General features: G+C 37.0%; 4 long non-coding RNA genes across 8 annotated transcripts, besides 3 other annotated features; 1 reads left to right on the top strand and 3 right to left on the bottom strand.

Annotated features, from left to right (window-relative positions):
- Positions 86,877 to 87,378: an enhancer, noted in NCBI's record as "NANOG hESC enhancer chr6:23716734-23717235 (GRCh37/hg19 assembly coordinates)". NCBI's record gives its function as "activates a minimal SCP1, AML or CMV promoter by ChIP-STARR-seq in primed H9 embryonic stem cells {active_cell/tissue: H9 hESC(primed)}" and the evidence as "EXISTENCE:reporter gene assay evidence [ECO:0000049][PMID:30033119]".
- On the top strand, positions 177,550 to 467,138 carry LOC105374976 (uncharacterized). 2 transcript variants are annotated; one of them, XR_001744046.2, is made up of 7 exons: positions 177,550 to 177,750; positions 195,131 to 195,221; positions 197,834 to 197,941; positions 346,214 to 346,294; positions 458,848 to 459,011; positions 464,376 to 464,624; positions 465,625 to 467,138. It is a non-coding gene; the product is annotated as an uncharacterized LOC105374976 (long non-coding RNA). The 2 variants fall into 2 exon arrangements; XR_007059501.1 differs by lacking the exon at positions 177,550 to 177,750 and having other exon boundaries at positions 194,952 to 195,221.
- Positions 243,589 to 243,883: an enhancer, noted in NCBI's record as "tiled region #10928; HepG2 Activating DNase matched - State 8:EnhW". NCBI's record gives its function as "activates a minimal TATA promoter and a strong SV40 promoter by Sharpr-MPRA in HepG2 cells {active_cell/tissue: HepG2}" and the evidence as "EXISTENCE:reporter gene assay evidence [ECO:0000049][PMID:27701403]".
- On the bottom strand, positions 348,747 to 350,884 carry LOC124901276 (uncharacterized). Its single transcript, XR_007059506.1, has 2 exons — positions 350,783 to 350,884; positions 348,747 to 348,905 (listed from the first exon to the last, which is right to left on the bottom strand). It is a non-coding gene; the product is annotated as an uncharacterized LOC124901276 (long non-coding RNA).
- Positions 350,962 to 387,809, bottom strand: LOC105374975 (uncharacterized). The gene is made up of 3 exons (XR_001744048.2): positions 387,722 to 387,809; positions 362,218 to 362,304; positions 350,962 to 351,038 (listed from the first exon to the last, which is right to left on the bottom strand). It is a non-coding gene; the product is annotated as an uncharacterized LOC105374975 (long non-coding RNA).
- Positions 389,410 to 389,639: an enhancer, noted in NCBI's record as "active region_24149". NCBI's record gives its function as "activates an Ori minimal core promoter by ATAC-STARR-seq in GM12878 lymphoblastoid cells {active_cell/tissue: GM12878}" and the evidence as "EXISTENCE:reporter gene assay evidence [ECO:0000049][PMID:35858748]".
- Positions 399,743 to 466,193, bottom strand: LOC102724749 (uncharacterized). Of its 4 annotated transcripts, NR_187789.1 has the most exons (8): positions 466,088 to 466,193; positions 462,040 to 462,149; positions 456,672 to 456,942; positions 454,349 to 454,482; positions 408,930 to 409,080; positions 406,406 to 406,630; positions 404,762 to 404,954; positions 399,743 to 400,020 (listed from the first exon to the last, which is right to left on the bottom strand). It is a non-coding gene; the product is annotated as an uncharacterized LOC102724749 (long non-coding RNA). The 4 variants fall into 4 exon arrangements; NR_187790.1 differs by lacking the exons at positions 454,349 to 454,482; positions 456,672 to 456,942 and adding an exon at positions 400,761 to 400,943; NR_187791.1 differs by lacking the exons at positions 399,743 to 400,020; positions 404,762 to 404,954; positions 406,406 to 406,630; positions 408,930 to 409,080; positions 462,040 to 462,149 and adding exons at positions 433,662 to 433,925; positions 452,437 to 452,640; positions 458,864 to 458,934.
- Positions 467,139 to 576,716: the final 109,578 nt, after the last annotated feature.

The following is a 576,716-nucleotide window of genomic DNA, read 5'->3' as shown; positions in this document are numbered from 1 at the left end:
TTATTACAACCATTTCTGTCAAGCATCAAAGATTCAACTTTTATAATTATAGTTATTCTCAAAAGGTTGATATTGTCTTGTCACCTATGCAAGAAAAATTAAATGTCCACATCAAGCCTATTTCAACATTATTTCTAAGTCAAAGCATCCTGTGATTGATTTTGGTTAATAGAGATTTCTTTAGACTTTTTTCCCCAAAAGCAAGGCAGAATATTTGAATTCTGAATTCTAATTCGAGGAAGAAGAACTCGTAATACAAAATTTTACCAATACAGAAAGGCTAATCAAAAAATGATTGGCAGCCATGAATATGACGAATGAACTGTGTGTCAACTCTTTTTGTGGACTGACTTGTGTTTGCTTTGACTGAAAAAAAGGAATCAGTGACCCTCTAAATGTGCCTGTGGATGTTTTAATATTACCTGAAAATCTGTTTAACAATCTTATTTGAGATGTTAAATTATCAGTTTAAAGATCCATCATAGACCTCATTTTTTGTTGATTTTCTTTTTAGTTTGATGTTTTATGTTCAAGTGGGAAAGCTAAATTATTGTCCCTACTCAATTCTAGGCAATTAGTTTCAGGCAGTGATGGTTTGATCCAAGTTTCATTTCCTGGATTTATCAATTACTTATTATTTCATCTCATGAGTATATAGCTCAACTTTTGCAGCTGTATTTGAGGTTTGGCATTTAAATCTTAAAGAGCTGATAAATGGAAGCAATCTGGCAAAGTGTATGGAGTGTGATTAAGAGATTGTCTTATCGGAATGATTATCAAAGCTAAATGTACAGTACAGTTCCTAAATTGGTAGAGATTAGGAACACGAGATAAGGAGAACATGCTAAAATATATAACATCTAGGAATTTAAGGATTTATGTAGCACCGCAGAAAGGTTTAAAGCAAAAAGTGGCAGGTTGAGAATAAACATATAAATTTGGGTAGAAAATCCCAGGGGCCATGGACAGATGCTTTTGAGTTAAACATTTCCAGGAGTCTAAGCAGATTATACATGAACAGATAGAGCAAAGAACAAATAAGTACAGATTATTACTTAATGTGTCCCTATCTCCACTTAGAAGATGGTGATACTTTGAAGTATTGGGTGGCATAGGTAAGAATCCCTGGTTCTTGTATTACTAAGAGGAATGGGATGTGATAATTTGTGCATAAACAGAGGGACTCCCAAGTTTATTTCATTTATGGACTGTGATAACTATACCACAGACTCTTCAAACTTCTAAATTAATGTGCTTCTGTTAGATTAGGAGAAAATCTTCTAAACTTTTGCTTGAGTAACTGTCAGTAATTAAGATTATTAAAAGTTGTCATTGATTAACTTACAGATGTAGGTGGTCACTGTAAAAATTCACATTTATTATAAAACTTTCATTAACCCATAAAACATGTCTAATTTAGGAATTGTATTTTGAGGATTGCTTCTCTAATAACTAGGATTTAATTTCATCTCCCCCATGTTCATATATGTGTGTATGTGTACAGTTACAGAGATGATAGAATCATAGGGTGAAAGGACCATAGAAATCATCTAGTTAAAATTTATTCCCTAATTTAACAAATAATAAAAAATCAGAGGCCCATTTGTGACAGTTATACAATGAGTATGTGGCAGGACCAGGCCAAGTCCCAATTCAACTGACTTGCAATTATTTCCAATAAACTCTGCTGCCAGGATATATATATGTGTGTATATATATATATATATATATATATATATATATATATATACTTTTATATATATATACACTTTTATATATATACAGATATATACTTTTTTATATATATATATACAGATATATACTTTCATATATATAGATATATACTTTTATATATATACAGATATATATACTTATATATACACAGAAATATATACTTATATATATACACATATATAAGTATATATATTTCTATATATATACACATATATAAGTATATATATTTCTATATATATACACATATATAAGTATATATATTTCTATATATATACACATATATAAGTATATATATTTCTATATATATACACATATATAAGTATATATATTTCTATATATATACACATATATAAGTATATATATTTCTATATATATACACATATATAAGTATATATATTTCTATATATATACACATATATAAGTATATATATTTCTATATATATACACATATATAAGTATATATATTTCTATATATACACATATATAAGTATATATATTTCTATATATATACACATATATAAGTATATATATTTCTATATATATACACATATATAAGTATATATATTTCTATATATATACACATATATAAGTATATATATTTCTATATATATACACATATATAAGTATATATATTTCTATATATATACACATATATAAGTATATATATTTCTATATATATACACATATATAAGTATATATATTTCTATATATATATACACATATATAAGTATATATATTTCTATATATATATACACATATATAAGTATATATATTTCTATATATATATACACACACTTATATATATGCTTACATGTATATATTTAACTGAAAAGGTGAAGGATTCTGATAGCCCATAACATTATTATTGAATTGCAAAGATAAAGCCTAAATTTCCTGAAGTGTGATAGATTTCTCCATATTGTAAGTTAGAGTAGACATTTGACAACTGTCTTCTGAAAAATACGTGTTTGTAGCTGTAGATGTTGCCTGCCTGGCTTCTGAACATGTTTTTCATTGTCTTATAGGCTGTCAGAATCATTTCTTCAAATGAAAAAACCCTTGTCTGGTAACTACACACCAAGTTAACTACACTGAGTTAACTGCACCGAGTGTGGTTGCACCAGAGTGCTTCATATGGCTAAGAGTTTTCCCATAAATCCCACAGGGTAATGCATGACTCAAGCCTCATCATAACAACCTCCCATGTCAGCCATTTTTGGAATAGACATTACTCAAATATAATGTACTAGTTGATTATTTTCTCTTGTCCAGGCCTGAAGAATGATTTTTTTTTAATTCAAGAAGCATTATTTAGTGTATGTAGAATGATTGGTTTTCATTACTACATTTTCAGTAATCTTGTCTCATTGATTATAACATATAATTTTAAATTATGCTGATAAAATTGCTGAAAAATTGGATGTGGAATGTTGAGACAGAGCCAACACAAACCCAGTGTCTGATTCCAGACTCTAAGCCAGGTATCTTTGAGTTGAGGGAGGACTTCGAAAGTCAGTAAAGTTATCTAGGCACTATTTCACAGTGAATTTGAAAAATATTTTTCTATCAGCGTAGTGATTGTTTTGTCCATTTTCTTCAAACTGGATCCAGGTTTCACAAAATGCAATATAGCATATCACATATAATTTTAAAACACACAAATTAATTTGTAAGTATTTGCATGACAAGCTCATTCTTAGCCTCTCAATGTGAAATCCATCTATGACAGAGGAGTTCTTTTATGAACCTATGAACTTATTTATAGATTATGAATTATTTGACAGAATGATTAGGAGATTATGGTAAACTTGGGCAAAACAGACTTTAATAGTAAATGGAGAGAAGAGTAATTAGGAGAGAGATTCTCTGAAATTCTCATGTCATTATAAAAATAATATGGTCACTGGAAATTATTTGATAGATCATAATATGTTTGGTGATTAAGATGGAAACAACATCCCTAAAAATCAATTTTTAGGTTGGAGGAGCTAATGGAGAATGAGATTTAGGGTAAAAAAGACACATACAGAAATACCCCAGGGAGTCAGATAAGTATAGATTAAGGATAAGAAAATTTAGGAAAAATTATTCTTCATTTGGTGAGTACTGAACTATCAAGCAAATGCATACAGACTGGGGCAGTAGATTATACACTCTGTTTGGGAAACGTAAGATTCTGCTTATCTTTCAAGGATAGTCATCTTATAGCATCTTCCCTAGAGTCGGGGGCATTCCTGAATCACCTGAACTGTGGCTTTGTTTCCATGTTGCTACTCAGGAAGAAGTATCCTCTTCATATGCCTGTGTCTTTAACATAACCAAAAATAAGGAAACTGGCTTTGGAAATGGACAGAAAATACTGATTTGCTTACACTAAATATGTTTTGTGTCTGTACAGCACATAGGGAAATAACAACTGCATGGTTCACTTTATTATATCATTAGTAAGTCTAGTGCTTAATAAGGTATATTCTTAAAGTAGATAATTTCTTAAGATAAATTTATTCAGTTTGACTTAACAGATAATTGCTTTTGTTTAGGGTGGAGGCCTCTGTAAGGCAGTACAAAAACCAGTGGTTTTCTAGTGTTGAAATTATTGGTTAGTTTTTACTTTTTAATGTACTTTGCTTATCTATATAAAGAAGACAGTGTTATCTATTTTACACCTGTTCCAAATTTTTTTATTTTATTTTATTATTATTATACTTTAAGTTTTAGGGTACATGTGCACAATGTGCAGGTTAGTTACATATGTATACATGTGCCATGCTGGTGTGCTGCACCCATTAACTCGTCATTTAGCATTAGGTATATATCCTCATGCTATCCCTCCCCCCTCCCCCCACCCCACAACAGTCCCCAGAGTGTGATGTTCCCCTTCCTGTGTCCATGTGTTCTCATTGTTCGATTCCCACCTATGAGTGAGAATATGCGGTGTTTGGTTTTTTGTTCTTGCGATAGTTTACTGAGAATGATGATTTCCAATTTCATCCATGTCCCTACAAAGGACATGAATTCATCATTTTTTATGGCTGCATAGTATTCCATGGTGTATATGTGCCGCATTTTCTTAATCCAGTCTATCGTTGTTGGACATTTGGGTTGGTTCCAAGTCTTTGCTATTGTGAATAGTGCCACAATAAACATACGTGTGCATATGTCTTTACAGCAGCATGATTTAAAGTCCTTTGGGTATATACCCAGTAATGGGATGGCTGGGTCAAATGGTATTTCTAGTTCTAGATCCCTGAGGAATCGCCACACTGACTTCCACAATGGTTGAACTAGTTTACAATCCCACCAACAGTGTAAAAGTGTTCCTATTTCTCCACATCCTCTCCAGCACCTGTTGTTTCCTGACTTTTTACTGATTGCCATTCTAACTGGTGTGAGATGGTATCTCATTGTGGTTTTGATTTGCATTTCTCTGATGGCCAGTGATGGTGAGCATTTTTTCATGTGTTTTTTGGCTGCATAAATGTCTTCTTTTGAGAAGTGTCTGTTCGTGTCTTTTGCCCACTTTTTGATGGGGTTGTTTGTTTTTTTCTTGTAAATTCCAGGTTTTAAAGAAATGATGTATTAAGGCATTAACATATTACATAATTTACAGTAGGATCTTAATGGTAGCTGATTCCACTATTATAATATGCTGATAATAATCGTTACCATTGCTATTAACACTGATTCTTTTGACGAGATAGGTGGATAGATTAAAAAAAAAAAAAAAAAAAAGAAATTCTCAACCTTGTGAGCTCCAAGGAGCCATTTTATTACTTTTTCCTTTTGGATTCTAAGATTTAGGGTTTTGTCAATATAAATGTCTTTACAAATTTATAATCAAATTTTCATACTTAAAGTTAGTGCCATCATAACTGCTAACTAGAGATTTCAATAAGCATTAATTAACCAGGTTATCAGAGTGTGTTCACATAATCTTAACACAATGAAAGAATTTTAATGCTACATAGAGCTTCTACAGCTGCAGCATTGCTAAGAATACTGTTTTCCCTAAGCCTTTTGCATTTCGAAAAAGGTCCCCCAAACCTTTTTGGTACCTTGAAGAATCTCTAGTGGCCCAGAGAATGCATACTGAGAACTAGTAAATAAGGCGAAATGCCTTTGAGGTACTGTAAGAATTTCTGAGTGTATATAATAGTTCAGGAAACTCATCAGTATGTATTAAAACTACACAGGGAAAACTGTCAGACTTCTAGAAGCCAATAACATATCAAAGAGACAAACTATCTGCTGCTGGGGTACAGGCTGACGTGAATAAATTTCAGACTGTGGGGAAATATGGCCAGACCTAACAGTAAGAAGGGTGCCCGGCATACACAATGCATGACTGATTACGGCAGCCAATTGGTGCCCCTCCTGATAGCCAAGACAGCAGGTCCCAGGACAGCAGCATGTGTGATAAATCTGACTTCTTCTGAGACCATAAAATGCTTGCTTCCATTCTTACGCTAAAAAGAATAACTCTTTATATACATCATTACATTCAAGGGAAGATGTCGAAGATCTCTCAAATTTTTTTTTTTTTTTTTTTTTTTTAGTAAATGACATGAAGGAGTAGACATTGTTTTGTGATACCAGTATCAGAGAAAAGAAAGAGAAAATGCTCCATCAGAGAAAAGAGATGAGCTCTGCTTACAGATGTCATAAGACTAAATTTCCAACAGTGGAGGAGTAGGGTAGCTTATAGTGGGAATTGAGCAGTCCATGAGTTTGGAGTAAATCCAACTTAGTTTAAATCCTTCATTTGGCAACTTATTATCTCTCTGTACTTAGGCAAATTACCCTCTTTGAGCCTTTTCTTAGTGTAAACCTAGAAATCTAACACACAGAGAGCTAGCCATGAATACGATGACTAATACAAACTGGATGCTCAATACATGATGATGGAGATGACAGAGATTCTTTGTGTACAATCAAATTGGCAGATTGTAACCAGGCTCTTTTGCCATCCCTTGGGACAGATATCAAATAGTTGATTTTGAAAGTGTATTTTGTTGAGATACTGATCTACTTTACTCCCAGATTACCTGTTATCTTGGGCTGTAGAAAATTTTGAAAGAAGTTATCTCTGTTTAGGTGATTTATTTTTATCAGTCTGAGAGAGAGATGTAGAAAAATTTGGAAGAAGATATCTCTGTTTAGCTGATTTATTTTATCAACCTGAGAGGGAGGGAGATCTAGTTCCAGCATAGAGAGATGCAGAAATTTGGGGTAAGATAAGGGAAATACGTACTTTCAAATTCTGATCTCAGCTATATATTATCAATGCATTACTTGATTATTTTTTATTCAATCTTCAAAGTTTCAGCTACTAATAGGCCTCATTTAGGTGTTGGAATTTGGTATTTAAAATTATCTTTACTTTTGTTCCTTTCCATTAGTGCAAATAATTAGAATCTTACTGTATAACACAAATGAAAGCTCAATATTTTACACATTCTTAAAAATACTTGCAAAACTGCAGCAATGCAACTTTTCGTGTGTGATGGTTGGTATAAATTGCAAGTTATAGCAATTTATCAGAAAAACACTGCAGCAATACATTATTAGCAAATGAAATAAAAAGAACTTTAGTGTAATATAAATTGCTCTGGTATTTTTGTAAGAGATGGTTATTATTTTCTTTAAGAAAAGAAAAATAAAGGTTGGCATTGGTAAGCATGAGCTCCAATAAAAGCATCAGCATAAAAAAATGGACCTGTGATTCTCTGTACTACAAACACTGCAGATTTTACATCTGCATGAACAAAGAAAACTAGAGATTATGATGTGTTTAAGAAAAATGTGTTAAACTCCATGCATCCAAAAGATTGTCTTTAGGAATATGCTGTATAAAAGCTCAGACAATTCAATGTCTTTCAGAAGATAGACTATAAAGAGAAGTATCTAACAGGTTTTCCCATAAGATTTCTAAAAGATTTGTAGTTAAGAAAATTTAGAGAGAAGATAATAGGAAAAGAAGAAATATTAACTATTGAACGGGTACAATTTTGATGTTGTAGGCAAGTAAGAGAAGGAAAAATAGAAGTGAGTGAAAATTAGAATATATAACGATAAAGCCTGTATACAACATTTTCCAATTTATAATATAGAAAGCATTTTACATATCTTCAAGAATGCATGTTACTTTCATCAGTATACTGAAGGGGAAGGTCGTGAAGAAAGTATACGTCTGGTTAAGTAAGCTGTTACATAAAATCTAGATTTAAAAGAAAAGGCATAAAAGAGGCTTGACCAACATTTTCAAAAATAAGCAAAATAGAAAGCATACAGACTATAATTGTGTAAAATTTAGAGCAGCTAAATGGCATATCTAGGCAGCCCATATTTTTATTTTAAATTCTGGGATGTGCAGGTTTGTTACATAGGTAAACGTGTGCCATGGTGGTTAGCTGCACCTATCAACCCATCACCTAGGTATTAAGCCCAGCATGCATTAGCTATTTATCCTGATGTTCTCCCTCCCCCGACCACCCTGACAGACCCCAGTGTGTGTTGTTCTCCTCCCTGTGTCTGTGTGTTTTCATTGTTCAGCTCCCATTATAAGTGAGAGCATATGGTGTGTGGTTTTCTGTTCCTGCATTAGTGTGCTGAGGATAATGGCTTTGAGCTCCATCCATGTCCCTACAAAGGACATGATCTCATTCCTTTTTATGACTAAATAGCATTCCGTTGTGTATACAATTTCTTTATGCAGTCTATCATTGATGGACAGTTGGGTTGATTCTATGTATTTGCTACTGTGAATAGTGCTGCAGTGAACATACATGTGCGTGTATCTTTGTAATAAAATGATTAACAATCCTTTGGGTATATACCCAGTAATAGGATTGCTAGGTCAAATGGTAGTTCTGGTTCTAGATCTTTGAGGAAACGCCACACTGTCTTCCACAATGGTTGAACTAATTTACATTCCCACCAACGAGGTTCCCCGCAACCTTGCCAGCATCTGTTGTTTCTTCACTTTTTAATAATCGCCATCCTGACTGGTGTGAGATGGTATCTCATTGAGGCTTTTATTTGCACTTCTCTAATGATAAATCTGTTGAGCTTTTGTTCATATATTTTTTGGCCACATGAATGTCTTTTTGAGAAGTGTCTGTTCATGTCCCTTGCCCACTTTTTAATGGGGTTGTTTGTAAGTTACCTGTTCACTCTGATGGTAGTTGCCTTTGCTATGCAGAAGCTCTTTAGCTTGATTAGCTCCCATTTGTCAATTTTTGCTTTTGTTGCAATTGATTTTGGCAATTTCATCATAAAATCTTTGCCCATGCCTATGTCCTGAATGGTATTGCCTAGATTTTCTTGTAGGGGTTTTACATTTAAGTCTTTAATCCATGTTGAGTTGATTTTTTGTATAAAAAGATGTAAGGAAGGGGTCCAGTTTCAGTTTTCTGCATATGGCTAGCCAGTTCTCCCAGCACCATTTACTAAATAAGGAATCCTTTTCCCATTGCAGGTTTTTGTCAGGTTTGTTGACAATCAGATGGTTGTAGATATGCAGTCTCTTTCTGAGTTCTCTATTCTGTTTCATGGTCTGTGTGTGTGTTTTTGTACCAGTACCATGCTGTTTTGGTTACTATAGCCTTGTACTAGAGTTTGAAGTCCAGTAGTATGATGCCTCCAACTTTGTTTTTGCTTAGGATTGTCTTGGCTTTACAAGCTCCCTTTTGATTCTATATGCATTTTAAAATAGTTTCTTCTAATTCTGTGAATAATTTCAATGGTAGTTTCATGGGATTAGCATTGAAACCATAAATTACTTTGGGCAGTATGGCCATTTTTCATGACATTGATTCTTCCTATCCACGAGCATGGAATGTTTTTCCATTTGTGCCCTCTCCGATTTCCTTAAGCAGTGGTTTGTAGTTCTCCTTGAAGATGTTTTTCACTTCCGTTGTTAGCTGTATTCCTAGGTATTTTATTCTCCTTGTAGCAAATGTGAATGGGAGTTCATTCATGATTTGGCCCTCTACTTGCCTGTTGTTGGTGTATAGAAATGCCTGTGACTTTTGCACATTGATTTTGTATCCTGAGACTTTGCTGAAGTTGTTTATCAGCTTAAGAAGCTTTTGGGCTGAGACAGTGGGGTTTTCTAGATAATAAGATCATCTCATCTGCAAACAAAGACAAACTGACTTCCTTTCTTCCTACTTGGATACCCTTTATTCCTTTCTCTGGCCTGATTGCCCTGGCCAGAACTTCCAATAATAGGTCCAATAGGAGTGATGAGGGAGGGTATCCTTGTCTTTTGCTGGTTTACAAAGGGAATGCTTCCAGCTTTTGCCCATTCAGTATGCTATTGGCTGTGGGTTTGTCATAAATAGCTCTTATTATTTTGATACATTCCATCAACACCTAGTTTATTGGGAGTTTTTAACATGAAGAGATGTTGAATTTTATCGAAGGCCTTTTCTATTGAGATAATCATGTGGTTATTGTCTTTAGATCTGTTTATGTGATGAATTACGTTTATTGATTTGCATTTGCTGAACCATCCTTGCATCCCAGGGATGAAGCTAACTTGATCATTGTGGATAAGCTTTTTGATGGGCAGCACACGTTTTAATTGTATGACTGGCAGCAAGTACATAGAGTGATAGTCTCACTTTGAAAACAAACAATACAGTTGGGAACAAAAGGTGAAAAAGTACTTACCATGGCCACAGTGTTATCCCCGAGCCGTTTTTCCCTCACCATCTACTCAACGGAAATGAATGGTTTCTATGTAAACAGAGACTTTTCTAATTCATTTGTTTCCTCATTTTAGAAAACATGTAAAATGTTTCTCAATTTAACTTGAAAAATTGGTTATAATTAACCTCATTAACAATCTAATTAATCATATGTATCAATAATAAGATAAGCATAGCATAAAGGGTAATTTTAGGTAGGGCATTGGGTAAATGCTCTCCATATTTAAAGGGCTGCCATTAGATTTATGCAGGTTTTCCCAGTTTAGGACTAAGATAAAGTGGTGGTTATGGAAGAAGTCAATATTAACTCAATACCATGATGGACTTTCTACACTTAATGTTGTCAGTAATGGAAGAAAAAAATTTTATGAAGAGCCAAGTGTGCTAATAGGGGAAGCATTTTACCTCAAGCTGGATTACTGTCTACTGAGGAGATTTCAAATGGAATTCCTGCACTGAGAGGAAATGAAGTTGATTGATTTATTGAGTTTATTCCAATAATACTAGCTGAGACTTTTTGAGTACCATTTTCTAGCTGTTCTAAGTATAGTGATCTCATTTAATCAAAAATCTTTTAAATATGGTAATACTATTACCTGCATTTTAGAATTGTTTAATGCAATTTAATTTCTTAGCATTGCTTATGACATTGCTTAATGTCACAGACCTGTTACGTGGAAGAGCTGGGAATGTAATCCAGGTGTTGACTTGATGCACTTTATCACAGTGCCATGTGATAATACCTCAAACCTAAAATCCCCTGATTCCATTATAATTAGGGGCAGTGCATCTATTTGGGGAGAAACTCAATAACTAAGCTTTTTAGATGTGTCAATAGAAGTTGAAACAAAATTGGTTTTGAATGTACATAGAGAGTGATCACTGTTAATCATATCTGTGTTGTCAATAACCGATGCTTGTATAAATCTTTTTAAGCAGTACCATATTCCAATAGGAATGGTAACATCCTGTTGTTGTTGGAAAGAAGTAGTGGGAGAGGTAATCCAGAGGCAGGGGAAAGTTGAAGTTAATTATAGCAGGCTTTTGGGGTATATCTGATTTTTTTTACTAGAAGAGTTAGAATATTAATGAAGATATACCACATGTAAGATATAAATATATTTTGTTTCCAACTATGTTAAAAACACTTTTATCTGCATACATACAGTAGCATTGTGACAGGAGGTTATCAATCTGGAACTAAAAATTAGCTGTAAGTAATTCTCAAACAGATATACACCATGCAGTTCATTGCAAATTTACATGATATAATCACATATCAGGATATCTGTTTATCTCTAAAGACAGTAAAAGCATACCTTCATAATGGTGAAACTAAAAATGAGATTTACAGATTTAGATCATAATGACACAGAAAGCAGTCACAGAATATGTGTCAATTTATTATACTTAAAAGTGCTACTGGTATAAGACAAATCTTAACATTTTTGGTGGGGTTTTCATTTGACTAATATTCCTAGTGTTACTGATTATACTAAATAATAGCGAATTCACCAATTTATTCAATAAAATGTTGCAGCTGTTGTGTTGGATAAAGAACGATTTAGGGGTTAGGAGGCTTGGGTTCTATTTTAGATTGTTTCACTAACTGGCTTTTATGTAACTGGCTAGGATATTTATTTCTTAGTTCTTAGTTAAAGCCCTTCAATTCTAAAATTTAGTGATTGTATTTTAGTGTCCATTATGTACAAGTCAAGTTAATTGTTCTGTACATTTCTAGTTACATTTAGGGAATAAAAATATATGCTTATGTGTTAATACCAGGCAGAGTCTTGCAAATGAGTAAAAATATATTTCTGCTTTATTATTGTTTCACCAAGAGACATGCAGAAGGTAACATCAGTAAGATACCTTTCTCTCTCTCCTAGGTGTGCTCAGGTAGCTAATTACACTGAGATTGCCTGTTACTGTTCTGCAGCTATCCAGAAGTCATAGTATCTTTGACACAATCAATGGGTGTGCATTCTATTCACATAGGATGTGCACATCATTTTTTATGGAGAAGCAAGACACCTGGAAATAAATTGAATACATTAGATCAACTTGGGTGCCTAAGTGTGCCACCACCCATCCGGTGTATCCAAACAGAAAAAAAAGAGCATCTAATGACCACTGAACAGAGCAACGACAGTAATTTAAAATGTTGCTGACTTTTAAAATGTATCTAGCAACTCCATTAGACACCACATTGGCCTCTAAGGGGATGTTAATGTGACACAAACTGCATATGCAACTTTCTTCTCTGTAAAAGAACTTTCTGAATACATCCAAAGGGAAGGCATTTTCTCCATCAAATAAAACAGCCTGATTTAGTCCAAAAAAAAAAAAAAAAAAAAGGAAAGGAAAGCTTTCAGAAGCAGCCAAAAATTTCTAGAACAGTTCCTTCAAGTCACACGGAAATGGGGACGGAGAGCAGTGGAAGAGAGAGGAATCTTAACACAATATGGTGGTGGCCAGGAGCCAAGAAAACACATTTTGCCACCCCTTGTTCATGATTGCTCCCCTAAACATACCAGATGGGGAGGCTTCATCAATGTCAAGCCTGCTGTTATCATCAGAGAATTTCCTTATCAGTGGATTTGGAACTGATACCTCAGCCCCCTCTGAGTAGCAGGCAGGCAGATTTATCCAGTTCAAGTCCCACTTGCCTCAGACATTAGAAAGGAGTGCTTCAATCAGGACCAGGTGGGGAGGCCAGCAGGGGCATGAGTGGGGATGGGAGATGTCTGTTCATCTGAGATCCTGTCTCTTTTGTGAACATTTTATGAAGAACAATCCATAGAGGTAGTAGTAGTAGATTTAGCTTGAGCGCTGGGGATACATGACAGAAAGGGATGTGTTTACGTTTGGGCGCTCTAAAAAGAATATTCAGAATTATATTCTACTTAGAGTAGAATTGTGTAGCTAAATATATTTGCATGTGTAGATAAATAAGTTTTGTAAAAGAAAATTAATATTTTGCCTTTGTGCCACAAATAGATTAATTCAAGTGTGTTCGTGCCTTCATTAAATGCATATATATGTGTCAGCCCTGCTTTAGTTGCTGAGGACATGACAATGAAAAGGCAGAAGAGGTCTCTGTACTCATGGTGCAAGAGTGTTGAAGTACAAGCTACTTTGGATGGACAGCAGGGAAGGCTTAGTTGTTCAAGAGGCGTCCTAGGGAATTGAATTTCATTCTGGTTCCTGAAGGGCTTAGCCTTACAACATTCATTTGTGCTGCTGGAAAGCATTCTAGACAGCAAATTGAAGTGTCTTTAAGTGACAAAGGATGTTATGGTTTGTGAAATGGAAAAAAGACCATTATATTTAAAATGTGGAAGGAGAAGGACAGAAACTCTGTGTGAGGCCGTATGCATGTAGGTAGGGGCCAGATTAAATAATCCTTTGTGGTTAAGTTGAAGGATTTGAGATGTTCTTCCAGGAGTAACGTTAAGTAGCTGAAAGGTTTTAAATGAGAGAGAGAAAATTTGCATCTTTAAAAGAAGCTCTTTTGCTTGTACTATGAAAGGATGGATTGATCAGAGTAAGAATGTATAGTGAGAGGCCAGTCAGGAAACAATTACAACAGTCTACACTGGAGATCACAGTGGTTTGGACTAGATAGTGATAGTATGATTGGAAAGAAGTGACAGATTGTGGAGATATTTAGATGGTGAAATTGAACCACCAGAATTTGCCCTCAAGATATTTGTAATCTAATGGGACAGGCAGATGTGTGAACAATTAATTATGAAATAGTGTGATATGTACAGTGAGAATAATACATCAATATAATCATCTATAATAATCAACATGTGTGGGTTGTCAATTTTTGGAAAATCTTCTAATGTTTCTTGTCTTTGAACTGAAGAAAGTTTAAAACACAGTGGAAACCTGATGATTTAGGGTTTGATCTTTGCTGAAGAAGGAATAAGAAGACTTGCATTTATTGAGCTCCTATTACGTTACAGGCCCTGTACTTAGTGTTCTGAAAACATAATCTTGTTTAAGTTTCATATTCTTTCAAGGCAGGGCTTTCCATTTGCACTTGACAAATGATAAAACAGATGTAGGGATTAAGTCAACCATCTATGTTACAGCTACTTGGTGGCCAAACGGTTTAAAACCCAGATGTGATTTAAAGTATGGATGATTTTCCCCTACACTTCCTTGTCTCAAGTTCACATATGGAAGATTGAAAAAAGCAACAAAACTCAAGTGAGGTATTCAACAAGGTTTTCCAAAGTATGGCACAGCTTCCCTCAGCTTTAAGTAAGCTAATTTTCAATGATAGAATGACTGATTAATGTTTTTAATTTATTAAAGGCTTCACGGGGTAGCTCATACCTGTAATCCCAGTACTTAGGGAGGTTAAAGTAAGAGGATTGCTTGAGCACACAAGTTTGAACAAGTCTGGGCAGCATAGCAAGACCCTGTCTCTCCAAAAAAAAAAAATCGTGTATTGATTTTAAATATGTCAGAAAAAATGTAACTAATATATCAAATTCATGATAATGAAAGTATTGTTTACGATGAATCTGATGTATTTAAGGTAAATTATTTGAGTAAATTAAAAATAAAAAAGTAATACTAGTAGCATGCTGATAGGACAAAGATTGAGGGTAGTAGGTCGTACAGAGGACTACTGCTCATTAGGGTTAATCCACTCATATTTGCTTGTATTGTTATTTACTTTCAAAACGCTGTGAAGAACCTGTTACATATATATTTTTTAATTGTCTCCTAAAGGCATGGCCCTTAAGGGGAGAGAAAAAATTTCTCTATCACTCTTTGAGGCAAGAACCACTAAGCCACATTACGGATGGGGAACTTGGTCTTCAGTAGAGTTCCTGCTGATGCTACAAACCCTTGAATGATTTTAACATCACTCTTGCCCTTTACAAGGGTCTGTCATCAGTCACCAAACTCAGATGTTCACTGCATTTGGAAAGGAGGGACCATGATTCCTTTGGCTGGTCACAAAGGACCAGACTTTGTGGCTGCAGTCCCATAAGGAGGAGGACACCACGACTTCCCTTAGACTAGGCAATTGTCTCAGCCACTTATCTGGACCACTGACTTTTGTCAGACGCCTTGGGCCTTAGGTGATCATGAGAGTTCACTTCCAAAGTGTGTTTGGAGAACAATTTAGGATGTAGTTTATAATGTCAACAGGTGCTGACAGCTGCTTGTCCTGGAGTTATGCACTTAATTTTTTTCCTAAAACACTTGGATTTTTACATATTTTCCTATATTGGGAAGCTTCAGTATATTACTTAGTTTCTGTGTTGATTGGGTCCAGTGGTATTTTTGAGTCTGCAGAACACAGAGCCCTATGATATACTTTCTAAGACAATCTGAAATTTTTCTATTTGCATGAGACATCCTGTAATACACGTGGCTTATAAAACAGCTGAAAGAGAACACCAGGAATTAACCAATAATTGGAATAAAGTGATGAAAAATCAAGTCAAATACCACCAAAAAAATATGAAACCAACTCCTCCTATTGTGCTGTTATTAGCAAATAATAATTTAGCTCTCTGGGAAAACACCGTTAGACTTCCCAGTGATTTCAGAAACCCATTTGGTAAATTGCCACTGTCATATACTAATTTGTACCAGGGTTAGCTAAAAAAGTGAGTTGAATATATGTGTGAATTTCAGGACTTATTCAGATAATATAAGTACCCCCAAACCAGATTGGTTTTCTGTTATTTTAACAATCAGTCTTCATATTGCTCTTCTAGTCAAAGGTCTATTTATTCAGTGTGGTCTATCTTGAGAGTAGTTTTTAGAAACAGAGAAGTAAAATATGACCAAAGACAAGTAGAATGTTAACTGCAAGAATAATTTAGGTCATAATAGCAGAAAGAATTTATTGCTAAGTCAAATATTAGGTAATATCCTGAAAGACATTTATCTCAAGTGCCCAGTAGTCACCTAATTTTAACAGTCACATAAATCCCAGTCAATCCAGGTGAAGTTGTTAGATTATTCATTTCTTAGTACCTGTTCTCATTACCCTTTTCTCTCTAGTGGCTGTAAATCCTTGAAACAAGATTCATTGACCTATTCCTTCATACATTAGTTCTTTCAACAACATTTACCGAATGCTTATTTTTATTTATAATTTTTATATGTTTTCAGTGCAGTAAAACTTAAAGTATAGAAATTGTAAATATATAGCTGAGTGAATTATCATAAAATAAATATAACAGGCCATACTACCCAGCTCAGGACACAGAGAATTTTCAGCATCCCGGAACACCTTTTGTGCATACCTGTAATCACTCTCCTTTTCTGAAGGTAACCACTATCCCAGCTTGTTACCTGTTTTAGAAGTTATATACATGGATTCATTCTAGATGTATTTTTCTGTGTCTGGATTCTCAGTGTTATCTTTGGACACTTAGACAAGTTGTATGAAACAGTACATCATGGATTTTTATTGCTTTATTCCATTTTCTGAATAAACCATAAGGTATTCAACTATTCTACAATGGGTATCTCAATTTTTTGATATTAACAATAACGTTATTTGAACACTTTTGTACAATATGTTTGGTGCATGTATGTGTGAATATCTCTTGGGTTTATACCTACAAGGAGTATTGTAAAACAGATATATCTTAAGCAGATAGCTTATTTAATTTTTTTTTTTTTTTTTTTTTGAGATGGAGTCTCGCTCTGTCGCCCAGGCTGGAGTGCATTGGTGCGATCTCAGCTCACTGAGAGCTCCACCTCCCAGGTTCACTCCATTCTCCTGCCTCAGCCTCCCCAGAAGCTGGGACTACAGGCGCCCGCCACCACATCCGGCTAATTTTTTTGTATTTTTAGTAGAGACAGGGTTTCACCATGTTAACCAGGATGGTCTCAATCTCTTGACTTCGTGATCTGCCCACCTCGGCCTCCTGGGATTACAGGCGTAAGCCACCGTGCCCGCCCAGCTTATTGAATTTTTATCTATGCATACACTTTGCAATTACCACCAAGATTAAGATCACTCTTAGAAAATTCCCCCATGATCTTTCCATATGCTAAAAAAATTTTCTGCATATTTTCTAGTTGTTTACCAAAATGCTCCTTGATATAATTTCTTAAACATATTATACATAGTTATTTTAAAGTCCTTGCCTGATAATTCTATTTTATTCACTTTCTGAGTTTAAACTTGTCTGCTAATTTTTCTATCATTTATATATTGTCCTATGTCTGATTATTTTGCTTGTTTATGGAAATACATACAGAAAATTTGAGGCTATCTTCCTCCAGAGATGATTTACTTTTGCTTCAGGTAGCTCTGTTATTGATATATCATTGTAATTAAATCAGAATGAGATTATTTGTAACTGAGCTTTAGATCTTAAGAGAGTTATTTATTTTCAATTTGCCCTACTCCTGGGATGTAATTTTACCTCTTGCCAACCCAAACCTGGGGAGATTTGCCTGGCCTCTATGTCTTTGGGAGGCTTTGAATTCAAGTGTCTGTCCCTCAGCCTCAGTAAGTGGTGACAACTGATAGATTCCAGGACACTCAGTCACTCTGGTAAATCACTCCTCCAGAGGTAAATGCTTTATTAAGTGTAGTGTTTACCCCTCTGCGCATCCCTATTCTTCTGGATCCTAGACTCTGAAAACTTATCTCCTTGGTATTCTAGTACATTGTAACATTAAAAAAACTTTCACGTATGCTTTTTCTAGTTGTTCTTGGAGGGCGATTTGGTCTAAAGCAAATCAGCCTGCTTTTGCTAAAGCTCAACTCTTTGAGTGCTTTTAAAATATTTACTCTTTTCTTTTTATGCAAGCTCTGCAGAAGGTGTTGAGGACAGAGTTTAACAAGAAGCGACCTCTCCCCTCAAGCAACAATCAGTGTTCTAAGAGAGACAGAAATATAGAAAACAAAACCAACTCCAAATCTTTATACTACTGTGTGATTAGTGCTATAATAAATGTAAATTTTGGAGACGGCAGTGGCATGAAGCAGCAATAATCAACTTGTGTCAGGAAGGGCTTTGCAGACTTAGGAAGTTCTTGAGTTGGGAATTAAAAAAATAAAGATGTTTTCTTGCCAGGCAGTATGGAATAAAAGAAAGATACTGGAAGGAGTGAGTGCTTTGTAAGTCAACCAGAAAGTTATTCTTGCTTTGAGATTTAGAATGAGTAGGAATTTTTCTGTGCATCAGGAAAGGAATGTGAGTGGACCATTTCAGGCAGAGGGAAAAGATACATACACAGTCTAGGATGATTTCCTGGTCTCTCTTTTTTTCCTCCCAGGTAAATATTTTCTAATTGTGGGCATATTTACAGGGGGTTGCCACAGAACTCTCTTATCTGCTTCAGGAGGTGTTTCCAAACATTTTATTTTCTCTCCGGTCACTTATAAGCTTTAGGTTTCTAGAAACTAAAGCCAAAAAGAAATCTAAAGCCAATTTCTTCCACACCGAGTTATTTGTCATCTTTTCCAAAGGCTACATTGATAAACACAACTTGTTTGGCTTCTAAAATGATTGTCAGTTAAACAACAACAACAAACAACGATCCCAAACAAAACAAAGCAGAAAATATAAAACTTAGTCAGATTTAGTAATAGAAGCAGAGAACACAGAGCACGCAAGGACAGGCCTTTGGCCATCTGTTTCACATAAGCCAAGTTCTAAATTATGCCGTATGATTGGACTGGCTCTATACAAACATCTGGTTCAACCTTTACAATAGTCAAGTTTTCTCTTTCGGCTTGACTTATTTTTACTGAACTTGGCCTTCAGAATGGGCTCATCAGTTTGACTTGCAGACATAGCCTGTGTATATTATTTTTTTCAAAAAATGTGGCATAATTTAGGAGCTAGTTTACGAGAAACAGACTGGATAACCCAGGGCACGTTGGGACAGTACTTTTTTCTGCTTATATCTAAGGATTTTTACTTCAGCTGTTCTGGAATCTTGCTTGAGACAATAGAGGGAGGATTTCCAAGAAGTTGTTATGTCTTGCTATTACTGTAGGAGTCAGGATTGAATTAAACAGATTAGTCAAGGAAAATATACATGGTGATTCCAGGCAAAACGATTTGTTATTTTAGCAGTCTATTCATATCAGAAACCTTGCATAAACTAAGATAGAAATCTGGTTCTTGTGTGCTCTTTCCTTTACTGGCTCGATTCTGCTTTTTGGAGTCATTTTCCAAAGAACTGTTCTTAAGCATATCAACTAATGTCTAAGGGCTCTTAACAAGCCATAAACTTTGGTTATATCTTCACTGTGCTCTTTTCTACAGCTGGTCTTATGTGAAATTCATGCAAGTCATGGTTAATTATTACACAAGCCAAAATCATGTTCCCTTCATTTGCTTGAATCTGTAACCATGGACTTCTGGAGATTTTCTTTGGCAGTGGCGTCATGGTCTCTGGGAGAAGATAGGAGGGTGAAGTTAGGTTTCAGGGAAGGACAAAAATGGAGGAGTTGACAGCTTGGATTAGATGGCTGTTTTTCTGTCTTTGCAAGCTTATTCTCCCATATGATTATGTTACCTTTTGAGGCATTGCTTTCCAAGTCTAAAGAATATGTTTTCTTTCCATTTTTAGTACGATAACTCGGGGAATTACTCTACTCCTACATAATTATTAAGGAAGTAATATCGAAACCTTTTGCATGGTTGAAAATTTTCTCTCTTTTCTACAAATGAGTCCAAAAATAGTTTGTCACGACTTGTCAACAACAAAAACTCACAAATAATATTATAGCATACATCAACATATAGGGATGGAACTATGTCTTATTTATCATTTTATACCCAGTATCTGGCTTGTGGTTAAGGTGGAGTAAGTGAAGACACAACCAGTGTTCATTGAGGGCCAACTCTGTCCCATGTGCTTTAGGTAAAGTGTCTTATTTGTTACTGATAATTACCCTTGTGAAGAAGATGTTACCAACAGTTTAAACTGAGAAAATACAGTCTGGCATGTGACATACAAACTATGAGACTTGGTTTTTAGAATTAATTGAAAAGAGTTTTCATGACCTGAATGTTTTAATTGCTGAAGATCAAGTCATTAAGCATTTTGTTTAGGTAGAACTTTAGTATCTGACTCGAGAAATTGAGGTTGTCGCCAGCAAAACCAGTTTTGAGGGAGAATATCATGTTGCTCCAATGAGGTCCTTATTAACTAAGTTTGTACAGTTATTTTTATATCTTAGAGGCATGTCTTTCCTGGGATTTGGCAAATTTTGAAGGCTAAAAGCAGAATAGGAAACCTGACTTTCCAATGATATTGATTATCTCAGGAAAGCAAAAAGGGAAAAATGCCTTGATTTTTTTTTAATCTCAATATTGAATATTGACTTTAACAAGACAGTTGAAATTTTATGTGTATATGACTGAGTTTCATCAAGTTCATTTGACATTTTAGTTACTTTCGATCTTGAAGTTGTTTTGGGGTAAATAAGCATATATGTTCTACAATATCACAAGGTAATAGTTAAAATTAATGTATTTTCTCTCTATTTCTATTATTCATTTACTCTATCATAATATTTGCTTATATTTTACTTTTGGGAAGTTGGGAGTTTATTTAAGATGGGTGCTATGCTTTCATCTCAACTTTGGGTTCCTATAATTTTTGTGGCAGAATCTGTCACCATTCGTCAATGTGCTTGACTCTCTTGTCTTTTAATGTCTATTCCTAGGCATATAGGCCAAGGGTACTCTTCTGATTTTGCTCCCTTCAAATGCTCTATAAAGGAACAATCCACTGGCCTGTCTAAAGGCCAGGAAGGGGAAAAGGAACGATCAGTATTTTTTAGCTATCGAGTTGTGCCAGAAATAGGGTTGTTCAATTTAGCATATGAATTTAACCAAGTTAAATTTGAACTTCTGATAGATAAATATTATATGGGACAAACACATTAAAAAAATGTTCGTTGTTTATCCAGCAATCCTGGTCAGGCACTATTCTAGACACTTTAAAATTTTACCAATTTCAATCCTAATATCACCTCTATGGGGGAAAATACTTACCTTTCTTTTACAGACAAAGAAACTGAGTCTCAGAAAAAATATGTGAAGGTTTCTGCCAATAACCTTGCAGCTGGGATCTGGAAGCCCAGTCTATCTGATCCCAATGCCCACTCACTCTTTGATTCCCCGTGATGACTGGCTCCAAAGGTGTTGCCATTCACCTCAGAAGGATGAGCAAAATTCTAAAATAAATGTCAAAAAAATAGCAATTAGACTTCAGCTCCCCTGAATAAAACCAACTGCATTTTATTCTTTCAACTATTAATATATCTTACCACTTGGAATTCCTGCAGAAAAAAACTGGTGCATTGCAAATTCCAGATATAATAATTAATCACACCTCTTACTCCAAATTTCTTTCAGATCCTGATCCTTAAAGTCTTTGTCATATATCAGGACAAAAGTAATCTCCATAAAGAACTCTTGATCCAATATTCTCCTGTGTGTAAATGTTTTGATGGAGGATCTACACTCTTCATTTCAAGGGGAAAATGATAAAAACATCAAATGGAAGACAACCCTCATCAGAAAAGAGAAAACCAACCTAGTATCCATTCTTAGCTTCATTCATCTTTAATCCTCCTGTTTAAATGTGAGAGGTGCTCTCAATGTGGTAGGATCATGAAGGAACTAAAAAATTGGTTGTTCAAAATTAAGGTGCTTAGTAAACATATGATACCCTGTTTTTCTCCACTGTGCTACACATGTGGGACATTACTTTAAATAGTATTAAGGTCTTAGTTTGAGACAAAGTATGAGGCAGATAATCTTTGGTCATTACAGCAAATACAAGAAGCTAATTTAATCCCTAGATGCAGAATAACTATTAAGAAAACTCCACTTCGACAACACATTGGCCTCTTGCTTGACCTAGGATATTAAGCTTTTTTTCTTTCTGTCCATTTATTCCAAAATAATGGCAATTTCTCACTGAAAACATTATGCTTTGACATCTGTTTTCAACGTGCTTCTGTTTGTTCCAATGTCTCGTATATACTCTGCAGATCTGTAGTCTGGCCTGGGGTGACACCATCTACCCATTTTAAGTTCTTGCCATAGAATTAAATTCTAGCGTCTCTTTCTTTAAGTCTTGTGAGCTTTATCCAAATATTACCCCATAGTTCATTTGCCTTACATGAATCTGTCTTCTTTGTCTTTGAAGTAATTAAATTTATTTTGAAATTTGTGAGGGATGGGATAAAAGTCCTGAACATGCTCTAAAAAGAAATAGCCACTAGTCCATATCTCTTAAATCACTTTTTCCTGCTGAATAAAGATTGTTTTTACTGGAGAAGCATATGACACTTTAATTTTTGTTCTCTTTCTTGTTTTATTTATAGACATCTTTTAAAATATGTTCACTTTGGGGAGGTATTTTTAATCATTTATTTCTGCCAATGTTTGTTAAGCATCTTTCCAAGACCTAGTTTATTATGTTAAAAAACCTTATAATTGAAATTAATTTTACACTTCCAGAAAAGTTACAAAGATAATACAATAAATTCCTGAACATTCTTTACTTAGAGTCATCAACTACTCTCTCTTATCTATATATTATCTATTGATAAAATATATAAATAGGTTGGTGTGTATGTCTGTCACCTATCTATATGTGTGTATCTACCTATAGTATATATGTGTGTGTGTCTGTATCTATTATCATCATATATCTTAGATTTTTGCTTATAATAGAAAATAGTTTTTGAAAGAAATTGCTATACTTCTTATTTTCTCAGAATTCTGTTTGTTTTTGCTGTCTGCACTCTTTCATAGGTCTGTTATTATTACTGTTTTTTACTCTACCTAATGGGCTTGAGAAAATAGTTTTCTAGACTTAGTGTACGCCAGTAAACATAGTGTGTAGTTGTGCTTTGTTCTGCTTTGTGTTGGTCACATCTGCACAATGGATCGTGTTGTACAGCTTTATCTAACTTCCACCAACTGAAGCTCTCTACATTTTTAGTTGAGCTGTTTAATTCCATCATTAAGACTTCTGCCACGGATGCAAAAAGGACGTATAAAACTATAATTCTTTGTGTGCTGTGTTACTACAACTCTTCCTGTTCTGCTCCCATCAGATCACTTTACCTGGGGAGATGACACATCCCAGAATAAAATACGTCACTGTGGATCCCCTGATTTTCTTCCTCCATTGTTTTTCTGAGCATTGATGTTTCCAAATCAATAATGAAAGGTATTGCTTATGAAGGAACGCCATGCTGGCTGCCACAAAAGTAATGGTTATGTATTTTAGGGACATAGTCTAATGTACTGGTGGGTGCCCTCGTGTGAAGGTGATGAAGAGTATTTCTCTCTTCTCTCAGATCCACTGGCTTTCTCTGCTTTTGGTGGCATAGCATGGATGCTCCATTTATTATTATTATTATACTTTAAGTTTTAGGGTACATGTGCACAATGTGTAGGTTAGTTACATATGTATACATGTGCCATGCTGGTGTGCTGCACCCATTAACTCGTCATTTAGCATTAGGTATATCTCCTAATGCTATCCCTCCCCCTTCCCCCCACCCCACAACAGTCCCCAGAGTGTGATGTTCCCCTTCCTGTGTCCATGTGTTCTCATTGTTCAATTCCCATCTATGAGTGAGAACATGCGGTGTTTGGTTTTTGTCCTTGCCATAGTTTACTGAGAATGATGATTTCCAATTTCATCCATGTCCCTACAAAGGACATGAACTCATCATTTTTTATGGCTGCATAGTATTCCATGGTGTATATGTGCCACATTTTCTTAATCCAGTCTATCATTGTTGGACATTTGGGTTGGTTCCAAGTCTTTGCTATTGTGAATAGTGCCGCAATAAACATACGTGTGCATGTGTCTTTATAGCAGCATGATTTATAGTCCTTTGGGTATATACCTAGTAATGGGATGGCTGGGTCAAATGGTATTTCTAGTTCTAGATCCCTGAGGAATCTCCACACAGACTTCCACAATGGTTGAACTAGTTTACAGTCCCACCAACAGTGTAAAAGTGTTCCTATTTCTCCACATCCTCTCCAGCACCTGTTGTTTCCTGACTTTTTACTGATTGCCATTCTAACTGGTGTGAGATGGTATCTCATTGTGGTTTTGATTTGCATTTCTGTGATGGCCAGTGATGATGAGCATTTTTTCATGTGTCTTTTGGCTGCATAAATGTCTTCTTTTGAGAAGTGTCTGTTCATGTCCTTTGCCCACTTTTTGATGGGGTTGTTTTTTTCTTGTAAATTTGTTTGAGTTCATTGTAGATTCTGGATATTAGCCCTTTGTCAGATGAGTAGGTTGTGAAAATTTTCTCCCATTTTGTAGGTTGCCTGTTCACTCTGATGGTAGTTTCTTTTGCTGTGCAGAAGCTCTTTAGTTTAATTAGATCCCATTTGTCAATTTTGTCTTTTGTTGCCATTGCTTTTGGTGTTTTAGACATGAAGTCCTTGGCCATGCCTATGTCCTGAATGGTAATGCCTAGGTTTTCTTCTAGGGTTTTTATGGTTTTAGTTCTAACATGTAAGTCTTTAATCCATCTTGAATTAATTTTTGTATAAGGTGTAAGGAAGGGATCCAGTTTCAGCTTTCTCCATATGGCTAGCCAGTTTTCCCAGCACCATTTATTAAATAGGGAATCCTTTCCCCATTGCTTGTTTTTCTCAGGTTCGTCAAAGATCAGATAGTTGTAGATATGTGGTGTTATTTCTGAGGGCTCTGTTCTGTTCCATTGATCTATATCTCTGTTTTGGTACCAGTACCATGCTGTTTTGGTTACTGTAGCCTTGTAGTATAGTTTGAAGTCAGGTAGCATGATGCCTCCAGCTTTGTTCTTTTGGCTTAGGATTGACTTGGTGATGCAGGCTCTTTTTTGGTTCCATATGAACTTTAAAGTAGTTTTTTCCAATTCTGTGAAGAAAGTCATTGGTAGCTTGATGGGGATGGCATTGAATCTGTAAATTACCTTGGGCATTATGGCCATTTTCACAATATTGATTCTTCCTACCCATGAGCATGGAATGTTCTTCCATTTGTTTGTATCCTCTTTTATTTCATTGAGCAGTGGTTTGTAGTTCTCCTTGAAGAGGTCCTTCACGTCCCTTGTAAGTTGGATTCCTAGGTATTTTATTGTCTTTGAAGCAATTGTGAATGGGAGTTCACTCATGATTTGGCTCTCTGTTTGTCTGTTGTTGGTGTATAAGAATGCTTGTGATTTTTGTACATTGATTTTGTATCCTGAGACTTTGCTGAAGTTGCTTATCAGCTTAAGGAGATTTTGGGCTGAGACAATGGGGTTTTTTAGATATACAATCATGTCATCTGCAAACAGGGACAATTTGACTCCCTCTTTTCCTAATTGAATACCCTTTATTTCCTTCTTCTGCCTGATTGCCCTGGCCAGAACTTCCAACACTATGTTGAATAGGAGTGGTGAGAGAGGGCATTCTTGTCTTGTGCCTTTTTTCAAAGGGAATGCTTCCAGCTTTTGCCCATTCAGTATGATATTGGCTGTGGGTTTGTCATAGATAGCTCTTATTATTTTGAAATATGTCCCATCAATACCTAATTTATTGAGAGTTTTTAGCATGAGGGGTTGTTGAATTTTGTCAAAGGCCTTTTCTGCCTCTATTGAGATAATCATGTGGTTTTTGTCTTTGGTTCTGTTTATATGCTGGATTACATTTATTGATTTGCATATGTTGAACCAGCCTTGCATCCCAGGGATGAAGCCCACTTGATCATGGTGGATAAGCTTTTTGATGTGCTGCTGGATTCGATTTGCTAGTGTTTTATTGAGGATTTTTGCATCAATGTTCATCAAAGATATTGGTCTAAAATTCTCTTTTTTGGTTGTGTCTCTGCCTGGCTTTGATATCAGGATGATGCTGGCCTCATAAAATGAGTTATGGAGGATTCCCTCTTTTTCTATTGATTGGAATAGTTTCAGAAGGAATGGTACCAGTTCCTCCTTGTACCTCTGGAGAATTCGGCTGTGAATCCATCTGGTCCTGGACTCTTTTTGGTTGGTAAGCTATTGATTATTGCCACAATTTCAGCTCCTGTTATTGGTCTATTCAGAGATTCCACTTTTTCCTGGTTTAGTCTTGGGAGAGTGTATGTGTCGAGGAATTTATCCATTTCTTCTAGATTTTCTAGTTTATTTGCGTAGAGGTGTTTGTAGTATTCTCTGATGGTAGTTTGTATTTCTGTGGGATCGGTGGTGATATCCCCTTTATCATTTTTTATTGCATCTATTTGATTCTTCTCTCTTTTTTTCTTTATTAGTCTTGCTAGTGGTCTATCAATTTTGTTGATCCTTTTAAAAAACCAGCTCCTGGATTCATTAATTTTTTGAAGGGTTTTTTGTGTCTCTATTTCCTTCAGTTGTACTCTGACTTTAGTTATTTCTTGCCTTCTGCTAGCTTTTGAATGTGTTTGCTCTTGCTTTTCTAGTTCTTTTAATTGTGATGTTAGGGTGTCAATTTTGGATCTTTCCTGCTTTCTCTTGTGGGCATTTAGTGCTATAAATTTCCCTCTACACACTGCTTTGAATGCGTCCCAGAGATTCTGGTATGTTGTGTCTTTGTTCTCGTTGGTTTCAAAGAACATCTTTATTTCTGCCTTCATTTTGTTATGTACCCAGTAGTCATTCAGGAGCAGGTTGTTCAGTTTCCATGTAGTTCAGTGGTTTCGAGTGAGTTTCTTAATCCTGAGTTCTAGTTTGATTGCACTGTGGTCTGAGAGACAGTTTGTTATAATTTCTGTTCTTTTACATTTATTGCCCTCTCAATTTAGTTTTTCTATCTTTGAAACCCAAAATTCTGTATATAATTGACCCTCAGTTTACTTGACAACATGCAAAAGGAAAGAGAGCAGCTATTTCTGGGTTTGAACTATTTATGGTTCAGAACATTTTATATACTTTTAATTATTGACCATGTGATACTTATTATTCTAATAGTCATATTCAAGACATAATTCATTTTTTCTCAATCTAATCTAAAACTCATTTAGAACATGTAAGGTACATGACAGTAGACATTTAATAAATGATAGGTAGTATTCATTCTGTCATTTATTCATTTTGAAGGATTTAGGAGCTTAGAGCTTAAGAATATCAACTTTGGTGTTTAAATATAAGGTCAGATTCAAATTCTGGGTCTAATTTTGTTAGTTTTGTGACTATTGACAGGATTTTAAATTTTCTAAGACCCTATTGGCAATCTCTAAGTTAGGAGTATCATCTATTTCAAAAGCAGTTCAGAGCATTAAAATGATATTAAAAATATAAATTTTATGGCAATGTATATGGTCCATAGTAAGTGCTTCATATCCAAAGTTATTGTTTTTATATTATATAATTTTTATTCCTAGAAAAAACCACTTTGTGTTTATGCAGCAGAGTTAGATGGCCGTGTTTACTAATAACTATCTCAGTTGTCAGGTAAAGTCTCTATAACATGCAAACTTAGCCTATGAAGAGACACTTTTATAGGGGATGACCCTCTTTTTTTTACAGTAAGTTACTTTTGCAGTTCAGTGTATTGATCCATGTAATGTGTTATATATTCTAAACCTTGGTTACAGGTACTAGTAACGTAGAATGCTGGCTGTAGTTATTCTGGTTCGTTCTATTCTGATGACCACCCAGCCTTGATTGTCCCAGACTCTAGGGTTAATTCCAATATTTTATAGCAACAATTTTAACAACTTTATTAACCTCCACAGTTGGAGTCAACATAAAGGTACCCTGTATATCTACTGCAGTTTCAACTTGGGTTCCATTTTCACTCTGCTCCAGGTCATATAACTGGATTGTTACCTTTCAAACCCTGCCTCTGTGCTCCCCTTGGTAATGCCAGGTGAACTTCCAAAAGGAAGACAGTGCTTATGGTGTATGTGCTGGCACTTGTTTCATCTGCTCTTACATTCTTTAGCATCGGTGCCTCTATTTCTACGTGCCTGCTGTGTTGGCAACTATGTGGCTCTGTATGAGATTTCCTGATGCTCACTGCATTGCGTAGTCTCCTGAACAAATCCTTCTGGCAGAGTCGAATACCTCTCGACATCTGCAGCTGAGGATATCTCCCTACCTCCTGCAGCTTTCCAATGGGCCAGGTCAGTCTAAGATACTGACTTTTCTCAGACTGCCTCATGCTGTGACACTAACTGGGTCATACTTAGCCAACTTCCAAGCTATGACTAATTCATTTTTAGCATTGAGACAATGGAAAGTTGTTTTAAGGCTATTGTAAATTATACTGCAGAGAATGTACTTAATTCAATTGGTTTATTTGAGACAAGTAGAAGATTTATTTTACTTGAATAGTGTTCCAAAAGAAATTATATTTTTTTCAAGGGAAATAAGAATATCAGTTTTTTGTTTTTGTTTTGTTCATGTTCACAGTGGAAAGCCAGTTTAAGTTCTATAATACAAATAAATAAAAAATGTGTTTAGTGGCTTGTCATCTTGAACAATGACCTAGCAAATGTAAAATTAAAGTTTAATGCATTTTTGAAATATGAGTAAAGGATAACCATACAAAAAGTTACATTATGAGCCTAGAAAGCATTAACCATTTTTATAAGAATATTAATGATTTAACATTAAGTACAGGTAAAATGAAAAAGCATTGCAAATGCTTTGAAGCAAGTATCTTGAAAAACAAGTTAACCATTTGCAAGTAAATAGTCAAATAGGGTCTTGTGGTTTTATTTAAAAATATCCATGTTTAAAGGCAGGTAGCTTGTACAGGTTATTTGAAAAGATGAAAGAATTTGGTAAAAGTAAATACCTTTATGTTTGTGGCAATAAATAACATTTGTTTTAAAAGCCTGAAGGTCTTCGTATTCCTTTTTCTCCCTCCAATCTTTATCCTAATGAGAAAGGAATGTGGCTGTTGCATGTGTTTATTTTCCTAGGCAGAACATGTAGCAAACCAGAAGGACACTCAAGTACTTCACAAATAAATATGGTGTTCATCCCTGTTACTTGAAATAAATCCATGTCATTTGTTTATGATCACTCAGATTTCTCTTCTTGCTGGGGCTCGTCAAGGGGATCAGCATATTGTGCAGGTTTTTTGCAGACCTTGACTAAGTAAGAGCTTTTGGATAGCCACCGCATAGACCCAGTAATCACATTGTAAGAGGAATTCTAAATCATAGACTCTCAGAATGAAATAAATATTGTTCCCAAAATTTGCAACTGCTTAATAAAGTCCTGTTTTCTGTGATACCAAGTGGAATCTTAAATTTCAAAGGTAAGCTCTTGAAAAAATTCTAAACTTACTATATTGCTTCCTTTAATCAGAATAGACACATATATTAACTAGATTTTTCAATTTTAGCTTTTAAAGAAAATGACTCATTTTCTGTAGGTATGAAGTTATTGATATGTCCTCCTTTTAAAAAGTTGTATCATATTTTCAGGGATTTTTCAAGCCTTGATGATATTTTTCTTGGACCAAACAGTAGCTATTAGTAGCAACCATTTCCAGCCAGATTGGAGTAACTGGTATCATTCAGACTTGTCTTCCTGTCATAAACAACTAAAAAATTGAGTAAAATATATGAGCCAGCTGTTGTCAGATGCTGGCCGATAGGTAGTTCCATTGGAGAAGGTTGAGGTGTGGTGGAATATTAAAGAGGTGGAAGTTATACAGAGAAAATGTTTCAGAATACCAAGCTGCACAACTTTAGGCTGAAACTTCACAAAATGTGCAAAAGTACAACTACTAGAAAGGTATAAGTTAAAACATTACTAAGACTTACATAAGGGCAAGAAGGTGTTTGAGTTCCAACCAGCCATAGTAGAGAATCCACTGAACACTTGGGCTTTCAGTAGAGATAACAAAGGGTCACATCTTAGTCTTAGGGCTAAACTATACCTAGATTAGGGGTTACTCTTTATTCTAACAGATGTTTCAAACAAGCCAAAACAAATCATGAAAACAAGCTTTAAAAACTAACCAAATAAAGTACAACATTCTTTAAAAGGAGGAAACAAAGTTGGAACACTGAACAGCACAATGTTCACAATTTCCAGCCTCCAAGAAAAATTCATATACATGCAAAGAAACAGGAAAAGGTGCCCACTATCCAGGAGAAATATCAGCCAGTAGAAACAGACCTGGAAACGACAGAATATGAAGTTAACATTAAAACAGCTATGATAATTAAGTATAAATATTTAAAGTAAAATGTAAACAAAACAAGCAGAGAAAGTAGAATGTGAGAATCACCCAAATGGAATTTCTGGGGATGAAAAATGAAATGTTTTAAATAAAAAATTGATGGAATGGTCTTATGAGGTGATTAGACACTGCAAGTAAAACATCAGTGAATTCAAATACATTGTAATAGGAAATACACAAATTGCAGCACAGAACAGATCAGACAGGTTCTGGCAAGGATAGGGAGCACATGGAACTCTCATACTTTGCTGAAAGGATCAAAGAATGGTGCAATCACTCTAAAAAATTGACATTTTCTCTTTTTTGAGATGTAATCTTGCTCTGTTGCCCAGGCTGGAGTGCAGTGGCGCGATCTCGGCCAACTGCAACCTCTGCCTCCCGGGTTCAAGCGATTCTCTTACATCAGCCTCCTGAGTAGCTGGGATTACAGGCGCCTGCCACCACGCCTGGCTAATTTTTGTATTCTTAGTTAGAGATGGGGTTTCAACATGTTGGCCAGTCTGGTCTCAAACTCCTTACCTTAGGTGATCCACACACCTCGGCCTCCCAAAGTGCTGGGATTACAGGGGTAAGCCACTGAGCCCAGCCTACATTTTTCTTATAAGGTTAAACATACACATGCCGTGTGACCCATCAGTCCCATTTCTGGATATCTGTCCTATGCATATGAAAAACTATGCTCACACTAAAAAATTCTACATGCAAATGTTCATAGCATCTATCTTTACAATTGCCCAAAACTAAAAAAATATTTAAATGCCCCTCAACTAGTGATTGGATAAACAAACTGCTGCACATCGCTACAATAAACTATTCCTGAACAATGTAAAGAAGCTATTGATGCATCCAACAACTTGGTTGAATTTCAAAGGCATTATTTTATGTGGAAGAAGTTCACATTATGATAAACTCAAAAAATTATGTGCACTAATATTCAATTTATATGACTTTCTCAAAATGATATTAATATAGTGATGGGGAGTAGAACAGTGGTTTTCAGGAAATAGGGTTCTCCAAAGAAACAGAACCAATAGGATGAACATATACACGGAAAGAGATTTACAATAAGGAATTAAAAGTAGCCCATGATTATGGAAGCTTAAAAGTCCCAAGATCTTCAGGGTTTGGCAAGCTAGAGACCCAGGAGAGCCAATGATGTAGTTCCAGTTTGACTCCCAAGGCCTGAGGAGAGCCAGTGATACAGTTCTGATTTGAAGGCAGGCTGATGTGAGATTCAGGAAGAGCCAGTATTTCAGTTCAGTTTTGAAGCCAGAAAAAAATATGATGATCCAGTTCAAAGTTGGTTAGGCAGGAGGAAATTCTCTCTTAGGAGAAGATAAGCCTTTTCATTCTGTTCAGGCCTGCTACTGATTGGATAAGACCCACCCACACCAGGAGAGCAACGTGCTTTAGGCAGTCTGCTGGTTCAAATATGAATCTCATCCAGAATTAGGCTCACAGACACACCTAGAGTGATATTTGACCAAATGTCGGAGTACCCAGTGAAGTCAAGTTGACACAAGTTGACACTGTCACAGGGTATATATGCAAATGGGTAGCAAAAGGAATTTTTATTTGGAATTTCTCTGTATTCCAGTTAAGGTGGTAGTTACACAACTATACACGTGTTAAAATCCATACAACTGTGCACTTAAAATGAAGTCAATTCTATATAGTAATTCTAAAAGTAAAAACATGACTACTTAAAAATAATATATACTATGATTTTTATAGTATATGTAAAAGTAAAATGTATTGCAGTAACAGCATAGAGTCTGGAAGTGGGAAAATTAAGTGTGCTGTTGTAGAATTTTACATCATACATGAGATGACATATTTGAAGGTGTACTGTAATGAGTTACGAATGCTACTGTAAATTTCAGAGTAGCCAGCAAAAATAAGAATATAGAGATGTATACTAATATGGCCAAAATTTGATTCAAGTACTCAATTAAAACAAATGAATGTAAGCAGTTTGGGCAGGGGAAAGAAACAAAAAACAGATGGAACAGATTTTTAAATAGCAATATGCTGGACCTTATCAATAATTACACTGAAGGTAAATGAACTAAATCCTCCAGTTAAAAGGCAGAATAAATTGTCAGACTGGATAAAAAAACAAAAACAAAATACACCTCTGCTTCCTATAAGAAATGCATTTTAAACATAAGCATGCCGATAATTTAAAAGCAAGAGGATGGGAAATTATATAATCTCCACCTACTAATCATGACAAAGTTGGTCTGGTACATAAATCATACCACAGGATAAAAATATTACCAAGGATAAAGTTTAATGTATAAAAATGATGAAAAGGACCATTCATCAAGAAAACATACTAATCCTAAGCAGATATGCACCTGTAAGAGAACTACTAAATGTGTGAAACAAGTGCTGAGAGAACTGAAAGGAAAAATAAATGAAACCACAGTTGTATATGGAGATTTCAACATGCCAGCTCAGTAATTGAAGTTCTGAGTCAACAGAAAACTCAATAAGAGGATAGAAAACTTTAAACAACACTACCAACGTGACCTAATTGATATTTACAGAACAGTACAAAAATAAGAAAGTACGTTCTTTTCAGGTGACATGGAACATTAAGAAAAACTAGACTCTGTTCAAAGAAATAAAACAAAATTCAATACATTTACAAGAACTTATATAGAATATGTAATTTGTCCACAAGAAAATTAAATTAGAAATAAAAACCAGGAAGCTATCTTAGATATTAAAAGAAAGTCATGGGTTGAAGAGGAAATCACAAGACAAATTAAGAAGTACTTTGAATTGAATGGAATTAAGTCACAACAAAACAAAATAATTGCAATAATGTTAAATCAGTGTTTTGAAGGAAATTTATGGCATGAGTATACACATTGCCAAATCTTATTGAACTGTGCACTTAAATGGATTTTATTATATGTAACATCTTCTTTAAGAAATGTAGCTATTGTATAATTCCACCAACTTGTGGGCTTGATAATATTTTCCCGAACATTGCTTTTTGAAGGACTGTTTATATGATTTTTAATATTATGCATTAGGGAATAATAGCGTTAGTTGAGTGCCTACTATAGACACTGTGCCAGTTGTCAAGGATGCCAGTATAATTATGATGGTTGTCTGTTGTCTTACTGCTTAACTTATTACCTTGTAGGGCTAGAGCTGTGGTTGGACTTAAATGTCACATAGTACCAAAGCCATGTATTGCTCAAGAGCAATGTCATTAAGAAATGTGCAGAAAATGATAGGCAAGCACTTGCTATCACAACAATCAAAAAGGTATGCAAATACATGTTCACCTGGGCCTTTTCCAATTTATATTCATTCTAAGTTTCTCTGGGAGTCCGAGAATAACCACATAACCTTCGTTTGGTTATCTCATGCAGAAAACTTGAATCCTACTCAGTGATTTTGAAATGACCTTTGTCTTCAAGCAAATTTTGAACTCACAGATCCTCTGCCACAATAAGTCAATTTTAAATCTGGCCTTGTGTGCCATAGCTGTAATGATCAACTCTGATAGCATTTCTCCAAGGATAACCAAGGATGACAGAGCCAATATTAGCAAAATAGAAATTTTGGAATAAGAGGAATAAGCTAGATTATTATAACATTTCTTTCTACTATAAATCAATTAAAAAGCAAGAACCAGATATTTAAGTTTATTCTTGGTCAACATCGGAGACTAGTTAGAAATATCTTGACCTGTATTTCTCGGTGCTGCTATTGATCAACCTAAGTTTTTATTCTTAGTCAATTAAATAACTATTGTTATATTTAAATACTTATCTACGGCCACAGGTTTTTTTTTTTCATGCAGTGGGAGATTTCTAAATATATTAATTAAATTTTATCAGATATACAGTTTTTAGTTAATGAAATGAAGATAAATTAAGATGAGAGTTGGAGATAAAATATGTAAATTTAGTGAGCTGATTGTTTTTATATCAATCAAAAATATCACAGACATGTTAACATCTAAATAAGAGAGATGAAAAGCATTTATTTTAAAATTAACATTGATGTTTTCAAAGAAACATTTGAGAGCTTATCTGTGATTAAAATGTTCTTCAGTAACGACTTGCTTTGGTAGGAAAAAAGTAGGGAGAGATGAAAGAAAATGAGTTCAAAAGAAATTATGCAAATCATCCACATACCTATTTAAGACATTTCTAGGTTTAGGAAATTTGAAAGGGAAAAAATATAGAGACTGTGTTGAGTGAAACTGCTACATACCACACCCATCTTGGTCTGTTTTTCTTCACTTTCTATAATCCATGCTCAATTTTAGAAAGTCTGTAAAAACAAACCAGTATAAAAGAAAAAAGAAAACAAATGTTAACCACACTAACATATCAGCATGATTATATTTTTGTATTTCAATACATGAATATGTATTACTAGTATTACAAATGTACTGTGACAAGAATATGGATATTGTATCATGTGAGTAAACTCTAAATATTCCCGTGTTTTTAATAACATAGATTGTTGTAATATGTTTCTGAGATAAAACTATAACTGACATCTTTGTACATAATTCTGTGTATTTCAACCTATTTCTTTAGAAGCATCTCCTAGTGGTAGTTATTTGGTAAAAAAGGAGTCCATTTTTTAAAGGCTGCTGAATTTACTTCCATTTCTTTTCAGAAATATTTTAACAATTTATAATCTCATCAGTAATGTATAAACATCTCCTTATTAATCGGCATTAATATTTTTCATATCTTGAAACTTATGTTATTTTTATCTAGTTTAACTGTGAAGATAACATTTTTTGTGTGTCTTGTCATTTGTAGTTCTTACTTTATAAATGACTTCAGTGCTGTTGAAAAAACATAAAAAATAAAACCACATATTTAATTTTAAAATTTCCAGTTGTCACATTAAAAAGAATATAAAGAAATGCAGGAAATTAGTTTTAGTGATGTAGTCTATGTAACACAATACTAATTTCAACATCTAATCAACATAAAAATTAGAAATTTAAATTTTTATATTAAATCTTTGAAATATATTGTACATTTGACAGTTCCAACATTATCTCAATTAGGACTAGTCACATTTGAAGTGCTCAACAATCCCATATGGGTGGTGGACACCTTCTTGGACACAGCAGCTCTAAAAAGGTGATCTTCTATTCCTCTTAGAGTTCCCATCTGAGTGTAATTCTGAAACAACAAAATGGATTTAGAAATGTCAAGAGGAACAGGAAAATAGAGTAAATTTTGCTGGATGTGAATGCAGGATTTCCTTACCTGATTTGTGCCTCCATTTTCCAAATACAAGTAAGAGTAGATTCCTCTGTCAGTAGGAGAGGAACAGAAAGGGGAGAGCTACTGGACACAGGAAGCTGGAATCAATGCCACTGGAAGTGAAGCTTGAGCTCAGCCATGGTGCGCTAAGACACCTCCAAACAAAGAGCCAGCTCTTCAGTATCATTAGTATACAGAGCAATTCAACTCTCCCAAGTCTTATTTTTAGTCAGTTCAATAACTATTATATTTAAATACTTTTCTATAGCCACAGGTTTTTTTTTTTTCCCTGCAGTGGGAGATTTCTAAATATGCTAATTAAATTTTATCAGAGATAGTTTTTAGTAAATAAAATGAATGTAAATATGATCTTGCGCTCTCAAATTATTGTAAACTGGGAAATGAGAAAGCACGTTAATGTTATCTCTTTAATATAACCCATTCTCTAACAAAACTAGTTGGAATTATATGTAGAAATAACATTCAGTTGTTTTGAATCACATCTATGATTAAGGATTCTGAATTTTTCCCATCTACTTTGTAATATTTCACTAAAACTTATTGTGCTCTTTATATTTTAAAAAACAGTCATTTTTGTTTAATGCAAACATGCATGTACAATACATTTGAAGTCTCTTTTTCTTGCTGTTTCTGTGTATATATATATATATATATATACACACACACACTAAAATCTTTATATATATTAATATATTTATGTATTGGTTTATGTATAAATACAAATATATATTTCTATCTTTATGTAAATATGTATATGTGTGTGAATACATATACACACACAACATCCTTCTTAGCCAGTCATGTAACAGTTATGATGCTTATAATTTAAATATTAAAATAAATTACTGAAATTAAGCATTGTGTAATTTACCTACATGAGAGATAATACATTTTCTCAGCGTGGACTAAATTTTTTCTTTGAGAAAATTATTGCTCCCTGGAAGAGTTTGAGAGACTTGCTGACTGAATTGAAGAGACATCCCTGAAGACAGCAACTTGAGCAGTTCAAGGTGGCTTAAGATATTCGATGTGCTGGCAGAGACATGGGCGTAAAAAAGAGACAGCCTGTGTCTGTCTGAGGCTGAGGTGGGAGGATCACGAGGTCAGGAGTTCAAGACCAGCCTGACCAACATGGTGAAACCCTGTCTCTACTAAAAATACAAAATTCGCCTGGTGTGGTGGCGTGCGCCTGTAATCCCAGCTACTCAGGAGGCTGAGGCAAGAGAATCGCTTGAACCCAGGAGGCAGAAGTTGCAGTGAGCCAAGATCACGCCATTGCACTCCAGCCTGGGTGACAGAGTGAGACTCCATCTGAAAATAAATAAATAAATAGAGAGCCTAGACATAGCTGCTGATGCCTGAATCTTCAGATTTTTTTAAAGATGTCTGTCCTTCCCTCTGCCCCTGCTTGGATAATTATAATTTCAGCATGTGATCAATATAAAAATTATTAATGAGAAATTTAATAATGACCATCGGAAACAGTTCATTGAGTGTAGAACATGGCACTTACCACTTTTCCTTGCTCTGAATATGAGAGATCCCTGCAGTCTCAGGAATGTCCCTTTAGAGGCTCTGCCTGGGCTGGAGTTCTCCCATGTATTGATTTTCCTCTCAGGCACAAAGTCTAACCCTATACCCCAGTTTCTTTCCTTGGCTCTGGTCAGTGGCTGTCATGAGCTCCTGAACTTGAATCTCCCCCTGTGCATAAAGACAGCTTCATTCCCTTTTGGACTTGGGCTCTTCAATTCACAGAGGCTGACATCGACAACTTGGTTTCCTGAGTGGGGCTTCCTTTCCTTTGCCTTTTTTCTTGGTATGAAGGCACTGAAAAAGCTCCTTCATCCATTTTCCATGTGACTTTCTTGAGTAACTTGTCATTTCTGAGGTAGAACTGGAAAATCTTGCTCATAAGTTACCTGCTAATCCCCTGGCTTGGGCCACGTGGTTCTTTAGTCAGGGGAAATTTGCAACCCTACATTACCACCTCCTCCATGCTTTCCTGCTTTGAGTCCTCCAGGTCTCTTTTTTACTTAAACTGGGGATAAATTCTTGTCTTCACTTTTTCCTGAGGGCTGGAGTTTAGGGATCTGGAGCTCCAGCTGCCCCAGACTGCTTACATGGACACTGTGTAGACTTAACAGCACCAGGGAAGCTGGCATGTCTTCCCTAGGCATGCCCTGGGATGGCACTGTTAAGTCCTTGGAAGTTAAGTTGCCTAAGGCAAGGGGCTACTCAGTGGGACAAAGCTGAGGCTGGTTCTAAGTCTGGATCTTCAATCTGACTCACCAGAAAGCTGCCTTTTATGGTATGAATATGCTGTTTCTTTTCTCTGGTGGAGGGTGTTCTTTGGTTACTATGTAGCTGTGCAGATCCAAATTGGCTTGTGGGAGTTTTCAGTTTACTGGATCCCAGTGTATCTCCTGATGGTGATTGAGGAGTGAAGATTTCTTAGTTGGTTTATTTCACTGGACTCTGCTCCTTGAAGAAATCCCTAAATTCATATGCAGCATTCTTTTTTGTCCGTGTATTGGCAATTCCGTGGCTGGCATCGCTTGCGGCTATACTCCCACTTTTATCCCTTGGAAAATTTTCTGCCATTGCTTGACTTGTCATCTCTGGACTTCATCTATTGACCATCAGTACAGTTCCCCTTACCAGGAATTTCCATAATGCCAGGTGCAAAGGACTGAAAGTTGGTTTTATATCCTTCCTAAATTGAGTGGCCTCTTGGAGTTCAAGATCGATGTGAAATGATGACTGTCTTGATACCATCTGGACTAGATTACCTATAAGTGAGAGATCAGAAAGAGAACTATCCAGGATAAGGACAAAATTTGGTAGTGGTGCTGGAGAGATCGTCTAGTATCCTTGACTTGCCTAAGTGAGACAAGGGTGCTCAGCTTCTTGGAATCAGTCACAGAACATGGGTAACTGTGGAAGAAAAGGCAAGCTGGGGAAGGCCCCAGAAAGAGCCATTCTCAACTTAAAGGTACAAATAGGTTACATAATCTTGGGAGATAGGATCCATGCCTTCCTCATTTGACCTCATAATATGGACTTCCAGCACTTGTCAATTACTCAGATTAAGGAAGGAAACTTCTAAGAGATATTCAGGAGATATTCCCAACCCATCAAAAGTGTCAAATTCTTGTATTCAAGTGGGTCTAGAGCATTCCAGAGAGTGACGATGTATAAATGGCAGCAATCCATGAACAACATATACACAGACAAATCCTATCCTGATTGATCTGCCCCAATGTACTTTCTAAGAATAATTTCCATTTTTTTTCTAGTTGCTTCTGGTCTTGGTATTTCCTTGAGCCCTTTGGTAAGAAATTCCTCGAGCTGCTCAGCAAGTCTTCACTCTTTGTCTCTTTCTCACACAGACCACAGACCCTTCATTGGCTGGATTGATGAAGACATCTTTTGGTCCCCTGTGTAGGCTGTGTTCAGACACTTCCCTAGAACATTTCCTAACTGAAACTTTGCTGGGTCTTTTAAATGGAAGCTTGTTGGATGTCTCCACATAACCTTCCTTAGATCCTTGCAGCATTGGCCTTTCAAGACAGAGGGCCATGGGAGTCTATGTGTGTCCTTTGGCTGAGCTCATTGCTAACGGGAGTATGTCCTTGGGAGGCCATGTTGTACTAGAGAATGTTGGAAGCTGGAAGAGAAAAGGTTCCTTGAGATCTTTGGAACATGGGGAACCTCACAAGCTTCCTAGCTGCTTTTACAAGGGTGATTCCAGTTGGTGAACTGTAGTCAAGATTAGAAATCATTTATTATTCTAGGTTCTAGAGGAAGATAATCTACAGGCCAAAATTTAGGTAAGAGAAGAAGATAGTAGGAGAGGTAAAGTGAATTGAAGTTGAGGCTGGAAGTAAATCTGGATTTAAGGTGGGACCTGGGAACAGGTAGAGCAAAATACAGTGAATACAGCACCTCATGGAAATGGTAAATTAAAATGAACTTTGGAAAACCTTAGGGTTGAAGAGACCATTAGGTTTCAATGGTCACCTTTAGAGGCATCTGCTTCTGCATTAGCACCGAAAGACAAGAAAATTATGAGAGTTTGGGACCCAATTCTCACTCCCTCTCTCTAGGCAAGTATGGATGTCTATTTTTCATATGACTTTCTACATTGAGTAAAGGGGTCTATATGTTTTTTTCCTGTACTTTTTCCATTTTAAAAATAACTTTGTTGTTGCTTTGTTTTTGCAAAACTCAGGGCTGGGAGTGGTGGCTCATGCCTGTAATCCAGCACTTTGGGAGGCTGAGGTGGGCAGATCACTTGAACTCAGAAGTTTTAGACCAGCCTGGCCAACATGGTGCAACCATGTTGCTACCAAAAATACATTAGTCAGGCATGGCGGTGTGAGACTGTGGTCTGAGCTAGTTGGGAGGCTGAGGTGGGAGAATCGCTTGAGCTCAGGAGGTGGAGGTTGCAGTGAGCTGAGATGATGGCCATTGCACTCTAGCCTGTGTGACAGAGTGAGATACCATCTCAAAAAAAAAAAAATCCCTCAAAGAAAGATATCTTTACAAGATCTTTAATTGTTTTTGTTTTTTCCTGCTAGTAGGCCTCTGTTATTGAAGAGCACAGAATCTTGGAACTGCAGGTATATATATGCTGCATCAGATAGAATTCTGCCTGCAGAGGACAGACCTGGAGCTCTAGCATCTCACCAGATGCTTTCACAGGCTCAGCTCTGCTGTAGTATTAAGCCTTAACGCAGTGGAAAAGTTTGACCTATGGACACCTGAAATGGGAAAATGCCTAGTGAGTAAGCATTGAGAGACTTTGTTCTCATCTAGGTATCTTGAACTCTCGTAATAATCCAATCTATGGCTCCTAATTCACTGTATTTTGGGTTTGACCTTGGGGCTCTTTACCACATTGAGTACATGATCTGCCGGTTTTGAATAGGAACTCTGATCCTGACTTGAATCTCTGCCATGCTCAAAGTACTTCCCTAGAAAGCTGATGTTCTATTCTTTGCTGAGAGTTTGCTTATTAGATGTCTTTTGGTGTCAAAGTAATTAAGAAATATGGGAAAAGGAACAATAGTAACAACAGAAAGTCAGTCTCTGATGAATGTGAGTCTAGGATGTCCCTTCCTGATTCATGACTTGATTTTTCTAAACTAACATTGGTTCTTCTGTGGGCAGGATAGTAACGTAAGGAGTTTCATCTCAAAGAAAAAAAAAAAAGCAGAAAATGGATCATTGCCCTTAGCCGTCAAGCTTGAGCTCAGCCATGGGTGCTACTGATTAAAAGAGAGAGCCTGAATGCTATACAGTCTTAAGAAGAAGTGAAATTCTGATACGTACTACCATGTGGATAAGCCTTGAAAACATTATGCTTAGTGAAATGGGCCAGACACCAAAGGGCAAATATTGTATGATTTTACTTATATAGGGTATGTAAAATGGGCAAATTGATAGAAACAAAGGAGATGTTATCAGGAGACAAATGGAGGGGAAGCATGGGGAATTATTCTTTAATGGGTACAGAGTTTCAGTATCAGATGATGAAAAATTCTGGAATAAATAGAGGTAATAAGTGCACAACCATGTGAATGCACCCAAGGACACTGAATCATACACTTCAAGTGGTAAATTCTGTTTTGTATATTTACATAATTTACATAAAATATAATAGAATTTCTGTTACATATTTTTATTACGTATTATGTATTTCTGTGAGATCTACATAACAGAAGTTCCTCTTAAAAATAATTAATGGTATTTTTCCTAAATGGCTTTTATATATCTGTTTTATCATTCTATATCAGCCAGTCTTATAACAGAGTTATGGTGCTTAGAAAAAAAGAATAAAAAAATAGCCCTTCATCATCTGAAGCACTTAACACACTCTAGTGGCAGGTTCTAGATCCTCATGGCTGAGCTATGGAATACTCACAAAGCGTTCTTACTTAAAATCGGGGGAGTAGACAGAAGAAGGTGAACCTACCTCCTTCTATCATCCAGTCCAGCAAATCCGACTACTCTTCTTGGGTCATCTAGGTCCTTCCACTCTTCTCTGGGCCTTCATGTTTTCCAACTCCCTCCTTTCATCATATCATATATATTTACCTTTGTACAAGCTTATTTATTCTACCTATATCCCAAATATTAGCTTGGTTCCCCTCCACCACTTGTAGATCTCAACTTGACACTTTACAATTCCAAAGTTCTCGAAAGTCTTAATTTCCCTGGAATTTTTTATCATTCTGATAGATTGACACTCCTTTATCTCCTTAGTTCTCAGCTCCAGCTTTCCAACATAGTATATTTTTGTATGGAATCAACCCAGGGGTCAATTTCAGTCCCCTTTTAATTTCTACCAAAAGAGTCCACATTGATGGGAAAGAATTAATGAGAAATGCAACATTTACTAAAGCACGGTAAGACTGAAAAAGAGACGGGGCATAGTAAATACCACAGGAAACAAAAGCCTGCTCTTCATACTTCTTATCTGGCAAAGTCCTTTTGGGATGCTCTGACCTTGAGGGCTCTTAAATGTCAATGTTTCACCTATGCAGGGCCTCCCCTCATTGTTTTACCGCTTTCTTGAAAGTCCTCTCCATAATGACTCTTCCATCCAACATAGTTCTCCATCAAAGAATCTCCATTGATTGAACAGAGATACTCAACTCTCCCAAATATATATATATATTTTAGATGGAGTTTCACTCTTGTTGCCCACGCTGAAGTATAGAGGTGCAATCTTGGCTCACTGCAACCTCCACCTCCTGGGTTCAAGCAATTCTCCTGCCTCAGCCTCCCGAGTAGCTGGGATAACAGGCACGTGCCACCGTGCCTGGCTAATTTTATATTTTTAGTAGAGACGGGGTTTCGCCATGTTGATCAGGCTGGTCTCGAACTCCCGACCTCAGGTGATCTGCCCGCGTTGGCCTCCCAAAGTGCTAGATTACAGGCATGAGCCACCACACCCGGCCAACTCTCCCAAGTCTTTACCTCAACCTGCATTCAACTATCCTCCTTTAAGAAGAGGGACTTCTTTTCCCTTGCTGATTTATTTTCTTTTACGTTTTATTGTTTGTTGCAACTTTACTAACATATAGCTCATCACAAACATTACCTTATAAAGTGCACTCAGTGGTTTTGGTATATTTATAGGGTTGTGCAAATATTACGTTTTTAAACATCTAAGCTCTCAATAGAATCATACGTAGCAACATAGACAATTTGGTTTTTGATTCAAATCACATCTATGGTGATTCTGTAAAAGGTTTCTTGATTTTCCCCATCTACTTTCTTTTTATAGAAATTCCTTTTGGTCTTCCTATACTACTAAAAATGATTAATGGTATCATTTCCTTGGATGGCTTTTATGTATCTGTTTTATCTCTCTATATCAGCCAGTCATATAGCAGAGCTGTGGTACTTACAGCTTCATTATTAAGGTGATTATAAACTGTTGAAATTAAGCACAGTTAGTTTCCTTCCTCCCTTCCTTCCTTTCTTTCTTTCTTTTTTTTTTTTTTTTTTGGACGGAGTCTCACTTACTCTGTTGCGCAGGCTGGAGTGCAGTGGTGTGATCTTGGCTCACTGCAACCTCCGCCTCCCGGGTTCAAGCAATTCTCCTGCCTCAGCCTCCCAAGTAGCTGAGATTACAAGGATGCACCACCACACCCAGCTAATTTTTGTGTTTTTGGTAAAGACAGGGTTTCACCATGTTGGCCAGGCTGGTCTTGAACTCCTGACCTCAGGTGATTCACCTGCCTTGGCCTCCCAAAGTCCTGGGATTCTAGGCGTGAGCCTAGACTATCATTTCTTCACTTTTTTTTTTTTTCTTCACTGGGGCACCTAATTCTTCCTATTCATATGATGAGGTTTTACCAGATCTCACAGTTCGTTTCTTTGCTTATTTTCCTCATCAATAGCTACCCCAGAATCTCCCACATCCTTGAGATGTATACGTCAAGTCCATACTTCCATTATCTGCTCTTCTTTGACTTCAGGAGTTTTCCGTATTAAGAGAAATCTCTACATATGCATTGTATCTCTTGTAACATTCTTTATGGACTGATTACCTTCATAACTACTGCTAAAGCTCCCAGGATATGCAGATAGAAAAACCCACTGCAAACTTAATACAAAGATAGGTTCCAGAAAAGAATTTCCAACCAAGGAAAAGAAGCTATAAAAATGGCTTATCAAGTATATTCTCTAAAAATGTCAATGTCATAAAGAGAAGGCTGAGAAAGCCTGAGACTTTTAAAGGACATTAAAGATAAAATGGCAGGTGATTCTAGACCTGCACTGTCCCATATGATGGCAACTGACGACATGTGGCTACTTAAACTGATATTAATTGAAATTCAGTAAAATTCAAAATTTAATTTCTCAGTTGCAATAGCCACATTTCAGGTGCTCAATACCTGCTTGTGGCTGGTGGTTACTGTATTAGACAGGGCAGGTGTATTCATAAATTTTGTACTTTTATTCTTGGTGTATGTAATCCCTTTAGGATAATTCTTGGGATCAATGCCAGTTATTTAGTAAATACTTCAGTAACAAATATTTATTGCTGTATCTGGTAAATTTGCAAAGTTCACCGTTATAAATCATTAAAATAAGAATGACTACATTTGTTTCAATTTTCTATGGGTAATGAAATTAAGAGAGTCAAAACACTGGGTTTTTATGACTGTTTTGCACTTTTGTGCAGCCCTTTGTTAGCACAAACTCCTACTTTAAACCATGAAAATAAATGGCTAATAAAGATAATTAATATCACCATTAAGTCAGCAGTTTTATTGGGATCTCAAAATTATGGTTTATTAACAATAGGAAAATTTTAGTATTCTAATATTTTAAGCCCTCTTAAAATTATTGAAGTAAATAAATGTTTTCAGAATATTAATTTTTATGGAATAATCTTGTTTTAGCAAGAAAATCAAGAGAGTGCTCTTAACTGATAGTATGTGAACATTCCTATTTTGGACAATGCTCTTGCCTGTGAGCTTTGCTTATTAAAAAACAGCATTGTGTTGGATATTTGCTGTGCATGGAAGACCATGATAATTTCATATTAGTAAATAACACAAATGTCTAATTTTGAAGAGTAATCCTTTTGCTTCTGTGATCTATACATGAGAATCATGACCAGTGCATATTCCCAGCTTTGGGAAATGCAAAGTCATTTATCAAAAACCTATTTTAAAAAATGTTTGTTCCAAACTCTTAGAAATAAAGTGTTTGCAACTTCATCCATATCCCTACAAAGGACATGAACTCATCCTTTTTTATGGCTGCATAGTCCATGGTGTATATGTGCCACATTTTTTTAATCCAGTCTATCATTGATGGACATTTGGGTTGGTTCCAAGTCTTTGCTGTTGTAAAAAGTGCCGCAATAAACATATGTGTGAATGTGTCTTTATAGCAGCATGATTTATAATTCTATGCATATATACCCAGTAATGGGATGGCTGGGTCAAATGGTATTTCTAGTTGTAGATCCTTGAGGAATCGCCACACTGTCTTCCACAATGGTTGAACTAGTTTACAGTCCCACCAACAGTGTAAAAGTGTTCCTATTTCTCCACATATTCTCCAGCACCCTTTGTTTCCTGACTTTTTAATGATTGCCATTCTAACTGGTGTGAGATGGTATCTCATTGTGGTTTTGATTTGCATTTCTCTGATGGCCAGTGATGATGAGCATTTTTTCATGTATCTGTTGGATGCATAAATGTCGTCTTTTGAGAAGTGTCTGTTCATATTCTTCGCCCACTTTTTGATGGGGTTGTTTTTTTCTTGTAAATTTGAGTTCTTTGCAGATTCTAGATATTAGCCCTTTGTGAAATGAGTAGGTTGCAAAAATTTTCTCCCATTCTGTAGGTTGCCTGTTCACTCTCATGGTGGTTTCTTTTGCTGTGCAGAAGCTCTTTAGTTTAATTAGATCCCATTTGTCAATTTTGGCTTTTGTTGCCATTGCTTTTTGTGTTTTAGACATGAAGTCCTTGCCCATGCCTATGTCCTGAATGGTATCGCCTAGGTTTTCTTCTAGGGTTTTTATGGTTTTAGTTCTAACATTTAAGTCTTTAATCCATCTTGAATTAATTTTTGTATAAGGTGTAAGGAAGGGATCCAGTTTCAGCTTTCTCCATATGGCTAGCCAGTTTTCCCAGCACCATTTATTGAATAGGGAATCATTTCCCCATTTCTTGTTTTTGTCAGGTTTGTCAAAGATCAAATGGTTGTAGATGTGTGGTATTATTTCTGAGGGCTCTGTTCTCTTCCATTGGTCTGTATCTGTTTTGCTACCAGTGCCATGCTGTTTTGGTTACTGTAGCCTTGTAGTATAGTTAGAAGTCAGGCAGTGTGATGCCTCCAGCTTTGTTCTTTTGGCTTAGGATTGACTTGGCAATCTGGGCTCTTTTATCATTCTCAGCAAACTATTGCAAGGACAAAAAACCAAACACCGCATGTTCTCACTTATAGGTGGGAATTGAACAATGAGAACACTTGGACACAGGAAGGGGAACATCACACCAGGGACTGTCCTGGGGTGGGGGGTGGGAGCGGGGAGGGATAGCATTAAGAGATATACCTAATGTAAATGACGAGTTAATGGGTGCAGCACACCAACATGGCACATATATACATATGTAACAAACCTGCACTTCGTGCACATGTACCCTAGAACTTAAAGTATAATAAAAAAGGAATTGTTTGTACTATTTAGTAATACAATATTACCATGGTGTCCAACATCCCTTCATGATAAAAATCTTCTACAAACTAGGCATCAAAGGAACATACTTTGAAAATAATAAGAGCCATCTATGACAAACTCACAGCCAACATCATACTGATTGGGCAAAGCTGGAAGCATTCCCCCTGAAAACTGGAACAAAACAAGGATGCCCACTGTCACCACTCCTATTTAACATCATATTGGAAATCCAATATGACTGAGCAATCAGGGAAGACAAAAGACATCCAAAATGAAAAGAGGAAGTCAAATTATCTCTATTCACTGATGATAAGATTCTATACGTAGAAAATCTAAAAATTTCATCGAAAGATCCCTTGATTAGACAAATGGCTTCAGCAAAGTCTCTGGATACAATATCAATGTACAAAAATCAGCATTTCTTACACCAATAGCCTACAAGCTGAAAATCAAGAACACAATCTCATTTAAAATAGTTACCAAATAAACTATATGCTAGTACATAAAATCATGGAGGCGAAACATCTCTGCAAGGAGAACTACAAAACACTGCTGAAAGAAATCATTCATGCATGACACAAACAAATGGAAATGTATCCCATGCTCATGGGTTGGAAGAATCAATACTGTTAAAATGTCCATACTCTCCAAAGCAATCTATAGATTCAAGGCTATTTTTATCAAATTACCAACATTATTTTTCACAAATTAGGAAAAAATTATTCTAAAATTGATATGAAACCAAAAAATGATAAATGGTAATCTAATCCTTAATAGCCAAAATATTACTAAGCAAAAAGAATAAAGTTGGAGGCATCACATTAACTGATTTCAAACTATGTTGCAAGGCTATAGTAACCAAAACAGCATGGCACTGGTACAAAAATAGACACCCAGACCAATGGAAAATAATAGAGAACCCTTATGGAAAATAATAGAGAACCCTTAAATACAGCAGCACACCTGCAGCCAGCTGACCTTTGATAGAGTCAACAAAAATAAACAATGAGAAAAAGACTCCCTATTCAATAAATGTTGCTGGAAAAACTGGCTAGCCATATGCAGAAGAATGAAACTGGACCCCTACCTCTCACCATGTAAAAAAATTAACTTGAGATGGATTAAAGATTTAAATGTAATGATGTCAAATTATAAAAATTCTAGTAGAACACCTGGGATGTATTCTTTTAGATATTGGTCTAGGCAAATAATTTATGAAGAAGACCTCAAAAGCAAATGCAACAAAATCAAAAGTAGACAAATGGGACTTAAACTGAAGAGCTTCTGCACAGCAAAATAAACTACCAACAGAATACACAGACAACATACAGAATGGGAGAAAATATTTGCAAATGATGAATTTGACAAGTAATATCCACAATTTATAAGGAACCTAAATCAACAAGCATAAACAACCTCATTAAAAGTGGGCAAGGAATATGAGCAAACACTTCACAAAAAAAGATAAGTGGCTAAAAAACATAGGAAAAATTGCTCATTATCACTAATCACTGAAATGTAAATCAAAACCACAAGGAGATACCATCTTACACAAGTCAGAATGACTATTATTAGAAAGAAAAAAAATAATCTGTTGGCAATGTTGTGGACAAAAGAGAATGCTTATACACTGTGGTATCAAGGAAAATTAGCTTGGCCCCTGTGGGAAATAGTTTGGAGATTTCTCAAAGAGCTAAAAATAGAGTTAACATTAGACCTAGCAATTCCATTACTGGTTATATACCCAAAGGAAAATAAATCATTCTACCAAAAAGGATAATAAATTGTTCTACTTGTATGTTTATGGCAGCAGTATTCACAATAGCCAAGAAGTAGAATCAACCCAGATGCCCATTAATGGTGAATTGGATAAAGAAAATGTGGTACGTATACACCATGGAATATTACAAAATCACACACAAAAAAATGTCTTTACAGCAAGGTGGATGCATCTGGAGGCCAAAATCCTAAGCAAATTAATGCAGAAACAGAAAATCAAATACTGCATGTTGTCACTTGTAAGTGGAAGCTGAATATTGGGTACATACAGACACAAAGTAGACACTGAGGAGTCCAAAGGCAAGGAGGGAAGCAGTTGGGGGTAAAGTTTGAAAAACTATGTGTCCAGTACTACATTTGGTACCTGGGCAACAGGATCATTAGAAGCCCAAACCTCAGCATCATGCAATATACTCATGTAACAATTCCGCACATACACCCCCAGAATCTAAATAAAAAAATAAGTTAAAATGACATTTTAAAAAATTAAACTAGAAATGTTTGGAGGCATTGGAGAAAAACTCAACTGGAAAAATTCGAACCAATGTTGGTTTAGATTTCAGGGTCAGTTAATACAACTTTGAAGGGTATTGCTCTTGGATGCTGGTAAACACAATTTTGAAGATTGTTCTGTGTGGTTACCTGGGAGTTTCCTGGGTAATGACCATATGTGCTCTGAAAGAGGAGAGGGAGAGACCCCATTATTGAGATAATATGTTATACTGGTACAGCAATCAACTAGCCTTGTTCTAGCTTCAATGAAACAATCTTTTTAGGAAGTTCAAATGGATTTTAACTTTAAAGTTTAGATTGCTAATTTAAATTAGAATGCATTATTATATTGGGGTCAACTAGATTTATTTTTGATGTACGGATTTCAACTGAGGTCTGAATACAGTATTGATGTTTGCATTTTTTTGTTGTTTTTGGACTCCTAACATGTCTGCCATATAGCTGCTCAATACATGTTAAGTAAATAATATATTTTTTGAAGTTTGCTTTTGTTTATGAAAAATACACTCTCACCTAATATGCCTCTAGTAGCAATTTCAGCAAGATACCACATGATGGGGTTGCTATTCTATGAACAAAGACTTCCAAAAAGAACATGCCCTTGCTGTATTTCTGGATAGGGTAAAACAATTTAGGAATAGGCAGGAAAAATTTGGAAGTTCTCAAAAAGGACTACCTTCTTTTTTAGACTAAATATTGTATAGTTGTTTTATAACAGATGTCTTATAAAAGGTAAACTAGAGTGGTAACTCTCAACTGTGAATGATATCTAAATTACCCAAGGAGTTTAAAAAACCAATAAATCATTTTCCCTTACTTTGGACCTTCTGAATCAGAAATGCTTAGACTAGGCAAGAGGATCCATATTGAAAAACAAAACCTTGGAACCACCTCAACTGATGCTCATTCTTTGCTAGAATTGAGACTCTAAATTAGTGGAATATAAAATTAATGAAATGTTTACTTATTACAGATGGTATGTAAGGGGGAAGTGGAGAATGGCTTGTTGCCAAAAGAGATTTCTAACAGGATGAAAGACAAAAAGCAACAGGTAAAGCTAATGCGACAATTCAGAAGTAACATAATGGGAGCGCCATTTAGAGTATGGGTAATCTTTTCTATAACTGTCTGTGGCCCCTGTGATCACAATTCTTTTAATACACATTACATTCAGTGGCATTCACAATGATTCCACTTAGTCATTTGTTTCTAGGATATAACATAAGATCCATATTAAAACCACCACCACCTAAAAAAGAAACTTCAAAGAGACATCACTTTTGTTCCCCCAAAGTTTTAATTTACTATGCAACCTCTTTATCTCCTACTGTTTGGTAAAACTTCTGGGAGAAATGGTGTCTGCTTTCTACTTTACAGTATTTGTTTATACATCTTTGAGTAATAAGGAGAGTTTTTTTAACTTTTAAGTTTTTACTAAAACTTTAGTTTTAACTAAAAGGTTTTTGTAACTTAAGTTCAGGGGTACTAGTGCAGGTTCATTACATAGGTAAGCTTATGTCATGTGGGTTTGGTAGACTAATAAAGTAGAAGAGGGTCTGTATCTTAATTATCTTTGTTTAACAATGTTTTATCAAATATAGATGTTTGATTTGTTTGACTTCAAATTAAGCTCAGATAGCTAGAAAATTTGCTCATGGCTGATTTTCCCAAAATGTCTAGGAATTGAGACTTATTTCATTACTTTTTAATGTTTCCTTCTATAAAGAGGAGAAGGAATTTGTTTGAAATCACTTCTCTGGAAGTTGTCTAGCTAGGATTTTTTTTTTTTTTACTTTGTCTCAGTGGTATGGATTTATACGTTATTTCTTATCAAAAAATATAAAATGTCTATAGAATACATAAAATAATGTTTTAATTTATGAGTTGTGTGTAATAGTAGATAAGCATTTCCAAGAGGTATCAAAGCAGCTTTACTTTCTAAATAAATTAAAAGTTACAAAAATACATATTTGACTTTGCAAGAAATGAAATGATAACATTGATTGGGATTGAATAGCATGTTAACCCTCTTACTTTTTGAGTAAAGCTCATTGAGTGAAGAATCTGTACCTAGAGAGAGAGGAGAATCCAAAATATGTATTTTCATAATGTTTTTCTCCCAGTTTGCTTCCAATGATATTAAAATTGCATGGAGATAGAAAATTCAGTCAGATTTAACTTCTGTTAAAAATTAGCCAGTGTGGGATTTATGCATGATTCATAATTTACTGTCATATAATTAGTGATGGAAAAAGACAATGAGCCTGGAACAGAAGAAAATCATCCTGCTGGTTTATGATTTTTTTTCAGATAATGCTGAATAGTACATATGTTTTAGGTTAATTTCACCAATCTATTATATTGTAGTCCTAAAATGTGATTTATTTAAATATTTTGTCTCATTATCTTTAATCAAATTCTACTTTATGACAGTCAATTTTTCATGACCTCAATAAGCATAAGGCAAAAATGATAGTAGAGTTTTAATTTAGCACTTAAAAAATCAACACAGCTGAGCAGGGACTTCCTATCGTTTATTTCACTGACAATTTAAATAGAACTTGAAGAAATACTTTTGAGCAAACTTATTGCATATATTATCTAAGACAACATTGAAAAGATTTGCAAATATCTCCAAAGATTGACCAATTTTTAGTTGTAATCTCAACATTTATAAAATGCTAGTGAAAAATGTTTGGCAAAATTGTGTGTGTGTGTGTGTGTGTGTGTGTGTTTTTTTTTTTAGAACAATTCTGTTTGGTTTCCATTGTGACTTACAGGTGGCCTTTTACCTGTTGTGCTGCTTTCTCTAGAATTGTTTCTCTACTAACTGAGGCCATTTATTAGAACTCCCATTCTGGTGTCTTGAGAAAGTTTTGCCAGAACTCAGAAACTCAGAGTACTTTTTTAATATGCATTTGCATGTGTATAGATAGATAGATAATATATAGATATTTAAAATTACAAGAATGTAAAATAAATTACATTAAACAATAGTAGCTTTTGCAATTATTTTCAAATTCAAAATTTTGAGTTTCAGGAAGAATTAGGAGAGAAAAAAGTAAGAAAAGAAATCTTTCCGTGGCCTTCTTGAAAGTGTTTTGACAAGCCCAGAGCTGACCTCATAGTCGATAGTGAATAACTGAAGGCTTTTCCCCTAAGATCAACATGCTATGGAAGGTCCTAGCTAGAGAAATTAGGCAAGAAAAACAAAAGGCATCCAAATTGGAAAGGAGGTAGTAAAATCATCTCTGTTGCAGATGGCATGATCTTATATATAGAAAGCTCTAAAGATGCCACCAAAAAAATTGTTAAAACTAATGAATTCAGTAAAGTTGCAAGATACAAAATCAACGTACAAAAATCAGTTGCATTTTCACATGCTAACAATGAATTATTAAAAAAATTTAAGAAAACCCATTTACAATAGCATCAAAAAATAAAAATACTTAGGAATGCATTTAACCAAAGAGGTGAAAGATCTGTACATGAAAACTTTAAAACATTGATGAAAACATTCAAGAAGAAACAAATGGAAATATTTTTTTCGTCCATGGATTGGAATAATCAATATTATTAAAGTGGCCATGGTACCCTAAGTGATTTACAGATTCAATGTAATCTTTAACAAAATTCCAATGAAACTTTTCTCAAACGGAGAAAAAACAATCCTAAAATTTTTATGAAACCTCAAAAGATTCTAAATAGCCAAAGCAACACTGAGCAAGAACAAAGCTGGAGGTATCACACTTCCTGATTTCAAAATATATTACAACACGACTGTAATTAAATAATATGGCACTGGCATAAAAGCAGACATATAGACCAATGGAACAGAATAGAAAACCCAGGAATAAATTAGCACATTTACAGTCAACTGATTTTTGACAAAGGTGTAAAGAACACATACTGGGGCAAGGATAGTCTTTTTAATAAATGATGTTGAGAAAACTTGATATTCACATGAAGAGAATGAAATTAGGCCCTTATCTCACACCATATATAAAATCAACTTAAAAGTCATTAAAAATTCAGATGTCAGACTTTCAACTGTAAAATTTCTAGAAGAAGACACGAAGGAAAAGCGTCTTGACATTGGTCTGGGCAATGACTTTTTGGGTATGACCTCAAAAACGCAACAACAAAAGCAAAAATAGAGAAGTGGGATCATATCAAACTGAAAAGCTTCTCCATGAGAATAAAAAGATCAATAGAGTGAAGAGACAATATACAAAATGGGAGAAAAAATGTTTGCAAGTCATACATCTAATAAGGGAGCAAAAATCCAAAATATATAAAGAATACAACCCAAAAGCATAGATAAGTTAATTTAAAAATAACCCAAATATAAAAAAATGGGCAAAAGACCTGAATAAACACTTAACATTTTTCCAAAGAAGTCAATAGGTCTATGAAAAAGTGCTCACTGTTATGAATTTTCAGGGAAATGTAAATCAAAACCACAATGAAATATTACCTCACACTAGTTAGGATGACCATCAAAAAGATAGGAGATACGTGTTGGCAAAGAAGTGGAGAAAAGGGAACCCTTACATACTGTTGGTAGGAATGTAAATTGATAGAGCTATTACAGAAACCGGTCTGAAGGCTCCGAAACCCTGTCTGTACGAAAAAATATGAAAAAAAATTAGCCGAGCGTGGTGGCAGGCACCTGTGGTCCCAGCTACTCAGGAGGCTGAGGCGGGAGAATGGCATGAACCCAGGAGGCGGAGGTTGCAGTGAGCTGAGATCACACCACTGCACTCCAGCCTGAGCAACGGAGAGAGACTCTCTCTTAAAAAAAAAAGTGCAACTTACTTTATGAATCAGCAGTCCTACTTCTGGCTTTGTATAAAACATATGAAATCAGTATTTCGAAGGGATATCTGTATGCCCATGTTTATTGCAGAATTATTCACAATAGCTGAGATATGGAAGCAAACTAAGAGTCCAGTGAATGAATGGAAAAAGAAAATAATTTAGATATATAGATATTTATAAAAATATTCAATGGAATATAATTCAGCCTTAAAATTAAGGACATCTTGCCATTTGCAACAACGTGGATGAGACTGGAGGACATAGTGCCAAGTAAAATGAGCCAGACATAGCAAGACAAATATTGTATTATCTCACTTATATGTCAAATCTAAAAAAGTTGAACTCATGAAGACAGAGCATTGAATGGTGTTTGCCAGGCCCTTGAGATTGTGGGAAATGGAGAAATATGGATTAAAGGGTACAAAGTTTAAGTCAGGCATGATGAATTACCTCTGTAAATCTAATGTACAGCATGGTGAATATAGTTAATGATGCTGCATGGTACACTTGAAATTTGCTGAAAGAGTATCTATCTTAAGTGTTCTCACACAAAAGATCACTCCATGAGGTGATATATTAGCTTGATGGTGGTCATCACTTTACAATGTGTACATATATTAAAACGGGTTTGTACTCCTCAATTTATACAACTTTTGTCAATTGTATGTCAATAAAGCTGGGGGAAAATGTGTTCTGATTAAAAAGACACACAAAAAAAAATAACAATGAGAAGAGAAAGCTCATGGGCATCTTTCTGAAGGCATAAAGGTTGGCCAGTTGGTCCCTGACTGGAAGCAGTCACTTGCTTACGTGGTCTGATTTAAGGGGTCTGTAAAAGCTTCTTCTCAACAGTTTACTGCTTCACTACTTGTAATGAATATTTGAGCACACACTGGATGTGAGATATTGTCTTCCAATGAGTGAGTAGAATTTTTTTTTAAGACATGAAACTGTTTTTGAGGATATTAAATGGTAAAGAAATTAATAACAATTTTCAAAATTTAACTTAATTTCGCTAAGATTTTTTCTTTCTTTTTGGTATGAAGGTATAGTTTAAGAAAATATCTGCCTAAAACTTTAGGATAGAAGCTGAGACTTTGTAGCAAATATTAATAAATAAGCCATGCAATAATTAGAAATAGGTGAGAATTTGAATGTGGGTGATGAGAGGACCAAAACAGCAGAGTATCACAGGCTCAAGGACTTTCATCAAATCGAAAATTTAATTGAACTTGCCTACATTTCTTGAATAAAAAACTCACCATCTCATTAAATTTTGAAGTCTGCTATGTGTTCTTATTTTTTTGCAAGCGTTACACATATGCATATGGTGTGTAAATTTAAAAATAAGTCGTATTTCTGTGATGCACGAGTAATGAACTGAATTATTTTAGAAAAGAGAGGACTCAGAACTATAGATAAGGTGATCATGGGTATATATGCCTGCTTGAGAACTCATAGAAAACTTGGAGAGACATTGTACTCCCAGAGTACCTGGAACGTGACATTATTTGCTCTTAATTATTAGATAGATGACAGTTTATATTCAGGTTGTTAAATAGTTACTGAGATACATAAATACTACACTCTCTGTTGGATATTTCACATATTATCACTTTTTATTTATTTTACTTTAAGTTCTGGGATACATGTGCACAACATGCAGGTTTGTTACATAGGTATACATGTGCCGTGGTGGTTTGCTGCACCTATCAACCCGTCAGCTAAGTTTTAAGCTCTGCATGCATTAGGTATTTGTCCTAATGCTCTCCCTCCCCTTGCCCCTCACCCCCCAACCTGCCCAGGTTTGTGTTGTTCCCTTCCCTGTGTCCATGTGTTCTCATTGTTCAGCTCCCAATTATGAGTGAGAACATGTGGTGTTTAGTTCGCTGTTCCTGCATCACTTTTAATTTTTACAATAACCTTACGAAATACTTTGTTTCCCTTTTTTAGAAAAGTTCAAAAAAGTTAACACTTCTTCAAAATTACACAGCTACTGACTCAGGTTGGAACAAGATCTATCTGATTTCCAAGCTATTCTTTCCTCTGAACCAAATAGATGTATTTGCTGAGAGATAAAACAAATAAATGCACTTTACTTTGTAATTTATACACAGAAGTGGATTAGATTTTAAAACACACAGTAAAATGTCTTGTGTAGGGCTAGTAGGAAAGGGTGTACTGGCACTGGAAGAATCTTATGATGGGGGATTTGCCTGATACCCAGGGAAAGGCACGAAGTGTTGGAGTTGTATAACATGGGGAGCGATGGGCAAGAGAGGGTAATGAGGTCTTCAGGACCTGAAAATTCAGCAGGAAGGGCATTGGGATTCAATTCATAATTTTGCCTAGGACTCAACTCTGCCTAGGTCTTCCAGTTTATGGCTTAATGCCTTCTCTGGTGAAAGGATTGACCAACGGGGCGACCTTCTTGAGAAGCCCTCAGTTGGATCACGGTAGGGGATGTGAGCCATAAAGCATACAGATGATTTTTTTTTTTTAAATCTTGTTTTTTTTCTCCAAACTGATGCGAAGGTCTGGGGTGCAAAGGTCAGCCTTTATTGTTGCAGTAAAAATGCTCCTATTTATTTTTCAATTAGTTGGCTAGGAGACTTCGGGTCTTGATGAATGATCACCCTTGAAAAGCAGCAGCCTTCTGGGCTCCAGACTGTCGGGCCTGAGCTCATCGAGATGGACATGCCTTGGAGGTGATGTGTAGAGGGCAGGGTCATGACTGCTCACAGACCCTTAAAAAGCCTCATGGCTTTTCAGCTGAGAGTTGGTTTCAATGGACAGTGAGAAAGGAATATGCCTTGCGACTTTTAAGCCCATAGTCTGTTCCCAGGGTTCTATCTTTGGAGAAGAAAGAACAGATATAGGAGGAGGAGGCTGCATATAAAACGATTAAAAATTTGTTCAAAATTAATTTGAAGGGCTAATTAAATTTAATTGGATAAGTTGCCAGACATGAATCAAAATGAGCTTTTTTTTTTTCTTCTCTTTCTCTCTGAATCTCCTCAGAGATTCTTCCCAATACTTTGGACTCATCTTGGCCATTGCAGCTCATATGGTTGAATATAATTTAATACTATGCTCCCTTAGGCAGCCAGTCTCTGGGTTAAGCAACGCTATAGCCAAAGAATTATAAAATTATAATGAAGGGACCTTGGGAAGTCATCCTTTCACTTTTACCTAAACCATTGCAAAACTGATTATATATGTTGCCTTTAAATTCAATCAAATCTTATCAGATGCTGACTTCCTCTGTTTGTCCAATTGTAAAGCAAGTGCCTTGACCATCCTATCACCTAGGAATATATTTAATGTTATGTCATTATCTTCATACCGGCTACTTATTTGCCCATGCACTTCTTATATGTTTTCAATAGTTAAGGCTCTCTATAAGGCATGGATTATAATTTTAATTTGTTCTGCATGAGACATAGCGAAGCATTTTTTAAATATAAGCATTTCTTTTATATATCTCTACAGAGTGATAATGTGGGAAAATAATTACCTTAGTGATTCAGTTCTTGCCATGATAATGCTATGTAACAAATCATCCTTAAATTCAAAGACTAAAACAATAATCTTTTATTCCCAGTTCCCCATCTGCAGTGCATATGGGGATTGGCCACTCTATCAAGGATTGGCCAGGCTGGCCTCCACACTACTGTTTGGGATCAGATCTGCTCCAGATGTCCCTCTTCTTCCTTAGACCAGCAGGTGAACCTGGACATGCTCTCCTCATAGCGGTGGCAGAATCACAAGAGGTCAAACCAAATTATTCAAGTACATTTCCCCAACATTTTATGGTAATCATGTTTAAACATATGGAAAAGAGGAAGCAACTGGACAATGAGCACCCATATAGGTACTACATAGGTTCCATTATTAATATTTTGCTAGACCTGCTTTATTACATATATATCCATCCAACCCCCATCTCTCTATGCATCCATTAGTTTGTCTTATTTTTCTATATGTCATAGTAAGTTTCAGATAGCAGCATATTTCACATGTAACTTGTGAGAATGCTTATCAAGTGTTTAATATTTACATTTTGGGTACAATTTATATACAGTGACAAGCATAAATATTAAGCATACTATTCTATGGGTTTTAATAAATGTAGATACTAGTGTTAGTGTAACATATTCCTGTCAAGTTACAGAGTGTCCGTAATGCCCACAGAAAATTCCCCCATGGTACTTCACAGTATGTTCTCATCTCTCAAGTCTAGAGGCAACCACTTTTCTGATTTTGTTTATATAGTACAAATTAGCTGTTTTAGAACTTCATATATATGGGTTCAGACATAGGAAATAAAATGTGTTAGGCTTGTTTTATTGAGAATCATTTTTAGCATTCTTGTATATTTGCACAATCAGTAGTTTCTTTTTGCTTCTGCGTGATATTGTATGAATATACCAGTGTGTTTACCCATTCTCTGTTGATGGATGCCTAAGCTCTTTACTGTTTTAAAACAAAACTTCTATGCTCATTCTCACATATATCCTTTTTTTGTGAACGTGTGCTTGCTTTCTTTTGAATAAATACACAAGAATGGAATCGTGGTATGTTTATGTTATGTTTAAAATATTTCCACAAATTATTTGACATTCTTTTCTTCAAAAGGAAGAGCCTAATTCTACTCAAGTGCAGGCAGGACTTAGGTTCCTGCTTTTAACAAATAAGAAAGAAGTGATAGTGCACAGTGTTGTATTCAGTTCAGGTTGCTATAACAGAATCCCATAGCCTGGGTAGCTTAGAAGCAACAGAAATTTATTTCTCACAGTCTGGAGGCTGAAAATTCAAGATCAGGGTGCCAGCATGCTCCACTTCTGGTGCAGCCCCTCTTCCACATTGCAGACTGCCCGCTGTTCCTTGTATCCTCACATGGCAGAAAGAGCCAGAGAGTTCTTTGGGATCTCCTTTTTTATTTATTTATTTATTTTAAATTTTTTACTTTAAGTTCTGGGATACTTGTGCAGAATGTGCAGGTTTGTTACCTAGGTATACATATGCCATGGTGATTTGCTGCACCTGTCAGCCCATTATCTAGGTTTTAAGCCCCACGTGCATTAGGCATTTGTCCTAATGCTTTCCCTCGCCTACCCCCACTACCCCGACAGGCCCCAGAGTGTGACGTTCCCCTCCCTGTGTCCATGTGTTCTCATTGTTCAACTCCCACTTATGAGTGAGAACCCGCAGTGTTTGGTTTTCTCTTCTTGTGTTAGTTTGCTGAGAATGATGGTTTCCAGCTTCATCCACGTTCCTGCAAAGGACATGAACTCATTCTTTTTTATGGCTACATAGTATTCCATGGGTATGTGTGCCACATTTTCTTTATCCAGTCTAACATTGATGGGCATTTGGATTGGTTCCAAGTCTTTGCGTTTGTGAATAGTGCTGCAATAAACATATATGTACATGTGTCTTTATAGTGGAATGATTTATAATTCTTTGGATATATACCCAGTAATGGGATGGCTGGGTCAAATGGTATTTCTGGTTCTAGATCCTTGAGGAATTGCCACATTGTCTTCCACAGTGGTCGAACTAATTCACACTCCCACCAACAGTGTAAAAGTGTTCCTGCTTCTCCACAGCCTCACCAGCATCTGGGATCTAACTAAACTACAGAGTGTCTGCACAACAAAAGAAACTATCATCAGTGTAAATAGGCAGCCAACAGAATGGGAGAAAAATTTTGCAATCTACCTATCTGACAAAGGTCTAATATCCAGAATCTACAAGGAATTTAAATAAATTTACAAGAAAAAAACAACCCCATCAAAAAGTGGGTGAAAGATATGAACAGACACTTCTCAAAAGAAGACATGTATGTCGCCAACAAACATGAAAAAAAAGCTCATCATCACTAGTCATTAGAGAAATGCAAATCAAAACCACAATGAGATACCATCTCATGGCAGTTAGAATGGCGATGATTAAAAAGTCTGGGGTCTCCTTTAATAAGAGCAGTAGTCTCATACTTGGAGGCGATGCTCCTGAGATCTAATTTTCACCCGAAGGCCCCATCTCCTTATACCATAACACTGGGAGTTAGGATTTCAACCTATAAATGTTGGCAAGGGATGCAAACGTTGTTCAGTGTTAAGGTTATAAAAGGCATTGTGACTTTCTCATTGCTTGCTCTATCTCTTGGATCCTTCACCCTGGGTAAAGCTAGGTGAAATATTGTAAGGACGCTCAAGTAGCCCTATGAAGAAGATTGTGTGGTGAGAAAATTGGTTCTCTTTCTAATCACCGGCCAGTAATTGAGTCATATGAGTGAGCTGTCTTGGAAATGGTTACTCCAGCCCTGTCAGGCCTGTAGATGACAGACACTGGAGTTCACACCTGACTGAAACTTTATAAGACCAGCTGAGCTGCTCCTGAATTTCTGACACACAAAATATGTGAGAGATAATACACAGTTAATGTCCTCTTAGTTTTAAGCCATTAGGTTGTGGGTATTTTTATGCAGCAATAAATAACTTAGATTCTGTTACTTGTGGGTTCCAGCTTATCCTTGTTCTCCTCTGCTTTGTATTCATCTTCCCTTCCTGGTCCTCTTCCTCATGGGCTTCAGCTAGAAGACAAAAGTGTTACACAAACTGATCAACCAGCTCCCACAATTGCTTATGGTCAAATTGTGTTAAGGGTTCTGCCTCTTTAATTGTACTCTGACTGATAAAGAATTTGTTAATAAGTATTGGTTCAGGGGGCAGAATCTGAAGCATAATTCTATGAGCTATTTCTAGATTACTTGAAATTGGTCCTCTGATCAGATGAAGTTTAGACATTGTTGACTCTGTTTCCAGTGATAAAGGGGATTTGCTAGCCCTAGGAATTCAGTGGCAATTAATTTATGGAAATTATTATTACCTGTAGACATCATAAAAAAACCTGTTGAAGACAAGTATCTGCGTCATCATGTAGTTGCTGTTACAGAACATTTTTGTGTGTAAAAATAGAATATGATAGGGTAAGTCGGTTATTCTAAATATGCTGGAAAATTTAGGGAAACTGATGAACTCATTGCAGTGTTTTAAGCTCCCAGCTTAATGTCTACTGTAAGAGAGGTGACAGCTTCTGTGACTGCCCTTAAAACCAAACCAAACCAGACCTTAGCCTCTACAGCTGCAGAGCTGAAGATACTGAAAATCAAACCCAAAGTCTAGTTCTGCAGATGGCTTTACATCACACAAATTGAATTCCCAACTTCTCACTGTCTCTTTTGGGAGAGTTGGAGTATTAAGTAATAACCCTTTTGTTGTGAGTGGAAGAAACCTTCCATCCTTGCCTGAGAAAATTAATGAATTCTTGTTTACAAGGATAACCTCCCCCATGGTAGTTGCCTTGTGTGAGATACTGCTGATTCTTCTCAGTACCTACCTTCCTTTTCTCTTCTTGCTTAGAGGCCTACATGTAGACTCAAGTCCAACATGGCCTAGAGGGTGAGATAGAACAGTGTAAGTAGTATTATACACACCAAAAGCATTGCATGGGTTTCCCCATTTATATCAACAAAACCTGGGGAATATGTGTATGAATGGATCTTAAGGAATTGAGACTCATTTAAACATTTTTTGTGGCAAATATATTTTAATACAATTGATTTTTGTATTAAGTCTTTAAACTTTAAGAAATTCATTTATTAGTTGTAATTGTGTGAGCCAGTTCACACCCCAGAGCTCCTTGAGTTAAGGAGAGGCTGGGTTCCACTCAGGAAAAACCTTACTACATTGCTAAAAAATTTTCCTGTTTATCTTCTTCCTAGTCTTCCTCAAATGGACCTATTGTTACTTGTCAGGGTGAAGGGGAAATAATCTTAATTTTTCAGCCATTACTAAACATTACTGTGATATGTTAGTTACAGTAGTAGCTTACAGAGATCCAGTGACCATTGGAGTTTTGACTCGGGTCCATTTCAAAAAGCAGGTCCAGCGGATTTCCCCAATCCACTTTGTGATTTTTTTTTTGTCTGCAGTTCTAGAAGGCATCATTGGAATAGTCATGCTCAGCCACTGATAGATCCTCACATTCATTCCCTGATACGTGGAATAAAGGCAATTACGGTAGGAAAGGCCACATGAAAACAACTAGAACTGCCTCAGCTTTTGAAAAGAGTAAAACTAAAATAAAACGACATTTCTGGAGGAATTGTAGATTGCAGAGATTATGTCAGCATCATGAAACAGTAGTGGTGATCCCAACCACATCCCCATCAACTCACCCACTTGGCCTGTGCAGAAGACTGGCTGGTCTTAGAGAATAAGAGTGGATTGTTTTATACTTAGGTAGTAACTCCAATTACAGCTGCTGTCCCAGATGTGGTTTCATTACTGAATCAAAGCAACATATCCTTCTGCATCTGGTATGGAGCTGCTGATACAATGAATGCTTTTCTGTCTATATTTGTTAGTAAAGACTGTAGGAAGAGGGGATAGTTCCAGGGCTATCTTAACTCTTCAGTTCTTTGCCATATCTACTACTTGGGACAACTGTAACTTTTCTATCCCATAAGATACAAGTTGGGCCATTATATTATATGGTTGTTATTTTCTTATAGGACACAGTAAGCAGCAAGTGCCAGCTATTCTAGATACTTGCATTGCCAGAGGATGGGAAGTAAATCATACAAAAATTCTGGTGCCTACCATCTTGGTGAAATTTCTGAAAGGCCCAGTGGTTTTAGGTATGCCATGATATTCCCTCCAACATGAAGAATAAGTTGCTGCATCCAGCCCCTCCTATGATCTAGAAAGGTATACAATTCTTACTGGAACTCTTTGGATTTTGGAGGTAAATGTATTTTTCCTTTGGGCATGTAACTCAGACTCATTTCACAGATGGAGAATCAGGATTTTGAAACAAAGTCATGCATGCTTGGAGGATAACTAATTTCCTTTTGAGAACTAATTTCTGGTTTACAGCATTGCTTTGGCAGAGACTTGATATTTGATTATGGATTACCAAGTTACCAGGCACCTCAGTTATAGATAAAAAACTGGATGTCATCTGATCCACCAAGACAAAATAGTATGCATGCAACACTCCATCAACAAATAGAAATGGTATATGTGAGATCAAGTTCAAGCTGGGGAGACCAGAAAAGGGGCAGGGAGCCATAAGTAAGTTGAATGAAGAAGTGGCCCAGATTCTGGTGACACCTACTCTTGCTTCATTATCTTCTTTCTCCCAGTTCAAACCTGTGTTCTCACGGGGAGCATCCTATGAGCAACTGACTGAGAATAAGAAGGCTCCAGCATCGTTTTCAGATGGTTCTGCGTGATAAGCAGGCATTACTTGAAAGTGGGCAGCTACAATACTATATTTCCACATTAGAACAACCTGGAGGGACACTGGTGAAGGGATAACCTCCCAGTGGGAAGAACTTCAAGCAGTGTACTCAGTCTTTGGGGTCTCTATAAGAGGATCCATCTTTGTCTTTTCCTAGCTTTTTGTGGCTGCTGGCAATGCTTGTCATTCCTTGGTTTGTAGCCACATCATTTTAACCTCTGCCTCCATTATCAAATGGCCTTCTCCATTGTGTCTCTGTGTCTGTATTTCCTTCTTATAAGGGCAACAATTATATTGGATATAAGGCCCATCTTAATCTAGTATGACCTCATCTTAACTGGATTCTTTCTGCAAATAACCTATTTATAAATAAAGTCACATTCACAGATTCCTGGTGGACATGAACTTTTGGAAGACACTATTCAGCACAGGGGGTAAAGAGGAGTATGTCTAAAATATTCCATGGGATGCTTAGTACTCCCACATCCCGTGATTAATGTCAATGGAAAAGCACAGTGACCCAATTCAATGAGGACTGCTAAAGATGCAGACCATCCATGAATGAATATTTGCATCACTGCACCAGGCAAGGGAACACCACTAGCTAGAGTGCTTCCTGAGGGCAAAGGGAATATGGCATGAGTATTGGAAAAATCTTTGACCTACATGGTCATGTGCAGAAATGACGGCTCTAGTTGTTACAAATAGAAAAACTTGATTACATATATTTACCAAATACTTTTATTATCTTCTTCTCTCCCATATTCGTACCATCTAACGCTTTTTTTTAAATCTCATGATTTTAGTTACAGGATCTCAAAGCTAGACGAACCAGAAGAATTAACTGATGTTCATTCAAAGACAAAAAGGGACCTCATCTTTTCTTTTGGGAAAAGTGTTAGCATTATTTATTTATTTTTTTGTTGAGGCAGAGTCTCACTCTTTTTCCCATGTTGAAGTGCAGTAGCACAATCATGGCTCACTGTAGCCTTGACCTCCTGGGCTAAAGTGATCCTCCCACCTCAGCCTCCCAAGTAGCTGGGACTACAGGTATTCTTCATCATGCCTGGCTAACTTTTCATATTTTTTTTGTAGAGACAGAGTTTCACCATGTTGCTCAGGCAGGTCTTGACCTTCTGGGCTCGAGTGATCTGCCCTCTTTGTCTTCCCAAACTGGTGGTCAGCATAATTTTATTTTTATTGTATGCAAGATAATTGTATAATGCCAGGGAGAAACGTGACTGTGTTTTGAAATTAAGTGAAGTTTAGAGGTATGTGTGTGGGTTCTAAGCTGACAAGAAGTCACCTGTGGTGGCTTTGGAATGTCTCAACTTAGCTAGTCTGAGCTACATTTCTCAGACTTCTCTTTCCGCTATGTTTCCAGTTAATAGTGGTTAGCAAGACATTTTTGTGCAAAATCTGGAGAACAGCAGTTAATCAGCGGTCATATATTGCTAACTCTAGGAATGTTGAGGTAGTGTCACTGTGTACTTTTGTAGTTCATACATCTATAATCTGCTGTTAAGCTCATTCAGAGATTATTTTACTTCAGATTTTCTTAGCTCTAAAATTTTCATAGCTTCTGTTTCTCTGCTGAGGTTTTGTATTTGTGTACTTTTTATAAACATTTTCATTTACATTTTTGGATATAGTTGAAATAGCTTCTTAAAAACCTCTTTTAAAAATTATTTTATCTGTGTCATCTTTGGATCAGTTCCTACTGATTGCCATATCTTGACTAGGGGTCACATTTTTCTGTATCTTCATAGGGCTAGTGATTTTGGGTTATACTCTGGGTTTATGTAGAAACTCAGAATTTGTTACAGTTATCAGCTGGACACAGGCTCCAAACACTGTCTTTTCTGACTTAGGCATAAGCTAAAATCTCTCTTTAACTCTTTTTTTTTTTTTTTTTTTTTTTTTTTTTTGAGATGGAGTCTTGCTCTTTTGCCCAGACTGGAATGCAGTGGTGCATTCTTGGCTCACTGCAACCTACGCCTCCCGGGTTCAAGCGGTTCTCTTGCCTCATCTTCCCAAGTAGCTGGGATGATAGGCACAGGCCACCATACCCAGCTAATTTTTGTATTTTTATTAGAAACAGGGTTTCATCATGTTGGCCAGGCAGATCTTGAACTCCTGACCTCAGGTGATCTGTCTGCCTCGGCCTCCCAAAGTGCTGGGATTACAGGCATGAGCCACCACGCTTGGCATCTTCAACTCTTTATCCATACTTTTGGCTGCTTGGAGTCTTCACCTGCATGCTCAGTTCAGGAATCAGCCAGAAATTTTGGCAGAGTTTATTTGCAGAATTAGGACTTTACCTTTGGGGCTGTTTCCTTTGTTGAAATTACATCTTTACTTTTCATCTACTCTGTTTGCCCTGAAATCTGCCTTCTGATTGTTTAAGGATATAAGACTAAAGATTGTCTATCTGAAATTTAGTTGTCCTGTGAAGTTTAACTGGGTCCTGCACACAGGAAATAAAAAGGCCATAAAAAGAAAAGATGGACTTAATCTCTTTGCTTTCTTTCAAGTGTAGACTTTATTCAATATTTTTTTTTTCTACTTTTGGATGCTCTCAGACACCTTTAAGGTTTTCTAAAAATGTTTTCTTTAATATTTAAAGTAATCTGTGAGACAGTCCAATAGGAGATTGTCTCCATTACTGGACTCTAGAAATCAAATGCATTTTAAGTGTCTACTTGCATCATTATTTTAAGGCTGAATTGGGCAAAGCAACTCATATGTTCAAGCCTAAAATCAAAGGACAATAAAATATATTTTACTAACCAGCAGATTGTGGCAAGAATCTTAATTTAAAATACAACTATAAGAAGTCAAGAATTGGTCAAGATTAATATTAACTTGTCAGGTAATGGATATTTATAGTGATGATTTTTTTTCCTTAAAAAATGGTCTTAAATATTAATCTAATGACATACATCAACAATTAATTCTACAATGTTTATATTAAAGATATTCAATAATAATGAAGTTTTTACCATAGACCCAAATCTGTGTCAAATACTGAGAATGTAGTGATAAAGCTTATAGTCTACTGAGGGAAATAGACATTAAGCAAAATTTAGGATAACCACCAATGATAAGAGATAATCAATAGTTAAATACAGTTGGATGCTTGCCATAAATCCATATATCCAAATTGTCTTTGGGCTCAGCCCCAGGTTTCAGGAGTAAAGGTGATATTACATGTAAATTAGTGGGTATCTAAGAGGTAAAGCAATCTTTGTATCCTGGATGAAGGCCAAGAAAGATGGAATCTTCAAGGAAGATTTACCTTCGCTCTGTGGCAATATGATAGAAATGACTGCATGGTGTTATTTGACAGATAGGCTAAGATACCGCCTTACAAACACACGTACGCAAACACGACCCAATAATATTGGCAATATTTACAATTTCTTACATTTTTAAGAGGCATATCTTGTCAAGAAGCTGAGAGACATTCCCAGATGTTGAGCCATAGAGACCAAGAGAGAGTTCAGAATATTCTGCATGAAATTATGGTTAACAGTGGCAGGTACAAGGGAACTAGTAATTGCTGAAGAAGGAGCCAGTAAAATGAATTATTCCATCAAGAAGGTGAAGCAGACGTCCTCTACTATCAATACCTGATTTAGGATAAGTATCACACAGGAAAAGAGAATGAAGGGTAGTAGAACTGGGAATTTATTTAAAGATATGGATAAATGACTTTAGTTTATCTGGATATTACTAAACGAAGTTTGGAGATGACTTAATCTATCTAGATGGTACTAGACTAAATTTTCTGAGTGAACCAAAGTGGATCCTCAGAGCTATGTCCAATGCAATTATCAAAATATTACAAAAATTCACATTTGATTTTAAACTTTTAAAAAATATTATGAAAAGATGCTCAGTGGGTGAAAACAGTATGCATGAGGTAAGGGAAGGCTTCTCTGAAGCAGGGACTGATAAGCAAATTCCAATAGTGAGGAGAGTTGGACTGCGCCAAGAGGGAAGGAGGGTGGGTTGGCACAGTCCAGGCGTGGGGGAAAGTGTGTGCAAACGTGTTGATGCTGGAAGTAGCTTTCCTCAGGGGCATTCCCAAAGGGGGCCAAGAGGCTCAAGATGTGTGATTGAGGGACAAGGTACATTAAGAAATTCTTTTGTTTTTGTTTTTCTTGGAAAATAGTCACTGATTATGCACAGGTGGATCACAGATAAAATTGGATTTTAATGTTAAGGAAACAATGCTGGCTGTTCTATGAATAATAAGCTGTGAGTTGGAAGTAGATAGCGAACTGGCTTCTTCAAGGGGAGTGGATTGGAGAGAAGATAAATTGTGGGGGAGACCAACTAGTAGGTTATTTTTGTCGTCTAGGCAGCAGTTGATGGTGTCTGAATATTTCCAGGTTAAAGATTAGAGAAGCCCAAGGCCACAATTTTTTTTTAATGAAGAGCAATTAACTTTGCACTTGTTGGAGAGAACTTCAATGTTTAGGTTTTTTAAACAGCTAGGACTGATGGAGCTCCAGTTTTCTTGCATTCACCCTTAGAACCCTCACACAAAATTGTGACAAAGTCATTTATGCATCTTCAATTCATGACAGCAATATATCAGAAGTTTTAATTTTCTCATTTCCATGATATAAGGGGCTGCTTCTTTGTGAAATTATATATATGACATTAGCGTAGTAATACAGAAAATTTTATATGTATGATCTTTGAAGTTGGGGGTTTGGGGCTGTAATGTTATAATGAAAGAAGTGTTATTATTTTTTAACCAGGAAAGGCTTTTTAAAAAACAATTTGGCATCAGAATTTTGAACTGAATTTGAACTTAGTGGTATATGAATTAGTTTCCCCTTGGTTATATGGGACTACATTTTTTCCCCCAAGGAAAACAAATTGAAAGCCTTTGAAAAAAGCTGCATACCCTATTAACATATCAAATAACCTTACAAAATAATTATTTGATGTTAAGTGTGAAAGTGTCAGAAATATGGAGATTAAATTTCCTCTGGGACATTTCTACATGAATGGAAAAAGTGCTTAGTAGAACACCTTTTGGGTTTTGCCTGTTCCCAGAAGTATTTCAAAAGGAAAACAGAAATTTAACAAATCCAAGAGCAGCTGAATTTTTACATTCTTTACACATATTGTATTACTTAATTTCTTTTCCAGTTCCTTTAGTTTGATCCTTTTAATATATTGGATTTTCTAAATTTTATCTACTGAGTTTTAGTTTCAGATGAATATTTTCAAACGAGACCAACGGTATAACCAGAGGTAACTGGCAACCAACATTCTCCTCTGAAGAATTTCTGAATTTAAGGTATAATGTCCTCTCCCTATTTATAATCATCCCTCCCTCGTTAAATATGACTCTCATTCAGTGAGGTCAGATCTAGCCATGGGCAAAATTGGGATCTAGTCAAAATTTGTTGGCTGTGAGTAAAGTTGGCCTTGGAGAAAATGCACCAGTCCCTTTATCGAAGAATCAGTGCTGTTTCCTGAGTTTCACTATTACTCAATGACTCTTTCTTTTTGGAATTCTGTGTTGGTTTCCCCGATGCACTTTCCTTTTAGAGAAAATAACTGTTCATGAGGACAGAAACTAACAATTACTTAGTGTTCATTTTGTATAATACACTGAGCTAAGCACTTACGTATATTACATTAGTATTTTCTCTGACCCAGTGAGATAAGAATTAATTTCCCTTGTTTATAGATGAGCAAACAACATCAAAGGGTTAGCCATATTGAGAGTATAATGGAAATTAGCTTTAAATTTTGGATCTTTCTTTCACTCTCAAAGTTGTTGCTTGTTATGTTTTTACAGTTTTGTTTTTTTCCTCCTATCACTTCCAGTTGGATTTTCCTTTATTTTTATTTTTTTTATTATACTTTAAGTTCTAGGGTACATGTGCACAACGTGCAGGTTTGTTACATATGTATACATGTGCCATGTTGGTGTGCTGCACCTATTAACTCATTTACATTAGGTATATCTCCTAATGCTATCCCTCGCCGCTCCCCCCACCTCACGACAGGCCCCGGTGTGTGATGTTCCCCTTCCTGTGTCCAAGTGTTCTCATTGTTCAATTCCCACCTATGAGTGAGAATATGCGGTGTTTGGTTTTCTGTCCTTGCAATAATTTGCTGAGAATGATGGTTTCCAGCTTCATCCATGTCCCTACAAAGGACATGAACTCATCCTTTTTATGGCTGCATAGTATTCCATGGTGTATATGTGCCACATTTTCTTAATCCAGTCTATCATTGATGGACATTTGGGTTGGTTCCAAGTTTTTGCTATTGTGAATAGTGCCACAATAAACATACGTGTGCATGTGTAGCAGCATGACTTATAATCCTTTGGGTATATACCCAGTAATGGGATGGCTGGGTCAAATGGTATTTCTAGTTCTAGATCCTTGAGGAATCTCCACACTGTCTTCCACAATGGCTGAACTAGTTTACAGTCCCACCAACAGTGTAAAAGTGTTCCTATTTCTCCACATCCTCTCCAGCACCTGTTGTTTCCTGATTTTTTTAATGATCGCCATTCTAACTGGTGTGAGATGGTATCTCATTGTGGTTTTGATTTGCATTTCTCTGATGGCCAGTGATGATGAGCATTTTTTCATGTGTCTGTTGGCTGCATAAATGTGGTCTTTTTTTTTTTTTTTTTTTTTTTTTTTTTTTTTTTTGAGATGGAGTCTTGCTCTGTTGCCCAAGCTGGAGTGCAGTGGCACTATCTCGGCTCACTGCAAGCTCCGCCTCCCAGGTTCACGCCATTCTCCTGCCTCAGCCTCCCAAGTAGCTGGGACTACAGGCGGCCGCCACCACGCCCGGCTAATTTTGTTTTTGTGTTTTTAGTAGAGCCGGGGTTTCACCATGTTAGCCAGGATGGTCTCCATCTCCTGGCCTCGTGATCTGCCTGCCTCGGCCTCCCAAAGTGCTGGGATTACAGGCATGAGCCACCGCGCCTGGCCCAAAGTTGGATTTTCCTGATTGTCTTCCCTCGGCTTTCTTCTAGCCATGGGTTTTGCCTTTAGAATAGCCTCTGGTCCCACCTTTTCACCTAATACCTCGCCTAGATGACTCATATGCATCCACGACTTTCCATCATATAATCTAAGCTCCTCGCTGAATTCAAATGGAATTTTACAAAAATTTAAGTATGTATATTGTTTTAAAGAATTTAGAGGCCAGGCACGGTGGCTCACACCTGTAATCCCAGCACCTTGGAAGGCCTAGGTAGGCGATTGCTTGAGCCCAGGAGTTCGAGATCAGCCTGGGCAACAAGGCAAAACCCCGTCTCTACCAAAAAAAATACAAAAATTACCCGGGCATGGTGGCATGTTCCTGGGGTCCCAGCTACTTAAGAGGCTGAGGCAGGAGGATCACTAGTGCCAGGAAGGCGCAGGTTACAGTGAACAGAGATTGCACCACTGCACTCCAGCCTGGGTGACAGAGCCACACCCTGTCATGGGGGGAAAAAAAAAAGAATTTTGAGTTTTTCAATCGATACCACCAAGGGGGATTGAAAAGTTGTAATAATAAGACTCTTACAGTAGATTGACTATAGTTAACATTAATGAATTGTTCATTTCAAAATAGCTAGAAGAGAATAACTCAGATATTCCTGGCATAAAGAAAAGATAAATATTTAAGGTGATTTAATCATACGAGGGTATCCAATTAGCACATGTGGCCCCAAAATATGTACATCTAATAAGTATCAATACAAATTTTTAAAAAGTGAAAAAATGGACTTAAACTTGGATTGTGAAAGTTTGGATATTTGGCACAGAATTAATAGCAGGTATAAATTTTGTTAGAATATACCTACTAACATCCTGACTCCACATTCTTACATGGGAGCATTTTATTTTGGAGTTCTAATATAGAAAAATATCCTGAGATGAAAGTGTTCTGAATGTATGCTTTCACATTTACATTTTTTCTCTTATATTACATGTACACGGGCATGCTTATACGCAAAGTATAGTTTGACCTCTTTTATTGAAACAGAGTCCTACAGAGCATCTTTTCTCTGACACATGAAACTCTTTGGCAAGAGTACAACTGGATTTTCTCGGCTTACTGTATCTCCTATGAGGCCAGCAGGAGAGAAAACCAATTCATTTTCCCCAGTTAGCATGCTTCCTTTTCAATATTTCAAATGTGTGGTCCCTTGTAAAATCTTAAACTGAACTCTCATTATATTCTTGAAATGTTCAGTTCCTCTGCTGTACATGATTCTCACATACAAAAAAGTTCAATTATAAAAAAAGTTTCCATTATGAGTTGTAAAAAGAAATCACATTATGATTATAGGAATACTCACGCCTCAACCAGTGATAATAGAAACCATTACACACCATGTGGTTAGCTTCGCACATAACCATTCATGAAGCTAATCTTAAACCTCTGGGTTATTTGGCCAAATTTTTCTAAATGTCTTCAGTGTCATATCACCGTTGCCATTGTTAACTCTATTTATTAATGTAATAGTTTCTTGAATAGAATTTAATAAAACAATAACATTATCCCTCTCAGACATTTTTGAGGCTTTAAATAGGAATGATGGATACATTGAAGACTCAAAATTACTCCACTATTAGTGGTTTAAGTATTTAAATAATTTTTAGGTTTAGACAGCTTAATGCAGGTCAGTTATCTTTTTAAAAATAAAATTTATTTTAAAATCATTTTAAATTTACATAAAAATTAGGAAAATTGGGCAGAGAGTTCTCATATACTCCATATCCAGTTTTCTCTATTATTAATATCTCACTTTAGAATGGCACATTTGTCAAATTAGTGAACCTGTATTTATACATTTTTGTTATATAAAGTCCATACATATTATTGAGACGTTCTTTGTTTTCACCTAATGTCCTTTTCTTTTTCAGGAGCCCATGCAAAATGCTACATTACACCTAGTCCTCACGTTTCCTTAGTAAACTATTTGCTGTGATTTTTCTAGTTTTTCCTTGTTTTTGATGACGAGGGCAGTTTTGAGGAATACTGGTCAGGTGTTCTGTAAAATATCCCTCAACTGGAATTTGGTGCTTTTCTCATGAGTAGACCGGGTGATGGTTTTGGATTTTTGGGAGGAAAAACACAGAGATGAATATCATTCTCATCACACCTTTAAGGGTACAATACTATTAACACAACTTACTGCTGTTGATATCAACCTTGATTGCCTGGCTGTGGTCATTTGTCAAATTTATTTACTGTAAAGTGACTTCTTTTCTCTTTTCCCAGAAAATATTCTTTGGAAGGAAATCAATATGCACAGCAACAGTTTAGGAATGGAATATTAAGCTCTACCTCCTTGAATAGCTACATAAATTGTTTGGAATTCTTCTGCATGGGGGATTTGCCTTCCATTTATTTATTTATTCATGTATTCATATCAGTATGGACATACATGTAAGTATATATATACACTGGCATATAATATATGTTATATATAATATATATTATATATATTATATATAATATATATATTATATATGTAATATATATTATATGAAGTATTATACATATATATTTATATAATATATAAAATACAAATATATATGTTTGTATATATATTTGTATAATTATAAAATATATAAATATATATGTATATATATTTGTATAATTATAAAATACAAATATATGTATATATATTTGTATAATATATAATTATACAAATATATATAAAAATATATATATAAATATATATTTAAAAATATATAAAAATTATATAATATATATTATATAACATATATTATTTAATATATATAATATTATAACATATTATATATAATTATATATTATGTATATTATATATATATATAGAATACTTGGGTTATAATCCACTGCTACTTTATTTAGTTTCTTTTTATCATCTTTTGAGCATTCATCATTGAGACTTCTTTCAGTTGGTTCCAAAAGACATTTGCCATATTTCCATTGTTTGCTTTTTGGTTTTTTTATGTTCTTGTTGCTGCTATTTTTGAGCACTTCCTTACTTCTTTATTTTGGCATCAAAATGTACTCTAGGCTCTTCTTATATATTTCTTGTCTTAGTCCTAGGATCAGCTTTTAGTTTTATTTATTAGAAAATAGTATTAGAAACCAAGAATTGAGTGTTAGCTATGCTCACTGATAACAGGTTTCATTACTTTTAGGCCTTATCAGCTGACAAAGCAAGGAAATGTATGTGTGTGTACATATACACATATCTATCAATATTTCCATAGGTAGCCATCTGTACCTATATTTAGCCAAACATGAGTTCACACTAAAGTTTCCAATTTTAACTCACTACCTCATGCATCATTCTGTCCTTCTTCCCTTGTTTATCTGTGACCTCCCACTCTAACAATGAGGATCCTGGCTTGCATCTACCACTATTGTTTGCTAAACTGTTCAGTTTCAGTGCACGTGTGTTATTGGTTCATTACTATTGCCCAGTTGGGAAATGTTATCAACTAAATTAGGCAGTTCCTTTTGCTTTTAGTCTCAGAGACGCCTTAAACATGATCTAAGAAAGATTTGCCGCATCTTCTTCGGTGAGGTTGTTGCAAACATTTGTAATACAGTTTCAGTGTCACATTCTACATCCCATCTTGGGATTTCCGAACCTCCTAAATTATTATCATCTTAAATTTGCATACATTAAGGTTCATTCTTTGTACTGCATATTTTTATGGGTTTTGACAAATACACAGTATCTTGTATCCATCATTACAGTATCATACAGAACTATTTCACTGCCCTAAGAACTTCCCTGTGCTTCACTTATTAACATCCCATCCTTGCTACCTAGAAGCTCTGGCAGTCACTCATCTGTTTCTTGTCTTTACAGTTTTACCTTTTCAAGAATGTCCTATAAATGAGGCTATATAATATGTAGCTCTTCCAGACTGGCTTTTTCATGTAGCATTTAAGATTCATCTTTGTCTTTGAATAGGTTTATAGCTTAATCCTTTGTGTCCCTGAATAGTATTTCATTTTATGGATGTACTATACTTTGTATATCCTATTGAAGGACATTTAATTGCTTCCTGTTTTTGGTAATTATGAATAAAGTGGCTATAAACATTCATATAGCGATTTCTGTATGCACACAAATTTTCAAATCAGTTGGATAATCTAGGAACATGATTGCTGGATGATACTGTAAGACTGTAAGTAACTTTATAAGAAACTGTTAAACTGTCTTCCAGTGTGGCTGTGTCATTTTGCATTCCCAACAGCAATGAATGAAAGTTCCTGTTGGTTCACATCCTTGCCAGCAATTGGTGTTGTCATATTTTTAGAATTTAGTGGTTCTAATAGTTCTAGTAGGTGTGCAGTGGTAACTCCTTATTTTAATTTTCATTTCTCTAATGACAAATGAGGTGGAGCATATTTTAATGTGCTTATTTGTCATGTATATATCTTCTTTGGACACGTGTCTGCTCAATCTTTCACTTTTAAGTTGGATTGCTTTTCATCCTGTTGAATTTTAATATTTAAAGTTTTAAGCTAAAAAGACAATGTGTTCTTGCAGATTGTTTTCTGAGAGAATGTCATATTTCTTAACCATCTTGATACATTTTCTATATCATTTAATTCATATTTTCTTACACTATAGTTTTGTGATAGAAACCCTATTTTTAACTGGTCAAAACTGAAAAAATTAAGCCTCTCTTGGAGCTGGGTGAGGGTCTTGTTAATGCCCAATAGGAGGTAACTGGGAGTGTTGTGTGACTCCTAGAAAGCACCACCTATTTCCTTCATCCTTCCCATTGTTTGGAGTGTGGAAATGTTTGCTGTAACCTTAGCAGTCATCTTGGCTCTTGAGATAGCTTGCTAAGAAGGGTGTAGCAGCAAGATAAGACAGCCCAGCTCCCGAGTGGATTCAGAGCCTTGCTGCACAACTGCCTGCCTACAGATGTTTGCATAAGCCAGCAATGCGTTTTTACATTGTTTACATTACTATTATTTTAGATCTCTGTTACTTGCAGCAAACATAATCTTAACTGAACAGGGTTTTCCCTTGGACCTACAGACTTGATTAGTTGAACCTTCTACAGGTCCTGTTAGCAGATACTAGGAGATACTTTCCCTATTGTGCAGTGTTTTGTGTTTTATTGTAATTTCTTATTTTATTATTTTTCTCTCTCATTAGGCCACAAGTTCCATGAAAAAAGGAATCCTGCTTGTCATCTGAGAGTAAAACTCTCAGATCTGGCGAATGTTAAACATTTTCTGAATTTTATCAGATGAATCAGTGACTCACTAAGCGATTGCCATGCAATTAAAAATTTTATGTAAACATCTAAAATTGTTTTGGCTTATGTTCTCTTTCCCCAATTATTTAACTGTCTCAAGGGCAGAGACTATAATTTATAGCACAAAAGTTAATATATGTTGTATATATGTAATACATGCATGTATTACATATAAAATATATACATATATAATGTATACATATATTTTATACATATATAAAATTTAGAAAACATTTTATAATAGCATCATGAAACTAAACCAAATCAATTTAAATTTATAAAAGTTGGGTAAAATGTAGTTCTCATTGGGAAAGCTTAAGTAAAAATAAATTAAACATCTTTACAAAATCTTTATAGTCATTGGAAATACAAGAAAAATAGAACTAGAAACTTTGCCCTCAGAGAGATCAACATTTGATAGAAGAATTTAGCAAAATTAGTGTGGTCCCAGACTTGAACTGTCTGTGTTTCAGGTAGAGAGGAGGGGAAATGGCATATCTGGGAAATGCCTGGGTGATTATAAACAGTTTTCAGCACACCAAAGCCAGGTGGCGAATAGGCTTTCAGTGAAATGGAGAAAACAGTAAAGAGGCAAATCTTGCAGGGGGTGGGGTGGGGGCAGTGGCTAATACCTGATGCCTGTAGTCCTAACACTTTGGGAGGCCAGCAGAGGCGGGGTGCGGAGGGCGGGACTGGCTTGCTTGAGTTCAGGCGTTTGAGAACAGCCTGGCCAACATGGCGAAATGCGTCTCTACCAAAAAATACAAAAAATTAGCCAGGCCTAGTGGTGCATGCCTGAGGACCCAGCTACTTGGGAGGCTGAGGTGGGAGGATTGCTTGAGCCCAGGAGGTCAAGACTGCAGTGAGCCGAGATTACGCCATTGCACTCCAGCCTGGGTGACAGAGCAAGACCCTGTCTCAAAACAAAAAGGCAAGTCTTGGGGAAGTTTGGTTGTTTATCCTTAGTTTGTCACCTCTGCTAATACAATACAGTTGTTTCAGATAGCTCATTTATAACTTATTACTATGTTCTGTTTATTAGGAGAGATTGTCAATTCATAAAATTTATATTCTTCTGATAACAAACTTTGAAAATGAGTCATAGTATTGAGGACTGTATTTGTATATTTTTGCTGTATTTCATACCCTGCAGATGCATTAAAATATACTCCTATTATGTGCACAGCTTGCTTCTCTCTTAACACTTACCTATAACAAGATACTAAATACACAGTGAACCTAAATAATCTGTCAAAATGTAGTCTCAAGGATCTTAAAATAATTGAATGTCAATGAATTTACCTTCTTTCTTGAACCTGGATCCTCAGGCATATTCTGGTTTCCTAAGTTGCTGTGTTTTTAAAATACTTTTTCCACATGAAGAAGGGGAATGCTGTTAGCACTACCACTATCTCTTTCCCCAAAATGGCCTGAATGATTACTGTTGGGCAGATAACGTTCTATTAATAAGTGGTATGAATAGGTATTAACACATCACATCAATAACAGTCCTGGGATTAGGAACTTTTATTACCCCCATTTTAGAGAGGGGAAAGCTGAGACAGAGAAAAGCTAAGTCACTTGGTTATGAGTTATATTAAGCTAATAATAGTGAGAATGGGAATTATAATCAAGGCATTCTGATCACAAGGGTGTATACTTTTAACCACTATACTACTCTGCCTTTCTGGAATCTTTAGAAATGTATGCTGTAACTGTACTCAACTATCTATCCAGAGTTCCTCGTTTTTCTGAGATGGTTTTTGGAGACTGATGTTTGTTCATAGATCATTGGAAAATTTCCTGAGAAAACTCCTGTTTCATCAACCTGTCCTACATAGTTGTTTCCAAGACTCCTGAAGATGGAGCTTCTGCTAAGTTTTCATTTTGTATTTCAAGATGTTATAGGAAGTAAATTTCACTATGAAACTGGAGTTCCAAATTTTGACTCAAGAGGCTAGATGAAATTGCTGTTCATATTTACAGTGGTAATGATTTTAGTAATCACAATGAACATATGCACTCAGTCATTTAATCAGCAAATATTTATTGAGCACTGCCTTTTTCCTAGCCACTCTATTAACTGCTGGAAATATAAAGAGTCTTCTCCCTTAAGGCATCTACAGTGAAGGAGACTTACAAAAAGATAATTGCAATACATTATGTCTACATGTTTTTATGGAGATATGTGTAAAGCATGAAGGCACAGATGTAAGACAGCAACATCTCATTACAGACTGGAATATACTAGCATAAGTCAGGAGAGGTAAGGGCTAAGATGAATCCTAAGGATGAATTGATCATTAGATATTAGAGAAATAAAAAATAGATGCACAATTAGGAGTATCTTTTATCTTAGAAATGAATTGTTCAATAGGAATGGGAGAAGGCAACAGGAAAAGAATTACAAGTAAATGAGTGATCAGGATAGAACGTATGGAAGAGAGAGTCTGTAAGAATATGTGGTGAATTACAAGAGGTTTACAGTGGTAATGACTTTAGTAATCACGGCGAACACAGGCACTCAGTCATTTAACACCATGAACACATGCACTCATGCATTTTTTATTGTTATATGAAAATTTTAAGGCAAGAAATGGTAAGGGTTTAGAATTCAGAAGATTAGGCAGAACACTGATTCTGAAAGCTCTTAGATGCCATGCCCTAGAAGAGAGTATAACTGAGTCCAGGTGATGGATAGAAAGGGATAGGAAGAAGATTAGATTTTCTAGATGCTGTTCCAAATTACGTTAGTCCAAGAATCTATTATATTCACCATTTGCCTCTGGCAAGTAAATGGTGAGGTGGAAACACATTTCTGCAGACTTTGTGAAACCACGAATCTCTTATATTCAAACATAGTACATACGCACGAAAAGTCAAGATTCCTGTACAGCCTTCCCAGAAATGAGATGTGGAAGCTTGTATAGTCAAAAGGTGCTGAGAATACATTGTGGTCAAGTGTTTGCTTCTAGTGCTTCAAAGAATCTGGCAATCTGAGATATCTATGATATTTCAGTCCCAAAAGCACGAGCACGCTCAAGGGTTGTCTGTTGAAGACTTAAGCAATGGTAAGTATTTTCTGAATTTGAAAGTAAATTTGATTTATTCTACTCTGGAATGGTAGAAAATAAGGTATCCAGGAAGTATCCATGAAATTTCTGGATATTCTCAAGTGGCATGTGTCATCCATGTGGCTCTTTGCATACTCTATGAAATAGATAAGAAGGCACAACAATTCATTTTCATCCTCTTCATTGTCCCTCTAGTTAGTTTCAACTCTACTCTGGGTCCAAGTTCCTTTATGCCTATATAATCCCAATACATTCAAGTTTCCAAAAATTCAGGTTTCCTTTTTTATACCCATTGTTTATTTCATGTCATTCTCTGAAATCTAACACTCAGGATATTTTTTTCCCTGCTTTTTAAGTCCTATGGTTGCCTAGCAATTAAGATCTTCCCCTATATGGCTTTGCTGGTTCTGTTAAATCTTATTCTTTATTTCATCTCAACTTTCACTATCAGATTTAGTTAAATGTCCTTTTCTGTCCGAGCACTCCTGCTATTTTACTTACATGGAAGCTTCTCACATCTCTGTCCCCAAAGTTGTCCCTCTGAAAGTCTGGTCTGTTTTGTAAGGTTCGGTTTAAGATCAATCTCTTTTATGGGGCCTTTATTTACTATTCCAGGTGTTGGAAAGTAAAATAATGAGCAGTAACATTGTTGACAAAATATGTGATTGCATTCATGCCCAAATTGTATTTTAGAAATAGGTAGACTTATTTTTAAAAATCTGAAGAGGAAATGTGCAGACACACACCCTCCCACACCCCATAAAAGTGAAGGAATATTAGAAATGCAAATTTACACCAACCAATAAATGGAAAGTAAATGTCAGATGTTTTACAGGTCTGACTGTATTATAGTTTACCTGCACTTGGAAGGAAATCAATTAGTATTTGGATAATCATCAGATAATGACTATAGATATGCAAATATAGTAGATTTGGCTATCAAACCTCTTTTAAAAAAAATAATTAAAAACCTGGTATATGAAACACTGGACATGCCCCAAGATCAATTCTGAGTGGAACTTGGCTGGAGGCAGGAAGGGTACAAAAGATAAAAATATAAGGAATCTCAAAGTATATCAAAGTATGTGTGATATATGTATGTATACACACACACCCCCACCCCAAGCATGTGTATTTGAGAACTTCTGAAGACCTGCAGCCCTATCGCTTTTTCCATTGTGCTTTGACAGGTCTATATGGTGAATACAGCATGTAGTTGTATGTCTACATGGTCTCACATTGTCTCATCTATTCCCCAGACATTGCTGCAATCAGGAAACACCACACTGGGAAAAGATGAAAGCTCGTCCTTCTTGGACCTTGTGAATTGGCCTGGGAATGGAGAAATCAAGGTGGCCTGTGGCTTAGAGTGGTCTCCTTACCCTCATCAGGCTTGCTCATAGTGGGATATAGAACAGGAAGTCAACACCAGACCTCACTAATCTGGCTTGCCTCTGATCTCCCATAGTAATAACGTGCTGTTGCTGTCATATTAATCAGCAGCTAATTATGTTCTCTCTTTAATGATTTTTTTTTTCACTCTTTCAACTGTATTGGAGATCCTTGAGGGCAGAGACTCTTCTGTATAACTATTGCTATTCTCCCAGTGTTTAACACAATGCTGAACACAGAAAAAGTGTGCCATATGTTAACTGATCCCATTTTGTACATAAAGACATGAGAAGTCCACTGTATTTAAAAACTTATTTCACTAAGGCATAATTTTAATAGTGCCATCATCAGTAATTCAGTTTTTATTTGAGGCTGTTGACTTTTCACTACATACAAATAATATTAATTGTGCACTTAATATGTGTAAAGTCTTTTCACATATGCTATTTAAGTTAATTATCACAACCAGAGCCAGATTAAGAAGCAGACCATCTGTGCCATTGCCCAGGGTCCCATTCTGACAGGCAGTGAGAATCTACAGGCTTTTAAATATCACTGGAAGATAGAGATAGTATTTATCCGAAGTCTTCCAAGATCTTGTTACTCCACGTGTGGTTTAAGGACCAGCGGGCACAGGCATCCCCTGCGAGTGTGTCAGAAATGCAGAATCCCAGGTCCTGCCCAGCCCACCTGAACCAGAATTGCATTTTAACAACATACCAGGGACCAGATAGAAGTTTGAAAATCAGCCTCAGGGATCGTAGTTGAAGATACACCACAAGAGGCATGCTCAAATAGGTGCTCACTAAACGTATTCTAGGACCAGTGGGTCCAGTAGATATCAGGGCTTTCCTTTTCTAAGTTCAATATGCAAATTGAGGGGCAGAGAGAAATTGCTGCTTATGTAGCAGAGCCTGAGAATTGCTAGTAAGATTCCCACTTGACTTTCAATGCAGAGCATGCACAGGCAGTATTATAAGTACAATTCAAGAAAACATTTTAAAAATGTGGATGTTAAAGGGCACCTTTGCTCACCAATGTGGAGTCCCTTAAACTTACCCAGTGGGCCTGGAGCCCTTTTGCTTACTGCCTCCCTTCATGGGATGTACTTTCTCCAGGTCTTTGCTTGGCTGGCCTCTGTTTTGTCATTTAGGTTGCCTCTTTGGAGAGATTTACCCTGAACATCTTTATTAAAGTAGGCATGTAGTCTCTTTACTCTCCTAATAGCGTGTATCACTCTCTAAACTTATCTGACTTATTTGTCTTCCCTCTCCAAATTGTTTGCTCCAGGAGGGGAGGAAGTTTTTCTTGCCCCCAGAACCCTGGTACATGGCAGATGCTGAATAAATGGTTGCTGAATGAATGAGTCAAGAGATAGTGGTATCAAAACAGTTACTAAGATGAATATACTAACAAATACTATATTAATACATAATGAGCTATCTAATGATCACCTACATCTTGAAGTTTGGGCTAATTTTGCATTATATTTTAGGTTTCCATTTGAGAGGCAGGATGGTTTGTTATAAATATAGGGCATAGATTAAGAGGGTTAGAACCCTTTTTCATTTTTTTCGGCAACTATCCATTGAGTGCCTTCAATATGACAGGCACTGCTCTAAGCAACTAGTCCTGCCACACATTCGTGCATGACTTTGTTCACGTTACTAAGCCTATTTAAACTTCAGTTTTCTCATGTATAAAATGACACTAATAATAGTACATGCACCCACTTTATAGGCTTGTTGAGAGTGTAAATTGGGGTAATGCATTGAAAATGATTATTGCAGACTCTGACTTATCCTAAGCACTCAATATATCAATATTAGTTTCAGCAAATTTAGACAGCTGGTGCTTAGGAGGATGAAGAATCTTTCTAATAGAAATAATGTTCACATTGTGATAATAGTGATAATAGATGGTATTCATAAGTAATTTAAAATATTTTTCAAATTACTCTCATCGCATTCTCTTCTCTTATTGCAATGTTTTTCCTTCATTTTATCTTCACAGAGAAAATAAATGTGTGTTTACCAAATTCATTTTACTTCTTTTCATCTTCTCCTGTTGCAGGCCAGTGTTATATTACAGTATGTGAAAAAGGGGATTTTCTATTGTTTAATTTTGCTTTTTGTTGCCATTTTCATTGAATATAACAGATATAGTATAAACAAATATTTGATGTACAGCTTGATTAAATTTTGCATGTGTATACATAACAAACATCTAGATTAGAGTGTAGAACGAGACCAGGGTCCCAGAAATCATCCCCATTCTAGTACCCAATTAATACCACCCTCTCCCATATGTCATTTCTAATCTGACTTTTTTGTGGATTAGTTTTGCCTGCTTTTTAAGTTTATGTAAGTGGACTCATTTATATTCTTTTCTGTTTAGCTTCTTGTGCTCAATATTGAGTCTGTGAGAGGTATCCAGGTTGTTGTCCTTAGTTGTATATTTCTCATTTTGATTGACATGTAATATTTCGTTGTATAAGTGCATCTGACTTGAGCTATTCAAGGATTCTGATGAGTATATGCAGTGGTATCACATTGTGGTTTTAATTTTTATTTTCTCAACACTTACGATGGGAACGATATTTTCTTACATTTATTGGCCAATCTTATATCCTCTTGAATGAAGTGCCTATTCAAATCCTTTGCTTACTTTAAAAAAAATTGATTTGCCTGCCTTTTAAAATTGGCTTGGAAGTTTTTTATACATTGGGTATAAATGTTAGTTAAGTAAATGTGTTGAAAATACCTTCCTCCATTCCATGCCTTGGATTGTCACTCATTAATGGTATCTTGTGATGAACAGAAGTCTTCATTTTAATGTAATCCAATCATCAGTCCTTTTATTTATGATTAGCACTTTGTAGGTCTGTTTCAGAAATCTTTGCCTATTCCCCAAAACATGGCTGCTTTTTTGTGATTTATTCTATAAACTTTGTCAGTTTTATCTTTTACATCTCATCTCTTTTAAAGGAGCTATATATATCTCATTCATATATATGTATATATGTATATATTATATGTATTATATATGTATATATGTATATAATATATATATGTTATTTGCTGGTATCAAATTCTCATTTGGCAAAATTTTATTACAGCACTTTAAAGATGCTATTTCACTGTCTTCTGGCTTTCACGGTTTTATGTGAGAAAGCTCTTCGGTGTCTGATAATTACTCCTTTGAAGGAAATGTTTCCTTTATTTCTGATTGTGTTCTAAATTTTTTTTCTTTCTTTTGTTTTCCTTTGGCCCGAGTATAAAGTGCCTGGGTGTGGTTCCCTTCATATCTTTCCTGCTTAGGGTTTATAAAGATTTTGAAGAAGTGATGTGATGCTTTTAGGTTTTTTTTTGAAATTTTGTCAACTAGTGTTTTTTCAAATATTTCTCCCGTTTACCTCTTCAATTTAACATACATGTTTTTCCTGTGTTGCTCATGTCTTCTATAATGACATCTATGCTTTCTAATATATATCTATATCTATATTTATAGTCTATCATCCATCTCTCTATTTCTCTAGCTATCTATCATCTATCTCTCTTCCTATCTACTTATCTATCTGTCTTAAATTTTCTGGTTTTAATTGGATATTTTATGACTCTTGTGGCAGACATATCCTAGGGTCACCCTCCAATAAGTCACTCTAACTTGTCATCCCTGCCCTTGACTGTGGGTAGAACCTGTGATTGCTCCTAGCCAATCAAATATGGCAAAGGTGATAGAAAGTTACTCCTTGGATTAGATTTTGTTATGTAGGACTGTCTTAGCAGAACTGAGTGAGAGAGTCTCTTTGTCGGTTTTGAAAAAGATGGCCTCTAGGAGCTGAGAGTGCTGCTGAATGACAGCCAGCAAGAAAACAGGAACTTCAGCCCACATTTGCAAGGATATGAATTCTGCCAACAGCCCAGAGGGAGTTGAGAGGCAGACCTTTCCCCAGTCAAGCCTTGGATAATACCACAACCTGCCAGCTGTCACCTGGCTTGCAGCCTTGGTGAGCCTTGAGCAGACTCAACTAAACTATGTCCAAATTCTGCACCTATGGAGACTGAGAGATTAAAAATGTGTGTTGTTTTGACTCTAAAGTTTGTGGCAATTTGTAATAATTACCACAATAATAATTTCTGTAAACTTGCATTAATAGAAAACTAATACAACTCTCTTCCGGTTCACATATAGCATATATATATATAGCATAATCCCTATGTTCTTGTATGTTTTTCTGCTAAACAGTATTAAATTCATGTCTAATGTTAATTTTATTTGTCATATTCCAGCTCTAAGACTCTTAATATATTTATATAATTAGTAAATTTTTTTTTTATAAATTATCTGAACAAACAAATTATAGCTGTTTCAAAGCCCTTGTCTGCAATCTCCAGTATTTCAACCACAGATACTTTTGTTTCCATTGTCTTTTACTTTGGTTTTGGATCATTTTTTTTTTGTTTCTTGGCGTAACTATTACTTTTCTAGTCAATGTCAAATGTTCAGCAAAATTATAGCCAGAATTCTTCTTCTAGCCATGATGGAGTAATTGGAAATTTGGACTGAATATATGACATAAATATTTCCTGACATTGGAAACCAGGCAAGACAAGACTGTGATCTTTGATAAAAGAAAAGTAAATGAGATAAACCCTTGGGCCATGCTTGCTGCCTGCCTGGAGGCATTATTCCATATTATAGTGCAGAAAAGAAAGCCAAGCAGGACATGGTGGCCTGGCTTCGGTGAGACAGAGACTGGGTTTTGGAGATGATGAAACAGTCAAAATCTGCAGAGCAGAGTACTATACAGAAGAAAGCTATGAAAATAAATTATTTCAAGGTCTTGCATAGGTGTCCCCTTGAAACTTTGGCTATAGGTAAAAGAAGAATTGGGCAATGAGAGAATATTTAGAACTGAATAAAAATTAAATAACAATATACAATTTGTAGTATAAATCTAAAGCATTGTTTAAAGGGAAATTTATATTTTTATATTAGAGAACAAAAGCTCTAAAAATCAATGATCTAAGCTTTCTCCTTGAGAGGACAGAAATAGAAAAAAAAATTAAATCCAAAGTTAATAAGGAAAGGAAAGGCTAAAAAGCAAAAATCATTGAAATAGCAAATGTTTGAAAAACAGGTAAGAATAAATTAAACTCCAAACTGATTATTTGAAACGTTCAGTGAAATTGATAACCTTTGAGATACATGAATCAATTCAAAATAAAAGATAGTAATTACTAGTATCAGGAATAAAAGTAGGGTCACTGTATGAAGACATTGAGTGAAGTTATTGTATGAGTACAGTGTTACCATGATTCAAAACTAAATAAAACCATCACATGAAAATTGTATACCAATATCTCTTATGAACACAGACACAAAATTCCTCAAGTGTACATTGGCAAATTGAATACGAATTGAATACATAAAGAAGGCAATGCATTATGACCAAATTGTGTTTATTCTTGGAATGAAAAGTTTGTTCAACATTTAAAAAATAATCAATGTAATTCACTATATTAAAACAGGAATAAGAAAATAAAATGTTATTAAAGTCATATAAAGTATTTTACAAAATTTACACTGATTTATAATATTTTCAGAATTTATAAATGGGTACTTAATTTGATAAAATACATCTTTGAAAAACATGGAGCTAACATGTTTAATTGTGAGAAACTTAAAACTTTCTCCTTGAAATGGATAACAAAATAAAGATATATGCTCTCGTCATTTTCATTAAAGTTTGTTCTGGAAGCCATTGTAAAAATTCAAGAAAAGTACAATGTATATAGATTGTAAAGGAAGAAGTAAAATTCTCTAAATTTACAGATGTTATAATTATATATATATTAAATTCTAAAAAATGTACAAAAACTTTTGGACTAATTGAATATTTCAAGGCCTCTGGCTATAAGAGCAGTAATAAAAAATAAACTATTAACAGTTAAATTGGAAAATTCAAATATAAAATATTTATATTTACAACATCATCTAGAATACATGGAATACTTAGGGATACATTTAAGAATATGTGTTTAGGAACTCTTTACTGAAATATACTAAACAATGCTGAGAGAAATTAAAACCCTAAATAAATAGAGGATATATCACGATCATGAATTGGGAGATTCAATAATAGTAAGACATAAATTCTCAGTTTAATCTACAGGCTCTACACAATCCAAGTCCAAATTTTAGTACTTTAAAAAATATATAATTGACAAGCTGATTCTAAAATTAATCACGGAAAGGACCTGAAAGAGCCAAAACAATTTTGAAAAAAAGAAAAAAAGGAAGTTGAAGAACATATGCTGCTTTTAAGATTTAAAATAAGGAATACAAACTGATTAAGACAGGTTAGTACTGGTATACGGTGTAGATACATGGATCATTGGAACAGAATGGAGAATCTAGACATTGATTCACACATCAGCAGTGAATTGATTTTCAATACAGACGCTAAGTAACGAAATGCAAGAACAATAGTGTTCAACAATCATGCTGGGACAAATGAATAGCCACATTAAAAAAACTTCAATCCTCCACTCCCATCATACATAAACATGAATATGAAATAGGTTATGAACCTTAACTAAAAGCTAAAATCTAAAACTTTTTGAAGAAAGCATAGGAGAAAATTTCTGATTATGTTACAGGCAAAATTTTTTTAGAAACCTTAAATACTAGCCATAAAAGAAAACAATTGATAAATTGAACCAATTAAAATTATAAACTTCTGCTCTTTGAAAGACAAAATTATGTAAATAATAAAGTAAGCAACAGACTGGGAGAAAATATCCCCAGTACATACATCTGACAAGGAACCCTTATAACTCAATAGGAAGCAAAATAATTCAATTAAAAAAAATGGGAAAGAAGCTCTTTAGGAAAGAAGCTAGGCTGGGCATGGTGGCTCACACCTATAATGCCAGCACTTTGGGAGGTCAAGGCAGGTGGATCATCTGAGGTCAGGAGTTCAAGACCAGCCTGGCCAACATGGTGAAACCCCATCTCTACTAAAAATACGAAAATTAGCTGGGCATGATGGCAGGCACCTGTAGTCCTAGCTACTCAGGAGGCTGAGGCAGGAGAATCTCTTGAACCTGGTAGGCAGAGGTTGCAGTGTGCTGATATCGTGCCATTGCAATCCAGCCTGGGTGACAAGAGTGAAACTCCGTCTCAAACAAACAAACAAAAAGGAACCATGGGTAAGAAACAAGAGTTCCAAGTCTTATTTCAATAAAGATTAAAATGTGAGAATCTAAAAACAAAAAAGACCAGGCACGGTGGCTCACACCTGTGATCCCAGCAATTTGGGAGGCCAAGGCAGGCAGATCCCCTGAGGTCAGGAGTTCTAGACCAGCCTGGCCAACATGATGAAACCCCATCTCTACTAAGAATACAAAAATTACCTGGGCGTGGTGGTGCACACCTGTAGTCCCAGCTACATGGGAGGCAGAGATAAGAGAATCGCTTGAACTCCAGAGGCAGAGGTTGCAGTGAGCTGACATTATGCCATTGCATTGCAGCCTGGGTGACAAGAGTGAGATTCCATCTCAAAAAAAGTAAAATAAAAAAATAAAAGCTATGAAATTCTCAATATCATTAGTCATTAAGGAAATGCAAAGGGAGATCACAAAGAAATATCAATATACAATCGCTGAAATGGCTAAAAATAAAAAATAAAGATTGAAAACCACATTTTGGCAAGGATGTGGAGCAGCTGGATCCATCATCTGTTGCTATTTGAGAGTACAAACTACTTTGGAAAATGTTTTTTATGGAGTTAAACGTACTCTTACCAGGTGATAGCAATAGCACTCCCAGGCCAAGAGAAATTAAACACACACACAAGACTTGTATATGCATGTCCATGGCTGCTTTACTTATAATAGCTTCAAACTAGAAACAATCAAAATGTCCAAAAACAATTGTATGGAAAATCAAATTGTTGTGAGATATTCAGATAACGCATACTACTCAATGATTAAAAAGGACCACCGCAACAAAAATAAGTCACAAGCACATATCACATTATTTTATACATATGTGAAATTCTAGAACAGGTCAAACTAATTTGAAGTGGCAGATTAGTTGCTCTTTGAAAGACAACATTAAGAAAGTGAAAAAGTAATGCCTTCGGTGTTTGGAAGGCGGGGAAGAGGGGTATGAAATTTTCAGCAAAGCATTGTAAAGGAGCTTTATGGAGTGATGAAAATATTCTATTTTCTGAATGCTGTGATGTTTATATGGGTGGATCCATTCATAAAAGCTCATCAAATGGTAAAATTTGCATTGTGTTTTATTGTTATATAAATTAGACTTCAATCATCTTGTGTAAATTTTAATCACTGAATGACCAATGTTTATATATACATCTATCTATCTATCTCTATCTATCTATCTATCTATCTATCTATCTATCTATCTATCTATCTATCTATCTATTTTAAACCTTTATAGTGACTGTGGATGATGTTATCTTTCTAAGGAGTGTTTGAATATTCTTTTCACTGGCTCTCTTAGTACTCTTCTGCTAGTGGAAGCTCACCTTAATCCAAACAAGGCCAGGCTCCAGGATCTGTCTTGGCTGGCTTTTCTCCAGTCTGCCCTTACTTCTAAAACATAGTACCTAAGCCACATTGTAGCCCTTTTGGGAGGGTCTCAAACCCCCAAGTTTTTACCCATGACCTTGGCTGCCCCAGAATTCCAAACTTTACTTCCACAGTTCTGCGAGTCTGCAAGGCTGTAAATGTTGCTGGTCAGCAACTCTCTCTCTCCCTGTGATGCTTTCCCCAGGGTTCTGTAAGCCTCTCTCATGGATGCACGACTTGAGAATCTAAAAATGCTTTGAGGTGAGGTTGTAAGCAGAATTTTCTCCTCCCCTTTCTATAGTTCATTCCTTTCCAAGATCATGTTCCTTTAAGTTTTGACGTTTTGGATTGCTTTCAGTCACTTTTAAACAAACATTGCTGGAGTGCTTACTTTGTTTCTGGTACTGTGGCAGGTCCTGTAGGATTAAACACAATTTTATCTTCTGCTTACATCTTTGGGGGTAAAGATAGTAAAGAAGCAAAGAGAGATAATATAAACTTAAGAAACAATTTAGGAAAGGGTTCACTATAAAATGCTTAATTTAACATTACCAATGAGATAGAAGGGGAAAAATGAATGCTGGCTGGAATTATAAAAGATTAGACTTCTTGGAGGTGTTACTAGCTGGACTGACTCTTGACTGCAGAATGAAGCTCTGTGACTGGGATTAAGTATGAAGCAGTAAGGGAATCTGAGAAGACAGACAAACTTCCAGCAGAGAGCCAGCTTGAGACGGGAATTATTGATCAAATCAGGATGGTCATGGAGTAGGAAGAAAAAGTACTTTCAGCTACTTTATCCGTGAGACACAAACTACTTAGATATCTTGCCATAGGTCCCATATTTAGTGGCAGATTTAGGACTGAAGGAAAGTTTTCTCATTCTGCTCTAGTGTTCCTTCCTCACAGACACTTTTTTCTGGTGTCTGGGAAGAGTCAGACAAGATTTATGACATCTTGTACCTGAAAATTTGAAAAGAAATATTACCTGTGTTCCAAATCAATCAATTCATCTGGAAACTGTACAAAGAACAGTTGATGAGTCAGTATTTTTCAGGTTTGATGTGGAACATAGATGAGCATGGCCTGTTTCTGAGAGCCTTGACAACTAAGAATGACTTACTCAGGATGGAGTCGTGCAAAGCTGGGAGGTACATCACCACTCAAATCCTATTAAAATAACTTGATCACCAAACACACATGTGTTCCAACTGCACGTAACACCTGCCTTCTGAGTCTCTGGAATTATCTGTGGCAAAACTCTCCAGAGCTCCTGTAGAATAAGTTTGGTGCCTTTTTTATTCATTTTTGCATTTCCGAAGTCTAGAAAATTTCTTGATAGTTGGTTTTGAATAAATGTTTGATGAATTACATTTATTTTTGTCTATTGGGTTATGAAAGAAACGTACACAAAATTAATGATACATTTGCCATTTTCATATATTGCTGTTAGTCATGTAAATTGGTTCAATACTTTTGGAAAGATATTTGGCAATGGCTATAACAGCTATAACACTTCATATGCTCCTTTAACTTATGAAAATCCAACTCTTAGGTATCTATCCCAAGGAAATACTAATAAAAGAAGAAAAGACTACCATTTATGAAACTCTTCACCAAAGCTGTTGAAAATTTAAAAAGTTGTAATGAACAGAAGTAGCTGTAATGCATAACAATCGGGAAAATATGCTACTTTTAATAATATGGATACATTAAAAACATAACCATGAATACTATGTAGAACATGGACAACATATACTATATATTAAATAAAAAATTGTTTGGGATGAAGGGTTTATAACTTCAGGTGGATGCTGAGCAGGTAATTCGGCAGAATAAGCTTTATAAAAAGCCAAAGTAGATGGTGTGGTTTGGAGGGTGAACTCCAGCTTTGCAACTTGGAGTTCAGTGATCAGAGGCATATTTCAATGTCTTTTTAGGCAAGATACACAACATACCTTTCCAAACCCATAATGTGTTTGAGAAAGATTAAAAACTGAAGGTGAGTAAATCTTGAAACTGAAACACGATGCAAATCTTGAAGCATGAAGCAAATGTTAATCATTATTGCCACTGGTCTTCATGCTAGTAATGATGATGCCATAGAATCCTGAAGGTCCTTAGTATTGAAGAATCTGCTATCAACAAGTATACAAGCATAGGAGGGCACAGATGTTAAATGTTCTTGGACAGGTACTACTAATGTTACCTGGAAGTGGTGGAAATAAGACCCAGGCTGTGAATGTTCTATTTGAGGAAGAGGGGGTACTGATGCCATGTGGCTATGATCATCTTCCTATGTCTCAAAGACTTTGCCCTAAACGTGTGAGTACTACCCTTCAGACGCAAGTCTCCAGTGTTAGTATTTGCTAATCTTTCACTTTCTCTCCTAGGAAATTATGTTCCAAGTTCCCAGTCTGAAAATAATTACATTTATACCACTTGCTACTACACAGTGATTTCATTTTTCTTTCCCTACATTATTTGTGCCTTTGGGTGATAAACTCATTGGAACAAGAGCTCTTCCATGTTTTGGCAGCGTTTGTCCTACTTTTTATGCACTGGTTATAGAATTCTAGCAAAATGAAATGCTAGAAACAGAAGTGTAGGATAGAAATAACTCAAAACCTCACAGGAGAACATGAACTTGGTAATGTATGTTGAAGGATATAAAATTAGATTGTAGCTAAGGAGTGCTAAACTGAATTTCTTGTTTTACCTTTGACTTTCTGCACAACCTTTGAAAAAAATTACCTGTATTCTATGCTATACTGCCACACTGGTTCAGACTTCTAGTTATTTAACTTGGGATTCCTGATTGAATAGCTGTGAGGGGGCATGGCTGTCTTCTCACTGATTAACTGTGAAGATTCACTAGGATTCAGCTACAAATAGCATTCAGTTTTATGATTCCTTTATTAGTAATTTGCTCTTACCTTGTCTTAATGCAGACATGTGGCTTGCCTATTCCGTTTCTTGGGATAATATGTTCCCAGATTTGTTTATTATGATATTTTCTTTGACCCTTCCTAAATATCCAGGTTCTAAGAGTACCCTTTCAGTCATTTAGACATTCAGGCCAATAACTATTCAATAGACCCTCATTTATAAGTTATTTAATAAATGGTCATTTGCAAGAACTTTGCAAAGCCCTTTTATTTTCATACCTCATTGATACAGAGAAAATTGCTTATCAAGGAGTCTTTAACATCAGTTCAACAAAGGCTAGTTTTTGTTGTTTCCTTCATCTGGTTTTTTAGACTGCACTTGAAATGTCAGTAAGCCATTCATTATCTTTATTTTACAAATTTAAGAAAGTAAAAGGTTCAGAGAACCTAAATAGTCTGATTTGCCCAGGGCCAAGTAACTCCTAATTAGAGGTTGCTGGGCTCAAGCCTGTTTATTCACTGGTCTGTTCATTCATTCATTCAGTGGGTACTATTTATAAATTCAATGTCGCCGCTATTGTTGGCACTGGAAGCTTACATTCTAGTAATTCTAACACTCCTCATTTTGCCATGTTCCCCTAAATGAATCATGATTTCTCAATAAGGATCTTCTAATCTAAGGTGGCTGAATGAATTAATAACATTCTTTTTTAAATATTGTTCAGTTGTGCATTCACCAGAAAAACAAACGCGCTTCCTTCTATGTATGAAATACAGTGGTAAATACTATATCAAAGCAAGAAATATATTTCATCTGACATCTTTACTCCATGAATTTGCAACAATTTGCATTTTAACAAGGTTATTGTTCATGGAGGTTATTTGCCGTAGGAGGAACAAAGAACATGGTGGGTATGAAACAACATGAACTTTAGTATTTAAGTTAAAGTTGACTATTGGCTCTTTGATTTATTGGCAAATTATTAAAATTTTCTGAGTTTCAGTTGTTTAGTAAATTAGAAAACAATTCACGCAGTTGTAAGATAATCAGAGACATATATGACAAACCTACAGCATGACCTGGATTCGTGTTCAATGAGCGCTGGTTGTTTTCTTTTCCTTAATGGAAGCTGCCATTCTGAAGAAACAGCCTCCTGGAAGCTGGCACTGCACCCAACGAAATATTGAGGGCTGCAGCAGCTTAACACAGCAGCTGGGTCCTGGAGTCTTAGGTCAGTGCTCATCATGATTGCAACCAGAAGTGCCAAGCTTCTGGACAATTGAGCATCTCCTGCACTCTCTCCTTTCGATGGTTCTACATGATACCTGATGAGCCACAATTCTCTGCCCATCCCTTCTACTCCTTGCCATCCCTTCCACGGTGCTCTCTAGATCACCAGTGATCAACAAAGTCCCTTCTATGGTTGGTTACTTCTTGAAACATTGCCTTCCTCTTTGCTGTCCCCTAAGTTCTCTCAAGGGGCCGCTGCTTGTTTTATCACACCCTATATCCATTAGGACCAGGAAGTAGGACTGGATTCTGTCTTGAATTATACTGTTTCTTGGCTATTGTACCGTTCTCTTCTCCCAAAAATGCCTGTTCCATTGAAGTTCATAACTGCCCTCATGTTAACCTGGTAAACTCATCAGGTAGATCTGATTCAAGTAACCCTGTCTCTTGCTGACATTGCATTGCTGAATTAAAAAAAAAATAGCAAAATGGTTAATCTTCTTTAAAAAATATTTACTCTACAATCTATTGTAGAACTCATATTTCATTTCAGTCATTGGCCCATTTCTCAATTCCTCTTTATAGCAAACTTATCAGAGTGGCTGTCTACGCACATCTTCATTTACCTTCATTCATGCTTTTGAGAGAAAGAATGACAATACTGTATCTTTTTGTTTCTCTTTAATTGATCTAGTCTTATATGCCCAACTCCTATGCCCCTTTGAGTAGTAGGCAGAGAGTAAGATTGGTCCAAATTTAATTCCACAATCTGGTTTAAAAGTAAAAGTGATTGAAGAAATTATCCTATAGTCATTTTGGATTTTCCTTAGTCCTTTTGTATAGTTGCTCAAACTTCTAATCCCTCCTCTGGTCCTGTTCCTCTCTCAAATAGCAACCTGCTTATATACAGGGCTCTACAGGTCTGAACAGCCTTGGGAAAAGGTCCTCAGACGCTAATGCTGGTCCTCCAATGTGTCCTGCCTGACATCTGCTAATACATGATTGGGCCATCCTTTCTCTGTTTTGCTGACATCTGCTACTATCTACAGCTGATGAATTCATGGGGTATGGTCAGTTCTGCTATAATGCTTGTTTTGAAAAGGAAATTGATTTATCAGGGAACAATTTGAGCATAAATCCTGCTTCCTTTTGCTTATGCTTAATTTCTTAAGCAAGAAACATTAGAACAATGTTGAAAACTGTACCCAGGAAAACCATGTCCTGTAAGAATATGTAAAACACACATATGCCACACGTCAAGCAGCTCTCAGCTGCCTCAGTTTACCCTATGTTTCACTCCAGTCCTTACTTGGTGTTGTACCCTCCCATCCTTCCACTACTTCTCAATGACTAACAAGCTGCAACTCTTTCAATGTCAACTTTGTAGGCAGAGTTCAGCTCTTTTTCAAGGTAAAGTATCATATTTATTGTAGTGTAATATTTATGTGTTTTAAAACCATGTAACGTGTAACACTGTGCTTGAATTTTTATCAGATTCCAATCTGTTTTTTTCTTTAATGTGTCACAGATGAAATTTTTGAATGTTGTGCCCAAACCTCATTTGTCTGGTAAGCCCTGTGGTTTCTATTGTCCTATTTTGCATTCCATGGTAATTTTTAGGAACACATATGCCTCATGACAGCAGAGCTGTTTGTTTCAGGCTAGGTGAGGATCCAAATGACCCTCTGATTTTCCTTCCCATTGCCTCCTTTCAACTCTCACTGAGACGACAGTTTACTTAAAGTTTCTGCCTTATCTTTTATCAAAATCCTTGTCCAGGCTTTTGATCCTTTAGGGGCCCTGTACTCTTCCTTCTTTCCTTTCAGCATCGCGGATCCCATGACAGGTTTGCAGGCCTAAACTCATTTTGCCCCACACACTGGTACTGAAGAAGACCCAGGAGGCTGATTAGACTCTCTTGGTGTCACAACACTGCTAACCCTGTGTGTAGATGGTGCAGGGTCACTGTCACAGCAGCCTTCTTCAGAAGCCCTACAGGGCAGCAATGGAGTCCCTGTACCTTGGCCATTCCTCTAAACTTACTCTGAGCACATCCTCCCTCCAGGGCTTCAAAGGTTCAGGATGAAGAGATCAGGGCACATGGCTTCATGTATCTTTCCCTTAGTGCTTAGGTTTGCCCTTCCCCATTCCCTCCTTCACATAGCTCAAGCTGTTTTCTACCTCAGCATTCACCTGGACCTGCTCTTGCGTCCTCTGTCTTTATTTGATGAGATCTGTTAAGAGAATGTGAAGCCATTAACTTTCCTAATTTGCAGTGACCTGGTTTACCGCTCATCATCCTGGTAGCTCTTTCTCAGTTTGCTTCCCAGGCTCTCCTTACCTGGGCTGACTTCTACATTTGGAATTCCTTGAGATTCAGGCTGGAGATCTGTCTCTTCTGAGATCCTCCAGCACTGTAGGTTTAGATGCCCTCCCATCCATATGCTGACGTTGTCATGTCTAGCCCACATTTTTTTCTGATCTCTAGACATATATCCCACTGCCTACCCATAATCTCTACTTGGAAGTGACATTTTAAACTCAACACGTCCAAAACCAGACTAGTTTCACTGGATTTTATTCCCATTGCTCCCTCTCTAACTTAGGTAATACTCTTCCTGCCCTTGTCAGAATAGATTTTTTAATATCATTTAGTCTTAATGTCAATTCTCATTAAAGGTCTTGCTTGGATGTGTTTATTGGACAGAGACTGTCATTTAAAGCTTTCCAGATTTGAAGAATGTGTGGAAGGCCAGAAAGAATGACAAATAATAGTGACCATTGGTGGATATGTGCAGAAGAGTTTATTGTCATATATTGCTGATAGAAATGGGATTTTTATAGCTCTTTATGGAAAAAATGTGGAATAACGTACCTATCAATTCCACTCCTGGGAATCTCTAACATAGAAATAAAAACTCCAATATATAATAAATACATTTGAAAGAGCATTGTTTATAGTTGCAGGAAAAAATCCTGCCAATAAAGTGAAAATCCACCTATCAGGAAGAAATGAATAAAATGCAATATAACCATATCTAAAATGTTCATGCACCCACGTAAAAACTAATGAAATTTATACAGCTAATTTGGAGGGATTTCAACAATGAATACAGGAAGCTGGACAAAGGTATATGTAATATCATTATGTGTACTGCTGTGTACGTTTGGGAATGTTTCTATTTGATAGAACTGGAAATATTGTTTTACCCCCTCATCTTTTTGGTTCGGTACTTAAACACGCAGATGAGCATGAATTATTCACATACTTTTGCACAAAAGTTATTTTATTTATGAAGAGCCTCTCTGCCTGTCTTCTTCTTCTCTCTCTCTAAATCCTTTCTGCTTTTCTCTGTCTCTACTGTTTCCACTCCATCCCATCATTTTTGTCAGGGCTATTGCAATAGCCTGGTGTCTTTTCCAATCTATTTTCCATCCAATAGCTAGAGTGGATATAAAAATACAAATTACACCCTCTCACTTTCCCGATTAGCCTTCCTGCACTTCGAGTAAAACCTAAGCACCTTTTCTTGGCCCAGGAGGTCCTGGCTGGCCTGGCCCCTGCCTAACTCATCTCGTGCCACTCTCTCCTTTTGATCACAGTTCTTGCCATACTGACTAATGGGATGTTTGAAGATGCTGAGCTCTTTTCTGTCTCTGTTGGAACATTCCTTTTTGTACCCTTTGCTAGTTCATGTCAATACAGTACTCTGCATTAACATGGTGTTCTCAAAGGGCCTTTCATGAGTGACTTAGCTGGACTAGCTTCCCTTTCCAGTGTTTCCTGACACTTTGTTTCTTCACAGGATATGTCAACTGTTTGTAAGTCGTATTTACTTGTTTGTTTATGCATTGCCTATTCTGCCACTATCCTACAAACCCTGGAGTTGGGGAACTGTATCTTTCTTCCTCATTGCCAGTACCTAACACAATTCTTGGCACATAGTAGGTAAACTTCAAATAAGTATTGATTGGAAAAAATGAAGAGATTGTTGAGTGAAGAAAGATTTTTTTTGTACTCAGAGCAGATAAGTATTTTAAATGAATTGATGAAAGATCGAGCCCCGAAACTGTGTATGTATATACACACAGACACACACAAATATTATGTTTTATATCAATATTTTATGTATATACACACACACACACACAAATATTATGGTTTATATTGATATGAAGGCAATTTTAATAGATTTTGGTTTAAAATACGTTACATACAGGTGCATTTTTTTTTACAAAATGTGGATTTCTTACTGTTTAAAAGGTGAATGATACGTGTCATGGTTTGCAGTTTGGAAGATAGCAGGTTAGAGAAATTTCTGATTAAACTTTAATACATGTCATTGCAGTTCTCACAGGTCAGAAAGAAGATGCATTTCTTAACATTCTTGACTGTTTCTTTCTGTCCATAGTGTTGCATTTCCTTAAAGAAAAGATCAAGAGTTGAGATTAAACTTGACTTAAAATGCCAGATATTTGCCAGAACCTCTAGGAAATTGATGAAATACTTCTGTCTGAAGGCTGAAACCAAACATGATCTCATCCATATCAGCAGAATTACTAATAAAACACCAAGGTGCTTCCTGACCTCCAGGAGAGGTGAATGGTGCTTGATCAGCTTAGTCAGTAAATGCTTAGCTGAAATAGGACTTGGGCTAAGAATATATGTGGAAGAAATATAAAATATGATACCTCATGGATGTGCTTATTCTACGAATGACATTAACATTTGAAATATGTGTTTATGTGAATAAGTTCTTCTCAACCTAGCACAAAAAATAATTTATTTTCTAATATTATTCTGATTAATATATTAGTATATAGTATATTTAATAAAACATACAAAAATACTAAAATATTTATATTTTATTATTATGTAATAGTACCATCACAACCCCAAATTACAATGAAGACACTAAGCAAAGCATTCCTTTAGCCAAATAATTTAATTTGTGGTAGAATATATAAGTTGAAAGAACCAGGGTTTAGGAATGAAACAATGTGTCTTTGTGAGATTGCCCTCCAGCTATATAAGCCTAGGGAAGTTATGTAATACATGTGAATTTTGTTCATCTATAAAACGGATAAAAATAATACCTGTTCATTGTTGTATTGTTTGGCAACTAAATTCAAAAATATATTTAAAATACCCTGTACAACCATCTGTGTATAAGAAGAACATCGCAAGATATTATAGGTACATGGTGAATTCCTTTAGAATTTATCTACTTAAACATAGTCTAGTATAATTGGAGGGCAATTAAGGGTGTGAACTTAACCACACATTTTGTTTGTTTTGTTTTTGTTTTGCATGCCAAAAAAATCTGGTTTATTTAAACAAAAGGGATTTAATCAGAAGAATAAGAAGTAGCTTTGTGAATGGGTAAGAATGCTGGAGAAACAGGCTTGGAAATAAGTCAGGCATGATCGGAGCCAATTTGGCTCAAGGTGTCTGGGTCTGGCCTCACTCAAGAACCACTCAAGAGACGTATTTGGATTCCATCATGAAGATTAATGCATGTGATGACTATTGTTTTTCCCCCATCCCATGCAACTTTGCTCCAATTTGGAGACTTGAGAAAAAATCTTATTGGCTTAGCTTGAGTTACCTGGCCATCTTTTTGTTTAATGGGAGTCAGGCACCTTAACTTTTATCCCTATCAACTTTACTTGCAAGGGGAAAAGGCAATTTCTCAAACTGAAGCTCAAGTTATTACAAAGGGCAAAATTAAAATGAATGAATTAATTAAAATGACAAATTAACTGTTAATTAAAATTAAAATGTCACTACAGATTTCGAAGTAACCCACACTTGCTTCAGAATAGAATAGGAAAGTATTGAATAAAGTGATTTAGGGGATAAGATAAAACGTCAGTGTCAAAACAGAATTGGGAGGTGGTATTAACATAGCAAATATGAGGCAAGTGAGTAATTCAACTCTGACCAGCTGTGCCCTAGAATTCCTCAGAGGAACCTCAGGGGTGTTCCTCTGAGATGGAGTCTTGCTCTGTCACCCCAGGGCTGTCAGCTCAAGCCACAAGGCTCCAATTCCATTTCGACTGGTTCAGGCTGCTTTATTCTTTCTTTTTAATTTTTAAAAATGTGATGGCATTCCACGTAAGGTTTTACTTCAAAACAAAAAAGAAAAAATAAAAAAGACTTCTGCTGCTAAAACAAATAGATAGGATAAACAACAACCTAACAATCATTCCAAAACTACCGAGCAAAGGAATAACATCCTGGCCATGGGGTCTTCATGGTCCACATCATCTCTGACATTGTGGAGGAAGCAAGGTAAAAGTTAGCCTTCAGCTCCACAATGAAATAGGTAAATAGGTGACTGTAGTCAGCTTAATGCCATAAATCCTGCATTGAAATTGGTATTATATTTTTCAGTTTTGCAAATACCTTAAATTGGCTCACTTGATCTTTACTACAGTTCTATGTGGAAGGCACGTACAAGTGACAAATGGAGGTGCAGAAAGATGAGGTCGCAGAGACAATATTAGAACCCAGCTGTCATGATTCTAAATATAGAATTTGTTACCCTATAACAGTATGTTCACTGTTTTTAGTCTGGGGAATCCTTTCTGCAGATAGAAATTTAATGGGATCACATATTTACTCAGAAAGAGTGGAGCTGTGATGGTTGGTTGAGGGTGAAGGGCCTGGGGCTCCACTCAGCCCTCCCTCCTACTCCTTCCCCTGGAACACATGTATGACACAGAGGAATCTCTGAGAAAAGCTGTGCAGGGCTCTGGGTGTGCAGTATAAAAACTATTGCCAATATTGCACCATCCTTCAGGGATCCAGTTGAGTCTCTCTCCCTCCATTCACTACACATCATTTTTGTTTCTTCTGTGCAGCTTGGATCCCAGAGGTCATTTCTAGTTAAGGAAGTAGTGCAGGTGTCTCTGTTAAGAAAATAGGCTGGGGATGAGAAGGCAAGATGCTTCTTTAGTTTTGTTTTCTTAAAGTTGACATTGATTTATGCTGGTACCTAACACAGGCATGGGACGTGTGTGCCACCATTTCAGTGGTAAGACAATACACCAGGAGGTCTTTTGTAGACCTGTGTTAACCTGAGAAAGTCCCCTGAGGATCTAAAGTATTCTTCCAGCCATAATCCCAACAACATTTGAAAGAATATCCATGGTCCTGACTAAAGTTGTTCTCACTTTTGTACTAATCCTTCTGTGGTGGTTCTTTTTGTTGGAATAGGCCCTGACTGAATTATATAGATGTTTTCACGTTTCTATTGTCTGCACAAGGCATGCTATAATACTTCTTCCTTTCTGACTCATGATATAGAATTCAGGTCCACCATGCGTATACCCCATATACGTATATGGATAATGTACACATCCATGCTCATATACAAATTCATATCCATATATATACAGTAAGTCCTCAGTGTCATCAATAGGTTGTTGGAGACTGAGACTTCAAGGGAAAGAATAAAACCCATTTTACCATTGGCTAATTGATATAAACAAGGTTTAATTTCCTATGGCATATTTTTGGTCATAAAAACATCAAACTTATAAACAATGACTGAAACACTTCCATTAAATATTGAAATAAATGGGAGTGACACATACATTTAAGAAAGATTAATACCAACAAGGAAGATAATTATTTACTTGTTTCTATTTTTTTTTATTTTATTTTTTTTGAGACAGTCTTGCTGTGTCACCCAGGCTGGAGTGCAGTGGCGCGATCTCAATTCACTGCAACCTGCATCTCCCGGATTCAAGTGATTTTCCTGCCTCACCCTCCCAAGTAGCTGGGACTACAGGCATGAGCCACCATTCCCTGCTAACTTTTATATTTTTGGTAGAGATGGAGTTTCGCCATATTGGCCAGGGTGGTCTCGAACTCCTGACCACAAGTGATCCACTTGCCTTGGCCTCTCAAAATGTTGGGATTACAGGCGTGAGCTACGGGGCCCAGTCTGAATGCTTATTCTAGTTCAGGGTTACCTTGGGTGGCTGGAGCCGTACCTATTAGGGCAGGAACCAATCTTGGATAGGATGTCATCCATCCCATTGTAGGGTGCACTCACATATGCGCCCATACTCACTCAGACTAGAATTGTTTAGACACCCAGTTCAGCTGCTGGGCATGTCTTTGGGATGTGGGAGGAAACCGACATAGCCATAGGGAGAACATGCAAACTATATACAAACAGGAGCCCTGTCTGGGAAAATTGATTTCATTTCTTATCAATATTATTATGAAGCAACATTGAGTAAAGCCATGTTGAATGAAATAAGTTATTCAAGGACTTGCTATATACATATTCATATACACACACTACTCAACGCAATTCCAGTTGCCCAGGCCTTAAAAGGCCTTCTGTTTTTCAAAACGAATGTCATCTCTAGTGGCTGACTCAGAGCCTGAGATTCAACACTGCTAGATTTCCGGTACTATTCTTGGAAAGAAGGAATTGAAGAGTGGGAGAGAATCATGGGACTCAATGAGTTGTTGGCTATAAAGAGTGGGGAGGCAAGTAACTTGGAGTTATGGAATAGTCGGGCGTGCTGGAGAGTCCCGCCTGTAGGGAGAACTAGCTGAAGTTTCACAGTTAGGGGCTGGCAGGAGCCTAAAGGTAGGCACACCTGCAGGGAACAGAGACAAGTGGAAGGAGAAAAATGGAAAAAAACTAAAATAAAATCTTCATTTTGAAGTTCCGACTAGAAATTACTTTGCCTCTCATATATAGTATCAGTAATGTCATTGCAAGTTAAGGTGATCAGATATGCAGATATTTTATGTGTCTGTGATAATTTTTTTTTTTATTTCCTCAATGGTTTTTTTTTAAGTTTTTTTTTCTTTTATTATTATACTTTAAGTTTTAGGGTACATGTGCACATTGTGCAGGTTAGTTACATATGTATACATGTGCCATGCTGGTGCGCTGCACCCACTAACTCGTCGTCTAGCATTAGGTATATCTCCCAATGCTATCCCTCCCCCCTCCCCCAACCCCACAACAGTCCCCAGAGTGTGATGTTCCCCTTCCTGTGTCCATGTGATCTCATTGTTCAATTCCCACCGATGAGTGAGAATATGTGGTGTTTGGTTTTTTGTTCTTGCGATAGTTTACTGAGAATGATGGTTTCCAGCTTCATCCATGTCCCTACAAGGACATGAACTCATCATTTTTTATGGCTGCATAGTATTCCATGGTGTATATGTGCCACATTTTCTTAATCCAGTCTATCGTTGTTGGACATTTGGGTTGGTTCCAAGTCTTTGCTATTGTGAATAGTGCCGCAATAAACATACGTGTGCATGTGTCTTTATAGCAGCATGATTTATAGTCCTTTGGGTATATACCCAGTAATGGGATGGCTGGGTCAAATGGTATTTCTAGTTCTAGATCCCTGAGGAATCGCCACACTGACTTCCACAATGGTTGAACTAGTTTACAATCCCACCAACAGTGTAAAAGTGTTCCTATTTCTCCACATCCTCTCCAGCACCTGTTGTTTCCTGACTTTTTACTGATTGCCATTCTAACTGGTGTGAGATGGTATCTCATTGTGGTTTTGATTTGCATTTCTCTGATGGCCAGTGATGATGAGCATTTTTTCATGTGCCTTTTGGCCGCATAAATGTCTTCTTTTGAGAAGTGTCTGGTCATGTCCTTCGCCCACTTTTTGATGGGGTTGTTTGTTTTTTTCTTGTAAATTTGTTTGAGTTCATTGTAGATTCTGGATATTAGCCCTTTGTCAGATGAGTAGGTTGCGAAAAGTTTCTCCCATTTTGTAGGTTGCTTGTTCACTCTGATGGTAGTTTCTTTTGCTGTGCAGAAGCTCTTTTGTTTAATTAGATCCCATTTGCCAATTTTGTCTTTTGTTGCCATTGCTTTTGGTGTTTTAGACATGAAGTCCTTGCCCATGCCTATGTCCTGAATGGTAATGCCTAGGTTTTCTTCTAGGGTTTTTATGGTTTTAGGTCTAATGTTTAAGTCTTTAATCCATCTTGAATTGATTTTTGTTTAAGGTGTAAGGAAGGGATCCAGTTTCAGCTTTCTACATATGGCTAGCCAGTTTTCCCAGCACCATTTATTAAATAGGGAATCCTTTCCCCATTGCTTGTTTTTCTCAGGTTCGTCAAAGATCAGATAGTTGTAGATATGCGGCGTTATTTCTGAGGGCTCTGTTCTGTTCCATTGATCCATATCTCTGTTTTGGTACCAGTACCATGCTGTTTTGGTTACTGTAGCCTTGTAGTATAGTTTGAAGTCAGGTAGCATGATGCCTCCAGCTTTGTTCTTTTGGCTTAGGATTGACTTGGCGATGCAGGCTCTTTTTTGGTTCCATATGAACTTTAAAGTAGTTTTTTCCAATTCTGTGAAGAAAGGCATTGGTAGCTTGATGGGGATGGCATTGAATCTGTAAATTACCTTGGGCAGTATGGCCATTTTCACGATATTGATTCTTCCTACTTTTTTTTTTTTTTTTTTTTGAGACGGAGTCTCACTCTGTTACCCAGGCGGGAGTGCAGTGGTGAGATCTTGGCTCACTACAAGCTCCGACTCCTGGGTTCAAAGGATTCTCCTGCCTTAGCCTCCCAAGTAGCTGGCACTATAGGGACACGTCACCACACCCAGCTAATTATTTTTTTTTATTTTTAGAAGAGACGGGGTTTCACCACGTTGGCCAGGCTGGTCTCAAACTCTTGACCTCAGGTGATCCACTCGGCCTCCCAAAGTGCTGGGATTACAGGAGTGAGCCACTGTGCCTGATCGTGATAAATTTTGTTAGGTGTTACTTATTCTCGTCATGTAGGTTAATCTCGCTAACCATGTGTTAAAGACAAACAAATGGGGTCCTAGGAAAAATGATGAATTTGAGATGAGAAGAGCAAAGACACAAATGAAGGTTATTTTAAATTCTAGGAAGAATGATGACTATCTTGAGAATAGAAACAAAAGTAGCCTCTAGGTAGGCTATGAGTCAAGGCCTCTTTGATGAGGCACAGTCCTGCTGGTAGACAATTTTAACAAGTGTATCAGCTCCTGGGGAAATTCTTCATGTGATACAAGCTCTGTTAACCATCTAGTAAGTGCTACATTTTACTTTGAGTTCGACTGTCTTTTATACATATGTGTGTGTATATATACACATACACACACATACACACCCCATGCGTATATATATATACCCCCGTGTGTATATATATATATATGCATGTATATACACCCCATGTGTATGTATATATGCATATATACACACATATGTATATATACGCATATATATATACACACACATACACATATATATATATATATATATTTTTTTTTTGAGATGGAGTCTTGCTCCGTCACCCAGGCTAGAGTGCAGTGGCGTGATCTTAGCTCACTGCAACCTCTGCCTCCTGGGATTAAGCGATTCACCTGCCTCGCCCTCCTGAGTAGCTGGGATTACCGGCACATGCCATGCCTGGCTAATTTTTGACTTCTGTATTTTTAATACTAGTCCTACTGTATCATTTATCCCTCTATACATAGGGCCCAGAAGAGCATTGGCACATGACAGGTGCTCAGTTAACACTTGTTAGTTACATTCTGAGTAATTTATGATTTGCAATGTTTGAAAGTTACTGATCATTTCTTTCCCAGGAAGGAGATTCATACACTTGATTCTAAACTATATAAAGTATGTGTAGGAAGAAAGCCATTTTGTAAAAAGTGTTGGTCCTGACCCAGGTTTTCTGATTACAACTCCGTACTCACACTTTCCGTAACAGGGAACATCAGAAGCAACAATAGAGAAAATAAATGACTCTTACTTTGCTGTACCTCACTTTTCTCCATTCACCTCAACTCAAATGGAATCCTCTGGAATTCTCTATTTGGAATATATATCATGATACCATTGTATCAAATATATGATGTCTTGTACTATTCAAATTAGTACTAGTTGAATAGTTGAACTACAGCTCCTGAAAATGATTGAATGGATTTCCTCATAGTAAAGTGTTTCTTCTTAGGTTTGCCCAAATCAAAAACCTTTGTGTCTATACCCAAACGGTTCCAGTGTTCTGTCATGCTCTACTTTCCTCTCCCTCTCCATTGCCATGGCCACCATCCACCTATGTGGATCACTACAGCAGTCTCCCTGCCTCCACTTTATCCCCTCCCATTCACACCCTTGTCTGCTTCTGTTGCAAACTTTCTAACCTTGAATTTGACTTTATTTCCCTGCTTTAAATTCTTCAATGCCTTTCCATCATCTGCAGAAGAAAATCCAAGTCCTGGCCCTTGTCTCTGCTGTTACCTCATTTCTTAGCCTTCACGTTTTACCTTGTTGGGACTACTCATCTACTCATTTCCATACTCTTCCCTTGGCCTGCATTTTCCCATTGTTCTGTCTGACAAACTCCCATACCATTTTCAAATTTCAGCTTATGTGCTCAACCAAATTAACTTTAACTTTTTTTTTGAGATGGAGTCTTTCTCTGTCGCCCAGGCTGGATTGCAGTGGCATGATCTCAGCTCACCACAACCTCTGCCTCCCAGGTTCAAGCGATTCTGCTGCCTCAGCCTCTCCAGTAACTGGGATTACAGGCACATGCCACCACGCATGGCTAATTTGTTTGTATGTTTAGTAGAGACGAGGTTTCACCATGTTAGTCAAGCTGGTCTTGAACTCCTGACCTTGTGATCCACTTGCCTCAGCCTCCCAAAGTCCTGGGATTACAGGCGTGAGCCACCGCACCCAGCCCAAATAAACTTTTGTAATGTAAGTCCCTACTGTCTGTAGCTAGACTTAAATTCCCTTCTACTTTACTGTGGTTCTGATGAAATTGGATGTAGCACCACTATAAAAATATCGCGTGATGTTGAAATGATTTGTATCCTTATCTGTGACCTCTTCTGAATGATGAGCTGTTTGGGAGTCTATGTATTCTATATTTTCATATTGTTAGCCTTTAGCAGAATCCTTGAAACAGAGCAGGGGCTGAATGAATGTTTGTTAAATGAACGAATGAGTGACTGTCTTCTGCCTCTTCTTACAATAACAATCCACAATTGAAAACCATCTTACAGTTATGGGCTGTAATTCATCTTAAGTTTGGGAAGTTATTGAGAATAAATATGTCTCTTTCTGAAAATGAAAATTTACTGTAATTAATAATAGTAAGGAGAAATGATGTGTCCTCTTCCCATTCCTTCCTTTCTCTAATCAAAGCAGCCTCCTTTGGTTCAGGAAAAGACATTATCCCTTCAAGGCGATTGTGCCTCTGACACTGCTTCTTGGCTATCCAAGAAGCTATTAGGAGCAGGAAGAAATCAAACAAAACTCTATCACTGTACCAGGATATTTAAAGAGGAAGGAATAAAGAAAGCAGCAGGCCAAGCATGAGACTGCTAATCATTAGACCCTGGTTTGGGCTGTTAAACCAACAGAGTAAGATTCCCCAGTGGTTTGTCCTCATAGCAATTTTCTTCCAGCTCTGGAGTAAATGCAGATTTGTGAAGTGAGAAAGGCTTGAAAAAGACAGCCTGATAGTGACACCAGATTTTGTGGTTTCTCTTAGACTCTATTTTACTCATATTTCTTAATTTTCTCATTTTCTGTTTTAGATGTGTTAAATTGGATGGCAGAAATAAGTCATTGGAACAAAATGCTTGAGAAAGAACCTGCTCTCATCCCTATTTTCTTAAAAATACACTCACATGTTCTCCCATATACCAAAACAATTATTCTAGATTGGAGATATTTAAGGATTCACACTTACGTAAACGTACTATAATTTTATGATCTTCCCTTTGGGACGATTTAGGGGTGGGCAGTCTGATGTATCACTTAACATATTATGTTACCTTTTACTGAGTCACAAATTTGCTCATGGTGGCTTGCGTTGGAGCAAGACGGATATATACTCTTTCAGCTGACCAAATTGCCTGGAATATGTAGAGCAGAAACCTACCAGTTATCTTATAATTAAAGTTGAGACTTGGCTGCTGGCTCACTGCCTTCTGGGTGAGCTAATCCGTGCCTGAATGCTGTACACCCTGCTATAAATGATAGTCCTCAAGGCTGCCTATATATTAGCTCAGCCTGGTCTCCATTTCCAAGTTATTACTTCTTGGTGTCTTCTGGGTTAAATTAAGCCTGTTTGTCTACTGCTCCTGAGGTAGGTTAACTTTATGGGTCATGCATTTCCCTTCCAGGCACCCAGCCAGAGGTGTCATGTATAAAGGATGAAAGACTATAAATGAAGACGGGTGTGCGGGTGGGAAGGAGTGAATCTCAGAGTTTCTGGCAGATGCAAGTCCAGGATTTTTAAGGACGTGAGTAATTCTGTGTCTTTTAAAGGGCAACCTATAAACAGAAGTTTCTGGCGAATACATATAAGTAGAATTCAAGGATAAAACTCATGAAGAGCAAGCCATGATTTGTTGCCTTCATAGAATAAGGTCAGCATGATTTCATTGTAGCCCTGAGTGAATGCATTTCTTAAGAATCATCAACTATGTCTTAGGATTTGAAAGAATATGGTTCCCAGAGGTCATGCATAGAGTTTTAGGGAGTTAATGCAGTAGGACAATGCAGCCAAATTATGATGAGTTTTTCTTAATTATCACAGTTGCTCTTTAATGTTAGTATTATTGCTTTAATTTCATGCATGAGAAATTAAACGTCAGATAGACAAAGTGACTTGCCTACAGCAAATAAGTGGCAGGCCCAGAATTCAAATTCTATTCTGTGCATTCCCAAAGCCAAATTCTTTATGCCACATTGTTAATCTTTGCTTGGCTAAAAGAAACTTGCCCCTCAAGTCACTTACTCTGGTTTCAATGGTGATCTCCATGTCTGGGTGAAATATGTCATTGGCTACATAGTCTCCAAATTATTAATTCCATCAGTGTCCCCACTATTGGCTCTACCACTCTGTTCTCCTCTGATGACAGGCTCCAAATCATTCTTTGGGTGAAGTTAAAGAAGTTGGCAGTCGTGTACATGAAGCAGAGATTGGCCATGTTTGGCTGCCCATTTTTCGTCCAATCCAACCACAAAGTCATGGAGTTAAACCAATGGTTCAACTGTGGCTTAGCATGAAAATAACCCATGAAACAAACAAACAAAAATCTCATGCCAGCTCCTCTTCCCCAGTAAAGACCAAGATAGATTCCGATTTATTGTGGAGTATATGCTGAACAACAGTATTTTTTTAAGTGTTCTAGTAGTTCCAAAATGCATCCAGTGTTGAAAAATGAATTTTCCCATTGCAGTGTAAGTACTCCATCTTATTCCAAAGCAAGTACATTAATAGATAAAGATGGGGTAAAAAATGTAAAAAGATTGTTTTTGTTTTTAACTCAGAGAGAAATTGTAAAAAACCATGATATATAAGTCAGTTGTTTCCTAAAAAATGAAGAAAGCAAGATTGTGAACATTTTATTCAATTCAATAAACATCTGTAGGTGCCACAGAAGATACAACACTGAACAAGGCTCTCCTTCTTTAAAAAATGTAAAAATCTAGTCGAGTGATACACTGTGCACATAAACAACTGCAGTTCTGTATAAATTTTGTCAAGCTTGTGAATAATTCTTCCATGGATTAAAAATGGACAACTATATTGTTCAAAGGAGAAGGAATGGAATGTGAAAAGGATGGGGAGTACTAGGAAGCAAGGTGTATGTAGAAAAGGCAGGTAGATCAGCATGGACGGACTATAGGGAGCAAAGAAGAGAATGGTGGGAGATGAGAGCAGAAAAGAGAAAGAAGTCAGGTGCGATGCGAAGCATTGCCTTGTATCTTCACTTTCATATTTATCTCCAAAGACACATAGATTTCTTTCTCTTCCCTTCATTTCTTTTTATTTTCCCGTTTTCCATCTTCTCTCTTATTCTTTTTGATTTTCTATAATAGATTATTAACATTGATAATAAATATAATTTTTATTTTTATTGTTTCTAAATGCCACTTGCTATTTTAAGAAGTTCATATAAATTGTCTCATCACATTGAATCACAACAGTTCTAAAAAGCATATTATGTTAATATACTGTATATGATAATATGTAGTATTTCTCATGTTATATATGAGAAAACAGAGACTCAAGGACATAAAACTAGTAAGTAGAATTAAGTAAGCAGAAAGTGGATCTAAGCGTTGAGCAAATATAAGGTACAGAACTTCAGAAGTTAAAGGTGAATTAAGAACCGTGTGTGTGTGTATATGTGGTGATGGGAGGGGACCTCAGAACAATGCTTTGCCATTGGGATGCAAACAATTCTTCTTTCTTTGCTTCGCTTCCCATCTGCCTTAGTTGGCCACAGTGTAAAGTAAAACATGGAGCTAAGATGAACTCCAGCGTTTATAGATTGCAAGTCAGTTTTATATTTGACATTTGATATTAGAGTACATCTCTTTTCATTGTACCTGAAAGGAAGAACAGCAAATTTTACTCTTTAAGGGTGACATTTAATTGAGAAAACTATAGTTGGCCCTGGATCCATGAGTTCTTTGTCCACAGATTCAACCAACTATGGATCTAAAATATTCATTAAAAAACAGTAAAAAAAAAAAAACAATAATAATTCAAATAAAATACCATATAACAGCTATCTATATAGCATTTACATTATATTAGGTATTATAAGTAATCTAGAGATGATTAAAATTATATGGAAGAATGTGCAAAGGTTACATGCAAATATTATGCCATTTTATATTGGAAACTCGAGCATCCATGGATTTTGTTATCTGTAGAGGTCCTAAAACCAATAGTGAGGGATGGCTGTAACTGAAAATACATTGAGATAAAGTAGATGCCAATAAATAGTTGAGAAATTATTTTACAGGTTTTAAAGAGGAAAGAGTTTAGCTTTCCCCTAACAGTCACCTATCTAGACAGTGAGTTAAGGTATGGCCTTCTAAGTCAGAAAGCCCCAAAGCTGCATCCCAGCTCCAATGTTTACTAGCTCTTTGGCCATTGAGCAACTAAATTCTCAAGCTCACTAAGGTGTATTTGTTTTCATCTGCAACTTGAAGATTCAATGGACTAAACTGACTTTTCTGACCATTGTGCCATAAGACTTCCAATGACATCCACCTACACAGGAGCTTGATGAAGCAGGGCACCTCTTATTTCATAGCCAAAATATAAGGTAAGAATATAACAAATTCTACCTTTTATTAGTGGCAATGAATAAGAACAATTTGAAAGTATGTTCAGATAAGTTACATACCAATAAATGGTTGAGAATTTGTTTTATTTGGTGTTGAAGAGGTCCTGATTGGTAGTGTAAATTGTCTATGGATTACAGTCCTAAGGAAGTTCTAGGAATAAATAGTGTTTGCTTTTCTAAAAAAAGGAATTTGACAAAACACCCTGAAAATACCCATGAAACTGTTATAACCCTGGACCTCTGGTTGATTAACTCCAAAAGCCCTCAAGAATTAATGTACCATTCGTGTGGAACAATTTTACAAAGATAGATGGGTCATGCACAAATGATCCTTTATATTAAGCTGCTTTTTGACTGCCTTATATGTTTATAATTCTCTATAGTTTACAAAAGGCCTACATATACATTGTTTAATCTCTCCAAAATTCCCATCAGAGAGGCAACGAATTATTGGTATACGTTTTTCAAAAGAAGAGAGATTACGGGAGGTTAAAAGTCTTTGTAAAGTGGCTCAATATCTATCTAAATGAATCCAACAAGAACCTTTCTCATGGTATGGAAACTATTTTTAAAAAATATAACTTTACAGATTACAAATCAAAAAGCATACATATTTATTTTGCTAGGATTTTTGCTAAACACTGTAAATAAGAAGCAGTTTAATTCACCTCAAATCAATTATTTGAGAATCAGTTTGCCAAATGACCAATTTGCTGATTTTTAAAAATAAAAGAAACTAATTGAGCTTTTCACCTAAATCAGGGGTGTACGATCTTTTGGCTTCCCTGGGTCACATTGAAAGAAGGAAAATTGTCTTGGGCCACACACAAAATACACTAACACTAATGATAGCTGATGAACTAAAAAAAAAAAAAAATCACAAAAATCTCATAATGTTTTAAGAAAATTAACAAATTTATGTTGGTCTGCATTCAAAACTGTCCTGTGTTGCGGGCCTCAGGTTTGATAAGCTTTACCTAAATTTTTAAGGGAATAAAGGACAAATATAAAATACATCTTAAAATATTAACAATAATGATATTTTATGTGCTGTCAGAGACATGGGTCAAAGGATTTTAAAAAAAATGTACACATTGTTCAACAGAATTCCATTAAAAAAATTTTCAACGTTGAATCCTATATTTCCCACTTAGATTTCAACATTTTTAGGAGACAGACATATTTCAGTTATTTATAGTAAATTAAAATTTAATAAAACTATAAATATAGCACAAAATTGACATTTACACATATTTGAAAAAATTAGAATTTTTAGTCAAATGCAGTGTAAATTAAAATTTTCAGCAGATTAATTTAGTACTCTGGGAATACAATAAATGTGCTTAGATTCCTCTTTCATGGCCCTAACAGTCTAGTAGAAGAGGTAGGTTTTAATCACATAATCACACTCAGGAATGTATAAAGGCAAAAAAGAAAGTAACAAAAGAACATGAAAAGAGGATCAAAGAAGATTTCTCTGCACAAGGGACAGAAGTGGAGGTCTGAAGGTTGTGTTAAAGTTAATTGAGGAAATCTGAAAATACATATATAGCATAATTTTAGCCACTTTTAACATTAAATTAGCAGTATCTGGAAATATCCATGCTACATTTACTTGTATTACAACAAATGTGAGTCTTTCCTCTATGCCAAAGCCATGTTCTTTTTTATTTACTTTTTATCTAGGAACTTTAAATGTAAGTTTACTAATCATGTTAGAAATTATTTGCATTTCAGCCACTAGATTTTTTTTAGAGTATTGTCGTTGTTTGTTTAGCTGGGCTTCAGTTAAGGTAAAAAGCAGACTGAACATGTTTGGCTGACTAAATTAGATTGTGACATTTGATAATAACCAGCTCAACCCCTGATTTCTTAACACCATACTCATGCTTCATAACTTCTCTATATTCTTGCCTCTCACTGAAAAAACAAGATTAAATATGTTTTTCCTTCTAAATGTGTAAAGATATCGAAATAATACAACACAAAATATAGAAAAAGCTTTATAAGAATGGTAACCATGTAACCAATATGAAATTCTGTCTTTAATATTCAAATTCTCAGATCTTTAAATGGTGAGAAGGATTCTAACTTCTGAAAAATAAATGTTCTTTTATTTTCCTGAGTTCCAAAAATCCAAAACAAAAAAAGAATAATGGTGCTCCAAGTATATTATTAAATTGTTCTATTTGGCAGACATGCTTTTTTTCTTTTTAACCTTTTCTTGAAGCTAAATTGCCTTTAAAATAATCATCTTTTCACTGGCAAGATTAATGTTCACTGAAATTTGCATATTTTAGGCTCTCGTAGTATAGGTACAATGCATTTTTCTCTGGGAGATGTTAGCATAATAAAACCAAATACGTGTGTTAAAATAGTTATGCTATTATTTTATAAAATTCCTTTGGTTTTGCTTTTATTCTGTAGATTTTTAATATTTATAAATGTTTCTTTGAATGAAATGAAATAACTTTTTCATCATTATCATGAGGCTGAAATTTTAATTGCTAAACAAGACTATCAATTTGTGCCTTATCTCTTGAGTTTTGCCTCATAATGAAGTTTGAAATGTTATAAAGCATATTAATAGCACAACAACAAGAATGCCCAGAGCTTCTTGTTACCACTAGTCAGCAATTGTTAATTATTCAGGAGAGATAGAATACATTAAAAGAGAGACCTGCTTTATAAATGCAGAAATGTTAGTTATAACTAAAGGAGAGCGATGTGAATTGCTGGAAGACTGATTAAAAAAAGACAGGACTATATATATTGAAATAATATTGTAATATTTTTACTACTGTTGGAATCATTTAACAAAAGTGTGCCATAAAAATCTCACCACAGAATCAAGATGCTAATGTTATACCTCATTTATTGCCAGCATATTCAGTGACATTTTATAATGTACATCTGTCAGCCAGAGATATAAATGAATGAGGTGAACCATACAATTTACCCTCAGGAAGTTCCATTAGAGCCCCCAAAGTATAATATTTATGAGGTCAGAATCAATTAATCAGATAGCTGTATTTGCTTTTCAGCTCAGCAGGCTCTCTGCTCCACCAAACTTGTTGCATTCAAAAATCTTTCGTATTTGGCCAAAGAGTGAGTTTGTATGTGCTACATGAAAGCTATTGTGTAAATCAATTACTATAGTAACACAGGATGTATTCAGTAGTCATTCATGGTCTAAGTGGAGACCATGTAAAATATGTTCTTATCAGAAAGGTTTTATCACAGTAGGAGTCCTAAATATTCTTTATGAGCTACCGTGGTCTTACCTATTCCACAGTTTACTGAATGAAAGGCAATTATGACAGAAATACAGGCTTGTGCTTGTTCCACATGGTAATTCAAACATTGGTTATAGTAGAGTCATAGGAGATGGTGCCAGGAGCAGAGCACGTATTGCTGTCAAAAACAATTCAAGCGCTCACTGGGAAGAAATGGATGAGGACCAGAAGAATTCTATAGTAGAAATGGCTACTATTCTGTGAAAGAAGGGGCAAGTGTAGTTAACCTCAGAGAATGTACTAAATGACAGTTGCTGTGTTATTCAGAGTGAGCTTCTCACTTCTCTGCCCAGAAAGCAGTCTCAGAGCAATTTTAGAAATGGATGATGAGTCAGAGGAATTCCGATGGTAAAAATATAATCTTTCTTTTTTATTTTTTGCATTAAGGAAGAAAGAACGGAGACCATGAGGCTTGGTACTCTATTAATAAAAATTTGGGTGATCATTCTTTTCTGTCATGCAGCCAACTGGATAGACATAGGAAATTATGGCAAAGGATTGTAGGTAACACAGAAATTTAGTTCAGGGGATAATATACAAATTGTATCAAGCCCATGAATTTACAGTAAACTCTTATTATTTGCCCAGGCAAGTTGTAGGTATTGTGTGTATGTATGCGGAGGTGTCTATATGCGTAGAGTTGGTAGCTGAATACAGTAAATCAGTGGGCACGTGGATGTCTGCAATATTCTGTAAATGAACTCTGCTCAAATAACCCAGGTAAGCTGGGCTGCTTTATAATCCACTCAGCATGCTATCGCATTAACAAAGCCAACACAAATGACTTACTAAGACAGCAAAATAATGATATTTTTAATTTTCTTCCAAAACCAGCTAAAAACAGTAAGAAAAGAAAAAGTACCCTCCTTTAGTAAAGCTGGGAAACCATTAAATAGTTACTATTATAGAATGTAAATTTCATGAAGAGAGATTTTTCCCATGTTTGGTTCACTTATCATACCTCTAGCACTTAGAGCAGTGATCAGTGAACATCTATCAAATAAATGAACTATAGTTTTGAGTGTATGCCCTTTTAACCTCATTTCCTTCAACCAAGTAGGAGAGAAATCTTTTTTTTTTTTTTTTTTTTTTTTCAGTTCTTTGCTTTCCTTTTCTTCAAACTAGATCTCTGGGTCTCCACTTCCCAGAGTAAAAGAAGGACAAGTCCAAAATACAGAAAGAAACAAAGACAAAGCCAATCATAGTCTTTTAGGAGTCTGAGAACTCCTGTCCTGTTAAGTGTACTAAGGGAGGGAGGTTTCTGAAGGATCACTGGATTATACTAACTTTTTTTTTTTTTTTTTTTTTTTTTTTTTTTTTGAGACGGAGTCTCGCTCTGTCGCCCAGGCTGGAGTGCAGTGGCACAATCTCGGCTCACTGCAAGCTCCACGTCCCAGGTTCATGCCATTCTCCTGCCTCAGCCTCCCGCGTAGCTGGGACTACAGGCGCCCACCACCACGCTCGGCTAATTTTTGTGTTTTTTAGTAGAGACAGGGTTTCACCGTGTTAGCCAGGATGGTCTCGATCTCCTGACGTCGTGATCTGCCCGCCTCAGCCTCCCAAAGTGCTGGGATTACAGGCGTGAGCCACTGCGCCCAGATGGATTATACCTAATTTTTATCTGATATGATGACTTCAACACCTAGCCTCACTTACATGGAGAACTACTCTGAAATACCCAAGGTTGGACACATGCCTATACATGCAACAAGCAAGTTTCACCTAAACTAGATGGCATGAGTTCAAAGTTCCTAATAAATCACTTTTTGATAAAAAATGGCAATGTTTAGGGGTTTAGGCTAGCTCCTGAAGCACCTCAAACCTTCTTACATACAGACAACGTTAGGAAAGGAGGCACTGAATGAGGCAAGCCCGGTGTACTGGGCTGTCAGCATTGCAGAGTTGAAGAGAGATCATAAGAACCAATCAACTTGGCACTGCTGACACGGAGAAGCTGAAAAATAGTTAAGTGACAAGTCAGTGCACTCGCTCGCTCGCTCGCTCTGTCGCTCGCTCTCGCTCTCTCGTTCTTGCTCGCTCTCGCTCACTCTGGAAGATGTCCTGATCACCACATCTGTCATAATTTGGAATGCAAGGTGAACTGAGTTAATGCCCATTCCCAGGACCTGAGTCCATTTAACAATTTGCACATGTGAGAAAACATAACATGATATGAATCACCCTTTTCCAGCCCCCGCTCATAGCTTCGGCTATTTCCACACGGAGGGGAAGCTTGGGTCCAAGTATCTCTGTTTTGAAATGTGCACACCAAATCATTTTTCTTAAAGTAATATATTCTGACCTCAAGGTGCTATGATTTTTCGTGAAATATTCAAGTTACTTGGCACAAAAATAGTTTTCAGAGATGTCGATTTTTTACTAAAGAGGGAACATCACACTTTTCTTTATTTGATGCTACAATCCAAACTGTGGGGATATCTTGCCTAATAAATTAAGTAGTATTTTGATACTTTTTATTTTTATAAGATGACTGTATGTTTTCTTTCTTCAGGAAGTAGGCGTTGATCCCAGATTTGGCATATTTTTACCAATGAAAAAATTGATATGTTTACACTACAATATTTCACTGCTATAACATTCTGATTTGTTGTTGTTGCTTGGATACAAGTAGAAAGAAAACTGGTGGTGGGTCACACATATCTGCAGTTACTTGTAATGACAATAGTAGATGTTTAAATAAAAGGTAAACAGAATTATAGTTGAACTGACCTCAAGAATCAAAATACTAATGACAAAGTAATAAAACAAGAAAATAAAGCCAAAGGGAAAGACAGTGAAGCTTAAAGGACAAAACTTTTAGAGTCAGTATTTTACTATATTCTGTATTTCATTGATGACTTTTATTAAGCAAAGGGAGGAAGTCCATGCATAGTGTTAGGCACATTTGCTTTCAAATTACCTGGTATCCCCTGGGTTAGATTGCCATTTTCATTTCTTTGCAAATAGAAAGTAATGTTTTCCGATAATACTGACAGAGAAAATCATTTAATCTGTACACTTTGGGGTCAATTCTAGGATGCATTGGCTGAAAGTCAATGAGGAAAATAGAAAAATATATAGTTTTTAATAGAAAGGTTTGGTATGATGCAGTATATAGAAATGGTACTTGAAGGATACTAGACAAAGGAGATAGAAGTGGTAGTCAATAGAACAGAAAAACTGGATTGCCAAATGTTTATATTAGCCAAGTTCAATAGAAAAACAAATTGAGAAAAGATAGCGGTAATTTGAAAATGTCAATATAAACTCATAACCTAAAGGAAATATTCTTCTTCTTTTCTGGAGTTACTCTGTTCACTGCAAGTACTCAATGGGAATTCTTTTTATGCCCCTTTTAACCCCAGTTTTCAGAATTACTATCATTTGCTAAGGCAACTATAACTCCTGGGAGAATAGCTAATACCATGTCTTGAGGCATAACTGATAAAGATGGACCTGAAATATTTTATTGTAAGAAAGCAAACATATTTTCAGAGATGTCTGGGGTTCGTTGAAAAGGGCAAAGAGGCCAGCATTTTTTAAAAGGCTGTTAGTGGCCCAGCTGTTAACATTTGAGCATCAGAAAGATAAAAATTATAGTCAATTGGAACAAGCTAAGATTGTTGAGGAGCTATATGTTCATGATTGTGCTGAAATAGGAAAACTAGCACACCATGTTCAAAAGTGTGTGTAATGTACTTCAGTTTCGAATATCACACACAGGAGAGGATATGTATTATGTAACCCAAATGACATGTATCCTACTTTGCAGTTTTAGCAAATCAAAGAACTATAAAATATGGAGATAGATTTTTTTAATAGAAAATGGAAATGCAGAAAGACATGCAAACGATGTGGGAATTTTGCATAAAGTATTTTGCTCTTCCCATGTTTTCTGTAACCAGATCATCAGGGCTCATTTTTTGTGGACTAGTTAAATAACTTATCCTTTCGTGACCCAGCTGGTAAAATTGTGGTAGTCCTTTATGAGACAAAATATAATAGTTCCATAAAATGTCATGTGGTTGTTTGGCAATAAGAGTTTATATAGCAAACTGGGTCCAAGACCATGGCGTAGCTAGCATATAGCCTTCATGGAAGGTGGATGTCATTGTTGTCCCTTTTGTAGGAAAGAAGTAACTGCCTTTCATACATCTGTATGAGGGTATTGGAGCAGTGTTCCTAAACAACAATCTCTAGTCACTGTAACCTCAAGACTTTTTTTAGAGGCTTGCTGGTTTGTGCATGTGTTGTAGCTGAGACTCTTCACAGGCAGACTATATAGAAAATTACAGGATATTCTGGGAGGAGGAGTGTGGTGGGACAGGGATGGAATGCTTATTATTCTTTCCTATATTTTATTCCATGTGGAAGGAACAAAACTCTTGCTAGAACATTCCTGACTTCTCTTTATACTTCAATTATTCCTTGTCTGGAACAGGTAGAACAGGGATGAGTTTGCTAAGATCATACTATGGTTTGAATATGTTCCCCAAAGTTTATGTGTTGGAAACTCGATCCCCAATGTGTACGTGTTGGGAAGTAAAACCTAACAGGTGGTGTTTGGATCATGAGGGCACCACCCTAATGAATAGATTTATGCCATTATTGTGGAGGTGGGCTCATTATTGTGAGAGCGGGTTCCTTATATAAGGATGACTTTGACACCCTGTTGCTCTCTCTCTCTCTCTTTGCCCTTCCATTATGGGATGATGCAGTAAGAAGGCCTTCAAGATGGAGAAGCTAGCCTCTCCATCCTGACATCTCAGTCCCAAGAACTGTGAGGAAATAAATTCCTGTTTTTTTTTTGTTTTTTTTTTTTTTTTTTTTTTTGAGACGGAGTCTCGCTCTGTCGCCCAGGCCGGACTGCGGACTGCAGTGGCGCAATCTCGGCTCACTGCAAGCTCCGCTTCCCGGGTTCACGCCATTCTCCTGCCTCAGCCTCCCGAGTAGCTGGGACTACAGGCGCCTGCCACCGCGCCCGGCTAATTTTTTGTATTTTTAGTAGAGACGGGGTTTCACCTTGTTAGCCAGGATGGTCTCGATCTCCTGACCTCATGATCCACCCGCCTCGGCCTCCCAAAGTGCTGGGATTACAGGCGTGAGCCACCGCGCCCGGCCTCCTGTTTTTTTTTTAATAAATTACCCAGTCTCAGGTATTCTGCTCTTGCAGCACAAAACAATCCCAGAAGTAGAGCTGTTGCTATACCAAATAACTGAACATGAAGAAGCAGCTTTGGAGCTGGGTAATGGGTAGAGTCTAGAAGAGTTTGGAACAGTGTGCTAGGAAAAGCCTGCATTGCCATAGATGGAGCATTAGGGGTGATTCTGGTGAGACCTCAGAAGAAAAGAAAAGCTGTAGGGAAAGTAAGGAACTTCTTAGAGATTACGTAAGTGATTTGTCACCAGAATGTTGGTAGAAATATGGACCGTGAAGGCCATTCTGTTGAGGTATCAGATGGAAATGAGGAATAAATTATTGAAAACTGGAGTAAAGGCCATCCATATTACAAAATGCAAGGAGTTTGGCTGAATACCCAAGGGCTTTATGGAAAGAAGAATTTAAGAAGATAAACTAGGATATCTGGTGAGAGAAGTTCCTAAGTAAAACTGAAGGTGTTACGTGACTTCTTTTCACCACATAGAGTAAACTGTGAGAAGAGAGAAGTGGTTGAAAGACAGAATTCATACTTAAAAGGGAAGCAGAATGTAAAAATTTGGAAAATTTGCATCCTAGCTATATATAGAACAAAAAAAGCATGCAAGAATGCAGCTAAGCAAGCTTTGATAAAGGGATTACTAGAGCTAGAAGGAAGCCAGGTGCTATTCATCAAGACAATTCGAAGCTCTTCCAGGCTGCCCCTCCATCACAGGCTCAGCATGTTAGGACCTTGAGGGAAGGAAAGGCTCATTTCCCAGAGACTCTTCTGCATTCTGTTCCCCACATTCCAATGCAGTGCTCCTTGGCCACCCCAGTTATGGTTCAGGAAGTCTCAGGTGTCGCTTGAGCTACCACTCCAGAATGTGCAAGAGGTAAACCCATGTAGCATCTATTTGGTGCTAATTCTGCAGGTGCAGATAATTCATAAACTTGGAGGCAGAACTACGAAGCTTTCAAGGAATGTATGGAATATCTTGGGGACCCAGGGAGAAACCTGCTTTGGGGGTGGAGTCACCCCAAGAGCCCACACTAGGGAAGTGGCCAGTGGAACTGTGGGGTAGGAGCCATGGAGGGAGAGAATCTCCACTACGACAATGCGTAGTGAAGCTGTGGCGGTAGGGCTATCACTGAGACCCCAAAACTGTAGAGCTACCAGTGTGCAACACCAGCCTGGGAATGCTGCAAATAGGAGGCTCCAATTTGTGAAAGCTGCTTTGTAGGCACAGCCATGGGGGTGGGGCTAACTGAGGGCTAGGGAGTCCAGCCCCTGCCCCAGTGTGCTCAGAAGGTGGGGTATGGGGTCAAAATGATTATTCTAGAGTGTTAAGATTGAATGCTATTTGCTCTATTGGGTTTGGACTTACTAGGAACCAGTGACCCTTTTTGTCCTATTTCTCCCTTTTGGAATGGGAAATGTCTATTTTATGCCTGTCCCACCATTGTATTTTGGAAACAGATGATGTGTTTAATTTCATAGGCTCATGGCTGTGAGGAAATTTGCCTCAGGATGAATTGTACCTGAAGTCTCACCCATATCTGATCTCTATGAGACTTTGGACTTTAGATTTTTGAGTTCATGCTGGAAGAAGTTAAGACTTTGGGGCCATTTGAAGGAAGTAAATGCATTTTACATGTGAGAAGGACATGCATTTTGAGGGCAAGAAGCAGAATTCTATGATTTTAATGTGTTCTCCAAAGTTTATACATTGGAATCTTGATCCTCAATGTGTCAGTGTTGGGAGGTGGGGCCTAACAGAAGGTGTTTGGGTCATGAGGGCACCACCTTTATGCATAGATTAATGCCATTATTGCAGGAATGGGTTTGTTATTTTGAGAAAAGATTCTTTATAGAAGGATGTTTTGACCCCTCTTGCTCTCTCTCTCTCTGTCTTACTCTTTCTGGCCCTTTTGCCTTCTACCATGGGCTGACATAGCAAAAAGCAAAAAGGACCTGACTAGATGCCAGCCCCTTAATATTGGACTTTCTGGCCTCCAAAACTATGGGGAAATAAATTTCTGTTCTTCATAAATTACCTAGTTTGTGGCATTTTGTGATAGCAGCACAAAACAGACTAAGACAGTTTAGAAGGAGACAACAGGCATGAGAGGTCCAGCCTCCTCCTCTTGCATGCTACTCTGAAAAGCAGATTGCCAGTAAGGTTCAGGTGCTTTCTTTTTTTTTTCTTTGTTTTCCTTTTTTTTTTTTTTTTTTTTTTTAAAGATGGAGTTTCGTTCTGTCACCAGGCTACATGCAATAGCACAATCTTGGCTCACTGCAATGTCAGCTCACTGCAATCTCTGCCTCCTAGGTTCAAGTGATTCTCCTGCCTCAGCCTCTCGAGTAGCTGGGATTACAGGTGCCTGCCACACACACTGCTAATTTGTTGTATTTTTAGTAGAGATAGGGTTTCACCATGTTGGTCAGGTGAACTCCTGACCTCAGGTGATCCACCGGCCTTGGCCTCCCAAAGTGCTGATTTCCAGGTGTGAGCCACCGCACCCAGCCTGGTTCAGGTGTTTTCTGTTTCTTCAGGCTGCAAGTCTTGTCTGGGCTGCACCAACTCTCCCTCCTTGTGGAGGAGGTCTGCTCCAGGCCAGCCTTGCCTGTCACTGCCTGGGAGTCTAATTTTGTGATTCTGATTGGTAGAGATACTCTTTTAAAGGCAGAAATGATGTCCCACAGCCTACCTTTATCAGTGGTACAGGGTATAGCACATTTCAGCAACTATCATGTACTTTTCACATTTATCATTTCTGAAATTGCAAAATGTCTTCCAGCCCATGAAGTATTAGATTTTTTGAAATATAGTATTTTGGTCTCTGATCTGTCAATTCTGTGTCTTACTTATTTCACAATTTGTTCATATCCTGAGTAGGAAAGAAGGCTGCTACTTATTGAGCTCTGAAGATTTCAACATGCAGTAAAATCTGAATAAAATTCTAATGAGAGAATGCAAAGTGTTAACATGTGGAATATTTTTATTCCTACCCAGAGAACACTTCAAAGTAGGAACTACATTTCAGCTTTCACATAGCAAGAAAGTTTGAATTTATTCTGACTTAGCAATGAAAACTACATTGGGAAACACTGGAAGAAATCAGGCACAATTAGAAATAAGAAAAAGGAGTAGGTCTTATCTGTGAGGTTTAAAAAGTATTGCTTCTCAATGAAATGCTTGGAGCTTATTAAAAGTATTCTTTGACAGAATGAATTGGAGAGTTGATATTTTATGTAGTTCTATGTATTTAATTGTAAAGCAATTATAAAAATATATGTTTTGAATATTAGCTTTAAAGTAATGTAGCAAAGTAATGTGGTTAAAAAGAAAGGCAAGAAGGACATGCAGAGAAAAACTGCAATATACTCTTTTATGGAGAGACAATAAGAGTAAGAAGATACTTTCAGAGATTGAGTCATGTTGAATTGGGAAAACTGACAACAAGTAAAATTCAGGAAAGGATTTGTTTTATAGACGGAATGAATATTAGTGGAGATTACAAAAATTAAAATCATGAAGACATTCAGGGAAACTATACAGATCAGCTCCCTCTTGAGTAAAAATAGAGAGAAAAAAACGATAATAATACAACAACCAAAAGCTAACATCAATGACAATCACCATCACCACCACCAAACCACAACAAAATAAGGAGAGAAACCAGTCAGTAAGGGCAGTAGGTTTACACTCTTGATCAAAACATTTTATTCGTCAAAAAAACTGGGAAAGTTCTGGAAGATGAAGTTTTCAGCAGTGACTGCACTGGGAAGAATCCACAGTACTGTTGCCCTGGCAACAGGCTTCTTCCTCATGGTAATGCCATTACAGTGAAGAAAATCCATGCACACGTTAATTAGAGGTGGTGTCACACATGGTGTCCGTAAACTCCTCTGAGCAGAAGTTCAGGTTGGTATTCAGGAAGAATTTGTGCCACAGACAGTGGGAGCAGTCATGAAGCAAGGAAACTGAGTATGTATATAATGGCTAGCTTGAGTCCATATTATCTTCCATAGGCTCAGTCAAAATCACCACGTCCTTGTTCATTTACATTGTTTTACCTCTTCTACTGGCTAGCATCTATACCTGCAAAGAAACTTGAACTGTGAAAACAAGATTTTGTCTCATTCACTCCATTCAGGACCAGAGGGATGATCACAGTCTGCCTTTTTTTTTTTTTCCGCAGCAGGGCTGATTCTGCCAAAGAATTTCCTAAGGATAAGAGATTACACAGAGATATATTTTGCTTAACTTTGAGCTCCCAGGATGGATATGTTATGTATGTAATAGATAGTTAATGCATAGATAATGATGTGAATTAGCTGAGTGTAATTAGGGCAGGACTCTGAAGAATGGGCAACAGGTTTATATATTTTATAGAAGAGGAAGGGGGATGGGGCAACACTTTATGTGTTTTCAGACACAAGGGCATCAATAACCTTGGAGGCAGAAAAAATATCACTGATGAGAGAGGAAGGAAAAATTTCACTTGAGTGAAAGGTATAAAGTACAGTCATGTGCTGCAATCAATGATGAACCGCATATACAACAGTGCCTCCATAAACTTATAATACCGTATTTTGGCTGGGCGTACTGGCTCATGCCTGTAATCCCAGCACTTTGGGAGGCTGAAGAGGGCAGATTACCTGAGGTCAGGAGTTTGAGACCACCCTGGCCAACATGGTGAAACCCTATCTCTACTACAAATACAAAAATTAGCTGGGCATGGTAGTGGGCACCTGTAATCCCAGCTACTTGGGAGGCTGAGGCAGGAGAATTGCTTGAACCTAGGAGGTGGAGGTTGTAGTGAGCCAAGATCACACCACTGCACTCTAGCATGGACAACAAGAGCTAAATTTTGTCTCCAAAAAAATAAAAAAATAAAAAAACCATACTTTTACTGTACCTTTCCTATGTTTAGATACACAGATGCCATTGTGTTAAAATTGCCTACAGTGTTTAGTAGAGTAACATGCTCTACAGGTTTGTTGCTTAGTAGCCTCTACCATATAGCCTAAATGTGTAGTAGGCTACACCATCTAGGTTTATGTAAGTACACTCTATCATATTGGCACAACAATGAAATTGCCCCACGATGCATTTCTCAGAATGTCTTCTTGTCCTAAGTGATGTATGACTTGTGTGCATTTAGCTCTGCCTATCTTGCTCTTTAATGAGGACCTGCTTACTCTGGTTGGGTCAATTTACTATTTTTAAATTATGTCATCATTTTAGGGGAACAGGCGTATCAATAGTCAATGAGTTTTATTTAGACATGATTGTAGGCTCTCTAGGTTGAACAAAACAGGCAAGGCTATATTGTAGACAATGGAATTTGTAGGCAGATAATACTAGCATTATATAGCCTATTATATAATACTATTTTTGGGAAACATGAATTTTCGGCTAAATAGTCAAGTTTGGGGCAAAACAAGTTATTAAGGAAAAAACTAGTAAGAAGAATGATTCTTATCCTCTGGAAACATAATTATATAGGAAAGATGTGGTCTTTTAGATGTTTTTTTCATCCTATAATGGTCTCTGATAGGTCTCTGGTAGGCCAGTTCCTTTCCCCTCACTTTGATGCTTTTCTGGCCACCAAGAAGTTTGGTCAGCAGGATTTAGAAAACACAACCTTTGCTGTAACAGGGTTTAAATCCTCCACAGGGTGACTTGTGAAGATGCTCAACTCTGAAATTGTTGGCATCCTAGAGAAACTGGAATTCTAATGTTGGCGAGAGGGGTAAAGGGCAAGTCAAATCAGATGAAAAACTGGAACAATGGAACTAGTATATGTGGGCATTTGGAAAAGTGACAGTAGGGTGGGTATCAGCTAGTGGTGGCAGGATTAAATTTAGAGTCACTTAAATGTATAGAGTCAGTGATGCCTAAACTTTGCCATACAGTCCACGTGTTAGCATCTATGTCATTAAGAGTTTGTGTTCAAACAAAAAAATAAAACACAGAGAGATACTGCTTTGACTAGTTTAAGAAGAAAAAGAGTTTATTTTTAAAAAATTAGATTCACAGAATCTCCAGTGAAGCCAGAGAACCTAGTTTGGAGAAAACTATGCAATAGAATCTATCGTGAAGATTCAAAAGTATCTTCATAGAAGCAATTCTGATATTCCCAAAGTAGACATCATAATTACCTCTACAAAGATAGCCTTGCAACCACCACTTTTGTGAAGCAGCTTTTGCCTATTTGTCAATTGTTTTATTTTTCTTTCTTTTCAAAATTTATTTGTAGGAATTCTTTAATATTGATATTAACGCTAAATTGATTTGATATTTGGGGAAATGTTTCCTCCCTCTTATTGTTGTTTTGTTTTTTATTTTGAAAATAGTATCTATTTAGGTGCCAATTACAATGAATCAAATTTGATAGTCATGTTTTTTATATCCTTTTTTCCTGCTACTTTTACCAATTACTGTATTTTACCAATTACTGTATTTTACCAATTACAATAATTTATCAATTACCGAAAAAAGTGTTAAATTCTATCATTCACTATGATTGTATCTTTGTCTATTTCTCCTTGGACTTTGATCAATTTTATATATATATATATATATATATATATATATTTAGTCTATGTTATTGAATGCATACATACTTGTATTATGCAGAGAATATCTGTACGCTAGTAATGCATATTGCTTTTTAAAATATATTTTATCTGATAATATACCAGTAACTGCACTAGTATTATTTTGGTCAAAATTTCAGTAATTTCCTGATAACCTCCAGATTATAAAGTTCCCTGATTTTGTAAAAAAAAAAAAAAAAAATGCAGACCATTCAGTCACACAGTTTTGTTGGGATTATCAACTTGAGGGAACCACATAGAACTGAAGTTCTTGTGCAAAGCCTGCATCAAGCTAGTTTCTTGTGGTTTGCCATCTGTGCTGAGAAATCTGCTAAGAATTTGTTTAGTGTTGTCTTCTCTTGCTGTTGAAAGCCTTGGCCTTTCAAGAAATTATGTTACCGAAGTAGTCTTCATTAGCGCTTCTCTTTCTTGTCTAGAAGAAACAATGCAGTTTGTCATTTACTTTTTTCAAGCGAAGATTATATTTTTAAAACACAGAACATTGAGTGAATTTTAATTGTGTAGAAAAGTGAACTGATGTGTTAACATGATAAAGCTAGTTAATGCTAGAGTCAAGGGTAGAACTGAGCTCCAGCTTTAAGCCTGCACTCTCCAATATGCTACTCCTAACTTCCCAAGATCCAATATACTATTCGTAACTTCCTAATATCAAATGATGAAACAAATGGTGAAATTCACTTCCTGCATTTGATATCCTGCAATGAATACAGAATGTTAGCACATGTGAAGGAAGACATTTAGCATAGGAGGTAGCATATGGAACCTTTGAAAACATTATTTTGGGGTGGATTATGAATTACCCCTGGGTTTTCTTATTCTTAATTTACATATTTTAACATTGCCAGCATTTCATTTATATTTGGAATGTTTCATGAGTCTTCAAATATTGCTAGCATAATACATATCTGAGAAAAAGGATCATGCTTTTTAAATACTTCTTATCCTTCTTTTCTCTTATTGCTTTCAGAAAGTCAGATCTGAAAGTAACCTTTGTAAAGCTTGATGTACTGTCTCATGTCTTCTGTGTTTGTAAATCTAGTGAATCTGCCAAGTCTGTTCTAAGGTCATTTGAAGTGACCTTAGAAGTTATTTTAGAAAAATAAAATAGTACAATGATTGAAAAAGAATAAAGTTATATAATTGAGGGTGATAGGTTAGAAAAGTCATTGTTCTTAAGCATTTATGAGGACTCTGATTTTCCACATATTTCAATTCCAGGCCACCTAATAAATAAATAGATTTTAGTAAGCGAAAATGTGTTATAGGAATGGACAGATACATCTTGTTTCTCTAGCCAGAAAACTGTACACTAGAAAGGGTCATGAGTGTGAGAATATCAGATGGATTGGCTTTTTAAAGCACTATAAAATATTAGTCTCAGTTTAAAAAGAAAAGATGTGTGCTTACTTAGCATTATATTGGCTCATGGTAGACACAGGCTAAAAGCAAATAGAAATCTTTAGCTTAAGGTATAATACTTGGAAATGTTTGCTTTCTTATTAAGTTAGGGAAGCTGACAATGGGAATTGAATGAATAAATGCATTTTTATCCTTTTAACTTGATTTCATATTTGTCTGCAAAATTTATAATAATAACAAAAGAAAATGTCTAAAGAACTGAAGATCAAGTCAAACAAATATATATTAAGATGGATATTCTGCGTCTATGTGAACTATGTCAAAATATGAAAATATATAACACATTTGTATAGAGAGATTATGGCTGTGTTGTCACAAACATTAGAAACACATCTATGAATGTGAAAGAAGTTTCATTTTGCTATCATATTTTATAAAACATAGTTACTCTTTTCATAAAATAAAAATACTGTAATTTAAAATTTAGTTTTTAATATATGAAATAATTCAAGTTTGTAAAAGTATTTGGCATTTTATGTAAGGAACTTATAAAAATAACACCTCGGGTTTATGTAGCCTCTTTTCTTCTCTAACTACAAGCGTTTACCCAGTGTATTTTATTTTTATTTTTATTTTATTTTTTTTTTTGAGACGGAGTCTCGTTCTGTCGCCCAGGCGGGAGTGCTGTGGCGCGATCTCCGCTCACTGCAAGCTCCGCCTTCCGGGTTCATGCCATTCTCCTGCCTCAGCCTCCCGAGTAGCTGGGACTACAGGCGCCCGCCACTGCGCCCGGCTAATTTTTTGTATTTTTAGTAGAGACGGGGTTTCACCGTGGTCTCGATCTCCTGACCTCGTGATCCGCCCGCCTCGGCCTCCCAAAGTGCTGGGATTACAGGCGTGAGCCACTGCACCCGGCCCCCAGTGTATTTTAAAATTTGCCCCTTAATCCAATGTCCCTTTCACTAGCCAAATGTTTTGTAAAAATAAAAGTTTTAGGTGGACCAAAGGAAAGTTCAAATTTTCTCAGAGGACTTAAAAATTGTTTTCTTCACTAAAAGATAAAGTCTTATAAGCTGGGGAGACTTAATTTATTATTCTAGTTTTAGCTATCTATAAGCATGCTTAAGAGAGAAATATCAGTGGACATTTTCTCAAGATATTTATATATATACATTTAGTTTCTGTCTTTAAAAATTGACACAGTAAAAAAAATTGTGTAAAGCCTAATGTCTATTCTGAAGTTGTTGATATTTAAGGATCAGAATAACTGCATATTATAATTTTGGTCTCAAAAATTATTTACCGTCATGCACCACATAATATTTCAGTCAATGATAGACCACATATATGATGGTGGCCCCATAAGATTATAATACCATATTTTTATTGTGCTTTTTCTATGTTTAGATATATAAGAACTTACCATTGCCTACAGTATTCAGTACAGTAACACACTGTCCAGGTTTATAGCCTAGGAGCAATAGCTTATACCTTATAGCTTAGGTGTATAGCAGACTGTACCATTGAGATTTGTGTAAGTATACTATATGATGTTGCCATAACAGTGAAATTGCCCAATGATGCATTTTTCAGAACATATTTCTGTTGATTAGGGATGCATGGCCATAATACTACTGAAGCCTATTAATATTATATGTCTAAGCACAACAGATAGTGAAAAAGCTGGGAGCAAATCTCAGGTTTTCTTATTTTTAATGCAGTGCTTTCCCTAGTATGTATAATTTGTACCTAAATTGATGTGTATTTATGAATTTAGTGCATTGGGATAATTGAGATGATTTGATTGAAAACTGATCCTCATCTATAGGAAAGATACACAAGAAAGTAGTCTTGCCAGAATAAGAACTGACTAGATTAAAATACTTGAGCAATACTTTTGGCTTAGAGATTATTGGCAGCTAAAGCAGAAAAAAAAATTACATTGAATTACATAGTTGATGTTTCTCCTAATAAAGAGAATTCATACATTCATCCATAGAGACAATTTATTTTCTTGCATGTAAAAGAGTAGAAGATGAGAAAAATGAGAAGTAACATTTTCAGGGCACCTACTGCTATCTTCCAGGGATTATATTGGCTACTCTGTCCATTCCATATTATTTAATATTCTCAAACATCCCACAATGTAAATATAATCACAGTCCTATCCATGAAGAAACTGAGCCTCACAGAGATTAAGTTAACTGCCAGTTACTCCCCATTAACCCATAGTTATTCCCATCACTAGTAAGCAACAAAGCTAAGATTTGAACTCTAGCTCATCTGAGGCGGGAAGGAGAGGAGTTAGGTCCTGCAAAATTTTTGCAAGAAGTCCTTTGTATATTCAATTTGTCCAAAAGTATTATCTAGTTAACAAAATAAATTTATATATTGTTAATATATATAATATTATTTTTAATGTTGTTTGGATTCCTGAAATTAATATTCTTAAAATGCATTACTGATTTCTAGTAGCTTTTTTATATCATTGTACATTTTCACAGTCCAGGATATTCAACTTCCACTTAAATTAAAGTCACAAGGTGGTATGATTCACCAAAGGAGTGCTCATAGATTAGAAACTATTCACAAACAATCAATTATTGATCATTTAGTGGACACCTATTGAACAGTACTGGGTGTTGTGGGGACAGTAGAATAAAGACTGTGTAAGACATTTTCTTAAGAAAACAAGTTTAATGTCAATTTGATGATATAGATAAAAAGGTAAAGATTCATATCATAAAACGTGTAATCAATATAAATTGTGTGGCACTTAGAAACTTAAGAAAAATGTGGGAAGGGAAGAGAACAGGATTTTTGGTTTCCAATCTGGCATTGAAGGAGTTTAGATGTCTCCACCCTGTCCTCCCAACAAGTAAAAAGCTAAACAAACTGAAAAATCAACAACTCTCCTTAGGGATTTTCAGAGAAGTGAGTTCAGAGGGCAAAATGATGCTCCAGAAAATGAAGAGACAGATGGATAAAGATAATCACAACTTAGTAGAGCAGAAAACCACGAGCAGAAACTTAGGCAAGAATCATTGCAGGAATGGGAGTACCTGAAGTTTAAATGACGAATTGCTGTAGGGTTAGTGTGGATAAATCTGAGAATTAAAAATTCCAGGAGGATCCAGTTGGATGGAGAGGGCTTTGAGGGAGGGGAACACTTTTGTGAGTTTTACCTCCTGGAGTACAACGAAGTTCTCACAGTGAATATTGGAGAAAACCTCTCTGCTGCTTCCAATAGGGCAAGGGGTAAAGTAACTACCTTGAAATACACAGGAGCACTGTTCTTAACAAGACCTGCCCTCAAGAGAAACTATTTTATCTGGGTTTTGGTTTTGTTTGTTTGTTTGTTTGTTTTAGAGCTTAGGGCTTAACCTACCTGGTGTGAAGAAAAATACGCAACTCTCCAATCCCCTTTAGTAGCTTCCTTTGCCACTTAAGCAGGAAGAAAAGACAGCAACTCAGAAGCACTGGTGAAAGTCACAGTCAAGAGTAACAGGGCCACCAAGAGACTGAGACCTTATCAGACTGTAGAACGCCTCCCCTGCCCCACACATTTCCACCCATGTTATTAAAGGCCCATTTACTGTAGTTCCTCTCACTCAGTAAATTATGTCCACCTTTCAATTTAAAAAATACGAGGAATAGTAAAAGCAAGAAAAAAAATAGTTTAAAGAGAATGAAGAGGCATCAGAACCAGAGAGAGATATGGCAGCAATGTTGGAAATATAAGATGAGAAAAATTTAAAAACTATGATTAATACACTTTGCATTTTAATGACAAAAGTAGACAAAAGGCAAGAACAGGTGGATAAGGGAATCAGAAAGATGGAACTTCTAAGAAAAAATTAAAAAAGTGTTAGAGATTTAAAACAATGTAACAGAAAATAAGAATGCCTTTGGCAGGCTTGTCAGTGGACTGGACACAGCTGAGGAAAAAAACTCTGAGCTGGAAGATGCGACAATAGAAACTAAAAAACTGAAAAGCAATGATAACAAAGATTGAGAAAAATAGAACAAAATGTTCAAGAGCTGAAAACAGCAAAAAATGATATAAATATGCATAATGGTGATGCCAGAGGAGAAGAAAAGGAGAAAGGAAAAGAAGTATTTGAAGCAATAACAACTGAGAATTCCCTCCAATTGATGTCAAATACCAAACCAGAGATCCAGGAAGCTAGGAGATCACCAAGTAGGATAAATGACAGAAAAGCATATCATGTTTAAACTTCAAAAAATCAAAGATAAAAAATGTGAAAGAAGTCAGAGGAAAATAACACATTCCCTACAGAGGTGCAAAGATAAGAGTTATATCTGACTTGGCCTCAGAAATCATGCAAGCAAGAAGAAAGTGGAAGGAATTATTTGAAGTGTTCAGGGGGAAAATTACTAACGTAGAATTCTGTACTCTGTGAAATTGTTCTTCAAATATGAAGAAGAAATAGGCTTTCTCAGATAAACACAAATTGAGGGAATTGATTGCCAGTAGATCTGCTTTGTAATAAATGTTAAAAAAAAAAACAAAAAACAGTTCTTTGGAGAGAAGAAAAGTTATATAGATCACAAACTCAGATTGACATAAAAAGCATTAGAAAAGGAATAAATGAAGGTAAAATATAAAAGCTTTTATTTTTCTTAATTGATAAAACTGGTAACCATTCAATACAATAATAGCAATAATGTACTCTGTGTTGTGCGTGTGTGTATGCATACATGCTGATATAGTTTGGATGATTGTCACCTCCAAATCTCACGTTGAGATGTGATTCCCAATGTTGAAGGTGGGACCTTGTGGGAGGTGACTGAATCATCACGGCAGATCCCCGATGAAGGTGTTTAGCTCCATCCCCTTGGTGATATATGAGTTCTCACTCAGTTCACATGAGATCTGGTTGTTTAAAGTGTGTGGTATCTACCTTTTCTCTCTCTTTCTCCTACTTTCACCATATGATGTGCCTGCTCCACTTCACCTTCCACCATGATTGTAAGCCTCCTGAGACCCTCATCAGAAGTCGAGCAGGTGCTAGTGACCTGCTTGTGCAGCCTGCAGAACCACAATCCAGTTAAACCTCTTTTCTTTATAATTTACCCAGTCTCAGGTATTTCTTCATAGAAATGCAAAAATGGCCTAACACAGAAAACTGGTACCAAGGAGAGGGGTGTTGCTATAAAGATACCTGAAGATGTGGAAGTGGTTTTGGAAATGAATAACAGGCAGAGGTTGAAAGAGTTTGGAGGTCTCAGAAGAAAACAGAAAGATGAGGGAAATTTTGGAACTTATGCAACTTGTTAAGTGGTTATAACCAAACTGCTAATAAAAATACGGACAGTGAAGGCAAGGCTTACAAGGTCTCAGATAGAAATGAGGAAATTACTGGGAACTGGAAAAAAAGTCTCCCTTGTAATGCTTTAGCAAAGAACATGGCTGCATTTTGTCCATGTCCTAGGTATCTGTGGAAGTTTAAACGTAACAGTGATGTGTTAGGGTATCTGGCAGAGGAAATTTTTAAACAGGAAAGTTTTCAAGATGTGGCATGGCTGCTTCTAACTTCCTATGTTCAGATACGGGAGCAAAGAAATGACCTGAAGTTTGAGCTTATATTTTAAAGGGAAGCAAAGAGTACAAGATTGGAAAATTTGCAGCCTGACACGTGGCCGAGAAAGAAAAAGTGTTTTCAGGAGAGGAATACAAGTGGTCTGCAGAGCAACCACTTGCAAGAGAGATTTGCGTGACTAAAAGGAAGCCAAGTACTGATATCTAGAACAATGGGGAAAAAAGCCTAGAAGGCATTTCAGAGATCATCTAGGCATCATTCCCCACTCCGCACCCACACCCCATCAGAGTCCCAGAGGCCTAGGAGGAAAGAATGGTCTTGTGGGCCAGGCCCAAGGCCTTGTAGCCTCAGGACACAGATCCCCACATCCTGGCTGCTCTGGCTACACCAACAGCTTAAAGGTCTCCAGGTGCAGCTTGGCTCACCACTCCAGAGGATGCAAGCTATAAGCCTTGGTGGCTTCCACATAGTGTTAAGCCTGCAGGTACTAAGAGTGCAAAAGTGAATGAAGCATGGCAGCTTCCACCTAGTTTTCAGAGGATGTATGGAAAAGCCTGGGTACCCAGGCAAGAAGGCTGCCACAGGGGTCTGGGGGTAGCCCACACAGAGATACTTTACTAGGGCAGTATTGAGAAGAAAAGTGGGGTTGGAGCCCCCACACAGAGTCCCCACTGGGGCACTGCCCATTGCAGCAGTGGGAAAGGGGCCACTGCCTTCCAGACCTGAGAATGGTAGAACCACTAACAGCTAGCAATCTTAGCATGAAAAAGCCACAGTCATTCAACTTCAGCCTATGAGAGCAGTCATGGGGGCTGCACCCTGCAATGCCACAGGGGCAGTTGCCCAAAACCTTTGGAGTTCATCCATGCACCAGTGTGACCTGGATGTGGGACATGGAGTCAAGGTGATTATTTTAGAGACTTAAGACTTAATGATTGCTCTGATGGGTTTAAGACTTGGATGGAGCCTGTTGCCCCTTTATTTGACCTGTTTCTCCCTTTGGAACAGAAATGATTACCCCATGCCTGTACCATCATTCTATGTTGGAAGTAAATAACTTGTCTTTGATTTCACAGGCTCACAGGCAGAAGGACCTCATCTCCAGATGAGACTTTGAACTTTGGATTTAGGACTTTTGACTGAGTTGATGATGGAACAAGTTAAGACTCTGGGGAACTATTGAGAAGGGATGGTTGTGTTTTGCATTGTGAGAAGGATATGAGATTTGGGGGGCAAGGGGAGGAATAATATAGTTTGTATGTTTGCCCCCTCCAAAGATCATGTTGAAATGTGATTCTCAATGTTAGAGATGGGGCCTGGTGGGAGGAGATTGTATCATGAGGGTGGATCCCTCATGGAGGTATTAGCACCATCCTCTTGGTGATAATTGAGCACCATCTTCTTGGTGATAAGTGAGTTCTTGCTCTGTTCATGTGAGATCTGGTTGTTTAAAAGTTTGTGACACCACCCGCCTCTCTCTCGTACCTACTCTCACCATGTGATGTGCCTGTTCCCATTTCACTTTCTGTCATGACTGTAAGCTTTCTGAGGCCCTCACGAGGAGCTGAACAGATATTGATACTGTGCTTGTAGAGGCTGTAGCACCATGGGCCAAATAAATCTCTTTTATTTATAAATTGCCCAGTCTCAGGTATTAAAAACAGCCTAACATACATACTCATGCATTGTTGTGTACAAGTGAAAAGAATGGCAGCAATGACATAAAGCATTAGAGGAATTATGAGTATTTTGTTATAAATATGTACACTGTCTGTGAAGTGTTATTATAATACTATTTGAAAGTGGACTTGGAATAGTTTTAAATGTTGCAAAGTCTAGAGCAACCACCAATAAGAGTTTTACTCTAAAAAAAAGAGGAAGTATAATTGACATGCTAAGAAAGGATAGAAAATGAAATCACATACAATCTCCAAATAAAACCACAAAAGACAGAAAAAGTGTGGAAGACAAAAATAGAAGCAAAGACCAAGGCAACGAATAGAAAACAGTAACAAATACGAAGGTCATCAATCCAACCATATGAATATCACTTTAAATATGAATATTTTAAATTCACCAATTAAAAGAGATTGCCAGGGTGTATCAAAAAACAACATTCAACTATATGTTTTCTACACTTTTAACATAAAGACACATATAGATTAAAATAGAGGAATGAAGTAAGATATGCTAATACTACTTTTTCAAAATTGGGAGTATTTTATGAAATATATTAATTTCAGACAGAAGATACTTCCAAGCAAGGAAAGTTCTTAGAAAAAGAAGGGACATTACATAATGGTAAGGGATTCGTGCTCCAAGAAGACATAATATATAATAAACCTTAATATTTATGTGACTGACAACAGAGCAACAAGATGGGTGAGGGAAAACATAACTGCAAAGAGAAACAGATGAATCTACCATTTCAGTTGGAGACTTTAACAACCCTTTCTCTGAAACATACAGATCCAGCAGGGAGAAAATCAGTGACATAGTTGAACCCAACACCACCATCAATCAACTGAATATAATTGACATCATTAGACTACTTCAACCAACAAAAGTATATTACACGTTCTTCTCAAGCTTACATGGAACATTCACCAAGAGAGAACACATTCTGGACATAACACACACCTTAACAAATTGAAAATAATAGAAATCATACAATCTCTGCTGTCACACCACAATGGTAGTAAACTAAACCAATAACAGAAACATAGCGGGAAAATCCCCAAATACTTGGAGATTAAACAATAACGTACTTCTTAATAACTCATGGGTCGAAGAAGAAATACTAAGAGAAATTTAAAAATATTTTGAAGTATTTGACAACTTATCAAAATTTGTGGGATACAGCAAAAGCAGGGCTTTGAGGGAAATATGTAGCGTTGAATGACATGTATTAGAAAAGAAAGATACAGAGTCAATAGTCTAAGGAAACTAGAAAAAGAAGGGCAAATTAAATTCAAAGTAGGAAAACTGATAAAAATTAGAGCAGAAATCAATGAAATTGAAAACAAGAAATTAATAAAGAAAATCAACAAAATCTATAACTGGTTCTTTGAAAAGATCGATAAAGTTTGTAAGCCTCTAGACATGCTAAGAAAAAAGAGAAGACACAAATTACTAATATCAGAAATCAAAGAGGCACACCACTACAGATGCTATGCACATGAAAAGGATAATAAAAGAATATTATGAACAACTTAATGCCTACAAATTTGGTAACCTAGATTAAATGAATTATTTTTTAGAGGTACACAACCTGCCAAAATTCACACAAGAATAAATAGGCAATATGTTTAGGCCTATTTTTATTAAACGGAATTTATTTAATAAATGGAATCAATGTTTAATAACCTCCCAAAACAGAAAGCTCCAGGCCAGATAGTTTAATTCTACCATTTATGGAAGAAATTACGGAAATTTAAGCAAAACGACATACAGCAGGTCTTCAGATAACATCATTTTGTTCAATGTTGTTTAGTTATAATATTGATGAGAATAAAATGGTCTTATTATACATCATTTTGTTTAAAGTCACATTTTCCAAGCACCTATTGATGATGTTTAGTGAGGACTTACTGTATACCAATTCTTTACAATCTGTTTTAGAAGACAGAAGAAATACTTCCTAACTCATTTTATGAGGCCAGCGTTGGCCTAATACTGAACCCAGATAAAGACATTACAAGAAAATAAAATTACAGCCCATCTCTCATGAATATAAATGGGAAAAAATCCATATCAAAATATGTATAAAATGTATAAAAAGAATTATACATCATGACCAAGTGGGATTTATTCCAGGTGTGCAAAGCTGGTCCAGTTTATGAAAATCAAAGAAATCCATAACATAAAGAAGATAAATAAGAAAAATCACATGATCATGAAATGCGTTGGACTTTGTCAAGTGCAAAAACATTCATCCAACACATTTTCATAATAAAAACTCTCAGTAAACTAGGAATAAAAGACAGCTTTGTCAACTGAATATACATCATCTACAAAAACCCTGCAGCCAACATTATACTTAATGGTGAGAAACCGGATTTCCTAATTAGTTGAGGAAAAAGGTAAGGATGTTCTCTTTCAACACTGCTTTCACCATCATACTAGAAATCCTAGCTAATGCAATAAGACAGAAAAAAGTAAACTGTGCATTGTTTGACAATAGAATTCCTAACTCATGCAATAAAACAGAAAATAATGTGTTATTTGGGAAAGAAGATATAAAACTTTCTTTGTCCACAGATAATTTGATTATGAAGAAATCTGGAAAAAAAAAAAAAAAAAAAAAAGATTTAAAACAACCTCCTGGAACTAATTAGTGATTTTAGCAGTGTTGCAGAATACAAAGTTAATGTGCAAAAGTCAAGCATCTTTCTATCTACCAATAATGAACAAGTGGAATATAAAATTAGTTCCCTGCAAAACAGAACACTTAATTATAAAGCTAACAAAACATATATCAAGTCCAAATAAAAACTATACAACTCTAATGAAGATATTAAAGAAGTAAATAAATGAGACATTCCACAATCATGCATAGGAAGACATTCAGTATTATCAAGATGTCAGTTCTTCCCAATTTGATCTATAAATTCAACACAATAGTAATGAAACCACACAAATATTTTGTGGATATTGAAATTGATTCAAAAATGTATATGGAGACGTTGAAAATGCAGAAAATAGCTAAGCGAATATTGGAGAGGAACAAAGTCAGAGGACTGACATTACCTAACTTAAAGATTTTGAAGCTACAGTAATCAAGACAGTGTGGTGTTGGGGGGAAAAAAAAGACAAATATGTCAATGGATAGAGAGCTCAGAAATAGACCCACAATGAAATGTAGACAATTGATCATTGACAAAGGGGCAAAGGCAATTCAGTGGAGAATTGGTAGTCTTTTCAACAATAGATGTGGGAACAACTGGGCATCCACACACAAAATCAATCTAGACACAGACCTTGGACCCTTCACAAAAATTATCTCAAAATGGTTTATAGACTTAAATGTAACACACAAAACTGTAAAACTCCTAGGAGATAACATAAAACCTCAATGACCTTGGATATGGAATAGCTTTTTAGATACAGCACCACAGGCATGATCCATGAAAAAAATAATTGATAAACTGGACTTTGTTAAAATAGAAAACTTTCACTCTGCTAAAGACAATATAAGTCTATGGAGAATGCTCCACAGACAGGGAGGAAATATGTGTAAAAGGCATAACTGATAAAGGACTGTTCAAAATGTTCAAAGAACTCTTAAAACTCAACAATAAGTGAATGAACAGCCTGATTAAAAAATGAGCAAAAACCCCTTAACACTTCACCAGAGAAGTTATACCGATGGTGTATTTGTCCATTTTCATGCGACTGATAAAGACATACCCAAGACTGGGAAGAAAAAAAGGTTTAGTTGGACTTACAGTTCCACATGGCTGCAGAGGCCTCAGAATCATGGCAGGTGGAAGGCACTTCTGACATGGCAGCAGCAAGAGAAAATGAGGAAGAAACAAAAGCAGAAACCCCTGATAAACCCATCAGATCTTGTGAGACTTATTCACTATCACAAGAATAGCATGGGAAAGACTGGCCCCCATGATTCCGTTACTTCCCCCTGGGTCTGGGAATTCTGGGAGACACAATTCAAGTTGAGTTTTGGGTGGGAACACAGCCAAACTGTATCAGCTGGCAAGTAAGCATATGAAAAGGTGTTCAACATTATATGTCATGAGGGAATTGCAAATTACAATGAGAAACCACTATATGTCTATTACATTAGCCAAATTCCTTTTTTTTAAATTATTCTTTAAGTTCCAAGGTACATGTGCACAACGTGCAGTTTTGTTACATACGTATACATGTGCCATGTTGGTGTGCTGCACCCATTAACTCGTCATTTACATTAGGTATATCTCCTAATGCTATCCCTCCTCACTCCCCCCACCCCCACGACATGCCCAGGTGTGTGATGTTCCCCTTCCTGTGTCCATGTGTTCTCATTGTTCAATTCCCACCTTTGAGTGAGAACATGCGGTGTTTGGTTTTTTGTCTTTGCGATAATTTGCTGAGGTTGACAGTTTCCAGCTCCATCCGTGTGCCTGCGAAGGACATGAACTCATCCTTTTTTTGGCTGCATAGTATTCCATGGTGTATATATGGCACATTTTCTTATTCCAGTCTACCACTGATGGACATTTGGGTTGGTTCCAAGTCTTTGCTGTTGTGAATAGTGCTGCAATAAACATATGTGTGCATGTGTCTTTATAGTAGAATGATTTATAATCCTTTGGATATATACCCAGTAATGGGATGGCTGGATCAAATGGTATTTCTAGTTCTAGATTCTTCAGGAATCACCACACTGACTTCCACAATGGTTGAACTAGTTTACAGTCCCACCAACAGTGTAAAAGTGTTCCTATTTCTCCACATCCTCTCCAGCACCTGTTGTTTCCTGACTTTTTAATGATCACCACTCTAGCTGGTGTGAGATGGTATCTCCTTGTGGTTTTGATTTGCATTTCTCTGATAGCCAGTGATGAGCATTTTTTCATGTGTCTTTCGGCTGCATAAATGTCTTCTTTTGAGAAGTGTCTGTTCATATCCTTCGCCCACTTGTTGGGGTTGTTTGTTTTCTTCTAGTAAATTTGTTTGAGTTCTTTGTAGATTCTGGATAGTAGCCCTTCGTCAGATGAGTAGATTGCAAAAATTTTCTCCCATTCTGTAGGTTGCCTGTTCACTCTGATGGTAGTTTCCTTTGCTGTGCAGAAGCTCTTCAGTTTAATTAGATCCCATTTGTCAATTTTGGCTTTTGTTGCCATTGCTTTTGGTGTTTTAGACATGAAGTCCTTGCCCATGCCTATGTCCTGAATGGTATTGCCTAGGTTTTCTTCTAGGGTTTTTATAATTTTAGGTCTAACATTTAAGTCTTTAATCCATCTTGAATTAATTTTTGTATAAGGTGTAAGGAAGGGATCCAGTTTCAGCTTTCTACATATGGCTAGCCTTTTTTCCCAGCACCATTTATTAAATACAGAATCTTTTCCCCATTTCTTGTTTTTGTCAGGTTTGTCAAAGATCAGATGGTTATAGATGTGTGGTATTATTTCTGAGGCCTCTGTTCTGTTCCATTGGTCCAGATCTCTGTTTTGGTACCAGTACTATGCTGTTTTGGTTACTGTAGCCTAATTCCAAAACTCTGACAACACCCCACGTTGGTGAGGATATGGAGCAATAGGAACGCTCATTCATTGCTGGTGAGAATGCAAAATGGTACAGTCACTTTGGAAGACAATTTTATAGTTTCTTACAAAACTAAACATACCCTTGGCCAGATATCCAGCAATTGTGCTTCTTGGTATCTACGCAAATGAGCTGAAATCTTATGTCCCCAAAAAAACCCTCATATGGATGTTTATCACAGCTTTATTCATCACTGATGAAACTGGGAAGCTGTCAAGATGCTTCTCAGTGGCTGAATAAATAAACTATGATACATGCAGACAATGGAATATTATTCATCACTAAAATGAAATGAGCTATAAAGCCATGAAAAGCCATTGAACAAATTTAATTTTACTATGTGAAAGAAGCCAACCTAGAAAGACTATATGATTCGTAGTACATGATTTTGTGGAACAGGTAGAGCACAGAGAACTTTTGGGGCAGTGAAACTAGTCTGTGTGATACTGTACTGTGTGAATACACATCAATGTACACTTCTTAAAACCCATAGAATACACAACAGCATGGGTGAAACTTAGTGTAAACTATGGGCTTTAGATAATAACAATGCATCAATATAGGTTTTTTGATTGTAAAAGATATGTCATCGTGGGATGTCAATAGTGGGGGAGGTTGTATTACATGTGGGAACAGAAAGTACATGAGAAACTCTGATCAATTTTGCCTTGAACCTAAAACTGCTCTAAAAATATAGCTTAATAATAATACAAAAAGGTGAGGGCAAGGGGAAAAGAACAATGTGGGCCAGAATATTTGGGTAAAAGAGCTCGTGGAGAAAAGAGCTCGTGGTGAGAAAGAAAACAAGATATTTTCAGTTTAGGGAGTTACTTTAACAGAGGTATGGAGGTAAGGGTGGGCTTCATATAAAAAGAAGTATACAGAAAATGATATATTTGCAGTATTAGATCAACAGTATGGAAATAATAAAGATCAAGAGAATAAAGATATGAATCCTCGTACTTCTCTAGAGAAAACACAATTAAGGCCATTCCAGTGTGGCCAGCCACAAGGCAGGGCCATGTTGCCATGACTGGACTTCTGCCAACTGATGACTCTGAAGCATTTGGGCTTCTGAGGCATACCTAATGGTAGGCATGATTTGATTCTGGGTTATCTAATTGCCAGCTGCTGGATGGTTGTTTGTAAAATACAATGATAATGACCTCAGGCAGTTTTTTTTTTCTTTTTAGCAAAACTGCAGTTGCTGCTGATTATGAACAATAAAGTTGGCCCTTTATATGGGATGTCATCCACAGTACAGTAGTTACTACATGTCAAAAACAGTAGGCTTGTGTTTCGTCTTTTAAATTTTTCTTTTTGACAGCATCAGAATAACACAGAGAAGGGACATTTCGTGGAGGTTTTCCCCAAAGAATTATGGTTTTGTAGTAGCACTGATTTATCATCAAAGAGACCAGTTCATAAAATAAAAATGTAATAAAAGATAATGGGGAATAGTTTTTCCTCATCCCTCCACATAGCTCCTATTAACATTAATGGGAATTGTACGTGATTTGGGGAAGGGGAGGCTGCCTGGTATTTCCAAAGGGTTTATATGTAGACAGATTCAATGAGAGGGTCCCGTGTGATTTCTTCAAGCACAATATAGAATAAAGGGAGGGAGGGACACAGGGCCTCTCTTTGGAGAATACTATGCTTTTTGTTGGCATAATTTGATTTATTTTCCTGTTCAGAAGTGTGAGGACAGAGCAGGAAAACTATCAGGCACGGAGAAAGGAAGGTGCTGTTTTATTATTAAAGCCTAATGTGCTGTGAATAAGTGCACTTATAATAATAAGTTCAAAACACCCCCTCTTAAAATGGATCTATTTTTTCTTGATTTAGTGTTCCACATGGTATATTTTACCTCCAATTCTGACAACATATAGAAAACATCTCAGAGGGAAAAAAAGTAATGATTTTTCTCTCCCTAATTGAATCAGACCTCAAAGTCTCTCTGGAATTAAGGCAATAGTCTTTAGCATTTGCTTTTCTTACTTGATGACTATTGTCCATGAGGTTGTATTACTAAGCAAGTAATATTATTGTTTTTTAATTAAAAATATATGACACATTTTAATGGTGCAATATGTGGAAAACCATGAGAAGTTATAAAAAATAAAAATTGCCAATATTATTATCATCCAGAAATAGTTATATTGCTATATTGTTACATATAGAGATAGATATGCTATTCATATATAAATGTTTATATTTTATAAAACTGCTGAATGTTATATATCAATTTTCATACTTTGCCTTAAAAAATTCTATGACAACTGTTTCTTCATTTTAATGCCTGAATAATTGTCCATTTATTTAATCATCTTCCTATTGTGAGACATTTAGATTGTTTCTAGATTTTACTATTAACAACAAAAAAAACTTGTATAAATTTTTGTGCATGTAATTGACACTAGGTACTATAAGTTTAATAATATTTGCCATTTGGGTAGAAAAAATATTCTATTGCTGCTTTAACTTTCATTAGTTTGATTAGTAGAGCAACTGAGCAGTTATTCAAATGTTTATTTGGCCATGCAGTCATTATATGATGACTAGACAGCATAATATTTCAGAATACCACATAAATCCTTACATCTGAGGCTGGAGTTCATTTTAAGTTGTATTGAAGTATCAGCTATGAGCAAATGTTTTAGGGCTAGCAGTTACAGATTTTATTATAGAACTCTTAGGAACAGCTTGTTTAAAAGACATAATTATTCATGGATTAAGAAAGAAATTACAGTGTCTATGTCCCAAAATGTCTGTAAAATGTGTAGACTAGGGGAAACGGTGTTTTCTTAGCAACTTTCACGTAACTGTATTGCCTTGATAGTTTGGGTCTGCTGATACCAGATATGGCTCTACCTAAGTTAGACTATGGAACCAGCTATGGGCCCTACATGAAAGACAACAGTTTTGAGTTTGAGCAAAACTCAAATGCAGAATAACTGCCTTCTGGCAAATTCAAATGACAGTGAGTATCACTTCGCAACACATGGGCTAGAATAGAAGTTTTTCTTTTAGGGACTCTAAATTCTCTTTTTTATCCTATTTCCTATTCTCACTCACCTTCAGAAGTGAATTCTAAACCTGTAGTGATTTCCAACCCTGACAGCAGCATTAAAATATTCTGATGAGCTTTACACAAGTGTAGATCTCACAGCCATAGCTCTGAACTGCTGAATCAGGATCTTTTGAGGGTGAAGTGAATTCATTACATCATACTTTCATTATTTTCCAGTTACTCTGAGTTCTGACAAAAGTACATATGTATTGTGGCTGAGCGCGGTGGTTCAAGCCTTTAATCCCAGCACTTTGGGAGGCCAAGGCAGGCAGATCACTCGAGGTCAGGAGTTTGAGACCAGCCTGGCCAATGTGGTGAAATCCCGTCTCTACTAAAAATACAAAAAGTTAATGGGCATGGTGGCAGGTGCCTGTAATTGCAGCTACTTGGGAGGCTGAGGCAGGAGAATCGCTTGAACCTGAGAGGCGGAAGCTGCATTGAACAGAGATTGTGCCACTGCACTCCAGCCTGAGAGAAAGGTAGAATTCACTTCTGAAGGTGAGTGAGAATAGGAAATAGGATAAAAAAGAGAATTTAGAGTCCCTAAGAGAAAAACTTCCATTCTATCCCATGTGTTGAGAAGTGATACTCACTGTCGTTTGAATCTGCCAGAAGGCAGTTATTCAGCATTTGAGTTTTGCTCAAACTCAAAACTGTTGTCTTTCATTTAGGGCCCATAGCTGGTTCCATAGTCTAACTTAGCTAGAGCCATATCTGATATCAGCAGACCCAAACTATTGCTTGAACCTGAGAGGCGGAAGCTGCATTCAGCGAGATTGTGCCACTGAACTCCAGCCTGAGAGAAAGAGCAAGACACTGTCTCAAAAAAAAAAAAAAAAAAAATATATATATATATATATATATATATATATATATATATGTTGCCTCACCTAATGCACCTAGTCAACTCATTTATACTAACTGGCAAATGACAGCTACTGGTTTACAAACTTAATCGTTTCATACCATACCGCCTACTGTTTCTCAAAGTGTCTTGCATAATATAAATCTTTGTTGCATAGGAATACTCTATGTCTACAATTGTGGTCCTTCTAATAACAGCTACCCTCTCAATATGGCAACTCTCAAAATATGTGCTCGCATTGCTGATAGCCCTTGGTGGGGGTGGGCCAGGCAAGGAATGTAAAACTGAAAGGCATGATACTTTCCCTCAAGGGGCTGACAGTCATTTTGTGAGGCAGAGTGCACACCTGTAATACAAAATACCATAGAAACTGGTAAGAGAAGTACAAACAAAGGTCTAATAAGGTCTGATAGGATAGAAAGTAGTGATGAGTTTATTTTCTATTTGCCTTTAAAAATAACCTTTTTTTTCACTTAGAAATTATAGGTAGTTAGTTTTAAAAAGTCTCCCTAAAGACATGTAACAAAAGCAACAACATCAATATTTGGCTGGAACTACAGACTCCTGCTACCACGCCAGGCTAATTTTTGTATTTTTAGTAGAGATGGGGTTTCACCAGGTTGGCCAGGCTGGTCTCGAACTCCTGAGCTCACGTGATTCACCCGCCTTGGCCTCCCAAAGGGCTGGGATTACAGGCATGAGCCACCATGCCCGGCCATATTAGGGTTTTGTTTTGTTTTGTTAATTCTCACATTCTATCACTACTTAATATATTATCTGACTACACTTTATTGATATATATTTTTTTCTGTAGAGAATAACCCTTTTAAAAATGTGCTTTTTACCACAATTTTTTTTCACTAAACTGACAGAGCTCTCTCTTCTTTTTATTGGAGATAAAATTTCTCGTATGATGCTATCTTCTGTCCTGTTCTTTTTCTTCTTTTGTGTTTTGACTTTTTATTCCTTTACTCTCATTTTTGTGTGGTTTGGGGATGGTGCTGGGTGGTGAATATTTATATTCAATCATCTGTATTAAGTGGTTTAATTGAATATCTCCAAAGATGGATTTTGACAGGAGGGGTGAGAGGAAGTCTCATAGAGTAGTGATTTTGGACGTGGGCTTTGTAATTGACTTAGGTTTGTGTGGAGAAGTGGGCTGGGAAGGAAATCCGCTTAGCGGGTGGTAGGAGTAAAGGCAGGATGCAGGAAAGGGCTCAGCCTCCCCTCATGCAGGGAGGAGAACGGGAACCTCAGGGAGAGAAAGATGCCTCTATAGGCATCCTTCCACCTGGGAGGGCCTTTAATAACCCAAAAGTGTGAGGAGCCACTGGTAGCTTTATAAAAAACTGGAAGCACTTATTAGAAGAGTCATCAGATAGGCAAGTGTAATGTCACTAAATAGAGTCCCTTTTATGTTTGAGACATAGCAATGGCTTCATCAATGTTGGTTTCAGTCATTATCAAGATAATTAGCTTTAAGTTAGTACATGTGACTCTCAGAGGTGTATTGTTATCTGAGAAATAGTTAACCCACACTGAAACCTGTTTTTCTAGAAAATGCATGCTCTGTAAATCTCGATTGCAGAAAAAGGCTCTTTCTCCCTCCCCACTGTTGTGCCTGCCACCCCACTGCCATCCTTTTCTCTGAGGAGGGCAGTAGAGACCCACAAATCAGGCTTCATCCCAAACTCCTTGTCTCCCTTTTCTTAGCCACAGTAGATTTTCCTTCTTTCCTTGAATTCTCATGTTTGCATAATTCTGTCGTCCATTCTCAGGGGAAATCATGGTATATATTGAAAAGTCCTTCATGTCTAGAACTTTGCACTCTTGCATTTAAAAATCTTAGTCATAAATATGGAATGTAAAGGCTGAAAGCTATCTTACAGATCAGTGTAGAACCCTCGCCTTTTAACAGCACCTAAAGCCATAAAGGTGCTTTGACTTGCTCACGGTCTCAAGTTAGGTATTAGTAGCACTGGTACCAGAACCTATATCTCCAAACTCAGTGAATTTGCTGTAGCATTTTACTGTCCTTTTGGCAGTTACCAGTCACCATGTGTTTACCAGCAAAGAAAGTACAACTTATTATCATGAAATTAAAATGTGTGCTCAAGATTGTTAAACATCACTATTTCTATCCCAATTCAATCCATTTGCACCCAAATTGAGGGAAATTTTATTTTCTCCCCTTATCAGAGGATTTATTTATTTTTTTAATTTTTTAAATATTTTCCCCATATTACATATCATGTTAGGCCCTATGAGGGCTATAAAATAGATTAAAAATATAATGTCTATTTGGAGAGACAAGATACAAACAAAAATAGCTAAATGAGTTAAAATAATATAAGATCATAAAGGAAGGGCTATTATAAGATCAGTTATAACTAGTTGCCAGGTGAATGATCTATACTGTAAGAGACCTGAGTTCTGATGGGAAGGAGTGATGGACAGGAGTTTGCTGAGGGGAGAAGTGAGAAATTTAGACCTTGAATGATGAATTGATTTGTATATTCGGAGGAAAGGTGGGGAACATTCCGGTAGAAGAATGGTTCATTCACTATGCTGATGCTCTTTTGTGCCAGATGCTGGGCCAGTGCTAGGTAGACAGACACACTAAGGAGTTCAGAACCTAATCAAGCACACTCATAACATATATTGCACTGCAATAGAGCTTCCAGAGAGGGCTGGATAATGTGGAAAGCAAAATGGGTAGTAATAACAAAATCACAGCTAGTTGATTATATATTGATATGTTTCAGACATTTTACCCATGTTGTAGAATTAAAAATTCACAATAACCATTGGAAGCAGGCCATTATGATCACTGATTTACAGGTGAACAAAACTGAAGTCTTAAACTCTGGTCTGGACCTTGAGTGCACATTGCAAGAGAATCATAGGGAGAACTGTTACAAACATACCTACGCCAGGACCCCACTCCCAGAGCTTCTGATTTCAGGAGTCTGCAGCAGGGTCTCAGCATATTTCTTTTACTTCTTTTTATGAAAATGAAGATATTTTGCAGTTGTGGTTTTTTTTGGTTTGGTTTGGTTTGGTTTGGTTTTGAGACGGAGTCTCACACTGTCACCCAGGCTGGAGTGCAGTGGCGCGATCTTGGCTCACTGCAAGCTCTGCCTCCTAGGTTCTCGCCATTCTCCTGCCTCAGCCTCCCAAGTAGCAGTTGTGTTTTTATTGTAAGGGCTTAATTTGTTTACAGAAGGAGTTGAATCCTGTTTTGTAAATATGAGGGGCTGTCTGGTGTGAAAAGAGTAGTAGTAGTTGCTGTTATGGTTATTGTTGCTGAAAACCTCTCATGTGATGTTAATGTGCAGCCAGGGTTAAGAGCTCCGGGCTTGGAGGGACCAAGGAGCAGTTCCAAGTCAACACATCTCATGTATAGCAAGGTCAACTGTCTGGCTTCAACCTCTTATCATTATATCAGGCTGCTTCTAGAAGGATGGAGCGGGTCAACAGCAGAGAGCATTGTTAACAAGGTGTGCGTGCCTGTGTGCATGTGTGTGTTCGTGCGTGTGTGTGGTTGTGTGGAGGCACATAGAGAAAATATATGTTCAGGGAATGATAAGTATTACATTCAGGCTAACTGGAGAACTAAAAGTGTAAAGTGGGTGACAGGGTTGGAAAAGATGCTTAGGTTTACATTTCAGATGCCTTACGTTAGGCACCAGGATAGCACCTCCGCAATTGAAGAAATGCTGCCCGTCATTGTTCAGGTCACTGGTAATGCCCGATCCATGTTTCTGAGAACACTCTTATTAAGCACCCCATGAATGATTAGACCAGGGTCTAGATGGTTGATACAAAAAGGCTGAGCTCACGAGTTTTGTTGTACATAAATCTGTTTGAAATGGAATAGAAGAGACATAACTGAAGCCAAGGGAATAAGCCAGATAAGCTTTCAAGGCCCATTCCAGACCCCTGACTGTGTGAATTAGAATGATCACATCAAGGCTACTCAGCACATCACAGAATGGACTATGTCTGTGTATTGGATGACAGGTCTTAATTGTCACTATCGCAAACTCCCTAACAACACATACGTATGCCTGTCAGGGCCGCAGAATCCACATTTTTAAGAGGGGAGATAGGGCTTAATGAATATGAGCCTTCATGCTAGGTTCTCTGCTGTTACATCCCCATTGAAGGAGTGATGTGAAATCCACCGACATCATTTTAAGGCTGAGAGAGCTCACCCATGAGTGAAGAAAGAATTAATGAGGTTCTCCCGCAGCATCTCAATTCACAGTTGAAGCAGAGGTGAGGCATGGTAGGAGGCATTCCACCTTAATTAGGATGCGGTCCCAGCATCCTCCTGTGCTGAATACTCTCTGTTCCTCCGACCCACAGCTCCCCACCTTGGTAAATGTTTTACTGACCTTTGATTTTGCAGCACCTTCTCTCCCCGCCCCCTTTCTCCTTGCCTCCCCTCGCTGATCCCCCGTCAGGAACTGGCACTCCAGCTATCTGGGGGGCAGCTGGAATGTTGCTCTTGCTCTTAGCTTCTCTGAAATGACGGTGGAGTGGGTGGTGCGCTTATAATAGGTCTTTAGAAAAGAATGCATTGAGTTCTCTGAGGATTTTTTTAAAGGCTTTGGGACATGACTGAGGGAATGGCTAATTACTATTTATGACTGTTTCATTCAGAGCTAATTGCCGGAGCTGCTGCAGACACTGAGGCCTTCACTGCTGCTCTGCACCAGATGTGCAAACAGTAATAAAATGGGCGATGGGGCCGATTCTTTGCACGCCAGTCCTGAAACAGGGTCTGTGTGCATGTGCATATAGGTAGGAATACATGTGTATACACACACACATATACAATATTGCAGATTTTAAGAAGAGTCCAGAAGTAATTCTTGAAACTCTTCATTTCTAATAGTTTTTGGATATATATATTAGGGTCAATTTGTCAAGGTATAATTAACAATGCTGGACCCATTGAGAAATGAAAGAACTAAGGAATTTTATTCTCCCGCCCCCCCCCCCCCCCACACACACATTGAGTGAATAAGCAGGGACAGTGAGTGGTATGGAAAAGTTAGCTGGATTCATCAAAGTTTGATTAAAGGAAAAAGGAAAAGTAGAGAAATATTAAACAGAGACTGGAGGGGTTTCCCTCAATTTCTGTTTCAGCTTTCCTCTAATTGATTTTCCTACTTCATGTGAACTCAGGCAGCTGCAATTTATATGGAGTGTGTTCCTGGATGTGGTGCCGTCAGAGCTGCACACATCTGGTGAGCAGCTTTTGGTTTGGGCTGTGAAAGATGTTCCCAATGTAAGTCCCCAACCCTTATGCACTGACCTTCCTCCCCAACCCTGTGATATGAAAATCGACTACCACAATAGCTGAGGAGGGTGCAATAACTCTCTGCTGCTTCTTAGGGTAAATCCATCTCACAGTCTAGTGAAATAGTCCAGTCACTGTCGTTCTTTGTAACCATCTTGGTATACTCAAGGAAACTTGACTTTGTTTTTTTTCCCCTTTTGGAAGGGGAAAGAAAGTGTATTAAATGAGGGTACATGTGAGAGTCTCACTAACTGATAGCCAGTTTAATATCTGTGAAAATGTTGCTTTGTTTGGAAGTGAGAGCTGCAAACAGATACAAAGTATATGACAGGGAGAATTACTAAGGAAACAATTGGTGAGAAGCAGTCTTTCCTTCTGACTTTCCTTTCAGAGAAAAAGACTGACTTTGGTTAAGTTTCTACATGTAGGGGCCTGAGAGAGGCATTCTGCAGGCTTGTCCCTTTAGGGTAAGGATAGGAGAGTGCTTGGGGGGTGAGAACAGAAGCGGCTCTTAGGAGAGAGGGAGAGGCCTGAAGACTGAAAATGATTTTCTAACTAGGGTATAGAAAGAGACCTAGCTCCCTTCTGCTCAGGATCTCGGGCTCGTGAATGCTTATAAGGTGCACTCAAAGACAGTGGATCTCCAGGCCTAGGCTCCCAGCCTTGGAAAAATCAACAGTGACATAGATGAAGAGTTATCCTCAGCTAAGGAAACCTTAGCCATTGGGTAATGAGCAACCATGACAGACGGATGCCAGCGGCCTCTTGCTCATTGTAGGGCAAGGTCCATTCCCATTTTTGGTGAGATGCCAGGGCAAGAGGAAGCATTCTTAGCACTCGAATGCAATTGAATTTCTCCCCATCATTGAGACAGGACTTTAGAGTCAAAAATAAGTTTCTTTATTATAGAAAATAAAGTAATGTGATTTTGTTTGCGCTTGCATGTGGTAGATTAAAATTCATAACAGTTTCCCATGTTTAGAATTTAAATGACAACAAGGAAATGCATACACAAGCATGGCTCAGGGTCACAGATTAGCTGAAATGATGCTTCCTCATTGGTGGTTAGGTTCCTGATAATGATCACTTACTCTTGAAAGACTAATGATTATTACCCTGTCATGAATCTCTCATGAAACTGTTTGGGGTTCCGTACAATGTGCAAGGATTATGAAGGTAAATAAGGCAGAGTCCCTGTTAAGGCACTTTCAGACTAGTGAGGCAGACTGATATGTAAATAGAACATTTAAATGTGATGTCATACAGATATAAAGACTTCAGAGCTGAAAAGTTCTCCTTTTTATTTTAGTTTCTATTGATACTTGAGTTTGAAGTACTCGTACATGTTAAATATGTCTGCTTTTTTCTTGGGGCTTAGATTCTATTATTGTATTATTTTGAAGTATTATTTCTCTGCTTTATAAGTTATATGTTGAAATACTTTTATTATTTTTTGTAAACTGGTTCTTAGAAAGGGTAGGTAGTATTAGTTTGCTAGGCCTGCCATGACAAAGTGCCACACAGTGGCTTGAAGAGCAGACATTTATTGTCTCACTGATCTGGGGATGGGAAGTCTGAGATCAAGGTGTCCATAGGGCCATGGTGCCTCTGAAGGCTTTAGGGAAGGATCTGTTCCAGGCTTCTTTTCTAGCTTTTGGTAGTTTCTTGGCAGCTTTCCTCCAACCCTCACATTGCATTCTCCTTGTTTTCGTGTCTCTGGGTCGAGATTTCCAGCTTTTCTCTTGGTGTTTTTAAGAATTCTCTCTTTGTCTTTGACTTTAGACAGTTTGATGATAATTTGCTATGGAGAAGACCCTGTCTGCATTGTATCTGTTTGGGGCTTTCTGAGCTTCCAGGACCTGGAAGTGTAAATCTCTCACTACACTTGGGAAATTTTCATCTAAAAACACCAGTCGTTTTTTAATAAAAACACCAGTCCTACTTGATTAAGGACTCACCTACTTGACTATGACCTTATTTTAATTAATTACATCTTCAATAGCCTTATTTGAATTCTTATTCCCAAGTAAGTTCACATTCTGAGATGCTGAGATTAGGATGTCAACATATGAATTTTGTGGGGGGACACGATTCAACCTATAAACTAAATGACCTTTTATTCTCTAGAGAGTTTCTCTATGAATGGACTCCCCATTGTCCTAAGCGGGCCAGCATTCATGCCATCTTTCTGTATGAGACGCCTACCTAGCATTCTTTACAAAGAGACCTGGTGATGCCTGTTCTAGAAAAGGTCTGTGGGTCTGCATTCTTAATTTCCATTCTCCCACCTGTCCGCCTTCAGTGACTCTCAGAGCAACTAAGGGGGATTGCATGAGATAATTCCTGAGTTTTGGGCATCATGAGTTACAGGATGTGCACTTCAGTGGGCTGGAAATAAAAGGGCTAAATAAAAAGTGAATGAGACACTGCTCCAGAATCCCTATTTTCTGATCTGGAAAGGGTGGAGAAGTCAAACACAGGCATAAACACTGGCATTCCAAGGAACACCAAGATCCTTTCACTGATTGTTCTTACACAGATTTACTGCACTCTGTTATTTGGGGTAAGCTAGTAGGTCACTGTGCAATTATTTACAACTTGCAATATCATTGCATGTTTTAACACTACAATTGTATTGCAAACTAATCCAAAAGCAGAGGATTTGTCTTCTCTTTTCTTGTCTCCTGATAATATTTAATAGGATTATTTGTAAAATATAAGTGCCCAGTGGCTGCTTATTTAAAAATTTGAGAGCTTCGTATCTCACCCAGGTTGTTTCCTGAGGTTCACAATTTATTTTTAAAATGCCATCAGTAGTGAATATGCCAGAAGTTAGCATTGTAGCCAGTATGTATATGTATAACCATTACCTTGAATAAGGATAATTAGAAACAATTTTATTTTCTCATCCCTTTAAAATTATTCAAGGTGAAATGGGCAGGTGCATAATTATCTTCTGTCTCAGGATGGAAATGTGGGTAAACCACGTGACTACTCTTACCTAGAAAGATCCATAATCACTTTAAGTCACTAAATACAGTGTGCTTCAGTAAGTAGAATGTGTCCAGGCCAAAATATTAATAAATGCTTTAGTTTTTATTGAAAAGGATTTCTTACTCTCGACTAACTTTAGGTTGGTGTTTGCCTGGCCTGGGAAAAGGCCCTGGGATAGGTTTCTGCCTGCTTCTCAGTCACCTCCTCACCTCCTCACCTCCTCCAGCTTTAGCAAGCACACATTACAGATCCACCAATGTTAAGTGTGAGAAGAGAGGACTGGGAAAGGGAATAGGGCAATCTTACTTGGCCATCTGGTTTTCTTTTCTCTAGGTCTTGTAGATGGCTAAAACTCATCTCTTACGTCTTGGGATGCTGTCATTTGCTGTTGCTGACAGTCATTGCTGGGGACTGTGCATGTCAAGGAGAGTCTTGCCTTGGGAGGCTGCATTTCTATTCCAGTGGTTATTTTGGTTCTTTCAGCAGCTGTTAGCAACTTAGCACATACGTCTGGACCTCCGGCACACCATCCCTCTCTGTGATCCTAGTATACAGGAAGCAAGAGCAGCCCACCTTGTCTTCTTCTCCTTCAAGGTCTACATCTGTTCATTGGCAAACACTTTGCCATCTTTAGCTACATCCAGTGCAATCATCTCTATCCTCTTCCACAGGCTGCTTAATTTTCTTGGGCTTAAGCCATGCCCTAAACTTTGTGACTCTCTCAAAAGCAATGAGCACATTTACAGTTTTTTCAATTGTCCTTTTGAGATGCCCAGAGGTAAAGGACACTGTGAGTAAGCTCTACTGTTCCTTCTTGGGGTAGGATGTGGACTTTGTGTGTTAGCTATACTTCAATGACAAAGTTGAAGGCCTTACATCATAACTCCTATTGTTCTCTATTTCACAAAGTGTCTTAAAATTTGTTGTCATTCTTGAATCTCAGCAACCCTGTTAGATAAAAAGACAGGTTATAGCATCCACAGTTGATAGATGGAAAAATTGAGATCTGGAGAGAATAAGTAACTTATGCAAGCACAGGAGGCAGCTAAGTTAAAACAGTGCTTGAGATTAGAGATCAGATTTTCTGATTACATGAAAACAATTACTGGTTATCAATAGGGATCACACAGTCCTGGGAGGAGGTGGTAGATTTGGGGAAATGTCAGAATGGGGAAACGAGAATGTGTAGTTTGGGAAAAAATAAAAGCAAACATTCCCAGTGTTTGATTTGTTTTTCATTGCGTTAGTGGTATTTCAAATAACTGTGTCTGTGAGACTTTTATATTTTTCGAAAGGAGACATAGATAAAAAAATATGAAGGAAAACTACACTCAAAATAGGCCGCTTCACTGGTTGCCATTGTCTTAACTCAGCTGATCTGGTGTGTCAGAGTTAAGACACTTTGATTTTATGTAATGCACTTTACCAAGATGACATTTATATTGAGATAACGAGTGAATTTCTTATTCCAGTTGAGATTTAAGAATTATCAGCATAAATGACCCTTTAAAATTAGAGATAATGAAGACTTTAAACCTTAAAATCCCTGGGAAGTTTTTTATTCAAAAAGCCAAAGAGCTAACCAAACAGAAATAGACCATAAACCTGAACTCTTACTCCTCCTGCTCCCTCCCACCCTAAGGCCCTCTGATTTTTCTGGTTTATTTTAGGCCCATACAGAACAAAACCCTGGCTGTTCCTTAACAAGTGAGAATGACTTGCCCAGACACACAATAAAACATTTGTGACAAGCGAGCATGCACGCCCTTAATCCAGATCTTGCTCAGCACAAGGTACTCTCTGGCTGCCTGATTCAACAAAGAGCCCTCTGTCCCTGCTCCTCGCGGAGGCTGAATGCCAATTGTCTTAAATCTGATTGCTCCTTGAACCCCAGTCCCCTCGTGGATGCATGAGAGTGCCACCCAGAATGCCAGGACCCATTAGGCTGAGCTGACTGAGGAGATAGCTTTAAATCAGATTTCCTTTATCTTCCTTCTCTAAAAATTGTGGTTGTTACCTTTATGCTTGTTTTTCTTCTCTCCAAGCCCTTAAGTGTTCACTCCTCACGGCTCTCCTTACCCAAAGCAGCTGCTTTTTCCACAGGGTCAAGCTGCGTTACCTTCGACAAAGATGTCACTAGTCTGAAGCAGCCTTGATTCTGTTAGATATCCATCCTGGGGGCACACCATTGCATGGTGTACTAAAAAGCAAGTAATCAATAGGAAACAAAATACCTGGCCATAAACAAGTTGAAGAATGCTTTGGAGAGGAGAAAAGGGAAAATAAATCGAGAAGGCATTACTGAGAGGCCTTCGTTAAAAGAGAGGAGAGTAAGATGGCCTTTTGATAAGCCCTTGATATAGCATCCCTCCCAAATCTAAAGTTGTTCACAGCTCATCCTGTACTCTCTTGTTTATTTTAATAAAAACTAGAACAACTTATTTCCAACTGTGGAAGCAATATGCTTATTGTAAAAAATGTAAAACCAAAAAATACGAAAAACTGAAAAACCCCACAATTTGGGAATATATTAAGTTGTCTCTCTCTCTCTCTCACTCTCTCACTGTCTCTCACACACACACACACGGTACAGTTTATTTTGTAAACAAATTATTTTTCTCTAAAAGTATGTTATGAATATGTTAGTAACAAATAATATCTGGCTGGCATTTTATGTGGTTATATCTTTATTTATTGGTTTTGCTGCAAAAGGCTTTATTGTCTCCAACTGGTTCACAGCTTGAGACACAGGGCCTGGAGCTTTTTAAATACCCTGGAGGTACTTAAACAGCTGCCTAGTGGATGGAGGTACCAGAAGCCCTGGTACCAGGCGATGCAGAGAAGCTTCTCAAACGACACGGGCTCCAGAGCCTTCCAGTGCTGCTTCACGGGGAGGTTTTGGAAGACAGACTGGCCCAGTCCAGCCTGTGAAGGGTGGACAGGTGGTCACCGGTCTTCTTGCTGAGTTCTTTTTCCCTCCTCGTCTAGGAAATGGCTCTCTAGGAAGTCACCAAGATAGAGTCTGTGCGGGCAGAACCCAGGGCAAGCAGATACAGAAGGACCAGCTTCTGGTTCTTCTCAACAGTCAGGACGGCTTCCACAGCATCCAGGCTTTTACACCCCTCATCTTGGGGCACTATCTACATATCTTAGAAGAGGGTGCAGCCACCGTGCCAATTATGCAACTTCAAGAGATGCTGGGGCAGTCCCCTGTAGTTTGATATCTTTGAATGTCAAAATTATTTAGCTATTCTAATTAGCATTGCAATGGAAATCTTCATTGCTACATCCCCAATTATTGTGGCAAATAACTAGTAACGGAATTTTTAAGCAATAAACAATGCACCCTTCAAAATGTGTTAATATTTGTTATGATCTAGAAAATTATTCCTTCTTCATACATACCTGTTTTGAAAAACACCCAGCCTCGTATTCTTCATGAAGACTACTTTGAATGAACAAAGCTATTATTACAACCTCTTGGTCCTAACACAACTTCATCAATTTTTAATCTAAACTGTTATTCACTTAGGGTACAAATAAGAATGCTTTTATGTGCTTATGCTAGAATGCATTAGTGTATTCAACTTATATGTTTATCTCTGTTTCCACTTTTTCATGATTAGTTCAATGCTATACTCATAGTGGGGAGTCAGTAACTCATCTTTCATGAATCTCATTCATTTGGAAAATAACATCCAGATTGCTCATGAAGAAAGTCTTGAGCACATCATTTAATTTTAAAATTTCCTATATTATGCTTGGAAATGTGTATCTTAAAGGAAGCTAGACAGTGTTTTCTCCACAGAAGAGCCATTATTCTGGGAATGAGTGAAATTGTCTGGTTATTTGCAAGAGAAGCCTTAAAATTTTGTTTTGTTATTTAGCTTTAGGGGAGTTATGATCATTTCTAAATTAAGTTCTTTCCTCAGACTTTTTTTTTTTTCTGCCAGACACTGTGTTTTGCTATACAATAATCATCATTGATTTCTTAATTGTACCCGTGATTCTTACTTAACAAAATAGGGCAGCAAATTTGATTGAAATCATTAAAGCTAGGTTTTCTGTATGATTATTGTCAATACAAGCTATTTCTTCCTTTTTAATTTTCAGGCCAGGGACAAATAACTCAACCTCCTGAGATTGTCATCCATTACCCCCATCATACACACACACACACACACACACACACACACACACACCATTATCGTTACCATAGGCCTTATCAGGAATGGTTGGCCAATCCTCTACTTTTTCCTTGTCCAAATAACCATTTATTCTTCAGGATATAAAGAAACAACTCTGAGTAAATATAGTTCTAGATCTGAAACACGTCTTAAAGTCATATTTCTCATCTTTACTCTTTGGCTAAATAAACCAAAGAAGTAGAATTATAGAGCTTCAAGTTAACTACCAGCAAAGCTAACCTGCCAGAAGGACAGATGTTGTGAGCCAATTCTCAATATGTGACAAACATTTGCACAACTGTTGGCTAGTTACTCTTGGACTGAGGTACCAAACATGACAGACTGTTGTCGGACCTCACAGTAAATGGGACCAGGAAAACTTCTACCAGTATTGTTCATAGCATTATTTTTTATCTTACACATGTGAAGAGTTATACTCATGAAAACATCGTCAGTTCTCACCTGAAAAACCCAGGTTCATACTAACCCTAGGATAAAGATTGCATTTCCAATCTTAATCTGTGTGAACAAATTTGAATCCAAGCTCATCCCCTTTGCTCTCTTTGCTAAGAAGAATGGATTTTTCATGGACATGTTCTTGTAGGTATGGCTGAGCATTTTAATTCCCTAAGTAGAATGAGCTTTGATCTTTCTTTACTGCTTCCTCTACAGAACAATAAATATACAGAACAAAACCACTCTGATTTATGTCAGTTCTACAGAGGAAAAGGTAGTATTCATTGTACCTTATTTGTAAACTTTAAATAGTAGAAAGCATGTGTATCATTTAAAATTCAGGGCAGAAAAATCACTATAAGTTATGTGGAATAAGGGATTTATTGTAGAGAATGGATCTTACACAGCTTTGGGAGCTAGTAAAGAAGTTTTTAGAAAGCTGTTGCCTCTGCATCTGGTGGCAGGGCTGAAGTTGCTATAGCTCAGTAGAGGCAGCAGTGGACACTAAAAGCTGGGTTGCAGAAAGGACAAACTGCTATCCATGAGGACAAAGTGCTATCTGTATCTGTTTCTCACTGTATCCAATCCTGATAGCTAAGGTGACCTCCAGGAGTTAGATGACTTTAGCACATGTGCTTGATATTTAGGCTAGCCTGAGAGGGGAGCTGCAGGAGCTGCAGACTTGAATGCTGCCCCATAGCAATTAGATGATCAAACAAATCAGCAACCTTGTACAAGAGCTGCAGTGCAGCTGGTACCCAGTCCAGCTTCAGAGCCTACTAACCTCCTTCTAAGTCACTTCTACATTCCAGGTCTCATGCACCTTTCTGTTGTGGTCAACCATAGCCCACATCCATCAGAGACAAGAATTCTAGCAAATGCTATTCCAACCTAGTTCAGTTGACACAGCACAAAACCAACAGGCAGCAATAGTATTTATAGACTTATTTTCCACTTGGCCTTACACTTCAAGTCTGAGAAATTAATATTCTGTTCACTCCAATTCATTCTCTTTTGTATGACCATTTCCTTTTGGTATTTTTCATGACTTCAGATCCAAATGTCCTTCTCCATGTTTTCATTTTCACCTAATAAATTTCTAATAATTCTCTAAGAACATCTCAAATGTCCCCTACTCTAGGAAGTGTTCTCCACCCCCAGAGGCAAGGCTGTTATTGTTGTATTTAATAAAATACCAAGCACCTCGTATTGTGACTAAATGTTTATATTAGTGTTTCTTCCACTAGACAAGAAGTTCTTTTATAATAGGATTGTTAGCCTTCTCATCATTCTGTCCACATTGTGGAACATTACATAAAAGGTATATATATTTGACATAAAAGATAACCTGAGTGTGTTATGCATGGTGGAGTGAACATAGATGTTCTGTTAATTCCATAGAGTTTTTCAAGATTTGCTGCAAGATCATGTAGAAGAAGACAATCTATTATCATATCTTGAAAAAATATCTTTTGAGACATCAAATGACCAACATAAATTCATCAGAATCCTCAATTAGACATGTTGAGACATGGAAGCAAATGGAAATGGAACCAGCAATGTGAGCTGTCCTGGAAGAGGGTGCTCTACCTTCAGCCTACATTCTATTAACTTCTCTAACCCAGATAGCTACACTAATATTTATGTTCTAGACCCAGATAATATTTTGGTTCATTCTATAATAATACTTTCAAAAATGCAGTTTAGGGTGTAATTTTTAAGTGCAACATTGGTCTATAAACATAAATTATGCTTTTCCATAATAAAGATGAAAAAGTTTTGATAGAAGTTTTTCCATGAATCATTACTCCATTAAGAGAAATAGTGTTTACATGGAGCCATCAGTAATTTGTAAAAGATTTACATTTTCAAGTATTAATTTATGTTAGGTCAAAGAACCAAAATGGTTTAGACATATTTTCAACAACAGTAACTAATACTATTTTTATCTCTTTCACCCCTCTGTTAACAATGGAGCTAAACAGGATAAGTACTGAACATTCTGATTAATGAATATTTTCTCTGCTGATGAGTGGAGCAAGCATATCTGAAGATGTTTAGTTCAGAGATCTGATGATGAAGTGTTTGGTTTTGGGGAATTTTTTTTTCTTTTGATGAGACGGTTCATTAATTTTTTCTCTCACTCTCTATTTTTTTTTTTCTATTTGCTTTAGCTTCATGAAAGTTCAGAACCAAACTAGGTACTGTATTTCAGTAATTAACTTAGCTCTGGCTCCTAGAACAAATCTCCCTTGTTTTCCAAATAACTTCATATTTCCCTTTTGTATATTTTATAAATCCATCTGTCTATCTGTCTGTCTATGTATTAATTTAAACTCTATAAGGTTTTCATGTAAAAACGGCCTAATAGAAAATTAATATGACTATGTATTGGCAAATTTACACAGTAAGCATATTGTAGGCCGCTTTGATTCTTTCCAAACACAGGTAGGCACAAATCATAAAAAAAAATGTAGTGACCTCATTGATTTTACTTGTCACAACCTAATGTGTGGTACATTGGAATAAAGAAGGACATGGTAATTTTGTTTAAACAAGTAGACAGTAACAACAGAAACCTTGTGTTTATAGTAACATTGGGGAAGACTGCAGAGTCAAAGCATCAAATGCAAAGAGTTCTTTGGAATTATTTACTAGAAAATGGAAACGTGTGATGAATGTCGATTCATTCTTAGATTTTAATACACGTAATAGCAGCAAATGTAGTTTTCCTTTTCAGTTTTGTTTTCCGTTTGATGGAACTTGCCATTCCATCAAAATGCATTTTCTTGTTACAAAATGCATTTTTTTGTCAAACATAAAGTAGCTGCACAATTTATAAGAGATGAAATGTCTACACTGCCAAAAAATAAGGAATAATGGCTCAATAATGTAATACAAATGTAAACAATATTAACAGTTTGTTCCGATATTTTTTAAATATGGAAAGATTAAATTTCTAGTAATATGAATAAAATACATATTTGGGAAGTTTAAGATGGGTTTAATGAGATTAAATTGCCAACAGGCTTAGTAAGCCTTGATTATTTCTTGGGGTTGAGTAACACTTACAAATAAGAATGTAATTTTGAAAAAAATATACAATTTATGGTCAAGATAGAATAATACAGATACCACATGGCTCTTGCCATATTAATGACAATATAGAATAAAATACAGGAATAATAAAATATATTCCTCGGGAATATGTGGAATACAAGAAGATGCAACATTATAAAGATGCCTGTCTATCTAAATAAGTTAATATAATCTCAATAACATGCCACCCTTATTTCTGGGAGATAGACAAGTTAAAGTTTACCTGGGAAGTAGGGAAGTGAGAATATCTGGGGAAGCCCTTAAAAAGCAGAAGCTGACCGGGTGTGGTGACTCATGCCTGTAATCCCAGAACTTTAGGAGGCCAAGGTGGGTGGATCACTTGAGGTCAGGAGTTCGAGACCAGCCTGACCAACATGGTGAAACCCTGTCTTTACGAAATATAAAAAATTAGCTGGGGATGGGGGCAGGTGCCTGTAATTCCAGCTACTTGGGAGGCTGAAGCAGGAGAACTGCTTGAACCCGGGAGGCAGAGGTTGCAGTGAGCTGAGATTGCACCATTGCACTCAGCCTAGGCAAAAAAAAAAAAAAAAAAAAAAAAAAAGCAGGAGCTATAGGTGAAGAAGAGGATTTAGACCTACCAGAAATTAAAACATACAATAAAACCTCTATAATTAAAATAGTTGGGTAATGATGCAGGATTGGAGGAGCTATTGGAATGGGATACAAAACCCAAAATTTGCATATAAAATACAGTATCATGGTTTTTAAACGATATTGTACAATGAAAAGAACCAGTGCTCCTTGGAGAAAAAGCTTATTCCAGGGCTGGTGCAAGAATGTTACATGAGTATGAAATATTTTGTATGCTAGAAAGTTCTTTATGTTATTCTATTTACTTTGATATGTTTTTGGAATTTCCAATAATAAGCTCTTTTTAGAAAGTATGGTCTTGGAGAAATGGTAAACCATCTAGATGGTTCATTTGGCTTAGTTGTAAAATTATAATTTTATTTTTAAACATAGCTTTTCAAATTAAGGGTTTGCCTTTTAGGGGCAAAGATTTTGAGACAAAGAGAACAATAGATAAGCTATACTTCAAAACTCATATGCTTTTGGTATCATGTATACAGTAATTGGTTAAGCTGAAGATTCTAGGGGATTTTCTTAAGGCACAGAAGAATGCATGCATCTACAAGTAATTACGCAGCTCTTGATAGAATAAAATGCCAGTAACACAATATTAGAGGAACCTGTATTATGAGTTGATTTTTCAGTAACAGAGATGAGCGTGTGCTGCATTGTCTATAATGTTTAGCTAGGAAACAGTAGGATATACTAATGAAACTACTTACCAGAGTTTTTGGTGAAGATTTATAAGTGACAGAAAGAGATCCATTGATCTCTAAGAGAATCAAAACCCATTCACACACTCTGATGTTTCACAGAAACTACGTTTCATTATCATGGGTGTGGAAAGGTCTAATATGTAAGACGAACACAAGTGATCTCTGAATGTTACATTTGTGCATAATCAAATATAATTGCAGTTATAAGAGTGATTAGGCAAGATAAGTTAGATGTTAAATATTTGCCTGTTCACATAAGTCCTTAAACATAGTAGGTAAAACAAATTGATCAAAAAGTACCAAAAAAGCATCTACAATGACTTGAGAAAAAAAAACAAGAAAATGATAATATTTTTTAAAGAGAAACTTTACTGATTGGAGCTTAGTTAAGTCCTGATGATGAATTTCATGAAAAAGATATCTTTCAGACATTGGTGACCACATATCATAGGGCTATTAAAAATTCTCTCTGCAAGACAAAGTTTCAGTAATAGAGAAGATAAAATGATACATTTTTCTACATTTTGCCTTTTAGCCCTGCCACTGCCATGTCACTACTAGCTTGCAATTTGAAGATCAAACAGCCCATGCTAACTAGTGGTATGACAGCTGAAAGTGATTTATTTGCAGAGACTCTGTGAACTAAAGTTTACCTTTGCACGCCCCCTTCAATGATTGCTTGACTCCCCATAATGGAACAATTCTGGTATTTTCTGTGTTCCAATTCTGATCTGAATCCAAGTCCTTTGGTAATGAAACAACAAGGCAATCCCTAAGCAAACAGTTCACATTACAGAACTCATCAATCCCTCCAAGTGTGCTGTGTCAGTTAAAAGCTACTCCTTTAAACCGGGGTTCCTTTTTCAATGACTTTTCTAAGATCCCAGAAAGTGGGTGAAGATTTTAGCACATAAGCTACACAAGGTGATTACTAAGGTTGGTTTTAGCTCCGAAAGTATTTTTCCTTAGGAAATCCAGCTTTCTCAAGATATCAGGAAGTCTGGTCGTGTTAATATTTCTTTTTTTATATAATTTGAGAATTTATACTAGGTCTCCATAGTTTTATACTTGGGAAGTGGAGATCCTGAATTTATATCTGCTTTTTAAAAATGCAAATTTATATGTCAGAAGAGAAGAAATTCTACCCCGAGGGTCTTGGTTCTAGCTCTAAAGAATAACTGGATGGAAGGGTGGAATATTATTAGCAAGTTGAATTTGTGGAAGTATAAGAAAATGAAAAACTAGAAAATAAGGGGCATTTAATAGGACATAAATTAAGGGAGATGCATATGAAAGTAATGAAAAAAAGAGAAAAGGGGGTGGTGTCTCCAAATACAATACAGGTAATTATGTGTTAAGAGATATAGGTCACATGGAATAAGTTATTTCCTGACTCTGACCCCTCAGGGCCCATCTTACAAATATTAACTAATAAGCTAGGTGTATCACAGGTGATTGTCACTCCATGGCCATATGTCTGGGTTGCCTGGGGGAAGCCTGTGTTTATGCATGCTGTCCCAACATAATTATTAATCACATACCCTGTCATTCTTAAAAGTGTCTTTTTAATACATTATATGGTTAGTCTGGACATGCTGCGTTGCTTTTACTTTATTTAGCATGTGTATCTAGGTGTGAAAGAATAGATCCTTCTTATAATATTCTCTAAAATTTCATTTTATCTTACTGTTTGATTTTATTAGGTTTCACATGTTTTTGCTATCCTATGAATCTTCATGAAGGAGTGGCCCTGGTAGGACAGGGGCCTGAGTCTCTAACACCGGAAATCTCTGTTTCTTAGCTCTTTCAACACTGACCCTGGTTCTGAGCAACTGTCAGTGTGGATTGACCTACTTCTCAATTTGCCTCGGTAACATACAGTAAAGCCTCTATAATTAAAATAGTATAGGCACACTTAATCCTTCCTTTTCACAAATCTTTAAGTTAATTTAACAAATAATTTATTGAGCATCTATTATGTTGCGGGTATAATACTGAAGAGACTTGAGAGTATAGAAGCAACATTTTTCTTTTCAAAGAAACAAATGAAACCAAAGTTGAGAGATTTTTCACACTCCTGGTAAACCAGGACGGTAATAGAGATCCTCTGTTCCCTATTAAAAGACACGGCAGACTCAGCACAAGAGGTATGCAGGGGCCATGCTCTGGCAGCTGGGTAAGTGCTAGGGAAATCAGGGGCGTATTTAGAATGGAAGAGCTGTGTTAGAATGGGCATACACAGGAGAGGCAGAAAAGGCACGTGTGAAGACAGCTACTAACTTAGTTTACAAATGAGGACTTAGAGGTGTTTCTCCCAAAGATGCCACCATTGAAGACTCAATGAAAGCAGAGGTTTTGATTCCTACCATATCCCCATCCAACCTCACCTATTTGTCTTGAGCAAAATACAGGCAGACTTTGAATAATTACGGTGGTCTGTATGAACTTAATCTTTAACTCCAGTCACAGCTGTTGTTCCAGATGTGGTTTATTTACTGGAACAAATAAACACACCCCCTGATATCTGGTTATTGATGTGTTTGAATTTTTTTTCTTTATGTATGTCAGTAAAAGGCCATAAGAAGCACATTGCTTTCAGTTTGCAGGGCCAGAAATAGCCGTTTGCTCTTCTTTTGTAGAGCTATATCAGTACTCCAGCCCTCCATCATAATCTTGTCCACAGGAGCATTGATCACCTCTCCACTGAGACTTCATATCAGACCACTACGCTGATATTAGGGTGATAGGAGTCAAGAGCAGGAAACAGCAACTGTCCTAGATATTTTGGAAAGAAGCATGTGTGCCAGAGGCTGAGAAATAAATCTAACATTCGCGAGCTTGCCGACTTGGTAACAGATCTAGTGCTGTGCTGTAATATCCTTTCCAAGGTGAAGGAGAAGTTGCTACTTCTGACTACACTAACTACAAAAAAAAAAGATGAACATAACACCTAGTGAACCTCTTTGAGATTTGAAAGCCACATATCCCCATTTTTGGAGTACTAGGAAAGAGTGCGAGTTTCAAGTGGGACTTCAAGCAAGAGAAGGCTTTGTCACAGGTCCGAGTTGCTATGTAAGCTGCTCTTAAACTTGGGCTGTATGACCCAGCTGGCTCAATGATTCTTGAAATGTCTGTGGCAGATAGGTATGTGTATGGAACTTTTGTAAAGCACCTATAGCTGAAGCACTATATGGACTTAATATTGTAGAACCAAGCCATGCCATCTTCTGTAGATAATTATCCTACTTTTGAGAAGCAACATCTAGACTAGTAGACTGAACATTTGCCCTTGGATTCCTGTTTCCCTGTAGCCTTAGATGCCACAGTGAACTGAGCATTGTGTGATCCATCAAGCCAGAAAGCTGTGTGTACATAATAGAGTTCTATCATAAAGCTGAAGGGGTATATTTAAGACTGGGTCTGAACAGTCACTGAAGGCATTTAAGTAAGTTGCATGAGAAAATAACAGATTCCCATGGCTCTTAATCTTGCTACATTGCCATGATGGTTAATATTGAGTATCAACTTGATGGAATTGAAGGATGCAAAGTGTTGTTCCTGGGTGTGCCTGTGAGATTGTTGCCAAAGGAGATTAACATTTGACTCGGTGGATTGGGAAAGGCAGACCCACCCTCAATCTTGAGTGGGCATAATCTAATTGGCTGCTAGTGTGGCCAGAATAAAAGTAGCAGAAGAATGTGAAAAGACTAGACTGGCTTAGTCTTCCAGCCTACATCTTTCTCCCGTGCTGGGTGCTTCCTGCCCTCAAACATTGGACTCCAAGTTCTTCAGTTTGGGGAATTGAACTAGCTTCCTTCCTCCTCAGCTTGCAGACAGCCTACTGTGGGACCTCACCTCATGATCATGTGAGTTAATACTCCTTAATAAACTCCCCTTTATATATACATCTGTCTTATTAGTTCCGTCCCTCTAGAGAACCCTGACTAATACAATTGCTTTCTTTCTCTGTCTCTCAAAAATCAGCTGTTGCCTCATGAATAATTCCCTGAGATGAATTGACTGGGGAGTAAAAAAGCGGGTCGTGATTCACAGATGGTTTTGTATGGTCTGTTCAATTTATCCAAACGTAGGTGTCTGAAGCACTCCAGCCATACCTCAGGGGTCTCCTGAAGGACAGCAAAGAAGGTAAATCCTTCTGATGGGCAAAATTTTGAGCATTGCACATGATTTCTTGCTTTACTTGGAAGGGGAGGTGCCAAGATATACAGACCTACATTAATTCATGGGCAGTAGTTAACAATTTGGCTGAAAGACTAAAAATTAGAAAGGGACATGATTGAAAAATCAGTAACAACAGGGTCCAGGGAAGATGACTAGGTTATCTTCAACTGGGCACAGAGTGTGAAGATATTTGTTCCCTTTCAAATTTTCATAAATAGAAACACCAGCAAAAGGTGTTTGGATTTCCTGGACAAGAAAACTTATTCTGTGAATGTCATCAGTTTCCTTTTCCAGTCACCCCTGTCCTTGTACGATGAACTCCTAAAAAAAGTGGCCATGAAAGCAGGCACGGGAGATTAAGCATGAATTCAGCAACATAAACATCTATCCAACAGTGCTGTTCTGGTTACAGTACTGGTGATTTCCCAAACTGCTAGCAGCAAAGACCAACCCTCAGCCCCCAGTATGGCTCAAGGAGCATGAACCAGTCATCTGTGTGCAGGTTAGTTATGTAGGGTGATTCCCATCGTGGCTGGGGCAGCATTTTCTCTCACTCTGGAAAGGATTTGCCTTTTCTGTTCAAAATATCACTTCCAAATCAACTATCCGTGGACTTACAGAATATTTTTTTCCCTGACATGACATTCTCCATGGGTTGAATCTGAGCAGCAGCAACACTAAAGTAATGCAGTGGGTTTATGCTGATGGAATGCATGAATCTTATCATGTTCCCATCACCTGGATTCCCTGAACAGTTAGAATTATGAAGTGGCCTTTCGAAGACACAGTCATGGTGCTGGGGTAATAGTCACAGTGTAGGGGTAATAGTCATGGTGCTGGGGTAATAGTCATGGTGCTGGGGTAATAGTCTCAAGGCTGCAGTGTGTTCTCTGAATCAGCAACCTATTTATGGCGCTGTTACTCCCATAGCTAGTAGTCACAGCTCTGGGAATCAATGAATGAAATATAGTGGCTTCTCCTCCTATTACCCTTAATACCCACTAGCAAAATTTTTGCCTTCCATTTCCACAATTTGGGGCTCTGCTGGTTTAGAGGTCTTAGTTTCAAAAAGGAAATGCTTCCACCAGGGACTGCATGCTGTTTCCATTAAACTGGAAACTGAGTCTGCCACCTGGCTATTTTGGGCTCCTTATGACACTAAACTATGAGACATGAGGCTGGGATAATCAGTTTTATTAAGGGGGGAATTTGGTTTTTACTACACAACAGATATGGGGAGAATTATGTTCAGAAGAGAGGAATACTCCTGGGACACCTCTTATTGCTACCATGTTTTGTAATAGAAGTTAATTATAAACTACAACCTGGTGGGACTGAAAATGGCTACATACTTCAGCAATTAAGGTTTAGATTATCACATCTAGAAAAGAACCATGACAAGCTAAGGTTCTTTCTGGGGGCGAAGGGAATAAGGAATGGGTATTGGAAGAGGAACATCAGAAGTACCAAATATGACCACTTGCTCAATTACAGAAATAATGGCTAACATAAGGTATGTTAGCAATTAACTATATATCTCAATATTTAACTTACAATATATCAAAAATGGTATGTGTGACTTTGCTAGAAGAGAAATGATCCTTACCCAAAGATGAATACAGTGACTTTGTCTCTCCTTTTTTGTGTAGATGGTAAATGTGATTTTGGTTGTACTAGAAATGACATGCTAAATGTTTTGCTATTCTTTTTACTTGTAAGTTAAATGTGATTAAAAGAGGAGTGTATGGGTGTCAGATTGAAAGTGGATAGATGCTGCCAGATTGTGGTATGCCAACTTGGTTAGGCTGGGAGCTCTATTTTTTTCAAAATCTTTTTTCCCTGCGTGCTTCAAGGCGAGAAGTGAAAAGGGAATGTCATGCAAGATTTGGAATCAGCCAGTATTCAAGCAAGGTGATTTCAGTGAGATATGATGATGAGCCAGTAGGAGGAGGTACTTGGCAGATCCTAGCTGTTCTTCATTCTCCTCTGCTTCACATGTGAATCATCTTCCTGTCTATAGTTTCTGCTGTATAATAGCAGCCCTCAGCCCACTGCCAGGTACCTGGCTGTAGATTCATATAGATGAAGCTACTCTGTGGCAAAAAGTTGACGTAGACCACTCCGCGAATATCCTTGTACGATCCCATTTGGTGAGTAGGTATGCTTGACTTCCCTGATTTCCCTGCACACTCCTTAGTTGAGAGATGCACACATTTCTAAACAGATCCCCCACTTCTGAGGTGCTGCAGATGGACAGAGGTGTTTTAGGATGTGCCTAGGGCTGAGCCCTACAGTCTTCAGCTGTGGTAATTCCCTACTTCTTCTCCTTGTTTGTTCCTTCCATACCCAGGCTTGAAAGCCACATAACTAAGAAGCCTGAAATTGTTGCTGAATCCAGTTGTTTCTGATTTAGTTGGTGTTGCATTTGTAAAGTAGAGGTGGCTAAATACTTCTAAAATTCTCATCCCCTCCTGTTTCAAAGTCCAAACCTCTCTTCAGATGCTTGCTACCTGTTTCCAACTTGAGACTCACTCCCAGATGTGAGTTCAGCCTAGTGATCAGGTTGAATGAATTTAACCAATGCTGTCTACTTCTCTAGGATGCTTTCTGAATATTTTTCACTATGCCCAAGGTTTGAATAAATGCTTAACACAGATTCTAAATAATATAGTCATATTTAGTCATATTGTCAATAATATAGTCATAGTTCATGATATTTGAATATTAAACCTATCAAAATATTTATACTAGAATAAGACATGGCTTATTCTGTCAATGCTTTTCTTTAGAAAATATTCATGAATGGGCCAGATGTAGAGGCTCATGCCTGTAATCCCAGCATTTTGGGAGGCCCAGGCAGGTGGATTGCTTGAGCCCAGGAGTTTGAGACTAGCCTGAGCAATGTGGCAAAACTCTGTCTCTACCAAAAATACAAAAATTAGCCAGGCATGGTGGTGCACACCTCTGATCCTGGCTACTCGGGAGGCTGAGGTGGGAGGATTGCTTAAGCCTGGGAGGTTGAGGCTGTGGTAAGCCAAGATCATGCCACTGCACTACAGCCTGGGTGACAAAGAGAGACCCTGTCACAAGAAAAAAAAAAAAAAAAGAAAAAGAAAAAAGAAAATATTTATTCATAAATGTTTCATGGGTATACATATATTGCAATTATAGGAAACCAGGGGTTCTCGGGTATAGCCAAGCTGTAGGTGCAATTAGCATAAAATTCATCATTAAAATGATAACAAAAGTTTCTTTGTTCAAGTCCCTCCAGATTCATTGCGAGAATCTCCAGGCTACCCTTCTGGCAGGATCTCAGTGGTGGCTGGCCCGCTTTCACAAGGTTTCTGATATTTTCCTTTCTGCTGCTCCTCTAATTTTCCATGGGACTTCTTCAGGCTTTGTGTAGATTGACCCTTCACAGTTGAAGCTGTTGTTCCTATCATGCTGCCTATGATTTTGTGCTTCTCTTATGATTTTAATATTATCCTGATGAGAGATGGCCTGGTCCAGTCTCTAATGATGTCCTCACTGGAGTAACAAAAGAGCCCCCTTTCTCATCATTATTACAATGACTTTATCAGATCCCATGCAGGACTGCCTTTAACTCTATTTCTTATATAACTCCAAGCAGTTGATTAGCCCCATCGTTGCACTAATTTTATTTCTACTGCATGGGGTCCTTCTTAGAATCTTGATATAAAATCCCCCAGAGGCTAATAAAGAAGATAATTTCCTTGGTGATAATCTCATCTCTGTCTGCAATTCTTCCCACTTGTAACCAACTAGTATCCCTGCATAGAACCAGTGCATCCTAACATTTTCTTCAGTGTGAATTTTTTCTCCATTCATTATGTTGCTTTAGAAGTCCAAAGATACCCTTAATTTACTCCACAGTCTTAGAACTAGTTGTCTACCTTTATTCAGTACCCTTAAAAATGCCTTTAATCTTTTAAATGTTTATTCTATTTTTTTTTTCTTATTTTCCCTGGCATGCCCTGACATATTCTGAAATGTTAAAGGGCTAGTAATGGGCCCAGGTTAAGACTTCCTCCCGTATCTTAAATACATACATTCATCAAACTATAAATCTTAACATTCCTGGCATATTGCCCTTGGGATTAGAGTAGCTAGGTGCTACGTTTCCAGGTATTTTACAACGTACATGATGATATATAAAAAGACCGTACCTGGGTGCTTATATGAAATGTGCAATTAAACAATAAAGTCATTTTGTAATTTTATACATCAAAACTCTCAATCATTTTATTTCATTTTTTCTAGTTGACAGAAAATATCAAAACAGACATTTTACTTATAGAATATTCCTATTACACAGTGATATATATCGCTATGAAGTAAATGGTACCCCATGCCACAGTTGGAAAAAATAACTTTATTCTCTCAGTTTTATTATTATAATCTGGAATGCTGACACTTAAGTGTTCCTTTAAGGTCTGAAAAATAAAACAAAAACTAGTCCAAGCAGAAAAACAGGGCTCTCTTCTTTCTGGGGCCTAAAAAAAAAGCCTTCTTTCAAGTTTCATCAAAATAACTTATAAGTTATTGTTAAAATGCTTCTCCATTCATGGAGTTTAGAAGGCGCAAGGCCATCAGAATGAAAATCTCACAGTTCCCTCTCATTCTTTAAATGCGAGTGAGCCATGGGTACAACGAGAGAAAAAGTGGCATTATCTTAAAAGTTTGATTAAAGAATGGATCTTCAATGAGAGCCCAGACGGAGTCATCGTGGCTCAGTCTGTGATGGGAAGCGGCTGTGGCGCCGTGGGTGGGTGACAGCATTCGGGTTTGTGTCTCCTTTGTGTAGTCCAGGTGTTCTCTGAGTTGAAGAAGGACCTTTTTGTGCATAGTTCTTTCAGTACTTTCTAACCCCCTCCAGTCAAACCATGGGTCAGACCCTCCAAATCGAGAAAGAAAACCACTTTTCTATGGGATCATAGAATTTTCTTCACAATGGGAATACACTAGCTGAAGAGGTCAATCCAAAACTGAAACACCAAATGAAGGGCTTCAGCACTATAAACTAGAAGTTGCGGTGCTTTGTCACCTGCGGCTGCTCTTCCATCGAAGAATAGAGTAATTGCTAATTCATGATGATGAGGCAAAAGAAGGATATTATGCATGTGCCTGTACAATGGTAAGAAGTGGCACTTTGTTTCCCGTGGCTGCCACCCAACAAAGGCAGCAGTGAGAAGCAGGGTCTGGTTACCCTGGTAGCCATGGTGCCGGGGCTGGCCATCCTGGCATCCTGTCTTTGTACTCACAGGCTGCCAGGGCCCTCCGCGTTGAAAGGATGAATATGTGGGCCTTTACACAACATCGTGGCTCAAATTAGTTGGATACATGGGGCCTCTTGCAGCACCTGCTCCCGTTCTCAAATTCCAGCTCTGTTGGGAATTATTATCTAGCTCCCTTCTTCCCTCTCTCTCTCCCTTTGTAATTATGTTTAATCCCACAGACACCTGCCTTGGCTTTGGGGGTCTACTGATAAAAAGAGATGAAAAGACCTTTTTTCCATTTGTATCCAAATCTACCAAATAAATACAACAGGCCCCAGCTAATTAAACATGTCTAAGGGGAAGGTGTAAGAAACCCCCCAGGATTAAGACTCTGAGTTCATACTGTCCTCCCATTCTATTCGGTCATCTTTGTCTGGCTCCAAATTTAGGAAAATATTATCTAAGCCATGTTTAAAATCTTCCATCCTTGAAGCTCCTGATGGCAGTTCTGTTTAGATCCTTTGTGATGTTTTGATTTTCAGTACAGTATTTATCTGAAAAGCAGGGTATTCCTCAATTTCTTGACTGAGGGTAAGACAAATAAAAGACAGACTGACAAACTAGGTCATTTGTTGTTGAAATATTGAATTGAACGTTTCATATCTCTAAATGGAAAGGTTTCCCTTAAACATGCAATCTACTTCCTCCTCATCACCCTGATTTAAAATTAATTATATTAAAATAATTTTGCATTGGAAATATAGCATATGTCTTAGTCTATTATCCTCTGACATATCACTATTTGAAATTAAACATTTTAGAAAACTGAATATTTCTGAATTTTCATCAGCGTGCTTTACAGAAACAAATGTTTTTGCCTTCAAATAGGAAATGAAAAAAATCCTGGAATATACATGCTTTGGTGAAAATTAACTCAAAGATTTAAGGTGGAAAAAGTTTGGAGAGCCTGGGTGGGAAATGACGAATGACTGTAAATAATCGTAAACAATTTGTTCATATACAAAAATATTAGTAAACAGCAGAGATTTTCTTTCCTTTTTCCACCGGGATGGTTAACATAATCAGTAATAACCCTGATAAAAGTCTGAAGCACTACCACTTTAAGTTTGATGGGACATGGTTCTCATTTGTATTTAAAGTTTTACTGGTAACTGGGAGAAGCAGGCTTTCTTTAGTTTCTGTGTTTGTGGATAGATGTGAGTTTATGTGACTGGAGCAGTGTCAGTTTGGATTGTCTGCGTGTATGGATGAAGTGACATATTTTTTCTTGCTTGGGATTAAGGTAGTAAAAGGAAAACTATCTACATAGATAAACAAGTTTACAGTCAAAATAGATCATATGAGCTAAAAAATCCTGTGTAAAAAGCAAACAAAAGCAAACCCGACATGCTATTGAAGTCCCCTGTTATATAACAAATGATTGCCACAATTTTTGTGTGTGTTGAAACCTAGAATGCAAAACCATACACACACATGCATGGACATATCTGAACTTTCCCTTTCATTATATTTGGCACTAAAATATCAAATTCAGACTTATTGACCAAAGTTCATGCATATCTGCCATAGTATCTCTTGTGTTTTCCTGGCTGCATGTGGCTTTTAATCTGTATCAAGCAGTTCTGGAATATGTAATTTAACACCACCTGAAATGTTGAGTTGTTTTGGAAGAGTAACTGGATTATGTTGAGAAACAGGAATATTTTACTGGACTAGGCAGAGAGATATGTGGCATTGGACTAAAGACTGTGGGTGTGTTGATGTTAAGGCCACCTGGAGGTCATTTATGGCCCAAGATGGTAATTGCTAATGTTGAATGTGAGGAAAACAAACCCAGAACTTCTGTTGATATTCATTTTTATCTAAAAATAAAGAATTAGATGTAATAAAGGAAGTATACATAATATGTGAGCTGATCGACTCTGGGGTCCCCATTCTATCCATCTGCTGGAAACCCCGTGTGTTGTAGAGTAGGTGAGGTGTCAGGAGGGAGTGCCCACCCCCACAGAGGGACAGCCAATGGTGTCTTCACACTGTTGTTGGCTTCTGAAATTGTGTGATATGTTGCAATTTGCATGCTCCTAATTAACTGGGATTTTAAATGACATTATCTTCTTTTAACTAAGCTAAATCCTTATGAAATGGACAAGGGGCTTAAACAGAGTCTTGAGGAGTAACTCTGGGTCAAAGATAATTTGAATCACATAATGACAGCAAAAAATAGGAGATTGCAGAACTGGCACTTGTCCACCTCATTTCAGCTCTTCATCAATGATTTCAGGAGGCGGATGGCATAATCGGATCTGAGAAGGAATTGGCACACTAGAATTAATATTATAAAGAAGATTTTTTTTGAAATGTAGATTTGTATCCACCATGATTAATGATGAGCATTGCCTTAACTATATATTCTGGTTTTAGATATTGTGTAAGAATGGTGAAGCTATCACACTTAGTCAGATACTTTAAAATACTAATCATTTCATTTCTTAATCTCATCTTTGAAGTTTTTTTCTTTTTGCTATGAATTTAATGATGCATAGAAACATTAGTACATTATCACATATGTACACTATACATGCACATTATTGCATCATGTGGTCTAAGAGGATTGCCTATGATTGTTGGTTCTCTTCTGTGCTCTGTGTGTTGTTGAGTCATGTGACCCCCCCTGTACATGAGTTATCTCAACTAGAAAATGGTTCTCAGTTACCATATCCAAGTGAATTGCTTGGGTTGGTAAAGGCTTAATGACGCCTAGCCTCACGAATCTTCTGCCAAGTTTTTAATGAAAAATGAAAAGGTCCCATATGTCCTTTCCCAGCATCCTTAACCAACAGCCTATCTGTTAGACTTTGCTTCACAAAAAAGAGATCCATTGGTTAAGATCTCACGACTGAAAGAGGGCAAGAAAGTTATCTCTGGGCTCTGACTGAAACAATTATATAGGTATGATTTCCAAGGTAGTGTTGCTACCAAAAATATAAGGATATTTAGTAAATCTGCCTGAACTCTGAGTGACCTGAAATCTGCCAGCACCCATTACAGGCTGGGACATCTGGTGGTCAATAAACTTTTTATTTATTTATTTATTTCACATGAAGCAGCTGTACTTGAGCAGATGACCAGGGGCCATGCAATCAGAGTGTGAATAGCTGAATTAGTAAATCATATTAGGCTTCTTAGGCACTTGTTTAAAGGCTACATGTGCCTTTTTAATTTTCCTTTATTAAGGTCGGCCCCAAACATAGCAGTGTTAGCAGTAGGGTTATTAGTGACTTATTTGCTTCATTAAAATTTATGGCACATTTTACATCCACCATCTGGGGCAATCTCTCCCCACCTCACCGTTAAAATGTAACCTAAAACCATGGCTGGCACTGATAATGCCTGAAAAAATACTCTATAGATGGAATTCTTTTTTTTCTACTGCCAGAATTATCCTGCCAGGAACTCAGTACACAAACACCGTAACAGCAAAGGCAATATTTCCAGTCAAATCACACTCCATCACTGCTGAAACACAACGTCGTACGTTCAAGTGTTTTGCTGAAAGTTTCTTGTCTGTAGGTAAAAAATAAAAGATGGTGGGGGGGGGGTTGTTATTTTAAAAGTTCAAATTCTGTGGAAAATGGAAAAGCTTAAAATGCCTTTGGCATAATGCTACATATGTTGATGTCTTATGGATCTCCATGAATAGTTGGGTTTAGGAGGCTGCAAATATAAAGTAACAGGAAAGTTTAACCTAAAAGATTGAGATATTTAAGAGTTGGTAGACTTTTAGAGGCCACCTGATCCATCAAATTGTCTGATTAAGTTTTCAGAAAAAATATTAGCACTGAGGGAGTCAACTTACAAGCTTAACCTTCTGTTCAAATGCCAGGGATAGGAGTCTATCTGGTTGAAATGGAAGGCTCTTGAATATAGATCCTGAGATACATTTCACAGTGGAGCCTATGAGATGGGAAGGAGAATATTGACAATGAAACTTTGTATCATTTGAGATATAAATCCTGTTTATTAAACAATATTTTGTTCAAAACATGTACATAAATGTATACATACGCATATACATACAGTCACGCGCCTCATAGTGATGTTTTGATGAACTATGAACTGCATATGTAATGCTGGTCCCGTAAGATTAAAATCCCATATTTTTACTGTACTTGTTCTATGTTTAGATATGTTTAGATACAGACATACTTCCCATTGTGTTACGGTTGCCTGCAGTATTCCATACAGTAACATGCTGTGCAGGTTTGTAGCCCAGGAGCAATAGGCTATAACATACAGCCTAGCTGTGTAGTAGGCTCTGCTGTCTAGGCTTGCGAAAGTGCACCGTATGATGTTTGCACAATAATGAAATCACTAAGGACACATTGCTCAGAACACATTTCTTTCTTCAAGTAACACATGACTGTCATAGTAGAATATATCTATTGATGTACACACACATAATTATAATTTTATGTTGTATGTGGAATATTCTAATTGGGCTTAATGATCTCAAATATTTATCATTCTAATATCTAGAATTCTTCATCTAGATATTAAAATCATTCCTGTTTGTTACCAAGATTTAACATCAAACTAAAGACACTATGGTAAAGAATCAAGTCAGGATTGAAGTGTTCAAAGAGAACAAGTTCTGGTCGCATGTGTGCCACTTAACAGGCTGTGTCATCTCTTTGTGTATGTTTCCTTATTTAAGAGAAAAATCTTCTAGACCTACTGAATAGAGTTGTAATAATCAAATCAGAACATGAATGTTAAGCCTTTTCAAAAAGTTAAAGCATTATTCAAAAGCAAGCTGTGTATTTTTTTTCAATAAGAAATAAAATGTTTGAATAGGAAAGGATCTCATGAGGTCAGAATCCATTCCTCTAGACAATAATTTAAAGAAACTCAATGATGAGATACTAACTTAGTTTTAAAGAACTTTAGCAAAGAAGTTGCAAAACTGACTTGGAGAGTCACTGCACGATTTAATAAACTTTGCTGCCAGAAGATTTTTCTCACTTCTAACTTAAATTTCTGCTTTTTTATTAGGAGCCCATTTTATCTTTCTAAAATGGAAGTATCTTCACTAGAAATGAAATGAGAGAATAGATAAGTAAATAAAATCTAAACAGATGGCCCTTCTGATCCTGCGATTTTTACTAAATCTCTCCTCAGCTTTCAGTTTGCCAAGTAAAATCACATAGTTTATTGTTTTCCCAAAAAGTACTTATTTTATATCCTGAAAATCTTCTTGATTCTCATGATTTTTCCAACCCACTGTATCCTCAGAATAAAGAACTGAACCTAATATCCCTCCAGCTATATATTTGGCTAAAGCATTGTCTGATTGGAAGTAGAGTCTGTATTCCTATCAGTAAACTCAAGAACATGGTAAAATGTGTAACACACACCCAAACAGAAACGAGCCTTGTTTTTAGACCCAAGGTCTCTAAGAGCTGATATTAATCTAGTCTCTTCTAAGTATCCAAACCTTGGCTACGATTTTTAGGTGCAGTTTTAGAAGAAATTGTAGACTTACAAAGATAATAAAAGGATTTATGAAAAGATGATTGAGTCCATTCTCTAGTGATGAAAATTATATTCACTTTACTATTCACATTCAATTCAACTCTCTCTGCCATAATAAACTGAAAAATCCCAGACGGAGACTGCTCTGTCGGCCTAGATCCTAGTGGGAAAATAAATCTGAGCAGATGTTTTGCCATCCTAAAATGGACAAGTAGTTTGAATGTTGTTTAAAGCTAGTGATACTGCGGAGTTATTTGTTATCACAGCAAAATAGAGCCCTACTTACTAATACAGATATGAATTGCTTTTGATGCATATAGGAATAATATAAGCTTAAATGTGTTTGTTAATAATTTACACTTATTTTCATTCTTACTAAGGCTGTAGAAAGCTACAGAGAAATAATAATAAGAAAAAGCTGTCTAATTTTTAAAATTCATATTCTTTAGCCCATCACAAAGCTCACATCAGAGGCGATCTAATGAACTGAATCCCAAAAGTAATAAGACCCTGCAAGGAGAGGTAGGTCACATGGATATTTTATCTTTGGCAAGTATGGGGACATAAGGCAGCTGCTATAAAAGTAGGCAAGGAAACCACAACTAAAATATTAGCCAGTGATTAAAGACTGAGTATGGGTTAAAATAGTAGCGTAAGATTTCCAGAAGCATCACTCAAAAGTGTGCCCACTTACTACTCATTGTCCACTGGATTCCACTGGGTGTTTACATAAAAGAGTGGAATAAAGAAAAGAGAACTGCTAGTATGAAACCCTCATTTTTCCCATTATTTTCAAATTCATTTAATAAACATTTTTGATGGCTTATAAGTGCAATTCACTTTTGTAAAAGTGGAGATGAAGAGATGTTAATCAAAGGGACAATGTTTCATTAGAATGAATAATTTCCAGAGATCAATTGTACAGCATGGTGAATATAATTAATAATGGTATACTGTATACTTGAAGATTACTAAGAGAGTTGATTTCAAATCTTCCCACCACAAAAAAGTGTGATGTGATGGATATATTAAATAGCTTGATGTAATCATTAAACAATGTATACATTTATAAAAAGATCATGTTGTGCCCCATAAATATATGCAACACAAAAATTTAAAGGTGGAAGGGAAACAAATACAGTTCACTTTTGGACTAGAAGGGACTCAAGACAGAATACCTGTCCTTAAAATCTTAGCACATCTGTTAATGCAGATAAACATTACTGATAGACACAAAGAGGGTTTTGATGGAGGTTTAAATTTGTGATGTGAAAGTAGTCTGTCTCATGTTTCTGAATTGAATTATTATATGAAACACGTTAAAGTCTGATACCATTTATGTGGTCGATTGTGACCTTACCATGATATAGGGCAGAAAGAAATGAAATGTCCAGATGGATTGTCCAGGAAGAACAACTCATACACAAAAATCATGAACCCATTTGGTAGCACAGGTGTACAGATCCTGCCTCTGTTTAAACATGGAGAAGAGTTACCTGGAGAAGCCTATCTATGTTCCAAGAGCTACATGATTACAAGATGATGAACAGCTGCTCCTGCCCACCTCAGACCCTGCTCAGACATGAGAAAAAAAGGCTATTTGCTTTTGGAGAAAGGGAAAGATATCCTCTTACTTTCCCAGTCTCTACCTTGATTTTAGGCATAGGTCTGCTATCATTGACGGAAATCTACCTCTACAGTGCACTGATATTATGCAAAAACATCTACTAATACAGAGGGACTGCAAACCAACTGGTACCCAGGGTTCTGGATTGGTACAGGGTAGAGGTCTTCTTTTGCTAGGGAGAGGCAGAAAAGTCATTCTCTCCAAATACCCCCATTGTCTTAGTCCGTTTACACTGCTATGAGAGAATGCCACAGACTGGGTGGCTTATAAAAAACAGAAATTGATTCATCATGGTTTTGGAGGCTGGGAAGTCTAAGACCAAGGCACCAGCATATTTAGTGTCTGGTGACAGCCTGCTTCCTGGGATCATCTTTTCACTGTGTCCTTGGTGAAAGGGGTGAATGAGCTTGCTGGAGTCTCTTTTTTAGAGGGGCACTAATCCTACTGTGAGGGCTCTACACTCAAGACCCAATCACCTTCCAAAGGCCCCACCTCCAAATATCATCACATGGGTCATTGGGATTTAGCATATGAATTTTGGGGGGAACACAAGCATTCAAGCAGAAGCACCTATCAATATAGGGCAGAGTTTGACTGGCATGGAATAGGGGTGTGGTACTCACTCTTTAGACTGTGCATTTGAGGAGAAAGCAGAGCTTGTTTTACAGTGGGAATGGAACAAAAATGCTGAGAAATCTCATTCTTTGATGCTCAGGTGCTCATGGCCTGCTGAAGACTGATGTTGGAACAGAAGAGCTGAGAAACACACCTGCCCCTACCTCAAGCCCTGCACCAAGTAAAAGTCAGCAGCAATATACCCTGGGGAAAGGGCTAGAGTGTGGCTGGAGATCTTGCTGAAAGCTGGAGGTGGAGGAGGAATACAAAGATAAGATTTTAGGACTCCAGGCTTCACAGTAAGTAAAAGTAACAGTCATCTACCACTGGAGAATCTTGAAGTCTGGTAGACTGAAATTAACTAGAGCAACATACAACCAAACACAAGACAGCTACTGGAATGATTGAACCAAGTGTACCAATGACCTGAAAGAAGCATGCCCATTTCCAGGAATAAATCCTTTTTATATCAGTCTGTCTGTACACCATGTCTACCATTCAACAAAAACTTAGGAGAGACAAAATAAAACAAGAAAAAAAAAACCTCATTGTCCAGAGGCAAAAGTAATCCAGAGGCAAAACAGATTGAGAAATCATCTAGTGGCTGGAATTATTACACAGTAATTTAAAACTAACTATAATTTGTTTAACGGCATAGTAGATGAGATAAATGGGATGCATGAACAGATAAGGACTTTCAGAGAGATTACAACTTTACGAAGGAGTCAAATGGAAATGCTAGAAATGAAAAATACCATATCAGAAATAAGTAATTTCATCAATTAGCCTACAAGCAGACTGGATACAGCAAAAGAAAACCAATCAGTGATCTTGAAGACAGGTAAACAGGAATTATGGCAATGGTAACGCAAAGAAAAAACGATGGTAAGCAGTAAAGCTTCCAACAGATTTGAGCTATTTAATATTTATGAAACACTGTCCTCAACAATAGCTGAATACAAATTTACATTAAATGCAGTGGAATATTTACCAAGTTGTATCATTTTCTGGATGATAAAATTCAATAAATGTTAAAAGATTAAAATCATATATGCTTTATGATTTCAGCAAAGTAAAACTAAAAACCAAAAGCAAAGTGATGGGGGTTTGCCCCCAGCTTTATTGAAGTAAAATTAACAAATAAAAATGTATATATTCAAGGTGTACAACTTCATGTTTTGAGATATGTGTGTGTGTATATATATATATATACACACACACACGTAATAATCATATATATGTATATATATACACATACATTATGTACTAATCACAAGCTAATTAACCTATTCAACACCATGAGTGCATGCACACACACACACATTCACATCACAAGAGGAAACAGAAAATACTTTGAAAAACAAAAAAACATATTTGAATTTATGGAATGCAACTAAAGAGGTTATTAGAGGGGAATTTATAATATTACGTGTTTATATTAGAAGAAACATTTTAAAGCAATTATCTAAGGTAACACCTTTGGAAATTAGGAAACCAAGAGTAATTAGGTCGTAATTAAACAGAAGGAAGTTAATAAAGATAACAAAAATAAATGAAGTAGAATACAGAGTAATAGAGAAAATTTAAAGCAAGCAATGCTGATTACACAAAAATATCAATGTAATTGAAAACATCTATCCAGACTAAGAGAAAAGGGGAGAAGACACAAATAGTTATCAGGAATAAAAGGAATCATTACAGATAATACAAATATTACAAGGGTAATACTCAAGTATTATAATCTTATCAGAATAATGTCACCATATACAGTCATGCAATGCATGACAGTCAATGACGGACCACATATATAATGATAGTTCCATAAAATTATAATTCCATGTTTTTGCTGCACCTTTTCTATGTTAAGATACACAAATATTGTGTTCTAATTGCTTACAATATTCAGTACAGTAACGTGCTGTACAGACTTGTAGTCTAGGAGCAAGAGGTTATACCATATAGCCTTGATGTGTAGTAAGTAGGCTCTACCATCTAGGTGTGTGTAACGACACCCTATGATATTTGCACAATGACAGATTTGACTAAGGATGCATCTCTCAGAACTTACTCTCTTTGTTAAATGACACATGACTGTAGATGAAAAGGACAAACTAACTGAAAGACACAAACTGCAAAAGTTTATTCAAGATGAAATAGCCTAAATAGCCTTAATATTGATTTAAAAAACTGAATTTGTAATCTAAAACCTTGTTGAAATGAAAATTTCAGGACTAAATGATTTTCACTGTTGAATTCTATCAAATATTTAAGGAATAAATAATTACAATTCTACCCATATTTTTCCAGAATGCAAAAGATAATAGTAAACATTCCAACTTTTTTTTTGAGGTTAGAATTACCCAGATACCAAAATGAAACCCATACATTACAAAAATAAAAAAAGGACAGACCAATATCTCAAAGTTTCAAAAATTCTTACAAAAATTAAGTTACATTCAGCCATATATAAAAATTATAACCCTTTATGTCCAAATAGGATTTATCTCAAGAAATGTAAAGTTAATGTGTGAAAAACTCGATCAATTTAATTCATTATATTCACAAACTTAAAAAGAAATACTTACGTCAGTAGAGACAAAAAAGCATTTGACAAAATTCAATATTCATTTGGTATTTTAAAAATAACTCTCAACAGACAAGAAATAGAAGGGAACTTCTTTAACCTTTCCTTCATAAAGTACATTTATGAAAAAATTAGAGGTAACACGTCATTTAGTGGCGAAAGATAGAATGCTTTGCTTGCTCGCCCTCCCTCCCTCCCTTCCTGTCTTCCTTCCTCTCTTCTTTCCCCCCTTCCTTCCTCCCTTCTTTCCTCCCTTCTTTCCTCCCTTCTTTCCTCCCTTCCTCCCTTCCTTCCTTCCTCTCTCCCTTCCTCCCTTCCTCCCTTCCTCTCTCCCTTCCTTCCTTCCTCTCTCCCTTCCTCCCTTCCTTCCTTCCTCTCTCCCTTCCTCCCTTCCTTCCTTCCTTCCTCTCTCCCTTCCTCCCTTCCTTCCTTCCTCTCTCCCTTCCTTCCTTCCTCTCTCCCTTCCTCCCTTCCTTCCTTCCTCTCTCCCTTCCTCTCTTCCTTCCTTCCTCTCTCCCTTCCTTCCTCTCTCCCTTCCTCTCTTCCTTCCCTCCTTCCTCTCTTTCTCTCTTTCTTTCTCTCTTTTCTTTCATCAGGTTCTCTCTCTGTCACCCTGACTGGAGTACAGTGACTGCTCACTGCAACCTTGACTTCCCAGGCTTAAGCAATCCTCCCACCTCAGCCTCCCAGGTATCTGGGACTAAAGTCATGCACCGCCATGCCCAGATAATTTTTTTTTTTTACTTTTTGTAGAGACAAGGTCTCATTTATGTTGCTAGGCTGATCTTGAACCCCTGTGTTCAAGTGATCCCCCTGACTTGGCCTCCCAAAGTGCTGAGATTATAGGCATGCGCCAACGTGCCTGGTCGCTTCTAATCCAGAACAAAGCAAGGAGTCTCACCACTTCTATTTACCATTTTATTGGAGATCCTAGCAAGGATAAAGATAAAAAGATAAAGCAAGAAAAGGAAATAAAAGGTGTTCAGTTTGGGAAGGAGAAATACAACTTTCAATTTTTTTTTTTTTTTTTTTGAGACCCAGTTTCACTGTGTTGCCCAAGCTGGAGTACGGTGGCATATCTCCCTGCAACCTCAGCCTCCTAGGCTCAAGCAATCCTCCTACCTCAGCCTCCTGCATACCTGGGACTACAGGCGCATGCCACTATGTCCGGCTAATTTTTTTTTTTTAATTTTAGGTTTGGTAGAGATGGGGTTTCACCATGTTGCTCAGGCTGGCCTTGAACTCCTGAGCTCAAGAGATTCATCTGCCTTGGCCTCCCAAACTTCTGGGATTACAGGCATGAGCCACCACACCCTGCCTTAGGAAAGAGAAATAAAACTTTTATTTGCAGACAACATTATTCTCTAAATAGAAAAATCATAAGAAATCTACAAAAAGCTTCTTGGAAGTAATGTGTGATCTTAGCAAGGTGACAGAATACTAAGTCAACACGTAAATTTTATTTGTATATGCTATCAGTATTTAATTGGAAATTGAAATATAAGTTTAAACATTTAAATATATCAAAAATGTGAAATATTTGAGACTAAATTTGGCAAAACAGATGGAAGACTTGTACACTGAAAACTCCAAAACATTGCTGAGAGAATTTAAAGAAAAGCTAAAAAAATGGAGTGATGTACTTTGTTCATGCATTGAAAATCTCAAAATTGTTTTCATTTCTTCTCAATTTTCTCTAAAAATTCAAAGTAATCCTAATCAAAATTCTGGTAGTTTTTTAAAAAGAAATTGATCTTTTAAAATTAACATGAAAATACCATAGTTTGATATGTTAAGTGAGATTTTCTTTGTATTAATTTTGCTTGGTGTTTGCTAAGCTTCTTGAATCTATAATTTTTTGTCTTTAATACAGTTTGCTGAATTTTCAGCCATTATTTCTTCTAGTATATTTTCTCCATTTTCTCTCTCTTTTCTTTCTGAGTCTCCAACTACATATTTGATTTATCTTTTGTTCATCTTACAACTTCCTGTGGTGCTGCTCATTTTTGATTTCTGTTTTTTTTCATGTTTTTCATTTCTATTGAATTGTCACATCCAGTGATTTTTTTAAAACTTTAAATATATTTCTCAATTCCAGAATTTCCATTAGATTTTTTTAATATTTTCTTTTTCTCTACTGGGATTTTTTTTTTGGGGTGGGGGCATCAATTCGAGCAGATTTTCATTTACCGCCTTGAGCCTATCAATAAAAACTGCTTATGTGCTAATTCTATGATTTGTGTCATCTTGGGTTTGGTCTCTGTTCATTGTTCTGTATAGAATAGCTGATGTTTTCCTGTTTCTTCTTCTATTGAGTCATTTTGAATTATATGCTGGACATTGTAAATGACATCTCATCGAAACTCTGGACCTATTATATTCCTCTAAAGAGTTTTGTGTTTGTTTTTGCAAACTGTTAACTTGGCTTCACTCAAAATGAAACTTCTGGTGTTTTTCTTTTCTTCTTGTAGGTGATGGCAGCTCAAATTTCAGTTCAGTGTTTTTAGTCTTACCAGGGCTGCTTGTAGTTTGCATTATTCATGGGCTGTGCAAGGGTCAGCCAGAGACTTAGGCAGATCGTATACACAGACTTTAAGGGTCCTCCCCCACTTACTTTCTCCTTTCTGGAATTTGTGCTTTCAATTTCAAGGAATATGGTTGCCCAAAACTCTGTTCTGATTCATCAAGCCAGCAATGTTGAGGTTTTACTGTTGGAGTTGTAGCTGTCTCACGTGGGATACCAGGAACTGCACTTGGGAAAAACTGTAAAATAGGAAACTATGTATCAGTACTGTATTAATTTCCTAGCGTTGCCATAACAAATTACCGTGAATATGGTGACTAAAAACATAAGAAACTTATCCTCTCACAGTTCTGGAAGCTAGAAGTCCAAAATTAACATGTCAACAGGGCCTTTCTCTCTCTGGAGAATCGATGTAAGGATCCTTCTTTGCCTTTCCCTGGCTTCTAGTGTTTGCCAGCAGTCCCCAGCAATCCTTAGTTTGTAGACACATCGTTCCAATCTCTGCCTCCATCCTCATGTGGCATTCTTCCTGTGTGTCTCTATTGCCAAATTTTTATAAGAAACCTAGTTTTCCCATATGACCTCATTCTAACCTGATTATATGTGCAAAGGCCTATTTTGAAACAAATATTTGAAAATACATTCACAGGCATCAGGGGTTAGAACTTGAACAAATCTTTTGGGGAACACAATTCTATCTATTACAATTCCCTTTTTCTAAATATTTCTCTTTATATTTGGCTCTCTTTATTCACTCTCTTTATTTGGCTCTCTTTATTCACTCTCTGGAATTCTCTTTATTCACTCTCTTTATTCACTCTCAGTTTGGCTCTCTTTATTCACTCTCTGGAACTTTCAAGCAGTTGATGTCTATATTTTGCTCTGAGTTCACAGTTGTTATTCTATAGGAGAAACTGGGTTAAACTTAAAGGGACACTATTCTCTCTGACAGCTAAGTCTCTCTGTCTTTCTCTTTGTCTCTGTCTTTCCCTCTCTCCCTCTCTCCCTCCCTCCCTTTCCCTCCCTCCCTCTCTCTCTCCCTCTCTCTCTCCCTCCCTCCCTCCCTCTGTCTCTCCCTCCCTCCCTCTCTCTCTCCCTCTCTCCCTCCCTCCCTCCCTCTCTCCCTCCCTCTCTCCCTCCCTCCCTCCCTCCCCCCTCCCTCTCTCTCTGTCCCCCCTCCCTCTCTCTCTGTCCCCTCTCCCTCTCTCTCTCTCCCCTCCCTGTCTCTCCCCCTCCCTCTCTCTCCCCCCTCTCTCCCCCCCTTCCCCCATCTCTCCCCCCCTCTTCCCCATCTCTTCCCCCCCGCCCCCTCCCCCTCTCTCTCTCCCCCCCTCTCCCCCCTCCCCCCACCTACCTATCTAATGTGTCTATCACCCTCCTTCCTCCCTCCTTCCTTCCCTTTCCTTCCCTTCCCTTTCCTTCCCTTCTCCTTCCCCTTCTTTCCCTTCCTTTCTCCTTCCTTCCCTTCCCTTCTCCTTCCTCTTCCTTCCATTCCCTTCCCTTCTCCTTCCCCTTCCCTTCTCCTTCCCCTTCCTTCCCTTCCCTTCTCCCTCCCTCTCTCCCTCTCTCTCTCTCTCTCTCTCTTTCTCTTTCTTCCTTCCTTCCTTCTTTGTTTCCTTCTTTGTTTCTTTCTCATCTATATGCTTTCTCTCTTGTGTTGTCTCCCTTGCTATGTTTGTGTGTATCTCTACCTCTTTTACCACTGCATAAATACAAGATCCAAGCCTTTGTAACTTAGGGTAAAAAATGTGTGATTCCACTGCATTTCAGTCAGGATAATTCTTAGCTGTTTATTATATGTTTCCTCCTCAATCACAAGTTTGTTTTATTCTTTAAAAAATAAATAGAATAAACAAATGAAACAGAAAATTAGATTTCCCTGTTTGTCTTATATTTTCGTGACAATTTTATCTCAAATTTAAAAACAGACAATGAAATATACTAAAACCACACATATTTCTCTATTACTACTTTTCCTCCCTCTTAAAAAATGCTTTGAAAATTTCACGTTTTGGGAGTCAGAAATAAAAGTAGGCAAAAACATTCTCTGTCAATAAATACTTACGATTTTCATGGAGTTGTTTGTTTGAACCTCAGTTCCTACATTAGCATGAGGATTATTGTGAGGATGAAATGCATCATTTGAGTTACAGTGTGTGGCACATTCAAGCAGAAAGAGGCCTTGTTCACAACAACTTGGCTTTAAATTAACATTCATATTTTTCCATGCTGTCAGTACTTCTTAATAAATATTAATGGGACTTGGAAAATTACAACTTTGTAAATACAACCAAATAACTAGATAAGGTAAATGGAATCCACCCTATAGATAACTTGTACCATTCGTTGGCTTTGATTTGGGTTTTTCCCTTGAATCACCCCTTCAGGATCACCCCTGGATACTCGTACTGTGATGATCCAGGACCATGCATAAGATTCCAGACAGTTCTCTCAAAATTGCTAGTTTTTTCTCTTTTCATCTCTCAGAGACCTAGGATTATGTGCAGCCACCTTCTCTGTAAATTCTGCCTTAGTAAGAAATGCAGCAAGTCTTTTGTTAATTTGAGTATTCAGGCTTTTTAAGTATAGGATTCACTTTTTTTTTGTATCCTTAGGCACTCAGCTTTGCCATGCCTACAATGTGGATAATAACATGTGCCTTATGCATGCTTCTGAGAAATGCAAGGAAAGTTAATTAGAAAATGTCAAGAAAGCTCTCCAAGATCCTCAGAGGAAGAACATCATGTGACCACAATGTATCATTAGTATAAAAATAAATCATTCCCAATCCCATAACTCTTAAAGGGTCTTTACACATTGCTAGTGCATTTAAGAAATAAAATTACAGACTCACTGAACTGGAAAGAATCTCAAGATGTCAAACAGTCCATTCTCTGCTTCAGGAGAGACCATAGTTCTTCCATCCCCTATGACTTCCTAACCTATTTTTAAGACTTCTAAGGAAAATTGTTCTAAAAACTCATTTGATAATTGGTGTCTACTGTTTTGTATCTCTCCGCCACACAAGCATGTTCTTTTAATCTACTTTTTAGGAAATATAATGAAATCTAATTGAAAGGACTGTGATTCAAGATACAGACTGGAATTTCTTAGTCAAGAATCACTGACTTCAACTATTTTTACACAGCTAAAGTCAGTATTAGATATAAGGTAGATGACAGAAATGGGAAATGATCCTGAAATTAGGTCAGTGTCTTGATGATAAGTCTTTTATTTAAAAGAATTTTCTTGGCCGGGCGCGGTGGCTCACGCCTGTAATCCCAGTACTTTGGGAGGCTGAGGCGGGCGGATCACGAGGTCAGGATATGAAGACCACCCTGGCTAACATGGTGAAACCCCGTCTCTACTAAAAATACAGAAAATTAGCCAGGCATGGTGGCGGGCGCCTGTAGTCCCGGCTAGTCAGGAGGCTGAAGCAGGAGAATGGCGTGAACCCGGGAGGCGGAGCTTCAGTGAGCCGAGATCAGGCCACTGCACTCCAGCCTGGGCAACAGAGCGAGACTCCGTCTCAGAAAAAAAATAATTTTCTTATTCAATTTTATGAATCTTTTGCCACATGAAGTTGTACAAGATGTTCATCTCCTCCGTTCTGGTTTTAATTTTATCTGTCTTATATGGACTGTCGATGAAAACTCAGATTTTTAAAAGAAGTCATGATAGGATTCGAGCAAAAAAAATTAGGACATACGCTTGAGGGAATTTTAGATAAAGCTGGCCCTCAATATTTTCTTGAGTATAGTAAGAATGATCATCTGTGAATATTCATAAAAGTCATTAGGCCTCATTCTACTATAGCTTGGCATTCAAAACAGTATAAACACTGACCAAATGGATTTATTTTAGGAAAGAAAATGTTTATGCACTGTTTCATTTACAGGTATACATTTTAGGTGACATTCATCTGAAAACCATATATAATATGAATTTTTTCATTTTTTATAAATTTTAAACCAGAGTTATGCAGTTGTCAAAGAACTCACTTGACTGTTTCTGCAGAGCAGATAATGACCTCCCTTCTTTTATAAGGGACTTGGTGTCTCCCCTGAACGGTGACCTGTTCACCTGTGTTTGTCTTTTCTCTACCACTTTCTAGTTCTCTGTTCTTTGGCCAGTTTTATGATACCTCTGAACTCCATTGGCCCTTGGACCTATTGAGTTTGAAAAATTCTTAAGCTAAACAGAGATATCAAGCAAATCATTGCAGAAAGCTTCAAGATTTATTAACTCAGCAAAAATTATGAACTTGTAGTTCTATAATAACTTCCATTTTAAGCTATCAAAATCTTGTTATAATGTTATAACAAATACCATTATCACATGCTTTTCTATAACAACCTATGGTCAAGATTTTGTGATAGATACTACTTTTGAGCAGTTTGATGTTAAAAAATCCAATATTATAAAATAAAGAAGTTTATTGGAGTTTATATTAACAAGATATGCCTTCAATGGAACATTTGATTTTAACTCTTCACCTTCTGTACGTTGTTTGGAATTATGAGGGGAATTATGTTGAAAACCAAGACATTTATTTCCATGCATCCTGATCCTATAGACAAAGCACACATTGGAAAGGGGGAAAAAAAAGAAACAAATTAGAAGCAGAAGATCAGAAGACATGCATGTGATTTCTATTCGATGATCTGGAACTGATTTTTTGTCCAAAGAACATCAAAACTAATGTTAAGCTTCTTCTAGTAGCAGTGATTTAAACAAACAAGTGTGGGGACTTATTTTTAGACATAAAGGTACATGGCCAGAGGTTTTATGCAGGATTGCTATGAAATAAATTCCTCTCAGGTTCTTGTAAAAGACGGTATTTGAATTATGAGTAGACATAGCCCATTTTCCACATTCTGTGAACCACTGACGATTTCTCACTGCCTAGATTGTGGCAAGGGAACCTCCCCCTTTTGTATTTCTATTGAGTTTTCTCTCTACGGTAATTATGAGTTTGGGGATCATTAAAAGTCTGATTTTTACTTCTTATTTTGGGTACAGAAGACTGCTTTTGAAGCTCCATGGCTGATCAACAACATGTTTTAAAAGGCTTTTGATGTATACATGGCTCATTAAGTAAAGGTCAAAATTGGACAATGTCCCGTTAATTTCCTTTTGCTAGAAAAATCAATATCTGCATCAACGTTCATTAAATTTGACAGAAGCTAAGAAAGTTAGCTGTGAAATGTAAATCAATACTTATTCCTGATAGGATTAACTTGCTGTACAGAGAATATAAAACATCAATACTTTATACACATTGTTCCACCCAATATTCCACTCTGGCTTTAGGGAGGCCGCATTTTGTCTTTTTGGCCTTCAACCCTAATCTGGTTTTGGGTTTCTGTTAGCTGGAGCTAAATATTCTATCCTTGAACAAGTTTTACAGTTTGTTAATATATACTAAGTGTGATCATTCCTTTTTTATTAAGTTTGCAAGTTCATAGTGTGCAACGTAATGGACTAAATTTAAAAGGCTAAATCATGCCTTCAAACACACACACACGCACACACACAATCTAAGCATTTTAAAGTTTTAGAATCAATGTGTAATTTGCAGATTAAAAACCTTCATTTTTCCCCACCATATAATAATTAACAGACCTTTTGATATGCTATCAATCCTAGAAGAATTTGGAAAAGTTTAGCTTATTCATACACAAATGCCTGAGAGTTTGGTTTGTTGTTATCCTCAAGACTGTGTGCCGTATGATTATGTGTTTTCATGAACCTAGACCCATTTTTTGTTGACACTCATGTTCATAATTATAACTGTGATATTGAAAGATCCTGAGACACCTTTTGAAATGAAGGATATTACATGATGTGCACCATAGTTGCAGTTGATGCATTTTGATTTTTTAAATGAAAAATTAATATAAGACAGCCATTTACCCCCACCCAAGCAATAGATAAGGATCTCTGGTTATGTCACATTTACCCAGAAGTCTGAATAAGAAATTATTTCTTTCTCCCTCTGAACAAATTTGGATTTGTCAAAATTCTCACTGGGGAACAGATGCTAGACACCACTGCACCCGGCCATGTCCTTCCTCTTCAGTGGTTTTCTGTTTGCTCAGGGATTTCTCTGTAGCATCAGAACTGGGCTTGGTTTGCAATAGGACAAAATCAAACCAGAGAGAACTGGACTCCATGGGCTGAGCTGAAGGAAGTTATCTTAGAGGAATTATAACAGAAATGAAGGAGGAAACACTCAGACATAGGAAGCAGAGATGTTGACATTTTTCATGCAGAAGTTAGAGTGAGTGATCATTTTGAAGAATAAATAGGGGCCAGGTGCAGTGGCTCACACTTGTAATCCCAGCACTTTCAGAGGTGAGGAATGAGACAGGCCTGGGCAACAGCGTGAGAGCCCATTTCTACAAAAAAATAGAAATAAGTCAGCTGGGTGTGGTGGTGCATACCTGTGGTCCCAGCTACTCTGGAGGCTGAGGCGGGAGGATTGCTTGAGTCTAGGAGTTTGAGGTTGCAGTGAGCTGTGATCGTGCCACTGTACTCCAGCTTGGGTGACAGAATAAGACCATGTCAAAAAAATTTAACAAAAAAATAAATAAATAGAATTTTATTATTTTCCCACTTTAAAAGTTTCAATAACTTCCTAGGCAACTAAAGTACCTATTTCTTAACTTGGTCTCTAAAATCTCACATGCTCTGATGCCATACCTCTTTCTCTGTATTTCTCTCCTATCACATCATGTCTCATCTGCTACCTGTTTAGTAGTGTTTTTTTCCTTCCTAAAACGTATCACAGGCCAAAATTTTCTTTTCTGTTTCGCTGTGTGAAAGACGATTCCCATAGACTGTCCTATGGCCAACTCTGATCAGTCAGGCCTTGGCTTGAGTTGCATCTCTTCAGAGACACCTTTCCTGATCATCCTCTAGAGAAAACAATCCCCCTACCTTGGGCATGCCTTATGGCATTATGGTCAGGATTTTTTTTTTTTTTTAACTATAAGTTCGGGATACATATGCAAAACATGCAGATTTGTTAAAAAGGTTTACACATGCCATGGTGGTTTGCTGCACCCATCAACCTGTCATCTGCATTAGATATTTCTCCTAATGCTATCCCTCCCCTTGCCCCCCACCCCCTTGTGTATGATGTTCCCCTCCCTGTGTCCATGTGTTCTCATTGTTGAACTCCCACTTATGAGTGAGAACGTGGTGTTTGGTTTTCTGTTCCTGTGTTAGTTTGCTGAGAATGATGGTTTCCAGCTTCATCCATGTCCCTGCAAAGGACATGAACTCATTCTTCTTTAAGGCTGCATAGTATTCCATGATGTATATGATGGCCACTTTTTTCATAGCACTTGTCAGTCATCTGAAATGATTTATTTAGTTTGTTTGTATGCCTTCTCACTAGAATACAAACTTTACGGGTTAGGGATTTTGTAACTAGAGCAATGTCTGGCATACTAAGCATTTAAATACATACTTATTGAATGTATATGTATTGAATATATATGTTAATTCATTAGTAAATGAATTAACAGGAATAAATTAGAACCCTTTATTTAAATCGGCTCAAAAGGCAGGCAGTTCCAATCAGCTCAAAAGGCAGACATTCAAGTACCGGAGACTCAAACAAGGATCCAGTGAATTAATGTGCAGTGACATTGAGTCCCACATTTATGTTGAACTCAAATTCTGTTAACGGGCTTTTACCTATTTCACCATGTCAGACTTTGTCTTGGGAGAAAAACCTTTGGAAACCAGAGGCCATGCTTGTTCCCCAATTCCAACTTTGTGCCTCCAATTCTTTTTGGTTCTTCTAGCAAGCCCACCTGATTCAGTTCTCTGTTGTGCTGCCCAGACATTGACAACTCACTCACAGGCCATCTGAGACCTCTGGATGTTAGTTCATCTGCCAGTAACTCTGCCTGCTCCTAGATGCTGATAACTATCCGCTGGCAAAACCTGGCTCCCTCTGTATATCTTCTCCTATGACCTTAGTGCAAGATCTATCTAGTCTCCCCGTTACAAGTCAGCCTAGCTTTGTCCATGCGCTAATGCTACAGGACTTCCCAAGTTCCCCCTGGTAGGGTCAGAACTGGCCTGAGAAGTCTATTCTGAGGAATGTTGGCATCATTGCCTCCACCAGTTCATATTTTGAAGATGTAGATGAGAAATGAGTACTTATCAATGAGACTGCTTAGCATACTTGAAAAGTTAACAGATCTATCATATTTGGATTGAAATTTCTGGAATTACCTGAGTATATAACTTTCACATATATAAAATCATAAGCAAACCTACTTACTGTAAAACTGAAAAATTTAAAGTTTCAGAGCCTTTTCTTACATCAGACCCTCCCATGGCCTTGAGAAGAACACTAAAACTTTGTTAACATGTTCACATTTTCATAAAAATTTAAAAAGAGTATGATATTCCCTCTGATTTCCTTCTATCACATTTCCTCCAGGTTCACTGGTGTTGGAGTGGCTGTAGGCATTTTAGGGGGATCTAGTTAAGAGGAAATTAATGTGGGAATACATTTATGGTGGATTTATTGGGATATATTTATGTGGTTTGCAATCATTTTCATGTACACTGAAATTATTGCTAGCCATCCTGATAAATTAAAGCCTCAGGTTTTCTCTCAAATTAGATATTTTCATTAGTCATTTAATACTAATACAAATACTTCTCACCCTAAGGAAACAATGAGCATATCAAAGTAAGTCTTCTTTTAGAAAAGTGTCTGCTGCTGATGTGTACGGTTTTGCAGGTGACACAATTCACATTACAATAGAATAGTGCCTTTATATTTTACTGTAGGTATATGTCTTTCCCTTGGCTTTCCCTGGAAGTTCAGAGATAGATGCATGAGATACAGGGGCTCTAAAAATTTTTTTAATTAACATTTTCTGTAAAAAAAGATTTCCCATAGACCATTGTCTAATGTGAGCACTAAGAAAACAGCATGTATTGATTTCATAATAACCTTTATATAATCATGTCTGTTTGTCAGAGAAAATTTGTCTCCTTCAAAAATCAAATTAGAACTATGAAGTATAAAAGGATAAGGTTGTTCCCCCCCTCTTGATCAAAATAGCACACTGAGTAGACTTGATTTGCGGTTTCGTTATTGATGTTGGGCAAAAAAAGATGACAAAAGAGTAAGTAATGTGCTGCCGGGTATGTCTTTGATTTGGGCTTGATTAGGGTAGTAGGAATACAGAGATTTTACAGCCTAATGGTGCTGTCTGGAAGCAGGCTGGGGAGTTGGTTCAGCTTTGAGTTGAACTATCTCTCCATCAGAACACTCACTCTCACAGCTGGTACTAATCGGGTCATGCTGCCTGGGCTTAGCAGATGGGGTGAAGAGGCAGACTGCACTTTCACTGGGGCCGATTTGCTCCAAGCCACAAGTAGAGGCTGGTGTCCTTCTGTTGACCCATGCTGTGCTCGCCCTTTGGCTAATCAGGATATCTCTGTCTCTTGAGCTGTCAGCCTCACATCTCCCAAGATCATTATTTCATTAAAAACATTCTGCAGCAAAACATTGTGAGCTTTTCTGTCTACTGCACTGCCTGGATGAAATGGCTTTAAGCCTTCAGCAAGATGCCAAAATCCTCAACTCTGTAAGAAAAAGGATCACTCAGTACTAAGTATTCAACAAAAAGAAAGTCTTTGCTTTTGAAGCTAAGACACCTTTAACTTACAGTTGTGCAACATTTCAGGAAATAAGATTTTATGTTTTGAAGCAATATAATAGCATTGAATCTTGGAGGAGAAGTTAAAGGTAGCAAAGAAAATTTTTACCAAAAAGGAATTCCATAAAAAGAGAAGAGTAGGAAACAAGGCGTGCAAGTGTGAAGAGCCCTCGGAGAATGACAAGGAATTGACAGGGAATACAGAATGTTTTTATTACTCAAATACAGATGAAACTAAGATGGATACGACAATAACTTTTTTGCCAACTCTGATACATATTTAACAGAAATATTTATATCTAGACCATTGTTAGAAAATATGACACCTTTTTAAATGAAAGAACACACTCTAAAGTAGTAAGTTGTTATGCAGTTGAAATATAAACTGAATGAAGTCCACATTCCAGGCCCATTTTTATAATGGCTTTTATTTCATTTCAAAGAGAAAAGCATATTTCTTTCCCAGCTCTAACTTCTCACATGAAATCCTGTGGGATAAAAATTTCTGAAGATTAATGAGTTCTTAATGACCTAGTTACCTCTTAATTATTGAGACAACATGTGTTAATAATCACCAACCTTTCTCAATGAAAAAGTTTCAAACATGTGCCAAATAAATATGCATTTTATTCACTCTAACAAATAGTACCAGCATTAAATTAATGGTAACAATAAAATGGGGCACAACAATATTTTCATGCTTATATTAGGAGTCTGCAAGAAAAATTTCTTGCTACCTGTGTGGGAAATTAAGAAAATCCAGGGAGAAAGCATAGATACTTCCCATCAGCTATATGATAGAATGGTGTGTTCCACAAGATGAGAAAATAATATGCACTTTTAAAATGGCCACACTTTTCATCCTACACAGGTTATTCAGTAACTAACAGTGACCCCTAGAATGATTATGTTTTTGACATTGCAAAAAGACAGCAGATAACTTTTTGTGTTTCCAACCTCTTATTCTTTGCTTTAGGGCATTTGAAATTGGATATGGGGGTAAATTCTGATGTTCTTTCCATTATTGTAAAATGAATCACTGGAAAGCTTGAGGGGTTCTGCTAGCAATTGTTAATGAGGGTTTATTAACCTAGGACACCACCCTATGGAATAATACCATAGTAAAATAGATGGACTCCTAGGACACACTTGTTTTATTAATAATGCAGCAGGGACATAGTCAAAGGCTCTGGGGAATGAAAATGTCCAGGTGAATGGGGTCTGCGACTTTTCCTTTTAGATCAGCAATTCACCACTGGCTCAAGGCAGATATGGCCCCAATTATACATCACAGTTATTAAGTCAGTCCTTGTAGATTACTTAATGCTGGAACTGACAGTCTTTCTCTATCATCTAATTAGTTAACCTTAATTCTGTGTCTAAATTCATGGATTTTTTTAATTAAAAATGTAATTTCTACCTGACTTTTGGGACTTCAAGATTTGAAAAAAAGAAAATAAATATCCACTATAATATGATATAACCAGTTTTTGTGGTTTTCAATCTGAGGCACAGTTTTGTTTGTTTCCTGTCTTTTGAAATGTAATAATGTCAGAGAAGGTCCAGGAAAGGAGAAATGAGTCCTAAAGGGTATTTGAGTACCTGGGTTGAGAAAGAAAACAAGATTCACATTAAAAGTGGGAAGAGAAATGAAAACACAACAGACAAAGGTAGGCACAGTTGCGTGGAGACGTGAAGCTTTGTAAGGACACCCGCACAATGTGCACATTTGCGTTCTCTCTCAATGCTCCATGAATCTTCAAAGAAAAAATGTTAAACTTGGTTGAAAGTTTTCAAGGAAAAGAGGCTCCCCTCAAACCAGCTAAATTGAATACTGCAAAAATGACTGACAAAAAACTACCATTCTAGTTTTGGATCCTCTCAGACTGAATTTTCTATGTAGCTCCACATAGCTGGTGTTTGGTTCTGGGTTACCCTTTGAGGACTTACTATAGTGATGTTCTGCTTGGAAGAGGCAGAGAGAGCCCAGTAACTGGCAAATGCATACTTGTAAACAAACAGACATGGGAGGTGTGTATAACAATTTGCAGTCACTGCCGTCTAGTAAGAATTTGAATTGGTGACCAATTTAGGTGCAGGGTTTTTTTATGCATTTAGATATCATTTATCCTGAGAAGTGCACATTACTGAAATGAACAGGAGACCCCACTGGGACTTAATTAGAGAAGGCTAAACTGGGAAGTGACAGTTTCCATGCTGTTATGGAGCTGTGCTCTAGCCCTTGTTCTGAACTCCTGTGTAATACAATTAATATCCTGTATCTAGTTTTAATAGAGGCAGTAACTCTAGTAAGACACATTATTACTTCTTGGCCCAAAGAGAAATGTTCATATATTTCTCTCCTCACTGTTATCTGTCAAGCTGACTGGCTTCGTCTGTACCCTGAGACATTACATATTCGGGAAAGCAGTTGTTTCCATATGTCTTGCGGGAAAGCTATCATTTTTCAGAAACGCAGGAGGTGCACAGAACATTTTTCGTTTTTGCTTTCCCTCTGCATATATCAGGTGGTAGCCATTATAGCATTCCCAGCACATACCACTGATGTTAGAACTGGAGCTTCTATAACCTATGGTTTGTATTTATTTCATTGGGAGGCAGAGTTATAAAGCTGCTTCCTGACATACAGTAACAGCTGCTAAGCCTCTGTACACCCATCTTACAAAAGAATTCAGTAGGAGCAAGAGAAATTTGGTCAAGGACAGCTACTAGGAAACTTAACTATCATCTGAAATTGAATTAATGACAAAATTCTCAGCATCCTACTTTTGATCTATTTACTAACATAGAGAATAATGAAGATATTACTTTTATTTTTAGCCAATATTTTTATTATAATTTGTTTCCTCCAGACTCCTTCTACATCTGTTGTTCAAGGTTCAGACTCAATATGCAACTAATTTATGAAGCCCGTTTAGACCACAACAACCCTGATGCAAGATGGTAAGGAATTTCTTATTTTTTTCCCTGCAGTAACTAAAGACTATTTATAATATCTATGTTTTCCGTATGTATTACTAATGGACTTTTTAGAGCAGTTTGAAGTTTACAGAGAAATGGAGCAGAAAGAATGCAGTCCTCATATTACCTTCGTTATTAATACCTAAAATGGTACATTTCTTAGAATTGATGAGCCAATACTGATAGGTTATTATTAACCAAAGTCCATAGTTTACATTAGAGTTCACTCATTCTGTTGTACATTCTATGAGTTTTGTCAAATATATAATGACATATATTCACCATTAAAAGCACAGTGGCTCACGCCTGTAATTCCAGCACTTTTGGAGGTCAAGGCGAGTGGATCACCTGAGGTTAGGAGCTCGAGACCAGCCTGGCTAACGTGGTGAAACCCCGTCTCTACTAACAATACAAAAACTCAGCCAGGCGTGGTGGAGGGTGCCTGTAATCCCAACTACTTGGGAGGATGAGGCAGGAGAATTGCTTGAACCTGGGAGGCAGAGGTTGCAGTGAGCTGAGATCATGCCATTGCACTCCAGCCTGGGCGACAGAGCCAGACTCTGTCTCAAAAAAAAACAAACAAACAAACAAGAAAAAGAAAAGTATCAGAATAGTTTAACTATCCTAAAAATCCCTTATGCTTCATCTCTTGGATCCTCCCCACTTTCTCCAAATCCTTAGCAACCATTGATCTTTTCATTTTCTCTTTGGTTTTGGCTCTTCCACAGTGTCTTATGGTTGAAATCATAAAATATGTCTTCATTTCAGATGCACTTATTTCACTTAGCAATATGCTTTCAGTGTTCCTCTATGTTTCCTTGTGGCTTGATAGGTCATTACCTTTTATTGTTGAATAATATATCATTGTGTAGATGTACCACAGTTTGTTTATCTACTAAAGAATGCTAAAAAGTTTTGGATGCTAAAAAGTTTTGGCAATTATGTATAAATCTGTTATAGGCCAGGCGCGGTGGCTCACGCCTGTAATCCCAGCACTCTGGGAGGCCGAGGCAGGCAGATCACGAGGTCAGGAGATCGAGACCATCCTGGCCAACACAGTGAAACCCAGTCTCTGCTAAAAATACAAAAAAATTAGCCGGGCTTGGTGGCAGGCCCCTGTAGTCCCAGCTGCTCGGGAGGCTGAGGCAGGAGAATGGCGTGAACCCTGGAGGCGGAGCTTGCAGTGAGCCGAGATCGCGCCACTGCACTCCAGCCTGGGCAACAGAGCAAGACTCCGTCTCAAAAAAAAAAAATATCTGTTATAAACATCCATGTGCAGGTGTTGGTGTGGACATATGTTTTCAACTCCTTTGGATAAATAGTGAAGAGCCTGATTGCTGGACCTTATGGTAGGTGTAAGTTTAGTTTTGTAAGACCCTACCCAACTGTCTTTCAAAGTGGCTGCACAGGGCACAGTAGCACATACTATAGTCCTAGCTACTTGGGAGGCTGAGGCAGGAGGATCACTTAAGCCCAGAAGTTTGAGGCTGTAATGTGCTATAATTGTGTCTGTGAGTAGCCACTGCACTCCAGCCTGAACAACGTAGCAAGCCCCTGTCTCTAAAAATTAAAAATAATTTTTTAAAAAAACAACAATAAAAAATCCCCACAAAGTGTTGTAGAATTCTGCATTCCCACCAGCAATGAATGAGAGTTCCTGTTGCTCTATATCCTAGCCAATATTGGGTGTCATCAGTGTTCTAGATTTTGGCCATACTAATAGATGTGTAGAGATATCTTGTCATCTTGATTCACATTTTCCTGATGACATAAGAGGTGCTGCATCTTTTCATATGGTTATTTGCCATCTGTATATCCTCTTCGTTGAGGTTTCTGTTATGGTCTTCGGCCCATTTTAAAAATCAGGTTGTTAAGCCCAGTACAGTGGCTCACACCCCTGTAATCCCAGCACTTTGGGAGACTGAGGTTGGCAAATCAGTTGAGTTCAGGAGTTTGAGATCAGCCTGGCCAACATGGTGAAACTCTATCTCTACTAAAAATACAAAAGTTAGCTGGACATGGTGGTGCACACTTGTAGTCCCAGCTACGCGGGAGGCTGAGTCACAAGAATCGCTTGAATCCAGGTGGTGGATGTTGCAGTGAGCTGAGATGATGCCACTGCACTCTAGCCTAGGTGACAGAGCAAGACTCTGTCACAAGAAAAACAAATAATAATCAGGTTGTTTATTTACTTACTGTTGGGTTTTGAGAGCTCTTTGTGTTTTATCACGTGTCTTCTTCAAGTATTTTCTCTCAGTCTGTGGCTTGTCTTCTCAATCACTTGACATTGTCTTTTGCAGAGCAGAAGATTTTATTTTAATGAAGTCCAGCTTATAAATATTTATCTCATGCTATGATTTGGATGGGGTTTGTCCCCACCAAAACTAATGTTGAAATTTCATTGCCATTGTAATGGTATTGAGAGGTGGTGAGGCCTTTAAGAAATAATTATGTCAATAAAGTGGATTAATGTCTTTCTTGCAAGACTGGGTTGGTTCTCTTGAGACTGGGTTAGTTTTCCCAAGAGCCAGTTGTTATAAAGCAAGGTTGCACTTTGTGTTTTACACCTTTGGCATGCCTGCTTTTCTTTCCAGTTCTCCACTATGTTAAGATGCAGCATGAAGCCCTTACCAGAAGCTAAGAGTATTCCGTTAGAGCAACACAAAACAGACTAAGACAACTTGTTCATTACTGATGTACAGGTAAGAGGTTGACATTTGTATATTAATCTTGTACCCTGAAACCTTGTTATAATTGTTTATTATTTCCAGGAAATTTTAAATCTGTTTCTTCCAATTTTCTGTAAAGGTAATCACGTCATTTTTAAACAAAAATAGTTTTATTCTTTATTTTATTCTTTATTCGTCCTTCCCAATCCATATACATTTATTTACTTTTCTTGCCCTATTTTGTTAGCTAGGGTTTCAAGTGCAATGTTTAAGAGTAATAAAAGCAGTTATAATCCTTGTCATAGATCTTAGAGAGTAAGTTTCTAGTTGCCTTCCATTAAATATGATGTTATCTACATTTTTTTTTGTAGATAATGTGCATCAATTTGAGGAAGTTTCCCTCTATTCCTAGTTTACTGAGAGTTTTTTTCATAATTGCTTTGGATTTTGTCAATTTTTTTCTGCATCTATTGACTTGATCATGTGGATTTTTTCCTTTTTAGCCTGTTGATATGATGGATTACATTAATTGATTTTTGAATGTTGAACCAGCCTTGCATACCTGTGATAAATCCCACTGGGTCACTGTGTATAATTGTTTTTATACATTGTTGGATTCCTTTTGCTAATATTTGGTTGAGGATTTTTGTATCCATTTTTACGAGATATATTGGTTTATAGTTTTCTTTTCTTGTGATGACTTTGCCTGGTTTTGGCACTAGGGTAATGCTGTTCTCATAGAATGAGTTTGGATGTATTCTCTCTGCTTCTACCGTCTGGAAGAGACTGTGGAGAATCATATACTTTATTCTTCAATTGTTTGATACAATTAATCAGTAACTCATTGGCCTGGAACTTTCTGCTTTGGAAGGTTAATTGTTGATTCCATTTATTTACTAGCTATAGGCCTATTTAGACAATATTTAAATTATTTTGTGAATTTTGGCTGATTGCATCTTTCAAGGAATTGGCCCATTTCATCTGCGTTATCAACTTTGTGGGAACAAAGTTGTTTATAATCCTCTTTGATTATTCTTTTAATGTCCATGGGATCTGTAGTGATGTTCTGTGTTGCATTTCTGATACTAATAACTTGTGTCCTCTCTGGTTTTCCTTAGTTAGCCAGAATAGAGTTTTATTAATTGTATTGAATTTTTCTAAGAAATAGCTTTTGATTCCACTTGTTTTTCTTATTGATTTCCTAATTTTAATTTTAATAATTTCTGCTCCAATTTTTATTATTTCTTTTCTTTTTCTTACTAGGATTTAATTTGCTTTTCTTTTTCTAGTTCTTTAAGGTAGAAACATACATTATTGATATCTGATCTTTCTTCTTTTCTAACATATTCATTTAATATTCTAAATTTTCCTCAAAGCACTGCTTTTACCACATCCCCTAAACAGCAATAAGTTATATTTTCATTTTCATTTACTTTATATTTTAAATTTTCTCTTGAAGTTTCTTATTTGGCCCATGTGTTATTTATGAGAGTGTTGTCCAATCTCTCTGTATTTTGGGAATTCCAGTTACATGTATGTTACTGATTTTTAGTTTATTTTCATTGTGTTCTGAGGGCAGATATTGTTTGTACATTATTTTTGAAAATTTGTTCAGGTGTTCTTTTATGACCCAGGATGTTGTCTCCCAGGAGTGTTGTCCGTAAGAGCTTGAAAAAAAATGTGTGTGTGTGTTTCTGCTGTTGTTGGATGATGTAGTCTGTAGATATCAATTAAATCCAGTTGATTAATAATGTTCAATTATGTCTTTAATGATTTTCACTGCTGTTCTCCTTGAAGTTTATAAGTTTTTGCTCATTTAGTTTGATGCTCTGTTGTCAGGTGCATACATGTTAAGGATTGTTATGTCTTCTGACATAACAGAAGACATAACAATCTTTTGCGTAATGTCATTGTGTAATGCCATTATCATTTATCATTGTGTAATGCCATTATTAATCCCTCATATTTTTCATTTTAAAGTCTGCTCTGTATTAAATTAATGTAACTACTCCTGCTTTTTTTGATTGGTATTAGCATGGTGCATTTTTTTCATTAATTTACTTTTAATCTATATGTGCCTTTATATTTAAAGTGGTTGCAGACAACATAGGCTTCGTCTTATTTTTTGATCCACTCTGACACTCTCTGTCTTTTAAGTTATCATTTTGACCTTTGATGTTCAAAATGATCATTGATATAATTGGATAAATATCCACCACATTTTCTATTTGTTGCCTTTGTTCTTGGTTCCTATTGTTGTGTTCCACTCTTTTCTGCCTTTTGAGATTTTAATTGAGCATTTTATATAATTCTGTTTTATCTCCTTTCTTGGCATGTCAGTTTCATTTCTTTTTTTGACTCTAATGTTTGCTCTATAGTTTGCAATACACATTTACGATGAATCCAAGTCTACACTCAAATAGTGTTATACCTCTGTACATGTAATGCAAATACTCTGTCATAACTAAACATTTCTACTTCCTCTCTCCTATCCCTTATATTATTGCTTTCATTCTTTTCACTTATATGTAAGCATATATATTTATGTATGTGTAAACATATATAATCAATATTATGTTGACATTATCATTTAGAACAAACTAATATCTTTTAGATCAGTTAAGAATCAAAACTTAAGTTTTTGTTTTCTTTATTCCTTCTCTTCTCTTTTCCTTCATGTATATTGTAGTTGCTGACCTATATTATTTTATTTTTCTTTAGCAAACTTTTAAAAATATTCCTTGCAAGGCAGGTCTACTGGGAACAAATTTTCCCAATTTTTGTTTATTAAGGGTAATTTCACGGAGTACAGAATTTTGTGTTGGTAGCTTTTTTCTCTCAACGTTAAATATTTTAGTCTACTCCCTCCTTGCTTTCATGATTTATTAGGATAATCAAATGTAATTCTTATTTTTTACAGGCAAGATATTTTTCCTCCCAGCTTATTTTAGGCTATTTTATCTTTGATTTGCTATAGTTTGAATCTGAAGAGTTGATATCTGAAAGAGGAAGAAAGAGAAAGTGAAGTGATAGAGAGAGAGAGAGAGAGGGTGTGTGTGTGTGTGTGTGTGTGTGTGTGTGTGTGTTTGCGTGAGCTTAGAGAGGATATCATGTTAATTTGCTGATTAAAAAGTTCTAGCGGAGCAGGAGAGAAAGAGAGAGAGAGTGGGGGGAAGAGGACAAAAGAACAGGAAAGAAAATACATAACTAATAGCACATACCAAATTTAGGAAAATTTTGAGGGAGATGAGTTATGGGTCACAGGCTGAAAGATTGGCATTTTATAGCTGAAGGAACAGCTTTATATAACATGTGGGAAAGAGGTTTCATGACAAGAAATTGAGGAAATTCCAGTCTACCACCTTTTTTTTGGTTATTACTGTATAAACTTGACATCATCTTCTGAGAGTAAAAAGGAACTGTTTTTACTCACAATACTTCTGACATTAAATGCATGGTGACTTTTCCAACAACATTTCTCCAATTCTCTGACATCAGCTAGGTGTGTCATAATTCAGTTCAATTCCGGCACTGTCTACCTGGAGTCAGTATCAGATCCCAAAAATTAAGGGCTCAGTCCCACAAGACTGCCCTTACTTCAAATACCAGTCATAAATTCAGGGTTATCACCAGTATTTCTGACTAACGGGCTTTATATTCAGGAAGTTCACACAACCCCTGCTCATGTTTAATAATTTAATAATTTACTATGTTGACTCACAGAACTGAGGAAAATGCTTTACTTATTACTGGTTTATTATAAAGAATACAACTCAGGAACAGCCAAATGGAAGAGCTCCATAGGTATGGGAGTGGAGATTGTACAGAGCTTCCATGCCCTCTGCTGTGGCTTGTCCCCACCAAATCTCATGTTGAAATGTCATCTGCATTGTGGTGGTGTTGGAAAGTAGAGACTAGCAAGAGGTGTTTGAGTCATGGGGTGAGAACTTCATGAGTAGATTAATGCCCTCATGATTCCTCTGGGAGTGAGTCAGTTCTCTATTAGTTCCCAAGAGATCTAGTTCTTATAAACAGCCTAGCACTTGTTCCCTCTTTCTCTTGCTTCCTCTCTCACCATGTGATCCCTGCACATGCAGGCTCCCCTTCACCTTCCACCATGAGTGGAAGCAGCCTGAGGCTCTCACCAGAAGCCAAGCAGATGCTGATGCTATGCTTCTTGTACAGTGCACAGAACCATGAGCCAAATAAACCTTTTTCTTCATATATTACCCAACCCCATGCCCTTCTTTATAGCAACTGTACACAGATTCTTTCTAGCACCTTGATGTATTCATCAACCTAGAAGCTCTCAGAAGCCTGTCATTTAGGGCGTTTTATGGAGATTCTATTGCATAGACAAGATTGATTAAATCACAGGCCATTGGTGATTAAGTCAATATCCAGCCCCTCTCCCCACTGTGAAGGTGAGTTGGGGGACTGAAAGTTACCACCTTCTAATAATGCTTTGGTCTTTCTGGTAACCAGCCCCCATTCTGAAACTATCCAGGGGCCCCCACCTACCAGTCATCTCATTAGCATACAACAGACACTCTTATCACTTTGGCGATTCCAAGAGTTTTAGAAGCTGTGTTCCAGGAAACAAGAACAAATGACCAAATATTAAGTTCTTATGATATCACAGTAAGAAAGTAGGGAATTCATTTGCTGTCTTTATTGCAGGATCTTGCTTGTTGCTTTTATGCCATAGTAGATGCTATGCTGTGTTGCCTAGATCCATTCTTCAAGTATGGGTGGGAAGAGAATGGCCTTTCACTTTACATTGTATAAGAGGGCCAACTCTGCTTGTAGTGAATAAGGAAAACCCATTTGTTTGAGAGCTTCCACTGAAAGTTTGAACGTTTTTGTTTTATTTTGTTTGTTTTTAAATCAAAGAATGGTCATATGTGAGTTAAGCACATCTTTACATGAGTGAAAATATCTGCATTAAATCGAAGTTGGATCCTTTTATTTTTCTCTCCACTCCTCCATCTTCTGTTATCAGTTATTTTACATTGCAAGTAAGCACGTACTCAATGTTAAGTTGAAAACTTGGCTCTTCTTTCCTTTTCATTATGAAGTACTCATTCCAAATTTCAAAGTTCAAACTCACAGCATAGACATATGAAGCTTACATAGGTTTGCAAAGGAAGGGTAAAAGGTGATAGAAGAGGAAGAGAGATTTTTATGATTAATACTCTGGATCGTCTATGCAGCATACATTTTAACCTTGAACTTCTTCCAGAATTTTCTTTTCATGGGCTTTATGGCCAACTGCCTCCAGATAGACACATTTCTTTCTACAAATATCCTTTTAAATTTGATACTTGGGCCATATGCTATGCTGTTTCACTCTGATTTTCAGGCAGAACTCTCCTCAATCTACATTTATAGTCATGTACCATATAATGACATTTTGGTCAATGATGTACCACATACACCACAGTGGTCTCATAAAATTATAAGGGAGCCAAAAAATTCCTATCACCTAGTGACATTGTAATGTTGCAGTTGACACATTACATTTTCTGTGTATAGATATGTTTAGATACATAAATACTTACTAGTAAATTAAAAGTGCTTCCTGTGTTCAATATAGTAACATGTTATACAGGTTTGTATCCTAGGAACAATAGGCTATCCCATATAGCCTAGGTGTGTAGCAGGTTATACCATCTAGGTGTGTGTAAATATACTTTATGATGTTTGCACAACAACAAAATTGCCTAATGATACATTTCTCAGAATGTGTTTCTGTAGTTCAGTGATACATGACTGCAATTATGTGGAACATTGGTCTTGCTAAAGGCTTCCAGCTGTACTAGAACCCCCTGGAATTTACTATTTCTCCCAGATCAGAAGAAGCATGAATGTTAACTAGGACTGCAAGATACCAAGTAGTTAGTGTATATAAAGATGTGTTCACAACCATTATTTGCAGGTGATTTATGACATTCTGATTCCAATTCTTGTGGAAGATTCTTGCTATAGAAGAATATATTCCCTGCTTTGGCAAGTTATTGATAACTTTATTCATTAGAAAGGTAAAGGTCAAGGAAGCTCTGCCTGAGTGGTTGCATAATGAGGATCTCATACACAGTTTGGGTGTAAAAGTTCTGTTGGGCTATAGTCATCAGTCAGAGGCACAGTTAGCACGGATTAACTGGTTGTCTTTATGGCAGAATGTCACTTGTTGCTTTTATGCCAAAGTAGATGCTTTGCTGCACTGCCTAAATTCACTCCTCGAGCACTCATTTCCCCAGTCACTGAAGAATGGTACAGATGACTCTCAGCCCAGGAATTGCCCTAAAAAAAGCAGTTTTGCCTCATATTATACCCTCATGATGTAGGCCACATTCAATCACTGGACAATGTGGGGATATAATTCTGATCTCCTTTGCCCTATTAAGGGTATCTCTGTAGGACTATCCCAGCCTCCAAGCTTTCTGTGAGATTATCTGGGACCTCTTGTGCAACTGTACCTGAGTGCCACTCCTCCCTCTGTGAAATCCTGTTCCCCTCCCTCTGTTAACAGGTGTTTCTGAAAGCATGCCCCAATAAACTGTCTGAATGCAAATCTCCATCTCAGCATTTGTTTCCTAGGAAATCCACAGAACATACTTAGTGTCAGGACTAGTCATAGGGAATAAGCTATCAAAAAGATTTTGGAGCTGGATCATCTGCCAGCCTGCTAGCAAGGACCATACTATTCCCACTAGATAAACAAGTAGTAACCCCCGGAAGGTTGTGGTGTATTGGACACACTTTTCCCAGTGGTTAACTGCAGTGGGATATTAGTGTAAGACATGCATGGGCATGTGAAATATCCTGGGCATTTGAGAGGTTCCAGGGATGCAGAATTATAAGATCAGATGATTGTTACTGAGGGCTATCAATGCATTGAAGTTAGGATGAGGGAGATTAACCAATTTAAAGCAGAGTGAAAGCCAGAGGATATCTTGGCATTATATAATGAGGCTCTCATCTTTTAGCCAAAGGGCAGGAAAAGCTAAAGATTAGACCCAGGACACAATTATGAGGGTACCTATGCTCTAGAGAATGCTGCATTCTAATTCCCAAGAAGCCATCCATGTCAAGAGGAGGGTGTTGACTAGGAAGATTTGGTGACCTGAGACTTGGGATGGGAATATATGTTTCAATGCATTCAAAACTCTTGAGTCTCTAGGTACTTACTCCTCTGGGCCTGCAGAAGTGATCCACTTCATTTTTAAAGACTAATACCCCTTTCTCTTTGCTTGAAGATGATGCAGAGGCTTTTGCCTTTAAGGACAAAATGTACCCTCCTGCCCCACTCAGGATCTACTTCCATGGCTCCTCTTGGCCACCAGACTATTAACTTAGTTTACATCAAACACTACTTGACTGAGGAAGTACTGATCTGCTAAGAGGCCATACTCTGAAGAAACTTCCAGATGGAGCTAGCATATTGATCAGCAGGAGCCAGGAGAATGCATGTGGAATTGTATTCTGAGAAAACTTGATCAAAGTGAACAGTTTCCTTGAGACAGGATTAACATCCATGCAGGGGTCCCAGGAGACAATGCTAACATGATACTAGAATGGCTTTTTTTTTTAATTTTACTTTAAGTTCTAGGGTACATGTGCACAATGTGCAGGTTTGTTACATATGTACACATGTGCCATGTTGGTGTGCTGCACCTGTTAACTCATCATTTACATTAGGTATATCTCCTAATGCTACCCTTCCCCCCTCCCCCACCCCAGGACAGGCCCCGGTGTGTGATGTTCCCCACCCTGTGTCCAAGTGTTCTCATTGTTCAGTTCCCACCTATGAGTGAGAACATGTGGTGTTTGGTTTTCTGTCCTTACAATAGTTTGCTGAGAATGATGGTTTCCAGCTTCATCCATGTCCCTACAAAGGTCATGAACTCATCCTTTTTTATGGCTGCGTAGTATTCCATGGTGTATATGTGCCACATTTGCTTAATCCAGTCTATCACTGGGTTGGTTCCAAGTCTTTGCTATTGTGAATAGTGCCACAATAAACATACGTGTGCATGTGTCATTATAGCAGCTTAGAGAAAGTAATGGCCTACAAGAAATAAAATTAAAATTCCAGTACTGCTGTGGCGGGAGGTAGAAGAGATCAAAGGGCACACAGAAGTGGACAGTCCTGAGTGCATGTGCTACATGAGACCAGTATACTCCATTTGGTAAAGTGAGAAGGAATGAACTGCTAAGAGAAGCATCGGCATTATTGAGAAGCCTGGTGATGGCTGTTGATATGACTGATAGAATAGGTGGTGTTAACAAAAGTGGGTTCAGTTGAGAGCAATGCAGATGGTAAAAACCTGAAATAAGAGTCAGGTCACAGTGCTTAACTATGGTAAATGAGTGGCTACAATTATTGTAATGAGTAGAGGGGTGTAGCAGCAGCCATGGGGACATGACCTGAAGAAAGCTATGGAGATATTAAGAAAGCTATGGAGAAAATGTGGCACATATACACCATGGAATACTATGCAGCCATAAAAAAGGTTGAGTTCATGTCCTTTGCAGGAACATGGATGAAGCTGGAAACCATCATTCTCAGCAAACTAACACAAGAACAGAAAGCCAAACACCACATGTTCTCACTCATAGGTGGGAGTTGAACAACGAGAACACATGGACACGGGGAGGGGAACATCACACACTGGGGCCTGTTGGGGGCGGGTGGGGGGTTAGGGAAGGGATAGCATTAGAAGAAATACCTAATGTAGATGATGGGTTGATGGGTGCAGCAAACCACCATGGCACATGTATACCTATGTAACAAACCTGCACGTACTGCACATGTATCCCAGAACTTAAAATATAATACATTAAAAAAAAAAACTATGGAGATAGTAAGACATAGTCTTTCTGAGGGCAAAATAGATGGTGAGTCAACAAGAGCATTGCTTGATATATACAATAACAACAACAAAAAAAGAGGATGGATGTTCAGAAGACTGAGGGCAGCCACTTCAATAAAAAGCCAAAATCCCTTGCCCAGTTTCTGTAACTTAGCCAAGTTTTAAGTCCAGAGCTCATGGTCTACAAGAGAGGTCAGGTGACCAGAGAGGAGGAACCCTGCAAAATCTCAGCTGGTAAATAAAGTACCAGTTTCTCTAGATCTTCCCCGAAGGTACCTATGGCCATATACTCAGGTAACTGTGTATACCGGGGAAAGGGAAATACCCAAAGACTTTGAGAAATGGTGGATTCTAAGGGTTAGGGAATAAGTGGAGTCTTGGGCCACGTTCAGGTCATAGGGAGTTAACTGGGTCCACAGACACATCCAGTGTTAGTTTTCCCAGTTTCTAAATTTATAGTAAGCATGAAAATATTTGGGAATTGGTAAGACTATCGCCTTGATTTCTTGGACAATGGGACAAAAGCCACCCTACTGGGGAAGGCCAGGCTGAAGCCTCTGAAACTGACCCCTTTGCCCAACCAAGTCAAGATAGTAAATAAAAAGCCATATAACATAATGAGAGAACTGGCAGAGACCATTACCAATGTTAGTGAGCTAAAAGATTCAGAAGTTATCTTCATCATATCCACATTTAATTAACTGGTCTGGTCCTTTAAAAAAATCCAATCTTGGAAGATGATAGTAGACTCAAACAATTTGTCTATTTGTAGCTGACCAGATGTGGTATATTTCCTATGTGACTATACATCTGTCACCACCAAGAGGAAAAGACAATACACGGTATGCCTCTTCAAGTCATGGAGGCAGCATATATCACACTTGGGTTACTTCGCCAACTAATTTACCAAGCAGCACAGAAGTCCCTCAGCTTGGGTGAAGTCTGGAGCAAGAAAGCATTCTACATGTTGTCTAAACTATTATATAGGCAGCTTTACCATATCCCATGGTCTTAGAGACAGCTGTGCTGAGGAAGTAGGGTGGAAAGACGTGGAGTTTTCTGGGAAGGTCATTTAGGAAACCACAATGTGGACGTCTAGATCACCAAATCAAAAAATCAGGCCCAATGCAGTTCATCCCTTCCATGTTATGATGAACTGCATTGGACCTCTAGATCACCAAATCAAAAAATCAGGCCCAATGCAGTTCATCATAACATGAAGGGGATACATCTAAGATCAGGCGTGAGCAGGAAAAGAGGATGCAAATCCGCTGCACCAGCAGGTAACTCAGACTCCACTGCCATCCGCCAATATTGCATGGCACCTTTCCCTCCGCTGATACCTGTCAGCCCCATGCAGCATCCCTGATCACCAGCTGACTGGGGAGAAAAAAGGCCATGCTAGACTCACAAATGGATTTACCTAGTATGTGGGTTCAAGCCAAAAATAACAGACTGCTTCTGCACTACAGCTCCACTCAGATGTGGCCCTGAAGGCCAATGGTGAAGTGAAAAGCTTTGTACAGTGTGTGTGGTCACCACATTGTGTATAAAGAGGAGTGGTCTGAGGAAGGTACATACACAGATTTATACACAGTTGTAAATGGTTTGGTCAGTAGGTCGGGAGCCTCAAAAGAGAAAGATTGGGGTCAAGGAAGTCTGGAAAAGAGGTGTATGCATGGACCGATAGAAGAGGCGAAAGATGTTTAAAAATCTTTGTACCATATAAGACCTGCCAGAGATCATCCAGTACGGAAGAGCCACTACACCACAAGTAGAAAAAAAAGACCCAGCCAGTTAATATTAGCCAGGATTTCTCATTGGCTACCCACACACAGGTACTTGAGTGCATGATCAGAGTACTTCAGGGTAATAGGGATGAAGGCTGTGCATGGGTCTGGTGCCACTGGTTTCCACTCATTAAGGCTGATCTAGTTAATCCTATTGCCAAAAGTTCCACAGTTCAGTAACGGAGCCCCTAATATGGCATCATCCATTGAGGTAACTAGCCACTTGGTGGCATGTTGATGATATTGGACCCATGGTGGAAGGGAGAGTTTTCATCTTGAGTGGGATTGAGATATACTCTAAATAGGGCCTCTGTCAGCATCATTCTTTAAAGGCTTATCAAGTGTTTCTTCCACCCACATGAGATCCCACATAACATTGCATTGAACCAAGGAACCCACTTTACCAAAAAGTTGGTGGAGCAATGGTCATAATACCATGGGATCCACAGGTTCTCTTATAGACCATACCAATTAGAAGCCTGGTAGGGTGAATTACAGCCATTTGAGTACACAGTTAAGATGAGATGATGCCCTCAAGTTACCGGGATAGCGCATGAGATGGTGAGATGGTACTGTGTCCCCGGTAGGTAGATGATATGAGTCCAGGAACCAAGAGTTGGAATTAGGAGCGGCCCTGCTTGCCATCAGTGTTAGTGATATACTTGGATAATTTGCGCTCCCCACCCATGTCCCTGCAATTATGCTCTGAGGGGAAGATCCACCCTGGCAGGGATACTTGACCCAGATAATCAGGAAGAGATAGACCTGCTGCTGCACAATGAGGGCAGGAAGGAAGAAGTTTACAGGAGCAGCTTGTTGGTAGGAGCACTTCAGGGTACTCCCCTGATCAGTTCTGAAGGTAAGTGGACAGTGCAGCATGCACGCTGAGGAGAGGACATAGTGATGAGAATCTCAGACCTCCTAGAGACAAGGTAAGTCACGTTCGATTAGCAGAACTGTTGGTTAAGGGTGAGGGGAATCTAGAATAGATAGTAGAGGACAGAGATAATGTGCACCAGTTATGGCCCTGAGATCAGCTGTAGCAGCGGCAGGAATTCTATTTCATTCTAATAGACTTCCTCTTAAAAATCTCCAGGAAAGGTCAGGTGCGATGGCTCACGCCTGTAATCCCAGCACTTTGGGAGGCAGAGGCAGGTGGATCACCAGGTCAGGAGATCGAGACCATCCTGGCTAACAGGGGGAATCCCTGTCTGTACTAAAAACACGAAAAATTGGCCGGGCGTGGTGGCACACACCTATAGTCCCAGCTACTCGGGAGGCTGAGGCAGGAGAATCACTTGAACCCAGGAGGCAGAGGTTGCAGTGAGCTGAGATCATGCCACTGCACTCCAGCCTTGGCAACAGAGGGACACTCCATCTCAAAAAAATATTATCCAGGAAAATAAACTAAGGTGAATCCTGGAGAAGCAATTCCAAGAAGTGTTGAACTTTTACATAAGTGGATGCAAGTGACACAAGACAGGACTGAATGTTGCTGTCGGTCACCCAGGTCCTCTTTCATAACCAAGGCACTGAGTTCTCTAGCTACTGGGGGCTTTGCCAGCTGACTGTACGCATCAGAGTCCCTCTCAGGAATTGTCTTAGGTCCAAGGAGAGCTGCCTTATCCTTCCCCTACAAACACATTGCATCCAAGGACTGCTCAGTGCAGGTGTTCAAGGTCCCAACCCCCTCAACTCAGGACATCTCTTGAGAGCTGTCTCAAATTTAACACTACCACTCCTGGGATCAAGTGAGTCCTCCAACTTGGTGAAGTGAAAATCTTTGTACAGTGTATGTGGTTGCCCCATGTCTGAGCAAATACTTACACAGATTTATATGCACTGGTAAATGGTTTGGTCGGTAGGTCAGGAGCCTCTAAAGAGAAAGATTGGGAATGAGGAAGCCTGGAAAAGAGCCATAATGATCCTTTCTTTCTGCTTAATCCTTCTTTTCTCGCTTCCTTCCTTCTGGGTGTCATTCTCTGGTGCATGCCCCAGGAATCCTGTGGTATGAAAATCCTCATCTCCAAGTCCATTTCCTCAGGAAATCAACTAAGACAAATGCTGGATCTTGACTGACTACTGGGGACTTATTTTTCTGGGTTTGCCCTTTTTATCTTGCTATTATTTTCTTACAATAATAGTTTGCTCTAGAAGGGTAATGGCATAGTTGCTGTTTTTCCAGGCTTTCTTCAGTAAATATTTCATACATTGATTCCTAAATAGGGATTCCTAGTTGTAGTCCTTGTTATTTGATTATTTTTTCATGAAAATTTATTCCCCAAATTAAAAAACTATTACTAGGTAGTATTGGTGGCACGAGTGGTGTGGTGGAGAGGACACTGAACAAAGTAGGAATTTATCCAGAAGTAAATAACTGAGGTAATGGAGGCAAAAGTCAACAAAAAACAATCCATGAAGGAAAAAAAAAAAACCCTCTACACATTAATGTTCCTCTTTTACCCAATAGTATACTGTCAGAATGCTAATAGAAATACTAGAACACTTCTTCGGGCTCTGTGAAGAGCTTACTGATTTGTTCACTGTTAATCAGGAGTGAGCTATAGAACAATATATTAACAAGCAAAAATAAATTCCCTTTCCCTTGTTATCAATTAACATTCAAGTTAATTTAGTTCTAATTCTCATATCCAAATAGTTTCTAAAGTTTAATAGTTGGGACAAGTCCTTAAGTCAGTTTATTAGCTCTATGATTTTAAACATTAACTTTTCTAAATGTCCTCAACACTTTGTTTTAAAATATTGAAAAGGTACTGTGTTAGGCGGTTCTTGCATTGCTGTAAAGAAATACCTGAGACTGGGTAATTTATAAGAAAAGAGGTTTGGCCGGGTGCAGTGGCTCATGCCTGTAATCCCAGCACTTTGTGAAGCTGAGGCAGGCAGATCACCTGAGGTTAGGAGTTCGAGACCAGCCTGGCCAACATGGTAAAACCCCACCTCTCCTAAAAATACAAAAATTAGCCAGGCATGGTGGCGGGCACCTGTGATCCTGGCTACTCAGGAGGCTGAGGCAGGAGAATCGCTTGAACCTGGGAAGCAGAGGTTGCAGTGAGCCGAGATCGCACCACTGCACTCCAGCCTGGGCGACGAGGGAAACTCTATCTCAAAAAAAAAAAAAAAAAAAAGAGAAAAGAAAAGAGGTTTAATTGGCCCATGGTTCTGTAGGCCATACAAGAAGGATAGCATCTGCTTCTGGGGAGGCCTCAAGAAGCTTTTACTCATGGCAGAAGGCAAAGCAAAGTCTTGTATTTCACCTGTTGAAAGCAGGAGCAAGACAGAGAACAGTAGAGGGCAGGCGCCGCACCTGTTGAAAGGACCAGGTCTCGCAAGAACTCACTCTCGGGAAGACAGCACCAAGCCAAGAGGGATCTGCCCCTGTGATCCAAACACCTCCCACCAGGCCCTGCCAACACTGGGGATTCCTTTCAACAGGAGATTTGGGTGGGGGAAAATATCTAAACTGTATCAGGCACTAAACACACTGAGATTGTGACTTTTCTACTTTGTGGTGTCCTTTTTAGGGTATTCAATATTCTATCATCTCTTTCCTCTTTTTTGATGAGAGAAGAGGAAAACACTATGTAAGCTGGAGCCAGCGTCATTTTTTTTCTCCCTGTTTCTTTGTTCTGTCATGTGGTGGTCCACTGGATGACCTCCTCAGGCTCATACTGCAAGCTGAGTTTCTAAATTGCTAGCTTACTGTAGTTTTTAATATTCAAACTTGTTTTTCTTTTATGTTCTATTTTTTATATCCCTCACTACTCTGCCCTTCCATAAACAGTTAATTAATATTCTTCCCATTATATATATATAATTTTTTTAAGTACATCTATGATAGTGCTTTTTTAAATAGGCTAAACTTTTGTCTTTTTAAAATTTGTTTGTTTGTTTGTTTGTTTGTTTTTATACAGAGTCTCACTCCAGCCCAAGCTGGAGTACAGTGGCAAAATCTTGGCTCACTGCAGCCTCCGCCTCCCAGGTTCAAGCGATTGTCCTGCCGCAGCTTCCCAAGTAGCTGGGATTACAGGCACCTGCCACTACACCCAGGTAGTTTTTTGTATTTTTAGTAGAGACGGGGTTTCACCATGTTGGCCAGGCTGATCTCGAACTCCTGACCTTGTGATTCGCCCTCCTCGGCCTCCCAAAGTGCTGGGATTATAGGCATGAACCTCCACCACCAGCCTAAAATTTGTATTTTTAATATGTTTTTGCTCTATGGAATTCTAAACTGAGATTTTTGAGTTGTTAGTTGTAGGAGAAATCCAGTGAGCAGAGTAAAGTTGTAACAGATGGAACAGGGCCAGGCCATAGTAAACGTCTGTGATTTGGGGAGGCTTTCAGGGAGCTGACCTTTGGATTCTGGGCATCAGGGCCACCTCTACACTGATCCTTGTTTTAATAATGGCAGTTATTTATGAAGGCAGACTATCTGTTTGAGATGAATAGCTCCTATTCTTTCCTTATATGTTCTCCCACTGAAACTCAATAGATTTAAAAAAAACAAAAACAAAAACAAAACAGCATAGTACTCCTGACCATCTATAGGGAGTGTAATTTATTCTAACCAGGATTGACCTTATTTTGTATAATCATCCACTTCTCTGCCCCCATTATCCTTACTCTTTGGGGTGGTATTAATTAAAAGCCATTGATTTTCATCTAATGTCAATCCATCCATTCTCCCAATTGCCCTGAAAATCCCACTCATTCTCATTGAGCAGTAGCATTCATTACAGATGCTGCTTCTTTCTATTCATCTTTCTTTCTCTTACCATATCTTCCTACTTCTTTCACAAGAGTCTGTCCTTGACCCATGAGGTTCCTTTCCTTTTTCCACATCTCTTTGTGGCCTCTTTTGGCTGAATGCTTTAGTGACAATGACTACATTGACAATTCTGAAGCCTCTCTGTTCACCTTTAACCCCTGTCCCAATATATATCTTCTCTGTCAATCAGATTTTCCCTCTAGGCATTCAAATGCATACTCCATCTATTTAAGAATGAAAGAATCTTTCATTTTGTCCCTCTTCCATTCCATCATTTAGAATCACCTTAGGCATCACTCTTCTAAAGTCCAAATATGCATTTTGATGCATGTCAAGATCAAGATGTATCTTTAAAGACAGGCAGTCCCATGGTCAAAGCCCTTTTGCTGAGAGGCATTGCAGTGCACAGATGTCAAATTGTGGGAGAAAGACTGGATACAGGGCAAGGCCTGGGAGGTAACAGAGAGGTTTCTTCCTCTCAGCAAGTCCAGAATCTTCATTTTAGCAGCTTACTCAGAGGTGATTAAACGCGAAAGGATAAATTCAGGCCAAAACAAACACACACAAAAACTGATTTGGACACCAGCATATCAGAAGAGGAATGTATAGTGGAAAAGATGCCTCACAAGATGAGCTGAATCAGTAACTTTCTCATTTCATGAAGAAACTGCTGCTTAAGTAAACTCAGTAGAAAAAATTAGAGCTCTGAAGGTTGCTTGACTGAAGGAGAACTTGAGGGGTATCACTTGGTAAGTTCTCCAATGGAAGACCTGTAGCTCAGCCAAGTAAACTGCAGAGTCAAGCTTGAGCTTGAACCTCAAGCTCCAAGCTCCTTTTTTATATTATGTCATTTATTCAGATGACTACTTACCTCTATTTTGTGTTGATTTTCACTAATTTCAAATTCAAAGCACTATTTCCTTCACTGTGGTCCTTCCCTGCCAAATAAAGGGTAGTGGTCTATAGTTATGCCGTCTGCTTGTATTAGTCACAGGAGGTTTCTTTCATTCTAACCAAAAAGGTTTTATAGATAATCCTTATTCCACTGAGAAAGAGAATGAGATCTGAAAAGCTTGTGCAACAAGTAGTTAATTTTCCCTATCAACAGCTCTTAAAATGAGATCCTTGATACTTAGTTTTTTGATGATTATTGGGACAGGTCACTTGAGGTATAACTGATATAATCTAGGAGGATTTATTCCTTTGCGAAGAGCAGTCATGATTAGACAAGTACGAATAGCACATATTAAAAATAGTTAAGGCTATTTTTTTTAAAATGAAATTGGCTACAATTAAAGAGATTAGTCTGGTTTAGTAAAATGCACAATTTGGAAACAATACTATCCTGTTAATTGCCACATTGTGCATCTTTAAGAATTACTTTTAATTTCTTTTCTTTACTCATTGCACATACCCTAAGAGACAGGGTATGTGCAAAGTATATGGTTAAGAGTAGTCTCTGGACCCAAACTATCCGGATTTAAAGACAAATTGCGATATTCTAACTTTGTGACTTTAGTTCCTTAATTTCTCTGTGCCTACATTTTATCATCTATAAAAATGGGGGTTAAAATAGTATCTACTTCATTAAGTTGGTAGAAGATTAAATAATATATTGAGCAGTAGAACAATGTTTGGTATAGAGTAAGAACTATCTGTTTGCTATTATTTTTATAGAAATTGATGAATGTGAACATTTATATGGTTTTACAAAATGTAGATTTGGGGGACTTTTGAGGAGCTGTGTTCTCTCTTTTCCCTCTGTTTCCTCCTCTACTCACATCATTGCCAACATCCTCAATTCCATTTATACCCCCGGTAACCCATGTTTCCTAGTAAGCATTTATATGAATTCTCTGAATTTATATAATTCAGCGACTATACATATATGTGGAACAGTTGACAAAACAATCATTTTGTTTTACATAAGTGATAAATAAACTTTACTACATCTTTCTTCTGTCAAGTAATTTGTTATAGCATGAATTTATGGCTGGTACTGTGATGGGATATATAATTATTTGTAAATTATTTGTCATTTGATGGGTATTCATTTCCAATTTTCTAAAACATTATAAGCAGCACTGCAATAAATACTCTTTTACAGAGAAATTTTATGTATTTTCACTTTTATTTCTGGGGCAGAGATTCCCACAGTGGAATTGCTTGTTTGAAGGATATATACAATTTAATTTTCATTAACGTTGTCAGGTTGCCTTCCAGAGTTGTAACACTACCCACTTCCAAGAGTAATGAAGACAACACCCCTTTCCTGCAACTTCAGTTGTAATAGGTGCCACTCTTTCTAATTGTTACCAGTCTGATTGATAGAGAAAGTCTGATTATTTAGGGGAGGTTAGAGGACTTGCCAGGATGAAGTTGACCATGCTGCAACAGGAAACACAAACAGGAATAAAACAAGGGAAGGAAGCTAAGCCAGAAGCTGGTGGAAGCTTAGTAAAACTGAAAATGAGCTGCTTTCTAGGAGGGCGCTGAAAAACAGAAACAAAATTCAAACACAAATGTGGTAAATTCACTTTAACTCATCCATTCCTTTATTCATTCACTTAGAACTATCTTTTAAACATCTATTAAAGACCAGATATTTACAGAAAGGAATACAGCCACTAATAAGATAAACAAGTTATATGCATTCAAGAAATACTCTGCTTTATGCAGAGTAGCTAGAGTTCAGAAGTGTACAGCCATCCAAAGTTCAAAGGGTTCAGATCTGGGGAAACATTTAGTGGATACAGGTGAATCATCACAGTGTAAGAGTCAATTGCATACCGAGTATAATAGTGGAATCCACTTCAAATTAAAAAGCCAGAAGGGGAATAGAATCCACTTCTACAACAAGTGGGGGCTGATAGGAGTAAAGCTGGAAACAAGCCCTAGTTGTTTAAGATACATGGTAGGAATTACTACTAGATATCATTGTTTATGGGATGGGGGCAAAGAGACTGCAAGAACCCTGCATATCTGAACTGAAGGCGTCTTCACCACAAGGCTATTTAATTGAAATGGAAGAGTTGCTGCCTATGTAGCTTTGTTCAAGTACCTAAAGCTTGACCTTTTGAATACAACACAGAGCAGAACTATTTTCAAATTCTGGGGAACTGTGGGACAAATGTTTTTGACATACTGATTAGATAGATGCTACCAGTTTTCCAGGAAAAGAGTGAAACAACTGAACACTCCTGTTTTAAAGAAGTGGAGTGTAGCTAAGGCTTTCTACTATGGCCATTCTGCAGTGCAATGCCATGAGGCCACAGAGGATTGTTGTAGTAAATATTGGCAGGTGCTCACCAGAGATTTAGGAAATTATACTGAGAAAGGCTTTGGGGCTTAACAATGGGAAAGTAATTACTCAGCTTGAAAAGAGTTTTTCCCAGAATCCTAAGAGCAGAAGGTAGATTTTAGGGAGACTTATACAGCAAATGAGCCATGGGGAAGTGGAGACCACTCTTTAGTGGTGTAGACTACTCTTTTTTGAGTTCTTGTAATTATAGGAAGAAAGGTGATAAAATAACAGATAGGAGAAGTGTTTTAAGGGAAAAATATTTTTTCTTAGAAGGAAAGTAAGATATATGCATACCAACAGGTAGATAGAGAACGGGCAGTAAATATTGATGAAGTTAAATAGCAAAGGGAGCTGCAACAGGTCTAAAGGAAGCTGGATGGTGGAAGGTTGGATCAAGGGTGGTGACAGAAGGTTTAGTCTGAAATGGCCAGAGAAGGACTTGGAGCTTTCTGCTCCTAGAAGTCTAGGTAAAGAGAGTGTTTGAAAATACACACACATACACACAGAAATTTTGAAAGCAATATCATTGAAAAAATTTACTTCTGAAAAATAGTTTATGTGTATGTAGAAAATATCTAGAGGGATACACATTAATGCATTCATAGTGTGACTTTTGCGGAGTGAGTTTCGTTCATTAAATATTTAATGCCTAGTCCTTGTCAGGAGCTGTCTAGTCCGGTGCTGAGAATATAAATGTAAACAAGTCTTGGCTCTTGTAGAATTCATATTCCAGGAGAGAGGCAAATAACAAATAAATGTAAAAACGGTACCAGTAATGAATGCTGTTAGAAAAACATTAAGCAATGTAAGAGAATAGGGAGTGATAGTAACTGCTGTTCTAGGTAAGGGAGCCTCTTTGAGCAGGGATCTGAATGAGAGGGGATAAGCCAATACCTGTGGGGAGAACATCCAAGCACGGGGTTAGCAAGTGCAAAGACCCTGGACCAGGAAAGTGTGGATGAGCTCTGAAGAAATAAAAAGAGGTGCATGTTTTTAGCATAAGGTGAAGAAGAAGAAGAGCAGGAGAGGGTTGTTTATACAGGGATTTGTCAGTAATAGGAAGAGCTTTAGATTCCATTTAAATGCAATAGAAAGCCATGGGAATGTTTTGAGCATGAAAATGGCATGATCTGACTTATATTTGAATGAGATCACTCTGGCTGCTGTGTGCAGATTAGAAAGTTAAGGGCATGAGAGGAGACAGGGAGCCTGGGCAGAAGGCTTTTGCCACAGTCTACATGAGAGAGGTTAAAATGTGATTAAATTTAATATGAACAAAATTTGCTGATTGGGTATTTGACTTTTCTGTATGGTTAGATTTTTATTTTCTTTGCAATGGAAATGTACAATTTTGATAATTTAGGTCAAGAAACTTAATATTATAAAATTGCTAAGTACCAAATTGACTAGCAACATCACGTTAATAGCATATTAAGATAATAAGAACAACAACAAAAACATGTAAGCCAAAACAGAATTCTTCTGATAATGAAATGATTAGCAAAGCTTTTATTCAAAAGATACAACTGTCCTCAGTAAGGTTAAAGTTGAAAGCGAACTCAACTCAAATTGTAGGAACCAAAGAAGAGTCTTAGAGCTTAATACAGTAAGCTATTGTATTAGTCCATTTTGTGTTTCTATAAAGGAATACCTGAGGCTGGGAGAAAAGAGGTTTGACTCATGGTTCTACTGGCTCTGAAAGAAATATGGCACCAGCATCTGCTTCTGGTAAGGGCCTCAGGAATCTTCCAGTCATAGTGGAAGGTGAAGGGGAAGCAGGCAGTCACACGGCGAGAACAGGAGGAAGGGAGAGGAGGTACCATGTTCTTTCAAGAAACCAGCTCTTGGCTGGGCGCAGTGGCTCACGCCTGTAATCCCAGCACTTTGGGAGGCTGAGGTGGGTGGATCACCTGAGGTCAGGAGTTCGAAACCAGCCTGACCAAAATGGTGAAATCCTATCTCTACTAAAATACAAAATCAGCCAGGTGTGGTGGCACATGCCTGTAATCCCAACTACTCAGGAGGCTGAGGCAGGAGAATCGCTTGAACCAGAGAGGCAGAGGTTGCAGTGAGCCAAGATCACGCCATTGCACTCCAGCCTGGGTGACAAGAGCAAAGCTGTTGTGAAGTGAAGAGTGAAGCTCAAAACAAAGCAACACAAAAGACAGCTCTTGGGTGAACTAAAATAGTGAGGCTGACTTATTACCATGGGGAGTGCACCAAGCCATTCATGAAGGATCCACTCCCATGACCCAAACGTCTTCCACTTGGCCCCACCTTCAACACTGGAGATCAAATTTCAACACGAAATTTAGAGAGGACAAATATCCAAACTAAATCGGCTATTTTTCCTCTAACTCTCAGAAAGTGTTGTATTGAAACTGTGGCTTTGTTTTTTGAAAGTCCATAGATGAAGTCCATGGATTATTAATCAAATCAAGTGGTTCAATATAAAGTTCTCTTTATGGAACAATTATGGTATTTGTTTTTGTATGAAAACCATTTGGATTGAGTTTGAACTTTGGATCCATTAAATATCTGGGTAATCATTGCTAGAGAACTTTCTGGGGTCTAAGCATACATTCAATTTTTTCCGTTTTCTGTGTAATTTGAGATCCGGGAGAGGAAAAAGAAGGACAGAGTTAACCTTAAAAAAACTTATGCTGTCAACAGAACAATTACAGAGCTGTCTGCTGACCAATGAGAATAAAGAAAAAAAAGCAAAACAAGTTTACTTTTCTTGTCCTGAATTAAACTTTCCATTCGAAGGCTACTAAAGGATTGATTTTCTCCCTGCTTGTGAGATGAAACCAGGGAGTGTTCTACCCTTCACAAGCAAACTGCAGCTTAAATTACAGTCTGACCTTTGGCTTGCTGGTGGGGCAACATTTCCCTGACATGGCCTTGTCAAACTGTCCTTTCTCTTTGCAAACCTCAAGATAGGACGTAATGTGCCAAGCAAGTTCTTCCAAAAATCTTGCAGAGAACAAGCTGGCAACTTTTCCAGTAATTTGTGGTTGTGAAAGATGAATAGTAGACATTTCAGGAAAGGGAAGTGTCCTGGGGCAATGCGTTATATAGATATTCACTTCTGGACTGGAAATCTCATTCTTGAGGTATGTGTTCATTTAGTTCAAATCTTAGTTTGACAACTTGAACTCTGAAATTAATAATTTTAAATAGAATAATTTAGATGCCTTTCATACTTTTGTTTATAGATCGAAAAATGGAACTATCACTATCACCCATCTCATCTATAGCTATCATGCTCTTATTTGAATCTGCTACTAAATCAGAAGGTTAATCCTACAGCTAAACTTTAACTCTGACTTGAAAAATATGTGTTTACCTACCAGTGCCAACCCACTCATTCCCCACTTTAAGGGCAGAAATATATTTTTGTGGTCAGGACGTCTTTTTAGGTTTCCCAATCCATGTCATTGAGTCTGAACTCAAATTCATTTTAACAGAAGGATCCAGGACCCCTTACATGCTAGAGATGGGCATGGCTGGAACTCCATCCTCTTGTAAATGGAGAGATTTTAATTATGTTACTTTGGCCAACACCTTTCTTTCCTCTCTTTTCTTTTGTTTCCTAGATCCCATGTTGGAAATTAACATTTAATGAATATTTTTATATGACATATACTGTGAAAATGGCTTTATATGCATTATCATTTAAAATTTGCAACAACCTAAGCACTGCTGCAGAGGTATAATGACACTCAGTTTATCTATGAAGAAACCAAAAAGACAGCTGGTGAGGTAGCGAAGTAGGGCTTTAAACCTGATCTACCTCTAATCCTGTTGCTCCATTATTCAACACATTCACGTTTTTTCCACAATTAATTTTATTAAGTTATTTTAAGGATTTTAAAGAGAACCTCTAAATAAAATGAGGTTTTTTTTGGGGGGGGGGGTCACTTACAAGACAATCAGTGCCTATGAGCAATAACAGTCTCTTCCTCTATTTGTTTCTGTCAATGTATTGAACTTCTACTATATAAGTTACGCCACAGAACTCTAAAGTTAAACTTGAAATTGCAGTTAAATCTCTGGTCTAACAAGCATGAAAAAGTTATGATCATGGCTCTCCAAACCACCAAACCTCACCTCTAATTTTATTTCCCTCCCATATAATCTTCCTTGCATTCGATTTGACCAAAACGAATATGAAACTGTCTAGTTATGAGATTTATATAACAAAGTTAATCTTTGAATCTTTGAAATAGAGCCTATTACTCATGGAAAGGGTAAATAATATGCATGCATGAATGTGTGTGTGTGTGTGTATGCAGGTGCATGGCTACACACACGTGTGCAATTTTTCTTAGTTTACTCTGAAGGAAAGTAAAGGTAAAGTCTTGTTTAATGGACTGATACAGACATGGCTTCAGCTTCCTTTGCAGTGTGAACATGCCTGAGAAGGGAATGCATGACTGTTTTGCATTTTGCACACCTCACTTGTGGGAGGCCGATACACACTGATAAAGGGAAATCCAGGAACCTACTTTGAAATTTTTATTTTTATACTAAGGAGAAATCTGTCTCATGTTCTTCTTAGTACATGTGTGGTGCTTAAAATTATTGAATATATGAATTAATGAATAAATGTAACCAAAATAGGCCATTTTAGGGAAAATCTGTTGAATATATTTTGTTATGTGTGGGCTTTCATAGTGCAATCAGGAACTTCCAGTTAGCACTCAATTGAATAATTTTTGAATTAAATTTTTAGTTAAAAATATTCCGAATTATTCTGTAAGCTCAGTATTTATATTTGCTATATTATATTTGCAACTCTCAGAGAGAGTGGAGAAATCCATTTTTTTTTTCCGTTATATATGTTAGCAATGGTAGTAATAGTTACAGGAAACTCCAAGAGCCAAACTCGGAAGGTAGAGAACCTTCCTCTTTGATGAGTAGAGCTATGGCTTTAAGAGAGTAAGGTTGTCACTGGTTGCATTTGTTCTCTCATTCTATCCTCCATTACTAGTGATAAGTAGAGATATTATCTGGGGTAAGCCACCAAAAACATCCATTAAAAAATTGATAAATAAGACTCCTTTAAAAATTTTAAAATGTTCTCCATGAAAGACATTCTTAAGATAATTTAAAAAAACAACAAAACAAGCTACTTATCCAGAAAAACTAATTGCATTTTTTATGACAAAGGACTAATATTCAGAGTATATAAGTTACTCTCAATATTCAATAATAAGAAAACAACCCAATTTTAAAATGAGCAAACGACTTGAAAGGACACTATATTAAAGAAGACATAAGGATGACAAATAAGCACATGGAAAGTTTTTCAACATGATTAACCATTAGAGAAATTCAAAATAAATTCATGATGAGATATTACTACACACCTATTAGAATGACCAGACTAAAAAAGTAAAATAAACAGATACTCCAAATTGCTATAGAAGAAGATGTAGCAACTGCACGGCTCATACATTGCTGAGGAAAATGCAAAATGGTACAGACACTCTGGAAAATGGTTTGGCAGTTTCTCACAAGCTTAAGCATATACTTGCTGTACAACCCATCAGCCCACTTTAGGGTGTCTACTGCAAAGTAACAAAAAGTTATGTTTCTCTAGAGTGTGTGTGTGTGTGTGTGTGTGTATATATACGTGTGTGTGTGTGTGTGTGTATGTGTGTGTATGTATATGTGTGTATATGTGTATATATGTATATATATGTATATATATGTGTGTATATATACGTGTGTGTGTGTGTGTGTGTGTGTGTATGAGACAGGGAGAGAGACCCCATCCCCTAACTGTCCAGAAGTCATATATAATTTTGACTCATATATAATTATGATTCAAGTCAGAGTGAATCTCCTGACCCTACAGAAATGCATAGGAGCTAGGGATTGTAGAAGAGCATGTGCATATCTCATGAGCTTATCATTTGATGCTACCTTTAAGATGTTATTGAAATCACATAGTCTTGAATGACAAATATTATTCCGTTAATACCTTATTTAGGACTAGAAAGTCAGATCCTCTGTCTCTGAAGCTGAGTTATAGTTCTCCTCATTTTAGAAATCTGAACTTATATTTCATCTATTTGTTTTTAATTAGCATAGAGTAAAATTGACTTTTTTCTTTTGATATACAATTCTATGAATTTTGATATATCCAATGATTCATGAAACTAACACCAGAATCATGATACAAAACAATTCCATCAACCCCAAACATTCCTTCAAGCCATCCCTTCATTCTCAGCTCCTTCACTGATTCCTGACCCCTGATAACTAGTGATCTATCCTTCATAGCTAGAGTGTGTCTTTTGGAGAATATCATATAGATATTACCAAACAATATGTAATCTTTTGAGACTAATTTCTTTCACTCATTATAATGTCTTTGAGATCCATTCAAGATGTTGTGTGCATTGGCAGTTAATTATTTGTATTATTGAGTGATATTCTATTGTATAGATATACTATAGTTGTAATTTTCAAATCAAATTTATATATATTTATCTGGAAACATAGATAACAAGTAGTATAAAATAGACATGTGTCTAACAGCCTGAATGTTCTTTAAGAATTTTTGAAGCATTTGTTTTTCTAAGCTATGAACTGTAATATACTATTGTTATGACTTTATTATATTTATGAACATACATGTGATGGAAATACTCTGTACATCATCATGAGCATACAAACTACACACTCATAGACAGCATGAAGGTAAGAAAGGGTGACACAGAGTGTTTATTCATGGGACATTCCCTCTCCTCTATCTCAGACAGTCTGTGCATCTTTTTAATTTGTGCATAAGGAGACCCAGGGTCTACTTTTGCATCTGACATCAGCTGTGTGACTTTGAAAAACAAAGAAGTCTGGTTATAGCAGTGATTGTGAAGATGGGGTGAAGAACCTGAGAGGTAGGGTGACCAACTCTCCCAGTTTGCCTGGGACTGAGGAGGTTCCCAGGATGTGGAACTTTCAATTCTAGAAATGGGAAAATCTCAGATAAACAGGGATGGGTTGATCACCCTAGGTGAGAATTATAGGAAGATCTTGAGAATGGAATGGGACATGTGTGGTTTTAAAAAGCGTATTTAGTAACATTGTTTTTATTATTGAATCAAATAAAATTATGTTTAAAGAAATATTTTTGAGTAAAAAAATATTTGCAGGTGATTGCCATTATAATAGTGAATACTTTTACAGTACTGACTGTGGCTAGGCCTTGTCCTAAATAGTATATGTATATGAACTTATTTAATTTTTGTAACAGCCCTCTCCCAGTTTTCCTGATTTAAGAAAATATATTCATATGAGACCTACTCTTGAAAAATCTACAAATACAAGGTCATATAATCGTGACTCAGGCAATCTTGTGATATTACTGTGGATTAAAAATAATTGAGAAACACTATATCAAGTACTCACTGAAGTTCTTTCTAGATTCTTGGAATATTGTCAAAATTTCATGGACATAAATTAGGTAATATATAAAAAATCCAATAACTCTTCCTGATAAGCATTGATTGAAATAGACAAGCTAAATAAATAGTACAGAGAATGCAAGTAAGTTAAAAACTAAAATGTCAAATGCAAGCACGCAAACTTCCAGAGAAATAAGAATGCATTTGATCACAAGCCTCAAAAATCACTATTTGGTCTTTCTGTGGAAATAAAATTAAAATATAAATACATATACTCTTCATTCTGTGAAGAACTTTTGGAAAAATATAAAGCAATATATTAATTCAGGAAATGTTAGGTAATATTGCATCTATAAAATTCTAAATCATCTTTTCAACTCTGCAAAACATCTGAGTTATATGTTTAACTATAGACGAATCTGAAGTTTTGCTTTTTGTTTTCTATTCCTTTCTTTTTGTTTACTTAAGTTTCAACATTAAGGAAACCAAGCTACCAAAGACCAGAAACTGATAAAACTCAATTAGTAGGAAGTATCACATATTAAGACTCCTGGTCCAAGGTTCATTAAAATACTCCATAAAAACTTATTTTATAAACCACAACAGTTGGGAGTGTTGTGATTGTTAGCAGGAAGCAAAGCATGGTTAAGAGCACAGTTGAGCATTCACTCAACAGTCTTCTGAGTTCTCTCAATTCTTCCTCACTTCACATCCGATTCATCAGCAAATTCCACCAGCTGGATCTCTGAAGGGTGTTAGTCATCATTATTATCACTTTTCCTTACTGGGCTCCCTGCTTTCATCCTTGCCTTTCAAGAGTCTATTGTAAACATGCATTCAGTTTGATCCTATTTCACGAAAACGAGATTCTGTCACTGCTCTTCTTAAAACCTCTGTGGCTTTTCATGTCACCTGGAGTCGGAGTCCACATCAGAGTCCTAATAAAGGTATAACATGTATCTCAGCCACTCCTTTTATCTCCCTGACCCCATCTCCTATCTCTCTTTCTTGTTGGTCACTTCTTCCTGGTAAAATTACCTCTCTTGCTGTTACTTTCATGCAAAGTGCAACCCTCAGTGAAGAGTTCTCCATTAGGACTTTAGCTTTGGTTGTTCTCTCTTTCTGGCAAGCTCTAACCCAGCGTGGCTTACTCCTCTCCTCCTTTGAGACCTTTGTTCAAATATTGGCTGATTATTGCAGCTCTTCTCAACCATCTTATTTAAATAGCAAGTCCCCTGTGCTCTTACTATACTCTCTCTAACCCTTCCCCGCTTTACCTCCATAACATCTGGCACATAACTTATTTGTCAATTTAGTTATTGTCTTCTCAATTGAAGTAAAACCTGTATGAGAGTGAGGGATTTCTATTGGTTTTGCCCACAACTATATTCCCAGTGTCTAAAATTATAAGTGCTACATAGCAGGTCCTAAAAATAAATATTAAATGGATTGCATTTTTATGGAATATTGACCACATCAGTATTTTAAGATTTGAGAATTTGAAAGAGGAGATTTAAAAAAATGGTGTCCACTCTCATGGAATTCACCCTCAAGAATTTGAATTCAGAGAACTAATGTTCAAATTCAGGCCTGGTTACCTCCTGCAAGAGTCGAACTAGGTCACAGAATCTCAGCTTCACCATCTTCTCATTTATGAAATGGAGCTCCTAGTCATGTCTACCTCAAAGGGGGCTCCAAAGATTAAAGGGAATAGTGATGAATATCAAGGCATTTAGTGCCTCAGAAGGTGCTAGATGTATACTTTAATATGTTTTACTATGATTTTACATTCTCATTAGAGAGACAATGACTTTTTTAAATTGAGAAAGCAAAAGGGGATGCAAAATGTGACTTCAAAGTGGAAATAATATTTAAAGTTTAAGCCATTTCATTAGGCTGTGGGTGGGCTAGACCTAACCATGAAGACACAAGTTTTTAAATAAATAAGCCATTGTGGAAAGGGAAGAGGAATTTGAAAAAACAACAACAACAACAACAACAACAAAAACACAAATTGTAATCACAGAAAACTGTTAAATGCCTTTTCAGGCATAAGTTCTCTCTTTTGCAAAGTCACCATGCACAGTTGTTTAGGATGTTTACTGAACAAGAGTGCCTGGAAAAGTGTATAGAAAAGGAGCTAAAGTCCAGTGCATGCTTTCTTCGATAAGCCAACAGTATAGGTTTGCATCTGCCTAGAGGAAAGAGTGCCTTTTCCCAATGAGCACAAAGACACTGTATAGGCTCTTCAAATCACTGCATCCTGGAGTCTAGGTGAACCTGGGTAAGATCAGCCTATAGACATCTCTGCCTCCTGTAAAAGCCTATAGTTCTTGTGATCATCCCTGTTTATGAGATGCGTTTTTACTGTTAGCATTAATTTTTTGCTGTCATTATCTGTCAATAAAATTTTTATTATGTAATATATATTTATTGAGCATCTGCAGTGTGTGGGCTGGTATTCTAGATGCGGATGTGTTTATAACTGTTCTCTCAAACAGTATAAAACACATCTTGAATGTAGGTGTAGTTAGAGTTTCTTTAATCTCTTGTGCAATGTCCTGTTTAGCTGCTGAGATGTTTTTGAAGATGTTTACTCATTGATTGATTGATTGATTGGGATCAAAATAGTCCAAGCAAAACCAAATGGCAATGATAAAAGACAGGGAAAAATAAGATTGTAAAATAATTACTAAAATTAGAAGTGTAAATTTGGTTTGTAGCAGGGGAAAAACTAAAGTCATATCATGAAAGTTTGGGATGTGTTACTTCCACCTCTTCATCTGCTGATCATATTTTTAGTTTCAGTATTTTTATCTTTGACTTTTTCTGGGATGGTAACATTTAATTTTAAATTACTTTTGCATTAGAAATGTTCTTGAAATGACTTTGACATATTATTAAATGTGATTTCATGTTTTCAAATAAATGAATAGGAAAATGGGGGTACATTATGCTGAAGGTTAGTAGAGATATTATGCCAGTTGGGACTCCTCAACGATGTGAACATTGAGGACCAAATTTCTGTATGCATTTGTGGGTCAAATGTATTAAGAATGTTGCCCAAGATATCATCCATTGTGAGACAGATTGATTTCAGGACTTTTAAATGAGAAATGGGCTATCTTAGGCGTGATGAAATAGGGTATGGATGAAAAGCAGGCTGGGTTGTGTGCTGAGGGTGGTGGATGGAAGGGTGTGCTCAGCTCTGCAGATGTTGAGTTTAGGCCATCTGGGGAGATCAAAGCATAAGACCTCATTCTGGACCCTGACGAGATTCAGAATAAGAAAGACACAGGGTCAGGAGATTCAAACATGTGATTTATAGCTCAAAAGGGGATCAGATGACCAGAAGGAAGCCCAAGTGGCAGGCAGACAGAAATGAGGTGTGTTCCCAAGGATTCAGATGTATGAGGGGCTTATTATGTGAATTAGGTACAGTGGGATCCAGCATCATATACAGACCCCTCAGTATCCATAGGGGATTGGTTCCAGGACTCCCATAGATACCAAAATTTGTGGATGCTCAAGTCCCTTACATGAAGTGGCACAGTATTTGCATATAACCTATGCACATCTTCCTGTATATTATAAATCATCTCTAGATTACTTATGAGACTCAGTGCAATGTAAATGCTATGTAAACAGTTGCTATGCTGTGTTGCTTTCTTAATTTGACTTATTCTTATTGGTGCATTGTTGTATTTTTTATTCAAATATGTTTGATCTGTTGTTGGTTGTATCTGAGATGCAGAATCCATGGCTACAGAGAGCCAACCGTACATGTGGATTTGTTAAGAAGACTCAGGTAACTAAAGTAAACTTTATTCCCCACTCACAAAACTTCCAGAGGAGCTTAACTACTTCTCCTTAAGTAATAAAGCAGAATTCAAGGTTAAATTTAACATTCCCTACACGAGTATGTGTAAAGAAGGATAAAATATGAAATATAGTGTGCTTCATAAAAATAACAAGGGAGGCCAGGCATGGTGGCTCAGGCCTGTAATCCCAGCACTTTGGGATGCCAAGGTGGGCAGATCACTTGAGGTCAGGAGCTCAAGACCAGCCTGGCCAAGATGGTGAAACCCTGTCTCTACTAAAAATACAAAAATTAGCTGGGTGTGACGGTGCATACCTGTAATCCCAGATACTTGAGAGGCTGAGGCAGGAGAATTACTTGAACCCAGGAGGCGAAGGTTGCGGTGAGCTGAGATCGCGCCAGTGCACTCCAGCCTGGGCGACAGAGTGAGACTTCGTTTCCAAAATAACAATAACAATAATAACAATGGAGAATAAGCTGTTCTGATACTGCAGCCCGCTTCTGTAAATAGATAAGCAAAAGATTAAAACATGATATAATCAAACAAAAACACCTTGATGCTTACGCAACTGTTTATTTTAATTCTACTGCTTTTTATCTTGCCCTCTGCTTTTACAGGGCATAATTTGTTCTCTCCTCCACACTCCTGTCAAAGGCAGCAGTTGTAGTCTTTGCCTATAGCCCTGGGAAAATACATTAAAATAGCTTTTATGAGAGTGGAGCTAGAATAAGGGTATTTACAAAAGATGCTTATTCCTTAGATTATGAGTATCACCTTTACATTAATATAAGAAAAAAATCACTGAGATAATATAAAAACATTGTCATTCAAAGTGAAGCTTTGGCACAACCGGATTTACTCCCACCTCTACACAAAATCAAATTATAAGGGTTCTTCATCAACAGACAAAAGTGTAGAACTGTAAATGAAAAAATATGCAGATTTCTTCTCACAGGAGAATAAAGTGCTTTATCTCTGTGGGATGTTACTTGAGGCTATGAGGGGTAAGAGAGCTAAAGAATAAGGAGATGCTCCGGACGTAACAGAAAAAGAAAATTGTTTCCTTCTGGGATGGAGACAGGGCTGGCTTATATATGATTCCCCACTGTCTTCAGGTTAATATTGACTGCATGGTTATAAGGTTATAGATTCTATAAGGTCCCTTGTAATCTAGCTTCTCAAATCTCATTTCATGCCATTTTCCCCATGTTCTCTACAGTCCAGCAATTCATTCTTTAAACTTAATTTTATATATATGCCATAGCAGACTTCTTGTAGTTTTCCAGTAGTGTCACGCCCTGCCTTGTCTACAGGCCTTCATGCAGGCTGAGTTCACTTCTTCTACGCCCTTGACTCCCCTGCCTCCCAACTTCAGTATCAACAACTTACTCATCCTTTAGGACTCTTTTTATATACACTTCCTCTTAGAAGCCTTCCTCACCCCTCAAGCCAGGTTAGATTCATTGTTTTGTTGCTTAACATCATACTGTGTTTACAACCACAGCCTTTTACAAACTATTTATAATTACCTATTGACCTTACATGATTTCCCAGTAAGATTGTAAATTATAAGGGAATGAAACTCATTTTTGTAGAAGCTGATAATTGCCCACCTAAATCTATTCTTCCCTTGATTCATAGTATTACATTGCTCACTATCCCCACAAATCCATTCGTCTCTTCTGTAGGATAGAATTATAGCTACAATATAGCTGTCCAGCCTGGGATATCCCTTGCCACTTTGACACCGTATCACTACATTTTTGGCAATTTGGATTACATGTGATGTTTTATACTTCAGACATGCTCATTTCTTTGCATGTCCTTTGCCATCCCCATGAACTAGAGTCTGGACATGCCTGAGACTCAGTGCTTTGCGTGTGCAGAGAAGCAAAATGGAAAGGACCTGGGTCCCTGACTGACTGCATGGAATGAAGCCACTATCCACCTTTCTCCTTTGGCTGTTCTGAGAAAAATAAGCTTCTGTCTTCTTTAGGATACTGAATTAATTTGAAGTTTGTTAGAGCAGCTGATGCTTTTTTTGACTCAAAAAATTGAGTAACAGAATAATGCTACAAGCAACCTTAATATATGTTGTTACCTTAGGTGTTAGACTGCAGGGGGGCAAAGGCACATGGCAGACAACAAAGCCAGTGATTCTTCTTGTGCTGTGGCAAAATATTTCATAAAACAATAACTTGAAAGCTAAGTACAATGGGCTCTAAAGAAAACATTTTACATCATATTATTAGTGTATCTCAATTCCTTGCTGATTATGTGAAGAAATTATAAAAATGATGAACTCAGGCAGTGATTAGCTGATTTGCAAGTAGAGATCCAACAGAAGAGAGGGCATATAAAAATTGGAAGTCCCATAGTCTTGTAAAAGCCAATGATTTCTCTTACCAAACAATGGCATATGATTATTGCTGTTCAGAACCTTTACCCAAGGCTACCTGTTATGCCAGCAAGGGACTGAGTTGTAACTTCCAGGCCAAGGATTCTATACAATTCCTGCCCTTCAGGATTTGAAATGTTTCACTGGTCTGCTGTTTGTTCTATACTTCAATTTTCTGAATGAAGGTTTCTATTGAATTCTTTTTTAGTATTTTGTCCAAGCCTGAGACAATAATTCAGATAATATAAAATTTCAGCAGGATAAAGTAAACTGGGGGAGTTTTTAGTTATTTCCCTTGGGTGATACTGACAGTATTTTTTTATGAATGGGGAGAAATTTGTATATACATTTGGTAGTAAAATGGGCAACCTGTGGTGGAGACTTCAGTGTGTTGTCAAAAAATATCCTTTTTGAGCTTGGAGCAGTGGCTCACGGCTGTAATGCTAACACTTTGGGAGGCCAAGGCAGTGGATCACTTGAGCCCAAGAGTTCAAGACCAGCTTGGGAAACAAAGTGGGACCCCTGTCTCTACAAAATACAAAAATTAGCCAGGCATGGTGGTGTGCACCTGTAGTCCCAGCTACTCTGGAGGCTGAGGTAGGAGAATCACCCTGAGCCCAGGAGGTCGAGGCTGCAGTGAGCCGAGATCATACCACTGCACTCCAGCCTGGGTAATGTAACAAGACCCTGTCTCAAATATATAGGTAGTCCCCAGCTGGGTTAGTGTTATCCCAGCTGGGGACTATATATCCCAGCCCTCCCTGTAGTTGTAGGTGGTAATGTGATTGCTCTTACCAATGGAACATGGGCACAATAATGGATGCCTCTTCTAGACCATTATTCCATGCTCATCCATTCATCTTTCACCACAGTCATCCATTCTTTGACCTTCTGGACACTGTCTATGCAGTTCTGATTCTTGATGTCCTTTCTTTAACAACCTTATATACATGGGGCATTCGAAATCTCAGCAAAATTTTGTAAGGTCTATTCCACATAGACAGAGCAGGTAACATTTCTTCTCTGTGGGCTATTACCACTCTTAGGACTCTATCCAGGAACAATACTTAGATGTCGTCTTTTCTCATTACCCCAAAACTATCTTAAAATATTTTGCCTCCCAAGGGCTCAGTGTAGGAAGCAGTAAAATATCAATCCTTTTCCTTGGGTACTTACCAACTCTACTTTCTTCCATTTCAAGTGTCCTATATCTTCTTAGCCCAATAAATTTATTTTTAGTCTTGGGAGGGTATGGTAGAAGAAAAAAAATATCTGATCCTCTATATTAGTCCATTTTGTGTTGCTGTAGAAGAATACCTGAGAGTGGGAAATGTATAAAGAAAAGAGATTTAGGCCAGGCGCGGTGGCTCACGCCTGTAATCCCAGCACTTTGGGAGGCCGAGGTGAGCAGATCACGAGTTCAGGAGATCGAGACCATCCTGGCTAACACAGTGAAACCCCGTCTCTACTAAAAATGCAAAAAATTAGCTGGGTGTGGTGGCAGGCGCCTGTGGTCCCAGCTACTCGGGAGGCTGAGGCAGGAGAATGGAGTGAACCCGGGAGGCGGAGCTCACAGTGAGCCGAGATCACGCCACTGCACTCCAGCCTGGACGACAGAGCAAGACTCCGTCTCAAAAAAAAAAAAAAATGTATTTGGCTCATGGTTCTTTAGGCTGTACAAGAAGCATGGTGCCAGAATCTGTTTCTGTTGAAGGCTTCAGGAACCTTCCACCGATGGTGGAAGGTGAATGGGTGAAGGGAAGCAGATGTGTCACATGCAGCAGAGAGGACGCAAGAGAAAAAGGAGAGGAGATGCCAGGGCTCTTTTGAAAAATTAGTTAGTGCATGAACTAAGAGTGAGAACTCACACAATACCCAGAGGACAGCAACAAGCACTCATGGGGGATCTGTCCCCATGACCCAAACACTTCCCACTAGGCCCCACATCCAACATTGGAGGTCACATTTCAATGAGAGATTTGGAGAGGGCGTTACATTCAAACCATATCACCATTTTTATCCCCCCAAATATGTTTAGGTCATGAGTCTTCTTCATTATCTTATGAACAGAACCTTTTGAAATTCAGGCAGGGAAAAATTCATTTTATTATTATTATTTTATTTTCCTCTGTTCTGTCGTCATACATACATTTTCTGACGTCTAAGTCCAGAAAAACTTTGCTATCAAAATAGAGGTAAGATCCAAGAGAGAAAAGAAATGCCAAATAAAATATCACATTGGTTAATACTTTTCATTTAATAGGGCAAATTACATGATGCTTATTTGAGAATCTAAAATTGGTTCTAATTAAACCCATAATAATATAACAAGGAACGATTCCAATTTTAATTACACATTGCTTGATTTCAAACAGAGCAAAACATATGAAAATGTTATGGCAGATCATTATCCTCGTATTAACTGTAAGCTCTCTGGCATTCCATAGTAGAGCATTAGGAATCCTATTTTTCTGAATAATTGATTGGTATCCTAGGAGAAATTGGCTTCAGCAATAGTCCTCAAAACCTAAGACCGTAGGATAAAAACTGTTCAAAATGTGGGAGAGAGGTAGGGAAGCTGGTAGGCAGAAGAGATTTGAAATGCTCAGGCCAGGTCCTGGACACTTGTTGTCAAACTGAGAAGTGTCCACCAACCCAGTCTCAGGTCCTTAAGAAGAGATGTGGGGTCCCAGGGATTCTTCTTGGCAAGAGATGGGAAATGAAACTGTCTTTGTTATCATTGTGATTAATGTTTTTAGTTTTCTTCTCTCAGACTGGTGAAACGGAGAGGAGAAAGATGACAAGTTGTCAACTGCAAGCCTCTGAAGAAATAAATAGGTAGATCTGTACAATTCCTTTTTGTGGAATATAGGGAGGAATATGAAGGAGGCCTTGGCAGGAAATTTGAGTATCTTATAGGAAAAGGCAGTAATGAATTTGACATGCTAAAGAAAGATACCATGTATCATGGATGTTGTTTCGCATGGTCGTGCAAGTGGTCAAGACCCCGTGACACTGAAGGAAAGACAGGCTCAACTCACAGTGTCGAATTGAGTGCTATGATTTTTGGAAATGTTTTGATGATCAAAATGTAACTTCTCTGTTTGAGAGCTGACCAGAATGGGCATTCAGTGAAAAAACCACTTTGTGGAAGTGGCTCCCAAACATCACCAATATCCACCAGAATGCCAACCCTTAAGGCCTCTTTTACATTATTTTCTATCAGACTTTTCTACACTTTTTGAAGTTGAGCAACTTCTTGAAACCCTCTCCACCCTGATCGCTGAGAGATCCTACCTCCTTCTCTTTTGGTTTCTTAGCCTTTTGTCCTCCTAACTCTCCTTTTCCACCAGTTCTTTAAAATGCAAGGTTCCCCTTATATTCTGAATTCTGTTTTCTTACCTTCCAGTTTAGCACTCTTTCCCCCTGGAAATGCCACCTACTCAGCTATCATGAATATATTGAAGATTCCCACTCAAATCTGTGAAGTTCTTTCAGGTTTCTGTAGGTAGAATAATTGCACCCTTTTTTGTGCTGTCAATTAAATTTCCCCCTAGCTCCATGAAACCAGGGTAGCTTCTGTTCACACATTCTTCTACAACTAGCCCCCAGCACAATGTCTGCCACATAATGGATATTTCTGTGTATATGAATAAATACATGCAAGAATGAATGAATGTTTACCTACATTTATAGGTGTTATAAATTAGCTTTTAGCGCAGATATTTTTAGTAGCAATTTAAAGCAACCCACGAGTCTCAGAACTGAATGCATGCAACTTTTTTAACACACTTTTTAGTTCTTTTTACTTTAGCCCGTCTTCTCCATTAAGTGACTTTCTGTTCAATTTGTAAAAAAAATAATAAAAATAATAACATTAACAACAATGAAAACTTGTTTTAAACTATGGTTACTGCAACAAATTCTAACACTGAACACATGTTTTAGGACAATCAAGAAAATGGCTAACTACAAAAGCAGTTTTGTAAAAAGAGTAATCAAGCCAATAGCAATGCCCTTTAACATATGAATTTTAAATATCCAATGCGTTTATAGAGTGAAGGAGATGTCATTAGTTCTACGTACGTTTGTTGTTGTTGTCCTGGTAGAAAATATATTTCTTACCTTATGTACTGACATATCACAAAGAAATTACAACTAAAACTGATCTCCAAAGTGGAGGAGAATGATTGATTGAGACACGAGATAAAAAATTTCAAGACAAATGCTGCCCTTTTGTTAACTTACATTGCGGTGGTAATTTGTTTACCTTCAATGAATAGACAAATAGCCCATTTATGTTAATACTAACATTTTGAAATATCATAAGATTATTACCATGTCATTCTCAAGTGTCATTTGTTGACTTTTTCCTAAGAATTATAGATATTTTCAGCCTAAAGGGAAATCAACAGATGATCTTATCCAGTTCTCTGCTTTTAGACAGGTAAGGTATTAATATTCCCATCTTAGGAAGAAACCACTACCGAAGATGTAAGAAATTGAATGACTTGACCAAAGTTCACAGTTAGTTAGTTGGTGGAATTTTAGATTTCACATTTTCCAAATTAGTGCTCCTGTTTCTATTCTGTGTTACTGATTTCTGCCTGCAGCATTTATGACACTGCATTAACCTTATAAAATACTATTATATTATGACATATTAAGAGGCACATTGTGGTGAGACTCAGGAAGGATACGTTATGACCTTATAGGACCAAAGAAAAGAAAAGCAGCACTAAGTTTTAGCCTCCGCTTCTACACTGTGAAGATTTCACACATAAAAAAATGAAACTTTAATGAAAAAAATCATAACTGTGACCTTAAATGTTTATATTTGAAGAGTAAAATAGGGATAGGAGTAATGTCAGTAGGTTGAAAGAAAACTAATTCTTTTTCTTGAAATTTTTTTCTACTCAGAATGCTGTGAATAAACAGCAGAATCCTATTGTTATTCTATTTGAGCTATGCTCATATAGAAAGAAGATAGTAAGGAGAAAAATGCCCATTATGTGAATGTTTTTGTACTTGAAACATACTTCTGATATCTTAGAGTAAGATATTTGCAGAAAACATCTGTAAATTATTGCGATTGTGCAATAAACAATCATGCATGCCCTTGTCAACTCTCCTTCTGAAACTGTCTCAGCTCAAAGCAGGCTTCTTCAGCCTTCTTCTGCCACTGAGAGATATATTAAACTAGCATTATAGAACTCTTCTCTTTGAATCTGTTATATCTGTCCTCCTCAGGCACTGACCTGTTTTGAAATCATTATCTTTTCTCCTATTTCTCCATCACCACAAAAATTCCTATATCTCTTGTTAAAAGTAAAACACAAACTTTAGACTAAATAAATGTAGCAGAGTTTATTTGAGCAAAGAACAATTCATGAATTGGGTAGCCGTCAGAACCAGAGGAGGTTCAGAGATCTCCGCCCAGCAGTAGCAGTATAAGCAGCCAGATTTTATAGGCCAAATGTAGAAACCAAGTAGGAAAATTACCTGTTTGGCTACAGTTAGGTGTCTGCCTCATTTGAGCATGGTGAGTACTTGCCTTTTTTGGTCATGGAGTGAGGAGTTAGCTGAAACTCAGCTATTTGTTATACTCCTTGATTAGGTTTTGGTTTGTTTACAGTCCAAGTTATGCTGAACTTCATTATGTAGGAACTCAAAGTGGAGAGCCAGCCTCAGACGAATTCCTTCCTTCTTCTTTAATTTAACACATTACAATAGCTATCACAATGTACTCTGTGATGGTCATCCCAGCAGCCATTCATGTCTGCCAGTTACACCTCAGTTCTGGGTGTTGGCCACAGTCAGTTCCGGTCAATCAGAATGGTCCATTCTCCTGGTCACAGTGATTCATTTAGGGAAGGGCATATATTGAAACTTGTCCCAATAAGAGTGAATCTCATAACTTTGCTCATGGGAAGAACAGGGAAGACACGGTGTCTCTTTTTTTTGAGTGGTGTGGGATGCAGATATGAGGTGCAGAATGGCTCTGGCCATTGTCTTATGATAAGGAAGGCATCTTAAGGATGCAGGTGACATGTGAACAGGGGGAAGATGTGAGAACCACATAGAAACAGTGAAATAACCAACACACCCTTTAAGCTTTCTTTTCCTCTTCGTATTTCAGTCACAAAGGCTAAAACCCAAGAGGAATTCAGAGGCAAGAGCCTAGTTTTCATTAGATATTCTTTCACTTAACTGAAAGTGTCTTAAAAATTATCAGAGTAAAGGAAAGGTGTCTTACAACACATACAGTATGAAACTCACATAGCTGAGGGTGTCAGACCAAGAACAACGAGGAACCCACCCTATCAGTGACAATTTTGTGGCATCTTGTTAAAGGTGTGGGCACCAACTTATGAACTATTGATGCTCTAACATGTAATTTCGTGATATGATTCACTCAAATTATTTGCACCTTGGAGGTGACTTTTTAACTCCAAGGGAGTGATTTTCTTATGCTGCTATTTGTGTAAGTTAGTTTTGGGGCAGGCAGAGTTTCCCATTTGCCTCTCAAATTATATAGACTACTCTGTGTGTGACACGTGTTGAGTGAAAAAAAAAATACAATCTTACTATTAATTTAGATAACAAAAATAATGCCATTCTTTAACATATTCAATAATTTTTCTTAATGCTCATCTGTACTATTGCTCTTTTTCTTAAGTGCCCAACTATACTAAAACTTATACTTAATTTATAATTAAGGAACATCTAGCATGGTTTCAGTAGCATTTTGGATGCTCCCAAACCTCAAGTTTTTGTCAGCATTGTTTTGTTCTGTCTTTTTAAATTTTCTTTTGGTGGAGACTAAACACAACGAAGTTGCTAACTTAGGACGTGGCCACAAAGAATTTCAGTCTCAGCTGCATAACTAAGGCAGATGGAAAGACGCAGCATCTGCTACACATTCTGGGTAAACATTCTATAACCTCTTAAGCAAATATAAATTCAAGGTGCCCTGTGCTTCTGCCCATACTTTTGGCTGGCCTCCAGGAGCCCCCATGAACCATCTGTCCATTTACATTTGTACTGAATTGTCAAAGACAATCATGATGTTGCCTGATTTTCACTTGTTTACAAATGAGGTCCATACTGTGCACTGGGAAGAACCTGGGGCAGGGAATAGAGGATACTGGGTTGTGGTCGTAGTTTTGCGCCTAACAGGCAATGTAATCTCAGAATGTTTCACCTCTCTTGGTTCCTTTTCTTATCTATATATCACAGGGTGGAACTAGATGTTCTCTGAGATACCTTCCAAATTCTATGGAACATTTTTCTTTATGCCAAAATATCATCTCCCTTCCATACGATTTGGTAAAGAGCCTGATGGTCTGCCTTGACCAAATCCTTTAAGACCTGAGGAAATAAATTTGGACTTATGGGAAAGCCATGTGAACTAAATAAACAGTCGTGGTTACTTCCATGAAGCACCAGTCTAACAGATTCTCTCCTTGAGCACAGCTACATGTCCATCCACTCATCCATCCATCCGTCCATCCAACATGTCTTGAGCTCTCACAGGGATGGCGACTACTGTATTTACTGAGAGAATAGGGCAGAATGCCAGGAATGGGCAGAAATAACACATAAAAGTTCATTTCTCTATGCTGAAAAACACAGTTCACTATCTCGTAAAAGGCCAGAAATAAATAAGCAATTAATTTACTAACTTCTTTGTGGACTGGGGATCAAGGATTAGAAAGAGAAGGAGAGTAATGAAGGTAAATGAAAAACTCAAAAGAAGGATACACTCTGGATATGAGAGAAAGCTTTTCCTCAGTTGCTTACCCTTTGCCACCAGAGTTAGAAAACTACCTGAAATAAATGTATCCCATAATTGCCAGAGCCTAATAAGGAAACATAGATGATTAAATATACCCTGTATAAATGAATTTCCTGGATAATGTGAGCTTGTTGAGTCCTGAAACCATGTCTGTTTTGTACACAGCTGCACCCAATACAATTAGCACAGAACCTAACATGCAGTAGACACTCAATAAATACTTGCTACAAAGGCTATTGGATGAATTAACTCAACTAATTCTAATTGGGGCAGTGCGATGTATTCTTTATCAATTATCAGGTAAAATATCTAATATGTCAATGTGTATGAAAGGAATTAGGCTGATTCATGGAAAACAGCAGAAATATTACAACTTCATTTTTATAAAATTAGGAAGGCAATGATAAGTACATTCTTTTAAATAATTTTAATACTAAACATTAATGCTTAGAGAAGGTAGAAGTAAGAATTTTGTGTGATTACAGGGCTATTACTACACCATCTAACATGGAATTTACTAATTACTGATTATGATTACATTTATTAAAAAGCCACTGTTACCCTTCAAGAGTCCAGAGCTGTTGGATAATCTCTCTCAGTGGATGGCATTCAGATCCAGGGTGGCCAATTTAGAGCAGAGGTTTAAGCAGCCTGAGAAACGAAGATGCAGCATTTTACCCTATGCTAGGCCTTGAAAATTGCAGCTATAGCCTCAGGCCAAGGGGTGGTGAGTGTGTGGCTCCCTCACTGTCCGTCATTCCAGCAATAGGTCTTCTACGGTCACCCCGAGAGCAGCAGCAATAATGTCATCAAGACTGTGTAGCAACAGCCATCCCTCTCTTTTTTTTTCCCCAAACAAAGGAGACCAATATATATTGGAAGTCCTTACATTTTATTTATATACAATAGGACACATTTTGGATGCACCATTACTTTTACGTAATTTTTACTGATGGACCTTATTCTTTTAGTGAAAGAAATCATAGGCCCGAATGTTGTCAAGTGAAAATAATTTTAGCTTTTATAGGAGCCATAGGGTCGTTTGAAGCAGTGGGAATGTCTTAATGATTAAGGATAGATATTTTTCAGTGCATATGTGGCTGATAGAATAGGGACTTGGTCAAATCTGTGTGGGATAGACTAGAGTCAAGCAATCAGAAGCTTTCGGGACATTCTGTGGCTTCAAGGGAAAAGCTTTCAAATCTTTTAATATTGCTCTGTACTAAGGCATTTCAGAGCCCACTTCCCTTTCAGATTCAACCATTACAAAAGTGGGAAGCATTGCAATCATTCCAAATGGGCACAGTGTGCAGAAGGTAAGAGGAGAATTAGGTGTATTAGAGCCCTTTATATTGGTATGTGTTCACTCTGTCACTCAGTTAATCTGCTAGCAATGATTCTAAAATGCTAAAGCCACATGGTGTGAGCCAGGAATTTTGTGAGATCTCTGCAGAGGAAAAAAAAATCTGTAGAAAATGGTGTTTGAGAAAGAAAAATTGAAGCTGGATGAAATTAAAGTGCTAACATATCTCCTCTACTCCTACTGGTCTAGACAATCCACTGGTGCCCCTCTGGATGAAGTCAGCTGTGGGCAGAGGCCATTAGGAGTTAACTCTCCATCATACCTACTGCTATGTAAGTTGGTGTTTGGTAGAGTTGCTGATCAGAGCTTTATCTTTCCTTTAGAGAATGGAATAGTCAAACAAATTAGGTAATAGGAGCTCAGCTTAGCACATGTCTCCAGCAGACACTACCAATTGCCCATCCAGAGCTTCACCATCTGACCAGGCAGAGCTTGGATGCCCTCAGCCCTCTGGGTGAATGGACAGAACTCAGGTTGGCTGGAGCACTGGGGCCAGTGGATACTGCCTGCCACAAAGGCACTAAAATCCTGTTTCCTTCAGCATGCCACAAAAATCAGATCATTTTTAGATTTGCATGACATTAAACATGTTAGGAAGTACTCATCTTCCAGATCTCTGTTCTCTCCTTCTTCCTTATTCAAGATAATCTGATTTTGTTTGGGGCAGAATGTGCACAATGTGCTCAAAGAAAATATTTAATATCCTAGTTCCATTATGGATAGACACGTCCAGGTAGCATAGTTGTTGCCAATATAAAGTGAGCAGAAGTTTACTAGATGGGCCTTCTAGAAAACCTAGAATTCCCTGGACTGTTGGTTCTCAAAGTGTAATCCCTAACTGGCAGCATCAACATATCCTGTACCAACACTCACTCTGCACTAAGGCATTTCAGGCCCCACCCACTTCCCTTTCAGAGTTAACCATTACAACAGTGGAAAGCATTGAAATCTTTCCAAACGGGCACAGGGAACAGAAGGTAAGAGGAGAATTTGGGCTTTTAGAGCACCTTATATTGGTATGCTCTCGTTAAAAATGCAAATTCTTCACAAAGGGCTACTAAATAAAAAACTGGGGGTGAGGCCCAGCCATCATTTTATTAGTAAGTGTTCAGATAATTTTGATGAATGAGCAATTGTGAGAATTAATGTCTTAAACCTAGACTAACAGTTCCTAGACTTGACTGAGAAGTGGAGTCACCTGGGTTGACTGATACTTGGGTACTAATGCAACTACTTTTGCAAAAATTGTAACTGAGACAATTATTAAAGTGAGAACAATCTGACTCGATCTTGCTTCTAACCTCCAAACTGTCCTTGTTCATTCCTGGGTGTAGGCCAAACTAACTTTGGGAGGAAAGTAGTTTATACTTTAACTTGGAAACAAAGACAATAACAGCCCTTTCCCCCAAAAAACTCCTTCCTGTCTGGGGACTAGACTGCCTTTTCAGTACAAACAAATTAGCCACAAGATTAGAAATTATGGTTTAGGAGTCATGCAGCTGGAGGCTGCGAGATTCTAAACCTCCCCAAATTGCTCCTGGGGATAACATCACTATTGTAAAACCTAAGATCAGTGCTTGAGATATTTTGCAGGCCCTGGACTTGATGGATCAGCTGACACTACCCAAATCGATAAACTGGCTCATCTGTTCTCATGGCCTCCACCCAGGAACTGACTCAGGTCAAGAGTGCAACTTCGACTCCCTGTGATTTCATGTCTGACCTGACCAACCAGCACTCCCAACTCTCTGGCCTTCTGTCCACCAAATTATCCTTAAAAACTAGAATCCCCAAATTTTCAGGGAGAATAATTTGAGTCTAATATTTAATAAGCCTCTGGTCTCCCATATATCTGGCTCCACATGAATTACTCTTTCTCTATTGCAATTCTCCTGTCTTGATAAATTGGCTTTGTCTAGGCAATGGGCAAAAAGAACCCATTGGGCAGTTACACTACCCCATAAGTTCTTTTTGTATTGTCCGGGGAGGTGGGTTGTGCCAGCCCCAGTCTTCTGGTTGAGATACTGCACTGTGGTTATTCTAGATGTTTCCCTCTTGCTCCTCCGGAGAGTCTACAGAGTGTCAAGGTCAGCAGAGTCTAAACTCTTAGTGGCACATTCTACTCTGTTCAGAGTTATTCAGTGATCAAGAAGACTAAAACTGAGTCTGCATTTTTTTTCTGTTCACTTATTAGTTGAAAGCTTCACTTTAAAAGTCAGTAACCAGGAGAGCTGTGCCAAGAATCTGTGTGTTTCTTCCTTACCCATTCTCTTCTCCCCACAGTTGTCCTAGAAAAGGATGAGAGGGTTAGATCTCAAAGGTCCCAAAGAATGTTTAAATATGGTAGCAGTGGTAATAGCCCTGTGGAGCAACCAAAGGAACATTGCTTTATATTCACTGCAGAATCTTCACACTGGAAGAAAGAGCTTTTTACATATGTTAAGTCACACAATGCCACATCCTATGGGCTTCATCTAGGGCCTCCAGCTAAGACTAGTGCTGGCTGTGCCCCAGTATGAGGTATGCTAAGTAAGCAACACAGTAGTTTAGACTTGGGGCACTGTGGTTTGCGGCTATCCAAGTTTACTTGTTTATTGGCCTCTAGGCTTTCCCAGTTGTTGGAGAAGGCAGCCAGAATGGGCACAAATAGTTGAAACAACATTCTGAGCAGTGTTTAAAAATTGGGTTGTAGTGAATGAGCCAGACTGGGTGGAGCTGATGCATTTGGTAAAACACATGTTAGCGGACGGTGGTGGTTTTGTTTCATAGTGAGGGTGGATTTTCACAATGGTGAACCACGCTTGGACATAGCCTATGCAACTTGATCTGCAATTAACAAGTAGCTGAACTGAAAAACAATTTAATTGGAGTTTTTTTGATAAAAGCAACCTCACAGAAATGACGCTCACTCTCCGCCTCAGCTGCAGAGAATTGTAGCAAATGAATGCTTAGTTAGGACAGCATTTCTCTAATTTAAATGACATACACACCAGTTTAAAAGGAAAAACAAAAGCTTTCAGTAGTCCTAGTAGTAATATAAGATAGTTTTTTTTAAAGTTACCTATAAACAAAAGTAGCTACTGGATATTAAAATTATCACCAATTTAATATGATAAATCATGTTTGCTGAAGAAAACAATCTTGTTTCAATCACCAAATTACAATTTTTTTTATTGGTTTATGTTCCAGTCTGGATCTGCTGTGAAATAGCTGCCCACGTGAACATGCAAGAATTTTATTAAGAGAAATGCCTGTGAGAAAAAATGGGAGGGAACCAGGGAGCCTGACAGAAGTCTGACTATTACCGGCAAGGGGTCCTGATCTAGTCTCTAAGAGAAGGTTCTTGGATCTCACATTAGAAAGAATTTAAGGCGAGTCCACAGGGCAAAACAAAAGCAAGTTTCTTAAGAAAGTAAAGGGGTGAAACAATAGCTACTCCATAGACCGAGTAGGGTGTTCCCTAGAGCAAGGGGAGGAACACGCCCACCCTAGGTACAATGCTTGTTTATATGTAGGATAAAATAAGATCATGGGGGGGATGTACTCTGCCAAAAAGGTTTGTGATAAAGGATTCATTTTCTTAATTACTATATTTTGCAAGAATCTATATTATTATCTTTAAAGCAAAATTAGGAATGCTTCTGTTCTCAAGATATCGGGATATCAGGACACTCCTAAGTCTGCGTTTGTTTAGTAAATGTTATCAATCTGTTCCCTTAACTTTAAAAATCTAGAAGTTACGAATGTACCTGACTTTCTGGGAATCCAGCCCAGCAAGTCCTAGCATCATTTTCCTAGCCCTCACTCAAGATGGAGTTTGCTATGGTTCTGACACGATCACTTATGAAGGAAGGAAAGAAGGTTGACTGGAGGGTCTTAGACTGCTGGGCTGCCTACAGAAGATTCAACAAGGCCGCTGGGGTGTCATTCAGCTAAAGCTGTCTGTTATAGGAGTCCCAGTGTCTCCGGGACACCTACTCTAATGTTCCTGTTGTGTTTTCATTGTATACTCTCGCATGTAGCAGCAGAACGTATCCGAGTCACATGGCACCAAAGTATGTTAGCAGTAGCAAATCCCTGTGGGTTTGCGGCAACCTCAGTTCTTGCCTCCTCAGAAGAAAGGATTTGACTAAGGAGTGTAAGGCAGAGTGAGAGACCGAGGCAAGTTTGAGAGCAGGAGTTAAAGTTTATTACAAAGTTTTAGGACAGGAATGAAAGAAAGCAAAGTTCACTTGGAAGAGGGCCAAGTGGGCGACTGGAGAGATCAAGTACACAGTTTGACCTTTGACTTATGGTTTCATATGTTGACATCCGTCCTGGCTCTTGCGTCCCTTCTCCCCTGATTCTTCCCTTGGGGTGGGCTGTCCTTATGCACTGTGGCCTGCCAGCACTTGGGAGGGGCTGGGGCTGCATGCACAGCATGTTTACTGAAGTTGTAAGCATGCTCACTTGAGATATTCTTCCCTTATTAGTTGAGTGTTCCTGTAAGGTCATATACCGGTTAAACCTCGTTTACTTCTTAGTGCACATGCATGAGCCCACTCACCCAACTCCTGAGATCTTATCTGGATCTCAGATAGATTAGCTGGCTAATCACCAGCTTCAGGTGTTTTCTATCTATTGGGAGCCTGCCCTTCCACAGCACCAGCTGTGACCAATTATTGTTTTAGAGGGACAGTTTAACAACCGCCTGACAGTTGCATGATAGCCGTCTGACATTCCTGGTGGAGGGGTTGAGGAGCTGTCCTGCCCTGCTCATCCCTGCCTGACTACCTATTATAACATTTCTAGTAATAGATCATTACAAGTTAGCACATAGATGGTATGCATTCAAGTTGAAATAGTACTAACTTCTAACATCTTTTGAGGTGCAGATGTGTATAGAACCGCATAATATTCCATGATTCAGTTTTTCCATCACTTGTATATATTGTGAAGTATTACTGGTAACATTTTCCAAGGTCATTGGAACTTCACTTGCCACAATTTCGTCGTTTTCATTTCATGTCTGTCTCTGTTCCTTTCTTAGTTGCCAGAAACATTTAAAATGCATAATATTTACTTTATGTTGTTTTTGCTATTGCAAGTCTAATTTTTAAAAAGTCATTTGTTAAACTCCAGTGTTATTCCTCCAAAAATATTTTCTAGTTTTGAATGACTAGCACAATAAAAGGGTGGGAGGTGATTTTACAACTGGAAAAATAACTCAACATGAATAAAAGGCTGCCTTTGTAAATCTGTCGTTCTGATAATAGAACAGAGCAGCTTAATGATAGCCAGTTATACTTACTGAAACATGAAAAGTTAAATATCATTGTGTTACTAGATTATTTGTTACAAATATGAGTATAAATATAAATGCAATGGCAGCACTGCATTCAGGTGGTGGTGTATGGTGTTGGGTGGCTGCCCAGATAACCTACATCAACAATTCTCAATCCCAGCTATGTAATATAATCAAGGCACTCCTAAAATATGTATCGGTACCTGAACATCACCCTTCGGAGATTCTGATCCAATTGATCTCCAGTGAAGGAGAGTATTCATACATTTTAAACTCACAGTTTTTTTATGAAAAGACTTATGGGTTTTTTGGTTATCTTAAAAATGAGAAAATAATTAACATAGAGATCTTTTTATCTCCGAAAATATGATCGTGGGTAGTAGAGTCACTTTGAAGACAGTTCAGCAGTTTCTTATAAAAATAAACATTCTTTGACTGTATGATCTAGTGATTGTACTTTTTGGTTTTTACTCAAATGAATAAAAAACTCATATCCACACAAAAACCTGCAAAAAGATGTTTGCAGAAGTGCTATTCATAATTGCCAAATTTGGAAGCAACCAAGATGTCCTTCAGTAGGTGAGTGAATAAACTGTAGCACATCTAGACAATGGAATAGATTATTCAGCAATATAAAGAAATGAACAATCAAGCCATGAAATGACATGGAGGAAACTTAAATGCATATTACTAAGTGAAAGAAGCCAAGCTTAAAAGGCTGCATACAATATTATTTTGACTGTATTACATTTTGGAAAAGACAAAACTGTATATTACAAGGATTAATATACAACCTCTGGTTACCAGAGGTTGGCGGAGGGTGGGATAAATAGAGTACGGAGAATAATGACATGTATCCACCATGGCAGTGTTTACACTGGAACTACTCTGTACAACACTGCCATGATGGATACATGTCATTACACATTTGTTAAAACCCATACAATGTCCAACAACAAGGGTGGACTCTAATGTAAACTATGGTTTTGGGTGATAATGATGTGTCAATGTAGGTTCATTGATTGTAAAAGATGTACCATTTTGGGTGAGGGGTGTTGCTAGTAGGGGAGGTGGTGTGATTGTAGGAACAGGAGATACATGGGAATTCTCTGTATCTTCCACTCAATTTTGCTGTGAACCAAAACTTGTTTTAAAACTTACAGTTTAGCAATTAAAGAATATGATCATGGGTCTAATGATCCCACGATTTAGTTTTGCTTTTATTTGGGAATTAGAATTGGTTGTACATACTCTTATTTCTCTTTCCTTACATCTACCATCTCATTGATTTTATTTTCAAAATATCAATTATTTTTATAATATTATAATTTTGAGGCAGTTCTCTGTAAATAAAACTCCATAATGATGCAGTAGGAGTATTTTATTTGAATTTATTTGAACACAGTTGCAGAATACTTCCCAGGCAAAAGAAGGCTCAGGGCTTCATTGATGTTGGCAATTTGTCAACATCAATGAATCAATTGGTATATTAGTAAAAAATCTCCAGTAGTTATATCAATAGAATTTCTGTAACAGAAAAATTGTGGTAGCAAAGGACTATATGGACATTTCCGATGAGGAAGCTGGAAAATTTATAATGATGAAAGCAGGTCAATTTTTTAAAAAAACTGGGTGCTGAAATACCTTTGTTTTATTTGTAGCTGCTGGGCAAATAGACAATTTCCTCCAATTTACTGGAATCACTAAAAATAAAACTTTTATAATATTAAGGGAGTGTAGTGTTTTCTTGTATTTAAGTAGATTTGCAATAAAATACGAAGTCCCAAAGAACAGCTTGATGTTTTTTAAACGTCTTAAGCTTGGGACTCTTAGAGACCTGATGCTAATTCTGGCTGTAGCTCTTACTAAGCGTCGTCTAGGAAGGAGATTAACTTCTCTTGACCTTAGTTCTTCAAATTGCAACATGGAAATAATTATAACTCATAGTTTTTTTCTGAGACTTAGGCAAGATAATGTATGTAAATTACCTGGCAATTGGCGCATAGTTGTGGTCAAATTAATTGTGAGTTATTATTACTGACAGAAATATATACGCAATTACAATGACTCTTGTCCCTTTTCCAATCAAGGGATGGTTCCCATGGTTTTCATTTATTTGTTTTGGTTCATGGAAAATCTGGGTATTCTAATAAATCAAGATCCAGAAACAGGGACATACTCCCAGGCTCAAAATTATGTATAAAATACCCCAGATTTCAAGAGCACTCAAAAATCTGTATATAATCCCCTTAGTTTTTAGGGCAATCTATTTTAGAGTTTGTTCTGAAGATGGTCTCATAGAAATAGGAACTGTGGGTTTAGGAATGGTGAAGTGTGATTCTGTATTAGAGAACTCAAGGGACATCTGAGGACACACATCACTAAAACTGTAAGTGTGCTGCTTCTGGTTTCTCTGGTATCATGGCCTCCACCTTCCCCAACCTCTGGTTCCTGTGGATCTGCCTTCTGTTTCTCAACTTCTCTGATTTTGATTTTTATTCATCCAGACTCAGTATACCTGACTAATCTCCGTTGAACAAAATAAATATCAGATCCTGAGGCTCATTGCCAGGTTTCCTCTCTTTTGCAAGGCTTCTGGCACAAAAATTAGTGTTCAACATGGTCATTCTAATTTCCTTCCCATGGAATCTAATGTGTCGCAGTAGAGATCCTTCAACTCCACTTATTCACTCAACTGATGTGATATATTAGAAGCTCAAACAGAAAAATGGATTCTAGGAGGACTATACCTTCTGCCATCAGCAACACATTTCATGATTCCATGAAAGGTGACCATGAATCCCTGCAAGCCTCAAAGCTGTTGAAGGCAGAAGCTCCCATCCCATCCCTCTTCCATTAGTTTTGTTATGCTAGAGCTTCCTTCTCTATTTGTTTTTGTTTTTTTTTTAAATAAGGGGTCTCCCTTTGTCCTTCAGGCTAGAATCATAGCTTACTGCAACATTGAACTTCTGGGCCTAAGCAACCCTCCCACCGCACGCAGCCTTCCAAAGTGCTAGAATTGCAGGTTAAGCCACCATGACTGGCCCTTCTTCTGTTTTTTAATTGCTCTGTTTTCTGGCTCCAATGCATAAAAAAAAAAAAGAGAGAGAGAAAAGTATGTTGTTATTTATCCTTAATCTTTCCCTTCTCCAGATTATAATAGCTACTCAGTATTTCATGACCTTGATGCTTTTAAAGAGTACTAATAAGTTATTTTTTTCAAATGTTCCTCAATTTTGATTAGACTGTTGTTCTCTTATAATTGGATAGAAGGTATGCATTTTTGTCAAGAATACCCCCCAAAAAATGTTATTGTGTCTGATATGGTTTGGCCAAATCTTATCTTGAACTGTATTCCCCATAATCCCCATATGTCTAGGGAGACACCTGGTAGGAGGTGATTGGATACTGAGGGCAGTTTCCCCCATGCTGTTCTTGTGAGAGTGAATGATTTCTCATGAGATCTGAGGTTTTATAAGGGGTTCTTCTCCCTTTACTCCTCACTCTTCCCTCTCTTGCTCTCATGTGAAGAAGGTCATTGCTTCCCATTCTCTTTCCACCATGATTAGAAGTTCCCTGTGGCCTCCCGAGCTGTGTGGAACTGTGAGTAAATTAAACCTCTTTTTGTTCTAAATTATCCAGTCTCTGGCAGATTTTTATAGCACTGTTAAAGTGGACCGATACAGTAAATTGGTACTGTAAAGAGTAGAGTATTGGATAAAGATATCCTAAAATGTGGAAGTGACTTTGGAACTGGGTAACAGGAGAGCTTAGAACAGTTTGGAGAGCTCAGAAGAAGACAGGAAGATGTGGGAAAGTTTAAAACTTCCTGTAGACTTGTGAAATGATTTTAACTAAAATGCTGATAGTAATATGGTCAATGAAGTCCAGGCTGAAGTGGTCTCAAATGGAGATGAGGAACTTATTGGGAACTGGAGCAAAGGTCACACTTGCTATGCTTTAGCAAAGAGACTGGCGGCATTTTGTCCCTGCCCTAGAGATCTGTGGAACTTTGAACTTCAGAGAGATTATCTGAAATTGGAACTTATGTTTGAAAAGGAAGCAGAGCATAAAGGTTTGGAAAATGTTCAGGCTGACAATACAATAGAAAAGGGAAACCCATTTTCTGGGGTAAAATTCAAGCCAACTGCAGAAATTTGTATAAGTAGTGAGGAGACAAATGTTAATTGCCAAGAGAATAGGGAAAGTGTCTCCAGGGCATGTTAGAGGTCTTCATAACAGCCTGCCCCATCACAGGCCTAGAAGCCTAGGAGGAAAAAATATTTTTGTGGGCTGGGTCCCCTGGCCTTGCTGCTTTGTGCAGTCTCTGGAGTTGGTGCCCTTCATCCTAACTGTGGCAAAAGGGGCCAACATACAGCTCAGGTCGTTGCTTCAGAGGGTGCAAGCCCCAAGCTTTGGTGGCTTTCACAGGGTGTTGGGCCTGCAGATGAACAGAAGTCAAGAATTGAGGTTTGGGAACATCTGTCTAGATTTCAGAAGATGTATGGAAACACCTGGATGTCCAGGAAGAAGTTTGCTGCAGGGGCAGAGCCCTCATAGAGAACCTCTGCTAGGGCAGTGCAGAAGGGAAATGTGGGGTTGGAGCCCCAACACAGAGTCCCCACTGGGGTACTGCCTAGAGGAGCTGTGAGAAAAGGGCCACCATCCTTCGGACTCCAGAATGGTAGAGCCACCCACAGCTTGCATCATGTGCCTATAAAAAACACAGATATTCAATGCCAAACCATGAAAGTAGCCAGGAGAGAGGCTGTACCCTGCAAAGCCACAGGGCAGAGCTGCCCCTGACCACGGGAGCCCACCTCTTGCATCAGCATTACCTGGATGTGAGACATGGAGTCAAAGGAGATTATTTAGAAGCTCTGAGATTCAATGGCTGCCCAGCTGGATTTCTGACTTGCATGGGGCCTGTAGCCTTTTTGTTCTTGCTAATTTCTCCCATTTGGAATGGGTGTATTTACCCAGTGCCTGTGCCCCCACTGTATCTTGGAAGTAACTAACTTGTTTTTTATTTTACAGGCTCCTAGGTAGAAGGGACTTGCCTTGTCTCAGATGAGACTTTGGACTTGGACTTTTGGGTTGGTGCTGGAATGAGTTAAGAATCTGTGGGACTGTTGTAAAGGCATGATTGTGTTTTGAAATGTGAGGATATGAGATTTGGGAGGTGCTGGGATGGAATGATATGGTTTGGCTGTGTCCCCACCCAAATCTCATTTTGAATTGTAATCTCCAAGATCCCCACGTCTCTAGGGAGAGACCTGGTAGGAGGCCCTTGTATCATGGGGGCAGTTTCCCCCATGCTGTTCTTGTGATAGTGAGTGAGTTCTCACAAGATCTCATGGTTTTATAAAGGGCTTTTCCTCCTTTGCTCCTTACTCTTCTCTTTCCTGCCACCATGTAAAGAAGGTATTTGCTTCCCCTTCCCCTTCTGCCATGATCATAAGTTTCCTGAGGGCTCCCCAGTCATGTGGAACTGTGAGTCACTTAAACCTCTTTTCTTCATAAATTACCCAGTCTCAGGCAGTTCTTTATAGCAGTGTGAAAATGAACTGATGCAGTGTGAAAATGTACTGATACAGTGTCCTTATCGGTGCATTATATCGGGGTACATCATGTTGACATATCTTACTGATGAGGTTTATAACTAAATACAATATGGGATACTGGAACAGTAAGATAGCATTAGTGGAAAAACTAGTAGAAATTGAATAAGATTTGTACTTTAGTTAATAATGTATCAATGTTAATTTATTTTTCTTGATAATTATATTATGGTTAGGTAAAAGGTTAACATTAGGTGAAGCAGCTTGAGGGATATAAAGTAACTCCTTTCATTATTTTTGGAACTTTTCTATAAATCCAAAATTACTTCAAAATAAAAATTTTTTATAATGCAAAATATGAACAAAGTGTACAGGGAAGATGATCTGAGGGCCTGGTAATCTGTTAGTGAATAATACATTTCTATTCAACTAAACATGGGTTGAAATTGCTTTACATACATGCTTAGCATACTTTGCAATGTCAATAAATGAAACTTGGCCACATGGAATATAGAAATACAACATGAGATCTATCTAGTTAAAATGCTTAAAAATAGTTTGAAGGATAACTGAACATACTCCTTTCCCATCTCTTCCAAAACTAAAAATTACAGTACAGTTTTTTCAGGTTTGCAAATATATACTGTGGGATTACTTGTTCAGAGTTCAATGCTGTGACATTTTCAAAATCTATATGGCTATCCTTCATATTAACTGAAATGTAATTTTAAACATTACATCCTCCTTCCTCAAATCCTCTTAGGGTTTTTCTCCTGTGTTATAACTCTGGACCAATTCAATTACATCTCAAATCAGAAGAGGTTCAAACAAATAGCATAAGAGTAAATCAGTTTTCTTTAAGGCAGCTGGAGTTTATTAAGTTGAAAGATTCCAAAGACTTTCCTCAGAATGTTTTTAGAAATTTGCATTTGAAAATAACTTAGGAAAAAATGAAATTATTCATTTCAAAATGTGTTGCTATTGATATTAAAACAAATGTTAAAAATAGACAAAGAATCTTGTTTTATCATTTGTGGGTTGCTTGTGGCTTTAAAAAAATTGGTGCTATTACTAAGCTTGTGTTGTGGCTTTTTATATATGAACAGTTTAAATCAAAGCAGCTGTTTTTGCTAGGACAATAAGCCAATTTTCCTAGAAATTTTGAGGACATGATTTAAATGGAAAATCCACCCAAGAAGTTGTAGGAGGGCTATCTAGGCAATATTAAATAGGTCTCACAGTACCCACTTTTCACCTGTAGCTTCAATAAATGCCAATTATGGATAGATAGCATCAGCATATGTATATTCAAAATATAGTCTTGTCCATGTGGGAGACTATGGTTGGAAAGCCTTACATGAAACCCAGGGTTTTGTTTCATGTTTTGCTAGCTTTGTTTTCTCATAGGAATACTTGATTTCTCTGTTTTTCAAACCACACTTCAATTATTTTCCAAGTTTTATAGAGTATATAATTTTGTTATCTCTAGATTTGCTTCTCTTCTTCATCTGTCACTGGCTTAGATACAGCCCTCATCATTCATTAATTCATTCAAAAGTATAGACTGCCAATTATTATTAGAAATTTTCTAGAGGGATTCTTTATAAAATGGCAGATTGTTCATACCTCTCTCCTGATAATATCTTCCAATGAGTCTCTAACTTTCAGGAGAAAGCCCCAGTCTAATATAGAGTAGATAAAGCCCATCATGGCTTGGTGTTGCTGTCGCACCCTCTCCCTCACTGTGGTCTAAAACATATCGAATTACTTGTGTCATCTCAAACTTATCACACCTCTGCACATGTCCATCCCCTGTATTAGATTCCTCATCACAAGCTCTAGTTGCCTTTTGCACGTACTACAAAAGTCATCTTATGGGCTACCCTCTCTGAGAAGTACCACCTAGTAAATGCTTGTAGAATAGAGGAAGAGATAAAAAGCAGACATAAAATAATGAATTAATTCCTGGTTATGGTTCTAATTGGGTCTAGATGGTTTCCCAGAGACTTTGATCCTCAGGGATCAAAAATGTCCAGAGCAAGAATGGTACCTGTATAGTCTGCTGAAACTCCTGGTACAAATCAGTGATTTTGTCTGTTTCAGAATGCCAAGAGACTGGGGTGTGTGTGTGTGTGTGTGTGTGTGTGTGTGTCAGTGTGTATGTTTATTTTTCTCTTTGAAATAGGGAAGATGGTGGTCATTCTCAAACTCAAGCAAGTTCCTGAGAATGGCCCATATTGAACCTGCTCTGAGGTAATCTAGAATCCTTGTTTAATCAAGAATCTATTCTCAGCCCACACCATGCTAATATAAATATCTTCACCAAGTAGAGAAAAAAAATCAGAGGAGATGGAATAGAAAAGTCAAGGATCTTTGGATTCTAAAAGAGCTTCCTTCTAGAAAATTGCTATTCCAGAGATCCAAATGCACCTTCGGAACCAAGGAGGTCTAGAATGGGACTCTTGTTACAGAGTCCCCTTCCATTACCCCATTCCAGGTTTGAGTGAAGGCCACTGATGACTTCTCTCAGGCCTGCACCATGATTGGCCCATGGTTGCTCTGAAGAGCAACCAGTCATCAGTAGGGTAGCTCATGTACCTTCTTACTTACCTGAATGAATTGCTGTCAAACAATTTTAATAACGTTTTTATCAAATTTATTTGTACAAAGATTCTCTTTTTTAAGAAAAATGATAACCCCCACCCAAAATTACCGTAACTTAAAAGTGTTATAGCTCCTAGGAAGCCCATTATGTGCTCAGGAAATGATACCCAGTGGCTGCACCCTAACACTGTTGTTACTGTGAATTGCTTGCCGCTTATGCAGCAGTGGGGCCCCAAGTATACTTATGTTTTCATTGTTTACATATATTTTCTATCTTTGCTCTTAATCTCTAAATATCTTTCAGGAAATATCTATCTTTGAATCATTTTATTCCCCATAGCACCTTGCATAATATTTTACAAATAGAGGTAAATAAATATGAGTTAAGGTACTGAAAGAATAAAGTAAAATTCATATTTTTCACTTTGGAGAATGCAATATGACTTTCTTTGCCTTCTTTCTGTAGTAAAACTCCCTCCACTCCATGTCGGTTTCATTGTTCTATTAACTTTGAGTAAAATCTAGTCTTCTTATTTGGTCATAGCCATAAATTGTACCAAAATAATGAAAGAATCTTAGGTCTCTTTGGACAAATATTAATGAAAACATGAACTGATCTCCTTACATTAAAAAGTTTTAGCATTCACAATTACTTAGATTTCAATAATTTTGTGTAATTATTCGGGATAGGAGTATTAGGGAACATTTTTAGTTTACACTCGTTGGTCTCTTGAACTTACGTTACCTTTCAAATAGAGTTGCAAAACACACTATGCAAAGTTAACTTCTACTTTTTTTGTGACTTGATCATTAAACTCAAATTAATACCTTTCATTTGTCCTATGGCAAAAAGTACTACTTGTGGTGTAGTAGAATATGTATTTTCCATTTATCCAACATTTTAAGAACAATAATTAGCATCCTGAATAGTTTTATGAAATCCAGTAATGCAAGCCTCCAGAATTTTTTAAAAATCATAATAAATGATTACGTGGGAGGAAATAACTGCTTTTCTTGAACCAAAGATATTTGAAACCCTAGAAGTAGTCACTAAAAGCCACTGGTTGCCTTTTTTTCTGTAGTGCTCTCAAAAGGTGATACTAATGTTTAACTGAGATGATAAAAGTAAATCAGGTTCTACTGGATTGCATTCCATAGAGGGATTTGAGTTTTTATTTCCCTTTTCCTTATAATTGAAAAAAATAAATAAATTTTATTGTTCTCCAGACTATAATAGTGGACCCATTCGTTTGGCTTAGTTATTTTCATTCTGAAGCAAGCACTGAACTAGATACCTACACATCTAAATTATTAGCCTGTCTCTGTGTATTAGCTTGTGAATTCATTTTTCACCCTTTAGGTGTACTCAAGATCTAGCATATATACAACATGTATCTGGCAGATAACTGAAGCTCAGCCAATGTTTATGGAATGGAATAATTAATGCTTAATGTGACTTTGGTCAAAGTTTTCTCATCTCTCAAATTGAATAGAGTGATACTCAACTTCCCTTCCCATTAAAATTTTATGATTCTAATTAAGCCCTTTCCCAAATTGCTATAGATGTAAATTTCAGAGCAGAGCAAACTAGGTTACTTTTTTATTGTCTAAGGCATATATTTACCTTTCAACAGTGGTTATTCATTTTTTGAGAAAAAAGGTCATGTACATGACAGAATATTATATACATTCTTAACAATAAAGGCATTTCCCTGCAAACTATTTTGCCATAAACCTTGGGTTGGAAAAGGGTTGAATATCAAGTAGTATCAGCGACCTTATATTTATCCTGCCCTCTTGATTGAATTTCTTATTTTTAAAACATGATAGCTTGTATTGGACCAACACTCACAGATATTTTCAAGGGTTCTCCAAAGAACACATATTTAAGTCTGAACATCAGGCAATGTTTGACTGGAAAGTGTATTGGTGTTTTTTGTCTAGGTATGTTAAAAGATATAAATGTAAATATTCAAAATTCAGCAAAGCCCAAACAGGATAAATGCAAAGGAAACCACACCAAAATAGAGAGAAAGTCCTAAAGAAATAAGGAGAAAAGCAAATCATTACAAAGGCGGAAGATCAAATGATCTCTGATTTCGCATGAAAAGAGTGGAGTCCTGAAGCTAGTGAAACACTGTCTTTAAGGTGAGAATATCTCTCCAGAATGAAGGCAAAACAAAAGACACTTTCATTAGAAAGCTACAAGAATTTCTTACCAGGAGATCGGTACTGCATGAAATTCGCATGGATAATTTTCATACTGAATGAAGAGCTTCTGATACACACATGCACACACACACACCCACACACACATACATATACACATGTATATATACATATGTGTGTGTATATGTATAGAGAGAGCAAACCAACAAAAAACAATAAAGCAATAGTTGAAAAACCTGTATAATTGGATATAAAATTAAAATGTTTTTTCCCCCATTATTCCTTTCAACTGTGCTTGAGGAAATCTACCCTACTGCCTCTAACACATCTCACCCAAGTACCATAGCTTTTCTGTCTCTTTCTGTAGTTAAAAAAGGAGCTGTTTCTCTCTGCTTGACTTCCTCTTATCTAAATAATGCTCACTCTTCCCACTTTCGCTAGCCAAGTTTCAGCTGAAAATCAGCAGTAGGGAGAGGTGTGGCCTCTTCTATAACTCCCCTTCTTTCTCTTTTCTGTGTTCCTTACTCTTTATGTTGTAGGAAAAAGATAAACAAAAACATCAGATTATCTTTTTATTAACAAGTGCTGCCATGGTCTTCTTTAAGCGGTCAAAACACAGGTATGCAGCCTCTGGGCACACTGGAGGGCCTATGTCATAGGAATTCAGACTCTGGTTATGTTCTGAGACCTGTGTCACAGATATTCAGAGCCTGACCATCTCCTGGGGCCTGTGAGCAGTCTTAGGCCACCTTGTGGACTGCTTTAGTTATGGGCCAGTAGGAAAATTTTCCATGCTTGACATTCAGCAGTATACCCTCAGCCAACTTTTCTGGCCAGATATTGTAGAGTCACATATTTCTAGGATTCCCTCTTTGTCCAGGTTTTATTAAGTAAACATAGAAGGAATTCCCATATTTCTGGGACTCCCTCTTTGTCCAGGTGTGTTAAGTAAACATAGAAAAAAGTAGCCAGTCTTGACTAGGCTGCTCAAGGCTGGCTTCTTTCTTCTATGTTTACTTAACACACATGAAATCTCTCAGCCTCACTACCCAAAACTAGTAGGTGTGGCTTCTTTTCTCTGCTGGGACATCACCCGCATCCCATCCTCCACTAAAAAGAGCAGAAGGCATTTCAGAATTCTCTTCCTAAGTAAATGGTCAATCAGTAATGAGATGCTGGTCTTTCTTTTAACCCTTCTTATTTGACTGTAAAGAGAAGGCAAAAACAGATCCTCATACTACTGAACAAGAAAGGAGAGAAAAGCCATGAAACTCTTTCTCTAAGCCAATAAGCCACCATTCCCATATATACCCTCAAATCTTCATCTTTTTTGTACATTTTGTTAGATTAATGGGGGAAATACTTGGGAAAATGGAATAATTTTGACTGCCTGTGTTTAAATCCAAGGCCACTATCTGTGTCTTTCAGTGTTGACTCTCTTTAGAATGTGGGAGTAATCATCACCTCTTTGTGTTAATATTTGAATCTTATTCACTAATTCAGAAATCAAGAGAAAAGCAAATCGTTACAAGAAAAGATCTATTCAGCATTCCGTCACAATTGCACAGATTAAAATCTCCTAGGTATAAGGTCCACCAATTCTTCTTAAAAAAAAAAAAAAAAAAGTGCTGAGTGTAGTGGCTCATGCCTATAATCCCATCACTTTGGGAGACTGAAGTGGGTGGATCACTTGAGGCCAGGAGTTTGAAACCAACCTGTCCAACATGGCAAAACCCCATCTCTACTAAAAATAAAAAAATTACCCGGGAGTGGAGGCACACACCTGTAATCTCAGCTACTCAGAAGGCTGAGGCAGGAAAATCGCTTAAACCCGGGAGGCAGAAGGTTGCACTGAGCCAAGATTGCACCATTGCACTCCACCCTGGCTGACAGAGCCAGACTCCATCTCAAAAAAATAATTAAATAAAATAAACATCTCTCTCTCTTTTATTGTTTGGAAGGTGGAGCAAGATGAGAGAACTTGTTTAAAAATCTCGAGAATTTTGAATTTCTATTGCATTCTCTTACTGCGACTAGAAATTTAAAAATACAAGCATTTTGTGAGGTTTGATCTGAATGACCCCCAAAGCAGCTCCATCCTTTAAGGTTTTGTAGCCTCTATGCTCTTAATGAACACATTCATTAGCTGTAGCTGTGTCCATAATGAGAATCATACTTTTAGGATTAATTGCAAGTTCTACAAATTTTGGGCTAATGGTTTAATCAATGACCCACCATGTATTCTGTATTCAAATTTATGGCTTCACTGTCACCTATTTTAATGTCTTCTAAATCTGCATCCAGTTGGTTCTCTCCTGAGATCCATGAAAAAATATGGAATGCTCATATGTATTTTGACTTAATCATAAGTAGACCTATCCTCTTCTTTCCAAAATGTTGTATTCCTATGTTTATTCATTCAATGAATATATTTTGAGCATTACTCTCATGGATCAGTCAGTCTCTTGGAGGAAGATGGCTAACAACCAAATATTACATGAGATGATAAGTTCTGTGGGAAGAGCAAAGCAGGAAATAGAGGATGAAGGGAGTGCTTTCTTACAAAAGTTGGTCAACGAAGTTTTCTATTGTACAGTCATATCTGGGTTGAGACATCAAGAAACTATAGCTGTAAATCACACAGATACCTGAAGGAAGAACACTCCAGAGACAGGAGCTGGCTTGAAGTGTTCAGAAAAAGGCATGGAGGCAAGTGTGCCTGGAGCACAGTCAGCTCAGAGATGTGCATAAGTCAAATCACATATGGTCCTATCAGTTGTTACAAGGACAGTGTTTTTACTCAGGGTAAGATGTGAAGAGCTGGGGCTACCAGCTGGACCTGAGGACAGTACTGACTGCCACTATCTTATCTTGGTTGTCATCATCTCTCATCATTTTTAATCAAGAACTGCTGTTTTTATCTGCAGTCTTATTCCTCAATTCACTCTCTGAAGTCAGATTATAGTCTTTCTAAAATGCATATCTTTTTCTGTGGCACTTGTTACTTAAAATCCTCCCAAGCCTTCATTAGAGACCAGGTCTAATCTTTTTAGATTAGCGTACAAGATCTTTTGTAATCTAGTTCTTTCTTGCCTAACCAGAGCCTTCTCCCATAGCCTCCCCTTAAACAACTAATAATTCTTTAAATGCACCAGGTTCTCTTATGTCTCTTTGCACATGCTGTTCTTACTTTCTGATGTACCATGATCAACTTGGTTCTCTGCTCTTTGTCTACCATTGCATGCCCCCTCCACAGTGATGCCTTCTTTGACTTTCCTAATTTATATTCAGGTGTACCTTCTACATGCACTTCCTTTTATCAAAATGTATTTTAATGGTCTTTTTACATTTTTTTATCTTCTCTATTAGATTATGAGCTATGAAAGGTCAGTGGTTAACTGTGTGTCTGATTGTTTCTTTTTATATCTCTGTTATCTACTCCCCAGTGCCTACCACAGTGATTGGAACATAATAGATGCTAAAGAAAATTCCTCTTAAATAAATGATGCAGGTTCATCTAATATGTTGTGAGTTATAACTTATTCTGATCATTAAGAAGAAACCTTGAGAAAAAGAGTGAAAAGACCATCCAAAGGAAATAAGAAACTGTTTGCAAATTATACATCTTATAAAAGTCTGGAATCCAGAATATATAATGAATGCTGACAAATCAACAACAGAAAGACACAAGTAAAAAATGGCAAAGAATCTGAATAATCATTTCTCCAAAGAAAATATGCAAATGGTCAAGAAGCACACACAAAGATATTCAACATCATTATATTAATTAGGGAAATGCAAATCAAAGTCACAGTGAAATAGTACTTTGCATCTACTAGGATGGCCATAATAAAATGATCATTTTCAACTTGATTATTTCCATAAACAACCTACCTGCACATAAGGCCACATTTTAAGGTATTAGACATTAGGACTCCTATATATGTTTTGGAGCATGGATACAATCCAACCCATAGCAGCACTAAAACTGCTAAGCTCTGTGAATATAATTAAAGCTTCTGATCTTCTTATTACTGCCTCATTTTTAAACCTAAGTAGACAAAAAACTGAAAAAATAACTTTGAGGAAATAGGATATACCAGATGAAGGAAATTAAGAAACAAATTTCAGATAGGTATGAAAAGACATCAACAAACAAGAGCTGGTGCTCTAAATGAGCCAGGGTTTACCATCAATTCTATTCCTACATGGGTTTCTTTCTTTTTCATTTTTATAAAAGTAAATGCTGAAAAACTTTGTTCACACAAAGAAGCAGATGGAAATGAAAGAAATCTCCTTGTAGCTGTTAATTAGTTGAACTCCCTTAGTTACATATAAAAAGCACATACAGATCAATCGCCAAAGTTTTTAAATCACAAATTAACTGATAACAGAACTAGGTCCTACTGTAATTTTGTTGAAAGCAAAGCATTACAAACCACTACCTGCCCTGCATAAAGCTGTTATTTAAGCAATAGAGTTAGCGACTTCCTCTACATAAACCATCATATTTCAAACTTTCTTTTCGGTACCCAGGGATTTTTATATTTTTGGAGCGATGTTTGACAGTAAATTTCTGAATGGATACATGGGTTTTTTGTTTTGCTTTGTTTTTTATTTGTTTTGCTTGAAATAAACACAAAGAAATACTTTGTACGTACAGCTCTATGAATTTAACCACAGGTAGAGATTCAAGTAAACACCGTAACAAGAAAACAGAATGGTTGCATCATCGCTTCCTCCTTTCTGCTAAAATACCTTCTTTATGCTACTGCTTTTCCTTCATAGTCTAACTCTTCCTTCCACATCCCCCTCACTCATGACAATGCTGATCCAGTCTCCATCACTCTACATGTGTCTTTTGCAGAAAGTTATGTAAATGGATTCATATAGTATGTCCTCTTTTGAAACTTTTCTTTTTTCACTTAGCTTAATGCCTTTGAATACAACTTTATTATTTCCTGACGCTGAATAGCGTTCCATTGTATGGATGTACCACAGTTGTTTATCCATTCATCCACTGAGGGATGTTTGGGTTATTTCTAATTTGAGGCTACTATGAATAGAGCTTCTGTAAACTTTTGTGTGCAAGTTTTTGTGGAAACATAGGCTCTCGTGTGTATTAGTTCATTCTCACACTGCTATAAAGAACTACCTGAGACTGGGTACTTTATGAAGAAAAGATGTTTAATTGACAGGCTGTACAGGAAGCATGGTTGGGAGGCCTTGGAAAACTTACAATCATGGCAGAAGGGCAAAGGGGAAGCAAGCGCCTCGTTCACATGGGAGAGCAGAAGGAAGAGAGAGTGAAGGGGGAAGTACTACACACTTTCAAACAAACAGATTTCGTGATAACTCACTCACTATCATGAGAACAGCAAGGGGGAAATCTGTCCCCAGGATCTAATTACTGCCCACCAGGTCCTTTCCCCAACATTGGGGATTACAATTCTACATGAGATTTGGGTGAGGACACAGAGCAAACCATATCATCATTTCTGTAATGTAAATACCTAGGCATAGGATTGGTGGGCTGTATGTTAAATATAAGTTTAGTGTTTATTTAATGCTTTCAGAAACTGCCAAACCACTTCCCAGAGTAGCTATACAATTTTGCATTTACATCAGCAATTTATAATTGTTCCAGTCATTCTACATCCTCGTTAGCCCTTGGTGTTGTCAGTATTTTTTATTTTAACCATTCTAACAGGTTTATGTAAAATGGAAATAGGGTCATTTGAAAGAAGATATGAAGAAAAAACAACACAATATTTAAGAATAATGAAACAATTACAAAATGTGTGACATGTGTAATAAGGTCATAAGGAAAAGAAACAGAAGTAATATCTGAAGCAGTAATGACTGATAATTTCTCCAAATTAATGTCAAATATCAAACTACAGGTCAAGGAAGCTCAGAAAACACTAAACAGAATAAATCCCCAAAATAAAATAAATCACATAAAAAAACACACCTATGCACTCTATCTAAAGTGAAGTAAAATATTAAAAGTATTGAGATAAAAAGAAAAAAAAATCTAGAATTCTCTACCCTGTCAAATTATCCTTCAGTGGTGAAGGAAAAACAAATACTTTCTCAGATAAACAAAAATTGAGAGAATTTTCACCAGTAGACCTGCCTTGCAAAGAATGTTAAAGAAGTTCTTTAGAGACAAGGAGAATAATATAGGTTAGAAACTAAGATCTACATAAAGAAAGGAGGATAATCAGAAAAGGAATAAGGGAAGGTAAAATCAAAATGTATTTTTCTTTATTTTTTAAGATGCTGCCCAGGCTGGAGTGCAATGGTGTGATCTTGGCCCACTGCAGCCTCTGACTCCTGGGTTCAAGTGATTCTCTTGCCTCAGCCTCCCAAGTAGCTGGAATTACAGGTGTGTACCACCACACTCGGCTAATTTTGTATATTTTTAGTAGAGGCAGGGTTTCACCATGTTGGTCAGGCTGGTCTCAAACTCCTGACCTCAAGTGATCCACCCGCCTCAGCCTCCCAAAGTGCTGGTAATACAGGCATGAGCCACCGTGCCCAGCCAAAAATGTATTTTTCTTATTCATAGTTGATCTAAAGACAACAGTTTGCTCAAAATAACAACAGCAACAATGTATTTAGTTATGTACATATAGATATATGCTTGTTCATAGGTGAAATGAATGACAGCGTTGTTCCAAGGCCAAGAGGAAACAATTAGAACTATTTTATTATTATAAGATACTTGCACTACCCACACAGTGGTATAGTACTATTTGAAAGTGAACTTGGATTTGTTGTAAATGTATATTGCATACTCTAGGGGCAACTACTATAAAAGGTTAAGAAAGAAATATGTATGCTAGGAAAGGAGGAAAATGGAAATACATAAAATGCTCAATTAAAACCACAAAAGGCAAGAAAAGTAGAAGATAAAAATAGGAAAAAAGAAAAAAGAGCAATAAATAAACAGTAACAAACATGGGAGATATTAATACAACTATATCAATAATCATTTTGAATGTCAATTGTCTAAATTCACCAACTAAAAGATAGAAATTGTAAAAGCAAATCAAAAATAAGACTCAAATAAATATTGTCTACAAGAAACCCACTTTAAAGACACATACAGATTAAAAGTAGTGGAGAATAATACATCATGCTCTTCTTTTTCAAAAGAAAGAAGGAGTAGCTTTACTAATTTCAGACAGAGTATACTTCAAAGATAGAAAGTTATTAGAGAAAAATAGGGGCATTGCAGAATAATAAAGATGTCAATATTCTATCAAGATGTAATAATTCTTAATATGTATGCATCTAACAAGACAGCATGAAGAATACAGGAGGCAGGAATACAACTGCAAGGAGAAACAGAATGTACTGTTACATCTGGAGACTTTAATACTCCTTTATCAGAAATGGACAGACCCAGCAGACAGAAAGCAGTAAGGAAATAGATGAATTAAATAGCACCATTGATTAATTGAATATAATTGACATGTAAGGCTGCTTCATTAAAATAGAATTAATGCTTCATTAAAATAGAATTAAAATAGAGCTTGAGAATAATTCTCAAGCTCACATAAAATATTCACTAAGATGGGTTACATTCTGGATCATAAAATACATCTTAAATGTGAAAGAATAGAAATCGTACAACATCTACTCTCAGACTACAATGGAATTAAGCTAGAAATAAATGACAGAAAGATAGCTGAAAAATCCCAAAATACATGGAGATTAAACAACACACTTCTAAATAATACATGGGTGAAAGAAGAAATCTCAAGAGAAATTTTGAAGTATTATGAAAGAAATGAAAATAAAAATACAACTTATCCGAATTTGTGAGACACAGCAAAATCTCAAATTTTTTGGGATGCAGTGCTTAGAGGGAAATTTATAGCATTGAATGTGTACATTAGAAGAGAAGAAATATGTTAAATCAGTACTCTAAGCTTGCTTTTTTGGAAACTAGAAAAAGAAAAACAAATTTTGTCCGAAGCAAGCAGAAGAAAATAAATAATAGCAGGAAATCAGTAGAGAAAATAAAACCAAATGTTGCTTTTGAAAAGATCAATAAAATTGATAAACTTATAGCCAGGCTAACTAAGAAAAAAAGGAAAGAATACATATTATCAATATCAGAAGTACCACAGGGAATATCACTACAGATATCATGGATATTAAAATGATAATAAAGAAATGTTATGAACCAACACTATGACCACAAATATGGCAATCTAGATATAATGGACCACTTCCTAGAAAGAAACTAATATGGGTTGGCTGCGTCGTCACTCAAATCTCACCTTGAATTATAATAATCTCCATGTGTCAAGTGTGGGCCCAGGTGGAGATAATTGAATCATGGGGGCAGTTTGCTTCATACTGTTTTCGTGGTAGTGAATAAGTCTCACAAGATCTGATAGTTTTATAAATGAGAGTCCCCCTGCACAAGCTCTCTTGCCTGCTACCATGTAAAACATGACTTTGCTCCTGCATCGCCTTCTGCCATGATTGTGAGGCTTCCCCAGCCATGAGTGTTCACAGATCACTCATAATCTGTGAGTCAATTAAATCTCTTTTCTTTTTAAATTACCCAGTCACTGGTATGTCTTTATTAGCAGCATGAGAACAGACTAATAGAGACACAATCTGCTAAAACTCACACAAGAAGAAATAGACAATCTGTTTAGGCCTATATCTATGGAGGAAATTTAATCAATAACTAAAAATCTTCCAAAACAGAAAGGTCCAGACCAGATGAGCTCAGCTAGTGGATTCTACCAGACGTTAAATGAAGAGATTATAGCAATTCTCTACATCTCTTTCAGAAGACGAAATTGGAAGGAATATTTTCTAACCCATTCTATAAGGAAGGGCAGGTTACCCTAATTATATATGTGTGTGTGTATATATGTATGTGTGTGTGTGTGTATATATATATATGTATATATATATATATATATATAGATGGGAAACATTGGTCTACAGACTACACATTCATCAGCAGATAACTTTTATATATATATATACACACACACATAAAACAGCATATAATTATATATATTATATATAAAAAATCTGTAGACCAATGTTTCTCATGAACACAGATGCAAAAATTCTTAACAAAATATTATAAAATCAAATCCAACGTGTTTAAAAATAATTGTTCACCATGACCAAATGGAATTTATCTCAGGTATGAAAGGTTTGCTCAACATTCAAAAATCAATTAATGTAATCCACCACATTGACAGGCTAAATTGAAAAGAATCACATGATCATATCAATAGATGCAAAAAAAGAGTTGACAAAATTCAACACCCATTTATGATAAATACTCTGAGCAAGGTAAAAATAGAGTTTGTTAAATTGATAATGACCATCTACAAAAACCTACAGCTAAAATCACACTTAATGGGGGGAAACATGAATCTTTCCTACTAAGATCAGGAACAAGACAATGATGTCACCTCTCACCACTGTTTTCAACATCACGTTGGAAGTCTGAGCTAATGTAATAATACAAGAATAGAGAATAAAAGGTATACATATTGGGAAGAAAGAAATAAAATGGCCTTTTTACACAGATGATATAATTGTCTTCATGGAAATAAACAACAAAAATGCATCTTTAATTAATACGTGATTACAGCAAAGTTGCAGGATATATGGTTAATATACCAAAATCAATAGCTTTCTTATATACCAATAAATAGCTATATATTAATGAATTTTAATTTGAAATTAAAAACAAGTTACCATTTACATTAGCTCTTCCAAAATTACTTAGGTATAAATTTAGAAAGTAAGTATGTGCAAGATCTATATGGGAAAAATATAAAACTCTGATGAAAGAAATCAAAGAATTAAATGGAAAAATATTTAATTCTCATGAATAGGAAGGCTTAATATTCTCGATATATTATTTATTCCCAACTTAATCTATAGATTCAACACAATTCCATGGAAAATTCTTTGAGAAGTTGTTTTGCTGATATTAAAAAATAGATTCTTAGGTTTAAATGGAAAGGTGTAAGACCCATAATAGCTGACTCAATATTGAAGAAGAACAAAGTTGGAGTATTGACTATCTGACATTAAAACTTAATATAAAGCTGCAGTGACCAAGAGAGTATGGTATTGGTGAAAGAATACACAAATAAATTAAGGGAACAGAATAGAGAGCCCAGAATTAGACCCATGTAAACATACGCAACTGATATTTGACAGTGGAGTAAAGGCAACAGAGTGGAGTAAAGATAGTCTTAACAAAGGACACTTGGATTACTGAACATCCACGTACAAACACATGAGTCTAGACATAGACCTTACACTTTTCACACAAAAAAATAACTAATATGAATCATAGACTCAAATGCAAAATGCAAAACTATAAAACTAGAAGAAAACAGAAAAAAATATAGATGATCTTGGCTATGGTGAGGACTTCTTACCTACAATACCGAAAGCACAAACTATGAAAGAAATAATTTATAAGTTGAATTTCATTATAATTTCAAGCCTTGTTCTGTAGGAGACAATGTCAAGAGAATGAGAAAACAGGACACAAGCTGGGAGAAAATATTTGCAAAAGACACATCCAAAAAAGGATTGTTACATAAAATATACAAAGTACTCAATGCTGACTAATAAATGGGCAAAGGACCTTGACAGGCATCTTACCAAAGATGATATTTCAAAACTTATCAACAATAAATATGCCCTTTATCAGGTGGGTGTGTATGCTGTGAGACATCCAGACAATGGAATAATATTCAGCACTATAAAGAAATGAGCTATGATGTCATGAAAAGGTATGTAAGAAACTTAAACATTACTAAGTGAAAGCTAATCTGAAAAGCCTACATGCTGCATGATTCCAACAACAGTACATTCTGGAAAAGGCAGTAAAAGGATTAGCAGTTTCCAGGTGTTAGGCAGAAGAAGGGATGAACAAACAGGGGGTAGTGAGGGCAGTAAAACAATTCTTTGGGATACTACAGCAGTGGATACAAATTGTTGCACGTTTCTGAAAATCCATAGAATGTACTACATCAAGAATAAAATTAATGTAAATGATAAACTTTGGGTGCTAATGGTGTGTCAGTGTAGGTTCATGAATTTTAACAAATATAGCGCGTCTCTGTGTCCCTACCAAAATCTCTTGTCAAATTGTAATTCCCAATGTTGGGGGAGGGACCTGGTGGGAAGCGGTTGAATCAGTGGGGCAGACTTCCCCCTTGCAGTCTCGTGATAGCGTTCTCATGAGATCCAGTTGTTTAACAGTGTGTAGCACCTCCCCCATCTCTCTCTCTTCCTCTTGCTCCAGCCATGTAGGACATGCCTGTTTCCCCTTCACCTTCTAAAATGATTGTAAATATCCTGAGGCATCCCAGCCACGCTTCCTGTATAGCCGGTGGAACTGTGAATCAATTAAAGCTTTTTCTTCTTTAATTACCCAGTCTCAGGTAGTTCTTTGTAGCAGTGTTAGGATGAACTAATACAGCATCACTCTGATGGGAGATTTTGATGGCGGGGGGGCATTGTGTGATACTGAAGACGGGAAGTATAGGGGAACTCTCTGTACATTCCAGTCACTTTTGATGTAAATCTAAAATTTCTCTAAAAGTAGTTTATTAATAAAAATAAACAAGTGATATAGAAAAGGCTATCATGGATTATTTACTACAATTTTCTACAATTATATATACAACTTATGAAATAATGTATTTCTTAAGTTCAGTTATGGATACATGAGTAATTATTACATAATTCTTTAGGTCTTTTTTTCCTTTTCTGAAATATTTAATAATAGATTTAAAAATACTTTGAACTCATTATTTTCTTGTACCACCAGCCATTCTTTATGTCTATTAAATGATGCAATCCATTCCAATTCTTCAGTTCTTATTCCTCAAGTCTCTAAATCTTACTATGACTTTGAAAAAAAAAATTGCTAAGGCTACTGATGATATCCTTTATTATAAAAATTTAAATTTAGAAAACATGAAATGGTAGTCTTTTTTAAATCAACTTTTGAAGTTAATGTTGATGATTTTGAATGATAAATACAATGTGAAAAATAACTTTTCAATAACTAAACATTTAGCTTGTTCATTTTAAGAATGCCTTAATTATTGGCTAGTTGGTTCTTCATTAGGAAGTAGGCTAGGTCATTAAAACAGTTGCTGTAATTCACTCAAGACAATAGTACAGTGAATTCAATATATACATTATAGTATTATTATCATTTTCTTTATCTGCATACTGTACTTTCTATATAAATTTGTTTTCTTGAACCATCATTACTTAACAGAAAAATTAATCTCAATTCATTATGAAAGAGATGAAATTCCATTTTATTCTAGAAATATCCATTGCTACTATTTTTGCCTTTTATGTACATTTTGTCCAGAAGCTAAACTTTGAGCTTCCTGAGGGAAGCGTGTCTGGTTCAGCCACTTAGTCTCGTCACTCCTCAAATTGCCCCCTCTCCCTAAAGCTAAAGGTTATTTATTTTTATTTATATTATTATTATTATTTTTGAGACAGAGTCTCTCTCTGTCGCCCAGGCTGATGTGCAGTGGCACGATCTCGGCTCACTGCAAGCTCCACTCCTGGGTTCATGCCATTCTCCTGCCTCAGCCTCCTGAGTAGCTGGGACTACAGGCACCTGCCACTGCGCCCGGCTAATTTTTGGTATTTTTAGTAGAGACGGGGTTTCACCATGTTGGCCAGGATGGTCTCGATCTCCTGACCTCGTGATCCACCAGCCTCGGCCTCCCAAAGTGCTGGCATTACCGGCGTGAGCCACCGCGCCCCAGCTTCAAGGTTGTTTATTAAATAATGGAATGTATGAGCAAGTGAGTGGAGCTTATTGAAGGCTGCTTTTAAAAAATTCACTTTTCTTGTTTGTATTGCGCTATGATACTCACATCTTATGTATAGCTCAATATATTATTCATTTAATTGCTTTGTAGGTTTTATCATATCTTTGCTTCCACATAATACTTTTAGATGATCTCTCTCATTTATATTTCCTGACTGATTTCTTAAAATTATATTCAAGTCTTGATGTCAGTTTACCTGTTTTAGACATAGTTTTAGACTCAAGAAGCTTCAGCTAACTTCTTTGACTCTGCTGATCACAAACAGAAATGGCCTGAGATAGCACTGGGTAAATGTCAATAAAATTATTCTATTTTTGCAGATGTTTAGATTTATCTGTATCAAATTTGACTGTGAATACGTGTCTCCATGTGTAATGATCTAAAGCTAAATGATGAAAGCTGTTCTTAAAAGAAAAAAGGCATTCTGAATCTTTACTGTAAATTATATGCCATACAAAATCAGTCCAAATTGTTCAAACTCTTGGACACTCACAGTGTTATTTTGCTCACTGTTCAGAGTACTGTGTAATTACCCTAGTTAACAGCAGTTTGCTAGTGCTGATCTCCTAAGAAGAGATACAAGACATAGAACTAAAATAAGTACAGATGTGGTCCCTGTTTTTGTTCTCTGACTCAGCATGTGAAAAACAACCACTTAATTCCAGGCTTTTCGCATTTCCCTAGTTAAGATGTTAAGCTAGATGAATCAAGCGGTTGCTTGGTAAATAAGAATTTCTACAGTTGAGATGGAAGGCCAAGTGCTATATGTGTCTCAAAAGCTAAATTCACTTCATGGAAATGAACATTAATTTTCCTTCCATAATGAAGGAAATTATTGACTCTTTTGTATCTCTTTCCTTTCTCAGCATGGGAAAACTATTTACTGAAACATTTTGAATTCTGATGATACTGCATTGTAATTTATGATAGTTATAGTGTCAGAAAATCATAAGAAAAAACAAGATGATGGGAAAGTGGATGAGAGCTAGGCAAGTCCAAAGCCACATTCCTACCTCGAAAAAAAAGTACAAGCTAACATGGTAGAATTTAAGCTAAAACGGTAGAATTTAAACAGATAGAAATAAAATGAGTGAAATTTGTTTCAGTAACACGGTTGTTGGTTTCCTTCCTACTTTAGCTTTATTCACCGACCTAGAGAAGAATTTGGGTATCAGAAACGAAGCCATAGTACAGTGTATAAAACCTTCCCCTCAGTACATGAACCTCACTTTCCCAGAGGCTCCTCTGGGTCCTGTAAATCAGTCTTCACTCTTAATTGTGTCAATTAACAGTGCCCTGAGTAAGCCACGGGGGCAAAGCTGAGAAGTCAGAGAAGGAGGTGAGTATGTGGCAATCCTCTTGACATAATGGAGACTAACCTAAATTACATACTTTATTATAATGGCATTACTAACCTACATATCATTGCAGATGATTCATTCCCATCATAATCATGAGGGAATCCTGCAAGTGAGCCTGAGAGAGAACTGGATCCTCATTTTTTATCATTTGATTTGACACCTTCTGCTTTAAAAACATAATAGCAATTTAAGAGTGTGTGGCATTTGTAATCCATCTCCAAAGGGTTGCTTTTTTAAATCCAGCCTAGATCAATAAGACCAAAAATCGTGGACATTTAAGCATAGTTAAAAGGGGTTGGTTGGGAAATGAGGCTGTTTTTACCCCGAGTTAGTTACTCTGTGGTAACTGGAGCTAATAGGACAGTTCTCCACGGGCAAAATGAATCTGAGAGTCTGAAGCAGTGACCTAGATAATCCAGGCAAACTGCCCACTTTTGCCTGGAGTGTCAGGAAAATTGCTCTAATTCCCCACTTCACTTTGATAGTAGAAGCCGAGTCGGTTTTCTTCAATGTCCCATTAAGCTCAGAGCTCCTCTTCGTCTTTAGGCTGGGGCTGAGCCTGTCGGTTGGAGCTCATTCTCTGTAGCTCTGGCTTTGATTGCTATGGAACTGGATGGGGCTGAAATAATAATTCTGTTGAACTCATGGGAGCTGTATGGCCATGTTATCCGTCCAATCACTCTTGTGTCATTTAAAATGGTGCTGAGTGAATAGCAATAACTGAATGCTTCAATCCTGGTCATTATTTCATCTATTCATCTATTCTACACATATTTACTACGTGTCTATTACATTCCCATTATAGTCCACGGTAACAGTATGTCCATGGTTGCATTGGGAATTGGTCATTTCTTTTGGCCATCCAGCCCCTGAACATATTTCATGTGTTTTAGAAATTCCCCAAATTGTTTGCTGTCTGCTTCTCTCTGGGGAAGCCATTCACTCACTCTTCCTGCCTTACTTTTCAGTTATGATACAGGCTAGATTTTGAAGAGGAAGCTAGTGAGGCAAAGAATCAGGCATTGTGCAGAGGGTGGCAGCTCTGGCTAAGTTCCAGGGCAGCAGAGTCATACCTTGAAGTGCCCAACCATGTCAGTATTAGCAATAAAGCCAAAGGGTCTCTACTTAGGGTAGCAGAGGTGATACCTTGATTGAACTCGTTCTGCAACATGGTTTCAGTCATCGCTCCTGGTTGTGAAGACTGGACAATTGTTCTCTGTTCCCTCAAAAGACCCCCAAGAGCTGCCTAGTAACTTTTAGTAAATACTTTTCCTGAATAAACTAGCTAGAGTTGATTTCTCTTATCTGAGATAAAATGGTTCAGTGAGAAACCCAAAATGGAGTGGTGAGTTCTACTGAGGGGAGAAGGGAATTATATGTGAGAACACATTTGAACTGAGACTGCAAAGATGAGCAGCTTCTCAGCCTGCATTTGACCAGGACTCCAGAACTTACTGGAAATTTGATCTTCAAAGAAGTTCTGATTGAAACATAGATACATAGAAGAATGGAGAGCTGATAGATAGATATCAAAAGCTCTCATTTGAATTATAAATTGTGATGCTTTGCTGTGATTGAAAAGTTTGAGGATGTCAAATAAAAACAAATTTACAGGCAGGGTGTGGGTGCTCACACCTATAATCCCAGCACTTTGGGAGGCCGAGGCAGGCAGATCACAAGGTCAGGAGTTCGAGACCAGACTGGCCAACATGGTGAAACCACGTCTTTACTGAAAATACAAAAATTACCCGGGCGTGGTGGTAGGCGCCTGTAATCCCAGCTACTCGGGAGGCTGAGGCAGAAGAATCACTTGAAACCAGAAGGCAGAGGTTGCAGTGAGCTGAGATCATGCCACTACACTCCAGCATGGGCGAAAGAGCAAAACTCTGTCTCAAAAAAAAAAAAAAAAAAATTCACAGTTTGAGTCATCTTGGTATATTAGGGTAATTAATGCAACAGACAAGCCCTCAAATTTTAGCAGTTTGACAAAAGTTTAATTCTCAATTACATCAGAGTTTGATGTTGGTGGGGCTACTCCTTAGGGTAGTTCCCATCCAACAGGGGACTTAGGACACATCCTACAGAACCTGTGGCCTCCAAAGTTCAGGGAGATAGAGAGGAAAGGACAGAATGTCTTCTGACTGCCTTTGGTAAAAAATGACTCACTTCCCCTCACAATACCTTGGCCAGACTTACTTTCATATTTCCACATAATTTCCAAGAAAGCTGGGGAATATTGAGAAGCATGAAAATATCTGGTAAGCTTTAAAAGCCTCTGCCAGTCTACCATTTGGTCACTGGATATTCATTCATTCTCTCTTCCCACATAGAAGGCACACACATATCCCTTCCCAAAGCAGATAACCCAAAGTTACATCCAGTTACTGCAATTAGCTCAAGTCCGAGATCTGTGGGTGATCCTCATATCTTCTCCATTGTATCCAGATGTTGCTCCTTTTGCTCCTGAAGCCTGTGGAGGAAGCATGATAAATTGTCTGTCCTCTTCCCACTCACACCCGTCCAATATATAACATTAAAATAGAGACGATATAGCTGCAGTAAAATTCCATTGAGGAGGAGGGGGAATGAGATACAGCTGTTGGTGCTCCATGGTAATTAGGAAGTCACATCAGGCAGAAATTAAGAGCCCTTTCCTGTGGTGTGGGAGGTACCTTGATTGTATCCTGTTCCTCTCTCTGGGGGAGCTCCCTAGCTGGCCTCCAGGGACCAGGAACTCTGGCTGTAGCCTCCTGGACTTCCTTCCTTTTCCATTATCCTCTTCAGCAGTGTCTGAAAATAATGTTGGGGGAATATGCCCACTATGCAAGTTGTACAATTTTCTCAGTCTGCTTCTCTTCTCCTATGTGGAATAATAGAAGCCTGTGGTTGCTTCAATTCTCAAAATGTCAAAGGATTTTTATTATTTTTGTGTGTGTGTCAATGCTTGCTTCCGGTTTTTTTGGCAAAATAGTATACTTTTCTACTCAGAAAGTATATAGGGTTATGATCTATAATACTTGTATCCTGTCTTGTTTCATGGGTCAGTAAGTGTACACAAAGTTCTTTTTGAAAAATAATTCTTAAACTTTTCCCCCTTTCTTGCTTGCTTAGGTGTCAACTTCTCTTAACTGAGTTTCTTTTTGGATGCCTCATGTACCCCTTCAAAACCTTGGCACATTTGATGCCAACTAAAGTTGCTTACTCAGTTCCATATAAGCTTTGACCACTTTCCTGTGAGTATAACCAGGCAGTACCTTTCCACAGAATCAAGTGTCTTCTGCTTCCTTTCGTGGGATTATAGGATTTGGCATACCCAGGGACTCCTCAGCATTCACACACATAGAAGCCAGAAGTGAAATCACAGAGAAATGAGTGGAAATAGATCAACACTTGGCCAGTGGATGATGGGAGCCAATGGATAAAGCTTCTGCCTTCTTTTGCTTGGGTGCACAGTTCTGAGATGAATTCTACAAATGTCTTCAGAAAATCATGCAAACTTGAAAGTCATTTGCCCTAGCAATGGTCAACTCCAAAATGCATTTTTCTACTGGTTCTTCCTATCTCTGAATCATTTCTCATGCCTCATTCTTTTCTCAAGTCACCTACAAATAAACTGCATGTACACCTTCTGCTTAAGCTCAGCTTTGGGGAAATATGTAGAATGAGATAGTAGCTACCTTGAGACTCTCTGATGGAAAATAGACTCATTATTGTACCATTTTCCCTGAGTCATTTCTTCCCATTGAGAAGTCTCACAGGAATTTTGCCACTCAAAACCTTTTTCTTCCCATGGTTCTCCTCTTGTACCTTGGTTTTTCACTTATGTATGGGCATATCTAATTTTACTGTGCTTTGCAGATATTGCATTTTTTACAAATTGAAGGTTTGTAGTGACCCTGCATTAGGCAAGTCTACCAATGCTATTTTTCCAATAAGCATGTGCTCACTTCATGTCTCTGTGCCACATTTTGATAATTCTTGCAATATTTCAAAGTTTTTCATTATTCTTATATCTCTTATGGTGATCTGTGCTGTTACTATTAGAATTGTTTTGAGAGGCCATGAATTGCTCACATTTAGGATGGTGAACTTCATCAATAAGTGTGTGTTTTGACTGCTCCATCGACTAGCTATTCCTCTATCTCTCTCCCTCTCCTTGGGCTATCATATTTCCTGAGATACAACAATATTGAAACTCGGCCAATTAATAGCACTACAGTGGCCTCTAAGTGCTGAAGTTAAAGAGTTGCACATCTCTGACTTTAAATAAAAATATAGAAATGATTAACCTTAGTGAGGAGGCATATCAAAAGCTGAGACAGGCTGAAAGCTAGGCTTCTTGAATCAGTTAGCCAAGTTGTACATGTAAAAGAAAAGTCCTTGAAGGAAATTAAAAGTGCTACTCTAGTGAACACACACACGAAAAGAAAGTGAAACAGGCTTATTGCTGATATGGAGAAAGTTTTAGTCGTCTGGATAGAAGATCAAAGCAGCCACAATATTCTCTTTAGCCAAAACCTAACCTAGAGCAAGGCCCTAATTCTCTTTAATTCTGTGAAGGCTGAGAGAGGTGAGGAAGCTGCAGAACAAGAGTTGGAAGCTAGAAGAAGTTGGTTCATGAGGTTTAAGGAAAGAAGTTGTCTCCATTACATAAAAATACAAGATGAAACAGCAAGTGCTGATGTAGAAGCTGCAGCAAGTTATCCAGAAGATATAGCTAAGATCACTGATGAAGGTGGCTAAACTAGATTTTCAAATAGACAAAATAGGTTTCTATTGAAAGAAGATGCCTTCTAGGACTTTCATAGCTAGAGAGTAGAAGTCACTGCCTAACTTTAAAGGAGAGGCGAACTCTTGTTAGGGGCTAATGCAGCTGATGAGTATAAATTGAAGCCAATGCTCATTTACCATCTAAAAGTCCCAGGGCCTTTAATAATGATGCTAAATCTATTCTCCCTGGGCCCTGTATACGGACAAGAAAAGATGTGCTGGATGACAGTATATCTGTTCACAACATGGTTTACTGAATATTTTCAGCCCACTATTGGGACCCACTGGTCAGGAAAAAGAAAGATTTCCTTCAAATTATTATTGCTCACTGAGAGTCCACCTAGTCACCCAAGAGCTCTGGTGGAGGTGTGCAAGAAGATTAATGTTGTTTCCTGCCTGCTAATACAACATCCATTCTGCAGCCCAAGGATCAAGATGCAATTTCAATTTTTGAGTCTTATTATTTAAGAAATATGTTTCATGAGGCTATATCTGCTATAGAGAATTATTCCTCTGGTGGACCTGTGCAAAATAATTGAAAACTGTCTGGAAAGGATCACCATTCTAGATGCCATTAAGAATATCCGTGATTCATTAAAGGAGGCCAAAATATTAGCAGGAATTTGGGAGAAGTTGATTTCAATCCTCATGGATTATTTTGATGGGTTCAAGACTTCAGTGGAAGAAGGAACTGCAGAGGTGTTGAAAATATTAAGAGAACTGGAATTAAAAGTGGAGCCTGAAGATGTGACTGAACTGATACCATCTCATGATAAAACTTTCACAAATGAGGAGTCACTACTTATAGGCAAGAAAAAAAATGTTTTCTTGAGATGGAATCTACTCCTGGTGAAGATGCCGTGAAGATTGTTGAAATGACAAAAAAGATTACGAATATTATATAAACTTACTTGATAAAGCAATGGCAGGATCTGAAAGGATTGACTCCAATTTTGAAAGAAGTTCTCCTGTAAGCAAAATTCTATCAAACAGCATTGCATGCTACAAAGAAATATTTTATTAAAGGAAGAGTGAATTGATGCAGCAAACTTCAGTGTTGTCTTATTTTAAGACATTGCCACAGTCACCCCAACTTTAGTAACCACCACGCTGACGTCAGCAGCCATCAACATTGAAATAAGACCTTTCACCAGCAAACAGATTATGTCTCGCTGAAGGATCAGATGATTGTTAGCATTTTTAGCAGTAAAGTATTTTTAAATTAAGATACGTACATTATTATTTTAGACATAACGCTGTTGCACACTTAGTAGACTATAGTAACTTTTATATGCACTGAAAAAACTAAAAATTCATGTGATTTTTTTTATTGCACTATTTGCTTTTTTTGTGGGTATCTGGAACTGCAACCAGACTGCAATGTCTTTTTTTTTTTATTTTAAATGTTTTTATTTTTTATTTTTTAAATAGTTGTGGGTACACAGTAGGTATATATATTTATGGGGTACATGAGACATTTTGATAAAGGCATGCAATACGAAATAAGCACATCATGGGGAATGGGGTAGCCATCCCCTCAAGCATTTATCCTTTGAGTTACAAATGATCCAATCACATTTTTAAAGTTATTTTAAAATGTAAAATTATTAACTATAGTCACCCTATTGTGCTATCAAATGGTAGGTCTTATTCATTCTTTCTAATTATTATTTTTTCTACCTGTTAACATCCCCACCTCTCACCCAGCCCCTCACTACCCTTCCCAGCTTCTGGTAATCATTCTTCTATTCTCTATGTCCCTGAGACATATGTTCAGTTGTTTTGATTTTTAGATCCCACAAATAAGTGAGAAGACGCAATGTTTGTCTTTCTGTGCCTGGCTTATTTCACTTATTTAGGCATGCCTGTATTTTGTTTGCCTTGCTTGATTTTCCAAACTATCCAGTCCCTGAATTTCTACTTCTGTTTATTTTTTTTTTTAGACAGGGTCTTGCTCTGTTACCCAGGCTGGAGTGCAGTGGTGCAATCATGGCTTAATGTAGCCTGGACCTCCCAGGCTCAAGTGATCCTTCTGCTGCAGCCTCCTAAAGTGCTGGTATTACAGGCATGAGCACTGTGCCTGGCTACTCTCTGAATTTCTGAATATCACCTATTCCTTTTAATTTCTTTTTTTGTTTGTTTTTGTTTTTGTTTGTCGTTTGTTTGTTTTGTTTTTCGAGACAGAGTCTTGCTCTGTTGCCCAGGCTGGAGTGCAGTGGCGCGATCTCGGCTCACTGCAAGCTCCGCCTCCTGGGTTCACGCCATTCTCCTGCCTCAGCCTCCTGAGTAGCTGGGACTACAGGCACCCGCCACCACGCCTGGCTAATTTTTTTTTTTTTTTTTTTTTTTGTATTTTTAGTAGAGACAGGGTTTCACCGTGTTAGCCAGGATGGTCTCGATCTCCTGACCTTGTGATCCGCCCACCTCAGCCTCCCAAAGTGCTGGGATTACAGGCGTGAGCCACCGCGCCTGGCCCCTTTTGATTTCTAATTGCTAGCTGGTAACTTTTTCCCCGCTCAATTCACCTCTACAGCATCTTGCCAACTACCACCAATAGTAGCCAATTCAGAAAACACACTTCTTTCCAAGCTCTTTTTCTAAATTGCAAAACAATAAGCATGTGGCTAACCTCCCTTCTGATCACAGGTGGCAATGTCCTTTTATGCTTTGGGTTAGCCTGACCCAACCACTACATTTTCTTCCTCTAATACCAGTCACCTCGCCATTCACATCTGAAACTGACCCAATAGCATATATTTTATGTTTTTGATACAGTAGCATCTAACTTCAATTTCCAATATCTACATTAGTAAAGGCATTGAACATTAGGGGTTGCAAGTGCAAACTCGGAAATCCAGTGATTAACGTGAGAATGAATTATTTTCCACACTCATCCTGTCCGATGTGTGTTAGCCCTCTCCATTGTCAGGTAGGCCAACTGAAACACACATTGTTCGAGGTCTCTACAGCTCAGGGAGGTTCACTCGTGGGAACTGCCTTAGCTCAGGAAAACACACTGCTTCTGCTCACAGTACAGTCTGTCGGGCACAGGTCACAAGGCTCCAACTTCACTGCTGGAGAAGCTGGAAAACAAACAGGAAGCACATGGATATTTGATGAGCTCAGTCTCAGTCATCCATACATTTAATTGGTTCTGAATTTTCTCATCTGTGAAACAAGGATAATCAAATCTGCTTTGTTTTAAGGAATTATTATGAGTTTCAAATCAAATAAGCTTTTCCTACAGCTCCTCAAAACATGTAAACTTTAAACAAATGTTAATATGTTATTTAAAAAGGAAAATGATGTATTTTAACCTAGTAGGCATTTTGTTATACCTTCTTATTTATTCTCAATAGAAGGCATTTAAAAAGAGACGTTGGTATTCATATATCAATAAGGAAGGCATAACTGTGTTTTAGTTTCCGTTGCTATTTACTCCTATCACATTAGGTTGGTATTACTTGGGTTAGTTTACAGTACATCATTAAAGAGAAAAACAAAAATAAAAACCGAAAAAAAGTGTGTTTTACACTGATGACCTAACTATTGGTGCTATAATCTCACATTACCACTCACACAAGATCTGTTTCTGTAGCCTTTGGGTTTCTAAATCTCTCCCACTAGAGATTCAACCTAGTGAAATGGCCTGATTTGACCTGTTGTTCTGATCATTTCCTTGAATAAGTCCTCTTTTCTTGCTTACTTCTTCACCAAACAGATCTATTTTTATGCCCCCAGAGAGGTCCAGTATTTTAGCTTTGTTTCATCTTTTTCAGGTTAACTGATCATTGAATAACAGTATAAACTGAATCCTGCATTTGTGTTAATCTCCCAGTATTTCAGGATACTCATTTCGTGCAGGGTTTTGACTTGGACTCCCTTATCCCACTACTGTTGTGAAAACATTCTACCTTTCCTGTGGAACTTTTATCTGGTTGCATAATTTACTCCTGCATTTCCTTTACTGTAAGCAGTCTTTAGGATGTTGAAAGAAAAAGCATCTCTATAGACTAATGAAGTGGAGTCTTGCATTTTCATATGCAGAAGGTAATCTTTGTGGACAACCGATAAAGATTGTTCTGCACCCTTAAAATTCTCCAGGCCCTGAGAATTTCTTCAACTCTCCATTTACACAGTCTGGCAAATGTTTAAATTCATATTTTACTAATATTTTATTCCAAATATAGACTAACACTTCCCCATGGCAAATCTGTTTTCTTTAACCAAAGATTTTTTTTTCCCCCAATAAATTTGGGAGATAATTTGGCCTTATTTTTTTTTAATGATGGTTCTTTTTTTCCACAGTGGCTAGTTTCTCAATGTTCTTGCTGCTGTCAGATCACTTGTTGTATAACAAGAAGTCTTTCTGTCCAAAGAAACAGATGGATATGATACATTTCAACCTCCTCTGCAGTAAGATTCATTCTTATAACTAGATACACTGGGAATTACTTCTGTGTTCTAGTGAATGGTAACTTACAGTCAAAACATCAACCCTATTTTCCTTTCCCATTGCTTCAATGCAGAATCATTAAGATGATCTGATCTTTTTCAGTTTACCACAGTCCCTAAGCTGTAGAGATATTCATACAATTAGTAATATTTGTGTTGGTGGCATATTTAGCACTGATCTAACTATTCCCATTTGTTTAAAATACTTTTTGGTTAATCACTGAATGTTGAAAAGGCTGATTGAAGGAATGTTAAAAAAAAAAAAAAAAAAAAGAAAAGCTGCAAGGTCATTTTCTGATAGTCAACTTCTAATTAAGGTATTTTGACAACACAGAAGGAAAGTTTTTAGGTAAAAACACCTTTTGGAAGTAGAAAATGCCAATCCTTGTGATGTTTTTGTAACACATTGAATCTTCCCTCTTAGCTGCTGTACTACTCCAGCAATATCCCCTCAGTTAGAATTGTTTTGTGTGGTAGAGAGAGGTGGGGGTGGGAAAGGGTATGTTTTTGTTCAGTCACCATGTATACATATCTGTTGATGAGTGCAGGAGACCACACACAGTAATATAAAGGAATTTGATGTGACACAGGATATTTATTTCTGAGCTCAGCAATTAATCACTCAGGACAGCTGAATTAACCTAGCTAAGACTAGACTGGACCAAAAAAGAAAGAAAACTAGAAGGCTTTGTGGCTTTCTGGCACTGGATGAAATACTCTAATCAGAAGTAGGCCCTAAATAGAATGTTAGAACAGCCCCTGTCCTCTCAGAGTCCTTCCTACCTTGACAGTAGCTTGGGAAGCACACTTAAGGTAGTACAAGGCCAGTGAACAGTTTTTCAATGAATATGGCATGAAACGTAAGATGAAGTGTTTTCCTAGAATTTATCAAAATATTGGGTGAATTAAGGTATACACTAGTTTTCAAGTGTTTGAAAGTTCCAAACAAAAACAAAAACATCAAAGTTTATTGTTGAGAAACAAAATTAGCTTTAAATATGTTTAAGGGAAATAATACTTACATGCTTTTAATAAAGTTATACACATTTAACAATATTTTGATGAACTTGCTAGCTGTTCAAATATCAGTTGCTCCTTTTTCTATGTATTACTTTTAAAAATGCAATCTGGACAGATAGACTTGGTCAGTTACAAAAAGGATTTCACTCTTGAGAGGCTTGCTCTGTATTTTAAAATTAAAGTCCAAAATGTCTTCAGTAAAATGAACACTCTGATAGAGCTGGACAAATCAGTAAGAATTTAATACTCATTTTCTAAATGTTGACTGTTGTTGTCTGAATAGCCCAGATGTCGTCTGAATTAGTAGGATGATTCTTCTTTCTACAGTCTGTCACTGCAAATCTTATCTCTTTGCCTATTTACCCATGCATACGCAGCATGGTAATTGGAAATTAAATTTTATAAAATGAATATCCATCTTTCTGTTAACTCAAAGCCATTTTTTACTTTTATTTGAAGAATTAATATATTCATTCTCATTTCATAGAAATGCAGACCAAACACATGTCTCTTTCCAATTCATCTATGAAACTCATATATCTCTGGGATTCATCTTCTGTTGAATTTGAATAAAGACTCAGCTGTTGTTTTGAAAGAGTAAGAATAACACAGGGCCAACTTGTGACTAACGTAAAATAGTGGAGACACAAAGAAAGGACACTGACTTACAACGAGAAAGATAAAAAGGACATACTCTTAAATTTTGTAGCAGCTATGTCTCTAGATTAACTTGGAAGTATGAGAGTAACAAAATAGTCATTCCATGTTGAGCCGATAAGCAGATTTGTCGGGATGGCAGTTTCTATCCACTTTTCTGTCTGGCTTCAAAGTAGGGCAGATCCCTGGAGCAGTTCACAGAGGCATTTCCTCATGTCTAGGCGGCATCCAGTTCATTGCAGTGGCTGTTTTTGCCCAACCCTTCTGATAACGGAAGACAGTCCTAGGCCTCTGCGCTGCAGACACTGCTGCTACATGTACCAACCCATCCACTTTGTGCAGACTGGTTGGCACCCAGGCTGGGTTTCCAGGAAGGAGCAGGAATCTTCCTTAGCAAAAAAGCCCAGAGGCTGTTCCCATTCTCTGTGAGCCCAAAGATGCTGCAGATTCATCCCCGACCTGTGGCCTCTCTCCGTTGCAATTGCTCCTAAGCTGTTGCTTTGCACCCTTGTGTAGGGAAGTAGGGGGGCTTTTGGGACTTCCTTTCTCTCCCTCTGTGCTGTGAGAAACTGACTCCTCACAAGCTAAGGAGAAGACCACCCCGATGTCAACACAGGAAACTCATTTACTTCCCTTTCCCCGAGAGGCATACAGTCCATCTGCAACAAGCGCGTTGCCCTTTAGGAACAACTGCTGTTTTTATCTCCCAGCAGACTCCATATGTTGTTAGAGTCTGGGTTTATCTGAATCTTGATTTCAAAAATCTCTTCTCAATAACTAATTATTCTGTGATGACACCAAGTTCCTGGTTTATTTTCCTCCACAATATTTATTTATTACTTTCAAGAGTTTCCAAAATATTTCTTATTTAATGTTCAACTATTAATACATCCTAATAATTTCTTAATTATTATGGTCTAAAGATTACATCTGTCTAAGATTTTGGGTTGTTTACCTAAAGAATTGGATTCAACAACTCTTATTTACTTTAGAAAATATTTTCTATTGGTCATTCATAAAGATAATTATTGTCATGTAGAAATCTTTCTTTTCTCCAACTTTTATGTAGATTTTATTGCAAATGTATAAAATTAGAATATAAATTAAATAAAATAGTTTTGTTTTTTATAAATCGTCATGAAAATTGTGTCAGTTTTTCTATCTAGAGGTCTGTTTCACAAACCAAATAGGCAAACAAAATCTTTCCAAACTTACTACTTAATGAGGTAATGTTCCAGTAATTGTGTAAATATTTGTTTACAAGGTTTGTTAGCTTCATCACCACCTGCAATTAACAATGGAATAGAAAAGAAAAAAATACATATTAGTACAACTAGGGGTTTCAGGGTCTTAACCCAAAGACTATAATCAGTAGAGTATTGAGTTATATCCTGAAATAATTCAATGCAATTTCTATCATAAAGATTATTTTTAATGAGGGTACTTTTTTTTAGAGCAAATGCCTTGCAAGAAATTGAAATAGAATAATTGTGAATAATCATCCTTCTGGGCTTTAATATTAAAATTGAAGAAGGAGAGAAAAATGTTTAATATTTTAAAATTGTTTAGGAACAAAATTACTTCTCATATAACCGATTTTCACAATTTTTATACAGCTAAACATTTGATTAATCTTTTTGAGATGTGTCTCCCTTTACATTTTCCTTGTAAAATGTTAGAGGGTAAGAATTGTCTTACGTTAAGGGAGCCCTGAATAGGAACTCTGAAATGTAATAAGAGACCAGGAAGTGCCTCAGTCTCTCTGTCTCCCTCTTAATTTGCAGTCAAGTCTAGGCACTCAGCCATAGGGATTATCATCCACAACTCCAGAAAAGATTTATCCATTCGCCACATTGTTGAGAGGACTCCCATTTTAAAACCTAGAGATGCAATAGCGTTGACTTACCCATGATCCATGCACACCTTTCAAAATATGCTCTGTTTTTTTTTGGTTGTGTGTTTTGTTTTGTTTTGCCGTTTTCCCGATTGATGTTTAACTGGCCTACAGGACTTCCCTTGGATTACATAAATGGGATAAACATGAAGTAGTCAGATGGCAGGGTATCACATAGAAACAACTTTTCTTAGAAATAATTTAATAACTGCTGTTATAATAAAGAAATGTTTGAAAAGGAGTTAAAGTAAATGGCCCTAGAATAAGGGTTTCTGATGAATGGAGGTGAGCCATCCAGGTGACAATTTATCCAGAATACAGGAAGGGAGGCAATTCCAGCAGTAGGAAAAGCAAGTGCAAATATTCAGAGGCAGGAGTGAGCCAGGCACACTCCAGACACAGGAGGCGAGAGGGGCTGGAGTGGTGTGAGAAGACAGAGAGTGATCAGAGATGACCTGAGAGAGGTGAAGGGGCAGGGGAAGAGGGCTTGACCATCAGGCCTTATGAGCCAGTGTAAAAGCTTTCACCCAGGACCTATCATTTTCTTTGCTTGAAGCCATGGACGCTAAGGAAGCATCTCCCGCTGTAGCCTCACAGAGCAGAGCAAAGTTCCAGGATTCTATGACATTTGAAATGAATTACTCATTCATGCAGTTACATACAAATACATACATATAGATAGACATAGGCGCCAGGAACTTGAAAGTTATTTAATAAGTTTTCAGTTGGTCGAAAATATTCCCGAAGAAATTATAATGTAAGGAAAAGAGTCCTATATTGGGTATTAGGAAATCGATTATTTTATTTGGACAATGTCATTTCCTAGTAAGTCATTCAGTGACTCAACAATTTCCTAATTTCTATTCCCTAATCAGTCGAATAAGGAACCTGAACTAAATTATTTGTATAGTCTTTTCATTTCTTAAAATCTTGTGAATGTAGTAACTTTTCCCTATTCAGTTAGCCAGGTAAGCACTGCTTACAGTTGTCTTAGAAAAATTCTGTGTAACTATAAGCAGATTGAAATCCCCTGAAAAACCATAAAGTTGAATATAAGCCACCTAATATTATTGTTTGTTCCAGCAAATTTTCATGCCATTATTCACTTATAAAAAGTAAACCTTAATGTGAGTACAGCAAGACAATTAACAAAACAAGAAAATTTTATTTAGGAACGAGGTTATTGCAGAGAGACTAGCAATTGCCATTTGCAATAATGATAGTTACCGTTTGAACTAACAAAAAAGAGCATTAATAACTATTGTTTTTATGACCTAGGAGGCGTGGATAAAAGAAATCAAAAGGGAGGGTATAAAGATCAGGGAGGATTTTGGAAGTGTTTAATTTATACTTTTTAAATGCTATTTCTATTAAAAATGGAGCTATTGCAATCAGTTGGCAAACATCAAGACTAGTCCCTTCAACATTTTGCTGAGCTGAAATTTGCTCTGACATTAAGGAGCAGATTTTTTTGAAGGAAGTGAGGAAAATTTACACATAGAGCTGATGTGGAATTAAGCTAGGGTCCCTGGGACATTTCCATCCTCAACAAGAGTGTCTGTAATTTCTTCTACCTCTTTAAGACTAGGCGTATGTTTTTTGCAAAGGTCCTTTCTTTGCACAATTGGTTCAGAGGAAACTAATTGAGGTCCATTCTTCGTGGTGTGTTAGAGGAATTCTCTCATCTTTCGCTCAGCATATGAGGTCTTTGACACACAGCGTTATGGGACAAGCCCTCAGACTAGAAGAGAGAGATCATTATCTAGACACCTTGTCTCTCAAAGTCTCTCTGTCTCCTTTATTCACGCTTGATGACTGATAAGCTATTTCAGGAAGAGATCTTAATTGATCTCCATTTTGGTTTTTTGATTTAAGTGATTGGAATTTGCCTGAGAAGCAAAATTCTGAAAATAAAGTCAGAAACTCAGGGATATATGCTCTGTAAGTTGCCTTAATGGTTTCAGCAACAGCAGTGTTTCACGTATCTCCCTCCTCAGCTTATAATGCATGGATTTTGTAAGGACAACAAATCCATGCTGAAATCTCAAAATTTTCTTACTTTGGATGCTCTAATGTAGAGAACAATTCCATTCTCTATACAAAATGATTAAACAATAACACACTTTTTAAAATTCACTTAAATTTGAATTTTTGAATGACAGCTATAAAACCACCTATCCAAATACGTTTCTTTTAGCTAAATGTTTAGCTCTATATTGAAATAAAAATATCTACAATTTAAAATTTCTTTAGTGTTACCCTATTTCAGTATGTACAGACATCATAAATGGTATGACAAGTGATCACATTTTCTTGGATGATTAACCTAATTCATGAGTTTAACATTGCTAAATAATTCTTGAATAGCATGTCTACAGAAAACTGTTGATTTTCTTGTAAACAATGAGAGAGATAACTTCTTCTGAAACATTCCCTTAGGGTTTCAGAGTATAAGCATTTCATCTTGCTTGTTTATATTACAATTATAAGAAATACTCACAGTTTCACTTTATTTTATTCCTTAACGTATTGATTCTGTTTCTAAGCAACACTTTTAAGTGAGTTGCCTTCTAAGTATTTGATTAAGTTATTTCAAGACAATGAGGAATTGGAAACAAATAAGTATGTGTAATAATGTTTCTTAGCAATGAGCTTAAAATTACAAAATCAATAAGCATTTAATTACAACCTTATTACTGGAGATTAAATTTATAAAATATGTCATCATATGTAGTAACGTAACATAATTCAGGATACATAGCTATTATTTAGGTGAGCATTGATAATTACCACATCTATTGACATGCAATTTAAAGTAGTTGGAGTTGTATGTTCACTGATCTTATACTATCAAATATGAGAAATAAAAACAGAAGAGAATTGTGAAGCAAAGAGATTTTGCAGCTTCTAGATTACCTACTAATGGTGTGTGAGAATAAGTTTCTGCATTAGATTTTCTTACACGTTTTCCATTTCCAAGTTTCTCACCCCTTCGTATACACATGGATTTGCACCAGGCTATTGAACATTATGAAATTCTCCAAGATCAATTTATTTTTATTCATTTGTTTTAAGAGTGTATGCTGAGTAGCCTTTCATCTCATGAAGAGAAAATGTGAAGGTGAAGACGTAGGAGAACACAATCACGGAAATGTGCGTAGCCTCAGGGTTGCCTCATTTCTAGAACTGATGGACTCAGGGATTTGGAGAGGCCCAGGGAAAGCCGGTGGCAGCAGGAGCACCAGGCGGGGCTAATCAGCAATGATGAGAATGTCTGCCTCCAGGTGAAAGTGCTAATGACCTGGCCTGGCGATGTGGCCTGTAGTCCCAGCTACTCAGGAGGCTCCAGTGGGAGGATTGCTTGAGCCCTGGAGTTTGAGATTATAGTGAGCTGTGATTGTGCCACCACACTGCAGCCTGGGTGACAGAGCAAGACCCTACCTCTAAAAATAAAAATGAAAATTTCCTAAGTGGTGAGTACAGAAGCTTGGGGTGGAAAAAAACAAAAGTATGCCCAAGGAAAATGGCTACATCTGAGATGACCCATTTATAGCCAGGAGACCTGTCGCTGAGTTACTCATTTCACCAAATCAGGCTGTACATTTAATGCAGCAGATAATCTAGTGAGCAGTCTCAGCTACAAAGATAGAAGGGCCATCAAAATTCACCAAATGTTAATGAAAAGTCAGAACAAAAAAAGAAATGGCGAGCTCATTATGAAAACATCTATTAGAAAATAGGGATGAGATTTTAAAGCATTGCGGAAAGGTCTGATTTTCAACAGATTGAATGAAGAAGGGATAACAAATGACAGTAGACAAATTGGACATACATGTTTAGACATTCCTGTGGCTCCACAGAAAGGGACTGGCCATCTGTCCAAGGGACATTTTGATTATAATACTTGTTTGTATCATTTACAAATATGCAGGTACTTTTTACCATATGCAGGTACTCTCTTTTAGTTGAAAGATTGGATTTTGAAATAAAAACATTTTACAAATGCTTTCAGATGGAATATTTTATTTGGCTTTTATGGCAGTGCTGTGAAATAGATTTGGCAAACATTGCTTTCCTTATTTTATAATTGAGGATCCTGAGCTGCAAACTTGGTGCTCAGGTTCACAAGACTTGGAGCACGTTAACGTTTACTTAAAATTATAATGTTAATGGAACGAGACAGTCTTTTCTTGAGGATATTTTAACAATATTTAGAAAAAATAAAAAATGTTTATGCCCTTATATTTAGCATTTCTATTTCTTGACTTTTATTCTATGTAAACATTCCCACAAGTGCTTGAGGAGAGATCTATGAGAGTTTGTTGTCGCTTCCTTTGTCATGGCAATCCATGAGAAGAATCTTAATATACAAGGATGTGAAACTGGTTATATTTTGAAAAACTACACAGCTCTTGAAAAGAATTAAGTAGGTAGTGTATAAACAAGCAAAATATGCCCTAGATATATTACGTGAAAAAAATCAGCTTGAAAAACAATTAGTGTATTTTTCATTCGAATGTTAAGATGATAAATTTTAATGATAAATATGGTTAATACTCTCAGGAAAGTTGTAGTTACACACATTAAATTACTTAGCATGGTGATTTCTGATGGGTAAAATTTTCAGAGGCTTTTATTTTCAAGTTATCTTTGTGTAACATCTGTATTTAATTAAGCTTTGTGTAATATTTGCAATCCGAAAAGTAAAGATCTTTAGATAAAATGATAAAAATACTAGACAATTAAAACAGTATATTGTAAGTTTATCTACATATATAATATTGTGTGAGTTTAACTTACCAGTTTCCTAAAAATCCAAGCAGATTTAAGTAATATTTTGTTATCCCTGGTCTCTCAAGGAGGGCATAAGAGAATCTCTGGGTAGCTGAATGTTAGAAGTTCTGCATTTGAATCAAAACTCTGTCATTTATTGAACAAGTCACATAATATAGCAGAGTCACAATTGTCTCATTTATAAAATGAGAGAAATAAAAATACATAGAATGCTGCTCAGAGGATTAGATGACTTAAAAGTCAAAATAAAAACAAACCAGTATATTGTAATGAGGCAGATAAAACCGTTTTTGGAAAACAGAGGCCATACTTCTTAAAAACTTCTCTGTGAAAATTTTCAAAAAATTAAACGATGCCCAGTTACCTGGAGAGATTCCATAAGGGATGCCAAGGTCCAAGCTGACCACCAACTCCAGAGCTGATGAAAGGGGAAGAGATCCATATTATAGAAGAAGTAGAAGAATTTGAAGTTGGGTGAAATCCAAATTCAGGGTTGAGAAGAAGAGACTAGCAGCATAATACAATCAATATGCTTGTCCTTTAGCCTAGTAAGAGTTATTATGATTAGTTTGAGATATTTGTTTCCAGTTTTTTAACACAACTTTTGGGGTGTAGATTGTATGTTGGTTGGCACGGCTTCTTATGACAAATAATTTTTGTCTGGAGTAATGTAAACCATGTATACATTATTAATTTGCAGGTTCATATTCCTACATCAGAGCTAATTGAATGTTTCCCCTAGACACAAAATAATCCTGTATTAATGCAATTGAAATTTACACAATGCATTTCTTTATAAAATATTTAGTGGTTGGACAGGCATAGTACAATTTAGATACTTTAATATTTAATAATATAAAAACATTCTATTTTATTGTGATATTAATCTGATTTATTTTATGGTATTTTTCACCTTTGTTCCACTTTATATTAAGCAATATTTCATATATGTGAAAAGCATGGAGAATAAAAAAATGACAATTACATACCCACTACCCAGATCTATCAGATCCCCATGTTTTACAACAGTTGCTTCAAATTTTTTTTTTTAAAAACAGAATACTTCAGAGGCATATGAAGATTCCTATGTACCCAGTAAAAATGTGATTTTTCCATACTCAGAGTTAATAGCCATATAGAACTTGGTACTCTTCATTGTCATTTATTTTTTTCCAACTCTTACTACATAAATACGTATTCACATACAATATACAGTATTGCTTTACAGATTTTGAAAATTTATGCAAATGCATATATATTCTACACATTTTCTTGGGGAGCTCGCTTTGTTTACTCAATATGATATTTTTGACATTATTCATATCAATATATGGAGTTCTCTTTCAATCATTTTAAATTTTATTTAGCACTTCATTCTCTCTCTATAAATACACACACATATGTGCCAGAGGTACATTAATTGTTAAATAAAAATGTATTCAATGATATTTGTTAAAAGACAATAAGGAAGACTTTATTCAGGACCATCATGATAGGTATAGGGACCACACCATGGGACTTTGCAGTGGAGAAGAGATTGGGCTCAATTCTGAATACAGCATGGGTTAAGTGGAAATTTATAGCCAAGGATCAGTGTGGGAATCAGTGGATGAAAAATTACTCAGAGGAAACAGCAGTAAGAGGGATTATGGCTAAACTGACCTAACGGGATTCTTGCTGAAGATAGACTGGGTTGATCAGATATTACCAGAAGGATGCTGGAGGATAAGGGCTTTATCAGATATTAGAGGTGATCAGATATCAAGGGTGGGGGCTTCTTTGTCAAAACTGGATTTTACAAGGAAGTGCACAGATGGACCTAGGAGAAGGTTCAGAAACCTGACTAAAGTTTTGCCAAGAAGAGAATCTTTCTCAGTACATATGTATTTTTAAATTATCATTGAATCATCATACTTTAAAATCATTGAATATTTTAAATGATTTGTTTTGCTTTTCCTATTATAAACGATGCACTGTAAACATTTTTATATATGTCTCTATACATATATACATATTTCTTTAAGATATACATACACGAAGATGTAGAATTACCTTAGTCAAAGATTATGCACATCCTTAATGCAAAGTTTACTAAATATTGTGAAATTGCTCTCCAAGGAACTTAAGCTATTATACACAGTCTCACGCTCATAGTATGAGACTTCTTTTCTCTGTATTTTTTGTGCCATTCTAATGGATGTTACCTTATGGTTCAGTATTTTAATTAACATTTATCTGATTACCAATGGGGGCATGTTTTTATTAATCTGTCCATTTGAGTTTCCTCATATGGGTAGCTCTTGTTCTTATGACTTTCCCATTTTCCTGTTGGGGTGATTGTCTATCAGAAATTTGGAGAAGGTAATGGTATGTGCTGAATGCTAATGTTGTTGATTAGGTAGCGGTAGTTGCAGATATATTATTTTAAATGGTAGCTTACCTTTTTTAACTACCTTCTTTTGATTAAGTAGTAGTTGTTGCAGATATATCATTTTAAATGGTAGTTTGCCTTTTTTTTTTTAAACTATCTAAAGATAGTAAAAATGCAGGAACATGCATTTAGCATTTTTCTAGTTTTTACTTTTTGTCTTGTTTGAAGAGAAAATAATTTATTAGCCATATACATACTCATAACATTCTTTTCTATTTTTTTGTTAAATTCTAGAAATTTTGCTTTTCTCGTTTGATTTTTAGATCTAATTTTATATTTCTTTTCTTATGGTGTGAGGTAGAAAACAACTTTAAATTTTTCCATCTGCCTGACCAATTGTCCTAATGACATGCATCTTTTTTTCCCACTGCTTTCTAATTTCACCTCTATCATATATAGTTTTCATAAAATGTATGGGTATGCTTCTTTGCTTCATATTTTGTTTCACTTGATATTTTTTTCTCCCCGAACTGAAAAATAATTTCTTATTGATTATGTCTATTAACCTTGTTATATGGCTAGGGCCAAAAATATATCATGAAACACAATTCTCAAGCTGACATTTATTTTTGCCATTTTAGAATAGGGAATAAAGAGGAAATTTTGAACTATTTGAATTTGTGCTTTTATAGGGATTTGGTTAGGGGAAAGTATATTGTTTCATCACTTTCTCCCATTTCATCAAGAAGGGGATTAGTTAAAATAGAAAAAGAGAAGTGGATTTGGAGCCAGAATATGTTGGTCCTGTTTTTGGACACAGGCAATCTATTTTCTTGCCTTAATAGATGCCTTAGTAAGGCATCTATTAAGAAATGTAATCACTTCCAAAGTGGAAATGAAACATATTAAGTTTGTTATACATACACACACACACACACACACACACACACACACACACACACACGTGAGTGTGATATCTATCTATCTATCCATCTATTCATCTATCTACCTACCTACTATCTATCTATGACTTATTAAGCACCCTTTTTAGACATAGCACTAACTACATAGTGGTTGTAGTACTAGTAGTAGTAGTCCTAGGAACAGTGGTAGGAGTCAAGCAATACAGTAGAGATAGAAGTGGTAAACCAGTAACATCTAGTAACACTTTCCCTGCTAGTCCATTTGCTGTTAAATTTATTTAGGATAAATAAAGCATTTTGAGAATTGTTTTCATTGGAGGGTTTAGTTTACTGTATTGGTATAGGGAGGGGGGAGTACCAAGTACAATCTTTTGCTTCTCAGTTTTGACAAGGATTGAAAGTAACCTCATGGATGGGTGCTCTGGGTACTTATCCAGCATTTGAAACAATCCTCAATCATTAATGCTATCACAACATCTTGAAATGATGTGATCCCTTTAGTTTGTTGTTTGTTTGTTTTTGAGACAGGGTCTCACTATGTGGCCCAGGCTGGAGTGCAGTGGCATGACCACAGCTCTCTGCAAACCTCTGCCTCCTAGACCAAGCTATCCTCCCAACTCAGCCTCCTGAGTGCTGGGACTGCAGGCACGTGCCACCATGCCCAGCTAATTTTTTTTTTTTTTTACCTTTGTAGAGACGGTGTCTCACTGTATTACCCAGGTTGCCCTTTAAATTCCTTTTCTGAACTGCTTCTCTATCCTCAATATTATTCACCACTTCTGCGTGATTTCTGCTGCATTTTGAACATGCCTAAGGATAGGCTGTGAGAGTACCTTCTCTGCCTTCCCTACCACCCCACCAATTCTGCCCCCTGGGAAAGGTTCTGCTGCTGGATTTAAAGGAATACTATCTTGCTCTGGTCTTGATTTGCCATTGTTAATGAATTAGAATGAAAATCACTGACACTTTTCAGCTGGGTCTACAATTTTGATGAACTAAGCAAGAGAAAAAAATAAAATGAGAGGTTCCCTCTGGAAATGTGTTCAAGATTGTGTTCTTTATTACAATATACATGGCATTTGGTAATGAAAAGTAAGAACACTCTCTTCCACATGGACCATTTATATGAAACAAAGAAAATGAAGCTATATAAAAGTGCATTATAGCTTGGTACGTGTCATACAACTCTAATGCTGATTAAATAAAATGTTTATGCAGAGCCACAGTGTGCTTTGAACAGAATAGGACAGAAGGGAGATGTTTTATACTCTTCAGAGAAAAATAAATGTGATGGAAACTGCCAACTTTCTTATTTATTTTGGTGACTTAATAAGAGCTTTATATGTACACACTCTCTTTACACACACACACACACACACTGACATATACATATTTAAGCAGAGAAACTATTGTGTAAAGTATATAAACATAAAAATATTTGTGGTATTTTTTGATTAGTAAGATAATAAAATTGCTAAATTTATTAAACACACAAAAGCAACAATACCTGAAGTCTTAATAATTGGATACCTGGAGTGTGCTTTGTCTGAAACACAATTAAATCTACTTTGTTTTTTTCTGAGCCTGCATAATCTACTCAGGCACTTGGAAACTGTAGTGACTCTTTCACACCACAAAAGCTAGAACTAAATGTTTCCCTGCATGATGCTTCAGCAACCTGGGTCAGTCAGCTTGCTGAGGTAGCAAACACTTGTAAAGGCCATACTGTATGCCAGGTACTGTTTCAGCACTGGGGATGCAGTGGTGCGTAGAAGGGCAAAGTCCTGGATTTATTGGAACTTAGAGGTTTGCAGGAGAGGTGTATGTTGAAAAGCCAATTCTAATAAAATATTATATGTATTTTTACAAATTGATGAATGCCATGAAGAAGAACTATGATGTGTAATGAGAGGCTGCAGTGAGGGAAACCCAAACCTCTTTGGGAAAGTGACATGTAGATAAGAATTGAAGGATGGGTATGACCTCTCCAGAAAGAATGGCCAAGGACTCGGCCTGAGAAGAATAGGACAGGGCGAAGACCCTGAAATGGGGAAAGAATTTATTATACTTAAGAAACAGGAAGAAAACCAGCATGGCTCATTGAGGGAAAGAGTGGCCAGAGATGGGGCTGGAATGGTAGTCATGTGAGGTGACAGGCATAAAGGGACAACTCATTGAGGGTTTGGATATTTCCCAAGTGCAATATGAAATTACTCTGATGTAATAAAGTACCAGCATTAAAGATTGTTTTCAAACTAATAGCTATCATTTCTTGAGTGTTTATTATATATAGGCGTTGGGTTAAGGGTCTTATCTATATTTAGTTCATATTCACAATGACCTTAGAATTATTTCATAAACGGGGAGATAAAATCTGAGAATTTGTGCTATGTTAGACAAAATCAGATTGCCAGAATTCAGCAGAGGAGAAATTAGAGCTTAGGTCTCTATCTCTGAAGCTCATGCTCTTAAGTATTCTACTAGTTGGCTTTCTAAGGTATTTTATTAGGCCCCTAGGATATAGTGCAGGAGGTAGAAAGATCAAAATCTATCTACTTCTGTCTAGGAATTTTCTAGAGTGGTGGCTAATAATTGTTACTTGAGCAATCCTCTGTGGTAGTATTTAAAGACTAAGTAAAAGGCTGTCTCCTGGATGACAGTCACCTTCCAGCTGTGCCCACCATTTGGTGTGGTTAACATGAGAGAAACTGAAATGTTAAGCTCCTTTTAGTTAGAATGTATTTGCATAATGATCTGTAATTAAACAGCACCTTTAGGGCTATTCTGAAATGGGACTGCCCCAGCTGTTTCTCAGTTTGTTGGCTTGTTTGGGGTCATTTTTCACAGCCACCACCTCTCCCCTCCTCATTAAAAAAATGGTATTCATATTAAAAAACTGCTCCTCATGGCTTTTTCTTTCTTCTTCAACAACCTTCCTTCACAACATCCACTATTATTCTGCTTGTCCAAGGGTGCAGCTCTTTTTAGAAGATTCCTAGAAGAGATCTCATGGTCAATAATCCAGTCAGAGTACAATATAATTTAAGATAATAAATGTAATATAAAATATAATTAATATGATATGATAGAATATAATAATGTCTGGACTTACTCTACAGATTTGGTAAAACATTTAAAATAGCCCCTTTGGTTTGTGTCATATATTTTTACATAATTCTTACTTTAGGTCCTAATCTGCCTTTTTACCTCAGCTTTTTCTTTTTCCCTAGTCTCATGCCTTCCTGAATCCACATCCACTTTCCTAAATCGACCACTTTCTTTTCCCTAGAAAATGTAAAAAAGGCCCAATTGTTACCTTTTTAGCACGGATTTTCCCCACCCTAGTAAAATGACCAAAATTGTATAATATTTTCTTGTTCTTAAAATAGAAGTATGAAAATTACTTATTTCTAACATTATGAACTCAAAACATTTCCCCTCAAATTATGATGGCAATTAAGAAATTGTGGCAATGAAACTGATAGGTGTACTGTTCCTCAATGTTACCATTGAAATGACCTGTGAGGACTAGAGATTTGCTGTCATCTTCATCCTTCCTAATTACATTTTTCTCTCTCTATGGCAGGGATGGTGATTGGACTCCTTTGAAATTCCAAGTGCTTTCTATATCTATTTTATGTTTCACTGGAGTTCATGCAAAATAAGGAGGGTGATCACGTAACTCATAAACCAAATTGATGAACTCTGCAGAGTTAAAATGGATGTTATTGGTAATTATTCCAAGATAATATGTATAAAAAGTACTTTTCTAGAAGAAAGAACTGTGGCACACCTAAAAATGAATATCATGAAGGGTACAGGGTAAAATGATATTTGGATTATGTATTAGTCCATTCCTGCTTCTATAACAAAATATCTGAGACTGGGTAATTAATGAAGAATTAATAAAGAACAGAAATTAATAATAAATAAAAATTTATTTCTCACAATTCTGGAAACTGAAAGTCCAAGATCAAAGTGCCATCAGGTTTGATGTCTGGCGAGGGCCCCATCTCTGCTTCCAAGATGGCGGCTTGTTGCCCTGTCCTCACATGGAGGAAGGGAAAGGGCAAAAAGGCCTAGCGACTTCCCCTCAGCCCTTTATTCATTCACAGTGGCAGAGCCTTCACAACTAAATCACTCCCAAAGGCCCCACCTCTTAATACCATCACCTTGGGTTGTAAGTTTCCATCGTACGAATTTTGGAGGGACTCATTCACTGAAACTGTAGCAGATTGACCTATATATATATTTTTTTTCTTTTTCTCTCCACACTTTCTCCTTCTCTTTATTTTGCTTTTCTATTCCCTAAACAGTATTTAAATATTCAGATATTAACCCATACTAGTTTTACCCATTTGTTTGTGAGATATCTCTTTTTATTTTTATTAGCTTATATTTCATTTTATTTTCCAAATAGCTGCCTGGATCCCTGCTTTTGGGGGAAATTGACTAATAAGAATTTCTGCCATTGGATTTCTATTTCAAAGAGGAGAGGTGCTGTGACAGTAGTAATTTCCTCTCCTGGCCCAGATGTTATTATTAATCACATCATCCAACCATAATTTGGTTTTCCCACTTGAAGCAAATTCACTAGGTAGTTCTCACAATTTTTTCATTTAAAATATTAAACATCAAACTAGCAAAATATATCTCAACGTTACAATCTGTGTAATATATCTTTCTGGAGAAAAGACATCAAAATTTTACTGTGATTTATTTAATAAACACAGTCACAAAATATATTAATTTGATAGTAACAGGCAACACATCTGTGTTGGAATTTACATGGAATTTGCAAGAGATACCCACAACTTTGTTGAACTCTGTAATTTTTGCCAAAACAGCAAAAATAAGTGAGGGAAGGTGAGGGAGGCAATATTTCCAAACTAGTATTTTAATTCAGCATTAAGATAAGGGAAACAATAGTCGATTGGCAGCAAATAGTATTAAGTTCCTGGTTTGACCTATGGTATGGACAATTAACCTTTTTAGACCTCAGTTTTCTTTCTTTTCTTTTTTTTTTTTTTTTCTTTGAGGTGGAGTTTCACTCATTGCTGAGGCTGGAGTGCAATGGCGCGAGCTCAGCTCACCACAACCTCTGCCTCCCGGGTTCGAGTGATCCTGCTGCCTCAGCCTCCTGAGTAGCTGGGATTACAGGCATGTGCCACCATGCCCAGCTAAGTTTGTATTTTTAGTAGAAATGGGGTTTCTCCATGTTGGTCAGGCTGGTCTCAAACTCCCGACCTCAGATGATCCACCCACCTCAGCCTCCCAAAGTGCTGGGATTACAGGTGTGAGCCACCACACCTGGTCCAATTTTCTTTTTTTTTTTAAATTTTATTTTATTATTATTATACTTTAAGTTTTAGGGTACATGTGCACAATGTGCAGGTTAGTTACATATGTATACATGTGCCATGCTGGTTTGCTGCACCCACTAACTCGTCATTTAGCATTAGGTATATCTCCTAATGCTATCCCTTCCCCCTCCCCCCACCCCACAACAGTCCCCAGGGTGTGATGTTCCCCTTCCTGTGTCCATGTGTTCTCCTTGGTCAATTCCCACCTATGAGTGAGAACATGCGGTGTTTGGTTTTTTGTCCTTGCAATAGTTTACTGAGAATGATGATTTCCAATTTCATCTGTGTCCCTACAAAGGACATGAACTCATCATTTTTTATGGCTGCATAGTATTCCATGGTGTATATGTGCCACATTTTCTTTTTTTATTATTATTATTATACTTTAAGTTTTAGGGTACATGTGCACAATGTGCAGGTTAGGTACATATGTATGCATGTGCCATGCTGGTGTGCTGCACCCATCAACTCGTCATTTAGCATTAGGTATATCTCCTAATGCCATCCCTCCCCCCTCCCCCCACCCCACAACAGTCCCCAGGGTGTGATGTTCCCCTTCCTATGTCCATGTGTTCCTTTCTTAATGTATAAAAGACATTAAATTTTACTTACTATGAAATTGCCAAAGTTCTCTAAATTCTCTTCATGAGTGTTATTTACTATTTCTGCAACCCCACCATATTTTGACAACTGGAATTTCACTTGTGTCTGGCTCCATCTCTTTGATGTAGCTCTGGAAAGTCAACTCACACTGTGAGATCATCCTATGGGACAGGTCAGCTTAGTGACTTGCTCTCCATGTGACCCTGATTAAGTTGTTAATTTTTAAATTTTAGTTTTCTCAACTATAAAGTACGTGTAATAGTACTCCCTTTTCCACTGTTGTGAAGATTACATAAAATGGTGCATGTGCCTGGTGTACTACTTGTTAAAGAATGTGTACTCAGTGAGTAATCACAACTATTATTATTATCATCAATTTGCTGTTTCTTCTCTGTCATCTATGATTGGTGGTGTATTAACATAACATTAAATTAATCCTAGAATCATAAGTCCCCATTACGTTGAGTCCAAAATTGAATCTTCTCTGCGCAAAGAGGAACTTCCTCGTGATCACCACATGTGCTATGCTTATTCCATCTCTATGACTCTGCCCATATACATCTCCTTACTTTTAGTCCTCTTGACTTTTTCCCACCTATCTGAATGTCATTCATTTTTTAAAGTTCAGCTCAAATCCCACTTCTTTCCATGAAGTCTGTCCCTAGTATACTGGCCCACACTGTCAGTGAATTTAAGAGAAAGAGCTTGAGCTGTGGAGTTCACACAGTTTCCATCCCAGTTGTTTATAACTAGAAACTGAGCTCAGTGATTTTGTAAATTATTTAACTTCTCTGATTCAGTTTCCTAATTTTAAAAATGAAAACCATATTATTTATCTCCAGGGGTTGTTTTGAAAACTAAATGAAAATAAGCATGTTAAGTACCCGATATACATGACAAGCTTAGCAAATGTTTATCTCCCTCATTGCCTACTACAGTAATTGATAAGAAATGTGTGTTGAGCTGGATCTATAGAAGTATATTATGCACCCAAAAGAGAATACAAGTCATTTAAAACAGAGATGATTCTTGTAAATTTTTTATGGAATGCATCATAAGGATTTTGTAAGTACTTATTTTAAAGCACTTCCCTGTTACTTGAATATAGAACAATCAAAATAGAGCAGGGCCTTTTGTGATCAGGAGTAGTTTTGTCCCCTAATCATATATTAAATGATATGAAAAGATTGATATTATGCACATAGAATATGATAGAACAGAACAAGTAAGCAGATCTATGTAATGGCAGAAAGATAATAATAAATGAATTAAAGTTAATAATCAAAATGAATACCAGAAAATCCTATATAATTATTAAAGGGGAATTGAAAATTTGGCTCCGAGCCTCTGCATACAAATGGGTGGACTCTTTTACTTGTATTTCTGTCTACAAGTTTTCTATTGGTTCTAGAAGACTTCCTTGGGGTACCAGGAAAAAAATCTTGGTATTTCAAAATCAATGATTTTTGCCCAAACCTACCTATGTGTAATGAACAACATCTATCACATCCCTCTGGAGTTTATCCACTTTACAAAATTAGATCAGTCAGTAGCATTCAAGTGTGCAAGCTTCAATGAAAGTGGCTCCAGGGACATACATCGAGTTTTCAGAAATAGCGTTTCTGAACCCTATGGAGAAGAATCAAGAGGCTAAGCTTGTGTGAAGATAGGTAGTTTTAGAGGGAGACAGTTTAACTTTCTGCCAGGATATACCAGCAAAGTCAGCAATGTCCAGTTGTTACTGTCTAACTGACTACTTTTGAAATAAGTACCGATACAATATCTATAGGCTATAGTGTTTCCCTTTACGAATATTTGTCTTAGACTTTTTCTTACATTATGGCAGCCTTCCCTTGGAGATCTATAAATATACTTTATAGATTTATAGATGTCAGAATCCTTATTCTAAAAAATGGGTGTTATTCTGTATATGAATTAACACACCTGTTTACATGTAATGTGGCAAGATGCTAAGATACCATTGAAAGTACAATCTTGGTTAACTAGAATCTAGCCTATTCTAAATCATTACTGTTGTGATTGAATTTTAAGAGAATCGGCAAGACCTCAAAATGAAAATTGATTTTAAGTGTTTATTTTAAAAAGTAGCTTTCATAGCATGCCCTGAGATTATTATGGATTCTGTTCATTCTCCCACACTTTAAAATGTATAGCTGTATAATTGTATAATTATCAATACCTACAAATGATGACTCTACAGCCATATTTTCCTTAGTCATCGAAGGATGATTACATTATTTTTGGTGTCCCTACAAAGCCAAGAAAATAGCCTAACTTGGTATTTCCCATGTGTGAAAGAAAAAAAGTGTTTTGTGGTCAACTATGTTTGGAAGACATGGGTTAAAACAAGATAGAGTTTTATTTTATCTTTGGGAGTTCTCATGGCTTGAATTCCTTGGTTAATCAGAGATTTCATCTAACCCAAACCAAACATTTCTTAAATATGCTGATTACATTTTCTGAGATGAACTTTTCCTTTAGTGGAACCCTATTCCACTGGTGACTCTAACTAGTCGAAATGATTTCTGTGTGTTTCTGATATTTTCCCAGCGAATCATTGAGGATTCAAGACATTTCGACATATCCCTGCAGGAAGAGTCCTTGCTTGACAATTCACTGTTCTAACTTTAATATTCAGAGCTGTGTGGTTCTGTCTTGGAAATCAGATTGACAAAATAGTCTCAGAGATCTTCTGATATATGGGACTAAGAAACCTTGGAGAAGACGAAGTCAAGTTACCCAGACTTTGTTCAGTTATTAAAGGGTCAGAATTAGAGGGCAGTTGTAATTCTGATGTGATTAACCTAGCCCATAACGCTTATCTGAGTTTTATTTAGTACTGAAGGAACATACTGCAATATGAGTAAAATCTAAAGTAACTACCTCACTGAATGTAACAATGAGGAATTGAATTTGTGGCCTCTAACAAGCATGATTGATGGGTTTTGTCATAATTTGGGATTTTGGCCCACATGTTGGATCATGGAGAGACATAGCAGCCCAAGTGGTGACTGAAAAGGGCTAGAATCTGCCCTGGAGAAGAAGTAAGTGTACGGGTTCAGGACAGAATTACAAAGCACCAATTACTTTTATTATTATTATTATTTTCTTTGCAGCTGATTCTTTTACCCACAGGCTAGTAGCAAATAGAATCAAAAGTAAAATGATGCAGAGACCTGAACCTCCTTAATGTATGTGGCATTATTGCTCCTTTCTCCCCATCCTACTCCTTAGATCAGGAGAACAGAAAGGAGGAAGGCAAGAGAGTGGGAAACTGTCTTTACTGACCTAATTACCCCTGGCTAGAGGAGTCTTCAGTGGCTGGAAAATAGGTTCTGAAAATTGTGGACTTAGTCAAGTTATGAGTGGCAGAACAATTCTTATTGATTGATTCCTTCAACAAACATATTGGTAGCTACTCCTAGCTGTGCATTCTTCTAGGCACTTGGAATAATTTATCAATGAACAAAGGCCTTAATCTTATGGATTTTTATGATAGTGTGAGGAGACAAACAGTAAATCTCTCTATCTACATATATACACAGGCGTACATCATTTCATTGCACTTTGCAGATATTGTGGTTTTGCAAATTAAAGGTTTGCTGCAACCCTATAGCATTCAAGTTTATCAGCACCAGCTTCCCAACAGCACATGCTCATTTCATGTCTCTGTGTCACATTTTGGGAATTCGTGCAGTATTTCAGATATTTTCATAGTTATTATATGTTATAGTGATCTGTGTTCATTGATCTTTGATGTTACTATTGTTTTTTTTTTTCTTTGAGACAGAATCTCACAGTCGTGCAATCTGTGCTCGCTACAACTTCCATCTTCCAGTTCCAAGTGATTCTTCTGCCTCAGCCTCCCAAGTAGCTGGGATTACAGGAACCCACCACCATGCCCAGCTAATTTTTGTATTTTTAGTAGAGATTGGGTTTCACCATTTTGGCCAGGCTGGTCTTGAACTCCTGACCTCAAGTGATCCTCCCGCCTCAGCCTCACAAAGTGCTGGGATTATAGGTACGAGCCACTGCACCTGGCCTATTGTAATTATTTTGAAGCACCATGAACCATGCCATGTATGATGGCAAACTTCACCTATTAATACTGTGTTTTCTGACTGCTCTACTGACCAGCCATTCCTCTATCTCTCTCTTTTTTTGGGGGGCCTCCCTATTTTCTGAGACACAGCAATACTGAAATTAAGCCAGTCAATAACCTTACAATTTCCTCTATGTGTTTAAGTGAAAGGAAGGGTCATATGTCTCTCACTTTAAATCACAAGCTAGAAATGATTAGCTTAATGAAGTCATGTTGAAAGCTGAAATAGGCTGATATAATAGCTAGGCCTCTTGCACTAGTTAACCAAGTTGTGAATGCAGTGAAAAGTCCCTGAAGGAAAACAGAAGTGTTACTCCAGTGAACACACAAATGATAACGAAGTGAAACAGTCTTACTGCTGATATGGAGAAAATGTAGGTGGTCCAGATAGAAGATCAAACCAGTCACAACATTCCCTTTAAGCCTAAGCCTAATCCGGAGCAAGGCCCCAACTCTCTTCAATTCTATGAGGGCTGAAAGGGGTGAGGAAACTGTAGAAGAAAAGTTTGAAGCTAGCAAAGGTTTGTTCATGAGGGCTTTTTTTTCCTTTTTTTTTTTTTTTTTCTAGTTTATGAAGTTTAAAGAAACAAGCTATCTCCATAACATCAAAATGCAAGGTAAGGCGCAAGTGTTGACATGGAATCTGCAGCAAGTTATCTGGAAGATCTAGCTAAGATAATTGATGAACATGGCTACACTAAACAAGAAATATTCAATATAGACAAAACGCTTTGTATTGGAAGAAGATGCCATTTAGGACTTTAATAGCTAGAGAGGAGAAGTCAATGCCTAGCTTCAAATTTCAAAGGACATGCTGACTCTCTTGTTAGGGGCAAATGCAATAAGTTGAAGCCAATGATCATTTATCATTTTGAAAATCCTAGGGCCCTTAAGAATTGTGCTGAATCTATTCTGCCTGTGCTCTCTAAATGGAAAAAACAAAGCCTGGATGACAGCATATCTGTTTACAGCCTGGTTTACTGAATATTTTAAGCTCACTATTGAAACCTACTGCTCAGAATAAATATTTTTTTAAAAATATTACTCCTAATTGACAATGCACCTAGTTACCCAAAAGTTCTGATGGATATATGCAAGGAAATTAATGTTGTTTTCCTGCATGCTAATACAACATCTATTCTGTAGGAATCAAGGAATAATTCTTTGGATCAAAGAATAATTTCAACCTTCAAGTCTTATTATTTAAGAAATGTTTTTGTAAGACTACAGCTGCTGTTAACATTCACAATTTATGGGAAGAAGTTAAAATATCAAGATTAAAAGGGAGTTGGAGAAAGCTGATTCTAACCTTCCTGATGACTTTGAGGGGTTGAAGTCATCAGTGGTAGAAGGAACTTCAGATGTCGTAGAAAGAGCAAGAGAGCTAGAATTAAAAGCGGAGCCTCAAGATGTGACTGGATTGCTGCAGTCTCAAGATAATAGAGGGATTGAGATATCCATTCAAGATAATTGAATGGATGAGAAGTTGCTTCTTAGAGATGAGCAAAGAAAGTGGTTTCTTGAGATGGAATTTACTCCTGGTGAAGATGCTGTGAACATCGTTGAAATGACAACACAAGATATAGAGTATTACATAAACTTGGTTGATAAAGGAGTGGCACAGTTTGAGAGAATTGACTCCAATTTTGAAAGAAATTCCACTGTGAGTAAATTGTGACAAAACAATGTCATATGCTACAGAGAAATTTTTCATGAAAGGAAGGGTCAGTAGCTGTATCAAACTTTATTATTTTCTATTTTAAGAAATGGTCATAGCCACCCAACTTTCAGCAACCACCACCCTGATCGGTCAGCAGCCATCAACATTAAGGTAAGACTCTCCACCAGCAAAAAGATTGACTTGCCAAAGGCTCAAATTATTGTTAGCATTTTTTAATAGTAAATTATGTTTAATTAAGGTATGTACGTTGCTCTTTAGACATAATGTTATTGCACATTTAATGGACTATAGTGTAAACATAACTTTTACATGCACTGGGAAACCAAAAAATGTGTATAACTTGCTTTATTGTGCTATTTGCCTTATTTTGGTAGTCTGGAACTAAACCTGTAACATCTCTGAAGTGTACACACCCACACACACATATACATATCTGATGTCAATTGATGAGTTTTGAAAAAAAATCAGGATAAGAGAATTTTTAAAAAGTAAGTAGTTGACTAGGAGAATTAGGGGAAAGGCTTCTATTGCTGTAAGGGAGAAAGGAAGCCATACAGGCATCTGTAATAGCAAATGTAGAAGCACTAAGCTTTGCTCTCTGGGACTGCAAAGGAATCCAGCTTAGCTGAGCTAGAGTGAACAAGAGAAAAGCAAATGAGAGCCGAGATCAGACTGATAACTGGCACCAGATCACATAGGGTCTATCAGGCCATGGTGAAGCATTGGCTTTTCTTCCAGATTCAGGAATTCACTGAAGGATTTATGCAGAAGACTGGCATATGCCTAATATGGGCAGAACTTTCAAGGTTCACATGTTCTTTTTTCTTCTAAACAAAGACTTGCCAGGTGGAGCTAAACTTACTCTATATCAAGCCAGAATTCTGGAGGGAGAATTTTTATTGTCGTTCTCCTGCCTTTCTCCTCAAATGATAAGATGGTCGCCACAGCGCCAAACATCACATCTTCATGAGCCAAGGTTAAAAGGCAGGAAGGAAGGGAGAATGTCTTCCAGTACTTTGCTCTTTCGAATGAGGAAGAAAATCTTCCCCAGAAACCTCTTTATTAAATATTCCCTCATGTTCCATTGGCAAATACCCTGCCATATGCCCTTCTCAAATTCATCAGGGAACAGAACTCCCAAGAGTGACTCAGAGTAAGCATGAATCATCTCTTGAACCTGAGCCCACCTCACCTTAACAGAATGCCTCCCCTACACAACAGATATTTGAACAAAATTTGGATTTTATTAATGAGGAAAAGGCATTCAGTAGGCAACTCCAGTGTCTGCCACATATTGAAAGAGAGGTCAGTATCTACTGAATAGATGAAGGAAAAAGACAAATGATGTGGGCCATTCCATAAAAGGAGAAGGCTAGAAACAAATGTTGCCTATTACTTTAGACTTTTCTCTTCTCATTTTTTCCCCACATCCTGATTCTGTGGCTTGGTATATTCTTTCATGGTTTATTAAATATCTCAGAAATTTGCTGTTCCCAAAGTTTATTAATCGTTCCCACGTCATTTCCCAGGTCATTTGCTTGCAAGGCTTTCTAAAAATGGAAGTGTCAAATGTTTGTTTATTTACTTAACTTCAGGCATTTTGTTACTGGGTCATCCCCTTGCTAATTCTAAATTGGTCTAGAAGATACTTCAAACTTATGCATTCTTCCTTTTTAGGAAAACAGTTATAAAAATAAGAAAACCCATTCTAACAAAGAAAAATATGCTCATCTCAGAAATCAATACAGTAAAAAAGATAGTTTCTCTTTAGAAACCATGGATCATTATTTTCAGAGTTGAACCCATTTATAAATTCCTTGAGTTGCTATCCATATGTCCAGACCCCCCTCCCCAAATTTGATATTCTTTTGATTCCTTAGAGAATCATTTTCTCCTACTGTCAACAGAAGCCTAATGTTATTTTGATTTATTTTTTCTCCACTTTTTCAAAATTTCAGTCTTAGGAATTTAATAAATCAAAATAACCACATATCAATGCAGATTGAGGTTTAATTAGCTATATTTCATAAGACACTTTAGTAGAATAGTAAGATTTACATTGAAAGAATGCTACTCTAAATTGCAGAATTCTAGGTACTAGGCAGCTGTTGAGAATGTACTTGGACTATGTGAGTGAGCTGAAACTATTGACTTCAGACTTCATTATTCTTGTTTGTTTACTTATGAAGCTGGTCTCATTGCCTGTTTGCTTTGGGCTTCAGGCACTGAGTCTCTTTCTGAGAAATTGAAAGATAAACATGCTTTCATCTTTGAAAACATGTATTAAATAATTAAATTGGTTAATAATATTAAAAAAGACAGAATTGTATAGTGGAAAAAGTATTCGACTAAAAATTTGGAGAACAGGATTCTAAGCTAAGGTCTTTCACTGGTAAACTCTGAGTTAACCTCTCGGCATATCTGAATACATTTTCTCATTCTTCAAATGAGAAAGCTAGACTGTTAGTCTCAAATGTCCTTCTAATTCTTCTGGTTCCTCAATCCATGTTTGTTGAGAAACCAGTGCCATATTATGAAAAAAAAAGAGAAATAGGATCAAAATGCATGAATCATTCTAAGTTGTTGAGAAGTTTGCAAACTGACTGGGAAAACACAATTAGAGAAAAATGACAAATTATGTGTAATCAAAAGCAAATGGTATGGTACCAACAAAAGCTACTATAACACATTGTCAGAGAGGGTCAATATAGAAAAAATATGGGAGATGTTGGAAAAGATGTAGAAAAAGAATGGACAAGGATGGATGGGCAGGTGTGCAGCCCTGGAGGAGGCCTATGGGTATTCCAGTGTGTGCAGATTAAGTGCAGTGCTATGGATAAGTACTAGCTGGGGTGAAGATCAAAAAAGAGACATTCATAGGGTCTGATATTAGGGTATGAGAGGGATAAATTAGAATGGTGTTGAAATGTCCTAATTGTAAATAAATTATCCCGTAAATAAGGGGACCATGTATTTTATCATTCTGACTGGTATACTCTTAAAAGGGGGCATCATTAATAATTAGTCTAGAATAGCAAGGGTAACTGCTACTATTGCAGGCAAACTAAGACCACCCAAGTTAAACTAGGTTATATATCCACTTGCTTATAAGGAGTGCACTTCTTTTCCTGTAAAATACTGTAAATGTGGAAACTAATGAATTGCAGGTAGAAATTGCAGAGCCTTTATTTAGGTATTGGAGGTAGAGCCTGCTTGGTTAGTGTCAGCTGTAAATTTCAGTTCTCTCTCAGTCGACTCCCTAAAGACACAAACATATGATATAGCATTTGTTGTGTAGCAGATATTTCCTGTGTGGGATTGCAAATTATACCTAAGGGAACAGAAAACCTCCCTGAGAGTAGAAACATGATGTGGTGTGAGTGATAAACTTTTGAGCTAGACCTACACATAGAGAGGAAAGATGGAAGAAATCAAGGACTGTAAACAAATTCTACAAATCACCTTAGAGTATACACTAACACTGCCAGATGGATCTCTTAGGTCCGATTTCCTTGACATTTATGTGCACAGTTTCTTCCTCTGAAATCTCTGCATTTTTGCTCATAGTGGAAGATGTCCAGCAGTTCCCAAGAATGCTGATGATCGCTCTGAGCATTTCTTCATGCTCAGCTCCTTCTACAGCCATCCTGCCGATGACATTCCTTTCTGACCAGAACACTGCTCTGAAAGTCAGCCAGTTAGATAGCCAATAATTGTCAGCATCTGAATGTGCTAGATAGGCATTGGAGACAGGGTGTTGAGCAAGATAAATACAGTTCCTGTTCTCGTGAAGCTTTTCTTCTAGCAAGGAAGAAACATGATTATAAGTATGATCCTATGAAGATAAAGTTCAAAACCCTGGCAGCCTAGGAGTGACTGATCTCCCATTAGCCAGCACACTAGATAGACTAGCTTATCTATTATTGGTTATAATCACACAAAGATAAAAGTAACTGCCATTTATTGAAAGCCAATAGCGCATGGAGCACTGTTCAGAGGGCTTATACATGCATCTTGAACTTTTACAAAACTCTGCAGGGTAAGTAGTATTATTGCCATCCTACAGATGAAAAATCTATGGCTCTTAAAAGTAATGTAACTTCTACAACATAGCATGACTGGTACATGGCCGAGATGGGATTCAAAGTCGTGTCTGCTTGGATCCAAAGCCTCATGTTTTCTGTTGGGTCATATTTCATTTTTCTGAGCCTCAGTCTCTTCATGTGTGAAACAAAGGTGTGAAGATTTGTCTCATGGGCTTGCAGTGAGGATTGAATGTTACAATGTATAAGAAAATGCCCCGTGCAATGCCTTCCACATGCTTCATTTAGACGGCTTTGATGATTATATCCTAGGACCAAACTCTGCTCAGGGCATTGCCTTGCACATCCTTCATGACTTTCCTGTCCTTCCAAATGTAGTCTTCATCATATTTCTACAACTTACCTCTTCCCTTCACCACCCATAGTTCTTGCCCAGTTCCTGATAACAACAATAACACTAACAATATGATAGATAATAACTGACCACTTACTATGTTCTATATGTTTTATAAATATTATGTAGTTTAAGCAACATAGGTGATGGGCATTTTAATTATGCGTATATCAGAGATGAGGAAACTGGTACATTGGACATAGAGAGGGAGTTGCCCAAGATCCCAGGACAGGCAAATGTCAGAGATGGATTGCAACCCACAGCCATCTGTCTCCAGACTCCAGATTCTTCATAACTGCATTCACCACTAACTCATCATTAAGCTGAGATAATTCCCAATCTTACCACACATCCTCTGAGTTTAAAATCATCACTTCCACATACAAACGGTTCACCACATTAGACAATTACAATAGATTAGGGTGATAGAAGGATGGAAGAAAAACATTCTCTTCCCCTAACACTTGCCTAAATAAGCCCTTCTCTGTAGTCACAAAAGCCATTTTAAAAGAAAATAAGAGCTTTGGGGTATTTAAAGTTGCAAAGGGAGGCCAATTATGAGAAGAGTATCTCAGAGCACAAATAAAGATCTCTGCCAGAAAAGCATACAAAGAATTTTTCATGTATGAAAATGGTCATATTAAAGGGGACCACAGTGGGGTAAAAAGTAAGGTGATTTCGTATAAGCCAGAGCTGTCATATGGAGATCAGCAAAGCAATGATGGGTGATGGACATCAAGTTCCAAAGCATGAGGTCAGGCAGGCCACAGGAGAACTGACCAGGGACTGAGTATGCAGAAAAAGAAAGCATTTTTTTAAAGAGTAATTATTTGAAAAGAAAATCAGGCCTATATTATGCTCTGAATGTTCTGAGGTGGTGAGAAATGTACTCTGAATTGAATTTAGGAAAACTTGGAGAAATCAGAGAAAAAAAAAACCAAGCATTTAATCTTCAGTTAGTGAGGAATTAAGTAGGAGGGACAAAAAAGAAAATATTTTTGTAATCTTTAGTTGGGATAATCTATTTTATACCAAGTCTATTGAAATAATATGTGATCATGTCAGTTTCTTCAGAGTTTGTCCTATTTTATTAAGGTCAGAGCACGTGCTCCATGGCTTCAGGTTTGCCATGTGCCCACTTGAGGCAGGTGCTCTTAGCCCCTGGCTCTGGAAACTCCTCAGAAACTTTCCACCCCATTCATCTGTTCCTCTCTCCAGCCTAGCATGGTAATGTCTTCCTGCTACTGCTAATCTCTAAATGTCTCATTGCTCCTCGTTTGACTCAGCAACTTTTATCCTCTGCATAGCTGATTCCCTACATTCAATTCCCTCTATCGCAACTACAGTGTCTTTAACATATTTCTTGCTTATGAAGGGATAGAGATTTGGGGGCTGCAGTAACAAATTGCCACAAACTGGATTGTTTAAAACAAAAGGTATTTATTTTCTGACTGTTCAGGACGCCAGAAATCTGAAATCAAGGCGTCAGCAGGGTTAGTTCCTTCTGGGCTCTCTGAGGGATAATGTGTTCCTCTCCTAACTTCTGATGGTTGCTGGCAATCCTTGGCATTCTTTGGCTTGTGGATGAATTGCTCTAATCTCTGCCCCCATTTTCACATGGCCTTCTCTTCTGTGTCTGTTTCAACTGTCTCTTTCTTTCTCTTATAAGGACATTAGATTAGGGACCTACCATAAACCCAGGGTGCTCTCATCTTAAGATCCTTAACTTAATTACTATGCGAAGACCCTATTTCCAAATAAGGTCACATTCACAGGACCTGGGAATTAGGACTTCAGCTATCTTTTGGGGGCCACTATCCAAGTCATTATAGTAGATACTATAGTAGATGTTCTTCTGTAGTTATGCTTAGACAGTAAGAGACACAGAACAGTCTGCAACCTCACCTTCTAAAGCAGCATGATTCAGCAGAACTTTCTATGATAGTGGAAATGTTTCATATCTACACCATCTAACTTGGTAGCCATTAGCCATGCATGGCTATTGAGTATTGAAACATGGCTAGTGCAACCGCAAAGCTGGATTGTTCTATTTATTACATCTTAATTAATTTAAATATAAATAGTTTCATGTATCCGGGAGCTGCTGCATTGGACAGAGCAGTTTTATAGAGAAAACAATGACAGATACCAACCATATTAATCCAATGTAGTGAGCATCATGAGAGTGGATGCTTAAGGGAAAATGGAGTCAGTGATAGAGTCGCAAAAGCAATGGCGTATGTCAGGTCAGACACGGGCTATTAGGTGTTAAAACAGCATGCATAAAGACACGGAGGAAAGAAGGAAGTGTCATACAATGTCTAGAGCATGGAGTTTCTGGAAGAAGTGAGGCTGCAGAGGTGACTTGTAGATAACTCAGTACCGTGCTCTAGAGAATTTGAACTTTGTCCATGGGTGTAAAACAGAAGAGTGAAATGTTCATATTTATCTTTAAAAGGAGCAGAATAGAAGATGAGTTAGAACAAAGAGAGCCCAGGACAAAGTTTCTCATTCTAGATTTCCATTCAGAATCTATACCACATGTGGCAAGCACTACAATGACCCAAGTTTCAGAGATGAGGAAACTGTGCTGAGTTTACATGAGAGAATCATGCACATCTTTCAATTCTGTGTGCACAAACTAGTTAGTAAAGGCATTGTATTCTGTAGCACATTAAAGCCCTAAAAGAAGCCTCTTTGCTAATTTCTGAGGCAGTCTAAAGTATTGCTTATTATATGTATAAAAGGAATAAAAATGTCCCCTGTGGTAATTCACCTTCTCCCAATGACTTTGAGAGATAACAGATTTGTCTATCTTTCAGCTGTAGATCCTTTGGATTTGGTGACAGCAGTAATTCCTCTTACAATCTTGGCTAACGCATTAGCATTCACGGTAATTTCTGCCATTAGACAGGCACTGCCGTGCACCATGACGGTCTCTACTCTGTAATTGTAGGGATCCTCATTAATCTAAAAGAATATTATGACATTGTGAGCTTACAGGAGAGACAATTCATGACTGACACAATAAAGGCTTAAATTATGCTGCTTTTGATGATGAGAGGTGCAGAGCTGCATTTTTTTTCTTTTAACTTCTTGCAAAATTAGGATTTAGCAGCTGTAAGAAAATCCTTGTATAATGAAAGTGGATGGCGTTCAGACACAACCAATTTCAGACCTGCCTTGAGGAAATCTTTTATTTCAGGAAGATATTAAAATTTCAAAGCTGTTTTCTGGTGGCATTTTTATTGATAAACCTGCATTTAAAGCAGAGCCTTAAAAAATGCATGAGATACACATAGCCAGAACACACCATGTTAGAGGCTACTGCCTAGATCCTGAACGCTCACAGCATTTTACATACTGCCCTGGACAGTCTCCAAGACATGTTTTGACATATGTTTAATTTTTTAATACTCAACTCTCTTTGGTGAGAAGGAGTTGACTTTGGAGGTAGGTTTTTCTTTGTTATCAAGTAGGTAAAGACCGCTTATTTTTTTTTTTCTAACTGTAGGAAAGAAAGAAAAGTGCAATTTTTAATTAAGACAAAATAGATTGCAAAAGAACTCTTTAGCTTCTTTTCCCTGTATGTAAACTGTCACCTATTTAGTTCTCATAGATGACTTGACTTGCTACGTATACAAATCTTACAAATTTAGACTTGCTCTATTTTTATCAGTGAGGACATTAAAACCTAGAAAGGTCAGGGACTTTTTCAAGATCACAGATTTTTGGTGGCTATCTAGGGGAAAAAATAAGCCTTGTTTCTTCTTTTCCAGTCTAGTCCTTTTTTTCTACAACATTGTGTCGAAATAAATGAATCAGTGTTTATTATCTACTTAGTACCTATCATTGTGCTAAATATTAGACATGGATTTCGCCAGGAAGTTTGCAATCCTTTTTAGAAAATTAGGGTAACACACATGAAATTATCATCAAATCACGGTAACCTCATTTAATCGTGACAATTGGAGTGGCAAGGTATAATCTCATTTAATCATGACAATTTAGAGTGGCAATTACATTATTAGTTACATGTTACAGATGAGAGAACAAACACAAACACCTCACATAACTTGACGAAGGTCACAAAGCTAGTAAATCATGGTGCTGAGATTAAAATCCAAGCCATCTTACTGTGGAGCCCAAATACTTAGCCCTATTGTTTCCGGATGGCTGATGTAACGGTAGGGTCAGAGACGGGGAGGTATGAGTCCAAGCTGGAGTTGGAGAAACTGCATCAGTGCACAGGACTTCAGCAGAGCCTTGGTGGTGGGAAGGATTTTAGATAGGCAGCAGAGCAGAGGAGTGTATTTTACATTGGAAGAGTAGAATGATGAAGGGAAGTGTAGAGGTTAGTCGTATACAACAGTCACTGGGCAAGGCAAATAAACTAAAACATAATACCTCAATTATATGAACAATGCATTGATAATGCGTGTCAGACACACCTATGCATTTCTGCTTAGGGATGTGCAAGTCTGTCCAACTTCTCTCATTAATTATCAACTCAAGTGCAATTTGTTCACAGTAACAACACGTAGGGATTTCAGTGGTTGTTGGTCAACTTTCTGTCTCCCTGAAAGAACATATGGAAATGAGGAGCTGTGTTTCTTGTCTGTGTGGCTGATGTGACCTCACCATATGGACACACTTAGGATAAAGAAAGGAACTTTCTTGAATTTCACATACTCTGAGTACTGTCAGAGGAAGACTCTAATTGACAGGATCTCTGTAAGAATAGATGCCCTTTTGCCATTCCAGAAACATTTCATTCTCTAGAGAGAAGGTCAAAAATATTCTCTCTCACTAGTGAATAGGTTTTATGTTGACAGCTCCTGATGTCAGTGGGGACCTATTAAATTAGTTTCCATCTATCTCTGCATATTTCAAAACAGGACACAAGGTGGACACTCCAGAGAGGTATGCTCTCAGAAAAGCTAACGTGGTGAAACTCCGTCTCTACTAAAAATACAGAAATTGGCCGAGCTTGATGGCGGGTCCCTGTAATCCCAGCTACTTGAGAAGCTGAGGCAGGAGAATCACTTGAACCCAGGAGGTGGAAGTTGCAGTGAGCCAAGACTGTGCCATTGCACTCCAGCCTGGGCAACAAGAGCAAAACTCCATCTCAAAAAAAAAAAAAAAAAAAAAGCTAACATTCTAACCGATGCTGTAAACTTGTTCTCCAGTCCTACCTCATTGCAGGGACTACGTTCTCAAAGTGCTCGGTTTCACAGAAACTCTGTACAGTGCTGTCCTCCCCTTGCCATGCATTGCACACCTTGTGCGACTCTTCCGAAGAATGGAGGCGATAAGAATTTTTTGCATTCTTGAAGCTCTATCTAAGAGCTTACTTTCTACACTGCATTCTGCATGCAGAGACTTTTTAAATAAAATTTAAACATAGTGCCTTGTTTTCTATGACAATGACACAAGATACCTACATAGGCAAGCAATATATACAAATACAAAAAAAAGTAATAAATTACCACGGATTTTTGGAAGTAACCACTGTTAATACATGAGTTCTGAGAGAGTGCTTTGCTACCTAAATAGATGGGTGGTTGGATAAATATAAGTAACTTGATACAAGCAAATGGTACTATACATGCTTTTACAAAATAGAATTAGCATATTAAGTTTGATTGCATTTAGAAAAGAAAAAAACAGTCATAGTAAGAGGGCTGAAATCTTCAACTTCCAGATAATTTTCTTTTGCCACAGAGGTGCTATTTCTATAAAATCTTCCTGAACTTAGAATACATGAAAAACATGAAGAAATTGAAATCAGGTTATATTTTTAAACTACATTATTCAACTCCAATTAGTAGAAATTAAAGGATATTTAAAAGATGAGGACATCAGTGCTCTTATAGTATTTTTAATTGGTTTTTTAATTTGTATTCAAAATATTTACACTGTGTTCTATAATCATAATTTCTGTAAGTGTTTAGTACTTATATAGTTAAAATAATTAATGTTCTTCTATCAGGTTCTCAATTCTTATGTTCTCATTTTTTATTTAGCTTTTACTGAAGTGAATGTCATTATCTCCTCCTCCCACCTGTCTGCAAAGGGCTTACATATACTCTATTCCCTGAGATTTTTCTTATTTGAGAACAATTGTTTATTGCCTTTCTATACTTAAAGTGAAATAGTATTCTTGGATCAATTTATTGGTAGACACTACATCATTGTCTTCCAATATCAAGTGTTGCTGTATATTATCTCACAGCTTAGCCTCTCCATATTATTTACTACAATATTAGTCATGTGAGCTAAACTATAATATCGTATATCTTTTGAAAATATCGTTCCTGAAAGCATCAATTATCCTTCTCTTTGGGCCAGTTGCTCTGCAGGACCACTGTTCAGCATCACCGCAAGACTTCTTTTGCTGGCATCCTTTGCAATTCTTCTGTGCTGGGTCCCTAATTAATGACTCTCATGGCATTGTTTTTATTGATGTATTCCTATATTTAGGCCAAGCCTATTCTGCAGTACTTAAAAAGTATATAAAAAGTGAAGGCATCACCATGCCTATCTTTTGGGTCACACTGCTCCAATTTCAAATGGCTTCCTCTGTACCTAGGGCACCATGTGGTCGCCTTAGGCTTACCCTTCGCTACTGTCTGGATATGCCCTTCCTTTTTATCTTGTTTGGATCTCTTTTTATTGTTGTTGTTGTTGTTTCATTTTGTACTGGTTTTGGGTTTGCTCCCTCATTTTGATAGAGGATGTCATCCAGTAACTTTCTGAGAAATTCCTCCAGGCATTTATCATTTTCTTTTTGTTTCAGTTGTGATAATAAAATCCAGTCATTCTGATTCTTGGTCATTAGTACCTGACTTACTTTTTAAAATTTTGTGAAATCTATTTCCCATATTTCTAGCATCTGAAATTTCACAATCGTGTGCTATTGGTGAAAAAAAAAATCTTCAGTTTTCCTTCTTTTTCTGTTGTTCCCTTTTAAGGAAATGTTACCTACATTTCAAACATTGGACCTACTGGAGTAGTTATCCACTTTTCTTACCTTTGCACTTCCCTTCTTTTTGCTGTATTTTAGGAAAGCTCTTCAATCAAGCTTACCACTCCTTCCATGATTAAAGGGGATTTTTAAAATGACCACTGTCATGTTTTAATTTCTAAAGTTCTTTATTGACTTCTTAGTATTCCTATTTTGATTCATCCTGTTCTTGTTTCATGAATACAATTGCTTTTTCTATTTCTTGAATGATGTAAGTAGAGGTTTTTTTTTTTTTTTTTTTTTAAAGTTGTCTTCCCTCTGTATTATGTCTGTCTTCTTTCTGAAAGTCACTTTTTTCCTATTTGCTTATTTGGGTCTCTGTATTCTATATGAGAAGTTTAATCACAAGTCTAGAAATTCTCAGCTTACAATTAAGATGTGTATGTGTGTGAGGGGGATTAAAATGCTAATTAAAAATATCACATGCATAGTGGAGTTTGTAAACCTTGAGCTTTGTTATAGAGTAATTTATTAGGGTACTTTTGGTAAGCCTGATGGGAGAAACTATAGATCTTTTTTACAGGGTTAATTGGATTCCTTAAACAGTACCTTGCTGGTATCCCGCCTAGAAAGTGTGTCTGATACTGGGATAATGGTATACAGTCGAGCCCTCTAGGTTCCTGCATATTTGGAGGATTTTAGGGTATAGATTAGACTTTTTAATATGATCCAGTTTCAATAGTTATCACTATTCCACTTCTTGTGTTCTTATTATTCTTACATGTTTATGTAAAGAAAAAAATCTTTATTATTGTTGTAGTGGGTTTTTAGAATAGAGTGAACTTATTTGTTTATATTAATCTAACATCTTAAGCTTAAAGTCTGTCATTTTATATTAGCTTACTAATTACCCCTTCTCTTCAAATTAGCTGCAATTATCTTTAGCCTTTTCATATTTCTACTATATCAATTTTTAACTGAATCTGTTTTAGCCCTTTTTTTTGTAATTTTTTTAAACAGTAACCCTATTATTTAACACAAGAAGCCAAATTGCAGAAGATAGCACTTTTATTCACATCATATAGGTGAAAGACTAAGGCACACAGAGGTTATGTAGTTTGCTCAGGGTGACACAGTAAGGGGAAGAGTTAGGTTTAGAATGCAGGAAGTGTCACTCCTCAGCATGTGCTAGTAACTACAATAACATTCTTGCTCTAGGATTTTGTTCTACTTCCCTATTTGCTACCTTAAAAAATCCTGTTATGCAATTTTACCATTACATTGTTGAAATTTACTTTTGTTGACTTTACATTCTTATTAAGTTCTTCAATAGCATAAAATATTGCTGGGTATTTGTCTTCTGTTTGTTTCTTTAATTTGTTTCCAGATAGCATTCTTTCAACTTTGTAGTATGCTATGTTATTTTAATCATTATTATATTCATTATAACTACTTCAAAATACTATATTTTTATAATGAACGTAACATTTTTCTCAGTACCCCCATGCTTAATATGAGCAGAGTTAATTGTTCTGATATTGTGTGGATAACCCTTATTCATGTCAATTTATCCTTAGCTGAAATGTTCCATTTTTCTCTTTAAACTATAGTTCTAAAGATGGGAATTACTTTTCCTTGAGTTACCTTTAATCTATGTGAAGAGCCCTTGATGGGAGACTTGAAATACTTTCTCCCTTCTGAGGTACATTTTAAGTGAACAACATCACTACCCACTCTACCCATAAAGTTCTTTGTACTTCAACTTCATCCCCTGGCCAGCACTGTGCTCCAGAAGGCCCCCAAAGCCTTTGTCTTTCCTAAAGTCCTAGAGTGGGTCGATGGACTTCTAAGATAAGCAGTTTTACTACAATCACATCAAAAGCTGTTATAGTCACACTGCCTCAGACAACCTGTCTTCCATTTGCAGGGTATTTATGAACTCTCAAGATATTGTTCATGTACATTTTTTCAATGCACCTCTTCTGGGAGTAAAGGTGAGGTAGAGGCAAGATTGAGAGGCCAAGTGTTTGGCCACAAACACATCTTTCTAGCCATGGACAACATCATTACAGTTTATGAGATTATAAACTATTTTCCCATTAAGTGAGCTGGAAATTTCCTGGTGTTTTTTTCCTTTGTTGTTGTAGTTAAATACATTTTGAGTCATTTAATTATATATTAAGGGAGAAGTATTCCGTAACCAATTTTCTTGCCACTACTTTTTAAAAATTATAGTGTCACTCATCTTCAAAATATATCAGAAATAGAGATAAGAGAGTCAATCTGAGACTAAATTGAGATCAGAGTTGATTTTAGTATAAATAGATAGGATAAGATAAGTGTTCATTCCCTCGGGAAAGAAACTTAGAAATTATTTTGTTCAAGCTTTTATTTTACCCATAAAGAACTGAGGTTTAGAGAGAGAGATTAAATTAACTTCTTGAGATTTCACTTGTGTCAGCTCAAAACTCAAGTTTCCTAGTTCCCATTCCACAGATGTTTCCACTTTACCAAGTTGCCTTCTAAATTGCATACAAAAATAACCATTTGGGAAGTATTTTGTACAGGCTTATGTGCAGTATATTTTTTCAAATAGAATTTGAGTTATTTTCCATGTACAGCTTTTTCCAAGTAAGATATACAACATCTAACATGCAATCAATACAGTTCTCCCTATTCAATGGAATGGAACGTTGCTAAGATGGGCAACAAAAACATAAACATCTTTTTGTTTACTCTGGAAGTTATTTTTTAAATTACATTTTCCACTGAAAAATATGCATTATCTTCTAACTGTACTAATTGGGTGTCTTGTTACACTACTCACAGGAAAATTCATTCAGTATTCATATTGGTTGGGATCTCCTTTGGGTAGTGGATTCTCTATGCCAAGGTTCTCCCAATATTCAAATGTATGGTTATTACCATTCTCTGGATGATTCTGAGATAGTCTTTAGTTATTAGTTAAATTAAAGAATGTTTACAAATATAGCTATCTTTAATGTGATTAGCATTGTGTAATTTAAATGTGCCTTGAATACTTCTAATGATACTAGTAAGCCTATTTTGTCACCCCCATTTTACAATTAGAAAATTTCAGACTCAGAGAAGATAAGCCACATGCCTAAGTTCATTTTTTAGTAAAGAGTTGCATGAAATTTAAAGGCAGGTCTATTTTCCTCATGAGTTCATATAGACCCTTTCCACTATTCTGGGAGGTCTTGTGCTGGAAAAAATAATGCACTCACTTAAAACACTTTAATAAAGAAATTAGAATTTTTCAACATTATTCTTTTGTATACTTCTTTTGAACATAAAAATAATCTATATAGTAGATTCTGAACTCTTGAATACTATGGTAAAAGAGTTGTAAAAGACAAACACCTAAATTTTACCTCTCAGCCATGAAATTTCTTAATATTATTTTAAAGCCTGATATCCTTAGATACTTTCAGTTCCTTTAATCAATACTATTTTTTCAAATGAATAATGGTACCTAGACTGTACTTTGTCTTACTTATTATAAAATTTTACTGCTTTGCTAACTAGGGTTTTAATATGTCAGGAAAAAAATAGACATACTTTAAAGTACGTGACTAGATACCAGTACTACGCTTGGTGTTTGCTAGCTTAGCTACTCAGATTCTTTTTGTTTGTTTGTTTTTGTAGACTCCCTCTTTAAAAGAATTTTTAATTGTGGTAAAGTACACAGAGTATAACATCTACCTTAATTTGTAAAGTGTACAGTTCAGTGGTATATTCACATTGTTGTGCTGCCATCACCACCATCTGTCTACAGAACTCTTTCCATCTCATGAAACTGAAACTCTGTACCTTTCAAACAATAAATCCATTTTCCATTCCCCCAGCCCTGACAGCCAGCATTCTACCATCAGTCTGCAGGAGTTTGACTACTCATATAAGAGGCATCATACAGTATTTGTGACTGGCTCATTTCACTCAGCATCATGTCCATAAGATTTATCCATGTTTTAGCAGAATTTCCTTTCTCTTTAAGGCTGAATAATATCCCATTGCATGTATATACCGCATTTTATATATCCATTCATCTTGGGTGACTTCCATCTTTTGGCAATTGTGAATAATGCTGCTATGGACATGGATTCACAAACATCTCTTCAAGTCCCCACTTTCAATTTTTTGAGGTATATACTCAGAAGTGGAATTGTTGTACCATATGGTAATTATGTGTTTTTACTTTTTTTTCTTATGTTAGCAGCTACACCTTTTTTTTTTTTTTTTTTGAGACGGAGTCTTGCTCTGTCGCCCAGGCTGGAGTGCAGTGGAGCCATCTCGGCTCACTGCAAGCTCCGCCTCCCAGGTTCACGCCATTCTCCTGCCTCAGCCTCCCCAGCAGCTGGGACTACAGGTGCCTGCCACCACGCCTGGCTAATTTTTTGTATCTTTAGTAGAGATGGGGTGTCACTGTGTTAGCCAGGATGGTCTCGATCTCCTGACCTCGTGATCCGCCTGCCTCAGCTTCCCAAAGTGCAGCTACACCATTTTATATTCCCACCAACTATACACAAAAATTCCATTTTCTTCACATCTTCACCATCAATTGTTATTTTCTTTTTCTTTCCTCTTTCTTGCTCGCTTGCCTTCCCACTTTGTTTTCTCTTCTCTTCTTTCTTTTGTTAGTAGCTATCCTAATGGGTTAATAGTCTGTTTGTTGTTTCTGGGCCCTAATTTTTCTTATTTGTCACTGTACTATGTTTTGTAATACTCTTCTTAGCTGTCACTTACGTATTTATATTGTTGAATCTATTTGTGGCATAAAATGGGCTTCAAGATATAGATATGTGGCACCATGCAATATTACCAGTGGGTAGTAAGTTCAGTTGAAATAAAAAAATGGCCTGGGTTACAGAACATTTAAGAGTATGAATACCACCATTATAATCAAGAACACCAAATATTATACAAAATTCATAATAGAAGCAGAGATTATTCTAGAAAATATTAATTATGTCAATACACAGAATTCTTTATTTACAATGAGTACACTGGTTGATTGAAAATATTACTGCTAAAATTTTCTCTTTAAATATAATCCAGCTTGCACAGGTTATATGAACATATAAAATAAAATTTAGAAAATTTCAGAAAGTAACAGAGGAAGTATTTCCACCATTGAGATATAACTATTTTTATTTTGCTCCATTTTTTGTAACATTTTACTTCTTGCATACACACATTCAGATGTATGATGTATATATACTGTATATGCTGGTTTATTCACATAATATTATACAAAGAATGTTTTTCTGTTCTTATCTAATTAAATATTCACCGAAAATATATTTTTCAGAATAGCTGCATGCTCTTCAATCAATGCAGGATAAATATTGATTTCAATATGATTTCATAATTAGATTTTAAATCTTTTATTATTAATAATAACAGTGTGGTGGTTAGCATAATGTTTAAATCTGTGTCCCCACTAATTATTTAAGCCTAGACTTCAAATTAATTGGTCAATAAATAAAAATATTTTAAAACTACTATTCATATTACTAGGTATTTATCTATCGTAGAAATCCACATCCTGAATGGGTCTGATTGTTTATAAGATTAAAGGTAAATATTTTACAAGAATATTACATAAATGATATTATGTATATCTTTTATGTCTTTGCAAAAGGGCTCATACATTTACTATACAATTCTAACTACTGGACGAAGATACTTCAGTTTGCTCATCTGGAAAATAAAAGGCAAGGAGGGGGAAGGGAGTCATGAATTACATATTTTCCAAGTTCTCACCTATACTCACCAGTCTTTTAATTAATAAATTACAGAAATTAGTATGTAAGGATAAACTTATTTGTTGATTTTGATTTGTTATTACTAATATGCAGGTACTTTTTTTCTAAATTTGTTGAATGAAGGCAAATTGTAATATAGCTTTTATAGCTATTTCAGTGAGCATGTAATTTTCTTACTCTCATGAAATCTATTATGAGTTTAAAAAACATTTAACGGTTAGTTTGATTTTTAATAAAATTGATATATTTTAAAAATAGGACTTTAATTAGCATAAGAAGACCAACTTATTCCAGAATCAAAATGGTGTGATATACAGGGAAGAGATCTTTAAATCAATATTAGAAATCTTTTTTCTGTATTCCTTTTTATAGCATAAATGCTGAACTCTGATTCTGTTATTTTCAATACTTAGTAAAATTAAGAATCCAGGAAACATTTCCTACTGTGTTCTCTGTATAATATTTAGAAGCTCTTAATATTAAGACTGTTCAATTATATTTTTATCATCAAATATTAACTTATACATCTTGATTTTGTCTTACATACATTTATAAAAACACATTGTTACCTATAGTGAGTCATTTTAGACATATATGACTCAGGAGGATGACAGAATAACTAAAGAGTGAATAAGAAAGGCAAGATCTGGAATACAGGGTCAAGGAATTTATGAGAATATTGGATTTGTCTACCTGGTAATATAGCTCAGGATAAAATGAAAATCTAGTTACACTCCCAAATAGTAAATACCTAGAAACTGATGCCTAGAGTTTAAAATTCATTACTAAATGTATTTAATAAATAAATGAATACATTATTGTGGGATTTTTATTCAAACATTTCAAACCAACTTACTCTTCATATAGACTTTTTTTTGCTAAGGGGCATTCTTTTATAAAAAGGTATTAATATTATTTATAAGTTGGCCTCTCCAGAGCACAATTAAGGGGCATTCTGAAATTATGGAAATCATGTTTTGAGGAGAGTTTAGAGTCTGTTGTGACACTCTGTTCTTCAATTCTTGTTTGCATTATTTGCATAGACTGTTCTCTTAGCATTTCTTTCACTCTCCATATATTCTTTAAGAGGGAGATCCTTGGGGACTATTAGTGAGGCACAAAAGGTACTGCATATATTAAACAAAGCTTTCATTGCTGGGAAGAAATTGTACATTGTCCCACAGCTGCCTAACAGTAGAATCAAAAAAGAAAGAAAAAACACAACATGTTATAGAAAAAAAATATTTGGACTTCTCAGGAAAACATGCTCCCCTATGAGGAACAAATTGCTTCATAACTTTTATTGTGGTTCCCCAGTCAGATAAGTGTTCTGAAAGTTTTTAAATTCAGTTGATTTTAGTGCAATGAACATTTCTTGACTGCCTGCTAGGGTATTAGACTGTGGATAGGAGCTATTAAGACACAGATGTGCAACATAGTCCTGCCCTCATGAAACTTTAGGTAAGGGGCCAGAAGAGAAAGAAGAAGAGGTATAGGAATCTTTACCATCCATTAGGAGAAATGCAATGAAAAGCACAAAGAAATGAAGTAGTACAAAGGAAAAGGATGGATTAAAGAAGGTTCTCAAAAGGAACTAAGACCTGAGCCAATTCTGCAGGATGTTGAAACAAAAAGGACTTGCCAAACGGATGGATGTGAGTAGAAGACATTTCAAATGAGAGGGCCAGAATGTATACTAGCAAAGAGATAAAATAACACATTTTTGTTTTGTTTTGTTTTGTTTTTGTTTTTTTTTAGAAAAGAAAACACAAGTATTTTACTGTGGAGCATAAAGTGTGATGGAAAAGTTAGTTGAAAATAAAACTGGGAAAAATAATTGCATGTGTTACCACCAAAAGCTATGAGTGTTGTGCTGGCAGCTTGGACTTTGCCACAGGGACTATGAGGAGCCACTAAAAATGGGAGTAATTAAGGGAGTAATTAAGTCCATATCTTGTAGAACCAAAAGTAGAGAGACTTTTAACGAGGTTATATATACATTGATAGTTGTACCGATGGATTAAGGGATTATGAACTTGTAACAACATACAGATTCAAAGAATATGTAAGAGATAAGGACAGAAGGGACTGATGATTGCTCATTGCATGTAAGGAAGATTGAAAAGGCAACACTGTCTTTCAGATTTATGACTTGGGTGATTGGATGTATAATAATGGTGACAACCAAAGTAGGAAATAGAGGACAAAGCTCAGCTCTGCAGGGCATGGATAATAACTTCAGTTTTGAATATCTGCACATTGTGATGTGCATTCACATTCATGAGGAGATTTCTAATAGATATATATGAAGCTCGCAGAATCTGCAGGTCTAGATTTAAGTGATGGATGTAAGTATTGTTAAAAATCTAAAAATTCACAGTAAACTCTAATTGTGTTTTCTTAGACTCTGTGTTTATCTATTTGGCATCCGTTAACTATAGAGCCAAAGAGAGCCAAATGGATGAAGTTGTTTACAACTCCTGGGATCCAGAGCCCGTATGCTGAAACACTTCTTTACCTAAGTCTCACATACCAAGCCAATATTTATTTCCCTTGGCCTAAATCAACCCAAGTACTGGTGCCCAAAGACTAGAGACAGCCCCTATGCCTTAAGGCCCTCCAGAATTTTTTAAACTGCCTATCCAAAGCCATTCCCCTGCCCTGTCTTGCCTTTTCCTATGGAGAACCCAATAAATGCTTTAGCCTGGGCTTTCCTTTTCCTCTTGCTTCTGCCACCTGATGAAACCTGGTGCTTCCTTCCCCATGTGGCCTTTGTGGCCTGGCATGCTCCCTTCTCTTGTGAAATGTAAGAAGTAAATTCTTCTTTCAAAGGCAGTTGTCTCCACGTCTGTTACCTTACCATATCTGATTTAAAAAAACCCAGGTATAAATCTTGAAGTGAGCAGTCAGTGAGAAGCAAACATGGGCTAATCATCAAATCCTGGACAATGGGGGGCATCAGGTCATCAAACTGATGACAAGACAAAGAGCAGGACAGCTAGGCCTCCTTAGCATTATTATTTTCAAGCAGAGGTCAGTTTTAACCACATCTGTTAAAATAAGAACTGAGAAAGTGTTCATTGACTTGCAAAATAAAGTTATTATTAATGAATTTAGCATGCATTTCATGGACATAATAGGATCCAAAGCCAGATTAGAAATTATCTATGGATATCAGATTTTCCTGCAACCTTTCTTTTCTCAGATAAAACTCACTGTAAGCTCTGAAATCTCATCTTTAAAAACAGGGCTCTGAATAGATAATTTGTACTCTTTAGAGTTCTTAGGTAAATGTACTATATATAATATATGTCCTGTAGACATATATTTGGAAACAGAATTTCTCAGCAACAGTATGATGAGTAGAGAAAGAAAAAAAAACACATGAGCTGAATCATAGACATAAGTCCTTTTTGAAAGCATTGAATGCATGAGTACATTATCACTAAACATGGAGTCAAATTCAATAGACTTAGTGAAATTGCACATATTTATAGGTATGGACAAAATTTAGCAATATAAAGTTCCTAACTTTAGAGAGAGGAAATAGTTTGAAAAAGTTAACTTGCTGAAGGACTCATAATGCTTTTCCCGTACTACATGGCACATGGCCTTTGATTTGTTCCCCATTAATTCCTTTATCCAGTCTGCTCCCTTCATAAAAGATGCCTAACATTACTCTGTAATTATATAATATGATAAACTAGTTTTTACTCAATATTCCATTAGCCAAAAGCTTTTATTTTTCCTTCAGAACACAAAACAGTCCTCTCTCTCTCTTTTTTTTAAATGACCATGACATTGTCCTGCTTCTTTGACTGCGGCTCAAGCCGTGTGGGCAGTGAAGTAAAGACATGCAGAATTCTCTCTCTCTCTTTTTTTTTTATATCAAGACATGATTCCTCTTTGTGGCCCAGGCTAGAGTGCAGTGGTGTGATGTTGGCTCACTGAAGCCTCAACCTCCCACCTCAAGTGATGCTCCCATGTCAGCCTCCCAAGGAGCTAGGACTACAGGCTTGTGCCACCACCATGCCCGTTTAATTTTTGTAGGTGTGTGTGTGTTGGTTTTTTGCTTGTTTGTTTGTTTTTGTACTTTTTGTAGAGAGGGGGTTTTGCCATGTTGCCCAAGCTGGTCTTGAACCCCTGGGCTAAAGTGATCCACCTGCCTCTGCCTCCCAAAGTGCTGGGATCACAGGTGTGAGCCACTGTACTCGTCGCATAATTCTTTTATTGATGATGGTGGTGATGGAAACCTTTACCTGGAGTAGGAATAGACAGATAATTGATCTCAGCGTCTGCCCCCATTTCCCACCAATCACAAATAGACCCGCACACAGAAAGAATTTTGGATCTTATCTTAAATTTTAAAAGTTAAATAAATCAAAAACAGTCATTGATACTTATTTCAGAGATTATATATTTTTATGCCTCCCTTCAAAAAATCTATGTTAACTACTACAAATGGTTCATTTCTTCATAAGCAGACATTGGGACAAAAACACTTTCTGAAAAGAAATTTTACTGGCATTCTTTCCTTCTTTTCTTGAAAACCTGTCTCTACTGCAACACTTAATTCTTAAGTTCTTTCCTCAGCTTAGTGGAAGTAAATAGCTATTGATTACAGTTGCTGCAAACAGTCTGGGAAGTGAAGCTAAACCTGGCCCAGAGAAAAAAGACTGTATTTGTCAAATGGAAACACATTACTTCTTGGTTGGATTTCAATCAGAGAATTGTTTCTTGAGTCCTTATAAATGCTTTGAAAATGCTCTGAAGCCACAGCAAGGTTGTACAAGTGTTCTGCTATGGGATGTGTTTCCTCATCCAGTATAAAAGGAAAGATAAAAGAGAGAGTGGGGAAGAAAGAAAGAAGAAAGCTAGGAAAGGAAGAAGGGGAGAATTCAAGAAGGAGGAGAAGAGAGGAGAACTTCACCCTCAAGCATTAGTGATGCACTTGTGTGTACTTTAAATCAACTGAGTAGCAACCTGTGTTATTTTCATCTACTTTGTATGTTTAGTCATCTTTAAATTTTATTTTGAACTCAATTCAGACTTACAGAAAAGTTGCAAAAATGATACAGTTTCCCTCATGGAGCTTCTACTAATGCCATCATTGTACATAACCATAGTATGATGATCAGAATCAAGAAATTAACACTGGTACAGTACTATTAACTAAATTGACTTCTATATTTGAATTTCACTAAGTTTTCTTCTACTGTCCTTTCAGTTCCAGGATGCTATCCAGGATGTTACCTTGGGATTGGTTGTTACTTCCCCTTAGTCTTCTGCAATCTGTAAGAGTTTCTCAATCTTTCCTCCTCTTCCACAGCCTTCACCCTTTTAAAGATCATTGACTGGTTGTTTCAAGTGTTCCTTAACTTGGAGTTAACTTAAATTGAAGTTAATTTAAATAAATTTGAACAGGTTTTTTATTGCATGGCTGAAATACACAAATCATTTTTACTTTTTCCTAATTTGGATTTGGGCAGCATTTTCTAGTCATTGAGCTAAAGTCATGCATCTTTGGCAAGAATATCACAGAGATGTGTGGGCCCTTCTCAGTGTATCATATCATGGGATCCATGATGTTCACGTTTTATTATTGGTAACATTAACTTTGATTACTTGGCAAAGGTAGTTTCTACTGTTTTTTCCGACTATAAAAGTACTCTTCTACCCTATGTAGTTAATAAATAACTTGGGGAAGACCCTTTGAGAATATACAAATTCTGTTTCTCCTTAAACTTTTTCTCATTGAATTCAGCACTCCTTAGTCGACCTTGTCTGTGACAGTTATTATGTTTCCTCTTTGCTTCTATCTTTTTTCATTAAAATTCTACTCTGAGGAAGAATTGTCCCTTCTCTCTTATTTATTAATTATATATTTTAAGTTTGGTCTATGGATTATAATCAAATGCTATTCATATTTATATTGTTGCTCAAGTTCCTCCAGCAGGTTGGGTCCTTTTTCTTTTATCAAGCCCTCATCTTTTTTGAATGCTTATTTGATTTCTGATACCATATAATATTCCAGGCTCATCTTGTATGTTCCCTGCCCCAGTCCTGGCTTCAATCATTTCTTCAAAAAGTCCTAGTTCCTTTCATTGGGGAATGGTGTTTAGAAAGTTAAAATTCGGTGCTAGGTCTACCCACTGCTATTGCGGTGTCATTGTTTGCAGGCTCTGCAGCAGACAGAGCTGGGAAATTTACATATGTATACTAACTGGATTAGTTTTCAAGGGCTGCCACAGCAAATGACTATGAATCTTGTAGCTTAAAGCAACATAAATTTATTCTGTCATAGTTCTGGAGACCAAAAACCTGCAATATTAAACCAACCTTGTATTCTTGGCATAAATCTCACTTGACCATAGTATATTATTATTATTATTAATGTATTACTGATCTGTGATCAGAATTTAAAAATTCATATTAATGAGTAATATTAGTCTCAAGTTTTCTTTCTTTGTGCTGTCTTTATCTGGTTTAATTATCAGTTATTCTTCAAAAAAAGAGAAAGGAATTAGGTAGTTTTCCTTCATTTTCAATGCTCTAGAATAATTTATAGAGTATTGGGAATATCTAGTCTGAAGAACATGGTAGAGTTCTCCTGTGAAACCATCTAACTATCTGGTGCTTTTTGTAACTTTTTGTCTTTTTACTTATTTTCTGTGAATTTTATCTATCTTAAAACGAGAGCAGTGTATTAAAGCCTCCTATTAGCAAGACAGGGACAAGGAAGTTATGACAGGTACTCACTTTGATGCAAAATTTAATGGTGCACCAAAAAACCTATTTATCAAGATAAATACTATTTTAATGCAGTACTTACAAAAGTTAAATAAGTATACTATAAGCCTATGGGACAGCATCCTGTTTATATAAAAAGTTTATTGGAATCTGGGCCAAGATTGCAGTGAGATGAGTGAAGCAGAGTTGTGTAAGTGAAGGGACAGATCCTGTGTTTATTTACAATTTTATATTTAGTCATCATGGATTTTTTTTGAATCGACATTTATTGAACTCTACTACACTCTCGCTTGCCTCACCCTAATCTAGCTAGGTCTCCTAGTCCATATATCTTCGGCACCTCCTGCAGTTTTTGCTTCATAAAGGTTGAAGCCTTGCTATTTATTTTTTTATATCTTCCCTTTTAAGACACATACTTTGAAATCCCTTCTATGCGGTGCTTGGTTTGATCTGCTCAGTTATTTGATTTTCCTCTCAGATTTACAGTGGGTTTATTTTTTCTGTCTGTCTTAGTCACTTCGTACTGCTACAGCAAAATAGCATAGACTGAGTGGCTTAAACAGGGAACATTTATTTCTCACAATTCTGGGGACTGGGAAGTCCAAGATCAAGGCACTGGCATGGTTGAGTTCTGGTGAGAGTCTTCTTTTTGGCTTATAGATGGCTGTTTCCTTATTGTGTCCACACATGGTAGAGAAAGGAAGAGGGAGTAATCTCTCTCTTTCTCTTGATAGAAGAGAACTGATCCCATCATGAGAACTCTATCCTCATGACCTCATCTAAACTGAATTACCTCCCAATGGCCCACTTCCTAATACTATCACATTTGATTATGTCTTCAACATATACATTTCGGGAGGACACACTCAATCCGTAACATTGATGCTACCAACTCACACTCAGGCCCTCTTAGCTAGTGTTCCTGTTCTGAAGTCTTTAGGTTTTTTCCTGGTCTATGCTTGCTGGTCACACAGAGGGCAGACAGAAGACTGAGCATGTGAGACTGCTTTGGCCCTTGTATTTATTTACTTTTCTTTTTTATATGCAATTATTTTGCTCTTTTTGTTTTCTATGTTTTCAAGTAACTTGGGGAAATGTAGTTTAGCTTTGAATTTTCATAGATGTGAAGTTATTTCATATTGTTGAGGAAGAGATTTTGGGAAGTTGTCTGTCTGCTACCCACCTGCTTTTGCCTGCAGCTACTGGAAGTCTTCTAGCCATTATTATTAATTAATCCTTCATAATGGTATTGTATATTCCCAAGTGATATACAAACAAATGAACAGACAACTTAAAAATGTCAAGAATTTTAACCCGAAACAGCTAAAGCCAACTGAAAACTGTAACTGAAATCTCGGTACCTGAAACTGGGCAAAGCAGGTACAGTTGTCCCTATAAAAGAATGATAAGACATGCAGATATATATTTGATTTCCTGGATAAGGCATGTGTTTTAAAATTGAACATAGCTGTGTTTGAATTGCCAGATATAATTCTGGATACATTTTCTAACCGTCCTAAATCTTATATTTAAATTTTGTTTTAAATTTATGGGTACGTAGTAGGTTTATACATTGGGTACAGGAGATATTTTGGCACAGGCATGCAATGCATACTAATCACATCAGGGAAAATTGGGTATTCATCTCTTAGGTATTATTTATCCTTTGTGTTACAAATAATCCAATTACGCTTTTTAAGTTATTTTAAAATGTGCAATTAAATTATTATTGACGACAGTCCCCTATTGTGCTATCAAGTACTAGGTCTTATTCATTCTTTTTAACTTTTTTTGTAGCAATGAACCATCTCCGCTTTCCACTCACTCCCCGACTACTCTACACAGCCTCTGGTAACCATCCTTCCATTCTCTAGCTCCATGTGCTCAATTGTTTTGCTGAATCTCTTTTTTAAAATCTGTAAAATCACCAGGTTATTGGGAGAAATAATGGAATTAAGTTTTACAGGTATGTAGTAAGAGTGCCTAGCATAGTGGGTGTTCAAAAATGCTCCTTAACTTACGATTTTCTTTTACTTGTCCTGCCACTTTTATTGAAACAATATATAATCTTGAGGATTCCTTCTTTGTCACATGTTTATATAATCTTGAGGATTCCTTCTTTGTCATGTGTTTTTGTTGGAAATAAAGTCTTTTTCCCCATTTTAACACAAGTTTCTCATCATTCTCTCACTCTGCTAAATATTAAAGCACCAGTTTTCCTACAGTTTGGGATCCATAATTCTCAATGTATAGAATTAATTTTAGTTCTCATTATGAGGTTTTTACTGTACAAAATTGCATGTAAATATATGCAATCATCCCTTAAACTATTGATGCTAAATCTAGTTAGGCACTAGTTGAGATTTGTCATATCTAAAAGTTCTTTCCATTTTCTCTTATCATCTGCATGCTTTATCACTGGGCTAATAAAAAAATTTAGAAACTTACCTCACTGCATTTCATGCCTCTAGTCCAGCTGAGCTTAAGCCCTTTGTTAGGCAAGTCACTTTTCTGTTTTTTGTATGTTTTAGTTTTTCTTTAACTTTTTTTCCATTCAGTCAACTCAACTCTTTTTAATGCAACTCAAGTCAATTCAAATCAATTTAGTTATGTTTTAGACATTTCTGTTTCCATTTACAGAGCAAATGCTATAGACTGGGCACTGCTCTTTTCATTCAGAAAATAAAGTTGCTGTAAGAGCTAAAGTCTATTGGACTATCTACAGAAACACAAAATGGTATTGTCACACTAGCAAGTCAGACATGGTGCAATGGGATCAGAAAGGAAGATAATACCCAGGTTTTGGAGCAGGGTCAGTGAAGGTTTCAGAGAAGGGTTATTTTAGAGATGAACCTTGTAAAATGAGTAGGATTTTATAAAAAAAAAAGAAATGTTTTTTTGGTGGCGGTAGGAACTCCAATAAAGGTATTATTTCTAGAGATGACCTCAGGCTACTTATCAGCCAGTGTTTTTTAAACAGAGCCCTTGAAGGCCCAGATTTTCTCTGAAGACTTCAGAGGCTACCAAAAGGGCAATGCCTAAAGGGAAAGAGAGTTAAAAAGAGAGTTTGAAAACTGAATAAAGGTGATATAGACCAACCATTTACATTTCAAAAAAAGTCTACTACATCTTAAGTTCCAAAGACCTAGCTGATCTTTACCCTAATAAAAGAATTCCCTTTTTCTGAAATATCACTGTTATTATTTAGTGCATTCAGGCTTCATTTTCTTCCTTATTACTTTTACCATTTGTTTTACATCTGAGACCTGGTCCATTTGTCTTTCATTTATTGCTTACTTTTTGTTAATGCCCTACCTCCCAATCATTCCTCTTTCCCCACTGTCCATCATCTCCCTGCGTACCTGATATGTAAGAGCACTTTCAGTCACATAGGCTAATTGGATTGAGAAGGCATTGCTGGCATTAGGAAGGATATTAATGAGATGAGTTATTGTGAAAATTCTGCCTATAAAGTCGACATGTTCCGCTGCTTATTATAAACCTTCCTCATACCTTTTATTTTCCTTCTCATTAGTCTGTTCAAACAAAAATAATAAACCTTAGGAGGCTTTAGAGGAAGAACAACCCTGATTTCATCACGTCATTTTTCATCTAGATGTGAAGGCAAAGGGTGACTTTAGAAGCATCCAACTGAAAATGTAAGAGCTGCTGTCAGCCTTTCCTCCTGAAGGACTGGCAACAGCTTTCCTATCCCAACCAACTGGGTTCTAACTGGCTGAGAAATCACCTCTACTGTGTTAAGGCATGGACATTTAAGGGTAACATTTATTACAGCAGGTGGCATTACAAACCACCAGACACTAGAGACATATACCTAAGTGCCTTTAGACTTATATTCTTTCTTTTATGGTCCATGAAAAAGTCTTTAAGCATTTCTGGAAAGCTGTATTGCCAAAAAGACATAAACCAACATAGTGTTGAATAAAGATGATGAGGATATATTAAATAATAAGTTACAAGGAAGATGTTTCCTTGCTCATTTTATTGGGAATTAACCCCAAACAAATATCCACATGAACTGGGGCCTAGAAATGGGCTTTTACATAAAGAGATAAGAACAAATATTTACAATGCAGACTGCGACTCCTGGCAGTATGTCTATACAGGCAAGCAGAAAGGTCTGCCTGGAAGATACAAGCAGAATTGGAATAAACCATGGCAAATATATATTTTTTAAATTCAGAGAAAAAATGTGTTCTATTTATCCCTATAAATATCATTTCCAGTGGTCTTCATTCCTTTCAGTAGATCCCAGTGTCTGTTTATTACGATTTTGCTTTGGTCTGGAGAACTTCCTTTATCACTCTGTGAAGTATACATCTATTGGCAACACATTCCTTTAATTTCCATGTCTGCAAATGAATTTTCTGTTAATTTTTGAGGGATATTTTTGTTGGATATATAATTCTGAGTGGACATTATTTTCCCCCTCCTTAAGCACTTCAAAAATGTCATTCTACCATCTACAGATCCCTAGTGTTTTGATAAGGGAGTCAGTGATTATTTATCATGGCTCACCTGTAAATTATACATTGTTGGCTACTTTTAATACCTCTTTTTAAAAATCTTGGTTTCAGCGGTTTCAAGACAATATACCCTGGTGTGTTTTTCATTTTAGTTATCTGGATTGGAATTTAATGAACTTCTAAAATGTGTAAATCCATATCTCTCTCCAAATTTGAAAGTTTGGGGTTATTACTACTTTAAGTATTTTTTCTGCCCTATTCTTTTTTCTCTTTCTTCTTGGGACTCAAATTATGCACATATTAGATGTTTTGCTGTTATTCTGCAGGTTCCTAAGTTTCATTTTCTTTAAGTTTTTTTCTCCAATTTTTAAAAATCTTCTTTTCTAAAATGCATGCTTTTACTTTTTTTCTTGCCTTATATTATTAGCTAGGTCCTTGAGTACGATATTGAATAGAAGTGGTATGAGTAGATTCTCTTCTCTTTTTCCTAATGTTAGGAGGAAATATTAGGTCTTTTACCATTAAATATGGTATTAGTTGAATTTTTTTCATAGATGTCCTTTATCAAGTTGAGGATGTTACTTTTAATTCCTAGTTTGCAGACCATATATATATATATATTATATATACACACTTTATGAATAAATATGTATTTTATATATATATAAATATATGTAAAAGCTCTATAATTCTCATGAGCTTTTTACTGTATAAAAATTACATACAAATATATCCAATCATCAGCTTACTGCTGTTGCTGAATAGAGTTAGGAACTAATTGCGATTTGTGATATTTAAAAATTCTTTCTATTTTCTCTTATCATCTGAGTGCTTCATCACTGAGCTAATATAAAAATTCAGAAACCTGGCAGGCACGGTGGCACACGCCTGTAATCCCAGCACTTTGGGTGGCTGAGGCGTGCAGATCATCTGAGGTCAGGAGTTCGAGACCAGCCTGGGCAACATGGTGAAACCCCATCTCTACTAAAAATACAAAAAAATTAGCCAGGCATGGTGGTGGGTGCCTGTATTCCCAGCTACTCGGGAGGCTGAGGCAGGAGAATCACTTGAACCTGGGAGGCAGAGGTTGCAGTGAGCCGAGATCATGCCATCGCACTCCAGCCTGGGTGACAAGAGCTAAACTCTGTCTCAAAAAAATAAAATAAAATAAAATAAAATAAATTCAGAAACTTAACTCACTGAAATTCCATACTCCTTCTACTTCACCTGAGTTTAATCCCATTGTTAAGCAAGTCATTTTGTTTTATTTTTAGTTTTTCTTTAAATTTTGTTCCATTCAGTCAACTCAACTCTACTCAGTGCAACTCAGGTCAATTCAAATTAATTCAATTAAGTTTTAGACATTAATTCAATTAAGTTTTAGACATTCCAAAACTGACATTGGATTTGGTAAATTATTCTGTGCATCTGTGTAAGTGATTATATGACTTTTCTTGTTTAGTTTGTTAATATGGTGAATTGCGGTGATTGAGTTCCTAATGTTAGATGATCCTTGACTTCTAATATAGACTCCACTTAATCAAGACATATTCTACTTGTATAGATTTTTGGATTAGATTTTCTAAAATTTGTTTAGAATTTTTACATCCATGCTTATGAGGGATATTATTCTGTGGCTTACTTTTTAAATAATGTCTTCATTTGGTTTATGTCTCAGGGTAATGTAAGCATCATAGAATGAGGTGGGAAATATAAATTTCAGTTTTTCTGAGAGTTTGTATGCAATTGGTAGCATTTCTTCCTTTAATGTTTGTTTACCCGGAAAGCCATCTGGACCTGCAGCTTCTCTGTGGAAAGAATTTTAAACACAAATTAAAATTCTTTAGAATATATAGATAGGGCTATTCAGGTTACTTGTTTCTTCTTGAGTAAGCTTTAGTAGTTTCTTTCTTTCAAGGAATTTGTGCATTTCATCTAAGATGTCAAATTCATAAGTATAAATTTGTTCATTTTTTTATTCTTTTAAATCCATATACTGTAGAGATGACACCTCTCTCAGTTCTTTTTTTTTTATTATACTTTAAGTTTTAGGGTACATGTGCACATTGTGCAGGTTAGTTACATATGTATACATGTGCCATGCTGGTGCGCTGCACCTCTCTCAGTTCTGATATTGGTAATTTGTCTATTTTTTTCTCTTCATCTGTTTTGTTAGAGGTTTATTAATGTTCTCAACCAACTTTTTAGCTTTCATCTATTTTCTTTATTGTTTTTCTATTATCTATTACAGTGATTCCTACTCTGATGTGTATTACTTCAGTTTTCCCCCTTATTTTGGGTTTCATTTATTCTACTTTTCTAGTTTCTTAAGATGGAACCTAAGAATCATTCATTTGAGACTTTTGATTTCTTCATAAACCTTATACTTTGGGTGAGGGAATCAGACAATTAGAAATAACCACAAAGCATGAGTTAAATAGCATGTCAGAAGGTTAGACATGCTGTGAGAAAAAAGAAAATGACATAGAAGATGGTTAGGATTGACTGAAAGTGTAGATGTTAGTTGGATGGTTGCAATTTTGAATAGAGTGCTCAGTGTAAGCCTCACTGAAAGGTGGCTTTCAGGAAAAGACTTGGAGCTGAGTTAGAGAATTAGCCTTGCACATTTCCGTAGGAAGAACTTTCCAGTAAAAGGAAAGAATCACTGCAAAGGCTCTAAAATGACTGAGGTGCTGGAGCAAAAGCAAGGAGGCCAATACTGTCAGTGAGTAAGGAATGAACTAGAGTAGTCGGAAAAGAGCTTACAGTGTTCCGAGGGAGGGCCGTCTTACAGTATGGAATATGTGTTTTCTCCTTGGTAATATTCTAGCTGTCTTATTGTCCAAAAAGGAAAAAATCTTAACCCCAAATCTTAACCTCAAAAGGGAAAAAAATCTTAACCCCAAAAAGGAAAAAAAAAGAATACACATTGCGTAAAATTGGAAAATTAAAAGAAAAATGCCAAATATCTCTATTGACATTAACCACAAACTATTTATAGTTTTACCACTCACTTTATCTCCTCTCATTTTTACCATCCCTTCAGACTGAACCATAACCTTCACGTGGTATTTTAAAGGCTCAGCTTTCAAGGGTAAAAAATTGACTTCCTCGTTTAAAAGAAAAAAGAAATTGGATTTGGCCAGATTCCACTGACATGTATATGAGTTTTTTCTTGAATAAAATGGCAAAGATGTTCTTGGAAAAAATGCCTTAATAATTTCTTTTCAAGGATCTCATGAACATTTTCAAAGAAATAAATTGTGTTGTCAGAAAGAATGCAAAGATTTTTCTCACTGACTTAATAAAAATGGATGACACATTTAAAAATATTATCATGGTACACCTAAGTGTTGTTTTTCTCGTATTTTCTCCTTGGATATAGACCTTTTCAAGTTTTCAAGGTTTTATCATTGCCAGATAAGCTGGTATATGGAATAGGCATTGTGGCACTTTAATTATGGCCAGATTACAAAGAATTATTTTTAACTTTTGCTTCTGAGAAACTGCATGCCTTTTTAGATTTATATTCATCAATATACCCCTTCCGTTCTTGAAGTGTCTTATGATGTCATTTATAACTCTGCTCAGGAAGCAATCGTGACAAAAAAACATTTTTTTAAATGATTGAAAAAGCAAGCAAATGTCTTCTGTCTTCTTCAGGTGGTTTTCCAAACCAATAGCTTAAGCAGACACATAAAAATGTTCACATTTGCAACAAGACTCTCTCTGTGGTCCACTGAGGCTGGCAGGCTCTTTGTCTTTTCCTACTTTCATGTCCAGTAGCACTAGTTTGCCCACTTTGTACTTATGTACAGTAAATACTGACTATGTACAGGGAAATACTGCTCTTGGAGTAAGTTAAAAAAACTGATTTGATTAATGAAAGAAAATCTGTAGTGACAATCACTAGAGTTTGTCACTAGGCCACTCTCATATAGCCCCATCCTCTTTCCCCACAACACTAGAAACTGTGACACGTGGAGTTGTAGAGGAAACTGGACAGGCAAAGTTAGCAATCAGTCATCTGAGTTCACAACAACAATGATAGTGATGGTGACAACCACAATTTAAAAAGCAATTTTACATTTAATATGGTTGAATTTTGTGAGAGATTGGCATATTGTTATAATAACGTCAGTAGTTATTTAATATTAATAAGCCTTACATTCAAATTTTGAAATTGTGCAAATCTCTCCAGATTAAAAATTCCATAAGCATCAGGAAATCTCAAAGATTTGGACCAAGTGAATTTTAAACTACGTTTTATGCAATCACAACATGTTAGCAAATCAGTAGAGTAACAGAAATAGAGAACACATTTGTCAGTATTAGTCTTACATTACCTGAGATATGAAGGAGGCAAGGTCCTCAGTAATGGGTATCTTGCATAGAATGCTATAACTTTGTTACACTGTCTCAACTATCTTTGAATGCTAAGATGGGTTCATCTTGCAGATAAGGTTATCTTATTATGGATAGGTTCACTTTGTGAATATGGTTATCTTCTTGTAGATAAGATAGGTTCATCTTGTGAATACTATGTCCATCTTGTGGAAAAGAACTTTGAAATGCACAGTGAATGAATAACTTGTATTAATATAAAATCATTCAGCCATTTAGTTATTGACATTAGGACTTGAACCTAGGTGTTCTGATTAAACCCCTGCTCTTTGTATTGTATCCTGACAATTTTTAAAATTGGGCACCCTTTTAGTCCCCCTCAAGTACTGAAAATGACCATTGTCTCCTCCTCTTGTTTTTTTGTCTGACTTTCCCATCCCAAATATTCACACCTGAGTTCAAGTCACATGTTAATGATAGATTTCAGAACTCGCGTAAAGAAGGTGGCCACATCTGATTATATACATCGATATGCTGCTGTCTGAAGAATCTTGTTTTAGGATTCAGTGTCTTTCAACATCAAAACAGGATAGCCTGAGATACACTTGGTATCTTCTTGTCGGCGTACCTTGTTCCATAGGCTATGCTATAACAAGAAATGTATGGGACCAGTGTTTGGTAGCAATTTCCAGCAGGGAATGTAAAGATGAAGACAAACAACTAGAGTGGATCTAGAAGGTAGTTCTCAAATATACTCCTCTGAGTCTCCAGATCTTCAGAAGAGTCCCCTCACCTCAGCATTCCATTCACCCTCAAAACTCTCCATTCTCCCTTAACCAAGGAAGTTTCTTATTCATTGTTTCATATAGCAAGCTTCCAGTGAGATTTATGTTTAATAGAAAGGTCTCTGGCTGAAGAAAATTTTGCAAGCCATGAGAGGACAGTTGAGGAGTGGGGTGAGTGGTCATTAAAGAATTCCTGGCGTCTTCTGGGCTGGGCTTGTACTTTCCACTTGACCAACCCATGCTCTAGTATTAGATCCCTTCCTGTCTCTTCACTTCGACCCTTAATTTCATAGGGAGGCGAGAAAATATGAAAAGGCTTTACCTGAGATGAGGACTTTTAATCCAAAGGCATATAACTAGTTTTAATAGTCATCGGGTACTAAACTCATTTTGATTCTGAGAACTTCGTAAGTATCTAGGTTAGATAATGAGAATGGTGGTTCTGCCCTTTTAAAGTACACCATTGCTTTGAAACCATTATGAATAACTTCTAAAAGCATAATTTTCAAGCATCCAAGTACATGATGGAAAAAAACCCCATAACCTGTCAATGCTTCGCAATGATATCACTGCTCGATATACTAATGGAGCTAATTACCACACAGTTGTTGTATGAGACCTCTAGTCTATTAACATCCTACATTAGTCACCCTGAGTAAAGACAATATCTGGTCTTTTGCTTTTTTTTTTTTTTAAATAATGGCAAGGATCACAGAGTAAGGTGCAAAATCGTTATGGTAGCTCTGGTGCTTTGTGAGGGTTGCAGGCTGTTCTTTTTACTCTTCATTATCCAGTACGTCATCTTTGTGGGCATCATCTCAAAGTTTATTTCATTCAGAAGTATTGCAGGGCATTCTGATTTGACCATATTAGAATTGCCCATCCTCCCTTTACATCCTCAATTCTATCTGGTTCCTCCTTGTAAGCTTGACATGCTTCATTTGGTATTGATGAGAGCTATTTCTGCTATAATGTTTTCTACCCCTTTCCCAAAGCTTCTTTGATGCCAAATGTATGTTAGGAAGCAATACAAATCCTAGTCAATAGTTAATTCTTCTTTTTTCTTTCTAATGACATTACTTTCATGGATACACACTGGCAAGGATATTTAGAATTTTATGCTTTCCTTTTTATAAAACTACATACTGTCTTTCTAAACTCATTTTCCCTGTGAATATATATATATGCTGCCAGAAATTATATTTAAACGACTTGCTTATTGAAGTAGTTACTGCAATTTTCATGCTTTCAATGTGAAGGCATTTTAGATTTGGTGTATTTAAGGGTGTAAAAGCAATGAGAATGCTCTCTCTCTACATCCCCACTCCCAGTTGCTGCCTCAAAATTTGAAAACCACCTTCCTTCTTACATAAAAGGACAAAGAGGCTGGGTCAGCTACCTGAGCCTTGTGCTTAAATTGAAGTGTGATAATTCATGTCTTTTTTTCTTCTTCTTCTTCTTCTTGAAGATAACTGCTATTTTCACCACGGAGAGGAAAAAAAGGGGTTTTACTGTACATTTCTATAATGGAGCTAAAAGAGTTCAGCAGCCACTCTGAATTGAAAGGTCTAATTAGATTCTACTTTAATGTAAGATCTTGGCTTCAAGGTACTTAACTAAAAGAGAGAGGGCTTTACAAGAGGAAGCTATAAAATGTTTAAACATAAGCATCTTAAGCATATAACTAGGAAATGAAATACAATGCACCATATAAACTGGGGATTTTCTAATCCATTCCCAAAACTATCTTTTGTGCCAGCTTCCATTCAATGTATTTCCTATTCTCATAAAGGAAGTGGTGAATAAAAGGAAGGTGAACTCTGAGAGAAAAGATCCCAGATAGATCTCCGTATTTAAAATACAAGGAAGATGTTCTAATACCATTACTTATGCAAAGAGATCATGGCTTCTCCTGCTTCTTCTGAAGGGTAATATTCCCATATTTTATTATAGATGAAAGATAGGGAAGGTCATTTTTATTTTTATTTTCTAATTTTTCCAGACTGGCAAAATAGAAATTGTTAATGAATTTACCAGAATTAAGTAATAGTAAGCAGTGTATTATTATTATTCAGTTATCCACATGGAATACTGAGATGAATGTTTCTGAAATGTTATCTGCATATTGAGCTTCACAACTTGAATTATTCAATGATTCTGTGATTATATGCCCTGAAATCCTAATTCTTTAAGACCTTTTGTGAATTGGGACTTTGCAGAGGCAGGTGAAACCTGTAACTCCTCCATTTATCTCAGCCATTTAGTTAAAACAGCTGCCTGTCAATGACAGGTTAAGCTCAAGGGAAAAAGAAATTTCTTAGACATGAGCTCCAGAATCTGGAATTCTCTTCTACCCGAGGATTACTTTTGTAATTGAAAAACCTTTATGAGCCCTTCAACTCAGCAATTTTATAAGCTTGCCTGTATTATTCTTTTGCTTTCTCCCATCTAAAAACATCTAGTGATTTTTACTGTGATTTTAATAGGAACAAGTTTTTTTTTTTCCTGAGAAAACATGGTTTCTGGCCTCTGTGCTGTGTTATGCAAAATTAATGAGGGTTAATTTTTTCAAATAAGTAGAGCCTTAAAGGATGCTTTTAAATAAATGCAATGATGAAGAGGTTTCATTTGTTTATGCCTGCAACTTTTTTCTCTTAAAATAATATATTTGTTCAGGAACTTGAAGATGCTTTTCTAGCATTCAGGAAACTGAGTGACTGCTATGTGCCCAGCACTCCAGAAACAATAAAATTTAATACCAAACAAAGATAAATTGATACATCGATCCATTTAAAAATGGCTGGATGAGTTGAGACAGGCTAGTGTGATATTTTCTAAAAAGCAAATGAACTGAGTTAGGGCACTGGGCCCCACATTTTTTTTTTTTTTAGTGAAGTTACAAGTATATTACGGAGTTCCTGTATATTCAGCTGCCAGTTTTCACTGTTGTTAAAATTACTATGGTACATTTGTCCCAGTTAATGAATTAATGTTGATATATTATTATAACCGAAGTCCATGCTTTATTCAGATGTCACCATTTTTTCTCTATTTTTTTTTCCATTCCAGGATCCTGTCCAAGGTACCACATTGCATTTAGTCATCATGTTCCATTTAGTTCCTCTTTTAAAATAAGGATTGTTCACACTTACCTTGTTTTGGAAGATCTGACAGTTTTGTGAATTAATGGAGAAAAGCTACAGGCACCCACAAAGTGGAACCTCTTCATCACTGCATTTATTTAGAAGATCCCTTTAATGCCCTCTTGATTTGAAAAATTTAATCTCCAATGTCAGGTAGAATGTCCCTCATGTTTTTTTCTGATGTTTTTTCTCATGGTTAATGGGTTGGGGTTATGGGTTTGAGGCAGGAAGTTCACAGGGGAAAACTACTGTTCTATCGTATCATCAAAGGTACATGTTATCAATGTGATTTGTCAATGTTAATATTGACCAGTTGGGTGAAGTAGCATCTGTCATGTTTCTGCACTGTAAAGTTTCTTTTTCCCCCTCCTCCATACTGTACTTAGTGTGCAGTGCACTAAGTAGAGAGTTTTGTGTAAATACTTTGAGGGATGAACATTTACAAAAATTATTTGGCATTTCTCTGGGAGGTTTTGTGTACATCTTCATTGATAGAATTGTGTACATCTCCATTGACACAATACATTTCTGTCACTGACTTATATCAGTATTGACTCATGGATATTTACTGTATACTGTGGGTTATAATCCAATACCATATTATTTATTTTATTGATCAGATTGTTCTAGCTTGGACCATTGAGAGATATTTCCAGTGTTGCTTTGACACGCACCCATCATTGCGTTTTCTGAGCACTTCCATAATTTCTGGCACTACATAAAGCTTCAGGATCATCTTGTTTATTCTCTGTCCCAGCCCTGGCATTATCTATTTCTTCAAGGAGGCCTGGTTCCTTTTATTGATTCACTCTTTGTACTATTGTTAGTGGGTTATTACACAGGGTTATTGCAGCATCCACCATGGTAGTAATATATAAAATAGTTTCACTGCCCTAAAAATCCTTCATGTTTTGCATGTTTATCCAAAAGCTTCCCCAAACCTTGGTAACCTCTGACCTGTTTTACATTTTTATAGTTTTTGCCTTGGAACCCTGCAGTATATAGCCTTCTGGCTTTATTCACGTAGGAATACTCATTTAAGAGTCATCCATGACTTTATATGGCTTGATAGCTCATTTTTTATTATTATTATGCAGTATTCCATTGTATGGATATACCACAGTTTGTTTATCCACTCACTTATTGAAGAACATCTTGGTTGCTTCTAGTCTTTGACAATTATAAATAAAATTGAAAAAATATTCACATGCAGCGTTTTTGTTCTTGTGGATATAAGTTCTCAAATCGTTTTGAACTATCTAGAAGAATTATTGCTAGATTAAATATTAAGACTATGTTTAGCTTTGTAAGAAATTGAAAGTGTTTTCCAAAATTGCAGCATGAAAGTTCCTATTGTTCCTCATTTTTGCCAGCAATTAGTATTTTCATGTTCCCGTACCCAACCCCTTTTACCTATTCCATTAGGTGTGTAGTGGCATCTCATTGTTTTAATTTGTATTTCCCTAATGACAAATGGTATTGAGCATCTTTTCATATGTTATTTGCTATCTGTACACCTTCTGTTGTGAAGTATCTATCTGTTCCAATCATCTACTTACTTTTTCAATTTTGTCTTTGTTTCCATATTATTGAGTTTTAAAATTCTGTGTATATTCTAGACATAAATCCTTTATTCGCTTTGTGATTTGCAAATACATTGTCTCTGCCTGTGGCCTGTCTTTTCATTCTTTTGGTACTGAGTTTCACAGAGCAAATGTTTTTAATTTTAATGAAGTCCATTGAATCATTTTTATTTCATAGATCATGTTTTTGGTGTTGTATTTAAAAATTCATCACCAAGTCTAAGATCATGCAGCTTTTTTTCTAGAATTTTTATATTTTGCATTGTATAGTTGTGTCTTTGATCCACTTTTATTTAATTTTTGGGCAATTTTGAGGTCTTTGAGTTCTTTGTGTGTGTATGGACATCCAAGTGTTGCAGTATCATGTGATGAACAGATTATCATTATTTTATTGTATTGCCTTTGAACCTTTGTCAAAATCAGTTGGCTATATTTGTGTGAGTCTACTTCTGAGCTCTACACCCTACTCATCTACATATCTTTTTTTTTTTTGTCCAATACCACACTATCTTGATTCTGATAACTTTATAGTAAGTCATGAAATTCAGTAATGTAAACTTTGTTCTTTTTTAGAAGAATAATGGACCTAGGAGAAACTATTAGAGGACTTTTGCTTTTCCATATACATTTTACAATCAGTTGGTTGACATCTATAAAAAATTCTTAGGACTTTGTTTGAGACTGTTGAGTCTATAGACCAAATTAGGGAAAGTTAACATCTTAAAAATATTGCATCTTCTAATCCATGAATATGGAATATCTCTTCATTTATTTAGATATTTGATTTCTTTTACAAGTGTTTTCTGCATATAGATTCTATACATATATATATTTTAGATTTATGTAACTCTCATTTTCAGTGCTATTTCAAATAGTTTTTTAAATATTACATTCCAGTGGTTCATTATTGGTATATAAGAAAGAAAGCAATTAGATCTGAAGATTTACCTTTCATCCCACAACCTTGCTATACTTGCTTATTAGTCTCAGAAATGTCTTTTTCAGTAGATTCTGTAGGGTTATTACAAAGACCATCATCTCATCAGCAGGAGAAGATAGTTGTATTTCTTCTTGTTGCCTTACTGGCACTACCTATGGATTTTATTTTGAATTCGAATAGGAATAATAAGAGAGAACAGCTTTTCCTTGTTCTTGATGTTAATGGGAAAGTGTTCAACGTCTCATAAATATGCTGTTAGCTGTAGATTTTTAGTATATCCTCTTTATTACGTTAAGAACATTCCCTTTTGCTTCTAGTTTTGCATGCATTTTATTATGAGTTGGTCTTTCATTTTGTTGAATGCTCTTTATAAAAATCTATTGATACAATCATATTGTTTTTCTCAGTCTGTCATCTAATCGATTACATTGATTAATTTTTGAATGCTAAACCAGCCTTGCATTCCTGTTGTAAATTCCACTTGGTTATGAGGCATTGTCCTGTTTATATATTAATAGATTTGACTAGCTCGTATTTTGTTGAGGATTTTTATCTCTATATTCATTAAAAATTACTCTCTGGTTTTATTTTCTTGCAGTGTCTTTATTGGGTTTTGGTATTAGGGTAACACTGTCCTCATAAAATGAGTTTAAAGGTTTTCTTGCCTCTATTTTTTGACAAAAATTGTGTAAAATTAGTTTCTTATGTAAAAGTTTGGTAAAGTTTACCATCCAGCTGGACCAACTGTTTCCTTTTTTGTTTTTGGAAGATTTTTGACTACGATGTCACCTTCTTTAATAGACATAAAGCTATTCAGGTTATCTATTTCTTTTTGAGTAGAATTTTGTAGTTTGTGCCATCAGGTCATCAATTTATTTCATCTAAGTTATCAAATTTGTGTGTGTAAAATTTTTATAGTATTCTCTTACCTTTTAAATGTGCAGTGAATCAGTAGTAATTATCCCTCTCATTCATTCCTAATATGGTCGAGTATTCCTTTTTCTCTTATTCTTTGCTAGCCTGGCTGGAGATTTATCATTTTTATTCATCTTTTTGAAGAAACAGAATTTGAGTTAATTGATGTCCCCTACTCACTTTCTGTTTTCAATTTTATTGACTTCTGCTTTAAATTTTATTATTTTTTTCTTCAGCTCTCTTTAGGTTTGACCTGCTCTTTTTTATCTAGTTTCCTAAAATGGAAGCTGAGATTATTGTTTTTAATATTTCTTCTTTTCTAATATAATATATAATAAGTATTATAAATATATTATTAGCTGCATTCCACAAGTTTTGAGGCTACATTTTCATTTTCATTAAAATAAAAATTTTTTTTACGCTCTCCTGAGACTTTTTCTTTATTCCACGGGTTATTTAGAAGTGTGCTATCTAATTGCCAAATATATGGGAATATTCCAGCTGTCTTTCACTTCTTGATTTTTAGTTTAATTCTGCTGTGGCTTGAGAACGTACTCTGTATGATTTCTATGTTCTAAAAAAGTATGAATATGCATTTTGTGGACCAGAATGTTGTCTATCTTGATGAATGCTCCATGTGAGCTTAAGAAGAATGGATAATCTGCCACTGTTGAGTGGCGTATTCCATAATTGTCAATTAGATCAAGTTGATTGATGTGCTATTCAGGTCATCTATAATCTTACTGATTTTCTGCCTACTTGATCTTTCAGTAACTGACAAAAGAGTGTTGAAGCCTCCAAATATAAATCTGTGCCATTCGGCTATAATTCATTCTTATTATTTAAGAGGCCTGTTGGTGTTGAGGTAGGGTGTGGAATGGGGAAGGAGGACTTTATACTCTTCTTATTAGGACTCAATCTTTTAATAGGCCCGTGTCTCAGAAGTAAAGCCTTCAGAAGTATTTCTGTTCCTCTTCCAAGAGCATAGCTTTTATCCCCCGTTCTCTCACTCGCTTCCCTGGCCGTGGCATTCCCAATCTATTTACTTGAAGTCCTGTTCCAAACTAGAATGTCCTTCCCTGAACTAAGATAAGGTTTTACATTTGCCCTCTGCTGAATTCCTTACCTCTATAAACTAGGCTCTTATTAGGGGGTAGAATCTGTGTGGGTTTTAGGATTACTACTCATCCCTTCCCCAGCCTACACTAGGAGGAGTTCTTTCTCAGATCCGCATCATAAGGTCTTGAGAGATTTCTGTAACAAAAGCTCACATATGTGTGGGACCTCACTAAGACTGCTATTCCCAAGAATTTCTCACTCTTACACTAGTCTGAACTTGACCTCTCTCAATTCATCAAAATAGCAATTTAAGCATTCCTATCAGCTAGGGATTGCCGTGGCTTCTGCTCCAGACAGGCAAGCTTTAGGAGCTGTATCTCTATGGATGCATCTGTCTCTTTAGATTTCAGGGTGGTAGTGTGTTCTGTGACTACAGTCCTCAGATTTATCGAAGAAACATTATTGATTTTTAGTTAGGTTAGCTTTTTTTCTTGTTGCAAAGTTCAGGGTGACAACTTCCAAGCTGTTTATGTGTTGAACTCAAACTAAAAGCTCTGATCCATTCTTTTAAATAGCTATGTAGCCCAGGACTTATCATTTAACCTCTGAGCATCAGTTTCACCCTTTCTCTTGAAAAATAATGATGAATTATGGACTCTAAATTCCTACAAGCAAACATAATTGGATGCCAAACTGTTAATGGACATGGAGACCTAAAGATGGCCCTTTGAAGTCTGTCAGCAACATAGGTAGTTTACAGTCCCCAATAGTGTATAGAGATTTATCTTAACATGAGTAAGCTACTGTATTAAAACATCACCAGCTCTTTAGCATTGTTTGTGCTAATTAAATAATCTGTTATCAAATTTAGAATCTAAAGTGGAGTTTAACAGCTTGCTCTAATAATCAAAATTTACCAATCACCCATGAATTCACTCTTTCAACCTTACATTTTCACTCCCAACCAGTGTGGTACATTCAGAAGATTATGCTACCCTCATGATAAAATGAATAAGGTTACTGAAGAAAAAAAATGAACAAACAAAAAAGCCAAATGAGTTTTTCCTTGATTATTTATATGACAGAAGGGTTCAGTGACTTGACATGATTATTCTGGTAATCACTCATTTTCACAGATGCCTAAAATTATGGATTAATATATTAGAACAATGAAAAACTATATCAAAAAACAAGACTCATAAACAAAATAAAATATGTTGGTCTACATGATTGCAAGGCCTTTTAAATGATTCATTTAATATTATTTCAACAAAATTTTAAGCACGAGTATTTAGAAAGGTCGGAGTTAGTTATGGCAAGGTATAATTACATTTTTAAGTTGGCTATATCCATCAAATAATGACCTTCTCTAGCTCATACTCAAACTCAAAGAGAATTTGGAGTAACCTATGTTAAGTCTTTGGGACCAAATCATTTAGGGCTGCTTAGTGGTCTCTTAAAACCAAATAAGACTCTAGCAAAAGTTACCATTAGAGTCAGTGTTAGTAACCTACTAACAGAATGAAAAATAAAAATGACTCGATCATCTCCATAGATACAGAAAAAGCATTCAACAAAGTTCAATCTTCTTTCATTATAAAAAAAAAAACTGTCAACAAAATAGATATAGAAGATGATTTCTTCGACATAATAAAGTCCATTTATGAACAGGCCACTTCTGTTCAACATAGTACTAAAAGTACCAGCAAGCTCGGTCAGGCAAGAAAAAGAAAGAAAATGCATTCTAATTGGAAAGGAAGAAGTAATATTATTCCTGTCTTCAGATGACCTGATCCTATATGTCAAAAACTCTAAAGACTCAACAATTAGAACTAATAAATGAATTCAGTAAAGCAGCAGGATACAAAATCAACATGTAAAAATCAGTTGCATATCTTCATACCAACAGTGATCTATCTGGAAAAAACACCAAGAAAACAATCTCAATTGCAGTACCATAGAAAAAGTGTTTAGAAATAAATTTAACCAGGGAAATGAAAGATCTATACATGGAAAACTGTGAAGCATTGATGAAAGAAATTTATGTATGAAATTCTCTTACATAAATGAGAAAATATGTTTGTGGATTGGAAGAATTATATTGTTAAAATGGATCTAGAAAAAGGAAATACAGTTTTACCAATTTAGCACAACTGAGGTAATTCTATTGCATTTTCAGGTATTTTTTCATGCCTAGGATCTTAATATTGTTTATAATCATAATTTATACAAATCATATTCCCCCTCTTTCACTTAGTGGTAAATTAAAGGCATCTTTTCATGTTACTGTTTTTTCTTAATTTGCCTTAGATGCCTAAAAACCCATTCAAAGATCACTCCAGTTTACTAATAAGGTAACTAGAGAAATGGTTTCATACTTACAAATGAAGAACCACACTTGAGAAGTAACAGTGGGACGTGTTCTAATTAAAAGCTTGAAAATGGTCTCTTGTACATTTAAAATAACATTTATGGAGAGTAAATAAAGGATTAATAATCCTAGGTCAGAACTCAGGTAATGGCCAAGGCAAATAATTGCAGCTACAGTGATATTATCTGGATATGGAAACAGTCTTTGAATTACTGACCTGTGTCTTAAACAGAAAATGATTATCATTATGTTCTGGATCTTACAAAATTATGAATTTTACACAGATGGTTATTGTTGCTTTCTATAATACGTTAGTAAAGATAATATGTTTTCTTAATGACTGATACCAGACTAAACTTAATCGACTACATCAGCATCATCTCAAGTTTCATATGCTTGTGTTTAAGTATGTGAACTTCGACCCAAACCATATAATCCTTGCTTATTGCAGTGGACATTGTGAGACCAAATTTTTGTCAATTCTCATCAGTTTATATGAACTGTTGCTTTTACTTAACAGACTTTTATCTTGTACAAGAGGAGTGATTTTATTGTTCATATGAATAAATAAGTTTATACTTAAACTTTCTGTTGTTAAAATAAGGCATTACTCTATTCAAATATTACTTTGTCTCATGACTGTTTGCTCTGTGCTTTTTCACAGATTTCACTGACCAGCAACACTCCAGTGAAACTGCAGTCAAAATTTATGGAGTCTGCAGTAAATATGAAGCTAAAGTAACAGGTAAGTGAATCATAATGCATTCTTTTCAAAAATATGTTATTTATTCATAACTCAAAAGTAAGTGTTTGATACTTCTAATGTCTGTTTTGCGTTTCTGGAGCACATATCATTCCTTGCAGTAAAAGTCGTATCCTTCTCAGTTAGATAAGAGATTGTTATTAATGACTTCTGAAAATTTATCTCAGTAAGAAGAAGGCTACTGAGCTCTCCAGATGACCTAGAGTGAAGGGTATGTTTTTCTGGTTAATTTTTAAATAATATTACTGAGATGGATTTATTTAAGGTTAGTATGTGTTATTTGGATATTTCAATATTGTCTCATTAGACATGTACCTGAGGTTATGACAATTCTAAAACATTTTGATATAATTTGATTTTTAAGGGTTAGTTTAGATATTCTGGGTGCTTTTTAAGTGCTAAATAACTGGTTAAGTTTGATGAACTCCCTGATATTTTTTCAGCAAACGTTTTATATAATTCTGACACAATGCCTTTGAAACCTCACAGATTCATCTTTGGAGATAGAATTCCATAGACTGTTCTATAGATTTGATGAAGGCAGAGTTCTGTGTATTATATAATGGATTTCTGCATAATAGAGAATAGAATTTTATAATAAGATAGTACTTTTTGTTTAATTCTCAAGATCGGTCTTCTTGTTTTTAGAAACTCTCAAAACCTAGACTAACTTGAGAAACACCAGGAATCTTTTCTCACATGCATATACACATAGACCATATGTAGAGATGCATATTAAAGATTCTATAAATACTCACATACTTAAGATTTTCTTTCCCTCTTTCATGAAGTCAGTATGACTTGTTTTTTTTCCAGCAAAACCTATCTCTAGAAAGAACTCAAAAATGGAAAGCTCTGTAAAGAGTTCAATTGCCTGTTCTCTGAGCATTGACCAAAACTCACCAATGCCTGGTTCTAGAATCTGTAGTAATTGCTAATATACTGCATCAGATGTTAGTTTCTGTTGACCTCATAGCCAGCTGCTGTGTTGGCCCATTGGCTGCTTAGAACAGAAACAGGAAGCAGCACACAAATATTTCCTTTGAAATTGATGACTACAGCATTGAAAAATATTGACCTTTATGTCAAAGAAAAATAATTATCAAGTGAAAAATGTATCTATGACTAATATTTATATTATTAGAAAATTTTCTGTAAAGTCAACTTCTTTAAGGTTATAGTGTAAGCTTCAGAATAGCTTGCAATTATACTGTTTACACGTGAAGCAATATAATTTTTTCATGAGAAAATATAGGAATTCAGATTGTACTTTAAAAAACTAGGTTCTTTAAGGCCAGTATTTTGAAAGGTAATTGATGCGTTAGGCTACATTATTTTTTAATAATTGATATTAGGCTACATTATTTTTTAACTAGGTAAAATTGATAAAATTTTGGTCATATTCCTTTTGCAAGAAAAGAAGGAGAAAGATATGGAATCTCTGGTTTCATCTGAGGGTCTAGTCACTATTTGATCTGTCTCTGTTGATGGGAGAGGAAAGACTGGCTTTTTACTTAAGTTCAATATTCCCACGGTGCCTAACAGTCTAGTTTCCAGTATTCAGTCTGTCATTATACATTTATGTATCAACCAATCTCATTTTGCTCCAAGAAAATGATTAAATTGCTTAAGCCATAATTTCATTTGGGCTTAACAGTTTCAGCTATCTTGTCATTACTGTCATTGTCATCCAAATAACTTCTCAACTACCTAACTCTGCATAGTTTCATGCTTTCTGGTTTAAAATTAAGTAAAGCGATATGGTCTCTGCCCTCTAGGAGTTTATAATCTTAGAAAAATTTGGCTATGGCAACCCTGAAAACCTCTATTTAGTTTAACCTGTGATTTTTTTTCCTTAGCTCTTTTCCAAGTTCCTATCTGTAGATATATTGTCTCTAATTCAAAAGCAGAGGCTTGTAGTTCTGTGTCTGTGTGTGCCTGCTTGCCCTTCTTCAGGTGCACTTAAAAGCATGTGTCCATATCTTCATTAGGTGGACACATCAGGCCATAGACCTGGTGTCATGGACTCAAAGAAAAAGAAAGATGGTAGATGGCTGGGTGCAGTGGCTTACACTTTTAATCCTAGCACTTTGGGAGGCTGAGGCGGGAGGATGGCTTGAGCTCAGAAGTTTGAGACCAGACTGGGCAACATGGTGAAACTCCGTCTTTACAAAAAATACAAAAAATTAGCTGGGAGGGATGTTGTGCACCTGTAGTCACAGCCACTTGGGGGGCTGAGGCAGGAGGATAGCTTAAACCTGGCAGGTCAAGGTTGGAGTGAGCCGAGATCACCCCACTGCACTCCAGCCTAAATGATAAAGTGAGACCTAGTCTCAAAAAACAAGATGGTAGAAATGTTTTCACAATATTCCAATTCAAATTTAACTCTGAACTCAATGCTTTGCCCAGCACACCACTCCTGATCAGAGATGAGTTGAGAGCACAGAAAGATACTTTTACTCAAAGTCACTTCGTTGCTTCTGGAGCAGCCTGATATTAACTTAATCCAGTGGTTCCCATCTAGGAGGCAGCCATTCCCCTCCTTCCACAGCATGGAGATGTAGATCCCAAGGTGCTACTGACTTCAGTAACCCTGGAACAAACAGAGGAAAACTGAGAGTGGTCTGAGGGGACACAGGTGGATTTCTGCCCCTTATCTCTGTGTCTTCCCTAACACAGCCACCTCGAGACTGTGCACATTGTTAATAGCTGTCATTTCTATTTCTGAACAAATCACCTCCATGCAATTTGCACTCGAGGGTACTGGAGAGTGTCCTGCCTATCTCTGTACATTAAATAACCTTATTGTGTTGCTGAGCCTGGCTGTGTCTCTCCCTTTCTCTGTGGCAGGTGTATTTATCATTTTCCCCACTCTGACATTCCTAGCTTCAGCTGCCAGACCAGGCCTGGTGCCTTTCTCTCAGTAGATTAGTTTGCATTCTATGGGATTAAAAAGGTTTAGAGAGCTACTGGGAGTTGGCAGGAAGAGCCTGAGCTGTTTGGAAATGTCAGAAAATTGTCAAGACTGCCAGTTTTCTGGGGGATAAAATGGGATGAGGAACAGTAGCACTTTTCAATTAGATTCTAGTAGACAAAACGTCACAAGAAAGCAGCAGCAAGGATCTCTAAGATAATAAGAAATTCTTGTATTCTGAGAAGGGTAGGAAGAGAAAAGAGGAGGCAGTGGTGAAGGAGTTAACTCTCTTTTTTCATGAGCAATTGAAAGTTGACAAATGGGACAGCCCAGTACATCACACTACGGTGTCACTCTTTGGTCTTAGTCAACCTTGTGGAAACCAGTCATGGGAGAAGAAGCCACAGGAAATGAGGTGCTCTGAAAACAAACACGTGACTAATGCATTTAGCATCTCACATTCCCATTTCAGTTTTGGCTTATATTCTGATTTCTTTCATTATTTGTGGAGGAGGGGGCTTTTGTCTTTGATGTGTTTCCTTAGAGAGAGGAGGCACTTCCTAGTGCTCAGAAAGAAGCCTTGATCTCCCAAAGATTCCGAGCAGGTGACAAAGGAAATGTATGAAAGATTTGTTTTAATGCTGTATCATATGCAGAACTTCAACTGCTAAGAACAAAGAGAAATCACTGTATTTGAAAACTCTAAAAGGTGGTTTAGGCATGAAAAATGAACCAGAGAGCTTTATTACTGCACTGCATATACAGATAGATTGGCTTTACCATCCTGCCATTGTTTTCTGCCTTTACTAGGGGACGTATTCTTGGTAAACTTGGAAAGAGATGTGACTCAGTGCACCAAGAAAAAGGACTGAGACCTGAGAAACTTGGCAAAGCATTTCCTCAGGTTTGGCTGAATTTGAAGTGAAATACTCATGTCATTCCGGAGACCTCCACAGGAGTAATTTCCCCCATCCCAAACACGAGCTTATAGCACATTTTTATGCCTTCTTTGGCAGAGAAGGAAGAAGGATAGACAAAAGCAAAGTTTTTGGCTTTTTCTGCATGGCATGAGGAATGGGAACAGTCTTCAATCATAAATCGGGAGGAAGAGTTTCAGTCAACCTCTTGAATTTTGCACATCATTTGTAAAATAGGTTGGGTAGAGGGTGGTGATTGGCCCACACAATTTTTAGGTTTACTTATAAAATCCTTATTAAAGTCATACCTCCAAATTTAACAGCTCAACTAAGCTAAGGAACTCTGCCCTGCCCAGGTGTTCTCTGTGCATATGTTAAGACGAAATCATCTTCTTTGTTATGACTAGTCCTTAACCAGACATTGAGAATTTGAGGGCCAGTGTCAGGGACATCTAAAGCTATAGGGTTGATCAATGAGAAACTTCCTTTTGGCCAAAGTGTTGTTTTTCAGCCACAGCAAAGTCAGATAATTGCTTCTAAAGGAGAGCAGATTCCTAAGGGGATGCAGGGGTGTTTCCTAGCTGAGTGAAAGAACTGGATTTTGTCTTCCCGGGATAAATCTCAACTCAAGTTATTTACCCATTAACATGCATGAGGCTTCATTTCACCAATGAATCCTCTCTTCTGTGTCTCTATCCTCTTCTATTCCACAAGATTCCTCCCCTCTGTCTACGTGTATGCTCAAGCCTCCCTTGGTTACGCCTTCACTTGATGGTTGTACTCAGATCTCTCCATCTTCTTTCATTCTTTTCATTTAGGCATCAACGATGTAAAACAGGACAGCAAAGGCTCTTGCTCTCATGCAAATTAACTTCTAATTTGCTGTGGGGCGAGACTACAGGGGAAAATGAGGAATGATAAACACATCCATAAACAAGATGCTTTAACATAGTGATAAATACTTTAAAGACAATAAGACAAGGTGATATGGAAAGTGAGTGAGCGGTGAGACAGAGGACTTACTAGAGATTGTGAAGCCTAAAAGATTTCTCTGAGGAAATGACATTTCAACAGAGACTTGAAATTATAAGTCAGATCCAGCCTCTCAAAGTTCCATGACAAAGCATTCAAGGGAATAGGGGTAGAAAGTGCCAGCTTGTTGAGGCCTGAGGAGCTTGGCACTGAGAAGAGAAAGAAGGCCAGTGTGACTGTGTCTCAGTGTGCAGCTAGGAGAATGGCAGGAGACGAAGGTTGAGCATGGGAGGGCTGGATCCGGACGACCTGACTCCTGATGAGCTGTGGTTAGAATTTGGAGGCTCACTCTGGAGGATTTTAAGAAGGGACTGACACAATCTGATTTATATTTTTAAAAATCAACCCTGCTGTTTTGTGGAGAAGCAAGAAGGCCAGTTAGGAAGCTACTCTAGTAGTGCAGGTGACACATGATGATGGTCTGTACCTGGGCCATTCATAGAGGCATGGAGATGGATAAGATGCAATTTTGAAATGAGATCAACAGTATCTGCGGATGGAAGCACAGGATTCTAAGAATGAATTCCAGGTCTCTGGCTTGAGTGCTTGTGTGTGTGGAGATAACGATGACTAAGATGGGGGAAGCTGAGGGAGGTACAGGTTTGAATGTTCATGAAGGATAAGGATCTGGGTTTGGCCTGCTTCTTTACATTGTATCTGTTTCAAATAAATATTATAATTTCCATGTGGGGTAGGGGGAACTACCACATCTTTTCCATTTCCAGGTGGTAGAACTTCCTATTAGACTGATACCATTGACCTCTCTCTGCCCCTCCTTTTCTGGGAGAATCAATCGCTTGATTAGAACCTTTCTGAGAAAGAGCTGGTGTGCTTAGTTCTGCTTCTCCCACCAACTTTTCTCCTTGAGATTTGCCTTCATTTGGGTTCATCATCTGGAATTACTGTGATCCTTCACTTCTCATGTCACATGCATTCAATGGTCACATCCATTCGATTGATAAGCCATGTTGATTCTCTCTGTTGTAGCTCTCTTGTGTTCCTTTTTTCCTGTCATTCTCTGGGTGCAAATCCTCATGACTTATCCTTTGAAACCTTGACTACCAACTTACATGCTCATTTAATGTTAAATGAGCTTTTGTGTCATTTAATGTTAAATGAGCTTTTGTGTCAATGACTTTCAGTGGGCTTGGTTAGAAGAAAGAAATCAAACTCCCTCAGACCATTCACAATTTGGCCCCAAATAGTTCTTTTCCAAATCATGCTCTTAAAAAAAAAAAAAAAAAAAAAAAAGGTGTCTGTGTTGCTTCATGGCACTCTACATTGTCCTGATATTTTCTGTCCTCAAATATTGTATTAGCATGTGACCTAGAGCACAATAAACACATTGAAAATGTCATAGAAATGTTTGTGTTTATACACATCTTCCTCTGGCCTCCAGCTCCACATTTTAAATACTTCTTATCATGATGCTTTGCAAAAGTAGACTCTCAAGCCATAATTGTCAGATTAAAAGGGAAAGAATTTGGGCCAGGCGCAGTGGCTCACGCCTGTAATCCTAGCACTTTGGGAGGCCAAGGCAGGAAGATCACCTGAGGTCAGGAGTTCGAGACCAGCCTGGTCAACATGGCAAAACCCCACCTCTACTAAAAATACAAAAATTATCCAGGCATGGTGGCGCATGCCTGTAATCCCAGCTACTCAGGAGGCTGAGACATGAGAATCGCTAGAACCTGGGAGACAGGTTGCAGTGAGCTGAGATCATGCCACTGCACTCCAGCCTGGGTGACGTAGCAAGACTCTGTCATAAATAAATAAGTAAATAAATAAATAAATAGGAAAGAACTGTCTCAGAGAATTTACGATGTCCTGAATTCTGACAAACCTCATGAAGGCACCAACTTTCTAAAGAAGGCAAGTGAATTAGTAGGGGAGAAGTGTAGAGTCAGAAAGAGGCCAAGATAAACATTACTATGTTCAGTGTAATCTGTTTCTTTCCTTTTCTATAACTTTCAGCAAAGTCTCAAAGGATCCTCACAAGCATATTTTAAGATGCCTTTTGTGGATTCACGTCCTAAATTCCAGACTTGTTTTACCCAATCTGCAAATTACCTGGTTCCTTGATGACTGATGCGACGTAACTGATGTTCAGGAGTGTATAAAACACTGATTTTTTGTTTGTTTGTTTGTTTGTTTCCTTTTGCTCTAGTCAAATATGTAATTTTCTGGTATTTACCCAAAGCTACGGATCTACTCTTGAATAGCTTTGAGCACTCTATGTATCAAGATCATATTTTTTATTTACATCAGAACATTTGTTGAAGAACACGAGGTCAGTACAAACAATGATTCTGATGCCATCAACGAGAAGGAGATAAAAATGCACTGATCCTCAAAAACTGAAAGTGGCAGCAATTTCTAATATGCTTTTAAAGTGTAGTGGCCCAGTGACCTCTTATTGATATCATATTTTTGCTATTACTAAACATTCTCAATTACTGAATACCACCTGGATCTCACAATAACGTTTTAAGATAAGCAAGGCGAGTATTTTAAATTCACACTTGTACTGATGAAGTGACTGAAGTTCAGAAGAAAGAAGTAGCCCGAAGTCACAATGTTAGTGAGTAGTCTGGTGAGAATGTGAATCGTCATCTATGGGTCCACACAGACGCTCTTTTGCAGCATTGTTCAGCAGATTTACCAACTAGGATTTGAGAGTATCCCAGATTAAATTAACCAGACCAGGGAAAATCCAGGCAAGTTTACACACACACACACACACACACACACACACACACACACCCCAAGGCAATTTGTGGGGCTCAAGAAAAAGTACAATATTCGTCTTCTAGTCTTTCAATTTTGCTACATTCAATCTGTATTAATTTGTGTTTCTTGATGACATGCTAAGACAGAGACAGCAGCTAAATGAAATCAAATGCTGCCTATCTTACTTAGTTTCCCATTTTTTATCTAAAAGCTTATCATTCACTAAATCTAACCAACTGCCATATACAATGTGGGAGAAAAAAACTTTTCAGAAAGATCTTGATTGTTCCACCAGTTCTTTTTTTCATCCTTGTCCAAAACTCTGCCAAATTTGAGGGCAAATTTCCAGTGAAAAACAATTTGGGATTGAAGGTTTTCCACTTTGTATCAAATCGGGATTGAAGCCATATAAATGGCACCTTTGGGGATGATGTGGGCAGTATCTCTGATCATCTGGATACTGTGCTCTGAAGTCTCTAGTGACTTTCCACCTAGGTCCTTGGCTCATCCTGCTCCAGCCTCCTGGCATGCTATTTCCCTTGCTGCTGGTACAAATCTCGTCCATATTTCTTGCATCAGACACCAGATCCAGTCAATCATACAGATCCAGAATCTGTATTTTGCTAGGGCTGCCGTAATAACGTACCACAAACTGGGTGAATTACACAATTGAAATGTGTTGTCTCACAGTTCTGGAGGCTAGAAATCCAAGATCAAGGTGTGGGTAGGGCTGGTTCCTCCTGAGGGCTGTGAGGGAAGGATCTGTTCTGAGCCTCTCTCCTGGGCTTGCAGAGGGCCTTCTCCTTCTTCTGTCTTCACATTGTCTCCTCTTGGTACTTCTCAAATGAATAATACCCTGTTCTCTGCTGCTTTAGGGTGTTTTTCAGTGCTATTCCCTGTGTTCTTTATCCCTGCAAGTTCTTGGATACCTGGATATAGCCTGATTTCTTCATTCCTTTATGCACTGATCTAGAAGAGCGTCCTTCATGTAGACAGATTTAAAGGAATGGATTAATGAATATCCACAATGAAACTCATGAATAGGAGTCTTTGAAAGCAAACATGAAATCCCTTTGGCAACATTACATTGCCTAGCTCTTTTGAACAGGATGTCCTAACATTTGAAAGCCTCTCATCAGCTGAGAGCACATCAATATTATTTGATTACACTTATATATAGATTCAAGGATAAATCTTGCAAGAATATATGGGTTTGTAGTACAGATTGGGACTCCATCCGGGCCTCTTTTAATTCATACTCTTGTCTTTGATTCTGATTTACTTTCAGTTAGAGCACTGATTTACCTTTTTTGGTCTTTTCTCACTTTGTTCTTCATAAGCCCTTTGTTGGCTTTCTAAAAGTTATTGCCACTGAATTAGATTTTAATGGAGTTAATATATCAGTATGTTATTTAGTGTTTTAGTCTGTGATTAATCCTAGAAAAGCTGGGTGAGTGCCTTACCAGAGGGCCGCATGTTCTCCAGGTTGCAGCATTATTCATGTCAGATGCAAACAGACAAATACAGAGCAGCAGGAAAAAATGAGGTGAGGAGGCTGGGGAGTTCAGACTTTGGTGGAAGAAAAAGGAGGGGTGAAATGTTTTTACGCAAGCTCAGTTTTCAATTCTATGGTCTCTAATGAGGCAAGCAGACTTTAATCCTGCCATAGCTAGGATGAAAATGTTATTGATTCCTGATCTATGTTTAATGATGAATTAATAGATTTGCCTTTATATTCAACTCTGCGGCACACTTATTTCTGTTTAAAGAGCAGGTCCTTAGGTTGCATGGACCTGAGACTTAACAGTTCTCTGTGCCTCTCTCTCCTTGCCCAGTGAAAAGGAGCTTAATCCTTATTTGGCTCCTGAAAATAATATGTAGAACCAGTTAAATCTGATCCCCAATTTGTATGAATGTGATAAAATATGCATTAACCTCCCACTATTGCTTTTCTTGTGCACAGGCAAAGAGAACACCAGCAGAAAGTTTACCAGAAGTCCCCTCTCAAACACAGATGGCTACAAAAACCTGAGAAACCTACTCTAGCCCATTAACACTTTTCTGTCCAAAAGATTTCCTGAGAAGCTGGAAATTCTGCCAGCCTGGGCTATGATGTTGGCACTTCCTCCTAGTTCCATTTTCTCTACCTGGTGCCTGGCTGGCAATGCATTTACTCCTTCAATGTGTCCTGAGCCCAGGGTAGGACAGAGTGATTTTTTTTTTTTTTTTTTTTAATTCAAGACACCTGGAGCTACAGGTCACTTTTGAAACCAGCAAAAATAGCCTGCAGTTCTAGGTTACTTTGACATAGGTAATGACTTAAAATTCCTCTGAGCTTAGATTTTATACTTATGATTCTTTAAATTAGCTCTCATTATCCCTGCAGGTTTCTGCCTTTTGAGCTTTTAAAGTCACAGATTTCAAATATAACCAGGGCACCAAAGTCCTTAGCTTCTAAAATCACAAACCCCCGCAGGATGGGAATGATAATGCGTGTATGTTAGTGGGGGTAGTGGGAGTTACAGTTAGTGAAATAAAGAATTGAAGAATTGTCCTATGGTGAATGGAAGAATCAGTGCTGGCTATTAGCTACAAAGGTACCAGCTAATACCTCACTGAATCTGTGCCAGAACCAAACAAAACTTTGGCAGGGGAGGAGGACTATGGAGGGTTACAGAAAGAAGATACTACTCCCCTCATCGCTCCGTCCTTATATATATATATGTAATATATATATATATATATCTTGTGCCATGTGAAGCAAAAATAAATACATGTATTGGGCTAGAATTTCATGTATCTTGCCCCATGTTTGTGATTAGGTTTAATTTTTACAATCCTACATGGTGGGGCTTCAGTAATATAATATTTCTGTGGGCAACACATATATTATGAACCACTTATGGGCATAAATAACAAATATTATTTTTGTTATATATAATCAGAAAGCTTGAAAGGGAACAAAGATGCCATCAAGACTGTCTGCCTGTCTCTGTGCAAACGTGACTGTCCTTACAGAAAGCAGTAGACATATGGCTATCTGGACTGTTTTCAAAGGATATGGCCATCCCTCCTTTGAATAAATCATTCCTGCCGTTTAACAACCTTTACAGTTGGGACGTGCCTTCTCATAAAGAACTTGCTTTTAGAATTGACCAGGGTTTCTCCATTTTGCTGGGCAAAACAGACTGCTTTGTATTGTTTGACCACATACTAATGCTTTTGTAGAGAAAGAATTCATTACATGGTGAATGCGGGAGGGTGGTGGCTATTTCTTCGGAGAAGTGCTCTCTTCCCTCCCTCAAACTCCTACAATTTCAGATTGGATTGTCTCAGATCATCTTTTCCTTCCCCTCTGGGTTACAGTGCATCACACTAGATGGCAGTAATACCCCAGTTTGAAGAGTCCATTTTACATCTTCCCTCCCCCATTACAATCTTTTCTTGTCCATAGCAATATGGAATAAAACATGCAAATAAAATCCCTTCATTTTGTACAAGGTTCATTCAGAAAAGCTGATATACAATTAAAGCTGGTAATGAAAAAAATGTGTTAAATGATATAGAAAATTCAGGCATTGTGAGTTTTTTTGTGTGTAGCGGGTACGGGGGCCAGTCTCTGTTTTGTTTCTTTGTTTGTTATGGTTGTTTTTCAGATAGATATAGTTTCATTACAAAAGAAAATTTGTTAGAGCCAAAAGTCTAAGCTTAAGTGGTAAGGTAAAAGTGTATTTCTGAGAAAAGAAAAGAATTCAGTCATGCCATTAGCTTATTCTTTTCTGAAATCCTATGTTTCTTCCAGCAGATTGGCTATGCTTTTATGCAACATTAACCTGGATTTTCTAGACGGAGATGGTCAGATGAAAGCTCACAGCCCTATGTATATTGCCCACTAACAGGGAGTAGAATAACTGGAAGGAAAACAAAACCAACTCAAAAGCTCCTAATACAATGAAGAACCCTTTTCATTGTTTTTGTGTAAACCTGGAGGTTTGCAGATGATTTGGAAGGAGACAAATTTAGCTTCTGTAAAATATTCTTGGACAGCTAATCCAGACTTCCAGAATGCCCTACTGAGAACCATCTAAGAACGAGATGCAAAAATAATGGCTCTATTCTGATTGGCAATCATTCATTTTACATGTAAAGTAGTAAAAACATAAACTGTTTTTATCAAAACAAACTCATCAAACATTTAACTTGATGTTACTGGAATGTTATTATTTTTTTTCCTCTTCCAGTTCACAGCCCTAGGCTTTATATTGAAATTCACAGACACAATGCTCTCATTTTAAAGGAAAGCATGTAATCAACCTTTTAAAGATAACTACACAGAAAACTGAAGCAGCGTCATAAGAAGCAATGTGAATTCATGAGCAAATATGAAGAATGTTGCTCACCCCACATGTGAAAATGCTTAGTGCATTATTTATAGACATTGTTTGACCGGGGAGATCAAGGTCATGTGTGGACTCCTGGGCAATGGGTCAAATCTTAAGAGGCTGCCCTGATAATCCCTGCTGACAGTTTCTTGGATTGTGTTGGTGTACTTAAGTAGATGCATTTTCCAACTTGGAGGGAACAGTGAAGAACTTTAAAAAAAAATTAGTTAGCTATTCATTTATCTGACTTGATCACAACTCATTAATTTTGATCAGAAACAGTGTATACGGTAGGGAGGTTGCTATATTCACATGCTCTTTTCCTAAACTCTCTAAATCATTCCACTAAGAGAAATACACAATTAACCTTTCCCGGTGACAACTGCTCCTTGCCTTCTACCCCTCGCCAATAATGTTTCCATATATTCCAATGTCCAGAGTAAAGCAGACTCAATAATTAGTGTGACTCAGAAGAAAATACTGAAATCTTAGAATGTTTACTGTAGAAATTCTCATGGAAAATTATTTCTAAATGTTTTTAAAACTTATATGTTAAATATTGTAGAATTCCATATCTTTGTCACCCATAGTGGGCCCATTGTTTATGTGTCACCCTTGGGTTCTCCTGTGTTATACAGAAGATGTAGACTGGCTTGCTCAAGTAATCATGGGACATGATATTGAGGTCCTGACCTCTTCTAGCATTACATGGGCAGTGGCATATGGTGGGGAGGTTGGGAGGAGTGGGACACCCCAGTACAGGCAATAAGGAGGTACATTGTCTGTAGATAATTTTAAAATGACAGTAAACCTCACTAAAATAGGTCTGGTTTTTATTATGACCATGCACCAGCCATTCTAACAGTGTCAGTAATAAAACTGTTACCCCTGCCAAGCAGATCCTCCCCACTTCATGTCCCTCCCTTGAGGGCTGCTGAAAGGGGAAGTTCTTGATGCCTTCATCCTAGCTCAGAGGGGCTGTATTTTCTACCTAGGTTTATATGTAATATTAACATAAACAAAACAAAAGCACACAAGTTCTCTCATCTTGCCTTTTATAATATTTCCCAACTTAGTCTCTATCTTTTCTTCAATTTTAATTTGGAGATTTCTTAAAGTATTCTTGTGAGCACTGAGGATTTTATGGCAATTACCATGTACTATGAACACTGAACACTTCTAGATTGACCTCAGTTTTATTGACATCAATTCCTTTGGCTCTTTCTTTACATCCAGGATCAGTAGATCAGAAATGATTGAAAATAACAGAATCCTTCATATTCACAAAATACTGTAAAAGCAAAACCTGCAGGAAGAGATGTCCCTATTTAATAAGAATGGAATTGGAGATAATAGAAGATGGCAAAAAGGCCTTCTGTGGAGGGCAACGGACACAAACTTATCACCAAAGTCAGTATGAATCGGGTAGCCCCTAAACAGGCAGCTCAGGACATTGGTTAGACACCTCTGCATGAAAGTATTTTTAGGACAATTAAATCTGTCAATGATTGAATTTATAAAAAAAAAAATTTATGAATGGAAAGCAGTGCTGTCATCATTTATACAGCCCAAAGAGGTGCATAAACAGGATCCAGAATCAAAAGCATAGATTCTGAAGTCATGCAAAATAAGATTTTAGTCCTGACCCCAGCACTTACTACACATATGACATTGCTTAAGCTATTATTTCAGACTTGAGTTCTCATCTGATTAACTGGTATAAAGATAGTATAACAATAGCATTTAATGGGGTTGCCATGAGGTTTACATGATACTATATAGATAAAATGCTTACCTCAGTTCTTGGCACAGAGAAAACTTTCAGTGCTTCTTAGCTGCTTGATTCCATATGGAGCTCCACACGCACACTGAGTTTTCTCTGGCCTAGGCTAGCCACCAAGTAAGTCAATAGTGGGTTTACAAGCCTCAAGCAAATAATCACTCAGGCTTCTCCTCTTAGCTTTCCATCTTTACTCACTTTCTCACACTTTAATCCCAATTACTTGGTTAATTAGATAGTGTCCCATGCCCTCTTGCCTGTGTATATATAACAATATTATACTCCTAGCATGGGTGGTAAATTGTTTCCAGAGAAAAAAGGCAGAATCAGGGTGAACTACAGTCAGAGAATTTTCCATGGGATGGGAGAAGCTGGAGGTCACCTTCAAAGAATAGACTGGGTATGAGGAAAGGGAGCAGGAAGACCCGTCTCCTCAGGGCTGGGGGAAGGTCACCAGCACAGGAACATGGAGATGGGTCTTGAACAATTTGAAATTAGGTTGGTGAGGTGGGCAAGGCTGCATGGAGAGACCTGTGAATGCTGAACAGAACTCTATTGACAACGGAGGACACCACCTGGGATTCCAGATTCAGAGCTGGGGTTGAGTTGTGGGGTGAGTGCTTGGGCTGAGATTGGAACTAGGAGTTCTAGTTAGGGTTGGAAACTGAAGCTGGGCTTGGGAGAATGGGGGTTTTCATGTTTCAAAGCAAAAGTACCTGTATGGATGCATACGTTTCAGAGAATCCAAATCCCTTGAGGTTAATCAATGGATTTCTGTTGAACAGCCTCTGTTGCCCTCTGTCTATATATGTGTGTATAAAGTAATATGTTGTGTGTGTGTGCGTGTGTGTTCATATATACATATGAATGTTGTATAGTTATTCAAAGCAGTGACTGGTCTTGTTGCAGGAAATGCTGTCTGATAAGTTTGCTAAACTGAATTGTAAAAATAAGGAATAGCATTTATTTAACTCCATGCTAGACACTTCATATATGTTACCTAATTTCATTTTAACCTAATGGAAATGGAGGAGAGAGATTGCAGTTGGTGTGCAAAGGGACCTGGAATCAAGGAAACCAGACAGTAATCTGCTGCCAAAATCCAGACTGGAATTGATAAAGCAAGCTGTGGAGTGTGGTAAATGAAGGTGGGAATGGAAGAGAAGGGGGAATATGTGAGAAATGTAAGAAAAGGAGTTATGACTTCACTTTGAAGCGGACCAGGTAGAAGAGCTTTTGGAGAAGGAACGCTGGAAGATGTGGGTGAATTTAACAACTGAGGGGGCTGCGGGCTCTGAAATGTTTGTAAGTTGCAATGTGCTCACGCTAATATATAAGGGATTATTATATTATTTTACCTATCCATACAACTCTTCAAAAAGAATACTTGACCTCCTGCTGCACATTATCCTACTTTAAATAATAACCTTCCAGCTCTTCTCTGACTTTGCCTTCCCCTTGATTCAAGCAGGTGAGGGAGAAAATACAGCTACAGGCTGGGTTACTTCAATTATATCAAACCCCATGACCTCCTCTTTTCCAATCAGGACATGGTTACCCTGGCAACCAGCTTCTCTGTTTTCTTCTCATTTTCTTTCTCCAGAAGTACAAGTTAGTTTACACAGACTGGCTGAAGAAAACCTGTTCACTGTGTCCTGCTTTGGACAATGTGGTTCTTCTAAAGAAATCACAGTGTTTCTCTTTCTTAAATGGGTCAGGATTTTTAAATGCCATTTTTCGCTGAACATTTTAAAATGCGACTTAAGCTGAATACACTAGCTCATGGAAAATGTGATCTCCCCATGGAAGCAATACATTTCACTCTATCCGTGTTTGAAGCTGACATGGTAATAGGTGGTTTGGTGAAATCAGGAAACATTAACAATGCCCTCCTGAACTTAAGGTCCAAGCTGAGATAATGAAATCATGATTTATTTTTCTCAAATCTTCCATTCTCCCTTCTTGTCATCACTCAGCTGGCATTCTCAGAAAGAAACATCATAGAATTCAGGGATGAGCTGGGGTAGAAGGTGATATTTTTCCTAATGTAGTAGTTTTTGAGGAGGAAAGTTAATTGTTACAGTGGGCAAACAAGGTCTCAGGCCTCGTAAGAAAGAATAGTCCTTTGGTACAAAAAAGATAGCACTTACCCTTCTGGCCTTTTTGTCCTGTTTTTTCTTCAGTACCAGTCCAACTGATATTTAGAGCTGCCACTAGAAGAGTTTTAGAAAAGATGACTAGAAAAAAAAATCAAGACCATAACAATTATTTTCTCACTAACATCAACTTATATTTGAGTGGTTTTGAACTACTTGCAGAATTTTGGTTATGTACAGCAAAGGGGAAGTTTAAACAAATAGAAATCGCTAGATTTATACTGGGGCATGACAAAATCTGGGCATTGATGTACATAGTTTTTTTTTTTTTTTTTTTTTTTTGGAGACAGTCTTGCTCTATTCCAGGCTGGAGTGCAGTGACGCGATCTTGGCTCACTGCAACCTCCACCTTCTGGGTTCAAGCAATTCTGCCTCAGCCTCCCAAGTAGCTGGAACTACAGGTGCATGCCACCATGCCTGGCTAATTTTTTGTATTTTAGTGGAGATGAGATTTCACCATGTTGCCCAGGCTGGTCTTGAACTCCTGAGCTCAGGCAATCTGCCTGCCTCAGCCTCCCAAAGTGCTAGGATTACAGGCATGAGCCACCGCACCTGGCTTATGTTAAAGGGTTTTTGAAAAATTGTTAGGGATTTGGCAATTCCTAAAGTTTTAGGGATTAGTTTAGAGTTCCCTGAATCTAATAAAAATAGGGTGGTCAAGGTGGACTTCACTTAAGAAAGAGAAACAATGTGATATCTTTAGAAGAACCAAATTGTAACCAATTTTTTTCCTTTTCCTTTTTTTTAAATTTTATCTAAAAAACTTTTGGTGCAATATTAAAAAGCAATACAGCCAGCTGAAGTGACAACCAACAGAAAGAAGAAAGGCAGGAGAGGGAAGGCCCAGGAACCTCACCCCCAGGTAGTCCTCCGTGGGCTGGAGGCCAGGAGCAGAGTGAGAAGGTGGCATGGGTGGTGGGAGAAGAAGGCAAGAACACCCACCAAAATGAACAGGCAGATCCAAACATTTATACAGGAAACATCTGGCTGAACAGAAGAGGATCTTGGGGAGACGAGAAGCACCTCCACATTGTTTTTTTCCTAAAATGTGGAGTTGGGTGGAGAGATTTGAGCAAAAAAAAAAAAAAAAAAAAAAAAGGAAGGAAATGAGGGATGACCCTTGGGAACGTTTGAAGGAAGAAAATTCTAGACAGAGGATATCTCCAAAGAAAGGTCCCAAAAAGGAAGTGTGTCTAAATTTTTGAAGAAGAATAAGAAAGCTGACAAGGAGTAGGTGATGGGGGAGTTAGAAGCGATGAAGTCAGAGACATATTAAGGAAGGCAGAGAGTGGAGTAGCAGGTTGTTGTAGATCATCGTAGGAAATCGTAAGGATGTTGCCTTTTATTCTGTGGGATAATATCTGCTAAAAGCTGTTGCATGTTACTATTATTACATCATCCACAGCCTGAGACTTTGCAAAAACAGGGTTGGTACTCTGTCAGATTGTAAATATCGAAGGCTTGCAGGCCAAATGATATCTACTGCAACTGCTCGACCTTGGTGTTGTGGCACAAAAGCAGCCATGGGCAACCTGTATAAAATGGCATGGCTGTGACCCCAAAAAATGTATTTACAAAAAGAAGCAGGTAGCCCACAGGCTATAGTTTGGCCGCCTCTGATCTAAAGAGTTACTCTGATTTATATCTATATTTTCTGGGGAAAATTAAGCTTAGGGGAAATGAAAAAGAAAACTACATTGATTGACTATCTGTTATGCATCAGAAAGTGTCCTAGGAATTACATGTGTGTGTGTATACACACATACAAATCGACATGTATTTGTAAATACATCTCTGTAAACTAGAAGAGGAAGAGAATATCCTCAGTCTCATAAAAGCTTTTCAAAAAAAAAAAAAAAAAGCACCCTACAGATAACACCTAATGGTGGATGACTGAATGCTTCCTTCCTAAGACAGGGAACAATTCAAGAATGTCCACTTCTACTATTCATATTCTACATATTACTGGAATGCTACCCAGTATACATATATATGTTACATAATTGTCTATTTACATCCCTATAATTATCTACTTAGCCAAGACAGCTTTATCTCTCATGAAAATAACTTCAGTGGCCTCCTTCCTGATTCTACTTTACATATACACCTCAATTCTGTCAACATGATTTTTTAAAATATAAGCATGCCAAATATTTAAAGAAAGACTAATATTAATCTTATACAACTTCTTTCAGAAAACAGAAGAGGAGGGGAAGACTCCCAGTTCATATTATAAGGTCAGCATTACTCTGATACCAAAACCAAAGACAGTTACCGTAGGAAAAGTACAGAACAATATCCCCCATGAGCATAGACACAAACATTCCCAATACAGTACTAGCAAATCAAATCTAACAACATATAAGAAGAGTAATACACTAAAACTAAGTGGACTTTATTCCCTTATTCCACTAATGCAAGGCTTAATCCATATTTTAAAAATCGAAGTATTCTACAAATTAAAAATCAAAACAAGCAAAGGCACGTGATTATACTGTTTGATGCAGAAAAAAGTATTTGACAAGCTTTAATCCCATTCATGATACAATCTCTCTGTAAACTAGAAGAGGAAGAGAATATCGTCAGTCTCATAAAAGCATTTCCGAAAAAAAAAAAAAAAGCCTACAGATAACATCATAGTATCACACCTAATGGTGGAAGAGTGAATGCTTCCTTCCTAAGATGGGGAACAATTCAAGAATGTCCACTTCTACCATTCATATTCAACATATTACTGGAATGCCACCCAGCACAATAAGGCAAAAGAAAAAGAAAAATGAAAAAAAAGAAAAGGCATACGAATCAGAAAGAAATTAATCTGTCACAACTTAATTGACAATTATAATTCTATATTCTAGCAATGAGTAATTAAAAACTGACAGTAAAAATAAATATCATTTAGAATAATTCCTCCAAAAGAGAAATACTTAGGTGTAAATCTAAGAAAACATGCATAGGATGTATATAGTAAAATCCAAACAATGCTGATTTATAAAATTAAAGACCTAAATAAATGGAGAGACATACTGTAGTCAGGAATTGGAGTAATCAACATAGTAAAGACAGTAATATTCACCAAATGGATCTATAGATTTAATGCAATTGCCAACATAATCCCAGCATGATTTTTTGACAAGCTCATTCTAAAATGAGTATGGAAAGGCAAAATACATAGAATTACTTAAGCAATTTTGAAAACGATAAGGTTGGAGAAATCACAAACCCAATGTGATTTTGTGTCTACAGGAATCCAAACAGAGTGGTCCTGGTAGAGGGACGGACACATAGATCAATGGAACAAAATAGACACAGCTATGCAGAGCTGATTTTTGGCAAAGAAAGGACTACTATTCTCTCTTTTGCATCTTCATTCTTTTAGTGGGTCAAGTCTAAAACTAGAATCATCCTGATTCTGCTCTTCCTCTCACATCTTTATTTAACCCATTAGAAAATCCTATCAGCTCTTCCAGAATCTGATTACTTCTCAACCTCTCTACTGTTCACACTGCAGTGTGGACCATTACCTCTTGTTTAGACTTACAATAGACTTAATTGATTTCAATACTTTCACACTTGGCTGCCATATAGTCCATTATCCATACTGTTGCCAAAGTGATCATTTTGAAAGTTAAGAGAGATTATATCCATCCTTGGCCTAAAAGTCCTCAAATGGCTTCCCATCTCACTGAGAATATAAACTAAAGTGATGACCAGAGGTTTAAAGGATCTTACATGATCTGATCTGGCCCTCACTATCTCTCCTCTCTCTCTTCTCTGTCTCTCTGTCTCCCCCTCTCTCTTATTGTTTGTTCTGAAGTCATACTGCCTTCCTTGATGTTTCTTGAACATACCAAATATGCTCTAGCCTCCTAGTTTTTGTACTTATGCTAGAAAATTCCTTTTCCCAAAGATTGAGAAGATTCAGTTTCTTACTTCCTGCAGTTCTCTGCTAATATGGCATCATGTCAGAGAGACCTTTCCTGACCATCCTCTGTAAAAACAACAATCTGCCTCTCCCTGGCATTCTCTACCTGCTTTATCTTTTTCTCTCCATTTGGTACATGCAACCTACTAGTTAGTTATCTATTTTCTTCTTTATTTACTTATTCTATAAGTAGAATTTAACTTCCATGAGGGCAGAGATTTTGTTTATTTCTTGCTAAATTTCTAAAATGTAGAATAGTCCCTGTTTTATCATAGGTACTCAATACAGAAATGTTTAATGAATAAATTCAATAAAGGTATGGCCTTGACGTCCAACTCAGAATCTAAAAAATTCTTGACAGATCAACAAAGTTCTGCCTTCTATGAATGTGTTTTGAAAGTACTTTTAATAAGTAATTTAGGTTGTATGAAATATTACTATTTTTTTGCCTTTAATGTAAGACAATTGTTTTGTTTGTTTGTTTTTGTCCAGTCCTCCAAATTTCTCTCTAGGGAAAACTCTTTATTCAACTCTATAGTACATTGGTCATCATTTTATTTTCAATGATTTATTACTATTACTTTAATAGTCTAGATTCCATGCTCAATAGTCTTCCTATTTCTTCCTTAGCTCTTTACCCCAAATTAAGAAATGCTTCTCCTTGGTGTGTGCTGGTTTTTTCCATGTGTTTCGCATACTCAGTTTTAGTACAAATGTGTTTAAATAAAAGAGAAATTAATGTTTTGGCTTTTTTTCCCCGTCTTCGTCACAGTTTGAATTGATAAAATCACACATTTCCAACTTGAAAAGAAATTGGCAAAAATTTACTAACAAATATCTTGTTTTCCCTTTAGTTTACTGAAAGACAAATAAAAAACCTAAAGTCTTAATTGAAAACTGGTAAATTCTATAGAACTTGTGTTGAGAGCCTCCTCAGCAGAATGGACATTTGACTTTTATATGGCAGATCAAAATAAGAAAGGGGTTCAAAGTACATAAATAAGTTTATGTAACACAAAAGCCATGAGGTGCTTCTTTTATACTCAATGATAATGAGACTGCTACAGTAAACAAAACAAAACAGAAGAAAAAACAAATGAGTAAGCATCCGTGATATACCTAATTCTGTAGGAAATTACGATCAACAGAAATGCTTCATAAGCAAAGAACATAATGTTTATCCTCAAATTGTCTACAATCTAGGTCGTAGGAGAAGCCAAAACCACAACTGCCACCACATGACAACAGATGAAAGAAAGACAAATTATTACTGAGTTTTGGGCTCCAAAGCCTCTTAGGGATATGGGGAACTTGTAGAGAACCCAGAGAAGAGCCACAGAGATGATTAAAGAGTTGTAAAATGGGACCTTTGAGGACAGGTTAAAGGAATTGGGATTACTTAGTTTGAAAGTGAGGTGATTAAAAAGTGGTTTCATAATAGCTTCAAAAAATACACAATGTTAGCTAATTGATGATGGTGGCTAGCTATTCTCTAGAACTGGAAGAAATGCAAAAAAATACGCTATCTGAGAGATTTGAGTTATACGTATAGTAAGGAGGAGTTTTCAGAGATTGATGATAATATGGATAGTCAAAGTGTGAAATCATATTTTCTTCCTGGTGTATTTAATCTTTAAAAATAGAGAAGAAATTTATACAGCTGAAAAGCAAAGGTAGAGAGTGAAAGGAAGCCATTTCTATTGGCTACAGCACTAGATGATTTATCAAACTGTCTTCCAGGTATGTGACCCTTGGACCTTTTGCCAGAATTTACTGAATTTTGCAATAAGCTTACCATTAACTCTGAGTACAAAATCTGGCACCTTTTCCTCTCAACTTTAATTTTTATGTAACACTATTTATCTCTACAGATTGAAATTTTAAGTGCTTGGTATTTTGTATCCACTTATAGTCAGGCACACCAAAATGTCACAAAGGGATTCATTGTTTTCTTTAGGAAGTATTTGATTGTTCATTGGTAGATGATATGTAGTCCTCTGGTATATGAAGCCAGGCTGGCAATAAAAATTACTTCCTTGGGGATTACAATTTATCTTCCACTTAGTATCTTCCGATATTTTTTGTAGAATAAAAAATCTGAAGTAATTTGGCTGAATTTCACCTTTTTACTTGTTAAAGACTAGTTAAAATAATGTGATGGTTGATGCAATGATTATGAAAGTATATTTTTTCAGTCCAAAGGCAATAATTCAATTGAAAAGCTCATAAAAAGGGTATTCTGACACAGTTCATCTCTCTCGATGCTTGGATAATGTTTGATTTCTTCCAAACCAAATTTTAAACAGCCTAAGCAAACCAAAATTTATTTGAAAACCCAACTCTTATTGTTTGCTTTTTCAGTAGGGTTTTTTCTTGGCAACAAAGAGCCTGAAGTCTTAATAAAGCTGGGAACTTACTTAAATGCAGTGATGAAAAAAATTGGGCCAATGCTTGGGGAAACTGTTTGCCAAGAAATTTTAGAACAATTGCATTTTAAGTATTGTTCCATTTAAGAGGTGGAATTAAACTTCTATGAAGCAAAACTGCCTATATGCCTTATCATTGGAGTGTGTTTCCACAACCGTAAATGAAATTAGGTTTCTCATTAATGAAGCAAATAAATCTGAATATATTCCCTGAAAAGACAAGATATGGATTCCAGTAATAGTGTTTTAAAACACACTCTTATGTACTTACCTACATTACAGTATTTCAAAGTAATAGAAATCTTGGCCATCAAAAGTATGTTCATTAATTTCACACTGTGTGCATATAAATAAATAGCTAAGCTCAGCATAGACTTTCAAAGTCTTTCAATACCATCCATTTATCTATTCTTTTAGCTTCATTTACTGTGATGTTGGAGCCGGCTATTTAACCACGTTTTTAGTGAATGAATTAATGCATGTTAGAAGTAAAATTGTTTTTATTGCATGGAATTGCTTCCACTAAAGCTGGAAAATAATGTTTAAAATGGAGGAAGGAAAGAAAGAAAATGAAGCACCATTACTCTGCATTTCCCTGTCTCCTATTCAGATACCTTACTGTTCGATTTAAATAATAATAAAATAGTCACCCAATATTAGGGCAATGAGGTAGTCATCGCAGTGATGGGATAGATGATACTCTGAAGAGAAAAATTTAACTGACTTCTATACTTCTGTTTACACCCCCATTTTCTATAGCATCCTGTTGCCAAGTTATAACAAAAATATTTCTAAGATAATCTGGAGTTTTGTTCAACAATTCAGATCAATGTTGGAGAAGGATGATCCGTTCTGCATAGAACCCCTGTAATGAGAATAACCCATTTAAAGACATTTTACTCGACGTTAGTTGCGATACCAAAAAAAAAAGCCACTTGGGTAAAATTATGATCACCAGCTTTTCACCTCTGAAGTTTTCAGAGATATGCCATCTCCCACTAAGACTCCTATAAGGCAGAAATTAAATATCCACCCTTATCAGCTGTGCAGGCTTCCCTGTAGTCATGCCCACAGAGTTTAATCCAGACAGCAGTGTTTTGTCATCCGTAAATCTCTTCTATTTTTATTTTTGGGTGTGTTCAGATATATAAATGTGGTATTTTCACAGGCTAGGCTGCAAATTGGAGGCACAGCATGCAGCAGTAAAGAAAAGCTCATAGAAAAGGGGGAAAAAAGAGCTCAGGTATTTTACTCTAAATTGACAAATGGGATGTTCCTGAACTCAAAGGAATTCTTTAGCTCACTATTGAATTGCTATTAAAAAATGTATTACCGAGAAAACAGACCCAAATTGAGACCCTATAGGAAATAGAATTTCAGTGTATTTTCTATTATTCACAGTAAGAATTAGCACCAGACTGTGCATATCACTGAGTTAAATGTAATGCAAAATGAATTAAGTAAAGGGGGAAAAAAAGCCTGTCTGCTCTGGAAACTTACAATGAAGAACATTGAGGCAGAAAGAAAGAGGAAAGATAGCATGTCACTTGTTATGTGCATACTCAAGGGAGAGAGCAAGTTGTAGTAATGTGTTTGACTGAATGGTTCTTGAGAGATTGCCAAATCTCTTCTTGATAAGATTTGATTTTGAAGCAACTCAGGTGATACCTAGATGTATAAGGATATGAATTTAATGCATGGTGGAGAGTAGGGCATTGCAGGATTATGGTGGAAGCAGAAGGGAAGCTCGAGATATTTTGCAAAGACTGAAAAATGAGTGAGAGGGAACAGAATGGATTTGCACAAAAATATAATGGTACCCAGTTTTCTCCACTGTCTGTCTTAGAGTAATGCTTTTGTAATGTGTTTAGTTAATGTTTCAAGGAGTTCAAGGTAATCGTAGATATCTGCTGCAGAATTTTGGAGCTAGTTCTGGTGGTAAGTTTAATGGCAAAACTTCTATGCACTCGTGAAATTTATTTGGGTGAAAGAAGCAGCTTTTAAGCATTATTATCTATTGGCCACTTTTGATTTCCAATATACTTGGTATTAGTATGTTAGGAATATTGTGAATCTTTTCAAAAGAACAATGTTCACAGGCAACAAAGACTGTATGTATGACATACACAAAGGTACACAGTTTATAGTCCCTAAGAGTCCATTTTAAGTCTATTCAACCTTCAACGTCCATTTTTTATTTTCATTGAAGTAGCTGTGCTATTTTACTGTTGCATATAAATTGAATTATGAGGATATAATACTATATTTATAAGGATGGTGTGACTAGAGTTTAGTTGTATATAAAAATCTTGGAAATAATTTATTTGGGAATATGACAGTTATAACATATCAAGCCCTTTCAAATGCGTTTACCTTCTCTTTAAAGACTGCCCATCGCAGCCATTTGGACAGACACTGAGCTAGCTGCAGGAGTTTCTTTTCATACCCTAGTGGCACCTGGAATGCCAGTGAGACAGAACCGTTCACTCCCCTGGAAAGGGGGCTGAAGCCAGGGAGCCAAGTGGTCTAGCTCAGCAGATCTCAACCCCACAGATCCCAGCAAGCTAAGATCCACTGGCTTGAAATTCTCACTGCCAGCACAGCAGTCTGAAGTCAACTTGGGATGCTCAAGCTTGGTTGGAGGAGGGGCATCTGACATCACTGAGGCTTGGGTAGGTGGTTTTCCCCTCACAGTGTAAACAAAGCTGCCGGAAAATTCAAACTAGGCAAGGCCCACTGCAGCTCGGCAGAGCCACTGTAGCCAGACTGCCTCTCTAGATTCCTCCTTTCTGGGCCAGGCATCTCTGAAAGGCAGCAGCCAAAGTCAGGGGCTTATATATAAAACTCCCATCTCCCTGGGGCAAAGCACCTGGGGCAAGGGGCAGCTGTGGGCGCAGCTTCAGCAGACTTAAACGTTCCTGCCTGTGGGCTCCAAACAGAGCAGTGGATCTCCCAGCACAGTGGTCGAACTCTGCTAAGGGACAGACTGCCTCCTCAAGTGGGTCCCTGACCCCTGTGCCTCCTGACTGGGAGACACCTCCCAGCAGGGGTCGACAGACAGCTCATACAGGAGAGCTCTGGCTATCATCTGGCGGGTGTCCCTCTGGGACGAAGCTTCCAGAGGAAGGAACAGGCAGCAATCTGTTCCTTCCAGAGGAAGGAACAGGCAGCAATCTGTTCCTTCCAGAGGAAGGAACAGGTTGCTGTTCTGCAACCTCTGATGGTGATACCCAGGCAAAGAGGGTCTGGAGTGGGTCTCTAGCAAACTCCAGCAAACCTGCAGCAGAGGGTCCTGACTGTTAGAAGGAAAACTAACAAAGAGAAAAGAATATCACCAACATCAATAAAAAGGATGTCTACACAAAATCCCCATCCGAAAGTCACCAACATCAAAGACCAAAGGTAGATAAATCCACGAAGATGAGGAAAAACCGGCACAAAAAGGCTGAAAATTCCAAAAACCAGAATGCCTCTTCTCCTGCAAAGGATCACAACTCCTCTCCAGCAAGGAAACAAAAATGGATGGAGAATGAGTTTGACGAATTGACAGAAGTAGGATTCAGAAGGTGGGTAATAACAAACTCCTCCGAGCTAAGGGAGCATGTTCTAACCCAATGCAAGGAAGCTAAGAACCTTGAAAAATGGTTAGAGGAATTGCTAACTAGAATAACCAGTTTCGAGAAGAACATAAATGACCTGATGGAGCTGAAAAACACAGCACAAGAACTTCTTGAAGCATAGACAAGTATCAGTAGCTGAATTGATCAAGTGGAAGAAAAGACATCAGAGATTGAAGATCAACTTAATGAAATAAAGCGTGAAGACAAGATTAGAGAAAAAAAATGAGTAAGAATGAACAAAGCCTCCAAGAAATATAAGACTATGTGCAAAGGCCAAACCTACGTTTGATTGTTGTCCCTGAAAGTGACGGGGAGAATGGGACCAAGTTGGAAAACACCCTTCCGGATATTTTCCAGGAGAACTTCCCCAACCTAGCAAGACAGGCCAAAATTCAAATTCAGGAAACACAGAGAACACCACAAAGATACTCCTCGAGAAGAGCAACCCCAAGACACATAATTATCAGATTCACCAAGGTTGAAATGAAGGAAAAAATGTTAAGGGCAGCCAGAGAGAAAGCTCAGGTTACCCACAAAGGCAGGCCCTTCAGACTAACAACGGATCTCTCTGCAGAAACCCTATTAGTCAGAAGAGAGTGGGGGCCAATGTTCAACATTCTTAAAATAATTTTCAACCCAGAATTTCATATCCAGCCAAACTAAGCTTTATACGCAAAGAAGAAATAAAATCCTTTACAGAGAAGCAAATGCTGAGAAATTTTGTCACCACCAGGACTGCCTTACAAGAGCTCCTGAAGGAAGCACTAAACATGGAAAGGAACAACCGGTACCAGCCACTGCAAAAACATACCAAATTGTAAAGACCATTAACACCATGAAGAAACTGCATCAACCTATGGCCAAAATAACCAGCGAGCATCATAATGAAAGAATCAAATTCACACATAACAATATTAGCCTTAAATGTAAATGGGCTAAATGCCCCAGTTAAAAGACACAGACTGGCAAATTGGAGAAAGAGTCAAGATCCATCAGTGTGCCATATTCGGGAGACCCATCTCACATGCAGAGACACACGTAGGCTCAAAATAAAGGGATGGAGGAAGATTTACCAAGCAAATGGAAAGAAAAAAAACAAACAAAAAAAAAAAACCAAGGGTTGCAATTCCAGTCTCTGATAAACCAGAATTTAAACCAACAAAGATCAAGAGAGACAAAGAAGGGCATTACATAATGGTAAAGGGATCAACACAACAAGAAGAGCTAACTATCATAAACATATATGCACCCAATACAGAAGCACCCAATACAGATTCATAAAGCAAGTTCTTAGAGACCTAAAAAGAGACTTAGACTCCCACACAATAATAATAAGAGACTTTAACACCCCACTGTCAATATTAGACAGATCAACAAGACAGAAAATTAACAAGGATATTCAGGACTTGAACTCAGCTCTGGACCAAGTGGAACTAATAGACATCTACAGAACTCTCCACCCTAAATCAACAGAATATACGTTCTTCTAAGCACCACTTCGCACTTATTCTATAATTGGCCACATAATTGGAAGTAAAACACTGCTCAGCAAATGCAAAAGAATGGAAATCATAACAAATAGTCTCTCAGACCACAGTGCAATCAAATTAGAATTCAGGATTAAGAAACTCACTCAAAACTGCACAACTACATGGAAGCTGAACAACCTGATCCTGAATGCCTACTGGGTAAATAACAAAATTAAGGCAGAAATAAATAAGTTCTTTGAAACCAAGGAGAACAAAGACACGATGTACCAGAATCTCTGGGACACAGCTAAAGCAGTGTTTAGAGGGAAATTTATAGCACTAAATGCCCGCAGGAGAAAGCTGGAAAGATCTAAAATTGACCCCCTAACATCACAATTAAAAGAACTAGAGAAGCAAGAGCAAACAGATTCAAAAGCTAGCAGAAGACAAGAAATAACTAAGATCAGAGCAGAACTGAAGGAGATGAACACATGAAAAAGCCTTCAAAAAATCAAGGAATCCAGGAGCTGGTTTATTCAAAAGATCAACAAAATAGATAGACTGCACTCCAGCCTGGGCAAGAGTGAGACTCTGTCTCAAAAAAAAAAAAAAAAAAAAAAAAGATAGACTGCTAGCCAGACTAATAAAGAAGAAAAAAGAGAAGAATCAAATAGAGACAATAAAAAATGATAAAAGGTATATCACGACTGATCCCACAGAAATGCAAACTACCATCAGAGAATACTATAAACACCTCTATTCAAATAAACTAGAAAATCTAGAAGAAATGGATAAATTCCTGGCACATACACCCTCCCAAGACTGAACCAGGAACAAGTCAAATCCCTGAATAGACCAATAACAAGTTCTGAAATTGAGGCAGTAATTAATAGCCTACCAACCAAAAAAAGCCCAGGACCAGATGGATTCACAGCCGAATTGTACCAGAGGTACAAAGAGCAGCTGGTACCATTCCTTATGAAACTATTCCAAACAATAGGAAAAGAGGGACTCCTCCATAACTTATGTTATAAGGCCAGCATCATCCTGATACCAAAACCTGGCAGAGGCACAACAAAAAAAGAAAATTTCAGGCCAGTATCCCTGATGAACATCGATGCAAAAATCCTTAATAAAATAATGGCAAACCAAATCCAGGAGCACATCAAAAAGCTTATCCACCACAATCAAGTTGGCTTCATCCCTGAGATGCAAGCTGGTTCAACATACACAAATCAATAAATGTAATCCATCACATAAACAGGACCAATGACAAAAACTACATGATTATCGCAATAGATGCAGAAAAGGCCTTCGATAAAATTCAACACCGCTTCATGCTAAAAACTCTCAATAAACTACGTATTGATGGAACATATCTCAAAATAATAAGAGCTATTTATGACAGACCCACAGACAATATCATACTGAATGGGCAAAAGCTGGAAGTATTCCCTTTGAAAACTGGCACAAGACAAGGATGCCCTCTCTCACCACTCCTATTCAACGTAGTATCGGAAATTCCGGCCAGGGCAATCAAGAAAGAGAAAGAAAAAAATGGTATTCAAATATAAAGAGAGGAAGTCAAATTGTCTGTTTTCAGAAGACATGATTGTATATTTAGAAAACCCCATTGTCTCAGCCCAATATCTCCTTAAGCTGATAAGCAACTTCAGCAAAGTCTCAGGACACAAAACCAATGTGCAAAAATCACAACCATCCCTGTACACCAAAAATAGACAAACAGAGAGTCAAATCATGAGTCAACTCCCATTCACAATTGCTACAAAGACAATAAAATACCTAGGAATACCACTTAGAAGTGACGTGAAGGACCTCTTCAAGGAGAACTACAAACCACTGCTGAAGGAAAAAAGAAAGGGCACAAACAAATGGAAAAAACATTCCATGCTCATGGATAGGAAGAATCCATATTGTGGAAATGGCCATACTGCCCAAAGTAATTTATAGATTCAATGCTATACCCATCAAGCTACCATTGACTTTCTTCACAGAATTAGAAAAAACTACTTTAAATTTCATATAGAACCAAAAAAGAGCCCATATAGCCAAGACAATCCTAAGCAAAAAGAACAAAGCTGGAGGCATCATGCTACCTGATTTCAAACTATACTACAAGATTGCCATCACCAAAACAGCATGGTACTGGTACCAAAACAGATATACAGACCAATAGAACAGAACAGAGGTGTCAGAAATAATGCCACACCTCTACAACCATCTGATCTTTGAAGAACCTGACAAAAACAAGCAATGGGGAAAGGATTCCCTGTTTAATAAATGGTGTTGGGAAAACTGGCTAGCCATGTGCAGAAAACTGAAACTGGACCCCTTCCTTACACCTTATACAAAAATTAACTCAAGATGGATTAAAGACTTAAATGTAAGACCTAAAACCTTAAAAACCCTAGAAGAAAACCTAGGCAATACCATTCAGGACGTAGTCATGGGCAAGGACTTCATGACTAAAACAGCAAAAGCAATGGCAACAAAAGCCAAAATTGACAAATGGGATCTAATTAAACTAAAGAGCTTCTGCACAGCAAAAGAAACTATCATCAGAATGAACAGGCAACCTACAGAATGGGAGAAAATTTTTGCAATCTATTCATCTGACAAAGGGCTAATATCCAGAATCTACGAGGAACTTAAACAAATTTACAAGAAAAAAATAACGACCCCATCAAAAAGTGGGCAAAGGATATGAACAGACACTTTTCAGAAGAAGACATTTATGCAGACAACAAACATGAAAAAAAGCTCATCAACACTGGTCATTAGAGAAATGCAAATCAAAACCACAATGAGATACCATCTCACACCAGTTAGAATGGTGATCATTAAAAAGTCAAGAAACAACAGATGCTGAAGAGGATGTGGAGAAATAGGAATGCTTTTACACTGTTGGTGGGAGAGTAAATTAGTTCAACCATTATAGAAGACAGTGTGGTGATTCCTCAAGGATCTAGAACCAGAAGTTACCCAAAGGAGTATAAATCATTCTACTGTAATGACACACACAAGTATGTTTATTGCAGCACTATTCACAATAGCAAAGACTTGAAACCAACCCAAATGCCCATCAATGATAGACTGGATGAAGAAAATGTGGCACATATAAACCATGGAATACTATGCAGCCATAAAAAGGATGAGTTCATGTCCTTTGGAGGGACATGGATGAAGCTGGAAACCATCACTGTCGGCAAACTAACAGAGGAACAGAAAATGAAACACCACATGTTCTCACTCATAAGTGGGAGTCGAACAGTGAGAACACATGGACACAGGGAGCAGAACATCACACACCAGGGCCTGTTGGTGGGTGAGGGGATAGGAGAGGGATAGCATTAGGAGAAATAGCTAATGTAGATGACGGGGTGATGGGTGCAGCAAACCACCATGGCACATGTATACCTATGTAACAAACCTGCACGTTCTGCACATGTATCTCAGAATTTAAAGTATTATTTAAAAAATAGAAAAATAAGGCAAGTTTAAAAATTTGCAATTATTCAGCACAGAGCTAAAAAGGGGAAGTAGCATAATATTGAGGTCATCATGACCAAATGAAAAAATGATCACCGAAACAAAGTGGAAAATTGTTCATAATTCCCATGAAGACAGAAAAAGGGCAAAAGGCTCACGTTGCAGTATGAAATCTACATCTCCCAGCATTCTCTCTGAAAGGTACACATCTCTAGTGCTTTTGAATATAGCCAATTTTTAACGGTCATTTATATTTCAAGTGTGGTCCTGAGGGGGAATGACTAGATGTGTTCTCAAGCAGAGTTAACTCAGTGTGTGGGGTGGAGGTGAGGGCTGGGGAAGGAGGGAGAGTTTTGATAAGTTAGCAAGTTGTAAAATGTCTGTGGAAATACCTCTATTCTGTATTGTTTGGTCAGGTCCTAAACTTGGCTGTACTGCTTTACAAAAGAAAAGGCTTTTTGCACAAGGCCCTCTTACTTTCTCACCAAAGTGAGTTTCTGTGCCTGATTTAAGAAAATGCAGTTTGAGAGATGTGATAATTGAATAATTTTGAGGCTGTCCAGAGTACACAAGGGAAGTTGATTAAAGTAGTAAAACACAGGCTCTCTGATTAGGCTGCAGAGCTTTCCAAGCCAGAAGAACAAGCATTGTTATGAAAGCTCTTTTGCTTAACAATTTGCATTATTTGCTTAATAATTGCTTAAATAAATAATTGTATTTAAAACAACAACAAAAGAAACAAAACAGCAAAAAAAGATTGCCCATTATATTGTAAATTCCTTAGGTAAGTTCATAAAGCCTTTATAATGAAATGAGTAACCCATAAAATAAGATAAATATATTTTAGTGGTTGTTCATGGGTTGTCATTTTTTTTATAATTTCTAATTTCCTCTTAGATTCATGGGGTACATGTGCAAGTTTGTTACCTAGGTATATTACATAATGCTGAGGTTTGAAGTATGATTGATCCCATCACCAGGTACTGAGCATAGTAGCCAAGTACTTTTCCAGCCCTTTTCCACCCTTTCTTCCCTCCTTTAGTAGATGCCAGTTTATATTGTTGCCATCTTTATGTCCACAGGTACTGAAAATTTAGTTCCCACTTAAGAGTGAAAGCATGTGATATTTGGTTTTCTGTTCCTGCATTATTTTGCTTAAGATAATGGCCTCCAGCTGCATTCATGTTGCTTCAAAGGACATCATTTCATTCTTTTTATGGATGCATAGCATTCCATGGTATACATGTATCACATTTTTTTAATCCAGTCCACCACTGATAGGCACCTAGATTGATTCTAGTCTTTGCTGTTGTGACTAGTGCTGCGATGAACATGCAAATACATGTGTCTTTTTGGCAGCACAATTTATTTTCCTTTGGATATATACCCAGTAATGGGATTGCTAGATCATATGGTAGTTCTGAGCTTTTTTTTTTTTTTTTTTGAGCAATCTCCAAACTGCTTTTCACAGTGGCTCAAATAAATTACGTTCCCCACCAGCAGTGTATAAGCATTACCTTTTTTCTCCTCAGCTTCTCCAGCATCTGTAGTTTTTTGACTTTTTAGTAATAACCTTTTTTTTGTTTTTGTTTGTTTGTTTGTTTGTTTGTTTGTTTTTTTGAGACTGTCTCACTCTGTTGCCTGGGCTGTAGTGCAGTGGTGTGATCTCTGCTCACTGCAACCTCTGCTTCCTAGGTTCAAGAGATCCTCTCACCTCAGCCTCCCCAGTAGCTGGGAATACAGGCATGTGCTACAAAGGCTAATTTTTTTTTTTTTTTTATTTCTGTAGAGGAGGGGTTTCACCATGTTTCTCAGGCTGGTCTGGAACTCCTGAGCTCAAGCAATCAACTCATGTTGGTCTCCCGAAGTGCTGGGATTACAGGAATGAGCCATTACACTCGGCCATGCTGAGTGGTGTGAAATGCTGTGTCATCGTGATTTTAATTTTCATTTCTCTGCTGATTAGTGATGTGGAGCATTTTTTTCATGTTTCTTGGCCACTTGTATGTCTTCTTTTGAGAAGTGTCTGTTCATGTCTTTTGACTATTTTTTAAATGGGGTTTGTTTTTTTTTTTTTTTTGCCTGTTGCATTGTTTAAGTTCTTTATACATTCTGGACATTAGATCTTTGTCAGATAAAGCTTGAAAATATCTCCTCCCATTCTGTAGGTTGTCTGTTTACTCTGTTGATAGTTTCTTTTGCTGTGCAGATGCTCTTTAGTTTAATTGGGTCCCACTTGTCAATTTTTGTTTTGTTGTAATTGCTTTTGAGAACTTAGTTATAAATTATTTCCCAAGGTCAATAACTAGAATGGTATTTCCTAGGTTTTCTTCTAGGATTATTAAAGTTTGAGGTCTCACATTTAAATATTTAATCCACTTTGCGTTAATTTTTAATATGGTGAAAGGGAGGAGTCCAGTTTCGTCTTTCTGCATTTGGCTAGTCAGCTGTGCTGGCATCATTTATCAAATAGGGAGTTCTTTCCCCATTGCTTATTTTGTTGAAGATCAGATGGCTGTAGGTGTGTGGTGTTATTTTTGGGTTCTCTATTCTGTTCTATTGCTCTATGTGTCTGTTTTTGAACCAGGACATTGCTGTTTGGATTATCATACCTCATAGTATAAAGTCAAGTAGGGTGAATGACGTCTTAAGCTTTGTTCTTTTTGCTTAGGATTGCTTTAGCTATTTGGGCTCTTTACTGGTTCTATATGAATTTAGAATAGTTTTTTTCTAGTTCTGTGAAAAATTATGTTGGTAGATTGATAGAAGTATTGTTAAATGTGCAGATTCTTTGAGCAGTGTGGCCATTTTAATGATATTGATTCTTCCAATCCATGAGCATGGAATGTTTTTCTGTTTGTTTGTGTCACATCTGAGTTATTTCAGCAGTGTATCATAGTTTTTCCTGTAGAGATCTTTCACCTCCTTGCTTAGATGTATTCCTAGGTATTTTATTTTTGTGTGTGGCTATTAAAATGGATTACGTTCTTGATTTGGCTCTCAGCTTGAGTGTTATTGATATATGAAAATGCTACCAATATTTTTACATTAAGTTTTTTTGTCCTGAAACTTCAGTGAAGTCATATATCAGTCCAGGAGCCTTTTGGTGGAGTCTTCAGGTTTTTCTAGGTATAGAATCCTATAGTCCCCAAAGAGAGATCGTTTAACTTCTTCTTTTCCTAGTTGGATGCCTTTTATTTATTTCTCTTGTCTGATTTCTCTGGCTAGCACTTCCAGTACTATGTCGAATAGGAGTAGTGAGAGTGAACATCCTTGTCTTATTCCAGTTTTCAAGGGGAATGCTTTCACTTTTTGCCCATGCAGTACGCTGAGGTATGTTCCTTTGAGACCTAGTTTCTTGAGGGTTTTTATCATGAAGTGATGTTAGATTTTATGTAAAGATTTTTCTACATCTATTAAGATAATCATATAATTTTTGTTTTTAATTTTATCCGGTGAATCACATTTATTGATTTGCATATGTTGAACCAAGATTGCATTCCCTGGAATAAAGGCAACTTAATTATGGTGAATTAATTTTTGATGTGCTCCTGAATTAAATTCACTAGTATTTTGTTGAGGATTTTTTTTTGTCTATGTTCATTAGAGATATTGGCCTGAGGATTTTTTTATTCATTGTGTCTTTGCCATGTTTTGGTCTCCAGGTGACACTAGCTTCATAGAATGAGTTAGAGAGTCCTTCTCCTTGATTTTTTGGAATATTTTCAGTAGGATGGGTACCAGCTCTTCTTTGTACATCTGGTAGAATTTGTCTGTAAATCCATCTGGTCTGGGTCTTTTTTGGTTGGTAGACTTATTATTACTGATTTGACTTTGGAACTCATATTGGTCTGTTCAAGGTTTTAATTTTTTCCTGATTTCATATGGTTTGGCTGTGTCCCCATTCAAATCTCATCTTGAATTTTAATAATCCCCACATACCAAGGTGGGGACAGGTGGAGATAATTGAATCATGGGGGTGGTTCCCTCACACTCTTCTCATGGTAGTGAATAAGTCTCATGAGATCTGATGGTTTTATAAACGAGAGTTCCTTTGCACAAGCACTCTTGCCTGCTGCCATGTAAGACATCCCTTTGTTCCTCCTTCATCTTTCACCATAATTGTGAGGCCTCTTCAGCCATGTGGAACTGTGAGTCCATTAAATCTCTTGCCTTTATAAATTACCCAGTCTCAGGTATGTTTTTTGAGCAGCATTAGAACAGACTAACACATGGTTAAATCTTGGAAGACTGTGTGTTTCCAGGAATTTATTTATTTCCACTGGATTTTCTAGTTTGTGAATAGAGGTGTTCATAATAGTGTCTGAGGATATTTTGTAGTTCTGTGGGATTAGTCATAATGTTACATTTGTCATTTCTGATTGTAATTATTTGGATCTTCTCTGTCATTTTTTCCTTGGTTAATCTAGCTAGCTGTCTATTGATCTTGTTTATCCTTTCAAAAAACAAACTTTTGCTTTCATTGCTCTTTGTGTTGATTTTTGAGTCTCAGTTTCCTTCAGTTCTGCTCTGATTTTACTTCTTTCTTTTCTTCTTTTAAGGTAAGGGTTAGTTTGTTCCTCATTTCTAATTCCACTAAATGTGGTGTTAGGCCATTAATTTGAGACATCTCTACCTCTTTGAGGTAGCCATTCAGCACTATAAACAATTCCTGTTAACACTGCTTTTGCTGAATGCCAGAAATTTTGGTATGTTATGTTTCCGTTTTTGTTTATTTCAAAGATTTTTCTTTTATTTCTGCCTTAATTTTGTTATTTACCTAAAGTCATTCAGGAGCAAGTTGTTTAATTTAGGATAGTTAAGCTTTCAAGTTGAATTGAACCCTTCTTTTTTTCTGTAATATTATTATTTTTTTCTTTCCCTTTCTCCCTAGGGCATGTGACTAGAGAATGGTGAGTAGGGTCTTTTGGCTTTGCTTCTATAGCTTCCATGCACTTCTGCCTTGTTTTGGAATGTGCAGTTTTATCTACAAGCCAGCCAATGGCACTTTTAGGAAGAGCCAGCCATGGCCAATGTGGCTGGGTGTATACTTGATCCCTGTTTACTGGGAGAAGCTCTCTGTTGCTTCATGCAATGGCCTGATTTGTGGAGCACACAATAGTCTGAGCTCCCTGCTCAGCCCTGGGAGGTGTGGGCCAAGATGGGTGGGGCAAGACTGGGCAGGTCTGCCTATAGGTCCCCTAATGGCAAGCACAAGCACCTTCTCTGAGAGAGAATCCAGTGGTTGGCCACCAAACACCGAGAGGTGTGCCTAGGTGTGGAGCTGGGAAACCTCCTTGGCTCCAAGTTCTCTACGTGGGAAGAGGGACAGCCTGAACTCCTAATCTAGGAGAGTGGGTGCTCCAAATATGTGGAGATCTGCCTGAGAGTGGAATGAAGAGATCTCCTTGCACAAGAATCTCTGCACAGGAAGGGTAGGGCAGGTCAGGTTACTGTTCCTGGTGAGTAGGTGTTCCAAATCCCTGGAAATCTGTCTGGACGTGGAGCAGAGAGAGCCCCCCCTGCACCAAGATCTCTGCACAGGAAGGGTAGGGTGAGTCAGATTGCTGATTCAGGTGTGTGAGTGCTCTGAATGCCTCAAGATCTGCCTAGGCATAGAGCAGAGAGGGCCCCACTGCCTCACAATCTATGCCCAGGAAAGGTGGGGATAGGACTGTTGGACTAGGTGAACGAGTGCTCTGAGTGCCTGGTGATCTGTCTGGATGTAAAGAAGAGAGGGCCCCTCTGTACCAGAATCTCCGCACAGGAAGGGTAGGACAACTCAGGTTGCTAGTCCATGCAAGTGGGTGCTCTGAATGTCTGAAGATCTGCCTACACGTGGAGCAAAACCCCCACTGCATTTTGATCTATGCACAGGAAGGGTAGGGCAGCTCAGGCTGCTGATTCAAGCCAAAGGGTGATCTGAAAACCTAGAAATCTGCCTGAGTGTGGATCAGAGAGTCCTTACTATAACACAATCTATGTCCATGAAAGTTCCATGAAAGTTGGGGCAGCTCAAGCTGCTGATCCAGGTAAGTAGGGGATCCAAATGCCTGGATTCCTGTCTAGGAGTGGAGTGGAGAGGGCCCCACTGCATCATGATCTCAGGAAAACAGCTGGGGGCACCAAGCAATGGCATGTGCCTACTGGTTCCAGGTTGCCAAGGTGGCCCTGGCTGAAAGTCTTGTCGCTAAAGAGAAACTGCAGCTGTAGCAGCTCTCCTCCTGCCCCAGGCATGCAGTGGGGGACAACACAATTCTAGCATGTTCTGCTGAGGTACTTTCCACAGTTCCGGCTATGGAGACTCTTACCCTACTCCAGAACAGATGCTGCAATTTCTGACCTGAGACTAAAATGCCTGCACAGCCATGCTGCCAGGTCACCAAAGAAAGACTGACTTTTTATGCTGTCAGATGAAAAATGATGTCCCGCTCTTGGTCCTGGGTCTGGGAAAATGTCTGCAGCTTTTCCCAGTATCTTTCCCTCACAGCATCTCCAAGCCTCTCCCCACATTAGCTCCAGGGCTTGGAAGAAACAAAGTGCTCTCCCTCGGCCTGGAATAGATTCCCAGTGATAGGGTGAGTTACAGAGAGAGACTGTCTTCCCCTCTCACGTACTGGAGCTTCACTCTCTTTTTTCAGCTGCATACCATCACACGGACTGTATGATGGTATGTTCCTCCCCAGAGTGTGGGGTGTCCTTCATGATTCTGGTGGATTCTCATTTTCCTTCTTTAATTAAAGCTTGAGCCAGGCACAGTGGCTCATGCTTGTAATCCCAGCACTTTGGGAGGCTGAGACAGGGGGATCACCTGAGGTCAGGAGTTCAAGACCAGCCTGGCCAACATGGTGAAATGTCATCTCTCCTGAAAATACAAAACTTAGCCAGACGTGGTGGCACATGCTTGTAATCCCAGCTGCTTGGGAGGCTGAGGCAGGAGAATTGCATGAACCTGGGAGGCGAAGGTTGCAGTAGGCCGAGATCGCGCCATTGCACTCCAGCCTAGGTGACAGAGCAAGACTCCATCTTGAAAAAAAAAAAAAAAATCTCACAGAGTTGATCTTTATGCACTATCGTGCTATTTCCAAGTGTCTGAGATACACTAAAATCCTCTTTTTTACCATCTTGGAAATAAAACAAAATAAAACTTTTTAAAAAGTGATTGTAATGTTTAATAAACTGTTTATTAAAAATATGTTCTGTATCTATTTAATGAGTCCTTTATAATAGAAATTCAGAAATTCTAGAAATTCAGAAATAGAAATGAACCACTCGGGCAACTTGTCCTGTGCTCTTTCTAGTCCCAGTATACATGTTTTGCCTAGTCTTGGCTTTAGTAACTGTAGTGTCAGTGTGTATCACATCCTGTGCAAAAGTAGTCCACAAACTGATAGCTCTCAATGTTTGGATATTTCTTTTCTAATATTATACATTAGTTTTTAATTTATAATAAATAAATTTAATATTTAATTTGTATTTAATAAAAAATATTGGTTGAAGTTTATACAGAATATTCTTTTGGGAAATAAGTGCATTGTACATTTTCAAATTTACAAGACATTTTTAAATGCCTGCAAAATACATGGTAATATATTTTAAGTTGTTTCATTAACACTTTCCATTTCTTTGAGAATTAGATCTCTAAATTAAATTTTATTGTTATATATTTATTACGCTGAGTCACCTGATGATAAGGTATAAACATAAAAGTTTATTTCAAGGATCTGCAATCATTCAGCCTTCTTAGATTGCTGGTTAAACAGGTTGTACTATTGAATGGAGATGTTGGTTTATTTGCTTTTTTTCCACATCAGTTTTTATGTATTCATTTGTGTTTGTCCTGTCTTTGACATCAAACATAAATCACTATGAGGGTCACCCTCTTGTGTCCAATAGCATAATTAGAGAAATTTTTTTTTATACAAATATAATTCAGCTTACAAAATCTAAATGGAAACAGGTACACTTAACCAAAAATGAATTTGGGACATTCAGGATGATTTATTGCCTTATGTTCTGTTTTGCATTCCTTTTGGAAGGCACCTGTACTGTAGGGTTAAAAATTTCCATATTTGCAGCTAGAGTCCCCAGGTTCAAATTCTATTCATGTGACCTTTCAGTGTTATGTGTCCAAGTTTCCTTATTCATAAAATGGAGCTAAAATAATTTGGTAGGTGATAGAGTTGTGTAGCTATTAAATGACATTCTTCATATAGAACCTTTTTAGAGTGTCTGCTCATAGCTGATAATAAATAAGAGTAATCATTTTTATTTAAAGATATTATTTCATTATTTTACCTTGATAAGTTGCTAGTGGTGAATATGAAGATGTACCACGCAGATCCCCTTTAGGGAAGGCTTGTGGACCTCACTGCTGAGACTATGACAGCATTCAGCTGTCAGCACCTCCTGAGATTGCTTCAGCTGCAGGGACACGCGACTCAAGGTCACAACCTTTGGGGAGGCCACATGCCTTGGTGTTCAAAGCATAGGTATAATAGTGTGGCCATTTAGGCCTAAAATGGGAAAACTGTGATAGCCTAATGAAGCTCCAAAGCACCTGGTTGGGCTGAGGGTGCCAGGCCTGTATCTCAGTCCATCTTCTCTTTCTTCCTATGCCAATTACTCTCCCTCCCTGCTAGAGGTCTCAGGCATACGCAGAGCACGCTGCTTTAAAACATCTTAAACGCTAAACCCCACTGTAGGGCCTGCTTTCCAGAGAACTCAATAGGCAATCTTGCTTTACAAAATAATTGTTTAAAATACTAGATTTTCTAACAGATATATGTTTAATTCAAAAAGATAAAAAATGTAAGAAAATCTTTGTAACCAAAGTGTTATTTAAACTTGGCATGGATGTCTTCGGTGACTTCAGTTAATTCCTTGGAGACGCATCTAAGTTTAAAAAGCATTCATTATATCAAATGAGTTTCTGAAGTAGCTTTATCCTATGAAGTTGCATTTTTCACCAAAGACCTGATATCCAAAGCTCTATAAAAATATCCATAAACAATATATGTATTATGCTATTACTAATATATTTATTCAGTGGAGTAGGACATTTTCCAAAGCATTCATTAATTAAAAATGCAGAAACCATAAATAATTCTAAACCAGATGAGATGCCAGGACAATAGGCTGTTTGGATTTTTTGTGTTGGAGAGGGTGGGTAAGGAGGAACGTGTACGTGTGTCTGACGGTTGTGGAGGATGGGGAAAAGAAAAACGAGTCAGTTGCTTAAGCTGCCAAACAAGTAGGTATGTACCTCCATTTCGTGCGGAGGGTTATGTTCTGTAACAATGAAAATTTGTCACATCCAGGAAAACTGAGTAATTGCCTTAACCTGCAAAAGATGCCTTCTTACTCCTCAATCTATTTAAAACACGAAGTTTCATTTCCACCCGCCACAGCCTACTCACAGGTGCAAATGGCAAAAAACACCACATTGCTCAAAGGTCCTCATTAAGATGCTAGAAAAAAGACGCTGAAATACATTTGAGAATCCAAAATGTTATTTAATACCTGCTATGATTTATTTTCCTAAGGAGAGCTATGAACCCTAATTCATTTGTAGCAGAATTGGTTTTGTTCCTGAAAATAAAATAAATGTATTCTATATTATTTCAGAAGATGCAAAGACTCATCATATAGTGTGATAGTGATTTCTGCCTTTCAATTTTTTTCTTATTTCTCTTGGAAAAATATAACAGTTCAGATTATTTTTCACTATTAAGTGGACATAACCTTCACAAACAGATCTCAAGAGCAAGAGAGGGAATAAAATGCTTAATGGGTGGTAGGTTCCCATAAAAGTTGGATATCAAATATAATCGTAATGATATTTTCACACAACAAATATGATTTTAGTTTTATAGCAATGATCCTAAATTTTAGTTAAGATTACATTTACCCAGAGGAATTGTGAAGTTTTTGGACATAGGCTCTTCATTATTTTCTAAAGCTCTTTGATCCTCCCTATTTTAAATGTTTCTATTTCAGAGTAGAAACATTATGGACAATTACTATTTTTTACAGATCTGACAACTTTACCCAGGAACGCACTTTCTCTAGTGTTTGTGGACTTGCCTAAATACACTTATTAATTTATTTTTTTAAACATTTATTACCTGTACTGTGTGCCATACAGTATACAAAATTGTTTTTAATAATTGGTTCTTTCTTCAGTGAGTAAGCAAACTAGGAGAGGAAAATAATGCAACAAATATATAGACCAATGCAATAAAAATTGTCATAGGAGTAGTGCAGAAAAGAACATATATTAGACAGGAATCCCATTAGCCTCTCCCTTGAATCCTAGACTTGCATATCCAACTGCTAATGTGACCTCCTTTTGATTTCTAACAGACATCTCACACTTAACATACAGAAAACTGAGCACCTTATACTTCCCAAACCTCCTCTTTCTCTATTCGTTTTCAATTCAGTAAATATCAACTTTACCCAGGACAAGAAAAATGACGTCATCTTGAAGTTCTCTCTTTTTCTCTTATGCCACACCCCATCTTCAGCACGTCCTGTGGGCTTTACCTTCTCCATTGCTGCAATTTTATTCCCAGTCTCCATCATCTTTCTCTTGAATGATTGCAGTAGTCTCCTAACTGGTCTCCCAATTCCACCAGAGATCCCCTTTATGCATCTTCAGTAAGGCAGTCAGAGTGAAACCATTGTTACCACAGCATTGTCATGTCACTACTCAACTCAGAACCTTCTAGAAGCTTCCCGTTTCCCTCTAAATAAAACCAAGCCATAATCTGTGAGGTTCTACAAAATTTAGTTGCCTCTTTCTTCTGTAAACTCAAATCCCCATAGCCTTCTTCCTGAGCATTCTAATCCAGACTCACTCGCTTCTCTCTGTTCCTCAAACACTAGAGATGTGCTCCTGACTCTGGGGCCTCTGCTTGTAATTCTCTTCTCCCAAACATCTGCCTGGCTTTCTCCTTCAGATTTGTGTTTACCTGTCATCTTTTCGGATGCCCTGCCTTAGCTATCTTCTCTGTATTAGTTAGGTTAACCTAGCTTCTGTAACACCTAGACCTAAACATACATCCTGGCTCAAATACAGAAGATGTTTATTTCTCAGTCACACAATGGTCCATGGCAGAGGCTGCTGATGTGAAGAATCCTTGGTTGGTGGGGAGCTTTCCTCCATGTGGTGATTCAGTTTCTATTCTATCTTGAGGTCAACCATTCCTTAGGCCAGGGACCAGCAAAAACCTGCCTGCTGGCCAAATCTGGCCCACAGACGTTTTTCTGATATTGTATAGCCCCCAGCAATTTTTTTTTTTTTTTTGCATTATTTAAGGGTTTGGGGGCGGGAGAAAAATATGCAAATGTGTATAGTTTAAAAAACTGAAAATATTTTATATCTGGCCCTTTACAGAAAAAAAAAAATTTCCGTTCCCTGGTCAAGAGTCAAGGCCTTAGATTACAGCCAGATTAAATGTGATCATGTAAACGCCTTAACAGCTCATACCTTCTTCATCCTTTAAAAAAGAAACAAACAACAACAACAAAAAACCTAGTCTGTGAAACATACAAAAGGAGGTGGAGGGCTAGATTTGGCCTGAAGCCATAGTTTGCCATCTCCTGTTCAGGGCTGTTTACTTACTTTAGAAATAAAGTCCTCTTTTCTTTTTTCTTTTTCTTTTCTTTTTTTCCCCCTTCCTTTCTTCCCTCGCTCCCTCCCTCCCTCCCTCCCTCTCTCCCTCTCTCTCTCTTTCTTTCATTCTTTTTTTTTTTTTCAGGTCTTGCTCTGTTGCCCAGGCTTGGAGTGCAGTGGTACCGTCTCAGCTCACTGCAACCTCCGTCTCCTGGGTTCAAGTGATTCTATTTCCTCAGCCTCCCAAGTAGCTGGGACTACAGGCGTGTGCCACCACTCTCAGCTAATTTTTGTATTTTTTGGTAGAGATGGGGTTTCACCATGTTGGCCAGCTGGCCTCAAACTTGGCCTCAAGTGATCCTCCAGCCTCTCAAAGTGCTGGGATTACAGGCATGAGCCACTGCACCTGGCCAATAAAGTCATTTTCTAGCTTCAATCCCAACAGACACAGTGGAATTTTAATTTTTTTTGATGATTGGTAAATGTGAAAACTATCAGCTTAATATCCTCACCTTATGTTAAAAGAGAGGGGTTGTTCGTTAAGGGGAAAAGGAGAAAATGCATTTATTCCCTCTCCAGTGTCCTTCTGTTGCTCTGATTGGTATGGTATCCAGCAGTAGGCTGGTGGCCAGTGGGAACAAAAAATTACAGACTGGAAGGTCCTAGGGAGGCCTTGGTGATGATTTTTACTTGAGCTAAATTTTTACTTTACTGGCCTGCAGGGGTAGCTACAGGGAAAATAATTTTTTGTACAAGTCAGGGCAATGAACTCTAGTTAAAAAGGGGACTTTCCCCTGTATGTCCTGATAAAGCTTAAGGCATAAAGCCCCTGTCAGTTTAAATATATCTCTGTTTCCTGTGGTCTCTGTCTGCATGCCAGCAACATTCACTGTGAATTGTAACATTTCCTTACATGTATGACCGGGATGATAAAAATAACTACCTCGTGCTAATAGAATTTATTTACTTTGTGTGAATTTCAGGCATACTAGCACATTGTGAAGATATAAAATTGTAACAAGCTGAACCAGTGACTACTATTGTTTGGAAACAGGAGAAATACAATTTTCCTAGTGTTGGGGAAATAAATATTTGGGTGGAAAAAAAGGACATGGAAACCACACTTGCCAAAATAAAAAAAGTAATGGGTGAAAGTTCCCCTTGTTCTCATGTGAATTGAGTTGATGTCAGGTGATGTTTAACTTAATAATGAGGATGCTGGTAAAGAATTGGCCACCACATAGCATTTAGGTTAGTTCACACCAGTCCTTGTCTCCATTTCACTGTATTTTGCAAGATGTAGACTGTTGAAATATCTGGATTTATAATGCTGTGAAACCAGTGCAGGCAACATGTTTTCAGTTCAATTAAACATGTATTTGCTGAGGGCCTGCTATGTGCCAGCCATGTTGCTGGTGGATGTGGATATCATAATTATTATGTGACTACCCCTGCAACTAAGAACCTATAATCCGTTGGAGAGGGTAGCAGCCAAAAAGACCATCATGATGCAATGTGGTCATCACTGCAAACAAAGCTGTCATCACAGAAGAAGTTACCTAGGCTGGAAACCAGCAGGTCTGAGTCCAAGCTCCCAGTTTGCTCTGGTGACATTAGACAAGGTTTTATGGGCCATCGCTGCTGTGTCTTCATCTTTAATAGTGGGGAATAATACCTGCCTCACAGACATGAGAAGGTAGATAAATACAAGATAGATAGATGAATAAATAGATTGGGGGGGGGGGGGGATAGGTCACCTATTGATAACATTTGGCATCCAGAGTGCTCAATAAAGAAGTTTCTTCTTTCCTTTACCTAATTTTAAAGCTGGATTAACCTAACACACCTGAACATATCAAAGAGATGATCAAAAGTAGTAATATTTTTATAGACAATGTAGTTTTTTCTTTTAAAACACCACTCCATACATTTTACAGATACTTCATAAATTTCAAAACAGTGTCATTTTTGGCATGACATACATTTACCAGCTTGGCTTTCCTCACAGATAGCATTTTAATAAACAGCATGACTCCCCTGTTTGTTTGTGAATTAAAGGCAGCTTGCCATATTAGATTCCTATATTATCAGTCATAGTCTCATTAGATGTAATAAAAAACACATTTGCTTTTAGTGTTTCATAGGTAATGTATTTCCTTTGTTCATTTATTAATCATAATTGGAGTGTTTCTCTTTTTTCTGTCTATGCCTTTGACTATCATTTTTGAAATACTTAGGATGATAAGTATTTGCACAGATTTGACATCTGCAAAATATTTTGCAATCAGTCATTGGCTATTCATAGTACAGTAATTAGCATATGTGAGAAAATATATGGTTTATACATCCACTTGTTAAAATTATCACTAATATGTACCTTTTCTTTCTTTGTAATGTCAAAAGGTCCTTGTAATGTATATCTTATTATAAATGTTTTAACTTATATTACAGGTGTGTCTTATTATACAATATTAGAGTAATGAAAATGAATTCATTACAGAATCCCACATGACCTGAATTAACAGAAACCTTCCAGTAGCATGTATAAATGTTTACTCCCAGCTGTGTGCTTCATCACAGCAGAATTAGATGTGAGAATATATCTCAAAGTTATCAATGAATTTAAAAGGGAAATATGACCACTTTAAAGTACAGAAAAAAAAAAAAATAGGCCCGGCGTGGTGGCTCACGCCTGTAATCCTAGCACTTTGGGAGGCTGTGGTGGGTGGATCACCTGAGGTCAGGAGTTCAAGACCAGCCTGACCATCATGGTGAAACCCCATCTCTACTAAAAATACAAAATTAGCTGGGCGTGGTGGTGTATGCCTGTAATCCCAGGTAGGGGAATTGCTTGAACCCAGGAAGCAGAGGTTTCAGTGAGCGGAGATCGCACCACTGCACTTCAGCCTGGGAGACAAGAGTGAAACTCTGTCTCAAAAACAAAACAAAACAAGAAGAGTAACTTTATTACATCATCTATGGATGTGCCTACAATATCTATTAAGATAATTTTCTTTCCTCTATTATTGTTTTGTTTTCATGGGTGCAGGCTCTAGTAAGTCTTCAATCGTTTTCCAGTATATTGGAAATCTGGCCATTCAGGGAGATTTATTTTTCTCATATGTGATTACTTTCTTGGATAGAGTGAGACTGATAAAAGTGTCTTGGCTGAGCACAGTGGCTCATGCCTGTAATCCCAGCACTTCTTTGGGAGGCCGAGGCGGGCGGATCATGAGGTCAGCAGATTGAGACCATCCTGGCTAACACAGTGAAACCCCATCTCTACTAAAAATACAAAACAAAAAAAAAAATTGCCAGGCGTGGTGGCACACGCCTGTAGTCCCAGCTACTCAGGACGCTGAGGCAGGAGAATCGCTTGAACCCGAGAGGTGGAGGTTGCAGTGAGCCGAGATCGTGCCACTGCACTCCAGCCTGGCCGACAGCGAGACTGTCTCACCAAAAAAAAAAAAAAAAAAAAAAAAAAAAGTGTCTCAGGACTTGAGTTTTAAAAGCTGAAAAGACACAAAGTCATGGGCCCATCCTGAAGAGAGGGTTGTTGAATTCTTGCCTAGACAAGAAAGAGTGGTTTAGAGTAGCTAAGGGTATCAGTAGCATGGCATTGTGTGATGTAGCCCCAAAAATTCATGCATAGAAATTTGTGTTTAATCTTAAGGACGACCAGACACCATAGGGGCTTCTTGAATAAAGGTGGAAAGGGCAGAGACTCAGGCTGAAGTGCAGTGGCTCGATCTCAGCTCACTGCAACCTCCACTTCCTGGGTTCAAGTGATTCTCCTGCCTCAGCCTCCCGAGTAACTGGGATTACAGGCACCTGCCACCAAGCCTGGCTAATTTTTATTTTTGTATTTTTAGTAGAGATAGGGCTTCACCATGTTGGTCAGGCTGGTCTCAAACTCCTGACCTCAAGTGATCCTCCCACCTTGGCCTCCAAAAGTGCTGGGATTACACCGTGAGCCACCGTGCCTGGCCATCTTCACTACCTTCTATGCCTATGAGCCAGATAGGGAAAGAAAAATTAAAAGGATAGGATTCAGAGAAAAATATGAAGATTGTTTTTCCATGAAAAGTTACAGAAAGTCGCAAGACTAAACATTACAAATGTGTCAAGAAGAGGAAATGGTATTCCCAACAGCGGAAAAAATTGGAGAAAGAAAAGGGACCAGGATGATGGAGTGTCGTCAGATGTCATATTAAGCATATTCCAGAGATCATTTGTGCATGGAAATAGAGTTCCACAGTTTTTACAAATGAAGCATTCATATTAGTTGTGGTGGGTGCTACGGAAAAAGCTAAGTGCAAGATGCTGTCTTAACACGCACGAAGCCATCTTAGCAGGCTGGAGCTATCAAAAAAGGTTGCCATGAAGAAGCAGAGTCAGAGCTGAGCGATAAAGAAAACTAGGAATTAGCCAGGGGAGTGGGAGTCGGGGCAGGAGTGGGAGGAGTCATGCAAGAGGCGTGGGTGTGTCCAACAGAGGGAACTGGATCCTGTCCATTCCACGTAGGTCTGCCCTGAATCTTTTTGTAAGGGAGCAGCAAAGGTAGGGAAAAAAAACGGAAAGGGAAGGTGGAAGGGGAAAAGAGAGGAAAGTCAGATAAAAGTAATAAGCAAAGGTTTAGCAGACTATTAGTTCTTTTCCACAGAATAAGTGGCATATTGAATATTTTAAAACTCAGTTATCACTTTCAAGACACAATTACTTTGAATTATTTTTAAAATATCAGAATGATTCAGCCTTTCTCAGCCATCAATCTAACATATTTTGATGGCCTATGATTAGTTTCGAGTTCCTGACACCGAATTTGGTAATCAGGAGATATAGACAACAAAATTATTTTCATGCCTTCAAGGAGCCTATAGTCTAGTTTGACAAGGAATCACTATGTTAACTGGTAATATTTAAAATGTATTTTCTCGGCCGGGCGCGGTGGCTCACACCTGTAATCCCAGCACTTTGGGAGGCCGAGGAGGGCAGATCACAAGGTCAGGAGATCAAGACCATCCTGGCTAACACGGTGAAACCCCGTCTCTGCTAAAAATACAAAAAAAATTAGCCAGGCTTGGTGGCGGGTGCCTGTAGTTCCAGCTACTTGGGAGGCTGAGGCAGGAGAATGGCGTGAACCCGGGAGGCGGAGCTTGCAGTGAGCTGAGATCGTGCCACTGCACTCCAGCCTGGGCCGCAGAGCGCGACTCCGTCTCAAAAAAAAAAAGCATTTTCTCTTTAAAAAAAATTGTTACTAATATAATTCTCATTTCCAGTTTCCTATCTCAGTAACAACTCCTTAAGAAATGATGCAACAGAATTAAGCAGTAATGAGCTGGTGATTCCCGTGCACACTTTAAAAGCACTAGTGTGTGTTTCAGAATTCTGTCAGCCATAGCAGATAGCAGCCAAAGCAGTCCAAAAAAACGTGACTTTGAAAATGTGGTTGTTAGATCACAGTACTTAAAGTGGTTTTAGACAATTTACAGTGATTCCCTTAGAATTTCTGTGGAAATCAGTGTATCTCTATTCCAATTCTTTCAGTTCTGCAAAAGCATCAGAAACCCCTGTGTGGAAGGTGTGTGGGTGGAGGTTCTGCAAGCACCTTTCATCCTGAGGGAGGGCTGACTTTCCTACCACAGGCTGGGCTACGCACATGATCTGCTTCAGAGACACGGTTTTTGAATTGCAAGAGTGACAGAAGACCAGATTTGTTTTTAAAACTGGGAAGTAAATTACAGATGATCTGATACAAACTCCTAATTTTATAAGAAAATAAATGATGACCAAGATGCTTAAATTATTTACTTAATAACACTTCGTTAATGACATAGCTTAGATTATAACCTATATCTTCAGTTCCTGAAACAACGTTCTTTCTTACTATGCCATGCTACTGTAAGTTATTTAGTGCAGACTTAAAAAAAAAAAAAAAAAACACCCAATAGATTTCAGAATGTATTTCCTTGGCAATCAGAGACAGGTTTGAGAAAAATAGTAATTGTGAATAAAATTTGATTCAAGTATTTTTAAACAGGTGCTTCCATCTGAAACAAGGGGAAAAAAGAACCTTTCTCTAGTCAACTGAACATGGGTATTATGTGAACAGAAATGCAAATTGGAGCATCATTCAGTCCTCTCTCCCCATTCTCTGAAAAATCTTTTGTTTCTAAGTAGAAATTAGCTAGAGAAAAGATCCCCTTTACAGGAGAGGCAGGGCACCCACGTTATCAGCTGTGCTGTGCCGTCTTCCTCTCTCCTCTTTTAGTACCTGGAAGGCACAATTGTATGTTCCTACTGGCATTACATTCTTCATTATGTAGTTTTTCCTTTATTCTGAATAACTCAAGAATAGTCCCAGAAAAAAAGGGGGAGAGGAGGACAGAATGAAAGAGAGAGACAGCAAGAGAAAAGTCAGAAATTCATTACCTTTTGCAAAGTACTCATTATGGTGAAAAGTCGCGAAGGACACAGAAGAATGTAGAAAATTACTATTAGGCACAGACAAATGTAAGTAAGTATTCCCGACTATATTGGGGATGAGACATAGAATAAAAAAGCTTGCTGGTGGCAAAGCAAGCAGACGGGAAAAGAGTAATGGAAATGAAACACGTTGAGGCATCTTAGTAAGTGAGACCCACGAGGAGAAGGGAAAATAATGATTTTGTCATTTCTAGCTGAATGTATTGGACGAACCAATATCAAATACAAACTGCTTGTGGCTATTTATAGCAACTCCCTCTGATTTCCTTCTATAATTCAGGACTGGTCTTTAGTGTCACGACCGTTCTTTTTCTTCCCTCTTTCCCCTCAACCTTCTGCAATGGTTTTATTGCAACTCAAGTCCCGGAAGATCTTGTTTTCCAAATGGACTTTTCAGTGGCCACTCTGATTAGTACAAAGGACTGCAATAGAAGCCCATCAAGTTATAGGCAGAGACATTACGGTGACTTTTATATCCAACTTTAATCTCAGGTTCAAACATAAAGCCTATAGCTACAATCTCAAGAATAGATCAATGTCAAAGGTAGCAAAGCAGGTCAAACTGAACGCAGCACAGAGAGCTTGAGGCGACTGAAAATCATATCAAGGTAGCAGGTCATCGTCATTCCACTTCATGAATACTTTACAAAGCAGGGACTTGTGGTCCCCAAACCATTTAAGGCTTTTATTGCTTTGCCAGGCAGCCTGCTTAGAATCCTGACTGTCAAACATTAGCACCTAGAGGGCTCTCCAAGGTTGGTGGAATTTTCAGTTCATTTGTCGTTCTGTCTACATAAGAGCAGTTGAGTTTATAATAGACACTTTGGTGCACTGGTATATTCATCCCTGATATCACGCTCATCTCTGCAACTGTGATGAAATAAGCAATGCTTTCAGGTTGCACACAGCAGAAAAACACAGCTGTGCATATATGGTGAGTATTCCATACATTTCAATAAATTCAGCACATTCAAGTAAGTTTACTGAATAAAGGTGCAAAAAATGGAAAAAGAATAAAGGAAGAATTAATTAATGAAACAAGAAAGGCAGGCAGGAATGAAAAAGGGTAGAAGAAATATAAATGGGAGAACAAAGGGAGGAAGTAAACTAGAGAAGACCTAAATAAGAGGAAGGAAGCAGTGGGTCTTTTAGATTCAACTATAATTTTATTGACTTGTAGAATTCAACTTTTAACAGTAAAGTTATTTTTATAGTTGGTCATCAAAATGTCATTATTGAGAAAGATGTGGCTAGGAAATTAATGGTGATAGTTCATTTTGGATTTTTAGGACAAACAATTGGAGCTTTGTGAAGAAGACCCATATGTTATTTTCTTCGGTTTAAAATTTGATATGGGGCAATTAAGAACAAGCAAGCGGTAATGGTCAACTGAGGACACAGACAGGGACTCCTGTGCAAAAGTTTAGAACTGTAGAAATAGATGTACAGCTGTAATAGCAGAAATTCTTTGGCATATTATTGTGAATTTAGATGCTGTATTCTGTAACAGTGAATTAGTTATTATGGGTTGTTTATAAAAGTTTTACCTTCTATACTGCAGATGTCTGACCACTATGGGCCTAAATTTATTTTTGAGTTAATTCTCACATTCTACCAAAAAGGAAATACAGGATACACACAAATAAGTGCCTTGAATGTGACATTCTGTCTGCCTCTCCCTCTCTCTCCCTCTCTTTGTCTCTCTCTCTCGCATGCACACACACACACACACACAGAGAAAAATTCACTACTTAATAAAGCCATACCATGAATCGCCTCTCTCTATCTCTACCTCTCTTTGAGATACAACATCCCATTATCTAATTTGCAGCAGCCTGGGAAATGCTTCCCTAATAATTTTAATGAAATAGCAGAATACAGACCACTGTAGTTTTTAGGGTTCTGTGGAAATTATGCATAGGAAAACGCTGGAAGCAGATATAGAAGGCATAATGTTTATGCGCGTGCACGCGCGCACACACACACACACACACACACACACACACACACAAGCACCTTAGCTCTCTGGTACACAATGGATTAGACATGATTTTAATTTTTTTTCTTAGTGCTTCTATGCATTCTTCAAATTTTCTACAATGAACATACTACCTTTATATTATATCATTATTTAATGAGAATGTATTGCTGCTGTTGTTATTCCTATCCACGTGACAAGGAGAGTAAAATCTGTATTTCATAGCACAGTGACTACTTCTTAGGATTCCTTGAAACCTTAGACATCAGTGTAGATTCTTAGTTTTTATTTTACTGTATTTCTACCCAGTCCCAGATTTTACTTTATGGATAACTCAGCAGTGCCTCCAAGACTGATCAGTATTTTCCAGCAGCCTTTAGGACCATCAGGCTTCAGTACTATTTAACTTACAAAATGGGTATAGATTCAGGCAAACATACTATCCCCTTACAAACACCATTCTAATATATTTACAAAATAAACACACCCCATTTTATATATGCATACATGTTGATCAAATTGAAAATTCACAGTCGCTATAATTTCATTGCATAAATAGCTTTTTAAAAACTAAAAATGAATTTTACACCCTGATTGATCCAAAAATGGGAAATGGAAAAACTTTGGTTCAGTTGTTTAGCTGAATTTTAAAAGGATAAAAGTATGCCAGATATGTAACACATATGAATAGTACTTCACTGGGGAAGCGATTATCTTATTTTAGAGCATTTATAAATTCAATGAAGTGAAGAAGAAAGAGAAGATTTTTGAACACCTAAGATTTCAGATGATTTTTTTTCACATTGCTAGACTATTTAGTAGTGAATGTGGGATTAACTAACATGACTGTTAATCGGAAAAACCAAATAAGGTACATCATCTATTTCTTTTTCTTTCTTTTTCTTTTTTTTTTTTTTTTTTTTTTGAGACAGACAGAGCCTTGCTCTGTTGCTGGAGTGCAGTGGTGTGATCTCGACTCACTGCAACCTCCGCCTCCTGGGTTCAGGAGATTCTCCTGCCTCAGCCTCCTGAGTAGCTGGAACTACAGGCACCCGCCACCATGCCTGGCTAGTTTTTGAATTTTTTAGTAGAGGCGGGGTTTCACCATGTTGGCCAGGCTGGTCTCGAACTCCTGACCTCAAATGATCCACCCATCTCAGCCTCCCAAAGTGCTGAGGTTACAGGCAGGAGCCACCACGCCCAGCCTCTTTTCTGTTTTTCTAAGTTAAGGGAGAATGTGGCAAGTAGTCTTTTGTCATGATGAAAGATTCATCCTTCCTTTGTCCCCACACATTCAGCAGTGTCCTTTTGTTAAATTGTTAAATTTTCACCTGTAAGGACACTCTCAAATTTCAGCTGTGTTTAATATAGATAATATTTGAGGAGTAAGGAGGGGTTGCATATAGTGTAATTTTCCTTTAGGATATCCCTGGCTAAAAGCCATGTGTTTGAGAATTGAGTTATAGGACTAGAATACAACCTCTGCATATCTTAGACACCGTACCGCTCCTGAAGAAAATGTCCGCTCCATGGTGAGCCGTACCTTCCTATATTTAAAAGCAAAGGTTGAGAAAGAGATGATTGTAAAATCATAACTGGAAATGAGACGTACAGTCAAGGAGGTACACACACCAGTCTCCGGCAGCCATATTACGGTCCCTAACAGCCCTCGCACACTTACAGTGGAGAACAAACCTTGAAAGTTTGTTCTCTACCATAAGGGGAAGATTTGGATTGGTAAATTCCTCCCTGAGCATTCTAGCCCCAGGTTTCATAATTCTTTATTCAGAAACCAAGGGGATGACCCATTTCAGTAGTGGTGGCAGAGCAACGTTCCCCGGAGTAGGCTTTGCATTGTTTTATTTGCGCTGATAGCAATTTTCTGTCCAAATCTGCCTTAGGAAGTTTTCCTCCAGAATAGATGCAAAAGTTATTTCATGCAAATGGGAGTTCCACAGGTCCTCAGACTCTCTTAGTGTGAACCCCAGTATAATAAAAGGGCGGACAAGGAGTTATACTTTATTCTTCCAGCAAAACACTGCTAAAAGTGTGTTATACACTTGATCACTCTTTCTTTGTGCATGAATGTGTGTGTGTGTGTGTGCACAACTATCCCCACTTACTCCGGGAGTGACTCCCAATAAAAATAGAAACTTTGCTGCCTTTGTTTTTACACATTCCTTCTAATAAATCTTAAGCCCAACACATAGAAAGAAGCATAGAAATAACTCTTCTTCAGTATGTTGAAAGAATAATACAGGAATGTGGGTCTCCAAAGTATGTTTGTAATTATTAGAAAAATAAATAAAAAATAGAAATAAATAACTTCATTATATGGAAAGAGCAGGGTTTGGAAGAGTGTGTATTTCTAAATGTACTCATAATTATCTGTCCTCCACAAATCATCATCTGAGCACATGTTAGTCTTTTAAGTTGACAGTGAATCTTTTGCCAAGGCAAATAGTGTCAGGAAGAGACTGGTACCTTTACAAAGTTTTGCAGTTTTCTTTTACTTCAAAATTTTGAAGTCATGATTTAGTACTGTGAAACCAGGAGGCTGCTGTCCTAGCAGGTTCCAAGATTGATTTCTTCAAGTTCATCCTCGCCAGCCCCATTTGACATGTACAAACACAATCAATATAGTTATACCACAGGTAATCACTCATTAGAAGGACTCCATCCATTCCAAGCACTGCGTGTATCAATTTGTCGTTTCATTTTCATGCATGTCAGAATGGTATGTTTACCTTTCAGTGGCATCATCTGAAAAGACAAGGTTAATACCAACTTAATTTCGTTTTAATGGTCATTTAAATTGAATACCTTGATGAACATGACGACTTGGATAGTCTGCTGAGGAAATTCAATCAGAAATGGTCTCAATAATAGAACTGTGGTTTTGATGGATGCTTGTTCATACTGTTGGATTTGGTCTCCACCCTGTTATGCAGCAGAGCAGAGGAGGGACATCACGGTGCCTGGGGCATGTTGATGAAGCTGATATTCATCACAGAACTGCACTCTTTTTTGGCCAAAGCCTGTTGCAAGAAATATCAGTTTTATTGCCTAAGGCTTTGAACGTTCTGTTTTTGTATATAATTGTCATGAAATAGGGTACACAAATTAATATTTCTATTGCTTTTTTGCTTGTTTCTCTGTGAAATTCGTTTCATAGTCAAGAGTCAGCCTTAGTATCGTTGTTTAATAAGATCTCCACCAGCTATGCCAGGGACAGCTGGTCTCTCCTGTGTGATGCCTCGGCACTTTCTCCGAATTCCCCCCATAACACTTATCACATCCTTTTGGAATTATCTGTTCAACTGTTTATTTCTCTGACTGCATTCTGGTCTGCCTATTCCTTAGCAGCTGAGCTGACTTGTATCTCTTTTAGGTGCATACAAAGCTTAGGAGGCATCTAAAAAGCACTCTGTTGACATTAATATTCATTCATAATTGTGTTTAATAAACTTTTGTTCTGTGGTAAAAATTCTTTTTTTACTCACCTATTATTTTTCTTGTGTCCATATTCCAACTGTGAACTGTAGCATTTATTTTTGAGATTTGAGTCATGGGTCATCACTTCTGAAATGCTTATAGTTTAAAACTATACTTTAAATCATGCTTTCAAAATAAATGAGTTCATTTAGAGCTAACAGCCACCTGTGAAGATAGGAACTGTAGTCTTCCTTTGGAAAAAAGGCAGAAAATAGTGACGGGGTTGAATAGGCTATGATTTACTTATTGTGTTTTTTATCCACTCCCCCAATTCCATGTGAGTGGAAATTTCTTTTTTCATTTATTGGTAACTCCTCAACAATCAGATAATCCCTAGGCATAGTAGATGCTCAATAAATATTTATTTGATGAATAAATGATTATGTAAATGAATGAACAAATGTCACTAAACATATATTAAATCTCAGCCAAGCCTCCAATTCTTTCTTGATTAAATGTCCTGCCTTTTCTCCCTATAGCTGTTCTAAACCTTATCCATTGTGATCAAGCCTTTCCCTTCCCTCACGGCCCTCCAGATGAACATCAGAAACCACCCAAAAACCACCTTCGCAGAGAAGAAAGAGGCCTTGAGGAACGACTTCCCTCACTTTCTTGCCCTAAGTATCAAGAGAGCACCAAAATTTCATTTTGGTCTTCTCCCTCACCCCTTCAGGGTTTAACCTTCCACCTATACTGGATTCTACTCGACTCCAGCTTCTCCCGGATGGTTTCTCATCAGGTATCTCATCTCTCCTGCATATGAATCCATTCCCTCTTTGTCTTCTTTCTCAAACCCTGGACATGATACAGCCACTCTTACTCTCTAAATTATATTTCTCCTCTTGGTATCAGCCTCCCTTTCTTCCTTCATAGACAAGAGTCTCCTAGGAGTCTCCTTGCTATGTCCACACATTTAAATCTCATCTACTTCTCCCATCATTTTATCTGATTTCTATCCTCACCAATGCTGCTAAATGGATGATCTGTGATCTCTTAATTAATTGCTAAAATCAATGAATGTGTTTCAGTTCTTACCGTATGTAGTCTTTGTGAAGTTTTGCTTTCTCTTGACCTTTATGTGGATTTTATAACTCCTTTGCTTTCATGACACGCCTCTCTGTTTCTGCCTCTGTCTTAATGACCAGTATTCTTTCCTTTTTACCTGCTCCTTAAAGTAACAATGCTTCCTAATGTGTTCCCTTGGTTCTCTGTTGCTCTTTTTTATATGATCCCTTGGAAAGTCATCCCTATTCCAGCGATTTGGTTGCCACATAAATGCTGATATCTCCTAGATCTAACTCTAATGTCTTGAGTTTTAAATTATAAATCTAACTTTTCACCAAACCCAATATTTTAAAAATTGAATTTCTTATTTTCCCTGGAACCTGTTTATGTTTGAAATTTCATGTCCTTTTAAAATGAGTACTACTATCAATGCAGTAACCTAAACCAGATAATTTAGCCTTAACAATTTTTTCTTCATATGCCACATCTAATTGGTTTTTAATTCCTCTCAAATTGTATGACTGAATAGTTCTTACTGTTCTTTCTACTCATGATACTTTCACTTGAGCTTTTATCATCTCTTGTCTAGAAAACTGTAAAGGTAACTGAGGGCTGTCATTGAATCTGGTCTTTTTTGTCCTTCTATCTATCCACCCTCTATATTGCCGCTATCACTTTATTCCTGACAAAAATCTTAATATCATGCACTGCTGTTTTATTCTTTCAGTGCCTTTTAGTCATCACAGAATAAATGCTAAATTTGTTAGCTTGCCGTACAAAAAGATCTGGCACGTCCCTGACAGCTTCGTCAATTAGGAATCTATGTTATTCCCTGTCCCACCCTCATTTCCTGCCAACCCTGTTCTATTCGTTCCAATCATACAAAATCATTCAAAGACCTCGAATTGTGTTATAGCTTCATCCCTTTAAAAGTATTTAGTTGGTCTAGAATAATCTTTTTATTTACCAATCCTGCTTTCATCTGATAAGCTATTCTTTACTTTTTAAGATACAATTGTCAACAACTCTGTTATCCCTCCCTGATCCCATCCAAAGCGTAATTGACGACTCAGTCCTTCGAATATCTACCATGATTTGTTCATCAACATAAATTTCTTGAACTGACTATAATTTTTCATCTTTATATTTCCAGGGTCTTACAAGAACATATAGTAACTGATCAGTAAATATTATTTGAATTAATTTAAAATTATCTATATTATAATACCAATTATGTATTATCATTTACTTCTATGTACCCCTACTCATTAGTAATGAGCAATTCTTAATTAGTAATTAGTAGATTAGTTTGACCTCATGACCCGCTCTACTTCATCATTGGCTCTCTAATGTCTGTCACATCAGGTTGGTAAATATTAGGTGTTGATAAAAATATTTTTAAGAAACTTAGGTAATGAGTAAATTGTTTCCTAAAATTATGTCGAATACTTGAGAGGATTGTTATATATGCCGGGGCTGTTATGACTTAAAACTATTGCTTCATTTTTTGTTTTTTGGGTTTTTTTTTTTTTTTTGCTTTTTTATTAGTTTATATTACTAAGGACCATATAGTGTCAGAAAATAGGAAGTAGAGCATAAACTATTATAGAGTTTTACTTGAAACACATGAAGTACAATATAATAAATATCTTTTAAAAATGTTAGTGAGGAAAGAACACTTAAAATGAGATCTACTCTCTTAACAGATTTTTAAGTGTACAATAGAGTACTGTTATCTATAGGCACAATATCGTATAGCAGATCTCTAGAACTTATTCATCTTTACAACTAAAATTTTATACCCATTGATTAGTAACTACCAGTTTCTCAATTCTCCCAGCCCATGACAAATATAATTCTATTCTTTGCTTCCATTGATTTAACTATTTTAGATAGCTTAGATGTTGGCATGGATGTGGTAAAAACAGAACACTTCTACACTGCTGGTGGGAATGTAAACTAGTACAACCACTATGGAAAACAGTGTGGAGATTCCTTAAAGAACTAAAATTAGAACTACTATTTGATCCAGCAATCCCACTACGGGTTATCTACCCAGAGGAAAAGAAGTCATTATACAAAAAAGGTACTCACACATTCTTGTTTATAGCAACACAATTCATAGTTGCAAAAATGCGGAACCAACCAAAACGCCCATCAATCAACGAGTGGATAAAGAAATTGTAAGATATACATATATGTATGTATATATACATACACATACATATATACACGTGTGTATATACACATATACATAGATACATGTGTGTACACATACATACGTGTGTGTATATACATATACATACATACGTGTGTGTCTATACATATATACATATATACGTGTGTATATATGTATAGGTGTGCATATACATATACATATATATGTGTATATATGTATAGGTGTGCATATACACATACATATATACACGTGTGTATATACACATATATGCACGTGTGTATATACACATACATATATGCACGTGTGTGTATACACATACATGTGTGTGTACACATACATATATACACACACGTATGTGTGTATACATACATACATATATTTGTGTATATATACACATATACATATATATACATATATTTGTGTATATACACATTTGTATATGTATATATATGATACAATCCTACTCAGCCATAAAAAAGAATGAATTAATGGCATAGCAGCAACCTGGATGGAACTGGAGACTATAATTCAAAATGAAGTAACTCAGAAATAGAAAACCAAACATCATATGTTCTCACTCCTAAGTGGGAGCTAAGCTATGAGGATGTAAAGGCAGAGTGATACAATGGACCCTGGGGACTCAGGAGGGAAAGGGTGGGAGGAGGGTGAGGGATAGGAAAATACAAATTGGGTTCGCTGTACACTGCTTGGGAGACAGGTCCACCAAAATCTCACAAATCACAACTAAAGAACTTACTCATTTAACTAAATACCACCTGTTCCCCAAAACCTATGGAAGTAAAAAATTAAAAAAATAAAACTTACATAAGTGGAATCGTGCAGTACTTGTCAGTCTGTGACTGGCTAACTTCACTAAGCACAATGTCCTCCAGGTTAATCCGTGTTGTCATATATTGCAAGATTTTCTTCTTTTGTTTGAAGTCAAGATCTCAAAGATATATCAGCACTTCCATGTTTATTGCAGCACTATTCACAATAGCCAAAATACGGAAACAACCTACATATTCATTGGTGGATGAAAGGATAAAAAATATTGTATATGTATTCAATGGAATAGTATTCAGCCTTAAAAAAAGGAAATCTTGCAATATAAAAATCTTATAAAAGAAAAAATCTTATAAAAGAAACACTATGAAATTGTTTATTTGAATACATAAAATTGGGTTTTCAAGCATAAGATAACTTGCTATTCCTCCAGACAAAATGAGCTCTTAGAAATTATAATCAAATAAATGTAATTGTGATGAATTAAGTAAAAAAGAACCAGCAATGCATACACTTATGTTTCAGTAAAATTCAGAAGGATATAAAAATGTGAGTAAAAAGGAAATTGGTAAACATCTTTCTATTTTGGCTAAACTCACAGTGTTTTAATAATGGCTGTGAGTATTTTGACAAACACCTGCAGCCCACTTTACCCATCCTTGGTTGGATTTATTATACTGTACACCCAAAGCCGGGAACCCGCAGGTCTGTGATCATTCATATTACTATTATATGAAATTAAACTGGTGTAAAGCCCTAAAAGAAGAGTTCTTAAGACCCTAGCATTACCTGTATATTTGCAAAACAGTAATCCTGGAAATAATCCCCTAAGGATTCCAGAATAGTGAAAGCATATTTAAATAAATTATAAGGCACAGTCAAAATTCACCAGGCTTATATTCTATTCACTACTTAACTGGTGAGTGAGACCTTGATATCAAATACATTATTATTTTCCTGACGTAGCCATAATATTATTCTCACATTTTACCTAAAGCTTCAACTGCAGCAGTAAAAAAAAAAAAAAAAAAAGAGGAAAGCAGTACCTGCTGTAATGTATCTGTTGGTACAGGGCTACTGCACAAACTGGGTATACTTTTCTTGATAGGAAAGCAAGATGGACATAGTGTATCCTCCTCAAAATGTCTGGAAGCTAAGGTCAAATTCCTAGTTCTTCCACGTATTCGTTATATGTCCTCTGTCACCTTACACACATCACAATGAAGTGAAGCCTGTTCCTAACCTTGTGAAGTCTCCAGTTGCAGGTGGGGTGGGGAGAAAATGTATTTGTTGGAAATATGATAGGACTATCAAAATATATGCAATCAGCTACCTAAACTGTTAAGTCAAGTTCATTCTGTTGCAATATAAAATATATTTTTTCATGAAAATAAAAAACTCTGAGAAATTTGACATGTTATTCCAGCTTAACCCTTTAATTTTTAACCTACCTCTCCTGCCCTTTTGAAATTATTTGTTAATAATAACAATGTGTAGCTTAACATTGCTTAGCATTCACCATTCTTAGTAGCATTCGAATTTAATGGTTCAGAACCATATCATTTAAAGTGAAAGAATCATGGGTTTGAGTTTTAGTCCACACCTGCTTTTGTGTGACTAGGACAAGTTACATTCTGAAGTTACTGTCTTTAAACTGAAAATGTATATAATAAAAATACCCACCTCATATTATAAATGTTTTTTGTGGTAGCAACCATAAAGAGCTTAGCACGTTGCAAATATGTAGTAAGCGTAAAATAATATTTAGATTATTTTTATCCCGAAGATTCATTTGTTGAGATAATTAATGCCACTGTTTTTAAAGGCCAAAGTCAGGGCAGGGATGGCTGAATATAATATGTTTTCGTATAAGCAGATGTTCTTTTCTCCCAATTAAACTTCCATGGCCTGTGGTAAGGAAGCAGCAGTGTAAATACCTAGTTCTTCATTAGAATTTCTAAAGGACTTGACTTTCCAAGGAATCAACATGAGAAGGACGACTTTTATGGATTTGCAGTTACATTGGAGACAAAATGAGGAGGGTCTGGATTTCTCTGTAGCCTGTGGGGATACAGCTGGAGTTGTACCAGTTGGTTAACAGTTTTGACTTGGTAAATAAGCTATAAACAAAGGGACTCAAACTATAGGACAATCCGCTAATAAGAAGTAAGAAAAAGTGAGCCAAAAAGTTCACTTGCTTAAAGATTCATCTTTGTATTCAGTTTAGGGAGTTACTTAGATAACAGTTTAGGGAGTTACTTAGATAAATTTAGTTATTAAAGGACTAGAGGCAAAAAAGACTCCCAGTGCTAGGAAGGGCCTGGTATATTATGGAGCAAGCACAGTTTCCTTGCAGCCATTCTCCTGCCCCCAAAGGCAGAAAACCAGCTGAGCTAGGCCTCCTCTCAAAACTTGCCAGCCTTCCTGCTTCCATGTGTGCACATTAGTTATGTTATTGTCTAATAATATCTGCTTGCTTTCTATCTCACAGGGATATAGTAAGAATTAATGGTATGAATTCTGCAAGCTCTTCAAGACCCCTAGAGATATGCAAGATAAATATGCAAGACAAATATGTTATGTTTGTATATATTATTTCTTCAACTTGTTTTGTACCTGGTACATGGGAGAGGAAGAGATATGCATTTATCTAGCCAGCTAACTGATATTTCTGATTTAATCATTATACAATGTATACACATATCAAAACATCAAACTGTACCCATAAATATATATAATACAAATATATGTTGATTAAAAAAATTTATGAGGAATGTCTTTTAAAATAAAATCAGATTTTATTCTTTGAATTTTGAAAAATACATAATTAATTAAAAATAAATTGGTCTTGACTTTTTTGTATCCTCAGCAATGATTTATTTTCATGATAGCTATACTACTAATAAATATCTATACACCTAATATATTTTAATTCTTGGAAATAACCATCAGACCATTCTATCTCAACATTATTTTGTTGTTGTTCAAGCACACCTGCTACACCTGCTCTCTGCCTACTATCCTGGCTTCTCCCATCTTTTTATAAAAACTATCTGAAATAAAGGGATTGGAAATGCACAAAATATATAAATATAAAAAATGCATAAAATAAACCCAAAAAACCACTACAGTTATTATTTAGATTAAATCATTATATTTTTCTTTAGTAAAAGAATATATTTTATGCCCAACTAATTAATGCCTAATGGCATTAATAGAATGCCATTCACTTCAGATAAATAATAATGACAGCAAAGTATTTTAATAAGATGAACAGCCAGCTGACCAGTGAGTCCAGCCCCTTCCTAAGGTGTGCACCCAGTCCCGATTCATCTGAAAGACACCTGCACACGAAGAGGACATGCTTCTGCAGATCCATGTTAAACTGTCCTGTTTTTGAGGAAGGGAAACTTTCCGTAGCAGTATGCTGAGAATATTTTTCCCCTCAGAGCAGCAATGAATTATTTAGTACTTGATTTGTCAAAGAAAAGCTTGGCTACACTACGGTGACAGAGTTATGCTGTAGAAATAGAATATTGTTTAAGAAATTATTGGTGCAAAAAAGGCAACTAAAGCAGAAGGCACAGTTGGTTTTCCAAATATACATACATAGCACTCACATTTATCATTATTCAAGGGCTTTATGGGAAAAAATTCTAGCATGTTTTGCTTTTATAAAACTGCCTTTATGTCCTGTGTGCATCTGTTGGCTGGCTTTTTCCCCAGTCCCTGTCTCTCTGGCCTTCTGTATTGATTTCTTTTAAGGACCCCTTTTTGTCACTTAAGTTGAAGATAAGTAGAATATTTCTTTTTATGTTATCTGCCTACTTCTTAATCTCATATTGCATGGAATTATCTATATTAAATGTATTCAATAACATTTTCAATTCCTTTAATGTGTTTCTAAAAAATTGAATTTTGCTTGTTTTTAACAAATATCCCCCTTTCTCTCCTGTCTCTCTCTTTCTCTTTAAAACTGGCAATTTTCACTATTCAAACTCCTTGTGCATTAAGATCACAATACAGACAGTTCTTGCTTTTCCCAGTTGTTGTGATATGCACAGATTTCAGTTATCCTGGTTTAGTTAAATAATGCCAATTCCCAATGATATGTTCAAGTTTCAGGTACCATAGCATATTAACTGTAAGTAATTGCATAAATTGCAAACTTTGCTGCTAGCCTATCAGCTCACACATCACTACATACCAGGGGAGCATCATTACCGTGACCAATCAAGCCTCTTCTTTCAAAGTCTTTTGGTGACTGATCCTTCACAGCTGTTACTCAGTTCACACACAGACAGCAAAGCATGATGTTGTCTTTCTCTCTTTCTCATCTCCGTGCTAACACCACATGACTGCAAAAAAATAGATACTCCAAGTTGGGAACTGGCCATCAAAGATGGAAATGCAGCAAAGACACAAAACATGCTAACACTGGAAGTGAAATCTGGATTGAACATACATGGAATTGTAGAAGAAATAGCTGATCTAGGGATGCTGACCCTGCTGCCCTAGATTTTACACTCTGCATAAGCTGCCTGGACTCTAGATATACAAACAGAGAATCACTGCAAAGGCAAACTTACTGACATTAATGAGGAAAGCAATTGTAATCAAAAGGATAAAGATGTCCCAGATCAAGTGACGCTAACACAAAATTTCACACAAAAGAAAATCTCAGAGATATTTTATCTCATTGGAAACTAAATGATACAATGTTTACAGCTAATAGAAACTTAGCAAAGGAAAACTGCAATCTACTAAAATGTAGAAAAGATGCTCACTGCTTACTGTAATTTATGCTATTAGAAGGCAAGCATTGTGGAAATGACTCTAGATCAGCATTTTACAAAGAACTAAAGCAGTAATTTTCTTTTTTTTCCTCAGAGAAAAGGTCTCGCTTCATCACCCAGGCTAGAAGGCAGTGGCATGATCATAGTTCACTGCTGCCTCAAACTCCTGGACTCAAGGGAGCTGGGATTACAAGCATGCACCACAGTGCGCAGCTAACTTTTTCTTCCTTCCTTCCTTCCTTCCTTCCTCCCTCCCTCCCTTCCTCTCTTCCCTTCTTTCCTTCTTTCTTTCTTGCTTCCTTTCTTCCTTTTCCTTTTCCTTTTCTCTTCCCTCACTCCTTCCTTTCCTTTCCCCTTCCTTCCTTCCTCTCTTTCTTTCATTTCCCTTTTCCTTTTCCTTTTTGCTTCCCTCACTCCTTCCTTTCCTTTCCCCTTCCTTTCTTCCTTTCTTCCATTTCCCTTTTCCTTTTCCTTTTTGCTTCCCTCACTCCTTTCCTTTCCTTTTCCTTTTATTCTTCCTTCACTCCCTCCCTTCTTTCCCTCCCTCCCTCTCTCCCACTCTCTTTTCTTTCCTTTTCCTTTTTCCTTCCCTCCCTTCCTTTCTCCCTCTCTTCCCTCCCTCCCTCCCTTCCCTCTTTCCCTCCTTCCTTCTCTCCCTCCCAGCTTCCCTCCTTCCTTTCGAGATGGAGTCTTGTCATCTTGCATAGGCCGATCTCTAACTACTGGGTTCCAGCAAGTCTCCCTCCTCGCCCTCCCAAAGTGTTGGGATTACAGGCATGAGCCACTGGGCCCAGCCTAAAGCAGTAATTTTCAGTGTATCTAGCGTTTGAAATGACAGTGTACTACATAAATATTGGTTTTACTATTTTTCATTCCTCTATACATTTATAACTGACAATAAGGTTTTTAACGTGTTGGCAAAATTTTTTAAGGTCACATGACAATTGTACTTTTCCCCACTGATAAATATGATCATATTGCATAGTTTTGCCCTGCACAGTCATATTTACAGCATCACTCTGCTCAGCCAAGTGAGAACTGCCTGTACCTAAAAGTTTAAAATGTAGGAACGTGTGTAGTTCTGTCAATATGGTCTCTTGGATTAAGACTTTAATTATTATTTAAAATATTTACCATATTTTAACAACTCACTGTATACTTCATGATACACTGACTACTACAAATCAGAGGTACACCTTGTTTTAAGGCCATTCTCTAAGTGTGTATGTTCCAGAGAATTCATGTCAAAAAAGCTACCGTTCAGGTATCAAAATCATGATCCTAAAGGACAGTAGGATGCTATCATTATTTTTATTGTAAGAGATGAATGTCATTTTAATATCTAAGGATTTTTTTTAGCTGGGGCTATGTTAACTGTTTGTTTGTTCCTTAAAGTTCTCCAGGTTTCATCTATGAACCCCATCCCTCTGACTTCCTACTGTGGGTCATTTTTCACTTTAAAATTATTACTAAAAATAAGATAATAAGATAGAATCTTAAACGTAATAAAATTAATGAATAAAAATAAACAGGACAGCCATATGAAGAATGCCTCTGCAATTTTCTTTGGCTTTTTATTTTGTCTTGTTTTGTTTTGAAAAATTGCAATTGGGATCATGGTTCATTAGCTTGCTTAATTAACCTTTTATAAAGCTTCTAGGAGTAAAGTTATCTTTCTAAGCTCAGGAGCAAGGACACTTTTTTTTCCTTTCCATAAACAGTCTTGCGTCTTCAGATCTGTGTTAGTTTTCTATTGCTGCTGCAATTAATTACTGCCAATTTAGCGGCTGAAAACAAGAAAAATTTGTTATCTGACAGTCTGGAAATCAGAAGTCCTAAAAGCAAGGTGTCAGCAAGGTTGTGTTATTTCTGGAGATGCTAGGGGAGAATCCATTTCCATTCCTTTTCCGATTTCTTGGCCTTCGTTCTTGTCCTTGCATGTAGCTCCCTACGTTGTAGAACCAGCAACAACGTGTGGAATCCTGAGGCTGCCATCACTCAGGCTCTCTGCAGTTGAGGAATGTTCCCCACAATTTCAAAGACTCACATGATTAGATCAGGTTCCCCCGGACAATCCCCATCCCAAGATCCTTAACTTGAATCATTACTGCAAAGTCCCTTTTGCCATGCAAGCTAACATGTTCACAGGTAACCAGAGTTAAGGGATGGGCATCTTTGGAGGCTTTTATTCAGCAGCCACCATATGTGAAAATGAGAATGAGAAAAGGGTTGAATTTCTCCTGACTAGGCATTTACGAAACTCAGAGCCATGAAATATATCTAGTTGTCTTAACTTCAAGTTTTGCTTTGCCTTCTTGACCTCTTCTCTGCTATTGCCTCTTTCCTATCTATTTGCTGTTTTTAATGTGTTAAGTTTCTTATTATACCTGTGCTTTTACTACAAATGAATAGTGGTTTTATTTTTTCCTTCACTAACAAGTAAACAAAAATAATATTTGCAGTGCATATTTAATACTTCAGCCTTTTAACTTGCCAAACAGTAATGTTAAAAAGAAAAAAACTGATGCCATATCCGTTTTATTAATAATGCAAAAATGTAAAATGGATATGATTATAGAATAAAGGCATTTCTTTCAAAGAAAATAGAATGGCAAATTAGTATTTATAACCCCATCTCTCTAGTTTCATTTAAAATGCAGATAAATGAGATTGTGTTTTGATTTTGTGTACTTTTTTTCTTGTTGTGAATATATTGACTTGAACTGTCTTGAGTAATGACAACGGAAGTAGAGATCAAATGACGAAAGTATTTTGGTGTTTTATAGTTATTCCGTTTCACACGGATAAACTGACCAAAATGGAAGCAACATACTTTTACTTCACTCAATTTGGAATATTTGGTTTTTGAATAAACATTTAGTTGATTTTTCTCTAAATCTTCTGGTAGGTTAGTTTGGATAAAAATTGCACATGAGGATATAACCGTATTTCTTTGCAAAATGGCAGAATCTCAAACAGGTACCGTTTTGCTGAGATGAATACAAATGCATTAAAGATGCCAATCAATCATTTTCTCTGCAATTATAGACTTAGCACCCCACACCTCTCTTTTTGGAGCAGCTGCTTGCTTTCACCTTTCATAGAATGTGTTTCCATGGCCTCTTTTGAGTGGACAGTGAGCCAGGCAGCCCAGAGATAGGTCCCTGACTCAAACTAGACCGATTGAATTCTTGCTTCCAAGAACTTAGAACATGGAGAGACTGAGTCAGTTAGTTGGCGGCGCTATTGCTGTGAGCTCATGTAGGAACTGGGCTGGAGTGACTGTTTTCTGTCATGTGTATGACATAGCAGAAAAATCTAGGTGAGGAAGTAAGGAAAGAATGAAGAGATTCTGAGAGAGAATAAATGTTGAAAGAACGAGTGAGGAGGGGAATCACTGGGGCCACTCGAGTTTGTTACTGGTGCTCTGTTTTATGTTTTTGATCTTGAATCCCATGTATCCTTCTAATAAATTCATAAGTTTATATTTAGATGAGGCAAAGGTGGGATTTTTGGTTTGTCGTTTGTTTTTTGAGACAGGGTCTGACTGTCGCCCAGGCTGGAATGCAGTGGTGCAGTTATGGCTCACTGCAGCCTCAGCCTCCTGGGCTCAGGCAGATCCTCCTACCTCAGCCTCTTGAGTAGCTAGGAGTACTGGCACGCACCACCATGCCCAGCTAATTTTGTACTTTCTGTAGAGATGGGGTTTTGCTATGTTGCCCACGCTGTTCTCGAACTCCTGGACTCAAGATGCCTGCCTTGGCATGCCAAAGTCCTAGGATTACAGGCATATGCCACCGTGCCTGGCCACAAAGGTTTTTTGTTTTTGTTTTTGTTTTGTTTTGTTTTTTGCCATTCGTAACCCAAAGGTTTTGTAACTAAGACCTTAATCTATGTGAACACTCCACTTATCTAAATTGTGCAATAAAATGTTTTGATGAATATCTTGAGGTCAATTAGGCATGTCTGGTGTAACAAATATTTAATGAGTGCTTGTTATGTATCATATGCAGAACTAGGCTCTAGGACTACAAAGACAAGTAAGACATGGATCCTATCCAGTCAAACATTTTTCCTGCAAAAGGAATAAGTGCAAGTCCTGCTCTGGGTCAGACAAAAGAAAGAAGCTCCCTTTACTGTTCATTTTTAATGCAGGGTAAACCTTCAATATTCAATAACAGTGTGTTTCCATGTTAACAATGATTGGATGTACTGCAGCAATTTTTCTGATCATTCAGATCTGTCAAATTTGAATTTGACTCTTTATTGAAATAGAATGAGTATAGTAAAGGAATGATGGAAGTGTGATGAATTTAATCAGAAGAATTTCCTAGATGAGATTTTTCAAGGATTCCATGAAATCCAGTTATACTTAGCCTTAAGAAATTAAAAAAAAATGTATTTTAGGGGAAAGCCCATTTGCAATTGTTATGCTTTTTTTCCTCTGCCTCCAATGCCAAATCCCTTTATTTTGAAGTACAGCTCATTGTTCAGGAGCTCAGGCTCCTGAGACAGACTTACTGGTTTTGAATCTCATCTTGCCATTTTCTCATTAGGTGATTTCAGCTAACTCAAATACTTGCTCTCGTTTCCTCATCGTTAAAAAGGGGATAGAACATACCTACCCAATATAGTCATTTTGCAAACTAAGTGAGATAAAAATGTAAAACTCTTAAAACAGTACCCAGTACATATTAGCTACTGAATATGTAACAGTTGTTGTTATTGCTCTCTTTAAATGTATACGCAGAAACACAGCACAGCTGTGCTCACACAGCAAACACACTCAGCCCAAGTAGAGGGAAGCATGGGGTCTAAACTCATTATATTCTATAGGGCCTAAGGGATGGGAAGTGCTCCAATAAATAAATGTATGTAGAGTGACTACATTATGTTCAGCATCTTAGAGTTAAGTTAGTTAATTATGCAAGCCATCCCTCCAAAAATAAAAACAAATGATTTCTTCTTCCTTTATCCAGCTTTGCTATTCAGTACAAATCAGTTTTATTGTTATTTATTTGAACATTGATTTTTCTCTGGTGCAATAATTAATGGAAAACGAATGTTTATGGTTACCTTTTTTTCATCAGAGAATAAAGATGACTGGGATACAGAGAGCAAATACAGATTTATTTCTGACAATAGTAGTTTAAATAGAAAAGTTATATGCTAAGTTATTCTTTCCCTGTGAAACTTATACAAATATAACTGAATTTATTTGATGGACTGAGGTTAAGTGAATGTGGTATAAATATTTATAAAACACAATTGTATTATATACATAATTTATATATACAGGTATATGTGTGCAGATATATGTATGTGTGTGTGTATATATATATTTTATATATATATGTAATGGAGTATGTACTGCGGAATAAACTCGACACACAAAAATAGTGCTATGAGATTTGAGATTTAAGTACCCCTGTCACAAAATGAGAAAATGAGAAGATAAGGAAATATATCTCAATCATCAAAAACAAACCTACAACGTGCCTCTATGGGACATTACGGTTACTAATTATATATAAGAATGTTCATTCTTGTAATGATCAATAAATGCTTAACCCAGATAAAATATTATACTGTTGCCACATTATCCTGTTCAAGGAAATACATCCCTCATGTTATCTTAACCGTCCCTCCCTGTATTAATCAAGTGTTGATGACCATGACTTAAGGCCTGAAAATATTATGGCAGAAAACCCTGGCAGAGGGAAAGCCAAATTGTAGTGCCTGGGGTTATTTATCAAGCTGTCACTGAACACCTAGGGAAGTGCAGTTCCAGCTAATTTATTACAATGTTGTTTTCATTTTTACTGGGCGCAGAAGGACTCACATTGAGGCCATCGAGCTGTGATCTGCACTGGAACAGACGCAGTGACAATGCTACTTCACTTGCACATTTTTTATGGCATGTATTTTTCCCTGACTCTGCTATTTTCTCATAACATTTAAGAATGTTCGTTAAGCTCAAAAGAAGCTAAGCGCTATTTATATAGGTGGAATGAAGATGGAGAGGGGAAGGTGAGAAGGTTGAAACAAATGAATGCTGCCCCAAGAACTACGCGCATGTTACTTGCAAATGTGACTTGTTTAAACCCCGAATGTCTTACATGGGGTGACTCTATCAACGAGACCTTTAAGCTGCAATCCAAATGTGGTGGTGCTCCACACTGAAAGGGTTGAGAGTGGTATCGAGCTGCTGGAATTGCTGACTCTTTCTTTTTCCAGTATAAATGCACATACAAAATGAAATTGGGGATAGTGGAGACTGATGAGTGGTAAGTCACAACACCTAAAGAAGTGAAGAATTTGTCTTAATCTTGTGCAAACATCACATAATAGATTCTCATATTTTCCTCCCATACACTTAGAAAGTAGCTGATTTTAAATACTCATTTAAGATTTGCCTCCTCAAACATATTATGAACTAGGAATCAGTCATTGTAAGTTGTGGATATTTCCTGATGACATGCAATAAATCTAAATAAATACATGTATATGTAAGTATATATACACATGTGTATACACATATATAGGCATACACAAATATAATTAATATAAATAAAAGCAACATCTAATAGAAATGCCTACTAAATATTTAGTTCAGTTTTAGAGTGGAAGCAAAACACAAAAAAGTCCTTTATCCTCAAAGTTTAGGTATACATCTTATGTTAGCCCATTCTCACTCTGTTACCCACATGCCATTACAGACTTTATCCATATGAACGAGCATTTGCATTGGAGAGTGACGTCTTTGTGCATCAATCATCTAAGAACGTGCAATGATATTAACAACACATGTTGTGTGAATATATGATACACCTATAAATGTAGAAATTGCTTTCACATCTGTTATTTCATTTTAAACGTCCAGCAATCCTTAGGAACATAATAAAGTGGCTTATCTTTTAGCAGCTAAAGTAACTGAGGAACAAAGATGTCAAAGGTCTACTTTATGTTACTACTTCATTAGTGACAGTCACAACTAGAACTAAGGACTATGGGTTACTAAATTGTGTCTTATATGGATATTTTAATAGAAAATTTGGATGTTATTACTGATGCTTTATACATCTATGCAGATGTTAGATTTTTTTGATGCAATTACACTTGACCCTTGAACAAAATGGGGGAAGGGACACTGTCACCACCACAGCTGAAAATCTATGTGTAACTTTTGACAACTCCAAAATTTAACTACTAATAACCTACTATTCACTGGAAGCCTCACCAATAACATAAACAAACAGTTGATTAACACTTATTTTATATGCTGTATGTATTACATACTGTATTCTTAAGTTATAAAAAGGAAAATGTTACTAGGAGAGTCACAATAAAAGAGGCCAGCCCCAGTGGCTTATGCCTATAATCCTAGCATTTTGGGAAGCCTAGGCAGGAGGATCACTTGGTGCCAGGAGTTCGATACCAGCCTGGGCAACTTAGTGAGACCGCCATCTCCACAAAAAAGAAAAAAATCAGCCGAGTGTGGCGGTGTGTGCCTGTAGTCTAGGTACACCAGAGGCTGAGGCAGGAAGATCACTTGAGCCCAGAGGAGGTTGAGGCTACAGTGAGCTGTGATTGCTCCAGTGCTGGATGACAGAGCAAGAAAGACCCTGTCTCAAAAAAAAAAAAAAAGAAAAGAAAAGAAAATATATTTACTATTCATTAAGTGGACCTGGATCATCAACATAAAGGTCTTCCTCCTTGTTGTCTTCACTTTGAGTAGGTGGAGGAGAAAGAGGAAGAGGAATGGTTGGTTTTGCTTTCTCAAGGGTGGTAGAGGCAGAAGAAAATCCACATGTGAGTGAATCCATGAAGTTCAAACCCATGTTGTTCAAGGGTCAACTATGTTTAACTGGTTTGAGGGCACATACTAACATGGTTACAGATTCGGCATACTTAGGGGCCGGGTGATTACATTATTACGGACCATAATCGAACTCCAGCTATGCTTCTTCTCTTTTGGGATGTATCAGTCAAGTCAATAAACATTTATGGAGCCCCTACTTAGGAAGGGCTTGGTTCTAGGATTGGGAAAGTTAGTTTACAGTATAAATTAAAAAGCAAATACTACAACTAGAAAAAATCCTCATATCTCCCATTCTACTGACAGTCAATCAGTAACATTAGCTTAGTAAATTGAGAGATGTCATTTATCATTAGAAAAAGTTAACATTCCCCTGAAATTATTATGGTCTAATCTCTCTGATAGCAATATTAAACACTAGCTGTAACTTTTTCATTTTACAGACTGAAATTAAACTTACTGTTCTAGTTTTGGAAAGCTATAAAATAAAGGTCTTGGGAAATTATTTTGGCAGTTTCTGCAATTATAAACATAGACTTTCTCCAACATAATCATTGATTAGAGACATACAAGAAAAAGAATGGGTGAATAGATGTAAACATATCTTACCTAGCGTTACTATCCTATTTAACACTGAAATAAAAGAAAAATAATTAATTATGGATAAATTATCAAAAGTTTTACACATGCTAACAGAAAAATCATTTTCAAAGGTTGTTAGTAATCTAGTTTACAGAATGTTGAAGTTTACATTTTTTTACCTACTTTAATCAAATTTATCTTTTTCTATACCAAGGCAGTAAAAAGTTAAAAAAAAATTGAAATTCTGGATCAACTTAAAAATAATTTTCGCCTGTAGTCCCAGCTACTCGGGAGGCTGAGGCACGAGAATGGCGTGAACCCGGGAGGCGGAGCTTGCAGTGAGCCAAGATAGCGCCACCGCACTCCGGCCGGGGCAAAACAGCAAGACTCCGTCTCAAAAAAAAAAAAAAAAAAAAAAAAATTTGTGTGTTTTTCCTTTTCTGTCTGCCTTTTAAAAATACTCCAAACTAAGTATGTTCAATGTCCTCAATGTGCGATTTGTGTTCTCAATGTGTCTTTTGTTTGTGACAAATATCTCTTCAATAAAAACTTCAATAGACAATGTTGTAAAAGTATCCAGAATACTTTTATAAAACCAAATGCAGGCCTAACAAAATAGAGAGGATCCTGTTTGCACAAATGCCATTGTTCTGGACTCTTTTCTCTTCCAAAATCCTCTCTACTTCACTTCTTAACTCCAGCCTTTGTTGTCACAAATACGGTAGCCAGTATACACATATGGCTGAGAACTTGAAATGTAGTTAAACCAAAATGAGATGTGTTGTAAGGATAAAAATACATATAAAATTGTAAAGACTTTTATATATTTTAAAAGAAAATATTAATAATGATTATATATTTAAATTATGTTGGATGTTGGGTTAAATTATTAAATGTTATATATAAAACATACATATGTACAAAATATATTAGTAAAATTATTTCAATCTATAGCATTTGAATCTTTCATATGAAAATTTAAACATGTCTGTGGCTAACAATATATTAATCTACTTTATTTGGAAAACAAGTGAAATTACTTACTTATAAATAATTTATGGTGAAAGGAGAAATCACAAGGGATATTCAAAACTTTCCAACGGAACAAATATGAGAATGTAACATTAAAAATTGTAGAATGATGATGAAACAATGCTTCGAAGAAAATTTATACTTATTGGTTTATTGATTGTAAAAGAATGATGTACAGTCATCTTAGTTTCTAGCTTAAGAACTGAAACATTATACCAATTTTAGGGGCAGTCAGAAAAACCTCCCAACCCATTTTATGAGGTTTCTGTACTGTTGAAACAAGTCTGACAATGACAACTCAGCCAAACAAAAAGTTTAGATCAGAAACTCTCAGGCTACACATGCAAAATTCTATAATAATCATTAGCAAATCAAGCCCTCTAATACATCATGACATCATGAAAGAAATACACCGTGACCAGTGGGTTTACCCCAGAAATGTAAGCTTGGTTTAACATTAGGAAAAATCAATTGATTGATATAATTCACCATATGAACAGAATGAAGAGAAAACCCCTATGATTATCTCAACTGATGCTGGAAAGAGGTCTTGACAAAATTCAACACCTATTTATAATAAAACCTCTCAGCAACTAGAAAATGAGAGAAACTTCCTTAAATAATGAAACACATCTATGGAAAATCTACATCTGACATTATAATTATTAGTTAAATATTAGAAGAGTTTCACCAAACTTGACAATAAGAAAAACCTAAATACTGAAACGAAATACAACATTCATCCATCTGGAGAGTCAATATTTTCAATATAGTCTTTCACTCCAAATTTTCAAAATTTCATCAGGGTTTTGGTAAAATTGACAAGCTAATCAAAAAATTTCCATCTATTGTAAACCACCTAGAATAGGTAAAGGAATTTTTAAAAGAAGAACAAAATTGAAAGATCTTTTTATTATCTGATTCCAAAATTTGCTACAGTGCTGTGGTAATCGTGAGAGTGTAGTAATGTACTAAGCACACAAAAATGGATAAATGTAACCCACCACAAATAGACCCTGTAGAACTAATTTATGGCCACAGTACCAATTCAACTTAATGGGGATATCTTTCAACATACAGTGTTGGAACAAATAAATAAATATTTTTACTAAAGACAAGAACCGTGACCTAGATGTTACTTAATGCACAACTTTAATCCAGGAAGAATTATAAACCTAAACATAAAAGCTAGAACAATAAAGCTTCTAGAAAAAAAAAAAGGATCATATGTTCATCGCATTGGAATAGGACAATTTTTTACAGGATATAAGAAGCACCAAAATGAAAAGGACAAAAAAGAAAAAAATGACAAATTGGAATTCATAAAAATGAAAATTTAAAGATGTAAAAATCAACCACAAAAAAAAACAAGTGACTGTGGTAGGCAGAATAATGTCCTCCACTTCAAAGATGCTTATATTATAACCTCCAGCACCTGTGACTATGTTACCTTGCTTGGCAAACGGCACTTGTAGATGTGATGTGATTGAATTAAGGATCTGGAGATGGAAAGATCGTCTTGGAGGACCTGGGTGCTCTCAATCTCATGACAAGCCTTCTTACAATTGGAGAACCCTTCCTTGCTGAGTTCAGAGCAAATTACTTTGAGTGACTACTCTGTACTTTAGTTAGTCAGGGATTTGTGACTACAGAAGAATGGTTAGAGAAATGCAACAGGCTTGGCTTGAAGACAGAGGAAGGGTCCACAGGCAAAGGAATATGTGCAGCCTCTAGAAATTGCAAACAGCAAAGAAAGGGACTCTGCTCTAGAGCCTGCAGAGAGGAGTGCAGCTCTGCCAACACCTCGATTTCAGCCCACTGAGACCTGCATCAGACTTCTCACCTACAGAACTGTAATACAAAATAAATTTGTGCTGTTTTAGGCTACTACGTTTGTGGGAATTTATTACACAGCAACAGAAATGAAAAATGGGCAAAGACTTGAACAGATACTTCACCAAAGATAAAAAATGGCCAGTAAGCAAACAAGGTGCTCCACTTCATTAGTCTTTAGGGAAACGCAAACTAAAACTAGAATGAGATACCATTCTGCACCCACTAGAATGATTATTGTTTGAAAAAACAACAACAACAACAACAGGAAACATACTCCATTGGCAAGGGTTTGAAACAACTCATGGGACTGTAAAATGGCCCCATCATACGTAAACTGCTCAGCACCATTGTGCTAGAGCTAAATATATACTCTATGACCCAGGAATTCCATTCCTAAGTGTTTACCCCGCCAAAGAAATATAAACATATTTCCACAAAAGAACTGGTACAAGATTTTTCAGAGCAAACTTATTCATAAGGCCGCAAAACGGGAAACAACAATGCCATCAATAAGGAACTGGATAAGCAAATAGTGATCTATTCCACCAGAAAAATACTAGCCAACAACTTTCTTTAAAAGTGTACTACAGCTACCCATCATCACGTGGATGAACTTCCAAAACATTATGTTGAGTGACAGAAGCCATGGACAGAGGAACATATACTTTTTATTACATTGTTATAAAACAGATAAATTAAAATTAAATCCCCACTTTACAGTGATAGAAGTCAGAAAATAGTTGGGAAGCATTGAAGAGAAAGAGAATTTAGAGCCCTTCTAGGGTGATGGTAACAGTCATATGAGGTGATGGTTTCGCCTATAATAGAAGACGCTCAACACCCTTTTAAATAAACCCTTACGATCTGTGCATTTTACGTAAATTTAAAGGAGAAATTTACTCTAGTCTTGCACAGGTATATGTGGGTGACACATTGCCTCACTCCTGTACTGCATACCTCCATTCTCTGCTGTAGCTCTTCTGAATGCCTGAAATGGGGGAACGGGGAGAATTTGCTCTGCTCTCAGGCATACACAACCCAGGAGTGGAGGAGTGTGAATGCCCATTTGACCATCATCGTCCAGCAAATGATGGGAGACAGCAGATAAAAGCTTCTCTTCTTTCATTCCCTAGGGAAGGAGATCTAAGGTCTATTTCATTAGTGTCCTCCGAGGCTTCTTTTGGGATAGAGTGGCTAACACAAAGCCTCACCCACATGTTGCTTTTCTCTGCTAGATCTTTTATACCACTCTCTGAATCGCCAACTCCCAAGACACATTACCACATACACTAACTGAATACAAGAATTTGTCTCAATCTCTTGTTGGGGAGCGGGGAACAGGCTAAAGTGTCCCATTAAATGTAACTCCTTCTCCCCAGTAGTACGGATATATATTTTTCCTATCACTGACCCTTTTGCAGCTATGGTATTTTTAATAAAGAGGTTGCCCTCCTAATATAATACTTACATATAATAATTGTATTGAAATTTATGTATCTTTTTTAGATTTATATAATATAAACAATCGTAATCAGAAATTACTACACAGGTTTTTAAAGGCCAACTTTATTACAGCATGTTTTATATGTTAACTAGTTAGAATACTTGCAGAAATGTTTTGTCTACTACTCGCAATCCTTTGATATTGGCATATATCTCACTGCGTAGGTCCTGATTTGTGATTATACATATGCTGAGTATTCCTTTCGCATCATTTACATATTAAAATCAATACTACAGTTTACATCTGCAAAAACCTTAGCCATAATTGTGATCAAACTTAACTTAAAATTTATAGAGTTTTAAAGTTGGAAGCTTCTTTATGGCTACTTGACCAAAAGTCATTCAAATAATATTTAATTCCCATGAACCAGCCTGGTGTGATGCCAGTTTTGTGAAGTACCCCAGTTTGCTTTCATTTTGTCTTTTTATGAAATTTTATTTCCCTGAAGATGTCACCTCTCCATCAGGATCTATTAGTCAGGGTTTTCTAGAGGGACAGAACTAATAGGATATCTATGTATACAGAAAGGGGAATTTATTAAGTAGTATTAACTCACACAATCACAAGGTCCCACAATAGGCTGTCTGCAAGCTGAGAAGCAAGGAAGCCAGTTCGAGTCCCAAAGCTGAAGAACTTGGAGTTTGATGTTCGAGGGCAGGAAGCATCCAGCATAGGAGGAAGATGTAGGCTGGGAGGCTAAGCCAGTCTAGCCTTTTCATGTTTTTCTGCCTGCTTTATATTCGCTGGCAACTGATTAGATGGTGCCCACCCAGATTAAGGGTGGGTCTTCATTCCCCCAATGCACTGACTCAAATATGAATCTCCTTTGTCAACACCCTCACAGACACACCCAGGATTATACTTTGCATCCTTCAATCCAGTCAAGTTGACACTTGGTATTAACCATCACCAAGGGCAACTCCCATTCAGCTGGGGTTAGTACGTCCTTACTGTTGCATAATTGAAAGAAGGATTTGTTCTCTGCCCCAGACCTTACCAGCTGTGGATCTGCTGACTAAATCTCTTAACTACTCTATGCTATAGTTTCCTCATTGGAGCATATTATATTTTCAAAAAAACATCATGGCAATATTTCTGATCCCTCATGCTCTTCCAGAACCTCGCCAACTTCCTATCAAGAGGGGAAGCCTCCTCTCATCCTCCCTTTCTGCTTGGACCTGGGCAGGTTTTTCACTTTTATTTCTGGGCAGAAATAATACTACATGACTTCCACAGCTAGATTAGGAAAGACCACATAGCTTCCTCTTGGCTGTCTTTCTCTTGGGATATTTGCCCTTGGAATACAGCAACCATGCTGAAGGGAAGCCCAAACAAGTTCACTTAGAGAGGTCAAATGAAGAGGCCCACAGGGAGAGAAACCAAGGCTCCCAGACCAGTCAGCATCAACAACCACACATTAAGTGACTACAGTACCTTCAGATGATCCTAGTTCCAAACTTCCAGTCTTCCACTGAGACCTCAGAACACATCAGGGAGCAGAGGAAGCTATCTCCGCTGCATTTTGTCCAAACACCTGAACAACTCAATCCATGAACATAGAAATGGTTGCTTTATGCCACTAAGTTTTGGGATGCTTTGTTATGCAGCCATAGTAACTGGAAGAGATTTGGGTACTTGGGACTACTGGGGGTCTACCACTACAAACCCTAAAAATGTAGCAGTACCTTGAGGACTAAGTGGCTGCCCAGTCTGAAGGACCTTGGAGAGTGTTCCCCGGGTGTGGCCCACTCACAGCCCAGAGTAACAACAGGAACTGACAACTGTCTATGGTTTCGATGATGACTTGAAGTGCTTCCAGATCTGAGGGAAAATAGAAAGATGGGAGTTTGGGCAGGGTTACTGGGAAATAACTTTCTTATTGACAGCATTAGGACTGATTTCCTGTTTACTATATTTTCGATCCTTCTGAGGCTTGATTTGTCTACTTTTGGTTCAGAGATATAGTATTTGATAAAGAAAGAATACGATATTTTGAATTTCATTGTTTTCTCAAGTGATAAGAGATCACTCCCTATATGTGATTCTATCACTTTCTCAATAAACATTTTCCTCTCCTTCAAGTCCCTTTTATTTTCTTATCCTTTAAATCAATCTACTCCTATCCCAGAGTTTACGGTAAGAAAACAGCTGACAGGGATACAATATAATTTATCAGCTTTACCATTTTCTGCAGTTTTAATAGTTCATTTTTCTTCCTATCTAGACAGTAACTCAGCTTGACTGTTCCATCTTCAAATGCTGAGGAAGCTATGGATACAAAATTCCCGCAAGATTCCTCATTCCTGGATCCTATGCTGGTGAAAGAGTGAACTGAAAGGGATATTATTAGGACGTTAGCAATAACTCAAGTTTGTGAGCTCTGTCTATTCTTTTATTGTCCTTTTTTTGTTTCAATTTTTCTTTTCTGTCCTTTACTCTTTCCCTGAAGTAAAAAAGCGATTGTCAAACTGTGCACAGGTAAAGATAAAATGGTTTAAGGAGCACCCAAAAGGTGCTTCGTGTCTTTCAAATAAACGCAACAACTAGAGCCCAGAGAGATTTATCATTGCACTTTGTAAAATCCTTTTGGTTCACTTATTTATTTATTTTTATTACACCTGCCTCTCCCCCTCACCTTCCTCCTTATACTCTATGGCTGCTGGTTCCTGTTTATCATTTATTTAAGGGGCATGTTTTCATTTATTCACAAAAAGGTGACATCACATCTATTTCAAGTGACAGCTACCAAATAGCCTGGTCTAGCCTGATTAAGTGCACAGATAGTTTATTTCCTTTTTCCCTAAAGAAGAATCATCCTCATAGATTGGAGGTAGGTGAGGAAGAAGTAGAAGGGCCGTTGGAACACATTCATCTTTTACTAATAATTGTTAAAATTTAGCTAAGTTTTAAGGCTTCGTAGATTGGGTACATTCTATATTTCTATAAATATTTGTTTAATTGTCTGAAAAGGGAGAGCTGCATTTACCAAGGTAATTATTCAGTAAACATAGGTAACAATGAGCTACTTGGAGGACTATAATTTTATACTTAAATAAAACATAAACAGTTCAGTAGCCAGGCTAAGACCAATTTTCTATGAATCAGTCAAGTAAAGATTCGGAATGAACAGGGTACAAATTTTGGCAAATATATAACCTTGCTAAAGTAGATAGGAAAAGCATAATGACAACCGTTTCTTAGGCCCTTTAAAAGTGGGAGACTGGGCATTCCTCCTCATGTAGAATTAAGGTATTAGTTAAGCATGCTAAGGAAACTAAATTAAGAGACTGTCTAACTTTCTGCACATTTAATGGTTAGAATTCTGTTTTTTAAAAGTCTAGATGAAAACAAAAATCGCTAATGCCAGCTAGAGACTGGGTGCATATTTTTTGATGTCAGATGGTTCTATCTGGTTAGTTTCTTCTGTCCTGAGAGCAATAGAAACTTGGATAAAAGCAACCATTTAGGTCTGTTAGCCTCTCTGGCTCTCCCTCATGCCTGGAGAGAATTGTGTAAACTGTATATCACTGTACATATCTCCTTGAAATTCAAATATATTGTTTATTTGTTCATGTTGTTTGCTTTCCCACATTTTACAATTGAGCCTCATAAATAGGCAGTCCAGGATTTTCCTCTCAAACTGCTCATCTGAAAATTCTAAAGACACATGGAGTCATACTCAGTTTAAAGGCATTAGGGCTATTTCCAAGTGCCAGAGGGAATCAGAAAATGAGTGTCAAATCAATGAAAGTGATATTCTTGCCTGGCTCTTTTCATGGTGCTGTGTGTGGGACTGTGTCTACTACAATGTCCTTATTAGTTCAGTTCTCTGCACAGGACCTGGTGATAGCCCAGAATTGGATGTAAAAAAAAAAAAAAAAATAGGTTTTTTAGTTTAGACTCACAGACTTGGCTTTTCTCTCCCAGTCATGGCATTATGGCAGGGTAACTGAGCCCTGAGTGTGTACAGCTTCAGCCATGGACTCTGCTGCCATCCAGCCTTCTCCACAAAATGCCAGAGCTTGCTGAAAAACTCAGATGGCCAGTCCAAGCTCTGCTCTCCCTACAAGGCGTTCTCCTCTGGGGCCTGTATTGTCCTTTTCTGCCCCCATATCACAGTCACAGCCACTCCCATCCATCCACTGAATCTCAAAATGGAGTCAGGTTTGAAACTTTCACCCAGAAGGTCTCCTGAATCCAGGGAATATTTACCCTGTGACTTCCAGGAATGTGCCAAACAAGAATGGTAAAAATAGTAACACTGGTTCAGCTAGAGAAACGTTTCAGAAGGGAAAATGACACCTCCTAGATTTGCATTTTTATAACTAAAAATGATCATTTAAGAGCTTTAGAAGGAGGCAAAAAAGTTTTCTACCCAGATGACCTTCTATCTAAGTTGCTAAACAGAGAAACCTGGCAGGATGTTTAAAGCTTATCTTACCAGGAGACCTATTTTATATGCTTAGTTGAGTTTTTGTTTCATTATGTTATTATTTGTGAAGATCCCCAGTATATGACACTCATAAGTAACCTCAGTAAAGTTTCAGTTTACAAAATCAATACAGAAAAATTGGTTCCATTTCTATACACCCATAATGTTCAACATGAGAACCAAATCAAGAATGCAATCCCATTTACAATAGCAACGCAAAAAATACCTAGGAATACACCTAACCAAGGAGGTGAAGGATCTCTACAAGTGGAACTACAAAACACTGCTGATAGAAATCATAGATGGCACAAACAAATGGAAAAACTTTCCATGCTCATGGACTGGAAGAATAAATACCATTAAAGTGGTCATACTGGCCAAAGAATCTACATATTCAACAATACTCCTACTAAGCTATCAACATAATTTTTCAGAGAACTAGGAAAAAAACTATTTTAAAATTAATATGAAACCAAAAAAGAGCCCAAATACCAAAGCAATTCTAAGCAAAAAAGAACAAAGCTGGAGACCTCACATTACCTGACTTCAAACTATAAGTTTACAATAATCAAAACATCACAGTACTAGTACAAAAAGAGAAACAGAGACCAATGAAACAAAGTAGAGAACCAAGAAATAACACCACACACCTACAGCCATCTGATCTTCAATTATATTGACAAAAAAAAGCAATGGAGAAAGGACTCCCTATTCAATAAATGGTGCTGGGATAGACAGCTAACCACATGGAGAACGATGAAATTGGACACCTGCTTTCACCATATACAAAAATTAACTTAAAGTGGATTAAGTATTTAAATATAAGACCGCAAACTCTAAGAATTCTAGAAGAAAACTTAAGAAATACCATTCTGGACATTAACCTTGGGAAATAATTTATGATTAAGTCCTCAAAAGCAATTGCAACAAAAACAAAAATTGACAAGTGGGATCTAATTAAACTAAAGAGCTGCACAACAAAAGAAACTATCAACAGAGTAAACTGACAAGCTACAGAATAGCAGATTTTTCCAAACTATGAATCTGACAAATGCCTAATATCCGGGATCTATAAGGATCTGAAACAATTGAACAAGCAAAAACCAAACAATCCCATTTTATAAAGGGGCAAAAGACATGAACAGACACTTCTCAAAGGAAGACATACAAGTGGCCAGCAAACACATGAAAAAATGCTCCACAACACTAATTATCAGAGAAATGCAAATCAAACCCACAATGAGATACCATCTTACACCAGTTAGAATGGCTATTAATAAAGGGTGAAAACCCAACACATGAGGGCAAAGTTGCAGAGAAAAAGAAATGCTTAAACACTGTTGGTGGGAATGTAAATTAGTTCAGCCACTGCGGAAAGCAGTTTGAAGATTGCTCAAAGAACTTAAAACGGAACTACCATTTGATCGAGCAATCCCTTCACTGGGTATGTATCCCAAAGAAAATAAATGTTTCTACCAAAAAGACTTATGCACTTGTATGTTCAACACAGCACTATTTACAATAGCAAAGACATGTAATCAACCTAGGTGCCCATCAGTGGTGGATTAAATAAAATGTAGTACATATACAACATGGAATATAACACAACCATAAAAAAGAATGAAAGTATATTCTTTGCAGCAACGTGGATGCAGCTGGAGGCCATTATCCTAAGCAAATTAATGCAGGGACAGAAATCCAAATGCCACATGTTCTCATTTATAAGTGGGAGCTAAACTCTGGATACTCGTAGACATAGAGATGGCAACAGTAGACACTGTGGACTAATAGAGGAGGGAGGGAGGGAGCAGGGCAAGGTTTGAAAAACAAACTAATGGAAACTACGCTCACTATCTAAGTAGCAGGATCACTCATATCTCAAACCTCAGCATCATGCAGTATGCCCATGTAACAAACCTGCACTTGTACCCCTGAATATAAAATAAAAGTTGAAATTACTTAAAAAATAAGCTCTTCTTTTTTTTCCTTTGAGACAGGATTTTGCTCTGTCACCCTGGCAGGAGTACAGTGCCATGATCTCTGCTCACTGCAACCTCTGTCTCCTGGGTTCAAGTGATCCTCATGCCTCAGCCTCCCGAATAGCTGAGATTACAGGCACCCACTATCATGCCTGGCTATTTTTGTACTTTTAGTAGAGATGGGGTTTTGCCATATTGGCCAGGCTGGTCTTGAACTCCTGGCCTCAGGTTATCCGCCCGCCTTGGCCTCCCAAAGTGCTGAGATTACAGGTGTGAGCCACTGTGCCCAGCTCGAAGCTCTTCTTCTTATAGGTTTCAAACTCATTTATATATTTAAAAAATCAATACATGGGGTAGGGTATACAGCTACATGGCAGTATAATCCAAATATAACTGTTAATAATTTTAAAAAGGAATACATTAAGTGTTCATAGCAGCCACTTTTCAGTTGTTTGATAATGCATTACTCCTCTTAATTACTAGTATCAGAAATAAATGTATATTATTTTATAATGAGAAAAATACTAATTTGAAAATCAACATGTAAGAGTTGATAACTGTGGTTTTTCCTTATTGTTTTTGAAAGTAGAAGTAACATAAATTTCCAAAACATATGTATATAGTCTAAAACATAGAACTATAGGGATTTTTATATTGCTCTATGGTATAACTTTTTAAAGGAGAGTATCTGAAAATAGAAAAAAAAAGGAAAATTGGTAGTTGCTGTTCCCACAATTCTACTAAAATATTATTAGCTTTTATTTACCCTCCTATTTATCACCTGTTAATTTAAGTCAAATTTCTTAAATTTAGCCTAAGAGTCTCTAATAGCAACACATTCCAGGTGTTTACTTGCAACTGTGTAAAACTTTACTGATCTTAAAACTCTTCCCCTTGCAGTGTAGATTTCGTCACCTTTAATACCCTCCATAATGTTGTGTACTGCTATTATGTATTCACTTGCCTTTCACTTTCCCTAATGAAAGATCTTGCTATCGTTTTTCACTGTATTCTGTACCAGGAAATGGCTGAAATCTCTTCATAATTTAATTTGTCTTTCTTAGAACAATTTCAAAGTTTTCTGGAAGGGTGCTGACCTGACCTGTGTAGGAAGTGTTTGTGGATTGTGTTTTCTTGCTTTTTCAAACCTGGCTAATTCATTAGACGTTATTTTGAATGTCTCTTTTAAAAAATGCCTCAATCAAAAAGGGACTCTTTAGGGAGGGCTTTGGCATCACAGCTCTGCTTCCCACATGCCCCCTCTGCTTTTATTTTCTCTTCAAATATATAAACAAATAAATGAACAGTCTGGACAGCACTTAAGTGAGAAACACAGAAAAATAATTCAAGTAATTTTTAGCAAATTCAAAAGTTAACAGTATTTTCCTATGGTTATATCTGGATTTTGCATATGCTTAATCTCTAAGTAGCTCTAGTTCATAAAGAAGGTAGCACTGGTCCTCAAAGCTTTACTATGAACCCACTCCCATCTTTATTTATATGCCAACAAACAGCTAAATTTGTTTGTTGGCCTCAATGTTGAGGTTATGCTGGAGTAAAAAAATTATAAAGGCATTAATTATATTCAAATATTATTAAAACCCTTATAATTATCATTTTCTTTGTCTTGCATTTATATATATATATATTTATTTGTTAAATTGAAGCACATGAACTAATTTTGTAAATGGAACTTTCTTTCTTTCTCTCTCTCTCTCTTTCTTTCTCTCTCTCTTTCTTTCTTGGTGTGGGGGACAGGGTCTCACTCTGTCACCCAGGCTGTGATCACGGCTCACTGCCACCTCAACCTCCTGGGTTCAAGTGATCCTCCTACCTCAGACTCTCAAGTAGCTGGGACCACAGGTACGTGCCACCATGCTTGGCTATTTTTTTTTGTTTTTTGGGGTTTTTTTGTTTTTTAAGAGACACGGTCTCCCTATTTTGCCCAGGCTGGTCACCAAATCCTGGGCTCAAGCAATCCTTCCACCTTGGCCTCCCAAAATGCTAGGATTACAGGGATAAGTCACCATACCCAGCATGAATGTTCTTTTGGTAAAAACAACTACAAGCTATCAATTGATGCTAGAACTACTGAGTGCAAGATGTTGGGATACTGCATATTTACTGGGTTTAAAAATATCATTCACTCATTAATGGAACAGGTGCCTTTATAACACGCAGATTGCACAGTGCCACCTTAACCAAGTGATCAAATTTAGCACCACCAATAGTGAAATAAAATTGAAGTTAAGTGCTACTTGCTATGAAGCAATAAAAAAAAGTACACAAGGTCCTCCATGTGGTATTTTTGAAAACAAAAAGTTAACATAAATGTAATCAGTTATGAGGAAACAATCAAAGAGACCCAGACTGTGAGACAGTCTACACAAACTCCAGCCTGAATGTTTTTTTTAAAAAAAAAAAAAAAACATGTCGGGGCCAAGTGCAGTGGCTCACACTTGTAATCCCAGCACTTTGGGAGGCTGAGGTGGGTGGATTACGAGGTCAGGAGTTTAAGACCAGTCTGACCAAGATGGTGAAACCCCGCCTCTACTAAAAATACAAAAAAAAAAAAAAAAATTATCCAGGCATGGTGGCGGGCACCTGTAATCCCAGCTACTCAGAAGGCTAAAGCAGGAGAATCACTTGAACCTGCGGGGCGGAGGTTGCAGTGAGCCGAGATCGCACCACTGCACTCCAACCTGGGCGACAGAGTGAGATTCCGTCTCAAAAAAAAAAAAAAAAAAAAAAAAAAAAGTCATGATTCAAAATATGGACTAAATATAATTAGATTTACTGCTCACATGTGTTTAATTGTGAGTATTCTGGTTATATGCAAAAATGCCTTTATTCTCAAGAAATGCATGACAAAGTATTTAGAGGTGAAATATCACAATGTCTGCAGTTTACCTTCAAATGGCTGTCCACCACCATTAACAAAGTATTAGCATTTAAGATAGGGAGAAAGAAAACAATAATAGCTAAATATTGAATTAATTTTTAAGTGAAGAATAGATGAATGTTTATTGTGCTATATTTCAATTTTTTGTAGATTTGAGAACTTTCAAAACAAAATATGGGACTGAAGAAAAAAAGAACACTAAATGTAGCAAGAAAATTATCCCTTACGAATAAAGTTGCACAGAGCCCTGAAGTTGCATTTCTGTTTACTGTTTTTGCACTTAGAAACATTGCCCTGATGTCTCAAAAGGAATTGTGTCCTCCTACATAGTTAATGTGACTGCTTGTTATGTTTGCCATTTCCTGAAGGCATGTATTTAGTAGATGCTGAATGATCTCTCCTACTCTTAGCTAAAATATTTGAAAACAAACAAACTGAAGGCAGCTCAAAGCAGCATGTTTCCTTCCAGGGTTTCTTTGCGAGCCATGTGTGCAATTCATTCATAGTCAGGTATCTCTTAATGGCTTGAGATTGTTTAGAGGGTGAGTACAGAATAGATATCACAGAGAGACATCTGGGAGTTAAATTTGTGGCATATGTGACCATAAAAGTATGAATATAAATGTGCGGGTATGGATAAGAGAGGGAATATATATGTATATATCACTATATGATGTTTATAGCTGTAGTAAATTTAGAAAGAGCTATTTATAATTAAGAGCATATTGAATGGCTTCAGATCATCTATAAGAGTGTGCACATTCTCACTCATACATGATTTTTCAAGGTGCATGGGAGAATGACAGGAAGATCAATACCACTCCGGTTGATTATAAGAGGCTGGAAAGATTAGGTTGAACATTTTCACAGACTAAATGACAATATAACAAATCAAAAATGTTGAGGTCAAATAAAAGGCAGCTTAATTCCCACACCTCTGTGGATAGTACTGAGATCATACCTCAGCCTGACACAGAATTAGCAAACACAGATGCTTGCTTATATATTTCACCTCTTTATGTCACTGGAAGCCATTGTTCCTATTATCTCAAACCCTCTCTAAGACCAGCAAAAGGAAAGGCTCGTTTTCCCTTCCAGTTAACTTACTATTTCAATTCATTTTATTCAAAAAACCTTAATAGTACAAAATACCAACACAGAAGTAAAATCAACTTGAAATTTCTTTGGAAAAAGAATCACTCCTTGGCCATATGTTAAATATATTCAAATAGGTCTGGCAGAATGTTGCATCTGTTCTTGTCTTCCCTTATAGTTTTATCAGCTTTAAAGGTCAGTTGTGATGGTGTTTATTAAATAAAAATAACAAGGGAGTTTGCTTCACCTTTAAATCTTCCACCTACTTTGCATTAGGCTCTCCGCTCGAGACAGATAACCCATTAAAGCAATTTCACCGTATTTGTAGATTATATATCCTGCACTGGTTTTTCTTCCTTATGAAAGGTCTTATTTTCTTTTTAATTATTACAGGTTAATTCAGAGTGTGAGTAATAATTGGAAATTGAAAAAAAGTGTTATGTGCATGTATCTTGAATTAAATCATTAATATTGAATAATATTCTTCTTGAATTACCAGTCAACATAAGTACTTGGGAATTTTGCAGATATAATTCAGTAATGGACACAAAGTGAGATCATCAATGTTTTTTGCTTGCATATTATTTTTAATAAAAAAGAATATCATTTTAATAAAAAAGAATATCCATCCAAATTATGTTATTCTTTTAAGGAGAAAAGTGAATATTTTCTATTTATCAACTCCTTTTAAATCAACTCCTGAGTAAACTGACTGGAAGCCTAAAGAAAACTTTAACATTTAGGTAAATATTTTGTGTGGGACAAAGCATTTCTGGAGGTTATGATTGTTTTTGGAATTGAGGTAGATACATTGGCAAAGGAGATGGGGAAGCCATGCCCAGAGACATAGGCAGGCATCCAGGAGAAAGTGACATAGTGGGAATCAAGGACAGAAGGAGCCTTGAAGAAGTCAAGAATGCCAACTGGGTCAAATGCTGCTGAGAAAATATGATAAGCTTGGCAAGGGTCCATTGGATTTATTGTCATAGAAGTCATAGGCGGCCAATTTGGAGGAATGGTGAGCACAAGAACGAGACTGGAGTGGCTACAGAAATTCAAACCAGGAGCCAGCACTGGTTTCAATGTTGAGAACCACTCACATCCTTCAGAACCGTCTGACGGTGAAATGGACTCCTTAAGAGATCATGTGTTTCCTGTACATGGAAATGCTCAAGGCAAGGTTGAATTGCCAGTTTTCAAAGATGTGATGGCATGAATTGAAACATCTGTTGAGAGATGAAGAAAGGTATCTATTTAATACCCCTAAGGATCTTCCAGATACTAAAAACAAGCTTTCTAACTTTTACAGGGTTTGGTCTTATTCAGCCATAAATAATAATATTATCAATAATAGCATGTATTATTATTATTATTTGAGACAGAATTTTGCTCTGTCGCCCAGGCTTCAGTGCAGTGGCATGATCTAAGCTCACCACAACCTCCACCTCCCAGGTTCATGCAATTCTCTCACCTCAGCCTCCTGAGTAGCTGAGATTACAGGCGCCCACCACCACGCCTGGCTAATTTTTGTACTTTTAGTAGAGACTGGGTTTTGCCATTTTGGCCTGGATGAACTCCTGACCTCAGGTGATCTGCCCACCTCGGCCTCCCAAAGTGCTGGGATTACAGGCGTGAGCCACCATGCCCGGCCAACATGTATTATTGATAGTTAGGTGCTTTATAGCTTATACAAAATAAGTCTTGCTTACACAGTTTACCTAATCCTCACAACAATCCTAGAAAGTAGGTAGGCAGTCATTAACAGTAGAGCTGTTAAATGTTAGGGCAAAAGCTTCATCCCAGGTCTTCTAACTTTAAATGCAGTGCTCTTTATACCACATTATAATTCTTCACATTTATTCACATGCTTCTGATTCATTCTCTTTTGATTCAGTGGCAGCCAATGTTGCACTTTGTGAGGTTACAAATGGAAGAAAACCCTCTAACCACATAGTTCAGTATTCTGTGCTACAACCATGTCTGAACCTTGGGTCATCTGAGAAGAGGCCCGGGATAGGTGGCAGGAGTGAGGTAATGTACACTGACGATAACCATTGCATTTTTAATCACAAGGAACTATGACAAGTGGCTACCAAAAATAATGGCTGTTGACCCTGCTAAAATAGCAAAGACAGATCATTTATATATTGAGGGTACAGCCTCTGGGACTCAGTGGATGCCCAATATCTTTTAAACTTAGCTGCTCTCACATTATTGAATACAATATATTTCTTGTGAAAATGAGCTCCATGCCCTTGATTTCATTTCTGGATAAACGTCACTAACCCCACTTTCCTGTCTTGGACAAATTTGTGACATAGGTGAATACCAGGGATGCTCATTTTCTATTAACAGATTCTGAAGGGAAATTGAAAATTCAAATGAAAAATTCAAAAGCACATGCATCAGTACATCATGGTATTGGTATATGCTGAATATGAACAAATATGCCAGATGCCCATTTCTAAGTGTCACCTGCTCAAGCCCTATTCAGAGGTAGGCCATGTCATGGAAAAGGCCTATCTAGATTCTAGAGAGTGGAGAAAACCCTTTGCTACTTGCCCCCTTGAGTCTTTATTGGCAAAGTTGTTGTTGAAATTAACCACAGTTGTAATCTCATAACCACATACATGATGGAAATTCTCAAGATGGTTTTATAAGGGTCAGGCAACAAAAAACAGAGGGAGAATTTTTGATGTTGGTTCACAATACTATTAAAATGAAAAAATAATTTTTGACTTGAATATTACCCTATTATAATTAATATAACTTATAACCTGAAAATGAGAACATGTACATTTTGCTCTATCTGAACTCAATGAGGAAAGAGACAGTTTATGAGCTAAAGAAAATATAGGAATTTTGTTTATATTTCTATATATTTCCATGCAGCCTTCTTATGCTTTTAACTCTAAATTAGCAGTTACAGATCATGATAGAGATGTACAGATTCTGAGAACTTCCTACAAGATTAAGCAAATAGAAGTCTCATGTAGTTGGAAGGCAAAAAGGAATTAGAAATATCTACAAAATCATAACAGAAACATCATTCCCTCAAAACTTACTGGGGAAAGAGAGATTTTGGTTGACAAATATACAATCCCTCTAAATATAATCTAGAATAATAATGCCTTCAATCTAAAGTAAGTAAAAGTAAGAAGGAAAAAACAAACAGAAAGTAGGAAGAACTTTGGCCTTAAGAAATTAAAATATATCAATAAACAAAATTTTGAGTATAAACATAAACATATTTGTACATAAGCAAAAAATGGATTGTTAACAGCTAAAAGGTAGATAGTAAAAGTGTCAAAGTTATTCTGAACAATAGTAGATCTCACAATAGGAGATATTCTATTCTGAAACACAAAAATACGAAATATCCTGTCTGCGGCTCCCCATGTCAAAGAAGGCATGGTATTAATAGGTATATGAATATGGGATTAATGTAACAAATATTTATGAATACCTACTCTGTCCAAGGCATTTTTCTGGGTACTAGGGAAATATCAACAAACAAAACCGAAAAAAATCCCTGACTTAATGGAGTCAGTGTTCTAATACAAGACATCAGCAATTAAAGGATCATTAACTAAAATGCTATGCTAGAAGCAATAAGCATCCAAGGGAAAAAGTAAAATATACAATGAGATATGCAGTGTCAGGGAACAGGAGCCAACATCTTAGATGGGTGCCAAGAGAAGACATCACTAACAAAGTAACTATTTTAGCAAATGACTGAAGAAAAAGAGGGAGGGAACCAGAAGAGTGTCTGAGAGAAGACCATTCCAGGAATAGAAAAACTTCTACCTCAATGCACACTTGAGGTAGAAGTGTGCATGGCTTGTCAAGGAAAAGCCAGAGGCCAGCATGTCCAGGGCAGCAGGAACAAAATGGAGAGTAGTTGGGGATGACCTCAGAAAGATAACGAGAAGTTGAGTAGATCCAGTAGGGCTTTGCAGTCGTTGTATGGATTTTATCCTTTACCCCAAAATGACAATCCACCAGAGGGTTGAAACAGAGGAGTAATGTTACCTGTCTTAGATTGTAAGGTTCTCTCTGACTACAGGGTTGGGATTGCACTGAAGGGTAGCCCTTGAGGAAACAATTAAAGGGTGACTTCAAAACTCCACATCCTCATGATGGTGGTCTGAGCCAGGAGTATGACTGTGAGGATGGAAATAAATGGTTGCATTACAGACACATTTTGAAGACAGAGCTGACAGTATTGGCTGAGAGATTTTCTGTAAGTTGTGAGTGAAAGAAAAAAGTCAAAGATGGCACCATAGCCTATGAATCCTGAACACTGAGAAGAAGAGACACCCCATTTCCTGAGATGGGGGAGGAGTTCGTTTGGGGGTGTGGTTAAGATCAGGTTCTCCTCTTTTAGATATGTCACATTCGCAATCCCAAATTAAACATCCAGCTGCAGTTCTTAAAAAGGCAGTTAGTTAGAAAAGTCTGAAATTCAGAAGAGAGATCTGGGCAAAATATAAATTTTGAGACTCATCAGCATATATATGGTAATTAAAGAGTTAAATCCGTGAGAGATGATGATATCATTGAATGAAACCTTTATAGTAATTTAAAAAAAAAGTATAACTAAAATATCAAATGATTTTGTCATGATTTTATATACAAACAGCCCTTTGTATGTGTGGGCTGGGTTCCCACATCTCTAGATTCAACTAAGCATAGATAGAAAAATATTCAATAAGTAAATAACACAATAAAAATAGTACAAATTTAAAAAATGGTATAACAACTATTTACATAGTATTACATTGTAGTAGGTATTATAAGTAATCTAGAGATGACTTAAAGTATATGGGAGGTTGTGTGTAGCTTAAATGTAAATACTACACCAATTTATATAAGGGACTTGAGCATCCCTGGATTTTGTTATCTCTGGGGGTCCTAGAAACAATCTCCCAAGGATACAATTGAACCACTGTAACTTACTAAATGAGCTGATGTCCAGTCACTGTAGCTATGGATGCGTGGGTATATATGCACAAACTTTTATATATACATATGCATATGTACGTGTATTAATATTGTATAATATTAAAGATATTAATACTGTAAAGAAAAACTAGCCATTGTATGAAAAAGTTGTTCATATGTACATCTAAAGAAGAAAAATATCATAGAAGTGTAGTGTTTCTTTTGTAGTGAAGGCTATCTCTACAGTCAGCTATCTGTCTATCTATCTATCTATCTATCTGTCTGTCATCTATCACAGTCTATTCCCACAAGCACCTCATTATGTGACATCTATTACCTTGTGGAATTTACTATTCATTCAAAGGTTGGCTGTCAGCCTTATGGTCTCAGAAAATGGATTTTATCAGTACAATGAGCCTATATTGTGATAGGCTGTTAGTGGTTGAGCAAGGCTATTTTTTCGTCTTCTTGGGGACATACTAGACTATATTGCTCATCTCCTTTGCAGTTATATGTGGCAAGAAGCAGTGGAAGTGATGTATGCCGATTCCAGTGCTGGCATCTAAAAATATCCCAGGCATACTTCTCTATGTTCTTTTCTCTTTTCCTGAGTTGAATAAAAACTGTTCCAAATGATCTAAGAGCTACCTCTGCATACATTTTTACTGTTTTGTTATTCCTGTACTGTTAAGTGAATAAGAACTAAACGTTTATTCTTTCTAAGTCATCATTGTTAATCTATCAAATAAGTAGATTTGCATTAATCTTTCTGTTCTGAAATATAAAACAGAACACCATTGAGAACACCAGCTTGAGCCTACCAAGGTTTCCATAAATTCTTCCTGCAAACTTCCCCAATTTAAATGCAACCAAATTTTATTTTAAATTTTCACATTATTTGAATGCAGTCTTGAGCCTCCCCTTCAGTTCTATACTTCCAGCTAACATCTCCCCAGATTGAAATTTTAAAGCTTCTAATGTACATATGTATAAGAAGCTAAAACATAATCAAAATGTTGCTTGGTGAACACATATTTGGAGCAAAGAGAACTGAGTGAATTAAGTATGTATCAGGATAAGATGGCCAAATATATTTATTTAATAATAGAATAGGGATACATGTGGGTGGAGCCAAGATGGCTGAATAGGAACAGCTCCAATCTACAGCTCCCAGCGTGAGCGACACAGAAGACAAATGATTTCTGCATTTCCAACTGAGGTACCCGGTTCATCTCACTGGGGATTGGCAGACAGTGGGTGCAAGACAATGGGTGCAGCACACCGAGCATGAGCCGAAGCAGGGCGAGGCATTGCCTCACCCGGGAAGTGCAAGGGGTCAGGGAATTCCCTTTCCTAGCCAAGGAAAGGGGTGACACATGGCACCTGGAAAATCGGGTCACTCCCACCCTAATACTGCGCTTTTCCAACCGTCTTAGCAAACGGCACACCAGGAGATTGTATCCCGCACCTGGCTCGGAGGGTCCTATACCCACGGAGCCTCATTCATTGCTAGCACAGCAGTCTGAGATCAAACTGCGAGGTGGCAGCGAGGCTGGGAAAGGGGTGCCCGCCATTGCCAAGGCTTGAGTAGGTAAACAAAGCGGCCAGGAAGCTCGAACTGGGTGGAGCCCAACGCAGCTCACGGAGGCCTGCCTGCCTCTGTAGACTCCACCTCTGGGGGCAGGGCATAGCCAAACAAAAGGCAGCAGAAACCTCTGCAGACTTAAATGTCCTTGTCTGACAGCTTTGAAGAGAGTAGTGGTTCTCCCAGCACGCAGCTGGAGATCTGAGAATGGACAGACTGCCTCCTCAAGTGGGTCCCTGATCCCCGAGTAGCCTAACTGGGAGGCACCCCCCAGTAGGGGTGGACTGACACATCACATGGCTGGGTACTCCTCTGAGACAAAACTTCCAGAGGAACGATCAGGCAGCAACATTTGCTGTTCACCAATATCTGCTGTTCTACAGCCTCTGCTGCTGATACCCAGGCAAAAAGGGTTTGAAGTGGACCTCCAGCAAACTGCAACAGACCTTCAGCTGAGGGTCCTGACTATTAGAAGGAAAACTAACAAACAGAAAGGACATCCACACCAAAACCCCATCTGTACGTCACCATCATCAAAGACCAAAGGTAGATAAAACCACAAAGATGGGGACAAAACAGCAGAAAAACTGAAAATTCTAAAAATCAGAGTGCCTCTCCTCCTCCAAAGGAATGCAGCTCCTCACCAGCAATGGAACAAAGCTGGACAGAGAATGACTTTGACGAGTTGAGAGAAGAAGGCTTCAGACGATCAAACTACTCCGAGCTAAAGGAGGAAGTTCGAACCCATGGCAAAGAAGTTAAAAACCTTGAAAAAAGATTAGACGACTGGCTAACTAGAATAACCAATGCAGAGAAGTCCTTAAAGGACCTGATGGAGCTGAAAACCACAGCACAAGAACTACGTGACGAATGCACAAGCCTCAGTAACCGATTCGATCAACTGGAAGAACGGGTATCAGTGATGGAAGATCAAATGAATGAAATGAAGCAAGAAGAGAAGTTTAGAGAAAACAGAATAAAAAGAAATGAACAAAGCCTCCAAGAAATATGGGACTATGTGAAAGGACCAAATCTACATCTGATTGGTGTACCTGAAAGTGATGGGGAGAGTGGAATAAAGTTGGAAAACACTCTGCAGGATATTATCCCGGAGAACTTCCCCAATCTAGCAAGGCAGGCCAACGTTCAGATTCAGGAAATACAGAGAACGCCACAAAGATACTCCTCGAGAAGAGCAACTCCAAGACACATAATTGTTAGATTCACCAAAGTTGAAATGAAGGAAAAAATGTTAAGGGCAGCCAGAGAGAAAGGTCAGGTTACCCACAAGGGGAAGCCCATCAGACTAACAGCTGATCTCTCGGCAGAAACTCTACAAGCTAGGAGAGAGTGGGGGCCAATATTCAACATTCTTAAAGGAAAGAATTTTCAACCCAGAATTTCATATCCAGCCAAACTAAGCTTCATAAGTGAAGGAGAAATAAAATCCTTTACAGACAAGCAAATGCTGAGAGATTTTGTCACCACCGGGCCCGCCCTAAAAGAGCTCCTGAAGGAAGCAGTAAACATGGAAAGGAACAACCGGTATCAGCCACTGCAAAAACATACCAAATTGTAAAGACCATCGATGCTAGGAAGAAACTGCATCAACTAATGAGCAAAATAACCAGCTAACATCATAATGACAGGATCAAATTCACACATAACAATATTAACCTTAAATGTAAATGGGCTAAATGCTCCAATTAAAAGACACAGACTGGCAAATTGGATAAAGAGTCAAGAGGCATCAGTGTGCTGTATTCAGGATACCCATCTCACCTGCAGAGACACACATAGGCTCAAAATAAAGGGATGGAGGAAGATCTACCAAGCAAATGGAAAACAAAAAAAGGCAGGGGTTGCAATCCTAGTCTCTGATAAAACAGACTTTAAATCAACAAAGATCAAAAGAGACAAAGAAGGCCATTACATAATGGTAAAGGGATCAATTCAACAAGAAGAGCTAACTATCCTCAATATATATGCACCCAATACAGGAGCACCCAGATTCATAAAGCAAGCCCTTAGAGACCTACAAAGAGACTTAGACTCCCACACAATAATAATGGGAGACTTTAACACCCCACTGTCAACATTAGACAGGTCAACGAGACAGAAAGTTAACAAGGATATCCAGGAATTGAACTCAGCTCTGCACCAAGCCGACCTAATAGACATCTACAGAACTGTCCACCCCAAATCAACAGAGTATATATTCTTTTCAGCCCCACACCACACCTATTCCAAAATTGACCACATAATTGGAAGTAAAGCACTCCTCAGCAAATGTAAAAGAACAGAAATTATAACAAACTGTCTCTCAGACCACAGTGCAATCAAACTAGAACTCAGGATTAAGAAACTCACTCAAAACCGCTCAACTACGTGGAAACTGAACAATCTGCTCCTGAATGAGTACTGAATACATAATGAAATGAAGGCAGAAATAAAGATGTTCTTTGAAACCAATGAGAACAAAGACACAACATACCAGAATCTCTGGGACATTCAAAGCAGTGTGTAGAGGGAAATTTATAGCACTAAATGCCCACAAGAGAAAGCAGGAAAGGTCTAAAATTGACACCCTAACATCACAATTAAAAGAACTAGAAAAGCAAGAGCAAACACATTCAAAAGCTAGCAGAAGGCAAGAAATAACTAAGATCAGAGAAGAACTGAAGGAAATAGAGACACAAAAAACCCTTCAAAAAATCAATGAATCCAGGAGCTGGTTTTTTGAAAGGATCAACAAAATTGATAGACAGCTAGCAAGACTAATAAAGAAGAAAAGAGAAAAGAATCAATGCAATAAAAAATGATAAAGGGGATATCACCACCGATCCCACAGAAATACAAACTACCATCAGAGAATACTATAAACCCCTCTACGCAACTAAACTAGAAAATCTAGAAGAAATGGATAAATTCCTCAACACATACACCCTCCCAAGACTAAACCAGGAAGAAGTTGAATCTCTGAATAGTCCAATAACAGGCTCTCAAATTGAGGCAATAATTAATAGCTTACGAACCAAAAAAAGTCCAGGACCAGATGGATTCAGCCAAATTCTACCAGAGGTACAAGGAGGAACTGGTACCATTCCTTCTGAAACTATTCCAATGAATAGAAAAAGGGGGAATCCTCCCTAACTCATTTTATGAGGCCAGCATCATCCTGATACCAAAGCCTGGCAGAGACACAACAAAAAAGAGAATTTTAGACCAATATCCCTGATGAACATCGATGCAAAAATCCTCAATAAAATACTGGCAAACCGAATCCAGCAGCACATCAAAAAGCTTATCCACCATGATCAAGAGGGCTTCATCCCTGGGATGCAAGGCTGGTTCAACATATGAAATTCAATAAAGATAATCCAGCATATAAACAGAACCAATGACAAAAACCACATGAATATCTCAATAGATGCAGAAAAGGCCTTTGACAAAATTCAACAACCTTCATGCTAAAAACTCTCAATAAATTAGGTATTGATGGAACATATCTCAAAATAATAAGAGCTATATATGACAAACCCACAGCCAATATCATACTGAATGGACAAAAACTGGAAGCATTCCCTTTGAAAACTGGCACAAGACAGGGATGCCCTCTCTCACCACTCCTATTCAACATAGTGTTGGAAGTTCTGGCCAGGGCAATTAGGCAGGAGAAGGAAATAAAGGGTATTCAATTAGGAAAAGAGGAAGTCACATTGTCCCTGTTTGCAGATGACATGATTGTACATCTGGAAAACCCCATCGTCTCAGCCCAAAATCTCCTTAAGCTGATAAGCAACTTCAGCAAAGTCTCAGGATACAAAATCAATGTGCAAAAATCACAAGCATTCTTATACACCAATAACAGACAAACAGAGAGTCAAATCATGAGTGAACTCCCATTCTCAATTGCTTCAAAGAGAACTAAAATACCTAGGAATCCAACTTACAAGGGATGTGAAGGACCTCTTCAAGGAGAACTACAAACCACTGCTCAAGGAAATAAAAGAGGATGCAAACAAATGTAAGAACATTCCATGCTCATGGGTAGGAAGAATCAATATCATGAAAATGGCCATACTGCCCAAGGTAATTGATAGATTCAATGCCATCCCCATCAAGCTACCAATGACTTTCTTCACAGAATTGGAAAAAACTACTTTAAAGTTCATACAGCACCAAAAAAGAGCCCGCATCGCCAAGTCAATCCTAAGCCAAAAGAACAAAGCTGGAGGCATCACGCTACCTGACTTCAAACTATACTACAAGGCTACAGTAACCAAAACAACATGGTACTGGTACCAAAACAGAGATATAGATCAATGGAACAGAACAGAGCCCTCAGAAATAACGCCACATATCTACAACTATCTGATCTTTGACAAACCTGACAAAAACAAGCAATGGGGAAAGGATTCCCTATTTAATAAATGGTGCTGGGAAAACTGGCTAGCCATATGTAGAAAGCTGAAACTGGATCCCTTCCTTACACCTTACACAAAAATTAATTCAAGATGGATTAAAGACTTAAACGTTAGACCTAAAACCATAAAAACCCTAGAAGAAAACCTAGGCATTACCATTCAGGGCATAGGCATGGGCAAGGACTTCTTGTCTAAAACACCAAAAGCAATGGCAACAAAAGCCAAAAATAACAAATGAGATCTAAGTAAACTAAAGAGCTTCTGCACAGCAAAAGAATCTACCATCAGATTGAACAGGTAACATACAGAATGGGAGAAAATTTTTGCAATCTACTCATCTGACAAAGGGCTATTATCCAGAATCTACAATGAACTCAAAAAAATTTACAAAAAAAAAAACTCCATCAACAAGTGGGTGAAGGATATGAACAGACACTTCCCAAAAGAAGACATTTATGCAGCCAAAAAACACATGAAAAAATGCTCATCATCACTGGCCATCAGAGAAATGCAAATCAAAACCACAATGAGATACCATCTCACACCAGTTAGAATGGCGATCATTAAAAAGTCAGGCAACAACAGGTGCTGGAGAGGATGTGGAGAAATAGGAACACTTTTACACTGTTGGTGGGACTGTAAACTAGTTCAACCACTGTGGAAGTCAGTGTGGTGATTCCTCAGGCATCTAGAACTAGAAATACCATTTGACCCAGCCATCCCATTACTGGGTATATACCCAAAGGAATATAAATCATGCTGCTATAAAGACATATGCACATGTATGTTTATTGTGGCACTACTCACAATAGCAAAGACTTGGAACCAACCCAAATGTCCAACAATGATAGACTGGATTAAGAAAATGTGGCACATATACACCATGGAATACTATGCAGCCATAAAAAATGATGAGTTCATGTCCTTTGTAGGGACATGGATGAAGCTGGAAACCATCATTCTCAGCAAACTATCGCAAGGACAAAAAACCAAACACCACATGTTCTCACTCATAGGTGGGAATTGAACAATGAGAACACTTGGACACAGGAAGGGGAACATCACACACCGGGGCCTTTTGTGGGGTTGGGGGAGGGGGGAGGGATAGCATTAGGAGATATACCTAATGTTAAATGACGAGTTAATGGGTGCAGCACACCAACATGGCACATGTATACATATGTAACAAACCTGCACATTGTGCACATGTACCCTAAAACTTAAAAGTATAATAAAAAAATAATAGAATAGGGATAATCTCATCAATGACACCATGATAAGATTAATTTTAATTTAGGTTTGCCGTATCTGAAACACTCCTCCAAGGAAACGATCAACAACTAATTTTGTTTTTTTTCCATGCTTCTACTACCTGACCATCCTTGTTTTGATTAACCCTCCCCTTCTTCACACTACTGTTACTATGATGTCTGCCTGGTCCAGAACATTCAACTCTAACTGATTGGGCTTTGCTTTTACATTTTAATAGAAGAAAAGTTGTTATCCATTTTCTAAGTTCTTGGGGAACAGGTTGAACTTCAAGTCCAGAGATATAGTTTAAGCTAATAATCTTTGGCCCCCTCCAAGATCTCTAGAAACTTATTCCCATAATGCCCAAAGATTAATGATACAAGCTTCTAAACAGCCTTTCCTCTACTGAATCCTCCTGAGAAAAAATATCGTGAACTCCCAAAGTTTATGTTGGTCGTCAGTTGTCACTAACTTAGTCTCCTAACCTGCCAGAGCATTTCATCTTGGATCTTTGTGGATTAACTCTTACAATAGGCTTCTCCATATGTCTGCCAATTTCTTTGCTGGGAACTGCTTGCCCCAAGCATCGACATAACTAGTCCCTCCATTCCCCAGAGCACAGCTTACACTAAGCTCTCTCTATTGCAACTTTAGAGGTCACTGGAAAATAACAAAACTAAAATACCAAGAGAAATTACAATTGCTGGGACCTGTCTTGTAGGCTAACTTGGGGACAAGGTGAACCTCTCATTCACCACTTCAAGCCCATCTCCCTCCTTTCCTGCTCTAAGATAAATGATATGAGACTAGCCACTCCACTCAGGGGAAATCACTCATCCCAACCATGGAGATGGTCTTCAGATAGAAAGACACACGTATTTCCAAATGTCTGTCCTATTCTGTCTTAAATTATGTCATTCACATGATGCCAATAGTTCAATGTATTTTGTGCTACATTAAGTCCTGTGCAGTTTTTTGTCAAAATTTCCCTCTAAGGTGAGATCAAAAAGAAGTTCAAATCTTTAGGATTTTTAGGTACTATACTTTTATTTCAATTCTGCCACATTGTTTTTCAGTACAGAGAATATTTAAATACATATTTTTTAAACTTCCCTTGTTGTCACTTTCTTACAGTTGGCAGGCAGGCAGTTTCCCTGACCCTTTCGTTATAAATCTAAAAGTGTTGCTTGGGGTCAGTCCTATACTAGCAAGAAGTCTATGTCCTGATACATGTGACCGTCCCCATCTCTCACTGTCCAAGGATTCTTAGCCATGGCTCTGGAAATGAAGTTTTTTTAGAGGAGTCAAAAGTTATTAGGAAAACTGTAGACATCTGAAATGCCCATATGTTTCAAACACCACTGTCAAAAATGCATGTGGTGTGTGCCTGCAAGACAGAATATAATTTAATCTTTTTTTAAAAGGCAAGGCAAAGAAAATATTTTAATATCATTATACATTACTGGTGGAAAAAAGCCATGATTCCCTGAAATGTTACATACTGTTTTGTGTAAAATGGAGAAATTTACCAGAAAGATACTATAGTAATTTGGAGTCCACATACTCATAGATTCTTCTAATTCTAATTTGTCCTTTCCTGGTAGTCAGCAAGATCCTAATGCTTTGCTTGACTACTCAAAGAGGCGATTTCTTTTCAGTAAATTAAATCAATTTCCATTTGTTCTGGGTCTAGGAAATTTTATTTTCTCTTGTCTTTATTCAATTTTCAATTCATTCTTCCCAGAGCATAAATCAATGCCTTCCTTTGATTTCATGGCAGGTATTCCTATTTCTTTTGCATTATAGTAAAGCCAGAAAATAAATCATTATATTATGCATTATTCCAGGCTTTAAAACTATAGTGGTAAAAGTAATGAACTAATATCAGGGCATTTCTAATGCTATGGAAAATATCAAAAGCTTAATGTCCAAATATATTAATAATTTAGGAGAAATAATTAGATCCCCTTGGATAGGTTTCCCATTTCAGCACCGTATCATGGAGCAGGAATAGTATAAACCGAGTGAAAAAAATGTTATTCCTGTCTTAACTCTCGGAAGAACTTAGGTCATAATGATAATTTTATTAAGACTCTTCTCTTCCTAGCACAATTCTACCTGTCTTGGTTTAGATTTGCAATTATATATAGAGAGAACTAATATAGTTCTCTCTATAATATATAATATATAATTATAATATAGTTCTTTATATATTATAGATAGTATCATATATTATATATTATGGATAGTATCATATATTATATATTATAGATAGTATCATATATTATACATTATAGATAGTATCATATATATTATAGATAGTATCATGTATTATATATTATAGATAGTATCATATATATTATAGATAGTATCATATATATTATAGATAGTATCATATATATTATAGATAGTATATTATAGATAGTATCATATATATTATATATTATAGATAGTATCATATATATTATATATTATAGATAGTATCATATATATTATATATTATAGATAGTATCATATATTATATATTATAGATAGTGTCATATATATTATATATTATAGATAGTATCATATATATTATATATTATATATCATATATTATAGATAGTATCATATATATTATATATTATATATCCTATAATATATATTCTTTATATATTATATATATATCCTATAATATATAATATTCTTTATATATTATATATATCCTATAATATATAATATTCTTTATATATTATATATATTTATGTATATATTTATATATTATATATAAAGAACTATATATTATAGTATAATATATAATATAATTATATATTATAATTATATTATATATATATAAAATATACAGAGACAGAAATTTGTTTTCTCACAATTCTGGGGCTGGAAGTCTGAGATTAAGTTGTCAACAGGACTGGTTTCTTCTGAGGCTTCTCTCCTCGGCTTGAAGATGGCCATCTTCTCTTCCCTTTATCTTTACATGGCCTTCCCTGTGTGCATCTGTGTCCTAATCTTCCTTCTTAAAAGGACACCAATTATATTGTATTGGGGCCCCCCAATACAATATAATTAGCTTAATAATTATACTTTTGTATAAACCCTGTCTCCAAATAAAGCCACATTCTGAAGTCCTAGAGATCAGGACTTCAACATAAGAACTTGGTGGGAGAGGGACACAATTCAGTTCATAACAGGAACAATTATTCCTAAAGAGCACTATGTGTGGCCTGGCAGAGATCATAGAGACATTTTGTCAGGAAACTAAACACTGAGATGAAATTTGTATCTGCCCTAATAAAAGGTAAAATATAAAAAATAAGAATGCATACGTTTAGCCATATGTGTCAAAACAATGGTGGATCAATGAAAACTTTAAACTTTTCCTGTTAAATAGCATTGAGTGGTTCAATTCTTTCTCCAGCCCTGTACTCTCTTACTCCCTTGCATTCCCCTCCATTTTCATGGACATTATGAATACAGGGCTTTGACGTTTCCTTCGTTTATGAAAGGAGTGATTTATTTTTGACCAATTGAATCAATATCCCATCAGTTTCAAGAATTCTCTTATCATTATGTAACTTATCATTTAATCTTTGTAGTGTATACATAATTTTTATTCTTCTTAAAATTATTAACCAATGCAGAAATATTGGATTAAAAAGTAGAATATTCCTAATGTAGATGATGGGTTGATGGGTGCAGCAAACCACCATGGCAAGTGTATACCTACGTAACAAACCTGCACGTTCTGCACCTGTATCCCAGAACTTAGTTATAATAAAACAAACTTTTTAAAATGTAGAACATTTGTTTTAAATCACTATTTACTGTAAAACAACAGAGTTGGAGATTAAATGGATTTTTAAAATCAGAATTCATTTATACCAGTTGATATGCTCATGCAATACTAAAAAAAAAAAAAAAAAAAGAGAGCTATAGCAAATGACATCATGTCAGAACCTTACTCCTATGGGTATTAGGAATTACAGGTTAATCCTGGTGGCAGGGAATAGTGGTGAGAGTGACCCAGAGCCACAATGTCTGGACATGTACTTCCTTAGTTTAAAAGTCACTTTTAATGTCCTCTTAGATGAATTTGTAATTATACAGTTTTTAACTTATACTCTCTTAGAGCAATAAACTCAAGCTGATTTACATTCAATGCTGTCAAATTAATGGAAAGTGTAAAACTACAATTAAAAAATTGCTAAATTCCAACCCATTCAAGTGGAAAGTATATTGCATATTTATATCATATTAAATATCCATACATTTAAGAAAATGTAGTCACTAATGCTCAATAATTCAATTAATTGTCACTCCAGTTTGTGACAAGCTTATCAACTGATATTTTACATTATATGAGGAAAAATATAGATGGCTGATAGTTTCACTTTTATCATCAATTCCAGGTGCTCTTTAAACTCACTCTTTATTGTTCTGAGTTTACTTCTGCAGTTGCCCTTGACTTTTTTTTGTGGTTCTTTTAACTTCAGAAATGTTAAATGGTGAGAAATAAACTTAAGGTCTAAGAAAATCTCCAAGGTGTTTAATTCTGTGGCTTTACCAAAACATGAAAGCCAAGGACAATTATGGCTTAATTCATTTCAATCACTGAGAGGTTTTTTATGTAGTTGTTGATATTAAAAATGTACAGCAATCAAAAATTTTCTTGTGGAACATGCTCCTAAGATGCCAAGATACATTAAAAGAAAGATCATTTCAATAGAACTTTCACTCAAATGACATACAGTGTCAAACTATAAAGAACAGAGATTAAATAAAGTGGACCAAATGGTTCTAAGCTTTCCCAGCTCAGTTATTAGACCTGCTTGAATAAAATAAACATGTCAGATCAAGACATTTGCTTTATCTCAATTTATGTATATGAGCACCTAGCAAACTGATAACAGTTTTTCAGCACTGATTCTCACAAATATTATATTTAAAGCCTTAAGTGTCATTATTTTTTAATATTACATTAAAATTATGTATGCATATGTATAACAGATATATATACACACATGTATATTTATATTCCTAAGTAATTTATAGTCATGACACATGTAAGAAACCACAAATGCAAATGCTGGATCATATGTAAAATGTAAAGAATTGTGTAACATCTCATTTTATGTGGCTTGTTTTTGTAAAACAAAAAATACAATATTTTCTGAGAGCACATATTTCCTTGAACCCTATCAGCACCCAGAATATTGTTGCTCACGTATTAGATACTCAATAGATGTTTGTTTATTTAATTTAGTTTGAACTGGATAGACAGATATACACTTTGTTAATGACAGGAATTTTTTTCCTCCCTCTTAAATTGTTTTTGGTTTAACAAAAATAACACTTGGATAAGGACCAACAAAACAAAACAACAACAACAACAAAAGCAAGAAATGGCTTTTATCTCTTATGTTTTATAAAAGGAGAATGCTGACCTAAATTCTTTTGGTCCTTTTAATAGAAGTAAAAAAGACTGAAGACTATAGTTGTATTTTTTTAGCTTTCTCATAAAAAAGAATTACAATATAAAGTGCTATGTAATTACTGACTATATTATGTGCAAGGCATTGTTCAAGGTATTTACAAACAAAAACACATAAAAGGTTGAAAGAAAATGGATTATATAATATATACAAAAAGCATTCTATTAAAAATTGTGTGTCATATAACACACATTAATTTATTATAACACACTTAATTTATTAGAAGATAGACATCAGGATCTTTCTTTAAAATATTAATAGTGGAAGGCCTAGCCAGAGTAATCAGGGAAGAGAAAGAAATAAAAGGCATCCAGAAGTAGTCAAACGATCTCTCTTTGCTGACAACATGATTTTATACATAGAAAACCCTGAAGACTGTGCCAAAAGGTTCCTGGAACTGATACACAGTTTCAGTAAAGTTTCAGGATACAAAATCAATGTACAAAAATCAGTAGCATTTCTATACACCAATAACGTCCAAGCTGAGTGACAAATCAAGAACACAATCCCATTTACAATTAACCACAAAATAAATAAAATCCCGAGGAATACATCTAACCAAGGATGAAAAAGATTTCGATAAGGAGAACTACAAAACACTACTATGAAATAAATCATAGATGGCACACACACACACACACAAAAAGGAAAAACATTCCACATTCATGGATTGGAAGAATCAATATCGTTAAAATGGTCATACTGTCCAAAGCAATCTACAGATTCAATGCTATCACTATAAAACTACGCACATCGGCCGGGCGCGGTGGCTCACGCCTGTAATCCCAACACTTTGGGTGGCCGAGATGGACGGATCACGATGTCAGGAGATCAAGACCATCCTGGCTAACATGGTGAAACCCCGTCTCTACTAAAAAATAAAAAAAATTAGCCAGGCATGGTGGCGGGCGCCTATAGTCCCAGCTACTCAGGAGGCTGAGGCAGGAGAATGGCGTGAACCCGGGAGGCGGAGCTTGCAGTGAGCAGAGATTGCGCCACTGCACTCCAGCCTACGTGACAGAGCCAGACTCTGTCTCAAAAAAAAAAAAAAAAAAAAAAAAAAAAAAAAACTACGCAGATCATTTTTCACAGAACGAGAGAAAACTATTCTAATATTAATATGGAGCCAAAAAAAGAGCTTGTATAGCCAAAGCAATCTGAAGCAAAAAGAAGAAAGCTGGAGGCATCACACTGACTTCAAACTATATTACAAGAATACGGTAACCAAAAGAGCATGGTACTAATACAAAAACAGAAATATAGACACATATCAAAGTTTTTAACAATCTGGTCAACAGCCCTGGATATCTTTGTACTAATATATATTAGTCATATTAGATAAGGAAGAATTATAATTTTATCCTTGTAGCTCTTAAAATTACAGATAGATTGTGAATTATGATGTGGTCATAATGTCTTTGCTATAGGTTTTCTGCAATCTCTAAAACTCTTTGTTTATATTAACTTGGTAATTATTTGAATAAGTAGGATTAAGATGTTATTATTTTGAAATCTCAGGTTATAGTATAAAAACCCTCTCCCATTCTGGTCAATCACTTAAAAGATTTTTGGGTATTCCCACTGTCCAGATACACAATAATTTAAGATACACAATAATTTAAGATTTTGCCACAACCAAACTTGAAACTGCATTACAAGTTGCATATGAATCTGAGGAGTCACTTATTTGTGATTCTAACTGATACTTGAATTCTAACTGATGGTTAAAATTAACATTCTCTGAACAGGTTCAAATTTTAATACCTTTTCTTAAGAAAGAGAACCAAGAAGGCTATGCTATAAAAAATGTGGCTTTTTTAAATAAAGAAAAAATAGTGGTTTTTTTATTCCATTAATCCCTGAATCTGAATAGATGGATATTCCTTTTCAACCAGGTACGTGCACATATACCTTATCTATATATAAGATAATAGAGGAGACAAATAAATAGAGAAAGAGATTAATGCAATCTGGAGTTAGACTTCTACTGCAAGAGGTGATAATCAAATGGCATTCATCATTATTTAACAATCTTACGTACTTAGGATAAATACTTGCTGCTACAGCTTAGAGACAAGGACATCAACCAGAATTCTATTCCTTCCATTTGTCGATTCATCTCCTCTATTGCCTCCTTATCTCACTCATTCTCCCATGCCAAAGCAGGATTATTAGTAGATCTTTGGGTTTGGCTAACCAATTTAGTGTCAGGATGAATGGAGAATAACATTTGTTCCAAAGTGTACTGGGACAAAGAAAAAAATGATAAGATTAACTAGCTATGACAATGTAACATATGTATTCTTTCTTCCTAATTAAAGACAAATGTTGAACTGGAAATTAAAAAGCAACATATTCTGAGTAAATGTGATGCTTAAGTTACTCTAGTTTAATTTTTTACCTCCCTCTTTCTGAAAAAAAAAAAATTTTTTTCAGAGCAGGGAGTGACAAAGATGGTTCATAGCAGGGTGAGTAGTTGGGAGGTTGTAGAAAGATGATCTATTCCAAACATAACAGATGACATGGTGTTGGAAGAATGTGACTATCAGGGCTACCTGTGATGATGACAGGACTTTCTATGCATACTTTATTCATGTCAACAGAACCAGGAGTTGACCCTTAAATATTCTTTTCAATTTCAATAAGAACTTCAGATTAATTCAGAACAGGTTCAACTGGAGTCCAACCATAGTTAGTAACAGTGAAGTACTCAGTCTGTGGCAAGAAATGATGTCCAATACTCTTCTAAATATTGGTGATTTCATATGAAAAAGAAAAATAATGAAAGTCTAACATACAAGATAAAAGTTTTCTCTTTACTATTGGTCTTTCTATGTGCATAGTCATGATGACATAATTCCTTTCCCTATGGTCTTATTTATCTAAAAATGCAGTTCCTGGAACTTGGAAAGCACCTTAGAAGAGTGGGGAAGAGGATGTCATTGAATAATGTTACTTCCTAAATCACAAATCTCTATGTTAGGATTATATCATAGAAGTCTACCTGAAACTACATTGTGAAGGAGAAATACTCTATCTTGGGCTCCATCTCACTCTCTGTTCTTTACTTCTAGTTCACAATTTGCTTTCCATGCCACAGAAGATCCAGGGAGTTTGCTATTCCTTCCTAGAATAACTAACTATAACAGAATCCCCAGTGTCAGGTCTTCCTTGGGACATCACCTTTCCAGAGAGCAGGTCTTCTGTTCCAGGTCAGGAGGGCAAACAATCTGAACATGTGAAAGATTTTCACGTAGTAAGAGGGAGATTTCATGAAATAATAGTATGTTGGCAACCATAAGCTCTAGCCAGGCTATATATGAGTAGGACAAATAAATAATGCAAAATTCCTCTCCCTAAAGGGTTAATTAACGTTTGGTAAAATTCAGATCAGACTTAGGCACGTCTTTCTAAACAGCTTACACATTCATCTCAGTTTCAATTTTACTTACCCTAAATGCAAATCAAGTCAAATCAAAACATTTACTTTGAGAAAGTGAGAAACATATGCCAGTTCATGGTCTCTATGTATACTTGGTATAGATTCATGCTACCCAAGAACCTCAACATGCATTTTAAACTCAGTGCTCTTTTGGCCAATTATATTCCCAAAAGTTTGTCATAATCAACTGAAGTGAAGCAAAGTGATTTTTCCTCTAGGGAGTCACTAATTAGAATAGAAATATTGGTGATTCAGGCCACTCTTTAAAGTCCAGAGAGTGCTCTGGTTTCGGCATTAGGCACTAATTCAGTTTGTTTGACTGTTAGAGTTGATCCTCCAGGCATAAAAGGATGTTTAGTCATCAAACAAACAGGATTACTGTATCTTGGACTTCTGCCACTGGAAACCATTAGTGGGGTGTGTCATGGGAGAAGGAGATGGAGATACAGATGGGGAAAGTTGGGTTCCTATCCTACAGAGACCCATTTCAATGAAATAAATTTATACTTACTAAAAGACTTTAAATGCCAGTCCCTCTCTTTGTTCCCAGTCCATTCCATATAATCTTGGATTGTAAAGAATTGAAAGGAGCTTTAGGTTTTAAGCAACTTGCCATCTTGGGCAAAAAAAAAAAAAAAAAAATCTCTAGAAAATAATTATGACAAATGGTTATCACAGACTCAAATGTAAAAATACATCTTATATTCAGTGGAAATTTGCTTTCTGTATATTTTATCTCTTGGAGATATTTTACCCACTGGAGCAATGAAGATCAATAAATCAAATCCCAATTTCTTTTTGACAAACCTGGCAGACAATCTAAAACAATTATATCCTCTAAATTCGCTCTTTCTAAGATTAACAAGCACAGCTTTGTTATTTCCAATTCTTTTCATGAGCCACATAACGTAACCTCACATATCTGTGGAACAGATTGTACTTGGAAATTCAGTTTCCTGAAGAAGTACTCTGAAGCCTTGTGACTTATGAGGTTATGAAGGAGATTATATTGGGGTTTGAACCATTGCTTATTGGGTTCAAAGTCAACTGCCCTAACACTATTCCACAGTCTCCTCAACACATATGACCACCTCATTAAAGATGACTCCTTCCCCAAACTATATCAGCCAAAAGCAAAATTAAGACTTATCTATGAGTGGGTTTTCTTATAAAAGAAAAGAAGGCTGCCAAAATAGATAATCTGTGAATAATTCAGGCACTGAAATTCCTCATGCAGTTTCATTGCCCCACATGTCACAATCTTCTCTCTGGTCCCTCAATGTGTTTTCATTTTAATATATCCTTGATGGTGGCTGCACCCTAAAGCCCTGTTCACTTGAAGTGGTAATTATATGGTTTTTCGAAGTTTAAACTAGAATGCATGCAGAGAAATACTGAGTTATAAAGAAATACTGAGTTATAAAGGTGTTGCATGTTGTTGCTAGATATGAATTTGCAGGAATGGTAATGGCAAGAGTGTTGTTACATCATCAAATTAAATAGTTAAAACTATTTCCCCCATACATACACGCCCCCCCCCAGCTTTATGGCCAATAATTATAACAATGCACTTAGATGCAAGCATGGATATTATTAAATAATGCCTTAAATTCAAAGTGGCCTCATCAGCCACCCGAGGCAAAGCATAATTGCCCTGTTTTTGTGAATACCAGAGAGCAGACAATGTTGCTGAATGTTATTACTTAAGCATTTTAATTTTTCACTGGGTGAGGAAATTAAATTCCAGCTCTAAAAAGTGATGTGTCTGGTCAGGGAAGGGGTTGCTGTGTGGAGGAGACCTGGGCGCATAGTTGGAAAGGGTGAGGTTTGCATTGAGAAGACATGCATTTTTCCTCTCTTGTAACACACAGGGAAGAGAATCTTTTTAGCCCCTGTCTTCTAAGGAAAGCAAAGCTCACTCTTCTCAGTTCACTGAAGACATAACTATAACAAAAAATTTTCTGACAATCTGTCAAGCTTTTAATTTTTTTTTTTTTTTTTTTTAGACGGAGTCTCACTTTGTTGCCAGGCTGGAGTGTAGTGGTGCGATCTTGGCTCACTGCAACCTCTGCCTCCTGGATTCAAGCGATTCTCCTGCCTCAGCCTCCCGAGTAGCTGGGACTACAGGCACATGCCACCATGCCTGGCTAATTTTTGTATTTTTAGTAGAGATGGAGTTTCACCATGTTGGCCGGGATGGTCTAGATCTCTTGACCACAGGTGATCTGCCCGCCTTGGCCTCCCAGAGTGCTGGGATTACAGGTGTGAGCCACCGCGCCCAGCCTTGTTTTAATTTTGATAGCAGAAACTATCCCTCTTCACTAGAAGGCAGAGGCCATGAGGCATTTAGTATTATCACAAGCCACCGAGATAGATTCTCCTTGGCCCATGGTGCATCTTTATACTGCTCTTGCTGATACAAGCAGCCATGCCAGATGTGTGACCTCGCTAGGCTGACAGAGTATGTATCTATCTGTTGGAAGAGACTCAAGACTGCAAGGGAATGAGCTGTGTCTCTTGCAGTCTGGTCCCTCTTGGAGTAGAAACCAATTGCTCTATTAGGGACTAGTAGCAGGTCACACAGAATAAGCATTACATTTCCCTGTTCATCTCACACTTTATAAGCCTTTCATTATGTTGAGTTCATCCAATGGCATTGCTGGAGTTCAGTTTCTTTGTTGGTTGTTTTTTGAGTGTTTTGTTTTGGCAAACCTCAGAATCATTTTCATTAAACTTTGCTTTGGTTCACTGTCCTCATGTTGAAGGCCAGATTTGTTAACATGGCTTATGAAGCCCTTTATGATCTAGTTACCAGCATACCTCTGTAATCTCACCTTTCCTTCGTTCTTCATGCCCTCTGTGCACTGTGCAAACTTTCAGTTCTCAGAATGGCCATTACTTTCTCCCTTCAGGGTCTTTGCAGTCTTTACCCCTATGCTTAGAAGACGCTTCTCATTACTTCTCATTACTTCTCCAATCATAGGACTCACTTGCCTATCTTTTCATAGCTCCACTAGGCTGCAAGCACCATGAGGGTCGGGAGGGTGTCTCTCCTTCACCATTGCTTCCTTAACACCCAGCACTCATTATATATGCCACCAACAACTGTTGAATAAATGGGTCATGGGAAATTATTAGCCATTATTGTCATAATCATTAAACATTAAAATAAAAAGTCAAAAGAAACTTCATATCACATCTATGACCAGGAGGTTTTAAAGACTTAATCCAATCTACCTGCTTGTGGGTCCATGGTGGAAATTCCTTTCAGTTCTCACTTCCAGAAAATATTTCAGAATCGAGAAACTGGTTTGCTTTATTTATTTATTCATGCATTTTTAATTTATTTATTTATATGAACTAACAAAATATGTTTTGTTCTTTTTGCTGGCTGCTGTGAAGCACAGATCGAAATTTGAGGCTGTATTTGGTTCACTGATGTAACTCCTGGGTACATCATATTTTACTTTAATTCTCTTTTTTTTTGTCTTGGTTCTGAATGTCTGAAAGTTGCTTCATAGGATCCCTCATCTTTATTTTTATTTGGCATATTTTTGCAGAATGAGACAAAACATAAAATTGTTAAATGAATTCATTTTCATTTTCAAAGTTTTCAGAATTTTATGTTATTGGAAATCGGGCTCGAAATACGTTTTTCCCAATTATGCTATGAAAATTTAAAGAATTCCTTTTTACAAATGGATAAACAAAGGCAGAGACAGAAAGGAATTTTTTTTTTTTAGTTGTACAAAAAGCCACTACTCTTACCTGAATGAAACAAGCAGTTTTTCAACTCAATGCTGGAGTCCCATTTAAAAATATATTTTATGCCTTACACGAGAAACTATTAGACTGAAAATTCAGACTGAGCTATTTGGTCTGAAAATTCAGACTGAGGTACATGTTATTGCCAGAAAAGTTCTAAGTAATGGGTTTGGGTTAACAGCTGCCGTTTTCCTAAAGAGGTGTTAAATGGTTCTAGAAATAATCATTTCTCTAATCCTCCTATTGTATAGCTGATTTTTGCTAATTGATTTGAGCCTGTTTTAGTCAAATATAAGCTCAGAAATATTCCATTTGTAACCATGTTTATTCCGCCTCAAAGAGCTCAGGGAAGATAAACCTTAAAACATGCACTGCTGTGGGACCATCTCTTGCCACAGTTTATAGCCTGTGGTTTGAATGGATATTATGAGGGTCTGATCGAAAGTGAAGAAAAGGAAAAACATACAGCAAATTATCTTTAAGCTACTTTTTAAAATTTTATTAGTTCAATACCTCCATTTAAAAAGTATGAATTTTAACTGTTCTTTCATTATCTTATTTTGAACTGCGCCACGTGACTAGTGAGGTATCATGATCATTTCATAGCTAGTAAAATGACCTCACAGTTTTTTCTTAGTAAATAAAAATGCTCATGGAGCTTTTACTGAAAATTTTGAGAAATAAAACAGTTAAGGAAGCCAAAGATCCTAACTCCGTGGATGTTAAATCTTAACTGATCAAATCTGGTTTTTCCAAACATTTGAACTAACAATACTGATATTTTCTGTGAAAACTGATTTAAAAAGCAATGCTATGGTTATTTTTTGTTTCTTTTCTGTTCTGTTCTTAGTCTCTACATCTAATTGAATTGTGATATGTAAAAATATAACTGACCACCTAGGACTGTGTTTTGATTGTGAAAGGCATTCAATGTAGCATACTTGATCAAAACATCCTGTGGTAGAGACTGCCATGAATTCCCATGTCTGGTTCTATACTCCTTAACAAGCACAACCAGTGACCCTGACCGTTGAACTAGATGCAGAGACTGGATGCCTTTACATTGGGTCACTTGGAGAGAGGTCAGTCCATTACGCATATGGAAAGGAGAGTGCATTTAATTAATACATGGTGACAAGGGGGGATAACTAGGTAGAGACTGGCCAAGGTAGGGTCTAGCAGGTCTTTATGACTAGTTTTAGCCAAATAAAGGACACCAGCAGTGACATATAATTTTGGTCCAAGGCAATGAAGAGCTCACCTGCTGCCTCCAGGGCTGCTTAACATGCTGCAACCAGGCTGAATGGTGCATATTGGACTGGAACCTGGATCCTTGAGTAAATGAAAGGAGAAAAGCCCCTATCCAGTATATCAGATTTGTGTAAACCAAAAAATAAACTTTCAATATGGTAAGTCTCCGAGATTTAATTGTTATCTAAATTAATATATCACCAGTAAACCACATTGTGGTCCAGCCTTTTCAGTTTTGTAAACACAAACTCAGTTCTGCCAACTCAACTGTGTTCTAGTTTATTTTCACACCTTCTCTTTGGAAATAATAAAATGAATTAATATTCTACCTATCTTTCTTGGGTACATGAATATCAATCAATCCAAAAGAACTTCATTGCTAATTCTTTGAAGAATAGTTCAAATGAACTCTAAAGTATCTTTAAATGGTAAGATTTTATAACGTTTGGGTACAATGTAATTAATTTCCATGAAGATTTTTGATGAGATTTAAAGAGTGTCTTAAAGATAACAAAATAGAAATCTGAGAAACCAACAATTAGTTCAAAGATTGCTTTGGGAAGACTCAATTAAAGAATATAGCAAATATTTAGAATTTTTTAAAAATGGAACTATATGGTGAAACTGCTTCTAAACATTGGTGTTAGTCTAAGGATGAGCATGGTTATTGTCACATTTTTATTGGTGTAATTTGAAACAAACAATAAAAAATAGATTGGGTAAAGGTAATTATGACAATAAATAAAATTTTATCTTTGAATATACATAAAAATTAGCTGACATTTATTTATTTTGACATCTACAGTTATTTACTGAACTACTTACACCAACTCACAATGCGAGGTGCTGAAAATAGAGTTGAAAAAGATAAGACTCGTGCCCTCAAGGATTTCACTGTTACTATGGGGAACAGATTAGAAAAACACATGATAGCAATACAGACTAAAAGAGATGCTATGAGTACATTCAATAAGCTAGGGAACCATGGGGTAGGAGTCGGGGGAAATATGAGCTAGGCAGGGAAGGTTTTTATAATAGTGGTGTGTATTTTGAGTCTGCAAGAGATATATAAACAAATCGTTCTACATTAGAATTTCTCTTTGAAGTAATGAAAATAACCAAATTAAACAATTTTCTATGAACTAGATAATTACTTCTAATAAAGGAAAGGCTAGGATCATAAGAGAGGGAGAAAATGCAAAATTGATGAGCAATGCAATAAAATAATGTAGGAATATAGAAGGATTCTTACAAAATCTTTCACTTGACAGCATGTCGGGAAACACAAGGTCATCTTTAACAGGTAACACATAAGAAAAAGATAAATTACATACAGTGGATCTCTTACTAATTACAGACACATGGTTATTTATCTGTAAATAAATACAAAGTCATTTTTTTCATAAGTCCACTTCCCAGAGCCCTACAAGTCTGAAAAAATAGACTCCTCTTTTTAATGAAATATTTAATTTTAACTATGAAAAGCTAGACTATAATGTCAAATGTTTTCTATATAAAATCGCTATTGAGGAAACCAAGCATGGAAAAGGAAAGGAATTTTTTTAAAATGTCTCTAATAATAGTTAAATAGGATAAGGGGAAGGAAGAGAGAAAAGTAATGGTAAAATTTAAGTTGATGTTTTAAGGAAAGAGATCATGAAGCCTTGGCCAAAATTGGACAGAAGAGCATTGATTTGCTTTTTAGAAGCTCACACATGTTGAAATAGGTGCTTAGCTTATGTAGTAAACACTAATTCTGGCAAGTTTATTTTGTAGGTAACTAAACTGGAATAACGCATATGACGGGGGAGAGTTCCCTGACCCTCTTGCGAGTCTTGCCACAGGGAGGGTGTGGAGGGTTGGTGGTAGCTTGTTTTGCTTTGTTGCTGAACTCAAGCCCCTTGCAGGAGTGGGAGCATGCAGGTAAGTGGGTATGGGAACCAGGGCTAGTGCCTTTGGGCGCCAGGGGCAGCATCTAGCAGTTGCGCACAACCTCTGGAGCCCCAGAGGGCATGTGTTACAATTAATGCTCTTTTAGCAGTTGCTGTCCACAGAGGGCTAAGTGTTAAACAGTCCCGTGGAGAATCAGGGTGACATATACCCTGCCCTCTTGGAACCTGGATTTTTGTCCAGAGTACAAGAAGAATCAGGTCACATGGACTTGAAGGATGGTGAATGCAGAGGTTTTACTGAATGATGGAGGTGGCTCTTTGTGGGTTGGGGGGCTGGAAAGGGGATGGAGTGGGAAGATGATCTTCCCCTGGAGCTCAGCTGTCCCCAGCCAAACTCCTCTCTGACTGTCCAGCTCCCTCTTTGACATTCAGACACTTCTATTCTTTCCTTCTCTGCTGTGCCACTCTATTCCTCTGCCAGTGGAGTTTGGGGTTTTTATAGGTACAGGATAGGGGACATGGTGGGCCACGGTGGTTTTGGAAAAAGCAGCCTTTGGGCAGGAAAGCAGCAATGCCTGTTCTCATTCAGGGCCACGGGTCCAGGCTTAAGGGTGGAGCTCTCATCAGGGACTCTGCCCTCCTGTCTCCTCTCGGTATCACATACAATGTGGACTGCATGTAACATTCCTTCCCAATCGCTTTAATTTTATAAGTAACCTCAGGAGGTAGTAGCCTCACCACCATTAGTCGATGAAGGCAGAATGTCAGAAAAGAAAAAAGAGCAGCTTTATAATGAGGAATGGATATAATTATAGTTATTATTACAGAGAAAATGAGGCAGAACATGTTTAAAAGATAAAAATATGATCAAAGATCAATTTAAAATACATTCTCATCTTGCTGTAAATACCACAAAATATACCTCTGAAAAATTTTGATCACATATTTAGATTGGCCCATTTAATATTTTAGAAAGTCCTAATCCATTCCTGCCCACAAAACACTCAAAATAGAGACCCAAATTTATCTCACGTAATCATCATACACATAGATGTTAACATTTATGTCTCATTTTTCTTTTCTGTAAAATTGGAATAATAAGCCACTTGTCCATTTCACATAGTTAGTAGTTCACTAGGATTTCAATTCTGATGTCTTTCCATGTTGCTGGAAAATTTTCCCTTATTGTATAAGGTTTAACAAAAATTCCTTCCCACTTCTTTAGCCTTTTTCAACCCTTCAGAACAAAATACATTTCAGTTCAATAAAATGGGTTTTCAAAAAGTATACTTACAAGCAAAGGTTAGGGTGGTACAAAATCAAGCATGGTTACAGCCTCCCACCTCCAACCTGTTTCCTCAATGGAAAGTATTTTGATATCTTCATCTAATAAATCCGCCTTGCCTATAGGGGATAAATGTGCAAGTCTCCCATGAGTTATTATTATTATTATTTGTAGAAGAGTCTTGCTCTGTTGCCTATGCTGGAGCGCAGTGGTGCAATCTTGGCTCACTTCAGCCTCTGCCTCCCAGGTTCAACCGACTCTCCCGCCTCCCGAGTAGCTGGGACGACAGGTGCGCACCACCACGCCCGGCTAATTTTTGTATTTTTAGTAGATATGAAGTTTCACCATGTTGCCCAGGGTGGTCTTGAATTCCTGGCCTCAAGTGATCCACCTGCCTCAGCTTTACAAAGTGTTGGGATTATAGGGGTGAGCCACTATACCTCATGAGTTATCTTGTGTACAAAACAGTCTGGAAAACATTCTAGTTGAGAGGCAGCACTCTTCTCTACCAGAAACATTTAAAGTATCTTTATTAAAAAAAAAATAAAAAGATACCAGGGCCAAAGTCCATCAATGTGACCAAACAGGCCTGAATTCATCCTTTTGATTGGCCTGACTCCTTATGTTTCTTTGGCCCTACCACCATATGACCTGACCCAATTGAACAACATTGGTCTTGCTATCAAAAAAAGTGGGAAAGTGGATCCTGGTAAAGTGAAAGAGTCTGTAACTGAGTCAACCACAGAATGAAGTTCTTGAAGTTGTGGTTACTCAGACCTTAGTGACATTGAAGATATTGCCAAAATCTTCTAATTATCCCCAAAGCACTTAGGTCTCTTAGGCTCTATTATCATGTTACACCGTGCCTCCTACAGTCCCCTTTTTTTGCACAGTGCTTTTGCTTAGATTTTTATTAGCCCTTTGTCACAAGAGTCCTGTAAGATGTACCAGCCATCATCGCTCTATTGTTACAAGGCAGGGAGGTAAAAGAGACATGGATACATTAAACAATTTGCCCCTGGGCTCCAAGTCTTTGCTAGCCTGTTACGCACAATGTCACTGCAATCGGCTGGGGGTGGAGGTTGCTGAACCTTGTTCCAGCGTGCTGGCAGTCATTTTTCTGGATTACATATCTGTGTTCAGGGCAAATGAGCACGTGTAACATGAACAAGGTTTCGTTAGGCCATTCTTCTACTGCAAGTCAGTTAGAAGGATAGATGCCAAAATCTCCACATCTTTGAGACACGGGACTGGTCTCTGACTTCCCATGGCTGATTTTAAGTCTCTTAAAGTTAGTGGAGAAAAACAAGTGCAGAAGATTCCTGTGGGTCTGGAAAGCATTAGTGGTAAATCTTGAGTATAAAGCTCATATACACCACTTTCCCTTAATGAACATCTAATCCAGCAATACAACACAGTCCCGGTTGTCAGGACTACACATCTGCTATCCACATCCCGGCAGGGGTTCCAGTTTTCTTGGAAGAGGACTCCAAGTCCCTGCAATATCCATTATGCCCTTGAAATCATGCATGGGCATTTGGAGTAAATATAGCCAACATACTTGGCTGAATGCAAACTGATCAGGACTTTTCACTATCCCTGAAATGCTTGAAAATAAATGTAAAAAATAAGTATGCCAAAATATGTATATTGATGCCTCTTCTTTATTTTCGGTAAATATTTAGCACTAATTGTAGTGAAGGTGCTAAGGTAAGTAATGAAAATGTAAAGTGTTTGAGGTAAACAAAGCGTTTTAATATAAGAGGAATCCTAATAGGAAAACAGATATATAAAACAGAATCAATAGGAGCCTGGGTAATCCCAGATGGTGTAATTTCCAGTCCAAGAGCAGAAGACCAATGTTCCAACTCAAGTAGGCAGGCAGAAATGAAAACAGGCAAATTCCTCCTTCTGCCACCTATGTTAGATGCTGTTCACCTACACTGGCGAGGCAACCTACTTTATTGGGTCAATTGATTCAAATGTGAATCTCTTCTGGAAACACCCCCCAAGACATACCCAAAAATAATGTTTAATCTGGGCACCCTATGATGCAGTCAGGTTGACAGATAAAAGTAACCATCACAAGCACATAATCTAGAAGTATTTCATACACAGGAATACCTCTATAGGCACACACGTAGTTCTTTCTTACACCAGTTCTGCAAAACCCAGGACAAGAAGACTCGTCAATCACCAGGTCCTGGTATTCATGCTTTTGTGTAGTTTCCTCCCACACTGAATTAAGCTGACCTGTGTAACTCACAAGACATTGCAGGAATGACGGTGTGTGTGCTCAGGCTGAACATAAAAGACTCTGAGACTTCTGCCTTGCCCTCTTGTAGCACTCTCCAGGAAAAGCTGCCTGCTAGATAACATGAAGACACGCCAGCAGCCTCATGGGGGTGGAGGGAAGAGAGGCCTCATGGTGAGGGACTGAGGCCTCCTACTAAAAGCCAGCACTAACTTGTCAGGCATGAAAGTGAGCCACCTGGAAGCACATCTTCAGCCCCTGTGGACCCTTTAGATGACTGCAGGCCCTGCTGACATCTTGACTGAAACCTCATGAGACAGCTAGAACCAGAATCGCCCAGGTAAGCTCCTCCTGGATTTCTGACCCATAGAGACTGTATGAGACAGTTTCAATAAATATATTAGGCCTCTATGTCACTGAGTAATTTATTATGCAATGATTAATAGATAACGAATACAACTTCTATATTATAAATCAACATTATCCACATTGTACTTAAGTCAAGAATAAGGCATAATCTTTGAATTGCTGTCATATGATTTGTGGTAAACTTAGTGAAGGGACACCTTATCTAAATCCCCTCATCACCAGAAATTCAAACTGATAAGATGGCTGGTCAGAAAGGTACAGTCTGCAGCCATACAGGGAGAAGCTTTCTGTCTGTTTGAATATTTAAGTCTACCTTAATTGTGCTCTAACCTATTCAAAGAGTCTGGAGTACTGGTGTGATTTTTAAAAAATATTTGTTACTAATAGCTATGTTAGAATTTATAAAAGTACTAACTTAGAGATGATTTAATGTTATTCCTATAACATAATTCATATTCATTATGAGTAGGAGGAAAAAAGGAGAATTTACTGCAAGTGCTCAGGGAAAAGATGAGCATTCCCAGGTGTCCTCATGAGGAGTGTGCTATCCTAGCAAATACCATACATCCTGTGTGTCTCCATGCAAAAACAATCTGAAGCTAATCCACTCATAAAAATAGCAGATGAGTTACACCATTGAGTTAGTATTTTGTAAGGAGTCTCTGACAACTTCATAAAGGAGGTGAGGTTTTCTCGTGTGTTTACAAGAGACAAGTTTGATTGCAAAACAGGCAGAAAGGTGGCCTTGAAATCTCAGATAATCTATGCAATGCTCAGAGGTGGAACAGGGAGACCAGGTAGAATGTGGGTGAGTTGGTTAAGAGGGTGAGATGAGGATGTATACATGTAAGTAAAATAAAATGAATCATTCAAGACATGGTGGAATTAAGTGGAACTGAAAAACTTAGGCTGGAGAAGGAAAGTGGAGACAGACGTGTGATCACATCGTGTCTAATTGTATTTAAATGCAGAGAGAAGAACATCAAAGGTGCGGGTTTAGGGCCCAGAAAGCCACTGGCCCCTTAATATCCAGAAAAGGACAAAAACTCACGGGAGTCAAGCACTGTTTGCCTGGAAGAAGAAAGATAAAGACACAGACAAGCCCTGCTCCCCCACCAGCCAAAACTACTATTCTACCTGTTTCCTGATTCTGACCCACGTATATTCACTTGTTTCATCATTTTCTCATTCAAAAATATATTCATTCAATTAATAATGATTTACTGAGTGTGTATTATGTAGCCAGTGCTTGCATGGAACTCAGATTACAGCTGGAAATGAAACAGATCTGGTCTTACACCCTCTGTACATCTTCTTCCTCCTGTTACCACTCTATCCTGTCTTCAACCTCAACTTCACTACTAATTTCATACTTAATCATATCTTAACAGCTCTCAATAAAAATGTAAAAACATAGACAAAATTATTCCTTACTCAATATTTCTGGCAACGGCTACTGCTGTTCTCTTCTCTCTCTCCATTATCTGAAAAGAGGAATAATACAATCACCTCCTCTTAATCCCTCAATCCTTAGCACTCTGATTCTATTCCCACCTCTGCAGGGAAACCACAGTGGACTTCTTTATGAGGTCATTTATGAATTCCTTCTGAGTGCTCTATGACATTTAAAGCAGTTTTCCACAACTGCTTCCATTGTCACCTGGGACCTCATTATCTCTTGTTTTTCCTAATTCCTCAGTGCTTCTTTTTTGGCATCAAATGACATTATCCACCCAATGTTTTGCCTACGGTTTCACTCTATGCCCTATTTCATGTCCACTGCATGTAAGTAAACTCCTCTGAAGACACCTTTTCAACTACAATTCTGAATAATTCATCTTTTCAGTAAATTTTTCCTGAGTGCTCCCTGTGGTTCAGGCACAGTTCTAGATGGTGGAAATAAAGCAAAGTTCTCACCCTCGTGAAGTTTATTTCTAGTCAGGGAAGACATGAAATAAAGAATGTGTCAAGAGATCATACATGCTATGATAAAGCACTGCACAATCTCAACCTCTCAAATTTTTCTTCTCTCTCTTATGCCCAAATCTTGTCTTCCCCACTACCCTAAACATTTCTCTGAATATGTGAATTCAACATATTCCAAACTGAGTTCATCATGAATTCCCCTCTACTTGCCACCCCCTTAGGTCTCTATCAGTTCTCATTCTCAGCGACTTGAACCATGATGTACCCAGTGGCTTCAACTTTGATACATTTTCTGTATTGCCAGTGGTATCATTTTTTTCTAAAATGTAATAGTTGTGTCTTTGCCTTACCCAAATTCTCCTAGCAGTTCTCCATCCAGGGTCAAGCCCAAACTCTTTAGGATACCAGAGAAAGCCTTCCTGCCTCTTGTCCCTTCTATGTCCTTCAGGATACACTTTCTTGCTTTCACCTCTTGGCTCAAGCTCTTTCTTTTGCTAATCATGGCCCCTCTCACTCAACCACACCTCCATTTAGCTAACTCCAACTCAGGCATTTTTCAAGGTGACAAAGTAACATCTTCTTGGAAATATGTAGCATTCTTTGCCTTTCTACTTGAGATTCGCATCTCCAATCAATGTATCTTTTTTTTTTTTTTTTTTTTTTTTTTTGAGATGGAGTCTCGCTCTGTCACCAGGCTGGAATGCAGTGGCACCATCTCAGCTCACTGCAACCTCTCCCTCCTGGGTTCAAGTGATTCTCCTGCCTCAGCCTCCTGAGTAGCTGGGACTACAGGCACACACCACCATGCCCAGCTAATTTTTGTATTTTTAGTAGAGACGCGGTTTCACCATGTTGGCCAGGATGGTCTGGATTTCTTGACCTCGTGATCCAGTCACCTCGGCCTCCCAAAGTGCTGGGATTACAGGCATGAGCCACGGCGCCCAGCCCCCAATGTCTCTTTATGTTCCCTTAACACTCAGAAACTTATCTTGTCATTGATTGTAACCACAATATATGATAAGTTATTCTATTTCTTGTCTGTCTCCCACATTCATCTGTGACTTCCCTGGAGGGAAAGACAGTTTCCTGCATCTTTTCCCCCAAAGTATAGTGCAATGCTACCCACAGAGGAAGTTTAATACTTTGCAATTATGAATGAGCTTAGTATATTACTAACTCACAAGGTTGGCAAGCAAATCGATACATTGTACCAATATTATGCTGACTAATGTTTCCACATGCTTACAGGTATTGCGCTGTTGGAAAACAGTAGCTCCCCCAGTCACAATTTCACCTTCTGCAGTTTCAGTTACCCACAGTCAATGGCAGTCCAAAAATATTAAGTGAAAAATTCCAGCAATAAACAATTTATAAGTTTTAAATTACCCACCATTCTGTGTAGCATGATGAAGCCTGGTGCCCTCCTGCTCTACTCTGCCTGGGACGGGAATCATCCCTTTGTCCAATAAATGCAAGCTGTAGATGCTCTCCACACAAGTCACTCAGTAGCCATCTGTGATCAGATTGACTGATGTGGTATCACAGTGCTTGTTTTCAAGTAACTCTTGTGTTACTTGATAATGGGCCCAAAGTGCAAATATTTAATAAGGAAAGAAAAAAAAATCCTAATGCTGAGGTTGCTGAGATCTACAGTTAGAAGGAATCTTCTATACGTGAAATTGCGAAGGAAGAAAAAGAAATTCAGGCTAATTTTACTGTCACTCCTCAAACCACAAAAGTTACGGCCACAGTGCGTGATAAGTGCTTAGTTAAGATGGAAAGGCATTAAATTTGTGGGTGGAAGACAAGAATAGAAGTGTTCCAACTGATGGTGGTTTCGGGCATTCACTGGGGAGGGTAGGGGCTTGGAACTTATGCCCTTTGAAGAAGTGCAGACTACCATCATTTCATACATCGGTATTCATACACAGCCGTGTGCTCTTCTGCAATTTTAAACTTGAAGTGGTAACTTAGGGAAGTATCCTGTTCAAGTCAGTTGCTGGGCAAGGTCGTTTTGTTTATTCTCAATTCTCCTTAAGAGTAGAGCAATGTAGTTTCCATGTGCAGCCAACTGTTTTAATCCAAGAGAGTCTCACTAGAATACTGTGAATCATTCCTCAGCAGCCCTACCTGACCCTCTCATGCTGTGGCATGAGCCTCTCCCATCACGTCTGCCCAAATAAAAACAAAGAAACTGTTGTTCATGTTTTCTCTCTGAAACCATCTGTCATCTTCCTCACCTTAATGTATGCCCCTTGTATTTATAGGAAAAGGGAAGAGAAGAAGAGGGGTAATTTGCAGAATATTGTTTAAGAGAAAGTAATCTTTAAACTCTTCACTATTTACCTTACCTCCAACATCCTTTGTATGTTCAGTTCCATCCAGGAGCACTTTATTTGACTGTGGCGTGACTCCTCCTTTCTCATTACCAGCAGTTAAGCTGGGCGTAGTGTGCCAGAGGCTTAACTCATAGCCAATGGTCCTGGTGTCTGGTGGAAATAGAGGGACCCAGGCACTGTCAGCTATGGCTGAAAAGTAGATCCTGAGCTGACTTTATATTGCAGGGCATAAAAAAGAGAGAAACTGTGGCCCTTGGCAAGATCGAGTTATGTGGAGATTATTCCCCCCCACAGCAAGACTACAAAAAAAAACAAGCAGTGTTCTTTGGAGACTCTTGAATGCTCACTCAAAGGCATACCGCCGCACAGCTATTTTGTAAAAGTGGAGAAATGGGAAATGATCATGTTCCGAGGTAGCTGGAGGCTGTCTGGGCTCACAACCAGGCTGCACTTCCTTGGGAAGAATAATTACCCTGCCATATGTGGCACTCTGGAGAAGAATGAGACAAGAAGTGGCTATGAACTAAGTCGTAAGAAAGTAAATTAGGCCAAGTACTAATGCAAAAACTCACTACCACTTACTAATTATTCATTCATCAAATATTTTTTGAGCACCTACTTTATGCCAAGCACTCTTATAGGTGTGGGGGATAAGTGAGTGAACAAAGCTGACAAGAACAACAACAACAAATATATTTTTATGATGCAACATTTTAGTGAGGGAAAAAATGAATAAAAAACATACCAAATCAATGATATAGTATATTAGAGAGGATCAGGTGTTATAGAAAAAAACAGAACAGGATGGAGGGAATCAGGCGGGCTAAGAGAAGGACTGTCGTTTTAAATGGAGCCACACTGAGAAGGTGGTGACTGAGCCAAGAGTTGAAGGAGGAGAGGAAGCGAACTATGTGGCTTTTGGAGGAAGGTTATTCCCTGCAGGGAAACAGTGCAAAGGTTCTGAGACAGGAACGTGGCTATAAGGTTTGTGAAGAATCAAGGAGAACAGGCCATCGGAGCAGCCTGAGCCAAGAGAGGGTTATAGGAAATGAAGATGAGGAGATAACAGGCCAGCAACGAGGACAGATAGTGCTGGGTCTTCTGGGCCACTGTCTGGACTTTCGCTTTCACTCTGAAAGTATTGAGGGGACATCCATTAAAGAATTTTGAGCAGAGGAGTGGCATAAGATGACTTCAGTGTTTATAAGGGCTATGTTTGCTGCATTGAGAATGGTTTGTAGGAAGATTGTGTTAAGTCCCGATCACTAAGGCACTGAGAAATACAAATTATCTTGTGAAATCATTTTAGCAAAATAGATATTATTATCTATTTTGTAGATGAGGAAACAGAAAGGGGCAATCGCCTGAACAACGTTACATAAATAGAAAATGATAGGTCTAAGATTTAAACCATGAAGTAAGCAATAACATATATTCTCCAAGCCCTATAGCAGTGTCAATTCTGGTTTAATTGCAGTGAGGCTCAGGGTTACCAATGGAGTGTTGTGTGTGTGTCAGGAAACGGTCTATAGACTTTTGGAGTTACCACATGAACTAATTTCCGGGCCATATATGACCGATATAATTAAAAACTTTCACTAAAATTGTGGATGCTTTTAATAGTTAATCAACTAGTTTTCTACATAAAGAAGAAAGAGTTCCCTGTCTCTCCTCATAGATGTATCTGCAGATTGCTTTGTTCTCCTGCGAAAGGATTCCTGCATCATTGAAGAGGTAGAACCCTTGTTAGGTTACCAGCACAGGCTGAGTTGACATCTTAATAATTTCCTAATAACCCCACACTGTTTCTGAAAGATACAGTATTTTTCAGAAGCAAATATCAGAAAAAGTGATCAAACTAAATAAAAGCAGGGACCACAGGCATAATCAGTGGTTTTTAGTGAAGGCTACCTGTTGAAGTAAATCCTCATGATTCCTGTATCAGTTTGTTTTTAACAAATAATATCCCTCCTTTTAGCTAAGAAATACGCAGAAAGGCTTGTAGGGAAAGATCAAAAAAGGTAAAAAAAAAAAATACAAAAACTGAAATCTGCAAGGTTTGGTACCTGCTCTAGAATCAAAATATTGAAAAGAATTAATAGACTATGAGGACTTCACATTCATCAAAGCAGGTGAGCCAGCACTTTAAGATGCAGATCAAAAAGCAAAGATGTAAAAATATTTTCTGCAAATGTATTTGATTATAAATGTTACAATTACTTGAGGAGGTAATTTAGAGGATATTGTTAATTTGCTAACTTATTTGATTATTTAATTGCAGACATTAGTTTTCAAACCATTTAAATTCCAGACTTCCTGAATATAATCAGATGTGATTGGACATGACTTTCTTGAGCTAGACTTGCCAAGAATATTGCTCTTGTTATTTACCTAGTGGCAGATGACCAAAATATAGGCTTCTGCTATTTTCTTCAGGTAAAATTTAGTCAGGTTTCAAAGATCATCATAGAATTCAAAAGAACTGAATTTCCGAAATTTTAAAACTCCACTCGAGGCAAGAAAATCCCAAAGTCTATTTAAACCATATAAGGCTCACAATTATATCCATGCACTACCACATGAAACTGTTTTGCCCATGTGATATGAAGCATGAGAAAATAATTAGTAGCATTCAAAGATTTGGCCTCACATGGAGAAGAACATCTGGATAATCAATTTATTAACTAAAAGAATCTGAATGTTTGGGTGTAAAGAATTGTTCCTGTTCTTTGGTTAGAAAAGTGGACTTGAAGTCATTGGAGAGAAGTTCCTTAGGAGAAGGAATCTCATTAAAGTTTCAATGTGACCTATTTTAAGCTTGACTGGAAAATACATAATAGTTCTGATAGAAACCAGGAATAGAGCAAATCAACATCCCAGTAAAGTGCCTGCTTCTACATAGATGCCATAAAGATTCCTAGGAAAGTTGACACTTTTCAATATATAGCATCTGAATGGAAACACAGTTGTATGTGAGATTGGTTAAATAAGTTTCATTACTTTACAGTCACACTGTACTTGGGTTTGTGCATTCTACTAAATTATTCTTACCGAATTATTTTATAACATTAAAAAAAACTGTCTCTGGTTCTGATACTGTCATAATATTCAGGGAACTTTTCTGTCATTTTATTTTTATTGCCCTCTGCAGATGGCTTTCAGAAGTTCATCTACACCAATTTATTGTATATATATTGTCTTTGTTTCTTATTGATTCAAAGCTACATTCAGTTGCTTTTAGGTATGCTTCTATATGAAGTAATGTGACCCATCTTTCAAAACAATTTTACAAAGACTAATGCTGTTGGACTCCTGAATTCTGATATTTTTTCAACTGCAGAAACACTAGCTAGCTATTGAAATTATGGCAGGTATTTCTTTGATTGACCCACATCAAATTCCAGTGAGAAGCCATAATGAGTGAGTGGCTTGACTTTCTATCACTGAGGTATCTGATTCATTTTATTAGTCAGAACTACATTTTAACCTTATAGAAAGATTTTTTTTCATTAGACACACATACATACATAAATACCCCTAGCCTAGGCACATCCCATATGTAAGAAAGTTAACACTAGAAGAAAAAGCATGTGCATGTGTGTGTGTGCTTATTTTATCTGTCTATCCATATGTAGATACTATATCATCAGATCTAGATCTAGATATACAGCTAACTAGATATGGAAATCACTTATGTCTGAGAAAAAGATAGGGACTTATAGTAATATGGGCAATGCATTTCTGTTCCCTTAAGTGAGTGTCTTCATCTCATTTTACCTGTTGGATCCAGGCTCCAGGTTACTAACATAAATCTGTCAGTCTCAAAGGCTATGGTGTAAGGTTTCCTTCAGAGGAAAAGACATAGTAAAGCATACATCATCTTATTGCTATGGATTAGTTTAAAATGAATTAATCATTTTTGTCAATGATTTTCTTTCGTCTCTCTGTTCTCACCTCATGGCAATGTCCCTGAGGCCATCATCTCCCCAAAAGGCATGGGGTGGAAAAAGAGGTAAAATCCTATGATAACTATTTTACTATTTAGGTCTAGCAGCTCTTCTAAAGAACACAGTAGAAAATGAAACACAGAATCTTCATTAATTTCATTATGATTGGTTTAGATTGCGCAAGCACTTCTCAAACTTTCATTTCTTTTATGCCCTGTTTTTGAACAGGCTTACAAAACAAAGATCATTGGCAATGATATGGTTTGGCTGTGTCCTCACCCAAATCTCATCTTTAATTGTAGTTCCCATAATCCCCACATGTTGTAGAAGAGACCAGGTGGAGATAATTGAATCATGGGACGGTTTCCCCCATTCTGTTCTTGTGACAGTGAGTTCTCATGAGAACTGATGGTTTCATAAGGGGCTTCCCCTTTTGCTGGGCACTCATTCTTCTTCTTCCTGATGCCATTGTGAAGAAGGACATATTTGCTTCCCTTCCACCATGATAGTAAGTTTCCTGAGGCCTCCCCAGCCCTGCAGAACTGTGAGTCACTTAAACTTCTTTCCTTTATAAATTACCCAGTCTCATGTATGACCTTATGCAGCAGGAGAACAGACTAATACAGGCGGCCAGTTAACCTTTTTTTTTTTAGCATATTGCCTCTAGTTATCCATAGTGTTCAATTATAGGAGTTCAACTTATGTTATTATGTACTGGTAATGCCCTTTTAACACTGCACTTATTAAACTATCTGGTTTTCTTTCACAATCCCAATATAAAAATAACTATTCCTTAACTTCGACAATTCAGAAAATTGTCTATAAATGTGTTAGGGGATAAGAGACAGGCATGAAGAATAAAGATTATAAATACCAGTTGTCATCTTCATTCCAAGATCAAAGTACTCATCCAGTTACAAAAGTTTCCATAGTAGAGTATTTCCTGAATCTTGAAAATATCTGCCTTTGTCTTTTTATATTCTCTAGATGTACAGTTTATTAGTCTCAACTCTTCCTTTGATAACTCTATAGATATTGTTCCAACATTTGTAGACACTTTTATTTGCTTGGCTGCTTGTAGTAATTTTTTTATATCCATGTAATTTCAAACATGCATCGGATTATTTGGAGTGAGAATTTCCAGTCTGTATAATCCCTGACTTTCTGACATAAGAAGCTTCTTATAAAGAGTCTCATGGGATATAAAGAGCCTTTTTTACCTCTTTAAAGATGCTTTTCTGAAGAACCATGTAGCTAGGCCTTGTGACTTACATTGGGTAGATTACTTTCTATTTAACTTTGTTTTTGCCATCGCCAATGTTTATTAGTCTGCACTTTATGTTATAGATTCTCTTGTCTTTAGTGTATTTTCATAAGCATTCCGGTGGGATATTGGGAGAGGCCATATTAGTGGGTTAGAGAAGGGTGTAATGTTTTAAAGCTGAAGCCTATCAGTAATGAATATGAGTGACCTGTAAAGAGAAGGGCTACCAGGATTAAACAAATAAAAATTGTTGCATTTTCTTAAAAAAAAATTATAAATACCAAATAGCCTAGGGCATATTAAAATAGCAATAATAAAAATCGTACTATTCCATAACCAAATCAAGTTTTGATGGAAAGAAACACATAACTGATTGCCTTCTCATTAGAACAACAGAAAATCAGTTGTCCTATTGGGCTCTAATTGAGAAGCCAGATGGAGGCTGGCAGAGTGGCATTCCTGGGACACACAGAACCACAGGAGGCAGTGAGCAATAGGTTCATATTTCTATTTGCATATAGCCAGAACTGCATTTGACAGCAAGAACAGATTTCCCAAACCAAGCACCTCTCATCAAACATATATTCCTCTGGTAGACAGCAGGCAGCAGCTTCTCTTTTAACAGGCATTTTCTAGTTTTTATGCACACTCCTAATGATTTTAATGTAGAGAGAAGAGGTAGGTACAAATATATGAATGATTTGAAGAAACGATAGGTAATGAATTATTTCTCTGCTATTTCTGATTTGAACAAACATGCTGCTAGAATGAATAAGGATGTTTAGCAATATCACAGGATATACGGTCTATACATAAAAGTCAATTGTACTTCTGTATACTAACAATGAAAAATTGGAAATTGAAAAAACAGCTGTGATAGCATCATAATGTGATAATTTAGGGATGACTTTCATAGAATGTGTGCAATACATTTACCTTAAGATTACAAAATACTGCTGAGAGAAATTAAAGAAGACCTAAACCAATAAAGACATACACTGTGTTTGTGGACGGGGAGTCTATATATTATCAGGATGTGTATTCTCCCCACAGTGAAATATACACCAAAAACATTTCAATCAACATTGATACATTACTTTTGTAACAATAGGCAATTTGATTCTTAAATTTGCATGACAATACAAAAGCAATAGAGAACCAAGATGATTTTTAATGAGAATGGCAAAACAGACTACTTACACTACCTGATTTCAGAACATGATAAAGTTACTGTAATGAAGATGATATGGTATTGACATAAGAATAGGCATATAGGTAAATGAAATAGAATAGTGAGTTCAAAAATAGACATAGACAGTATAGTCATTTGATTTTTGACAATGTTGCCCAAGTAAATTAATGGGGAAAGAGTAGCTTTTCAATAAATGGTGCTGAAACAATAGAATATTTGTACTTAATTATACCATATACAAAAATTAAATTAAAATGAAGCATATGCCTAAACATTACATTTAAAACTATGAAACTTCTAGAATACACGGAAGAAAAAATTCTGGCATTTGCTTAAGCCAAAATATTTTTATGACACAAAGCATATGAGAGAAAAACTGATTTTGTATATGGTATCGGACGGGGTAGAGTTTCACTGTTTCCATATTTCCAGCATACTAAAAAAAAGATGAATATCAAAATTATCATTATAATTTAATATTTTTTCCAGAATTTTTGTTTCATGAAGATTGTGGAGTACAATCCATCTCCAAATAACCTATCTGAAGCCCCTATTTGAGATTTCATTATTAATGTTGAGGTCTAATTGTCTATATTTTCATCTTATGATTTTAAACTTTTCAATATGTCATAACTTTTTTCTCAAGTAGATATAAACCTTGAGAATCATCCTTGCTATATGCTTGTTGACATGATTTGTTAGCTGAAGGGATATATTAGTGGGCCAACTGGCATTTGTTCATATTTTTATTACATCTCTCAGAAAAGAGAGAGGGAAAGACAGCAAGGGAGAGATATGGGTCTTAGCAAAGATAAGAAGTATAAGAGAAAACAAGAGCACTGTGTTTTCCTCTTTTTCTCACAGTGGTGTTCTGGCACAGCACTCAGCCTCTACTGGAACCACCTGGCTCCCTTCACTTCCGCAACCAAGAATTACAAAATATACCTGAAAGGACACTGAAACTCTTCAAGATGGTGATAGTGATGGTGGTCTCTTTGTTCCTATGCATATCAATCTCTTGTGTTTCCCTCTTCTGATGCCTTTACCATTACCTTCAAATGTTAGTTGCTTATACAAAGAGAGCTTGTCAGGGATCTTAAGACCAACAAAATTTATTTGTGTTAGCAACTGATTATTAACTTGGTTGTCATACTGACAGTGAGAAGAACACAAGATTAGAAATAAAGATCTAATATTTACTTAATTCCAATTCCATGATAAGCCCTTTTTAACTTTTCTCTTGCTTAGTTCTCAAAAATTTCATAGAATGCTAATGACTTTGGTATTATTTCCACTTTAAAGATAAGGAAATTGAGACTCATCGAGGAAAAAGGCATTTGACGAAGCCTAAAGAGAAAGTAGACAGCAGTGTTTTAATTCAAACTGAGATCTGTCTGAAGTCAGAATCTGTGCTCTTTTTGCTACTTTATCCTACATGCAGGAGGATCAGTAACCTAGATTCACTTTTGTGGCCCTGTCAATGAGTAGTGGCAAAGATGGTGCATTCGTCATCTCTTGCTGTGTAACAAATTCTCCCAATAATTACAGCTTAACATAGAAGTAAACATTTATTTTACATAATTTCTGTGGATCAGAAATTAGGGAGTAGCTTTGTTAAAAATGCATCCATAAAATTTTATTTTATTTTTTTGAGACGGAGTCTTGCTCTGTCACCCAGGCTGGAGTGCAGTGGCGCAATCTCGGCTCATGCAAGCTCTGCCTCCTGGGTTCATGCCATCCTTCTGCCTCAGCCTCCCAAGTAGCTGGGACTACAGGCACCTGCCACCATGGCCAGCTAATTTTCTTTTTTTTGTATTTTTAGTAGAGACAAGGTTTCACTGTGTTAGCTAGGATGGTAGAATTTTAATTTTTTGAGTGATGGCATAGGGAGGTTTATTCATTGAAGGAAGAATGTATTACTTGCATTTCCCCAGAGCAGGTAGCTAGGCCACTCTGCACAGGGTCATGTGGGGATGCGCCAGAGTTGGTCAGGAGGCAGAGGAAAGAAGGGAGGAGAAACTATGGCCCAGAGTCTTTATTGTGTTTTCTGTGAAAGAGGCACAGCGGGTCAGGGATAACGTTTAGCACTGACTGATTAGAATAATGGGGGTTTCTGTGCTGTAGGGGTGGTCTCTAGTTGTGTGATACCTTCCTGGTCTTGGGTTGATTTAGGGCAGGAAAATATTGGCTTGGTGTGTGAGTCAAATAAAGCAGGTGGTTGGAGGTATTGACTTGAGATTGAGATTGGCTGGTTCACACAGGAAATATGCATTTTTGCTCATCAGTGAGTTGTTTATTATCTCTGAATTTGCTAGCCATAGGAGGAGGAGTTTATCCTGCCAGCTAGGCCTCTAAAGATGTTAAAACATTATAAAATATATTTTTAACCAAACAGGATGTATACAGCAGCCTAGTTGTGCCGTTCTGACTTAGAGTCTCTCATGAGATTCCAGTTAAGATGTCAGCCAGGATTGCAGTCCTTGAGGATTTGATGGGGGTTGGAAGATCCACTTCCAAGATGGTTCATTCATATGATGGTGGTTATTGGCAGAAGGCCTGAGTGCCTTTCAGTATTAGTTTTGCATTGCTCTATAACAAAGTACTACAAATGTAATGACCCAAATGAACACACGTTTGTTATCTTACAGTTTCCATGGGTCAGGAGTCAGGGCATAGGTTAGATGGAGGCCTCTGCTCAGAGTTTCTTCTGAAGCCGAAATCAAGACATTGGCTGGGCTGTGTTCTCACCAGGCTCAGGGTCCCTCTCCAAGCTCACTCAGGTTGTTTGTCAAATACAGTTTCTTATGGTTGTAGGGATGAGGTCCCTGTTTCCTTGCTGATTGTTGGCCAGGCATCTCTTCCAGCTCCTGGAGGCTGTCCTCAGGTCCTAGCATGTGACCTTCTCGCCGCATGGCAACTTACTTCTTCAAAGGCTGCAGGAGAATCTCCTTCCAGTTTGCTATGACAGTGTTACATAACATAATATAACCAAGGGGTAACTGTCCCTTTACCCTTTCCATATATGGTTATTTGTTCATGCATGTATGATGGTATTCATATGTTCTGCCCACACTCATGGGGCAGGGCATGCACATCAAGGGGTAGGAAGCTTGGGGCCCTGTTAGAACTGGCCACATGTAGCCACTACATAGGAAGGTTATGTTTCAGAAATATGAGTGTCTTATAATAAAGATGTTTTCTTCATGAGGCAATGTGCCTAAAATATATGCTGGGTAATCTATGATCCACTAGTGAGTCTGAAGCTTGGGGCCCTGTTAGAATTCTCTGTTGACATGGACATGGCAGCTGGCTACTCCCAGACCAAGCTATCCAAGAGACAGCAAAGAGCCGTGCTATTTATGACCTAGTCTCACAAGCCCTGTACCACTACTTCCGCCACATTCTATTCTTTGAAAATATTAATAAGTTGCTAAATCTGCTCTACCCTCAAGGACAGGGAAATTGGGCTCCACCGTTTGAGTGGAGCTTATAAAAACTTGTGGACTTATTTTAGAACTACCATAGATGACATTTAAATACTTTAGCTCTCTGTCTAATCAGCTACAGAATGAAAAGCTTCAGCCAGTTGGTTATTAAGGTTCTTGGAGTATAATATGTGCATGTTTATGTATTTGTCTCTTTAGTAACTTCACTTGTGCCTCCAGAAGGAATATCATTGGTGAGGGTGTGACCCTTTCTCTAAGGAAAATGTAATTTATGTTGAAATTAATTGGTCTTGATTTTATATTATTGCCTTTTTCCATCAAAGTGAACAATTTTTCTCATTTCTATAATTGAAATAATAGATAAGAACTTACGTGAATGATTTTAATGTGTGTGTGTATGTGTGTGTTGGGGGGATTATCACAACATGTTTTGCCACATTTCAAACTATGAAATTGTTTTTATTGCTTCTTTTTTTGCAGAAGGATTTTTTTTAATAAGTAACTTTTTCTTCTGAAATAACGAGTGGAGTTAACTTTGTCTATTTTGTGAAAGGAAAGGGGAAAAGTGAAAAAAAGTTAACTTTAGTCATCCTCACCACTCTTGACATTCAGGGAAATATACAAATCCACATCGAGTTTTCCCATCAAGGAATTGCTGTGGTTTATGGCATATATCTCAGACCCATTACTTCATGGATTTAGTGGATCATGGATTACCTAGCATACATTTTAGGAACCTCATGAAGAAAATATCTTTATTATAAGGCACTCATATTTCTGAAACATAACCTTCCTATATAGTGACTACATGTGGCTGCACTGCCTAGGAATATATATTAATAAAAAGCCTCTGTCATTAAGATACCTGATCTTAGACAAAACAGTTTCTTCTGGAGGGCCAAGTGAGCTAACACTATTTCTCGCTGACATTTTGTGAATTAAATACTGCTATGCAATTCAAGAGAATATTTGCCAGAGGAAATTCCATTAAAGAAAGCTACAGCCACGTTTTCCTCTTTTCAGAGTTTCCAAATCGGCAACAGTCCAAAATTAATCTCAGAAACTGGTCTTCTCAAGTGGTCAACTAGCTGTCACTTGATTTTAGCACTGTTTATTCAATAAGTTTAAATAATTGGCTGGGCATGGTGGCTCACGCCTATAATCCCAGCACTTTGGGAGGCAGAGGTGGAAGGATTGCTTGAGCCCAAGAGTTCAAGACCACCATGGGCAACATAATGAGATCCTGTCTCTTTAGAAATACAAATAAAAATAAATATATAAATGATCAAAGAAGATACTAAAAACCATTTTTTAAGGCCCTTAAAACCCAACCCAAATTACAGAGTGGAAATCCAGACACTTCTTCAGGGTGCCATTATTCTAGGGCTACTAAAAAGTCATATGGCAGCACACAAAAGAGACGCAGTGGAATGAAGAAGGTTGGATGAAGTAGTCTAAAAATTTAACATAGGTATGGAAGAGTTATGATCTAGAAATGTCTAATTTCTTATGTGTATATATTTTTTGAACTTTTAGGTTCAGGGGTACATGTGCAGGTTTGTTACATGGGTAAATTGTGTGTTGTGGGGGTTTGGTGTACAGATTATTTTGTCACCCAGGTAATAAGGATAGTACCTGATAGGTAGTTTTTCAATCCTTAACCCCTTGTCACCCTTCACCCTCAAGTAGGTGTCAGTGGCTATTGTTCCCTTCTTGGTGTCCATGTGTATTTAGTGTTTAGCTCCCACTTATAAGTGATAACATGTGGTATCTGGTTTTCTGTTCCTGTGTTAGTTTGCTTAGGATAATGGCCTTCGGGCCCATCCATGTTGCTGCAAAGGACATGATCTCATTCTTTTCATGGCTGTATACTATTCCATGGTATATATGCCCCACATTTTCTTTATCTGGTCTACTGTTGATGTGCATTTAGGTTGATTCCACGTCTTTGCTATTGTGAACAGTGATACCTAATTTTTAACAATTTACTATTTGCCAGAAACTGTCCTAAGCACTGTACCTTTATCTTAATCCTCATTACCTTGTAAAAAAAATACTATTTTATATGCAAATGAGAAGAAAAAGGTACATCAAGAAAAGTCAAGTAATTTGTGCCCAAGGTTGTCTTAGTGGGAAAGTGGCAGAATTAAGGTCTCACCCAAGGAAGGCTGATTCCAAAGCTTGAACTTTTAAACATGGTACTCAAAAAATCTGACACAGCAGCTACTAAGGAATGTTAGTTCAGGTAATTCCGAACTTCTGATTTGCTAAGTGAAATATCTAAGCTAGGCACTGCCACCAGTAGAGCACCTTCTTTGTTCTTCCATGCCATAACACTCAGCCTCTTTTCTAAAGAAATACAATGAAACAATAAGAATATTTGTTCAAAAGCATATTTCATTAGTTATATTTCTTTTCTGCAATAATACTACATAATAAAAAGCTCCCAAAATCTAAGTGGTTTTTTGTTTTTGTTTTTGTTTTTGTTTTTGAGACGGAGACTCGCTTTGTCACCCAGGCTGGAGTGCAGTGGAGTGATCTCGGCTCACTGCAAGCTCCACCTCCTGGATTCACACCATTCTCCTGCCTCAGCCTCCCGAGTAGCTGGGACTACAGGCACCTGCCACCAAGCCCAGCTAATGTTTTTTGTATTTTCAGTAGAAACAGGGTTTCACTGTGTTAGCCAGGATGGTCTCGATCTCCTGACTTTGTGATCCACTCACCTCAGCCTCCCAAAGTGCTAGGATTACCAAAGTGCTGGGATTACAGGCATGAGCCACCGCGCCTTGCCATCTAAGTGGTTTTTAATGATTAACATATCTATAATTTTTTCCTGTGGACAGGCCTATGGGCTGACGGAGATGGCTCTGCTTCATATAAAGTTCTGGGATCTTCCACATGTGAGTCACCCTGATAAAGAGGTGTCTAGGGCATGCTCTTCTCATGGCAGATGCTAGAAGTATAACAGCCACAACAAACGGCATATGCATACTTCAGCCCATGTTCACAGCAAAATGGCTTATATTCCATTGGCTAAAGCAAGTCATGTTCAAGATCAGAGCCAATGGGGCAGGGAAGTCATGGCAAGGGTAAGGAGTGAACAAAGAATCGTGGGCAAGTAATACCATCCACCACAAGCACCAATTCATTAGCTCTCTCATGTTTAAGTGACTTTATGGGGCTTTCCTTTAGAGTAGCCAGCCTTTCTTCAAATGCCATGTTACCCATTTTCTTGTTCTAACACTCTAATTCTCATAGTTTCTTTGTTTACTAGGGATTCTCTTATTTTTTGGTTATTTATTTGATTTATAGAGGAAACATTCTCTCTGTATGAAGCCATACCATTGACTGCCAGTCTTGGGTATTCTGTATCTGCATATCCACCCCATTCCCTGTACCAAGACACATACATACTTTCTTACCCTAATGATCTAAAGACCATTTTTCTGGGCACAGTATGCAATCTGCTAAGTCTTTTATCTTACCACTCAAAAATTCAGAAAGTAAGGCCATCTCTTTCTCATAAGCAGGTCACAGTGATGCCATCTTCTCTAAGAAATCTTCCTCCTCCGCTCAAGTTCTGATTAATTGACCATAGAAATATGATCCCTTAGGCCCTTGAACAAACTCTCTTAGCCCTCATCACACTGTACAGCCTCTGCCCATTTTCTCACCTGTATGCCCGTTAAATTGTAAGATCCTGGAAGGCAGACTTACTGCTATATCAAGTACCTAGATTAGTGTCTGACACTCTTAGATAAATGTTATTTCTTCTTATTGTTACAGTCTTCACAATTATATCCCTATACTTAGAACATTTTCTAGCACATAGTGAATGCTCAACAATTACTAATTGAACTTTTTTTTTTTTTTTTTTTTGTATCTTGAGAGCAAGTATGACTAATTTCCAATCAGGAGATAAGAGTGAAAAGTAGCTGGTGCTCACTTTGGGTCAGGACATCATTTACTGTGTCACATTTAGTAATCACAAAAATCATGTGGATAGGTTTTATAACTGAGGAATCAGAGAACAAGCAACTTGTTCAGGATTTGACAGCATTGAATTTAAACCCAGATCTTTCCCCCAAATTTGAGCTCCTATCACAGAGGTTACAAGCATAGCAGCGTTGTGAGAGTAGAGGCAGTGGTCATTGTAAACTAGGCTTGCTTCACTCAGTTCAAGAATGAGAAAAACATCTTTGCTCTTGGCTTGTGATATGTGTCCTGCAGGATTTTTACTTTCTCTCCTTTATTAAGTTTGTATATTCCTGATTTTGAAACAGATCATAATAGGTATGTACTCCAAACTCATTTTCAACCTTAAGATTGTGCAATCCCCAAACCCTATCTACTAGCCAAGAGCTTTGCCAATTTGATTTTCTAGTAAGACAGAAAATTCTATTGCAAATTTATCCTGAGGCTTATAACCAGTATGTATTGGCAAGATTTAGGAAGACAAACATAAAATGCATGCTCTGTAGCAAAGCACCCTCCTGAATTGCCTCCATATTTCCTAGCAAACATACCGAGAGCTTTTATACCCACAGTATATAAAACTATGAGCCCAGCTCATATGGTTCAGCATACTTTCACAACATACATTAAAAGATATTACCTGTACCTTGTAACATGTTTGCAATTTTCCCATGAATTAGCATTTATTTTCAATAACTCAGAGAGAAAGTCTGTAATGCTTATAAATTGATTTCTTTTGGCATGCTGATGGAATGAAACAGAAACTAAATGCATAGGAGCATCAGTGAAAAGATGAGCATAAACCTTTTGTGAGAACTGTAGCTTTAAAATCACCTAAATTTTCTTCTCTTCAGAGAGAGAGAAAGACAAAGAGAGAGGCAAACAAACAAACAAAAAATCATGAACATTGAGATTTGAGTTTTATGCTTGGGCTACAGTTATACTGTGTCCCATAATATACTTTTCTTGGTAGAACCAAGATTATTTTTGAGCAGATATTTAATAACGTATTCTTCCATTAGGTATTATTCCCTACATATGCTTTAGGTTATGTTCTTTTACTTAAAACACAAGGTTACCTCTTCTACTAGAAAATTTTAATGAAATGTTTCCTGATGCAGTGATTTGAAGGCTGACCCTGAAGAGGCAGGGTTTCCTGTGTCCTGTTACAATGGATTTTTCATGTCCTGGGATCTCCAAAGGATACAGGAGCATAGTGGTAAATTCAGTCTTGCTACAGAGAGCTTACATATGTATGTACACTTCCCTCACCTTTCCTTCCAAAGGCCCCAGGAGCAGATGTTTGCAGATTGATTTATGCTCCATTATATTTAGCTGTCACTTCACCCAGAACTGAAAAGCAGTCATCTCTGGAGAAAATATGACAGTAGTTTAATGAAGCACATGGATACTGCAACGAAGGGCAGGAAGTGAAGGCGCGTGTGAATCTCAACCTGCTATCATAGAAATGTAAGAATGGTTTTTCTGTCAGGTGTTCTGTGAACAAATTTGGAACATGGAATTAACATTCAGAGAGGACTTTGTAACAGCACCCCTCTGTCCCCTTCAGCTCCAGACACACAGCCTTTCATGACCCCTGGTGGGTGACAGGCATCACCCCTCTTCCTGGGCCTCTTCAGGAAACCCTCTTCACAATAATCGCTGCCAAATCAACCTGGAATGTTGCTGTTAAAAGTGATAGAAAGCTGGGAATGGTGGCAAGTGCCTGTAGTCCCAGCTACTTGGGAGGCTGAGGCAAGAGGATAGCTTGAGGCTAGGATTTTGAGACCAGCCTGGGCAACATAGGGAGACTCTGTCTCTAAAAAAAGAAAGAAATTTATAAAAATGTTAGAGCCCATTTTTGTTGAGCATTCAGTGGCTTCATTTAGCCTCTTCTGAGGAAGCCAGCCCTTTTTAGCAGCCTTCATTTGGGAAAAGCACAGGGCTAAGTTATTTCTGGAGATGCAGCCAGCAACCAATGGGCCATGTGGAAAGCATTCTGTCCCATCCCCCAAGCTCCACTGCCCTGCCTCCAACATAGCCTTCACCCAGAACCATTCGATTTGGGAAAACTATGGAACATGGTTTCATTTCATTTTCCATTCCAAGGGTTCCTCTTGCACAATGCAAATCCTCCCTAGGGGCAACTCTAATCTAATTCACCTTATGGAATATATTTCCTTCTGACTGGAGAGACCAGGAAAGGATGCGAATGCAGATGTTGGTTGTATTGGAATTCTAGGTGAAAAAAAATTAAAGATAAAACGGATAAAAGGGAGTGAAAGAAAAGGCTGAAAGTACAAAAGCTACATTGAGAATGTCTGCTTAGGAAGGGATCTATTTTTTTTTAATGATTTCATGCCTCTGCTCACTCACTCTAGACCGTAAATTCTAATGCTTTCGAACATCTCCATTTATGGGGACCTCTGCCCTTCAAATGTAATGTCATCCAAGAAAAGTACCATCTTCCTCTTTAATTCTTTATCTTACTGAGCAAATAAAACTTGGTTTACTCTTCCGCTTTATCATATACTTTATTTGTTGCTTTGTGCAGCACTACATTATGCATTTATTGACATATATGTTTATCTTTAGTAGAGTCTTGGTGCATAGGAAGCTTTTGGTCATTATTAGTGAGATTGGATTACATTTGATTAATCTGTGGAGAAGCAATTTATGCTTTCCCTGTTTTGCAGGAGCTCATCTCATGGTTATTGAAACAAATAATTTCAAGAGTCTGGGGAGTTTCCTTGGGCTCTGAGTGGCCCAGTATGACACTAAGAACCCGAGGTGAGATTTGGGAAGGATCTTCTTACCTCAAGACAGGGCAGGCATTTCTGTAAACACTCTATAAGGATTTCAATACACTGTCTGCACTAGGCTGGCCATGCTCCTCTGTCTTCATCTCAGTCATTGCCCCTCATGTTTTGCAAGTCAATGGCTGTTTCATCTGGGAAAAAGGTATTTCCCAACAGTCAAATTAAACTCATTCATATTTTTATCCAATAGTCAATTATTGAAAGCTTTCTGTACCCCGGGTCTTTGCTAGGTACTTTAATATGCAAAAGCAATTTAAGGCCTTCAAAACCACTGTGTGATAGGCATTATTACATCATTTTACAGTTGAGAATACTGGAGTTTAGGGAGGTTAAGGAAGTTGCTCAAAATTAAGCATCTAATATGTGAAATAGACTTCAAATTTAAAACCAAATCTGCTGACTCCAGGCCCAACATCTTTTTCACTTTACATCACAACTGCTCATCAAAAAAGATTCAAGTTGTGTTCAGTCTTATCTGATTACTCCCAGGTGTTTATCAATTTCCACAAAGTGTGGCATTAAAATTTTGGACTAAATCTACCAGATCAGATTCGAAGTGCTGCCTACCACTCTCTGGACAAATAATTTTTACAAATATGGTCCAGTGCAATTAATGGAACCCAACACACTCAATTTCAGCTCTGGTTCTTTGTGTCAGAGTGTACACCTGTTGAAAATAAATCATAATTCAATCAAGAGATCAAATATTACTCTAGGAAATGTTACAGAATAGTTCTTTAAAAGAGACAAGTATTGTGAGCCTGATTTAGGTTATTTTATTTGAGCCTGTTTTTTTTTTTTTTTTAATCCATGTGTATGTTCTGGCCTGTTGCCAATGCAGTACCATCCTCATCTGCCTAATTGGATACTGATACTGGTCCATGTATATCTGTATATGTGTATTGTTTTGAAAGAAACTCTTTTTCTATGCAATTTACGAATAAGTTTATTTGAAACAGGGCAGAAACCCTAGCCAGTTTCTAGACTTTTGACCCCAAATGGGAGAATAACAGCATATTTAGTGATGGAATTGGGTGGAGGAAAGCAGTGGTAAAATACAGTGCTAACAGCCTGTCTTCATCAGGAATATTCTCCATGTGTGCCTTGCTGAAACATTTTCAAAGCAACTTTTTCCTCTATTCTGAAAGGTGTTAAGTATCTCAGAGTGCCAGAAACACATCATTCCCAGCCAATTCTAGTGAATTATTTTTTGCCAATATTGCATTTCTTCCTTCCTGCCTGAAGGTATGAAGCTAACTGAGAGTTAGGAAAGTTATACATATCAAGAAGAAAAGCCTGTATTTTTTTAAAGTGTGGTTTACATGCCTTTTAAAATTGCAAATATCCCCCCAAATGCTCGACTTCTCATTGTTCCCTCATGGAGGCAGGCCACGTATTCCTTGGGGATGGTCTGATCATAGATATACCTCACACCCATTTGGTAGACTGTCAAGAAAATCTTTGTTTGTGTGTCCTGTAGATAATAAAATTCCCATAGCTGGTTATTTATAGAGAAATTTGGAAATATGACGGAAGAATGCCAGGTGTTCTGTGAACAAAGTAGGGATATGAAATCAGCATTCAGAAGAGATAAAGAAATGCAAGAAGAGGGGCTGAATCTTCTCCAGCTGAATACCTCTTCTCCAAAGCACCAGGGAGAGTTAGGTTTTGAAAGGAGAATAAAAGTCAATGAAATTGAGAGGACAGAGAGGAGAAAATCCTAAAGAGGAAGCTAAAGAAGACAGAACAGATAAAGGCTCTGAAACTCCCAGAACACAAAAGTAAAGTATATTTATGTACAACAACTTTGCCTATGGGAGAAAAAAAAATATACTATCAACTTTGTTTCCTGTTTCTTCTTATCACCTTGCTTGACCCACTTCCCTTCCAACTATCTATAGCAAAGTTTTGTTTTTGTTTTTTTAGGAAAAGCTTCATGTTACAGCAAATGATACTTGTCACCTCCTGCCCAGATCCAAATTTCCTGCCTGATTCATCCTCTTTGTGTACTTTATGCTCTTGAAGTGCTTACTTGCCATGCGCTCTGAGCTCCACACACATGCACACCATACTGTTCCATACCCTCATTCCTTTGCTCATGCTGTTCCCTCTGCCTGATCAGCACCCCCTGCAAACATACCTATTCATTCTTCAATGTCTGCTCTAGAGAACAACTGCTGACATTAGCCTTTCCTGAACCTCACAGACCTCAAGCTTCAGCTTTGTTTTATATTCTGAATTTATATATTCTTCTGTTATTATAACTTCTCACAAATATATTTTTTCTATACCTTTTCTTCCACATGAATGTGAAATTCTGGAAGTCAAGAACCATGTTTGTTCACATTTTTATCTCTAGTACACAGTACAGTGCCTGGTATAAGAAAAACTCAATGTATTTTACCATCCTAACATATTAAGTAGAGCTCTACGGCAGATAAATGTTAACTCTCATGATCATATCACTAAGAAGATGTGGCTGTAACAGCCTGTCGTTGCTCTGAAAATAAAGAGCCAAATTCTCACCGCTGCTGCAAAGGCCTGCCTGATGGGTGCCCTTCCTTCCTGTCTACATTCTCGCTTTGCCCATCCCTCCTCCCTTCTCAGCCTGGTTACCACCTACCCTTCCTTCAAAACCTGTTGAAGCCTCACTTCCCCTTGGATGCTTCCCTGCCACCCTTGAATAGATCTATAGCTTCTATTAATCACTTCCATAGCACCCAGTAATTGTCCATTAAGTATCCTGCCTAGCTCTTATCACAGCTATCATTTTACATTTATTTGTATAATTCTTTCATATATTTATGTCTCTCTCACTAAGTTCTATGAAGATAAAAACCATGTTTCTCTCTTTCTTTAAATTTCTATTTTCCAGAGCTCAGAACAATGCCTGGTACACAATACTCGATAAATATATGTTGACTAGATGAACAAATGGTGTCTTCATTTTTATATTTAAATATTTTAGATAATGAGTCAAGATTGGTCCTTTTTTTTCTCTTTTAGGGGAACAATAATTTTAAACACTGGCAACTTCAGATATTTGTCAATTCAAAGGCAGAGCATGACCAAATGGCCTATTCATTTATATGGTTTGTTATTTTATTATTTTAAGTAGGTGATAGAGTTTGGCTGTGTCCTCGCCCAAATCTCATCTTGAATTGTAGTTTTCATAATCCCTACGTGTCGTGGGAGGAACCCAGTAAGAGGTAATTGAATCATGGGGGCAGTTACCCCCATGTTGCTGTTCTCGTGATAGTTTCCATGAGATCTGATGGTTTTATAAGGGGCTTTTCCCTCTTTTGCCTGGCACTTCTCTATCCTGCCATCATGTGAAGAGGGATGTGTTTGCTTCCCCTCTGCCATGATTGTAAGTTTCCTGAGGCTTCCCCAGCCATGCATAACTGTATGTCAACTAAACCTCTTTCCTTTATAAATTATCAAGTCTTGGGCAGTCCTTTATGTATAGTTCTCACTTTACAGAAGTGAGAACAGACTAATACAGTAGGTTACAGGGCATAGGGTAAGAAAAAAAAAAAAAGGCTGGGTGCTGGAAATTCAAAGAATAGAAAAGACCTGATTCCTGCCCTCATATTGCTGCTGTTTCATAGAGGGGTAGAGAAGAAAAAATTTTAACTACAATGTGAAGAGGAGTAGAATGGTGAACTTAAAAGATATAATGGGCATACAGGAGAAGGGATGTCTCAGGGCCAACTCAGGGAGTAGACGGCTTTCAGAGAAGGAACTGCCCTCACACTGAGACCTGAGGGCAGGTCGCATGAGTACTGCATCAGGTAAACCAACAAGGAAAGGGTCTTCCAGGCAAAAGGACTAGTGTGATCCTGGCCTAGAGACGGAATCAATAGCAAAGTCAAGCTGTTACAATTCACTGGCTATCGGTAAAGTTTTACATTCCCATGCAGGAGCAGAAAGGAAGGAAGCTAGAGAGCAAGGTGAGAACAGGAAGGCCTTGCCCTGAAGAGGAGCTTAGATTTAATTCATGATCAGGATTATGAAGACTACATTTTACAATTGATACAACTGACTTTCATTCTTTAGAGACTATAAAAATTATTCAGGAACTTTTAACATTTTCTCAGAGTCATTTTAGGATCAGATACTACGCTGTCTTGGGAGGTACCTAAAATTAACTGAGATATAAATACATATACACCACATATTTGGATAAAAAATAGAATTTTCCTAAAAGTTGAACCACCACTTCAGAGAAGGGATGTGCCTGCCCCATTTGTTGCATTCCCGAAGCAGTCCTTCACCATCACAGGAAAATAGATCACAAATCTTATGATTTTTTTTTTATGGAAAATTTACCACCAAACATTACGTCACCTTGGAGAAAGGAAACGCTAGTATTATAACAAATGCATATCAGATAAGAGATAATTTTGCTTCAGTTAGAATGATTTGGCCTTCAAAATATATTGACAATGAGTATCCCCCACTTCAAATGGGACAACTTTATAAATAATGAAAACATTGGGATTGAGCCCTTCTTTTGAAAGTCAGAAGTGTGTGTGTGTGTGTGTGTGTGTGTGTGTGTGTGCATGTGTGCACAGAGAGGCAAAAGGATGGGAGTAGGGGCGGGGGCATAAATAATTGAAAATTATTTTATGCGTGGGAGTTACTCAAGACTCCATCATACAACCCCCCTCACTTCTCACTTTATAGCCCCTAGACAATTTCATTTAAATCCATGGATTCAATTATCATCCATCTGATAATGACTCACAAATTCTTACCATCAGTTCAGATCTCCCTTATGAAATGTAAGAGAACTACTTATGCTTACTTATGAAAAGTAAGCGGTGAGATTATATACTCTGTGTCTCTGTATAAAGAAAATCAACATGCCTAAACTAAATCAATAGTCTCTCCTCTGCACCCACCCAGGCTACCGATCCTCCAGTGTCCCTCACTGTAGTAAATGTCACCACCATTTATTGAGTGGAGTAGCAGCATCTTTTCACCACCTTTCTCAGAATCCCACCCATCTCCAAGTTTGTCTATTTTTTACTATTTCTCTATTTCATACATGAATGTTTATCTGCTGCTTCAAACCAGGATCATCCTTTTTCTAAATTATACAATGACCTCCTAAGTGATCTCCTTGCATTCATTCTTCTCCCTTTCAATCATTTCTCTTTCTGTCATCAAAGTAATCTTTTCAAAGTCAAATCTCATCCTGTCACTCATCTCTTACCAACTCCTGCCTAGCCCCTGGGCCCACCATGGCCAAAAACCTACATGGCTTCTCCTCGCTTCTGGGACCAAATAGCCTGTAAGGCATTATAGGATCTGGCTCTGTCTTAATCTGCTTGGGCCCACTATAACAAAATACCATATACTGGGTGGTTCAAACAAGAAATTTGTTTCCTCACATTTCTGGAGGCCGGAAGTCCTGGACAGGGTGCCAGCATGTTTAGGTTCCGGCGAAGCCTTCAATTTCTGGCTGTGTCCTCACTAGGCCTTTCTTAGGTGCTTGCAAGTAAGAGAGATGGGGAGTGGGGAGGAGAGGGTGCAAGGCAGAGAGAGAAGGCATACCTCTCCTCTTAAGTACACAAATCCTGTGGAGTTAAGATCCCACCCTTAATATACCACATTTAACCTTAATGATCTCCTAAAGGCCCTATCTGCAAATACAGTCACGTTGGAGATTAGGGCTTCAACATATGAATTTTGGGGAGACACAATTCAGATCTCTAGCAGGCTCCTACTGACACTATTTTTTTTGGTTTCTGACCTCTCTTATTTCCTACTTTCATCATGCCTTGCTACTTCCCACCTCAAGACTTTTGTACCTGCCATTTGCACGCCCCTTTTCCTGGTTAATCCTTATTCATTGCTTAGATCATTTCCTCAAGCAACAATTCTCTCATTACCCAGCCACTCAGGCTAGGAAAAGTTTTGCTGCTGAATGCTATAACAGAAAAGTTCACCTTGTCTTTGCAATTGTTCACTTATTTTTATGTTTACTGTGTTCTCCACTAGACTTCAAGGTACTTATGAAGAGGGACTATGTCTGAGTTTATGCATTATTATGTTCCTAACACCTGGGAGAAGGTCTGGTACCCAGTTGACTCTTGGTAAGTATTTGTTGAATAAATGAATGAATGAATGAATAAGTGTTTAATAAATATTTGTTGAATAAATGAACAAATAAGTCCTGATAAAGAAGTGAAACTGCTGAGTTTAATTATTAGTTTCATTGTTCAGGTGAAACATTGAGATGGAGCTGTCACTCCTCTCTACCCCAAGTGAAAGATGCTGGGGGAAGCAGAATCATACTTCAGAAAAAGCCAATAATACCATGTTCTTTATCAGCCATTTCTACCTGGAGGAAGAGCATGCCTGGTCGCTGGAGAATAAAGTCCTGGAACCAGGCCTGAGTGAAGAGTGGGGGCCAAGGCAGTTCATATTACTTTTGCTTTATCTACAATACCCTTTCTTTCTTCTGTTTTTTTGTTTGTTTGTTTTTTGTTTTTGTTTTTTCTTCATCTTAAATGTTTCTGGCACTGATTACTCAACTTGGCCATTTGGGCAAGTTAAGAAAACTTGGAAGCAGTTTTCTTTAATTTCTCTAGTGAGCCATTTATAATAGGCTTGATGACCCTAGAAGGTTATGGCTAAGAATTAAAAAGAATACTGAAACAATATCAGCTTCTAATCCCAGATTTAGTAAACAGTATCTAAAAATTGATTTATACAATTTTGATACACAGCTTATACCAAGTTTTCAGTAGCTGTTTTGGGTTAAATCCCTTCTCACAACACAAGTAATTAAGTCATCGACACCAGCAAGCAATTTGAACAGTTCAAGATGTTTTCAAAAACAAAGATTAGAAATTAGAAATATTTTATTTCTTCACCTAAATTTAACAAATTTTTGTTGAGTTAGCAAAATCTCCAGGGAAAGGACATCACTAAAAAGACAAAAATCTTTATTAAAAATAAATACCGGATAAAAATAACCCTACAGGATTTTTGTTTTTGTTGTTGCTTTGGGTAGACTTTAGTCATGGAAACAAATGAATTGTATTGCACCAGAGTCATATCTTCTATATTTAGAGAAAAGTTTTGTGTTTAGGAAAAGTGTCATATTTTGCATTACAGATAGGCTGAGCTAGGTGAACTTCAGTGAGACAGGAAACATGGGTCCTGTTATTCTTTACTTTCAGAGGGATATAGAAAGTACTAATGGATCAAATCCAGCCATAACCAATTGTGGGGTGATGGGAAGGCGGGGAGCCCAGTATTGCTGTCAGGATTTTCTAATTGTAAAGTAAGTCAAAAGATGAGAAATAATAAACAAAAGGCTGAATTCAAATAAGCAGTTTACAAGGAAGCTATTCATGGAGTAAGAATTCCAATGGCAGGACAGGTTTGATGATGCCCAGCAGATATAAAACAGGGAGGTCGGAAGCTGTCACATTAAGACACGGTTGATAAAAAAGAAATTAAGCCTATTTATTACTCTGGGATTAAATTTGGGTAGTTCAACTCCAGGCTTCAGCACCAAAGACACAATGAAGGGCCTTGGAAACCATGAAGCCAGCCTTTGAGTTACCAGAACGTAGAACAGAGTAGTACAATAATTCCCAGTTATTGGACAATTACCACCCTGAGGGCTGCCATCAGTAACAGGTAAGAGGGAGTTTATGACCCAAAATAAGACCTCCTGCCCACTGTGGAGGGTACCCACATATCTGGAGTAGAACCTCTGCAGACTACCATTAGCAGGCATCATGATTGTCCAAATATTCAAAGTATGAGCACCTCTCTTCAAGAAACCTTACCTCTATTAGCAGAAGCCAAGTAGGTATGCAAGAACTCTTCCTGTCTTAGGAACACCCTACAGTGCCCCCTCCCCCCACCATGTACAGTCTTAGAACGGTGAGGACTATCCAGGTTTAATTTCATCACACACCTTGTCCTGTTTGTGGAGGTCACCAATGGAAGCTCAGAACTCACGCTCATCCCTTTAACTCTAATCCTGATACCACCCAGACCTTAGCCTTTTTTTGACTTTCTCTCCTACCTTGCCCCAATGTGTTATCTTAATTCACAGAGCTTCTGGAACTCGAAATCGATCGTTAGTGAACCCTCCTATATCTTCTGCTTCTTCTTTGAGCATTCACTTTATCTTCTTGCTCTAACTGAACTGTGACTCTCCCCTCAAACAACTGCTTTCCCTACAACCTTCTCATGGCTTCTCATACCCTTGGGGCCTGTCCATGCGATAAGTGACTTCCTTGCTGCTTATCACCATTTTCAGACCATTGTTCTTCTCTTTACCATGTAATCATTCACCTTGAACTCTCCTGTCATCAGACAATATCAACCATCCCCCTGGTTTTGCAGATAAATACTTCCCCTCTTCAAGTCATGGAACTTCATTCTTTGAAGAATTGAGCTCCTGGCTCACTTTCTGTCTCTCCAAAACTATTGCCATGATCCTTCATGGTTATTTGAACATGCACAGAGATGACTCTTCCTACAGGTGGGCTTTCCATTCCTTGACCTCCAAATACCTTGTACTCTATTCCCTTGTATTCTATTGTACCCTTTCCCAGCAACTCATTCTCATAGACTTACCTTGACTTTTGTTATAAATACATGCAACCCCTCCATAATCTCAGTGGCCAACAGACCACTCAGTGCCCACGTGGCTATAAACTGATGTAAAAGAAAGGAACAGGCTGCTATGTTCTGATAATAAAGGAGGTCGGCCTCCACTGGATATGTCAGGCAGGTTTCCCACAAGAACATGGTCCTTGAGCCAAAAGCTAAAGTATGTTTAAGCACTCAGTAGAAGGAAAAGGACTTATGTGGGGAAGCAGAAGACAGGGGATGGGGAAAGAAGTCTCCAGGTAGCAGGAAGACTATGCATCTGTTCTGGGGTTGAGAGGGAACATACTTAAAGAATAGAAAACAAAACAAAAATAAATTCAGTTGTGCAGTATGCAGAGCTGATACACAAGGCCCTTGAGCAAATGATTTCCCCAACTGTGAGTTGCTCCTGGAAATGAATGCCTAATGCTCCATTAACCATCACCTTTTCTAATGGTACCTGGATCTGTGACTTATTTTTGGACATTAAGACCATGAAATTGACCCAAGGTCTCTATTAGCTTATATGGTCATAAGATATACATTCCTCAAATAATACATTTTTAAGTTACTGTATTATGGATTACACTCAACTGCTCTGTGCTGGGGTCACCTAGTACTGAGGACAGCGACCCTAGCTTCTCACAAATGATCTTGCCCACTCATTATTAGATAGCAGGGCACACAAGCCATGGGCAACAGGATGCTCCTGCCCCTACTTTCCCTTTTCCCTGCCCTGACCACAATGCTGGATTCATAATCCAATGGGGATTGGGCCCGGGGGAGTAGCAGACACACTAAGACAGTGTGACAGCCCAGGACACAGCCACATCCATGTAGTCACCACTGAGTGTGCATGCACATTCTCTCCCATGTGTGCACATGAGTACATGGCCAGGAGTGTTCGCGAGGATTTACGGAAGAGGAGCTTTCTCCCCTTCCATTCCAGAACTTGGTTGGGAGCCTTGGAACCTCCATGTTATTTGTCCACTGCCATTAAGAACCACTTCATGTCTACAGCATGAATAGTTCTATCTTGTGCAGTAGACACTCAGAACACTGATTTCTTGTGTCCTGGACTTAACCTCTTATCTCTGCTTTCACCGTCTACTTCTTGGACTGCATCTCCTTTTGTTTTGACTCCTTGATAGTTGCTGTCCTGACTTCCTGTTAATTAGATCTTTAATTCACTTTTGATCACTCTTCCTCAAATGATAACATTTTTACATGCCCTATCAACTCCCAGTAACTGATCCAAAACACTGACTTTTAATCAGTCCTCTCACTGGGGCGCCTGGCACACTAGGCTGTATAACCTGTTTGACCAGACAGACAGCAATCACATAAATATGTGCTCATTTTTCTGCCAATGGGAATACCTTCAGTTTTATCGCTTTGAAGCTGATAGTTAATGTGATGTTTGAGGACTTCTAGTTTGAGTTCCAAGAAGTATGAACACTATATTTTGGTCAATGTTCTTCAAACCATTTTTTAAAAATTTTTAATTCTTGTAAGTGGAAGAGTCGTATATGTTTATACACACTATAGAGTATATGTTTATGGTGTACATGAGATATTTTGATACAGACATGCAATGTATAATAAGTACAACCAGCTAAATGGGGTATCCGTCACCTCAAGCATTTATCTTTTATGTTACAAATAATCCAATTATACTCTTATTTACTTTAAAATGCAAACTTTTTTTTACTTCTTAATTATCAGTGTGTGCAGTACACTTTAATAAATTCCTAATGCCATTTGCTGAAAATCACAAACCGCATTTTATGATCCTTTGAAAATGAAAAATGCATGGGTGTATGAATGTGGCAAAAACATACTTCATCATTTTCAACTGTTAAGCTTTTGCTGCAGAGGTTTTTCCTAGGCAGAGCATTGGAGTTTTAACTTTGTACTCAAGAATATTGATTTAACAAAGGGGGAGAGAGCCTGGCGTTTTTTGTCAGCTCTTTCCACTTGAAGATCACTTACTGGTGGCAATCCCCTTGAGCCTAGCGTGTCTGTACTTATTTATATAAGCAAACTCATTGTCAGAAGATTGCAGCAGTAGACATGGTCTACTATTTTGTTAACACAATGACTCCTGCCATATCTAAGCAATCAAAAATAAGTAGAAATTTTAAATAATAATTGAAGTGTAATAATCGATCATTAAAAACAGAGGACTTGTACTTAAGTTCATGGAATATTGTATCATTGATCAACTTCATCTGAATGGTTTTCCAGCTCTTCTTGGCTCATTCTCATTTCCCCTAAATGTGCTTTTAACAATAATCAACCATCAGAGGTTCTAAAAACATTAGCAGTGGGACGTTTGCATGGGAAAATGATTGCACTAAGGTATAAATCATAATATTTGATCATCAATGTTTTGGTTTTAAGAATAGTAATAGTTTTAGTGAAATATTTATAAAGATTTCCTAACTGATTCTTTGGAAAATTATTTGTTTCTAGGGTATTTTTTTTTTGGAGTTAAAGTTATATATAATAAAGATTCAGAAAAACAAAAAATATACAACTGTCTTAAAAATCCATTTGAGTTGGCTAAATGCTTCTGATAAAGTATGCAAATGACCACTACTACTTTTTTCTTTGTGTTAAGATTAAAAACAAGCTGGAAATGAACAATAGCACACTATTTACAATAAAATGTATCAAAACAATGAGAAACCAAGGCAGGTAGTAAAACATAATACTGCTTCACCTTCCAGAAAAAAAGATAAATAAGATTGGGAATTTTTCTCCTTGCTTGTATATATCATGTTATATCACACAATAGGAAATCTGCTGTGAATACAATAATGGAGAGAAGCCATTTAAATCTATCTATTGTTGTAGGCATATAACAAATGAACCTTCATTGTATCCTTCCTTCAAGGTGGTTCAGGAATAATAGTATAGTAAAAGCATGTCAATACTGATGACACATCATTTTTCTCCACTTGGAGGAGGAGGAGAAAAAAATACATTTAATAAATGTATTTTAACAATGTCATATTTTTATATCATAAGCATCTTAAGCCACATGGCCCCAGCACAACACAAATAGGACTTAGTTAGCAGCTCTCCTTTAAATTGTGTTTTCACAAAAAGCTGATCTGAATAAATCAAGATTAAAAAGTGGATTTGCCCTAAGAGAACTGAAGTATAGATAAATTTATGAAGAGAGCTGCCTTTCCCTTCTTTTGGTTTAGACGAAGCTGTCCCTTGTGGAAGGCAGACTGCTTTCAACATGTCTTGGCAAGAGTATTTGAATCATGGTGCTTATTATCTGTGTGGCTTTCAGCAAGTTGCTTACCTTTTTTGAGAGTCAGTTTTCTTATAAATGAGGATATTACAATATTGTTGTAAAGCTTGGACATGACAAAATATTATTTCATAAATTATTATTTACAAACGAATCTATTCTAGGTATAGACTGCCTAGAACCTTAGTAGCAAATAAGCATCAAAGAGCTAAAATAGTTATAGAAAATGATGGTGATGATCAAGATAGATAGACAGATAGACAGACAAATAAATAGACTCCAGTGGCTATAGCATGTTTTTACGGAAATTTAAAATAGTTAATTCAATTTGGAAATTCAACTACAACTTAAATGCCATATTTAAGGGCATTATTTTATGAATGGACATAGTTTTCCATCTCAAATTATATACTTTTAAACCCAAGTTTGCATATATTAGATGTCCCTCCAGAAAAGCACACCCATATATCTGGAAGGCAGCCATTCATATATTTCAATGAAAGAATAATCTTTATCTAGTCCTAACTCTGTTCAAAGGCCTGAAATTTAATGAGCAAAGCTGCCCAGTGCAAAGTAAAGCTTAGCATGTACAGACATTACTGAACTTTAACTTCTCAAAACATTTTTTTCCTTGTGCTTTTATGTTGATAGGCACTGGCTGAATGTCAGTAACTTATGTGGCAACTATTCAGGCTGTGTAAACAGCCAAAGTATCCATATTCATCGTTTACACTTTAGAACACATTAAAAAGTGACATTTGTGTCAGGGTTCTCTTGCTCTGTCTCACTTTCCTCTATTTCTTTCACCTCCAGTATCTCAAAACCAGAACATAGCAATGCTGGCCCTTATACCCTCTCCAAGGAATATCCAATAAACACAGTTGAGTGATGGAAACTTGAGCCCAAATTTACCAACCCAATTAACCTTTGAACCTTGGATGATGATCCTTACTGCCACATGCAACACCAGCAAATGGTCTCTTGAGCAAGAGTTTATGGTGTATTTTCTTTTTATCAATTTGTTTTCCAGTCAAGCGCATAATAACTTTGAGTACTTGCTGCTTTTAGTTTGCACTGGTTCACACAAATAGACCAGAGCTCACCTGGGTAATAAATATCTAATATGCTAACAATGTGTGTTTTTCTCAACACAAAATGGTGAGTGAAGTGGACAAGATGAAAGCCCACCCACAGTCCCTTTAATTGTATCCTGAATATTCAGCAAAGATAAGAAAGTAATGAGTAATTTGCAATGAACCTAAAAGGACACATCGAATTGGTCTTGGCCCTTCACTGATTTTCAGTACTGTTCAATATAGCTTTTCCAGAAATAAAGTGAATTTTTTGTTTAAATGTTGGAATGCATTAAGGAAACACAAGGCCTTGCTCAGGAAATGCAGGAAGCTCCTAAGCACAGACTTCACTCAGGAACTTTAGCAGGTGCTAAATCTTAAATAAAAACTTCAGCGTACTCTTAATTGATCAATTTGTCTTGAATTTAAATGTCAAAATGTTTCATTTTATGTTAAAGAAAACAAAAAATATTGTGAACACAAGTTTGCTGTTTTGCTATGTTCCTGATAGTCTATGCAGCCCAAATATTTTTCACATGAAAAAAGCACTGACGTTCATTCTTCACTTGAGAGCATGTCATGGAATGAATTTGCAGGATTCATGAAAGTAGACTTTATCAGATCTTAATACTTCTTTAAAGATTTCAACTTTACCCATAGAAAAATATCTTGTACAAAAATTACTATTCTTAGTGCATATATCTGATTCTTGTCTTGACTCTATAATCCTATTATTTAGATTGCATATCAGAATCACTTCAAACATCAGCTTTTATTGATGTCCTTCAAAGAACATCACACATTAAAAAAAAAATCTGTATCTTACAAACATGCTGAATATAATACAAACATAAGCAGGATATGAAAAATGTATACTTTGCAGTAACTGTGGATAGTTTTTGAAATGTCACCTGCTCTGTGGGATGTAAAGGAGATGAACATTATCATTTGGCATAACTGTCTATTTCTTTGGATGTAGAAATAAAGTACTGATCATTACTCTATTTGATTTTATAGAACACTTTTAAATGTCTTGATGGATGTAGTTTTCAAAAAAAACTGACAATGAGTCTGAATCTGGATTTAAGAATGCTGGGATAATAATGCTAACAAAAATGGTACTCTCTAGGATATTCCGACAAGGACTGTAGAAAGCACATATCACTCAACATGACATTCCATTTTACCCATACCAGTTTTAATAAATTACTGATAGAACCATTAGTATCTTCATATATAGTCAAATTTTCTCCATCTAGTGAATCAGGAATGTAAATTTTGCCTTTGCCGGATCCTCTGGAATTAGATTTAGTGAATTTCCCAAGGTCACAAAAGGTCCAAATTGCACATCATCCAGTGTGACATGACATGGTTGGTCAACTAAAATGCAACTATAAAGGCACAGAAGCCTTTCCAAAGATACTTACAGAGCTTTTCCTTTTAGTCCATAGGGTAGTGTGGATGAGATTCCTCAGGAATCGCTAGTGAAACAAACAAGAAAACCACAATATTAAAGTGGTTCAGCTATTTTATCTTCATTAAAAATATTTCTTTATAGCTCTCTTCCCATGAATCAAACACTTGGCCATTTGCTCACACAAAGACTACCTCCCTAACTAGTGCTGCCTACCACTTTAATTGAATCCAGATGTCTTTCTTCCAGGTTTCTTTGTATTCCTGAGCATGTCCCATAAAATAATTGATAAATTATTTCAGTGAGATTCTTGCCCTTTAATTTCATCTGTAACAATTTTTATAACACATTGAATAACAGAATCCTTCCACTTATACAACAATATTACTATTGCAAATTTCTTCCATACCTTCCCTGTCCACAGCATCAGGTTCCAGTGAATTTCAAAGTCAGTAAACAAAAGGAAAACTCAGTGTTCACAAAAGCGTCTTCAGGATTTATATCAATTTCCTCTTTTCTTTCACTTTGGCTATGTCATTTAGAGAATGACTATGAGACATGGATCTGGCTAAAATATGAGTTAGCAGCCCTAGTTTTGACACACAGTTTTGCAAAAGGAACTCCTATTTTATCTAAAGTTGTGGCAAAGAAAGGTCCCCAAGTTTATTTGTAGATTCAGTTTCCTGTATGCGTGCGTGTGTGTGCGTGTGCGTGTGCCTGCGCAGACACACGCATGCACGCCATTTTGACTTTGTGAAGCAGAACAATGCCTCTCCTTCCCAAAGATACCCATGTGCTATACTCCAGAACCTAAGAATATGTTAGGTTACATTGCAAAGGGTATTTAAAGTTGCAAATGAAATTAACTTTTCTAATCACCGACTTTCAGATGGGTGATTATTCTTAATTATCCAGGTGGCCCCAATATAATCGCAAAGATACTTAACAGGAGAGGCATGAATGAGAAGAGGTCAGAGTAACAAGTTGTGAGAAAGGCCTAGCCCACACCATTGCTGAGCTTTAAAGGAGCCACCGTCAAGGAATGTGGGCAGACTCTAGAAGGGGGAAATGCAAGAAAATGGATTTTTTTTCTAGAGCCTCCAGAAAGGGAAGCATCTTGATTTTTAACCCCATGTGACTATTTCAGACTTCCGACTTCCAGAAGTGTAAAATAATAAATTCATGTTATTTTAAGCCACTAAGATTGTGGTAAATTTCTTATGGCGGAAACAGGAAACTAATAAAGATTTCCTGTAGTTCCATCCTAGAATATTATGTAATTGTGTCCTACACTATTGGCATAGTGGGTGCCAAACAGACTGTGGTAACGGTGCAGTTGCAGGAGTGGAGAGAGGGTTTTGAAATGAAATACAATGCTAGCTTAGAAGAGCATCATGTCACCAAAGAACTGTCTCCTTGAAAATTTTCCATTTCAATTCCCCTTTGCAATGTTAACCATGGCAACAGATTGGTATCACATAAAATATTATCTAACTTTAGTTTAATCTAGAAAAAGAGAGTCTGATTTCAAAGGTATTATTTTTAATACGCTTTTCCTTTTGTAAAATAAAAAAAATAGTGTGTTTCAATATCCTATTTAACTAAATAAGATTAAATGCCATCTGAAACTTTTTCTACGTTATAAATCCATCTACTAAATGTGTGTATCATAAAAATCTGCATTTACATGCCATAAGTCATTTTCCTTGCAACTACCTCTCACTTTATACATTAAATTCCTTTCCGTTTTTGTTCTAACCAATTTCTGAAAAAGTAGAGACCACTCTATTTTTGAGTTAAATGACTTTGTATGGATTCTGCATGTGATTTATTGCTCTAAGCTTAAATATGTGAAGACTTATATCTTAAGAGAGATATGCTTAGCCTGGAGATTTTGCATTTTTAGTCACTGAAAATCTGAATTACAGGATTGGAAGGGAAATCAGAATTCTCTAACTTCTCTTTTTGTAGACATCTACGCTAATGTTTTAGCCAGATATTGTCCTTTTCCTTTTTTCTTTTGGCTTTTCCAGTTTTCCTGGGAATACATTTTCATAGCACATAAAAATAATGTGAAGTTATATTTCAAATCCATTACACCATGTTTTGTTATGTCTAACCTAAGTCCCTTCTAATCCATTTCAAATTCACTTCCTATTCTGGTCTTCCCAGGAATATGTAACAGCTCTATATCTTCTGAGTCATCCTTTTCATACTTGAAGTCTTCCTAAGTCTTCACCCTCAACCAGCCACAGTTTTGTTATTTCCAAGCTTAATAGAAGCTAACATGTTTTTTTAACTTGTAAGGAAAATTCAACAATTAATCACTTTTATTTTTCTCCCATGGATGTACCCTATAGATCAATTGTGGAATACAAACAAGCTACTATATCCTAATTCAATTGTGATCATTATGAATCAAATAATATTAAGATGTTTCAATTGCTGTTATCTGTGTCAATGTCATATTTCTTATAAAATTACTGCATTAATGACTCATATCTAATCCATAGCCTCCATAGCCTGATTTTTCTAAACACAATGAAAACTAAACCACATTCTTTTACAGAAATTAGGTTTTTTTGCCCTCTTTGAAGGGGTAATATAGTTACAGGCCAAAGACTAATGAACTGGGAAGCAGGGAACAAAGCATTCACAAGACCTTTCTCTTAGCTGGGCCTCAGTTTATTCTGTAAAATTAGACAACTGAAGTAGGTAGATTTACTCTCCCATGTTCCTGTTCTTGGGATGTTTTTAGAGTAAATGTGGAACTCATGAACAAAAATATTTCACTGCTTGCTGTGAAGTGCTACTTGATTTTGTCTCACATAGAATATTTCACTAGTCTGTTAAAACTAAGAAAGACAGTGGAAAAATCCACAAAGCAATTGGTCTATAATTATCCCCTTCTAAACATTTTGAAACAGCCTCATTGTCTGGGGTGCCACCAGAAGTTCTCTGTCTCACGGCCGAGGAAATCAAGGATGCAGACATGACAAGGGTGAGGTTAGAGCAGAAGTTAAATAATCAGAAGAGAGAAAGCTGTCTGCCACAGAGAGGGGTCCTGAAAAAGGGTTTCCATTTCACAGTTGAATACAGAAGCTTTTATAAGAAACCAACGAGGACTAGGCATCTCATTTGCATAATGTGCAGATTTCTGGTAGCTCCACCCCATCCTCCTAGTATGCATGTGGGCCCTTAGCTTGAGTTACTCCATATTGCTTTGTTCCCCTTACTGTGTATGTGTGAGGGGACAAAATTTTCCATTTTGGGCATGTCTGGGTAAATCTCCTGTGTAGCCTTTCTTACCTATGAGGCTGTGGGCATGCCTCAGGCAAGCCTCCCTGTGCAAGTTCCCTTATCTATGCCTGCAGGTTGTTCTTTTGTTTGAAATAATTCAACTGAAGACCCATCCTAACTGCCTGCCTAACCAGTTTGTTCCTTCCTCCTCTCTCAATTTCAGTTTTTTAAAAATATTTTCTCGGCCGGGCGCGGTGGCTCACGCCTGTAATCCCAGCACTTTGGGAGGCCGAGGCGGGCGGATCACGAGGTCAGGAGATCGAGACCATCCTGGCTAACACGGTGAAACCCCGTCTCTACTAAAAATACAAAAAATTAGCCGGGCGTAGTGGCGGGCGCCTGTAGTCCCAGCTACTCGGGAGGCTGAGGCAGGAGAATGGCGTGAACCCGAGAGGCGGAGCTTGCAGTGAGCCGAGATTGCGCCACTGCACTCCAGCCTGGGCGACAGAGCGAGACTCCGTCTCAAAAAAAAAAAAAAAAAAAAAAAAAAAAAAAATATTTTCTCAGGTGGTAGTTAAGGTAGCACAAGCCTCTAATATTCAAGGTTATTATTCTTGTTATTCAAGAATATAATATTCAAGGTTATTATATTCTTATAACTTTGAGATAGATTTTAAATTTATGAGATCTTATCTGAGGCTATCTACCTGAACATTAACAAGTTGAAGAAGATATATAATACTTATAAACAAATATTCACTGTGAAATTATCTGTACTTATGAAAAAACGAAAATTAAGTTTTGTTAAGTATATCTTAAATGTTAGGACCCTTAAGAACATGAAGAAATGTTTAAGATATAATTTTTAAATAAATTAAAGCAACATAAGTATCTAGATATTTTGGCTGCAACTTTATAAACATGTTAAACATATTTGTTGAATATAAGAAAACACAACTAATGAATTAAAGACATTTTTATTGCAAATTTATCTTTACTCATGCTATATGTTTGAAATTGTAGCTCATAGCTTGAGGTTAATTCAATACATTTTTAAAGAACTTTTATGTAATATAAAGTTTAAAAACCTCTATATATTTATTTAGTTAGACATAGTCAAAGACTCCCCATTCACAATGCTCTATCTGAGCTGCATTCTAGTTATTGCAATACTGCTGAGTTTGTGGTTATTGGTTATATCTTGAAATAATTTGCTTTATCCTTTTAATGTTTTATTACTTTGTCTTCCTTTTATATTGCTTTTAGATTTGTTTTGCTATCTTTAGAGATGAGGATATAATGGTGATTTTTCAAACAGTAGTTAAAAATTGACTCCATTTATAACCCAAGACATAATTCTCTTCGAAGAAAGTTGTCTGCCTCAGCAATAGCACTCCCTTTGGAAGAGAGGACCCTGAAGGCTAAGTAGGAGTAATTGAAGAGGAATGAAATGTTTTTAACTATTAAAAATCACCTTTGGCTTACAAGATTTAATTAAATGTAGTTTGTACCTCTTCAACCATTTGTATCCAACATTAAAATTGTCAGCATATTTTTCTGCTAACGATAGAGGACAAACCAAAAATTTGTATATCCTTCTCCAAATTGAGGAATCGATGTATAAGGAGCATACATACACACGTAAGTAGAATAGTTCATTCCCTTTGACCAAATGGTGGCTGAATATTCTTTATTTTCTTCTAATGTCTCATATATTAAGAAATTTTTTTTGTTGTTATTCTCAAAATGTAATTGTCATCTAAAATTGGCCAATACAATACATTAACATCTCAGTGATGAAGTAGCTACTAACAAATTCAGAAGACTGTTCCAGGAATATAGTTGAGTAATTGAAAGATGTGATCATCTTTCTTCACTCCCAGTTTGCACGAAAATTGTTCCAGGAAAAATGGGTTCACCTATAATGGTGCCTGTCAGAGTCTTCCCATGAGAAACACAGATTCTCAGTGACACACCGAAACGCGGGGAGACATAGAGATGGATCGCAGTCAGACCTTGAACTTCAAATTAGTGGACAATAGCTCTATAGAGATAACAACTAATTTTCTCCCTACAGGAATACCATGCAGGCTGACAGGCCAACATCATCCATTATTTTTAATTGGAGAGAAAAATGCCACAGTTAGAGTGACACACCACATATCCATGGCCTAACTTTGTGATGGGTAGGAAATTCACTAGCAAAGTGGACTTTCATTTTGTATTCAGTTCCTTTTCACACCAACGGGAAGAGGTGAGGGGAGAAATGTCTAAATGTCAGACAGTCAGTGAGAAGGAGACTGCTGCTTCTCAGCAGAAGTAATTAGGCGGGCCTTTCTCAACCCTGGACTAGGCAGTGAAGGCTCCTTCCAGGTAACAGTGCCCTTTGTTCTGTTTTCAAGAGTCGCAGACTGATGTGTCTTCTCAAAAAGGAGCTTTCCCCTCCGTGATTAAATATTTATCACAGCAAGAAGCTAGCAGTGGTACTATGTGCCTCCAATTAACCACAACAGAGGATGATTAGTGCCTACAGGACAAGCATCACTATTTTGAAAGGGAGGGGCAGATTAGTGCATCCATGTGGCCAATCTTTACTCCCCCCCAATAAGCCCATTACAAAGGATATTGTTTGTTGGTAAACATCAGCACTTGCCAGTCTTCCACTCTATCAGCAAGCTTCCGGTGGTGAGCCTGTCTCTGCCCATTAGAATGTAACTTACATGTACATCTCTTGGTTTCCAGATGGTCTTATGAGTAAAAGAAGCCTTTTAAGATGAGACTGATCAATTTCAATGCTATAAGACTTAGAAGAGTTGCTCACCAGGAAATAAATTGGTTTATGTTCAGGCAAAAATAAGCTCCTTGAAGGTAGGGGCTGTACTTTCTATGGGTTCCATCAAGAACTCAGTGCCTGATGAAAAAGAGTGTTACATGGAGGGATGATGGCCACATTACACTCAGCCATCTGAGTCAAAAAAGGCAGTGCTCATTTTCAGAAAAACACCATCATTACATTCTTCAAGGATATGAAAGTAATGTAAATATGACAAAATGTCTCCATAGTGCCCAGAAAAGAAAAATAGATATATAGTATAACTCCTTAGAAAAGAGGTACCGATTTAGTCATGTTACATTTCAGAGTTAGGGTACAACAGCATTTATATGATAGAAAGTCAATAAAAACTCCTGTTTTCAGTGAGAAATTCAGATGTTTCACACCTGTTAAAAGCTTTAAAATTGAATTTTAAAGGACAATTGTTTGATACTGTGTAAGTAGCCCTGTTTAGCTTGAATCATAGTGTTTTTATCACCCATAAACATGGTAGTAATATTTTCTACCTCATAGAGATAGTACACTATAAGTAAAAAAAGCTGATAGTGTAGATGTTCTCAACTAGCACTGTGCCTGCAACATAGGCATCCAATAAAGGTTTCTCTTTTTCCTTAGTAGAGATCTACATGCTTGAATTGCTAGTTTATCATAACAAGTTTTTTACAAAAATAGTAAACATAAATGATCTATTAATATGTTTTCTGGCTGGGCGCAGTGGCTCATGCCTGTAATCCCAGCACTTTGGGAGGCTGAGGCGGCTGGATTGCGAAGTCAGGAAATCGAGACCATCCTGGCTAACACAGTGAAACCCTGTCTCTACTAAAAATACAAAAGATTAGCCAGGCATGGTAGTGGGCATCTGTAGTCCCAGCTACTCTGGAGGCTGAGGCAGGAGAATGGTGTGAACCCGGGAGGCGGAGCTTGCAGTGAGCCAAGATCACACCCCTGCACTCCAGCCTGGGTGACAGTGCAAGACTCTGTCTCAAAAAAAGAAGTTTTCTAGTTGCCAAACTACCAGCAGGTCAGCTTTTACTGATATGATAATTCAATGGATATTTCCTCAATTTCCTGGACCTTTCCATGGGCCTATCCATGAAAAATCCAGATGATGTAAAAATTCATATTTTAATAACAACATCTAACATTTATGAATGGCCAGCCTCCACTGGAGTGCTTTATGTACTTTAATAATCTTTACAAGAACCCTGAATGCATCAGATCCTTTGTTTACTATGATATCCTCACAATTTGCATCAGAAATATTTAAACAAACAAACAAACTGGCCTCTCCAATGTCTCTTGGACCAGCCTTACTATTTCCCAGCAATGCATTTGTGTTCACATGCTTTCTTTTCTTTGTAACCCCTACTACCCTCTTCTGTATATGAGCCCTCTTCCTCAGATGGATGGTTCATGAGACTATACTCAAAGTGGGCTCAAAATTGACTATCCAGAGTTGGAGATTCACTATTTTGCACCATTTGGTTATCACCTAATTTCAGACCCAGTTCCAAATAATGGCTGACACTCCAGTCCCATGCTACATTCTACTTTCTCATGTGGTAATGTGTCCAGAATTGTCTCCTTCCGGTGGGTTCTTGGTCTCGCTAACTTCAAGAATGAAGCCACGGAAACTTGCAGTGAGTGTTACAGTTCTTAAAGATGGTGTGTCTGGAGTTTGTTCCTTCAAAATGTTCAGATGTGTCCGGAGTTTTTTTCCTTCTGGTGGGTTGATGGTCTCACTTGACTTCAGGAGTGAAGCCGCAGACCTTCGCAGTGAGTGTTACAGCGCTTAAAGGTGGCACATCGGGAGTTTTTTGTTTCTTCTGGTGGGTTTGTGGTCTCTCTCACTTCAGGAGTGAAGCCACAGACCTTTGCAGGGAGTGTTACAGCTCATAAAGGCAGTACAGACCCAAAGAGTGAGCAGCAGCAAGATTTATTGTGAAGAGAAAAAGAACAAAGCTTCCACAGCATAGAAGGTGACCCAAGCAGGTTGCTACTATTGGCTCAGGTGGCCAGCTTTTATTCCCTTATTTGGCCCCACCCACATCCTGCTGATTGGTCCATTTTACAGAGTGCTGATTGGTCCGTTTTTACAGAGTGCTAACTGGTGTGTTTACAAACCTTTAGCTAGACACAGCGCTGATTGGTGCATTTTTACAGAGTGCTGATTGGTCCGGTTTTACAGAGTGCTAACTGGTGTGTTTACAAACCTTTAGCTAGACACAGCGCTGATTGGTGCATTTTTACAGAGTGCTGATTGGTGCCTTTACAAACCTTTAGCTAGACACAGAGTGCTGATTGGTACATTTTTACAGAGTGCTGATTGGTACGTTTACAAACCTTTAGCTAGACACAGAGGGCGCTGATTGGTGTGTTTACAATTCTTTAGGTAGACAGAAAAGTTCTCCAAGTCTCCACCCGACCCAGAAGCCCGTCTGGCTTCACCTCTCAGAAATTTAGGGTTAATTTTGTTAAGACTCAACAGAATAGTAGGTTGTCTTCCCAGTGTCACACAGAGAAAAAAAGAAGACTGTCAGAGAGTCTTGGGGAAGTTTGTTTCTATTTACTTTGATTTTTGTATACTTTTTTACAAGATAGATGGTAACTCATGGCTATGTTGTTTAACTGTGCCCCCACATGAAAATTTTCAGTGTGGAACTATTATGTCTATTCAGTAATCCAGCTTAACGTAATTGAGCATTAAATATGTTAGTATCAAAATGTATTAAATAAATGTATCAAAAAGATGTGCTAGTTAATACTAATCTATGCCAAAAGGTCAATTATTAGTTATTTTTAGTTGTTATTGTCTAAGGAAAGACCATTCATTCAAGGGGCAGTTTCACGTGATCATAGTCTAGGTCAAAGACTATTTCAAACTACAGAACAGCTTGTATGACTCTTCCATACATATTTACGAAGAAATGTTACTACATTTGGTAAACTTTGCAATTAGAGTTCTTTTCTTTAGAAGGTACTCCTTTCCTTCCTTAACCCTGGTTAGTTTACTAATATTTGCAAAACAAAAACAAAAATAATAATAATAAACAACAAAAAAAGAAACCTTGATATCAGCTGAATGGCCTAATTGACTTAGGTTAGTTTATTAAAAAGATATATATTTCCTATTTGTGAGTACTCATCAAATTTGTGTCCTCCTTATTCTGTGTAAACAGCACCACAGCTATTATGCTTATGAAGAAAAGTTAACATTTGTCTTGTGTACTTGGCATCACAATGCTTAAAATAGTTCCAACAAGCAACCCCTAAATGTGCATTTGGTTGTTTTGCTCATTAGCAAGTAGGTCAGTAAGCAAAAGAGGTGGCTGTGTAACTAAACCTCTGCATCAGTAAACACGTCAATGGAACTGTAGATACATCTTAGAACCTATAATGGCTTTTGTTATGAGTTCTGAGTTCTGTGATTCCTGGAACAGTAGATAAGGTTGAAGTACTTTTTTTTCAAGGAAGGACATACAATTAAAATAAAGTCAATTGACAATTGTCTTCTTGAAGTCACAATATATTCCACTAAACTAACAAGTCATCGATCAAAAAATTATATAAGCATTATTTCATACAGTGTATAAATTGCAACTAAACGGCTAATATTTATCATCCCCAAATGGTGCAGGTTGGAATAAACCTGTAATATCTCACATGTTCCCTGGTTATTTGAAGATATAAAGGATTTGAATGAGTTACAAGATGAGTGTCAGGCATTTCACTTTGGAACAAACTACAATCGCTACCAGAAGATCATTTATATGGCTGTTCTCGCATTCTGTTACAGCACTGTCTGTCCAAAAGTTCTTTATATTCATCTTATCTGAACAAATTTTTAAAAGCAAGTAACAATGCTTAATTTTTGTGACACAGTCAAAGTCGTATGAGCAAAAGAATAGCCAAAAAGACCCTCATAGAATGTAAAATGTGAAATTTGTTGTGTATGTATGCATCCTCTGAGTGGGTGGCCCCATAATAAGCCATGCAAGACAGTATAAGCCTGTTCCCAGAGATCAATGCCGTGACTGCAGCCATCCATCATCTCTAACACAGGCAGGATGCAATCAATGGTAATCCATCTCTTTCCCATTGGATAATTGATTTTTTTAAAAAATTTGTGGGATTGATCTTTTTTCATTTTAAGAAACTGTCATTGCATAATACAGCAGTCTTAAGGGCTGAGGGAAAAGGGGTTTCGTTGTTTCAATAAAATCCTAATGACATTAGATTTAATTATACTCTCATCCACAATTTGCCCTGAGAAAAATTATGAAGCTTGTATCTTGAGTATTTTTCCATGTTTCTATTTTGGCTATTTTCTCCACCTTTGGGGTGGGACCATACATAACCCTTTTTAGGTGCTGATCAGTTTTCTGTTTGTGTAGGTTAACACACATTAAGGTGTAACATGGTTTGGCTCTGTGTCTCCACCAAATCTCACCTTGAATTGTAATCCTCATAATCACCATGTGTCAAGGGAAGGACCTGGTGGAAGGTGATTGGATCATGGGGGCAGGTTCCCCCATCCTGTTCTCATGATATCTCATGAGATCTCATGGTTTTATAAGGGGCTCTTCCCTTTTCACTTCCCGCCCTCTCTCTTTCCCTCTCTGTGTGTCTCTCTCTCTCGCTCTCTCACCTGCCGCCATGTAAGACATGCCTGCTTCCCCTCCCACCATGATTGTAAGTTTCTTGAGGCCTCCCCAGCCATGCTGAACTGTGAGTCAATGAAACCATTTTTCTTTATAAATTACCCAGTCTTGGGCAGTTCTTTATAGCAGTGTGAAAACAGACTAATTCAAGTTGTTTTCTAGTAAAGATATTACCAATCCTGGTACTTCCACCTTCACAAAGGTTTTTTAAAATATAAAAACTTTAGTTACATTTTCAGGACAATGACAACTAATAAAACATATTTTTGTGTGCAGGCTTGCAAAAAGATACAAATATTATATTTCTATGCCAAGCTTCTAATTTTCTCTTCCAGTTTTATATTCTTACCACTTGAAAACATACCTCACATTCATTTATATGTTTATTCATTCATTCAAGTGGTATTAATTTTTCATCTTCAGTGTGCTAAAGACTTTTCAATGCACTGAATATGCATTAAAAAAAATAAAACAATCTCTCCCTTAAGGAACTTACATTGCAATAGGAGGAAAAACAGAAACAAACAATACATAAACATCTTCTAGTATTGATAGGTTCTATAGAATATAAATTAGTCTAGTTTCAGAGTGATAGAGTGATATATATATCTAAATATATCTGTATGTGTATATATAGTCCTATGTATCACTAAAGCACTATATACACACACATATATAAAATATCTATGTCATCAAGATTATAATATGTGAAAATTATTAAGACTTATTTTATGGCCCAACAGATAATTTGTCATGGTAAACATTCCACAAAGAAACAAATGTATATTCAGTTGTAATTGGGCATAATGTTATATAAACATCAGTTAGATCAAGTTGGTTGACTGCATTGACTTTTACTATCATTTATACCCTTACTGAATTTTTGTCTATGTACAATATATAATATACTATGTATAATATATAATATACATTATATACTATGTATAATATATAATATACATTATATACTATGTATAATATATAATATACATTATATACTATGTATAATATATAATATACATTATATACTATGTATAATATATAATATACATTATATACTATGTATAATATATAATATACATTATATACTATGTATAATATATAATATACATTATATACTATGTATAATATATAATATACATTATATACTATGTATAATATATAATATACATTATATACTATGTATAATATATAATATACATTATATACTATGTATAATATATAATATACATTATATACTATGTATAATATATAATATACATTATATACTATGTATAATAATATATAATATACATTATATACTATGTATAATAATATATAATATACATTATATACTATGTATAATAATATATAATATACATTATATACTATGTATAATGTATAATATACATTATATACTATGTATAATGTATAATATACATTATATACTATGTATAATGTATAATATACATTATATACTATGTATAATAATGTATAATATACATTATATACTATGTATAATAATGTATAATATACATTATATACTATGTATAATAATGTATAATATACATTATATACTATGTATAATGTATAATATACATTATATACTATGTATAATGTATAATATACATTATATACTATGTATAATGTATAATATACATTATATACTATGTATAATGTATAATATACATTATATACTATGTATAATGTATAATATACATTATATACTATGTATAATGTATAATATACATTATATACTATGTATAATGTATAATATACATTATATACTATGTATAATGTATAATATACATTATATACTATGTATAATGTATAATATACATTATATACTATGTATAATGTATAATATACTATATACTATGTATAATGTATAATATACTATATACTATGTATAATGTATAATATACTATATACTATGTATAATGTATAATATACATTATATACTATGTATAATGTATGTTTTTATTTTATATATTAATATAAGATATATATTTTTAAAAAGCAGAATCTCTCCCTTAAGGAAATTTATAGATATATAAAACATTATGTATTTATATATATTATATAGATATTATACATAGACAAAAATTCAGTAAGAGTATAAATATATATGTATGTTTCAACTGGTTACATACATATATGATTAAACTGGTTTCTTATATATAGATATAGTTGAACCATGTAACCAGAGTGCAGTGAATGCCATCTGGCGTGGCACCCCTCAACAGACAAACACCATTGCCACCTACCTGACAGTATCTCCCAGAACGAACTGAGACTATTAACAAAGCCTTGTTCATGGAAGATTCCCAGCCTGATTTCTCTTGTTAGGGTCTTTCTTTGAGCTTATCGTAATAAACACTAACTTCTATAAAATTAATTCATCACAGTATTAATTTTCACCAAGCACCAAACCAGAACTTTCATAGGACAATCTAGAATTCAAAGTCTTAAGTCCCTTGAAATAGTCCTAAGTATATTGATTGACTTTAGCCTTTAAGTATACAAGATAAATTTTCTAAGATAACTTCTTAGAATATAGAAGTATATTAACTAGAAATATTTTCCTGTAACTTTCCTTTTCTTATAATGTCTTTGTCAGGTTTTGATATTGGTGTGATGCTGACTTTATAAAATGAGCTGGAAAATGTTCTTTTCTTCTCTATTTTGTGCAAATATTTGGGTGATATTGGTCTTATTTCTTTCTTAAATGTTTGCTGAAATTCACCTGCACAACTGGGTTTGGAATGTCTTTCTGGGAAATGTTTTGTTAATTTCAATTAAATGTTTTGAAAAATATGGGGCTATTCAGATCTATTTCTGATAGTGTCAGTTTCAGTAGTGTTTTTCAAGGGATAAGTCCATTGTATTTAGATAGTCATAATTATTTTTATAAGGTTGTTCTGATAATCTGTCATTCATAATGTAATTCTCTGACAACTGCAAAATCAAAAGTGATATTTTCTCTTTTAATCTTGAGATTGGTAATGTACATTTTTATAGCCCTTTTCTAAGCACTATTTCTTGGGATTATTCATTTTAATAGCCTTTTGAAAGGTTTCCTTTAGTATTCCTTTTAGTGCAGTCTTGTAGGTGACACATTCCTTAAATTTTGGGGTAGCAGAATATATCTGCATATAGAATTCTGGATTGAGAAATTTTGGCTTTATTGATTTTTCTCTTTAATTTCTATTTCATTGATTTCTGTTCTTTGTTATTTGTTTTCTTCTATATGTTTTGGGTTAACTTTGCTCTCCTTTATTTAGCTTGCTAATGTGACAATTTAGCAAGTTAAATAAAGGAGAGCAAATTTAAAACTCTCCCTCAGTAATTTACACGGAGAGAGTTTTGCCATTACTTTTAATGCCAAAAACTGCAAGTACTTATGCACCAACTTATCATTTGTGCAAACTTTTCCTTTTTTCTAATACAAGCATTAAAACATACAGCTCTCCCTCTAAGCATTAGTATAACTATATCTCACAAACTTTGATCTTGCCTTTTCTTTATTATTCAGTGTGAAATTAATAATCCTGTGATTTCTCCTTTTACCTGTGAGTTATTTAAAATTGTCTGGTCTAACATTGTATTGCATTGGTAGCTTTCTAGAAATCTTTTTTGTTGTTGTTGATTTCTATTTAAATTCTGTAGAAGTCAGAGAACATGCTTTGTAAGATTATAATATTTGAGAATTATTAAAACTTATTTTATGGCCCAACATATAATCTGTCATGGTAACCATTTCACAAAGAAATATATGTATATTCGGCTGTAATTGGTTATGATGTTGTATAAATGTCAATTAGGTCAAGTTGGTTGACTGCATTGTTTGACTTTTACTATCATTTATATACCCTTACTGATTTTTTGTCTATAAATTACTTTTTCTTGATATTACTGACAGAGAGTTTTTAAATCTCCACTTACGATTATAGATTGGCCTATTTTACCCTTCTTTCATTTTTTCATATATTTAAAATACTATTTTTAGTTGCACGAACATTTATGATTGTTGTGGCTTTTTGATAAATCAGTCATTTGATCATTATGAACTGTTCCCTTTATCACTAGTAATGCAACTTCTCTTGATGTCTACTTGGTCTGAAAGTCATGTAACCACCTCATCTTCTTCATGCTTAGTGTGCACATTACATTTCTTCTTTCCTCTTACTGTCACTCTGTCTGTTTCTGTACATTTAAAGTGCTTTTTTAAAGCACTTTAAAAAGTACTTGGTTGGTCTGGTTATTCAGTCTGATAATATCACTCTTTTAGTTGAAAATTTTAGTTTATTTACTTCTAATGTAATTAGTAATACAAATATATCTAGGATATATGATGTGTAGATCTCTGTACATCATATATCCCAAACTCTCTGAAAGTACTTTAGGCTTGCCTTAGATATATTTGTAGAGATATTTGACCATATATATATATATATATATATATATATATACACACACACACATTTATAGATATTTGACACTCTTTCTCTCTCTCTATATATATATATTTACACATATATACAAATATATCTAAGCCCAAAATGCTTTCAGAGAGTTTTATATCTTGTGGCAGCTACTACAGCTATACAGCCTTGCTCTCAAATAAATATACAAATATATCTACATATATCTCTATATATATATCGGATATCTAATTTTTTCTTTAGTTTTTAATTTACACATGATAATTTCATATATTTATGGGGCTTGGCATGACGTTTTAATACATGTACACATTGTATAATAATCAAATCAGAATATTTCATCTCATATGTTAATCATCTCATATTTATTATTTCTTAATGGTTAGAACATTCAAAATTCTCCCTCCTAGCTATTTTGACATATACAATACAATACTATGAAGCATACTCACCCTACTGTGCAGTGGAGATCAGAACTTATTCCTCCTATTAGGTTGCTTCAAAAGTTATTGTGGTTTTTGCCATGACTTTGATTACAAAGACTGCAATTACTTTTGCACCTACCTAAATATAACTTTGTATTCACTGACTGGCCTTTCCCCATCTCCCCTTCTCTACTTCTTTCCCCAGTCTCTAGTAACCACTATTAAGCTCTCTACTTACTGAGATCTACTCTTTTAGATTCCACATATGAGTGAGATTATGTGGTATTTTTCTTGCTGTGCCTGGTTTTGACAGACTGACTTCATTTCCTTTTGATGTATACCCAATAGTGGGATTGATGGGTCATATGGACATTCTACTTTTAAATTTTTGAGGAACCTCCATACTGTTTTCCTTTATGGATGTATTAATTTACATTCCCACCAACAGTGTATAAGAGTTTCCATTTTTCCATATCCATGGCATCATTTGTTATTTTTTGTCTTTTTGATAGCAGTCATTCTAATTGGTATGAGATAATATATCATTGTAGTTTTGATTTGAATTTCTCTGATGGTTAGTGATTGCATTAGTCCATTCTCATGTTGGGGAGGCCTCACAATCATGGCAGAAGGCAAAAGGAGAAGCAAGGGCCCATCTTACATGGCGGCAGGCAAGACAGCATGTGCTGGGAACTGCCTTTTATAAAACCATCAGAGCTTGTGAGACTTATTCACTATCATGAGAACAGCATGGGAAAACTCACCCCCATGATTCAAATACCTCACACTGGATCCCTCCCATGACACTTGGGGATTATAGGAACTATAATTCAAGATGAGATTTGGGTGGGGACACAACAAAACCGTATTGATGATGTTGAGCACTTTTCATATACCCACCTGTTGGTCATTTGTATGTCTTCATTTGAAAAACATCTATTCAAATCTTTTGCCCGTTTTAAAATTGGATTATTTGTTTTTTGCTATTGAGTTATCCATCTATCTGTTGTTGTCAATACTTTCAGCAGTAGACAGATTATTTGGTTTCAGTTACAAGATGGCATGTGCAGCAGCAGCTTGGGTCACAAAGGGGAGGGGGCACAACATGGGCTCCTTCTCCTGGCCAATGCAGCCATGCAAGCTCCTGGAAGCTCCCCAAACTGGGCTCAAGTTCCTTGAGGACTGCCGTATTTTAAAGCAGCAAAGACTGAAGATGTCCACAGCATTAATGGGGGCTGCTGGATGCTGCCTGCTTACCTTTATTTCCAGAGTGTAAAGTGCCTCCTATTCTGTGCTGATCCTGACAGAGATGGGCAGCAGTGGCTCAGTGTTTCACTGCTTTCTGTATGAGGCCATCCTGAGTCTCCACATTTCACGAGGTATTAACCACTCCCTTGTTGTACTTCAGTGCTTTACTTCAAATGCTCTTGTAGAAATGTAGTTTTTTATTGGTTCTTTTGGTCTTTTCTTTGGAGGGTTGGGGATTGGATAAGTATTAGGTACTGCTACTCATTCATTTTGCTGATGTCCTCTGATATTTAAATTGTTGTTTTATTTGTAAGTAGTTAGTAAGGAGGAAAAAAAATGCATAGGATATCTTGAATTACCTCCAAGGTTTTACCTTTTATCAGTATAAAACAAAAGTCCTAATGGCTATGTTGATGCTACCAACTTGAATCTACTGTGGTAGTAAGGGATACTAGGTTGCTCACATTTACATGGATCAACCAGGACACACTTTTGAGGCTGAGGGTTAACCCTCTTTCCTTGAAACATATATACTTCATGAATGAGAAGTGATACCTGGAAGGAGAGTTGGAGTATTAACAGAAGTAAGGGGATGGATGTTGGCGTGTTAATCATTTCTAGCATAATGTACCACAGGTCATTGTATCTTCACACATTAAAGACATGACAAAGAGGAACTGCGCTCTCAATGCTGGATTTGAGGAAACAAGGACATTGTTACTTCATGCATTAAAAACAAACATAACGGTATTTAATAATAAAATGACAGTTAGTAAATAGAATGCTTTACTAATAAGACAATAATAAATAGAATGCTTTACTAATAAAGCATTAGGTTGATCTGTATAAATGCCCATTTATAAGCACTATAATTTACAGAAGATAGACGTTAATTAAAGCTACATTGTTATAGATTGTTATATGTGTTCCCGAATTCTTTCTTTTTCTTTTTGACAGAGTCTTGCTCTGTCACCCAGGCTGGAGTGCAGTGGTGCAATCTCTGCTCACTGCAACCTCCACCTCCCAGGTTCAAGCAATTCTCCTGCCTCAGCCGCCTGAGTAGCTGGGATTACAGGTGCATGCCACCACACCTGGCTAATTTTTGCATTTTTAGTAGAGACAGGGTTTTGCCATGTTGGCCAGGCTGGTCTCAAACTCCTGACCTCAAGTGATCTGCCCGCCTTGGCCTCTCTCAAAGTGCTGGGATTACAGGCTTGAGCCACCATGCCTGGCCGGTGTTCCTGAATTCTTGCAAACAAGGTTAATGTTTATGTTATTACATAGACAACACAATGACATTTATGTTCTTCCCATTGGGTAAATCCATTGTCAGCTTTTTAACCTCTTCAGAAAATTACTATTCTGACCAAAACTGTAAAGTCTACTTCCAAAGTAGGGGTAGAACACAGACGCAATAGGTCAGAAAAAGACAAAAATAAATAATAAATAAATAAGCACAGAACATTGAGGTAGGAGTTGAAAATGTGCAGCATGAAGCAGAAACATGGAAATCATTCCTCTGGCATTAAGCAAAGCAGGCAGCCAACAAATTACAGACCATTCTGGAGGAAAAGCAAAACTTTCTGAGAAACGCCATGATGATGTATAAACTTTGAATGTACTCATTAACAAAGATTGAGAATTTTATGTAAATAGAATGACTGTGACCTGGAAAACTGCACACTCTCACGACAAGAACAAACTTGCATAGAATAGTCATGGTTTTGGGGCCCCCAGATTATTAAATATTATCGACCGTTGCTTTAACAAACGTAATTCATTCCCAATGCGCTACTCGTTAAAATTGAGCTGCTAAATCTTTACAAGTTTTTAAAAGCAAATTTGTTATGGCAAGATTATTCATGGATATATGTGTGCATAAATTTAATCACTTCCAAAAATCATTCCAATAAAGAATTTATTGAACACCTATGAGTACACATCTCATAAGCAGGCTTAGGAGAGCCAATTGCAGTACCCAAAGGAACAACTCCATTGCTAATATCTTACAAATAGCTACTAAATTCATTGAGGTTAACAGCTACCCAGAAGTGTATAGATATTAATTCACCGTATTTCTTTGCTTAAGACAAATTACTCCAAAGCACTTATATTTTTGACTGTCTACTTCTACCATATTCTAAACATTTTCATTTTCTAGCACCTATAGGAAACTAAAGATCTGTAAGATACTCTCTATTATGCCAAGAAGCAGTGCAGTTATGTTGATGGGCTCTAGAGAACCTGCTGCAGCTCCTTTTAGCAGCTGAAACTACTCACTCCATCTCCCACCCCAGCCTCCTCCAGGTATCTGTGGTCTTCCTGTGGGAGTATCATAGAGGTCTTTGTTTATAAATCATTGGGTGTCATTTATTTAAATATTTAGATCTGCTTAACTTTGGGGAAAAATCTCCAATGACCCTAACTCCCTACTACACATTTAACATAATTTAAAATCTATTCTCAATAATTCTTTGTTAGAATTCAGCAAAATCTATCTGAATTCTCTAGCTGGTGTCCTATAAGGCTCAGCTGCCTTAACCTCCATAGTGTATGACCATCTGAAAGGCAATTCATGGGCTTCTGTTTCCTCATTTGAAACATAAAAATAATTTTACTACATATCTTACAAGGCTGTTTTGCAGTTCAAAGAAATTAACTCATAAAACATTCAGAACATTACCAGTTGTGTAATAAGTGCTCAACAAGGACTGGTAATGTGGTCACATTATTTATCTTGCAAATAGAAATAACTTTGGGAATAGAAGGGTATTACCAATATTACACAAGGACAAAAGGTATGAACTGGAACTGCTTAGAGCAAATGAAGATGTATGGTTAACTAATAGCTATTATTAGCTAAGAATTCATGACTTACAATGTAGTGCTTATGATTTGGCACTCCTGATTCAACTTAGATAGATCTCATCCCCTAATACCTGTTTTGTTTTCCACTATGACACGTATACATGATAATCATTCTGACTTGCTTGCCAGTGAGCCTATAGTCCATGCCATAATGTGAAATACCATTATTAGTTGGGGCCATTAAGGTCCCAATAAGAATCTCGAGAGTATTCCATTTGAAACCCCCATCTTTATAGATTCTTGTCTCTCCTAACATTTCTTCTATGTGTAGCTGCACACAATTTCATTCTAACCCACACACCCATGTGTGGACCTACAGCCATTGTAAGTGACTGAGTATTCGACGCCCATTGGTATCATGGCTAATTCCAATAGACAGTGAAATAAAAGAGGTAGGAGCCAGAATAACTTCTTCTGATTACAACACTTTGGGCATAGTCTACAATAGATTAAACTCTGAAAACTCAAATTTATTCCTCTTTTCCAACCTCCTCTTTCAACTCCAGCACAATGCAGATGGCTCAAGCTCTTCCTTGGTCACAGATTTTCTACAGTTTTCTTACTATAGCATCTATACTAACTCTATTCCCACATTTTTAACAGTGCCTATTTTTACATATTTTAAGCTGGCTATTCCTTCAACTCTGCCATCTTGCATTGTCTAAATTGAGAATGCCTTATCCTAGACCCCAAACCTAAAGAATACCAGAATTGTTTCTACAGTGGGAAACTTCAGACAAGCGATCACTGAGGCTTGGAGTAATTACAGAGGTCTCTAAGGCTGGGCAAACTTTGAACATGTTGAGGTAAAAGAGAGTGCATTTCTAAGGAAACCATGTCTAGCAGTACTAATAATAGCACACAGTGTACCCAGTGGAGAATAGACTGATAGGAATAAATGTTTATCCGGGGCTGGGCGCAGTGGCTCACGCCTGTAATCCCAGTACTTTGGGAGGCCGAGGCAGGCAGATTATGAAGTCAGGAGTTTGAGATCAGCCTGGCCAACATGGTGAAACCCTGTCTCCACTAAAAATACAAAAAATTAGCCGGGTGTGGTGGGATGTGCCTGTAATCCCAGCTACTCGGGAGGCTGAGGCAGGAGAATCGCTTGAACCCAGGAGGCGGAGGTTGCAGTGAGCCGAGATCATGCCATTGCACTCCAGCCTGGGCAACAATAGCAAAATTCCATCTTGAAAAAAAAAAATGTTCATCTGGGTAAGGTGGAGACTCGGTATCAAGGGACTTAAAAAAAGAGAAAAGTCAGGATTTAGTGCAACCAGAACATAAAGTTTACGAGTATTTCTCTGGACAGCAACATTAAGACTGTTAGAAGAAAGTTGCAGCATTCTTTAAGTAGACAGTGACTTAAAAAAAAAAAGTCTGTTTCTTATTAGGCAATTTGTTATCTCAAATCTTGAATTGAGGGCATTTAAAATAATTATTCATTTGTGCGTTTTCTCATAATCTACTTCCTATTTGCTTTAGGCCAATTATTTTCGGGCTATCCTTAGTGCTTATTTTCATGTGTCCTATAAATGTGTATAACATGCACTCTGTCCTTAGTATTCTCAGCACTGAGCATTCATGTCAGGGAGGAATGATAGAAAACAAAGATGTTAATTTTGTAAGTTAAATGTAGCTATTTCTTCAATATTCAATTTAGAGAGAGAATTTTATACAAAAGCACTGATTGAATATCCATCTGGTAAGTCTTTAGCATTGGTATCTAATTTCTTTCCACGGCATGTGTAGCTGCTGAGACACCTCGGGGACTGTTTGTATAACATCGTTGCTGCAGGCCATGGAAAATTCTGTGCGCTGCTTTCCATACATGTTTGGTTACAGCTGGATCTGGTTTGTGTGTTTTGGGGTTTTCCAATGCAATTACTGCCTCCTTCATGTATACCAAATGGATCTGCCTCTTTCCGTTTCAACTGAAGGCTTTTAAACCGGGCTTGGAAATGTGAATACACTGATTAAAAAATAAAAATGCCCAGACAGACTGAGGGAAATGCAGAAAGACCCAGAGAGAATCCCATTGTAACGTTTTCCTAAGGAAGAACTACCAGAAGAATTAAGAAAGAGAACAAAAAGAAAAAGCAAAAGAAGAAAAAGATGTTCTTTCTGTTCCACGTTCAAGGTTCTCTTAGAATCCGTTGTGAGTGTGTGTATTTTTGTTTCAAGTGTTTCATTGGAGGGAATAATTATTTCCCTTTTCTGTGGAAAGAATTCTCTCACCAGGAGCAGGATGCATTCTGCCTGGCCCTGACAGATCCATCCTATTTCTACTAGATCAATGTGGGCCTAGTCTTGCATTCGCTGTGGCTTTTGTTCGATCTCAGTAATTCTCAGATTGACTCCCCACAAATGCAGTGAGGAGGAGCCAATTATCCCACACAGCCACTGACTTGTTATTGCCATACACAATTATTGAAGAGGTGTGCAGCATAAACCCCAGGAATGGCATCCAGAAGGAATGGCTTTTTCCATCATCACAGTCTCAATAAAGTCAGATATTGCTCTATCAACTGGCTTTTTAAATGAAAGTTTGCATCATTTTACTGAAAATATGAACAAAATGCATGGGCACTGACAGAGAAAGGCTGTGCCTTCCATGTATGCCAGCAAGACAATTCGTATTTTAACTCTAGTTTCCTTTATGCTGCTGATATCGCTGACAGCAAGTGAAATAATACTCAGATGCACTGGCCCTTTCGATGCTGTTGAAATGACACCTGCAAACATGATGATGGATTTGTGCTTGGGACTCCTTCGGCGCTGTTTTCTGACATACATGCATTTAGCACAAGAGAATGCTAAATAGTTATGCATTAACAGTATGGTTAATATCACAGTGATAGCCTATCTTTCAGTTAGTAATATGATAACTATATAACAGGCATTTAACTCACTCACTTATGGATTCTTAATTACATGTATCAATTGAACATAAAAATAGAAAAAAATTCTTTGAAATGAAAGAAGAAAAATCCACTGCCAAGAATTGTAAAGCATTTCTTCTGGATCCATTTATTCAAAACAAAGTTGAATTGAGGTATGGGCTATGACTCTTCTCATGGGAAGGCCTTGTGGACCAGGGAAGCACAGAAAGGGAAATCTGGCAGAAGGCTCCAAGTATTTCTGAACAATGATATTTGAAGGATTGAGGGCGGTGTGTGTGCCTGTGTGAATGATGTTTGGGGAAGCATTAGGGTTGGGGAACATGAGGAAGTAAGAATTCTGGAGGACATCTGAATTCCACTAGGGGCTCTGGAAAGTAATTCTGGTTCTGGGTACATCAGGTCTGGAGGTCACAGAGGCACTTATCACCTGTTTACAGCTGGTTTGGCTCTTTATTCTGGGCAAACAGAGGCTCTATCAGGGCTGGCTATAGATGAAGAAAGCAATGCCAGGCCAAAAAAGTAAAAATAAAAATAAAAAAGAAAGACACTGTGCCAGTATAGAAATGTTTTAATACAAGAAAAGAAAAAAAAAAGCAAAAACACATCACTACATTTGCCTTTCACGAGGCTCTCTCCCATCCCTCCCTACTTCTCTAACTTGCTCAATCGCTGACCAAGTAAAGGAAATACTGTGTTAATTCTAAACTTCACACTTCTTACATCATCTGGGCCTGATTTAGGAAATGACTCCCACAGGCCTTATGCAAAACCTGGCTCAAAACATAGTAAGAAAATGAAATAATTGTTTTAAGTTGACTAAATACCTAATTCTATGCAGCAAAGAGCTTCTGCAATTAACAAATATTTAGGTATCTAGTGGAATCCACTAATACTTTTCAGAACCTTAAAGTTACACATCATTTACATACTTTCTCAAAAAATAAATTTCAGATAGGTTGAGACATTAAGTACAGAAAAAGAAACAATAAAAAAGCAGAGAGAAAATATAAATTAATATTTAATTTGTGGAAGAAAACAATTCTTTGTAAATATATAATTGAAGAGATAGACCAATTGAAAAAATATTGATAGATATTACTATTTAATTATAAATGCCAAAAAGTGTCACAATATCTTTCTTCAAACTGGGGAATATTTACAACATTTCTAATTAAAAACAAATTGATTCCCTCAATATGTAAAGAACATGCCCAAGTTCAAAAACAGAAAGCGCATGAAAGAAAAAATACAAATGACCTGTACGCCCCCCACACACACATTTCTCCTAACCTTTACTTAAGGAGACAAAAATCAGAAGAAAAATCCAATATGTCATCCTTTAGAGTAGCAAAGATATTTCACAAAGTACAACAGAGTCGGGCAGAGTGGCAAAGGAGCACCTGTGACAGTTGCCTTTGGTGCCATCTTTATGGGGAGCAATTTGGTCATATTGTGGAGGGCATTACAAATGTGTATGTCTAATCAGACATGAGCACCAAGAATTCTGTAGCTGGACTTTATCAAGGTATTGTTGATAATAAGAAAAATTATACCAAACGGCAGAGGCTAGAAAATTGTTTGAAATGGTCAAAAATCCATACACAGTATTGTGCCATTATGAAGATCATTTAAAAAATAATTTTTAATTGAAATTATGATCATAATAAGAAATGGGAAAATCAGAATAAAAGCATCATATGCTATTTAGCCCCAATTTTTAAAAGAGGAAGAATGTCAGCACTAGCACTGCATGAACCTTGGACAGAAACAGAGTGGTAGCATATATGAACAATGATGTCCTTGAGGATTATTCCTTTGATAATAGACATACTTGCTGACCTACTCCCTCCTTATCTTTATCCAAACCTGATTTTATTTTTTCACAGGTGCTTACAGCCTTTATAACTCTGCTGCCCAGTGCACCAATATGGTAGCCACTAGCCACAGGTGGCTACTGAGCATTTGAAATGTGGCTATTGGAAATGAGATGTGCTATAAATATACGCCAATTTCAAAGACATAGTATAAAAAGTCAAAGTGTCTCTCTAAAAATTTTTAATATTGACTATATTAAAATGACATTTCACATAATGGGTAAAATAAAATATATTATTAAAATTAACTTCACCTATTTCTCTTTTTTCTTTGTTTCAATGTGGCTACCAGAAAATTTAAAAATACTTACGTGGCTTACACTGTATTTCTAGTGGACAGCCTTATTATAGAATATGGCGATGCCTTCTGCTAACATTCGCCCTCTGTCCTGTACCGCCCCCAAAACTTTGGCATTCTTTATTACAGTAGCTTTGTTTTCAGGGCTGGTTCTACAGCTTAGAAGATGGACATAAGGGGTTGAGCAGGCAGGAATTTTAAAATTAAAACTGCTTTTGAGGAGTTGTTATCCCTGACCTTACTAATAGGAAATGTTGCTTCATGAGGTTGCTCAAGAGTATGCCAAATAGAAAATTCTGTAACAGAGGAATAGTACTACTCACACCTCTATAAGAGTAATCTCTGCTAGGTTATTTTACTAGTTTTTACTCTTTAATGTATAACTTGTCTGAGGCTAAGCAAGTAATAATGTCTCTGGGGCTCAGTTATTTTTCAACTCTAGGAGGAATAAAAAAATTCCTCATCTGTAAAACAAAACAATAAAGTTTTAAAATGATAAAGTTGTGAAATTGAGTAAATAATGCAAATGTTTAAAGAATAACAAGTACATAGTTAAAAAGTTAATATATGCCACCTATTAAACTTTGTTAAATATACAAATACATGTAGGGAAAAAAGTGAAAAGAATCTGATAGTTTAAGAATATGTTTATCTTATTAGAGAGGTAGCTTAAAAGAGCAGTTAATACTGCAGGCCAGGGAATAGGACTCGCTGGCTCCGAAACTTACTCTGGCTTTCAGTAGCTTTCATCTTGTACAAGTCACATAAAGTCTCTGTGTATAGTTTCCTCTTCTGTACCATGGAGCAATGTAACTCACAAGGGAGTTGGAAAAATGAAGTGAATAAATGCATTTAAAATGCTAAGACAGTGCTCTGCTCAGTTAAATGGTTTAATCATTGTTACCTATTATTCTTACCTTGATGGGGAAAGTTGTCAACAAATTCCCATACCTTAAACAAACATAAATCAGAAAACATTAGCAAATATCATATACTGTATTCCACAAGTAAAATTCTTCGTGTGGGTTAATGATCCTCATGGTATTTCTGAAGGCAGGAAGATCAGTAGCCTAGAGCAGTGCCTCTCATGCTTTACAATGTGCAGATACATGACCTCAGACCTTATTAAGATGCAGACTCTGATTCAATAGGTCTGTGGTGCAGTGTGATTGAGATTCTACATATTTAATAAGCTCCCAATTGATGCCAGTGCTGCTGGGTCTCCCACCACAGAGTACCAAGGGCTAAGGCAATATTGTCTACTTTGACAGCAGGAGTAATTAAGGTGCAAGATATAGAATAAGTATCAGCACAAGTGTGCGAAACAACAATCCTTTCTGTTTCTTGCATTGACTGCTTGCATAAGGATAGATTAACTTCTTTCTCCTTTAATTGAATTCATCTCGTTAAGTTAGACAGGGGTCAGACAACATCCCATTATAAAGATTATGATTCTGTAGCACAATTTATGACATTTGCTCCGAGTTTCATGACAAATACTTTGTAAAGAATAAACAGGCTTTTCAAAATGCAGTTTTCTAGAATAAACCATTGTTTTAACACTATGCTTTGAATGGTCCCTTTTTCACTGAGGATTTTGTGGACATCAGTTATTCAGTGAAGAAAATGCCCTTTTAATGTTAGTGTGCGAAGAATTCTAATGATGAAAGAGTGTTGAATTATATCAGATGCTTTTCCTGCATCTGTGGGTTTTCTCCTTTAATCTTTTAATATGAAGGCTTGCCGTATTTATAGTTTTCTAATCCTAAGGCCTTGCATTCTTTGGGAAAACTAGACTTGGTCACAACATTATGTACCACTGGATTCAGCTTACCAGTGTTTTGCTTGGCCTGCAATGTACTTTTTTTGGTTTTTATATCAAGATTACTAAATCCTTGTAGAATTATGTGAATGTATTCCCACTATTAATCCCATTCCCTGGAGAAGTTTGTACAGGAGTACTTTTCCCGACACAGGGATTTCTTCAATGCTTTAGAATAGTCTGAAGTTCGAAAGTTCACAGATTTTTTTTTTTTTTAAGACAGAGTTTCACTTTTTGCCCAGGCTGGAGTGCAGTGGCACGATCTTGGCTCACCTGCAACCTCCACCTCCTGGGTTGAAGTGATTCTCCTGCCTCAGCCTCCCGAATAGCTGGGATTACAGGCATGTGCCACCATCCTTTGCTAATTTTTTGTATTTTTAGTAGAGACGGAGTTTCGCCATGTTGCCCAGGCTGGTGTCAAACTCCTGACCTCAAGTGATCCACCCACCTTCACCTCCCAAAGTGCTGGGATTACATGGCCACCAAGCCTGGCCATGAAGTTCACGGATTTTTGCACATTTTTCCACTTTTACAAAATTTGCATTTCTGATAACTTTCAGCTGCTACTGTCTGTCAGGTACAATGAAACTTTATGCCAGGGGTATGCATTATCTCATGAACAGTGAACACATGAATGACTATTTAGATAAATATGCAGTTTGTATCATGTATAGTAAATTATAATCATACAGACTTTTAGTTCACAGTTTTGCACTAATTTACTATTTGAAAATACATGAATCTTTGACCTGTGCCCTGGGGATGTTAAATGTCCACTTTCTGTCTCAATCATATGATAGAAACCATAACAGATGCAGAATCTTTGCATCCAAAAGATCAGGAAGTCAGTTGCTGAAGGGAGAAACACCCCATGTTCCTTGGGCCTTCAAGTAATTTGCCATTACTTATTAACTTGGCCATGTTACACAGACTTAATGCTTTTTAATTATCTCTTTTCATCCTCACAATAAGAAAGAAACTACTTTTATTCCCATTTCATGTAAAATTGAGCTTCAGAATGGTAATGTCCTAGAGTCAGAGAGGTTGAATGAAGAAGGCAGGCTTCCAACTCAGGTGGCTGACTCCAAATCCAGATACTTTTTATTATGGTGGCCTCTCTCTTGTAATTTTAGTTCCCAAAGCAGTGTAGGCAGTCTCCCATTATTCTCCAAAAAGCCCCATATTTTTATTTTGTCCCAGATTCTGGGCGAAAAGGTCATGAAATGGAAATTTTCATCAAGCCTCCCTCTTCATTCCTCATTCTCCATTTTCACTGCTCAGTTTCACTGTTCATCTTATAATTATTGTTTCTAAATCACTATATACACACAAATAAATGAATAGATTATTTATAATCAGGACTGTCAGTTTGCTCTTCATTGATTCAAGCACTTGGTTGTTCACTTAACATTTTTAACAGACAAATTCTCCAAGCTCAAATCCTAAAGTCTTTCTTCTTTTTTATACTTAAAATGTTGAAAGCTGAAAAACACATTCCTATGAAACAAATAAAACTGCAAATAAAATGACAGAAGGAGTAGCATTAACAAACTAAAATAATTTCAAGTTTATAAAACTCATTTAGTATATAAGCTTGATCAAAATGAACAAAGGTATTGGGTGTACCAAGAAAAATGGCTTTGTACACCACAAATATTTAACCTGCCTCCTCAGTAATGTGTTTTCTAATTTCAAACACCATTGCATTTGTATTCCAGCCAATTTCCATACTATAAATGTCAGTCAACATAGGCTGATTATTTCTAAGAATGATTTAAAAAGAACCTTAACAACAGTAAAAGTCATGTCCGCATTTGCATTATGCATCTGAGCCTTTGGATTGTAAATATTCCCTCTGAGCTAATATTTTAGAATTCAAGGTCATATACAGGGGATTCTTTCCTTGCTAATTAGAAAATAGATTACTCCACTTGAAATTATGTAGGTGGAAATTCTTCCCTGAGGAATCTCTCTCTTTCAGATGTGTTTGATCATGTTCAATATTTTTTTAAGTATATTTGCTTTTCCCCTCTCACCTACCAAATGTGATGCACAGAATGCTTAAGGATTTGACTTATTATTCTGACATTAGTAATAAAGTTATACTAAAAATAATGTACTAGAAGTGTTTCACCTGCATACAATTTTCCTTATTAGAGTTGCTTGTTATTTCACTTGTAAAATTTCACATCTAATGTTCCCTCTGTATATTTATAAAAAAAATACTTTGTTGCACATGAGTCTAATCACTATGTAAATTAGGTAATTATTTGGTGAATATTAACATTCTTTCTCATAGAAAATAATACATATATTTTGAATCTTCTTTCCTTGCTTTTGGGGGGAATATAGCAATTAAAATAGTTATTGAACCCTTATTTGCATGCAAATGAGGCAAGTGAAGTAGCATCTCAGGATATGCAAAAGTACATTTAATTTTCAATTTCAAATGTATTTCTTATTAGTTAGACCACATTGTTTTCAATGCAATTTTCTTTTAGTATGTTAGAATCATATATTACAGAAAGCTTTTCTGTTAACTACTTGCTTGTAGGCATGGGCTTTTAGTTTTTCTGAGTTCTTTTATATCACGAAAAAATAAATCTTTTTAAAGAGAGAAAAAGTTAACATGATGATATGATTAATAAATAGTGAGCATAAAGTAGGTATTTAATATCATATTGAATGGATGGTTTGAAAAGGTAAGAGAATTATGAGACGATATGCTGATCATAAAAATATGAACATACAACTGTATCTGAAAGAAAATAATAGATATGCCTCTGGGTAAATTATGAGAGCAAAACAAAAACCTTTCTTGTAAAGAAGAAAACTCTTATTATTGATATTTCTATAAACATGAATAATGTAAAGACAGTCAACAAGGCCTGGTGTGGCGGCCTGTAATCCCAGCACTTTGGGAGGCCGAGGCAGGTGGATCACGAGGTCAGGAGATCAAGACCATCCTGGCTAACATGGTGAAACCCTGTCTCTACTAAGAATACACAAAAATTAGCCGGGCATGGTGGCAGGCGCCTGCAGTCCCAGCTACTCGGGAAGCTGAGGCAGGAGAATGGTGTGAACCCAGGAGGCGGAGTTTGCAGTTAGCCAAGATCGTGCCACTGCACTCCAGCCTGGGTGACAGAGCAAGACTCCATCTCAAAAAAAAAAAAAAAAAAAAAAAAAAGACGGTAAACAAATATTTAGATTTCAAGTGTTGTAACCTCAGAGGAACAAGGGTATCTCTTGATATTTAAAGAAAATAGCTCTAAAAGAAACAAAAATACTACAATGTTAAGTGAGTGATGAATTGAGGAATATCATACCCTAAAGTGTAATGAATATAAACATGTGTAACATGGGTGTGATCTTTAGATCTGGCTTTCAGCGATGAGCTACTAAGGGCAAGTTCAGGTGTGTCTGTCACTCTGTAAGGTTGATGGGATCGTGTTTACAGTCACACATACATTCCGTAGTATTGATATCAGACATCAAAACTGGCTATAAAGCCTATTGGCTGGACTTAGTGAGACATGTTTCAGATGTTTTTAGTTTGAGACAAAACAATACTTCTTAACAAAAAAGTAAAATATGTTTCAAACCAGAAATAGTTTTTTGGAAATTGGATGCATGTTATTAATATGCTTAACTATCATTGTAATGGCACTTATTAAAGAGGATTAGAAATTATTTCCAATAACCTTAAGTCTTTATTATAGGCTCTCTTATCTCTATCTGCCTCTAACCACCTTTTTCTTTTTCCCTGTCATACCATTCTCTGACCTTCCTCAGTGAATCACATAGTCTTCTCTGATTTCACTACCATGGCTCTCTGTATAGCCTGAATTCTGATCGCTCCCTTGATTTCTGTGGTACCTGTGTTGATACGAGAAATTCTCTCAGTCAATCACAGCCTTGGTAAGAACCCCAATTAATATGAAGTGTGCTTACCTTCCCACTAAGGGATGAGGGCCGATTTGGACCTACGCTCTGTCTGAGGTTTTTGGAACTTTATCTGAAATATATACTTATGGTAAAAACTGAAGCGCTCTCTCTTGTTTTTGTACATTTTTGTTTGTCTTTAATCCAAGGTAATTGAAAAGAATGAGACTGGCATATTAATCAGTTTATAGATTATTCAGCATAACAAACAGGTTAATTGAATGGCTAGTCAAATGCCCAAATAAGAGCAAACCTATTTATTGAAAACATACAGGATTTTAATGTCCTAACCTCTCTAAAGAAAGTCAGGTTCTCTATTACTAGTTATTATGACCCCCCACCCCACAAGCAGATTTTCTCAGGGTTGCAACTATACAGTCTATTTGTAATCGCCATATTCATGTTTGTATGTATCTGTAGCCTGATCTGTCCCAAAGACAGAGATGGTGACTTTTTTTGCTCGCCACTGTCTTACCAGAGTCTGACATGCAGTCAATCTGGAGTAAATTAATTAATAAATTGAGGTTTAGAAACAACTAGGTTTAAGCTCAGTTCAACCACTTAATAGCTGCATGATCCTAGCCAGGTCCTATAACTACCTATGTCTGTGTCTCACTTTGCAAAATTATTATGTGGAGCAATAAAAAGTGCATGACTGAAAGCAATATACAGATGTTAGTCATCATTGTAATGACAGTGTAATAATGAACAATGTACAGGCTGTCAGGAAAGCAGTCACATGCAACTCAGTTAGTTTTGGTTTATCTGTATGTTACATATCTTCCTTCTTTTGTCACAATGAATTTTAAGCAGAACCAACAGTCACTGAACACATACCATGCATATATGCCCTGAATTGACCACCAGAATGTTAGAAGAAAAGGTCAAGTCAGTGACAACGCAACCACATTTACTTCTTTGCTATTGCATGATAAGACGCTGTTTTAAAGAAAGATAACACATTGATACAACTAGTGTGGCTGGTACAGATAAAGTTTCATCTCCTACATGGAATATTGCCCCAGATTCCACTCTGTAAATCTACAATTGATGATACCTGATTATTGTGGAAGGACCATGGGCATGTTGTGGCAGGTGCTTGTTAGAAATGGTCTCTGCCTGGAAGCAGAATTCCAAAACTGAGATCCTGGAGGGAGGGTGTTCAGTGCAGGAAAATAAGGTCTATGAAAATTGAAGGTAATGAAAATCTTTTGAGACTGCTGTTGGGCCTTTCCCCAAAACTTCAGAGATTACCAGTATAATAAATATGTGTGGAAAGCTCAGGTATAAGAAATAAAGGCCTAACAAGGGGCAAACAGAGAATGGGGATGAAATGAGAATGTTTCCTGAAACAATAAATGAGATCATAACAAATATGATCAGAAATATTTTGGACTGAATTATGTCTCTTCAAAATGTATATGTTGAAGCCCTATGCACAATACTTCATACGTGACTGTATTTGTAGATGGGACCTTTAGCGCGGTAATTAAGATGAAATGATGTTCTAGGGGTAGAGCCCTGATCTGATGGGATTGGTGTGTTTAGGAGAAAAAAAAAGTGAGTGGTCTCTCTTTCTCTCTCCACCCATTGACAGAGAAGAAACCATATGTGCAAGAAGACACCAAAAAAAGCAGCCCTGATGGCACTTTGATCTTAGACTTCTAGCCTGCAGAACTGTGAAAAAAATAAATTTCTATTGTTGAAGTCAGTCAGGCTGTAATATTTTGTTATGGCAGCCTGTGATGTTATGATATATGTATACGTATTGGTTTTCATCCACGGTTCCTGGTTCATAACTCCCATAGCCCTTGGTTAGTCTTTTGTTATAATCTTAGGTCCTTTAGGTTTCAGGAGCAAGTCTGAGAAAACAGAATCTCTCTGCCCTTTTCCTGCCATCCTTTCATCTGTGCCAAGGCAGGATTTTAATCTTCCCCTGCCTTTCTGATTATGGGTCTTAAGACCCTCCCCAGAGAGGGTCCTGCTCTTTACCCTGGAGGAAGGAATGCTGACATGCTGAAGTTTCCATAAAAACCCAAGAGGGGCTGGGCGCAGTGGCTCACGCCTGTAATCCCAGCACTTTGGGAGGCCAAGGTGGGCGGATCACAAGGTCAGGAGATCGAGACTATCCTGGCTAACACGGTGAAACCCCGTCTCTACTAAAAATACAAAAATTAGCCGGGCGTGCTGGCAGGCGCCTGTAGTCCCAGCTACTCAGGAGGCTGAGGCAGGAGAATGGCGTGAACCCCGGAGATGGAGCTTGCACTGAGCAGAGATCACGCCACTGCACTCCAGCCTGGGCGACAGAGTGAGACTCGGTCTCACGAAAAAACAAACAAACAAACAAACAAAAAACCCAAGAGGACTGGGTTCCAGGAGCTTCCTGATAGCTGAACATGTGGAGGTTCCAGTAGGGTGGTGCACCCAGGGAGGGCATGGAAGCTTCAGGTCCCTTCCCCCATACCTCACCCTATTCATCTCTTTATCTGTATCCTTTGCAACATCCCTTAGAATAAACCAGTGAATGTAACTCAGTGATCCCCTGAGTTCTGTGAGCCCCTCTGGCAAATTAATTGAACCCAAAAAGGGGATCGTGGGACCCACCACTTGAAACCAGTTGTTCAGAAGTCCCAGAGGCTCAGACTTGTCACTGGTGTGCATGGTGAGAGGGCAGTCTTGGGGACTGAGCCCTCAGCCTGTGGAATCTGACACTCTCTCTAGGTAGATGGTGTTGGAATTGAATTGGAGGATACCCAGCTGGTGTCATGCTGCGTGTTGGTGGAGAGAAGAGAAACTCCTACACATTTGGTCACAGAAGTCTTCTGTGTCGATGGTTGTGGTGTGAGAACAGGGGAGAAACAGGATTTGAGAGTTTTTCCTGAAACACGCCCTTGGCTGACAAACATAGGAAAGTACAATTTAATTTTTCCAAGTTTAAAGAAGAAAAACTCAGGTTTCTGGATAACTCACTAAGCACTGATGGTCTCTGACTTACTATGCTTCAACTCAGAAGATTTCAACTTTAAAATGGTGCAAAAGCAATACACATTTAGTAGAAAATGTACTCTGATTTTTGAAATCCGATTGTTTTCCCAGGCTAGTGACATGCCACAGATATTTTCTCCAGATGCTGGGCAGTGGCAGCAAGCAGCAGCTCCCGGTCAGCCACAGGATCATGAGAGTAAACACCCCTTACCCTACAATCCACTGTGATGCCATATGATTTTACCCAACCGTAAGCTAAAGTAAGTGTCTGAGTACATTTAAGGTGGGCTAAGCTAAGCTATGATGTTCAGTAGGTTGGGTGTTTAATAACCCATTTGTCACTTAGAATATTTTCAATTTATGATGGGTTTATTGGGAAGTCACTCCATCATAATTCAAGGAGCATCTATTGCTAGATGAAGGTAGGTATATGAGGTAATATATTTCAAATCATTTTAACAGTGAAAAGAAATACAATATTAGAGTAAATGAGATTTTAAAAAATATTGAGCAAAACAGTTTCCTCTGTTTTCCGGTGCTTTTCCCTGATCTTACATACAGCTCAACTTTTTCACAAAGGCCTTAGTATAAATCCCCAGATGCACTGAATTGGGAGCCCACAGATCACAGTTCTAGTTTAGGCTATGACACAGTCTTAAAGATCATGGTCATATTATCTACCTTTCCGGATCTCAGATTCCTCCTGAGAGTAGTTCAGTTTCCTCCTTCTGAGAGTAGTTGGATTAGACTAACATGACCGTCGTGCAAATGAATTTTATGCCAACTACAACAACAGAAGTCCATGGTGAAATATATTACAAATATTGCAACACTTCTTCTCAGAGCATTTTAAATGTTAAACCTGTAAGAAGGCCCAGTATTTCTCAAGTGTGCTTTTACCATACATCCCTGAAAAGACACTGCCACTCACTGTCATTCACTTGGGGTCCCAAATTGTAAGATCCTTTGACCATGATATATTAGGGTCACATAAAGAGCTCTCCTCATGGTCCTTTGGCTGTTCATCCACGAAAGAAGAGGGATAACAAAGAATCTTTGAGGAGATTTACACCACAGAAAATATATTTTAAGGAAACACAATTATGCTATAGATCCTAAGGAAAGTGTATTTTAAGGAAGAGTTGGAGGATTTGACATGGAATCCTCTAACTCCATACACTACTCTTTCATTCTCAGTAAAATTTTCCATTAGCCACTAGAACAATCCCTATTTCAATTAATTGGTTTCACTCTTCTCTTATAAACATAGGTGTGTCTCAGTCCTATTGGCCTACTTTAACAAAACACTATAGACCGGGTGGCTTATAAGTAACAGAAATTTCTTTCTCACTGTTGTGGAGGCTGGGAAGTTCAAAACCAAGGTGCCATCATATTTGGTGTCTGATGAGGGCCTGTTGTTTTCTAATTCATAGATTGCACTTTTTAGCTGTGTACTCACATGGTGGAAAAAGGAAAGAGAGCTCTCTGGAGTCCCTTTTATAATGGCACTAATTTCTACTCATGAGGGGTTTACCCTTATAACTTAACCACCTCCTAAAGTCCTCACCTCTTAATACCATCACTTTAGGGGCTAGGTATCAACATTAATTTTGGGGAGATACAAACATTCAGACTATAACGATGTGCTTTTTGTTTGGGGGGCTTTGTGTTTGCTTTTTAGCATGGGATAATATATGCATGCAAACAGTGAAATGTAAGGAAATGCAGGCAACAACGGGCAAGTCATTATTTATAAATCAGAATTTGTCAGAATTATCTTAAGAGACAGTTGTGGCACAGCCACAATACCCAAGCCTCATGAACTGTATTCTGCTGAGGGAATAATTACTGACTTGCATCATCATTCTCATCACGGAAGTACAGCACGTAACAGTTCCTTGCTTACGATTGGTGCTGTGTGGTATAATACAGCTTCCTTTCTTTAATCTGCCTTAAATGGTGCATAATTTACCAGGTTTTCTTATACTTCCTTTTCTTAACCTTAGTAGAAACTGCCTCAGATGGACTCATTGACCATCAATCATAAATCAGCCCTTTATTGGTGAAGAGGTGAGATGGGTTAACAATGGATTTACTTGTAAATTGAGAAGAGATAAATCTTTGTTCCCTCAAGAGTAGCAGTGTATTTATAGGTTGGGAGGCAGTATTACTTTTCAAAAAGTACTTTATAGGAAGGTAAAGTCTTCAAGACCTTGGTGTTTATGATTTCTGAAGCTTGTGTATCTGTAGAATTGTTGTAAAATACACTAATAAAATAAAATAGGATGTTGCTTTATATTTGCCTGTGTTACCACATGAAGTACTTATATAGGTAGAATAGAGGTTCTATAAAGTAAACTCATAACTAAAATTGAATTCTTTGGGGAAATCTGCCACTTTCATTTACAGGTCTATAAGCCTAGCAGATAAAAGTAACTAAGAGAAAATATTGCAAAGATATTTCATATCACCTTACAATCAAGGTCCCTGAATGATCTGTAAGCACTTCCATCCCATAAACCTGTCTGGCAATCATTGTTGACTTGAGTACGTGGAATTAATCTCCTCGTCAGCAATAACCTAAACCTACTTGCAGAATAAGATAAACCTGGGATAGACTTAGTCTTTAGCTGGGTTATGGTTATATTATTACACACTTATATTCTTGACTGCAAAATAACAGATTACTTTAGAAATTTGCTGTATTAAAAACAATTACATTTGGCATATAAAATTGTGAGAGAGATCTCAGAGCAATATTAAAATCTGAATTAGATTTTTTAAAAAACATGGAAAGTTTCTTCTAACAAGAGTCAAGCAGTTTAAACATTTTGAAAGAAATGACTGAATCAGTTTTTGGATATTCTAAGCTATTTCCATTCCATCTAAGTCAGCTTTTTGGATAATCTATGCTATTTTCATTCCATCAGAAAGCATTCAAACAAATAAAAAGGAGTTTGATAGGCTATCAAGAATTTGAAAATTAGAAAACTTGTATATATTATTTGTTCTGCACAAATATGCTGTACTGTGTCATTTATTCATGTACTACTCAGATGACGTGTTACATTAGGTGGGAGATGACCACATGATCCATGCTGCCAACTCTCTGAAATGCCGAATCCACACCTCAAACTGAAATCCTCCAGAGCTGATCTGTTCTACACCCTTCATAAACCTGCCCCACCCACAGTCTTTCCACCTCAGTTGATGGCAGCTCCATCTTTCCAGTTGCTCAGGCCAATCATCTTGAAGTTATTCTTCGCTTCACTTTTTCCCTCACGCCATATATCCAAATGTGTCACCAAATTCTGTTTACCTTTAGAATAGAACCATAATGTGCCACCACCTCATCTCTTCCCTTAACCATAATACAATAGCTTTTTCCCAGGCTTCTTGCCTTCCTCTTCCAACCCCCACCAAAAGGTAGAAAACTTCTTTCCACACAATAGTGGGAGTGATCTTTTATAAAGCCTCCGTCAGATCATGCCTCTCCTCTGCTTCAATTCCTCTAGTGACTCCCCATCTCAATCAGAAGAAGGGAGAAGCCGATGAACTGGCCCCTCTATCTCTCCGATGCCACAAGGTCTCTCCCGTCTCTGTGGTGTTCTTCTCTCCACAAGGTCTCTCCCGTCCACTGTGGTGTTCTTACTCTGTCATGTGCTCTCTGCCCTCAGGGCTGCTTCACCAGCTGCTTCCTTTCCCTCAGATATCCCATGGTTAAATCCTTCATCCTTTGCTTATAAGTTGATACTGAGAGTTTTGGTTTTTTGTTTTGTTTTGTTTTGTTTTTTTTATGGACTCTTGCTCTGTCGCCCAGGCTGGAGTGCAATGGTGTGATCTCAGCTTACTGCAATCTCAGCCTTCCGGGTTCACGCCATTCTCCTGCCTCAGCCCCCCGAGTAGCTGAGACTACCGGCACCTGCCACCATGCCGGCTAATTGTTTGTATTTTTAGTAGAGACGGGGTTTCACCGTGTTAGCCATGATGGTCTCCATCTCCTGACCTCATGATCTGCCCGCCTTGGCCTCCCAAAGTGCTGGGATTACAGGTGTGAGTCATAGTTTAAATACAATGTAACTCCTAATCCTCCTGCTTGGTCTCCCTTTCAGTGCTCTCCTTTCAAGATCTTTTTATCTTTTCAAGCACTTATCACCTTCAAACATACTCTCTTTGTTTATTTTATTTACTGATCATTATCTTTCTCTTCTCTCTGGAATGTAAGCCTTCTGAAGGCACAGATTTTTTAAAACTTTTACTTATTCTAAGTGTTTAAAACTGTACTATGTACATAGTTTAAGTATTCAATAAACTCTTATTAAATGAGGAAATGAATACTGAAAGTATATAAATGTAAGAACTGCTCAAAAAACAATTGATGTTTTTGACCATTATCTCACTGTAACCTGACTCAAAACAAAGAAACATCATATACTTATAGATATGACTAGAAACTTGGAATTTTGAAGATGTTTTCCAATATAGTTTCTCAGTAGAGTGCATAAAAATATCATGAAGATAGCTGGGTGCAGTGGCTCACACCTGTAATCCCAGCACTTTGGGAGGCTGAGGTGGGCGGATCACAAGGTCAGGAGTTCAAGACCAGCCTGGCCAATATAGGGAAACCTCGTCTCTACTGAAAATACAAAAATTAGCTGGGCGTGGTGGGGGGGCACGTGTAGTCCCAGCTACTCAGGAGGCTGAGGCAGGAGAATTGCTTGAACCTGGGAGGCAGAGGTTGCAGTGAGCCAAGATCGCACCACTGCACTCAAGCCTAGGCAACAGAGCAAGACTCCATCTCAGAGGAAAAAAAAAAAAATTATGAAGACAAAAAATTGATTCGGTCCGATAAAGACAACGAGGCCAATGAGGTTAACAGAAGTGTACACAGGTCAATGTACCTGTAGTGGTGCAACCAGGAGAGACTCCAGATCTCCTGACTCCTGGTTCTTTTATGTTTTCACTGGAGAGGTAGTAACCACAATGTGGTTATTTTGATCTGTACCTCAGATTATTTTTAGCACAAGTCTGATCTTGAGGTAGGCTTCCAATGAACACCAGATCATCTTTCTATGATAGGTGCCAGGCGAGGTGCCAGGCGAGGTGTCAGAGCCCCAGCATCGAGAAGCAGTTGAGTCACAGGTTGGTAAGAAGAATGTATTGATAACAGTACAGGATTGAAAAAGAAAAGTTTATTAGAAAGAAAGTAATGCTGCAAAAGTGCAGTGGAGAGCCTCAATGAGCGAGGACTGAGCTCGTGGAGGTGGATTTTTTTCTTAATGGTATTTATGAACCTTAAAATGGAGCTGATGGACAATTTGCATAATAAATTATTACATTTGTAGACATTTTAGTGCCATAATGTCAGCAAGAATTAAAAAATGAGTTTTGGCATGGCATTCCGGAGGTGTATAGAAATTCTGGTTACTTATAAAAGTTGAAAGAGGCCTGGAACCAGGTGCCGACTTTAGATACTAGGGAAGTTTAATTACTTCTAAAGTCTCCAGAGAGGGAGCTTTGCCTTCTGATGTCCTGTTTGATTGTCACCAGGCGGTCTTTGCTCCCTTCTAAATTCTTCATATAAGGAGTTCTTGTATCTGGGGCCTGTTTAATGGTCACCAGGTGATTTTTGCTCTCTTCAACAGCTAGCATTATATTTCATCCAACTATTCAAGTTCAAAGTCCAGCTACTCTTGTATTCCTCTTTCATTCACGTACTCTCCACCACCACCACCCACCCCCACCACACACACAAAAACATTTAATCAGTAAAGTCCCATTAGTATCTACTAAATTTCTTCTGATTTTGTTTTTCTCAAGTCTCTTTTTAATTTCTCTAATTCAGAAAACAGACATGTCTCTTCTAACTTTCTAAAAAAAACTTCTTGTTATTTTCTCCCTCCTTCCTGTTACAATAAAGGAGCTGTATATATTTTTTTCCAATTCAGGATAACTTCCTCTGTGTACAAGATGGGTTACACCACTATTTCTCAAGTACCTTTCACTACTGTATATCCTTTCTTCTTCTCAGTGTCTTTTTCTCTCAGCTGATCCTTCCCATTGGCTTTTACGCTTGTGTCAATTCTTCCTTCATTACAAGATAAAATGAAGTAAAATAAAATACGCTCCTTTTGAATCTACATCCTTTTTCATTTACTGCCATATCTTTTTTCTTGACAAAGTTGTTTTTACACTGTAACCGCATTTTATCACTTTCCATTCTTTTCTGAACCATCTCCAATCTGGCTTCTGCCCTCATCTCTCCACTAAAGCAGCTTCTGCTACTTGTCACTCACAATTTTTGCATCAAATTTGAACGAGTATTTTCTATTTTTCAACTTAGTGGATTTCTTAAAAATTTGGTTAAACATTGAAGAGATACAAAAAAATGTATAAAGGCAATTTAATACCAATGTATCCAACACACAACTTAAGAAATAAATTTCTACCATGGCATTTGAAATCCCCATTACTTCTTCCCATTTCCATTCCTTTTCAAACTTTCCTCAGATGTATTTTCAAAATATAAAATAAAATATATCAAAGCAGAAAACCTAGTAAATATTAATTTATAAAGGCTTATTTTCACTGGACAGCTATAAAGAATTTATTTTTGATGATCATTTTAAATTAATTGTATAGTATTTTTACTTTAAAACACTTTGATCAATAATATGTTCTGTATGCTTTCGAATTAAATAATAATTAGTGTTGCAAAAGCTTCAAAACATGTATTCTTAGGCTGCTACTGTGCAACAAGTATTTTATTTAAAAATCTATCAGTTAACTTTGAGTGAACCTGTTCTCAGGCCAGATGACAAAAAAAGGAGTTTCTTAATATATTAATAAGGGACCACTCTCAAGAAAACAATTTCCATTCGTCCTATTTTAAAGTACAGTTTTCCCTGATTATACTGAAATTCTGGCTTAATTTTCTTTCAAAACCATTTATATTCTATTCTGTTTGCATGTTACCAAACATCTGGGATAAAAAAATGAGAAAAAGTTTATATTTTTCCTTGAATTCAGAAAATTAACACTTTATAAATCAAATTGTCAAATAAAATGCACAGCATTTAGCAATATATTTGGTAAGTTTTGTAGAAATTGTTGCCTTGGAAAGAAATAGCAAGGCAATTGTGATGATTAATTTTATGTGTCAACTTGACTGGGCCAGAGAGTGCCCAGATATTTGTATTTGGTTAAACATTATTCTCAGTGTGTCTGTGAGGATGTTTCTGGATGAGATAAACATTTGAATCAGTAGACTGAGTAAAGCAAATTGCCTTCCTTGGTGTGGGTGGGTCTCATTCAATCCATTGAGGGCCTGAATATAATAAAATGCTGAGTAAGAAAAAATTCTCTCTGCCTGTCTTTGAGCTGGTATATTTATATTCTCCTGTCTTCAGTCTCAGACTCAGACTATAACGTGTCTCCCATATCTCAGGTCTTCTGACTTCTCCCATGTCTCAGGTCTTTCGACTTGGAGTGGAACTACCATTGGCTCTTCTGGGTCTGAATTTCTCAACCTTCATAATTGTGTAAGCCTATTCCTCACAATAAATCTTTTTATATACTTATATACAGTATATCCTATTGGCTCTGTTTGTCTGGAGAATCCTGACTAATACAACAATGCCCAGAAAAGACATGTAGTTTAATATATTAATTAGCTTTTCCTAGATTATTCTATAGTAACAGAGGTTATTTCTGTGGTAACGAAGACTTCAAAATCTTCATCATTTACAACAATAGTTTATCTATTTATTTATTTATTTAACTGCAATTCCCATCCATCATGGGTTAATAGAAGCTCTGTTCCACAAATTCTCCATTTTGAATCCTGGCACCTACCAGGTCATGCTGGTCTCATGGGAGAATAAAAAACCTATGTAGTTACTCTTTAGGCTTCTGCTAGAAAGCGATATATGTCAGGTTCATTCGCATTTCATTGACCAAAGCAAGTCATATGGCCAAGTCTGACTTCCATGTTTCAGGGAGGTATAATTCTCTCATAAGAAGGGGCAGTAAATAAGAGAAAACAATAATGAAATCTTATACACCTAACCTAATATAGAAGATTATGATTAGTGCTTCATTTGCATAAGGGGATTTGGAGTCAGTTTCTTCCTTTGAGGCTGAATCAGAGAAGTGGATTCAAATGATAGTGTGGTTTCTAATAGTTAACTCGTTATTAATAAGTAATGTTTGTTTAATGTGAGTTGGCCTTGTGCTAGTGCATTCCACTTAGTATCAGTACTTCTAATAAATATGCTTCTATTTTATAGATGAGGACACTGGGGCTTAGAAATATTAAGTCAATTGTCCAAGCAAATATAGAAAATGAATGATAGAGTTTGAGATTACACCCAGGCAACCTATTAGCAGAGGCTATTTTTTAAACTTATACGAACCTTGACAAGTCATATAAACAACAAAATAAGGGAGTTAAGATAGATAATTTTTAAATTCTAAAAACTATATTCCTGACACACTCATCATACATATTTTTTATTTTTTATTTTTTATTTCTTGAGACAGAATCTTGCTCTGTCACCCAGGCGGAGTGTGGTGGTGCAATCTCAGCTCACTGCAACCTCCTTCTCCCAGGTTCAAGTGATTCTCCTGCCTCAGCCTCCCAAGTAGCTGGGATTACAAGTGCCCGCCACCATGCCCAGCTAATTTTTGTATTTTTAGTAGAGACAGGGTTTCACCATGCTAGCCAGGCTGGTCTTGAGCTTCTGACCTCAGGTGTTCCACCTCCCAAAGTGCTGGGATTACAGGTGTGAACCACCACTCTGGCCCATAATATATAATTTTTAAGTAAATGAATTTTGAATTTATATGTTACATCTCTGATTAATTGTAAAAACAATTTTTTAAGCTAAAAATAAAATCTACTAACATGACACTATATACTCATTAAGCATATGTAAGGAAGTTTTAAAAAAAGAAAAAACATATTAAAGGAAAGCAAGAAGGTTTTGGTCAAGAAGAAAAAACAGACACTGAATTTGCATCATCTCCAAATATAACAGCAACAACTACAAAACAAATGTGCACAAAACATTATAGCACTTCAAAGATAATTAAAATGTCAAGTATCAGAGACAAGAAACGAATATGAACTCTACAATCATCCCATGAGTTCTACAAGATGCTTCCAAGCCATGGTGTAGGAAGGAGAAACTCAGATAGCACTAGGTTATCTCTCTGAATTGAGGTAAGGGAGCTGGGACTTTAGTGAGGTCAAGATGGCTTGACTTCATGGAGCAGAGTGTGGACAAGAAGGGAGATACCAGAGAAAAATTTCAGAAATCTAAAAAGAGATCTTTTTGGAATATTCAGCTGAGAACTGATTATCAAACACTTCTGAGGAAACTATGTGAACCCAGAAAAACACAAACTGAAAGGATTAGAGAGAACAGTGCCAAGCACTGCTACCGTGGAAAACCTCATAATTCAGGGGGCATTGTTCACAGTATATAGAAGGCTCTTGCCTCAGTGAAGGAACGTTAGCTTTAGGAAAATGCAGCTCTGGTTTCACTTAGCAGCCCTCAAAAACAAGACCCAAAAGATCAAACTGCTTAGAAATAACTTAAACATGTCCAAGAATAAAACTTGATAGTATTTGTAGGAATACAAAGCTATACTCGCCCAATAATGTAATATCCAAAATGTCTGACATCCAATTAAAAACTACCAGACATGTAAAAAAGAATTAAAACAAAAATCAATCAATTGAAACAAACCCAGAAACAACACAGATGGCAGAATTAGTAGACAAGGATGTGAAAACAATTATTATGACTGTATTCCACATGCTCAGGAAGATAAAGGAAAGATTAAACATATTAAGATGAGAAGAGATAAGGAAAGATGTAAAAAAAGTCACTCATTAAACTTCAGGAAATAAAAATTGCAATGTCTGAGATGAAAAGTATGTTGAATGAGATTAACGTGTGCGAAAAAATTGCAGATGAAAACATTACTGAGTCCAAGAAGGCCGAATAGGAACAGCTCCAGTCTAGAGCCCCCAGCGTGAGCGATGCAGAAGATGGCTGATTTCTGCATTTCCAACTGAGGTACCAGGTACATCTCACTGGGGCTTGTCAGAGAGTGGGTAAATGACAGTGGGTGCAGCCCACCAAGCAAGAGCCAAAGCAGGGCAAGGCATCACCTCACCCAGGGAAGCACAAGGGGTCAGGGAATTCCCTTTCCTAGCCAAGGGAAGCTGTGACAGATGGCACCTGGAAAATCAGGTCACTCCCACCCTAATACTGCGCTTTTCCAAAGATCTTAGCAAACTGCACACCAGGAGATTATATCCCGCGCCTGGCTCAGAGGGTGCCACGCCCACAGAGCCTCGCTCATTGCTAGCACAGCAATCTGAGATCGAACTGCAAGGTGGCAGCAAGGCTGGGGGAGGGGCGCCCGCCATTGCTGAGGCTTGAGTAGGTAAACAAAGCGGCTGGGAAGCTTGAATTGGGTGGAGCCCACCGCAGCTAAAGGAGGCCTGCCTGCCTCTGTAGACTCCACCTCTGGGGACAGGGCATAGCTGAACAAAAGGCAGAAGAAACTTCTGCAGACTTAAATGTCCCTGTCTGACAGCTTGAAGAGACTAGTGGTTCTCCCAGCACAGAGTTTGAGATCTGACAATGGACAGACTGCCTCCTTAAGTGGGTCCCTGACCCCCGAGTAGCCTAACTGGGAGACATCTCCCAGTAGGGGCCAACTGACACCACACACGGCCGGGTGCCCCTCTGAGACAAAGCTTCCAGAGGAACGATCAGGCAGAAACATTTACTGTTCAGAAATATTCACTGTTCTGCAGCCTCCACTGGTGATACCTAGGCAAACAGGTCTGGAGTGGACCTCCAGCAAACTCCAACAGACGTGCAGCTGAGGGTTCTGACTGTTAGAAGGAAAACTAACAAACAGAAAGGATATCCGCACCAAAACCCATCTGAACGTCACCATCATCAAAGACCAAAGGTAGATAAAACCACAAAGATGGGGAGAAACCAGAGAAGAAAAGCTGAAAATTCTAAAAATCAGAGCACCTCTTCCCCTCCAAAGGAACGCAGCTCCTCGCCTACAACAGAACAAAGCTGGATGGAGAATGACTTTGACGAGTTGCAAGAATAAGGCTTCAGACAATCAAACTTCTCTGAGCTAAAGAAGGAAGTTCAAACCCATTGCAAAGAAGCTAAAAACCTTGAAAAAAAGATTAGAAGAATGGCTAACTAGAATAACCAATGGAGAAAAGTCCTTAAATGACCTGATGGAGCTGAAAACCGTGGCACGAGAACTACGCGACGCATGCACAAGCTTCAGTAGCCAAATCGATCAACTGGAAGAAAGGGTATCAGTGATTGAAGATTAAATGAATGAAATGAAGCGAGAAGAGAAGTTTAGAGAAAAAAGAGTAAAAAGAAATGAACAAAGCCTCCAAGAAATATGAGACTATGTGAAAAGACCAAAAATACGTCCGACTGGTGTACCTGAAAGTGACGGGGAGAATAAAACCAAATTGGAAAACACTCTTTAGGATATTATCCAGGAGAACTTCCCCAACCTAGCAAGGCAGGCCAACATTCAGATTCAGGAAATACAGAGAACACCACAAAGATACTCCTCGAGAAGAGCAACTACAAGACACATAATTGTCAGATTCACCAAAGTTGAAATGAAGGAAAAAATGTTAAGGGCAGCCAGAGAGAAAGGTCAGGTGACCCACAAAGGGAAGCTCATCAGACTAACAGCGGATCTCTCAGCAGAAACTCTACAAGCCAGAAGAGAGTGGGGGCCAATATTCAACATTCTTAAAGAAAAGAATTTTCAACCCAGAATTTCATATCCAGCCAAGCTAAGCTTCATAAGTGAAGGAGAAATAAAATTCTTTACAGACAAGCAAATGCTGACAGATTTTGTCACCACCAGGCCTGCCTTACAAGAGCTCCTGAAGGAAGCACTAACATGGAAAGGAACAACCGGTACCAGCCACTGCAAAAACATGCCAAATCGCCAAGACCATCGATGCTAGGAAGAAACTGCATCAACTAACGAGCAAAATAAACAGCTAACATCATAATGACAGGATCAAATTCACACATAACAATATTAACCTTAAATGTAAATAGGCTAAATGCTCGAATTAAAAGACACAGACTGGAAAATTGCATAAAGAGTCAAGACCCATCAGTGTGCTGTATTTAGGAGACCCATCTCATGTGCAGAGACACATATAGGCTCAAAACAAAGGGATGGAGCAATATCTACCAAGCAAATGAAAACAAAAAAAAGCAGGGGTGGAAGTTAGTCTCTGATAAAACAGACTTTAAACCAACAAAGATCAAAAGAGACAAAGAAGGCCATTACATAATGGTAAAGGGATCAATTCAACAAGAAGAGCTAACTATCATAAATATACATGTACCCAATACAGGAGCACCCAGAATCATAAAGCAAGTCCTTAGAGACCTACAAAGAGACTTAGACTCCCACACAATTATAATGGGAGACTTTAACAGCCCACTGTCAACACTACACAGATCAATGAGACAGAAAGTTAACAAGGATATCCAGGAATTGAACTCAGCTCTGCACCAAGCAGACCTAATAGACATCTACAGAACTCTCCTCCCCAAATCAACAGAATAAACATTCTTCTCAGCATCACATCGCACTTATTCCAAAATTGACCACATAGTTGGAAGCAAAGCACTCCTCAGCAAATGTAAAAGAACAGAAATTATAACAAACTGTCTCTCAGACCATAGTGCAATCAAACTAGAACTCAGGATTAAGAAACTCACTCAAAACCATTTGACTACACGGAAACTGAACAACCTGCTCCTGAACAACCTGCTCCTGAAAGACTACTGGGTACATAATGAAATGAAAACAAAAATAAAGATGTTCTTTGAAACCAATGAGAACAAAGACACAATGTACCAGAATCTCTGGGACACATTTAAAGCAGTGTGTAGAGGGAAATGTGTAGCACTAAATGCGCACAAGAGAAGCAGGAAAGATCTAAAATTGACACCCTAACATCACAATTAAAAGAACTAGAGAAACAAGAGCAAACACATTCAAAAGCTAGCAGAAGGCAAGAAATAAATAAGATCAGAGCAGAACCGAAGGAGATAGAGACACAAAAAACCTTTCAAAAAAATCAATGAATCCAGGAGCTGGTTTTTGGAGATCAACAAAATTGATAGACCACTAGCAAGACTAATAAAGAAGAGAGAAGAATCAAATAGACGCAATAAAATATCATAAAGGGGTTATCACCACCAATCCCACAGAAATACAAACTACCATCAGAGAATACTATAAACACCTCTATGCAAATAAACTAGAAAATCTAGAGGAAATGAATAAATTTCTGGACACATACACCCTCCCAAGACTAAAGCAGGAAGAAGTTGAAACCCTGAATAGACCAATAGCAGGCTCTGAAATTGAGGCAATAATTAAGAGCCTACCAACCAAAAAAAGTCCCGGACCAGATGGATTCACAGCTGAATTCTACCAGAGGTACAAAGAGGAGCTGGTACCATTCCTTCTGAAACTATTCCAAACAATAGAAAAAGAGGGAATACTCCCTAACTCATTTTATGAGGCCAACATCTTCCTGATACCAAAGCCTGGCAGAGACACAACAAAAAAAGAGAATTTTAAACCAATATCCCTGATGAACATCGATGCAAAAATCCTCAATAAAATACTGGCAAACTGAGTCCAGCAGCACATCAAAAAGCTTATCCACCATGATCAAGTGGGCTTCATCCCTGGGATGCAAGGCTGGTTCAACATATGCAAATCAATAAACGTAATCTATCATATAAACAGAACCAAAGACCAAAACCACATGATTATCTCAATAGATGCAGAAAAGGCCTTCAACAAAATTCAACAGCCCTTCATGCTAAAAACTCTCAATAAATTAGGTATTGATGGGACATACCTCAAAATAATAAGAGCTGTTTATGACAAACCCACAGCCAGTATCATACTGAATGGACAAAAACTGGAAGCATTCCCTTTGAAAACTGGCACAAGACAGGGATGCCCTCTCTCACCACTCCTATTCAACAAAGTGTTGGAAGTTCTGGCCAGGGCAATCAGGCAGGAGAAAGAAATAAAGGGTATTCAATTAGGAAAAGAGGAAGTCAAATTGTCCCTGTTTGCAGATGACATGAAACGAAAACCAAATCATCTCAGCCCAAAATCTCTTTAAGCTGATAAGCAAATTCAGCAGTCTCATGATACAAAATCATGTGCAAAAATCACAAGCATTCCTATACACCAATAACAGACAAACAGAGGGCCAAAGCATGAGTGAACTCTCATTCACAATTGCCTCAAAGAGAATAAAATACCTAGGAATCCAACTTACAAGGGATGTGAAGGACCTCTTCAAGGACAACTACAAACCACTGCTCAACGAAATAAAAGAGGACACAAACAAATGGAAGAACATTCCATGCTCATGGATAGGAAGAATCAATATCGTGCAAATGGCCATACTATCCAAGGTAATTTATAGATTCAATGCCATCCCCATCAAGCTATCAATGACTTTCTTCACAGAATTGGAAAAAACTACTTTAAAGTTCATACGGAACCAAAAAAGAGCCCACATTGCCAAGACAATCCTAAGCCAAAGGAACAAAGCTAGAGACATCACACTACCTGACTTCAAACTATACTACAAGGCTACAGTCACCAAAACAGCATGGTACTGGTACCAAAACAGAGATATAGACCAATGAAACAGAACAGAGCCCTCAGAAATAATACCACACATCTACAACCATATGATCTTTGACAACCCTGACAAAAACAAGAAATGGGGAAAGGATTCCCTAGTTAATAAATGGTGCTGGGAAAACTGGCTAGCCACATGTCAAAAGCTGAAACTGGATCCCTTCCTTACACCTTATACAAAAATTAATGCAAGATGGATAAAAGATTTAAACGTTAGACCTGAAACCATAAAAACCCCACAAGAAAACGTATGCAATACCATTCAGGACATAGGCATGCACAAGGACTTCATAGCTAAAATACCAAAAGCAATGGCAACAAAAGCCAAAATTGACAAATGGGATCTAATTAAACTAAAGACCTTCTGCACAGCAAAAGAAACTACCATCAGAGTGAACAGGCAACCTACAGAATGGGAGAAAACTTTTGCTATCTACCCATGTGACAAAGGGCTAATATCCAGAATCTACAAAGAACTTAAACAAATTTACAAGAAAAAATCAAACAACTCCATCAAAAATTGGGCGAAGGATATGAACAGACACTTCACAAAAGAAGACATTTATGCAGCCAAGAGACACATGAAAAAATGCTCATCATCACTGGCCATAAGAGAAATGCAAGTCAAAACCACAATGAGATACCATCTCACACCAGTTAGAATGGTGATCATTAAAAAGTCAGGAAACAACAGGTGTTGGAGAGGATGTGGAGAAATAGGAACACTTTTACCCTGTTGGTGGGAACGTAAACTAGTTCAACCATTGTGGAAGACAGTGTGGCGATTCCTCAAGGATCTAGAACTAGAAATACCATTTGACCCAGCAATCCCATTACTGGGTATATACCCAAAGGATTATAAATCATACTGCTATAAAGACACATGTACACGTATGTTTACTGCAGTACTATTCACAATATCAAAGACTTGGAACCAACCCAAATGCCCATCAATGATAGACTGGATTAAGAAAATGTGGCACATATACACCATGGAATACTATACAGCCATAAAAAAAGGATGAGTTCATGTCTTTTGTAGGGACATGGATCAAGCTGGAAACCATCATTCTCAGCAAACTATCACAAGGACAGAAAACCAAACACCGCATGTTCTCACTCATAGGTGGGAATTGAAAAATGAGAACACATGGACACAGGAAGGGGAACATCACACACTGGGGCCTGTCATGGGGTGGGGGGAGTGGGGAGGGATAGCATTAGGAGATATACTTAATGTAACTGATGAGTTAATGGGTGTGGCACACCTACATGGCACATGTATACATATGTAACAAACCTGCACATTGTGCACATGTACCCTAGAACTTAAAGTATAATAATAAAAAAAAGAAAACATTACTGAATTCGAATGCCTAGCAAAAGGTATTTCCAAAGTGAAACATATAAAGAAAAAAAGACTGAAAAAATGAACATAGCATCTGTGATCTGTGGGAAAAATTAATGCAGCCAAATATATAGGAATCCCAAAAGGGGGAATGGTAGTATTTGAAAAAATAATGGTCAAAAATATTCCAAATTTGGTGAAAATTATAAACCAACTGTAGTAGCTCATTTTCACGTTGCTGATAAAGACATACCTGAGACTGGGTAATTTATGAAGTAAAAGAGGTTTAATGGATTCACAGTTCCACGTGGCTATGGAGGCCTCACAATCATGGCGGAAGGTAAAAGGCACATCTTACATGGCGACAGACAAGAAGAGAATGAGAGCCAAGTGAAAGGGGAAACCCTTTATAAAACCATCAGATCTTGTGAGACATATTCACTACCATGAGAACAGTATGGAGGAAAACCTCCCCATGATTCAGATATCTTTTACCGGGTCCCTCCCATAATACATGGAAATTATGGGAGCTACAATTCAAAATGAGATTTGGGTGAGGACACAGCAAACCCATATCACCCTCAGATCCAAAAAGCTTATCTATCCCTAGTGTACCCCTTTCCCACCCCCACAAACACTAAATATGATGCAAATTCTATCAAGAACCAATATATTCAACTTGCTTAAAATCAGAAACAATGCAAAATTTTTAAAGCATTCAGTGAAAAAGATATGCTAAACACAGAAAAACATTCATGAGACTGACAGCAGACATGTGTTGGAACTATTGCAAGCTAGAATGAAAACAGTGAAGCAACACCTTAAAGTACTGAAAGAAGAACTATAAGCACAAAATTCTTTCTTTATCTTTTTTTAATTTTACTTTAAGTTCTGGGATACATGTGCAGAATGTGCAGGTTTGTTACATAGGTATAACTGAAGCACAAAATTATTTACCAAGTGAAAACATCTTTCAAAAATAAAAATCAAACCCTGTTTTAGAAATTTAAAAAACAAAGAGAATTAATCAGAATCAGATGTGAATGAGAAGAAATGTAAAGAAAGTTCTTCAAGCAGAAGGAAAGTAATACCAGAATATATCAATAATTATATGTAAACAATCTAAATATACCAATAAAAAGATGGGTTAGATGGATGTAATGAAAAACATGACTCAACTGTATACTGCCTAGAAAGGACTCACTTAAAATATAGGTGAGCTGAAAGTAGAAAGATACAAAAAGGTTTATCTTGCAAATGTTAATCAAATGAAACAGGGTTACTTATATTGATAGCAGGTAAAGTAGAGTTTAGAGCATAAAAAATTGCTAGAGACAGAGAGGAACATTATATTATGATAAATTATCAACTACCAAGAAGTATAAAATAGCAATTGTCAATGTGAATGCACCAACAGAGTTGCAAAGTACGTAAAGCAAAAACTGATTGATAGAAATGAATGGAGAAATCGCTAAGTCCATAATTATCGTTGGACATTTTAATATCCCTTTCTCTAGAATAACTAGAAAATTAACAAAAGTCTAGAAGAAATTAACACCATGAACCAGTAGTATTTAATTGACTATTATAGAACATTCCACTAAAATAACAGTAGTATACACCTTCTTTTCTTTCTTTTTTCATGTAAGTAATAAACAGTTAACTCTCAGTTTTAATGGAGGAGCATAAGGATAAATAAGTAAGACAATAATAACAAAAATAAAAGTAAATATATGTGGCTTGTCAACAGATGCTGGCATTTTGTGAATTATAGAGTCTTCTTTCTTTTCTGAGGGGCAAGAAGGCAGTCATTTTGAAATCCTGAAAAACTGTATTTATGTTTCTCTATTTAATTGTATTGCTAACACCTCAGTGCATTTTTACTTTTTTTTTTACTTATTTTATATATATTTATATATTTTTTTAATTTTACTTTAAGTTCTGGGATACATGTGCAAATGTGCAGGTTTGTTACATAGGTATACATGTGCCATGGTGGTTTGCTGCATCTATCAACCCATCATCTAGGTTTTAAGCCCCACATGCATTAGGTATTTGTCCTAATACTCTCCCTCCCCTTGCCCCCCACCCCCTGACAGGCCCTAGTGTGTGTTGTTCTCCTCCCTGTGTCCATGCATTCTCATTGTTCATATCCCATTTATGAGTGAGAACATGTGGTGCTTGGGTTTCTGTTCCTGTGTTAGTTTGCTGAGAATGATGGCTTCCAGCTTCATCCATGTCCCTGAAAAGGACATGATCTCATTCTTTTTTATGGCTGCGTAGTATTCCATGGTGAATATGTGCCACATTTTCTTTATCCAGTCTATCATTGATGGGCATTTGGGTTGGTTCCAAGTCTTTGCTATTGAGACACCTTCTTTTCAAGTGCCCATGGAAAGTGTACTAAGATGAATGATATATTTTGGATTTCTGTACATAACAATTGTATTACTATATCAATGCAATTAGAGTATAATTTTATATACTAGCAATAACCATATGTCCACCGAAATTAACAATGGAGTATGATTCACAATCAATCAAAAGTGAAATATTCAGGTGTACATCTAGCAAAACATGTATAAGATTTGTATAATAAAAATTATAAACACTGATGAAAGAAATCAAAGGAGATTTAAATAAATGGAGAGACATATTCCATTAGTGGATTAAAAGATTCAACATAATAAAGATGTTAATTTTCCTCAAATTAATATGCAGCTTTAGCATAATTTTAATCAAATCCCAGCAAGACTTTTTGTAGACATAGACAATATTATTCTAAAATTTATATGAAAAGGCAAAGTACTTAGAATAGCTAAAACCATTTTTAAAGGGAGCAAAAATAAGAAATCAGTCTACTCAGTTTTATGTCATATTATATAAAGGCAAAGGAGTACATCCATAGATAAATGGAACAAAATAGAGAACCCATTAGAACCATGCAAATATGTTCAACCAATTTTTGACAAAGGTGCAAATGTAATTCAATCAAGGATATATACAGCCTTTTCAAAAAATAGTGTTAGGGCAATTAGACATCCATGGGCAAAACATTACATTTAATGTAAGTCTCACGTTTCACAAAATTTACTTCAAAAAGGATCACAGAAAAAAATATAAAACTATAAAACTTTAGGAAAAAACACAGATAATTTTCAGGATTCAATGTTAGGCAAGGAATTCTTAGATTTGATACCAAAATCATGTAAAAGTGAAAAAAATGACAAATTGAACATCAAAATTTACAGACTTTTGCTCTGCAAAGGAGACTTTGAAGAAAATAAAAATATGAGAATCACACTGGGAGAAAATATTTACAAACTACATATATTACAAAAGACTAGTATCTGTAATATATAAAGATCTCTCGAAACTCAACTGCAAAAAAATGAACAATCCAATTAGAAAATTTGCAAAGGCATAAACAGACATCTCATCAAAGAGGTAAAATAGGTGGCAAATAAGCCCATGAGAAGATTGAAAGAAACACTTAACCAAGAAGTTATATGGATGACAAACAAGAACATGAACATCATTCGTCATAGGGGGAAGTGAATTAAAACCACAATGATATAGCATACACATCTATTAGAATAGCTAAAATAAAAAAAAATAGTGGCAACAACAAATGTGAGAAAAGATGCAAGAATCTGGATCACTAATGCATGGTCAGTGGAAGCTATTCTTTATTTATTACTTGAAACAACATGGATGCCTTTCAATGAGTGAATGGTTAAACAAACTGCTGTATATCTGTAACATAGAATACCATTCATTATTTAAAAACTAGACTTTTGATACACACAATAACCTGGATGAATCTCCAAAGAATTATTTTGCATGAGAAAAATCAATCCCAAAGGATGATGTACAGTTTGATTTATGTAACAATCTTGAAAAAACAAAATTACAGAAAATAATAGATTAGTGGTTGCCAGTGGTTAAGGAAGAGGTAGGTGCAAAAAGAAGAAGTTGTGACTACAGAAGATCAACATGATGCTTACTTGTGCTGATGATAAATCTACAACATTCTAAACATAAGAAGTTTAAATAATAACAATGGTATTTAAATTAAACAAAACATAAGTAAGTAGCATAAATCTTCCAATTAAAAGAAATTGTCAGATTAGATAATGTACTGAGACCCCACTACACAGTGGTCACAAGAAATACACTTTAAATATAAAAACATAAATGAATTCACATTTTAAAATGGAAAAATATATGTCACTGTAATCCTAATCAAAGAAAGATGAAGGGGCTATTTAATATCAAAGTATTTTTGAAAGCAAAGATTAAAGATGTTTATTATATAATGATCAAAGAGTCAGCTAATCAAGAAGACATAAAAATTCTGTGTTTTAATGTAACTAATAACAGACCTTCAGAATATTTAGAGCGAAAGCTTATAGAAATGCAGGAAGAGATAGGGAAATTCACAAATATTACCAAAGATTTCAACATACTTCTTTCAGATTATTGAGCAAGTTGATAGAAAATGAACAAGAATGTAGATTAGAGCAATACTATGAATAAAATTACCTTAATATTTATAAAATACCCAATGACAGAAAAGTACACAGTGAATACAATATATAAAAATATATTCTGGGTTATAAAACAAGTATTAATTCATTTAATATGAATTAGGTCATACAAGGTGTTTTCTAACCACAATGAAATCATATCAGAAATCAAAAACAGAAAGACAGCAAAATATCCTCTAAATAATTAGAAACTAAAGAACATAATGCTGAATAACTTGTGTCAACAAAGAAAGAAAAAGGGAAAATAGAACGTATTTTGAGTTGAACAAAAATGGAGACACAGTATAGCAAAATATGTTGGTTGACATTAAGAAAATATTTAAGGGAAGTTTTATATTACAAAATGCCTGTATTGAAAAGAAGACAGAGAGGTGTCCAAACCATTAACTCTGTTTCCGCCTTAAGCAAATAGAAAAAAAAGGAACAAATTAGATCTCAAGTTCTTAGAAGTGATAATAAAACAGATATTACAGAAAAAAATCACTCAAATAGCAGCAGAAAAACAAAAAGTGTGTTAACTGAGAAGATGGAAAAAAATGAGAAACTTCTAGCCAGATTGATCAGGAGAAAACAATTGAAGTTAACAATATCAGGAATGAGAGAAGTGCCATCACTTAGATTCTGCAGATATTAAAAGATTAAGGGAATATTATGATCAATTTTATGCAAATAAACTTGAAAATATAAATGAAATGGACAAATTTCTTGAAAGATACAAACGACCAGAGCACATTTAAGATGAAACAACCTGAAAAGCCCTTCATCTACTGCAGAAATTGCATATGTAGTTAATAGTCTTCCCACAGGAAATTCCAGGCCCAGTTAGACCCAGTGTTGTATTTTACCAAATGTTTAGAGAACAAATAATATTGGCAAAACCAGAGACATTACAAGAAAATTATAGTCTTGATTTTTGCAAATAAATCACGGAGAGACACACACATGCACACAGACTGAGAAGAGACAGACAGAGAGAGAGAGGAGAGAGAGGGAGACAGTGAGCCAGTAATCTATCAAGTGGGGTTGGCTGCAGGAATACAAGGTTAACTGAATATTTGAAAATCAATAAAAATAATTCATTATTATTAACAGACTCAAAAAGAAAATATATGTAATCATCTCAATAGATGAAGAAAAAGCATTTCACAAAATCCAACATTAATTCCTGATAAAAATGCATAGCAAACTGAAATAAAAGTGAATTTCTGCTTGATAAAGAATATTTATGAGAACCCTATAACTAAAATTATACTTAATGAATAAATATTAAACATTTTCTCCCTAAGATCAGGAATACCAATAACAACAACAAAAAACAAACTTGAATTTTAAAAGCATTTAAAATAGCATCAAAAATATGCAATACATAGGAATAAACTTGAAAAAAGTGTGAAAGATATATATACTGAAAACTACAAAATATTACTGAGAAATTAAATAATTAAATAGATGGAATACTGTGTTTATAGATGGAAAATTCAACACTGATAGGTTTTAAATTTTCCTGAAAAGAGTTCTGTAAATTAAAATATTTTAAATCAAACTATCAGCAGGGTTCTCTTTGTAGAAAATGGCAAACTGATTATAAATTTCATACAAAAATTCAAAGAACCTAGAAGAATCAAAACAACTTTTAAAAGAAAAAATATTTTTGAAAGACTAATACCTGATTTCAAGTCTTAATCAAGAGTAATCAAGGAAGTGTAGTGTTGTCATCAAGATAGACAAGTAAATCAATAGAACAGAATAGAGAGTCCCAGAGATGGTCCCAATTTATATTATAAATTGGTTTCTGACAAAGGTGCAAATATAGTTCAGCAGAAAAGAATAGATTTTCAAAGAATATTGCTGGAACAATTGCATATTCACTTCAAAAGTGAACTTTGATCTATACACCACATAAAAATAAATCAAATGGATCATACACCTAAATGTTAAACTTAACCTATAAAACTTCTAGAAAAGATAAAAAAAAAATCTTTGTGACTTTATTCAAAGATTTTTTTAAAACATACACCAAAAGCATTATCCATTAATGAAAAATTGACTAATTGAACTTCATAAATATTAAGAACTTATGCTCTTTGAAAACACTGTCAAGAAAATGAAATGGCAATCAGAGCATTGGAGAAAACATCTGCAAATAACGTGATCTGACCAGAGATTTGTAAGCAGAATACATGAAGAACTCTCAAAACTCAAAAAGAAAATAAACAGTTTAATTTTAAAAACGAGCAAAGATTTAAATAGACATTTCACCAAAGAGGATATATGATTGGCAAATAGGTAGATAAAACATGTTCAACATCATTTACTTATTAAGGAAAAGCAAATTAAAACCATAGTGAAACAACGTTAAACACCTTTTAAAATTTGTAAAAGTTAAAAAAAAAAAACTTATAGCAAAGGCTGACTAGGAAGTGTGTCAGCTAGAACATTCAAACACTGGTAGAACTGTAAAATGATACACAAGCTTCAGAAAAGAGCTTGGCGGTTTCTTTAAAAATTATACCTGTCATACAATTTAGCCATTCTGCTCCTGGGAAAATTCCCAAGAGAAATGAAAGCCTGTGGCCATACAAAGACTCGTACACAAATGTTCGTAGAAGCTTTGGTTGTATTAGCCAAAAATCTGAAACATTCAAATATCCACCCACAAGTGAATGGATAAATTGTGGCCTGTCCATATATTGGCATACTACTCAGTACCAAAAAGGAATGAACACTGATACACACAACAAAATGGATGAGTCACCAAAGCATTATTCTCAGTGAAAGAAGCCAGAGGAAAAAAAATCCAATATATTTTGTATGTTTACATTTATACTAACCGCTAGAAAATATGAGCTAATCTATACTGACAGAAAGTAGATCAGTTATTGCCTGAGGATCAAGGAGTGGCGCAAAAAGGAGCAGGTAAGGATGATAAAATTACAGTGGGGCATGAGGAACTTTTGGGGATGATAGTTTGTGTTGATTATTGCACATATATTTGTATGAATTTATATGTATATACATAAGTAAATGTCAGATTTCACTTAATTGTATGCTTGAAACAAGTGCAGTTTATTGTATGTCAATTACATCTCAATAAAGCTGTTTACAAAAATGAAAGCAAGAAAAGAATAAAAAAACATTTTGGAGGATGTTTATCCCACTACAGAGATTGAAGTGTATGCACTGCAGGAAGACCTAATGGTCAGCTGTATTTCATTGTTGAGATTTTAGCTTTTCCGTTGAGTGATGTGTTCATGGGTGTTGATTATTACAAATAAAATAACTAAATAAAACCAGGGCAGAATAATTCAATAATGAGAATGTATTTTAAAATAATGGTAATGTTTAATAATTCTATTTTCTATACCTCTCTATACCTCTCTTCCAAAAGTTAATTATAATAACAATATTTTTATAGGGTCTACTCAAATGTTCATGATAAATTGCAGTAACAAGTTCTACAATATCTCGGAATTGAAGACTATTTCTAGTTCTAGCTCCAGTTTTGATCCAAATAAAAATAAAGATGCACCCAGTTTCCTCAAAGATATGCTTTTAAGCATTTTAGCTGTTATACTTCAGGATGTTTTTAAATTTAATAACTCTAGTTCATAGAGAATACCACATGAAAAATCACTTGTTAAAATGGGTTGTAGGATGCTCTCTCTCACCTATGACTTAAGCCGTTTCATTGTGCATTTGGACATGAAACTTAACAATCTGGCCTGCCCAGGGTGGTTGTTACTGCCTTGATTTTGGAAAAGGTGGAACTATGTTAGCCTTGTATTGCCTTATTTATTTGTGGTGAAGGGTGGAGTGATGTGTAGATATGAAGTTTTTCCAGGGTTTCTGGCAACCATTACACCCTCTGACCATGATCTCAACTGGAGGACTTGAGCCAATTATTTCCCCACTGGTTTTTCTTCTCTAATATATGGGCTTGTAACAGGCCTTAAATCATGGTTTTGTAATGTATTTAAAGCTATGACTATAACAGTCCTGAAAGGCTCAGCTTTTGCTAGAAAGATAATGAAATAAACTAGATAATAGCTACAGATTCTTCAAAACAGATGCTGGTGGAGGCTTTTCTCATTGCACAATTCCAGGCAGAAAACTCAAATCAAATGCAATCTGAAAGTTGCCCCTGGAGTTGTATAATTGTTCAGCCCTTCAAGGTTAGAGATAGATGAAGAGAACAATTTAAGATACATCAAAGTCAGTTTCTATTCTGTTATATACATTCTTAAGTTTTGTACTCTAGAAGTAAAATCAGTTGTTGGCTATATAAGGGAATATTACATAAGGTTTTGATTTTATCAGATTATTTGATTCTTTTAGTAAAATCACTTCCTAACAACTTTTGAACACACACACTTAACTTACTGTTCATACTCAAAAATATTCAAAATCTTGCATAAGAAATCACATAAATTTCTATTTTGTATTCAGGAGTGCTATCACTTTTTCTTCCCACAGTTGTGAAAATAACACATGACTAAACAAAGCAAAGCAAAAACAAAACAAAACAAACAAAAACAGCAGCTGAGAACAGAGCTTTGAGGTGGGGCACAAGAGGTTTATAATACACTCCAACTCTGCCTTCTCCCTCATCATCTATGCATATCCAGTTCATTATAGACTCTTTAGGATGCTGGCATGCTTGATCTCCACAAGTCACAATGGAAGAATGTTGGGGGAGTAAAATACAGTTTCCTCTGCTACTGCCAGGCCTGTGTCATAATTAATATCATTTCTCTCCTGTGCCCCTCAGTCTACTTTTTACCCACCTCCAATCAGTACTTTGGCTTTGGTTGATTTTGTGGTTGGAACATTCAGTTCAGTTTTACCTGTTAGCCTATGGTTATTGCAAATATCAGTTTCCAGTTATTATCAGGCATGCAACCATCAAGAATCCCTTGGTCCCTTAATGTATCTCTACCTACTAAGGGTTATCAGGGTGATCAGATAATCACTAATGTATAAAATTCTTTACTTGCCTGTTAGTACACCAGAATAAGAAGCCTCAAATAAGCAGGTAGTTCCTAGTTTCCTCAATTTCACTAGTATTTTTATTTCATCCCCTTGCAGAAATTTTCTGTCTTCCACTCCCACTCCTACTACCAAGAGGCAAGATTTCTTGGTTGTTGTTGGTTATTTAAGGGATCATTACATAAGGTTTTGATTGTATCAGATTTCTTGGTTCCCATAAGTTGCACAAATGGGAAGCACAGATTACACAAATGAGTCAACATGAGTGATGGTGAGTGAGGTTAATCATACTTCAATTCCTGAGTTCTCAGGCTCATGTATTTTAGCTGTTGGGGATACACTGCCATAAAGGTCCAGTTACACAAATAGTTCAGTTTCACATACTGTGCATGTGAACATACTACCCCAGTTCTGCAAAAAGTTTTCTCCTACCTGTCACCATAGCTGAATTTTAAATGGCTATCTATATTCTGAATTCGATTCTATATTCTAAAAGAAACTTAAGATCCTTATACCATACTTATACCAACTTATACATACTTATACCAACTTAAGTCTTTGATTTGTAACATTGTGGTAAAATATACGTAACATAAAACTTTCCTTTATAACCAATTTAATTGTACAGTTTGGTGGTATTAAGTGTGTTCACAATGTTGCGCAACTATCCCCATTATCCATTTCCAGAACTTATTAACTGGCTACTCCGGGTGATGTTGCATATGGCAGAACAAATGATTGCTCTGGCCATGTGTCCATTGTCACACCTTATTCATCTTAGTCTAAGGCAATAGTACGCGGGATCCCATTAAGACCAAAATAGCTGGGCTTTTATACCCTTATCTTGCTTGATCTCCACAAGTGGGCTGTCCTGGAAAGTGCATGACCTTAAATGAAGCAGCTCTCTGGAGTTGCAGCCAACCCTGTCTAAAGTTGAGGCTGCCTGTTGACCTCACTTCTCATAGCTGTGCATCAAGTTTTTCCTGAAAGGGAATCTGGATGACATATGTCCATAGACAACAGTTACTTTGGCCGACTTTCCCTTTTACATTTGAGAAAGATCTTCTCCAGGATTCCAGTGGGATTCTCCTTGAGGCAAAAGTTAGAAGGAGCAGGTTAGTAAAATGAATGGCAGTCCCCACTGCTATAGTTGGTTTCAGGGCCACAACTGACACTCATAATTTTCTATTTCCACTATCCATTCTAGATACTCCTTAATCAAAGTTACCATTTCTGCTGTCCTTGGAAAACTATCTGCTAGTATAATGCAGATCCACATCTGTGAGAAGCTTGAGTCTTTGGTTATCATGCCATCTCAAGCCAAGGTTGCTCCAACTGCCCTTTTAAAGCCACAGTTGGGCAAGATAGCATCAAGATGTGTCCAAATGGATTGCCTGGGTTCCAGTTCCATAAATAATGTATTTGCCTCATCTTGTTTATCAGGGTCAATTATTCATACAAAATGACAACACTTAGTCTTGCATCTTGATTCCTGTACACACAAAAGTACCAATATGCCGAAATGGCAACCAAAGCTTATTGTTCAGTGGAGCTCTTGCTATGTTCCCTGATGAAAGTACACTCCTTGATGACCAAGATCTCTAACCCTACAGGTCCTAAAATTGCAAGAATGGGAAAAATCCATTCTTCTGGTGGCTCTTGGTGAGTTGTAAATGAGTCCACCATTGCACTGACTTCCTGGTTTCCCAGACCCATGTAATCTTCATATTTGGGACATGGAGCTATGCAGAGGTTTTGGTTCAATATATGGATAGTGTCCTGTAGAATGGCACTGTTCCGTGTTGACCCATCAGTTGCACCTTTACTTTTTTTTTTTTTGAAATGGAGTTTCACTCTTGTCACACAGGCAATAGTGCAATGGCGCAATCTGAGCTCACTGCAACCTCCACCACCCAAGCTCAAGCAATTCTCCTGCCTCAGCCTTCAGAGTAGCTGGGATTACAGTCGCCTGGCACCACGCCAGCTAATTTTTGTATTTTTAGTCGAGACAGGGTTTCACCATGTTGACCAGGCTGGTCTCGAACTCCTGACTTTTCAGGTGATCCACCTGCCTCTGCCTCCCAAAGTGCTGGGATTACAGGTGTGAGCCACCACACTTGGCCCAGTTACACCTTTAGCAGGCCATTTTCATTCTCTATTAATCCAGCTTTTGGGTGGCCAGTATGGAGCACAAAGAATGAATTCCTTGGTTTGGGGCTCGCTCTCACATTTCCTTTCATATATAGTGAGTTTCTTAATATAACATGACATTATGTAGAATTCCATGTTGAATACTGGTGCTGGAAAAGGAAACTGTACCTGAAAAAAATGAATTCTAGGAATAAAATGTTGGCTTTCTCAGGATGGAAGAAACCAAATGTAGTCAGTTTCCATGAAGGAGTCAATTGACGTCTTTGAGACATGGTGCCACACTGTGGGCTCCATGCTAGTTTTTGCTGCTGAAAGATCAGATAATGAACATGAGCAATGTGTAGCTCAGCCTCGGTAATTGAGAGCTCATTCCGCTGGGCCTGTGTGTAGCACTTGTCTTGCTGTCACGGTCACTTCATGTGTTCATTATGCCCGCTCTGGGATGGCTGATCACAGAAGCTGGCTGAGTCAACTGGCTACACCACATTTTATAGTTGGCTGTTTAGTCCCTTTTCTGTGTGGATGTTGTCTGTGGGTGTTTACATGTCGTACATAAATCTATAAATCTACACACTTGATTCTCATTACCATATATTTATCTATTTGCCTCAACTCGGACCTCATTGTTTATTATTTTTTCATCTTTTTTTCTCTAGGCCTTAGACTAATCAGGCCATTTGCAGCCATAAATATACTAACTTCAGGGAACTTCTCTTTGCACATAAAATGGATGACCAGATGCATTCCTATAGCTCTGCCCATTGGGAAGATTGTTTTGTCACCATTATCTTTTAAGGCTATCTCTGAATAAGTCTACTGTATAATGCAGCTGTCAACCATTTGGGGCTTGCTCTGACATAACAAGCTGACCAATCTATAAACCAAAATAGTATTTTTCCCACTCTTCTTTTAGTTAATTATTTAGAATCCCTATACAAACATAGATGTGAGATAAGAGAGAGGCAATGGTGCAAGAGTGGAAGACATGGGATACTGGAATAAAATCAATGTGTTTTTGTTTATCTCACAGGTCATTTTCAAGCTTAATTTTATGAACAATTTGAGGTTATGGGCCTTTATTTCCTTCAAGTCTTTCAAATAAATTTAATTTATATAGTATGCCAAGTTTCTTCTAAAAAATATATCATTAAAATGCCAAAAGAAAAATAACCAAAGAATAAAATCTACCTAAGGGTCTTAGGAGGCAAAATTTTGAATTGTACCCAGAGAATCACATGGCTAGATTAGTACTGTGCACATAAGTTTAAGAGTAAGTAGGATAGTGAGAAAATCCACGAGTGTATATAATACAAATATTTGCAATGCAGTAAAAGGCAGGCTTGCTCATCTTGGGTACTGGTAGACATTTTATAGTAGGCAGTTTTTAGGTACTGGTAGGGATTTAGGATATAATAACCAGATTGACTTTTTAAAGGTGATTGTTGCTCTTTCTACTACTCATATATTGGGCACAAGTGAACAAAATGCTAGCCAAAAAATATCATTAGGAGTTTCTATGTTGTTCAATTTCTTTTTCTTTTTATTTTTGCTTTAAACAATCTTTTTAATTCTCATAAATCATGGGAAGAAGTGCTAATTGGCTACTTTAAATGTAAAAAAAATTATTGAGAAGCAGGAAAAGATGGAAGTGCTAGATTATGGTAGAAACTTGATTCACCCTTAAAAGAAACCTATGGGGAGGGACTGATATGTTAAAAATATAAGAAATATATTAGTTTGCAGATAAATGGCCATGAAAACACACATTTTATTTAAAAAGGTGGTTCACAAAACTATATTTTCTTTACCTTTTTCTATAAGGTATAATTCTATGTCTCCAAAGATAATATACAAATGGCCAACAAGCATGTAAAAAGATTCTTAACATCCCTAACCATTAGGGAAATGCAAGTAAAAAAACACATTGAGATATTATCTCATATCCATTAAAAAAAAAAAACAGAAAATAACAAGTGTTGGTGTGAACGTGGAGAAATTGGAATACTTGGAGACTTGGTGGGAATGTGAAATGATGCAGATACTATGGAAAACAATTTGGCAGTTCTTCAAAAAACTTAAAAATAGAACAGTTATATACTCCAGACATTCCACTTCTGGGTATATGTCCAAAAGAATTAAAAGAAGGATCTCAGTGAGATATCTGTACATTCATGCCCATAGCAGCACTATTCAGTAGCACTATTCACAATAGCCAAGAGTGAAAGCAACCTCAGTGTCCATCAATGGACAAATGGATAAACAAAATGCAGTGTATACTCACAATAGAATATTATTCCGCCTAAAAGAAGAAATAAATTCTGAAACATGCTATAACATAATAAGCCAGTTAGAAAAATATAAATACTGTATAATTCCATTCATATGAGATACCTAGAGTAGTTGAATTCATAGAGACAGAGAGTAGAATGGTTTCCAGGGGCTGTGAGAGAGGGAAATGGGAAGTTATTATTTAATAAGTACAGAGTGTCAGTTTTACAAATGAAAAAGTTCTGGAGATTGGTTGTACAACAATGGGTCCACACTTAACACTAATGAGCTGTACACTTAGAAATGGTTAATATGGTACATTTTATTATGTTCTGCATTTTTACAATATTTTTAAATATATAATTGAATTTCTTTGTGAATTGGATGACAATTATTATTCACTGATGTGTGGCCACAAAGCACAAGCATTTTGACTACAGGTATCTACTTAACCAAGAGGGACATTGGAAAACACTGGATCTGCACAAAACATCTTGATTTTCACCATTCATTGTTTACCCCCAAATACATCAATCTCCCTGAAGTTTCTCATCAAAATTTATTTGATAGAAATATTAAGATAATTAAGTAAAAAAGGAACTTGCATTTTTAACTACAGTTTACCAAATTTTGAGGATAGACAAAAATTTGCTTCTTCAAATATATAAAATAATTAATTGCTTTTTAAGGGAAAAAAACCATCAATTTGTAAATTGCAAACCCTTTAACATTTGTAGAATACAAACTCACTAAGTATGTGCTGAGTTTATGAATCAATGTTTTACAAGAATAATTTAGACAGATTTTCTGTCACTGATCACTGTATTGGCCAATCCCAAATGATATAGGGAAAAAGGTATGAACAAGTTAAGACATTCTTGTGGCCTCTTCCAGCTGTTTATCAACTTCGACATAACACAAAGGAGACTCTAAACAAAGCTACGTCAAAATGTAGGTCAAACCTAGTTACTATTTGCTACTGATAAGGATTAGCAGCACTTTCTGAGTGCTGAGTTTCAGGCATTGTGCTGAACTAACTCTACATACGTAATGTATTTGTCTTCATGACCAACATCAGGTTAAAAATTATCAGTACTACTTTACAAAGAAAGTAGCTGAGATCAAGCAGTTGATTAAAATACTCGAGGTTACACTGAAGCTAGGAATCCAGATCAGGTGTAAATAAATTTGAATCCCATATCACTGATGAATGCTACACAATCATTTCTTTAGTTCCTGTAGTATACAATAATTGCTTGTGAAAATAATAATTACAGCTCTTATTACCAAAAACTTACATTGTTCTGAGATTTTGTTCTGTGTCACCTTCATTTAAATTTCACAAGAACACTATGGTTGATACTACCAGTGTCTCTCTCTTATTCATAAGTAAAATAAAGCACAGGAATAAAGCCAGTCTGCCAAGTTGACACAATCAGTAAGTGGTTGAATTGAAATTAGACTTCCAAGCCTATTACTCTTGAACACTACTCAGAATTTCCTAGTAGTAGAGGCTTTATATCAATAAATACTAACAATAAGTGATTTGGGGTCATTTTAAAGTTCCACTTAAAAAATAACTTTTGGAGCTTTCACATTCTGATTTCTACTATGATGAACGTAGGACTTAAAAGTCATTCCCATCCACCTTCACCCAACAAACAACCAAAAAACTAAACTGAAAATGAATGACTTAGATCCATGAGAATTGAGCTGGACAAACCACTAACCTTAAAAACCAACCTTAAATACTAGAGAAACAGGCAAATACAGAGAATATAGTTTGGCTTCCCTGAAGATGAAGCCTCTGGAGCCAGTAATTCATAAGAATGCTTAACTTTGACCAGTTCTTGCACACTTACTTCAGACTACTTGACAGTGAGAAGACTTTGAGGGCCAATCCCCCGGGGCCCCACACTTTTGTGAATTTTACTTTCAGGAGCCCCACAAACTGCTCAAGGTAAAGATTTAAAAACTGTTTAGCCAGTGGGATGAAAAAAGTAACCATTCTGAAATACCCTGAGGAAAAGTAACCATTTAAAATAATCCAGAGCATTCCCCACAACAGAAGCCTACCTAGCAACGGAAATAACTACACCAGAGCATTGAAATAAATTACCCAAATGCACCCCCTCTAGCCTTGCTGCCTCTCATAAATGGGAAAAGCAGGCAAGAAGTACTTGTGAAGGTCACAGCCAAGGAGCACAAATCCATTATAAGACTGAAAAGACTGAGACTTAATCATAAGGTTATACACTGCTTCACCTTTCCTACCCTTGTTCACCACAGAGCTCCAGTATAGTAACAGTGGATTACTGAAAGAACTGCAAGCCTCAGACTCTATTTAAGAAGGAGATTCTAGGGAAATCCAAAAACAGCAAAGAGACAAAAACGACAACAGAGGCCATTGAAGCCTATGACAACTACAGCTACAGAAAACAGTAAACACAGATGAGCTCTTAGGCAAACAAACATAAAATCTCACACTAAAGACCTACATACCTTAGTTCCTATTAACCAATACATTATTTATAGTTTACAACAAAAAATTACAAGGCATGCTAAAAGGAAAGAAAAAATGAACTAAAGAGACAAAGCAAACACCCAAACCAGTGAATATTTTGAAATTATCACTCTAAATGTAAAGTAACTCTGATGAATATGCTAAGGAATCAAATGGTAAAAGCAGATAACGTGCAAGAATATGTAAGTAATGTAAGCAGAGAAATGGAATCTCTAACAGCATGAAAAGGAAATGTTGAAAATCATAAACACTGTCACAGAAATTAAGAATGCCCTTGATAGATCATCAGTAGGCTGGACACAGCCAATATGTTAACAGAAACTTAGCCAAATTAAAAAAAAAAAAGGAAAATTAAAAATGGGATAGAATATCCAAGTACTGTAGGACAATTACAAAAGGTATAACATACATATAATGGAAATACTGGAAGGAGGAAAAAGAGAGAAAGTAGTAAATACTTGAAATAATAATGGCTGAGTATTTTCCAAAATTAAGGTCAGAAATAGAACCACAAATGCAGGAAGCTCAGAGAATGCCAAGCAGAAAAAAATTAAAAGATATATATTATAGCATATCATATTCAAACTATAGAAAAATCAAAGGCAAAGAGAAAATTGTGAAAGAAGCCAGAAGGAAAAACAAAAGAAAACAAGAACAACAGCAAAAAACACCTTACCTATAGGAAAATAAAGAAAATTGTTATATTGGACTTATCTTCAGAAACATGCAAGCAAGAAAAAAAATGAAGGCAAATATTTAAAGTGTTCAAAGAAAATAAAAAACAAAACACTGGCAAATTAGGATTCTGTACCCAATAAATTTATACTTTGAAGGTGAAGAATAAAGACTTTCTCAAACAAAAACTGAGTGTAATTGCAGCCATTAGCTCAGTCTTGCCAAAAATGGTAAAAGAAGTTCTTCAGAGAGAAGAAAAATAATATAGGTCAAAAACTTGGATCTTCTTAAAGAAGGAAGTCCAGAAAAGAAATCATAAAAAGGCAAATAAATCTTTTATTTTTCTTATTTCTATCTGATATAACCGATATCTGTTCACAGTAATAACAATTTTATATATATATGTGTGTGTGTGTGTGTGTGTGTGTGTGTGTGTGTGTGTGTATTCACACATCCACAGCATATGGATAAGTAAAAAAATGGCAACAATGTTATAAGAATTGAGGGAAGAATTTAAAGTATTCTGTTGATTTATATGTGTACTATCTTTGAAGCAGTATAGTTTTTTTGAAAATGTTCTTGGACTTGCATAGTCTTTGTTCACAGATGACATCATTGTTTATGTAGAAAATATCAATGAATTAGCCCTCTTCATAAAAATCTTTTAACTAGTAGATGATTTTAGCAAGACTGAAGGTACAAAGTCAGTATGCAAAAGTCAATTGCTCTCTTATATAGTAACAATGGACAATTGGAATTTAAAATTTTAAACACACCATTTGTATTAACACCAAAAAAGGGAGACACAAAATATATATAGAGGATACTATACGTATTAGAGAAAATCTACAAAATTTTGATTAAAATAATCAAAGATCTTTAAAATTGGACAGATATTCTATATTCATGAATAGAAAGACATAAAAATGTTTAATATACCAATTTTCCTCAAATTGATCTATAAATTCAATAATAATCCCCATCAAAATCCCAGCAAGTTATTTTGTGGATGTCAACAAATTGATTTTAAAGTTTCTAAGGAAAGACAAAAGACCCAGTGTAATCAACACAATATTGAAGAACAAAGTCAGAAGGATGACACTATCTGACTTTAAAACTTATAAAGCTACAGCATTCAAGATAGTATGGTATTGAGATAATCATGTGGTTTTTGTCTTTGGCTCTGTTTATATGCTGGATTACATTTATTGATTTGCGTATATTGAACCAGCCTTGCATCCCAGGGATGAAGCCCACTTGATCATGGTGGATAAGCTTTTTGATGTGCTGCTGGATTCGTTTTGCCAGTATTTTATTGAGGATTATTGCATCAATCTTCATCAAGGATATTGGTCTAAAATTCTCTTTCTTGGTTATGTCTCTGCCCGGCTTTGGTATCAGAATGATGCTGGCCTCATAAAATGAGTTAGGGAGGATTCCCTCTTTTTCTATTGATTGGAATAGTTTCAGAAGGAATGGTACCAGTTCCTCCTTGTACCTCTGGTAGAATTCGACTGTGAATCCATCTGGTCCTGGACTCTTTTTGGTTGGTAAGCTATTGATTATTGCCACAATTTCAGATCCTGTTATTCGTCTATTCAGAGATTCAGCTTCTTCCTGGTTTAGTCTTGGGAGAGTGTATGTGTCGAGGAATTTATCCATTTCTTCTAGATTTTCTAGTTTATTTGCGTAGAGGTGTTTGTAGTATTCTCTGGTGGTAGTTTGTATTTCTGTGGGATCGGTGGTGATATCCCCTTTATCATTTTTTATTGCGTCTATTTGATTCTTCTCTCTTTTTTTTTTTATTAGTCTTGCTAGCGGTCTATCTATTTTGTTGATCCTTTCAAAAAATCAGCTCCTGGCTTCATTAATTTTTTGAAGGGTTTTTTGTGTCTCTATTTCCTTCAGTTCTGCTCTGATTTTAGTTATTTCTTGCCTTCTGCTAGCTTTTGAATGTGTTTGCTCTTGCTTTTCTAGTTCTTTTAATTGTGATGTTAGGGTGTCAATTTGGGATCTTTCCTGCTTTCTCTTGTGGGCATTTAGTGCTATAAATTTCCCTCTACATACTGCTTTGAATACATCCCAGAGATTCAGGTATGTTGTGTCTTTGTTCTCGTTGGTTTCAAAGAACATCTTTATTTCTGCCTTGATTTTGCAATAGATGCAGAAAAGACCTTTGACAAAATTCAACAACCCTTCATGCTAAAAAATCTCAATAAATTAGGTATTGATGGGACGTATTTCAAAATAATAAGAGCTATCTATGACAAACCCACAGCCAATATCATACTGAATGGGCAAAAACTGGAAGCATTCCCTTTGAAAACTGGCACAAGACAGGGATGCCCTCTCTCACCGCTCCTATTCAACATAGTGTTGGAAGTTCTGGCCAGGGCAATTAGGCAGGAGAAGGAAATAAAGGGTATTCAATTAGGAAAAGAGGAAGTCAAATTGTCCCTGTTTGCAGACGACATGATTGTATATCTAGAAAACCCCATTGTCTCAGCCCAAAATCTCCTTAAGCTGATAAGCAACTTCAGCAGTCTCAGGATACAAAATCAATGTACCAAAATCACAAGCATTCTTATACACCAACAACAGACAAAGAGAGAGCCAAATCATGAGTGAACTCCCATTCACAATTGCTTCAAAGAGAATAAAATACCTAGGAATCCAACTTACAAGGGATGTGAAGGACCTCTTCAAGGAGAACTACAAACCACTGCTCAAGGAAATAAAAGAGGATACAAACAAATGGAAGAACATTCCATGCTCGTGGGTAGGAAGAATCAATACCGTGAAAATGGCCATACTGCCCAAGGTAATTTACAGATTCAATGCCATCCCCATCAAGCTACCAATGCCTTTCTTCATAGAATTAGAAAAAACTACTTTAAAGTTCATATGGAACCAAAAAAGAGCCTGCATCACCAAGTCAATCCTAAGCCAAAAGAACAAAGCTGGAGGCATCACACTACCACACTTCAAACTATACTACAAGGCTACAGTAACCAAAACAGCATGGTAGTGGTACCAAAACAGAGATATAGACCAATGGAACAGAACAGAGCCCTCAGAAATAACGCCACATATCTACAACTATCTGATCTTTGACAAACCTGAGAAAAACAAGCAATGGGGAATGGATTCCCTATTTAATAAATGGTGCTGGGAAAACTGGCTAGCCATATGTAGAAAGCTGAAACTGGATCCCTTCCTTACATCTTATACAAAAATCAATTCAAGATGGATTAAAGACTTAAACGTTAGACCTAAAACCATAAAAACCCTAGAAGAAAACCTAGGCATTACCATTCAGGACATAGGCATGGGCAAGGACTTCATGTCTAAAACACCAAAAGCAATGGCAACAAAAGACAAAATTGACAAATGGGATCTAGTTAAACTAAAGAGCTTCTGCACAGCAAAAGAAACTACCATCAGAGTGAACAGGCAACCTACAGAATGGGAGAAAATTTTTGCAACCTACTCATCTGACAAAGGGCTAATATCCAGAATCTACAATGAACTCAGACAAATTTACAAGAAAAAAACAAACAACCCCGTCAAAAAGTGGGCGAAGGACATGAACAGACACTTCTCAAAAGAAGACATTTATGCAGCCAAAAAACACATGAAAAAATGCTCACCATCACTGGCCATCAGAGAAATGCAAGTCAAAACCACAATGAGATATCATCTCACACCAGTTAGAATGGCAATCATTAAAAAGTCAGGAAACAACAGGTGCTGGAGAGGATATGGAGAAATAGGAACACTTTTACACTGTTGGTGGGACTGTAAACTAGTTCAACCATTGTGGAAGTCAGTGTGGCGATTCCTCAGGGATCTAGAACTAGAAATACCATTTGACCCAGCCATCCCATTACTGGGTATATACCCAAAGGACTATAAATCATGCTGCTATAAAGACACATGCACACGTATGTTTATTGCGGCATTATTCACAATAGCAAAGACTTGGAACCAACCCAAATGTCCAACAATGATAGACTGGATTAAGAAAATGTGGCACATATACACCATGGAATACTATGCAGCCATAAAAAATGATGAGTTCATGTCCTTTGTAGGGACATGGATGAAATTGGAAATCATCATTCTCAGTAAACTATCGCAAGAACAAAAAACCAAACACTGCATATTCTCACTCATAGGTGGGAACTGAACAATGAGATCACATGGACACAGGAAGGGGAACATCACACTCTGGGGACTGTTGTGGGGTGGGGGGAGGGGGGAGGGATAGCATTGGGAGATATACCTAATGCTAGATGACGAGTTAGTGGGTGCAGCGCACCAGCATGGCACATGTATACATATGTAACTAACCTGCACAATGTGCACATGTACCCTAAAACTTAAAGTATAATAATAATAAAAAAAAAGAAAATTTAAAAAAAAAGATAGTATGTATTGGGGAAGTAATAGACAAATTGATAAGTAGAGCAGAATAGAGAGCAACACAAATATTGCCAACTTATCTATTTCAAAAAAACAAAGGCAATTTAATGGAGAAAGAATAATATTTTCAACAAATGGTGCTGGAACAACTTGATATCTATTTGCAAAAATATGAATCTAGACATAGCCTTACACATTGCACAAAAATTAATATAAAATAAATCTAAGTGCAAAACACAAAACTATAAAAATTTTAGAATACAGCATTGGAAAAAACCTAGATGACATTAGGTTTGTCAATGAGCTTTTAGATATAACACTAACAGTGTGATTAAAGAAAAAAAATTGATAAATTTGACTTTATTAAAATTCAAAAGTATAAATGATAGTTCTGAAAAACTTACCAGTATTGGCTCATTAATTGTAAGAAATGTACCAAATAAAAGCAAGATGTTAATTATAGGAAAATCTGTGTGTCTGGGATGGGTGTGGGGTAGATATACTAAACTTTATGTACTTTCTGCTAACTTGTTCTGTAAATATATAAGAATTGAAAAATAAATTTGATTTAAATAAAATAAAAATAAATTGTATGGAAAAATAAATTTTATTAAATATTTTTAAAATTTATTCATTTCATTTCCTCATGCAAAAGCAATATGTTAATTTTAGGACACTCACAAAAGAAACATAAGCAATAGAAGAAAATATTTATAAACACTTATAATCCTTATATGGAGAGGTAAGCATTGTTAATGTATTATATATGCATAGTTTTATTATTTTTTAATGATATTTTACAAAATGAATTCATAGGGTATATACTAATTTTTATTATCCTTTTAAATTTAATATCATTTTTATGATCATTTTATGGGTTGTTAAATATTTTTCCAAAACAGTATAATTTTAGACATTTATATTGTTTTTTTCCCATAATGAACAACATACTGAATGTCTATGTATCTAATACCTAATAATATTTTAAATTATTACCTTGAGTTAAGTAAGAAAATGCATATTACTAGAGGTATAATTACTATACGTAATAAAACATACAACTGTAATGATTTTAGCTTTATATTGATTAATTTCCTGCCAGTTAAACTAACTTCTATTTCATTAATAGTAAATGAGAAATCAGCCACATTCAACTCTAACCAACATGGAAATTTCCCATTTCTTTTGAAACCTCTCTTTGATTTAGGTATTATGATAAAATAAAACCCAGATAATTAAGTTATTAGGTAGCTTGGTCATGAGTCTTTCTACTACAGCTTTCAGGAAAACCTCTTCAATTAACTAGCTTTTGAATATGAAGCTCAGTATTTAAACATCAAAAGCATAATAGAAAAATTTACCCAGAGTGTTCCAGCACTCATCACACATTCTTACTCTCTGGAGGATCAACAATTCAGCACCTTTCTCTTTTCAATTTGCTTTCTCCTATTCTTTAACTTGACAATTTCTACTTTCCTTAAGAAATAACTTTCAGTATTGACCCAAACTGCCTAAGTGAATATGCATTATTTATGGGAAGTCTGATAACTAATATGCACTCCCCCTACCAATCTGATAGCAATATACAGTGCCCCACAGTGATGAAACTCATTAGAAAATGCAGAGAAATTGGTATTAAAATTGAGTAGTCTAATAAAAATTTACATTGGATTAAATAATAAAAATGAAAATTATATTAAGAAACTAAACCTTAGTCTAAGCTTTTCAGTAGGATTGATAAATTAGAATGAAAATAGGAAAGAAGCGACAAGAAAAACATGTTAGATCCTCTTTGTGCTGGCAGTTTCTTTTTCAATTTTTATTTATTTTCTTTTTTTTTTCTTTTTCTTTTTTTTTTTTTTTTTACTTGAGACGGGGTCTTGCTCTGTAGCCAGGCTGGAGTGCAGTGGCGCGATCTCGGCTCACTGCAACCTCTGCCTCCCAGGTTCAAGCGATTCTCCTGCCTCAGCCTCCTGAATAGCTGGGACTACAGGCGCCCGCCACCACGCCCGGCTAATTTTTGTATTTTTAGTAGAGACGGGGTTTCACCATGTTGGCCAGGATGGTCTCGATCTCTTGACCTCGTGATCGCGCGCCTCGGCCTCCCAAAGTGCTGGAATTACAGGCATGAGCCACTGCGCCCAGCCCAGTTTCTTTTTTTAAACTTTTACTTTAAGTTCAGGGGTACGTGTGTAGGTTTCCTTTGTAGGTACACTCAAGTCACAGTGGTTGCACAGATTATTTCTTCACCCAGGTATTAAGCCTAGTACCCCTTAGTAATTTTTCCTGCTCCTCTCCCTCTTCACAACCTCTACCCTCAGGTCAGCCCCAATGTCTGTTGTTGCCCTCTATGTGTCCATGTGTTCTCATCATTTGGCTCCCAGTTAAAAGTGACAACAAGTGGTATTTGGCTATTTGGTTTTCTGTTCCTGTGTTAGTTTGTTAGGGATAATGGCCTCTACCTCCATCCATCTTCCTGCAAAGGGCACGATGTTGCTTTTTTTTTATGGCTGCATTCTACTGGAAGTCTTGCTTTAAAAATACTCTATTGAATACATTTGCACATGCATATACACACACACACATATCCTCGAAATCCCAAATAATTGTTTCTATCAATTTTGTATCCATTGTTTAACAAAAAAATTTATATCTTTCCTTGATCAAGTTTTAAGTCTTAGATAACTACATGATAATGGTTTTAGATCAAGATGGCTTAAGGATTTACATAAATCCATAATCATTTATTCTCCCATTATTTAATAAAATCTTATTTTTTGAATTGATTTCTTTTTCCTCAGTTACCCTTTTTTTTGTGACTGTATGTTCAGTCTCTAGTTTTAAGAATGTATTCTATGAATTCTATTATCAATGAAATCGCTAAGATGCCATGGATGATTGACTCAGAGCATCACTGCTATCAGACAACATGACTCTAATTACATTCCTTATTGAGAGTTCATTCAAAAGACTGCACCATGTCTTTTATCATACAGAACCTTGCAATATTTACAGATATTTTGGTGGATAAAGGAGAGGAAGTTTAATTCAGAAAGATCGTTAAATAGATAAATACCCCCACTTCTCTGCTTGTGTTTCTAAGGTTTTTTAATTATTTATATTAAAACTAGAATGTGCATTGCAGCTTCCATGGTTTCTTGGATATTTACATGTGGCTATAGCATTCTTTCTGCCCCAAAAGAACTCTTTCTCGGCCTCCATTTATTGATAGACATTTAGGAAAATGATAACTGGGCAACTCATAATCCTTTATAGAACTAGGTAACCAGCACAATAAGCTCGAATAGTCTTAGATGTTTGAAGCTTCTTGTGCTTGGAGAAAAAATGATCAAATGGAGGATCTATTATGGCAGACAGGAGGCAGGACTAGATTGCAGCTCCGGACAGAGCGGTGTGCAGAGGCTCCCGTTGTGAATTTTAGCTCCCGATCGACTGCAGGAACAAACCGGCAATCCTGGGAGGACCCACAGACCCTTTGAGGGAAGTGGGCTGCTCCTGCAGGACCCAGGGGACACCCCAAATACTGTGAATGCCCCAACTGTGGAAGTGAGAAAGAGAGAGACCCTCCTCTCCCGAGAAACACACACCCCCACTGGAGAAACTGAAGGGCTGTTTGTGGGAGAAATTTCCAACCTTACCTGGAGCTGAGTCAATGTAGAGAAGCAAGCAAAATATACGGGTAGAGGAAGCAGCAGAAAGGTCCTGGGAGCTCGCTGGGTCCTTAAGCAGGTCATTCCTGCCTGGCACCACAGGGATCCATCAGGAGGGTGGCCAGAGGAGCAGAAGGTAAAACTCCACAGGAAGAAGGAACCCTCTAGCTGAACTTTGTAACAATTTGCAGGGGCGAGAAGCCTCCAGGCCAGAACTCAGGGGAAGATGCAAATCCGGTGTGCAGACTCCTCAGTGGGGGAACAACCACGCCCTTTTCTTGCCCAGCTGGGAGGCGGATAGCCTGGGGCAAATTTTCAAACCCCTCTCGCCCACCACCTGGAAACAGACTCAGGGCTGTTGTGGGGGGCACGGTAGGAGTGAGACCGGGCCCTTCAGTTTGTGTGAGTGCTGAGTGAGTCCTGTAACTGCTGGCTTTCTTCCACTTCCCTGACAACCAGCATGAGTCAGCAGAGGCACCCATAATCAGTAGGTATACAACTTTAGTGACCTGAGAGTCTCATCCCTATTCCCCACAGCAGCCGCAGCAAGACCAGCCCAAGGAGAACCTGAGCTCAGACATGCGTAACCCTGCCCCAATCTGATGGTCCTTCTCTACCCTCCCTGGTAGTGGAAGACAAAGGGCATATAATCTTGGGAGTTCTAGGGCTCTGCCCATGGCTCATCCCTCTCCATACTACTACAGCTGAGGGTCTCTGGAAAGTGCCACCTCCTGGCAGGAGGCCAATAAGCACAAAAATAGAGCATTAAACCACCAAAGCTAAGAGCCCTCACGCAGTCCATTGCCACCCCGCCACCCCCCGCCCCCACAACCATCTCCACCAGAACAAGTGCTGGTATCCACAGCTGAGAGACCCATAGATGGTTCACATCACAGGACTCTGTGCAGACAATCCCCAGCACCAGCCCACAGCCGGGTAGACTCGCTGGGTGGCTAGACCCAGAAGAGAGACAACAATCACTGCAGTTCAGCTCACAGGCAGCCACATCCCTAGGAAAAGGGGGAGAATACTACATCAAGGGAACACCCCATGGGACAAAAGTATCTGAACAACAGCCTTCAGCCCTAGACCTTCCCTCTGACAGGGCCTACCCAAATGAGAAGGAACCAGAAAAACAACCCTGGTAATATGACAAAACAAGACTCTTTAACACCCCCCAAAAAAATCACACTAGTTCACCAGCAATGGAGCCAAACCAAGAAGAAATCCTTGATTTACCTGAGAAAGAATTCAGGAGGTTAGTTATTAAGCTAATCAGAGAGGCACCAGAGAAAGGCAAAGCCCAATGCAAGGAATCCAAAAAACGATGCAAGAAGTGAAGGTAGAAATATTCAAGGAAATAGATAGCTTAAAGAAAAAAAAATAAAAAATTCAGGAAACTTTTGACACACTTTTAGAAATGCAAAATGCTCTGAAAAGTCTCAGTAATAGAATTGAACAAGTAGAAGAAAGAAATTCTACACACCAACACCGACCAAGCAGAGAATCAAATCAAGAACTCAACCCCTGCCAGGCGTGGTGGCTCACGCCTGTAATCCCAGCACTTTGGGAGGCCCAGGCAGGCAGATCATGAGGTCAGGAGATAGAGACCATCCTGGCTAACACGGTGAAACCCCATTTCTACTAAAAATACAAAACATGAGCCAGGTGTGGTGGCGGGTGCCTGTAGTCCCAGCTACTCGGGAGGCCGAGGCAGGAGAATGGCGTGAACCTGGGAGGCGGAGCTTGCAGTGAGCCGAGATCGCTCCACTGTACTCCAGACTGGGCTACAGAGGGAGACTCCATCTCAAAAAAAAAAAAAAAAAAAAAGAACTCAACCCCTTTTACAATAGCTGCCAAAAAAACAAAAAAC

The sequence above is a fragment of the Homo sapiens genome, chromosome 6, assembly GCF_000001405.40.
Source record: "Homo sapiens chromosome 6, GRCh38.p14 Primary Assembly".
Lineage (NCBI taxonomy): Eukaryota > Metazoa > Chordata > Mammalia > Primates > Hominidae > Homo > Homo sapiens.
Note: the sequence above shows the minus strand (reverse complement) of the source record. Positions and strands in the feature narration are given on the sequence as shown.